The 576,716-nt window shown below is 45.6% G+C and overlaps 1 protein-coding gene and 1 long non-coding RNA gene across 6 annotated transcripts; one reads left to right on the forward strand and one right to left on the reverse strand.

Moving 5' to 3' along the window:
• Positions 1-10,541: 10,541 nt before the first annotated feature.
• Positions 10,542-228,135, reverse strand: LOC123350686 (leucine-rich repeat and fibronectin type III domain-containing protein 1-like protein). 4 transcript variants are annotated; one of them, XM_044989368.1, is made up of 5 exons: positions 227,885-228,135; positions 125,323-125,493; positions 122,053-122,135; positions 32,904-34,298; positions 11,661-12,347 (listed from the first exon to the last, which is right to left on the reverse strand). In XM_044989368.1, exons 4-5 carry the CDS (start codon positions 34,277-34,279, stop codon positions 11,834-11,836), a joined length of 1,890 nt encoding a protein of 629 aa, XP_044845303.1. In that variant the 5' UTR covers positions 34,280-34,298; positions 122,053-122,135; positions 125,323-125,493; positions 227,885-228,135; the 3' UTR covers positions 11,661-11,833. The 4 variants fall into 4 exon arrangements, with proteins under 4 accessions (XP_044845301.1, XP_044845303.1, XP_044845302.1 ...); XM_044989367.1 differs by lacking the exon at positions 122,053-122,135; XM_044989369.1 differs by lacking the exons at positions 122,053-122,135; positions 227,885-228,135 and adding an exon at positions 162,553-162,657.
• Positions 228,136-230,600: 2,465 nt separating this feature from the next.
• Positions 230,601-381,798, forward strand: LOC123350678. 2 transcript variants are annotated; one of them, XR_006573792.1, is made up of 9 exons: positions 230,601-230,689; positions 243,601-243,716; positions 322,598-322,701; positions 330,333-330,455; positions 356,294-356,381; positions 359,611-359,742; positions 369,348-369,387; positions 376,018-376,088; positions 380,922-381,798. It is a non-coding gene; the product is annotated as an uncharacterized LOC123350678 (long non-coding RNA). The 2 variants fall into 2 exon arrangements; XR_006573793.1 differs by lacking the exons at positions 230,601-230,689; positions 243,601-243,716; positions 322,598-322,701; ... (2 more) ...; positions 359,611-359,742; positions 369,348-369,387 and adding exons at positions 375,516-375,655; positions 375,777-375,859.
• Positions 381,799-576,716: the final 194,918 nt, after the last annotated feature.

The raw sequence follows: 576,716 nt of genomic DNA on the forward strand, positions 1-576,716 counted from the left end.
TGCCAGTGTGGACAGGGAGTGAGTTACAGCGAATAAGCTGGTGGTGTAAAGCCACCACCAGCGCTGTAACTCTCAAGTGTAGCCAAGGCCAGAATGGCACGTCTCACAATCCCCAGCGGGCACTAATCAGCCCCACGCTGCCTTCCAGTCCAGGCCCAGCTGCGCGCCTCAACCCCCCGCCCCACACACACGCCCATTCTGTGGCCAGTCACCAGGAGCCGCCGTCACGTAACGCACCTAAGCTGTGGGCACCAACACCCAACAGCACAGCCAGGCACCGGCTCGGTTACGGGGAAAAACAAACCAGCAGTTTAGCCCCTAACCGCCAGGAAACATAATCGTGGCCCAACACCAAACTTACATAATTTCTATTCTTTAGCTCAGTCTAGAGGTAGACAACCTATGGCACAGGTGCTGAAGGCAGCACATGAGCTAATTTTCAGTAGCACTCACACTGCCCGGGTTCTAGCCACTGATCCCAGGAGGTCTGTGTTTTAATTTAATTTTAAATAAAGCTTCTTAAATGTTTTAAAAACATCATTTACTTTACATACCACAATAGTTTAATTACATATTACAGACTTATAGAAAGAGACCTTCTAAAAAAGTTCAAACGTATTACCAGCTTGTGAAACTTTAAAGCAAATGAATAAAGACTCAACACATCACTTCTGAAAGATTGTTCACCTCTGGGTTAATCAGAAAGCCGGGTGCACCTTCCCCACGTCGGGCAACAGGCTTCCAGCTCAGGGTGACACCCAGTGGTGAGCTGCAGCCGGTTCGCACCGGTTCACGCGAACCGGTTGTTAAATTTAGAAACCCTTTTAGAACCGGTTGTAAAGGGCTTTTAAATTTAATAAAAGCTCCGCTCCCTGCCCTGCCCCCGGCCCCAGCTAACCTGGCTCCAGCTCTGCCTTTGCCTCCTCCTCTGAAGGCTCCCCCTCCGGGCTTCCCGCCAATCAGCTCTTAGCGCGGGAAGCCTGGGAGGGCTGAGAAGGAAGCAGCAGCTTCCTGCAGGTAAGCTGGGTGGGGGGGGCGCACAAGGAGGGCTCTAGGCGCCGTGCATCCCTGGCCCCGACCCCGACTCCGGGCGGCGCAGCTCCGGCCCGGCCCCTGGCTCCGACCCCGACCCCGGCCAGGTGGTGCAGCTCCGGGCCGGCCCCCGACCCCGACTCCAGCCGGGCGGCGCAGCGCCAGGCCGGCCCCCGGCCCCGGCCCCGACTCCGGCCAGCCGGGCGGCACAGCTCCGGGCTGGCTCCCGGCTCCGACCCTGACTCTGGCCGGACGGGCGGCGCGGCTCTGGGCTGGCCCACGGCCCTGACTATCGCTGGCCGGGCGGCGCAGCTCTGGGCTGGCCCCCGGCTCTGACCCCGGTCCCGACTCCGGCCGGCGCAGCTCCAGGCCGGCCCCCAGCTCTGACCCCGATTTCGGGCTGGCCAGTGGCTCTGGCACGGCCCCCAACTCCAGCCCAGCGCCCGTGGCTCCCAGCACCGGCTCTGGGTGGCATGGCCCCCATCTCCAGGCAGCACGGTAAGGGGGGCAGGGAGCAGGGAGAGGGTGTTGGATAGAGGGCCGGGGGTGGATTAGGGTCAGGACTGGGGGCGGTCAGAGGGCAGGGAACAGGGGAATTGAATGGGGGCAAGGGTCCTGGGGGGGCAGTCAGGAAGGACCAGGGGTTGGATGGGGCGGTGGGAGGCAGTCAGGGGCAGGGGTTCCAAGGGCAGTCAGGACAGAGAGAAGGGGTGGTAGGATGGGGCAGGGGTCCTGGGGGGGCCATCAGGAATAAGAGGCGGGGTTGGATGGGGTGGCAGGGGGCAGTTAGGGGACAGGGAAGGGGGGTGGATAGGGCAGGGGTCCCGGGGGGCGGGGCAGGAGTCCCGGGGGGTGGGGGGGATCACGACCCCCTCGTGGGGTGAGGAGGAGGGAACCGGTTGTTAATATTTTGGCAGCTCATCACTGGTGACACCCCCCCCACCCATGAGTGGTGGGCTCCCAAGAAGCTATGCTAAAAATATGGGTCCCAACCCCAAAACTTATTCAAATTTTACACCAGTGTCCCCAAAATGCTGGCTTTTAATATTCAAATAAGATATGCCACCCTCAGTCAACTCCCCTTGCCCTCCAGTGGAAGCTGCCGCCAGAGACAACGTTGATATTTAAATTAGCTAGTATGTCGCTCGGTCATTTCCCTCTGCTCTCCAGCAGGTGGCGACCTTTCTCCCATCAACTTCAGGCCCCAGGGTTTGCAAATGAATCTCTAGGATTCTAGCGGCAGAATATCACTTAATCACTTGGGTTAGCAGTTGAGGAATGTGGTGCTGCTCTGAGGGGACTTACTTGCATACTTGGGATATTATTGCAAAAATACAATTAGAATTTCTGTTAGACAATTGTAAGGACAATTTATATTTGGCAAAAACCTTATTTAGTGAAAGAAATGCTGGTGTCACAGCACAGTTACTGGGGCTACAAAATACTTTCCCTCCTGGATGAAACAAGAAGTTAGAATTAGAAAATTACATAGTTTGTTCCAATGTTGGTACAGGTTTAATTTCGCTTAAGTGCAGATTTGTTTAGGGCTGACTGTTTTGGTTTATTGGTTTGGTTTTTTGTTTTTTTAGTTAAAGCGGAGCTTTTAATTGACGTTTGCTGGATTGGAATGTCTGACATGCAGGGGCGGCTCTACAAATTCGGCTGCCCCAAGCAGTCATGCCCGGGAGGCGCCCCCGAGCCGCGGGAGCAGCGGACCTCCCGCGGGCATGACTGCGGAGGGTCCGCTGGTCGCGCGGCTCGGCTGGACCTCCCGCAGCTGCAGGCGGTTCACTGGTCCGGCGGCTTTGGTTGAGCTGCCGCAGGCATGCCTGCGGGAGGTCCAGCCGAGCCGCGGGACCAGCGAACCGTCCGCAGGCATGACTGCGGCAGGTCCGCCGGCCCAGCCTGCCGCCCCCCCGGGAAAGGGCCGCCCCACGCGGGTGCTTGCCCCGCTGGGCTCTGGAGCCGGCCCTGCTGACATGCAATACCAGTTTTTACATAGTTCTGCATATTTTATACAGATTTGGCCAGTATTCAACTATTCAATTGCTTTATAGGTGGTTTTAATAGTAGGGCTTACTTATTTTATGTTATTTTATCATCCTGTAGTAGCACTCTTTTTTGATAATTTATGACATTTGTTAATTTTTGTTTTTAAAAACAAAATAGTTTTACTTTAATGTTTGTGTTTTAAATTAAGCATTGTTTAACAGTTTCAAATTTTGGTTTCTGATGGGATATTTAAGAGGATTTGGGATTTAATACTAACATTTGGACAGATTTAGATTATTTATATGGATTTGGACTAAATCCTGTTTACTATTTTATTTTAATAAAAGTGATATTGCTGTAAACCCTGGCCGGGGGGGAGAGGAGTATTTAACTAAGGAGCAGAAACATGGCCCCAATGCGGGTGGAGCAAGGTGAAGAAGGGGGTGCAGGCCCTCAATTTTTTTCTCCAGCCCACCTCAGCCCCCAACTCCAGCAAACGGTAAAAGGCTGATGCCACACCTGCTGGCCATGCTGCATTAGCCCAACTGGTCACTGGGTGTCACTGATGCTCCATGGGAGAAGCCCCACCCCGTGCATTTCCCTGACTGGCCACCGGGTGTCACTGCTGCTTGATGGGCGATACAGTCTGTGCATTACCTCGACTGGCCACCGGGGGTCACTGCTGCCCCAAGAGAAACACCTTCTGTGCATTACCTCAACTGACCACCAGATGACACTGCTGTGCCAAGGGAAACATGCTCTGTGCATTACCCGACTGGCCACTGGGTGTCACTGCTGCTCCAAGAGAAACACCTTCTGTGCAATAACCATATAGGCCACCAGGTGTCACTGCTGTGCCAAGGGAAACATGCTCTGTGCATTACCTCGACTGGCCACCGGGTGGCACTACTGCTTGATGGGTGATACAGTCTGTGCATTACCTCGACTGGCCACCAGGTGTCACTGCTGTGCCAAGGGAAACATGCTCTGTGCATTACCTCGACTGGCCACCGGGTGTCACTGCTGCTTGATGGGAGATACAGTCTGTGCATCACCTCGACTGGCCACCAGGTGTCACTGCTGCTCCAAGAGAAACATGTTCTGTGCAATAACCATATAGGCCACCAGGTGTCACTGCTGTGCCAAGGGAAACATGCTCTGTGCGTTACCTCGACTGGCCACCGGGTGTCACTGCTGCTTGATGGGAGATATAGTCTGTGCGTTACCGCGACTGCTGCTTCATGGGCGATACGCTCTGTGCATTTCCCTGACTGGCCACTAGGTGGCACTTCTGTGCCAAAGGAAACGTGCTGTGTTCATTTGCCTGACTGGCCACCGGGTGTCACTCAGGAGGCGGGTTCAGGGAGCCCCACAGCCATCCAAACAGACCCACTCTGCCCCAGGCTCCTGGGCCTGCCGCCCGGGGCTGATGCTCCGAGGGCTCTGCCAGAGCCAGGTTCCCCTGCCCGGGCGGCTCTTGGGCTGCAAGGAGTTGAAGGGCAGCAGGAAGCTGAGGGGCAGCCGCAGCCCCAGGGCCAAGAGCCGCAGCAGGAGGAGATGGGAGCAGCCCAGCTGCCCCTCCCCTGGCACCAGCCAGTGCATCAGTCACCCCCCACTGGCCGGCCCAGCCGCCACCCGCCCAGGAGGAGGGCAATGCGGGGGGCGGGGCAGGAGGCAGGGAGCAGAGGGATAGAGATGGGTGGGGCCTTGTGGCAAGGGGGCAGCGGCGGCTCCAGGCACCAGCGCACCAAGCGCAGAAGGGGGCAGAAGCCGCGGGGGCGCCCTGCCGGTCCCTGCGAGGGCGGCAGTCAGGCAGCCTTCGGCGGCTTGCCTGCGGGAGGTCCACCGGTCCCCCGGATTCGGCGGCAATGCGGCAGCAGAAAGGCCGAAGCCACAGGAGCGGGGACCTCCCGTGGGCAAGCTGCTGAAGGCAGCCTGGCTGCCGTGCTTGGGGCGCCAAAAAAGCTAGAGCCGCTCCTGCAAGGGGGGGGTGCTGGCCCCCAATTTTCTGTCTAGCCTACCTCAGCCCCCTCACTGGGAAGAGGCCGGTGCCCCCCATGGAGGGGGGAAACGAGGGTTTAAGGTTGGGATTACAGGGTCAGGGTCTAGGGGTTGGATTAGGGTGAGGGTAAACAGGAGTTAGGTTTAGGGTGTGGATTAGGTTTGGAAAGGGTTGGGGCTGAGAGGGAGATTTGGATTACGGGGCGGCGAGGGGTTAGGGTTCTGGGAGGCAGGTTTGAGGGTTAGAGGGTCATGCTTAATGCGAGGGTTAGGATTAGCTTTAGGGATTAGGATTAGATAGCAAATACTCCAGAACATACAGACCCAAAGGGAAGCAACTTGTATGTGAAGCAATGAGATGTCGCCTAGAGAACCTACTGAGGGGCTGTTAGGAAGCAGATAAAGTGCAACTAACTGCAATGGGGAAAATCATAATCCATCAGGGAGAAAAACGGACTCTGCTAGGATATCACACCAACGCCAGCAAGGCTGGGGTACCCAGCAATTTTGGATTGGAGCAGGAATTCTCCCCCTCCCTGGCCTGTTCGTTGTCTGGCAGTTTCCAGGGAAGTGCAAGGAGTGAGCTGAACATGGGCAGTAAAAAGGGCAGGAGGCAGGCGGGGGGGGAGGGGCAGGGCAATGTCTAGACAAGGCTGCTCTGCCCCCTCTGAAATGATGTTGTGAGCTTCCTCCCTCCCACCCATACACTCCCATCCTTAAACACTGTCTGTAGTCAGGAGCTGTTTACATACAAATGACACGTCACCATAGGGATGGTCACACATTGGTCTCTCTTTTGTTCTGATTGCCTGAATTGGCTCCCTTTCCTGTAATCGCCTGTCAATGGAGTTTCACACCTTTTCATTCGTTACTTTAAAAAAAAACCCTCAGTCATCTTACTCGTGTAACATTGCCTATGTTTTTATTGTGACTGTCATTGTGCCCTCCCTCTGGCCTTCCTGGCCCTGGCTCCCAAGGCCACACCCTCACTCCCTCTTCCTGCCCCAACCCCTCCCCTGAGGCCCCTGCTGCCCGCCACTCGCTGCTCTCCATCCTCCCCCAAGCGCTTCCCCCAGCCGCCGAACAGCTGTGGCTGGTGAGTGCTGAGCACCCACAATTTTTTTTCCATTGGTGTTTGGGCCCCAGAGCACCCAGAGTCACTACCCGAAGACACACTCCTTCCTTTGAATCTGTGAATGGAAAGACCTGCCTTGGAGCTAATCAAGCTACTCTGATTATGCTAACACATGACCCCCAGTTTCTCACAAACACCTTTTAAGGCTACTTGTCTTGGTGCACTTAGTAGCATCATATATTAATTAACATTTACTGGAAAATGTGTTTATGCTGCAGACTTTCTGTTCAGCAATTCAAAGAACTTTGCTTTATAAAGGAAGAAATCTGACCTTTACACCTGGGCCCATAAAGAGCTTGGCCCTGCTCCTGCGAACACATGCAGTCACTGGATGTTTCCAGGCCCAGGACTAGTGTTAAAACCAGATGTTCACATGGGTACCTGGGGGGAGGAGAAGCAGGCTGCAGCTGGGGGCGGGGCTGAGGCAACACTCCAGGGAGTGACTCTGGGCTGGAATCTGCAAAACCCAAAATAACCCAATACCCCCACTGGAGATCACCAGGCAGGTCACAAGGCACAACAGGGTGGGGACTGGAACACCCAGGATGGGACTACAATGTCCATGACGCAACAGGGCCTGTCAGAGCATGGCAGGCAGGACCATATTAATCTTTTGTCTTCACCCTCTCACTGTGAAATCAGTAGAAGCAGCAAAGAATCCTGTGGCACCTTATAGACTAACAGACGTTTTGCAGCATGAGCTTTCGTGGGTGAATACCCACTTCTTCAGATGCAAGTCACCCACGAAAGCTCATGCTGCAAAACGTCTGTTAGTCTATAAGGTGCCACAGGATTCTTTGCTGCTTCTACAGAACCAGACTAACACGGCTACCCCTCTGATACTTGTGAAATCAGTGTCTCCCAGTGCCAGTGCGGGCACCACCTCCTCCTACAATCTTTGCCTAATAGCAGCACCACCCACTCAGGGGACAGTCTGTCACTGCAATCCCCACTTCCTTTCCTACAGGCCTACGGATTGGGAAACAGCGAGCAGAAGTGAAGTTACCCTAGTAAAAGCTCTAATGGTATTCAACTAGAACAGGGGTAGGCAACCTATGGCACGTGTGCCAAAGGCAGCACTTGAGCTGATTTTCAGTGGCACTCACACTGCCTGGGTCCTGGCCACTGGTCCAGGGGGCTCTGCATTTTAATTTAATTTTAAATGAAGCTTCTTAAACATTTAACCCTAACCCTCCCCCTAACCCTCCCCCTCCCCCTGACCGTAACCCTCCCCCTCCCCCTCCCCCTGACCCCTACCCCTCACCGACCCTACCCCTGACCCTAACCCCTCACCTTCACCCTGACCCTGACAGTCACCCTACCCCTCACCTTGACCCTAAACCGACCCAACCCTAACCCTGACTCCCACCCTCCCCCAAACCTAACTCTAACCCCGGCCCCTAACCCTGACCCTAAACCCTGACCCTAACCCCTAACCCTGATCCTACCCCTCACCCTAACCTACCCCCTACCCCCTAAACCTTAACCCTCACCCAACCCTACCCCTACCCCCCAACCCCTTAACCCTTGACCCTGACCCGACCCTAACCCCCACCCTCACCCTAAACCCTCACCTCCTCCCCCTCCCCCCAACTCTAACACCCTCCCCTTTAACCCAAACCCTCCCCCTAAACCCTAACCCTAACCCCTCACCCAACCCTCCCCCTCACCGCAACCCCTAACCCCTACCCCTCACCCTTCACCCTCACCCCGACCCCATCCTAACCCCACCCCTAACCCTACCCCTCACCCTCACCCCAAACCTAGCCCTCACCCCACACCCACCCCTAGCCCTCACCCTAACCCCACCCCCACCCTAACCCTAATCCCCCTTCCCCTCCCCCGAAACCCTAGCCCCAGCCTAAACCCTTAACCCTCAACCTCACCCTGACCCCCTGACCCTAACCCTTAACCCCTCCCCCTCCCCCTTAACCCTAACCCCCTGACCCTAACCCCGACCCCAACCCTACCCGTAACCCTAACCCCTAACCCTCCCCCTAAACCCTAATCCTATCCTCACTTTACCCCTAACCTGACCCCCACACCCACCCCACCCCTACCCCCGAACCCTGACCCCAAACCCTACACCCCTCACCCCAACCCTAACCCCGACCCTAAACCCTGACCCTAACCTTCACCCTAATCCCTGACCCTGACCCCAACCCTACCCCTAACCCGACCCCAACCCACCCTAACCCTAAGCCTCACCCTCACCCCAACCCTAAACCCTAGCCCTAAACCCTAACCCCGACCCTCACCCTGACCCGGACCCCAATCCTAACACCTAACCCCCAACAACCCTAGACCCAAGCCTAACCCCCAACAACCCTAACCCTAACCCCCCTCCCCTACCTTACCGTACCCCTTAACCCCCACCCCTATCCCCTACCCTTGATCCCTAACCCCCACCTCACCCTACCCCTCACCCTGAAGCCTCACCCTCAACCCTGACCCTCACCCTAACCCCAACCCTTAACCCCGACCCACACCCCCCACCCTTCCCCTGACCCTTAACTCCACCCTACCCCTAAAACCCTAACCCTAAACCCCTAACCCTGAACCTAACCCCAAACCCCAGACCCTGACCCTAACCCCTGACTCTCACCCTCACCCCAACTGTAACCCCTAACCCTAAGCCCAACCCCAACCCTCACCCTAACCCAACCCTGACCCTAACTCTAACAACCCTAACCCCCAACCCCACCCTAATTCTAACCAACCCTAACCCTAACCCTAAGCAAATTCACATAGTAAGGTGAAAGACTAATTGCTGAATAATGTAATTAATACCTTTTACATGTAAAATTACCATTTTATCTTATGGCTTCATGTATTATGTAATATTAAATATGATGTTTTTCACATTATGTAAGGTACAAATACAAAATAAGCCTTGAAAAATTGTTGGTGCCCGCCACACACTTCTGAAAACATGAATGTGCTACTGGCCACAAAAAGGCTGGGGACTACTGCCCTAACCAAACCGTAACTCTACCCCTAACCTGACCCTACTCTCACCCTAACCCCTAGATCCTCACCCTAATCTAACCTTGACCCAGGCCCTACCCCTAAACCCTAACCTAACCCCTACCCTTACCCCCAACCCTAACCCCTGTTTCTGAGTCGATGCTGCTCAGGAACAGCTAATTTTGGGGCGTGCATGGGGTGGGTCCACTCGTCCTGAAGTCTCCTGTGTGGAGAAGGCTTCGTCCGCAGAACCACCTCTACGGAAGCCAGGCAGGGCCAGGAGCTGCTCCACCCCAGCTTCTGTTCTGAACACTTCTCTGCAACCCGGCTTCATGCCCTCTCCAGCACCTGCTCAGGGCAGCAAGCCCGAGCTGCGCACAGGCTTCCTGCCAGTCACCTTTAAAGTCTCTATTGGTTGTTTTTAAGCCTTAGGCTCAGTCCCTTTAAATGCTCTTAATTTCTGTGGTACTAATAAGGGCACAAATCCACTTAAATTTTTTCCAGATCATCTTTAAAGGAGACATTTTTGGCCGACGATGACCAGAAAGACATGACAAAGGTAGCAACAATCAGTAATTACAACAAGGTGGACTCATGTGAAGGTTCACTGATAGTTCTTACATGCCACACTTGTCCACCTCTCCAGCCGTTGATATCACTAACTGGTGAAGTGGGACTGCCAAGGGTTTGTGATATCCCCACCTGCTGGAAAAGAAGTGGAAAAAACCCAACTACCCCTGAACACAGGTCTCCTCTGAAAAGGAGTGTGGAAATGATGCAGTTACTCTCAACCCGGAGAACTATTTCCTCAGCAAGGCGATACTTCAGCACCTGGCACTGCTTGTAAAATGTAACTTTCAAAAATATGTTCATGGGTTGATGATACTGAATCTTTTTTTTTTTAAACAAGTCTTAAAGGCTTCCAGGTCATTGTGACTAATGAGCCTAAAAATGGACCCATTAAAATGTTTGTGTTCAGTTTAATTTCAGTTAGGGAGTTAAATCAGTATCTGGGCCACGCCAAATAAACTCTGTGTACAGGAGATTATAAAAAGCCCTGATACTGCGGCAATTAAGACTGAAAAAATTAGTTTTTGAAAAATTATATTAATTATTTTAGTGTAATGATTGAATAAAATATATTACTTTAATGTTGACAGCAATTAAAGCTGTCCAATGTATCTTTTTGCCTATCCCATGCTTTCAGAGCCAACCAGAGAAATATTGCTGGATGTTTAAAGAGAAACTGTTAGAATAAGGATTTCTTTTTATATTTCAATAATGACACAATCCTTTTAAAGATTTAAACTGTTTTGTTTTGGAAATTAACTTTTCAAGTAATTTCCTTCCTTCTTGTTGTTCCTTATTGTCACATAATTTCTTTCAGTTTGGACAACAAAAAAGAGACTAGTCAGTTTTATTTATGTAGGGTTTCTTTCTTTCTTTTTTTTTTTTTTTAGTAATTTTGCGTTCAAATTCACATGCTAGAACAGTGCAGAGGAATGCTGTTTAATTCAACAATTTATTCAAACTCATGGATTGCTCTCAGGTTTTGTAGAAAGTCATTACAAAAACCTAATTTTGGGACTCATTTTAACCTGACAGTACCCCTTTAAACAAAAAGAAGATTTAATTATTAAATATGAATTGTTAAAATGAATTGCACATAAACATTTACATAGTTAATCCTTTGGCCAATTACATTACGCTTCATGCAGTACTACAGAAATAAGAGATTGGTTATCAATGTTATCTGAAGATGCAGTGCCACACAGTGAGATAGCGCAATGCATGTTGGGAGAGGAGAGCTTTAACTTGTGGGTCCTCCCTCTAAAAACATACCAGAAAGAGAGAGATTAGCTTGGTTGACACTTGACACAATTTGAGAGTGGGAGATTAGTACACAGTTTCCAGTATGGCAAAGATGTGCACAACACACCATTTCTAATTTAAGTAGCTTTCTGAAGACTTAAATTAGGAAGAATAAAAGTGGGAGCTCCTCCCTGTCTAAGGTGAGGTAAACCTAACTGAAAAGAAAGAGAAGGGTCTTCAAGGCACAGTCTTGAATAATATCAGCCTTTACAAAGCAAACAATATATGCCAGCAATTCTGTACCAGTGAATAGTGCGAGATGATGTCAAAATCCTTCAATTTTCTTTTCCTTATTTGGAGTAGTATTTTGTCCACGGAGGAACCTTTAGTTTTTTCTTTTGTGGATGACATGTATATACAATGCACATAGACTGATGAACATCTCAGGATTAACAAGCTGAGAACTTTTTATAACATTTCATTGCTCATTAACAGCTTGGTAGTTGAACTGGTAAATGACTCTACTATCAGAGAAGTTTGAGGTTCCTGAGAGTTGGTCTTGCTGCCAGTTGGTAACTGAATGAATGAATAGTGCATTTTTACTAAAGACAAACCAAGTCAGAATATAGTTATGCTTCTGATTCAATACCACAGGTGAATGCTATAAAAGAAACAGTAAAAAAAATCTTGTAAATCACACACTTTATATTTAATATATTGAAACAAAAATAGTTAAGAATGCAGGAACTGTTTTACAGATTAAAAAAATATTTTTAAACCATCTGATCTTAAAAATAGACAATAGTAGTGAAGCTTAAAATACAACCACTCGCATTAAAATGTTTTAAGCAATACCATCTTGGCTCGTGTGGTGTGTCCTGCTTTGTCACATTGCTATTGAGATAACGCTTCAGTTGTTAAAAAGGTTGTGTCAGTAAGAGTCATTCGTTCACAATCCAAATCTACAACAGTTTTGCCTTTGATGGAAGTTCCTGAGCATTCCTGATGCAAACTTTCCCGTCTCTCTGTGAGTTTGGAAGCAGAATAAGCCATTGACCCACTCTGACTACCATTGGTCTGAGAGCAGACATTATTAACTTTAGTATTTTTATTTTTGTGGTGATTGTTGTACACTTTATACTTCATGAGAAGAATGAAGATGAAAACAAGAACGGAAGCCACAATTATTCCACCAATAATGATGATCATGGTTCCTCCAAGAAACTGGGCATGAAGAGAGCGGCACTGCTTATATTCTTCCTGTGTGGTGAACTGCACACACCCAATCACCCTGGTTGCAGTTAGAGATGTCAATCCATCATCATAAACAGCGAGAACACAAAGGTCATAGTCACGTCCTGCAACCAGATCAGCCAGGAAGAACGATTTGCTAATGGCCGGGATCATCCTAGAAGGGAAAACGGGTAAAATAAATGCCTGAAATGCAGTGCACCATGGAAAAATGCTTTGCCTGGTCAAGAAATTCAAAGCTATGGTCCACAGAGTAACTTTACTTCTTCCCGCTTTGTCTTCTACTGCATAATACATGCTCTCGCCCCTTATTGGAGAAATACTACAGAGTAAATAGCACAAGGAATTTGCACCTGCGTAGAGATTGTTATTATTGCATGTAAGTAACGACATTTCCTGTGATGCAAGCTTACAGAGTTCTGGTGCATAGCAATTGTACACAGTGGTGCAATCTTAACCTGAATGTTACTTTACAGTGAACTTTAAATATAATTTCCCTTTTTCAAAAAAAGAAAGAATAAGTAAAGACGTGGAAGAAGAAATGCAACCTGAACTGGAAGAGACTTGCCATAACAGAGAAAATAAAAGCAGCCACCTAATGCATAACAGATGAGCATGTTCTATGAACATCTTTTCCTTGAAGTCCCTCCTCCAAGTACTGATCAGAGCCAGTCTTGCTTAGTGTATGAAATCTGACATGACTACAAAGCATGGTAGTATAACTCTACTACATGTTGTCTCATTGAAGTGCCAGGGAGTGAGCTAATGGAAGCACGAATCAAAAACAGATCTCAAACTGCAAGCCAACTACCTCTAGCTATGAACATATATTTTCTCAGCTACTGTAAACTAGCACACCTCCACAGAAATCAATCGAGCTACACTAATAAACACCAACTGAGAATTTGTCGCAGTAATGTATGTAAAAATCTTTTTACACACACAAGTTCCCTATAAGCTGCATGGCCGCACAGCAGCTGTTTTAGCACCATGCAAGCACTCAGGGAACCTGCCCATCTGGGACCTGCTGCAGCCAGGGGAGAGATGCCCCTTCCCCAGCCCCAAAATATCATAGCCCCCAACCTGCTGTGGCTGTAGGAGAGGTGCCTCTTCCCAACTTAGCCCTGGACCTGCCACAGCTGGGAAAGGGGCGACCTGAACCCAGCCCGGACCTGCCGCAGCCAGGGTGTCCCTCCCCCGGCCCCAACTCACCCCGGACATGCTGGGGGAGGGGTGCCCCAAACCCAGCCGCCACCTGGACCTGCTGCAACCCGGGTGCCCCTCCCTGTGGCCTGAACCCAGCCCCGGCCTGGGTGCCCCTCCCCCGGACCTGCCGCGGCCAGGGAGAGCCTCCCCCGGCCCAGACCTGCCGTGGTCAGGGGAGGGGCGCCTCTCCCCCCTAGCCCAGGTGCTACTGCAGGGAGAGAGAGCTGGGGCAAGTCCTCTCTCCCCACCGTAGCCCCGGAGCATGCTCCTGCACCCCAAACCCAAAGCCGGAGCCCTCACCCTCTGTTCTTGCGCGTGTACGTACACACACACACACACACACACACACACACAGAGTTAAGATCAGCATTTATAAAGAAACAAGCAGCATAAAACAAAGGCTATTCCTATGTGGTCACCCAGTCAATTGTAGACTAGTCTAAACATGCTCAGCTTTGAAAATTAGGATCGTCCCCATTCAGCCCAATAAGGACGTCTGCATACAAGCCTGCAACTGCTATAATTTAAGTTACGTTCTTATAACTTCTATAATTTAATCATTGCATAAAAAAGTGAACATCTGCAGAATTATTTTTTTTAGTTAATACTGTTATCTGTAACATTAAATAAACAGCTGCCCAGGTGACAAGTTGGAAAATTAATGAGAATCCAGAATACACCATTGCATAATCAGACCTGTGAGGAAACTTAATATAGTTTCCACCTAACACCAGAAACTATGTTCTGGTTAAAGGAATGTTATACTGTAGTCAGTAGAACTGACTGAAAATTGAGGGGGAAGTGTCTCTGTATTAATTATTTTTCTCTGTGTTTTCATTATTTTGAGCAGCATTATGTTATTGTCTGCATCTAGATATATTTAGAGAGCACTAACGTATTAAAATCATAAGGTACCTACAAAGGAAAAAGAATCCTCTGGATATTTCCCCTTTTTTGTTACTTTTTGATGTATAAAGCATGCAAGAGTACTTTGTTTGTAACCTTAGAAATGTAAGGAATATCAAGTCTTGTGTCTCTTGTTTTGGTGGGAGATTGCCTCAGAGGACCTACAGAAGTGGACTGGGAAGTTTCTTTGAATTTAAGAGGCAAAGGTGTGTGTTGCCCCTTTGCAAAGAGCTCTTTTTTTTCTTTTTTGTTTTGTTTCGGGTTTTTTTTTGTTAGTTAGGCTGTTGAGTTAAGTAGATTTTAAACAAAAAACAAACTAAAACAGCGTTTTAAACAGAGGGAGCAAAAAACCACTCCCCCTCTCAGTTAGGTTTCACTTATTTGGTACTAGTGATTTCATAAACTAATTACTTCTCTACTTACTTAGTTTCTCTCTACTTCGTTCTCTAACTACTTCTCTACTGATCTTAAAATTAACGTGTATTTGTGAGCAGTCAATTGTTAAATATTTCCAACATGCTACAGAATTTTACATTTACTTAATTGATGCATTTCACTGGACTGCATGAAAAAGTTGTATGCTTCATGGCAAATTATTTTATGTAAACAAACCTGCATGTTCAAGCTCTGTCTTTAAAGAAAGAAAGAAAGAAAGAAAGAAAGAAAGAAAGAAAGAAAGAAAGAAAGAAAGAAAGAAAGAAAGAAAGAAAGAAAACTCAGTAATTAAGAAGAGAGTTGGTTTACCTTGAAAATCTTTGCAGCTCTCTCTCTCTCTCTCTCTATATATATATATGAATGAACTGGAAGAGAAAAATGACCAGCAGCAAGTTTTTAGATATTTATCTTTTTTAAAGGTGTTAGTTCACTAAAACAGGAAATCAGTGTAACCATCGAGTTCCACCTCCTCACTGCGTAGGGCTGAATATGACAAGACAACAAGAATCTTCACTTGCCATTGACTTCTGGGGGCTTTCTGGGGTGATTATAGCTTGGAGGGTCATACTTCTCCTATACTACTAAATTCTGTGTTTGAGCATATTCCAGAATGCAGATAGATTCTAAACTTCCTGGACATTTTGACAAAACTGTCAACATACTGCAGAGCAAAATAAACTGTCTTTGACATGCACTAGTTTTCTGATAAAGTTATTTTGAAAGCCACATAAAGAACAAGAGAAACACACAGGAAGTACTATGCTAAAAGCAGCCATCAAGAACTACTAGAATTCAGCCTTTACCAACACTCCCGTCTTGGACAGAAATTTTTAGCAAACAAAATAAGGTACTTCCAGGTACAGTAACATATTTAATTAATCAAACTCTTTGTACTATATGGCTTATTCAGCAGTCTTTAATGCTGCTTTTTTTCTTCTGTCCTATAACTTTTTGTACTCCATTATTGTGAATGGGTTGATGTAAAAGTTTAATTAATTAGCGTTAAAAGCTATTTACAGTAGGTAGCGTATTAGAAAAATGGAGTGTTTAGCAGCCAATGAAGCACATCTATATTCTTTGTAATTAAATTAATAGATGTGGAGTAAACAAGTTCAGATACTTCCAAACAATGGCATTTTTATGTCCTGTGGCGCTACATACAAATGTTAAATAAACAACAATTAATACTACATTTGAGATGTGCCAGCTCTTTTGAAGACCATTTCCAGCTCTGTAAACTAGAAGAGCCATAGTGTTCCTTGAGTGCACGTGTAACACCCAGGATAAGGAGTTACAGACATGCATCAAGGGAAAGCTGCTACCTTGGCTTCTTAGAAAGTCAGAACAAAATCCAGACAAGTCTCCTCCCCTTTTCTTGAAGGTGTTGAGATCACTGAGGTGATTGGAACTGCAGTGTCTAGAAGGTTGGCTGGTCATCTTTATTTTTAGGGTAATCTAATATATGGACAACTGGATATTCAGTTAATTGAATAATTTATTTTATAAATGATTGTGATAAAAGCTATTAAAATTGTTTTATTATAATAATAATTGGAGGTATTTAATGCATTGTGGGACTGTTTGAATAACAAAGAGCAATGGCTAGAAAAGAGAAGGCTGAATAGTGGTAACGTTCTTGTAGTCAGCTATGACGTGGTGCACAGACATATTCTAGCTGTATTGTGTGTTCATCACCATGGTATCTGAGTACTTAGAATAAACTTGAGAAAATGTTAGCTCCATAATGATCGTGTCTGTTTTCACTTTAGTTTGACCTGCTAACATTTTAAGCAACATAGACTTTGTGTTATAGGTTTGTACCAAAATGTAACATGAATGGCATATAATCCTTGACAATCTGAGTGATAAAAGAATTTAGATTTAGGCCATACCGTGATTCTAAATGGGGTAAGACCAATATACGAACCACTGAGTGGAATTATTCTATGATCAAAGTCATTTATTTAAATAATTTAATTCACATGAAAGACTTTTCACAATAGCAATAAGGCAACTGCAGGACTGTGTTTATGTGAGATAATCATACCTCTGGGGAATAAGTACTTTGCTGGGCTACTTTTCTTTTTAATGCCTCAGGACGGCTGATGATTTTTGTCTCATGCTAACTACCTGTTGAGTCTCACTGCTTTATTACCTTTACTTGTATGAAAGTTTAGTTGGAAATTAGTTTGCTATTGGTTGTATATTGACAAAACTATTAATTTTAGTTTCAAGTCTGTCGAATAAATCATTTCTTTTTAGACAAAGCATACTGTTCCTCCAATTACAGTCTGATTAGGAATTGCTCTTTCTGAAGTTGTACACTCTCAGAGGAATCCAAGCTTGGCTCTAAATGTATAAATTGTTCATAAGCACTGTTGTATTGATCTCAAAGGTCAGAAGAGTTAACGGTGTTATAAATTCTTTCACTGTCCAACATTAAACAATGTTATAAAGGTTTGGGGAGTGTGGAGGGCATGTTCTACAGAAGCCTTGGTTTACTCGATTTCTTTGCAAACACCCAGAAGCATTCATTCTAAAGTTGAAAGTTTATTGATCAGTCGCAAGAAATTAAAACAAGCATTTAAACCAGTGATTATGCTAAAAAAATCTTTGAAGTCTCTCCTTTTGGAGGCAAAATATCAGTCTCTTATTTTCAGAACAACCTTTCTTCGATGAAAAGGAAAAGGTTAATTTTACTTTCAGTCCTAATGTATAAAGCATATTTGTTTGTGTTTTTAACATGCAGACAGATACAAGGCAGAGGAGAGACAGGAGAAAAGGAGGGGGATATATGGCTTTTGTGATGATTTGTTTAGAACACTAGTTGGCTGGTCAGTCATGAATGGATACGTTGGCTGTAAGGTCAGCCACAACACCTGTTGCTTGGACCCTGGTTCACATTCCTGTCAAGGATGTCAATTGGTTGTTAATTTTCTCCTTAGGCGGGGCAGGATTGTGGTAATATCATCTTGCTGTGCTGATGCAATGCAGTTAATTTCAGGATTTGATGAAAATCCAAGAAAATAAGACACAGGATAGGAGGAAGAGGGGGTGGAGGTTGAGGGATGTCAGCACAAAAGGTCACAACCTCTGAGCATACCCATTTACTCAGTAAGTGAAACTGGTTGAACACCAACTGATATAGAAGGTACATTTTTCCCTCAATGGAAGAAATCTGAATACAGACGCTCCCTAACTTAAGCAAGCGTTCCGTTCCGGAACACCTTGCGTAAGTCGAATTTTGCGTAAGTCAGGAATGTATACCCGATAATTACGCAAAAAAAAAAAGGAGCTTACAGAACTGTTTCCGTAAGTCCGGATTTGTGTAAATCGGGTTTGCGTAACCCGGGGAGCGTCTGTACGATCAAGAGTATGTGCAAAAGAAGTTGACAGTTCTTAACATTAAATCTTAAACTGTTACTGTGCTGAGGCTGCTGATGGCAATTTAGAAGAGTTCCTCTGGTCTGGATGATGCTATGGCTGAAAATAAAAGTTCCTTGCCCACTACCATGGCATAGGAGAAGATTATATAAGGGAGGTTGCGATGCTGATGCCTAAAGGACTCATCCTAATGTGACTCCAATTCATTTTCAGAAAAATTGTGCTGTGTTCTTCAACAGAAGAATCACAGTGCTTGATCCTTATTCGTTACAGTTAAATAAAAAATCCCAAGGACTACGGAACAAAAGCACCCATTGGGACTTCCTTCTCCAAAAAAGCCTGAACATCTTAGGCAGCTAGGAAACAGCATCCTAGGATCTTAGGTTTGAATGTTCTCTCTGTAATGAAAAGATTGCTGTCCACTATCTAAATCAGAAAGAACGACACTTGGATTGAATGAGTGGAGGTTAGAGAAGCAAACAGTGCCATGACACAAAGATGAACTAAACAGTTGCATGAATAAATAACCCATAATAGGGAATAAGAATAGTGAAATTAGTGACGCAATTTGAGAAGTGCACATTAGTAAGTACAGTCACCAGTTTAACGCCGCACACAATTCCCTATAGGAAAATAAGGCTTTTCAGGATAAGGTAGAAACAGTGGAAAAGCACAGTAGGGCTAGACGCAGTAAAGCACTTAGGTGTTGCTGAACACTGCAATTCCTAGCTCCTAGGTGCCCTGCTACCGAGTGGAACCCTCAGACCCTGAATTAGGCACCCAGGCTCCTCATGCATTACACGAGGAGCCTGGTCACCAGAGAAAGGGAATGCAGAAGGCCTAAGAAGCCAGCAAGATGAGCAGAGAGCCACCTAAGACAGCCAGTGGGCAGGCAAAGGGAGAGGCAACTATCTCCACTTAAAATTCACAGCCACAAAACCTCTCCTGGAGTTGGACGCCTAACCCAGGTCAGCGCTTTCTCATGACAAACAAAAGTGAGACAGAGACCCCGACCCTATTAGTGTGGGAGACTGGTTTTCAAATCCCTACTCTGCCTGATTTGGAGGAGTGATTTGAACCCACCTCTCCAACCTCCCATGTGAGTACCCTAACCACCAGGCTTATTGAGTCTGCTGAAAAAAGCATGGAAACAAGATTTAAGAATATGCCCTTTGCACCCTTTCTGCACACCTTCACTTGCCACATCTGCAGATCCCTCCTATAAACTTGCACATAGATCAGTGATCACCATCCTTAGTTTGATGGTGTCCCTCCCCTTGTGATGGAATAATCACATTACTCCTCCCCCACACACACCCCCGTCCCCACAAAAGAGAGTCTTGTACCAAAGTCACTGACACATTTGAGCCTCTTTCCTGACCTGAGCTTTTCAGCCCCTACTTCCTTTTTTTATTTTAATCTTTGTTCCTCTTGCTGAAATTTTTGCATCCCAATTTTGGGGCTTTTGAACTCTTGTTCAGTTGTTCCCCTGTTTCACTCAAAGGCTAATAGACACTGCCTGGATGAAGGCATCTGTAACAGTGTGCAAATGTCAGCCTTCACTCCTGAAACAAACAGGCATCCTGGGCTTCACCACCTGTCCTGCTAGAATTATTTCAGAAGGTAGGACAGGGTGTCTTCACCAGAGTCTACTGCACAGTTTAGACTGATGCTGCAAAAGCCTCTGCTTCCACACAATTGCTCTCAGTCCATTACTCTCCTGCTGGAAATGGGCCCCACTGCTGCTTTACTCCACCTGCTGTTTTCCTGCTGGAAGTTACTGGTGGTCCCAGCTACTGCTTTGCACAACTTACTGCTGACCAGGTGAGCAGAACTGCTGCCAGGCTCTGTTTTTACTGTCCATATGATTGGAACTGCAGCTGAGTTCTAGCCAAACAAGATAACTACACCTCTCACCTCACCACTTCCAGGTGAAAAGGGTCCAATGATTTAACAGACCCACCAGACTCCCTAGTCTGGGAGAAATAATACTTGCAATAAACCAAAAAACACACACATTCTTTTTACTTGAATCTTGAATCTGTCCAGTGCCTCTGGCCCAACCTTGGCAACCACCAGTCCCTGTCAGGGTGATCCTGAGCCCACTCATCAGCCAGCCATTGCCCAGGTGATTCCCAACAGGGTCAGCTCCAAAATATCAGCCCCAAATACAAAATTTAGCCAAGCTGTACCCCAATGTCCCCCAACTATCCACAGTTGTAAATACGTAAATAGGGCACTGCTTCCCTCAGGCGACTTCCATGCTTCCCAGCAGGTGACAGCAGAGACCACAGATGATACAGACAGGGCCGGATCACCCGAAACGGCGGGGAGGGGGAAAAAAAAAGCTGCAATCAGCAGCACTTCGGCGGCAGCTCGACCGCCCGATTCCTCAGCGGCAATTCGGCGGCGGGTCCTTCGCTCCGAAGACCCGGATGTGCCGCCCCTTCCCTTTGGCCGTCCCAAGCACTGCTTCGTGCGCTGGTGCCTGGAGCCGGCCCTGGATACAGAAATGAGGTACTGAGGAGAACACAGTTGATATTTAAATAAGGTACAGCCTTGCTCAGTCATCACCCCTTGCTCTCCAGCAGATGTCAGCAGAGCTCTCACTCAGTTACCTCCCTTCTCTACTAGGCTTCAGGCTACAGGGTTTACAAACCCTTCTTCTCTAACAAACAACTGGCTTGCCTCCAAATGGTATATTAGAAAGCATAAACATAGCAAACACCACACAATTTTCAATGTAACAAAGAAGAGTAGGGAGGTGAATAGATGTGTGTGCTAGTCTTTTTTAAAAAGATGTTATTTAATTGTTCCTCTATGGATTAAATCCAAATAAATTGGTTTCTAACAAAACCACACGTGTTATATTGAAAATGGTTTCACTTTTAGCCACATTTTTGTAACACGCTTTGTCTCAGTGTCACAGAAGGGACATTACATAAAATATCAATGCCTAGAAAAAAATGTAAATACTATATACTACACAGAAAAAAAGCAACGTTAGCTTGAAATATCATACAGCAAATCTTTAAGGTAAAAATATTTATCTTCCTGCTTATAAAGGCACACCACTGAAACTCAGAAAATAAATGAACCAGTGAGTGAAAAGCTTGATTGATTTTTCCCCCCAGATGAAACCATACAAAACCAATTGGAATGTGCACTAAGTACTGTACTCTGGAGCGTGGAGAAATTTATGCCATTAAAATAGTCATTTTAAGTGTAAAAGAATTGGAGAACTGGAGCATTTCCTATAATAAATAAGCATTTCCAAATATTAAACCACTGGAGACTTCAGCTATAACTTGATTGCATGCACAGTTATGCAAATATAATTTGAAGTCCAACAGAAGAATTACTTCCTGAACATTTAATGCTTAATATGTACATAATATATAGGGTAAAACTGTCAAAAGTGCTTAAGTGACTTAGAAACATTTGAAATTTTTTCTCCTAGACACATAGAGTATCCGTAAACACCAGTGTATATCCATAATAGCTTACATAGTGGTGGTATATATGAACTGAGAAGTAATTATGGCCTCCTTCTGCTTAATGAATGAAAACAGTACTCATGTCACCACTGTTATGTTTCACAATTTTAGTCTATAATTGTCTCTCAAATTACACCTATCCTGCTGAGCACCATTAGCAACTGCCATTTTAAACATAATACCTGAGTTGCAGATTCTCAACAAAATGTATCAAGCAGACATGATACCTGGGAAATGAATATAATACATTCAGTTAAACATTTATAAGCAACTCTCTCAAGTAAAACAAACATCTCCTTGATATAATGGTTCATTTGTTTTTTACCAAAGTTCAGTGTAAATCCATGTTGCTCCCTTTAGAAGCATGTGGCAATACAAAACATCATGTGTATATTTTAAATACAAATGAGTGAAAAAAAGGATAAATAAAACATCACTGAAATTGCATGTAATAATCCAGTAAATATAAGCAATTATCGTTTTGATGTGCAAGTAAAATATAATTAGTTTTCACATTATTCTATGTCATCATGGTAAAGGACTGTGAACAGCTTGTGTGTGCCTGGGCTGGTAGATATGCATGACAATTTTGCAAGGTTGTAATTGCTCTCTCTTTCTCTCTTATTTTGGACTTTATCCTGGATTCCTAGTGCACCCAGCGATGTAAGAAGCAGTTTTGGGTGTATAAGAAATATGCAACACATCTCATCTTCTGCCTGTATGTATAATACTGTATACACAAAGCAGGGGTCAGACTAGAAAAATACTAATGATGTTATTCGTCCCGGACTCAGCTGATCTGTGTTGCCAAAGTAAGATACCATCCACTATGCAGATCTTCATGATCTGATTGGACCTTTTCTTTCCTCTGTATTGTGATCAGCACTGAAATAAAGTAAATGGCAACACCATTAACTGTTATTAAATTTCTCAGTTATCACCAATTAATATTGATGGGGCAGTTCACTTAGAGGTATTGTTTTAGGCTGTTTGCAGACTCACGCAGAGATCAGTGCATCAGTTAGGCCAACATAGTTATGTTGGTCAGAGGTGTGATGAAGTGTGATTTCTGACTGACATAGCAGTCTTGCAAAAGCCCTAGGTGTAGATGCAATTATACTGCACTTTTGCTGGTATTATAGCTTTTTTTTGCTGGGGGTGGGGGGAGGCTGGAATAAAATATACCAATAAAAGCACAGTTTTGGAATATAATCTGCATCCACACTAGTAGACCTGGCCTTACATATGGATCATATTTGCAATGTTTGTTTTGCAGTCATGAGGGAGAATATCTTTTTGGGTTTTTTGTTTATTTTTTTACACAGATTCATAGCTTATAAAAGTCATAGATAAGGCCAGAAGTGACCACTATGATCATCAAGTCCCATGTCCTTCATAACACAGGCCATAGGACTTCCCTGAATTAATTCCTATTTGAACTGGAACACATGAAAGCTTAGATTCTGGACCACAAGGTGGCAACCACCAGGGGAAAAAAATTAGAGTCTGCCAAGGCACTGCAAACTGACTCATGAGTCAAAGATCAATATATAAGATATACCTGTGAGTACAGGTATCTATATCAGGCATAATTTCAATTTCCTCTTAACACACAGAGAAATAATTGGTCTCTGAAATTAATAACCAACATGAAACTGATCTGGTAAGAAAAAAGTGGCACACAGTCTGGGGTGTGGGGAGGAGGAGACTTTCCTGATTTATGTGGTTTTAAACTTAACTTTCTATTCACACAGTTATTTTGGACAGAATTATGCTGAGAGGTAGAGCTAGTTTGTGCATAATGTAAGCAATTATATTGGTATGCCCTGTGGCCTGAAGCCTACAAGAGTTGGAAGGTAAGTGAATGGGCTCTCTGCTGGCATCTCCTGCAAGAGCGGACTGAGGCTATGGCTACACTTGCACTTCAAAGCGCTGCCGCGGCAGCACTTTGAAGCGCTAAGTGTAGTCAAAGCGCCAGCGCTGGGAGAGAGCTCTCCCAGCGCTGTCCGTACTCCACCTCCCTGTGGGGAATAACATACAGCGCTGGGAGCCACGCTCCCAGCGCTGGGGCTTTGACCACACTGGCGCTTTGCAGCGCCGCAATTTGCAGCACTGGAGAGGGTGTGTTTTCACACCCTGCTGCAGCGCTGCAAATTTGCAAGTGTAACCATAGCCTGAGTGAGGCAAAACCTTATTTAAATACCAACTGCATTCTCCGCAGTACCTGATTTACATATCAACTGTGTTCTTTGCTGTCACCTGCCTGGAACACAAGGGGAGTTGACTGAGCGAGGCAGTGCTTCATTTACATATTATCTGTGGATTGTTTTGGGGGGAACTGGGGAATAATTTGGCTATACTTTGTACTTGGGGCTGATATTTTGGAGATGACCCTGTTGTGAACCACCTGGGTATTGCCTGGACAATGACTGGGTTCAGAGTCACTCTGATGAAGAGTAATGTTTGCTGTGCTTGGGTAAGAGGCCCCAAGAAAAATTAAGAGAAAAAGATAATCATTGATTTCAGTCTGATGGTGAGTTTGTCTGTTAAATAGTAAGGGTTCTGTGTACTGTTCTTTATAGCACTATTTTTTTTTCTAAAAGAACTGAGCTAAAAGTATTAGCTGTATCCTATGATAAAAGCAGAGCAGTTTATCTAATCCTACACCACAAACTACAGTGTATGGACAAAGCCAGGCAGCAAATCTCATCCTAGTTGAGAAACCATCCGTAGACAGCAGAGTAGCTGATCCAGGTCACTAGCAACACCTAGGTGAGAGTAACCAATCACCAGTCAAATGATGGAGCAAAGTAGCAGTTTGGCCACTAAATGAGAGCTGTGAATGGTGTTGCTGAGGGCTGAGTGTATGGGGAACAGCTGTTTGGTTTTGTGGGGACCAGATCTGAAGGGTTCTGAGCCCCACATTTCATCTGCCTAAGAACTCTGCTGAGACCTCCCCAACCCAGCATCACAGCTGAATGTCACTATAGCTGGTCAAGTAGTAGATTCCCAGAGCTGCTTTGGCAATTGAAACCCAGCATCTCCTTGGGACTGCCTGGCCAACTAACTGTGAGAGGGGAGCTGGGAAGGTGACAACGTCCCATTGGCCACTCATGGCTCATTTTGAGAATGGACATAGGTGGGGACTGTGACTCATGCACCTTGGGGCTACAGTGGTAGAAACAGTAAAGATTTAAGGTTTAAACAAGTTGTCCTGTCATTTCCCTTCCCTCTTCTGATAAAGTTTTCATGTTTAAACTCTCTGATCACTGTTCTTCTGAGTAGGAAATAAAATGCCTATCAATGGTACCTACCAGTGGTGCCCAGAGGTTCCCAGGCAACTGGGTGGGGACTCGAGCTGGAGTTATTTATGTATTAGGAAAAAAAATGCTAGAAAGTAGGATCAGGCCCTTGATTGCTGCCAACATCACTGTCAGAAGAGTTGCATATTTCTGGATGCATTTTCATCATTTACTTTTAGCCCCTAATTATTTTCAATGAGCATCATTAAAATTATATTAAATAGAGAAGCTAGTGAAGTAATGTAATATCAGGGAGCCACTACATGTCCATCGCACAGCGTAGGAAAGTCACTTTAGCACACTATGTTTTATGCCGCCCCAAGGAGATTGATTAAGAATGTGTTTTGAAAACCCATCTATGCACTTTTTACTTAATCTGGACAAAGTGTTGTCTTTGAAAAAGAACCTAAATGAAATCAATTCCATTAAACATGATGAATTAGTCCAGATAGATTCAAATATGTAATAAGCATGAAATTTAGCCATCTGCAGAGGGCCAGCACAAAGACTATGCACAAGAGGGATTTAAATGAGCTGGCCCCTTGCCCACAGGTGAATTTCACCCTCAATGAACATTTAAATATACAATAGTTTATTCCTTCTTGCAGGAAATAAATTCTGTTATGGAAGATTAATTGGAAAACTATCCAGATAGAAACAGAGTTTTAATTTCCTAAAACTGGTGCAATCTCATGATGATGGTGGGCTGACACAGGGAATATGACAATTTCACAGGGTTGGAAACGCCTAGTATGGAGATATAGCACATGATATATAAATACAAAGTAACCCTAAGACACAATAAACAAAGGAGATTAAAATTTGTTACATTTGCATTAAAATTCTCAAGGGAATTTATTTTAAATAAAATATAATATATGGCCCCTGAACGGTCTCTAAATCTGGTCTCTCTCCTTCAATGAGCACCATCCTCTAAAATTTTAAATTATACATTAAAACTCCTATTTTAATATGGCAAGGCAAGGTCTAGCCATGGTTTTTAATTTCTCTTATGCCCCAAAACATCCCTATGACAAGGGTTAGAACTGCTGAGAGAATGCAGGTTAAATTGAAAGGATACCATTGACATGTAGAAGGTGCACTCAGCAGACACAGCAATGATAATATCCTCACAATATCATCTGCAATATAAGCACAATTAAGACTATACAACAAACTGCTCCAAGAGTAACGTTCTTCCCCCTCCACCCCACCAAATTTGTGTCTTGGAGTATGCGGACCTGTATGAAGCTGCCCCCCATATGAGCTCATTGGTTCTTTGTATTAGATTCACTTAAAGATATTCATTTCTGTGAAACATTGATGTCCTTGACAGATTACTATCTGCACCTTATTCACTGATTTCTTTTAATAAGGGGTTGCTCTTGTTTATTGTGACAGCAAATATTTCATTTTGATACGCTGTCTTCCTTGTGATGGACTGCCAGTAATCTGATTTAACTAAATAACCCTCACCATTGTCTCAGGGGTAGGTCAGGGTTACTAATCTTCATTTTAAAGAAGGGGAAACAGACAGACAAGTTAAGTGACTGGTATGAGGCAACACAGTTAGTGATAGAGACAAAAATGAAACTCACATTTTCCTTTTCATTTGTCAGAAATACGCATCAGTGGGGAAAGTGTTATGGGATGTATATTCTGAACTTTCAGAACCAGACAGAATCGATTTCAGAAAAATAAGTTGAGAAAAAAACATAGACTAAGCATAGAAATGACTGAATACTGAACATCAATAGCAAAATATGGTTTCTTCAATTGCTGGCTCCAGCCACCTGCCTACTTATGGCTTAGTGTCCATCTTTGGTTGGGGCTACTTACTCTTCTTTAACTGGAATTATCGGTTTCAGGGTGTTTTTATGCTGGGGGGATGTGAGTATAAAAGGCACAGAGATAATCTTAAAGCTGCAGAATACATTGGCTTATCACTATGGGCGAAATGTCCTATTTCACAATGCAAAACTGAAGGTGAGTGATTTAGGGAAAAGGAATGTGAAGCTAAAAGGAGTTTTGCACAGATTCTAAAATCACTGTGGCGCTTGGAAGGGACTAGACAATTAGGGGTGGTGCAAGTGTTAAAAAGTGTAAGTGTTAAAGAGAATATTGATGATTTAAAAAAAAAAGAAGGGAGGGGATACCTAGTAAGCTGAAGAAGAAAAAATGAACAACAGCAACTAATACTGCTTTTCGGAAGAAAAAGTTTAAATGTAGCAGCAGAGGTATCTAAGTTGGCTGAGACTCAGAAAAGAATACAAAAAGCCAAGCAGCAGTAAAGGAGAAAATGCTAAAATACAGCAATTAACAGAGCCCAGGCCAAAGCAAACAAATAAAAAGTCTCACCTGTGAAAAATGTATTCAAAGCTGAAATATAAAAATAAAATGTGAGCTACTTAATTTAGGGGAAGCCCAAAGAAAAATGAAAAGATATTTTGATGGCCAAACTTCTGCCAAGAAGTATGAAATGGGAATTCAGGTACTTGTGCAGTATGTCTCAGATAAAAAGTCCTTTCCAAAAGCCAGTTGGGAGGATCTTTGCTGTATCATGGACAAGGCTAGGCCATCAGTAGTATACCTGGTTCGGTTAAAGGATGGGAAACAGATGTTGAATCAATGGTTGTATGCTATGCAGCTGAAACAGACAAAGAGAAGGACAGAAGTGAATCTACTGATGTAAAAAGAGATAAGCAAGAATATTTGTTTTCTCTTTCAGTTGTTGATCACTGCGGGAGGCATAGCATGAATTAGATCAGGATCCATGGAATTTGTGATAAGGCGGCAGCTAACACATGCAGGATACTTCAGCAGATCATCGAGCTACCATCCCTGAGTCCACCTACCATTCCAGGAAAGTGACTGACCTTCCCTAATGTGATTAAGGACTAGCAGAGTACCATTACCAATCCTAAACATACGGGAGTAACAATGCCACCTACTCCAGAATTAAAGTAAGATGATGAACCATGCCCAGAAAGAGAAGCAGGACTTGATCATGGACTAGTGATAAATAGAAAACATCAGATTATGTCTATTAATGTACAGTACCAAATGATACCAGTAGCATTGAATTTAACAATTTTATATTACCACAGCAACTCTGTCATGCAAAATGTGTGTGATTCTATATGCAAATTATACCAAACATGGTGCAATATTTCAGATAGTCAATAGATGGGGTGGAATTGGAGAAAATGTTGTGGCCTGAGAAGGGAGAGAATCAGGAGAAGAGAGAAAAAGGAGATAGAGGAACAGTACTGGAAGTTGGAGCATTGGGAACTTCAGCATGGAATCCCAGATATCACAGTAGCACTTTGAATGCTCCCTTGAACTGTGTGTTAACCATGTGTTATGCTAAACAATCTGTTCCACCTTGTATTCAGCTGTGACACCCTGAGTACATTTCCCAGACCTGAAGAAGAGCTTTGTGTAAGCTCAAAAGCTTGTCTCTCTGACCAACTGAAGTTGGTCCAATACAAGATATTACCTCATCCACCTAGTTTCTGTAATATCCTGGGACCAACACGGCTACAACAATGCTGCATACAACAGAATGTCTTGAGAGGGGTGTCTCCTGTCCTATGCGGCCATAAGCATTCATTTCTTAGACTTTCCTTCCTGTGGCTTAATATTGGGACAAGGTACTCCTCTCCCACATAGGGATTCTGGACCCAGTTCTGTCACATATTCAGACATTATTTTCAGAACAAAATCAGAAGCAATAGCCTCTTTTACATTTCCTCACCAGCCATTTACTGCCCTATGTTTCTGGGGAGGAGGAATAAATACAAAATAAAATCTTGGAACAAACAAATCAACCAACCAGTGGTAAAATAAAATGAAACCAATCAGACTTTTTAAACCCTGAAAAGAAAGAGGACCTAATGCCCCCAGGAAGCTAAGAAGGGATTTCACTGTTGCTATTAAGTTCACATGGAAGGGGTTATGATTCTGCAGCAGTAGGTGTTACTATACAATAGACAGACAGATATGCAAAATAAATGACAAGCCACCAAAACGTCTCCACTTCAGTAATGTACACAAGATCAAACATTTTTTAAAATGTGTATAACAGTGTAGTGTTCCTCAATGGAGACTGTGCTACATTCCAGTGTCCGGTACATTTTTATGGGTGAGAAAAACAGGATGTGGGGAGAAGCAGAAGGGAGTGACAGCTGTAACTATCTGCAGGGCCTTCTAGTTTTCCATGATTCTGTGCCCACAGAAATTCATCATTCTTCTCCCTTTCTTGCATTCATATTGTGGATGCGAATTAATGTATTTACAAATGTCAACACGTATCTACAAAGACAAAAAGGAAGGACCAGAAGGAAGAGTGAGAGGCACATAAAGGAGGTGAAAGAGTAAGTAGGAGAAAACAGACTGAAGGGGAAAGACTTATTTAAATTATTCAGTATAAAATGAAGTTACCATAGTGACTGCCATTCACATGGTCTAGGCATATGCTGGCTATTAGACCTTGCTCACCTTCACAAAGTAGAAACACGTTTGATACATCATGTAGTTGCTTATGGTGGTTCAAGAACTGTCTGGCAGAAGCTGATTATACAGAGTTCTCAACAATGGGCCTAGTTTCCATAACTGCCTGTGCCCGAGGCTGACAGAAGCCTTTTGCTTTCTGTAATATTTCTACAACAAGGTCCAACCACTGTCACTCTCTGAATATACAACTATATAGAGCTCTACATCTTCACACAATCACTAATTTATCCTCACCGTCCTCCTGTGAAACAGACTGGTTGCATTATCTCTATTTCACAGATTGGGATCATGCCGTGGTTAAGTGACTGGCCCATGAACACACAGGATTAGCATGATATTTGGAGATTGCTAGTTCTCATTATTCTGCACTACCGACTAATCCATGCAACTAAACATAAACATTTATGACCTGGCACAAACAATGTAACAATATCTAAGATAACCACGCATACAGAATTAAAGCACAATTACCAGTCCCTGTCAATTCACTTCTGTTAAGAATCTGTATTTGTTAGTTACTCACTGTGGGAGCTGAACAACATATGAATTTCAATCTTTAAGGAGCCTATTATACTATAGATTATTATATTTTAGTATTTGGAATCATTGCTTTGTGATTTGAAACATAATTTCTATGATAGCTTTGTGGCCAAACTGAGCCTCTCCATTTACAGAGATCTGGGCTGTGAAATGTGAAAGGAATGTGCAAAGACATTTTAAAAACATTTCTTCCAACAAACTCTTGTCTAGGAACAAGGCCATCTAGTAGCACTAATTAATTTAGCTGTTTTCAGACTGTCTTATTAAAGAGATTGTATGAGTCATTTATATATTTATAAAGATTTAGAAAGTTCAATAGGCATAATTTAAAACTGTCCCCATTGTTTTGGAATATGTCACAGTATCTAACTTGCCATTATTCCAGGAGATGAAGAAGGGTGTAAAATGACTCTTGTATCCCAAAGGGAACTTTTTGAAAATAATTCAGCTCACAGTGTTTAGCGTTTCACAGATTCAAGAGCTGATACAGAATCACCACCTCCTGTTAGCTAGTCAATAGCAGACATATTTTTACCCCTTACTAAAATTAGCACTACCCATAAAGTAGATCACTAACGAAACCAAGAAGTGTGAAGGAAAGATACTTATTTACTGGAGATTTAGGCCTATCCAGTGGCAGTGCTAATCTGTACTCTGTCAGTTTTTACAGGCCTTCCCTAATAATTCTAATGTATGATATAAATAACGTCCCAAACAACCCCTATCTGCAGCATCTTGTCTAAGATTAACACACTTTTCTTACGAACTTTAGGCCAAATTTGCCCCGTGCCCCACTGAAGCTAACCAACTTCTTATAGTTTTTACTCTGATTATCTGTAATTTACTTCATGGTTTGGGGTTCATATTTCATGCCACTATTTTTCTCATGAAACGAAGCACTAAAACTTCTCGGCATGGAGTACATTGCTCTCCATTTTTCAAAAACTGGATTTTCTGAGAACTCAGTGGTAGGTTTTCATCAAGGCACAAAGAGAATAAATAAGCAATACAAGCTGACAGATATTCACATGCTGCGGTCCCTGCAAGAACTAGACATTTGAGGAAATGTTTTCAGCAACATTCTTCTCTGGATTATCTACTCAGAGCTGAGTAAAGGCATGAATAATATTGAACCTTAACTTGAGTTTACACTTTTCTACCAATGACAAATGATGCAGAAAAACATTTGCATTTTACATCAGGACACGGCAACAGCAGAATGTTTATTGTCTTCATAGGGCTAGAAAATGTTTATCTTTAAAAGACCTAAGTGAATTAGGAGCACAAGTTCTAAAATTCCACCTGTAAACCTTACCTCAAGGACTTATAAAAACAGTTATTTATATTTAAAAGAAAAACAAACATTAGGTTTCTGATGGGACTATATTTAGAATAGCAGAAATCAGTGATACAAAAAGTCCCATTGTAGCATCTATCCCATACCCTTTTCAGTGTAGCTCTGTTCTCTGTAATATATTTTCTATAGCATTATCCAGTCTATTTTAAATCTACTGGGCCTGATTTTCCTCTCACTTACACTGGTATAACCTGGGAATAACTCAACTGAAATCAAAGGCATTATAATACGGGAAAACTGGTGAGAGAGGAGAATCAGGACCATTATTTTTAGAAATGTTGTCATCCTTCTGGAACCTGCAGTATGAAATACTGATTGATATGCTCAAATGCTAGTTCCTGATTCAACTATAATCTTCCCAGTTTATTTGCAAAAAGGACTATAAACAGACTCACAGACACATACTGCAAATGGGAGCAGTAACACACACAATCTGCATGATGCCCATCAAAATCTAGGAGGGTCAAATAGTTAAGCCAAGCAAGTTTTACAACTTCCCCCACCCAAATGGGTATTTCTGAGCCTCTAAATGCCAGATCGGTGCAGAATACACTATGTTACCATTTCAACTGCATGTGCAATTCACGCTGCTGAATTTAGCCCAGTGCACCCCCAAAATAGTAGTATAAATTAAATATGCAATGATGGAAACTGATTAGGGGCATGTGCCATACTGTGTATGAGACAAAGAATTAGAAATATATATCTTCATGACCAGACAGCAAGTGTGAAAAATAGGGACAGTGGGTGGGGGTAATAGGAGCCTATATAAGAAAAAGACCCCAAAATCGGGATTGTCCCTATAAAATCAGGACATCTGGTCACCCTAGAGTACATTTATAGTATATATAATACAGAAATATAAAGCAAGTTCCTACATTTAGTATTCTGAATATTTTCTCTTCCCCTATATTTTTAGATGGATCAGATACATGTTTAGTTAACATAAAATGTAAGTGATATTTCACTGATCTTTTGCTTAAAAATACAGATGGCTTCAGTGTTATCCGTATGCAAAAAGGCACCATTCCTGTGATTCAAAGTCACTGCATTAACTAGTTAATGGAACTGTTTCTAAACCTCGGGAGCCATTTTGATGCAAGTAACTCTCCTAAAACACATGAAATTAGTCCATAGCCACGCCCAGCAGTTGGAAGATCTGGGTTGTAATTCCTTACTCTGCCACAGTCTTGTTGCGAGAACTTGGGCAAGCCACTTCACCTCTCTATATATATCATTTAGAAAATGTGGAGTATACTCACCAACCTCATACAGGCTGTTGGATTGTAAAGCTTAATTCCTGTCTATGAAGTGCTTGGAGATCCTTGGATGGGAGGCACCATAGAAGGTAATGTATTATTAGTAATATCTATTATAATTCCTCAGTAACGGGAGACAACAAATGGAAAACAGGCTATGAAAAGCATTTCCCCATTGCTCCTTTCATTACACAGTTAATGCCTGCAACATATCTGGCATTACATCAGGGAATTTTAAATATACAACCATTTTCTCTTATTCCTATTTGTTAGCTCACAATGACAATTGAATTGCTATGTGAATAGGATTACCTGTAAACTAGTATATCATCTGAGGAGCTGTTATACTGAATCTGGTACATTCGTATTCCAGGGATATGATGCTGGGAAGGCCACTGTATGAGAGCAGAGGATGAGGTCAGCTCAGCAACCACAACCTTCTTCTCTTGCTGAGCTTTAGTTTCATTAGGGAAACTTGACTTAGCAGATATAAGAATGTCTGAAGGCCCAGACTCAGCATCTTTATCACAGTTGGTACTGTTAGCAAGATGAGGATAAGGATTAACAACAAGTTCAACAGAAGCTGTAGACTCTCCTGCAGCATTTGATGCTATACAGGTAAATGTACCTTTTTCTGTCAAAGAAGTAGTCAAAATATCCAAAGTTCCATTCTCATAGGAAATTGTCCTAGATGTATTGGAGACCAACTTCCCCTCGGGGGAGATCCAGCGAACATAGGGATCTGGGTCGCCGACTGCTTTGCACTTCAAAGAGACACTCTGGCCCTCCATAACCACCAGTTTTGGCGTTCGATGTGTTATCATTGGAGGTTCACAGACAAACTCCTGCTCTTTAATGGACCAAAAGTACTTGCCCATCAATTCCGGTGGTGAGGCACATGTTTCTAGATCATCTTCTCTGGTAAGGCGTCTCAGCCACACTAATTCACAGTTGCAGTGTAGAGGATTCCCTCCAAAGCTAAGCACCAGAGAGGACAATGGAGACCCTTTAGATTTAGCATACACAGGGATTCTGGAGAACAGGGGATCAGGGGGAATTTTTTTCAATTTGTTGGATGTCATGTCCAATCGAGCAAGTTTGTGAAGGTTTGAGAAGATTCCTTCTGGAACAAACTCAATGAGGTTGTGATCCAAACTGATTGTATTGACATTAGAAAGCTTTCCAATTGTATCCCAAGGAATATTAACAAGATTATTATATGATAGATCCAGGTCCTCAAGTGTTTCAATAAAGTCATCTAAAGATCCAGGAGAAATATAGTTCAATTGATTGTTACTGAGTATTAAGTGGCGAAGATTAATTAAACCTTTGAAATGATCCTCATTGATACAAGTCAGTCTGTTACTATCCAAATGTAATGCATGAAGGCCTTTAAGATCAAAAAATGCATAAGGCATGATTTGACTTATTGTATTTCTTGATAGTGTCAAGTGAATAAGGTTTGTCATGTTTGCAAAATCCTTTCTTCTAAGTGTGGTGATGAAGTTATCCATTAATCTTAGTTCTGCTGTTCTCCTGTCAATGCTGGGAGGCACAAAGAGAAGCCCAGTCTTCGTACAGAGGATGGTGAAGGATGGAGATAGGTTTTGACACATACACCGTTTTGGACACATCATAGCCTTCACAGCAGTGCTAATAACCAATAGATAGATAACCAGCCTTTCCATTGTAAGAAAGATAGCAAACCTAAAGGAGAAAACAAGAAATCCAGATTAAGCCATTTTAATAACAAAAACTTTGAAAGACCATTTACATCTAAACATTTGTTATAACTATGGCTTCTGAATAAATCAGACATGCAATTCTAGCCATTACTGAAATGACTTAATTGATAATGTTAGCCTGGGAATCTGCTGAGCTAAGCCATTAAAATTCTTAGCTCACTTGATCTGGTTATCTTATCATAAGAACTCACAGGCCTGATTGTAAAGCAAAAGTACATTGCTCTCTGAGGTTAACAGAGGTATGATAAGACTGTAGGAGAGGTCTGCTATTTGTGGGAACTGAAGCACTGATCTTGAGAATCAATTACCACTCCTCCAGGAGCTAGCTCTTCACTGACAAGCATTAATGATGGCTTTGGAGGTGACTTGTCCTGCCTTACAAGTTAGAAGGAAATGTTGCACAATGGTGGTAGCAAGTGAGGTAAATACTAGGAAAAAAAAATTGAATGATGGGGATTACATAGGATCTATTCATTTACAGGGACCTGAAGCTTCCAGAGGTAAAAGTTCTTTCTCGCCACACACTTTGTTTAGGAGATGTTTTATGAGCAGCCCAAATTAACATTCTTTTTCACATTAAATTAGATTTTATGTTCTTCCTAGCTGGGGCCCTGTCTGTGAGTGATACAGCACTTAACACAATGATTATGATTCTGACTGCAGCCTATGAGAGTCCAACAATACCAGAATGTACAATAACCGAAAAGGACAAATTACATACAATGGGCTGCACATCCACTGTCGTAAATAAAAATCCATCAGTAACCACTCACGGCAGGCATAATAAAAATAAGACTCCTCAAACCTTCACTCCATTTCTTTCCTAAATGCCTGGGGAAAAAGACAGGCTGGGTTAAGAAGGTTAAAAATATAAGAATGGCCATACTGGATCAGGCCAATGGTCCATCTACTCAATATCGTGTCTTCTGACAGTTGTCAATGCCAGGTGCTTCAGAGGCAATGAACAGAATAAGGCAATTATTGAGTGATCCAGTCCTCGTAGTCCAATCCCAGCTTCTGCCAGTCCGACATTTAAGGAGCATCCTAACTATTTAGGCTAATAGCCATTGATGGACCTATCCTCCATGATCTCAACTAATTCTTTTTTTAAAACGAGTTATACTTTTGCCCTTCACAACATCCCTTGGCAATGAGTTCCACTGGTTGACTGTGTGTTGTGTGAAGAGCTACTTCCTTATGTTTGTTTTAAAACTGCTTACTTATTAATTTCATCAGGTGACCCCTCCTTCTTGTGCTATGTGAAGGTGTAAATAACACTTTCCTATTCGCTTTCTCTACACCATTCATGATTTTTTAGTCCTCTATCATTCTCCCTTAGTCATCTCTTTTCTAAGAAAATCTCTCCTCATATGGAAGCTGTTCCATCCCCTAATCATTTTTTGTGCCCTTCCATGTATCTTTTCCAGAATTGCATGCAGTATTTAAGGTGTGGGAGTACCATGGAATTATACAGTGGCATTATGATATTTTCTGCCTTATTACCTCTCTCTCTCTCCTAATGGTTCCTAACATTCTGTTAGCTTTTTTGACTGCTGCTGCATATTGAGTGGATGTTTTCAGAGAACTATCCATGATGACTCTAAGATTTCTTTCTTGTGTGTAACAGCTAATTTAGACTCCATGATGTTGTATATATAGTTGGGATTATGTTTTCCAATGTGCATTACTTTGCACTTATCAACATTGAATTTCATTTGCCATTTTGTTGCCCGATCACCCAGTTTAGTGAGATCCCTTTGTATCTCTTTGCAGTCAGTCTTGGACTTAAATATATTGCATAATTTTGTATTGTTTGCAAACTTTGCCACCTCAGTATTTACCCCCTCTTCCAAATCATCTACGAATATGTTCAATAGCACTGGCTCCAATATTTACTTCTTCCCATTGTGAAAACTGGCTATTTATTCCTTTCATTTGCTTCCTATATTTTATCCAGTTACTGATCCATGAGAAGTTCTTCCCTCTTTTCCCAAGACTGCTTATTTTATTTAAGGGCCTTTGGTGTGGGACTTTGTTAAGGACTTTCTGAAAGTCCAAGTACACTATATCAACTGTATCACCCTTGTCCACATGCTTCTTGACACTCTCAAAGAACTCTTAATACACCTCTACCCTGATATAACACGGTCCTCGGGAGACAAAAAATCTCACCGCATTATAGGTGAGACCGCGTTATATCAAACTTGCTTTGCCCCCCCGTTCCTTGTTCCCTGACCACCCCCTCCAGAGACCCCCGTCCCTAATCACCCCCAGGACCCCACCCCCTACCCAATCCCCGTCCCCTGACTGCTCCAACCCCTATCCACCTTCCCCCCCCGACAGGCACTCACTGGCAGTGGAAGGAAGTGGAGCAGCCTGGCCCCAGTCCGCTCCACTCCACCAGCTCCCAGCCGCAGCACTCTGTTTCCCATCGTCGGTGAGTGCGGGGAGGTTGGGGAAAGGATGCCCCCCCACACTCACCTGCGGTGGGAAGCGGAATGACGCGGCCCCAGCACGCTCTGCTTTCCTTGCCCCGGACCAGCCATGTTGCTGTGGGGCGGCTGGGGAAAGGTCCTGCACTCACCTGCGGCGGGAACTAGAGCGCCACAGCTGGGAGCTGGCGGAGTGGAGATGGCTGGGGTTGGGCTGCTCCGCTTCCTACTGCCGATGAGTGCGGGGAGGTTGAGGAAAGGACGCCCGCCGCACTCACCAGCGGTGGGAAGCGGAGTGACGCGGCCCCAGCCGGCTCCACTCTGCGGCTGGGAGCTGGCGGAGTGGAGTGGGCTGGGGCCAGGCTGCTCCGCTTCCCGCCACCAGTGAGTGAGGAGGGCATCCTTTCTTTGGTATTTTCCTGCCTACAAGAATGTTAAATTGAATTACATTATGATTCCTATTACTGAATGGTTCATTTATACACCTCTTGGACCAAATCCTGTGCTCCACTTAGGACTAAGTCAAGAATTGCCCCACCCCTTGTGGGTTCCAGGACTAGCTGCTCCAAGAAGTAGTTAATTATCCTAGCTGATCAGGAGTTAGTTCCATATCTGGAGCACGGGTAGTAATGGAAAAAGATAAAATAAGTTTTAAAATAATAATAACTAGTACAATGATGATAATAATACTCACAATGAATTACAATAAATTAAAAATAATGTAAAATTTAATTGATAATGTAATTAAAATACTAATTCAGCGTTAAGAAAATATATTTTATTCAAATTAAATTACAAAGTCTCTATAGTACATTGTCAAATGGGGAAAAGTGAAAAGTTGTAATATTCTATTTAAAATAATTTTAAAGGTATATCTGAAAAGGACAGAATTCCAGAAAACTTCTTTGCAGAAAAAATGTAGTAATGTGATATCACATTACTACATTTTTTCTGGAAAACACATTTGCTAGTTTAAAAAAAATCAATTTTCTAATTTTGTTTTTTGCAGTACTTCATTCTACTACCCTACTCTACAAATTGTTGCGATTTCAGGAAAATTATAACTGTGAGGAGCAAAATGAAATTCTTTTCTTTTAAAATATATTTATACATTCAAAAATACATATCCCCTGATATACATGGCATCTGAGATCCAGCACATTAGTCTAAGTATCCATTATGTTCCAATTAGTTCAGGATAACAGACATAAAAATCACTAAAGAGGAACATATAGTAGTTACATTATTCAATACAAAAGATTTGGGATTAACTACATTTTAAAATTTGCAAAAGTCATATTGCAAACAAAATTGCAACTTATCATGGTTTGCTGAGAACATGTATTCTCCAGCGTTTTACCCAGTTTTGTTTTAAATTTCACAAACAACAGGGTTTCCACTACTTGCTTTGGGAGAATATTCCACACCCTCACAAACCTAACTCAGGAAGTTTTTCCTGACATTCAGCCTCCATTTTCCTTTATCATTTTCACCCCAGTAATCTCATTAATAATTCTCCCTTCCTGGTGGGGTGAGGAGTTTCAGCTGGTGTCAGAACTTTTTTTCCATGTCGTATGAGGTGAGATGTATAAAAATATAATGGCATTTCCATACATCCTTATGCCTGTTTCTCTGTGATATCTTAAACTTCCAGGAACATATATGTCTGCAACAGAAGGGTAAAATGCATTCCATTTGCAGTCAGTGGCTGTGTGCCCTATGCATTTACTGATGACATTAGCCCTTTTGGCTATAGTGTTGCACTGGGAGCTCATGTCCACACTGATTACCCAGAATGACCTCCAAATCTTTTTCAGAGTCACTGCTTCCCAGGATAGAGTTCCCCACCCTGCAAGTATGGCCAGCATTCTTTGTTTCTAGATGTATACATTTACATTTAGTAGTATTAAAACACATATTGTTTGCTTGTTCCCAGCTTACTAAGCAATCCAACTCCCTCTGTATCAGTGACCTGTCCTCTTCGTTATTTACCACTCCCACAATTTTTGTGTCATCTGCAAACTTTATTATTGATCATTTTGTGTGTTCTTCCAGGTCATTAACAAAATGTTAAACAGTGTAGGGCCAAGAACTGATCCCTGTGGGACCCCACTAGAAACACACCTGTTCAACAGCGAGTTCCTTTTTTCAAGTACATTTTGAGCCCTATCAGTTAACTAGTTTTCAATCCATTTAATGTGTGCCATGTTAATTTTATATTCTTGTTTTTAAATCAAAATATCATGAGGTACCATGTCAAATGCCTTACAAAAGTCTAAGTATATTACAACACTATTACCTTTATCAACCAAACTTTAATTCTTCTAAAAAAAAGATATCAAGTTTGTTCAACAGAATGTATTTTCCATAACCACGTGTTGATTAGCATTAATTATAATACCCTACTATAATTCTTTTTAATCAAGTCTCCTATCAGCCACTCCATTATCTTGCCTGTTAATGATATCAGACTGACAGGCCCATTTATGCTTTTTAAATATTGGCACATCATTAGCATTCTTCCAGTCCCCTGTGTTCCAACACTTATTGAAAATCAACATTAATGGTCCAGCAAGCTCCTCCGTCAGCTCTTTTAAAACTCTTGAATGCAAGTTATCTGAACCACTGATTTTAAAAATGTCTAACTTTAGCAGTTTCTGTTTAACATCCTCCTGAGATATTAGTGGAATGGAAAGAGTGATACCATATGATATGACTACGTCATTTATTTTTCCCCCAAATATAGAACAGACATTTATTGATCGCTTCTCTGTTTTCTGCATTATTATTGATAATTTTACCATTTCCATGTAGTAAAGGACTAGTACCTTTGGTAAGATTCTGTTTCTTCTAGTATACTTAAAAAATCCTTCTTTTTGTTATTAACTCAGTTGGCTATAGATGTTGCCCTGTGTTACTTTGCTTCCTTTATCAATTTTCTACAATTCCTAGCTTCTGATTTATATTCATTACTATCAACTTTACCTTTCTTCGATTTGTTATATATATATATATTTTATAGCTGCCTTCACTTCCCCTCTAAATCAGGTTGATTTTTTTAACCAATGTGGCCTCTTTCATTGATTGTGAGGTTATGGCTTTTTGGGCCTCTAGTAAAGTGTTCTTAAACAATTCCCAATTATCACTCACATTTTTTCTGATTAAATTCTTCCTCCCAGGTGATCTATCTATCTATACACACACACACAGAGTCTGAACTTTAGTCTGGACTTTATTGCACATTAAAAATGTGATCAGTTTATATCATTAATTTTTAGTTTTGTGATCAGTTCCTCTTTATCTGTCAGGATGAGGTCTAATATAGAATTCCCCTGTGTTGGATGCAACATTTTTTTAATTAGGAAAAGGAGAAGGGGAGCGTATACATTTTTTCAGGAACAGGGGAGGATTCTTCATATGTCATATTTGACCTGTGGAATGCTGCAGCACCCAAAGCTTTCCATATACTATAATACATGTGTTTATTTAATTATCAGGTGTAATAATAGCCTTACCACACTCAACTGTCACAGAATATCTGCACTGGTGCCTATATATCATGACGACGAGCATTCTGTAAATAGCACTTACAAAGACAGACAGACTTGTATAAGGAGTTTGATCTTGTATAATATAATTATTAACCATCAAAGAAACATAATGTTATGTTAAAGTTGTTAACTCTGAAAAGCACTGTTTAGTGAGATTGGCATCAGGGTTGCATAGACATAAAATGAAATTGTAAATGGTCTTAAATTTAGCTCATCAACAAACTTTATACAACATTACTATTATTTCACGTCTGATAGGAGCAAAGTCACATAGAACTGAAATAATAGTTTTAACTTTTTTTTTACACAAGTAATTATTTACTTGTTAGAATAAATCTTTAATTGTGGATGAGTATTTAAACCATTATAATCTCTAGGGAACAAAATCTCTATGGGATATTTTCTGAGCAGTTAATCCCAAGTGTGCAATTAAAATTTCCTTGCTGGCTTTGTCTCACCTTGAGATTGAACTACAAAAATAATAACTTTTATATGTCTGTCCTGTGGTGCAGAATTCAAACATCTGAATCAGAGCAACGTTTTTCAGGTCGTACTTGGCTAACAATAAAATCAGTTTTTCTTTTAAGTACAGCCAAGACAAAGATATAGTAAAATGTACCTAATGTAAATTACATGATTCTAATATTTACCTTATTATGATCCTAGGCAACTTGTATCTATTTTTTCTATCAACTTTCTCTTTAGTAATGTCTTTTTTCCTAATGATTTTTTCCATCATCAGCTTTTAAAATATTTAACATAGTGCATTACTAGCTTCATTTTTCAAATATTTGCTTTTTTTGACAATCCTGTTTTTATTATCACTCCATCTTGTGCTCTGCACCCTGCTTCTCCCTAATGGCTCCATCTTTTCACTCCCATTTGGCATAAATGATTACCTGATGTGCAATTATCTAAAAACAGGCGGCCTTGCAATGTTATAATTCCCTTGTTTTGTCATTAGCAAATATTAATGCATTTTAATGGATTAACCACCATCTGGGCTACAAGAAGCCAGTGTGTAACCATCTCACTTAAGCTATTATTCTGTTAAAAATATAATTAAGTGTTGTTAATGTGAAACTATGGCACTAAAATTAGCAATTTTAGTGCTACCAGTGATTGAAGTGCAATTACTCTTGTAAAACAAATGACATTTGGAGGAAGACTGTAATAAAGGAAAGCTGGATCCAGCTCTGAATTACTGCTGTTGTCCTGAATTATTTTTCAAAAGAGCTTTGGCCCTACTTGTCCAAACACTGCATTGAAAACTCACCTAATTATATTACAATCCAAATGTACTAGTCTAAACTTCAAAGTCTACAAGGCCTTGACTACGCTAGACATTACGCATGCAGTGCCTATGTGGTCCCCCAGCAAACCCATAACTCGCCTTGCATCCAGAAACAAAATTGTTCCCAATAGCAAACATGAACTCTCATGAACTACATGCATGTCCATGGTCCAGCTGTTAGATGACTGGACAGGGACTCTGGTGACCTGGGTTCCATACCCTCGGGGGGGGGGGATTCCTCCTCCCCCGCCCCAAGCCTTAGGCAGGCCTGGACCTTCCCCACTCATGTGCAGCCCTGTTGGCTTGACTGGATCTTCCCTCCCAAATATAGAAGTCAAACTATGCCTATACGTATCCTGCTCAGACACTGACTTGTGAACTTGGGCAAGTCACTTTCCCTCACTTCCTCTGTCTTTGTCCCTCACTTTGCTTTGTCTAAATTATAAGCGCTTTGAGGCAGCACCTTCCTCTTACTATGTATTTGTGCAGTGCCTAGCACAATGAGGGTCCAATCTCCGTTGAGGCCTCTAGGGGGTAATGTACACAAATAATAAAGTGGAATGTAGGTTCCCATCAATGGTTACTGCACAGTATGTGAAATGCAATAGCTTAAATCCCTTCATGACTTCTGATATGTTGATCTCCTTGATCAGTGGTCTCTGCAAACCTCCATGACGACAGTACCCACTGGACAATCACCATGTTGTCTTCCATTATGAACCTAGCTCTCATCCCTCTGGTCTGGTGCTGTGGTGGTACAGAAAAGCCACCTCCATTATACTACAATTTTGCAGACACAGCTGTTCATCCCAGGTCTTGAAAACAACTTCGCCCCGCCCATTTGAGACTGTGGTGTAGACCCAGAAATACATCTAACTTGTTGAATATCATCTTCAAATATTGTCCAGAACCAGGGGTTGGGGCACAATTTTGCAGCATATGCTCCTTTGGCTGCTGGGTCCCCAAAGCTAGAGCTGGAACACCCTCCACTGCTTTGGTGTATCTACCTCAGATGCCTTGTGACAGCTCTTCAGAAGTTCCAGCACCAACCTTTCCTACTGAGCAAGAGCTAAGCATTAATTCTGTACGTCGGGACTTACAGGAATTTCCCCAGGGAATTATGGGCGTTTGACTGCTTCTCCCATAATTACACTGGGCTCCCAGAAAGAGAGCTAGAGGGCAGGGCAACTGCACTTGATCATTTTCCTAGCCCGTCGCCTAGACCACTGCACCACTATCTTTGCAGCTCTCCACTGGCTCTGCCTTCTCTATAGCATCAGCAATAAACTACTTACTTTCACTTGACACTTCACAATTTATCTCCACCCTACCTATCATGTCTCATTTGCTACTGAGATTTCAAGTACCACTTCTGACTGGTCCATCATGCCAGCCTCCATTGCCCACTTGTTACATTTTGAAACAAATGCCATTGTGCTTTCTCCCATGCTGCAGCTCACACTTGGGAAGAACTCATTGTAAACACCCACAAATGCACCTCATTATCCTTCTTCAAACTCTCCTTTTCTAGGGTGCTTACAAAAAACCCACAACATGACAACAGTTAGGCTGCTGGTGTGCTGAGACCCCTGCCTATCATGCTGACCAACAATGTCTCATTGTTTCCATGTCTGTCTGCATCCATATCTTGTCTCATACTGAGACTGTAAACTTTTTGGGACAGGGTTTTTGTTCTATTTGTACACTACCTAGCACAATGATGCCCTGGTTCATGACAGAACGGAATGCCTTGCGTAAGTTGAATTTTGCGTAAATCGGGGATGTATACCCGACAATTACGGGAAAAAAACAAAACAAAACAAAATAAACCCCCCACTTACGGAACTTTTTCCGTAAGTGCGGGTTTGCATAAGTCAGGTTTGTGTATCCCAGGGAGCGTCTGTAATAAAATTGCACCTTAAAGAGCATGGTTTCTGTGGACAGGCTGTGCCAGAGGTGATGGTAGGAGCTCAGTTACTAATGGGGCAGCATATTAGTGCAGGCTTTCTGAACATGCGAGTCTATAACCCTGCACAGGGCTTGCCTAGGATAGCTACAAATATTGAATGTCTAATTGAACTCCAGCAAGGAAGTTAAGCTGTTATTTAAATCATTTGTTTCCTTCAACTAATGCATGAATGCACTGAATACTAAGCAAAATGAGAAGAGTGATGAGCGTCCATAACAGGCTTTGCTAGGTCAAATGAAGACATCTGGTCTCCTTCGCAAAGGCAAAAGGAGTCTCTGCCACCGTGAATAAGAAGAAAAATTTAAAAAAACTGAATGTGTCTAAGAATGGTAACTTCTCTTTCTAGAAAGAGATTAGAAGAGGCACGCCCTATGGGCTTATGTAAGAGTCAGATCTCTTTGCTAATATTAGTTATATTCAATATTATGATGTATATCAGAAGAGCAGTAAACCAGTGGTAAGGATGGCTCCAAAATTCACATGTTCACTATTGAAAAGCACACAGGAGGTGTGGGTTAGCGATGCTTAGAAAGGGAACATTTTACTTCATTTGGAACTTTCCAGAACTCACCTCTATCCATCACTTAAAATTTGCAGCAGCAAATATGAATAAAATGAGATACTGTCTCCAGTCAAACATTTCAGCTAAGTGCCATCTGCAGCCCTCTGAAGAGCAGTTATATTTGCCAGTAAAGAAAAGAGTAAGGCTGCCTCCCCCATGCCTTCCTATATGAACACATAAGAGGAGTTCTTTTCACACTCACAGGATTACTGCAATGGATCCAATCTTTTCAGTTAAAAGTTACTGTTAATAAGAACTATCAGCTATTAGCCATGCTATATCACTCAGTGTGCTGTTACAGCTTAATTTTGGTGTAAAAAACCACACAAGTTAATCATGTAATTTCCAGACAATAGGGAGTTTCAGGTCAGATAAGCAAGATATACAACCCAAACATGTCCTTGTCAGAGATTTCCAGTGGTTTGTATTTGATCTGGATAAAGGAACATGGGTAGCAGGGAAAAGGGTCTGCTCCAGAGTGAATTTGCTATTAGGTTGTAAAGGAATGTGCATTAGAATTTCAGGCAATATTGTCAAGCAGTGAGACTTAATTCCAATAGCTCCAGACCCAGTTAAGATGCTGAAGGCTTGACTGGTTTATAGCTGATGGATTATCATTTCACTCCATCTGAGGGAGTTCCATTTGTGTTTGCTGTATACATATGATAGGTGATAGACAGATTTATCAGCCTTAAATCAATATAAAAAGTACAACTTCACAATATTTCTTATACCCAGGACAGCTAACTTTTGTTATTGTTGTTTGCTTTTTTTTTAATGGGGACTGTTAACAACTCTGTTCTGACTATTGTAAAAATCAGCTCAATTCTGGACGAACAACTTTTGAGAGAAAACTAATCACACATATAAAGTGACAATTTTACTTCTGCGCTATTTACTTCCTTCTCCTTTTGCCCCTTAATGCGCATGTTATTGTAGCTGTTAGCAAGATATAATAAAGTGTCTCACAACTTTGACTATTTCTACACCAAACTGGCTTTACTTTCCTATGCAGCTAGTTCTACTTTTCACAAAAGGATCTTATTTTCCTTTGTCTTCAGTTCAGCTCCTTTTCCAGCTCTAGATCTGAAACCATGTGTTTCTGTCATTAAGCCACAGGCAGCTGATCATTTCTTTTTTGGATCTTCAGTGACAAATTACTCACTGGTGGGAGAAACATGGAAAAGCAAACATATTCAGAGAACAGAGAAGTTCAACACTAAGATCTCTTCATTTTTAAATAAAGTCACCTGAAAACTATTCTGGAAATAAGTCCAGAAGGCTTGATGTTGCCTTTAGAGCTTCCAAGTACCAAGCTTTAAAAGGGCAGCCGGTACCTCTTGGAAAGCCTGGAAGCACATTCATTTCAGGATGCATTCTGAGTCCATATCATATTCTCTAAATTTCTCATCTCATTCTTCAGTGTTAAAGAGATGTGCAGGAAGCAAGATAATTTCATCTGTTCTACTGCTCATTCTCCACATGAATCATAACCCTTTGTTTGTGACATCATAATCATCTCCTCAGCAACTAATTATAATTTTGACAAAGAATTGGGACTTCAGTGTGGAAATCAGGAACAGGAGCAGATGTGCCTCTTCAGTAACATTAGTATTTGCCCCTGTACCTAACTTACTAACACAATGCACCTGTCTCCTATACACGGCAGCCAGCTCACACATGGCACACTAGCAAAAGATTGATGCGTTTCCTGCATGTAAACCTCTAGAAGAAACAGATAATCTGATATAAAAGCAGAACAGTTTCCAAATGGTATTTCAAAATATTCCATGATGCATTAACAGTTAGTAATATACTTTCCTTTCTGTTGAGCTCACACAGTTTCTGTCTTCTTTGCTTAACTGGTTTTCCTTTTAGAATCAAATATATCAACATTGGCATTTTTCCAGGTCTGCAACTGTACTCAGTTTAATAGCAATGAAATTGCAAAGCTTGTGTGTGTGTGTGTGTGTGTGTCTCAGTGAGCACTTCCTAAGAAGTTTGTTTTGTCAAAGACTCCTTTAATAAGGTGGGAAAAGCAAATCCACTGCTGCTGTATTTGCTGTGTTTCCTAGAATGTTGAAGGCAATGTTGGCCTGTAGCTATCTAAACCATCAGGAAGTGATGGAAGAGGGGACCGGGGGCATCCATGGTAACAGTGCTCATTACAAGGACTATGTTACTATACCCCTGTAGATTGCTTGTAGTTCTCTTAAAGCCCTAGAGGCAATTGTACAACAGGGAGGATAACTGTAGGACATGGCAAAGATCCAAGCAGCTCTGGATGATTGATTCTTATAAATATTTCTCAATCCTTTGAATTGTGCAATGAGAACTTTTGATTTTTTTCTCGTTTGGTTGCAAACACCTTCCGCTATAAAGCCATATTTTAGCTTCTCCTATAAAATGGACTTTGAAAATTGATTTGGCTGGAAAATTGTCCTATTTATTGTAAATGCTAAGGAGAATGCTTCTGTGAAATTTGAAGAAAGTCCCAACAATTTGAAAGTGACAAATCAGTAAAAATTACCAATCTGAAATGTCAACTTTTGTCTAAATGTTTCTTTTTCTGCCTTTATCTTAAAAACTAGTTACTGCCCCCATCAAGCTTTCTGCATAGTTAAACCTTCTTGAAACCATGAGTCATCTGAAGAAAACATGATGTGATTGAGCAATTATTTACAGTTCTTTGTTGTGGTGCATTTTGGCAACCAATCCTGTTCCAATGGGAGTTATCAAACCATTTCTGCTCCCATTAAAATTGACAGGAGGTTTTTGGTTTTTTTTGCCACTGACTTTAGTGGGAGCAGAAGTGGACATTGAGGTCAACTGGGCATTCATGAATTCTCTCTGATCCTAGTTAGTCACAGTTATTCAAAGTCATTAATTTATTGTCATGTACTGAACTCCTAGATTTTCCATTTTTTAATAATACTAACCAGCTTTTCTTGTGTTAAATTTTTACATCTATTTTTTGTCTCTAATTATACTGAAAAAGTACCCTCGGGTGACTCTAAGACAGCACTGCACGGGTGAGTTTCTGATCTGGCATTGATAATCCTACTGAGACAGACGTATTTTAGAGTACAAGAAAGTCATCTCATGTTTAGATGCAAAGATCATGAAGCAAAGCTGAGCAGATCACTTATGCAACTCACAGAATAACACATTTCACCCCAAATGTGTTCTGAAAAGTTGGTACCAACTTAAATCCTTCAGGTTTTTTCATGTGCTTCGGCTGACTTTAAGGGGAAGTATTTTACTTTTTGGTCTTCTTTTGTAATGATATTCTTCTCTTCAAAAGAGCCTCCTTCTATAAAGTTACATAAGAATTTCAAATATATTTTTCAAATGAGAAAACAGATTTTAAGTGCAGAAAGTGCACTGTATATTTTCTTAAAACCTGTCTGTAGGTTAGAAAATAGTTTCTTAAAATGAAAAATAATCAGTCAAAAACATTAAGCAACTAAAACAGTATTGACGCAGTGCCACCTCTCCAATAACCCTGACAGCAGAGGATTATGATTTCCATAACCTGAAGGGAAGAGTTATAGGTTTAATATGCTACCTTTTTTGGTAAGGAATGTGATTGTAGCACCAGCAGAGATTTGGTAAAAACAGAATAGTATGGTAACTCACATTATTCCAATTTACTGTCTTTTTCTATTATAATTTTCCATGAGGACTACTGTCAAAAGTTTTTTCCCCTACTTCATTAATGTTACTTTGCTCTGTAGACATTTTATTAAAAAAATGTAGATCCTCCTGTCAATTTTTTTAATATAAGCTTATGATCTCTAAGGGCCATATTTGTCCCTGATTTACACTCTTGCAACTCCTTAAATTCCATCAGGTTGCACTGGATACAAGAGAAGGCAGTGTGATCCATTGTAAACTACATGCATTGTAAGTATGTAGGCATAACCACGTAGCTTTATCTGCTCCTACATGTAGATTTTCTTTCTCCTGTTGTATCTATATTGTCTTTTTCTATCTAAATATGGACTCATATGTATATGTGCTTTAGGTGTTCTGGGGCCAGAACTTTTAAAGTCATTGAGAGATGCAACTCCGCAGTATTATATAATGTTCATTCACTTGCATATTTCTGATAAACTTAAAGCATCATAATGTGTATGTTTGAAAAATATAATTAATATATTTTATTTATATCATCTTCTATATTCCTCTGATGTAAAAGCCATGAATTGTAAGCTGCTTTTAGTGACAATGAATGGTGCTTCAACTGCTAGATATTGTCATCAGGTCTTGCGTACAAATGTCAACAATGAAAGTTTGCTGACAATGACATCTGTTACTAATCGTAAGTCAATATATGCTTGTTAATTTTGTTGATGTAAAGCCTTCAATATGTGCATCTGATTATCAATGGTAAATAAAGGCTGAATCTATTTTTTGTACTTACCAAATTTAAAGTGTATCTAGCTACTTAAAATGGACATATAAAGCTATCTTAACTATATAACCACAAGGGACGAAGCTCATTTGTTTCCTCAACTGTGATTTCCACCTAGAAAAGGGCATTTTGAAATTCAAGCTAAACAAGAGCCTGGTAGTGCAGAATGTTATTGCACTAATCGTTCAACCTTGGAGATCAAGTTTCCTACTGGAGTTCAGATCACAAATGAAAATTGATTTGGCAGTTTTATCCTGTTGGTTGCACATTTGTATCACAAAACCTTGACAAAATTCAGTAGAATTGGCCAACTATATTCAACAGAAATTCAAGGAAGTGCTCCAGAGCAGGACTCAGGTGCCTTGGCAAATACTGTGGGGAAGTTTGCTCAACATATAAGTTTCTAAGTCAGGATAGAGAATATGAGATTTTCAAACACTGTTGTATGAGTCAGTGCTCAGACAGATGTCAGTTCTCATTCAGATACTAGCATGATGGAACAAATCCAAACTTAATTGCAGCCTTCTCTTCTGTTTATGGTATATTCTACATTTGTTTTTCACAATAACAACGTGAACAAAAATATTGTAGGGCTATGTTTAACTGAACATCAACGGGGCTTTCCCTTCTGAACAGACACACTAACAGAAAAACTCAGTCACCTGCACATCAGTTTCCCAGCAGAGCCTGGTGGCTGCTCTGGAACTAAAGATGTTAGAAGCCAGCAGAGCAGCCTAGCAACACTTTCATGAACTGCCATATAGACCAAACCTAGATTTGGAATTCTCACTCTTGAAGGGTGGGAAAAGCAATTGCCTTATGGAAGTCACTCACCTGGTGACCTCAAGAGGCTGTATCTCGGGTCCACTAATCTAGGATATGGCCCTGCAAGCTGCATTGCTGAGCACTCTGGCGCTGATATAGCAAAGTTCTTAAGCACATGAGTAATTTTGTTGAAGTCAGTGTGGTGCCTTGCAGGATTGAGTGATTGTGCATCTTTATAAGAAGTCATGGATTTCAATCTCCAGAGATGAGTTACAGCATGTGGCTTTTTAACATGAAGAGGAGATTGGGAAGTGGAACTGCCATAATAAACCACACTGCTGTCAAGATGAGGCCATGGCTAAAGTCTTTATTTAGTGCCGTTTCTCACTCTACCCACTACAAAAGTCAAATACCAAAGAATGTAAAAAGGAGAAAGAGGAAGGGAGAAAGGAAGATCCTGGTGAAAAATAAACAGAATATTAGACAGATCAATGAACATATTGCGTGGACCTAAGCCTCTTGTGCCATCCTCGCTTCTTGGGAGTGTTTTTCTATGCCCAATACATAGCACAGGCTTCCATTAGCTAAAAAAAAACATTTAAAAAACCCCACCTGAGGCACCCTATGAGTTTAAATTACAGGAAGAAAAGGTTCAGAAAGTCAAGCTACTATGAAACCAAACTACAGAGCAAGTTTCACAAACCTCAAACTAGGAGGTTTGTACCAATAAAATCCCTAATTATTGTATTTCTAATAATAATACTATGAGGATTCATGTGTACAAACATTTAGAAATGTAAAATGCAAGTAATATTATTACTGTAACGACTTCTTAGAGATCAGTTTAAGTGCACAGCCTGCATTAGTTTAGTATTTGTGGCCACAAACATAATGTACAGCATATGGCAGTGTATGCAGTTCAGAATATCACAGAGAGGCTAAGGGAGCAAAGGAAGGTTTCCCATTCATTGGCATCAGAAAGCACTGCTTCTGTCTTCATTTACATTATTTCTCTGAAAGACAGAAATGCCTTTTTTCCATTTTTGAGCACACACTGATGCTGGTTTATGATGATATTTTACTGAGTGCAATTTAATCATACAATGTTGCCCTTTCACACTATTCAACTATAGTTAGTAGTAGTAGTAGTAGTAATAGATATACATATCCTAATATATTAAATTGAATTCCAGATTTGCACGATAATCAATCATTCACTTCTGCCTTTCCTCGAATCGATCCCAAAGTACCGCCTCTAAACAACTGCATTCTTACTGCACAAAGAGGAGCAGGTGGCTTTTCCTAACTTCTCTGCATCTTTTTTCCTGTCTAGTGTATCCTAACCATACAGAAACATAGTCAAAATATTTCATCCATCAAAACGATACTTTTCTGCAGAATGAAATACGTTCAGAAGAAAGACATTTCTGTAGAGGCCATCAGCCAGCTGAGTCTAGCTGAGATGAACAGACTGTGCTCCTGCATGTTTTCCTATCCCAAATGCAGCTTTTCTGACTGCCACAGCAGTGACAACCTGTTAATTGTAAATGACAGGTGCTTACCATCTGGCTCAACTACAAAAAATATAAAGATTTTCTTCCAAATAAGGATTTATTCTTATTCTGCTTTGGCCAAGAATTAAAGAGGAAACTGAATGTTAGTTTCCCTTTAACTGATCAACCGGTTAAAAAAAAGCCAGCTCCTCTCCCATGCACTTAATTTACAATAACTTGTTTTAGGAGTTACTAGTTAAAGACTGTTTATAATATTTTCAGGTTTGTAATATTTGTCCTGACATTTGCCAGTTTCTGTGTCCAGTTCTAATACAGTATAAATAAATCTCTATGATATGTAAGGAGCTGAAATTATTCTAGCTCTAAACCATTGGGGTTCCAGTTATAAAAGGGACATATGTCGACTTGGGTGTGGGGACTGGACTTTTAGGGTGTAGTTGCATCTCTATTTATTATTATACATTTGTATTCTAGTGGTGTCTAAAGATTCCAGATTACATAATGTCAAAGAATGTAATTAGACCATTTTTTAAAAGCAGCTATCAGTTTCATCCAGAAATATCTGAACCATCAGCTTGGTCTTCCAAAGTTAGTATTAGCATTTTGGCTTTTTGGATATTATATTTAACCCTCAATTTTACAGAAATTTTCATAGTATGGGGATTAATTATTATATCAACATATTTATCCAAATCACAGTCAAAAGTCAATCATTTCATTCACAAAATTGTTAATTAACAAATAATTAACATAAATTGTAAAATAGTTATTTTTCCAATTACCTCCCTTTGGTATATGCTAATTATACAAATTAGCAACAATTTCTTGCAATTTTCATATTTAACCGCTAGATGGCAAGAACAGTCTCCATATTTTCTTTAGCAAGGATTACTTGCAGTTTTTCAGTTCCATGAGCAGGTGGCATTAACAGTGTCTGTTTATTACACTACAGTGACAAACAGATACTGAAAGACAAAAATAAACTGTATTTTTAAAATTCTGATGCATAAATGTTAAATGTTTCTATTAGGAATGACAATGTATTTTAAAGCAATATTACATATATACAAATATATAATACAAATAAACATACTGCATGCACAAACACTTCCATGCTTTCTTTCCCAAAAGTTCTTCTACTCAAATGTATTGCAATGGTGTTAAAGAGTGCATTCCTAATGTTAAGCTTTAAACTGTTGCTAAGTGAGTGAGGAGGGAAAAATATATGCAAGTTTGAATACCATATAGGAAAAGGCAGGTGACAGACTTTATGGAAGAAGAGACATATTGTAGATTGGGAAAGAATGGAAGTCCTTTGCTGACAGGACTGATATCACACAGCTGATAGAAGTGCACAGAAAATGAACAAGAAGGGAGACATAAAATGTTTTGATGTTGCTTTTCCACCAAGAAAATTGAGACACTAGTGATTAAACAGAATTATTATTAGTAAGGAAGATATTCAAAAAAGATAACCAAGAGAAGGTGCAACATTAAACCTCTCTCTCTCCCAAAACATGTTTAGAGGTCTGACTGCTCTACATACTTATTTTTCCTAAAGTGGATTAAATGCTCAGTAAAATCTATTTATAGAGAAAGGGATTTTGTAGACAAGAGCTGAATTTCTCAACTTGGGGTGATATCACAATTCTCTACATTGATAATTGTGTACATTAAACTATACATTTCTGCAGAGAAGGGGGTATAATCAAATTGTGACCAAGTAAGCTAGGTATTTTTATTATCTGTAAAGTTCCAGTCCATTATCTTTAATAATTGGCAAGTCTGGAAATCTTGAAGGCATGGGGCTGTCCAAGACAAGGTCATGAAGATAACCCAGGGATTTGCTACCAAAAAAGGTAGGTGGGTTAGAGAGCTGGGAAGATGTTATATTCATTCACTTCAAGGGAAATTCCCTCTTGCGGAGAGGGTCAGCACATAGGCATGATGCCATTCAGATTCCCTTTAAGCCTCGTTTTCAGGGTTCACATGGTGCTTAGGTCTCATGCTGGCCCTCTGCACAGGGATGAATTCATAGTTTGTGAATATTTTTGCCTGAAAACAAAGATTTTTGTTCAGTTTTGCAAAAAACTATACTCATTGGAGCTAATGACTATTGTTCATTGATGTAATTTATTCCCATTAAGTTAGCATTGAGAAGATCTGCTTTCATTTTACAAAATACAGATAAAAGGTTCCTTCCCGTCCATCTTCTCCAGAGCCATGTTTGCCAGCATAAGACAGCTTTTTGCAAGGAAAAATGAAAGTCAGGCACTTTAATTCCCCTGAGCTAAAGCCGCTGAAAGATTCAGTCACCCTGACAGTGATCTGCATACAATAATGGGGATGATTCAAGGTATACTTACAACATGTCTGAGATCAAAAATAGAATTCTGAGACTTCTCCTGCCAATGGACCCTAGCTCTTTCCCCAGTGGATTGCAGGGAAGAAGGGAACATGCCCCAGAGGCAGTACTCCTACAATGCTCAAATCCATTGCACTGTGCTCCCTTGTACTAACAGAAGCAGAAGGAAGAGTTTGGCTTTAAAGGTCAAAACCAGCACCTTGACTTGCATGCAGAAGATATTATAAATAATATGGAGATATGCCTATCTCATAGAGCTGGAAAGAACCCTGAATTCAGCCCTCTGCCTTCACTAGCAGGACCAAATACTGATTTTGCCCTAGGTCCCTAAGTAGCCACCTCAAGGATTGAACTCACAACCCTGTGTTTAGCAGGCCAATGCTCAAACCACTGAGCTATCCCTACCCTCTTGGAGCACTGTCTGGAGCACTATGTTCCCTATGGCTAACCTCTAAGCAAAGTCGGCTGCCACATTCTGTGTTAGCTGACGTATCAGGATAATCTTCCAGTGACATATTATGTATAACTGATGGTGGGTGAGATAATATCCTGTATTGAACCAACTTCTGTTGGTGAAAGAAACAAGCTTCTGAGCTTACACAGAGCTCTTCTTCACATCTATGTAAGTTTGAAAGCTTGTCTCTCTCACCCACAAAAGCTTGTTCAATAAAAGATATTACCTCAACCACCTTGTCCCTCTAATATCCTGGGACCCAAACAGCTACATAACCCTGCATGGAAAATGTCATAAGAACAACCATACTGGCTCAGACCAAAGGCCCATCTACCCAGTATCATGTCTTCCAACAGTGGCCAATGCCAGAATGAATAGAACAGGTAATCATCAAGTGATCCATCCCCTGTTGCCCATTCCCAGCTTCTGGCAAGCTTTCTGAGCTGCAACTTGAAGTGGGAGAATGAGAACAGATATTAGAAGAGAAGCAAGAGCGGAGAAACAGCAGCATGAAGGCCTGGAGCTGGCCTTTCCCTTGCCTCACTTACTTATTTGACAGATACATTGGCAGCACCCCTCCTCAGGTATCATTTAGAAACACTGTGCCAGTACCACAAACAGACTCTCCTCCCCAGCTCCTAAACTCAAAAACACACTCAGTGTTGAAGGAAGTTCAGACAATTACCAAGGAGACATTAAATACTTCAGTGGTTTGATTAACAGACTCATACACTATAAGACCAGAAGGGACTTAATCATAGAATATCAGGGTTGGAAGGGACCTCAGGAGGTCATCTAGTCCAACCCCCTGCTCAAAGCAGGGCCAATCCCCAACTAAATCATCCCATACAGGCCTTTGTCAAGCCTGATCTTAAAAACCTCTAAGGAAGGAGATTCCACCACCTCCCCAGGTAACCCATCCAGTGCTTCACCACCCTCCTAGTGAAAAGTTTTTCCTAATATCCAACCTAAACCTCCCCCACTGCAACTTGAAACCATTACTCCTTGGTCTGTCATCTGCTACCACTGAGAACAGTCTAGATCCATCCTCTTTGGAACCCCCTTTCATATAGTTGAAAGCAGCTATCAAATCCCCCCTCATTCTTCTCTTCTACAGACTAAACAATCCCAGTTCCCTCAGCCTCTCCTTATAAGTCATGTGCTCCAGCCCCGTAATCATTTTTGTTGCCCTCCACTGGACTCTTTCCAATTTTTCACATCCTTATTGTAGTGTGGGGCCCAAAACTGGACACAGTACTCCAGATGAGGCCTCACCAATGTTGAATAGATGGGATCTGCTGGCAATGCCCCTACTTATAAAGCCCCTAATGCCGTTAGCCTTCTTGGCAACAAGGGCACACTGTTGACTCATATACAGCTTCTCATCCACGGTAACGCCTAGGTCCTTTTCTGCAGAACTGCTGCCCAGCCATTCAGTCCCTAGTCTGTAGCAGTGCATGGGATTCTTCCATCCTAAGTGCAGGAATCTGCTCTTGTCCTTGTTGAACCTCATCAGATTCTTTTGGCCCAATCCTCTGATTTGCCTAGGTCCCTCTGTATCCTATCCCTACCTTCCAGCTTATCTACCACTCCTCCCAGTTTAGTGTCATCTGCAAACGTGCTGAGGGTGCAGTCCACGCCATCCTCCAGATCGTTAATGAAGATATTGAACAAAACCAGCCCAACGACCGACCCTTGGGGCACTCCGCTTGATACCGGCTGCCAATTAGACATGAAGCCATTGATCACTACCCGTTGAGCCCAACGATCTAGCCCCCTATAGTCCATTCATCCAGCCCATACTTCTTTAACCTGCTGGCAAGAATACTGTGGGAGACCGTATCAAAAGCTTTGCTAAAGTCAAGGAATAACATGTCCACTGCTTTCCCCTCATCCACAGACCCAGTTATCTCATCATAGAAGGCAATTAGGTTAGTCAGACATGACTTGCCGTTGGTGAATCCATGCTGACTATTCCTGATCACTTTCCTCTTCCCTCTAAGTGCATCAAAATTGATTCCTTGAGGACCTGCTCCATGAGTTTTCCAGGGACTGAGGTGAGGCTGACTGGCCTGTAGTTCCCCGGATCCTCCTTCTTCCCATTTTTAAAGATGGGCACTACATTAGCCTTTTTCCAGTCATCTGGGACCTCCCCTGATAGCCATGAGTTTTCAAAGATGATGGCCAATGGTTCTACAATCGCATCCGCTAACTCCTTTAGCACCCTCGGATGCAGTGCATCCAGCCCCATGGACTTGTGCTCATCCAGCTTTTTTAAATAGTCCCGAAGCACTCCTTTGTCCACAGAGGGCTGGTCACCTCCTCCCCATGCTGTGCTGCGCACTGCAGTAGTCTGGGAGCTGACCTTGTTTGTGAAGACAGAGGCAAAAAAAGCATCGAGTACATTAGCTTTTTCCACATCCTCTGTCACTAGGTTGCCTCCCTCATTCAGTAAGGGGCCCACACTTTCCTTGACTTTCTTCTTGTTGCTAACGTACCTGAAGAAACCCTTCTTGTTACTCTTAACATCTCTTGCTAGCTGCAATTCCAAGTGTGATTTGGCCTTCCTGATTTCACTCCTGCATGCCTGAGCAATATTTTTATACTCCTCCCTGGTCATTTGTCCAATCTTCCACTTCTTGTAAGCTTCTTTTTTGTGTTTAAGATCAGCAAGGATTTCACTGTTAAGCCAAGCTGGTCGCCTGCCATATTTACTATTCTTTCTACACATCGGGATGGTTTGTTCCTGCAACCTCAATAAGGATTCTTTAAAATACAGCCAGCTCTCCTGGACTCCTTTCCCCCTCATGTTATTCTCCCAGGGGATCCTGCCCATCAGTTACCTGAGGGACTTCCTTGAATTAATTCCTGCTGGAACTAGAGCATAGCTTTAAGAAAAACAGCTAATCGTGATTTTAAAATGTCTATTGCTGGAGAATCCACCACAAAGCTTAGTATGTTGTTCCTGTTGTTAACAACCCCCATTGTTAAAAAGTGTGCCTTATTTGTAGTCTGAATTTGTCTAGTTCTAACTTCCAGCCATTGCATTTTGTTATACCTTTGTCTGCTAGACTGAAGAGCTCATTATCAAAAGTACCCATGTAGGTATTTACAGACTGTGATCAAGTCACCCCTTAACCTTCTCTTGGATAAGCTAAACTGACTGAGCTCCTGGAGTCTATCACTATTAGGCATATTTTCCAATCCTTTAGTTATTCTCACGACTCTTCTCTAAACACTCTCCAGTTTATCAACATCCTTCCTGAAATGCAGACACAAGAACAGGACACAGTAACCTAGTAGCAGTTGCACCAGTACCAAATAAAAACTATTAATCTCCCTGTTCCTACTGTTTATACATCCAATGATTGCATTAGCTACAGCATCACTCTGGGAGCACATGCTCAGCTGATTATTCACCAAGAACCACGAGGCAGTGCTATCCAGGATGGACGGAAATGTCATTAATAATGCAGAAAAGGCAGTATTCATTAAACATTTCTCTTCTGCATTTGGGAAAAACCCAGATGATATAGCCATACTACACGATGATGATGATGATGAAACACTTTTCATTCCAATGGTCCTTTCTGGCTTCAGACAGAAAAGAAAACATGGCACATCCATTTCAGGTCATAAATACGGTTCCATCACTGGCCATCATGAGGCTGAACACGGCATTGTACCTAGAAAGAAAGCCTCTTACTCTCCCTCTCAAAACGCTCCTGTTTGCTGCTCACAAGTTTGCCACACAACTGACTTTCATCCTGAGCTTGGATGCGTAGTTCCACTCTCTCACTAAGAGAGCAATTAAACACTCAGAGACTTCAAAGAGCAGGGCTGATCAAAGGCCCAATGGTCACAGCCACATAGCCTGAGACAAAAACAAACCTGTCTTACCCCAAGAGCACAACCCATATGCATAGAACAAACAGAACAATAACAAACTGACCCAATCTCACTATCTCCAAGCACAAGATCCTTAGCTATACACTCTGAAACTCCCATATTTGCTGCCTGTTTGCTCCTCAGTCAGATTCCAAACGCACCACTTTCCAGTGTGTGAATCATATCTGCATTCTCTCTGCTTCTCCTCCCCCCCCCTTTATGCCATTCATGTGGGCCATGATCTATTTGTGAGAACGTTTCAGACTTAATTATAGACACAGTTGTATCACCAAAGCTTAGATTCAAAATTCCACGGGGCAGCGTGCAGTAGCAGATTTGTATAAACATGCCCTTGAACAATTTTAGGAGTATGGCCTGGGTTTGGTGTACAGATTCCAGAAAAACAAATATCACAGGCTGTGACTAAAGCCATGTAAATTGAATCTGATCAAGAATTGAGCACTTACAACCTTTTAGATAATTCTCAGCAACAAGACTATGAAGCGAACAGATTTTGATGTCTGTTCTATTCTGCTCTCTCTGTGTGAGACCTCTGGAATTGTTAAACTTTTGCTGAGGACAGTAATTCAAATGGTTTTAACCTCAGGCTAAAGCTGTACTTGGACTGGTTCCAAAGATACATTATAATAACCAGGGTAGAAGGAGAAAAAGCAGTCTTCAATGCTATTTATGTGTGTTCAGGGACTGCAGGTTTCAGGGAAGTAACTACTCACCTATGCTGTGTATAATAATAACTGACATGTTAAAGCATTTAGTACATCTGATGGTCGGCTGATGGGTGCTTATACAGGAAAAAGCCTCTGTATGTCAAGGGTTACTAGCAGGAACAAAAATTCAGCATAAATTCATTCTTTTCAGCTGCAGCAAAATTTCTCCCCAACGAGACCTGATCTGAACAATAGCAACATCTGAAGCCTTAAGTTAGTTAATGTTATAAAGCTCCATCAAGACTAAAGAGAGCTAAAGAGCGTGACCAAAATAAGTTTTTGGTGGTTTCTGATGGATTTTTTCCCACTATAACAAAAAAGTTTAGCTTTTGTTAAGCTATTCTGGAATAAGTGTTACTTCTTACTAATCCTTTGGCAGGTTTCTTTCCCCACAAAATTTAGTAGACTGGACATAGTCTCTAACTTTGGGCCTGATCCAAACCCTATTGAATTTAATGGGAGTCTTTCTAGTGATTTCAATGGTCTTTGGATCAGGCCCCTTTCTTGACAGACTTTTCTCATATTGTAAGTCTGTATGGTGTCCACCTCTGCAAGCTCATTGAGTCTAGCAACAGTACTGGTGAGGAGATAAATGTAGAAGGCTGGGCTTACTAGATTTGAAAAATGGAATGAGATTTCATAATATTTACTGGAGTGAAGGACAGAAAGCAGTCCTGGGATTTCCTAGCTTTTGTCAGCTTCAATCAGACCCTCAATACTATTTTAATGACAGAAAGCAAAATCAAAACACAGCAAGAAAGGCGACTGGTGATGTGAGTTGTTTAAAAGACATCTAGACATGCCAGCTGTGAAAAAGCTGTGTGATCCCCGAAGCCTAAAGTGAAAAGTAATCCATAGAATAAGACACACTCATACCATAGCGACAGGTACATTATATAGCTTAGTCCACCAGTCCAGCTTTCTCTTTGCTGATACCAGGAAACCATTATGATCTCTACAATGGTGCTACACAGTCACTGGTCCATCCCATCATGAATATCTGTAATCACACTGACAGCATTCAGATCTTATAATGCATGTATGTCCCCATTTACTTATATGGGTCATAGTACCCAAGTGTCTGAGCAAGCAAAACTCCCATTACAGTTTATGTAGAAGTTTGTAGAATTACGCTTTAAATTAACAATTAGCAGGTGAGACAATGTGGCCATTGTAGTTACTTTTGTGCTCATTTACCACCAACAAGATTGAATTAAAACCAATTAATCTGTGGTTTTGTTAAGAGAAAATGCTGAGTGTCAGAGTGTCTCTTAAATTTTAAAAAATGGCCTGAAATTTCACAATATCCATATAATGTGACAGAGAGATGGGGCTTTAGTTTGACATTTTATCTAGAGGCAGAGCAGTTCCCAGTGCTGGACTGTCTGGAGGTAAGTCTACTTCTAAGTAAGCACAGTGATACATGGTATTCTTAGGTTCACTGTCTGTCTACGCACAAATCTATTATAAACTGTAGCAATGCAAAACTCATTCACAACCAAGTCCCTGCACTTTATACACCCACTATTGTGGTTTAATAAAGTCTATTATCTAATCTACTTGTTTGATTTCACCAGGATTGTAGCAGTAGTTCTCTACAACCTACAAAACTCAGGGCACTGAGCACCTTACACAATCAAGCCCCTAGCATCACACTGTATACACACACACACAAAGCACCTTATTAAACTGACATATTGTACATGCTCATAATGAAATGAATGAACATGGAAGGCGTGAAGGAGGGAATAGAACCAAAGCCCTCAGGCTTCCTCAGTAAATGTTCTATTTAACAAGTTAAAGGCAATGTTCTACCATCTCCAGACAGCATGAGACTCCTTTTCACCTGCAATTCTTTACAACAAATGATCATAAACATCAAAATGCTATAGTGCTTTCTATTAAATCTCTTACGAGTGCTCACAACAATGGAAAACAAAGGCCTGAATTTCCATAGAGGCTATTTAACTTATGTTGGGTTTCAATAAATAATAACAAAAAAAAGAATTATTTGCATTTCTGTAGCACTTCCACCCCAAAATCTCCAAGCTTATTACAAGCATTAATATATTAAGGTATCTGGAGCCCAATACAGAGAGAGCACCCTGAGTTAATCTATCAAAATAATTCCACTCAGATTGCTCTCTTTAACCTATGTTGCTATTGCCAAAACTGGGCTTCAGAGTAAATGTGTCTCTCCTATCTCCTTAGGACTAGATTGTGTTATATGGGGTCATCTGGTAGTAAAGGATGATGCACAGCTGTCTACTTCGGGGTGCACAGGGAATCATCCTGCCTCAGGGAAAGGAATGCTTCTTACAACTTTTTGCCCACATGCTCAGGGTTTAACTGATCGCCATATTTTGGGTCGGGAAGGAATTTTCCTCCAGGGCAGATTGGCAGAGGCCCTGGAGGTTTTTCGCCTTCCTCTGCAGCATGGGGCACGGGTCACTTGCTGGAGGATTCTCTGCAGCTTGAGGTCTTCAAACCGCAATTTGGGGACTTCAATAACTCAGACATAGGCTAGGGGTTTGTTATAGAAGTGGATGGGTGAGATTCTGTGGCCTGCGTTGTGCAGGAGATCAGACTAGATGATCATAATGGTCCCTTCTGACCTTAAAGTCTATGAGTCTAACTGAACCAACTACCACAGTCCTTTGTGGATACAGTTTATTCTTCTGCCCTCCTTTGGCCAGTGCATTGTGGGGCAGAATTCTGGCCCTGTCTCCTTACCACCCCTTAGGAGTGCGGAGTCCTTCCAGGGCAGTTGGGAGGAAGCAGTCCTGCATTCTCCGAAGCACAGCAGCTGCAATTCTTCTTGTCCCTTTGTGGGCTGCCCTTTCCCTTCTCCGCCCCCTCCATCTTGCTGAATAAGGGCCAGGGAGATTCTAGGCTTTAGTAAATATCTTCAAGAGCATTAATGTGGTTTATCAGGTATCCTTCTCACAGGATCTCTCTGCCATTCAAATTCCATACAGCCATGAACAACTATTTAGCATGTATTTGCTAGATCAACAATGACAACCAGTGATGTACCATAATGAAATTTAATCTCTGTAGAATTCCTGACTTAAAAAAAAAGATGGGCCTGGGCTTGAACCTCTTATCCAAATATAGCAGAACTTGGTGGTGGGGTTTGGGTTTAGACCCAAACCTTGAAACCAGCTTTGAAGCTCTGAGCTACTGCTAATTAAAACAAAACAGGCCTCTGAGGCGCTTGTGTCCCCTAAAAATTAAAAACAGCCACATGGGAGTTGGTGAGCTTCTTTCCATTGACTCCTATGCAGTAAAATCTCTCCCTAAATCATCGTTTGCCAAAAGATTCCTAAAAACACCGAGGATCCAATCTCCTCTTGCTGATGTAGGTGTAGATCCAGTGATGTTACAACTGATTTACACTGACCTAAGTGAAAGGAGAATCTCTTTGAAGACAAATTGCAGCAGAACAATCTTTCCTAAGAGCAGCCATGCAAAAAGAATAACTTTAAATTGAACACTGCACTTGTGTTTCCTAGAGACTCTCTTGGTACACTGGATTGGGCAGCATAGCCATTAGTCATTGCAGACACATAACCAAACTGTTCTGCTATCTATTCTGCCAATGGGGAGAGCCTTGAGATTCCACTATCAGAGCTATTAGAAAACTGAAATCAGATCGCTGAGGAGAGTTTAAATTGATTTGCGAAGGTAGAAGACCCAATAAAAGTCTATCAGGTTAGTAATGAGTTTCTTTTATGCAAACTCAGAACATTCTGTGTGGTTTCCTTGTTGGGGTCAGAATAAGTTTATTTCTATGGGAATTCTCCTAATCAGATCAGGAGGAGAACGAACCTACTGGCAAATCTGGTTACCGTGGTTTCAGGGGCTGGCTGTATTGATTTTTGAGGAATGTTTTAATCTCTTGACATGGAGGTTTTAATGCAGGAGGCATAAAGGACTGAAAATGCACTTCCTTTTTCAATACTTTAAAAGTGCAAGTATAGATAGTTTTTCTCTGAGACATTTCGCAAGAAGAACAGTGCTTTACAAATAATTTTAACTGCAAGGAACATAAATTAGTACCCCGAATGCTACCTTGCATCTTGGAGGAGATATGGCTAGAGCTGGCAAGGAGCTGGCAAGGAAATGGACTTCCAGTTCTGTGAAAACTGTTCATCCGAAATTGGGACAAATTTTTTTTTAAAATGACTGTTTTTGTGGAACTGAAAGTCTGAAGTATCTTTTTTCAGAAACATCAGAATGTCCCTCCAATGGGAATGTTTTGGTGTTTCTGAAAAGCAACACAGGGTCTTCAGTAGTTCCTAGCTCTCAGATGAGCACCTAGCAACTATAATCCACCTACCTACATCTGCCATGGATAATCAAAAATTCTAGCTAGTACAACAGCAGCCCACCTCCTGTGTGGGGCCTGGAAGCCATGGTAAATCATACCAAAGCTGTATCCACTCCATTGGCTCCCTGTCCTGGTTATGCTATAAAAACTGCCTGTGCGGGGCTTCTTGCACCTTCCTATGAAGAACCTGTAACTGGGCTCTCTTGGTGACAGGATATCGTATCAGCAAGTCTGATTAAGTATGTCAATCCCTTTGTTCTTATTAGTTCAGGCTACCTCAGAGGTGACCAAAACTACCATCAGTGAGACACCAAGCCAGTTTGACTCAGTGAAGATGCAGAAACTATACCTGGAATGCAATTCCTGGGAACTGGAACAGGGCACCCTCAATGAAACCCCTGGGGCTAGAGAAAATTAGCATGATCCCAAGTGTGACTTTTTAGCATACACTGCACTGTAAACCCAAGTCTATGGGAACCACATGTGAGCATCCATACTGCACTAGAAACCTGGGTTTACAATTGCTGGACCTGGGTCTCACAGTCATGCTAATGTGTTCATACTGCTCTATGCAGACCTTCTGACTCAGGTCTATGGCTTGAGCTGCAGCCACACTGTAAAATGATAGGGCTTTGACCCGAGTCTAGGGTTGAACTTTCTAATTGTACAAAACCGAACACCCTAGCCCCACCCCCTTCCCCGAGGTCCCAACCCCGCTCACTAAATTCCCCCTCCCTTGGTGGCACCCTCACTCATTTTCACTGGGCTGGGGCAGGAGGTTGGGGGGTGGCTGGGGGTGCAGGATCTGGGGTCGGGCTGAGAATGAGGTATTTGGGGTGCAGGAGGGGGCTCCAGGCTGTGGGGTGGGGCTGAGAGATTCAGAGTGCAGGAGAGTGCTGTGGATTGAGGCAGGGGTTGGGTTGTGGGCCCTGGGCTGGGGCCAGGGATAAAGGGTTTGGGGTGCAGGAGGGGGATCCAGGCTGGGTCCGAGGGATTTGGAGTGCGGAAGGGGGCTGCGGATTGAAGCAGAGGGGTGGCATGTAGGAGGGGGTGAGGGCTCTGGGGTGGGGCCAGGGATGAAGGGTTCAGGGTGTGGGAGGGGGCTCTGGGCTGGGGCAGGGGGTTGGGAGGGGTATGGGCTCTGGGCTGGGGCCAGGGATGAAGAGTTTGGGGTGCAGAAGGGGGCTCCGGGTTTGGGGGGGGCTTCAGGGCTGGGGTAGCGGGTTGGGGCTTGGGGTTGGGGTGCAGGCTTACCTGCGGTGGCTTCCAGTCGGCGGCGCAGTGGGTGGGCTAAGGCAGGCTTCCTGCCTGTCCTGGCACCACAGACTGCACTGCGCCCTGGAAATGGCCAGCAGCAGGTCTGGCCCTAGGCGGAGGCGCACAGGAAGCTCTGTGCACTGCTCTCACCCGCAGGCACCGCTCCCTCAGCTCCCATTGGCTGGAAACTGGGCAATGGGTTGCAGAGCCTGTGCTCGGGGTGGGGGAAGCACATGGAGCCCTGTGGCCCCCCACCTAGGAGCCAGACCTGCTGGCCGCTTCTGGGTTGCATTACGGTGCCAGAACAGGTAGGGACTAGCCTCCCTTAGCCCGGCAGCACCGCTGACCGGACTTTTAACGGCCCAGTCGACGGTGCTGACGGGAGCTGCCAGGGTCCCTTTTCGACTGGGTGTTCCGGTTGAAAATTGGATACCCGGTCACCCTACTCGAGTCACAGTGGGACATGGGCTCTGACTATGCACCCTTGGCAGGATCCTAGGACCAAGTCCTGCATGCTAGCTGACCTGCATCAGACTGATTTATGTGAGTATGGAACCTGAGTCAGAGCCTGGAGTTAGTATGCAGAGCAGACATACCTGTACAGGGCCTGGTGACAGAGCATTTTTTCAGTAGAATCCCTGCAAAAACTCAAAAATGAAGATTAAGACAGAGTGAGAGAGAGGGAGGAGCATAAAGTATGAGAGAGAAAGAGAGACCTCCCCATCCCCAGATAGATATATGATTAAGCATAGGATGGCAGAATCAGAATCTCTCTCAAATAATTCATGCTGATTGGCACTCAACAGTATCTAGGAAAGCATGATACATAGAAGAGGCAGTGACACATTTCCCATAAATTAATACTTGTAAAGAAGTACAACTGATGTGAGACCAACCAAAACTGAACATTTGCCATTTGACAGGAAAAAACTGTTGGGGAGATATAAATCTAATAGAATAATATTCTTTTTGCATCACAGCCCTAAATGAAAGGAAAGTGAACTTTAGAAGAATGTACTTTTTGGACACTGATTGTATAATTTGCTGAAATAAATAAAACACTAATAGCAGAGTGAAGGAAATAGCACTGTTAAAAATACCTCTGCTTCACAGCTCCCCACAGCAGTAACAGAATCTGTTGTTCAAATTATTCCTAGCGTGAAAAATAATTTCTGGAAATTGTATGGGTTTAAGAAGGTGAAAAGCACAAATGTAGATTTTAAAAAACAACAACATTCCATCAGATAAAACAAAGCTCTAAAGCTGCTTTGTTGTTGTTGTTTTGAAACAACCAATCTACTTTAATCCTTAGTTTACGTGTAATTCTAACACGATCCATTTTATTTTCCAGTCAACACAAAGTTCAAGAAAGAAAACAGATTTTGCCCATATGACAGTTTAATATATTATTTTCTTAACTGTTATTGTGACCAGTACCAGAAGCAGCATTGCTAAGTCTCATTATTTTATTTTATGTCTCATAATATTTGGTGTTTCTCTTAAAGTTCCAGTTCTTGCAGTCATGTAATTACGAGATCTTAGTTCTCCTATTTTTTAAAAAGCCTGTTTTTAATTCTTATAGTTGCAAAGAAAAGCTTGAAAATGTGTCCCCAAAGGCTCAAAAAAACCAGAAGGGAAAGAAGCAGAACCCAACACAGATTGTTATACTTAGGGCTGGCGATTCTGCGGCAGGTTTCTGGGTCTGCCATTGAAATGTGACCTTTCTAGTGTTACAGATTCACACAAACCTGGGCTAAATTCCAAGCTGATTTCCAGTTTCTTATGGTCACTCAAACTAGTTTTTGCCAACGTCTCATAAGCCTTATTACACCTTGACCTAAATACACTAACAAATGTTAGCAAGGTCTCAATGAGCTCTCCCCTGACATCTAGTGCCACACTGGGTGGAAACATTTTAGGAGCAGACTGTGTTTGCATAGACACACCTACTCTGCCTAGGTGTGTATCATGATGAAGCTGCTTTGCCAAAATGATCCATTTTGGCTGGTTTGGGGTTACAAATCACTCTAGTATTTGAATGCAGGGGTAATTAAATGTTGTTATCCTTATTGTGTGAGTACAGGGCAGCAGAACTGTGCTTAGCACGCCCTGATTGAGGGGTCACCCTAAATATAATCTCACTTGCTAAACTGGGATTAGGGATGCCAAATCTCAGTGAAGATGAGTGTGGTTGGGGTCAGGTGTTCCTATTAGGTGGTGTGGATGTTGTTTAAACAGACCTAGACACCATTTGACCTGTTCCTCTCCAGTGTTTAATTATAACGCTGACAGCAAATACAGAAATTACACTTGCTGTGAAGTTCCCCACAGAGCTGGGTTAAGTGGCTGAATTTCAGAATGTGATGTCATGGGAGCAGCAAGCAGTGGCTGCCAGTGGTGGCAGAGATACAGTGGCAGCTGTGAGCCAATTGCAGAAACAGCAGCAGAGATATTGGTTGATGCCCCCTCAGGGATGGGAGGTGAACCCCTGTGAACATACCTCTGAACTCTGTGTCTTCGCTAACCAAGGACAGCCAAATATGAGTGGGATGCAGCGGAGGGAGAGGGGAGCAATGTGTTAAACCAACATTTGTTTGTCAGACTTCCACACTGCAAGGTGTGAAACTGAGGCAAAGAACACTACTGAACACATTGTGGGGCTGCGTTTGCTTATGATCGCAATCTTTTGAATGTGGGTGTGGTGTTGTCCCAAACTAATGCTTTGGTTCCCTTTCCCTTTTAATGAAAGTTCTCTTTTGCTATACACCGACTCACTACTTGCGCATGGGGAAGTACTGACTCTTAGAGGCGCCCAGGCGTGGTGTAAAGTTTTCCCAGACTACTGGGTTTGGGCTCAAGCCAGTTCTGTTTTGTATTGTTAAGAGGAACCCCTAGATCAGTGGTCCCCAGCCTTTTTGTGGCCAGTAGCACATTCATGTTTTCAGAAGAGTGTGGCGGGCACCAACAATTTTTCAAGGCTTATTTTGTACCTTAAATAATATGAAAAACATCATATTTAATATTACATAATACATGAATCCATAAGATAAAATGGTGATTTTACATGTAAAAGGTATTAATTAAATTATTCAGCAATTACTCTTTCACCTTACCATGTGAACTTGCTCTTTTTTATCTACCTATAAGAAAAGTCAAGGAGTTTTTACAAAATAAATATAATAAACAGTTTTCATCTTATTTATTTTAAATAAGTAAAACATTGTTGAACTGCTGGCCCAAATATATTTATTATTCTTACTTTAACATAGAATGAAGCCTGCAGCCCCAGAGTTCTCTGTCCCTGGCAGGCGCGGGGCCATGGCTTCTCTCCGGCTTAAGTCACAGCCCTGCACCTGCCAGGGACCGAGAAAACCGGCGTCCACAGCCTGCAGCCCCAGAGTTCTCTGTCCCCGGCAGGGACAGGGCTGCAGCTTCTCTCCCCTGCTGGGCACTAGGCAGGCACACATAAATGCATGGCGCTCGCAGGCACTGCGTTGGGGATCACTGCCCTAGATATTGAACTTGCCCCTTTTTGCTTCCAACTCCACCAGGCAGAAGGGTTACATTGGGAATGAAACAATACTGGAAAATAAGTCCAGACATTTTCCTACAACTCAGTTGAAATAAAAATGAATAACATGGGTCACCTTCCCCCTCAGTTAGGGTCCCCCAGCAGAGTCCCTCTCCTGCTCTTAGCTCAGTGAGGATCCTCCCAGAAGAGCCCCACCTCCTTCTGCAAAGGTACTCTGATGGAGCTCCTACCCTCTTGCTCAATGGGGTGGGGCAGGATTTATCTCCCCACAGAACAGACTACTGGCCCCATTCCCAAACCTGAAGGATCCATGCCAGGGAGTCCCCCAAAGTCCCTGGCGCTATGCCTCCACTGAAGACAGGGCACCAGGAACTCCCTCTGCCCACAACCTCCTCCTGGGATACTTGTTGGGGAAGGGCTATTTTGGGAAGCTAGTAAAAAACCCAGTTCCGTCTGTGTGGAGTCAAGACCCAGGTGTTCCCCTCTGCAGAGTCCAGGAGTTGTGGGGACAGGAGTGGTTTTTTGTTTTTTTTTGGGGGGGGGTGTTGAAGTAGTTTGGTTACATTATATTTTACAAGACTGTGAAAACATTTAATTAAATGACTCCTCACTACTCTGCAAATTGGAACTTGTTGCTTAAACTGAAACCATCTTATGAGCAAGGTCTGGATAAAACTTTATGAGAAGTGTTTAGTGGTGCTATAATCTCACTAATTTAAAGTGCTATAAAACAACTTTCTCTATGTATACAGGACTATAAGGTGAGTCAAGGGTCATAATTTTCCCTTGTGTATGACTCCTTTCTGATATGGATATTTAATATTTGCTATAAAGTTAATGTGCCTACAATTGTTAAACATCTCAGAATATTGAATTTGGATGTACAAAAATTATATATCACCACCAGACCTTTTACAGTTCTGCCTCCCCCAGTCAGTCATTCATGTTGCCTATAATTTATTAGGGTGTTTTACTTTCCTTCATGAAGGCCAAGTTGACTGTTAGGTCATGGAGACACTGTTTATAAAATATGTTGCAGTCAATGATGTGAAATTAAACTAGCAGCTAACATACATTATGAAAAATACTATATCAATATGTAAAACTGTAATTCTCTTTAGAACAGAAGTGGCAATTTTATATAAAATGAACTGCAACTCCACAATGCTCACTGCTTTACATCTAGATTAAACCCTTCACAGTTTGGTACTGTGGGGTGAAAGGGGAAGGTGAATTATTACCTCTCCTGCACCTCAAGTCTTATTAACTAAGCCCAAGTGGTGCGATTACATATAATAGCCAAGAACATAAATATTTTCGTGCAAGTCAGCTAATTTTAGGAAATGTCCCTTACAATATTAAATAATAAAATCCACATATTACAATAATATGTTACAGTTATATATGCATTCTTCCCAAAGAATTCCAGAACACCTTGCAACAAAACAAATTTATACATTGCAGCAGAACCTCAACATTGGTTTACCACCATTAACCTAAGTGTAGTTGCACTTATTTATACCAAGCTGAATTTGGTCTTAACTTATGTGTTCATTCTCTCTCTCTCTCTCTCTCTCTCTCTCTCTCACACACTCTCACACACACACACACACACATTTATTTTTGTTTGCCCAGAAAATACCTTCTTCATAACTGAAATAATTATTCTTGCTATTATTTCGACTGTAGTGTGCCCACAGTGTGCCCAGCCCTTTACCAAAACAAATGAAGATAAAGTCCCTGCCCCACAGAGAGTACAGTCCAAAATACAATCACCATGGGATGAACAACTCTAGACAGTAATTCAGGAGAATAAGTGAATAACGCTGAACTGGACAGGGCACTGGGAACTAATGGCTCAACTCTTACAGAGAGTTCATTTGGAACTTTAATGACCACAAACAGTCAGGACTTGGGTTTCATGTCTCTCCAGAAAGAGAGTCTCATGCCTTCACCTGCACAGCCCCCCCTCCCAACCAGCTGATGTCAATTGGAGCAGGATCTGCCCCCTACTGAGTCACCACCACCACTCACTGCAGCACCAAGTTTTTTCTTGCAGGCCTCCCTTTAAGTTACTCAATGAACACATTCTGTGGAAATGTTGCTCCCTTATCAAACCAAAGCCATTAAGATTGTGGTGACAAGTCATTCTGGTCAATTTCCTTCAGTGGATCCTGTGCTTATATTTTGTGTTGAAAGATGATGATAATTTGATCACATTTATTAATATGTTTTACAAATAGGAAATAAAGGAAAATTATCAGAATTGCAATAAGCCTCAAATTTTCTTTTGGAATTTATGCCTAAAAGTGTTAGTATTTACTGGGCTGCCTATCATAGAATATCAGGGTTAGAAGGGACCACAGGAGGTCATCTAGTCCAACCCCCTGCTCAAAGCAGGACCAATCCCCAGACAGACTTTTTTTTTTTTTTTTTTAATTCCAGTTCCCTAAATGGCCCTTTCAAGGATTGAACTCACAACCCTGGGTTTACTCAAGCCACTAAGCTAACCCTCCCTCCATAGTCAATCTCTAGCCAGAGCACTAATCAGATGAAGGATATACATCTAATTGAATCATATTTGTCAGGTTTCAATTATGGTTAAATAATTCTCATATCTGCCACTATAAACTGTGGCACGAGATTTGCAGATGCTATAACAAGATAGCACACAATGTATAAAATTTCTAATTGTCTGTTATCAACTTCTCCCTCTGACAATGACTTCCTGGACTTTGAGTAAGTTTACTCTACCCTGTCTCTCCTCAATATTTCAAGATACTTCTGGAGAAACCTACTGAAATGCAAAACACTTGAAAGGGAGGCAATGCTCACTGCCGACTCTCTCACAGAGGATATTAAAAAAATAAACTTTGCTCAAGAAAAAACAAAGAAGCTTTTAATGCCAACTTTGTTCAGATGGAAGGTTCTTCCCCACCTACTCTGGGAAAACAATTTATAAAGCAAAGCATTATTAACAACAGAATACGCATAATCAAGCTTGGCTATAATCCCAATCATATGTCCCTCCAGAGTCTTAGCTAAGGGCCACATTCTGCCCTGGGAGACAGAAGTAGACCTAACTCCCACTGAAGTTAATGGGCAGACTCTGTCTGAAGGCAGAGTCCAGCCCTGATTCTCAAGATGCTACCATTTTGGTTTCATTATCTTTGATACCCTCATAGCACAGGTGTAAAGGACTGCACATGTTGCAGGGTAGAGAAACAGCTTCTGTCTCTAGTAGTTCAGTAGTACCTATAAAAACTTATTTCTATAGCAATCAGATAATCCATGTCTAGTCCCTAACTGAAAATACAAAACAATCTTTCAGCCCTATTTCACTTCCAAGTGTTTTGGGGTTTGTTTTTAGTTATTTTTGTATTTTATTTTTTTAAATAAGCTTGCTGTGTTGAAGATTTAAACATTTGCATTTTAATTCCTTTACATCTGTCTGTATCACGAATTCCACAATAATAACTTTCCACAGAAGAAATTCTGGGATATTTACAGTGAATCTGAGGCAAATATACTACTGTAAGAACTTTATCTTCCTTTTAGAGGAAATGATGCTGATCTTTGATTTTCAGACTACTGTCTTCTTCCTTCATAGAGGCCAGTGTCCCCGCCTAGACTACTACATCCCTAGAGCATGCAGATTTCTGGTATACAATTGTTCAAGTATAAGTAAAATATATATCTTACTGTTAGCTTTCCTCAAGCAGTCTGCTACTAGACATGTTAACATTGTAAAGGTCATTTGCTCACCCTCCATCTCTCTGCCTAGAACAGGGGGGGCCAACCTGAGCCTGAGAAGGAGCCATAATTTACCAATGTACAATGCCAAAGAGTCACAGTAATACGTCAGCAGCCCCCCATCAGCTCCCCCCTCCCAGTGCCTCCCACCCACCGGCAGCCCTGCCAGTCAGTGTCTCCTCCTCCCTCCCCACACCTCCCGATCAGCTGTGTCATGGCGTGCAGGAGGCTCTGGATGGGAGTGGGGGAGGAGCGAGGGCACGGTAGGCTCAGGGGAGGGGGTGGGAAGGGGTGGAGCGGGGGCAGGGCCTGTGGCAGAGCCAGGTGTTGAAAGTGAGCACCCCCTGGCACATTGGAAAGGTGTCGCCTGTAGCTCCAGCCCCAGAGTCGGTGCCTATACAAGGAGCCGCATATTAACTTCTGAAGAGCCGCACGTGGCTCCAGAGCCACAGGTTGGCCGTCCCTGGCCTAGAGAATGAAACATTATTGTTGAAATGCAAAACTCCTGTGCAGTAGATTGCCCAGACTGAGCCAAATTCTGCATTGTCCATTGATTCAGCAAGTCCATTGATTTCAATGAGGCAGCAAAGGGTGTGTGTCAACATGGGATTTAGCCCTTTCAATCTAACATTGGGGAGGATACTTTTGAACTGTTTCATCTTGAGAAATGTGTGCATAAGTTGGGCAAATGGCTGTGCAAACACATCCCTGACACCTAGGTGACATAAATTTGATAGATGCAGCTCAGTAAAGAGTGGGAAATATTCTGACTCATATACCCTTAACATCTAATTCAGCAATATTTGGGACAGCAGGCAGTCTTTTCCTGCTTAGGATATAGCATGAATTACAATTAGCTACTTTACCTTTCACACTTGACGGAGGGAAACATTTTGCTGTAGTGCTGAAATCTCGGATACTAGAGTCTATGAAGCTCACATTGAGGGCTGTTTATTCTTTACCTGGTTGTGTTTTGTTAGCTAGCACCGCAAATTCTTTATCTTCCTGAATTCAAAAGTATTCCCAAAGACATAAGAGAGAGACTGTTTCTTGCCCAGGATTTCCTATTCTCAGCAGGGACTGAAGGACAGAGCTAATCCCATGCACAGGCTTAGCTGGTCTACTTAGCAGACAGACAATGAAAAATTGCTTCAGTGACTTTAAAAATAAATAAACGATTTAATGACCAGGCTAATAAGGGAAAAGTGGAGAGGTTTTGAATTGGAGCTGTCTGAGTCCTGCACTGGAATGAGACACTGGAGTGTGTGCTACACTTCTTCAAAGACTTCAAAGACACCATCAAAGCAGAAAGCATCAAACTTGTAGGCTTTTACTAACTCATTTCTAAAGCTACAATGTCAGCAGGATTCTAGTCCCAGGTTGGCTGCTTTATATTATGCATGCAAAAGAAACTGAGGTGTCCAAAGTCAGGAAGAGAAGATACTCTATTTGACTGTGATGGTTCAATCAAAAATTTGATATGCATAAATTACAGTACATGGCTTCTCTGAGGTCCGCTGACAAGATGAGGTTTTATTTAAGTGAGGGGCCAGAACTGTAGCAGGAAAATATATTCTTTGATACCCAATGTGGGTGTGGATGAGCTTCTTGGAGTAACAGTCTTGAAAACCAGGAAAAGGCCAAGTCTGAGGAGCAATTCTAAAATCAGGTGGTGTGGAAGGTAGTGAAATCTACGGGTGTGGGGCCAGGAGACCAGGGTGCTATTTCTGAATCTAAGGCCCAGTATGAGATGAGGGTGCACAGCACTTTGCAGGACTGAATCGTAACTCACTAAGCATGAAATAGGTAAGTGGTGCATAGCCCTTGCGTTTGCCTTTTGCACAGGCATTACCTTGGACAAGTGGGGTATATAGGATGTAGGAGAGGTAATACCTCTGAAAGTCAGAGCACTCGCACTCTTGAGTGGTTCTCTTTCACTGGTCCTCACTTCACACCCAGCGCTCATCTGTAGCTCCAAGTAGCTGCCCATATGTGGAAGTACACACACAAACTGGGACACTGGCTTCAACTGAATGAGGGCAGCCATGGAGGAACATCCATGGTGAGGGGAAATGTTGCATGGAAAACGTAAGGCTTGACAAAACACAAAGGCTTCAATGATTATCCACTGCAGCTAATCCAGGTCCCAGTCGTCATGACCCTTCCTGCACTGGTGTTTTACTTACGCAGCTGATAGAATGATATTGCCTCCATGCAATGGTCTCGTCATTTAAAAAACAGTGCACAGGCATTCACGTATCATAGAAAGAAAGTCCTGTGGCAATGGATGAGTAGTGAAGTGACAGGCATAGGTGAGCACTGGGATTCCAGTCGGAGCCTGCACGCTTGTGTGTGACATCTGTTCATGAGCTTGCTCCTCACAGATTGGATTATACAGCCACATGGGAACATAAGTGATGTGGTGACATCCTCATCGGATATGGCAGACAGTCATATCTTGGACAATGCAGTGTTGTTGTAACCATGTTGGCTCCAGGATATTGGAGAGACAAGGTGGGTGAGGAAATATCTTGAACTGGATCAACCTCTCTTGGTGAGAGGGACAAGCTTTTGAGCTTTCTAACATCTTGGACAAGTCACTTGACCTCTCTGCGACTCTGCTTCCTCATCTGTAAATTGGGGCTAATTATACGGACAAAGTCTAGTAAGAGGCTTTGAGATCTTTAGCAAAAAGTTGCTGTGTTAAGTACAAAGTCTTATTATTATGTATTATTTTTATTGTGTTATAGAGTCCACAGCCTACAAGTGAGTCAGAGTCCTTCTCAATTTCTTTTTTTAATTTATCTAACTTTTTCTCATATTCCTCCTTTGATACTCACTCCTGACTGCCAGGTATTGACTTTTGTTTGATGGTGCCCATAGCAACATCTGCTGTTAGCAACATGTCTGTCAGCTTCAGCAAACAAAACCAAATTCTGTCAATAAAGCAACTGATCCACCAATGAACACAGGCTCAGCCAAGCAAAACCAACTTCTCAAAGCAACTCTCTTTCATTAAGATCTTAAAACTTGCTGCTATCTAAATCTCTGAGCCACATTACCAGCTCACCTTTATCCTTTTTAAGAACTGTATCTTCAGAATGCTATTGTTTTGAATGGCAAATCCTACCCTATATTATGATAGCTAAACATTACTCTGTTTTTCATAATCATAAAAGTAACAGATTATGTTAGAAAATATCTGCATATTCTATATTCTGCCATTTCTGCATCTGTGCAGTGTTTCCCCTATGATTTAAACCCATGGAAGGAGGGAAAGTCAGACTTGAGATTGAAAGTCTGAGTTAACTGTAACTCCTGCCATAGCTTCCAAAGTTTTGCAAAAACAAATCAATTATTCAGATAGCATTTTTCCCCTCTGGATTTCCTTCAGTGTGCTCTTGAAATCTGACATTTAAATGTACCCAAAATGCTAAGAACCTATGTTATTCACCCCTGAAAAATTGTAAGTTAACTATAGGAAAGCAAAAAAGAATAAACTGCTGTAATTTTTAAAAAATTACTCTAATCATGTATTTTGTTGATTACTGTGGAAGTGAGTGGGCTTGGTTCAGGTGCCAACAATCAGTGAAAAAATTGCCGCAAAGGTATATGTATATTAATTACCCATTTTTAAAACAGCATAATTCTAGGCCTGATGTTCTCTCTCTCATTTTTTTCTATCGCTCCTTCCACAGTAGTATCTAACCAGTTATATTCCCATGTGTGGGCTTGTCATGAGGGTGGAAGACCTGTCCTTATTTTTAAGATGGCACAGAAAGAGTCTCGCAGACTTAGCAGTCTTTCTGCAGTGCCTTAGTGCCTCTGACTTCCAATTTTTGCACTCTGTAGTATGCTGCGACCTCTGGAGCATACAATGCCAGATACTGCAACGTTTGAAATAGAAATGTCATTTATAATAAGAAGTCTCATTCAACACTGAGTGTTTCTAACTATGCACATACAGACATATAATACGCAATGGCATCTTTCACCATTATAGCTCACTTTTTAAAAAACAACATATAATTTTTTGTATACAAAAGCAAGGAAATTATGGATTTCATGCTGCCAGAGAGGGAGGGGGCATTAAAGTTAATACCATATGGAGTGAGAAAAATACTACATAAGCACAAAATGGCTGAATTATGGTTGCTGCAGGAACCAGACCTCTGGATTGCCTCGCTTACATGCTTTTAAAATCTCAACCATGCTGTTTCCGTAATGTAGACATTTGCATGTAATATGTGCAAAATAAGGAAATGATACAAATTGATTTACTCTCTAAAGCTGCTAGTCCTAAATTGGTTCTTGTAGATGTACTTTTATTTGATATGACATGCTCCCACAGTGATAGGATCTGTCATAAGAGCATTCAATTCCAGCATTGCTGGTGATTACAAAAGGGGAATTAGCAAAGCCAGAAAAAAATATCAGAAAATTAAGAGAGAGATAATGTTTAGGAAGCATACAAGTATCTAAATGATCAGTCAGAAACCAAGTTAGGAAACCCAGACAGTGTGTGTTAGCAACACCCAGGAAAGTTAATTTTCCAGCTAGCAGCCAAGTCACAATTCTACAAGGAGAAAATTAATGAGAATGGTGAGAGGATGATACATTCAGACAGACTCTGACAGACGGGAAAAGTTGACTATGTCATAGGGTAGGGGTATGGGGGAAATTAGATGAAGTGTTACCTGTCTAGCATGCTTCCAAGTAAACCTGTACGAACCTACATTTTATGTTTCTTTATAAATGATCACAATATGGAAAAACTGCCAGACATAATAGTCTTATCACATCAAACCTGATGCAAGAACATATCTTTAAAATGCTTCCTTCACTCTCTTGAATAAAACACAAAGGAAAATGCCTTATTGGATGAAAGTTGATGATGTAGATCAGCTTTGCTGCCCTTCCCCACAACCTATTTTCCTGAATCAAGGGGCAACTTCCTTGATGAACTGAAAGTTGTGCTTTCTGCTGTTTTGTAGAATTAAGAGGGCTCAGGAGACTATTTACCAGTTATGAAGTCTTCTTAGTATGGCAACACCACAATTAGAATCATGGATTACATGTCAATATGGCTCTGTTTCATTTCTTGTTTAGCAACATCACCAGTGAAATACACAACACTCAGAGAATAAGGTCTCACCTATCTTGTGTACCCTTCACAGCAGCACAGAAGGTCCTGCATGAACATGTGTGGCCATCAAGACATGTAAACATTATTGTGGATTAAATTTAAAAAAATAAGCCTAGATGTTTAGAATATGGAGGCTATTCCCCAGCATATTCTAACAATTCTTAGAGGTGTCATTTTTTTTAAAGCAATCCTTGAATATTGAGAATTAAAATGAGACTATTTGTTTAAATCACCTTCTATTTCTATTGGCATCACTAGAAAAAGATTAATATAAAAGGCAGAGCAATATCTAATAGCAAGATGTACAGTGGGATATTGAGCCATTGTTAATAGAATTCAGAATTCCACTCTGTAGAGGATACACAACAGAGATTGTGGCACAGATCTTGACAGGCTCCATTGAAATACAGCTAGTTTTTAGTTGTAGGTTTGATCTACCTCTGTCATCTCCTTACCTCACCTTGGCTCAGGCCTGCTGTCAGCTCTCAAATTCCACTGTTTGATGCTTCACTGCATCTCAGTTTACTAGTAGAAAAAGCCTGAACAAATAAAAATCAGTTTCAGTGTTGCACACACTATGAAAAACTCCTGGATCCACAATGCCAGGAGATATCTCAGCCTTCCAACACCAAATTTCTTCCTATAAGACAGTCTGCCCCCACTTCCGAAACAATTTAAATAGTTAATTAAAGCAGAAAAAACCCTGGGATTGGCAATGCTGTCTAACTCTGTGCCTACCCGGTGGGTGTGGATTTAATGCAGTATTCGTTTCAAAGAAGGTACATGCAGAGTGACATACTTTGTACTATTGAAGGGAATGCAAGCAAGGTTACAGTAAATGTAACACACTGGCAGCATAGATGCCACATTCCCCTCTGTTGTCTGGTCCACTAGAGGAAGCAGCCTTCTACTGCTACCAAATAAAAGTTCCTCTTTTACTGAAAGTGCTAGAGTCTGTGCTGACGGACCTGTATTCAAACCATGCTGACAACCCAAATAGAGGGGAAGCCCTTTTAACAACTCATCTGAAGCCTTCAGAATATTATCCACCAAACAATGAGGGGTAAAATCTGCATGGAGCAAACCTCAAAATGTAGGAATGCTAATATACTTCTTTTCCTGCATCATCCCTCCTAACGCAAACTTTGGTCTTAGTGTCTCAGATTTCAGTCTTATACAAATCCATTTCACCACCTGATTCCTTCTACCCACATCAGACCCTTCTCCTCCTGCTCAGCACAACTGGCTGAGTCCTCTCCTCCTTTCACCTCTTTGCCTGCGACACAACCCAAGGTCCATTCTACCCTGATCTGTACCTAGGCCAATAACCTCTTGAATGTACAGTGGGATCTGACTACATCTGCTGGGCCAGCTGCTGTTTTGAAATCGCGTAGGGGCTTCCGCGTGTCAGAACAGAATGCATTTACCACGTGATCACTCAAAATCAAGATCTCTGCAGACAGCTGGAGGCAAATCAAAACTTCCAGTCCTACTGAGATCCCCACAAAAGACATGGTGGGATATGGGGCACATCGGACCAGAACAAGCTTTGGACTTGGTAGAAGTCTATGTATCAGAAGAGATCCTTCAAAATGCCTGGGCTCAGTTTGGTGTGTGGCCTGTCACTCATCTCCTTAATATCTACAGCTCAGCCCCACAAAGCCCTTATCTGTTCTTTAGATGAGTTGTTCAATCCAAATGCTTCTGGCTTGTCCCTAGCAGGTGCAGTCCAGGTTATAGATCCCAGGGTACTTTTGGAAGAGAAGTAGTAACAAACAGGTGTCCTAGCCAACACTGCCCTTTCTAATGACTGAAGCGCTGCATTAATTAGTGCTAAGTACACAATAGCTGCTACATTCATCTATATGAAGGAGGGATAGCTCAGTGGTTTGAGCATTGGCCTGCTAAACCCAGGGATGTGAGTTCAATCCTTGAGGGGGCCATTTGGGTAAGGTGACCATTTTTTTCAAATTTAAAACCAGGACATTTAAAATAGCTCAGCCAGCATGAGTAATAGTCGCTGTCGTAGAATATAAGTTGAAAAAATATTGTGGAGTATGCTTATCTTTTTTTTTCTTTAAGTGAAAGAATACAATAAAATGTACTTCTTTTATTTATATTATATATTATGAAAGTAATTTTGCGAAGAAAAAAAAATTTGATATGGGTAGATTAGTACATAATTGTATACTTAGGATTTTGGGATCCAAGTAATAAAGAAACAAGTGTAGCAGTAAAACAAAATGGTTTTAATAAAAAATGGTACAAAAGTACTTAATCTACATTCCTAATTTTGCTTCTTATATTTTTGTGAAGAGTGGATTGATTTTAATAATTCGTTTTCCTGGATGTTTTTATAAAATTCCATGCAAGTTTGGTTAAAATTATATTTAGTAATTAGCAAACATTTCAAAGTTTCAACATGTAATTGAGTTTTATCACTGGACCAGATATTGTTCATCAAAGAAAAAAGACGTTCGGCAGGTGCATTGGTTCCTGGTAAACAGAGACAATATTCTACCAATTTGCTAATATTTTTGTAGGAAACATCATTTTCACTGAAGGCTTTGAATATTTCAATCCATCTGTTCGATACTGGTACAAAATTTTGTCTCCAGTGAGTAATTTTTTCATCTGTAATGTAGCGCAGGACAAAGCAGGTTTCATCAAACAGTTCATCTACTAAATTGATTTCAGAAAAATACTGAAGAATGTAATCACTGCAAACTTGAATGTTGTCATGGGTGAGTTTAGTGTTTAACAAAACCCAATTGAATTTTTCGGTATGCTTATGTCAAAGTTAGAATCAAGACTCACAATTTGTCAGACCACTCTGTTTTTATTAGCGCAGCGCTCCGCCAATAACACCCAGATAATGTGAGTGGCCATGCAAGACCCAAACAGTCTTATTTATACAGATAAAAGAGCGGGAATCATCCAATACAATGACAGAAATACTATGGGAGAGAAGGAACAGGATCGTGGTTCTAATATTTCTAAACACAACCACTGTTATGATGGAATTAATGGGGGAGCAGTACGATATAAAGCCACCTACAAGAATAAGCCTATCTCAATGAAGGAGATTAATTGTCTGGAGGGTAAAAGGAGTCTAAATGTGAACAATGGGATAAAGTTAAGAAAATAACATTTAGACTGAACATTAAGGAAAATGTTCCACTAGCAAGATCAAGTCTGGAAAGAGTATCTCAATGGAATTGCTTGTTTGAGTGGTTTAAAACTGGACTAGGAAAAGCTCTTGCTGTGGACTGCAGGAAGTAACACTGGATGTGATGGAAGGACAAACTCTCCTATGTCTTTTCCAGCTCTAATTTCTATAGCATCTATTGCACTATTCTTCCTTTACCGCTCAAGAAGGCTTACCTGACATTTTCTTTTTTCATTGCCCAACAGTGATGATTAGATTTTTCAAGAGCAGCTGTATTAGATATTCATGATTTTCAATAGGAAATAATTTTAAGTGTTTCTAAAATATTTTGTGACATAAAAATTTTGGGGGAAATTTTTATCTTGCTGGTAAAGCCCCAAGTTGCTCTACGATCTTCCATCTCAAGCAAACTAATCAAGAGGTGCTTTTCCGCTAAAATTCCATAATACAAAATCCTAGACATAAGGATGAAAGTCAAAGTCTAGCCATTCACGTGCTAGCAGTTCAAACACACCTCTATATGCTCCTGGATAAGAGAGCACTACATCAAGTCTAAAACATAATACTATAGCTTGAAAATTAGAGCCAGAAAATAATGTATCCTGTAGGACTACTGTAAAATGGGATTTTTCTTTAGTCAGTACAAACCAAATATGAATAACAATGACTATAAAGGGCATCAAGATGCAGATGCATTCTGCCAAGAGCCACTTAGACAAGTAGGAGGAGAAATAAGGAGAAACAGCATCAGCCACAAAATCTTCTTCAGAATCACAGAAATGTAGAAGGAAAAAAAGTACTAGAAATCATTTACTCTGACAGTATGGGATTGTTCATTGTATTTCATTCAGAGCTGGTCAAATTATTCATTTGAATAACAGATGTAGTGAAGTTTGCTCTTTCTTCTGTTTGGGGGTAATTCACCCTCTGCAGAAGGCCTGTTTTGAGGACAGAGCTGGAACTGAAGTGACGACTAGACTTTGTGCTGGCCAGCAGGACCAGATTTACACCTTATGCGCCCCTCCCACCCACCCTCTGCCTACAGCTGACCTTTGTGTTTTCCATCAAAAATGAATCTTTTTAAGCCACTTTTAACTTTTAGGCACCCCCCAAGAAATGTGCCTACTGTGCCTAACTGGAAGTCCAGCCCTGTCTGCAGAATGAATTTCACCCTTTTCATGCTATCTAGAATTCACTGAATAGTTCACCAAAGTAATTTCACCTATTTGCTTTTTGTTTGTTTGTTTTGTGGTGTGTAACTGGTTACCTAAGTAATAAATAATAATAATAAAAAAAAGTGCTTCTGCTGTCTGATTTGAGAACAGAAGCTTTAAATGGGAGGATAATAAATTATGAATTATAAATAACATTTCCATTTTAGATATTCAAATGAATATGCATGCATGCAAAAATGATGATTAGCTAATATGTTCAAGAGTATTCAAATTACTACTGGGTGTTGTTAAAAAATGAATAACAACCTCACATAACAGTGGACTGAACTCACCCCTTTTATTCATGAATGACCTTTTGTATTATTTGTCCACCCCACCTTTACCAGGTCTGGTATTTAATATTCCAGTCAATGAGGGCTTCTGCTATTGCCCTTGCAAGCCTATTTCACAAGTTAACAGAATCAAGTTTTAGGGAAAGATTGCTGACACTCGGGCTAATTTTCCCTTTCCCACCTAGTTTCATTTAATCAGTGATGCAAAATTACATTAAAACATTTGCACCACTAGTGGAAACTGGACTCAAAATTTATTGGGGGGGGGGGTTGGAGGAACTGGATTAATAAAAGAAAAATTTGGTAATTTTACCTGAACATTTGACTCTATCAGGAGGTAGGTTTTTTCTCATGGATACTTTTAAATGTCATTTATTGGAGTGCATCATGCACACAGCACATTCACAGCTTTGCATTACACCATCATTTTTGACTGATGTTGCTGTATCTTAACTCCTCAAAACAAACTGCAACGACACACTCCACCACTGCATTTTCTCTGTCTAATCTCATGAAAAAATTTGTTGAATCTCACCCAGACATTAATTAGGGCTGAGCAGTAACCATTTAGGCTTTGCACGAATCCTATGAGTGTCATGAGAAGATAGTGTTGCTGAAGTAATTACTCTCTTTTTATTCAATACTTGAGTAAATACTAATGCCAAACGGTCACATGAATCACAGGAATGAAAGTCAGTGCTATCTCTACCTATCACATATTAGCCTTCTTGCTTTGGGAACACTGGCAATTTGGCAAGAGAGTGAAGAGGCTGAGAAGCCTTACTGGGAGAATCCCTTTTGGGAATTACTAGCCATATCCTACAGTATTTTTTGTCCATAGAGTAAATATATTTCTGACAGTGGCCAATGGCAGGTGCCCCAAAGGGAATGAACAGACAGGTTATCATCAAGTGATCCATGCCCTGTCACCCAATCCCAGCTTCTGGGAAACAGAGGCTAGGGACACCATTTCTCCCCATCCTGGCTAATAGCCATTGATCAACCTATCTTCCATGTATCTATCTAGCTCCCTTTTGAACCCTGTTATGGTATTGGCTTTCACAACACCCTCTGGCAAGGAGTTCCAGAGGTTGATAGTGCTTTGCATGAAAAAATACTTTTTTTGTGTTTGTTTTAAACCTGCTATCTATTAATTTCATTTGGTGGCCCCTTGTTCTTGTATTATGAGAAGGAGTAAATAATACTTCCCTATTTACTTTCTCTATACCACTCATGATTTTATAGACCTCTATCATTATTTAGAAAAGTGGGACGAGCACAAGTCCATGGGGCCGGATGCACTGCATCCGAGGGTGCTAAAGGAGTTAGCAGATGTGATTGCAGAGCCATTGGCCATTATCTTTGAAAACTCATGGCGATTGGGCGAGATCCTGGATGATTGGAAAAAGGCTAATGTAGTGCCCATTTTTTAAAAAGGGAAGAAGGAGCATCTGGGGAACTACAGGCCAGTCAGCCTCACCTCAGTCCCTGGAAAAATCATGGAGCAGGTCCTCAAGGAATCAATTTTGAAGCACTTCGAGGAGAGGAAAGTGATCAGGAACAGTCAGCATGGATTCAACAAGGCAAGTCATGCCTGACTAACCTAACTGCCTTCTTATGATGAGATAACTGGATCTGTGGATGAGGGGAAAGCACTGGACGTGTTATTCCTCGACTTTATCAAAGCTTTTGATACGGTCTCCCACGGTATTCTTGCCAGCAAATTAAAGAGGTGCGAGCTGGATGAATGGACTATCAGGCGGATAGAAAGCTGGCTAGATCGTCGGCCTCAATGGGTAGTGATCAATGGCTCCATGCCTAGTTGGCAGCCGGTTTCAAGCGGAGTGCCCCAAGGGTCGGTCCTGGGGCCGGTTTTGTTCAATATCTTTATTAATGATCTGGAGGATGGTGTGGATTGCACCCTCAGCAAGTTTAGAGATGACACTAAACTGGGAGGAGTGGCAGATAAGCTGGAAGGTAGGGATAGGATACAGAGGGACCTAGACAAATTAGAGGATTGGACCAAAATAAATCTGATGAGGTTCAACAAGGACAAGTGCAGAGTCCTGCACTTAGGATGGAAGAATCCCATGCATTGCTACAGACTATTCTCAGTAGTACCAGATGTCAGACCAAGGAATAATAGTCTCAAGTTGCAGTGGGAGAGGTTTAGGTTGGCTATTAGGAAAAACTTTTTCACCAGAGGGTTGTGAAGCACTGGAATGGGTTACCTAGGGAGGTGGTGGTATCTCCTTCCTTAGGGGTTTTTAAGGTCAGGCTTGACAAAGCCCTGGCTGGGATGATTTAGTTGGGGATTAGGTCTTGCTTTGAGCAGGGGGTTGGACTAGATGACTTCCTGAGGTCCCTTCCAACCCTATGATTCTATAATCATATCCCCCTTAGTTGCCTCTTTTCCAAGCTGAAAAGTCCCAGTCTTATTAATCTCTCCTCATACAGAAGCCGTTCTATACCCCTAATAATTTTTGTTGCTCCTTTCTGAACCTTTTCCAATTCCAATATTTCTTTTTTGAGATGGGGCAACCACATCTGCACGCAGCATTCATGGTGTCGGTGTACCATGGATTTATATAGAGGCAATATATTATTTTCTGTCTTATCTATCCCTTTCTTGATGATTCCCAACATTCTGTTCGCTTTTTTGACTGGCGCTGGATGATTTCAGAGAACTATCCACAATGACTCCAAGATCTCTTTCTTGAGTGGTAACAGCTAATTTAGACTCCATCATTGTATATGTATAGTTGGGATTATGTTTTCCAATGTGCATTACTTTGCATTTATCAACATTAAATTTCATCTGCCATTTTGTTGACCAGTCACCCAGTTTTGTGTGATCCTTTTGTAGCACACAGACATTCAGGGTATAGCTTGCATACTGGAAGGCTGTTTGTGAGCAGCCAAGGTGGAAAATCCTTCAGCAAGGCATTGTAAGGCACCCAGTGTTGCAGGGCAAGTGTGGTACAGCTGCTCATTAGTCTACACTGTACCCTCATATGTCACACCTACCAACATTCCTTGGGATTTACGCTGCAAAACCATAAAGAGAAACCACAAAACCTTTTGTACTGTCATGCTTGTTCGAAGACATTTATTTGGGGGACCCTCTGGGGAAATAGCTCCAGGTCAAAATGTATTAGGTACCAGCAACTGGCTTTACTGCAACATGACGCACATTTGTTTTCTTCTCAAACAAACATATTAGTTGCCAGAGCACAATGCGATAATTAGGCCTCAAAGACTGCACTGTAGCAATTTTCCCTTATGGTTTTCCTTTCTTAAATTACCTCTACAGATTTTCTCATTCTTGGACTCATATGAAATATAAAAATCCAGTAACCACAGCATGGGGTCATGTGACTCAGTGATGCTATGTAGCTATTCGGAAAAGAATATTCAACTACAGCATTATATGGGCTATCCATATTTGGGTGGCACCAGTATGCTAGTGATACTGACTTAATACCTGGGGAGGGGCAGGCATTGTACAATGCTAACAGATAGGTATAAATGTAGATAGCCAGTTAATCGTGTTTGAGAAACGTGGGCAAGCAAAAGGCAGGAATATCAACAGGACAGTTTGTAGTGAACTTCTGCATGGAGGGTGCAGCAGAACTCAGAGACGCCAACAGGCATTAAAATTTTGATTCTACTTATGGTATTATTTCATATTGTGTAACTTCAGGGAAAATCCAGAAAGTCTGACACTGAATGAGACACTCCCCCACATCCCCTCAGTTTGAAAAAAGGATAGGACACAAATCTAGCCTTATGTGTTATAAGTCAGGGCACTGGTCTTAAAAGCTCAAGAGCTAGGTTTTCCACTGTACAGACAATTAGCTGCCATTACTGGTATAAAGAGTGAAGCGTCTAATTCTTTTGGCTATATGTTGTACCTTCTGCTGAAAGGAACATGCATCACTGGTTTCTAGTGTCTTCTTAAAATATCACCAAACACCAACTTAACACACCATCATTGAGTTATGAGCTCACTATCTCATAAGCTAAACAGGGATGGGCCTGATCAAAACCTGAATGGCAGCTCTCCAAAGAAAACTCTGTAGGAAATGTGCGTGACTCAGTATGGGGTACTTTGAGTCAGTGCTGCACCAATGTCTCAGCGTGGTGCTAGGGGTCATCGTGCTGCTGAAGGTGTCATCTTTTTAGAAGAGATCATTATTATTTCCAGGCTCTCTCCCCCTAACATTTCTGTAGCAGTGAAATGTGGGATTTGTATAAAATTACATGCAAAATAATGAAGTGTCCACCTACTACTTTAAGTATTTTCTGTGAAGCTTATTACCAACTCTAATGTTAGTTAGCGTTTTGTTCCAGTTTTTTAACCACTCCAAAATGTTTTACAATTGATGACAGTTAATGACAGTTACAATGAGACTGGCAGACAATAATTTAATTACAAATCCTGTGCCATCATAGCTCCTACTATTCAAAGTCTAACAAGCATAAAATTGCATGCTCACTACGTATGCAGGCAGGTATGCCATTACACTGACAAAGAAATGATAGTATTTGTAGACAGAACATTAACAAAAGAACAATATTCAAATGGAGAGTAACTTTGGTTCAAAATGAAAAAGGGGGAGGATTACATGGGGAAATATATTTCTTTTTCCATAGAAACATTTTCTTCTTTACAAAGATTCTTTCTTCTCTTCCTGATATTTTCTAAAATCCTAGGTCAGGCCCGTGATGAGTGGTTTCTGAACCAAGGATTTCAGGGCAGCAGCTCTGGAGCTAATTGCTACTGTTCCTTTCTGACTTTACACTGTGTGCTAAAGGCAAAGCAAAATCAAGAACTTCTTTTCCTTTAGGCCCTACATTTCGGCTTTATGTGATATAAAATGAAACAAGGTTTCAATCCTTTGAAACACAATGATGCTCAGAATTTAGTTCAGAAGTCAAAAGAGGCTGTTAAAAACCAAAATGGCTGACAGTGCCTTTTGATCTTTACATATAACAAAGGCCTGAATCTTCAGGATTTGGGGTTCTCTTCATTTGCATTTTGGAGACTACTTGCTTGGAATGGTCATGCCACATTCACTTTCAGAGCATTTCAGGAGTGATTGTTAAAGTTTTAGTCATTGCTAGCATTGTACTGAGTTGCATCAGAGAAGGGGAGATTCAGAGATTATTCTGTAATCTGGATAAAGCATTCATTATCTTCTGATTCTTCAATCTGACCTCTGTAGTCACAGCAGCCCATTTGGATATCCAAAAAAACCAACCAACTATGGAACAATCCTCTCCACCCTAGCAAGTCACTGTTGCTGCACATTGGCAATGGTATTTTTTTTTATTTCCCTTCTCAACAATCACTATGTCCTGTCTTGGAAATGCCCCTATTTCTTTAATTTTACCGGCTCTGCTAGAATCTTGGCATTTCTAAAATAGTAACACCTAGAAAAAAATGTTGCAAATGGTGAGGCACAGACCATCCTAGACCACACAAATACATTAGGTATCAGCTGAATATCTCTGCTTAGAAATTCTAAGGTAATAAGAACTCTTATTCCAAAGCATTAACCATGCCAACAAACATTATCTAAAGGATCCCACAATGATGGTTCTGTGTGAACTGCAATGTAGCAAAAGCACATTAAGCCTAGATCTGCGGATTTTCTGCATTTTTCCTCCATTATATTTATGTCGTACCAAGTCATTCTGTGCACTCTGTAGTCAATAAAACACAAAGGTTGCATGCATAAAATTGTACATTTCCTTATTTCATAATATATATATTAACATCACCCATTAACATCTACAAAGGTTGCCATGAAAAAATCAACATTTGCCCATAGTTACTACGCAGTAGTTTCTCAGATAGCACAGTTCTCTCACACATGTAGAATAGAAGATAACTAAGGTAACAGACATTCTCTCTTGAGATCTGTTTTCTTATGGTCTTTTTTTATGCTTCACAATTGAACAAAAGTTTTTGTAAAGGTTGCTTGCAGAAAATTGAAGAGTCCCTTATTTCATTTTATACACACACAAACACAAACACACACTTCCATTAATGTCATTTATTTGACCTCTGTTTTGGTGATTCATGAGACACTCTCACCATATGGCAAAGTATTAGTTTATACGATGTGAACATCATGCATATACACCTCTACCCTGATATAACGCGGCCCGATATAACATGAATTTGCATCTAACGCGGTAAAGCAGTGCTCCGTGGGGGCGGGGCTGTACACTCCAGTGGATCAAAGCAAGTTCGATATAACGCGGTTTCACCTATAAGACAGTAAGATTTTTTGGCTCCCAAGGACAGCGTTATATTGGGGTAGAGGTGTATATTCAGCAGCGGCTCCAGGTACCAGCACTCCAAGCGTGTGCCTGGGGCAGAAAGCCGCGGGGGGCGCCCTGCCGGTCCCTGCGAGGGTGGCAGTCAGGCAGCCTTCGGCGGCTTGCCTGCGGGAGGTCCGGCAGTCCCGTGGATTCGGCAGCAATTCGGCGGTAAGTACGCCAAAGCCGCGGGACCGGCGGACCTCCCACAGGCAAGCCACCGAATCTGCCAGACCGGGGACCTCCCGCAGGCAAGCCATCGAAGGCAGCCTGCCTGCCGTGCTTGGGGCTGCAAAAAAGCTAGAGTCGCCCCTGTATATATTGGTTTGGAGAATTTGCTTCAATTAGACACCCAAAGCTGGCCAATGCCAGCTGATTTGGGCTTGCAACGCTTGAGCTATGGGGCTGTTTAATTGTGGTGCAGACATTTGGGCTTGGGCTGCAGTCTGAGCTCTGGGACCCACCTGGGCTCCAGCCCAAGTCCAAATGTCTATACTACATTAAACAGCCCTTTAGTCCGAGCCAAAGTCAGCTGGCATGGGCCAGCTGCAGGCTTTTAACTGCAGTAGACATGCCCACAGAGACCAATACAGCACATCCTGAAAACTTTCCCTGTAGATTGTACACTGTAGATTTTCAGATTTTTTAAAAAGATGTTTCTGTCCAAAGAAGCCATTTATCGTCTGAGCATTTTAACAACATAATTTCACATTCCCCACAGTACCATGGCATTTGGATGGCTGCTTAGCAAGAAGCAAAGTCCCTCTAGAACTGCCCAGCAGGGAGATTCCTGAACAGCAACATAGTGACTGTCCAGATGGCAACTCTGCAACAGCCTAAGTCTTTCTTTGCAGTGTTGATGAAGCCATGTTGGTCGTAGGATATGAGAGAAACCAAGTAGGTGAGGTAATATTTTTTACGGGACAACTTCTGTTGGGGGCAGGTACAAGCTTCCTGAAGAAGAGCTCTGTGTAGCTTGAAAGCATGCACCTTCCCCTAACCGAAGTTCGTCCAATAAAAGATATTATCACAGGTACCTTGTCTTTCTAAATCTTGATTGAAAGGAAAGAAGAGTAATTTCTATGTCACTCTTGAACCCTGGGGTCCCCCAAGTGGTTATAACCAACATAATTTTTCTTTCTTTCTTAATGAAAACAAAGTGAGGTAATGGCTTTTACTGGACCAACTTCTGTCGTGAAAGAGACAAGCTTTGGAGCTCTTCTTCAGACCAGAAGAACCCCGTGTAGCTAAAAAGCTTGTCTCTCTCACCAACAGAAGTCGGCCCAATACAGGATATTGTCTCACCCACCGTGTCTCTCTAATATCCTGGGACCAACACGCCTATAACAACACTGCAAACAAGAAGTAAGTAGACTGTTTAAACAGATGTCATTAGCAGTTGTCTTCTGATCTCCCCTGTGCTTCTACTGCTCTGGGAACACAAGAAAATAAGCCTCATGGTACTTTATTACATATAATTTTACAGTGACCATTTTGTATTAACCTGCTCCTGGGAGGCTGGAGCGCGGAATTCAGCAATATCCCACTGGAGCCAGTGGGAATGAAACAGAAAAACTCATTTTTCTGTGAGTAGCCAAATTACAGAAACAAATTAAAACTGCTTCTTTTGTTTGTGGTCTTTCAGTATGGTTCCCAGATATTGTGTTGCAACTCCCATGAACTTTTGATTTATCCCTCACACTTAGGTTCATTAGCTGAAATGTTTCACAGAGCTTTTTTTTTTCCAAAAGCAACAGTTTTGTGTTTGTATTTAAACATTTCACTGCACAATGTTTGCAAAGCAAACATGTCAGCATTTGTCCTGGTGCAGAGGAACCAGAAAGGGAACATGCCTGATACATAAGAGAACTCAAACAAGCTATTTTCATTATTCAATCTAAATAAAGTTCAAAAAGTAACTAAAAAGCATGGGTAAGCAGAGTCTGAATGAGTTCTTCCCTAACATCTAGAGATGAGTTGTGGAAGAGGACGTCAGGAACTGATCTTGTTTGCATAGGCACACCCACCCTGCCTAGGTGCTCAGCATGATGGGATTGCTTGCTCAAATGATCCCTGGTGGCTGGTGTTGGATCCCGTCTCCTTGTTATTGGGGCAGGAGTAATAAAGTACTGTTCTTCTTCTTGTGAACTGAGGGCAGCAGAACTGTACCTGGCATGCCCCGATGGAAGGACTCACCCTCAAATGAACGGCACTCACTAGGCAGAGGACATGGGTTCCAAAGGCCAGTGAGTGGAGAGTGAGTGGGGACAGGTAATTGTATGTGTGGGCCCTGCTTAAGGGCCTTAGACACTATTTGACCCCTTTTCTTTCTCTCTCTCTCTCTCCGCTGTGTAATAAAAAAGCTAATTTAGACTCAATTGAGAGTCTTGTTACATGCTGCAGAGCTGAAATCACTGATACCTATGTCTAATTATTAGATTTGCCCTGGGACAGTGTCTTGAATGCATGAGACTGCGCAGTGTACACCAGCAGGGAGGCTCCCCCACTAACAGCTGAAATCACTGATAGCTGTGTTAAGTGATGGGCCTTGAAGACATCTCAGCGAGCGGCCAGCAGGGTGGCTGGTGGAGAGTCATGGCAATTGGCCAGCAGGGTGGCTGGTGGAGAGGGCCAGAGCAGAGCCCTGCAAAGAGGCATGGTGATCAGCTGGCATGGCAGCTGGTAGAGAGTGGTGGTGAGTGAGTGCCTGAGCAGCAGGGCGAGTAAGGTGCCTCTTTACCCCACCACCCTGCCCAGGGTGGGAGGTGTGACATGTCATTCCATATTCTTTATGAAAATACGTTTATGATATGAATATGATATAGCTGAGATATACTTTATGCAAGATGGCTCATGTGAGATATCATTGGCTAGGTGGACCTTTGGTCTGATCTATTAGGGCCATTCTTATCTTATGTATTTAAGGGTGCGAGTACTGTTCCTCAGTTCTTCCCTGCTACCCTACCCAAGATGACTGCTAGAAACAACTAAGACTGAAGTGGGGGAAAGAACTGGGCCCAGGCTGGAATGGCGTCTGGCCTGTGAAGAAGATTATTAGAGCCACATTTAGCGTGAGAACTCACATGTAACCAGTTTCTTTAGTGTATTAAGCTTAGTCTGCGTGCTGTTTTATTTTCTTAGTAATCTGCCTTGTTCTGTCTGCTACCTCCTTAACTACTTAAAACACACCTGTTATACTTAATAAATTTCTGGTTTATAATACAATCCAGTTTATGTGATTTCTAACGAGGGGGCAAGAAATTGTGCATACCCGTTTCTACATTGAGGGAAGAGGCGAATATAATATATCTTTGGGTCTGCACTTCAAGGGAGGGGGACATCTGAGTGCTGGAGTAGGTCCCTTAAACTGAGTCTTCCCAGAGCTGATCTGCAGCTGGGTGTGGCCCTGCCTGTGTGTGTGTTAGAGGAGGTTTTAAGAGCCTGGCTCAGCAAGACAGGTAAAAGGGTGCCCATGCTGGCAGAACAGGTAGACTCAGTGGTATCTCAGCACATCAAGTGACTTCCCATGGAGTCCAACCCGTCACAGGAGGTGAACTCTGCAGATGCACCTCTGAACTCTGAGTCTGCACTGACCAAGGACAGCAACTGTGAGTGAGGTGCAGAGAAGGGACGGGCACATTAAAGGGACTTTTGGGTTTCTGGACTTAAAAACTTGAGGGGAAAAGGACACTGCTCAGCTTACTTGGTGGGTGGGTCTTTTGCTCATGGTTTGTGTTTATGAACCCTAGTTGTGGTGTTTTCCAAATTAATGCAGAGTTACTTCCCTCCTTTTATTAAAATGTTTTGCTACATTCAGACTCTGTGCTTGCAAGAGGGGAAGTACTGCCTCTTAGAGGAGCCCAGGGGATGGTGTGTAATTGTTCCAGGTCACTGGATGGGGGCTCGATCCAGTTTTGTGTTGTATTGTTGAAAAGGACCCCCTAGATACTAAACCCAGCCCTTGTTGCTGCCAACTCTGACTGGCTGAAAGGTTACACCCGAATAGTGAAAGGTAAATGGCTTTTTAAAACTACTTCCATTTTTAATATCCAAAGTGCTATTAGAAACACAGAGAAAGCAATTCAGGGCTTAAATTATTTTTAACCTGACAGCTTCCTTTAAACGCTAAATTCCTCACATTGCATTGTAAGCATCCTCCACATACACTAACCAACATTTCCCGCAACTGGAGGAAGAATCTACAACCTAACAGAAGTTTCTGTTCTGAAATTCCCATTTTTAGCACAAGACAGCAGCCATATTCAGATGTGTCTCTCAGAAAAGCTACAAATGAGACAGAACTATTCCTTTTTTACTCCAAATATCAGTGGCCATGGCTCCCAGACTTTTCTGCTGTGGAAGAAATGTTTGCAAAAAAAATTCCATCATTCCAAAAGATTCGTTTTTGCTAGTGGTAGGGATTTATTTTGCATTAAACACAGTTCAAAGTGATGGTTCTTGGCTAACAAATTTAAACTTTCCCCTACAACAGTAACATGAACAACAACAAAATAAAGCGTACAGCATAATAAAGAACTATGCTACATGGCATTGCACTTGTCAAGTTTCAGTATAAGTGTGCGACAACCGGGGAACCAGTCACCATACATTCCAGGCACCAAACACAAAAGATTATTTCACATGGACTCCACTTCTGACATCTTAATGTTTTACTGATCACCAACTTGGGATTTCCTTTTCTTCTCTTTATATCTCCCTCAGTTTCATTCTCTGGATCCTGTTATAGTGGGAGTGCACCTACAAAGCTGGGTTTTGTTCTTGGCTTTGTGAGCATTCAGACAAGGATGCATTGTCATCTTTATGGTAGTGTTCCCACAACCTAGCACTCAGCACTGAGAACACGCTGGGGCTGGTTCCAAAAATTGTTCTCGATGAGTGCAATTGTCTTGGTGGGTTGCAGATGCAACCTCCAAGGTTGACCACTCAAAAACAAGCCATGCATTCAATCTGTTTGAACATATGACCAATCACGTGCTCCTTTCTCTCAACGCTGCTAACAAGATGCTACCACCATAGTTTTTCCTTAACCTGTGTGTATACTGTACAGACCAGGCAGAAAGGGCTACCAAGGAATGATGACAAGCTCCGAAACACAGGGCTTGTGGACTATTCCATGCATCAGTGAGGAAATGCACTCATCTGTCTACTTTCCTTCATCGACTCCACACCCACAGACTCATAGACTTTAAGGTCAGAAGGGACCATTATGATCATCTAGTCTGACCTCCTGCACAATGCAGGCCACAGAATCTCACCCACCCACTCCTGTAACAAACCCCTAACCTATGTCTGAGTTATTGAAGTCCTCAAATTGTGGTTTGAAGACCTCAAGCTGCAGAGAATCCTCCAGCAAGTGACCCGTGCCCCATGCTGCAGAGGAAGGTGAAAAACCTCCAGGGCCTTTGCCAATCTGCCCTGGAGGAAAATTCCTTCTCGACCCCAAATATGGCAATCAGTTAAACCCTGAGCATGTGGGCAAGACTCACCAGCCAGCACCCAGGAAAGAATTCTCTGTAGTAACTCAGATCCCACCCCATCCAACATCCCATCACAGACCACTGGGCATACTTACCTGCTGATAATCAAAGATCAGTTGCCAAATTAATTGCCAAAATTAGGCTATCCCATCATACCATCCCCTCCATAAACTTATCAAGCTTAGTCTTAAAGCCAGATATGTCTTTTGCCCCCACTACTCCCCTTGGAAGGCTGTTCCAGAACTTAACTCCTCTGATGATTAGAAACCTTCATCTAATTTCAAGTCTAAACTTCCTAGTGTCCAGTTTATATCCATTTGTTCTTGTGTCCACATTGGTACTAAGCTTAAATAATTCCTCTCCCTCCCTAATATTTATCCCTCTGATATATTTATAAAGAGCAATCATATCCCCCCTCAACCTTCTTTTGGTTAGGCTAAACAAGCCAAGCTCTTTAAGTCTCCTTTCATAAGATAGGTTTTCCATTCCTTGGATCATCCTAGTAGCCCTTCTCTGTACCTGTTCCAGTTTGAAATCATCCTTCTTAAACATGGGAGACCAGAACTGCACACAGTATTCCAGATGAGGTCTCACCAGTGCCTTGTATAACGTTACTAACACCTCTTTATCTTTGCTGGAAATACCTCGCCTGATGCAGCCTAAAACTGCATTAGCTTTTTTAACGGCCATATCACATTGGCAGCTCATAGTCATCCTGTGATCAACCAATACTCCAAGGTCCTTCTCCTCCTCTGTTACTTCCAACTGATGTGTCCCCAATTTATAACTAAAATTCTTGTTATTACTCCTAAATGTATGACCTTGCACTTTTCACTATTAAATTTCATCCTATTACTATTACTCCAATTTACAAGGTGTGACGAAGTGGGACTGTTCGCACTGGGGGCTGGGTACAGATCCTAAGTATCTAGCAGCAAAAGGCCATGCAGCCAAATGCCTGAAGCTCTGTCTCCTAGCAACGGATGGCCGGGCCCCTCCCTGCAAAGGTGCATCTAAAGGTGTGGGAGACAAAAGGGGTCAGGTGACCTCCTAGCCCGGGAAAGGAGCTGAGGAGAGAGGAGGGGCCGGAGGGGGCTGGGCAGACTGGACTTGGCTGGGGAAGCGAGGGGAAGCAGCGAGAAAGGGCTCTGATCCCCGAGGGGGGCTGTGAGGCCCCCAGGATGGACCTAACAGGGGGGATCCTGTTGTCTGTGCCTGCAAAACCTGTGGTGGACTGTGTTCCTGTCGTCTAAATAAACCTTCTGCTTTACTGGCTGGCTGAGAGTCCTGGTGAATCGGCAGGGAGGCCGGGGGTGCAGGGCCTAACTCCCCCACACTCCGTGACACAAGGTCATCCAGATCTTCCTGTATGATATCCCGGTCCTTCTCTGTGTTAGCAATACCTCCCAGCTTTGTGTCATCCGCAAACTTTATTAGCACATTCCCACTTTTTGTGCCAAAGTGTCGACTCCACACCTTTTACAACACTGTCAATAGGGGAGACATTTCTCTTCTGATACTAACCTGTCTGTACATTCAATCAAAATAAATAAATAAATTACAAGGATCAGCCAAGTCAGGCCTAGGAATACATTCCCTCCCTGTTTCTGTGGGAGTAAGCTGCTTGGCCTCAGAACTATAGGACTGAACTTGCAGGCTATGTGAGACAAGAGTCCCGTAGCTGATTGATATCTTCACACAGAGAGAGAGAGAGAGAGAGAGAGAGAGAGATCAGTGTCTGTTTCACAATCAGATGCTATACCACTGCAATCTGGCCATCACAGATAAGCAGTAGTCAATGTGCAGGATGGCGTTTCAGCCAGCACAGTATTAATGCATCAGAACCCCTGTCCTGCTTGACACATGCACATCATATAATTTTACATAAACCACAGCTGGAAGCGTGCATGCCCCTTTTTTTCCCTGTAGGCTAAGAGGCAAGAAGAAGAGCAATCAAAATAAAATATAGTTAAAAGATATCCCTGTAATAACCTGAGCACAGACTTGCCCTTTGGGAAATGTCAGAAATTATACTTTTGCTACAGCTCATCTAGAAGGACCTGCCTCTGCGAAGTATGTATCAAATGAAAACAGGTAAAGAAAGGGATACATGCTCTTTAGGGGACAGGATTATTAAGACACTTCTGCCACTGACATGGGTATTTGCTTCTGACTGCATTTTCTTGATGTAATTGACCTTCATCCTTATTTTATTGTTACTCTAAAGTAAGCAAAAAGATGGGTCTTTTAACTCCAACTATCTGGGAAAAAAGTGTGAATTAGTGTTAGTGTGCTGTAACATACTATTTCACCTGCTGAACAAGGATGTCCCAATGAATGGGAAGACTATCCCCGTGGGGGTTTCTTGGAAATGCAGTGACCTTGGCTCCTTGGAGGGGTTTGCTTTGGATGTGTTATAGCGGAGAGTTTTCATGCTGGGTCTGACAGTGTTTCCACCATAAATTCAGGTGTTTATAACTCAGTCGCAAGAATGTGAAAATCAGATTTTTGGTATGTTTTTGTTCTAAGAGAGTGGAAAAAAGTATATCATCTAATTCACTCAAACCACTCACTGATAAGATAGTTACTTTTATTTAGTGCCCTTCATACAAACTATCACTAACCATGATAGTTGAGAGGGAGGAATGGAAAAATAATCCCCTACAGAACAAGGAAGTGCTGACTGTGATATTTAAGAATGGTATAAATTACAGTCATTTAAGCATAATAATGTTTGAGGGGAATTTTCTGGGGTTTAATAACAGGTAGGAAAGGTTGATGCTTAAAGGTGTTTTTGTCAGAGGGATTTGGGCCTGGAACATGTTGCCCAATATTATATAGTAAGTTTATATACCATCTAAATACTACCTTTTAGTTTAGGCAAGCTCTGTTCAGTCACCTTCTCCTGACACAATCATCCTCAACTTTGCAATTAGCAACCCAAGCAGCGTTTTATTGACTATTTAAAGTTAAGGATAAAACCAGCCCTAATAATTTATTCTTTATATCACAGCAGTACTCCAATCCCTCAGTCAAGTTGGGACTTTCACTGTATTAGGTACTGTTCACCCACATAGGAAGACATGGATCCTGCCTCAAAGAGATTATAATCTAAATGGACAAGACAGACAAAGAACAACAGACAATTTACAGGTAAAACATTACAGGTGTATCTCTCACCAGCTACATACAACATTCACATTTTTCCCAAGCCATCCCCATTTCTCCTTTCGTTCGTTCTATCCCAGTGGTTCTCAACCGGGAGCACACTACTCCTGGGGGTATGCAGAGATCTTCCAGGTGGTACATCAACTCATCTAGATATTGGCCTAGTTTTACAACAGGCTACATGAAAAGCCCTAGCGAAGTCAGTGCACACTGAAATTTCATACAATGACTTGTTTATACTGCTCTATATACAATACACTGATATGCCAGTACCATATTTATATTCCAATTGATTTATTTTACAATTATATGGTAAAAGTGAGAAAGTATGCAATTGTTCAGTACTAGTGTGCTGTGACACTTCTATATTTTTATGCCTGATTTTGAAAGCAAGTAGTTAAGTGAAGTGAAACTTGGGGTACGCAAGACAAATCAGACTCCTGAAAGGGGTACAGGAATCTGGAAAGGTTGAGAGTCAGTGCTCTATCTCAGCAGTTCTCAGCCAGGGGTCCGAGGCCCCGTAGTGGGCCATGAGCAGGTTTCAGGGGGCAGGGCCAGCATTAGACTCACTGGGGCCCAGGACAGAAAGCCAAAGCTCCACCTCCCCGAGCCCCGCCACCTGGGCCTGAAGCTGAAACCTGAGCAGCTTAGCTATGTGGGGCTCACTGTGGCGTGTGGCCCTGGGCAATTGTCCTGTTTGCCACCCCTTAATGCCAGCTCTGTTTTTTGTATGCAGAAAAACAGTTGTTGTGGCACAGATGGGCCGTGGAGTTTTATAGCATGCTGGGGGGAGGGGGGGCTCAGAAAGAAAAAGGTTGAGAACCTCAGCTCTATGCCAGTGCCTCAGCCAGCCTGACCCTCCACTGCATCCCGTGGGATCTCCTTCACATTGCAGTGACTGGGCTGAAACAAACAAATGCATAGCTGACTATATGGTGCGCTTGTTAATGAAACTGTGCAACGATAGTGAGGTTCTGAAGCTGGCCATGGGGACTATGGACTCAGCCGCCTCACCCAGTCTGGAGCAACTCCCTGATGCTCCTCATCCCTGTGGAGGAGGCCTCCTTCCTTGTGGGTGGGTAGGGGGAGGGGAACACAAGGCCTCACTATAAACCTTAATGGCATCCACATTTTTGCAACCGCAGCATAACTGTATAATATTTACTATTTAGTCTGCTTTCCTGACCTTCAACTCCCTCATGTTAGGTTGAAGTGAGTCTTTTTTTTCCTATGAAAATGCATCAAAATAGAAAACCATCTGTTTTTAGAATGAGACAGAAATCTGTAAGAGTAAATCCGTATAAGATACACGTGTCATCAAATTCCAGATAAGTAAGTGGAGCATCAAAAACAAGCCTGATGCAAAGAGGTGCTCCCTGGCAGAAGGAAAGAGCAGGATTTTCCTGTGCCTTCTCAGAGACCTGAAATGTCATTTTCAAAGGTGTTCAGTGTTACTGGGCCTCTCTGACAAATTCTACTCTGTTCTTGCTAACCCTGCCAGCTTGCTTTTTTCCCCCAAGATGCCAAACAATTTGGCCACGCTGGCTCAAGAGCACAGGGTAAGTGCATAACATCTCAGCTACTTTACTCTGATAGCCAAAGTGCATGACTTTTTATTTGGTCATCATAATGACCTGATAGCTGGACATTGATCTTTGCCTCAAAAAATTCTCCGGGTGAAACTGACCTCAGTAAGCAATATAAGATCCTTTTGTTTAAATGGGTTTCACCAGGTAATTGTTCCTTACAGGGTAATTCTACTGTATCTACCCTTATTAATGAAATGTCTTTGGTCATTTTAATGCTCCAGCATGCCTTATATTAACCAATTCATATTAGAGTAACGTTTTTGAAAATTGTTTCTTTTATTTGTAATTTGCCTCAATAACTGGGATGGCATCCAAGAGGCATATTTGGGCTACTGAGATAAAAATATGTCCAGCAACACCTTGAGAGGCGGTAAACATGTGCAGAGCAGCCATCTGATCATAGTGGAGTTTGCTGAATATTTGCTGTGAGATGACATATTAGTCTGAAGATTCATTGAGACGATTAACACACATTTGCAATACCGACATGATCCAAATTTTTACAAAATAGTAATTACTGTACCAGAAGGTGCTGTTGTGCATGAATGCTTTGTACCAACTACCTTTGCATTTGTCATCAGACTGTGGGTGCTGAAAGGCTGATCTGCAGTCCAAATATACAATACAGAAAGTACACTAGACATTTTTTGACCAAAGAATAGAAAATGTGATACAATTTTAGTAACCTACATTTTCAAAATAAACTAAGTGATTTAGGGAGTTGTTCTGAGACAACTTAGAGAGACTTGTGGATGCTTAGCACTTACTGAAAATCATCCTCCTCAAAATGTGTCTCATGCTAGGCACTCAGAAATTGAGGCACCTAAAAATCACTAGTCACTGGAAATCTTGTTAAGTGGTTTTGTAAAATCATAAGTAAAATTCCAATTCAGACCCTGATTGAGGGAAGAGTTTAAAAACCATCCCAATTCTTCTCTAAGGAGAATCATCCCTCTGTGACAAAGACAAAATATTTTGTTTCTCCATAACACTACTTTAAGATTAAGTTATTTTTTAATCTTTATCACAGCTAATTCCTCCCCACACACACTTGTATGTCCCTTGGGCACAGAAGTTTGATTCATTCTCTACTTATTCAAGGTATTGGGACCGTGCTATTAAGGAACAGAAATGGAAAGAGCCAAGAAGATTACACCTGCAGCTCAGAAAATTCCTTGAGTACTTTGAAAAGATAGTTACAGATCTGAAAAGCCAATTTGCCAGAATTTGCAACCTCCAAAAAATTAAAATGTTGAGATGTGACTCTCCTATGAGCAAGAAAGGTAGGAACACAGTCCCTGTAACCGGGTCCTTTCCTGGCCTGCCCCCCTGGTGCTCTGGGCTCCTTTAATAAAGCTCCGTCAGGCTTCTCCTTTGCAGTACCCATGGTTTATTCACAGAATAGTTCCCACCACCAGCAATACTATATACAAACTTTACAGGCTTTTCTCCTCTTTACAGGGTTTCTCCCTTCTGTCTGGATACTAACCCTTCCCTGCCCATTCCCCCCTCTGCACTGGCTGCCAGCCAGGCTTTATAGCTCCTTCCTGAGCAGGCCCACAGGTGCAGCCAGTTTCTGGGGCCAGGCACCAGCCTTCTCCCCAGCCCCAATCCATTTCCTCTGATTGAGGCTGGCTGAGCAGGGGCTGGTTAGGTGCTTCTGCAGCAGCACCCTGCTACAGTCCCAAAATACAAAAACAGACAATTATATTACAAAGGGTAGAAAAGCAAACAGAGAGAGACAGTCCCTTGGGCACTGAACTTGTCAAACATATTCTCAGCTCTACAGGGGCCTGAATGGGGCAAAATAAGCGTCGGGACAAGAACAACGAAGGGGGAAAGAGCCACATACCTCTTGTATACTCTGAAAATGAAGTAGGAATGAGTGTCACAAACAAAATATCAGGTGGAAATGTTGAGGGACTTAACTTCCAAAGATGCAAGCAGTCACAGAGCACCCAAAAGGTGATTTCCATTATGACTCAGGTCCAAGCTGCAGGGCCCCAAAGGTTGGGGGAGTTAAGCTGGCCCCAACAGTCTCCAAATCTTTGTACCTTCACTTAACAGTCTACTGAACTCTGTTTCTAAAACCCCCACATATTAATATTTTGTATTGTTTAAAATTGGATTATTAAACTGCATTATGTCTACTTGCTCCTGGCATGCATAATGCACACCAGAGGAACAGTACCAGTCAGAGAAGGGAGATTATTTATGAAGGACAATTACTTTTTTTTTGTAGCTTATCTTGATTTCAACAGCTGAGAATGGCAGCCTCTTAATAATGATGTATCTGTCTTAAGACTGAAGAGCGAGAACAAACAATAAAACACAAAGACTCTGATCCAGAACAGGGCAGTGAAATATTAGCTGAAAAGCATTGGTTATATAACACATACAGGCCTTGCCCTTTACCAGGAGCACAGACCATGATTCTACCAGTTAATTAACCACATGCTATACATAGTACTTGTTTCACTGGCTTTTCTTCATGGCTAAAGGGATCATGTCACCAATTAAATCCTCTATGGAAATCGCTTGAAGATAAAGTGTTTTTAAAGTGGCAACTGAAATGTTTAAACATTTCCAGTGCATGTTCCAGATCAAACTGCATCAAAGCCCAGGGAATCTGACTAAACATGCTTTATCAAAGACTATCTGTACACATTTGTGAACTGTTGTATTTTCTCTCCCTTTTAAACTCTCTCCTTCAGCTGACCTTCTCTCAGGTCACCTGAGGACTCTGGTACATGGCTGGAAGTTGAGCAGAAGCACACCTGTTCTTGGAGGGACTATACCCAGGTCTCATGGTTAATTTACTCTTGTTAATTAAACCACCTGTATCTACTGCACAATTGCCTTCAGGCAGCACTGTGCCTCAGTGTAACCGGGTCCTTTCCTCGGCCCCCCGCCCCCGCTGAGCTCTTTGCTGTTCCAATAAAGCACTGCGAGCCTTTTCTTGATGCAGCACCCGTGGCTTTTATTCACACAAAGTTCCCACCACCAGTGATGCTATTTACAGAGCCTTACAGGTCTTACTGTCTCCTCTTTTACAGGGAGTCTCCCCGAACCTGGAGATTGCCCTTTCCCTGGCCATTCCCCCCTTGCTCTGGCTGCCAGCCAGCCTTTATGGCTCTTCAACCAGCAGGCCCACAGGTGCAGCCAGTTCCAGAGGCCAGGCACCAGACTTCTCCCCAGCCCCAATCTATTTCCCCTGATTGGGGCTGGCTGAGCAGGGGCTAATTAGGTGCCCTTGCAGCAGCACCCTGCTACATACCTTCCCCGTTAAGCTGGTGCCAGGCCTGGTCTCCCTCAACCTCCCTTCCCTCGGCCCGGGATATTACTATGCGGTGGGGCCCCCTGCCCAGCTGAGGGACCCCCAGGAACAACCCACTGGGGCTTTGGCACACCCCACCCACAAAAGGTTCATTCAGTAAGGGGTGGGGCACCCCACAGGTCCACGCTCACCCAGAGGTCCTCACACCATTCACACGGCTGGGCCGGCCGCTCCCGAGGCTCCTCCTCCTGCTTCACTGGGGGTTTTGACTCAGAGCCCGCTGCTCCGAGTTGGCCCCCCGGTTCTGGTCCAGGCCCTCCGCCCCTGTGCTGCGGGGCCTCCCCCTGCTGAGCGCCTTCTACCTCCCCGAGGGTTCCCTCCCCCAGGTGGTCCTGCCCCGGGAGCTCCCTGGGCTTCTCAGTCATTCCCCCGTTTGCTACTTTGGCTCAGTTGTCTAGGCTGTTCTAATTTTCCCCCTGGAGGTTGCGGGGCCTTCCCTTGCTCCGGATCCGCCTCCCCCAGGGCCTTGCCCTCTCTTTCCAGGGTTCTCTTTCCCCTCTTTCCCAGTTGCTTCCCCACGGCCGCCTTTCCCCTCAGGGGAAAGGGCCAGTCCTGCCCTAGAACCACGGGGTAAGTTAACCCTTCAATCACCCCCACCCGCTTCCAGGTAAACCGCCCGTCCACTTCGAGAGGTACCTGGGCCACGGGACAACATTCCCTATCCCCGTGGATGCACTCCACCCACATCCGTCCCCCAGGGATAAGCCAGTGTGGCTTCACCAAGCGCCGCTGTACAAAGGAGCGGGCGGAGGCCATGTCCACCAGACCCCTCTGGGGCCCTTTCCCTACCCGCACTGGGATGGTGGCCAACCCACGCCTCCTTTCCCACGCCCCATTCCTAGTCCATCCGCAAAAGTCCGCCGCCCCACACTCCATCACCGGGCAGTTCCGACTTTTGTGTCCCAGCTGACCACACCGCCAACACACAAGCTGCCCCGGGCGGCTAGGGGTCCCCTTGGGCTCCTCCCATCGCTTGTCCGGCGGCTTCACCCCGCCGTGTTCACGGGGTTTCCCGCCCCCCTCTGGGTCCCGCAGGACTCGATGCTCCCTCGCTGGGAAGTCAGCCTCTGCATACTCCTCGGTCCTTTGCACGGCCGCTTCCAGAGTGGCCGGCTGATGTCGCCGCACCCAAACCCGCACACTGTCAGGGAGGCCCTGTAGAAACTGTTCAAGGACCACCTGGTCCATTATCTGGCCCACTGTGTAGGCATCAGGCCTCAACCACCGGGTTGCCCAGTCCATACTTTTGCGCAAAGGCCCGGGGTCGCACGCGCCCTGTCCACCGGGCTGCCCGAAGCTTCTGGCGATATTTCTCGGCCGACAGCCCGAGGCGGTCCAAGATTGCCTCCTTCACTGCATCGTAATCCGTGGCTTGGGTCTCTGTCAGGGCCATATACGCGGCCTGCGCCTCCCCGGTGAGATAAGGGCCCAGCCGCAGGGCCCAGGTGGTCCGGTCCCAACCGGCGCCCAGGGCCACCCGCTGAAAGGTCCCCAAAAAGGCATCAGGGTCATCGGCGGGGGCCATTTTACAAAGGCTGAGGCCTGGAGTCCGGGTACCATCCCCCACAGCAGGACTCACCAATCTCTGCAGGAGCTGTTGCTGTACAGTCAACTGCTCTTTGATGAAGTCCTGGAGGGCTTTCTGCTGCTCTGTCTGCCAAACGAGGAGAGCCTGCCGCTCCACCTGGTGGGACTCCTGGAAGGACTGTAGCATCTTTTGCATTTCAGTCTGTTGTTCAGCGAGCCATTGCAGGGTGCTCTCCATGCCCAGGCCGCCACACTGCGTCGATGGCAAGGTTCCCGGACAAGCACCCATGTGTAACCGGGTCCTTTCCTCGGCCCCCCGCCCCCGCTGAGCTCTTTGCTGTTCCAATAAAGCACTGCGAGCTTTTCTTGATGCAGCACCCGTGGCTTTTATTCACACAAAGTTCCCACCACCAGTGATACTATTTACAGAGCCTTACAGGTCTTACTGTCTCCTCTTTTACAGGGAGTCTCCCCCAGCCTGGAGATTGCCCTTTCCCTGGCCATTCCCCCCTTGCTCTGGCTGCCAGCCAGCCTTTATGGCTCTTCAACCAGCAGGCCCACAGGTGCAGCCAGTTCCAGAGGCCAGGCACCAGACTTCTCCCCAGCCCCAATCTATTTCCCCTGATTGAGGCTGGCTGAGCAGGGGCTAATTAGGTGCCCTTGCAGCAGCACCCTGCTTCACTCAGATACATTGGGTTACACAAAAGTTGTGAGGAATGGCACAATATGGCTCCCCACTGGCCCGTTAGGGCACTGTGCCTGCAGGAGGAAATGGAGCTCACACAGTGGTACCATTCCTTACCATTGGCTCAAAGTGAATAAGGAAAAGTTATTTACTTGTTCCCATAATATAAGAACTAGGGGCCATCAAATGAAATTAATGGGCATCAGGTTTAAAACAAATAAAAGGAAGTTCTTTTTCACACAGCGCACAGTCAACTTGTGGAACTCCTTGCCTGAGGAGGTTGTGAAGGCTAGAACTATAACAGGGTTTAAAAGAGAACTGGATAAATTCATGGAGGTTAGGTCCATTAATGGCTATTAGCCAGGATGGATAAGGAATGGTGTCCCTAGCCTCTGTTTGTCAGAGGGTGGAGATGGATGGCAGGAGAGAGATCACTTGATCATTACTTGTTAGGGTCACTCCCTCTGGGGCACCTGGCATTGGCTACTGTCGGTAGACAGGATACTGGCCTGGATGGACCTTTGGTCTGACCCAGTACAGCCATTCTTATGTTCTTGGCTTTCCTCCAAAGGCCCAATTTAGCATGTACTCTGGAGCATATGTCCCTAGCCACTGTTGGAAGACAGGATACTGGACTAGACAGACCGCTGGTCTGACGCAGCATGGCCATTCTTGTGTTGTCATACAGATAAATTCAATGATTTCCCAGTATGTATTTGTGTAAGAGTATAATTCAGAAAAGAGTCCTGGTTTGATTTCAGGAATGCTTCACTAGACATTTCATTCCAAACTCGTACCTGTTTTGCACGTTGTCCATTTCACTACCTCTCTCTGTCATCTGTGAGAGAAGTGCTTTCACATGTCAGTTTATTGCAGTGATCCAGAGAAAATGAACCTGCCAGAAGATGAGCTGTAGCAACGTTTCCAACTGATTTGCTGAGTGTCTTACTAGGCCTAGGCTGTTTCCTATCACTTTGGTATGTGTTTTGTTGGATGCAATCAAAGAAAAAGAGTCTAATTTACTCTGAGTTGTTATTCTGTAGCATGTAGCGATGTAAGTAAGGGAAATGTTTTAAAAAGCTGCCGCTATGGTCAGGAAGGTCTGTCTTGCACTTAAGACAGTGCCAGGGACTCAAGAGACCTGGATTCAATTTGCTGCTCTGACACAGGCTCCCTGTATGATGTTTACTAATTCAGAGCTCCTTTTTGCCTCAGTTCCCCATCTCAACAATGGAGATAAGGCCACCAAAAGAGTATATTTATTTATTTCAGTTGTAAGCTCATTGTGCATGGCCTCTCACACACTGTGTTGGTACAGTGCTCAGCACAAAGCAGTCCAATCCTGCACTACTATAATATAAACAACATTTGTTGCAGTAGCAGTTCTAGTGAGAGTTAAAGCCTAGAAGAACACAGCCAGGAGAAAAGATGGGAAGCAGTTTTAAATGATTCATGCATCCTTAGTTTTTACATTGATGTTTTGTGCAAAAATCTTTTTTCAGTTTAAAAGAAACTACACCCATCCACCCATCCATTAAAGTGCTCCCTATGGCGGTAACTCAAGCATGAAAATGGCTTTGTATCCCAAGGGTTTGCAGCAGGGAGTGCTCTCCTGAACTGTTAGGAACACCTCATGCACATACACTGTACTGTATATTGCACTCTAGTTGATAAACTTAATCTTTCAGGCAGTTCATCTGATATGAAACTACAGCTGCTGCACTTTCTTTCCTATTTTTGTGCACCAAGAGACATCACAGCATTGCATTCAGGCTGTAATGTCTTGACATTACATTTGTTCACAACATCAACATTTCTGTACCTTGACATTCAGGCTCACACAAATCCTATTTTGCCATTAGAAGATAGATAAAAAAATGGGTTGAAAGTTGGTTTATAGTTAGCACATTAAGTTATAAGTGTCTTATTTTTAAATGACCAGAATACTTACTGTATGCACTTTGCATTCCCTTTGCAGAGTGTGATAGTTAACTATATTTGGATGTGTGATTTATCTTAAAATAATAAACTGCGGAGTTTCCAAATTGTACACCTACTAAGGCCTAGTCTACACCGGGGGGGAGAATCGATCTAAGATACACCTACGGGAATAGCATCAGAGGGGTAGCCGTGTTAGTCTGGATCTGGAGCTACGAGAATAGCGTAGCTGAAGTCGACGTATCTTAGATCGACTTACCTCCCCGTCCTCACAGCACAGAATCGACGGCCGCGGCTCCCCTGTTGACTCCGCTTCCGCCTCTCGCCCTGGTGGAGTTCCGGAGTCAACGGGGAGCGCGTTTGGGGATCGATTTTTCGCATCTAGACGAGACGCGATAAATCGATCCCCGATAGATCGATTGCTACCCGCCAATCTGGCGGGTTGTGTGGACGTACCCAAAGAATATGTAACCATGCATTCCTTTTACTTTCACCCTCATCTTCCTACTCTGTGTCCCTCAGTTCATACACTCTACACCCTCCTATTACATCTTGTCCCTATTTAGATTTTTAAACTCTTTGGATCAGGGCCTGTCTTTTATTTCTGTGTAATGCCCAGCAAAATGAGGCCCCAATCCCGACTGGGGCTGTAATAAGGTGTTTTCCCCTTAAGGGCTGGACGGCCTGGGGCCAGCCAACTTGATTACTGAAGGAGTCACACCTGGGAGAAATCAGGTGATTTCCCTATAAAAAAGCAGCAGGAAGATGCAAGGCTCAGGAATCAGAAACTGTTAGAAGTAAGCAGGCTCTAGCAGAGAGTCAGGACTGAGACTCCAGCCAGGTAGCAAGTCGGAGCATCCTGCCAAAGCAGGAAAAGCCCCAGGCAGAAAGGCCTGGGAGGAGAAAGAGAAACCTTTGTTTTGGGTAGAATTTTGGAGGGACTTTGTTCTGGAATTTTGAGTTTTGTCTGGAGTTTATTTTATATTAACCAATCTAGTCTCTGCATTTTTTGACCACCAAAAGCCTGGGTAAAGTTTTATTTGAACAGTTCATGATGGAAAGTGCCCCCAGGCCACAAGAGAGGCAGCTGCTACATTCCAGGGACCTTTAAGCACTACCATAATACAAAAAGTAAATATAATTATAGTCTAATGTCAAGAGATTCCCGACATTTCTCATTGCATAATTTTCTTTGTCTAAGTAAGTTACTGTCAGCTCGAAAGGCATAAGCTTCGTAATTTCCTATGAGTCTGAGAAACCTGGCTGTGAAGAGCTGCCTTATGAGCATGTTACCGAAGGCTGGCCAAAGATATGCAATCTGGAGAATCAATCGATAGCAATGTAGGTGATATTCCAGGGCAAGACCAACAGCATTGCCAGAGGTGAGGGAAGAGTGTACGTATCTGAGGGGCTCAATGGGAAGAGGTAAAACTGGCCGGAAGGAAGAGTGTGACAGATGTGAAACAGTGAAAACATGGACATTTCAAAAAACTATTCTATTGAGATGTGCCAGATGCTATAGGTACCACGATTAGTGATACAAAAAGGGTATCTATAAAATGTTATATGTACATTTGTGAGCTAGGGAGTGTATTCTAGCTCCATGGGGGACGTTACCTGGGAACTAAAATAAGTGTGTGTGTGGAGTGGGGGAGTAATTATTGCAGGTCCCAGAACAGGTAAACAACTCTTGAGAAGTGCCACCAGTGGGGTAGGGGTGGGGGAATTGCAGATGGGTTCAAGAGGCCCAGCAGACCAAGAAAGATCTCATGGTATAGGAGGTCAGCCTGAACTGGCCAAGTGTTCTTTATTTTGATTCAAAAACCTAAATGAGATTGTACCTAAGAGGACAAAACCCTGCTGGAAGGGTGTGAAGGACTGGAACCTGCCAGGTTGTCCATGTGGAAGATGGGTGTAGACTGTGCATTGTTTTATTATATGTTTTCTCTGTAACACTTTGTCCTAAAATAAACGTCTTGTGCTTTGTGAAAGCTGGCTGCTCACTGGAACCTAAGTGACTGGACTAAGGTCAGACCTGGTAGGATAAGACAGAGAACTGCAGGGGAACGCAAACCTAAATCCCTGGTCTGAAGGGAGAGGGAAATAGATCCCCGCTCAAAGAGAGGTGATGGATGGAGGCCTGAGACCTAAAGGGGTGCACTGAGAACACTTGACTGTGGCACTGTGTACACTGTAATAAACATAAGCATGTTGAAAGAAAATATTTGGTTTTAAGTGGAACTTTCCCCTTTTCTGCTGCACAAAGAAGCTAGAGGGAGGCCTGAATCAAGCATAATTTCAAGACATTTGCATGGATGCCTCTAGTCTGTAGGAACAGAAAATCTTCTTTCCCAGGGATGTTTACAGACATGGGAGGAAATGCTGGTTTCCTTCTGGGTCTAGAGATATGAATAAAATGTCCTGGTTTCAGATTTATGAGCTCCGTTGCCAACTGGATCCAACGCTCAATATCCAAATTCATAATGGGCAATGGGTGTTTATGCGACCTGCTTTCTCTGAGGGAAAACTCTGACAATTATTTTGTTTAGAATAAATTCCTCTTCCTCCCGTGCATTGTCTCAGGTTTTCATCACTGTTTCTTTGTTAATAAATACATGGGCCTAAAAGTAGAACACGGGTTTTTGAAGCCTTCATCTGTCTCTCAGCTTCATTCCTCTCCTCTAGCCAGAATCTCTTATTTATAAGATCACAATGGGCTTTTATGGAAATGACTATGATGACAGAGACAGAGGCCCTAAGAAAGGGCTGGGCTAAACAGTGCAGTGACAGGACACCAGAGGAACTTTAAACAGAAATAGTGCTTGCTACTGACCACCAGCTGAGGAAAAAAAAATACCTGCTGACCTCCAACCCTGGTCCCTATGGATCATTGCACGCAGACTAACCCAGGTTCATCCTAGTCATATGTCTGAGTGTTATAGAGGGATCCTGACCAGTTGCTGGTACAGAGGAAAAAGGTTCCCTCTGATCTCTTCACGCCCCGGGCATACGACAAACGCATGGTGCTCATGCGTAACTCTCAGTGGAATACAACAGGGACCATCACTTGAAAGGAACCCATTCAACATAAGATGCAGGACCTCATTCATGGATTCACCTTTCCCTGGCTGGGAGACTGTGCCATTTTCAAAGTACCAGGGACCATCTCAGGCAGCATCATTATCAAGATTATGCCAAGACCTCATCTCATTGCCACTGATCGTTCCAAAAGTATGTCTCTGTAAGTGTGATGTCTGTCACACACACAAAAATCAAGGTTCCAAATAAACAGACAGGTTCCAAATTAAAAGCACTCATGCCATTTATGTAGTCAGTCACAATTAAAACATCACTCACCTGAAATGCAAACAAATTTGTGTAAGCAAACACACACAGCAAAGTACATATGGAATACATAATAAAGTTTCTGATGGCAATATTTGTCTATTTTGTCAATCTTTCTGTTCCAGCATAGGTCCATACCAGATACTCTCCAACTCCTATAGAAGAATTCAAAGCTTTTAAGATGCTACACCAACTCTGGCACTCCTCATTCTTCCTTTATCAGCCTATGCTGGCTACGTGCTTTAATTTTGCAGAAAATTTCTTGGTTTTATTTCTGACCATTTTGTATATGTATTTAGTCTGCTCACCTTACAAATGAACACTTCTGCTAGCTGACAGCCTAAAGAAACTGGTTGGGACATGATCCAAAAGCTGAATTTTCCAGCCCCACATTCATGTATCAGCCTAACTCATAGGAACTGCATGTACAATATCATTTGATATCTCTGATTCTAATATTCTGTCAGTTGACTTGTTTTCTATCCCAATTTAGTTTCCAGACAAGCTATGAAGAGCTCTGTAAATATATGATCTTCTTGATTTATGTTGATTTTTGCCACTATTCTTTGCATAAAGTTCATTCATTACCATGAATATTTACAATAATTGACTACAACTTCTGCCTGAGGCTAGACTTTGAATATGTTATAAGACATCTATTTTGAGATGAAATAAAACTTCTCAGTTGTATAATGACATATAATAGAGGTAGGTTTATCGTTTTCATTTCCTCTAATTAATTTATCAGCTGATGGTGGAACCTTGTGAAGACTCCTGACAGAATCTTGGGACTATTTGTCAGACTGGGAGCCCATGTTATAATGGGTCACCTATTTAGCACTTGTGTACAAATGTTATAAGACCTTGACTGAAGGCTGTTACATCTGTAAATCTCTAGGTTTCCTTAGTTACCTTTCTTTCACAGCAGAATAATAACGAGAATAATAAGTGTTTCCTTCCAGTTTTATTAGATTATCTTCCCTTTAGTGCACGCTTCAAGCTGTTTACTTGTTTCTGCACTGGGGATGTTCATGCATCTGCCACCAGACAATGAATCAACCTTACCTGATGTTTTTCTCGCTCCGTGTTCTACTCCGTGTTCTACTCTTAGTACAGTGGCTCTCAATCTTTCCCAACTATAGTACCCCTTTCAGGAGTCTGATTTGTCTTGCGTACCCCCAAGTTTCACCTCACTTAAAAACTACTTGCTTACAAAATCAGACATAAAATTAAAGAAGTGTCACAGCACACTATTACTGAAAAATGGCTTACTTCCTCTTTTTTACAATACAATTATAAAATAAATTAATTGGAATATAAATATTGTACTTACATTTCAGTATATAATATATACAGCAGTATAAGCAAGTCATTGACTATATGAAATTTTAGTTTGTACTGACTTTACTAGTGCTTTTTATGTAGCTTGTTGTAAAACTAGACAACTATCTAGATGAGCTGATGTACCCCCTGGAAGGTCTCTGTAACCCCAGAGGTACACATACCCCTGGTTGAGAACCACTGTTTTAGCACATAGCAGATATTTTCCGTGTGCCTCTTCAACCTCTATATTCAGTTTCAAAGTGCTGATACCTCTCAAACCTGCATTGATGTGATGTAATACCGGAGAAGATCTAGTGCATTCTTTGGAAAAAAAATTCCTGTGTGCTTTTCAGTACCAGTGTATCCAGAGAAGTTCATGTACAGTGGCAGTCAAAAAAAGCTAACAATGTTAGCAGCCATTAGGAACAGGACAGAAAATAAGACAGAAAATATCATAATACTATTATATAAAAGTCTGCCCACCTTGGAATACTGCATGCAGTACTGGTCTCTCCATCTCAAAAAAGATACATTAGACTTGGAAGAAGTACAGAGAAGGACAACAGTAAGGAACAGTTAAAATCGACTGTTCAGCTTGGAAAAGAGACAACTAAGGGGGGATATGATAGAGGTTTATAATATCATGAATTGTGTGGGGAAATTAATAAGGAAGTGTTATTTACCCCTTTGTGTAACACACAAACCCGGGGTTGCCCAATTAAATTCATATGCAGAAGATTTAAAAACAAACATAAGGAAGTACTTCTTCACACAACACACTCAACTTGTGGAACTCGTTGCCAAGGGATGTTGTGAAGGTCAAAAGTATAACTGGGTTCAAAAAAAAATTGGATAAGTTTATGGAGAATAAGTCTATCAATGGCTATTAGCTAAGATAGCCAGGGATGCAACCCCATGCTCTGGGTGTCCTAAGCCTCTGACTGGTAGGACTGGATGACAGGGGATGGATCACTCAATAAATTGCCCTGTTCTGTTCATTCCCTCTGAACTATCTGGCACTGGCCACTGTTGGAACAAGGCTGCTAGATGGACCATTGCTCTGACCCAGTATGGCCATTCTTATGTTTTTATTATTTCCAGCTCCTGACTGTCCGCTAGTTCTTGGCAATGTATATATGTATGTCTCTTGTGAACCTCTCCTCAATGTTTTGCACAGCTCTGTATATTCTGCCATTGCTTGTTCTGTTTTTGCACCCCTCTCCTCTCTTCCGTTTGTGTGTGAAGTTTTGTGTACATCTTTTTACAGAATGCCATTTCTTTTACTTCTGTTACATGACCTCTCTTATCCTATCCTGGTTCTCATATTGTGCCTATCATCGTGCTAACTCTTCTTTCTAAGTTCTAGACTCGCCTCGGCTCACATTTGATTTTAGTCCTACATTGAATGGCGAAGATTTTATGTTTTTATTTTACTATATTTATGGACAAATATAAATTACATACAGAATTATTTCTGTCTGCACTGTGTCTTTTACATAATGATAGCACAGTCTGCATCACAGCTCATATTGGTTCATTCTAGCCAAGCATTGTGTACAGTAGTACACAGCCTTGGAAACCACAAAGGACATTTCCATCCCTGAATGGTGGTGTGGCAATGCACAAATGTGTGGTGGGGTCTCTGTTCACTCTGGCTGAGCTCAGTTAGAGCTTGAGGAATTCGGTGAGAGCGGCATGCAAACAGTCACAGGTTTAATATCACTAGATTATGTCACGTATGCAGTAGCCACAGAGAGATGAAACCAGAGAGTGGGATAAGCATTGTTCATTCTACTTAGAGCTAAATCATAGCCTCAGGTACCTGAGCCCAACATGGGGGGGAACTTTATGAGCACATCAGAGGACAAAAGCATAGTTATTACTAGCTGAGGTTATGCTGACTTCTTTATCTGATCATTGTCATTTTACTTTCATAAGCATCTGCCATTCAATCTGGTACTATCCATAATGAACTAAGTGAAACCAGAGACCTTATACTTTGCTTATGGCAGCTCGTTATTACTTGTTAGCTCTGCAGCACAGTTCCTTTATTCTTTGCTGTGTCTCCTCAGTGACCAGCGCCACTTCATGTCTCAGCAAATACTGAGATGTTGAAGCTTGAGAAATGTGCCCTGCAAAGCACTGATGCTTCCAGCAAAAGGAACTATTCTGACAAGACCAATGGCTAATTTCATTTTTGCACATACAAAATAATAATACGATATAATGATGAAAAACAAGAAGAACTGAAAAGAGCTGTGTTTGTGCTGCAACTACATAGAATCATAGAATATCAGGGTTGGAAGGGACCTCAGGAGGTCATCTAGTCCAACCCCCTGCTCAAAGCAGGACCAATTCCCAACTAAATCATCCCAGCCAGGGCTTTGTCAAGCCTGACCTTAAAAACCTCTAAGGAAGGAGATTCCACCACCTTCCTAGGTAACCCATTCCAGTGCTTCGCCACCCTCCTAGTGAAAAAGTTTTTCCTAATAGCCAACCTAACCCTCCCCCACTGCAACTTGAGACCATTACTCCTTGTTCTGTCATCTGCTACCACTGAGAACAGTCTAGATCCATCCTCTTTGGAAATCCCTTTCAGGTAGTTGAAAGCAGCTATCAAATCCCCCCTCATTCTTCTCTTCTACAGACTAAACAATCCCAGTTCCCTCAGCCTCTCCTCGGTCATGTGCTCCAGCCCCCTAATCATTTTTGTTGCCCTCCGCTGGACTCTTTCCAATTTGTCCACATCCTTCTTGTAGTGTGGGGCCCAAACCTGGACACAGTACTCCAGATGAGGCCTCACCAATGTCGAATAGAGGGGAATGTTATAAAAGAGCAGCCTCTTAGTTAACGCTGGCTCCAGATATCTGCCATGGCTATGTCCCATGGAAAGGACAGTTAGGAAACTTGAGTTCTAATGTGAACTCAAAGTTCAAAGAACAAAACCATCTGCAGCTTTCCAACAGAACTAGAATACAGCAGTAACCAATACCTTTTCACAGGACCTGTGGACTATGGAACTCTCTTGGAAGAGCTACAAATGATCACAAGATGCACAGTATTCAGAATAAACTGCATAATTTGGAGCAGAAGGCTCAGCAGACTAGCTATGTGCCTAAATCTTTTTCCTACTCTACAGTGCCATTTTAAAAGAGGAGTTGGAAAGGTAAGGAATGATCATAGTAAAGGATAGGAATGACAGTCTGAACATGCCCATGGAAATACACAGTGGACAACGAGATCAATGATAAGGAGCAGCAATATGTAATGGCAGAATAGGGGCTGGTTTTGTTGAGGGACAAGATAAGGTCAGTAGAGGATTTGGTGTTGAGAAGAAGAGGGAGTCAGGAGGGAGGTTGTGAGATTACCAGAGGAGAACTAGAAGGGTGAGCTCCAGGTAGTGAGGGAGACACATCTTTCTTAGGTCTTCAGAAAGAAGAACATCCCTGTGGATGCTAGATTGTCCCTGCAATGGGAATAGTGCCGTGTTTCTTAAAGGAAGATTTGGCCCAAGGACTTTGGGGGCCAATGCCATTCATTTCTCACCATCCTGTAGTCAAACTGCCATGACTTTATCATCAGAAAAATGGATATTACTCTGTTACTTGTATTAACAGGTTGATGTAGCTGTAACAGGATTCCACACTTGCCCCGCCTGTTAGCAAGTGCTGAAATCCTATTGTTAGCTACAAGTTACTTACTGTCTCCTCTGGGGTAGTGTAGTGTGTTAGACTCCACCCTGGATAAGAGGGGTCGGGGTAGCCCAATGGGGAGAAGATTCCGAGCTTGTTAAAGGAATCCTGGGAGAACTTAGCCTCCAGGAAGGGAGATTTTTTTTGCTGCTATGATTAGCAGTTAAGCTTGTATTTGAATCTAGGTAGCGGGCTCCACCAGTTTAGAGTTGTTATAAAACATATCCATGACTCGAGCATTTCAACATCATTAGTGACGCTGAAGGCTAGTCAAAATATAAAATACATCCACCAAAATGTCCAAACCAAATTAGGCTTTTTAATTCACAGGCACCCAAATGAAAGTAGGCTTATGTTCAAGGGTGCTGAGCACCTGCAGTTCTCACTGACTGGGTGCTCCGACACTCCCAAGGTTTGTCTACATGGTACATTAATTCACACCAAAGGGGTGTAAATTCTAGCATGCACTAGCGTGTCACATACTAACGGGCCAGCGTGAACCCTAGGAAGTTCCCCAGTGTGCATTAACCTAATCCTGTTAGAGTGTGTTTGCAGGGACCACACAGCCTGTTAGTGGGCAACATGCTGGTCTGCACTAGAATTTAATCCCTCTGATGAATGCACCATGATGGATTTAGAAGCCTACTGCTAGACACTCATTTTTGAACATCTGTCCACACTGTATGAATAGCATGATGCTACGATTAACGAGCTAAAGTCTGTAAAGTCCTTTGAAGGTGAGAAGAGAATCTATAAATGGCATGCGTTTTTATCCAGGCACTTTGGAATTGTGTGAGATGGGCAGCAACACACAGTTTACCTATAACATTTTTCATACTCACTGTTTTGAGCTTGACATCTAAAGCCAATGGTGTATGTGCTGCATCATGAAACATGTTCAACGGATAACAGGAGCTATGATGAAATAATATGTCTTGAAGCCTTCCATTGATGGTAATTCCATCACCTCTTTAGTTAGTCTATTCCAAGGTCCATGCATTTAGCACTATTTTCCCCCCGTACTGATTCCTGAAAATAATTCTTCTTCTTTCTCTTCATTAAATTAATTATCCACAGGTAGTTATGAACCATTATTGTGTTGTCCCTTTTTGGCACATGGGTAATGGCCAATTAACTGTTTAATAAGTAAGCACATAAAATAAGTCATCTACTTTAAATATCTGATTCCAATTAATTTAGGACTGATATCAGATAATGCTGAGAACCAGCATATTAAAATAGTAAGCCCCTGATTAAGCAAAGAAAATGGATAATCCTTTTAGTTTTGATCATCTGATGTCCCAAGGATCAGTGAGTCCAATTTCCATTAGTAGGTAAATCAAGTTTCCTTACTTGAACAACAGAGGCCCAAACAAACTGTTTTTCCTTCTATAGCTGAAGAGCAATGTATGCTTATACTAAAAAAGCAAAACTGTCATTCTCAGCACAAAGTGAGCTAATATTCCAGGTAAGAATTTTCCTGTAAACAAACTTGGCAGTGGGCTGCTTAAGAATAAAAATAAGGCCAAAACCTTTCTGCAAAGCTATAAAAACCTTAGCGGTATATGCTTCTGATTAGATAAACTATAGTTTAATATTAAAGGATATATAAATTATCCTTTAATTTATGTATTAGCTCAGTGGTTTGAGCATTGGCCTGCTAAACCCAGGGTTGTGAGTTCAATCCTTGAGGGGGCAAAAATCTTTCGGGGGATTGGTCCTGCTTTGAGCAGGGGGTTGGACTAGATGACCTCCTGACGTCCCTTCCATCCCTGATATTCTATGATTCTATGCATCTCTCCTTCAGACTCATTACATATTAAGTAATTTCTTAAATCCATTCTTGTAAAAGTTACAGTAAGAAGGCAGACATCTAATCAGTGATGCATCAGGAGGCAAGATTATATGTCACACATATACAATACACTATAATTACTTTGCCAGATTCTGCCCCACTTTCTCATGCTGAGTAGTACCTTACTATACACACAGTCTCACTGGAAAAAATGGGACTACTCATGTAATAAGGTGCTATTTACTGTGTGTACATCTGACAGAACCATACTTGAAACGCTGACTTGAACTGTGCTTGGTAAGGTTTAATTAATTAATAATGAGACTGTTAGAAGTTCATCATGTAGAATCATAGAATCTCAGGGTTGGAAGGGACCTCAGGAGGTCATCTAGTCCATGGACCATGTGTTTGGTCCATGATGCTTGGGGGCAAAAAATAAAGATTTTAGGCACAGCCAAACATCATGCCATTAACGAGCTCAAACACACTCTTCTTCAGCAGGTGAAATGTGGTGTAGAGCAATCACAGAGAGACAGATTGTGGTGCAATTTTACAGTGCTCTAAGTCATGGTTTCCTTATTCCCATAGCCTAGCGGGGGGGGGGGGAGGGGGAACGGATTTATAACATTTTAGAAGCCAGTTAAGAAGAAAACTACAGTGCAAATTGTTCAGACAGACTTTGGTGGAAAGGTTTTTACTGCAAGACTCAACTGATAGCAGATCTTATACTACTACAGATTATCAAGTATTTTACTTAGAATTCACTACAACACACTGGACAAGTGAATGATAAAGCATTATCAAACTGGTGCAATTTCTCCCCAGCATCTTTTATCTCCATGGGAACTGAATGTACCTACCCAACACTAGTCACCTGAGCTGCCATCCTCCATCTCTCATACTTGTCACCATATTAGTCAAATGTATATAAGAATGTATTCTGTAACTCGGCTAACCATCATAGGCATCTCATATGCTTCATGATTTTTTTCCTAGAGAATTCAGTTTATCTATCGATGTATAAAATATTTATTGCACTCAGTGAGCTAAATTCTGCTCTTGGATACAACTGAACATCCCCAATGAACGCAGCTGGGTAGTCTGGTTTTCAGAGGTATGAGGTTAACCTTGATTCTGCCACCCTTATGTTGTACAGTATCTTCTTCCACCAGCAGGGCCACTGAAACCAACTGGCAGAATTTATTAATTATTATTAGGTGTACTACCAAAGTGCCTAGAAGCCTTAATCATAAACCAGGACCCCATTGTGCTATGCACTGTATAACACAGAACAAAGACAGTCCCTTCTCCAGAGAGCTTAAGGTCCCACTCAGTGTAAGGGGGCAGAGTCCAATTCTTTAAAAACCTAACAAACAACAACATTATAATGAAATGGTGGATTATGGGTGGTGATTACTCCAGATTATGGGCATTAATAGAACTGCACAGAAATATTTGGAGAAACCCAGAAGGAAAGTATTTTCTCTCCAGCACTTGTGACTAGCCAGCATGAGTCCAGCCTCACAAGAATTAATATTTAGTATGTGAATTTCTTCTCCAATAAACTGTCATTCATAAGGCAATACACTTTTTTTTTAATATAACACGCGGCTGATAAGGTGTCCCTCAAAGCCATAACTACACTGTTGAATGGCTAATACACAATTTGCAGTTTCTGTCTCTGTCCCATAAATATTTTATGTAACTGACAAAATCTGATTTTATGCATCGGAAGGTTTTTAAAAGTTGTCACTTTAGAGGATTATGCCAGAGGTGACTAAGAAATTTGTTTCTGTGGTTATCTCATGTAATAGCAGAATTGCAGGCCTTTCTGTAAAACTGAAAAGGTTTCATTGTATGCATAACAGTTAGTCAGGTGGCATCTTGGAATATAATATAGCAAAGCATTTTTGAGGAAAGCTATTTTTGGCAATTTGACCACGTACAGTTGTGCAGAACTTGGTTACAGATTTTATGTATTTCAGCATGGAGAAGATTAATAAAATGAATGGTTTGGTACAACAGAATTTAAAATACTCTGTGCCTAGGACTGAAAAAGCAAAGACCTTCTGAACAGGGATTTTATTAATATCAAAAAGCATCTCACAATAGACATTACAGGAAATAATGGTTTGTCTCTGGAATCTCATTTGAGCGGGAAAATCTTATAACCCAAGAGACATCACAATCTGAATCTTTTTTTCCAATGTACTGTGTCAGTGTGGCTCAAATGATCACCTTTTCACCTTTGGGCTCAAATTTGTTATTATTTAGAGTCTCCTGTAAGGACGCAAGCTCAGACTCCGCATTGTTCTTGTGATATTATAGTATTAAGCAGTGGCAGTGCATTGATGGAGGCTACTATCCCCTGAATAAAATATTAAACCAAAATCCCACCTGCCCAGTTACTGCGGCTGTCCAGGGGGAAGTTAAAGCTCTCTTGGCTCTGTTCAAGACGGAGGATAGTATGATCCCAGTATCTCGGCCAACATTACTTCTTTCTGCTAACACAAGCTCTAATGAGTACAGTTTTGTGAGAATTTTTCCTGACCACATCATAGCTGCATTTGCCTACATAGACATTATGGCACCATTTTCTCATTCGTTGATTTAAAAAGCACTTTAACTTATTTTCTATAAAGGTGTTCTAGAATTTCAGGAATTTGCTATGAAGAAGATACCGTATCAGATTTTTTCCAGTTAAAATAGCTTTTATAAGAACACAAAGGTATTGTTGAATTCAACTACAAAATTGCTAGAGTTTTATTAACCTTGGAGGACAGTACAATATTTCCTCATGGAAGCTGAAAGATTTGCAATCTTACTACTTATAATATAAAGGTTCCGAGTTTTGCATTTACTGATATTGTCTTTAATGCTAGGCCAGCAAAGTGCAGTCACTGCATTACTGGTAATTAAATCCTTTGCAAAACACTTTAGGATGTTCCACTCTGAGAAAAGCATTATGGAAAGCCAAGCTGCTCACTGCCGTTATTAAGATGCCATAAGAAAATCTGGCCCCCCTTTATTATGTTCCCATAAAAAAAAAAACTTGTGATATTAAGGACAACTATAGTAGAATAGATTATTGCAAATTTAAATAAATCTTGTTTTGTCCTTGTCCCAGTGACTTTGACTTTTCACAAGTTTCTTATTTGATTCATGGAGTGTTTCTTTAGATTAGTTCATCAACTGGTTTCTTGTCTACAACCTGTTATGATTCTAACTAACTGTCCTTAGCAGATCTATTTGGTATGGAGTTACTCAGTACACAGCAGAATATGTCCCGTGATGTAGAGTGCCATATTATTTCATTACCTCCATGGAATTCTGTGTATAGCTGGCAGCTATATGGGAATGCGCCCAAGAAAAGAAATCAGGAGACCTGGGTCCTAATCCTGACTCTGCCACTGATGCACTCCATGACCTTGGCAGATCACTTCCACTCTCTATGTCTCAGGTAACCCTATCTGTAAAATGGGGAGGATAATTCTTATCTACCTTTCTGAAGTGCTCTGGAATCTGAGTAAATGCACTAGACAACCCCCGAGGTTTATTAGGAGGAAAAATAAAACATCGGTTTCATCAAACACAACTTGGAGGGGCTAGCATGGTACAGGGTTGTTATGGGAAGTGACAATGGGTTAATGCTTTAGTCAGTAACTCTAGCGATTAATATTTGTAACATCCACTTTTAACCCTTCATCCTTCCCCTGGCACAAACCTTAGTTTCTGCCTGAAGTCCTCCAGGCCCCATACAAAGTGTCCTATGGAGCAGCAAACCATTTTCCTTTCTGTCTGCTGCCCAGGAGCTGGGGAGGGATGTACCAGTCCATAGAAGGATTTTCTGGATTTCCAGAGTTTATTTTTTTTAATCATAATGTTCTTGCAAGGCACTATAGACTCAACTTCCAGATATGTGCCTGCAACAGCAACAATATTTTTGGTGGTGGATTTATTTATTGTTTTGAGACATTGCTCTTCTTAATACCTAGAATAATTTTCATATTTATTGAATTCTTTGAGACACTGTGCTTGCAGTGTGCCTGTTATTTGTGCTGTAATAGTATCTATGTTTGCAGAGAAAATTAAGTCATATTGTTAAGGCCTCTGAATAAGGTATTTATGTTGGCCATCCTGAATTTTATCTTCTTCTCTTGCATTTCCCTTTTCTATAAAATTAACCACATTTGTTGCATTCTGAAAGAGAGGTGATATATCACATCTGAAAAAAAACAATCCTCATAAACTGTTACTACAAAATTTACTCAAACTTTATATTTCTTGAACCTGAAACTAAACTCTAATGATCTTTATGCACTAACTGCAATGACAAGTGCAAATATTAGTCTCTTCTCTTTTTTCAGGGACATAAATGGAAAATGAAAGTAAATTTCACTTTGTAGTTCAGTTCATGCCATGCAGAAAATGTAGTCCATCACAAACATTTGCTCAAATATGTTACACACATTGATTTTTTGTGAAGACTGAGTTATAACATGCAGTGCTGTGGGTTGGCAGCATGGTATTCAGCTGTCATAAAGCTCAGAGAATGGACTAAATCAAGATGAATGGGGTCACCCTACCACTATCCATTCAGTAGAACCCTGTCAGCTACTTTTAGATTTGGGAAGCTGCCACAGCAGGAAATAAATTTATAAGGAAATATGACAACTACAGTACAGCCACTTTCAGCAAAGCAAGCAGGCCTTCTGTCTATTTTAATGTAGTGAATGATTGGATAAGAATCCTGTTTTGCATATTTAAGTGCCTTATCACAAATTTTGGGCAGGTACACAAAATAGTCACCTTTTGTGTCGCTGCCTTTCTACTGATCTATCTGAGGTATCATGCTTTGTCCATTTGGCACATTTCTAATTGCCTCAGAGGCAGTAGTCTACTTAATCTGGTAGTAAGTCACTGAGACTACACTGGCATTGCATCTGGGAATTGGTTTGCTAGTACTTTCAGCAGAAAACTTATTTTTGGTGCTGCTGGACTAAGCAAGCCCTCACCAGCATTGGCTGTTCTCTTGAAGGGATTGAACAACCCCAGCCACCACTAATGGAAGTGAATTCAAAATCCTTATTAAAACCAAAAGCATCCCTCAGTATTATTCCCACCTCTGCATTTCTCAGGATGTCTCATCTTCTAATATTTTAGTAATATAATAGTAATATAGTATCTAATGACATCTAGCAGGCTGAGGTGTTTAATGCCTATTTTGCACTAAAAAGGATAATGATCACCCGATACTCAATCACAATTAATATTAACTACAAGGGGGAAGGAACGCAAGTTAAAAAAGGGAAAGAACAGGTTAAAGAATATTTAGGTAAGTTGGATCTATTGAAGTCAGCAGGGCCTGATGAAATTCATCCTAGGGTACTTAAGGAACTAGCTGAAGCAATCTCAGAAACATTAGTAATTATTTTCAAGAACTCACGGAGGACAGGTGAGGTCTCAGAAGACCGTCCTAATCTCCTGATGGGGTACTCTAAGGTCACTTACTAAAAGATTAAATAAATAAATAGACCCTTAGCCTCCTATATCAACAAATGCATAAAAGCAAACAACTAGACTATTTAAAATATAGTTATTCCCATCACAAAAATACACACAAGACAAACCTGTATCAGGCCTGGTTACTGTGTTTTGGAACTCTCATGAAGCTAGCAATTGCTCAGAATACTAAAAGGGGAAACAACATCAATTTGATTTTAAACTCATTCGTTGCAAATGGGAGAGTGGACTACAATGCTCAGCTATAGGAACCATTATCCATTGCTCATAGGGTAACTGGCACCCAAATAAATTAAAGTCAACCAAAGGAAGCAACAATGACTAGGAAGTGGTGGTTGGGAATAGTAATACACATACACAAACAAAAAGAGTACTAGCACCTTGCAGCTTCTAGCTCTTTCCCCTCATCCTTGATTTGTTTGTCGTTTTAGGCTCCAATCCTGCAATGAGCTCCATGTGAGTAGAGCCCTAAACCCACACAGAGCACCAATAATTTCACTGAGAGGGTCCACCAGCAAAAATCTCTGGGACAGAGCCTGTATCATCTTATTCATCCACAGAGCACTGCACATGTTTTGTGGACTATTGTAATGTAAATAATAGCAAATAAATAAATAATAAAGTTGTTAAATGTTTTGTGAATGAAAACACACTCTCTGACCTAGAGAGCTTACAGTGCATGAAGTAAACAGTTCTGTTAACACAGAGATCAATAGAATAGATAAAACATATAACATAAGAGGATGAAGTGCAGAAGACAATCTTCTTGACAATCAAGGTCTGGGTTAGATGATCTAAGAAGCCCTTTTCAACATTCAAATCTATGACTACAGAGGCTGAAAATGGCAGTGAGTGTTTATTTCTCTCCATTATTCAATTAAAAGGTGCTGAAAGGATTAGTTGGTTAACTGTGAGGGTATCGAATTGCATTGCAAGGCAGATTTTGTAAGGAATTGTGCATACAAATGCTAAAAGTGAGTCCGCTCATGATCTCAGGACTTGTATGTCCAGGCCATTCCAAATTTCCAATTGAATGTTGCAGTTACTGCAAAATTATCCGCCCTTCATTGGTATCGGCTGCTATGAGTTTAGCCAGGAATGGAAATCAAATAATTTTCTGTTTCTATTTTAGGATGAATTGAACCAGCTGGAACTAACACCCACATTTTCTAACTTAGGATCCTAAAGTTAAGTTCCTAAATTTCATATTTAGGCACATAAATAAATGTAATTCTCACAGCTCCTACTGGCTTCACTAACCAGGAATAGCAGATGTGCTATAAGAGATGACAGTGGAATGGACCTAGAAGTACTTTGTGTGGTTTCTCACCTTGTAACTTTGTTATGGATGTGTTTTGCTGACTGATGGATTCAACCATCTGCAGGAACCACGACTGAGTGTAATCATCATGCCTGCAAAAAGCATTTTATTTTTCATTATGGATAATGGGATGTTCTGAACTTTGTGCAATTGCAGGATTTTAAAAAGCATGTTTTATTTAGAGGTTATTATGATTCTGCAATCTTCAGAATTAATTATCAGGAGAATGATGATCTAGACAATTATAATTAAGTCAATTTTAGGAATTAATCATCGTGAATTGGACTATCTAAGCAATTAATAATGAATTAAATGAATCATGATTCCATTTGAAAGTTTTTGCTACTTCTCATTTGAAGAACAGATGGACTCTGCTTTGTATCCAGCTGAAATCTCAGGCTGCTGATCAGCTTCAGATTATCAACTAGCCTCTAAATTTAATTTCTGAATTCAAAGGAATTCTAGCGTTTGCCTGAAATTCCCTTGCAAACTGTGCTCCCTATGACCATCTATTCATGTATAAGTCCTACTAATAGTAGGGGAATGTGCGAGAGCCACATGAACATCCTTTGCATACTGCTAGGCCCAGAAGTTGAAAGTCCAAAATAAAGCAACAACAAAATAACAGCCACATGTTTGACTTTAACCATATAATCCCCAATGTGGTAATGACTGATTTAACATTTCTTGGCAATATTTTTCTTCTGCCGTAACCAGAATTACTAATATGAGAGTCATGTATAGGAGACTGAATTGTTCTATAGACTAGAATTCACACTCAAACAGAGGAATAAATTCCTAAAACACAGGGGGCTTAATTCTTCCACTCAAGGATACAAACAATTTATATATACTTCAGTGGGAGCTAGTTGTATTTGGAGGTGAGAGAACTGCCATGGATTTGCATGGGGGCAGCTGTCCCAGGGGCCCAACACTGTCAAGCGCATATGAGCACATTTTACTGCGTGTGTGTATGTTGTGGGGTGGGAATACGGACCCAAAGCAACAGCAATGGGACTTCCTTGAAAAGCCTGGCAGGCACACTATTGAGGGGCACTTTCCCACGTGCTATAGACTAATGAGCTACCCTGTTCTATTCTGGTTTTTACACTGATTAGCAGGGCCTGGTCCAAAGCTACTTGGGGAAAGGGTAGCAGCTCTCAAGATCTGCCATGGCCTGTGCGTCTTGAGAACAATGCAAAACTTTGCAGATGCTTTCAATGTAAACTAATAATCACTGCATGAATCTTCATCATCCAGCATCCCCAAACCAGAAGCCATTGCAAACAGTTTGAGGAAAACATTGGCCATGTGCTGGCAAAGAATTAATGCTCTACATCTATGAAATGCTGGAGACTGAGTCAGAACTGCAGGTGATGTTTTCTATCAGTGGCGTCAACATTTATCAGTGGATAAGAAAAAAAAAAAGTAAACCAGAATGTGCAAAATACTGCTAGTCTTACACAGCTAAGGTACACTGTGCAAGGGATTATTAGCATGCAGGTTGCAATTCTTTAAGGGCTGCTAATCTATCTGAGGTATCATGCTTTGTCCATTTGGCACATTTCTAATTGCCTCAGAGGCAGTAGTCCACTTAATCTGGTAGTAAGTCACTGAGACTACACTGGCATTGCACCTGGGAATTGGTTTGCTAGTACTTTCAGCAGAAAACTTATTTTTGGTGCTGCTGGACTAAGGGGTGCTGCTGTAGCGCTTCTGGTTAAGATGCTCTATACTGACAGGAGCTCTCCTGTTGGCATAATAAATCCACCTCCAGGAGAGGCAGTAGCTATATCAGCAGGAGATGCTCTCCCACCAACATAGTGCTGTCCACACTGGCACTTAGATTGGTGTAACTGATGTTGCTCAGGGGAGTGGCTTATTCACTGTAAGCTATTAGTAGTGTAGACCTGGCCTAAGTTAAAACAAAGTTTGACAGCAACACCCAGAGGTAAGGAGATATGTGGCAAAACTGGCTAGGTCTCAATTTGTTGAGATTGTTTGCTATACCCAGGGGAAAAGGGCAGAGAGAGAGAGAGAGACAGCTATTCAAAACAACAAAGGACAACCTCATCCTGTAAGAAAATATTAAACACCTGACAGTTCAAATACAGAAAAGAGTAAATTTAAAGCAGTGTCCCACACATGCATTAGATCTCTTCATACTGTTTTAAACTCCCCATCCCAGCACACAATATCACTTCAAGCCCTCTTCTTTTGCACATTTTCCTGAATAAGACTTTAGTGCATCTCAGCTGTGGAACAACCCACAGAAACCAGTGTTTATTGGCTCTCGAGTGCTGGGATATTTTTGAGAAGTAGTTGTCTTGGCAAATACTTTAGTCTATTGAATAAACTCAGAGAAAGAACTGAAACTGAAATTCAGGCTTGCAAAATCGCTTTCTGAACCACAAGAATTTCTGTCTAAAAACCCTAAAGAAATGCTGGAAATCTGTTTAGCCGTTTCCAGTCAGCTTGAAAATAATTCTGTCTGTCCAGTTTAGTTTTTTAACAACCTGTATTGTAATAGATGGAAAAATATAAGACCCACAAAAAAAATCCAAGTTGATTTAACAGCACCCCAATGAATACAGACCTGTTTCTCAACTGAAAAAAAAAATTGTGTTGAATATTTTCCTTGTGCACATTTGACAGATGCAAACTATTCCTAGTCCACCCACTGGGAGGGAATACATGAAAGTTTTTTTAGTAATTTTCTGTATCATAAAATGTGCTAATAACGTAATGAAAACTACAGTGTAAAAAATGAGCAGAGCTGTAAGCGTAGAGAATTAATTGTAAGACAGAATATCAAATCTAATTACTTGCTGGCAAACAGCATAGGTGCACTGTTGTAGATGGAGTCATATGACCTTAAAATGCAAATTAACATTAAAAAAAAGTAACTCTGAGGGGAATTTTCATCCTGGGGGCAGTGATTTTTTTTTTTAAACAAGTTCTTTGTGTTTCTGTTGCTGCACAGATCAAAATTTCCTTCGCAGATTTGCTTTCTTGCTTTAATTCTAACAGCATGCAGGTTGTTCTATTTTACTGTTGAGCACATCCTCAAAGAAGCTATGCAGGAGGCAGCTTGCGTATACATCTTAAAATAGTGGGTAGCTCAAATGAGTTTTGATAGGGAGCTTTTAGCTGTAATTCTAACTTGTTTGGGTGATTAAATATAGTAATCTGCATAGGACTGACAGCCTTTAACAAGACACAAATGACACCCACACCCATAAGAAGAAAAAGAAGAGAAAAAAAACAGTCAGCTCTTACTTTAAATTGACCTTCAAGTTGAGTGTTAAACTTGTTCCAGTCTCTGCTTCTTTTCAGGACTCCAATGCTCTTTCATTAGTGATTCATTTGAGTATGGAGTCCTTGAAGTAATGCATTCTCCATTCAGATTCACAGTGCAGCACCAGGCAGGCCCTGAGGTGGCCATCCATCCTGAAATTAAGAGGCAACATTCTCTTTTAGAATTGCACTTTATCAGAATCATTAGGGGTGACAGAAGATAGTGGCAGAGGCAGCAGCAACACAGAGTGAACACAGGCACATTAAAGCAAGATAAAAAGGGTAACCAATCTCAACATAATCTGTACAGAGAGAAGCCAAAAGGCTCTCTTCCAACATGAACCGTTTCTCTTTCTTTTTTTTTTCTCCCTTTTTTTTTTTTTTTTAAACACAAACAGGAGTTTCATCTGGAGATAAAATGGCAATGGTAGGGAATGGCAAAAAAATTCCCAAACCAACAAGCTGCTTTATGAAACCAAACAAGAGGATTCTATAAGCACAGAATTAGCTCAAGTAAAAGACAATGATATTAAAATGAATCTACACCTCCCCAATGCCTATAAATTGGCTCTAAGTGCTGGAGCACTAACAAATGTCATTTATTAGCAGGTATATTATCTATTTTAAAAAGAATTATTTCTTCTATTTTAAAAAGTACATTTATCTAATTCAGCTCAATTTGAGGAGGACTATGAGGCATATTTTTAATATATGCAACACTTGGGCATTTCACCTAAGAATCTTGCCTGTTAAGCAGCACAGCAGAATTTAAATCTCTTTTATTATCAGGGATTCACTATCCTACAATCCCTTCAGGTATATGGCAATAGCAGATACCCCAGAGACCAGGAGCAGACAATAAATAGGAAATTGCTCACAAATATTTTTGGGTTAATTCCAGAGGGTCAAAAGTAATTAAACTATACTATAGATTTCTGCAAAGTCTTTTTTCGAGTGCATAGTTCTACACAGGAACCCCTGCAAACAGAATTTGTGTGAAAGTGCTGTTCTCGTCCATCCTCCCTGTGGAAGAAAAAGGCCTGGGTAGAGACCGTCGAATCATAGAAGTCAATGGTGGTGTCAGAGAGAAGGCTTTGGATTCTTTGACCATGGGATAGGCAGAGACGGGCTCCACTTAATGAAGAGAGGGAAGAGCATCTTCGCAAGCAGGCTGGCTAACCTAGTGAGGAGGGCTTTAAACTAGGTTCACCGGGGGAAGGAGACCAAAGCCCTGAGGTAAGTGGGGAAGTGGGATGCTGGTAGGAAGCACAAGCAGGAGAGCGCAAGAGGGAAGGACTCCTGCCTCATACTGACAGATTGATCCCGGCAATTACAGACCTGTAAGTCTAACGTCAGTACCGGGCAAAGTAGTTGAAACAATAGTTAAGAATAAAATTGTCAGACACATAGAAAAACATAAACTGTTGAGCAATAGTCAACATGGATTCTGTAAAGGGAAATCGTGTCTTACTAATCTATTAGAGTTCTTTGAAGGGGTCAACAAACATGTGGACAAGGGCGATCCGGTGGACATAGTGTACTTAGATTTCCAGAAAGCCTTTGACAAGGTCCCTCACCAAAGGCTGTTACGTAAATTAAGCTGTCATGGGATAAAAGGGAAGGTCCTTTCATGGACTGAGAACTGGTTAAGAGACAGGGAACAAAGGGTAGGAATTAATGGTAAATTCTCAGAATGGAGAGGGGTAACTAGTGGTGTTCCCCAAAGGTCAGTCCTAGGACCAATCCTATTCAATTTATTCATAAATGATCTGGAGAAAGGGGTAAACAGTGAGGTTTTTGCAGATGATACTAAACTGCTCAAGATAGTTAAGACCAAAGCAGACTGTGAAGAACTTCAAAAAGATCTCACAAAACTAAGTGATTGGGCAACAAAATGGCAAATGAAATTTAATGTGGATAAATGTAAAGTAATGCACATTGGAAAAAATAACCCCAACTATACATACAATATGATGGGGGCTAATTTAGCTACAACGAGTCAGGAAAAATATCTTGGAGTCATCGTGGATAGTTCTCTGAAGATGTCCACGCAGTGTGCAGAGGCGGTTAAAAAAGCAAACAGGATGTTAGGAATCATTAAAAAGGGGATAGAGAATAAGACTGAGAATATATTATTGCCCTTATATAAATCCATGGTACGCCCACATCTCAAATACTGTGTACAGATGTGGTCTCCTCACCTCAAAAAAGATATTCTAGCACTAGAAAAGGTTCAGAAAAGGGCAACTAAAACGATTAGGCCTCATCCCTGGTGGGGGAGGGAGGATTTGGGGTGGACGCTGACTCCTCTACCCCAATGTGGAAGCAGGTCTCATGCACCGAGCCCGGTGCCGCCAGCTGTTGCTCCAAGGCGGCAGCAGATGAGTGGTGTGAAAGGGGCATCGTCATCACCGGCATACCCCACACACTCCAATAAGGCCACTGCACTGGCCACTGGTCGTGCTGCAAAGGCGGCACCAGAGACGTCGGCGCAACTTCAGGTGCCCATTAGCACTGGTGTGGTCTTGATGAGGGGTGAACTGCCCTTTTGTGACCACAGCGGGGCCGTTGCTGCCTGTGTCTGCCTGTGGCCGTCGCTGCCGGAGACCGGTGTTTGGAGTGGGAGGTCAGTGTCAGTACTGAGGGACCGGGGCTGGGGGACCAGAATCGCGACAGGGAGCGCTCCCACAGGGCAGGCGACCAAGATCTGCGCTGAGAGGACAACTGACAGGAAGGTGAATGGTGCTGGTAGAATGAAGACCGGCGCCTCCCACAAGGTGATCCCCATCGAGATGGCAGGGACCATAATCGTGGTGCCAATGACCGAGCACGAGCCCCAGAGGATCTGTGCTGAGATGCCGGAGGCCCGCGGCACGGAGATGGAGAGCGTTGCCTTGTCTCGGGGATCGGCGGTGCTCCACTACCCTGAGGGATCTTAGCGGCAGGCTTGCCCTCATATGGACCCTTTGCTCCTTCCTGCACAATGCACAGTGCAGGCGGTGCAAGCAGAGGCCTCTGCTCTCTCAGCGCTGGGAAAGCATTGATGACATCAGGAGTTTGGGTCCCCTACCACTCTCAGGAGTTGGTGGTGGATCCTTTAAGGGGCTAAAGGCCCTGACTGGGGAGGCACGTTCACGTGGCTCCGGAGTGGCTGGGCAGCCTGAACTGGGTCCTTTGCCCAATGCCCCATGGCCTTTCTTGTCTAGGGCCAGGTGCTTCCTTGCTTTCTTTCTGGGCACCGGCGACGGGGAGTGGTGTTGGGTTGAGCCCACTGCCGGGGGGGGGTGCTGTGCACCGAGGCCGAGATACTAGGTGAGTCTTGGTGGGACAGCTCAGAAGCCAGACAAAGGGCAGCCTCCATGAGGAGATCCCGCAAATGAATATCCCGATCTTTCTGAGTCCTGGGTCAAAATTTTTTACAAATACAACACTTGTCCTTCACATGTGATTCGCCCAAGCACTTGAGCAGCTGCTGTGGGGTTTACTTACAGGCATAGGCCTGTTACAGTCCACACAGGGCTTAAACCCCAGGGCATGCCCCACCTGGGGCGAAGTCCCCGCTGGGACTCTAACTTCTAACTCCTAACTACACTTAACAACTACTTAACTCTAACTAGTATAAACAACTATTTACAAGGCCCTAAGGCTCAAAGTCAGAAGAGAAACCGCTAGCCCTTGCTATGCAAGGAAAGGTGCTCTGACTAACCACCACAAGCAGTAAGAAGGAACTGAGAGGGCATAGGGCTGGCTCGCCTGATATACCAATGCATGAGTGTGGCACTCAAGGGGGTGCCACAGCTGGCCCTACGGATACTGCTAAGGCAAATATCTCCGACGACTGTGCACTTGGGCGCACGCACACCTAGAATGGAATCGACATGAGCAAGCACTCGAAGAAGAAACCGTAATATATTTAAAGTGAAAAGATCTTGACAAGTTTTGAAAGAATTAAGGCTTAAATATCACTGGGCAGTTCAATTGATTTGTGTCTATCTTGTAATTGGAAAACTCTCAGTGTTCTAGTTCCACACAGCTAGCATTTTGATTTGCATGTGAATCCTGGTCTTCTAGTTATACAGTATCAAGTACGTGAATTGAGAAATAGGAGTTCTTACTCTCCAATCCTCTCTAACGGAGCTGAAAATTCCATGATTTTTAAGTGAGCATTTTTCATGAAATAAGTATCTCCTGGGAAGCTTTAGATTTCCACTTTCAACCAAATTGTAGGGCAAAGCCCACAATAAGAGACAAAAAAAACCCCAACAGCATACCTTATTTCTAACAAAACGGAACATGTAAAAGACATGCATTATTCATTATCAGCCAGTATCAACCAGACTATCATATGGTTTTCAATGTGGCTGCTTCTCAGGTACTAGCATTCTATAAGTGTTCACTGGAGAAATCAGCTGTCATGTCTAGCTAAGGTCAATGGTTAATTTCTAAAATACAGTTTGTCCAAAATGAATCAGGCTAACTGAAAAAAAAAAGCTGAATTGACCCAAGTCTATCACATCTTTAAATCTGTTCCCATGTATTCTTGAATTTCATTGCTGTTCATATGTTAAGTATACCGAACCTACTAAACAAGAAGTTCCAGTTAGTATGCTGTATTAATGCAAAATTCTAATTATCATTATTATCCCATTATATTGTGCAGCCCTTTATTTCAAGGGCCTTAGCTGGAGGACAATTAAAGTAATACAAAAATTCTAACAAGGGATACCTTTCAGCCAATGATCATACAGTATTAAATGTATATAATGTAACTTACACCCTGATCCTGCAAGCTGTTCCATAAGGGCAGACCCTGTACCCACAGAAATGAAAGATAGTCTTGTGATTAAGACACTGGCCTGGGACTCAAGGGATCTGAATTCAGTATGTGGCTCTGATACAGTCTTCCCATTTGACCTTGGACAAGTCGTCTGATCTCTCTGTACCACCCATGCGTCTGATGAAGTGGGTATTCACCCACGAAAGCTTATGCTCCAATACATGTGTTAGTCTATAAGGTGCCACAGGACTCTTTGTTGCTCTGTACCACAGTTCTCCATCTGTCAAGGGGGGCTAACACTAGGAACTTTCTCACAGCCTTTGTGTCTCTTGTCTATTTAGACTAAGTTCTTCAGAAAAGGGGTTTTCTCTTACTGTGCAGGTGTATGTTGTCTAGCACAAGGGGGCCCACAATCTTTGCTGGAAGCCTCTAGGCACTACTATAATGCAAATAATAAATAATTATATGCTCTTCTGCACTGGGACAATGTCTTTTGATATGTTTGTACAACATCTGGCCCTCTGGGGCCTTTAGGTGCTGTTGTAATACAACTAATAAGGTAGCACAGTACAGTGGTAGTTCTTGGAGAAATAGGGCAGCAATAATTAATAAGCGTTTAAGGCACTAGTGTAAATCTTGTTTCTGATTTGTTATTGAGGCACATGGTGATGAGTGCAGTGTAGGAACCTGAACAGAATCTAGGGATCACTCTTGCCTCTCTCACATCCTGTTTTTGAGGGGAGGTATACGTATGGGAATGTCTCACCTACCATATTTAAAAGTGATAAATTGGGAAATTACTAATTGGATCAATAATCTGATGGCTATTCCTCGCTCTTCTTCCAAATCAGAATGTTCTCAAGTGTTGTGATTTTAAAGCATTATTAACTACCTGTTGCAGGTTATAAACCCTTCACCTTGCCAGTGGCAAGCAAAGCTGTTTACCATATTAGGCCATGTCTACACTAGCGAGCTTGCAGAGGCACAGCTGTACCAATGCAGTGGCACTGCTGTAAGATCGCGCATGTAGCCTCTCTATACCGACAGGAGAGAGCTTGTCCGTTGACATAATAAAACTACCTCAACAAGTGGCGGTAGCTAGGTCGACATAGCGCTGTGAACATTACCACTTATGCCAGTGAAACTTATGTCACTCAGAGTTGTGTTTTTTTCATAAATTTTGCCAACATAAGTGATAGTGTAGACATGGCCTTAGAGCAGTAGTTCTCAACCCACGGGCCACTTGTGGTCCAATCAGCACAGAGCTGCGGCCCACATAACACATTGTGTACCACATATGCGGCCCACAATGGTAAATAGGTTGAGAAACACTGCCTTAGAGTAACACAGCAAGAGATTCAGCTTTATTTACTGACCCTGTAAGTTGTTTTGCTGCTGCCTCTTCTCGCTTCACATATAACTCTGGTAATTCAGTATGTAAAATAAATGATTTTGTTAGTTTTATTCCACCCGAGAAGTAGATTATGCTCCAGGGGAAAACAGATGTGCCAGAACCAATAAGAAAAGCTCAGATACTCTACCATTGGGGGGGGGGGGGAAGAGGAGAAAAATTATCTTTGTTCTCTGGTTATTGATGTACAAACAGCCTCCAATCTATAAAACGGGCAATCTGAAGGTACTGAAGGAGGGCTGTGTAGCCAAAAGCTATACAAGACTCTTATAATCCAATCTTCGCAAATTGAATTCCTTGTAGTCCGTGCATTGGAAGGTGGAAGAACTTTGTTGGAATCATATTTAATACATCAATGATGTCTCTCTATTGCTCCTAGCAGCGGTTGGGAAAACATCCTAAGAATCTTCTTGCTTCTGTGGGCTTCTTGCTTCTGTAAGAAAGAGAGGATGAGGGTGGATACACTCCCTCTGTCCTCCTAATGCTTTGATAGGGAGACAGCATAATCCACTCCCTTTGCTAGAGCTTCAAAAGGGACATCAGAAACAAATTAAACAAATCTAGAGATGGCTGACAAACAAAACATCAGTGGTAAGGCTACACTAATAGTCACACCATTACTAGGTACTGGAGCTAGAGAAAGGGTGGATTTCATCAGTGCAGAGAATTAAAGAAAGACATACATGGCAGAGATATATAAATTAATCAACATGATGAAGAAAGTATATTGGGCACTTTTGTTCACCTCTCTCATTTTGCAAGAACATGAAAATGAAAGGTGAAATATTTAACACTGATAAAAGGAAATAAGTTTTATTACTCAAAGAATAATTTACCTGTGGCACTGAGTGCCACAAGGTATCTTTGTGGCCAAGAGCTTAGAAGGATTAAAAAAAAGGAATGGATATTTATCTAGATAATAAGAATATCCACAGTTACATTAGATATGATAAATAACGTAAGCCCTCCTCTTTCAGGGCATAAACCAACCACTAACCCACAAGGATTAGAAAGAAACTTCTTCCATAGAAGTTTATTCCATTACTGTCCACTGCAGGAATTCTAGCAACTTCCTCTGAAGCACTGAATAGGCTACAGGCCAGACATGGTATGACAATTATTGGGGTCCTCATAGTTCATATTACACAAAACATCTCCATGAAAAACACCACTCTGTCTTTTTGATTTTATGGAGAATGAACTGTTGAATAATTCAAGTAATTGAGTATGGTGTAGCATCTTAAACAATTGCTAACAAACGCCTATTTTAAATGGACAACTTAATCCATTTTAAAAGGCTAAATGAGCATTTTGGGTGTATGCAAATGTTTGAATTTTCCTTTAACAATTAGCCCTTAAACTTGAAAGGGGCCTCATGTTATGTCCTGGGAGTGGTTCCAGCCCTCCAGGCAAGGTGACAGGGTGTGCAATTATTTCTTGCGCTGTTATTTAGGTGTTATGAATTTGAGCAGAGCCATGGGATGGAAAGTAGCACTGAGTGGTTCCAAACGTTGTAACTGTAATTAGAGCAATAAGAACTCAGCAGTCAGGCATTAGTGTTAGCTAATTGAAAGCACTGGGCAGTTAAACATCCTGAAGCAATGCCAACAAGGGCAATTATCACGTGTTGCATGCATTTGAGAAACTTTTTTTTTTTTATTGAACTGCTAGTCAGTGCCTCAAGCGTACATCAGGTGAGAGTGTCTGTCATGCTTTCATCAATGGGCCGGTACCTGCTCAGGGCAGTGACTGGATTAGATCACTGTAGCTGCAGACATTCTGGAGTGACAGAGTCAGAATGATGGACGATCAGAACAGTCACAGGAAGGTCTGAATACAGTGAACTTATAAAGGGGTTTAGCTTCTTCAAAGATTATGGGCTGCATCAATCACTACTTGAGAATTACCCATACAGAGGTCAGGTAACTCCTTCAGGTGCCCCAGCATACTTCCCTAGTTCTTTCTATGGAGTGGGAGCTTCCCAAATTGGCAGAAACACTTGGAAGAAGAAATATATGGGTAGTAAACTGTCCATCAATCGTACCAAGCCACAGACACCTCACTCAATTTAACCCTACCACTCGAAGAGTCTTTCCTTAAGGTGATGACTATCATCAGCAGAGGCAGCACTTCTAGCAAAAGTGATAAATGAATAATAGAAATAGAGATAGTCAAGCAGCAATATGTTTTCTTCCCAAAAAGGGCACCGACTCATAGATGAGGGCATAAAGGTACCTTTTAGGTCACAGGTGGGCAAACTACGGCCTGCAGGACCATCCTGCCTAGCCCTTGAGCTTCCAGCCGGGGAGGCTAGCCCCCGGGCCCTCCCCTGCTGTCCCCCCTCCTCTGCAGCCTCAGCTCGCTGTGGTGCCAGCGCTCTGGGTGGTGGGGCTGCGAGCTCCTGCTGGGCAGCGTGGAGGCATGGCTGGCTCTGGCCGGGCGGCGCGGCTGCCAGACATGCTGCTCTGAGCAGCATGATAAGGGGGCGGGGAGGTTGTATAGGGGGCAGGGGGTCCTGGGGGTAGTCAGGGGACAGGGAGCAGGGGGCAGTTGGATGGGGTGGAGGTTCGGGAGGCAGTCAGGGTATGGGGGGGTTGGATAGGCATGGGAGTCCTGGGGGGCCTGTCAGGGGGCGGGGGTGTGGATAGGGGGCGGGGTGGACAGAGGACAGGGAGCGGGGGGGGGGGTTGGATGGGGGGGGTCCCTGGGGGGTGGTTGGTCCCAGGAGGGGGCGGTCAGGAGACAAGGAGTTGGGGAGAGGTTGGATTGGTCGGGGGTTCTGAGGGGGGCAGTCAGGGGGCAGGAAATGGGAGGGGACTGATAGGGGGCGGGGGCTAGGCTGTTTGGGGTGGCACAGCCTTCCCTACATGGCCCTCCATACAGTTTTGGAACCCTGATGTGGGCCTCAGGCCAAAAAGTTTGCCCACCCCTGTTCTAGGGCATCATCTTCAATTTCATGCCTCACACAGAAAAGAATGCACACTAAATTGGTACAGATCTTCTCATGCCATGTTTTGATATCTAAAAATAGAATTACTTAAAAGGGATATTTTAACCAAGAAGTATTCGCCAGTTCAAATGTAGTTATGGCTAACTCAGCACAAAGTTTCTGCTCGGATACTGGATATAGGCTTGTAGAATTATCTTAGCTCTGAGCAGAAGGCTGTCTTGGTTAGGGTTACGGTTGATAGACTCATAATAGGCATGGCACCAAAACACCATCTTCCACACAAGTTCCGGATGACTTCTTAGTCCTTCCTAACTCTCCCTAGAGCAGGGAATGATATTTATAGGAAATTTTCTTTGTGCAAACCTTTCTGGAGCTGGCACTTCAAAATCTGGCAGAACCAAGTAGCTGTGGCCCTAACAGAGCCATTTTGCAACTAGCAGCTATTCGCTGAACCTCCCCGCCCCCAGTTTGTAAGTTCCCATTATGTTTTCTGTTTTTCGTTACTGAAGATATGGCACATTTTCACAGTAAGGATGACTTAAATCAGAGTTTCCACTATCTATCTACAATGCTTCATTTGAGAGGTGAGGTATTATTATTTAATAAAACAAGTGGGTTTGAATTTGTTGCTTCATTAAAGAGTTTTGTCCATCTCCAGCCAATTGATATTTATTTTACAAAATAAATGCATGTTTATATACAAAGTATCTGAAGGGTTTGGGGATTTTATGGGTAATATGCAGCTTTTGCAAAGTGTTGTCTATCTGAGGGAACCTACCCTCACTGTATTTCTGTGCAAAGACTGAAAAAAGGCTTATCTACTCTGCTGGAATCTGAGATCACTTTCTGGTAATGAACCACTGGAAAGATTTTTCCCCCCTCCCTTGAGAGTGTCTGAAAACGATCACTCTAAACCAGATACGTGCAAATTTCCTGGGCAGATAGAGACCCATTTTCCAAAGTACCAGAATTACTCAAGGTTCAGCAGTTCGCTACATCTCCAGCTCTTTAGGTGACAATGACTGATAATGGAGGAAGACACAGGTGGCACAAAATCTGCTTTAGGAACCCATTTTAAAAGTTTGAGTCAGTTCTAACTGACAGTTCTTTTTGCCTACAGAAGATAGTTCCTGTTGCATACAAAAGTGCAGTTATTTTTCCCTACAGAGTGTGTGGGGAGGTGGAAAAGCAGGAAATATAAAAACACAGTTCCCTATTGAGTGGACTAAATCCTAAAGAGAAAAAAAAAAGGCAAATTGACATTTATGGAAGAAGTTTAGTTGCCTTCTATTTGCAAAAGAATTAGTCATGGGGGAGCTGTGCTTTTGCAGCTGAAATATGAGTTCATAAGGGGATTGCTGATTCTAATAAAGTCTCAAGTAGAGCACCTTGAGGTTCATAGAAACATGAAGAAAAGAAATTGGCCAATATTCAGCCTGCAGTATCTTAAAACAATCAAAATTATAAACAGCAATGCTAAAGTAGTGGAGGTGCATGACCTTACATATTTTCATGCAGAGAATTTAATATAACACAACAGCAACTTTATCACTAAACATAAGAAACAGGAGTGTGTTCACAAAGGGTCATATAGACTGATAACAGAATTCAAATTAAAGATCCCTGTGATGAGGCTTCATTTAGAAAAGCACTGAAAGGCATTTATGAGAAGAAATACAGTATTGGATTATGACCCTTCAGAAAACACTTTCTAATAAGATTGTAAGTAAGTTAAATATATGGGAAATGTAGGGAAAGAAAAATCTTCCTAGTTACATGTATAAAGCATCAATAAATACCTCTTGAGCACTTCTATCACATAAGATAAGATGTCATTTATAAATTACTTGGACGTATTAAATATAAAAACGTTAATGTTCTAAACTAGGAGCATTTACAATGTGAACTGAAGGAACATCTATCTAATAAAACATTCATTCATCTGCAGATTTTTTTTTACACTGTAGATAAAGCACTAATGAATGTTATAGGAGAAAAAACTGTCCCAGCTAATGAGAGATCAAATCTAATTGCAGGGTGTCCTGGAAACATACTCTCTGGGTTGAGTGGCTGGAGAACTCTGGGACTACAGCTTAATTAAATGGCATTTTGAAGATGTCAGGATGGGTGCATCTTGTGTGTATGGAATTAAAATAGTGAAGTTAATTTATGAAGTGAGTACTGGCTGAGTGCAGATAAGAAATCAGTTTTTCGCAATAGAAAATATCAATTATTGTATCAAGGGAACTGTGCAGTAGGGATGGGCAAATGCCTACTGAATAGTAAACTATTTGGAAATATTTGGATTCAGAGTTTGATAAAACTAACCCTGTATCTTTACATTGTAAAGTGACTTTATTATGGGCACTGATGCAGGTAGGGGTTGGAGAGAAGTACGGTTGCACACAGCTTGCTGGGTTCAATAAAGAAAGACAGCCCTGAAAGTGTGTGCCCGAAATTGCAAAGACAGTTTATTATTAGTCTTGCTGCTGCTGTAATTATGGCAACAGTGCATTTGGGGCTGTACGAGACACAAAAATAACAACTGTCCCTGCCTTGAAGTGCTTACAATGCAAAAGAGAGACGAGCGACCAAGGTGAACTGAGAGGTGAGTTAAAAACAAGCTACGTTTAGCTATTCTGGTCTAACGCACGGATGTGTGGGATAAAGTGGGAATGACATGCGATTTGGGTTAGCATTTGATGGCCTGCAGTTTTGGCTGACCTCCAAATCTTTGCATGTCCAAACCTTAGGACTAGACAACACTTAGAAAGTTTGCTGGTGCAGCTACACCTGTATAGCTATTCCAGCAAAAACTCAGTGCAGATAAACCTTATATCAGCAAAAAATGCTTCTACAGTAACACTTATTCCAGTTCAGTGAGCAAAACAAACAATACTAGCAAAAGTTCTTTTATGTCCATATAAATGCATCTACATTAGGGTTTTAGCTGGTATAGAAATGTTGCAGCAGCTAAGCCAGCTGCTGTGCACTTGGACAATGTGGAGGAGAGGAAGATGATAAATAGTTTCTGCCATCCCTGATGCTGTAATAGCAATTGTCCTTTCAATATGGGACACGAAACACAAAATCAGCAACAAAAACTTTTAGCTCCTTTTTCTTTGACGGACAGGAGGAATCTTGAACCCAACCTTGCTGCCTAAACAGCATCTGGGGACACAGAAGACTCAGCAATCCCCTTGAGTTGAAAGCTGAAGCTCAGTTTAAAGCTTTTTAAACTTGTCCCAGGAAATAATGTCGTAATGGCCCTGGTTCTGCAGCCACTGAATTGAGGAAACTTTGCAGTTTACTTCAGTGGGTGCAAGATCAAGCCCAATTCTGGGGAAAGCCAAGAAGACCCATAACTGCCATAAAAGGGATGTGCCTGCACGACATCGCAGACAGTAAAGCTAAGAGCCATTCATTAATATTATTAGACACTCCTATTAACTACATTCAATGATGTAAACAGATTACAGGCATGGTTAGAGCATAAAGTTGTAAAGGCAACACAACTAACATTTCCTATTCATCACTGCCTTTCCATTTGTATGTGACTGTAAGCAACACCTTGTTTATGTTCAATGACTTGTTCACTGTTTCTTTTCCGTCCTTGGCCTATGACTCTCAAATAGGAACATAGGACCTGCCAATAATACGGGTCACAATAAGCAAAAGGGGCCAAAATATACCCTGATGTAAGTAGGTGCCACTCCAGGTCTAAATCTTTCCCAGAAACAGAATTACAAAACCCAGTCTGAATTTGCACAATAGTTTTGAGCATGTATTTTCTTTTGTGTTTGTAATTTCAATGCTAGTGAAAACCGGCAGACTGACAGCCTTGAATGTCTTTATCCCAGAACAGGACAACACTAGCAGCAGCAGAAAGCAAAAGCTTCCCATGCGACCCACCAATGCACCTCAAAGTTCCACTGGAGGGACCATTACAAGAAATGCTTTATATTCAATCCTTGGCTTCTCTACTGAGAATGCTAACAAGGAGCCATTTAGTGACAATGAGCCTTTTCTCACTTGGAACGGGACTGAGATACCTAGGACAGACTTTATATAAGCTTGTATTGTCCAGCACAAGGCTGGGCAGTACAAGATGTACATTTATGGGGAAACGTCTGGGATTGTGCTGGGGTCACCCGGCAGTATAATTCAGTCTGGTAAAAGACTAGGTGTGACTGGCAGGTTATAGGTACACACACACTAAGATGGGAGTGACTTACATGCCGAAGGGTGTTTGTGAGCAGTCCTGACAGGAGGCTACAGCAGCAAAGCAGTGTAAAGTGCATCCCAGGTTAGAGGGCAGGGGTGGCACAGTTACTCACTAGTCTAGATTGTACCCTGGGTATGTCACAGATCCTCAAACACATCCCAATCTCAGGGGATGGTGTCGCAAGGTATCAGGCTGCAGAGGATAAAGGGGGGCGGAACTCGCTCCATTTCGGAGACTGCGGCCCCTCACCTTCTGGGCAGTGAGGCCTAGTGGCCAGAGTCTCTGGAGCTGCCCTCGCCCACAGGGCAACCAGACCTAGCAGACCAAGTCTCTGGAGCCACCCTCGCCCACAGTGAGTGTTCAACCCTTGCTGAGCCAGTGTGGGATTGATACATCCAGTCACAAATGGCCACTGAACATTTTGTTGCTGTTAACTCATTAAAAGCTTAAAATGGAAATCTCTTTTTCTATCCTATTTACATGACACTTCAGATCTGCAGTCAGGGTGCCATGTATCTCACCTGTCACAGAATTATTCATCAGTCCAAGGTTACATTTGAAAGGAATGTTTCTAGACCTTCTGGTTTTGGGAAAAAAATAGGATGAGCCCAAGTCTGCAAGCAGCATGGGACAATAGTTCTGAGTTGGGACATGTCACATCTTTCACATCATGGGGTGTTCAGTTTCATTTTGAAGTATCGGTTTCAACACCAACATGAATTGTCTCACTACTGACTATTTTAATAGAAACATCCAGTTGATGTGGTTACTCTAGAATCACAGACTATCAGGGTTGGAAGGGACCTCAGAAGGTCATCTAGTCCAATCCCCTGCTTGAAGCAGGACCAATCCCCAAACAGATTTTTGCCCCAAATCCCTAAATGGCCCCCTCAGGAATTGAGCTCACAACCCTGGGTTTAGCAGACCAATGCTCAAACCACTGAGCTACCCCCCCTTAAACAGCCTCCTCCTGTGCCAGCCTACATGTGAAAAGCCCCCATGCACCTCCTACTCACCTGGCCAAATCTCCAAATTCACCCCATGACTTCTGTGATACAGTTATTCATTGTCAACAACAACAAAAAAAAGTCTTTGGCATACACACCACTGAAAATGCTTCCTAGTGACAAAAATGATCTCCTCTCTTCATCTCCTGACTTCCACCTCCCATAACCTCATGATTTCTCTACCCTAGCAAGTCCTTGCAGGCTCCATTGAACTTGAACCTGACTGTACGATTTCCTTTTTTCCCCTACTGGCTAAGTCACTGCAGCTCACCCAATGGCTTTGAGATGTCATGAAGGGCTGCTGCCAATTAAGCACTTGCTAGGACAGTAGGCTCTTCAAATTAGAGTTTGCTGCTCCCCTTACCCACCAAGGAGTCTCTGCCACACATGCAAGCAGGATTTAATTATCTGAACAACAGGAGTGACTCGTAAATGTCCAAAGATGAAGATTATGTTTGTTATAATGTAGGGACCTGCTCTGAAAGTTCAGCAGTGTCTCTCAGTGTCAGGCACTCATCCCAACACCCATTATTTTCCTTGGCGCTCACCTGCCTGTATCTCCGAGAGCACTGAGGTAGAAAGGTGGCACCTCTAAACTAGCTAGGCAGGATCCTTAACAAGGCTGACTTGGCATTTCTACAGCAGCCTCTGAATCAAACAATGGAATATATTTCACTAATTACATGGAAGGGGAGAAAGAAGCAAATTAAGAGCAGCTGTGGCTAACAACCCAAGGGGCATAGAGAATAATAAACACTATATGGAGATAGACCTATCTCATAGAGCTGGAAGGGACCCTGAAAGATCATTGAGTCCAGACCCCTGCCTTCACTAGCAGGACCAAGTGCTGATTTTGCCCTAGATTCCTAAGTGGCCCCCTCAAGGATTGAACTTACAAACCTGGGTTTAAGCAGGCCAATGCTCAACCCACTGAGCAATCCCTCCCCTGCTATCACAGCTCTCCTGGAAAATCCTGTCTTCTAGCAGGCTGCCGTGTACTATTACCCCCTTGTCAGAAGGTGCTGTGCATGCCCACATGAGGGCAGGATACGACCCTTGTTACTTATCTAACATTTTAATTCCTCCAGTTTCCTTTTCCCTATAATGGAGTTCTCTGTTTTAAAACAGTTATTTAATGTACCTGATCATCCCTCCTTTAAGAACACTACAGCTGACACACAGGCCCACAGAAGCAAGAAGGTTCTCAGATGAGGATAGCATAATCTTAGGCTGTAGGTACAGAAGGCTGCTGGGCACTATTACACCCCCTCTGCAGTATGTCTTTAAATTGTAGTATATTTTGTCATCCACAGGAAATGAACAGTCTCACTGGATGATGACATGATGCCATTGTAATAAATGATATACAGGAACGCTCTTCAGGGAACTTCAGATCACTGTAAAACGGTCTGTTTGAAATTTCCCAGAAAAACGGAATCATGTGAAATCTGAGTCGTTTCCAAGGCTCGGTCCCTTCTGAAGTCTGAGTGACAGTTCATTGGCTTCCCTAGGCAGGAAGTTAAATTGTAATGGGTGGGCTGAGAAATGGCAAGTTAGGAATGGAAGAACTGTGATAACATTTTAAGCTTGACATGGCGGGTAGAGATAAGACCCAGTTTGGGAGAAGGGGGAAGTGATAAACTACTAGAAAAAAGACAAAAAAGTAAAGCGTACTCAGTAGGAATAGTGCAGCATCCCTTAAATTGTTTGAGTCCTTTAGGGCAGGGGTTCTCGACCTTTTTCTTTCTGAGACCCCCCACAACATGCTATAAAAACTTCAGGGCCCAGCAGGGGAGTGGGGGACTCGGGGCTCTGGGTCGGGGGGGGGGGGGGGCTCAGGCATAGGTGTAGTTTGACTTCTATTGGGGGGGGGGGGCAGGGGCCAGCTGGCTCAAGCCACCTCCACATGGCAGGGTCCAGAGACAGAGTGCCACCTCCACCCAGACTAACCTCAGCCACCCAGCCTGTCTAGCTTTGGGGGGAGGGGTGCGCAACCACAAATTATAACTCAAAGGTGGGGGGCTCAGCTCAAAAAGTTTGAAAACAGCTCAGGGTGCAGGGAGGGGGGTAGCTAGGAGCCGTGTGGGGGCAGAGAGGTAGCTCAGGGAGGGGGTAGCTGGGGCTGTGTGCAGGCAGAGGGGTAGCTCAAGGAGGGGGTGGCTAGGGGCAGCTCAGGGAGCGGGGGGGTGGGGGTGGCTAGGGGCTTGTATCTATTGGGTTTCCAGGAAATGGCTAGGGGCTTGTATCTATTGGGTTTCCAGGAAATGGCTAGGGGCTTGTAGCAGGGTGGTCCCTTGCTCCTGCCCTTCGGGGCTTGGAACAGCCCAGGAGAGGGCTCTGGCTGGGGCAAGAAGCCTGGGCTGATTAGGGAAGTTAGGCTCAGCTGTGGCCAAGCCCCAATCAGGCCCAGCTGGTCCCTATAAGAGGCTGTGAGCCAGACACCCACAGTCTTCCTCTGCCGGTAGAGGGAGAAGGGTCTGGCTGCAGGAAGCTAAAGACAAAGTACCTGAGTGGAATAGGGCTGGGGACAGGCTGAGGGGCTCCAGCCTGGAAAGCCCCAGGCTGCAGCCTAGCATTGGGCTAAAAGGTACTGGGGGTTGCAGAGGCCAGGCCCGGAGGTCCAAACCCCTTTGCCTATGATGAGTGGCTGATACTGCAATCTGCCCCAGTGAATGGGGGCTAGATAGAGACTGGGTGGTAGCTGAAAACTGAGGCAAAGTGGGGATAGTGGGTGGGGGTTCCCTGGGGAGGAGAGACCCTAAGACTGAGGGGTTCCTGCCAGGGGGCAGCACCCAGAGAAAGGGGCACTGGGGTCCTGGGAGGGACATGGGACCAGAGGACAGGTGGATCACTGGCCTGCAGAGGGTGCGCTGGAGGCTGGAAATCAAGCTAATTCCCTGAGACCCCAGCAGGAGGCACTTCAGGGGTGAGTCTGCTCCTCTATTGGGCTGTGTATGGGAAGGGGAGGTAGCTGGGGGGGGCTGGCTAGGGGCTGTGTGCAGGCAGAGGGGTAGCTCAGGGAGGGAGGGGGGCCTGGAGCAGTGAACCGCAGCCAGTGGCAGCCACGATCGGCCAAACCTGCCGACGAGGCAGGTAACCAAACTGGCCCAGCCCACCAGGGTGCTTACCCTGGCAAGCTGTGTGCCCAAAGGTTGCTGATCCCTGGTCTAAGCATTAGACCTGGTTTGGGACAGTGTCTCTAATGCAAAAGACTGCCCAGTGTGCACTAGCCGTGAGGCTCCCCCCTCAACAGCTCAAATCACTGAGAGCTGTGTTAAATGGTGGGCCCTGAAGACATCTGGACAATCAGCCAGCAGGGGGGCTGGTGGAGAGGATCAGAGTAGAGCCTGGTGGAGAGCGCAGCCGGCAGGACGGCTGGCAGAGAGGTGCACTGAGTTGCCAGCAGGGCAGCTGGTAGAGGGGGTGGCAATCAAGTGCCTGAGCAGTTGAGTGAGTAAGGTGCCTCCTCCCCACCCCACAGGTGAGATGTGAACTCTGCAGATGCACCTCTGAACCCTGGGTCTGCAATAACCAAGGACAGCAACTGTGAGTGGGGTGCAGAGAAGGGACAGGCACATTGAAGGGACTTTTGGGTTGCTGGAATCAGAGGCATAAAGAACACCCCCAAGTAAGTTGGGCAGTGGGTCTTTTGCTCATGGTTTATGCTTATAAACCCTGTTTGCAGTGTTCCCCCAAATTAATGCAGAGTTACTTCCCTTCTTTTATTTTTTTGCTATATTCAGAGTCTGTGCTAGCAAGAGGGGAAGTATTGCCTCTTACAGGCACCCAGGGGGTGGTGTGTAATTATCCCATGTCACTGGGTAGGGGCTTGAGACAGCTTTTGTGTTCTAGTTTTTAAAAGAAACACCTAGATACTGAATGCGGCCCTTGTTGCTGCCAACTCTGACTGGCAAAAGGGTTACACACATTATGTGTATTCAGTAAACAGTTATTTGGACCCTAGTGAGCTGGCATGGTTCCTTCATGCGATGGTAGTTATGTAAACAGCAAAAGATACAACACATGGGGAAAAGTTGTTACTTTATTTTTTTTAAAGTACAGATTCCAGAGTATCACTAAAGATCCTACCAGCCACAAGGACTTTGGGTTTTCAAAGGAAAAGGTCTCACACCTAAAATTCTGCATGTGACACACCTCTTCCTAATTTCTAAACAATCAATTAGATCCTTGAAATTCTTGGTGTTCAATCTCCACTACTACTGACTGCCCACCTCCCCTTCTGTCCTAGCCTACAGTTTCCATGGAATTTAAAGTCACAGCATAATGATTTCTGTATACTTGCAGGAATAGTTTTGTCAGTCTATTTTCCATTGTTAGATGGTGTCTATGCCCTAGACTTCACCTTGTGCCAATACTAAACCTCTTTCCTATCTATTTGGAATTAGTGCAATAATACAATGGAGTTAAAATGTAACAATTTAAATTTCCACTTTCTGTTTAAGAGCCAATACATTCTTAATCACAAGACACAGGATAAGAAGGAATTCATGAGGAAGGCTATTTTTATGGTTGAAGTACTGGACTGGGATTGAGGACATCTGGGTTGTGTTCCTGGCTCTGCTGCAGACCTTGAATATGACTGTGAGCAAGTCATTTCACACCCCTCTGAATTTCACCATCTGAAAATTGGGCACAATACTGACCCCTCTCACACTGATGGTCAAAAGTTTAATTCATTAACTCACTAAAATGCCAGATGCTTCAGACAGGCACTTTACAAACACTTCTTGCCCATGTGCTTTAATACCTGCCAATACTAAAGATTCTTGGTGCAGTGCAGACCAAAGATCACCAGCTGTACTGAACCATAGTGCTTTAATGACAAATCCCCTAGAAACTGTAGTTGGATAATTTACCCCTTGCCCTTCAGATTACTGTTTCTCTACAAGAAAGGAAAAAAACCTACCAACAAAAAACCCCTAAGCAAATTCCACAACATGTAATTTATCACTTCATGAGACTTAAATCTGTGCCTTCATAGCAGCGAGGCCAATGTGTTAATCAGCTCTGTCACCTTGCTCCAGCGTTGCAATGGTTTACAGGCATGCTACTGAATCCCACCTAGATTCCATTTGCTAACACCTTCTGTTAATTGCCAAAAAAAGCTGCAGTTCAAAAGTCATGTTCATTCAGTAATTTCAGGCCCCCAGAGCCCAGGATAAACCACCTAAGCATCCTGGTTTGATGAGAGCCAGCTCATTAAACATACCGAAGATGTGTGGTGTGCAGCACTTTTCTAACCTGCTTAGTTTGTTTTAAAACCAACAAACAAGGAAGAAAAGGGAGGGGGGAGACCCACCAGGCCAGCCTCAAGAAAATGCTTTTAATCCCTGACTAGTGGAGCCCTCGGTGACTGTTACAAATTAAACCCCAATGGCTTTTTCTGGAGGGGGGGGAACCCATCACCTGCTTCTGGATAAATTCTAACCCTGGCAGAGGAGCTAGCACAAGATCAAGATAACAAGTGAGTCTCACTTTAAGTCTCTATTGGTAAATGGGATGTAAGTGGTGCCCAGACTCTGTGCTAGTACATCTGACTGGGCCAAATTTCACCCTCTGTGCACTCTGGTGGGACAACTTGGGGTGTCGTCCTACTCTCTATGGGCACATCTACACTGCAAAAAAACCACCACCACAAACCAACCCTGTGACAGTGAGTCTCTCTGCTGGCCTACAGACTCAGGCTTGTGGGGCTCATGCTACAGAGTTAAAAACAGCAGAGTAAATGTTACCGCTCAGGTTCCAAGACCAACCCCCTCTCCAGGTTTCAGAGCCTGAGCACAAACCTGCTAATTTTAGCCCCACAGCAGGAGCATGTCTTTATTTTATTTATTTGTTGGCAGTGCAGACCTACCCTAAAAACTCATAGCTAGACAAAATCCCGCCTTCAAATGCTTCTTCAAAACTCACTAGTTTCACCTGGCTTTCTACTGCTGACCTCCAATCCTGTGCTATCTGCTCCTGTCATCTTGTCCCACTTCATTCTCAGCTCAAAAGACATTAGAGCTTGTAAGATCCATTTGTAATAGAGATAAAAGTAGTAAAGATAATGGGGGTTAAAAACACTCATCCCTACCTTTGCTGGCCCCTCCCACCCGTAATCTTCATTCTGTTTGTCTTGCACTGGTTGTGCTCTCATAGGGCTGTAAAGAGCCCTGCAAAGTTATGGTACTATATATTGAATAATAAACAACATGAACAGCAAAATCTATTCCTAGGAGCTGCTACTGAATAATCATTAATTATAGCAACAACCTGAGGAACTACCAAAAGAAAGTAACCTTTCTTGATATACCATTGGCTCTTTCACAGTGACACTACAAATCTGTATTTGAGACTGATTCATTGGGTCTCATTCTCCTCTCTTACACCAGTGTAAATTAGAAATAACTAGCTCAACTGACAAAAATGGAGTTACAGCTGCATAAAACTGATGAGAGGAGAATCAGGTCCAGTGTTTCCACCATAGACCTGAGCTGGGGGTGTAACATTATGGGCATTCAAAATTACAACTGACAGACACACATAGTATATAATTAGATCACTGATCTTTAAAGTGAAACAACCGCCTTTGGTTTCAGTGGTAGCCATGTTAGTCTGTATCAGCAAACAAAAAAACGAAGAGTCCTTGTGGCACCTTAGGGTACGTCTACACTACGGGATTATTCCGAATTTACATAAACTGGTTTAACAAAACAGATTGTATAAAATCGAGTGTGCGCGGCCACACTAAACACATTAAATCGGTGGTGTGCGTCCACGGTCCAAGGCTAGCGTTGATTTCTGGAGCATTGCACTGTGGGTAGCTATTCCGTAGCTATCCCATAGTTCTCGCAACCTCCCCCGCCCCTTTGAATTTCCGGGTTGAGATCCCAGTGCCTGATGCAGCAAAAATCATTGTCGCGGGTGGTTCTGCGTAAATGTCGTCAGTCACTCCTTCCGCTGGGAAAGCAATGGCAGACAAGCATTTCATGCCTTTTTTCCCTGGATTGCCCTGGAAGATGCCATAGCATGGCAATCATGGAGCCTGTTTCGCCTTTTGTGACTGTCACCGTATGTGTACTAGATGCCACTCACAGAGGCGATTCAGCAGCGCTACACAGCAGCATGCTTTTGCTTTTGCATGATAGCAGAGATGGTTATCAGCCATATTGTACCATCTACCATACCATAAATTGGTAATAAGATGATCGTGGCTACCAGTCCTTTTGCACTGTGCCATTTGCTGCTGTTATAAGTGCCCCTGGCTGCTCTTAGCCAGGGGCGCAAAAGCCAAAATTGGGAATGACTCCCAGAGTCAATCCCTCCTTTTTGGTATCTAAAAATAGAATCAGTCCTGCCTAGAATATGGGCAAGTGTACTAGAGAACCACTGTATCAGAGAACCAGAGAGCACAGCTGCTCTGTGTCAGATCCTGCAGAAATTATGAGCTGTATTCTATTCACAGGGGGTGCTCCTGCAACAACCCCACCTGTTGATTCCGTTCTTCCCTCAGCCTTCCTGGGCTACCGTAGCATTGTCCCCCCACTTGTGTGATGAAGTAATAAAGAATGCAGGAATAAGACACAGTGACTTGTTAGCGAGATATGAGTGGAAGGCAGCCTCCAGCTGCTATGATAGTCCAGACAGGACAGTAAGGAGTGTGTAGGAGAGGAGCCCAGCATCCCTCTGCTAGTTCAGGGGCAATTGAATCTTTTCTTTACACATGAAGGGTGGGGGCTGATGGAGCTCAGCCCCCTGTTGCTATGATGACGATGGTTATCAGCCATATTGTACCATCTACCAGGAAAAATTAGGGCCAGGCGCCCTTGATCGACCTAACAGATGCTAGTCAGCATGGTTACCGGTCCTTTTGCACTGCCCCATGTGCCAATAGGCTGATGATGAGGACGGATACCAGTCGTTTTGTACCATCAGCCATCCATAGCGTGGGGGGAGCAAGGATGTTGGTGTTGAGTGCTGCACCATCGCGTCTATCTGCAGCATTCAGTAAAGATAGGGTGACATGTAAAAGAGTCAAGAGAGGATTGTTTTCCCTTTCACTTCTGGGGGTGGGTGGGGGTGTGCGTAAATTGCCTAGCTATGCCCTGACCCACCGCAGACACTGTTTTTGACCCTAGAAGCATTTGGAGCTCAGCCAAGAATGCAAATGCTTTTCAGAGACTGCAGGAACTGTGGGATAGCTTGAGTCCTCCAGTCCATGAGCGTCCATTTGATTCTTTGGCTTTCCGTTACGCTTGTCACGCAGCAGTGCGCTGAGTCCCTGCTATGGCATCTGTCTGGAGATATTTAAAAAATGATTTTGAGCGCTGATAGAACAGATTTGCCTGCCCTTACAGCGATCACGTCCGCATCGTCCATGCAGGAGCTCTTTCTTTATTTTGATTTTTAACTGCATCACCACCCGTGCTGATCGGAGCTCCACGCTGGGCAAACAGGAAATATTCAAAAGTTCGCGGGGCTTTTCCTGTCTACCTGGCCACTGCATCCGAGTTCAGATTGCTGTCCAGAGCGGTCAGTAGTGCACTGTGGGATACCGCCCGGAGGCCAATACCGTCGATCTGCGGCCACACTAACCCCAATCCGATATGGTAATACCGATATTAGCGCTACTCCTCTCGTTAGGGAGGAGTACAGAAACCGGTTTAAAGAGCCCTTTATACCGATATAAAGGGCCTCTTAGTGTGGACGGGTGTGGCGTTAAATCGGTTTTACGCTCCTAAAACCGGTTTAAACGCATAGTGTAGACCAGGCTTCTGAGACTAACAAATTTATCTGGGCATAAGCTTTCATGGGCTAGAACCCACTTCATCAGATGTATGAAGTAAAAGATACAGGAGCAGGTATAAATACATGAAAGGATGGGGGTTGCTTTACCAAGTGTTAGGTCAGTCTAACGAGATAAAACAATTGGGGAAATCAGGCCTAATCTGATGGTATCTAGTTTGCAAATTAATTCCAGTACTGCAGCTTCAAGTTGGAGTCTGTTTTTGAAGGTTTTTTTGTTGAAGAATTGCCACTTTTAGGTCTGTTGAGTGACCAGAGAGATTGAAGTGTTCTCCTACTGGTTTTTTAATGTTATTCCTGATGTTAGATTTGTATCCATTTATTTTGTGTACAGACTGTCCGGTTTGGCCAATGTACATGGCAAAGGGGCATTGCTAGCACATAATGGCATCAGGTTAGGCTTGAATAAAGAGTGGGAGTGGTTGGGTCCTTACAAAACCTAAATTTAATTTCCCCAATACTAATTTCTCCTTACTGTTACTCACATCTTGCCAACTGTCTGTAATGGGCCACTCTCCTACCACTTCAAACGTTATTTTTCCTCCCTTGGTATCCTGCTCCTAATTGTTTTATCTCATTAGACTGACCTAACAGTTGGTAAAGCTTCCTTTCATGTATTTATACCTGCTCCTGTATCTTTTACTTCCCACAGCTGATGAAGTGGGTTCTCGCCCAAAAACGTATGCCCAAATAAATCTGTTAGTCTAAGGAGCCACAAGCATGACTTTTGGGGGGGGGGGGGGCGGGAGTGGGCGTTTTTTTTTTTTGTTTTTTTTTAAAAACAGCCACTGGTATTTCAAAACAGCCATGATCTTTATATTAGGGCTTGTCCACACTGGCAATTGGCAGTGCTTTCATGCTCAGGGGTGTTGTCATAGGTTTATTCCCCACTGTGAACGCTAAAGTTCAAAGTGGGGAATAAACCTATGACAAGATGGGGACCTGCATGGACTCCTCTAAACTAAAATTCTAGTTTAGATCTGGTAAAGCTGCCACCAACCAAAAATATAGTGTTTTGGTACACTTTCCATTCCTCCCAAACCTTCCCTGGGAACACAGATCCAAGCTCCATGAATCTTAACACAAAGGGAAATAATCCATTCCCCCCTCCCCTCTCCAAGTCCTTAGGAGAGGTACCTGGATTCAAATTCCTTGAATTAAACAGAGAGGGATTCACTTTTCCCCCTCCCCTTCCCCTGAAAATCCAAACAAGGGAAGAAATCAATCAAGTTCTAAAAAGAAAAGATTTTATTAAAAGAAAGAAAGAAAGTACATTATCTCTGTAATACCAGGATGGAAAAATTTACAGGGTCTAACTTATAAAAACTGGAGAGACTTCCCCTCCCTCCTCCTCAAAATAATCAAAGTAACAGCAACAGAAATAAAGATATTTCTCCAGCAAACACTCAATTGCAAATGCAGAAATTAAATTATAAGACTAATTTGCCTTTCTAATACTCACTATACTGAATAGAAGAAAATACTTCAGGAAACTTTGGAGAACTTGAAGAATATGTCTGGCCTCCCTTAAATCCAAGAGAGAACGACTCAAAACAAAGAACACAGACAAAGGCATCCCTCCACAGAGATTTGAAATTATCTTGTCCCTTGATTGGTCCTCTGGTCAGGTGTTCATCAGGTTACTGAGCTTGTTAACCCTTTACAGGTAAAAGAGACTTTAACCCTTAGCTGTTTATGACAGGTGTGAAAAAACCCTGGTAGCTACGACCCTCGTGGAGGTGGGTTTTTTAGAGCGCTGGAAGAGAGCTCTCTCTCTCTCAGCGCTCTGCTGTGACTACACAAGCCGCGTTAAAGCACTGCCAGTGTAGACTAGCCCTTAGCTTCTATCCCATAGAGAGAAGATATTTCTAGCTTCCTTTCTTACAACAGAGTTTGTGGGAATGGAACTTGCACTCTTTACTTAGACTACATTCTCAGAGGAGTAGAATCAAACCCATTTTTCTGTTCCCATTGTCTTATTTCAAATACTTTTGGATTTAATTTTGCTATAAATCCTTCCACAGTTCCTTACCATCCTCCTTTGTTTTGACTGCCAAATAATGTTGCCACCTTAATGACCTATCGTCCAACTTACTACTACAATATTTTGAATAATTCTTAAATGGAGAAACCCTTCAAATTGATATTGACATACTGAATGATCTTCCTTCCTCCCCAGGGCTGAGTGTACAGGAGTGAAAAGAAAAGTTAAGTACAAAAATCTATTTTCTGCAGCACTTAACGCTTAACCCTGCTGCAGCTGAAATGCAGTGACCCAAATGTTTAGTAGCTATTGAGTTAAAATGCTGAAAGAGCCCATGTTCCACTACCAAGAGTTGAGACTGTCTGTTACCCAGGAATAGAATGCTGCTTTACGGTATGTGGTTTGGTCCTTACCATGGCTGGCTGACTGGCAGTGGAAGTAAAACTGTGGCGGAAACAGAATGAAGAAAAAAAAAGTGGGCTTTTGTCATGTTAAGAAAATGTGTTTTTCTGTCAAATGATACACTGAATAAATTCCATTCTGCCTCTAAGGAAAAGTTGGAAGTGTTCAAAATGAACAACTAATTACAAACCTCAGATCAGTGCACACTATAAGGTTCTCCTACATAGATGCTGAATGGAGTGTATCTTGTGGCTGAGATGGATAATAAATTACCTTATTGCAAGAATGGTGAGATTCCTTTTCCCTAAAAAACACCAACATGAGAGCACAGAGTCACTGCAAAAGCTGATGTATGTATGAGACATGTAATTAATTCACTCTTACAGGAAATTACAGTAATGTTCTGGCTGAGATTCTGTGAGCTCAAAGTTTGACAGCTGGTGTGACGAAAAAATAAGTTTTGCTGCAGTTTCTGGGTAAAGATTCACAAAATATCTCTAATTCTATAGATGCCCAAACCAGAATCCCTAACCCTACTGAGAGGATAAACACCAAAAAACCTCTTCAACTGACAGTAAGGAAAGCTAAATGTTTCTGGTAATAAATGAGGCCATGAGAGTTGGAGCAAAAAAATCCCAAATCTGAAGTTAATAGTGGGATTATGTCATGGAAAAATTACATAGTGCAAAGAGATTCTTCCTGCTACAATGCCCTCTTAAATTTACAAAAATACTCCTTTGCCCTTCCAGAGTGTCTTTTTATCAGAGGCTCTCTAATGGCTAAAAAAGGGCAGTGGAGGGAGGAAACAAACAGATCCATGCAAGGGACTGCAGAACATAAACAGTGTTTTGCTTCTACATCTGCTCTATAAGTAACACAATTATTTAAATAAGTCAGAAATCAAAGACTGTCACACTCTAGCAAGGAAATAATGTGGAACAGTCTCAAGTGCTGCTGCATTTCTACTGCAGTACTCCTACAATGCTGCTATATTAATCTATTGATCTTTCCCTCTTCTACTTCAGGGTGCAGGAATAAGACTTGCTTGTTCTTTGTGCTCTGGGCCACATTATTCCTGTTAAAATTTAATTTAAGTCACTAGTGTTACATAAGACCCTAATTTGGCCTATTATGTATATTTTCAACTCCTATAGTGATACACACAGGACATGTAACTACCAACAAAAGGTGTTTTCTTAACTCAAGTTAAAATAGCAGTGAAGACATGGCAAATGGTTTTGTTTTTTTTAAACTTGGGTTAGCAGTTCACGTTAAAAGCAAACTTGCATCTCTTCACTTCTATTTTAACTCAAATTAGCTAACCTCACTCCAGAACACACCCTTTGTTTGCAATGAAGACATACCCTTTGAAGTTAACAGTAGCCAAAGCAACTGCTGGCTCACAATGGCTGCATGGAGTAATGATATTAAACAGTTGGTGAAATTCATCCCTATGCAGAACGTCAGCTCAAGGGTGAATCTCACACTTTATCTGCTCAAAGCTCTGCAAAAGCATTTATTTAAAATTAATTCACTGCCAACACCTTGATCAGTAAGAAGCTGACTTTGTGTTCTAGTTTCAAAGTGAAAATTCTCAAAGGTCAAGGTCTTGTGGCAGATGTATATGGGTTAAGATATTACTCTGGAACAAAGCTGGAATACATTTAGGGCAATTTTTTCTTCTTCTCTGCAGCAATTAGTGGTGCTGCATAATATTTCCTGAGATGTCTGCAAGATGAAAAGGTAAGAGATCCTTTTTCTTCTTTGCATCTATGTGGAGCAGCGAGATTCTGGGGAAAAGTTATAGATAGTATTAAAATTTGTACGATTTCATTATGTTGCAGCCTGCAGGTTTATTTGTTGGGAATTTGTGACCAGAATTCTTTTTTGCAGCATGGAAGGTAAAATCTTTTAGATCAGTCCTGCAAAAATTGTATCTAAATAAATTGGACAGATGTCTTTAAGTCTATTAGTACTCAGGTGCTTAGGAAATCTGATTATTATAGTCTACGTTACCTTAGAGAAACCTTTTTGCATAGCAAGGGAATAAAATGTGTTCTGCTGGAAACAGAAGAGCTTTCAACTCACTGTAAAAAGGCTTCAAAATATTGTTCCAATAAAAACAGCCATGCTGGGGCAGACCAATGGTCCATTTATGCCAGTATCCTGTCCTATCCAACAGTGGCTAGTGACAGGATCCTAATTACTATAGAGTGATCCATTCCTTGTTGACCATCCTAGGTTGTAGCAGTCAGGGTTTATGGACTCTTCTCCGTTGCCTTCCTGCCCAAGAAGAAAGACTGCTGAAAGTACCTGAAGAGACAAAGGAACAGATCTGAGGGAAAGACAAGGGCTGAGTCCAGACTAAGACAGGACTCTAGTCTGTAAGGAGAAATACCTGGAACTCTAAGCTACAGAAACTCTGCAACTTGCCTAAAACAACATTTAGAGTGAGAAATTATTTATTGAAACCAGCCCTTGTAAGATCTTTAGCTTAGTATGTGTTTTGTTGTTTTAGGTGTACTTTCCAGAGGGTAGCTGCACTTGAGTGCTGGGCGATTTCCTAGCTGAGTCTTCTCATGCACAGAGTCTGCTAACAGCTCTCTGATTCTACAGCTGGTGCATCCCTACCTGTGTGTGCTCTGTCAGAAGCCAGAGAGCCTAATTCAGCAAAACAGGGAGAGGGAGCCCAGGCTAGTGGAGCTGGCAGGCTCAGTGAAATCCCAGTACATCAGGTGGCATCCCAGAAGGGGGGGGTCCAATCTGTCACAAATCTATCTTCCACCTAATTCTTTTTTGAAACCAGTTATACTTATACCTTCACATCATCCCCTGGCAATGAGTTCCATAGGTTGATTGTGCGTTGACTGCCTTCTACTCCATGCTAGGAGGAATTCCTGGCTCCTCCACCTGTTCCCTGACAACACACGGTACGTGCTCTTACTGATGGTCTGAGATTTGTAGTGGTTACCTTTATTATTTCAGGTATCTTTAAAGGGACACAAACAGCAAATGCTTAAATCCTTAAATATTTAGGACCAGCAAATGAGTCCAGTGATAACAGAACTGACAGAGAGCTAGCATGATCTTCTTTTGCATACTTTAAGTGTAGAGGAGCTGCACAAGGTCTATTATGCAATCTAAATCTCTTTTAAGAAGGCCTTAAGACTCTTTGGTCTCCCTCTGTAGAGGGGCAAATTTCATCCTTTGACTGTTGGTGGCAACCTGGTATGGTGTTTAAGATGCTCCTGTTCCTTACTGAGATAAAATGGGTTAATTTCTCACCTGGGCCACCTTGAAAATGAAGCCCAAGTTTCTTGTGTGTGATTTCTCAGACAGAATCACATTCAACAGATTACCAAACCCCCTATTGCTGTACCAAGTACAAGAACAGAATGCGGCTCTTCATATGTTTGTTTTCATTGCACTGCACTTATTTCCATTCTCAAAAATCAAGTTATGTAGAATTTGATAATCCCAGAATTGTCTAAACATGTTTAAAAAACCCACACAAACTGCAGAGAGATTATGTGCTTAATAAATACTTTGCAATAGGGCAACACTAATAAAGCAGACACTTCCTTCTAGTAAACTATCATTCTGGGGCTGTGGGTCCATTTTTATCTATTCAAGGCACCGTACACAAGCAGCATAATACAGGCTGTAGAAACTCAGTCATAGGTCTGTCACAAATAAACAAGACACCCCAGTGATGTCAGGTATTTAAACTTGTGCCTAATTTTAAGCAGTCAGTATTTCCACTGAAGTTAATAGAACTACCCAGGTATTAATTAGGCATGTGTGTAAGTATCTTAGTGAATGCAGATAGAGCCCAGAAAGGACAGAAGATGGGAGCAGGACACCTCTGAGGTGCCATGGATTAGCATGCTCTCCCTGTCACCTCTGGAGATTTGAGTCAAAATCCAATCTTGGATCAGAGGTGAAAATGAAATGAGCACTCCTTACCTAGAACCTGTGTGTGCACATCAGTGTCACTGTACCACTTGTAAAAAAGGTTTCTCTGCTAAAGCGAAGCTCAGAGTGCACATTAGGATGATGATCCATTAACAGAGCTGTGTGTTGGTGTAAGAATAGAATAGGAAATGGAGGCTGAGTGTCAGGAGTTCAGAAATCAAACAGCCATTATGTGAAAAGTACTTGTTGCTAGCTGTAGTGATTACCATCACTGGAAAACTGCAGATGAAGAGACAAGCATGATGACATGTAGGGAAGGAGAGTTTAGACATCCCTTTTCCTCCATAATGCATCTGTAGTTTTGCATTTCCCTTTTCAATTGTAAGCTCTTTGGAACAGGGACTGTATCTCTGTCTGTAGAACACCCAAGTACATTTTGGATGTTACTGTACTATAAAGAACAATCTTACTGTTGAGCTGTCAGAGGGTGGAGAAAGATGGCAGGAGAGAGATCACTTGATCGTTGCCTGTTAGATTCATTCCCCCTGAGGCACCTAGCATTGGCCACTGATGTCAGACAGGATGCTGGGCCAGATGGACCCTTGGTCTGAGTCATTATGGCCATTCTCAAGTTCTTTTAAAAAAAAAATCTGCTTACATTTTATTGCTTGTATAATGAAGGCACTGGAATGCTAAAACAATCCCCTATGAAGACAGAAGAATTAGATGCTCATCTTATGAATTAGATGCTGTTTTAATTACATCTGGTATATGCTCATATTTCCAGTACACTTGAACAGCATTATGTGAGTCTATCTGCACTTTACACAGATGTGAGCACATCAGGGTGCTGCTGTATTTTATTCAGTAGACTAGTGTGAGTTTGCTCTTTCCTTTTTTATATTAACTATAATGAGAAAATGGTAAATACATCTGGCGCAAAGGAATTGGAGTAGAAAGTCCTTAATGAGGTTTTACAAGGATTATTAATCAACTTGCAGAGGTAAAACATCTTTATTTGCCCAGTGACAAAGTTCTTGTCTGTCTGAAAAAAACACTTTCACAGCTGCCCAGACATCTCAGCATATGTTATGGCTATTCACTTACATTTTCTGAACAGCAGCTAGGTCAAGCTATTCTGATTCATGCACATCCATAGTAATAGCACATACCAAATTAGAGACAGATTGCTGAGAATTTAAAATAGATGCATTTGAACAATTGGTTATAGTTCTATTTTTATAACATGGGTCATTTTCATAAAGTAGCCAACATGGTTATTAAACAAAACTCTACAATCAGTGTCAAGAGGACCACCATGGACCAATGCAGCATGCATGGAATTAAGTCAGGCACTGATGAATTCTAATCCACTGACTCTCACTGTGGCCAGGGGCAAGCCACAACATCTCAGTTCCCCAACCATTAAATGGGGACAGCAATACGTGGATACCTCTCCTAACAGGAAGGCTGTGAAGAAAAATTAGTAAGGAAGTGCTTTGAAGATGTAAAGCACTGTATAAATGCCAAGTATTATTTGTCAGCCTCTCACACACACTCAGAGTTCTGCCCCTGCAAATCACAGCTGTATTAGGCTTTGCAAAGGAAATTAAAATAAGGTTTTATTATATAATTAGAATTATATAAATAAAATGACTAGAAGATGAAGGGCTGCTATGCAATGAGGATGGGGTAGAGATTAAAGATAACCTAGGTATGGCCCAAAAACTAAATGAATATTTTACCTCAGTTTTCAATAAGGATGATATAGCACATGGGCGTGAAGGCTGATGGAAATGTGTGTACAGAAATGGAAGCTACCACATCCAAGATGGAAGCAAAATTTAAAGAGCTTAATGTGCTCCAACTGGGGGGACTGGATAATTCCATCCCAGAATACTGCAAGAACTGGCACATGAGATTGCTAATCCGGTAGCAAGGATTTAAATTTGGGAGTAATACCGTATGACTAAAGAATCGTTATGTTTAAGTGAGGGGGAAAAAATGATTATGAAATTATAGACGTTAGCTGGACCTCAGTAGTATGCAAACATTTAAAACAAATTCTGAAGGAAAGAATAATTCAATTTATGGAGGTAAATGGAAAAGGAGATGTAATGCAACATGGATTTACCAAAGGCAGATTATGCCTGACTAACCCCATAACTGATTTTTTTAGATAAGTGAAATGCAATAGATTTAATATATTTGGACTTCAGGAAAGCATTTGATATGGTACCAAATGGGATATTATTGATCAAAAAGTTTGGCTTGTTTACCCTAGCAAAATAAATGCTGAGGGGGATATGACTGCTCTCTATAAATACACAAGGGAATAAACATAAGGGAGGGTGAAGAGCCATTTGACCTAAATTAAAATGTTGCCACAAGAGCAAATTGGGATAAACTGGCCATGAATAAATTCAGGCTGGAAATTAAAAACTTTTTTAACCATCTGAGGAGTGAGGTGCTGAACCACCTCCCAAACTTAAGACAGAGTCTGATACATTTATGAGTGGGATTATATGACAGTTGTCTGTGGTGGTGGGGGACTAGACTCAGCAGTGCTGGGGAGTCCCTTCCTGTTCATATCTTATGTTCCTAAAAATCTCATGCTTCAGCTGTCACCTGAAAGGGTCAGGAAGGGAATTTTTCCCCCTTTGATTTTTTTGTTTGTTTTTGTTTCATCTGAAGCATCATAGATGGCCATGGGTGGAGATGGGTCATTAGATGGGATGTGCTAATGCTCCGAGCTGGTATTGAGAATTCCCTTTCTCGGGTGCTTGGCAGGTGGGTCTTTGCTCATGTGCTCAGTTTCTAATGGAGATACTGCAGTTTGGGCTGTGAAAGAATTTTCTTGCAGGTCAGATTAGAAGGAAGCTTGTGGGTTTTTCAACTTCCTCCAGAGCATGAAGTGCAGATCACTGGTTAAGATCTGGATATCTCATTGAATCAGTTCTCTGCCACTGCAGGGGCCTCGGGCATGAGGGCATCTCTGCTTTCTGCCTGTGTTACATGGTAGTTTAGTCTCTAGAGAGCTGTAGTACTTTGGTCTAACTCTGGTTGTGGGGCTTGGTGTGTCGCATGCGATGTACAGGCAGTCAGACTGAATGAGCTGATGGTCCCTTCTGGCTTTAAATTCTCTCTCTTTAGGACATCTGAATTTGAACAGCATTGTGTATTCTGACCATCCTACCTTTCCGGTTACCGAGCTGGCTTTTCTTGGAGCTGCTCTCCACAGTGATTTAACTACATCTGTTTAGAGACAAATATAGCAACCAGAGTAAGACTGCTTATAGCTGTATACCAGATTTCAGTACCTAGGACTGTAGTGGTGCCTAGCCCTCTGCACAAGGAAGAATTTCACCTACTAAGTAATAACTTATTCCATAACTAGTCTCAATAGACTTACTCCTGGAATAACATTCTGCTTATTAGAAGAGTGACACAATCAGGCTCTTATTAACTAGGGCCTTGGACTGCAACATCACTGAGGGGCAGAGTCACAAAGGTACTCAGGTGCTGGAATGGGGAGCATTGCAATGCCAACCTTTTAGGGGCCTAGGACATCACAGGAGAACGCTGATTCACAAAGCCTGAGTTAGGTACCTAGGCTCCCTATACTATGAAGGGGGAGAGAGAAGCACCTTAGCCTGCAATTCACAAAAGCCAACACACTACACTGGGAGCTGCCTAAAGCCAGGTAATGGGGGATGCCAACAACTGGGTGTGTCCCATGTCCCACCCCATCATGGAAATGGGCTAAATCCAGAGTGCAAAGAGGCTCCTACATCTGCTAACAACTCATGGATGGGAACCTCTCACCTGGAGGCAGGCAGCTTAGGCATCTAAGCCACATCTTGTGAGAAGAGTGAGGTGCCTGCCCTACTCTATGCAACATAGCCGGAGGAAGGGGAGGTAGTCCTACTGCCCACCTTGTAATCTTTAGCTTGGTGGTTGGAGCACTCCCCTGGGATGTGGGAGACTTCCCTCTATGCCTGAGGCAAAGAGAGGATTGAATGGGGGGTCCCATCTCCCAGGACAGTGCTCTGACCACTGAGCTACAGGATATTTGGAGGTAGCACTCCCTCTCTCCCCCCTGTGGAAACTATACCAGTTTGGAGCAGGGGGGCAGACCTGGGGTCCCCCCTCCCTGGTGGGTGCCCTAACCAGCAGTCTACAGAGTAATTTTCAGTCTCTCTCTCACTCTGGCCCAATGATTAAGTATCCACAGTGCAACAACTTCAAATACTTAGAGCAGTGGGATGGGAGGAGACAGAGAATGAGTCAGAGTCTCCTCCAGCCAGATTTTGAATGGCACTGTCCTGAATATGCCAATGGGATCGGGCTGCACACGTGAGTGAAACTGACTAATGCCTATCTTCCCCCCAGTTCATGAACCACTCTGGGGCTTAGGTGGGCGATAGGAGGCAGCAGTACAGAGGCTCAGTGGCAGAAACTTACACACCTGGGAAACTTTTACCCTGCAGTTAGGTACTGAGTTAGGTTAGGAGCCTACAGGATTAGGCAGGAATTTTGTGAAGCACCATGCAGCCTAAAACTTAGGTAGGCAACTAAATCTGCGATTTAGGTACCTATGTACCTTAGTGAGTACGAGGGCTTAGGTGTTTTTTAAAATGTTACCCTCGCCCTACAAAACAGCATCCACTGACTCTAGAAGAAAGCACCATATTATCCAAAAAGCTCTTTAAAGAATGTAGAGGTTTTAAACACTTTCCAGACTCCACAGCAGTAACTGACTGGGTCAAGAAAGTCTAATCGGAAACTAAACAGGAGGATTACCTAAAAACCTGCGAGTTTGAGGGTACTGGTCACTCATCATTGATCTCAGTAACAATTCTAATCTACCTGTCTAAAATAGCATGACAGGGTTCATCGCAGTGAAGTTATAAAGCCAGCTGCTATGGAAATGCCTGAACACAGCTCATACCCTTTAGGGCTAGAACATCCTACTCTCTGATAAGTCCTAAAACAGTGAGTAGGAATTATACTCGGGGATAAAACAAAGTTATTCATCGAGATTCTTCACATCTGTCACCCTTATTTCAATGCTTTTATACAGGGTCTGATTTGCAGAAGTACCAAGCACCATGAATCCAGCTGAAGACAGCAGGAACTGCAGGGGGGCTCAGAAGCCTCTGAAAATCAGGTCCTCAGTCACTTAAGATCAATAAATTTAGGAGTGTTTGAGAGAGCGGACTGAGCATGAACCTCCATTTGAAAATGTTTAGGGGTCCACAAATGAAAGACTGCTCTAAATCAAGATTGGATGCCTTTTGGGAAGAGATGTGTTAACCAAATGCAAGCTATTGGGCTTAATTTAGGGGTAACTGAGTGAAATTCTCTGGCCTGGTACATATGGGAAGCCAGATTAGATGATCTAAGCCAAAGTGGGTCGCCACCCTGTTTAAATGGGGTCGCCAGGGCTGGCATTAGACTTGCTGGGGCTGATGCCCAAGTCCCACCACTCAGGGCCGAAACCAAAGGGTTAGTCAGTCAGGTTACAGGATCCCTGTCTGGGGCTGAAGCCCTTGGGCCTTGGCCACTCCATCCAAGGCAGTGAGGCTTAGGTTTTGACCCCCTCATCCAGGGCTTGGGTGGGCTCAGGCTTTGGTTCTCCCTCCTGGGGTTGTGTAGTAATTTTTGGTGTTAGAAAGGGGTTGCCGTGCAATGAAGTTTGAGAACCCCCAATCTAACAGTACATTCCGACCTTAAACTCTATTAACCTAGGACTTAAATGAAGCCTGGATTTCATCTCACATTTCTAACTATGGATTTTTGTCGACACTCTTAATTTTCTTCTCTTTTTTAAATCAACTGCTGGGATTTTTAAGAGCTTGGCTAGCACCACACTGCCAAAGAAGAAGGGGCCAACGCTAGAAAAAATTTGGCAGTCACAGTAAAGTGGCACAGAACATGATACTTGTGTCATGGGAAAGAATGGCAGCCCATACTTGGCTGAATGCGCTGCAGTTCTTGAAGTACCAATGGAGTTTTCCTTGCAACTGCATCAGCTGCTGTTAAGGCTCTTCTATTTAAAAATGGATGCCTTTGTGCCATGATGTAACATTAAGTGAGAAACTACAAACTGAGTAACTGACATGACCTGTTAAAAGCTCAAATTGCCAGCACAAAGCCTTTTTTAGGAGAATCCATTATTGAACAGAAAACTTGTGAGTGTTTAAAAGAAATATTCGAAGCAGAAACCTCAACAGCTCGCTGAAGAGTCCTGCAAATGCATTAAGTGCAACCTACAGACCCCACCATGCTAAAGTGCAGATTATAAACTACACATAAAAATGCAGATTCTTGTTACATTTGTTTGATTAAGGTACAGAACTGGGATTCACAAGATCCAGGTTCAACTCCCAACTCCAGTTAGGAGCACTCTGGAGTACAATGGTGACATTTACATGCGCAACTATGTTGCCCCCACTTTAGCTGCTAGAACTTTTACCCTGTGAAGTTACATTGCATGCTCCTACACTTTAGCAGTCACATAAAGGGAACTCAGCAGGAAAGAGAGAAAATTATAAAGCAGTCTTAAGAAGAAAGATTTGACTTAAGGGCTACACATAGTTTTGATAAAGCCAACTCACTGTTTTTCTTCCTTGCTTTTTTCTTCCTTTTATTTACTTGAAGTGCAACTTGAAGTTTTTAATCCCTTGACAATGGGAAGTTATAAAAAAGACATGCAGTGAGGATGCGGATATGATAAACTACTGGTTTAGGAACAAAAAGGCTGATGTGAAGGCAGCTTGTGACTATAATGTAAAGTCCTTTATTGTATTATCGCCACACATTTCCATGCTGCAAGATAATCAGAGCTGACTTGAAGGTGTAGAAATAATGCAGCAATAATTTGTGAGCAGCAAAAAGTGCCTTCCATGGTGACTTTCCCCTCATATAAGTAAAAGTGTACAGAATTCTCAGGTTTACACTAAATAGTACAGAAAACTTGATTAGAATAAAGTGACCCGCAAGATGCAAAACTAAAGGTAATGACATACAAAGCTGCTTGGCTGTGCAGTCAGATTGACTTCTAAGCAATGCATAAAAAATTAAACCAAGGCACCTTATGTTTTGAGCCTTGCTCATTCAGGGTTTGCACCCCCACAGCACTAGTTTTTGCATAATTTATATGAAAAAATGTAGTGCTTTCTAAGTCACACTAGATCCATGCTTTCCAAACAGGATTTCTAGCTGCCCAATGAGACACACTCACAAACAGTTTCCTAAGGGGTGATAAATGGAGAGATAATGAGGAGCCGCTGTAAGCCCAATAGGATCTCCGATACGGAAGGTAGGGTGAATTGGACTTTAAAAAGTCCAGTTCTAGCTATTCACGCATTCAAAACTTGAAATATTTACCAAGAAGCGGGATGCCTGCTTTGAGGATTCCCCTCCACAAAAATGCCTGAGGCCACTGCTCAGTGTACTCAAAGGCTGGAAACAGCTGAAACTGGGCAACTGAAAGGGCAGAAAATGAACCAGATATAGGACTCAGAACAAGTTAGGCAGCACTCCCCTGCCTGCCCCAAGAATCCTCTGTGGGATGTATAATAGAACCCCTATTTTACCAACTCAACTTTATGAGCTCCTCAGTCCATGGTTAGTATGTCAAAATTACAGTAGGTATGGTGAGTAAATTCAAGCATGGTGCATGCATCACTTTCTACTTGTCCTTCAAACCACTGCAAAAAGTGACTTACAATTCACCGAAGGCACTGAAACGTGAAGGGATGACTTGTTCTTCATTGGTATCCCTTTTGTTATGATGTTTTTTCCCCCGTCTGGGAAAAATGGTTCATAAAATTAGTCATTCAGAAGATTGTTGCTTGTAAAAAAAACAAAAAAAAAAACCCCAAGATTCTATTATGCCATCATGTGACTTATGCAATTAGCATTCTGGCATCACAATTCCCAAAGATGTCAATGGAGTTGCATCAAGGACAAAACTGGGGCCCTCTACTTCAAGGTTGGATACAGCCCAGTGCTCTGCTCTCACTTTCAGTTTTAGCTCAGAAATGCAGTCTGCAGAACCCTACTTAGGGTACGTCTTCACTACCCGCCATATCGGCGGGTAGCAATCGATTTCTCGGAGTTCGATATATCGCGTCTCATATAGACGCGATATATCGAACTCCAAACGCGCTCCCGTCGACTCCGGGTTGCGTACCTTAGATCGAACCCCCCAGTGTAGACCAGGCCTTAGTGGCATCTACTAGAAGGACAAGTATCTGGATTAGACATGGTCAAAATTTTTCTGTTGAAACAGGTTTGGGGGGAGGGGGGCAGAAAATTGGGGTTTCGGAGAAGTAAAACTGTTTGTGAAAAGTGTCTGCTTTTGGGGGGAAATTGAGTTGTTGTTGAAAACCTAAACGTTTTTGGTTTTTCAAGAAAAACTAAATTTTCTGTAGAAAAACTTCCTCTTTCCCCCATTTGCTGATTAGCTCTAATATGCATGTTCTTTTGGTAGAAAATTGTAGAATTGCATGTTAGATGTATGTTAGTATGAAAAGCATGGACAAAAACAAATCTCCCACATCTTGGAATTCAAAAGTTTTAAACCAGTACTTTAACTGTAACCTCAAAAAAACTAACTAGTATTAAACACAGAATTACTATGCAAGGCATTGCAGGTTCTCGGGACCTGGCATAAGCTGCACAGAGCACTTCTGGTGGATACAGATATTTAGTTGAAATGCCCAGTGGAGGTGTTTTGATTAAGCTTCAGTCTTTGGGCAATTGAATAGAAGAGTATGCATGCAGCATGGCCACACAGCGCTGTGGGCTCACTCGACAGATTCTTCATTATACTGAACAAACTCCAAAAGATAATTGGTTTGTGAAGCATTGAAATTTGAACTGTGAAGTCTAAAACTATGTAATGAGAGACATCAACAATTCTGATAAATTAAAATGGTAAACAAAAAATAAAGCTGTTTTTACGTAATGTCTCTTCTCACTAAGAAGAGCAATAGACTTTAAAAGAAGCCATGCAGTGGAGGAGGTTCCTACAAGGAGTAGCAGTCTGCATGACAGATATCACCAGGGAACTGTGTTTAAATAAAAGCTATTTTCACAGTTGATATTTTCAAGCAGAACTTCACTGTGGACTCTTTAAACAGTACATATTTTATTTAAATATTAAACAACTTCATCTGATTGTTAATTAACAAAGCTGAATGGAAATACTTTGCAATGGGGCTTCTTCCAACACAGGCTATGTCACAAATGATATGACATTTCTAACCAAGAGGAACCACTAAGAAAGCTCAGAAATGCTACTTAAAATTTAATTGCTATTTTACTTGGCTGTCAGCAATGTGGAGTAGAAGTGAGTACTTCTTCTCTGTTGTAAAGTGTTAAACATTTTGGGGTGTTCAAATAATACACAACATGATTATCAGCCCCCAAAATCAAGACTGTCCCTATAAAATCGGGACATCTGGTCACCCTAATTATTAGCCAGACCGTGATCCAAACCAAGTCCCCTTTGTTCCATTCCAACGAGAAACCTACAAGGAGAACTGATTGTTCCCCCTGGCATGAAGGTGTGTGGTGGTAGGGATCTCTGGCTGCTGTAAAGCCATATAAGCCAGCTGTACACCCATGTCTTCCCAGTCCACCAGGGTATGAGACATGGGCAGGTGAGGACATAGCCAGAATAAGCAGTTCCCCAGTGATCCCCAGCCACAGTAAGGTAGTGATATAACTGGCTAACTGACAGGTCTCAAAATGCAGTTGTAAATGGGAAACAGTCATCAAAAGGGCATGTTTCCATTGAGGTCCTGTGGAGATCAGTTATTAGCCCTATGCTATTTAACAGTTTTATCAATGACCTGGAAGAAAACAAAATCACTGAAAGTTTTCAGATGACACAAAAATTGGGGACTGACAAATAATGAAGAGGACAGGTCACTGAATCAGAGTGATCTGGATTGCTTGGGCCTAAGCAAACAATGTGTTTTAACTCAACTAAATGTAAATGTATACATCTAGGAACAAAGAATGCATACAAAGGCCTTGCTTACAGAATGGGAGACTATCCTGGGAATCAGTGACTCTGAAAAATATTTGGGGGTTGTGATGGATAATCAGCTGAACATGAGCTCCCAATGTGACACTGTGGCCAAAAGAGCTAATGCAAATCTGGGATGCATAAAAAGGGGGATTTTGAGGAGGAGTAGAGAGGTTATTTTACATCTGTATTTGGCACTGGTGTGACCACTGCTGGAATAACTGTGTCCAGTTCTGGTGCCCACAATTCAGGAAACATGTTGATAAATCAGCAAGACCAGATTATATTCACGCAAGAGTTCTGAAGGAACTAAAAAATGAAACTTCAGAACTACTAACTATGGTATGTAACCTTGAAGCTGAAAAGAGAGAAGGAAGGAAAAAGAAAAGTTTCTCCCAGCAGGCAGCTGGCCCACCAGGAAACGTCTGTACCTAGTGCAGGCGGATCTGTGGTTCCAAGATCAGATGCTTGTGTCATCTCAGGATCCATATGTAAATCCGTGGTAGAGATCATCCTTGAATCGAGGGATTGCCAATGATGCTGATGCTTTGTGACCTATCGCTTAAAACAGCCTCTGTACCAGATGACTGGCGGATAGCTAATGTAACGCTAATTTTTTAAAAAGGCTCCAGAGGCAATACTGGCAATTAGAGGTTGGTAAGCCTAACTTCAGTACTATGCAAATTGGTTGAAACTATAGTAAAGAATTATCAGACACATAGAGGAGCACAATATGCTGGGGAAAAGTCAACACAGCTTTTGTAAAGGCAAATCATGCCTCACCAAGCTATTAGAATTCTTTCCGGGAGTCAACAAGCATGTAGACAAGGGTGATCCAGTGGATATAGTGTACTTGGACTTTCAGAAACCCTTTGACAAGGTCCCTCACCAAAGGCTCTTAAGCAAAGCAAGCAGCCATGGGATAAGAGAGAAGGTCCTCTCATAGATCAATAACTGGTTAAATGACAGGAAACAAAAGGGTAAGAATAAATGGTCAATTTTCAGAATGGAGGGAGGTAAATAGAGAGTTCCCCCAAGTTCTGTACTGGGACCTGTTCTGATCAACATATTCCATCTGGAAAAGGAGGTGAACAGTGAAGTAGCAAAATTTGCAGATGATATAAAATTACTCAAAAGAGTTAAGCCCAAAGCTGACCATGAAGAGTTACTAAACTGAGTGAGACTGAGCAACAAAATGGCAGATGAAATTCAATATTGATAAGTGCAAAGTAATGCACATTGGAAAAACATAATCGCAACATTACATACAAAATGATGGGGTATAAATTAACTGTGACCACTCAGGAAAGTCACTGGAGTCATTGTCAATAGTTCTCTGAAAACATCTGCTCATTAGGAAAGAGATAAAATATAATAATGCCACTAAATAAATAAATGGTATTCCCACACCTGGAGTACTGCATGAAGTTCTGGTCACCCCATCTCAAAAAAGATGTATTAGAATAGGAAAAGGTACACAGAGAGGCAACAAAAATGATTAGGAGTAGGGGCTTCCACAGATGCTGGAACAACGTGTACAGTGGGGGTACTGAAAGCCATTGAACAAATCTGTAAACCTGTATGTAATGGAAACTATTTCAAGCCAGGGAGTGCAGCAGCACCCTTAGTTCAAGCACCTATGTGAGCTTCCATACAAGGAGAGAGTAAAAAGACTAGGACTGCTCAGCTTAGAAAAGATGACTAAGTAGGGACATGATAGAGTGAGGAGAATCTTGAAGTGGAGAAAGTGAACATCACAAGTGAACATAATGCAAGAACATAACTCAAGAACCAAAGATCAATAAATGAAATTAATATGCAGCAGGTATAAAACATAAGGAAGTATTTCTTCACACAACACACGGTAAACCTGTGGAACTCATTGCCAGGGGATGTTGTGAAGGCCAAAAATATAATGGAATTCAAAAAAGAATTAGCTACGTTCATGGAGGATAGGTCCATCTATGGCTATTAGTCAAGATGGTCAGGGAATGCAATCTCATGCTCTGATATCCCTAAACCTCTGACTGCCAGAAGCTGGGAATGGACAACAGGGGATGGATCAGACGCTAATTGCCTTGTTCTGTTCATTCCTCTCAAGCATCTGGCACTGGCTACTGTTAGAAAACAGGATATTAAGCTAGCAGGATCATTAGTCTGACCCAGTATGACCATTCTTATGGTCTTATAAATTGGAGATGGTTCAGAGAAGAGTCATGAGAATGATTAAAGCATTAGAAAACATGCCTTATAGTGATACACTCCAGGAGCTCAATCTATTTAGCATAACAAAGAGATGGTTAAGGGGTGACGATTACAGTTTACAAGTATCCAAATGAGGAACAAATATTTAATAATGGGCTCTTAGGTCTAGCAGAGAAAGGTATAATACAACCCAGTGGCTGGAAGCTGAAGCTAGACAAATTCAGACTGGAAATAAGGCATACATTTTTTACCATGCGATAATAAATTACTGGAACAATTTACCAAAGGGTGTGGTGGATTCTCCTTCACTCAATTTCTAAATCAAGATTGGATGTTTTTCTAAAAGATCTGCTCTAGGAATTATTTTGGGGAAGTTCTATGACCGGTGTTATATAGGAGGTCAGATTAGATTATCGTAACGGTCCCTTCTGGCCTTGGGAACTATGAATTATACACCAGTGTACTTCACAGACATTTTGAAGCTGCTCTAAATTATGGTGAGGCCAGCAGATACCTGGTTTGAGGAGCAAAGAGCTGCAAATTTATAAAACACACAGCTAAAAAATGTATGCAAACTAAGAACAGCACTTTAATTATCAGTTATTTTAGCTTATATTCCTCAAAGACCTGGTTTCTATTGGGAAAAATATAGAAGTGATCCCAGCATGTTCTTTCAGCCAAGCCTTCTTCAGCTGTTATCCTCCTCAACTGAGCGATCAAGATAGAAACACCCAAGTAGATGACTTCAGTATTCTTTCCCCTAAGTGACTGACTGAGCTACTGCTGTAACCAACTTTACTCTAAGGAACTCTGTTTACAGCAAGTCTGGCTTCAAATGGTGATTTTTTAAATGACCGGAGTTGCCTCATAGCTGTTAATAATGGATACAGAATAGCAGCAGCTGTTTGTAAATTGGAAAAATATTACTTGAACATAGCAGATGGATGCAAATATGCAAGATACATATGGATCATTTAGTGTCTGCAAGCATATATAATGGTGTATGCGTTCACAGCCTCTGCTTCATGCATGCATGAAATTCACCCCATGCAGAAGGCCCATCCACTTCTTAAGACCTGAAAATACAGCATAACCAAAACTAAAGTGCTGTATTGGTCCTGTTAACTCTGGCAGGCAACGTGAAGTCTGGAGATGAGAGGCAAACACCATGTCTTGCAGGATACAAATGGTGAACACAAGTTTCTTCTTATGACTGTTTTAATTTCTTAGAAGTACTCAACCCAGCATTATTGATGGCTTGGGTGCATCTGATGTCATTCTCCTCCAGTTCCATTACCTGATTTCACAGTCATGGTCTAATACGAGGAAAGACCCTTGCAAGAGCCAGCATCTCCCTGATGACCCCATCAATGTAACTACAAATCAAGAACTCTCAAACTGTGGTCCATGGATCACCTGTAGACTGCATGCCCACCAGAGCACACGGAGTACCATGGGTGTCTGGGGAAAGAAAGCAGTACATGAGAAATATCTTACAAAGTGAGCTGTAGAATGAAAACATTTGTGTTCTACTAATATTTATAGATGTAAGGTTATATCAGATGTATTGTACTCAAAACTCTATATGTTGCCTGCTAGACCCCACCATAACCTCGAATACAATAGAGGAGTCTCCTCAAAAAGGCATAGCTCAAGGCTCAAACATCAGGCTCCCTGGAGTCACAGGTTCAAATCCCCGAACAGTGTTGACTTTACCCTTCACTCTTTTAAAGTTGACAAATGATGTTGCAAGCAGTCAGATGAGGGCAAATCTTTTGTAGGAGATCTAAAAAACATAGCCTTGTTTGTGCGTTACAAACATAAAAGATCCTATGGGGCACGTTTGTTTTTCTTAAACAAGAGCAGAGTTTTGCCCAAGTCTTGTCCAGAATTTACCCTCCCCTGTCACTATTGTATGGACTGTGTATTAACTGGTTGCCACACACTGCCCCAGAGGTATTTACTGGTGCTGTATATAGCTAATAAAGCACTTTGGGAACCAGTGAGTTGAAAGGTATTTATATAAATGTGAGATGTTATTACAGAAGATGAACAAGTGTTTGGTTTGAGACCTATGAAGCAGAAAAATATGGACAGACAATAGCCTCTTAATAATATAAACACTTGTTTCACATTATTAAATTATCATGACATATTAGCTGTACTGCAGTAATACCTAAAGCTTCCAATCCCATTATTCTGGTCGCTGCACAAACACGTAATAAAAAGACAGTTCCTGCTCCACACAGAGAAATTATTTCATGCAATTACTTTGTTCCTTGGAGAACTACTGAATATGTGCGTATACACACTGCATGATTGGTGAGGACAGAATACTCCCTAGTACCTTCTTTAATTCCTTTGCACGCTTTACAGCAACAGTGAATTTGTTTTTTCGTTAACAACTGTTGTGATAACCAATGGGGGTGGGGGGTCCACCCATTTCCAGATATTGCTGGTACTGTCTTTTGTTTGTATGCAAAATTTAAATTTGTTTTACTGTGAAGACATGTAATGCTCACCTCATTACCGAAAAGGAGAGGAAAACAGCATGAGCTACTGATCGCAATGCAGCAAACAGAAACTGAAACAGCATGAATGGCACTGATGCAGTGGGCTCCAAATGAGCTGCTGCTGTCAAAAAAAAAAAAAAAGTACTCTAATGGAAGAGCCCTCTTCAGTCCCATTCGCTTGTTACGAAGTTAAATTGCTTTAGTGCTTTTGTTACTGACACTTCATTTTGTTCTGTCTGTCTGTATTAGGTTGCATTAACTTTATTCTTCCATCCAACACTGACATTGCTCATGCAGTTTTCCTTGCTGCAGAAGGAACGGGCACAGGGTCTGAAGTCCTGGAGGATTTTTTTGTTGTGCTCACAGATTGCATTACACATATTTCTTACAGTTTTCTTTCCTAGTTCTGTAGAACCTGCTACCAGCACAGGTTAGTAAAGAGGTGAGAAATCAGATTTCATTCCCTCTGTCTCATCCACAGCCTGTTGATTTGCTCAGAAGATCACATGAGTGCCAAGTAACTGTCAGCTTCAATAAATGCTCAGCTACACCCCACACAAACCACAGTAGCTTTCTGGGGTGTTGCAGTGCATAAAATTGACCAGCTATCTTAGGAGTCTATGAAGACTGTAGGAATGAATCAACAGTTTGATTATTCATCTGCATTGTCATGAGCTCATAAAAGTTAAGTGCCTAATGGTTTATCTCTTCAGCCACTCCTAAATGGCAGCTGAGTCTGATTGAAAAAATGTTCCCAGTTCATAAGAAAATAAGAATGGCCATACTGGATCAGATCAATGGTCCATCTAGCCCAGTACCCTATTACCCGACAGTGGCTGATGCTAGCTGCTTCAGAGGGAACGAACAGAACAGGGCAATTATCGAGTGACCCATCCCTGTCGTTCAGTTCCTTTCATGGAAGTGGATTAATATGGTGCCAGGTATTATTTATTTCACTTTCTTGTAAAAGCTCAGGTAAGCCAGACCAACATCTAGTGTTGTTTGAGTCCCATCCCTTCTATGGCTTCACAACAAACAAGGCATAAGAAACTCTGGTGGATGTGGAGCCTGACTTTCAACTTCCTGGCTTCCCACATACTGATGCAACTGACCGGACTCTCCCACTCCCTGCTGGGTGCCAGGGTATCAAAGCACTTTGCCATGCAGGCTTGCTGCTCCTCCTTCCCTGGCTACACTGTCACTTTGATAGCAGCTGGCTCTCCAGGTGGCAATTCTCCCTTTTTCCTGCTTCTCTTCTTGTTCACGTCCGGCTTCCTGGGGCCCCATTTAGCCTTTGCGACCTTTCCTGGCCCATTAAGTGATCTCCCTACGGCTTCTCTGTGAGTTGCAGCCACAAGAGGGTGACTTAGGTTATGCTATGGAGACTATACCTGCATAGCTATACTGGCACCATCCTGTAGTAAAGAGACAGCCTATACCAACAGAAGGGGTTTTCGGTCAGTGTAGGAATACCACCTGTCGCCCATAGGGCTAGCTTGCCTTTACTATATTCACTGACTTGCTTTTTTTATATTCAGCAGTAAAACATGGAACCTACAGGCCTGTATCCTGTAAGACACTGGCTTCAGCAGTTAGCATGAGGCTTGAGGCCTACGAACGTTGGCATAAATAGCCCCAACAGTCACACCCAAGTTTTGGGGAACTGGAAGTAGAGTGTAAGGGGGAATTTTGTCCCTAATGACACCAACCAACCACAGAAACATGAGTTAACACCAGGTTCTGGGAAGTTTTGGAAAGAACATCCAACCACAAAAGTGCCATGCAACCAATTGACATATATAATAATGAATAATATACTAACCTATAGAAGGACACCTCAACATTAGGAAGGGGAGGAAATACAAATAAGGAAGAGAGGAGAAGCCCCTATTGAATATGCATTAGGCATGGTAGCAACAGCGTAATATGTTATAAAAGTGGCATCCCAGGCTGTGGGCAATAGGGGAGAGAGATGTAGCCCTTGGGAGGTGCCAGAATGATGGCCACTGAAGATGAGGAAGGTGACGAGGATGAGAAAGATAACAGCTAACATTTCAGGTTGTTCTGCATGGGATGGTGGGAGTATGGATGTTCAGATGTACTTTCTATATTATCTCTATCTGCCTTAGATAGAGGCCACACACCTCTCCAAACAGCAGCACCTACACTTACCAAAGCATTCTTCTGTTGACATAGCTGAGGCTACACTGGGGGTTAGGGCAGCATAACGACATCGGTCAGAGGGGTGGTTTTTTCACACCCTTCACCAATTTAGCTATGTCAACTTAAATTTTAACTTTAGACCAAGCCTTAATCCCACATGCTGAAGCAGGTCTGATTCCATCCACTGGGGGCAGTTGTGATTTACACACTAGCTAGCACACATTGTTAGCTCCTGCTTTCTTCCCTGGATAGTACCAAGCGGATGACAGTTGCACTGGAGACTGCTGTCCTGACTCCAACTTGCTCCCAAGTTGCACAGACCTCTGGGCGTGTGCATTTCCGTAGCTAATCCAGCACCCTGAGGTCTATGGTCAATGAAAGCCATCTGTTTGTATTTAGGCCATGGTACCAGGATCATCTATTTACGGGGGCTTTTTCCTTGGCAGTATGCAGAGTTACATTCATGTTGGGTTTGGCGTTAATCTGTACGGTCAGTCAACATGTGCATAGTTTTCTGTCCATCTGCTTTGACCACCTCTTGATTGCGGCCTTTTTTTTTTTTTTTTTTAATACTCCAATATAAATAAAACACAGCCTTCTACTGACCTGATCCATCTCCTAAACACAAAACATCCTGGTAACAGACAGAAGTGCAGCATTATATCTGCATCAAATTACAAAGACTTTTACAAATAAAATGATCAGATTGGAAATAATCCCTACAGAACTGTACATTTTATGGGGCAGGCCCCTATGTGTGGACTACATGTAGTGGGTGCTACTAAAATACTACTACTACTGCTGCTAATATATTTTATTTAGCTTACAAGGTACATGTAATTAACTTGAAGGACCAAGCATAAAAATAGAGAAATAAAATAACTACAATTGCAAATTTTGAAATGATAAAAGCAGAGTTCAGTAAACTGATCTCGTGCCTTGTTTTGTTTGAATCTTTAGGATGCAAAGTTGTCGCTCTCTGAATATGCCACTAGCTTTTTAACTTGATTCAAACAAGATTTTGTCCCCAAAGTGAGAGAAACATCTAAGCTTAGCTACAGGGGATTTTATCATATTCTGAAAGAAACAAAAGATAATTCAGATGGACCATTTCTGATAATACATGGACTAAAAATAGAACAATAGGCAAAATGAAACTGATGAGAACGTAGGGATCTGAATGTTTAGGTTTAATAACTGGGTGCACTGCTCCAATAAATCTAGGTTATTGCTGTAGCTCTAATTGCACTGAATGTCCCCTAAACATAATTTATTCTTTTTAATTCTTCCTTCTGAAGCTGGCACAAAACAAAAACTCCCTATAGCTACAAGCAAGAGGAACTGACATCTCCAGGATCTGCATGAAACCCTCAGCTCAACTCTTAACCACAGATACTTAAAAACCTACAGAGGAACAATCAGTGGAAACATAAAAGCAACTGGAGTCATCATCTAATTGGTTAAGGGTTTTGCTGAAGGCAAAGAAATTAATGGATTCCCAATGGATTCTATCCTAAGGTAACACCTTGACCTAGTTAAAATCACTTTGCAAACACCTAGTGCTAAAAACTGACTGAACAACATTATGACACTGCTTGCATATGGTGGTAAGGAGGAGGGAAGATAAGATGTCTGTTTTGGTGATTGGGAGATATTTCACTCAAAGGACTAAATCAGTCAATTCAACTTCTGTAGTAACAAGGAAAAGCCAGGTGGACAGAATGTCTCCAAGCAGCCTTGAACCATTGTGGCCTGTGGCTGGGAAGCAACAATAAAAGAAGTCCAGAAAGAAAAATAAAGAACCATAAACTGAAAAGATATCCCCCCCACCCTGAGACGTTTTGCAGGGTTCATTTTTCTCCTTTAATGTGAATTTAGTGCTGGCAAAAGGCACTGTCCTGACAACCACGGGGTCTTGAGTCTTAATGTTTAGTCACTGAACAGGTATAACATGGGCAACTGGAAGACTGGTTTCACACCCACACAGCCCTTCAGGGTAATAAGGTACTTCCGTCTCTAAATCGGATTCAGTCCTTTGGGAACCTTGCTTAGGTTGCCAACAGTCTGTTTAATTCAGTGTTTCAAATTATGCTGCAACATCGTGCCTCAGAGCACCCTCCAGTAGAGCAATAAACTGTGATAATGGCTTGCTATGATGTATACGCCTACACCGCCAGAAGGCCAGACACACCTCTGTGCAGAAAGCCAGCACAAGTCCCTGAAGGCATAAATGGGATTTAGGGGTGCATCGGCCTTGGGATGAATTTCACTCGGAAAGCCTATTCAAGTGCTTTGCTGCATGCCAGCAGACTCAGCTAGGTCGGAGGAACATCCAAACTCCATGTGACGGGTTCGGTCACAGAGACCCCCTTGAGACAGTCTCAGCACACCAGGTGACAATCTCTGAGCCCATTTTCCCTTACAGCTTGGGACTCCAGAACCCTGTCTTGTTGAGCCAGATACACTAATCTGCTGCAGCACAGACCAAGGGTCTGGCCCACGCCCCCAAAGCTTCAGACTTAACTGAAAACAGCTTAGCAAGTGTTCCTGTCTCTAGCACCCAGACACACAGCTCCCAATGGGATCTAAACCCCAAATAAATCTGTTTTACTCTGTATAATGCTTATACAGGGTAAACGCATAAATTGTTCGCCCGTGGAGATGTGCGGACTCACTCCTGCAGCGCCTCCTGCTAGTCTGTTCCGGGAATTAGCTCTCCAGCCTCCGGAGCGCCCTCTGCAGGTCGGTGATCCGCTGCCTCTTGGCCCCCGTGTCCCTCCCAGGATCCGGTGCCCTGTTAGCTGGGGTGCTGCCCCCTGGCAGTAACCTTTTTCTCTCAGGGTCTCCCCTCCCTGGGAAACCCCCACCCACTCTCCCCACCTCACCTCAGTATCAGGCTACTGCCAGTCATCATCTAGCCCCCACACCCTGGGGCAGACTGCAGTATCAGCCTACTCATCACTGGCAAGGTCGGGTTTGGACCTGCTGCCTTTGACTACCCCTAGGCTGCCCTCTGCAATCCCCAGTACCTGTTGGCCTTATGCTAGGCTGCAGTCTGGGGCTTTCCAGGCTGGAGCTCCCCAGCTCCTCTGCCTTTCTCCAGCCCTGCTCCACTCAGGTACCCTGTCTCTAGCTTCCTGCAGCCAGGCCCATCTCCCTCCACAGGCTGAGGGAGAATGCTGAGCTCCTGGCTCCCAGCCTCTTTATACAGGCCAGCTGTGGCATGGCTCAGCTGCAGCCACTTCTCAATCAGCCCAGCTTAGCAGCTCCCAACCACAACCTTCCCCCAGGGCTATTTTAAGCCCTTCAGGGCAGGAGCAGGGTAAGCACCCTGCTACACACCCCACCTCAAGATCCCCTCCACCAGAGAGGGAGGTGGTGGTTCTACCTGCCCAGTTTTCCCCTCAGCTGGGCCCGCAGAAAATCCCGTTCCTGGCTGCAGGTGCTCCAGCATGAGGAGCAACCGGCCGCCCTCCGGAAGGGTTTGGGTGTCCACGCTAGCCTGCTTAGCTCCCACATGGGTTCCCCTTTCGGGTTGAGTCTCCACCGTGACCAGTCTTGCCCCCGCGTGGATTCTCCTGTGGAGCTGGGGCCCCACAGTTCATGTCAATAACGTCACACTCCATACTTTTGGAGGGTCCCCCATTTGTCTGCTTTGGTTTTGAAACAAGGTGAATTTTGCAGCCGTATCTATTCCTCCTTGCACATTCTATCTTGCAGCCACGCCTAGGACTCATTCAGAAATACAGAAAGGGTCTAATCCCTGCACATTGTTATTGTGTTTACCTGGGTATTGCTGTTAATAATTTAAATGGCTCCACACCTCGGAGTTTGCCCAGAGCCTCCCTCCTGCTCAGATCACATTCACAACAACTTCATAAGGCTGATTCTTGGAAGCAAATAGTCTGCTGCCAGGTACAAGGCTCATCAATATCCAGCCTCCAAAAGCTGAAGCTTGATGGCTGAACAAGATGCACATTCTCTAGGAAATAGCCGCCAAAGTAGCAGGGCTCCTCAGAAAGAAACCTTTCCTCAGACTGGGGAGCCAAGGTCAGCTTCCAAACCCAACAACCCCTGCTTAATGTAATGTAAGTGATATTGCTATCAAACCAAAGAGGAATTGCTTGGCTGATTATTTTCTTTGCTGAGTAATTCTCATCTGCTCTTCAGCTCAATATTGTGTTCATTTTCTCTGATTTGCCTCTAATCTATCTATGCCAGATTCAGTTTTCTGGCTGCTTCCGCCTCTTTCACTGATGCCTGGCTACCACTCTTCTTGCCAGGACACAACAGTAGGGAAGGGGAAGTTTGCAACTCCTTCTGCCAGATCTGCTAAATGGACTTGCTAAGATTCTCACGTAATTAGTGAATTTAGGTGCCCAACTTGACATGTCAAAGATACCTGATTTTCAGAGCGCTCTGAACATTCACCCTCTGAAAATCAGGTCCCTTTAAGATGGCTCATGTGGGGCACCCAGAATCTTTAGCTGTATATGAAAATCTTGGCCTACTTGTATTCAAATTGGGAGGGCCACATCTGATCATATCCCTCTCTGCTGACTAAGGCAAGTGCTAAGACTAGTAAGGGAAGGGTTCTGTCATCCAGCCAAGGACAGACCCTTAATAAAAGCATAGAATATAAAGGCAGAAAAGACCTGCAAGGGTCTCTCTCTTCATCCCCCTCCCCAGCCTACACAGCAAGACAATTTTCTAGCACTTTCTCCAGCCTGATTGTGTAGGTCTCATATTTCAAAGACTAAGATCTCATTCTCAGGAGTGATTTCCTGATAGTCAGCCTAAATTTGCCCTCTCTTTCCGTCACCCTATTCCTCCTAGCTACACCCACTTCTGCCACCGTAAACAGTTCCTCTCTCTGGTAGGTATTTATTCAATTAGGTCCCAATCCTGTCATCAGATCACACAGACAAAAGGGTCCACCCATGCAGATCCAACTGCAGGATCAGGTAGTAAATACCTGAAGAGCATTATAGGCAACTCATGGCCACAGTATTCAGTCAGCATCTAATTCTGAGAACCCACAATCCCAAGTGGGGAGTCTGTGCTCATCTCTTCTGAAAACCAGACCCTTAATCTTGTCTTGTCAGTCAGTCCCTCCAGCATCCTAGTCTCATCCTCTTCCCTGATAGCCTTTGGACTGAATGAAAATTCTCACTCTCGTCTGTTCAGGGAAACCAAAATCCCATCCATCTGCATCAGTTTATAGTCTAGCATCAGCCCAAGATTCTTTACTGAAGGGCACATAAGATATATAATCCTTTAGGCTCAGCTCCTAGATGGGGATGAGAGCTCAAGGACCCCTGTGCTGGGCAGCATCCAACAGTATTGCACTGAAGTCAGTTATGTATCCTAATTCAGTATCAGTGCCTCAAACTGTAGACTCACTGGGCCGGGGATTCATTTGTCCGGGAAGTATCATGTACATCCGTTGCTATATAAATAACCCATCATTCTCCCACCTTTTCCTGCATGGCAATTTCCTCTCCTATTCTCTTCCCATCCCGCTTGCTACATTTCTTGTATTTCAGAGCCCTGGGCCCATTCTGGTGAGAATTCTGCGGCGCAAGGAATGTTCTGGTTCCTTTGCGCTCAACCCTTATGTGCATCAAACATTAGGAAAACATGCAATTCACTCCTGTTTCTGAGTCTCCAGAAAGGTTGAGAGAGTTATTTAGGAAAGCATCAATTCTGACAGGGCTACAAATTAAATGTCATTTTCCTATTACAGTCAAGAACACGCGGCATGGGGCAGATCAGAAATGTCCATGCATTTCAATGTAGTTGTGACCCAGAGAGCTGAGGATAGCGGTGCAGGGAGTTAAGGGCTAAAAGGCGAGAAGCACAAGCCACTTCATCTCCTTTGTTCTGCTCAGGATTCAGACTGAGTTTTTCTTACACAAGAAGGCGGAGGAGGGGGTTTATTAAGTGGCAAGGTCTGCTCTACAGTCTGTGGCATATCTAACATACCCATTACAGAAGGACACTGATTATCCAAGAGCAGGCAGAAAAGAATTGCGGCGGAGCCATCTGAAAAGGAAACAGCAATAACATTTCACTCTTCAAAAGACTTTTCCATCCCGACACACGTTAGTAAATTACACTGTGATGGGATAATACTAACTCCTTTTGAGAAAAATCGAGAAACTGAGGCACATGAAGGGGAAGCGATTTGCTGAAGGTTACATGATGAATCAGTGACAGGAACTGGGAGGAGAAGCCAGAAAGATGACATGAGCTAGTCAGCTCAATCCATAAGCAGCCCTGGGCCAGAGGCAATCATTCTGTGTCACATGCTGGAAAAGTGCCTGGGGTTTGTCCTATTATTCCCCTCTAGTACAAAATGACCGTTCTCAGCTCACAGCCAGGTGCTGATTTGGGAATTCAAGTGCAGCTTTATACACGAAGAATACCATCTAGGCTGTAATCATATGGAATAAGAGTGGAGACGGCTCACTAAGAACCCCTTAGCAAGATCTCCTGCTCTCCTGTCAATGATTATATCACTTTGGGAGAAGTATCAATGAAAGCCTTAATGTTCAATCCTGCCCGTTCTCCAAGGCAGAGACTATGGCGTCCCAAGGTAGAGACTGCTAATACCATTTTCTTTGTCAATAAAGATATCATTTTACCAGAAACCCCTTGTAACAGGCATGAGTGAGAATCTTTTATCCAATTAGCTTCTCAACCACAAAGCTCTGACCATTTATTGTCTGATGAAGTGCGTGTTGCGGTCAGTAACTCACATGCTAAATCTAGCACACACAGCCCTCCAGGGTAAATCATCTTCACATAAGTATTGTCTGGAAACTGATCACTTCCAGCTCTTAGCTGCCTTCAGAACCCAAGTCACTTGTCACAGAACAAGGCCCCAAATACCAGCCCCATCAGGGAGAATCCTGACCTTGTATAAATGTGAAATGTAGCTATTAGGAGAGAGGGGCAGTACCTACCCTGTTCCTGTGCACTGATCTGCTACCAGATGTTGTACTACATAAATTCTGTCCTTATGGGGGGGCAGCTGATTCACCTTGGCTAGAAGACATTTCAATTTAACCTTCAGTGAGCTTTGAAACATTAAAGCCAGAGACCAAGAGAAGATCCTGACTCAGGAAGCAGCTCTTATAGAGCTGCTTGGGGGGGAGGACGGGACACACCCCCCTACTAAAATACATGACCATCCTCCTTTACCAGCTACCCGAGTTGCTTCACTAGAGCAAGCCCCAAAGTTAAGTCTCATTATTGCTTATACTATGGGTGCACTGGCAGCATTTAGGGCACTGTTCAGGAAAAGGTCTGTTTTCCTGTGTGTATGAAGAATTCACAAGCCAAGATGATAAACCATAGATACCCTACACACTCTGACCTGAGATATTGTCTAATCAGATCACTAATAAAATGTATCTGCATATACAAAGACAGCACACTCTGGAAGCATAGCAGGGAGCTCAGACACCTACAGCAAAGCACTTGGCACAACAAAACACATTTACAACTATTCTAAATCACTTGAACTATTACTATAAAATGAAATATTACATGACTTTGTAATCATAACAAATACATAAATACCTTCAGGAATAGCCAAGTACTCTTTACACTAGCTGCAGTGACCACAACAGTGATTTAGACGGTCATAATAGGTCTCCTTCAGATAAAGGGTAAAATTTTCAAAAACACCAAAGTCCCATTTTCAAAAGCCACTTAAGGCTCCTAAGTTTTGAATCTTTTGAAAATTTTATCTCAAATATAAAAGTGCTACTGAACTTCAGTTCTAAACCAAATACTGTTTTCTATATTGTGTCAGTATCTTCTTTCAGAGGGGTAGCCGTGTTAGTCTGGTTCTGTAGAAGCAGCAAAGAATCCACAGGATTCTTTGCTGCTTCTACAGTATCTTCTTTGTGCAATAACCATCTTTCAAGGCACTAAACTCAGTCTGACTGGGTCCTTCTTTGCAGCCATGTTTCCCGCTCCACCTTAGCAAAAAACTGCGGTGAAGAACTATGTATAGCTTCACAAAGTCATCATCTGTGACTTGCTTCTCCGACAGCTGTTTAAATTTCTCTCTACAAATAATGCCATGTTAAACTAAAGGATTATGGTACTTGCCAATTCAAGGCAGACACAGCAAGTGTTAGAGAGTTCAAATCCCTGAAGCAAGTCACCTCTAGCTCCCCAGAGATGTGATGGAGTCCTATGTTTAAAGAGATAGCAGGTGAGTGGGAGTAGACAGATCAAGCTTTGGCATTTTATTCGGTTTGTGTGAAACAAATGTTATTTCAAAATATAGGTTACATTTACCCTGAAAGGCTATTACAGCCAATCAACCACTCAAGAGATATAGACGCAGGGTGAGGGAGACAGAATGTACATTTTAAAAAAAAAAGTCTTAGGACAGAAAATAAGAAAGGCCATACTGGGTCAGACCAATGGTCGATCTAGCCCAGTATCCTGTCTTCTCACAGTGGCCAGCGCCAGAAGCTACAAAGGGAATGAACAGAACAGAACAGGACAATTTATCGCGTGATCTAGCCCGTCACCCAATCCCAGCTTTTGGAAATCAGCAGTTTAGGGACACGCAGAGCACGGGGTTGTGTGCCTAACCATCTTGGCTAATAGCCATTGATGGACCTATTCTCCATGAACTTCTCATTCTTTTTTAAACCCAGTTATACTTTTGGCCTTCACAATATTGGCTGGCAATGAGTTCCACAGGTTGACTGTGAAGAAATACTTCCTTTGTTTGTTTTAAACCTGCTGCCTGTTAATTTCATTGGGTGACCCCTGGTTCTGCTGTTATGTGAAAGGGTAAACAACACTTCCTTATTCACTTTCTCCACACACCATTTGTGATTTTATAGACCTCTATCATATCCCCACTTAATCATTTCATTTCTAAGATGAACAGTCCTACTCTTTTTAATCTCTCCTCAGATGGTGGTGGAGGGGACTAGGAGAAGAAAAACTAAGCCCCAAAGATCCTACGCACATAAATAACTTTACTCACAAGAGTAACTATCTGCAAAGCTACCTCACTGTCCTTCTCCAAACTTTTCCCTGCCTGATGCCTAAAACACAAAAATTGACACTGGTTAGGCAGAGCACAGCTGATCAGTATCATTTCCTGGTGTGTCCCCATCGGACTGTCATATCCACCTGTGGTATGGGGTCTTGCACTTACACTGTAAGCTTTTCAGGGTAGGGAATGGCTCTTTGTAGCGTGCTGACCACAATGGAGCCAATGCCTTTAGGTGCTATCACAGTACAAATAAGAATACCGAGAGTTCTCTCACTGAAGTAAATGGGGCTAACTCAGATTTCATTAATTGATCCAATCCTTAAAAAACCTCCTAGCTAAGGGAGGAAGCATTGTGCTGTTACTGACCATTTTGGGGTTACACGACTACATCAAAGGAAACTTCTAGCTCTGCTTGTGTTAATAATTCTAACTCTGATCTCTCAGTCCAGGCACGGAAGGAAAAATTCCCGGTACATGCTGTGTTTTTACTCAGAACTCAAGTCTCTATAAAGTTGTCATCAGGTCTGGAGCAGGAGGCACTAATACTGTGAAAAGGGCAACATGCCACACACAGTAGTCTCACTCAGTCTCCTGTCCCACAACACCATTCTGAGATACACGCCATGACCCAAGGCAATAGCCCAGTGCGAAATATTATCTTCGCGCAATTTTCCTCCTGGCCACTTTGACCACTGACATTCTCCAAGCAGTTCTGACAAATTCTATTTGCAAGCAGGAATGGAATTTTACTTCTATCATTCGTTCAAATGGCTCCACAGGCTGTCAAAGAAGAGGACAACTTACCTTGGCTCAAACACCACATGTGGCTTGATTCTTCACTCTGTTACACTAGCTTTACACTGGCGTAACTGACTTCAGTGTAGTTATATCCGCTCAAAACTGGAGAAAGGATAATCCTGTCCATGATCCCTTCTCTGCACCCAATAAAATGCATAATGTGAGCTATGGGTTTTACATCAATTCTGGTCTGCTTTGTCATCTATTTGTTCTTCAGGGAGGGCTCAATTCTGCACCCAAGGAAGTCAGTGGCAAAACTCTCACTGGCCTCAATGGTGCAGCATAGAGCGACTGCTTGTCCACGTTATAATGGAAAAGGAGACTGAAGCTAGCGGTAACTCATTACCAGGCCATGTCAGGACCGAAGCAGGCTTCCCTGTGCACATCGCATGCAGAGGCCAAGGCAGGATCATCATTTATTATCTGTACTAGGGTAGTGACCAGAAGGTCAATCAGGCACAGGTCCCTATCATGCTAGGTGCTGAACATACAGAAAGGAACCCTGAAAACGTGAGCAATGAGAAGACAGGGATCAGAAAGACAGATTTTAATTTCCCTCCTTCTGGCTTGCCTGCTCATTTCTCTAAGTTTTTCCCCAGTCCTCGCCTCCCTCAATTTGCCCCCTTTGCTGTATATTTTATGCTTTTCTTCTCTCTACTCCACTCCCACCTTTCACTGCTCTGACCCCCTTTACCTTGCCCTCCTCACCAGCTGAGAGCAATCACCACCCAGGAGCAGCTGACTCTGGTGCGCCTTGGAGAGCATTTAACATTTTCAGGACAAGGTTGAAAGCCATTTCAATCAGTAGGGAGGGAAAAGATATAGCACAAGTTTCACAGCTACAGACTGACGGTGCCTCTTGCTACCAGCAGGTAATCTTTTTGTTGCTGTTCTACCTACCAGGGCAAGAGCCGAGCCCCATCAGGACCTGCTACAATCCCTGCGACAGAAACCACACAGAATTATCCAGACAGATGCATGTGGGCTGCATTTAAATGGATTTCTCAGGCAGGAATCATATCTCATCTATGAGTACTTGCCAAGGCTTTAAATCTGCTGACTTGAAAACGTTCACACCCTCGCTACCTACAGAAGCCTGTAGAATAGAATTTCCTAGATCTCCATAAAAGGGACAGTGAGTTTGAGCCAGAATCACCAGATAGGTGAGATACAAAAACCCCGGTGGAGGCCTGGAAGAACAGCCCCAAAACGGCACTGATTGATGTTTTGATAAAAGCAATAACTCTAGCAACTATTGAGTGTCCTCCAAGCAAAGGTGGCTAGTGTGGCCGGCTACACCCTCCCTCATGCTTATATGACTGACCCAAGTTTTATCTTTTGGCTGAAGCTCCAGAACCTGTAGACAGGTGTAAAACCAGCACATCTTATTGTTACTAGAGGCTAAAGAAAAGGCGTTGTGGGGCATGTAGGAAAATACACCCCAGAGCTAACAGCAGGGACACCTCTTCCTTTGCCACATGTACACTAAGTTAAGAAGGGCTCTCAACCTGTGTGTCAGTGTATTGTCACTACAATGCCCTTCCCATATAGTGAAATGGGAGAGGGATCCTGGCCAGATCACTGATATGGGGGAGGGGCAGGAAGCCCCAGGAATAAAAAGGTTGAGAATCACTGCCTTAAGGTATTTATAGAGGCAAATGCATCCATTTGTCACTGGTTTCTGGAGACTGCCAGGACACATCATCACACCAGCCAGAAGGACAGTGTAGGAGGTCTTAATAGCTAGAATCTCTTAAGAACAAACTGAAGGATTCTTTAACAATTCTATCCACACTCAGTCCCAGAACACATGCAATTTACAGCTCACTTCAGCATCTGTGTGGGTGAGTAATGTGCCATTATTGAATAATATTACAATTTCTATTATGCAGAACAAATAAATACTTTTTTGTAATTTTCTATTTTACCAAGACTGGATATTAGATTATCTAACATGTTAACAGTCTTATTTATAATTTCAGAGTTTACAATGTGGGGAACATTGTGGAATATGAATTAAACCCACATCTCAAAACATAAGCTAAGGAAAAGTAATAATATAAAAATACAAAGCTGCTGGGGAACAAAGCTGGCTTGTTTATGACTTATACACCATCAATTCATCCTTCCTCTGAGGAAGGAACGGAAAGAATATACAATGTAACAATACAATACCAAGACTTGGATTTACCAAAGAAGCCTATGGCAGTGAGGCTCCCAAATTCAATGGGAATTTGGCACTTAATTCCTTTCAGCATCTTTGAAAATCCCAGGCCAAATATTTTCCAGATTTGGCCCTTCGCGTATACATGGAATTGAATAAAATCTGTCCAGCCATTTCTGAGTTACAGGGGACCTTCCAAAAATAGAAGTGCTTTAAACAGTTTTAAATTTTTTGTATTTAACCCTGCACGTCTACTGTAAAACATCTTTTTCCACAAATGGCAGGAAAGAGAAAAGTCTAAAGGCTTGCCACCTTTGTTACTGATCATTATTTTGCTTGTACAGCAGCTCAGTGAGAGAAAAGAGCCCAGAGATCCAACATGGACTGCGCTGACAAGGCTTTCATAAGATGCACACAGGAGTCTCTGCCATCAGAGCACTTTGCTCATGAGTCACCTGTTTTTTTCTACACTACACACTGTACTGAATCATGGAACCAGCAGGGATGGACAGCTGGGAAAGCTGCAAGTCCAGTGACTAATCCGACTTTTATAAGGGCAAAAAACCTCTAGCTGTCTTGTTCTCTGCAGCTCCCATGGAGGAGGAGCCTTTCTCCCTCAGGACAAGGATTCAGCTAGTTTCTCCCTCATCCCAGCCTGCAGGTAAGCAATGCCAAGAGTGACTAATTTCCCCCTCAGCACTAAACAGAACAAGTGCAAATCGGGGGAAGGGGAGGGGGACAAGCATCTGACCCTTGCACTCTCCAGAAGCAGGGTCGGGGGGAAGAAGAGAGGGGCTTGTAGGACAGCTAGAGCCAGAGCTGTCCACCTCCCCACTCTGCTGCTGCTCTCCTACTTTCTTCTTCCCTTTTGGTCAGAAACTGAGAAGCAGGACTCCTGGGTTCTGTCCCTGGCTCTGGATGGGGAGTGGGGTCTAGTGCAGGGGGTTGGCAACCTATGGCACGCGTGCTAAAGACAGCACACGAGCCAATTTTCCCAGCCCGGCCTGGCCCGCTCTTCTCTGCCCTCTGCGGGAGCAGGGGGCAGAAGCTTGGTCCTGCTGGCTCCCCTGTCTCTTCCCGCAGCGTGCTGGGTTCCTGTCCCTCCTCCACCTCTCCATCCTTCCCTCCCTCCCTGTCGGCCAATCAGCTGATGGCCCTTGTGAGGGAGGGCGGAAGGGGCAGAGCAGAGTCAGCATGCTGGCTGCTCCCCACAAAGGCAGAGAAGAAGCGGGGGCAGGGCCTTGGGGAAGGTGGAATAGGGGCATATCCCCTCCAGCCCCCTGCCCTGACCGATCCCCAGCCCCCCACACACCAGCCCTCTGCCCTGACCCCTCCCACACACACACAGCCCTCTGCGCCGCACACCCCCCAGACACCTGCCTTGAGCCCTGTACCCCCTTCATACACACCCAGCCCTCTGCTTCACTCCTTTACACCCCCCCATGACCCCAGCCCTGACTCTGGCACCCCCACACATCCCCAGCCCCCCCCGACAGCTGCACCCTCCTCACATGCCCCCAGCCCTCTGCCCTGACTCTTGCACCCCCCACATCCTGACTCTTGCACACACACACACACACACACACCCTGAGCACCAAATGGGAACTCCTGCACCCCCCCCATTCCCACCTGCACCCCTCGCACCAAATGGGAGCTGCCCAGGTAAATGCCCCACACCCAAACCTCCTACCCCAACCCTGAGTCTAGCTCCTGGCCAGACCCTTCACCCCCAGCCCTGTGCTCAGTGCACTCCCACCCTCAGCTCAGTGCAGAGAGAGGAAGAGAATGGGCCAGAACCAGGGAGAAAGTAGGTACCCACTGTATGTGGGCAGGGCCGGGACCCCAGACCAGCAGTGGGCTGAGCAGGTCCGGCAGCCAGGATCCCGGCTGGCAGGAGCTGGCGGATGAAACTCCTGAGCAGCAATGGGCTGAGCGGCTCAGCCCACTGCCGGTCTGGGGTTCTGGCTGCCGGACCCTTGCCAGCCAGGGTCCCGGCCACAGGCCTCGCTCAGCCCGCTGTTGGCCTAGGTGAACAGAACCCCAGACCAGCAGCAGGCTGAGGGCACAAGATCAACATTTTAATTTAATTTTAAATGAAGTTTCTTAAACATTTTGAAAATTTTGTTTATTTTACAATACTACAATAGTTTAGTTATATAATATATAGACATAGAGAGAGACCCTCTAAAAAACATTAAAATGTATTACCAGCACGCAAAACCTGAAATTAAAGTGAATAAATGAAGACTCAGCACACCACTTCTGAAAGGTTGCTGACCCCTGGTCTAGTGGGTCAGAGCAGGGGGCTGGGAGCCAGGACTCCTGGGTTCTGTCCCCGGCTCTGGGTGGGGAGTGGGGTTTAGCACAGGACTGGGAGCTGGGACTCCTGGGTTCTCTTCCCAACTCTGTTAGCAACTTGCTGTGTGACCCTGAGCAATTCCCTCTCTATGCCACTGGTTGTAAACTGGGGATAACAATCTTCTGCCTCGGAGGGGGTCCGGTGAAGCTTACTTTATATCTAGGCAGAGTTCTGATATCCTGAGACAAAAATCAGTGCAGATGCGTATAGCATCCTCCTCCTCCCTGTCTATCCTGAGCCGTGGCTGAGAGTCGGACACTGGCTTTGATGGACCAGAGTTATGATCTGGTGTGGTGAATGCTAGGTTCCGACGTAACGCAGCCATGGGAAACAGCCTCTCTTTACAGGTTATAGAGGAGCAACTTCCAGTGACACAGGCTATAAGAACATCCATCCAAGCAGTTTAATGTTATGCACAAAACTTCCAGTACTTTTAGGACAGTGGCTGTCACATTCTTCTGCTCCGCATGGCAGCAAGGGCAGTCTATGGAAGAGTGGCGCTGGGCAGAAGCAGTTATTGGGCTAGAGATTCAGGATGACAATAACTAAGGAAAGATTTATGATCTCTGGTAGCAGTTTGGACCTGGTTTTTCCTCTCAGCAGACAAGCTGAGATAGGGCGGCGGCAGTCACTGCCATTCTATTACACCCCCAGCAAGCATCAGGTTTCCTCTTGCCTCTCTTTATTCGTGAGGTGCAAGCTTCAGGCAACAGCTTAGTTTCTGCCTTCCTTTCTATCATGTGCTGTTTAACACCAAGCCTCCCCTTATGCCTCTAAGGCACAGCATGATTCATTCTACAACTACAAAGGAGACTCACCAAGATACGATGCTCGGTTTACAGGCATACTGTTTTAATATTTTAGACCTACAAGTTTGACTTCTCACAGGGAACCTCTAGATTTTAAATAGGCGAGATTCCAACACTCTAGACCGCATACACACCAAACCATCTGTAGTGGGGCAGCTGCCCCACTCCCTGAGAGTGTGGGCTTCAGCAGGCCAGTGCGCCTGCTCAGATGGGCAGCCAATTAAAAATGGGCTTACTGGGAGCCAATCAGGGCCAAGATTAGAGCCAGCCACTGAGGGCTAGGTTAGGCCCTATATAAAGGCAGGTCTTCTATAGGTTGGGAGACTAGCACCTGGGACAGCGCAGTGCTGGGCAGGACTGAGGGAGCAGAAGGGAACTCCAGCCCGGTGTCTGCCAGGCTGCAGGCCCTGAGGGGAAGGGCCTAGCTGGTGCGAGGGGCCAAAGGAGAAGCGGCCCAGGGACATGGACAGATGGAGGGAGAGAAGGAGGGCAGGACGGGACCCAGAGTAGTGGGTGGGCCTGGGTTCCCCTGTTCCCCCTTGCCTTACACCCAGCCGATGGGAGTGGCCGTCTAGGGCTACACCAACCTACTGCCAAGAGAGGTGTGACTTTGGGGGTGCAGTTGCCCACATTGGCCAGGGCTGATTCTCAGACACACACACGGAAGGGGGTAAGGATGGATTAAGGGGCACTGCCAGAGGTCAGTAGTTCAAAGAGGACGCCGCAGGTTGGGAACAGCACGGGTCCACACGCCAACCAAGGGCAAGACGACGGACGGGACACCACCAGGAGGGGGGCACTCCACTGGACTGAGCTACTTCCCGGAGTCACCAGCAGGAGGTGCTGTGGTGGTGAGTCCCAACACCGTTACACCATCGCTAATGAATTAGCTCCCGTCTATCGAGTTTGTTAGTTGTAAGCTCTCTGGGTCATTGTGACAGTGCACACTCACCTCGTGAGAGTGCCTCCTCTCGGCCGGAGGCAAACCTGAACTCTGCTCACAGTGCCCTGCTGGCTGTGGGACTCATCAGGTAGGTCTTCAGTGGCCGAGCCCTCCAGCTGAGCCACACGCAGTCTAAACACATGAAGGAACCCCTTCTGGAGTAAGGGGTCCCACAGGGCCTGCTTCTGTACCCTCGTTACCGTCTTTAGCCTTGTCTCTGGGCTCCATCCTCAGGCCCTTCTCGGCTAGCTTTAAGTCTGTATCTGCCTGGTATAGAGCAGTGCCCCAGGGCTTCCTCCCTGGAGACCGGAGTCCAGCCCTTCACTTGGGTCTCTAAACATGTCCTAACCCCTTCTTTGGGCTTAGACCGGACCCAGGCCCACCCACTACCCCAGGTCCAGACTCAGGGACCCTATAAATAACTGCTTCCTGTAATAATTGCTGCTGCTATTCCCTGGGCCATTTCCCATGTAGCCCCTTCCCTCTTTACCCTGAGCTCAGGTCTGATGATTTCAACTCCTCCTTCCCCACCCTTCTGGTCCCAGCAAGCAACCGATCTGCTCAGACCCTGCAGCGCCTTTTAACTGCGCCTGCTGCGCTCTGATTGGCTGCTTCTCTGCAACCTCTCTAGGCAGGCCTGGCGGACCCACCTTCACTGCTCCTTTTCTGGGGCAGGGCGTGGTAGGACCATGAAGACTCCAGCGGGGAATCTCAAAGGGCCCAGTACACCCCATCACAGTCATCTTTTCGTTTTGCATGTGCACCTTCTAGCCCAGTAACGTCCTGGTCCATGACCGAGGCTCCAAGGTGCTACCACAATACAAATACATAATAGAGTGTTCTGTGGCTTCCATTACCGAAATACCTGAGCACTTCACAAACGTCACTGACTTTATCCTACAAGACAAATCAATATTAACCCTATTTTACAGACGGGGTTTGGAGGCAGGAAGAGTTCAAGAGTCTGAATTTCAGAGGTGCAAGGTCACACAGGAAGTCTGTGGCTGAACCCAAGTCTCAACGTAGTACCTCACCCACAAGACCATCCTTCTTCCCCTGCAAACAGCCCACAAACATACCACATTACACTCATCCTCTGGAAGCTACAAAGCTGCACTTAAACAGTAAACTTAATACTTTTCAAAAAACTGTACTAAGATTAGCGATGCTGCGGGTGTACTAACAAATTAGTTCTGGCAGCATGAGGAACGATATAGAAAAATCAGAAAGATTGGTCCATTCTGGCAATGCCTGTCTTGAGGTCCATCCAGTTCAGTATCCTCTCTGGCAGTGGCCAAATGCTTCAGAGGAAGATCTAAGAACCCTGCAGTAGCAGATGTGGGATAATTCATGTTAGGCCACACCCTGGTCTCCAATAGTTAAGAAATGGCTTGAACCCTGAAGCATAATGTTAATATCCTTACCAAAATTTACCATCAACTATGTTAAGTCTTAATATCCATACAATGTCCAGTCACTTTTTGAATCCTGATAAGTTCTTGGCCCCAACAACTTCCTATGGTAATGAGTTCTACAGCTTAATTACACATGGAGTGAAAAAGTATTTCCTTCTATTGGTTTTGAATTTCCTGACCTTTTAATTTCATTGAATGTCACTCTTTTCTCATGTTATGAGACATGGAGAATGGAAGTCCCCAGTCTACTTTCTCTATACCCATTTATTATTTTATAGACTTATTATGCCCCTCTTATTTGTCTTCTTTCTTATGCATCCTAACACCCTGTTAGCCTTTAAAAACCACCACCACATGCTACATGCCGAGCAGAGGTTTCCATGGAGCTGTCTAAAATCACACCAGGTCCCTTTCTTGATTTGATACAATTAATTTAGACCCTTGTAAAAGGTATAGGAATAGTTTCCCTTCCAACATGCATTATTTTGTATTTAGAGAGACACACAAAGTAGGTGAAGTAATATCTTTTATTGGACCAACTTCTGCTGGTGGAAGAGGCACTTTTTTGAGCTTCACAGAGCTCTTCCTCAAGTCTGGAGGAGGTAAACAGAGTGTCCAAGGTAAATACAAGGTAGAATAGATTGTTACGCATAAAGGAGTTCACACATGCTATAGGAAACTGCTTAAAACGAAGTGGGAATTAAGGGTTAGTTAACAGTAGGATGTGTTACCAATTGTTGTAGTGATCCATAAAACCAGTGTCTCTGCAAAGTCCATGGATTTTAGTATCCAGCAGTATTATGAATTTAAATTCCCAGGATTGTCTTTTGAAGGTGTTGTGCAGGTTTCCCTTGAGGATGAAGGCAAAGGCCAGATATGGAGTGATTGCTTTGTCAAACATGATCGTCTGTATCCGTATGGAGTGGAAATCCATCAACTTCATCAAAAAAAACTCGTACAGATACAGACAGACATCATCTTCCTTTCCAAATGCAAACAGATGGACATCATACCAAAAGATAAAATATCTCCTGTCTGTGTGTTCCATTCTATGCATCCGAAGAAGTGAGCTGTGGCCCACGAAAGCTTATGCTGAAATAAATTTGTTAGTCTCTAAGGTGCCACAAGTACTTCTGTTCTTTTTGTCAAACATGTTCACCCACCGTTGTCTTATTTTTCTCTGAACTCATTCGACACTAATGATTTGTCTGGTTTCACCCACATAATTGTTGGGGCATTTAGTGCACTGGATGAAGTACACCACATGTTGTGAAGGTAGTCCTGTGTATGACCCAGCTACCTTGAAAGGTTTGTCATGGGGGGTACTGATCATTCCAACAGTGGAGAGATGTCTGCAGGTTTTACATTTCCTTGTTCTGGCATGGTCTGATGCTGCTTTGAGTTTGTGTGTCCTGGTCTGTGGGGAAGTGGTCTGCATGTATAGACATTGAGTTTCATTTGCCATTGTGTTGCCAATCTCCCTAACTTAGTTAGGTCTCCCTGAAGCTCCTCTCTGGTCTTGACAAACCTAAACCCCTTTCCAGATCATTAATAAATATATTGAATATCACAGGACCTAGAATGGAACTTTGGTAATGGATCTTTATTCAGCAGCAGTAGCCATGTAATTTTCAGCAGAAAATGAACACACTAGAAAAATAATCAATGTTTTAAAAGGGAAAGGACAGAACTAGCAGGAACAGAACATTATTGTGTTTAAATAAAACCTGTCAAATGCACATATACACACATCCACGCTTTTTACAGGGGTTATGCATTTATATAATGTATATATTTTTCAAGCTTCTAATATGCCACAATAAATAGAGTTAAAAAGTTGCTTTGACAGTCATTTTAGCAGAAGGATTTGATAAATTAGTGTTTTAAAGCCACCACTTTAAAAGGTCCATTTTAACACTTTTAAAAGGATGTAACTGCTGTATTATATAGCAGTGAGAAGTAAATCAGATTTTGCAGAAAAGCTTTGTCAACGGCTGATAACAAAGAATACAAAATAGAGAAATAATGTAGGCCAGTTTATTGGAAGCAATATAATATTTTAAAATGATGCACCATCTAGCAGGAAAAGCATTACATTTTCCTGTTAAATAAATTCAAATCTGCCTTCAGAATGCAGGAAGTTTCTGCCCAAAAGCACTGAGAGAGATAAAACCACTGATTCCTGATAGTGTGCGCACCATGGACAAAATGGAAATGTAAAAAATGTAGACCCAGAAATCTAGAATGATCTAACGTGTTGGAACATATACGGTGAGGGTTATTTTTCAGGGAGAGAAAAGTAATGAAACTATGACACTAAGATTTGCAGCACTAGAACAAAAGCTCTTTGCTACCTTGGGGCTGATATGTCTGATTTAATAAACTACAGTCAAAGCATCATCAGGTTCCTTCCAAAATGACCTCACTCTTGAAGAGATGATCTCTCCCAGATTGTAATTAGCCAGCCCTGCATCCAGCCTAAGGAAACGGATGGGGAAATTGTGCAGCAAGTAGGGGTATTTATTTACAACTGACATTTGTGCAGTTTCCTGCTTTGGCATTTTCAGAGTCACTCGGTAACACACTATGGCTCAACGTAACTCAGAGCGTAAAATAAATTAAATCTAGCTGTTGCCTTGTCCTTCCTTTGTATCCCCTACACCATACATTTGGAAAATCCTCTTTACCAATAAACACAGCCCCAGATCATTGAAGCCATCCTCTTAAGAGCTTCATTTATCTTAGGGCTTTGTTCTGTTATCCATGATCTAACCATGTCCCACATTAGCATAGCAAAGCAGAACTCAGAGTCCTTGGCTCTTCTCAGTTTATGGAAGATCTCCTTGGGATAGGATTTTATTTTTGGGGCTATAAATATCACTGATTAGCGTGAAAAGCAGCCATTTTATTTTTTGTAACTTCACACTAACTCATCCGTTTCCCTTCTTCATGAGTTTTCCAAGCTAAAGATTCCCTTGAATAGGGTTCAAATTGGGTCTTCCTTCCTGTGTGCAAACTGCATCCCTCAGCCAGTGACATGGGTTAGTAGTACTGGGCATCTCAGGGGAGCCAATATATTATTCTGTGCAATTCTGTAAATTTTCACTTTCTCTCCAGCAAACACCCAGTGAGCTGACCAGCCTCTAGTTTCCTTATTTAAGCTGCTTTTCTAGGTTACTTCTCAGTATTGTACAGAAAACAGGAGTTGCTTAAACAAATTAACATTCAGTTCTGAAACTCCATTTTCTTCATTCAAAACTGCACTTCTCTGCCTATACTTTTCTGGATTGCCTTCAGCCTCATATTTTCACAGAAGATCATACTCTCTGGAGCACTTTCTAAAAGACATGCTCTAGCTCAAACAGAAGCTATTGGGTTTGATGCAGGAATTACTGAGCGAAATTCTATGGCCTGTGTGATGCAGGATTTCAGACTAGAAGATCATAATGCTCCCTTCTGGCCTTACAATCTATGAATCTGGTTAACAGAACTCCAATTACTAAATTTGGGGGGAGGGATAGCTCAGTGGTTTGAGCATTGGCATGCTAAACCCAGGGTTGTGAGTTCAATCCTTGAGGGGGCCACTTAGGGATCTGGGGCAAAAAAAATTGGTCCTGCTAGTATAGGCAGGGGGCTGGACTCAATGACCTTTCAAGGTCCCTTCCAGTTCTAGGAGATTGGTATATCTCCAACTATTACTAAATAAATAAATAATGAGGAGTACTTGTGGCACTTTAGAGACTAACAAATTTATTTGAGCTAAAGCTTTCGTGGGCTAAACCCCACTTCATTAGATGCATGGAGTGGAAAATACAGTAGGCAGGTAAAAATACACAGTACATGAAAAGATGGGAGTTGCCTTACCAAGTGGGGGGTCAGTGCTAATGAGCCAATTCAATTAAGGTAGAAGTGGGCTATTTCAGCAGTTAATCTCTAAGGTGCCACAAGTACTCCTTGTTGTTTTTGCTGATACAGACTAACACAGCTACCACTCTGAAGGGGGAAAAAATTTATTTCCCCTAACAACTGTACTTCCAGGCATAGTCCCATCTCCATTTTCCAGGATCTTCGTGTTCTCTGCATTTATCCTGACACAGATCTTGACAGCAACACCCCAGCTATTACTCTGATGAAGTTTTATGGCCTGTGTTCTGCACAGGGGCTGACTATATGATCACAATGATCCCTTCTGGCCTTGGAAACTATGAATTTAGATTTCTATCAATTGCTTCTATGCATTACTTCAAAGGAAAAGGCTGCTTGTATCATCAAAAACTGAGATCAGAAAGGCAGATATAGCTAGACTATACCTAGCCCAATTGTTTATTCCCGACCCCATCTCCCTTGTAAAGGAAGGTAATAAAGCTTTTCAGGGGTCCTGCTTTTATGCAGAATCTCTCATTAGCAGAAAGCACTGGGAATTCTATTAGGCATTCTGTCATTTTATGGAGAGAGGTGTGTGTTTGTATATTAAGGTCACAGAATATCGCAACATCACACCAGCACTTCTCCAGGCAGCCCAGGGATTGGCAGGTAATAGGACTCTGCCCGGCATGCATCCATAATGTTGAGTCACCCTCTAGTGGAGCTTTTCACCCTCAAACATAGGTTTGATGTACACCTACAGCATGTCTCTTTTACTGATGCTTCATCTCAAATACGTTGATGTATTGAGATTGGCACTTAACCTAAATAGCAATTTTCCACTCCACGTCACTTATTACAAACAATCAGCACTGCATTATTTTCCATCACATGTCCCCAGCAGGTGGCCTCTCCTTACAACCCAGTATGCTGCAGTCAAAGATCTTGGAATTAATGAACCACAGCATCATGGATAATCCTCTTGCCTCTCCAAGACTTAGTAACGATACCGATTATTGTGTCTTGACATAAACAGACCAAGGATTAGCATGGTCATGTCAGGGAACAAATTAACTCCCACTTCTTAATTACCACCGAATATGACTCAAATCTCAGACAAGTATTCACAATGAACCAGATTACAGCTGTCTAAAAAGAAGTTTCCACTCAGTCTATAACACTGGTCTACAATTTTTGAGAAGTCGTCTGCTTCAGAGATAAAATGTGCTATTTATTATGTATTTTGATGTGCTGAATTCAAATATGACAATTAAAACAACTGATTGGCTACTGTTTCTAAGTTATGTAAGTTTTTACATTTTATGTCTATGTATATTGTGTAGATAGAGTTTTAATCATAAATTGTAAACCTAGGTCTTTTCATGTGTTTATGGTTGCTTTACATGATAATATTTCACCTGTCCTGCACCATTATGCAGTAAAACAGCTTTAAGACTCGTCTTCGATGAATCAATTAACAGTCTCCACTCATCTGGATCGTGAACAATGTTGAGGGCTGCCATCACACCATCGATGTTGTTGCAGGCTACAAGATCACCTTCCATGAAGAAGAATGGGACAAGATCCTTTTGACGGTCACGGAACATTGAAACCCTAACATCACCTGCCAGGAGATTCCACTGCTGTAGTCTGGAGCCCAACAGCTCTGCCTTACTCTTGGGTAGTTCCAAATCCCTGACAAGGTCATTCAGTTCACCTTGTGTTATGAGGTGTGGTTCAGAGGAGGAGGATGGGAGAAAATGTGGGTCCTGTGACATTGATGGTTCAGGACCAGAAGTTTCATCCTCTTCCTCATCTGACTCAAGTGAGAATGATTCTGGTGCATCAGGAACCGGCAGTTCTTCTCCGTGGGGTACTGGGCGTATAGCTGATGGAATGTTTGGATAATGCACAGTCCACTTTTTCTTCTTTGACACACCTTTCCCAACTGGAGGCACCATGCAGAAGTAACAATTGCTGGTATGATCTATTGGCTTTCTCCAAATCATTGGCACTGCAAAAGGCATAGATTTCCTTTTCCTGTTCAACCACTGGCGAAGATTTGTTGCAGCATATGTGTGGGGCCCACCTCTTGTCCTGATCTCCAGTTTTGCAACCAAAATAAAGGTGATAGGCTTTCTTAACCATAGTGGTTATGCTGCGCTTTTGTGATGCAAAAGTCACTTCACCACAAACATAGCAGAAGTTCTCTGCACTATTCACACAAGTACGAGGCATCTCTGCTCACTTTGGCTAAACAGAAATGTGTCCCTTTGCAAAATCAAACACTGACAAATAAGAGCACAACACTGTACGATTTCTAGAGCTGATATAGGGCAATTTGTTCAGCAGAGTGATGTAAGCTTCGTTATGATTGCATCATCCATGACTTCTAGGAATAACATGATGCAATTCATATCATGTATGATGCAATACCAGCTTTAGATTGCATCATTCATTTTTTTGCCTAAAAAGCAAGTACTGTCCAAACCCAGTCAGATTTATTCATAGATCCAGTCAAAGATGTATTTTAGTCATTTCTGGTTTATAAAGGGAAGGGATCTCAATTTAACTCACTTATCCTCCGCTATTCCCAAGTCAAGGGTCATATATATACTGACCCAATAGCATAACTTGAAAACTAGAGCCAATCAACAATTTTAAGCATCATTTTTGTTCTCAGTGACCCAGAATTAGTAAAGTTGGACAACATTTATTTCAGAAGCATTTTGCTGTAGAGCAGTGTAATCTCTCCCAGACCTTGGATAAGGAAGCTGTTATGTCTGTGCCATCGGTAAGCCCTTGAAGAGGATGCAAAGTCATAGGATGGTTTTTAGGATCTAAAGAGGTACTAATTAAAAAAAAAAGTCTTTGTTAGTAAGTCAAAAGGCTAGAAGTTCAGTTCCTCAGAAGTTTATATATATGCTAGGGAGAAAACTTTGATATCTTTCGTAGATGAAATTCACCTCTGTGGAAAAAGGCCAGTATAGGCACCACCTAAGCCCTCAAAATAAGATTTAAGTTGGCTTTAAATGCTGCACAAAAAGCTGTTTTGCACAGGGGTGAAGTTGTCCCATGGTCCAAGTTTTCTTATGTAAGTTTAAATCTGAGTAGCAGAAAACTTGGTGTTCAAAGCCAAAGAAAAATTTTATGAAGCACAATTCAGAGCAGATCCTCTTCCTTTGGAATTTCTTGGGTGCCACAGTTTTCAGGATGACACACATACCCATTTCTGCTAGCCCGGCAAACACTACTGGAATGGCAAAGATGCCAATCTAAGCAAGTGGCATGCCTCATCCTAGCTGACCAGTGATGCCCAGGCAGCTAAAGATGTGGCTTAGGTAAAATGCAGTACAAGCAGGGTGGCTGTTAATAAAACCAGCTAGAGATTGCCAAGAAGAGGAGCTGTGAGCATTCCAGCAGTTCCCCTATTGTAAACGTCTTGCCATGTTCTCCTTTAAATACCTGGGAAAGCTGCTGGGCTCCCACATCCTCCCCCCTTCTCCCCCTCCCCCCCAAATAGCAATGCAGAGCTCTTGCCTGTCATTCCACCTAATGTAATCCCTTTCCTAGTTTAGAAAAAAATATATTCATGTGTCAAGCTCATAAAAAATGCACCGCCATATAAGTCTTACTTTTCAGGTAATTAATAGATTCAGTAACCTATCACCTGCGGTGTCTGAATTGCTGGATACAAGAGGTCCCTGCAGGTAATTCTGCACCTCTCTGATACACAGCATGAAAGCATGTAGGCTGAAAACATTAAAGGGCATTTGAATGAACAAACCGACCTCTTCCCGTAAGTGCTGAAACCTATGGGCTCAGCAGGGCTATCACCGTAATAGCACTGGGGCTATTTTTCCTCAGTCACATGAAGTAGGAAAAGTTCTATCAATACTGCACATGCTGCCAGCCCCGAGAAACATCCTTCTCCGGGGTCTTCTACCCCATTCAGAAAACCTTCATCTTGGAAGTACTCCTAAGTGGTGACTGGGATACTGGATTGGTAATCAGGCTGGAGAGAAGCCACTGAAATGGGGGGTGGAGGGGAGGACTCTGACATGGCCCCAAGCATTCTCTCTGCTAGATGCTTGGCTGGTTGGTTCTTGCTCCTAGGCTGAGGTCTAACTGATTGCCATGGTGTGGGGTCAGAAAGGAATTTCCCCCCGGTCAGATTGGCGGTGACCATGGGGGATTCCACCTTCCTCAGCAGGCTGTGGGGGCGGGTCATTTGCCAGGATTATCTGGGTACATCTCAATCATTGCCATTGCGACACTGGTGCACCTCGCTCCCTCCTATTCTCTGCATGTGGCACACACCAGTCTAGTCTCCCATGGCTTGTAATGCTTTGGTCTCTGTTCGGTTCTTGCATTGGTTGGGGAGTGCTGGTGGCCTGTGCTATATGGGAGATCAGACTAGATACTCTAGTGATCCCTTCTAGCCTTCAATTCTGTGACTCTATTCCCAACCGCCCCACTGGGCCTGTTGTGTGACATGGGGCAAGTCCTACCTCTCTCCCTGTCTCAGTTACCCCTACGCCCCTTATCTATTCAGACTCAGCTTTTTTTTTGGGGGGGGGGGGAGAACTGTCTCTTACTATACCTTTGTACAGCACCCATGGTCTCAGTGCGATCATAGCATAAATGACTAATCTTCCTTTTGCTCTCTGAATTTCTTTCCTGTGCACCAAGCATGGGACATGAACACATGGTCTAGATCAGCAGTCCTTAACCAGGGGTCCGAGGCTCCCTGGGGGGCCGCAAACAGGTTTCAGAGGGTCCACCAAGCAGGGCCGGCCTCAGACTCACTGGGGCCTGTGGCAGGAAGCTAAAGCCTCACCACTCCAACCCCCAGGCTTTAAGATGAAGCTTGCACAGCTTTGCTTCACGGGGCCCTGGGCAAATGTCCTGCTTGCTACCCCCCAATGCCGGCGCTGGCTTTTGTATGGAAAACAACAACAACAATCCAGTTGTTGTGGCATAGGTGGGCAGTGGAGTTTTTATAGCATGTTAGGGGGGCCTCAGAACAAAAAAGGTTGAGAATCCCTGGTCTAGATAATACTTAGTCCTGCCTTGACTGCAGGGGACTGGACTAGAAGACCTCTCGAGGTCCCTTCCAGTTCTACACTTCTATGATTCTACACTACACACAACCATGAGGGAAATACATGCTGCATAGAAGTATTTCAACTGGGCTTTCCTCCAAAGTGCTCACAATTTACTTTATCTAGCAACAAACTGACCACGTCTGCTGATGCCTGTTATTTCGTCCTGTGGTGTGCTATTAGGCTGAGCAATCTGTTAATTTCAAATTGTGCATATTTAATTGGAGCTCTGACTGCAAGGCCCAAGTCGCTTACCTTTCGACATAAAATTTTGCTGGGAAAATAAAATGTTATGATGTTTCATTTACTATGTCATCCTTACAGACCTAGAAAATAAACTGACAAAGTAATTTGAAGGCCATGCTCTGCTTCCATTGAACAGGTTTGAGTACATTCCTGAGAGCCTTTCTAGCCCTGCCTATTTATATCCATCCCCTTCATTTAACCTTCCAGCAGCAGAGGCCACCGGAGCACCGTCAGTGCATTGGCTTGGGTCAGCCACTGCCCTGATAAATAAGATGAGCAGATGATACTGGAGTGCCTCTGTTAAATACAGACACTGCCACAGTTGGGGAGCCATGGACTGAGGCTCAAGACCTGAAGATGGATGCTCTACATGACAGCATGTTCTACTATCATCAGGGATGCCAGACCAGCCAAAACAAATGGAGAACTTGCCCAAATCCTGAATAAGTTTGCAAGACATCACCTATGTACCTGTGAATCTGTATCATATCAGTATAAATGCTGCTCGCAGAAATACCAGGATCCAGGGATCACAAGCATCCAGGAACATCCCTTAAAGTCATCTCAAAATCACATCCCAAACAATGGGCCAAATGCTCCCCTCTATTTCTGCTGGGGTCTAAGAGCACCAAGCAATTCTAGGCAGTATGGAGGCCAGGGCTGAGGCTTTGTTGGTGTCATTAGGCATAACCCTAGGTAACTCGGGAGGGTGGAAGACCACAAGTGTCGATGAAGCCTCCCTGTACTAGGCCTAAATGAACCCAAGCCATTCCATGTTTGAACTTTAAATCGACCTAACAAGCCAGCAACAGAGAATGGAAGGTGTAACAGCTAGTTATCAGGTGCAACCCCACTCGCACCGGTACCAGGAAATAATAATGAGGCCTGTATGCCTCTGGCTAAGGGGCAAGATAACAGATCAAAGGGAAGAAGACAGGATAACAGTTCAAAAAGAGTCACTAACGAACTAGACTGTTAGATGCCAAGCATGACTTAACCACTCAATGTAATTGCTACTGCTCAGTGTAATTGCTACAGGGGGGTGGGAGGGGGAAAAGGGGAAGGGGGGAGAAGAAAAAGCTTAGCTAAAGTTATGTATAAAAAGGGAAAAGCTGCTTGTAGCTGGGTGCTAGATTTGAGACGTGTCTGTCTCCTGGCATCGCTTTGAGATCTCAAATAAACTTTGTCTGCTTCTCCACCTTGGTGTGTTCATTGGCGCGAAGCACACCGGGCAACGAACCCCGCTGTTGCTGTCCTCGGGCACTCTGTGCCGGCAACAGCTTGATTCACTGTGGGCTCCATGCATGTTGGGAGATAACATGGTCTAAGGCTGGAAGGACAGCTGTTCTCAGCAGCACTGCACCCTCACCACCACCTCCCCTCAAATCCATAGGATTTTCCAGCAGACGTTAACGCTGAGTTTGTTTCTCTGACTCAGATCTGCTGTGCCCAGTCTGGGAAGCGGGGGCTTGGAGAGCACTGTCAGATCGGCCTTGTGAATAAGGCACCGAGCTAGGAGGCCAGGTTCAATTCTTGGCTCATCTACAGATTCCTCAGGTGCCTTTGAGTGAGTTCCCCTCTCCCCATGGGTACAATGGGGATCCTGACCCTTTCCTATTGGGGGCTGTAAGGCATTCTCTCGTTACATTAATGTTGTTAGGCCCTCACACATTATGAAGAGGGGCCCAGCGGAGGCAGGACAGAAGCATACAGGGACTTTCAGGGGCCTGGCCTCCAGGAGATCTTGGGTAGTTTGTCAATTGCAGAATCCAGACGTCTGCCCTTTTCACCCCAGACAGAGCAGTGAGGTGTGGGGATGTGTGCAGCTTCCAACCACCTACACTGGAAGGTTGGGCCCAATATTTGGGTGTGAGGGTGGCAATCCAAACAGCTGTGAAGGGTGGTCCAGGGTGAAAGACAGGGACAAAGCAGGTAACATGAGCAACCCTAGGACTGCAGCGCACAATCTTTATCAACTGCAAGGGAGAGAGATTCCCCAGAGAGCAGCTGGGACCCATCCGATCTATATATTAAACGTCAAACAGCTTCGGCCACTGATCCTTCCAGGGACTGACAACATGATCTCTCTTCCTCTGGTCCCCCTTAGTATGGCTGAAACTATTCCTAGTTCCTGGCTGCTCACAGAGACTGCTCCCACACACCAAACGCATTAAGAGAAAGGCTGTTAATTGTTGTTTCTAGCTTCTTGTTAGAGATTTTTATCTTGCTACAGAATAAGGGTTTTTTTCTTTTTAAACATCACAAGAGTTTATTGGTGGAATCCCATGATGGGGGAAACAACATGCTATAAAACCCTCAAAGCTACTATGCAGGGGAAAGGTTCATCACTGAAATATGAGTATTAAAAGGTGAAATTCTTCAACAGAGGGCCACCATCAGGTTTGCATGTGTTGTCAGAAGGATTTGAACCTGAGACCTTCAGCACCAACCTCTACAATATGAGCTACAACAGTAACTGTATTAGCCAGCAAAAACTGTAGGCTGTTATCCTGCAGTGGATCAGATCCCAGAGGAGAGACAGCCTTCTATGCTAGTGTGTTGCATATGCACCACTGAAGCACTATTTTGGGGCCCAAAGTAGAGCACAGGCTTTCTACCAGGCCTCTGCAGAGGGCGAATTTTGCTCATAAAGAATAAGCTATTAGCCAGGATGGGCAGGGATTCAACCCCATGCTGTGAGCATCCCTAGCCTCTGTTTGACAGAAGCTGGAAGTGGACGGCAGGTAACTGCCTGTTCTGTTCATTCCCTCTGAAGCACCTGGCATTGGCCACTGTCAGAGGGCAGGATACTGGACCATTGGCCTGACCCAGCATGACCATTCTTATTTCTAATAAGTCACAGAAAAACACAGAGGAGCAGGACCAAATGCACTCCACGGCTGGAAAGTTACTCAGACAGGGTATAGTGGGGGAGCCCTGGATTGCCCAATGCACTATTTGAAATTTTCAGTGGACATTTAGTACATAACAAATCACTGTCAGGATCTGCAAGGGCTTCAGGGAGAAGGAAGTGGCAATTGCATTAAAAGTTAAGGGGAAGGGATTTTAGTTTGGAGGCTGCAGACAGACCCGATGCGACTATAAAATATTAATAAGGACTTAGCATATCTACTTCAGAAGGAAGCTGGCAAGCTAAGCATTGTTCTTGTGTTACATTACTATAGGAAGAGAAACTATTTCTGTTTGGTTTTCCCAGTAACCCTATTAGAGGAGCCCGTCGGACTTTGAAGATAATTTGTTAGGCCAAAAAAAAAAAAAAAAGGCAGCACAGCAACAAATGCACATTTATGCATGTACTGTGAAATATTGCGTGCACCTGCAATAAAGTATTTTCCCCTCTTAGGATAAACATAATTCCATCTCTCTCCTGGGGACAATGGGACAGACATTTTTAATGCTGCTCTGTGACCAGTACTAGTAAAAGTCAATTTTCCATGATAATGGTTCTCTAACGAAATATATTATGCATTTCAGATCCCAGTGATAGTAAGTCAGGTGAGAACATTCTGATAGGGAGGCATGGAGTCAGAAAGTGAAACAAACTTAAGGCGTCATAATGAGAATGAGCTAAATTTTTTAAAAAGAAAACCACACACGTGTACGTTACAAACTGCAGGATGCTGAGACTTTGCAGCAGTTTTAGTGAATTAAATACGTGAAATCAGGGCAGCACCTTGACAGAGGAGCAGCAGGTAGGACGTTTATAAGCAGCACCATATCAGACCCTGCTTGAGGTCTTCTGACCCAGATAGGTGCCCAGCAAAAGGGCAAGCCTCAGCCTTGGCAGCCATCTGATGATCCAGAGAAGTGTTTCAAATGTAAAATTAGTCACTGAGATAAATTAAACACTCACACCCATTACATGCTGAGCTGACACGTGGGTTAGATGGACAAAGGCTTGCTTCCATGTTAGAAATGTCAGAATGAAACATACATCTTGGAAACAGCTCCAAATAGACTCTGAAGCTTTTAAACACAGCCCTTACTTATTTAACAGCAACGCTCACGAGCCCCAACCAAGATTGGTTCCCTTTGTGCTAGATGCTGTACAAAAGACACATAGTAAGCATTGAAAAACCTAACCTGAAGAGACAAAACAGGTAGAAGATGGGAGGGGAAACAGGCACAGAGAGACGAAGCAATTTGCTCAAGGTCATCCAGCAGGCTAATGGCAGAGATGCAAATAAAACCTAGGTCTCCTGAATCCCCATGTGGTGCCCTGCCTCCAGCCACATACCCAAGCAACAGGGTGGATTTTATTTAAATCACTAGTCAGGAAGACTCAATTTCTACATAAAAGTGAATTCTTGTTGGTTGTTATAACCTTAATACATATTCTTCACAACTCAGAGATAGACGAGACCCAAACTGGGTCTCTTTTACAGCCTGCTGCCATTATAGATTTTCCCTTCTAGTGAGAGAATGGTATGGTAGATCTCAAATCAACGAAGGCTACACTCAGAAAGACCTTAAGACTTCTGGAACATGCTGCTCAAACAGTTTCACTTTTGTTTCTACTGCCTGTCCCACCCTTCTCACATTTATCTCCAGACCTCTTCTTGTCCAGATCTATTCTGCCCCCAAGAACTGTCTATTCATCGAACTTTTTGAAACTCTGCATTTTTAGAGAGAGGTAAGGGATTGACTCTGTGTACACAAATTTGCAGAGAGACAATAGGGTTGAGGTCTGTTATTTCTCACCTCCATATATTATTTATTTATTTTAAAAACATTTTTGCTGTTAACAAGCATGTTATCTCTGGAGACAAATCCTCAGTTTGAGAATTGCAAAACTAAAGCATCTCTGATGGTATCTTCTAGACTTAGCACTGAGTCCCATTGGGTAGATTGAAAGATTAACCTAAATAATCGATACAGAAGCCCCTAGAATCCCATAAGATTTGGTCCCTAATCTATGAACTATTGGAACTCATTTACAAAACTTATCTTAAACATTATATGAATATATTGTCTCATACTATAGAATTAATAATCCCTATCCCATGATGAGATATCTTTAAGCTATAATATATCTTAACTAAAACTACCTTTAGATAGGTTTTTTCCCTCAAAAAGTATTTTATCAAAAAAATTCTATTTAAATAAAAAAAATCCAATTTTTTTGATTGTTTACCAAAAAAAATCCACTGATTTTTATCCACCCTGCCAAACAGGGATCAAGTTCCAATTGTACTAGACATGTAGCACTGCAGTCCAGTCCCCCTGCCTCCAAAGACATCGTAATCTTAGGCTGTGGCTACACTTAGCACTTCAAAGCGCTGCCGCGGCAGCGCTTTGAAGCGCTACGTGTAGTCAAAGCTCCAGCGCTGGGAGAGAGCTCTCCCAGCGCTGTCCGTACTCCACCTCCCTGTGGGGAATAACGGACAGCGCGGCTTTGACCACACTGGCGCTTTGCAGCGCCGCAATTTGCAGCGCTGGAGAGGGTGTGTTTTCACACCCTGCTGCAGCGCTGCAAATTTGTAAGTGTAGCCAAGCCCTTAGCATATGATTAGAACCAACAGGTAGATTCAATAAACAAATGGGGTTGGTGGAGACGTCAAGAGAACAGTGAAATGATAATGTTTCACTTAATAAAGCGGCAGTCTCACACTGACTTCCCTTATAGGAATTCTGTGATTTGTTAAATGCTTTTTGTACAGTCTTTTGTATATACAAAGCACTAAGCAAGTACTGTTATTGTTATTCCCCATTTTCATGCAAACATCCTGTAGAAATAACAAATACAAGAGAAGAAACTATGTGCTGAATCCTGCTCTTTGCTCCTGGGAATTCCCGTCACTCCAAGAGTAAGGTACTACTCTACACTGTAATGCCAATCTTCTGCATTCAAATATCAGGAGTCTGGCTCACCAAAATCATGAGATTATTTTAAAAAACTTCATGATTTTAAGTAGATGTCTTTTGGGGTCCTTGTCTTCTGTTTTTGTTTTTGAGCTTTTAGGGTTTATGTTTTTAAGCTTCCCTCTGCAACCACGAGAACTAGACACTTGCTTATTTGTTATTAAACTGAAAGATATGAGTCAAAAGTGTGACACTGCTGCCAAAAGAAAAGCAAATATCATTTTGGGCTGTATTACTGGAGTGTTGTAAGCAAGACACGAGAAGTAGTTCTTCCGCTCTACTTCGTGCTGATTAGGCGTCAACTGGAGTATTGTACCCAGTTCTGGGCACCGCATTTCAGGAAAGATGTAGGCGAACTGGAGAAAGTCCAGAGAAGAGCAACAAAAATGATTAAAGGACATGAAAACATGACCTATGAGAGAAGATTGAAAAAATTGGGCTTGTTTAGTCTGGAGAAGAGAAGATTGAGTGGGAACATGTTAAAAATTATTTTCCTCAGCCTCTGACAATAGGGCAAGAAGCAATGGGCTTAAATTGCAGCAAAGGCAGTTTAGAATGGACATTAGGAAAACTGCCTAACTGTCAGGGTGGTTAAGCACTGGAATAAATTGCCCAAGGAGGTTGTGGAATCTCCATCATTAGATATTTTTAAGAGCACATTAGATAAACACCTGTCAGGGATGGGTTAGATAATACTTAGTCCTGCCATGAGTGCAGAGGACAGGACTAGATGACCTCTTGATGGCTCTTCCAGTCCTATGATCCTATGAACAAGAGCTGGTAACAATGAGGATTTCATAATTTCAGCCTTATTGTGCTCATGAAACCCCCAGTGCTCCTTTAACATTGATCACTGTCTGCAGCAGCAAGATACTTGCCCTGTGCGTTGAGTTTGTAAAAGATTATCAAGTCCCATCTAGTTCTCTCTGTGATTCTGAATGGCTGGGAAATTGTGAGACTCAAGCATGGTCTGGCCCAACACTTCATATCCAAGTAATACCAACTTGATCATGGATATCACAAAGTCTTAATGAAAGAGTCCTTTCCAGCCGCAGCACCATGCAGCTGTATAGCCAACTTGCTAATAATCTGCTACGATCTAGATCTATCCATGTGGTTTATCTTTGTAGTAATGAGCTCTACTGGGAACCAGCCTATTTATATTAAAATCAGAAATTCACACTAAGGGAAGGAAGTAAACTATTATTAGCCCCAGAGCTGACTGAAATCTGAGGGGCTCTCTATCTGCATTTCCCCCTGCAGCTATAGCTCTTTAAACTGTAGTAAATGAAACAATGCTGCAATATGATACCATCCCTGTGCCAGGCAGGCTGAGCATTATGCCTGAACCAGAGGAACGGTGGCCCATGATTTCAACACCTCACACTAGCAGGGTCAGTGAATGCACATAGGGTAAACATGACAAACCATTTGATGCATCTTATATGTCTCTCTGTAGAAAACTGCTCTTTTAGGAAAAAAAGACAGGAGTTGGTTTAAGGCGGGGGGGGGGGGAACCCATCACCCTCTTTATTTTATAAAGAGCGAGACAGATTCCAGATGCGAGATTTCACTTGATAACATCTTTCTACCTGAACTCTTTGTGACCTTGGTAAGTGAGCTGAAAAGTATGACCCAAAACAGAATGAGGTCTTGCAGAACATTCGCCAAATGCTCCGGCATCTGGAAAAAAAAAGACCAAAAAAGCAACTCTCTTATTAGTCTGGATGCCCTAAGGACCTAGATTTGGTGATTAAAGCTCCAATTTGGCTCTAAAATGCCAATATATAGCTAGCATGCTATTTCCTGAATCTTCTCACTACTTTACAGTAGTATGAAAATAGCCCATTTTGACCTATGGAGCCTTGTGCCTTAACTAGCTAGAGGCTTTGTACTTAAAATTAGGCAACATTATATATAAATGTATATAATTTAACAAACATACACATTTTATATGAAACAATTTTTAAATGTATTGGTGTGAAATGTACCCATCTAGGGAGGGCTAGCAAAAGAACTATGCAGCACTTATTCATCAATATTGATTTAATGTGTATTCTTCTATTTTGAGGGCATATCTATTATAAAGGGGGCTCATTTCTAACTGACACCACACATGTGCAATTCCCATTGATTTCAGTATGTATGTAACTGAGAGGAGGATTCGCCCTATGAAACATAAGTCAGAGGAACTCTGCCAGACCTTGGTCGAACTGAAGCTCAGTGGGCGTTTTGCCCTTGAGTTGGTCTGGCCTACACTATATTTTGCAGTATCCCAGTCCTGTAACATTTAAGATGGGCCATGGGAAAAGCTGCAAATATCAGTCAGGCTGCTCAAGAGGGTAATTTAATTAAACGGAACTTAAATGTTCATTTTTATCAATATACAAAGCTCCTGTCTGACACACACAAAGCCAAAAATATTTAGAGTAGGCTTAACATGAGACAGAGAACCAGCATCCAATTGGCAGATTGGAAAGTTTATGGTATTCTTAATCTGAGTGTGTTGACTTTATATCTCTTATGTGTATTATGTTTATGATAGGAAAATAGGCACAGCAGAAAATGTGTGATCACAGCAGAATCTTTAACTCCCTGTAATACTTGGTAGAAAATACACTCTAGGATTCTCTCAGTTGCTGATGACATAACACCAGGGGATTCAGAGAAAAGTTCACCTGAGAATAGAGTCTAAGAGTCTATAATTTTAAAACCCAGAAATGGCTTCTAATTATAGCGGGTGAAGGAAGAGCTGTGGAACAGTAAAACCTAAATATTTTGTCTTATTTCGTAAGTGCTAGGAAGCTCTGTTCATGTCTTAGGCTATGTCTATACTACTGCGGTAAGTCGACCTAAGTTATGCTACTCCAGCTACGTGAATAACATAGCTGGAGTCGACGTAGTTTAAGTCGACTTACTGTGGTATCTACACTGCACTGGGTCAATGGGAGACACTCTCCCATCAACTTAGCTTACTCCTCTCATTCCCGGTGGAGTACTGGAGTCGACCAGAGAGCACTCATTGATTTAGCGGGTATCCACTAGATCCGCTAAATCGACCCCGGATGCATCGATTGCAGCAGCGTCGATCCCGCAGTAGTGTAGACATAGCCTTAGAGACACCACATTGCCAGGTGCTCTGAAAGGGACATGTCTAAACTGAGCTCCCCTCATTCCGGGGCTCCAAAAACCCGACTGTCACATGTCAGATAGGAAAATCTCAGCCCATATTCTTCTTAGGTAATTAGTGATGTTGGGGGGGGCCTTAAAGGGGCCTGGTTTTCAGAGAGTGGGTGATCAGCACTTCCTGAAAAATCAGGCTCCTTTATGGTGTCTCAATCTGGACAAAGAACTTAGGAGTCCCAGCTCCCCATCAGCCGACAACAACCTCCAAGTAAATTCTGTGCATCTAAATGCACAGAAAATGCGACTCCCCACCCAAAATCCTAGGTGTCACCAGGGTACTATTCTTGTTTTAACATCACCAGATAGCAGAGGAATTATATAGATTCACAGATAAGGCCAGCATGGATCTTCTAACCTGATCTCCTGCATAATACAGGCCATACGACTACCCTGAATTAATTTCTGTTTAAACTAAGGATGCTTTAGATTGGAAAAATATCCAGTGATGGAGAATCTGCCAGAGCCGGTAAATTGTTCCAATGGTTAATTACCCTCACTTAAAAACATGCACCTTATTTCCAGTCTGAATTTGTCTAGCTTCAACTTCCAGCCATTGGATTGTGTTATACATTTGTCTGCTACATTGAAAAGCCATTTATTATAAAATTTTTGTTCTCCATGTTTTACTTAGAAACTGATCAAGTCACCCCTTAATCTCCTCTTGGTTAAAATAAACAGATTGAGTTCCTTGAGTCTATCACTCTATGGCATGATTCCCAATCCTTTAATCATTCTTGGGGCTCTTCTCTGAACCCTCTCCAATTTATCAACATCCTTCTTGAATTGCGGACACTAGAACTGGACACAATATTCCAGCAGTGGTTGTACCAGAGCCAAATATAGAGTTAATATAACCTCCATGCTCGTATTTGAGATTCCTCCATTTATACATCCAAAGAGCACATTAGCCATTGTGGCCACATCTTCACATTGGGAGCTTATGTTCAGTTGATTACCCACCATAACCCCAAGTCCTTTTCAGAGTTACTGTTTCCTAAACAGTGGGAGGACAGATTAACATCTATGGGCCCATGCTGCTCCTGACTTCTCCCAAAGACAGTTAGCAGCAGCATCTATCCAATTACGTGAAGCCAGTCATTATGCGGATTTCATCTCCTATCCAAAAATAACACCGTTTGCAATGCTCCCACTACCTTAATTTTATATATCATTGACAAGCCACATGCCTGGCCAGAAGACTACAGCCTTTCCTTTTTGATGTGCTTCTTCCCAGAAAGACATAGGCTTTTGTAATCTCCATTCTGCACATAAATGATATACTCTACAAGGGAGCACATCACGAGACCATTCCAAAATATCAGCTGGCACAGAATGTGACTGACAGCTTGTTAAGCAGTGCTTGTCACAGTGGGTGACATTCAGCCCACGCGGAAGACAAGCAGAGTGGCTGAAGTGCACAGGCCCCTTTACACAGCAGTGATTTAATTCTATAATACACTTGGATTGCCACATAACATGGCTAAGTTTCCAAGTCATTCTTCAATACCCCACGATAAGAACAACAAGTGGCAAGGCATAAAGCACACACCCAGAAATGGCAGCTGAACTTTCAACAGCTGTTCAAAATTCATGTTTAGCACTAACCTACTTTGTTATTCTGAAAGGCCTAGAATTAGGAGCTATCATGATCTGGATTAAAAGTTTAAGTGTTTGAGTAGGTCCAAATTTCTTTCAAAGATTGGAAAATGACAGGAGCCCTTTCTGAAAAACAGGTCATCTTAAAAAAAAAAATAGGCCAGCAACATGATTTGAGAGCCCGCCTTTCTATTAATCAATTACAAATGCAAAAGGCTCCCTTTTCTTTCACTGAAAAACCGATGCCTCACATTCCAGTTCTATTTCGCATATATTAGTTTGGTATAAATTATGGAGGTTTCAATTTAATCTTTATACTTCTAACTAATTTTAACACTCCCCATAGCAAACCTGGACTCTGAACAAGGCACAAGAGCAGAAGAAGCCCATAGATTACTACCCCTCTCCTGTGCTTGGTTTAGGAGAAACTAAATCCACTAACAAAAAAGTCTCTTGTTCCAGCCTTAACAAGTCACGGTCTCTGTGGTTTGAGAACCACAATCAGCACCATAGTCAGTGACTACTGCTCTCCATTTCTCCCTCTAATGCTCACTCAGTTCTGCAGGTGTCTTCAAACCGCAGAACAGACGACCTATTTGCTCGACTAACTTACCTTCTTTTGAGGGACATTTGCTTCTGGGAAAAGGTGTGGTCAAAAGTTTTATCATGGTCCCAGCCCTGCAAACATGTAAGCTACAGGACCACCCATGTGAGTAGAGCTGAGGGAATAACTGATTTTTTGGTTTGCTAGCCAAAAGGAAAAATCTTTTTTAAAAAATTGTTCGTTTCTAACCAAAACCATTAAAAAAACCTAGGGAAGGAAATGTTTCTGTTCAGACTTCTGCTAAATGAATATAAACATCTTGTAAAAACATGATTCTGAGAGTTTTGGATTTGCATGCACCATCAGTGTAATGACCCCCAGCACGAGTTATCTACTTGGTTTGAAACCAACAAATTCCATACTAAACCTCAGACTTCTACCACTTGTACTAAAGGAGTAACTCCATTAGCTGGCAGCAGTAGTAGGTTTTATTTTCCACATGGTTCATCCACTAAAGAGGTATACAACACAGTTGCCTAGTCTACACTACGCGTTTAAACCGATTTTAGCAGCGTTAAACGGATTTAACGCTGCACCCGTCCACACAACGAGGCCCTTTATAGCGATATAAAGGGCTCTTTAAACCGGTTTCTGTACTCCTCCCCGACAAGAGGAGTAGCGCTGAAATCGGTATTAGCATATCGGATTAGGGTTAGTGTGGCCGCAAATCGACGGTATTGGCCTCCAGGCGGTATCCCACAGTGCACCATTGTGACTGCTCTGGACAGCAATCTGAACTCGGATGCACTGGCCAGGTAGACAGGAAAAGCCCCGCGAACTATTGAATTTCATTTCCTGTTTGCCCAGCGTGGAGCTCTGATCAGCACGGGTGGCGATGCAGTCCCAAATCCAAAAAGAGCTCCAGCATGGACCGTACGGGAAATACTGGATCTGATCGCTGTATGGGGAGGCAAATCTGTTCTATCACAGCTCTGTTACAGAAGACGAAATGACAAAGCACTTGAAAAAATCTCCAGAGGCCACAGCAGGGACTCAGCACAGTGCTGCGTGACAAGCGTAACGGAAAGCCAAAGAATCAAATGGACGCTCATGGAGGGAAGGAGGGGGTACTGAGGACTCCAGCTATCCCACAGTCCCTGCAGTCTCCGAAAAGCATTTGCATTCTTGGCTGGGCTCCAAGTGCCTGAAGGGTCAAAAACATTTTCCCGGGTGTTTCAGGGTGTATGTCATCAATTTACACCCTTCACCCCCCCAAAAGAAAAGGGAAAAAAATCGTTTCTCGCCTGTTTTCAATGTCACCCTATGTCTACTGCATGCTGCTGGTAGACGGGGTGCTGGAGAGCTAAACAGCAGCATCCTCTCCCCTCTCCCCGGTGGCAGATGGTACAGTGCAGTAGGACTGGTATCCGTTCTCGTCATCAGCCCGTGAGTGCTCCGGGCTGGCCTCAGGTGAGGCTGGCCGGGGGCGCCTGCGTAAAAATAGGAATGATTCCCAGTCATTCCCAGTAGATGGTACAGAACAGCTGATAACTGTCCTCATCATAGCAACTGGGGGCTGAGCTTCATCAGCCCCCTCCCTTTCACGTGTAAAGAAAAGCGTCTGTCCTGCCTGGACTATCATAGCACCTGGAGGCTGCCTTCCCCTCATTTTATCTCACTAACAAGTCACTGTTTCTTATTCCTGCATTCTTTATTACTTCATGACACAAATGTGGGGAGGGGACACTGCCACGGTAGCCCAGGAAGGTTGGGGAAGGAGGGAAGCAACGGGTGGAGTTGTTGCAGGGGCACCCCCCCCCCCGTGAATAGCATGCAGCTCATCATTTCTGCGGGGTCTGACAAGGAGCAGCTGTGCTCTCTGGTTCTCTGATACACTGGTTCTCTAGTACACTAGCCCCATATTCTAGGCAGGACTGAATCTATTTTTAAGATACCATAAAGGAGGGATTGACTCGAGGAGTCATTCCCATTTTTGTCTTTGCGCCCCCGGCCGACCTCAGCCAGGGGCACACATGACAGCAGCAGACAGTACAGAATGACAGATAACCGTCATCTCATTGCCAATTTACAATGGCAGCAGACGGTACAGAACGACTGATAACATTCTCTGCTATCATGCAAAAGCAAATGAACGCTGCTATGTAGCGCTGCTGTATCACCTCTGTCAGTGTCATCCAGTACACATACGGTGACAGTGACAAAAGGCAAAACCATGCCAGGGCAATCCAGGGAAAAAGGGCGCAAAACGATTGTCTGACGTTGCTTTCCCGGAGGAAGGAATGACTGACGACATTTACCCAGAACCACCCGCGACAATGATTTTTGCCCCATCAGGCACTGGGATCTCAACCCAGAATTCCAAGGGGGGGGACTGCGGGAACTATGGGATAGCTACGGAATAGCTGCATCCTTTTAATTGCCAAGTTACATTGCAACATAGCACATCCCAATACACATGCCAAGACAGTGCTGGTTTTCACCTCTACCCTAGCCAAACAAAGGGAGCAGACATAAGCCTGTACAGATTATTCCTGTCAAATGCACAATTTAACTGCAGCAGAAGATTAAAGTTCACTGGGCAGAGAGGCACATGCTAAAATACACATTAAGCCTGGCTGCAGAATGCCAGTCTGTGGTTCAATGCATGCAGGACCAGAAGAGTTTGATCCCCCTCTATGTTCGGTTAGCAACAGTTTCACCCTCCAGTTCCCCTCCTGCCTGTGGGCTTTCAGGCAGATCGGTGGCCTAAAACCAAGGTTTGGCCCATGGTTTTGATTTAATGTTTGTATAAACAAAAAGTAAAACATTGTGTCAGGCAAATCTTAAAGAATTCATGACATCCTGTAAGAGGGTCACAAACAGACTGTGTTACAAATAAACCCCAAAAGCGAGATTCCAAATACAGACTCAACGGGAGCTCTGCCTGGCCTAGCCAGTCACAGAAACTGTCATACAAGACATGATGTATGGAGTATTTATTTTTATGGGCCTTTCAAGAAGAGATTTATACTCCTGGCACTTATGTATCAACAGCCAAAGATGGAGAGCTGCTAATTCAAAGATCAGGCCCAGCAGGCCTGCCAGTTCTGCTCAAAGACCTTATTTTCCAATCTAAAAACAGAAAGATACAGCACAGTATAAGCTCCTTTCTTTATGGGAATCATCATGTTCCTATTATGCCTCTGGCGTTTAGGGCAGTGATGAAGCTCCTCTACTCCTGTCTGTTTCTGGCAAGTCTTTCAATGGTTCCCCAGCTGTGCCCCAGGTTTTTCAATTCGACTTCCACAGCTCTTCACCAGATTGTTTTCGGGCAGCCTCATTTTTGCTTGCCTTTAGGTGTCCATCTTATTGCTACTCTGGTGATGGAATCAGTTTCCATCCAAAGCACATGACCAATCCAACTCCAACACCTCCTGGCAATGATAGTGCTCAGATCGTTTTGGCTCCACTGTGCCAATAGATCTTGGTTTGAGACTGTTCTGGGCCAAAAAATACAGAGGATTTTTCTAAGGCAGGTTGTATGGAATGAAGACAGTTTGGACATGTCATACTTTTGCATTCACCAGCATTCTGCACTATAAAGTAGTGTTTAAAGTACACAGCTCTGATAAATCTTAAGTTTGGTTTTGGTGCTGTATTTTGATGATTTCCAGAACGTATTTAAGCTCCTGAAGGCGTTCCTGGCTTTACTGATTTTGTTCTGGATGTCCTGGCTTGTTCCACTGTCCTGGCTGCCCAAGTACGTGAACATTTCTACATTGGTGAGAACATAATCCTCTAGCCGTACTGGTAATGGTGAGGCAATGTTAAAAGGTCCAATTTTCAGTCCAATTTGCTGGCTGAATGCATTGAGTCGAGTTGTTTTTTCTTGTATATCATGTTGGGTATGTGATAGAAGAGTGACATCATCTGGAAGGTCCAGGTCTTCAAGGGATGAGAAGAGTGTCCATTTTATGCCTCTTGACATGTCTTCTGTTGTACACTGCATTACTCAGTCAATGGCAATGTTGAAGAGGATTGCAGACATGAAACACCCCTGACGTACTCCTGTTTTGACTTCAAAACTGAGCTCACTGTGATCAACACTGCACGTAAAGTTGAAATAGAAGCTTTTGATGACGCTGATTATATGGAAAGGAATTCCATATGCCCGCAGAATGCACCATAAGCTAGTCCTGTGAATGCTATCAAAAGCCTTATCAAAGTCTATGAAATTTATGTAGAGTTGTCATTGCCATTCTAAGCACTGTTCTATTATGTTTCGTAGAGTGAAGATCTGGTCTGTGCATCCACGCCCTTTCCAAAAACCAGCTTGCTCTTTTCTGAGAATGCTATCAACTGCCTCTGATATATGCTGGACTATGATCTTATTTTTGCTTGGCACAGATAAAAGTGTGACACCACGCCAGTTATTACAATCACTAGAGTTCCTTTCTTTGGTATCTTCACTATAACCCCATTGGTCCATTCATCTGGCACTTTTTCCCTTTCCCAGTCTGATGTAAATAGAGTAGCCAGGATAGATGCTGCTAATTTAGGATTTACTTTGAACTATTCTGCATTCAGGCTTTCCCATTTTTTAAGGATTTGATGGCTTCAATGATCTCTTCTTTAGTTGGGGTGTCTATCTTGATATCAAGATCTTCTTGCCTCCTGGATGTTTGCTTCCTCTTTAGATGGCTCCCTGTCCAGCGCATTTCTTGTGCCTTTTTGGTTGTGAGTACGTGTCCTTGTTTGTTCCTGATGAAAGTGTTTGTTGGTGTCTGGCATTTACCACTAATAAGCCATGTCATTTTGCGTCCTCTGGTGTCCGTGCCTTGTCACGGAGGGACAGTTTGCGTGCTCTAATGATCCTCAGAGTCTGTGTTGGCAGGGGCTTTTTGCTCCTGGTAGGTTCAACCATGCGGGATTGGTCTGTGGGGGAGGGGTCAGACAAAACAGACACTCTGGTCTTCCCGGTTGGGGATTAGGCACAAGGCTAACAACCCTGTCCCGTAAAAAACAAAGTATGTTACAGAAACAGCGATTGAGAATTTATGGGAATGGATCACCCTTATTTGTATTACTGAGGCCAACAATGGCCACAATAACGGCCATTCTTCAGACAGTGCACAGTCAACCTGACAAACTCACTACCAGAGGATGTTGTGAAAGCCAGGTCTATAACAGGGGTCAAAAAAGAACCAGATAAATTCATGTAGGACAGGTCCATCAATGGCTATTAGCCAAGGTGGGCAGGGATGGTGTCCCTAGCCTCTGTTTGCCAGAAGCTGGGAATGGGCGACAGAGGATGGATCACTTGATTACCTGTTCTGTTCATTCCCTCTGAAGCATCTGGCATTGGTCACTGTTGGGAGACAGGATACTGGGCTAAATGGACCTTTGGTCTGACCCAGTATGGCTGTTCTTATGTTCATAATGGCTCCCACTGTGAGCCCCAGAAAGCAGAGAGGCCAATACACTCTCGCAAAACACAGAGCTCATTCCTCCCACTTTGCATTGTCAATGCAAAATACAATATGCATTCCACAGCTCCAAGTTAAGCACCAGTCCTCTTGGTACTGTGGCAAACCTGCTTTCCCAGCTGAGAATGACAGGAGCTTGTCTAATGATGGGGGGGTTTTCTTGGTTTCATAAGCACTACCCAGAGGTAAATGTTATCTTACTGAAAGGAACTTTGAACTCATTCTGTGGCATGAGGTGGCCATTTTTGCAGCTTCTCACCCTGTGCTCCCCCTCACAACCCTTGTCCAACACACAGAAATTAACAAATAAATAGAATTTTAAATATGCCCAATAAGTAGATAATTAATCTTACAACAGAGGCTTTGAAGGTGATGGGAGATGGTTTCTGGAGGGGTAAGTTTGCCCTTTTCCCTTCTCCTTAGTACTCACAGCTTGCAAACAACAAACTTAATATATAATATAATTGGAAATATACCTATCTCCTAGAACCGGAAGGGACCTTGAAAGGTCATTGAGTCCAGCCCCCTGCCTTCACTAGCAGGACCAAGTACTGGCAGGATTGAACTCACAACCCTGGGTTTAGCAGGCCAATGCTCAAACCACTGAGCTATCCCTCCCCCCTTCAGTCTCCTAGGCTTGTGGATAGAGAGATGATATGAATATATGTTGCAAATACCTGGCTTAGGGGACAGAACTCTCAGCCTTTGGCTACTTGTTCCATGAGATACAGTCTACCTGAATAAGCCTGACACTAAAGCTTGTTATGTTGCCCTCTTGGGTCTCCCCTGTAAAAACATTGGGCCAGGTCTCATTCCTTTCACCAGAGGGCAGTAGTAACACACACACACACACACACACAAGCAGCACCTTGCAGCTCACTTCCAGCAAATTATTTGCAATGTCACAGTAAGTCATAGCTCACAGATCTTCAAAGCACAGTGAACCACACTCACTGTTGTCATCCCTACAGCTCTGCCTACACCTTCAGAGCAAGGACAAGGAAAGCACTGACTGCCTTGATCGCTATGCGAGTAAAAGCTGGATCTGGAGCCTACTATTGGGAAGCACAATAGAAACAGGGCTAACAGACAGCAGCATTCTTTGTTTGTATTGTGCCTTGCATCCCAATGCATTTTATATACACAGCAATCGCTTCCCCCATCAATGAAATGCTGCCACCTCTGGAACAAAATGCAGCAGCTGTTTAAACTGCATGCAGCAACAGCTGTGGGGCAGGATGTAAACCATACAGGTATCCATTTAGATCTGCAGGTGGCACTTTGTACAGCTAGAACGCAGCTACCTGGACTGGAGTTTAATCAGGACACCAGCATCTATGTCAACCCTCCGACTCTTGCAAGGACCACGAGAATTCAGAAAGTATTTCATCTCTCTCTTAAAAGAGAGTGGCTCAGACACCACAGCAATCCTTAAAGCCTGGAACAAGTGTAATACTGAGTGTGAGGAACGCAGGGCATTCACACCTGCCACCACATTGTGACCCCAAAAAAAAAAAGTTTAATTTGCATAAAGTACTGCATGATAGCACAGAGAGCCCAACTTCTCCCCAAACTCTAATTCATTCATAATATGCCCCTCCAGCCTTCTATCTGTCTCCCAGCCCCAAACTAACTCATTTAACACTTCCCACAACTCTCACACCTGCCCCAGTCCCCTATCAGCTCAACACCTCCCCAGCCGCACCTACAGCTGGGAAATTCCTTCACAGACACTGCCAGGTCTGAGGGGAACAGCCCCAGGGCCTCTTTACCTTTCTTCTCCCAGACCTGTGCATCAGGGAGAGGAACCAACCTAGTTTTCATTGGGAGGCAAAGGGGAGAACAGGACAATCCTAAGCAATTATGTACCCCCTCCCCACTTGAACAAGTAGGGTCAGCTGCTCCAGCTACCCCTTCCCCTATCCAAAGACTCCTCCTGGCTCTTCAGTGCACATATGAGGCTGGGGGGGGACAGGGGTTAACTGCCTCCCTTGATTGGGATGCCATCCTGAGGAGGCAGGGGAGTGGGAAAAGCAGCCAGAGGCAGGATTCCCCATGTACTGGCAGGCAGGTCTGAAATCCCAGCATTAGCAAGTCTGCTGCAGTATCATAGAATCATAGAACTGGAAGGGACCTTGAAAACTCATCAAGTCCCATCACCTGCCTTTACAGCAGGACCAAGTACTGTCCTTCACAGATTATTTTGCCCCAGATCCTTAAGTGGCCCCCTCAAGGATTGAACTCACAACCCTGGGTTTAGCAGGCTAATGCTCAAACCACTGAGCTATCCCTCCCCTGTAGCATCCTGGGTTTCCCTTTGGGGGATAGGAAAAGAGAACAGTTTCCCTATCCAAGTGTGGCCTGGTTCCAGCTTCACTTTTCTCCCCATCTTACCCTTCCCCCTGCCCTCCCAGAAGGCATTTTGATAGCTTCCAGCTCGCACCCTATGCTATCGCCACTCACATTCATGAGCAATTGATCACCCAGAATAAAAATGTTAAAAGATAAGAGGACCGAGGAAATGTGCTAAACACACTGAGAGGACGGGAGTAATAAAAATTAGGTGCAGCTGGAGTTTTAGCCAGAAAGAAAACCTCACAAGAGCAAAGGTGGGGAGCACTGGCTCAACTCCTTGCAGGCAGCCCGACAAAACTGCATAATCTGCAAACCTTCAATGGCAACAGAGAAGGAAATATCAAATTATTGACTTGTAACTGTACAATACCCAGAGCTTATTTCTGGCATTCTGTATGCCCTGGGCCCCCACAAACTAAGCCGCTATTTTATCCCAAAGAATTTCCATGATCAGATTCGCAAAACACAAAGACCTGCATATCATAAAAAAATCATTTATGAAACAGGTATGAAGTATAAATACAAAACAAAACTCCAGATAGAAACCCGCTGCAGCAGCATCATAGTTTGGGTCTCTCAGAATTTACCAGCTGGTGAGACTAGATTAACTATTTGACTTTCACCTCTTATTTATATAGCCCTGCGCGGATTCCAAACTTGGATCCTCATCTGATCTGCAAACATGCGGATATCCATGGATTTGCAGGGCTCTACTTATTTAGACAATTCTAGGTTGATAAAATGCTGCCATCTGAAGGCTTTTCTACAGCTCTTGTAAGGGGTGGGATCAGCTCATCTCCGAGTGTTCAGATGTCTATATATTAAGATTTAATCCCCTTGTCAGAAATCCATGTACAGAAGCCAGCAATTAGGCAAGACAACTGAACTGTCTTCTCACAGCTTAGAAGCAGCACCTCCAGACAGGTCATGTTGCTATGAGAAACTGCCCTGTCCATTATTCTTCCTGTAGGAAGCTTTTACAATTCAACAAGCTTAACAAGAGCTCTAATACAGTTAATGGTTATTAGCGTCCTTTTTTAATGTGAATTGACAAGGGCAAGGAAGCCATGTGTCTATATTATTGCTGGCCCCATAAATACTGTCAGTATATAACACCCTGTAAGTATCAGAAACACTCTGTAAGCAACTGCCTGCCTCTCACTTCTGTGAGACACTGTGACGTTGCACTCCATATGCTTTATAAAAATATGCTTGGAATGGGAATATAACTGGAATATATTTTATGCAAAAGGTCTCTTGCATGGTATCATTACGAAGCTTATAATCTACTGAGTGTGTTCATCCTATTTGTATGTATGTACCATCCTTGTATCTAAAACTAGAAATATGAAGTTAACTCTAAGGTCCTATTGTAATTGTGCAAAGTGTGGCCCATTAATGGTGGTTTAGAATCTTGATGGCACCCACTGACTAGGACAATTGGTTGTAGATGGTTTATTTACCTGCAAGCCTTCTTGTGGACATGGGGGCCAGCCTGTGGGTAATGAAGAATGAGGTCTTACAGTGACATGTGACCATGTCACCTAATACTGGAATTCACCTTAAACCTGGTGCTTTTCCATTTAGAAGGAGGGGTGGGAACCCAGAGAGACAAAGGTTTCACACCTTGGGCCAAAGCTATAAAAGGGGGCCAGTCATGAGAAATCCCCTAATTACCACCTGAGCTGTACCAGGGGAAAGGATTAGGCCCAGACTAGGAAGGAGTCTAGTCTGTGAAAGAAGCTTATTGGAACATCTCTGAGGGTGAGATTTACCTGTATTCAGTTTCTTAAATATATTACGCTTAGACTTGCGTGTTGTGTTTTATTTTGTTTGGTAACTTACTTTGTTCTGTCTGTTATTACTTGGAACCACTTGAATCCTACTTTTTATACTTAATAAAATCACTTTTGTTTATTGATAAACCCAGAATAAGTGATTAATACCTGGGGGAGCAAACAGCTGTGCATATCACTCTACCAGTGTTATAGAAGGCGGACAGTTTATGAGTTTACACTGTATAAGTTTTATACAGAGTAAACCAGATTTATTTGAGGTTTGGATTGCATTGGGAGCTGGATGCTGGAGATAGGAAACCTGCTGAGAAATTTTGGTTAAAGTCTGCAGCTTTGGCGGCGTGGTTCAGACCCTGGGTCTGTGTTGCAGCGGAGTCTGGCTCAACAAGACAGGGTTCTGGAGTCCCAAGCTAGCAGGAAAAACCAGCTCAGAGGTAGTTTCAGCACATCAGGTGACAGTCACAAGGGGGCCTCTTTGACCGAACCCATCACACACATTACTACTGCAGTCCTCACTCAGACAAAACTATAGTGGGAATTATGTCTGGGGAAGGACCACAGTACGAACAGGGCCTTACAGTTTTCTAAATCTCCCTTCAGGAAAAACCCCTCCCAGAAAAAAATGACCCAAAATTGCACAAGCTTAGCTATTTTTAAGTACATGTACTAGATTCGAGACAGGGGACGCCAAAACCCAGTTCGTAAGGCCCTTACCTAAAAGGCATGAAATAGAGCAGCCAAACATATGGTCAGAAAAACAAAGTTTCTAGGGCCCATCCAGCACGGCTCCCAGTCCCCTCTCTCTTGCTCCTGCTCAGCTTTCTTTTCCTGTTTATACAGCCCAGCCCCAAGGATGAGGCAGGGCGCTCCTTGATTGCGCACAGGCTGTTTTAGCTATAAGCTCCAGACTGTTCCTTAAAAGAGGTAGAATATCATTCCTTCCTTCCCTCCACCCTACCCCGGCCCCTGCCTCCCAAAGCCCAGCAGACTGTGCATTCTTTCCTGAGAAAAGAAAGTATTTGGTTGTCAATACTGAAGATAATCAGGAACATGGAAGTGATGGCACGGGTGGGGCTCTGGTTAGGAGCACATGTTATTCTCCAGGAAAAAGTAAACTTGAAAGCATCATGAGGTGCAAAGACTGGGCTGGGATTTCTTAATTTTTTTTCTCTCCCTCTTTGTGCTGAACAATCCCTTTCAGAAACTGCTGGGTGCCAAAGAGCTGCAACAAGGATATAAATAATTTAGTTTTGATAAAAAAAATCTCTATCTCTCTCTCTCTCTCTGGAACCACTAGCTTTAGCAAAAGGCGGAGTTATTTGGTCTTGCACAAGATTGTACTGAGTACACATGATTGGGCTCAGCAGAGATTCAGTGATCCTAGAAATGTGTCTGGAAATGTGATCATGACTGATTAGATGAGAATATGCACATATTTCAAAGGAATTCTATTCCATAGTGAACTCCTGTCACAACTGGGCTGAGCACTGCCAATTTTCCCAGACTAATTGCTCTTCTGGAAAAGGACATAAAACCAAGCATTGGATCAGAGGCATACAGTTTCTCAGTTACAAAAATCAATGGAGATCCTCTTTTGAAATTATGCTCAAGAGTTCTTTGTTCAATACCTCCCAATGCAGCAAAATTTCACTTATTATATCCATAGAAATGATTCCCCTGTTAGATTAGTGCAAATCCTACTGGAACATGCAAGCAGATTGACCATTCCATTTTCTGAAAAGAATACAATGAGAAGGCCAGAGACAAATGGTCCAAGGCATTTGGAAGAATTAAAGTTCTTGGCTGGCGGGCAACCTATCTGGTTGTGGTCTGACAATGCTGAGACCTATGGGCAGGTTTTCATATCATCACAATCCAACAGCTGGCTACTTTGGGATAGGGTGCTACCCCTTTATGAGTAGGCGGGCCTGGTAAGTCATCAGAAGGAGTACAGGCAGTCCTCGACTTTACGACATTTGACTTACAACAAATGGCACTTATGACATTTCTGAATTGACACCCTGATTCAATGTACGACAACTGGTTTCGACTTTACAACGCTCAGTTCCACAATGGAGTGGATTGAGGTTCAGAGTTACAATATTTCAATTTACCACGCAATTTTCAGGAACCAATTGTGTCATAAGTCCAAGGACTGCCTGTACATAGTGATGACAGAAAGAATCCAGGAACCCTATTTGGAGCTTTTGTGCGTTCTTGTGGCTAATAAATTGGGATTTGGCCTTGAACCCCTGGACTCTGCATTTCCTGAGCTCTGAGATCCAGCTGATCCTGTGTCACATAGTTGCCATGGCCTAAATATTCAAACATGGCCAGTGAGTTGGGGTAATAACCAATTATAATCTCTGGATTTTATATAGCCCTTTTCCTGAGCAGATCCAAAAGCACATTATAAATAAGGCAAGCATCGTCATCCCCATTTTTCAGGTGGGGAAACTGAGGCACAGAGGGGCGAATGGATTTACCCAGCAGATCAGTGGACAAGCTGGGAATAGAATGCAGGTCTCCTAAGTCCCAGTCTAGTGCTCTATCCATCTGGCCATACTACCTCACAACTTGAAACACTTGAAGGGAAGACCAATTTACAGAATGTACTAAAACTCAGACTTCTTTTAAGTGCTCACTTGGGCTCCCAGAATCCCTAGTCACTTTTGCAAATGTAGGCCTGTGAGTTTTTAGCTTTGTAAAAAGAAGAGAAGTGATCTAATCAGCTCGATCACACTGATGTGCCAAGTAATTATCACGGTAGCATTTCATTAACAACCTCCAGCAAAACTCTCTTCAACACCCACGACCAGAACAGCCAGCTAGAAAAAAAAATAAAAGAAAAAGGCCAATTACTTTTCACAGGAAATTTGGGCTGGGGGAGAGGTGCTGAAATTTCCCATTAACATTTTTCAACTAAAGATAAACTGGAAAAAAATTGTTTCTGAATACCATTTTCTGTAAAACAAAAAATTGCTTTCAATTTAGAAAAAAATGAAACCCAAGTTTTAAACCAAAACCTGAAAACATTTACCAAATTTAGTTTTTTTTTTCCATTAAAAACAAAGCCCAGGCTTTCATTTCTGATGAAAACCCAAAATTACTTTTCACCAAAACCATTTCTATTGGCAATCTCAGCAGAAAGACAACAAATCGACTGAAAGGGACAGGGAGGCCGAACTTGCCTAAAGATGGTTTCTCTAGGTACACTGGACCCAGAGAAACCTTGCATAGTCACTTCTGGTCTCATGTTGTACCTTTTTGTGGATGAAGAGAGCACCCGTCTCCAGAGAGGACTCTGGCACCTTTCATCAGCAAATTATTTTAACAGATGAACGAGATTTTATACATCAGAGTCTTTGCTGTCTTATTCTGTCTGTGTGTTCTCAGTAAAGTTTTACCTACTAACTGCCCCCCAACACACACACACAAATACACACACAAAATGGTAAGAACAGTCCTACCTGAGCAAGAACTTGAGCTGTTGAGGCCAGTTGGAGCTGGATTGATCAGTTCTACCCAGCACAACAGTGAAGCTCCAAATTGTAAACTAGCTAATTAAAGTTTTAGACAAGGAAATCTGAGCTGCCAAGTTCTGAACTTCCAAATAAAGTCTCTCTCAAGGCCCTCATGTTTCAGTCACCTCACTAGACCACTGAGCAGATACTTGGCAAGAGCTGAAAGATGTGGTGGATTCTCTGTCAGCTGAACTCTTCAAATCAAGATTGTATATCTCTCTAAAAAAATCCTAGAATCATAGATTATTAGGGTTGGAAGGGACCTCAGGAGATCATCTAGTCCAACCCCCTGCTCAAAGCAGGACCAATCCCCAAATGGCCCCCTCAAGGATTGAACTCACAACCCTGGGTTTAGCAGGCCAATGCTCCCCCAAAATTGGAGACATACCTATCTCCTAGAACTGGAAGGAACCTTGAAAGGTCATTGAGTCCAGCCCCCTGCCTTCACTAGGCAGGACCAAGTACTGATTTTTGTCCCAGATTCCTAAGTGGCCCCCTCAAGGACTGAACTCACAACCCTGGGTTTAGCAAGCCAATGCTTAAACCACTGAGCTATCCCTCCTCCCCATACAATGCCTATGTGGACCAACTTCAAATAAAAAGATATGACCTCACCCAACTGATGTCACTCATATCCTGGGACCAACATGGCTACAACACAGTAAAAAATACACTTAACCAGAATTTATGGGCCCGATGCAGGACCTTTTTGTGCAATTCCCTAGCCTTCATTATGCAGGTGATCAGACTATATGATCATTAGGGTTCCTTCTGGCCTTAACAACGAATCCCTGTTAAATGCCTCTCTGGAAAAAAAAAATCAAGATGAAGGAACTTAACTGTGAGCTTTGATGTGCAGACTTGAAACACACCTATTAGGAGCCAATCTGCTCGCAGAAATGCATTCTTAAAGGGCATCTGTGAATTGCTTCTAAGATAACACATGCAGCACATTTCTAGTTAGAACAAACACTAGTTCCCAATGACAAGCTGTGGCACTCTGTACCTCAAAACAGCACCATGGAACCCCCATATTCAACAATGTCATATAATTATGATATACTCTATACAAAGTATGCCTTGTGAGCTATTATTTTAAAAATCTTGATCTGTTGAACATTAATACCTGGTTAGAGTGTATGTGCTATCATTGTATGGGAAGTTATGAAGTTTTGCTATGTGTTTGTGTTACTGATATGTTGGAGCCTTTCAGATACAACAATGGAGCAGCCAGACATGCTCATGGCCCACTGAAGAGAATTCACACTCCCAAGAACTATCCCAGGATCTGTATACAATGGAGACTTCTCAGAGATAGCATGAAGACAATGGAGACTGCTTGACTCATGTCATAGCAAAGGGTCTTTCCAGCAAGCTGGAAGAAACTATGGTGTCACTTCCCCTCTTCTATAGAATATCAGGGTTGGAAGGGACCTCAGGAGGTCATCTAGTCCAACCCCCTGCTCAAAGCAGGACCAATCCCTAGACAGATTTTTTTGCCTCAGAGCCCTAAATGGCCCCCTCAAGGATTGAACTCACAACCCTGGGTTTAGCAGACCAACGCTCAAACCACTGAGTTATCCCTCACTTTCCCCTCACAACTCAACACCTGGAAACACATCTGGAGGACAAAGACTGACAAGGGAAAGGTGGTCCTGGGCTGAAGAGGAGTCCCAGCCTGTGTATGGAAGATCTGTAACCTGCTTGTACTATCAGGGTGAAACACTGCTTGATTCAAATCCTGTTTAGTTTATAGAACTTAGGTTGTGCACTGATTTTTTATTTTCTTTGGTAACCATCTCTATCCTTTATGCCTACCACTTAAAATCTATCTTTCTGTAGTTATTAAACCTGTTTTATATTTTACTTAGAACAGTGTATTTTGCTTGAAATGCTTGGGAAACCTCAGCTCAGGAACAAAAGCTGGTGCATATCCTCTCCACATTGATGGGGAGGCAGACTGGGTAATAAACTTACACTGGTCAGGCTTCTGACCAGGGCAAGATGGTACAGGTGTGGGGGTCCTGAGCTAGGGGGGAATTGGCTGGAACCTCTCTGTTGTTGGTTCATGAGTGGCTGGGAGAAGCATTCTTGTCTGTGTAAGTGCAGCACCTGGAGAGGTTTGCAGCTTGTCACAGTATCACAGTGTGAGAGGGAACCCAGGTTGATGGGTCAGAGGGCTCAGCCATACCCATCACACAAGCATCCTAAAACTCCTATTTATTTCTGACCCACCAAAGGATTCTGATTTTAAACTTGACTTTAGCCAGTGCTCTTCTGGGGCATGTATAAATTATACCTTAGATTCTCGCGTGTTACAGGTATAAAACCACAGCACAGTCTAAACCATGCACTCAGAGCCTAAGATGACTGGGTAGCTCTGGGAATTGGTAATCGACTATAGACCCATTCAGCTCTAGGTCATCAGTTCAAACCCAGGGCAGGTCAATAGCTGTTCAGTTTCCACCATAAAAAATGAGTCTCAAACCAATTCCTACTGGACACAGAATGGGCCCCCTTGTGGTAATCTCAGCAAGGACTGAATAGGCTTGGAGAATTCTCTTTCATCACAGCCTGGCAGGGAGCAAGACTTGCACTGTCAGTGCTGTAACCAGTTCTGTGGTGAGGTTCTCAGACAGCAGGGCTGCCAAAGCTAGCACCTTTCAGCAATGCTAAATTCACCCAAAACATTAAAAATCAATGCATCACTTCATATTTTGAGAAGAATCGTAGCCAGTTGCCTTTAAACTATGACTTTTGGGGTTTATGAGATAATCAAATGTTAATGCAATCTAATATCCTTGAGTCTCTAAACAGCCACATTGAAGTCTACAATGATGCTTCCTCATTCTCCCAACATAATTAGTTTCAACTGGCTTCTTAGAAGCAAAGAGCAGCCAGCATATTTTGTAGTAGCTTTCCTGAACAGAAGTGATTTTGACATCCACTCACCTTTTTACTAAAGAATCTATTTGTGCCTCATGAGTTCAGAATGATTTTCTATCAGTTGAGTCAAAGCTGTATTTTAGCCTGGTCCCTGAGCAGCATAACTGCTTTTATCTGAAAGCTATCTTGTACCTACAAGCAATATTTTAATGCATATCATGGCATTTTAGAAGAAGCACTTCATCTTTATTCTGATCAGAAAGGGGGGTGAAATCAATCTTAACTCCTGATAAAATTTTATTTAAGAAGGTGGAAGACATCTTCAAGATTTAAATGGCATACATACTTCATAGGAGTCTTTACATGCCTGTGCTCCCACCCAGCTGCTGTGTATAGAAGGAAAAACTTCACCAAAATAACCTTAAAGGGAAAAGCATCTTGCATCCTTAAAACAAACTCTCTTAGGTAACTATGCTATTGTGATGTTTCAAACTCCTATTAGATAAAGAACCCCATTACCTGCAGATTTATGTCTGGTTCTTTTGGAAATTATGCTCCCCAGTGAATGATCTTGGGAGGGTTCTTCCTATCTGAGCAAACTCAGTTCAAACCTACAATCTATGCAGTCATTTCATTTTTTTTATTATGTGCATCACCTTAGCAGGTCTCAATGACAACACCATAATCTCTTACATGAGAACTGTACAGTGTCCTGTAGTTGCAGGTCATTTAACCAGCTGCAGACAGCAAAGAAACCTGAAAGGATGTTCTGACTGAATGTGAATACAACTGATTTTAAAAAAATCAACTATGATCCATTTATATAGATCCACTTCATCCTATCACTGCACAAAACATGAGCCTCGCATAGACAACAGCACCGTATGGCTTATCAGGATTCCTTCCCTTCAGCTAGTTACAGCACATTAGGTGTAACCCTTGAAAATCTGTATAAAGTGGAATGTTAGAAACTTTTTTCATAAATTATATGCCAAAATTAAACACACACAAAAAAACCAGCCTAATTCTTATCAAGCTTTGATTTTGGCAGGTCTTGGCTTCTGGATGCCATTTAAAAAAACAAAACAAAAAAAAACACATTTTCAACTATGAGGCACCAATAATTTAAACCAGGAATTGTACAAAGAGGAAAATGAAATGCCTGAGAGAATTCTGTTGAGAGTTTTATTTTAGCCATCACATATGATCAAGTTACCAATTACAAGGAGCCTTATTCAGTGTAAAATCAACTCTGACTTGCTCTGTAAAGTGACTCACTGAATAAGAAGCACTCTCACTTATCAGCAGGTGTTTGTAATGTTAAGGTTGGATCTCATTTCTCTTCAGAGAGAGAGAGAGTGTTAAAACACTGGCACAGCAACACAAGGCACATCTGACAATGACAAAGCAATTTATCAAGAACTAGGGGAAAAAATCATGAAACTGTTAGAGTCTGTTCATCCCATATTATTTATCTTATGGCTGATGCTGAGAAAATGTTAAGAAGCTGAGGCAGTCAAACACTAATGCAAACATAATTAAAAAATTAGATGCTGTTTGTCCCCTTATCAGTTGAGCCTCTCTCTCTGTTTATAGCCGACACTGTATCTCCTAGACAGCATACATACAAAGGCAAGATTTCTCTCTTCATCATCTGTTTTCTCAAGTTTAACTCCTATGCATTTTTTTAATAGCATGGAAATCAGGACATCAAGGAAACAACAAATATTAAAACCCTCCCAAGTGCTTCTTTCATAGCACCAACAACGAGAGCTTTCTACAACTTTTTTAAAAATTAACTAACCCTCTAGATAAACATAGGGCCAAGAAATCTAGACATGTCTGTAAAGCGAAATGAGTACATGCCAGGGCTCCCGACCCCTCCCTCCCCTAGCTTTGACTTTCACTGGCCACCATGTACATATTCCTTCTTTTCCAGATCTAGGGCTCTGAACCAGAAGAAGAGGTACTGAGTCCCCGACACAGCAGGATCAGGGCTGCACCATCCCCAGGGGATAACACCTTGCAGAGCTGGGCAGCGCTGTCACCCACCATCCAAACCACGCAACATCAGCGCTTCCCTTGCACGCCAGATAATGTCGGAACAGCACAGGCAGGTCTGGAGGGTGGAAAGCGGGAGAATTACCTTGGAAGAGGTGGAGGCGCTGGCACCGCAGCGGTCCGGAGTGGGCAGGTGGCTCCCCAGCTCTCTGCCCCCGGCCAAGCAGGAGTCGCAGCTGCCCAGGGGCCCCTCGCTGGGGCCGCCCAGCGGCTCAGTCCCGCAGGCTGGTTTCTCCGGCCGCCCGCCCGCCCGCCGGTCGGTAGGAAGAGGAACAAATCACATCCAGGTTTCGCCCCAAAGGGAATCCAGAGCCCGCTGTAAATCCGCCCGCCCGGCCCCCGAGCCCCCAGCAGGCGGGCTCCCCGGTCACCGCGCCCGGCGCAGGCAGGGCAGGGCTGAGGCGGCTCTGCGGGGCTCAGCCCGGCGGGCGGCTAGCTGCGGAGCCGGCGGGGGGGAGGCTCTTCCATGCGGCCCCCGGCCCGGGCTGAGCCGGCCTGTCTCCGGGACCCCCTGCACCGCGCCTGGCCGGTCTTGGGGCGGGGCGGCGGGGGACCCGGCACCGCTGCTGCGGCGGCGGCGGCGGCGAAGCTCGCGGTGGCGCGGGGCGGCTCCCGCCCGGTAACGCGACGCGGCGGCGGCGGCTACATGGCCGGGGCGCGAGGCTCAGTCCGGCCCCGCTCCTGCCGCCGGAGGTGCCCGGCGAGCCCCGGAACAGGCGGCGGCAGCGGCGGCTGGGGACGCAGCCCGCCGGGCTCGGGGAGGCGGGCGCGCCCTCATGCCGGAGGAGCCGAGCAAGCGCGGTAGCAGCCGGGCTGCCGCCCCCTCCCCCGCAGATACCTATTGGGGAAGGGGAGGGGGCGGGGCTGCGGCGGCTGCTCGCGCCCGGCCCCGGCGGCGCTGGAGGCGGGAAGGCGGGAGAGGAGGTGACGGGAGCGCGGTGCCTGCGGGGGGTGTTTCAGCGGGACTGAGGAGCCGCTGGGATGAGCATGGTGGTATATGAAATAAGGGGTAGTCTAGACTGGCAGACTCCTAACACATTCCGAATGGAGGTGCCAGGTGCAGACGCCTTGGAAATCTTAGACACCCTCAGGGGTCCCAAGACCACGGGTTTAAAACTACTGGGCTAGAGCAGGGGGAGCGGGAGCTTCTATCTCCCCCCTCCAGAAGAAGAAGAGGAGGTTCAATTGCATTGGGAAGTGGCAAATTCAAAACAGATATCGGCGGGAAATACGTTTTCACACAAGGTGTGACTAGCCTGTGGAACTCACTTCTCCCAGGATGTTCTGCTGGCTAAGAATTTAGCAAGGTTCAAACAGAGATGAGACATCTATGTGGTTAACAAGACTTTCCAGAGTTATAAATAGTTAATACTAACGGAATATAGGACAAAAACAAGGAGTCATCTGGTGGCACCTTAAAGACTAACCAATTTATTTGGGCATAAGCTTTCCTGGGTAAAAACCCCACTTCTTCAGATGCATGGAGTGAAAATTACAGATGCAGGCATTATAGGACAAGCGATAAACCCTCATGTTTTAAAGGCAATCTCTATTAGTGGTAAGGGTAGGACCATCATGGGAGGTTTTTATTGCCTCCCATCTATATACTGTGGGGGTTCTTGCACTGTCCTCTGAAACATCTGGACATTGTCAGAGATAGGGCATGTGTCTAGTCCATTATGGCAATTTCCACACTTCTTCCTGGAGAGCAAGGGGTGAGAGAGCATATGGGTCTGTGAGGGGTTAAAGCTACAGCATCTTTAATCTAAATTTACATTTATTTTCCCCATTCCTGGGGAACCTCAGAGTCTTCTCCTGCATTTATTCAATGCAGTTTGTGGAGTATAGGACACTTGGTCACTCCTGCCCATCGCTGCACATGTCAAGCTGCCTGCACAGCTATTCCCTATTATTGTGGGCCCAAACATTCAGAAATGGCTGTTATTTGGGGTGCCCCAGGGTCTGGGTGCTCAAGTTGGGACACTTTAAAGGTGCCTCATTTTTCCAGAGCTGCTAAGCATCAGCAGCACCAATGAATTCAGCTATGGTTGTTTTGGACTTCTAAAAATCAGGCCCCTTTTAAAGTGCCTCAAGTTGGGCACTCAGAAACCCCAGCACCCCAAATCACTAGCTCTAGCTAAGAGTTTTAGCCATAGTGCACAAGGGGAGGTGCTAGGAGCACTACTGCGTGTTCTGCAGGCTGCCGGAGAGAATGGCCTCCCTTCCCATACCCACAGCAGCAGTCTAAAACAGGGCAGACCTACCTGCCCAAAGCCCAGATAATTGATTAAGGGTTCAGCAAATAGAGCAGGCCCTATGCAGCTATTGGCCAGAGGACTGGGAGGAAATGCCACCCCTCACTCCCTGCTCTTGGTTGGAGAAAGGGCATGTACTTCTAGAGTGGGAGCTTAGCACTTTTGAAGTGGGGATGGGGACTGGCTGTAGGCCACTTTATCAGCCAGTGGGCATACAAGTAGGATTGGAAAGAGGTGCCCCAGGACTGAGGCTGGAGCAAGCAGGCCCAAAGGTAGCTTGGACATGGGACTAGGGATAGGCCTAGGGAGAAGCAGCATAGGTGGCTGCAGCCAGGCTGGGAAAGTGGCCTGCCTGGGAGTCTTGACTGGAGTGGTAGCCATGGCGATGGAGGCCTGTGAGAGGATAGAGACTGGGAGCTCCTGTTGCTCCCAAGCACTAGGGATCACCATGAGAGGTAATAGATACCTGTAATAGGCCTACAGGACTGAGGCTGAGATGGTGCAATATGAACTCATAATGGGTCACTGGTAGTACTCTTAAGGACTGGGGTCTTCGTGCATTGTACTGTTGAGGGGGTGCTGTGTGTGTTGCTGAAAGGTCCCTCTTACTAATCGTGGGTTGTGTCCTTGCCCAGGTAAAGTTGCTGGTATTATATCTGAGTGCAGCTGGTATTATATCTGGGCATGTGGTTTGGGGGCATTTGGGGACCACACAACAAACTGAGGTCCCCTCCCCTGGCACTGATCAGATCCTACTGCTCCATTTTCCAAAGCTCTCAAGGAGCTGAGCACCTTACATACATAAACCATGGCAGTATTGCCAGTGCCAGGCAGTGCAAAATCATGTCAGACTCCCAAAAATTATGAGACTTTTGTTTTTAAAAATGCACATTGGGTTATTTTTATTTGCCTTCTAGCATTTGAAGCTTATGGGTTTGCTCCAGTCATGTTTTCAAGCTTTTCTCCACAACCACAAGGATTAGACACTTCGTTTTTTAAATTAAAGCTGGGATTCTCACCTAACAACATGACTCCAGGAGCTGGGGCTTTAAGGAAAATAGTAAATATTGCAAGACTCATGATGAAGTTACAAGATTTGGCAACAGTGCAGTGTCAATGTGTGCATGTTATACTCACAGATCCAAGTGATGCTGGAACACTAATTTAATTACAGTTTTGTAAAAATTGGAATACACAGTCCCCCATGGAGGTGTCTGCAGAAAGGTCAAACCTATGCTGTGACCACATCTTGCTCGCCAGATTGCTGTGTGCTGCTGACCTCTCTGTCAAGATGAAGGCTTAAAGAGATGGAGCCGGGATATGCAATCCTGGCATTATTCCAACCAATTCAGTGTAAAGTAAAAAACTTTTTCTTAAAAAAATAGGATATGTTTATGCTAAGAGTCCAAGGCATTGACTTCTGAATGCTTGGAGCTGGCAGTGCTTCAGTGGTTTATATATGTTCCTCTTACATCCTATTAATTTCTTCTATGCAGGTTTCTTTGTCAGTCTCCTTTGTGAATCAGTGGAGATATGCATTGAAGTTTCTCTCTTTCTGTTGACTCTGACACCAATTTTGGCTGCAGATTTTTCTCTTCCTTGAGTTATTCTTATACATGTTGTATTTCTGTTGTGGTGCTTTTTTGATTGTTTCCTACTTGTAATATGAATTGTGCTTCATTTTGCCAATGTCAGAATTGCCCCTTTAATTCCATCAATTGCATTCACTCTGTGGGTGAATTATTACATTCCCTTATTCCTTCCATTTTTTGTGTCAAAGTCACTTAATTTGTTTAATTAATTTTTATGTATGCTAAAGAATAAAAATGTGGCACAATGACATTCTCAGTCATTCTGTGACAGCACAGAGTGAAGAGAGGAAAGGCAAGATGCTGAATAGACTTGCACATGGAAGATTGCTGGGTTTTGTTGGGTTTTTTTGTTGTTGTTGTTGCTAAATTTCTACACCTTGACCCTGCAATGAGTGACTACCACCCACTCACAGAAATCAATCCCAGGGCTGGATACTTGGTGTGTCTGGACCCCCAAAATAACCCAGAGAGAAGCAGTGCAAAGTCCCCTTCAGCCTGCATAGGAGGAACCATCAGTTTGAAAAAAAAGTATTGAATTCTTAATGGCCTACATAAACTCTAGCCTCTATCCTGGAACTGCAAAACAAGGGGTCATCTTATGGTGTTGGGTTTACTGAGGTAGATACCTATTTGTTAAGAAATGGACTGAGACTCACCAACTTACATAGGGCCCCTGAACAGCTGCCAGATAAACTACTAACCTGGGCTGTGAGAGGTGAAATGCTGCTGCTGTATTACTACCCTCTGAACCACAGTCAGATAATATCAACTACAGTAAATAGCTGGAGATGTCATTCACATCTCTGAGCAGACTCAAACAGAGCAGGTACAATATTTACAACTGGAAACGTCTTGCCACTCAGGATTAGAAATAGTCGTTTGCTGGCACATCCCAGTCGAGGGGAGATAGCTTCCAGGTAGAAAAGCTAATGCAGGGGTCGGCAACCTTTCAGAAGTGCTGTGCCGAGTCTTCATTTATTCACTCTGATTTAAGGTTTCGCGTGCCAGTAATACATTTTATAACTAAACTATTGTTGTATGTAAAGTAAATAAGGTTTTTTAAATGTTTAAGAAACTTCATTTAAAATTAAATTAAAATGCAGAGCCCGCTGGACCGGTGGCCAGGACCCGGGCAGTGTAAGTGCCACTGAAAATCAGCTCGCGTGCCGCCTTTGGATGTATTAGAGCATAAGCTTTTGTGGGTGAATACCCACTTCGTCAGACGCATGTAATGGAAAATGTTGTGTATACATGATGTTAAATACTTGTACAGGGAAAATGGCTTTAGCCTGAGCTGAGAAGGCCCCAGACAGGTGTGGAGGAAAATTGGGTCTGAGGTTTCTTCTATTTGAAGAAGAGCTAATGCGATCCCGGGATGCATAAACAGGAATCTTGAGTAGGAGTCAAGAGGTTTTTGGCACTGGTGTGATGGCTGCTGGAATATTGTGTCCACTTCTGGTACCTGTAACTCAAGAAGGATGTTGATAAATTGGTGAGGGTTCCTGTTGGCCTTGGAATCTATGAATTAATTAAGTTTGAGAATATTTGTTGTGTCTGATTAAAGTGGTGTTGCAGGTCATTTTCTAGTTTCTATACCCAGTGTTCTAGGATGTGGAACACAAAAGAGTTTTTTGTTGGAAACTCTCAGCATTATACTGCAGAATACTCATGGCTCTTCAGGTTATGGTTACTGTGAACAGAAAAATAGTCTCTTTGTCAGTTTTCTAATTTTCCAGCAATCCTATGTTTATTTCTTCTTGTGCTCCTCTGCCTGCCTATCTTTATCTACCTGTGTTCGTGTCTTAGACTGTAACCTTTGTGGGGCAGGGGCCATCTTTTTATTGTGTCTAAAACAGTGAAGCTGTGTCCATGACTCAGAGATCCAGGCACTACTGCAATAGAAATAATTATAATATTCTATTTGTGCATTACCTTATGGAGCTGAGCATATGTATTACATATGAGGAAACAGTCTATGAGAAGCTTGAATAGGCTGAGTTTGACATCCGTTTGGTATTAACTCCAGAAGGAGGACCTGTAAGATAGACAAAAATCTGCATTTAACATTTTTCAGCAGGCTTTCTGCTTGGTGACTTAGGCCGTGATGGTAGTAGCTACATCCCATTGTTTTAGAAGGGCCTCTAGTGCTACTTTTAATTTCTGAAGAAATAATTTCAAAAGTTTCAGGAAAAACAAACAAAGCCTAAATTATACAATTTGGTTGTGTTGCATCATCTAGATGAAGGATTCAGATTAGCTTCATTTTTTCCACATCTGAAATAGATAAAGACCTGTAGGGCTCAGCAGACTTCTGCAAATTCTGAGTTTATGATCCTTTTCATTTGTTTAATATAATGAGGTAAAAACGGAAGTACTCTAAATAAGATATGCTCCCCCTGCTGAGACTTGTTTGATGTCTCTGAAATTTGTGTATTGTAAATACTAATCTCTCGCTGCTTGCATCTTACCTAGAGTTCATGCTAAAATGTGCTGCTGTCAACAACTTGCTCATCTAAGGTGCTTCTTACTTAGTGGCATAAATCTTAGTTTAACTCTAATCTTTTGTTCAAGAGTTTGACGTGATACATATGGGGCAGAGCTGGGATTAGGCTATTGGAACCCTGCTAGAGATACCTTGGAGTTAGTGGTCCAACTCTTGGATAAGGCATCCAGTCTCCACAAAGCATCAAAGGCTTTTGCAATGCCATTTATGGCCCACCTAGAGGGTTGCACGCAATGAAAGATTATGGAGACAGATTGATTTAAATTGTATGAGGGCAGGCACAATGGGTATTCTTCCTCTTCCCACTCTTTGATTTACAAATTTTGGGCTTGTTTACTTGCACAACCATTGCTTACCTAAATTGCTACAAAATTTGACAATTCTTTGGCTGCGCTTGAAAGTAAAAGAATAGACCCACCTCCCGGGGCAGAAAGGACACTGCTTGTACACCTACTTCCAAACCACAGCTGCCCCATCACTTTCCACTCTCTCTTTTAAAATTTCGTTGCATAGAGTAGCGCACCTGGGACACTGTGGGTAAGACTGTTCTTCCCCCACCCACCCTGGTTCTGAAGGAATTTGTCAGTCAGGTAACACTTACAGACTCTGGAGCTTTCACTTGGGAAAAACCTTTCTACCTGGCTCAGAAATCTATTTAATTTGAACTGAGAAGTATGTTTTCTCTTAGATGCCTATCAACTCTGCAGATCATTTTGGACATGAATGAATTTCCAAGGGCAGAATATTTAATTCCACCAGGGTACCCTCTGTGTGGGAAATTAGCCAGCTCTGTTGACTCGGGCTCTTGCGTGCTTGGCCAGAGGAATAAGTTGAATGTGTGTGTAATACGATTTCTATTTTTAGGGCAATCAGTTCACACTGTCGTGGGTTAAGATTTATTGTCCAGTCTCCCAGAGCTAAGTGATTTCTCTCGTGACTCCCTGAGAATTCAACCTGCCACAACACCTGTTATCTCAGGATTTTCCATCTCATAAAAGCTTGAATATTTATGACTCTCTGCACCCCACAGCTTGCAGAATCAGCAGCATAAATGTTACCCCACTGACCAAATCCTGCTGTGACGCTGATCCAATAATAATAAGCTTGGAAGGATTAGATTTTTATCAGTAAATGTTGATTTCACTGTACATGCACAGAAAGACAACAATTGAAATTGACCTAGGCAAAGTAAGAAAAATGGTTATAAACCTTTAACTTTTTGAATGTCTACTGTAATTAAATAGTCTGACCCCTCCCCCAATTTCCTGCAACTGTGAGAAAAGCATTGAGAAAATGCTTAAAACCCATAACTTTGCACAACTGTGAACATTTAAAAATAGAAAAAATGCTTTAAAATAATCTGTATTATGAGTGGAAATTACAAGCAAATGAAAATCGAATTCTGCCAAGTCCAAATAATGAGTAATGGACTCCGAGCCTCTCATTTCCCCTAATCCTGCCAAGTTAGGAAGTAGAATTTAGATGGAGTTATTCTTCTGGGTTGGAATTCACTAATGCAGAAGGCCAAGTGGAGGCCTGTTCATCACTTAAGTCCCATTTAAACCCTTAGTGGTGCTGAACCATTCCTAATTCACTAGGGACTGGGAATGGCAGGGAGGCAATACCTCAGGCCCTGGTGACATATTGGCACAGTGGCCTCTAAGCCACTCCTGCTTGTTTATCAGTGTCAAGGCTGAATCCCCACTCTGTCACTCCGAGTGCAGGAAGTGGGGGCCCACAAGTGTTTTAAAAATTAATACTTGCCACTCCAGGCTTGTATTACACTCCCAAGGTTACAGCTTCTCTCTGACCTTGGCTTGGTAAACGCTGCCACCACCCAAATGCAAAAAAAACCCCTTGGACCAGGAAGGAGCACTTGGGAATTCCTCCCTGTGGGGTACCCTCAAGCCCTTTCACCTCCCCCTCCGGGGAAGAGCTGAGAAAGAAAACAAAGGAAATTAGCTGTTGCCCCCAGCTAATCAAACAGCATATGTACAAACCTCTTAGGACACCAAAAATCCAATCCATAGGTAAATTTTCTTTAAAAAGGTAAATTTTATTAAAATAAAAAATAAAGAAAATATATTTGGAACTTAGGGTTTTGCTAGATTTTAAAAGAGCAATTCCAAAAATTAAGTACCCAAAATAGCTTCTTGGAGGTTCAGTTTAAAGGTTACAAGCAAACAAAAGCATCCGGTGTTAGCACAGAGGAGATCCACAAGCCAAAATAAAGCAATAACCTGATCATGTCTACCTAAGCATTCCTTATCCCAATGAGTCCTGCTAGGTATGGAAAATAATTTTTCATATCTGGTTCAAACCTTACACAGCATTTCTGCTTATAGCATTGCTGCTTGGTGTTCCTGCAGCCCAGAGGGAGCAACAGACAAAGGGAAAGCTTCTTTCCCCCATTTTAAAAAGTTCTAACTTTCCATTGGCTCTTTCGGTCAGGTATCCACTGTTCTTTCTTTACCTGGGGGACTTTTTAACCCTTTACAGGTAAAGCAAGTAAAGAACAGTTACCAAGAGGGATTTAACAGCTAACTGGCTGGCTGGGTGTCCATCAAAGGGAGCTACCCCCCACCCTTTATTTATCACAATCAGTATTGAAAAGAGTCCCGATTCAGTACAGTCAGGGGCGGCTCTACCTTTTTGGCCGCCCCAAGCAGTCATGCGCGGGAGGCGCCCCGGAGCCGCGGACCTCCCGCGGGCATGACTGCGGAGGGTCCGCTGGTCGCGCGGCTCGGCTGGACCTCCCGCAGCTGCAGACGGTTCACAGGTCCGGCGGCTCCGCTTGAGCTGCCGCAGTCATGCCTGCGGGAGGTCCAGCTGAGCCGCGGGACCAGCGAACCGTCCGCAGTCATGCCTGCGGCAGGTCCACTGGAGCCGCGGGACGAGCGCCCCCTCCGCAGTCATGCCTGCGGCAGGTCCGGTCGTCCCGAGGCTCCGGTGGACCTCCCGCAGGCATGACTGCGGCAGGTCCGCCGGCCCAGCCTGCCGCCCCCCCGGGAAAGGGCCGCCCCACGCGCGTGCTTGCCGCGCTGGGGTCTGGAGCCGGCCCTGAGTACAGTCCTGCAGATGAGATGGCTTGTAGCTTCAGTGGGTAATGTTTCAGAAAGTCAACTTGCTCTATATGAACCCCAGGTTGTCTGGAGCATCAGTGTATTTATGCAAATAAGTCAAGGATGTTTTCATTATTTTCATCCACAATGGCAAAAGCTTTATCCTTTGGCACTTTTAGCTGTGCAGTGTCTTAGAGGAGGAATGTGAGCTACTGGTTAGAGAAGAACCTTGAGCTCTATGAATATCAGGCACTAAATAAATGCAAAATATAGTAGACCCTCATTAATTTCACATGCCAAAAGCATGTGAAAGTCTCTCCCTGCTTCCCAGTGAAGACTTAGTGAGGTCTCATGTTACTAAGGCATCCGTACTCATACAAAATCTCTTGCAGAACGCTTACCCGAGTACTCAGAAGCATTGTCATGCATAATTAAAACTAAACTGCATTTGTCAAATAAATGAACAAAGTGCATTTTTGATGCCTTGCTCTTGCTCTTACTTTTCTGTTGTATGTATTCATTTGCTAATTTGCAAAATTAATTAATTGGCAATAGGTCTCCTAGTAATTAGCAGAGCTATGTAAAGATGTTGTTGTTAAAGACCTTTTGGATGACATTCATCCCACGCAGTGGGGTCTGCACAAGTTCTACATGCCACTTACGCTCTCAAAGCATGAATTAAATTATATGTAGGCTCTGTGCAGAGCCCACTGCACTCTTACCATAACTTAGTACCAGTTCAGCTGAAACTGAACTTAAATATTTATTGAACATCTTATTGATACATACTATATTTGGTTACCACGGTGATTGGTGCATTATAGCTAGACAAAGGGCTGCCTGGCTGGAGGAAAGAGAGCACCACTTTCCTGACAATGACACCAGTAGCAACAAAGTGCCTTTCTCTGGCGTCTGGAGAGCATTCTGCTCAGGGTTTTCTCTTGACTCTGAATATCATGTCATGAGCATTGGAGAAGGCTACTCCTACTGCTTATTAGCTATGCTGGACAATACCAGGCAGCTGCATTCCCCCCACCAGTCTGATATGTTGTCTATTTATAAAAGCCATTTAAACCCCAAATCTGTATTGACATTCCCCACCATGCTGTGGGTTTGTCACTGTACTCCCTTCCCTCCTAGGGCTGCAGCATTCTCTGGAAGGCAAAGCACTGTTATTTCAAGCAGCTACAATTTTTCAGTAGGAAAGAGGTATATTATACCCCTCAGTGAAAAGAAAATGGATGCAGCTTCCAATGAAAAATATCTCTACTTAGTTCTATGTAAAGCCTGTCACATTTCACAGAGGGCTAGCCAAAAGATTTAAGAAAAGGCAAAATTAGGCTGGGGTTGATGATCCCCCTATGTAAAGGGGTAATGAATAAAGATAGGTCTGAACCAGAATTCTGCATATGAGTGCACCCAATGGGAACTCTGCACTTGACCCCTAGGCTGAGCCACAACCACAGCTCTGATCCTCTCTCTGGAAAAAACCCAGATCTGAACTTTGTAGCTCCGGTTCCTCTTTGGGAATTAGGGATGCTGGTTTTGCTCTCTGCTGCTCATGTGCTAAACCTGCCATAGGTACTGAGGCACCCAGTCTGGAGACATGGTTACATGACACCTTCTCCCCTAAAGACCTGCCTACCCCGTAATTGGCACCCGGAGTTCTTTGGACAGGCCCTTGGGCCAGGTCACTTTCTGCAATAGTAAAACACATAGGAGGGAGATCTGGGGAGGAAGGGGTCTGTATCTCTGTAAGGATCTCCCTCCTATTAGAGTCTCCCCAAATCCTCATGTTGCCTTGTGTGGGGGCGCCCTCCCCTGGTGGCGAAGTCACAGGATTCAACCCCAAACCCTGGTGCCTCTGCACTGCTGTCCCTGCTTTGCTGGCTGATTGTGGAGCTGGTTATGAGAATATTCTATAAAAAGGAGATGGCTATATCTGTTTGATTCGTTGGTTAATAGCTAAGGTGCCAGTGGACCCAAGTATACACAAGTATATCTGGGTTTTGTAGGACCAATAAAATGTCTTGTTGTGCACTGCAAGAGGCTTTTTGGGTGCAGCTCTTAACAGGCCTCCCCCCAGTAGCATGGTCCTATTAGCTCTCTTTGCCTTTATTTGTCACAGGGAAGGGGTGAGGAATATGTGGAGAAGATCACATGGTCCCAGGCTGTATTATCTTTCCTGGGGAATAGCTCTGGGGCTGGACAGGGAATAGGTACAAGTTCTGCTGGCTCTAGCCTGTCTCCACCACTCTCTCCAGCCATGGAGCTAGGGTATGAATTGTTGTACTTAAATTTTTAAAAAGAAAAATGTATTTATTTAAATTTTGAAATTGACAACCCATGTTAAGGCCTAAACTTCATATAATCTTTTAAAATAATGTAAATGAAATTAAAAAATACTAAACAGTATCATACAATCATAGAATCATAGAATCTCAGAGTTGGAAGGGACCTCAGGAGGTCATCTAGTCCAACCCCCTGCTCAAAGCAGGACCAAACCCAACTAAATCATCCCAGCCAGGGCTTTGTCAAGCCTGACCTTAAAAACCTCTAAACAGTACTAAACATGTTTGCTGCCAAAGTTTTAAAGAAAGTCAAACCACTGAATTGATGGAAGTCACTGGTAAGCACCTGGAACTAGAATTTGTTGAAGGGGTAAACCAACTGTTGACAGCAGTACCCTCTTCTGCAGATGCAGAGAGAGTATTTTCTTCTTTTCAGTTTATTCAACTAGTGCAATTCAATGACTAGGTCAGTGTTTCTTAAACAGGGGTCACAGGTCAATGGGAGCAGCAATCTGTGGCCAGTGGGAGCCGCGATCGGCCGAACCTGCGGACGGGGCAGGTAAACACACCAGCCCGGTCCGCCAGGGGCTTTTCCTACACAAGCGGTGACCCCTGTTTGAGAAACCCTGGACTAAGTCATTCAAAGTTGAGAAGTTGCTTGGGAGCTGAAAACACAGGAATGCTTATTTTCCTCTCCCAATCTATGAATAAAACTAGGTTTAAGAGAATGAGATCTACTAGTTCTAAAATCTCGAAGGACACGGTGACCAGAAACAACCAGTTCAATTCACTAAATGCAGATAATACTTTTTTGTTTAATAAATCAGTTTTAAATGCAAAACATGTACTTTTTCCTATGTATTTAGCACCTTAAGCTAGTTGTATTTAACTAATTAAAACAATTTTAAAATGCTGTTCATGCATTTGTAATTGAATTCCTTCAATTTCCATCCAAATGCAGTTTGACACAAATTACAAGTGAAAAATTAATCATATCTAGTAAATAAGAAATGTCATTCACCATTTTCTAATGTAGTAAAACTATAAAAATTAAGAATCTCAATAAATGTGTGCTAAGCTATATAATTGCTTAAATAAAGATGTGTATAGATATTTTCTATCCTTGTTAACTAAAAAGTACCAACTGATGGGAATTGACCTCTCTTTAGCAAAATAACTGAAAGTACAAATGCAAAACAAAATTAAAACAGATTTATTTTTATCAAGGTTTCCAGTTTGGTGATTTAAATCAATCCATACAGAGCACCTGCTGGGAGCTTTGGGGTGGGAGATGGCTCAAGCCCCCAATCTGTGCTGGTAGCATGGTGATGGCTTGTGCACAGTCCCTTTCATGCAAGGCGTCCCAGTTACAGGGTTAGCTGTGTCTCTGGCCTCTTTCTGGTTTCTCTGAGTGCACCCCCTCAAATGCCAGGCCTCATGCCTTCAGGTCTCCTGGCCTCCACAGTTCTCCCACACCTAGACCAACCCTTGTGTGACGGTACCCTGTGTACCAACACTGCTTACCCAGCAGGCCCCATTGGGTTCTGGCACTTGCATTTCTTCCCTTTCAGGGTGCTACAGGTGCTATACAGTGACCAGACAGTCTTAAACCGAAGTTTTGTGTAATCTTAGGAACAAAACATTTAGAAAAAAAGGATTTTAAAACTCTGTGTATGTGTATATCTATAGTTTTACCATCCCCTGATGGCAGGCCTAACTTCTTCACACCCAGCCCATCCCCATCAGGTTGCTGTGTTTGTCGGGTTCCCTTGAACAACTACCTGCCTCTCTTGAGAGAAAGACTGACCGACCTTTTTCAAACTGCCAGAGATCTTCTGTTCTTCTGCATTCTCAGGCCTTTTCCTATCCTGGCATCGTCTCTTAACAACTCTTAAGTGTTTGCTGAGAAGTGGTTTATCTCAAGCCATTCTTTCCCTTCCTGCTTGTTTTTCCCAACAGCCCCCTATACTAAACCAATATATTCATACGGTAACATCTCAATAGGCAGGCCAACATACAGTCTTAATAAATTATTACAGGGCAGCTTCAAATCCATCCCATGTGGATCCAGAGGGGACAATTCAGGGCTGTGTGATTTCTGTGGCACTGCTCCTGTAAAAGTAGCATCAAAAGAGGCCTCTCAGAAGGAGCAGCTGTGCAACATGACGCTGTTTCTCCCTGGGATCATACTTCCCGGAGTGCTGGATAGAAGCACAGCCCTAAATCTGGAATTGCTCTCTTTGTTTCAGTGCAACTTTAAACACTGGGACTCTGGCGGCGACAGCACAACAGCGATGAATGTGCCAGTTTGCAACCCCCTGGTCTAGTTTAAAATGTTTGTCTTATTGCATTAACAGTGCATCTACTGCAGTAGGGGCATCTCATCGTCAGGATGAACTGCTGCAGGGGATATAGTGTGTAATTAATGCCAGAGCAATTTCCATTGGCTCTGTCATTCTCCACAGGACCTGACAAACTGAATGATGTTAACTTGGGTAACAAATTCAGATGTCACAGAAAATTAATACGCTACCTGCTGAGAGGCAGCAATAACCCATTTCGCTGGCAAAAATCAATGAGAAGGGATCAGCTTCCAAGATTGGGAATCAAAGGGCCTGAGGCGTGGGCCTTCTGGCCAAGGCATCATTCAGGTAGGGAATGCAAAATGGGCCCCCCTTCCTGTGAGTTATGGGGCCAGTAGACATCAAGCCAGTTCCAAACTAGGTTGGCAGCACACACACCCAGGAGTCATTCTAGCAACTGGAGATTTCCAGGGTGCAGCGATGCATTGGGCACCCCCCATTTTTCCTGGCTGTTCCCACTGCACCAGGTTTACAGTGACTCTCTGAGCTACTTGGGGATACTCCATGCTGGGGCGGGGGGACGGGACACTTCGTTTTGGAAGCAGTAAGTGGTACAGGAAAGAGAGATGTTGAGTGTGCATCGAGGCTAGTGTCACATGGGGAGAGGCCTTTGTTTTGTCTAGTAGCTGCCAGGGCCACTACCTTGGATCCCTGGTGTCACACCCAACTAAATCCATCCTGAAACCTGACCGCCTTTCCCCAGATTCCCCTCATAGTCCACGTTCTTTCATTGGGTGGCTACGGGAGCAGATCAGGGCCAGAAAAGCAACCACATGCACCAGTTGGAGGTGGTACAAAAGATGAGAATTGGAGTCCTGCAGATGAAGTGTCAGGTCTTGGCATCATGATTCGGCATCTGAAGCAAAGGAGGCACATTTTGAAGAACAAACTATACCTTCATTACTAGCAGCTCTGCTGCAAAAAGGGGGGTTGGGGGGAGGGGAGAAAATGCCTCAGTTAGTCTGTAACATGGAGTCTAGAAGCCTGTAGGAAGTGCCTGGGATTCCACATCAGAGATAATCCGCTGGGCTTTTTTCTGAATGTGTTTCTAGTTACCAAATACCATAATACCTGTGATTAGCTCTGATACTATTCTCTACCCTGCAGAAGCTCCTGATTCTGCCTCGTTTTTTATGCCATAACTAAAAACTGTTTCAATTGTGGTGAAATTTGCTCCCATTTCTGTTGAAAAATACAAGACCTTTTTGACCTGCAGAGTGTGATGTGCAGGGGGGGATAGTTTAATAGTCATCATTTATTACTCCAGGTAACAGTAGTATCTTCCTGTGCAAAGCATTAAAAGAAACAATGCCAAGGCACCACAGTCAGTTCAGAGTGGGGAATTAATAGAGTTCAGTGGCATCCTCTCAGCCTGTTTATAAACTCCAGTGCAGTGTGTTTTGTTTAACTGTACCTTTGCATTTTGACAACCTATTTATACTTACATTAATAGTTTAGCTGTAGGAACATGAACTGCATTTAAGTGGGGGAGTCCAGGAACCAAGACCCATATTTTGAGCTGACTCCAAAAAAAGGTGTAGGGTTTTTGTTTTATTTTTTATAACTTCATAGGGTTAGTCTTATTCCGATGTTCATGACTACTGTCACAGTCTCTGATTTGTGTCCAAGGAGTTCTTGTGCAGCAATGAGCTATCTCATAGCAAATGGAATGACTGTGAGACCCAGTCTTAAGAAAACAAACACAAAGCACTTGTCTGTTTTTGTTTTGTTTTAGCACCTGCCTTTTATCCTGATTCCCTAAATAAAGAATATGGAACAGGCCTTCTGCTGCTATGAATCTTCCCAGGGAAATCACTGATGTTTGATCTCAAGATAAAGGAAATTTAAGAGGTAAGCAATGCAAAAAACGATCCCAAGGGCTGCCAGGGACATAGGGAAGAAGTGACAAATTCCTGTTTAACTAGACACATGACAGCTTAGAGCAGGATTGCATTGTGTTCTGAAAACACTTGGGGACCAATTCTGAGCAGAGCTCAAGAGTGTGTGGAAAAACACAGTGCATCTCTGATCAGGATTGGGGACCCTGAACCACATGGAAGGAAAGGGAAACCTGCCATCTTTGAGACTGCAGGGGACTAAGACAAGGAGAGAAAATGACAGGGAGACAGTCCATTACAACAGGACTCTTGGTATAGGACCACATGTGGTTCAAGTGAAAATAGACTTTATTCCATAAAACATTTAGAAATTTTTTTTAAATGGACAACTTCATACAATTGCCTGTTTTCATATTAACACCACACTGAATAGTAATTATTATTTCACACATTTATAAGGCACCCATTGCTCGGTGTCCAGAATGCTGTCACCAAGAGGAAAAGCCTCTCCTAACAATGGTCTGCCACATCTCAGCTTTATATTTTGTGTAAAATGAATGGTTTGCCTTTACTAGGATTTAAGTACTATCTGGGCCTTGTGCTAGGCCCTCTGTACAGGGCTGAATTTCACCCCCCCCTCCCTTTTTTTAAAAATGTTTTTATATTTCACATTAAAAATAAAAGAGAAGCAGGAATTTTCCACATGAGTAAAGCTGGGGTGATTCTAGCCCTGTTTTGTTAGCTTGCTAATTATTATGGATGCCATTGCCAATCAAAGCCCTGCCTGTGACGGTAAGCACACTCAAAACTGAGCTGCAAACCAAGGCCCTTTTAGCTGCAGGATCTGTACCAGGTGAGCTAATTGGTAACCTCCCCATGGCCAAGGAAAGAGACTCCATGTTGAATTCATTCTGTTTTTATATCATTACATCCTTCCCCCCTCCACCCCCCTGGGCATTGGCAGAGCTCAGTCCTGACCCACAGCCTCCCTGCTATCCCAGCCCTAGGCTTCCCCTGACCCTGCTGCTATCATTGTCCTTGCTCTTCCAGTTCTGAGCCTTTTTAGAACAGAAATGGCCAAGGTATTCTGATTGTGGATAAATGCACATTTGTGACTAGGATGAAAGCAAACTCCTCATAGGTAAAAGCAAATTCCTGTGCTTCTTTATGCTCTGTTTGTTCATCTGCTCCTTGAAACAGTTTCCTGAGATAAATATATCAAGTTGCTTCTGAGTGTCCAAGCTACCAACACTTCTGCAAAATCAGATTCTGCCAGGCTGGTTTAAAAGTTTGTCCTTAGAGCATGTCATAAGACACGAGCACAGATTGCTCAGTGTGTCACTGCCTTTTTGCATCCTTCTCCTCAAATTAGTGTCAGAGAAACTCTTTCAATTGACTAAGGAGGTCTTAGCTTTGTAAAAAGTGAGAGCAGCTGTGTGGGAATAGCGGTGTGTGTGTGTGTGTGTGTGTGTGTGTGTGTGCACACATGCACATGCATTCTCATGTGCACCTGTAGTAGTTCATCTCTCCTTGATGTTAGCCTCACACTTTCTGTTTGCATTTCAGGGAGTTTGTAGCATTCTTAGGTGACTTCACGTGTCAGCAATTTGTTTTCTGCATCAATGGGATATAGAGGCATGTCTTATCCAGCTCCATGGTTACTCCAGTTAGATGGTTCAGGGTGTTTCCTAGTGTGCAAACCACTGTACAAAAATATATAACTGGAACAAAGCACTGCCAAACACAAATGATTCGGGGGGGAGGGTGTGTGTGAGCGGGGGGACTTGGGCTTTGCTTGAATGATAACTACAGGCAGCTGGCTTGCAGCCCCCAGCAGATGGCACTGCATTGTAGTCACTGACCAGAAATAGATTTTTCCTTTTGCTAATCTTTGCATTTGGCTATGTGTGTAATGTGGCATTTCTTAAAATTTAATGAAATAAAAAGGCTTCATTAATGATGCAGAAGAGACATGATCTGCACAAAGGGAAATAGTCTAAGAGACCCATAAAGGCCTGGAGCTTGGGATAGTTTCTCTCTGTTGCTGGGTGTATGGATTTATCTTTCTCTGGCTAGTTTGTTTCAGTCCTGGTTGCTGGGTCTCCTCCCCCAGAGTCCCCTGTTAAAGCTGAGGTTTTCTCCCCTGACAGCTTTCTATTTGCAGTTCTTTATCAAGGCATCCCTAGCCACAGCAGAGCCTCAAAGAGCTAGCACTGGAAGCCAAAGATTCTCACACCTTTCAGGCTTTCTCACTCTGCTTTCCCTCCAGCTTGGTCAGAGAAGGAAACAGGCTCTGCTAAAGTAGAGTGCAACCTCTGAACTGCACAGTATCCCAGAGGCAAGTGTTATCCCTTTCCAATGCTCCATGCACTTGATGATATAACTGGTCCTCGATTTGGTTCTCAGCCCACCCCGATAGACACCAAGTGTTCAGATAGAAAGTCTGGAAAGATGAATCCTGATGTCTAGCCCAAACCAGGGCTTGGGTGCCAGGCTGCCATGCAGCCCTCACGTACTTTCTAGTTCAGCCTGTGGCCACAGTCACTCCACATGGACTGTGGAGGGCACTGTGCATAGACCCCAATCTATGGCATCTTCCCTGGCATAGCAGGTGTGTTGGGGACGGGGGAAGACTGCACTTTGCTCTAGCAGTCCTTGACAGCTGTGACAGCCCCTTGGGGGGAAGTTAGCAGACAGCCCAGGTTATAACAATCCTGAGGCTGCTCTGACCTGCACCGAGGACTGATTTTTTCCCCCCAGCCTGCCTGAGGGACAAAGTAATGTAAAGGGACAATATAAAGCCACTGTTTCCCCTTTCTCTTGATTCCTGCATCTGGCTCCGCTTGGCCAGACCCAAGGATTGGAGCCTGAGAGCCTAAATCAAGTGAGGGGCCAGGAAAGTAAAATTTAAAAATTTAATCCTACTCTCCACTCCATTATCCAAGTCATGAATTAAAGTGTTGAGTAGTACCAGACCCAGAACAGACCCCTGTTGTAACCCATTAGCTGAGTCCTCCCAATTTGATTGTCAATCATTGATAAGTCCCCTCTGAGTTGGGTGCACATCAGGACCACATTTCCCTAGTTTGCTTATGAGAATGTCATGTGGGACTGTTTCAAGAGCTTTATTAAAATCAAGATAAGACATTTCTACAACTTCTCCCTCATCCACTTGGCCAGTAACCCTATCAGAGAAGGAAATTAAGTTGGTTTGGCATGAATTGTTCTTGACAAACCATGTTGGTTATCCTTATGACCCTAGGATCCTCTAGGTGCTTGCAAATTGATTATTTAATAATTTGTTCGAGTATCTGTCCCGGTATTGAAGTTAGGCTGACTGGTCTATAATTCTTGAGTCCTCTTTGTTCTGCTTTTTAAAGATAGATACTATGTTTCCCCTTCAGTCCTCAGGGATCACCCGTCCTCCATGAGTTCTCAAAGATAATTGCTAATGGTTCAGAAACTAGTTCAGCTAGTACCTAAGTACCCTAGGGTGAATTTTGTCAGACCCTGCTGACTTGACTACATCTAATTTATCTAAATATTCTTTAACCTGTTGTTTCCCTGTTCTGGCTTGTGTTACTTCCCCCTTGTTGTTACTATTAATTGTTAAGTAGCTGATCACAGTTAATTTTTTTAGATATGACTGTGGCATTAAACACATTATCTATAATGTAATTATATATTTAAGAAGCCATGTAACCAGATGTTTTCAGTGACCTTCATGAAATATTTAGAAACATGAGATTTGCTGGGAACAACCCTTGTATCTTGGCTTCCTTTAGTACTTTACTTTGTGTAGCAAACATTCCTCTGCTTTGCATTCTGAGCCATGGCAGATTTCAGTCATGGTCTTCATGCTTTTCATGAGAGGATTTCATCTCAGAAGGAGGATCTTCTCAGGGCCATGTAGTTAGAATTGCAATGGAAGGGAGGGGACCTCTAATCTGATTTCTGGAAGATTTTATTCTGTTTTATTGATGCGGTGGGCCCCAGCTTCTGCTTTTACCAGCCTGCAAAGTGCTTGTAAGAACTTACCAGAGAACACTTTGGCAGTCGATTATAGCTTGTCTGCAATACACTATGTGACTTCGGAGATGAAAGTGAATGTTCCTGCCAAGCTACTCCAATCCAGGGCCTCATCAGCACAAATATCCTTCTGTATGATAAGCCTCTAGGTGGGGAAGAAGCTGCAGGAGGAAAACTGAAATGGTGTGTGGATACTTTGTTCAATATAAAAATGTCATAAATGGTCACTCAGGTGTTGGAGTGAGGCAGTACTTTACGTCACACACCTACTCTGCACTTCTTTGCTGACTCCATCAAACTGGGCAGAGTTGATGCTTCTATTTTTAAAAAAGTAACATTTTTCAATAGAGTGCCTCCCTGTTTGGGTCCCCACCTTGGGCCCAATTTTCAGAGGTGCTAGGCACCTGCAGCTCCCACTCATGTCAGCTGGAGTTGTGGGTAATCAGCACCTCTGAAAAACCAGCTTTAAGAGTCTCAAGTGGGCCCCCAAAATTTGTGTCCATTTAAACTTTAAAATTTTACCCTTTTTTTTTTTAAGCTCTTCCAGACTGAGAAGAGAATCTTCAGAACTGGAATCAATGCAATTGTCTTCCTGCGTCTGAGTGCCACAGTGCCTAAGTACCTTTAAAAATCTGGGCCTTAGACACCTGTGAAAACTTAACCACCAACAGAATACCTAGGATTATTTTAGCCCAAACATCCAGCTGCTCTGGGCCTGTGTTATCAAAGTTAGGTTCTACGAATGCAACCCGAGCGAAGCACTACACTTTTTTTCCCATCTCAAACCAAGCCCTGCGTCCCATAATAAAATAAAGGATGTAGAAAATCTGCAGCAGGTCTGTTGGGGTAGGCTGCAAATACAACAAATCTAAAGGGCATACATTTCCTCATATTACAGGCTGGGAGAGTACAGTCTGCCATTCCTCCCAGTCAATGGCGATTTAAATGATATAATGAAAAAGAGAAAACAATACAGGAGTCACAAATGTACCACACCCTCCTCTTAGGAACATTATAGGAGGGCAAGAGACTCAAAGAAATGGGAGTGTAGCGTGTGACAGGAGTAACTATTTTTTTAAATATCAGAGGGGTAGCCGTGTTAGTCTGGATCTGTAAAAGCAACAAAGAGTCCTGTGGCACCCTATCGAATAACAGGCATATTGGAGCATGAGCTTTCATGGGTGAATACCCACTTTGGATGCATGCATTTTTTAAAAAGCTTTTAAATGTTTTTTAGGGGGTACAAACAGGGGCTTTGCTGCTCTCTATTCCAAAATATTCCAGCTAACCCTACACCTCTGCCTGACAGAAAGAGGGTTAGAAACTCAAATTCGCTTAACCCTGAGGTGCTTGTGAGCTCAGATTATATGTGTGAATAGAATGAAAAGGCTGAAATCTGACCCTCTGTTTAAAAAACCCAAAATCATCCTAATGTTCCTCACTCCATTCAGGATGGACCAGGGATAATGACTATGCAAAGTGTTCTCACTGTAATGATGTGAACAAACTTCTAAAAAAGCACATCGGAGTTTGCAAAATGAAAGGGAGTATTCCAGCGACCAGATTACCTACAATAAAGACATTTCCCCTTCCCTCAAGGTTTCTGAGTAGGTGTAAGTTGGCTTCCATTTCTCAGATGTCATGTATTCAATAGCTGGTTGCATCTGACCTTCAGCGACACAATTCAGAAGTAGCACAATAGAAATATACACATGCATCTAATCCTCAGGAGTAAACATACAGCACAATACCTAACAGGCTGCTTTAAACTCTAGAAAATAAAGCTAAGGGAATTGCATGGCCATTTTAATTCATTTCCAGGGATAACATCCTATACCAAAACTGTACAAGGGGAACTCTGCCTGCACGGCTGAGATAATAAAAATTATCATTGGTTCTGCACAGCACATATTTTATGTCATCTGGCTAGATCAGACTCAGACTTAATAGGCAGCAAATAAAAGGAAGTTTAATAGGCAGCAGGTTTAAAACAAATAAAAGGAAGTTCTTCTTCACGCAGCACACAGTCAACTTGTGGAACTCCTTACCTGAAGAGGTTGTGAAGGCTAGGACTATAACAGCGTTTAAAAGAGAACTGGATAAATTCATGGTAGTTAAGTCCATAAATGGCTATTAGCCAGGATGGGTAAGGAATGGTGTCCCTAGCCTCTGTTTGTCAGAGGATGGAGATGGATGGCAGGAGAGAGATCACTTGATCATTGCCTGCTAGGTTCACTCCCTCTGGGGCACCTGGCATTGGCCACTGTCGGTGGACAGATACTGGGCTAGATGGACCTTTGATCTGACCCGGTACGGCCGTTCTTATGTTCTTATGACTTGGTAGCCAGGATCTAAATATTAGGTTTAACTGGTCTCTTCAGCTAGTGCTATGAATGTAGTTTGCTGGCATTACCAATAGTTTGGTAATTTTGTAAGCCTTCCTAATGATCTTTATAAAGTGAAGATGGAGCAACTCTTTGTATAATTTTTCCTAGTTGTCATCATGCACGCCGCAACCATCCCTTTGTGATAACGAAGGACTTAAAAAATTGCTTGGAAATGATACATTATGACATCTCTCCAGAGAGGGATTTGGAATCTGTCTTTCAAGCTATCTTCTTAAATAGCCATCATCACCTTCGTATCTGAGACATTCTCAGTGTCTCTGTTTAGACTCATCCTGTCAATGTCACTCTATGCCCACCTATGTTTTGCCGTATTAAGAACTTTGGGGCTTTTTCTCTGACACTCACCTATAAGCTGACCTTGTGTGTTTTCTACCCTTGAACCTAACCCTCATCATCTCTGGCTGATCCTTGCTGAATTGATCCCTGGGCTCTTTATCATGCTTCAGTATTATCAGGATGGAGAGGATTTAGCAAAGCCTTGCCAGATGTTCTCAACTGCTCACCTCCTTCACTCCAGTGCCTGCTGTACTGGTAACTCCTAAGCCCCCTTGCTGCCTCCTTTTCCACTAAGTGTCACATCTCAGCCATGTCCTAAGATACTCTGGACTTGCTGACACTGGTCCTTCAATGCCATGTTAGTTAAACTTGGTTTGCTCTGTGATGCATGCTAGTAATGTGACTTCTCTGCTGTCCTTCATGTTTATCTTTTGCTGCCAGGGCTGGAGTAATTATGCTTGCAGCTGATCATGGTTCTAACTCTCCTGAGCTACTCACTACATTTCTATGCCTTTGCTTTTACAGCCTCATTCTCTGGTTCACTGAACAGACTGACTTTCCAATTGTCCTTTAAGAACGTAAGAATGGCCATTCTGGGTCAGACCAAAGGTCCATCGAGCCTGGAGTCTTGTCTTCCGACAGCGGCCAATACCAGGTGCCCCAGAGGGAATGAACAGAACAGATAATCATCAAGTGATCCATCCTCTGTCGCCCATTCCCAACTTCCAGCAAACAGAGGCTAGGGACACCATCCCTGCCCATCCTGGCTAATAGCCATTGATGGACCTGTCCTCCATGAATGTATCTAGTTCTTTTTTGAACCCTGTTATAGTCTTGGCCTTCACAACATCCTCTGGCAAGGAGTTCCACAGGATGACTGTGCGTTGTGTGAAAAAATACTTCCTTTTGTTTGTTTTAACCCTGCTGCCTGTTAATTTCATTTGGTGACCCCTAGTTCTTGTGTTATGAGAAGGAGTAAATAACACTTCCTTATTTACTTTCTCCATGCCACTCATGATTTTATAGACCTCTACCATATTCCCCCTTAGTCATCTCTTTTCCAAGCTGAAAAGTCCCAGTCTTATTAATCTCTCCTCATATGACAGCCATTATAGTCCTCCTCTTTCTCAGCCATTTTCCTAGCAGACAGGGCCCTCCCCATCCCAGTCTTTGCTACACTTCTCATCACAGTCTCCCTAAGCTAATGACCCTTCTCTGCTGGTGGCCACACTCCAGAGAATGTGTGTTGCTCTAGAGAGGGTTATGCTAGGCCTCCTGTTATGGGTTTCAGTGAGCTGTGGCCCTTGTCCGATGTTTGATGGGATGCTGGATGTCCTTCCCAAAGAAGGAGGTGGTAGCACTGGAAGAGGTATTGCGACCCAAATCCTTATCAAAGGTGAGCACCAGATCTGCATTCAAAACCAGTACTACGTGGCACTGCTGTGGTGTCTTCTCCATGGATCCCAGTCTGCTTTGCAGGCAATTAGTTAATAAACCATCAGAGCTCCCATGCTGAGGCAAGTCAGTATTATCCCCAATATTTTCCAAATGGGGGAAAATGAGGCTCAGCTATTGGAAATGACTTGCTAAAGGTCACACAGGGAGTCAGCAGCAGACCCAGGAATAGAAATAAAAAGTCCTGACCCCCAGCCTTTCTTGTTCCAACAGCTAGACTCAACTGCCTCTAAGAGCTGGGACTAGAATCCAGGAGACCTAACTCTCAGTCCTCTTTGTTAGCCACTAGAAATGGCATTTGCTATGTTCTGCATGTAAACTACATATGTGAATTATGCTATGGATGGGGCAAATCATGCAGGATGAAATCTGAAGCTTATTCATTGCAGCCTTTGCTACTGCTTTGGCTGCAGTGAAAGATGTTGTATGTACACCTGTGGCACTGGAATTATAACTAAGCTTTAAAATAGTTGTCATTGAATTTGTCTTGCACTAACCCCTTTATTTTCAATTTCATAATCTGTTTTTTTCTCTTCAGTTATTCAGTTCCCTTGAAAATTAACTTTTTGATAGAGAACTGTTTATACATTTAACTGTGTTACTTTCATTTTTGAGTTCACACCAGTAATTCTCAGAGGGTCCCCAGGAGTCACTGAAGCAGGATCTGCCATTCCTGAAATCACATTAGCTGTTCCAGCCACTCTAGGGTATTTTCTTTCACAGTGTTCCCATTTGACTTGTCAGAATCATTTTGGAGACTTTCCCCACAACTGAAGCTAAACTAACTGAAGTTAAACTAACTGTCTCCCTGAGCATAAACACTAAACAGTACATAGTATTGGCCAACATCCAGTCTTTGGAGATTTCCTTTAGATGAAACAAGCCAAAGATAAATTAGGCCATACTAGTTGAAGTGTTGAAAATACATATAGATAGACAGATATAGGTAATGTTCTTTGCATTATGGAATGTATAAGGTTCACCATCCCTGCCCTGCAAAGCTCAGGCATAATAAATGATTTAAAAAAAAAAAGCAGCATAGGATTAGTTGGTAAATAGCTGACTTATAATAGCAACATGACCATGTCATTATTCAAGGCTTGTCTACATGCTGAGTTGCTGCTGCTGCATGCTCCAGTTTAACTAACAGCATGATTATTAAACCAATTTAGTTAAATTGATGGAGACCCCTGTGTGAACACTCTTATTTCAGTGTCAGAGTGGCTTCGTCCAGTTTAGGTTAACTCAATTGGGAACCGGCTTGCACTAAACTGAAGCAACAGCATCCACACGGGTTTGCACACTACACTTCTCAAATCCTTTTCCTATTTACACAGAGTAAGAGGTCCCTGGGATCCTTTGCCACTCCTTCTGGACCATGGCACAGGTTTGTAGACCTTCTAATTCATCTTTTTTTCTGTTCAGACTTCTCTTGGCAGAGTCTTTGCCTCGTATCCTTGAACTTCCATGTCCTTTCTTGCTATTCTTGTCCTCCCTTATTTTCTTTGCTGGTTGTCGTTCTCCCATTCTTATCACATATCCAGCCCACCTATTTGTCACTGAGAGTTCCAAGTACATCTTCCCCCTAATTTCTTCCATGCACATTCTGTCTACTTTCCACTTGCCTGCCATTCTCCTCAGTGTATTATTTTGTATTACTGGTATCTTCTTTTCTTCTGTCTCTGTAAGATCCAGCATTTCCAGGCAGGGACAAACACATACACTTTTCTTTTCAGTTTGTTACTTAATTGCAGGTCTCATAGTACTCCTCCCATGCTTTTCACTGTTGCCCAGGCACAGTGGGCTCATCTTTTCAGTTCTCCGGATCTCTCGCCAGTGGCACTACACATACTTCCCAAATATTCAAATTATTTCTTCTGCTTCAGCTTCCCTCCAGAAACTTCAAATCAAGAGCTCTCCTTCCACCTTCCCTACTTGCATAACTTCAGGGAACTGGCTAGAGCTAAACTGAAACAAGAGCATCCACAGGCACTTGTTTAAGTTAAACCAATACAATCTCTGTGTCTAGACAAAGGCCTTAGAAGGAAAGCCAGTTGATAAGAGTGATAGTGGGAGTTGTGGTCAGGCAGTGGAGGGGAGGTGGTCATGTGTTCAACAGCCAATGTCATACAATATTGTCAAGGTTGAGTGATGCTACTGAAAACCTTTTCAGTTTTTCTGTGTGTTTCTACCATCTCCTGAATTTCAGTAGAGGCATCTGCGCAGCCTTGAGTTACATTCTTTGCTAGGTAAACACAAGTAGCTCTTGGGAAGCAAAAGCTCAGCTCTGGGAATTAGTCCAGAGTCTCCTGCATAGCAGCAAAGAGCTCTGTTACTAGGTCCCTGAGTCAGCAGAGTCTCTTTCTGCAGTCCCAATACCTGTCTCAGGAATTCAAGGTTTTCTCTCTCGTTTTGTTTTCTTATCTCTGTTACCTACAGATGACCCCCACTCCCTTGGAGTTTGCTGCTCATTTTTCATTTTTCCCCTTTATTACTTTTCTCTCTTTAGTTTCTGATTTATCATAAATCTCCAGATTCTCCCATATTCAGTTTATGTATGCTTTCCATTCCTCTGGTTTAAACGTGATGTTTTCTGTTGTCTTCGGACACTTCGCAATATAAGATCATTGTAAAAAAGGTCCAGATATTAGTTTTGGTGTTTTTAAAAAATAAATCAAGCATCAAAACATTACCAATTAATGTCACTCTGCTGTTCAGAGACACTGCTTGGGGAGCGATGGGGCTGCACTGCAGATTGCAGTGTGTGTTCACCTAAGAAGGAGCTCCGCCTCCCTGAAGTACCATTCGGACCACATTGTGCAAAGGTTGACATGGTAATTAAGAATGTATTTTTATTGAAAGGCAGAAATAGGTACATAAAACCCACTGATCTCATTTGCTGCCGCTCCACTTCTTCAATAACTTAGGCACACTTCTTCCTGTAAATATTTTGTATTGCTAATGGTGATTTTCTGTATCCTACCCTTGGGCTGTAATAACTCTTTCTCCTCCTCTGCCATCAAGTGCTATACCACCTCTTTATGGAGCAGAGGTAGCTACTGCTGGAGAGGGAAAGGAACCTTATGCAGAGACTGCTCCCAAAATGAGTTTTCAAATATAATCTGTAGCCACCAATTCATGAGTGGTGGTGGGTACCACTTGTAGGGATGCACTCAGTAGTAGAAGTGCTGTGTATTTAGGTATCGATCGCCAGAGCATCGGAATGGCTCACAAACATTAGTTTATCGTCACCACACCCCAGTAAGGCAGGAGTGTATTGCTAGCCCTAGCTCTCTGTGTCTTGTGGCAGAGCTGGGAATTGAGCCCAGATCACCTGAGTCCCAGTCCAGTGCCTGTGCCATCTCCTCTACCCTATTGTGTATCAGTCTGAGGAATGTCACTAGCAGGACTTCTGTAGTGAATGCAATACAAGATGACAGAATATCCTGATTTGTGGGGTGGTGGAGTGCTTTGTGCCCTTTGTAGAGTCAGTCTCTGAGTCAATGTGTCACAGCATTTTTAAACTTTCAGAAAAAAACTGTAACAACTCTTAATCATACCTTTTTATTCAAGAGGGTCAAACTGTCCTCCTCAGCTGTTTCGAATTAATTGACCTCTGTGAGACAGATAAGTATCATACACAGCTTTGGAAGATAAAATTAGGTACCAGAGAGGTTAAGTGGCTTGATCATCCATACCAAGTAACTGACAGAGATGGGAATACAATCCCGGTCTCCTGACCCCACTTTCCAACCCCCCTTCTTGGCACTAAATGACATGCTCATCATGGCTCTTGGAACAGAATCCAGGAGACCTGATTCCTAGCCCAAGCTATACCCACTAGCATGTATTCCCTCCCAGAGCTAGGAACAGGACCCAACAATCCCAGCCCTACTTTAGACATTAGACCGTAGGCCCCAGTGTCCTTTGCATTCTTTTTGTAAATTACAAGAAGGCTGTGAGACATGATCTGCATAGTATTTTGTGGATTGGACCATATGGTTTGAGACTGTCATGTCTCTGGAGCCTTCTGCTTATCTGAATGATGTGCTGACATGTCCAAAACAACCCTCTTACGCCCTCTGCTCAGATATCACAAGAAAGTGGATGGATCCAAGTCCCACTTTGTAATGGAAAAAAGGATGAGATTTGACAGAGTTCATTTCAACAAAAGTATGGTTCTTCCTTTCTGTCCATCATCTTTGTCTTTAAAATTGCAATGAGAATCAGTCTGTCTGAGAATTTCACATCCCAAATGATCCCATTTCCTTCTGCTTCATTTGATTTCAGCGTTTGCTCTGCTGTCTGTTGGCAAAACCCACAGAGGATCCCTGTTGCCTTTCTCTAGGAAAGTGCAAAGTTCAGGACAAATCTGTAGGCGTCTCCCTATAAACAGGCAAACAACAAAAGTCTGAAAGTGAGGAGCCAGTTTTGGTCTGCAGCCCCAGGTTATGCCCTGCACAGAGACTGGAACAGTATTAAATATCTGTTGTTCCTGAAAGCTTGTAAGCCCAATCCCCTTTTATGGTTTCTCCTGACTTGACACTAACAGTTTTAACGTGATGCATATGCTTTATTTGCACTGCCCAGATTTCTGTGTAGGATGGGTTTCTGAGTTCTGACAGCCAGAGAATGTGAGGTTTAACATATGTTGAAGCACTCCAACATGCCCCGTCTCCTATTCTAGGGCAGCCCCATGGGAAGATTAATCTCCCAAATCTAGTTGGAAATCCAGTCTAATTGTTTGGCTTGAAAACCTTTGCAAAGTCCGTCACAGAGAGCTATGGCGGCATTTATATTATTGTCAAACACAATTATAGGCTTGAGAGCTTTCAGGGTAATAATTTGGGGGGTATGTTGCTGATGATGATTTAATTTAACTACTTGGATGGAAGAGCAGCCAATTAGGGGAAATGCGTGCTGTGAGGTCCAAGGGAGTGCTGAATAAATGCATGTGCTGTTTGGGTCCCGTATGGACCTCCCGCTACAGATGTATTAGCACATGTTATCACACCAATTACCTCTCTAAATTATTTCAGAGTATCAAGGTTCTCTAAACAGAAGCCTGGAATTATTTTCTGTAACATTTAAAACTATCATCAGTAGAGTTGTGAATTGGAGCGTTACTAGACCAGAGGTCTGGGCTAGAATGCAAACAGTGTAGAGAATAGTAATAGTGATGACTAGAAGAAGAGCATTTAAATTGTAGCACTTCTGTAGAACCCTTCAACCAAGGATTATAAAACATTTTATAAATAAGAATGAGTTAAGCCCAATTACAATCCCTTTTAAGCACTTAGCGTCCCCCCACTTGCATAATACAAAACTGCAGAATAGCAGTGAAAACTATTATTATCACATCCATTTTACAGGGGCAGACTGAGGCATAGATAAAAGAAGTGACTTCTCCAAAGTCACAGAGTGAGCAAAGGAGTCAGGTATAGCACTCGGGAATCCTGTTCTTTAATCACTGGAGAAAACATTCTCTGACTCTCAACTGCAGGCAAGGAACTTCAGGAAAAAATCCAGGCCTAAATCTTCAAAAATGTTAGTGACTTGGCTTGCCCAACTTGAGTATTCTTAGAAGGACCTGATTCTGAAAATCAGCCCCTTTTTAAGGTGTCTGAAGTTGGGCACCCAAAATCACGCATTACTACTGAAAATGTAGGCCCTCGCATTTAGCTTTATGGAAAAGATATCAAATCCCATGAGGCTTCACTGTAAGGCTAGAGTGTAATAACGACTTTGATTTAAAATAAATAAATAAAGCCAGCTGCCTAGCCCAAAGCTGGAGATTTTACATAATTTAGTACATGATGAATAAAAAAAATCAAACCCTGTATGAAAGAGATGTAGATCACAGAACAAACACAACTAACCAGCCATGGAATGAAATATAAAATGGGTGCTCCATCCTTCCTAAGGAACCTACACTGTCTCTTGCCCTTTCCCAACACCCAGAAACATGGATGTTTCTTGCAATATTCCCCTCAGATCAATGCATGTAGTTATTTGGACCAAGGAGTAGAGTGGCCCTTGACAGAAACATCCTCCTAGCTGCCCCCTCTTGTTTAAAGGGAGAGTGAAAGGGCTCCAGTATGTATTCTTTATCTTTTGTATTGCAGTAAGACTGGGCTACTGTTGTGCTGGGTGTTGCACAGGCAGATAGTGAGAGACCATCCTTGCCTTGAAGAGTTTATTGTCTAAACCAGGGGTCCCCAACACGGTGCCCATGGGTGCCATGGCACCCGCCAGGGCGTCTAAGTGCGCCCGCGTACTGGCAGGCAGATGAGCATCCGCCAAAATGCTGCTGACAAGCTGCATCTAAACAGACAAGGGGTAAGAGGGGAAACAGAGGCACAGAGATAGGAAGTGTTTTGCCCAGGGTCACACAGTAGGTCAGTGGTAAAGTGGGGATAGAACCCATGTTTCTTGAGTACCTCCCTTAATTGCTACTGGGGCAATAATACACGTGGAGAGAGGAACTTTCTCCTGTAAGCAAAGCCCAAATAATTTGGATCTTGGCACTTTGCAGACATCAGGTAACATGGTTGAGGGTGCATGGTGAGGACTAAGGAAAAGAGTAGAATAGCTGGCCAGTGGAAGGAAGGGTATTGCAAAACTGAAGTGGAATGACTGAAGCCCATTAACAATGGTAACTACACAATGAAGACACAGCAGAGCTTTGCTTGTTTAGCCTAGCAAGACAAGGGCTGAGAGGGGCTCTGATTGCACTTGACAAAAGTATGTGTGTGTAAATACCAAGCAGAGCGAAGAACTATTTAAGTTAAATGTTGGCACAAGAACAAGTGGGTATAGACAGTCCATGAATAAATTTAGGTTTTAAATTAGAAGACGTTTTCTAGCCCTCGGAGGCGTGAGATTCAGTCTTCCAATAGGATCAGTAAGGGGAAACAACCAAACTAGTTTTAAAATGGAGCTTGATAAATTTACGAATGGAATTTGACAGGGTTGCCTGTGATAGCAGGAGACTGGACTTGATGATCCAGGAGGTCCATTCCAGTTTTATGTTCCAGCGTCCCATAGGCCTTACTTTGCATGTTTCCATATTATTCTTAATACCAAGTAGCCGTGCTTTGTCGTGTTGCTGGAATAGTAAAATGTCTGACTTTCTTTGTTAACATTATGTTTTTGAACTCAGTGTAATGGTCTCTTTCAGTTTCAATAATTTGTCGAGCAGTATGTGCAAGCACAAGTTAAACACACTGTGTTTGATTTTTATTATAGCCATGTGAACCTAGCCATTTATTATCATGCAAGCAAACAGAACCACGAGAACAAGGAAGACAGACCTTAGAGATGGAAAAGACCTACTAGCCAACAAAGAGCTGTTCCTTGCTAGACTAGTTCACGATCCAGGCTAGTTTGAAATCTCCCAAATTGTGGCAGATCCCACTAGCTTCCTTGGGAGGTGATTCTACTGCCTAATAGATCTCCTTATCAGGAAGCATTTGTTGGTGCTTTATAGTATTCAGCCTGTATTTCCCTTAATTTAATCTCATTATTCCTATTTACCCCAGTGATGCCAACTCTCATGATATTTGGTGGTGGGCTTAATCCCCAGCTCCTGAAGCCAAGTGAGATTATATGAAAATCTCTGATTTAAATTTAAAATAAAAACTAAGTTTCTAGCCCTCATCGTTGTGAAGAAACCCTTAAAGATATAACATGGGTGTATCCTAGAGGCAGATCCTAGAGGTATCAAAATCCAGAAGGCAAATAAAAGGAGCCCTAAACATACACCTTTTAAAAAAAATCTCATGATTTTAAAGCCAATTTAATGATTTTTGAGGTCTAATGATTTTTGAATGCTTACTATTGGCAATACTGTTAGCCCCCTCCCCCACATACTTCCCCATGTACCATCCTAAATAATTCCTCCCCTAGTTTTAGGGTTTAGTCACCACTGCCCTACATCCTGTGCAATGTATGTGACACATGCAAATGCAGCCACTTTTGAAAATGGCAATGATTTATTGATAGAGTGATATTTGACCCTTCTGGTGTCCCTTCAATTCATCACTTTTTATTAGCACCACCTAATCTTCATGTCTAAGGCCGTTTCTAATTTGAGTGTCTAGCTGTCCAGGCTACTGCACTTGCTTTGTAGATTAATCTTTGGTCTGGTACAGTACAACAAAGCTTTTCAGAAAGCCAGACAACCATTGCTCCTCCTTTGTCTATTATACTCAAACAGCTGTGTCAGGAGCTTTCCTGTGTTAAATCTCTTAGCTACCCCTTTCCAAGCTATACACATTTCTCCATTTCACATAATATCATCGTGTTTTAACCTGGCTGAGACTTTCCTTGCAGCCAGAGTTGGGCCAGTTGCTTTTCACTTGATAATTTTCTTTTAAGTGCTGTAGGAAATGCATTTAGACATTGTTCAGTGGTTTGGTTGGTCAGAAGTGGGTCAGTTAGGATACTGGATTCACTCTTCGTAAACAGGTCTTTTCCACCTTTAAATGCCTTCCCCCTGCAAGGGCCAGGGCACAGTTCTAATACAGGAGGTGCCTCCAAGAAGCAGAGGAGATATTGCTGCTTTGCAAATTCCAGGTACCAGAATCTCCCTTAATTCCTTGTTACTCTTGGACTTGCTGCTTTCTCAAGTGTTAATTGTTTTAATTTCCTCATTATCTGAGCTCCAGTGATCTTAATGCAATTTAAGGGTTTTGTAATTTTCCTTTTGCCAGGAAAGATGTAACCTTCAGAATCTCTTGGGACTACATGGTAAAGGAATCATTCAAGCTATGAGTGATATCGACCTTACTGCTAGCTACTAGCTTCCCACTCTGCTCCTTTAAGCACTGACTCTCTACCAGGCTTTTTAGTTTTCAGATACTTAAGGATTTTTCTGTAGTTTTATATTTATATTTCAAATTACCTCTCTTGCATTTGCTCTTTAGTTTTCTTTTTCAGTTCTTGCATTCCAGTCTCTCTTATTGGTGGCCCTCTCTTTTATTCTCCATGAAGAGTATTGTAGGTTTCCACAGAGCTGCTTCCTTTCCTTTAAATTACTCTCCCCTTTCCAGTGTGGAGATATTTTTCCTATTGCGGTATGGACTTCTGCTTTGCAAGGCAATGTTGTCTAATGGATAGAACACAGGTCTGGGAAACATGGGATCTGTTCTGGGCTTTGCTACAGATTCCCTGTGCGATGCTGGGTAAATGTCTGTTTCCCCTCCCATCTTTTTTCTATCTTGTCCACTTAGATTGTATGTTCTTTAGGACAGGATTTTTTTCTCGTGTGTGTGTATATATGGTGCCTAGTACAACAGAGCCCTAATCTTAGTTGGCATCAAATAATACAAAATCAATAATATTTTCTTGCCATGAAATACTGGCGTTGCCAATTAAGGGGAAGTTTCAGGAGCAGAACATTCCTCTCCAGTTTTCCATTGTCTCTTTCAAAAGCTTCAGACACCTTCTTTTTACTAGCCAGGATGATAAGCTATATAATTGCTTAACTAAACGTATATAGCTACAGTGTAACATACATTTTATTCAGATTCTTAATTTTTATGTTTTTTTCACTTATGTTGTAAAATGATGCATTTCTTATTTAGTGGGTGATCGCTTTTTTTCTTATGGTTTGTGACAAATGACATTTGGATGGAAATTGGAGGAATTCAATTAAAAATTCACAAAAATAGCATTTTAAATTTTTTTCATTGGTTAGATAAAATTACCTTAAAGTACGGGATACATAAGGGGGGAAAGTTTATCAAAACATGGTGCTCATTTAAAACTAACTGATTTAGTAAACGAAGGAAGTACTGTCTGTAGTTAGCGAACTGAAGTGATTCCTTCTGGTCAACATGCCTTTTGAGATTGTAGAACCAGTACAGTAACTCCTCACTTAACATTGTAGTTACATTCCTGAAAAATGCAACTGGACTAATATGTGAACTATCACATCTCTGGAGTTTTGTTAGGTTGCTGCTGCTGCTGCTTTTTTACTACCTTTAGCTTGTCCTTGGAGGCTTGCTGTGCAGAAGGGTCCATCATTATGGCTGTTCTCTTCATAACCAAAATGATGGGAAGCACAAAATTGCCCTCCACTTGTATTGTTATCATTCATCTGGACAAGATACTCTCCACATTTGTCATTCTGTAAGAAGTCAAAATAGACAGTTCTTCACCCTTGGCTGGCCATGAATTCATACTGTTTGGCAGCTGTGTTGGCTCCTGACACTGAAAGAAACAACCCAGCTAAACTAAAATAATTGCAGAAGATGAACGGTTCCCAAAGACACTAGGGAAAGTGATTTATTAATAAGTAGGACCATCCATGCAGCAGAACTCCTGCTTGGGAGACCATCTTTCCTCAAACTGTCTGAACTCCAGATACCACCAAAGATGCACTTTGTACTTGAATAAATGGCAGTAAGCAAAGTGAACACCTATTATTCCAAGCAAGTCTTCTCTTTAAATTCTGGCCTCTGTTGTCCTCCTGCTTGTGTTCCACTTGTGCAGAGTGGTTGTAAAAATGCTATTCAATCAGAATGGAGAATTGGGCCCAGTGACTCTGTCCTCATGTAGTAATACAGGGAGTAATAATTCATGGCTTAGGCACAGTGATCCTGGCTGTATCCAGGAAACCCCCAGGCAGGCAGAAGAGCTCTCCATGACTTAGAGACCTTTAATAATATATGTGTTTGTAGCACGTTTTATCTCAAAGGATTCCAAGGCATTTTAGAATCACACTTACAAAGAAATTGACCAGAACTAAAATGCTGCTTTAGAGAGCACACCACCGCCACACAACTGTTTAGTACAGGAAGTGAGGAAGTATAGATTCAGCCTGGATGAGCAAGCAAATAGTGATGATGAGCTGAAGGCTCTTCTTGGTTTATCAAAATCCTCTTCTGAGAATCCATCTAGAGGCAACATCTTCGCTGAAGAGTAGGCACTACCAGTCAATAGAAATCCCAAGCAATTTTAAGTTGCACAGCATTTCACGGTACCTGCCATAAAACCTATGATCCATAGATTCAATGGGTTAGCATTTAGGCAAACAGTGCAATTCAATAACAGTTCCTTTCTAAAAGCTATTCAGGGACTTAAGAACTTCCTGGGAATCAATCCAGGGGTCCATCTCAGTCAGTGTCTTGTCCCTGTTGGAAGTTGCCACAGACCCTGCAGAAGGCAGTTAAGAAATGGGGATTTTCTTTAATTGATATTTATTCATTGTCCTTCTGGAAAAAACAGAATTCAAGTATAGGCACCAAAGCGTGGAATGAGGTTTCTTTCACGTTATAGTGAATCCCCTTTCACTCAAGAAGAATTAATATTTGTATGTAGAGTTCTTAATTAATTTAATCTTTTTAATCATCACATATTTAATCTGTGTCCAATAACGGGAGGTTTCAGAACCAGCAACATACAGAGCATCCTTGTCTTCTGATCCAAAAAATCTCTTTAAGAATCTCCCTCTTCATCATAGGAGAAATGGGCTTCAATCTGTCTGTTTGTGAAGCAGGATTACCCTCCTGTGGCCAGCGCTATCCTCTGACGTGTGTTTCCCACTGGGCTGGGGCTCAGGAGATATGCCTTCAATTCTTGTCTCTGTCACAGCCTCTCTATGTGACCATGGGCGAGACCCTCTGAGTCGTTCTCTCTGGCTTCTGTGTTCCCAATCTGTCAAATGGGCATAGTGCTTCTCTGTATAACACTGGATGTTGTAAGGATAAATTCATGAATGTTTATGGGGCATTTGGATACTGGGCTGATGAGACCATGGATGTACCCAGGTAGCAATTTCAGCCAGAAGTTACATTTTTGGGGGGGGAGGGGAGGAGGTCTGAAGAGCAGTTTTTAGAATGGCATGGCAGATGTCCTCTTTGGCTAGAAAATCTCTATGCTGCTGCTGTAGCGCCTAAACAGTTTTACAGGTAACAAGACAAACATCTTTCTCTGAAATTATCACACTGATAATGTAACTAAGGTTTCTCATTTCACACCCAGAATGTTGCTAGTTAACTATCTTTTTAAATTAATGAAATGGTTCAATAAAAGATCTCACTTAACTTCTCTCCATTCATTTCTAGAACCCTCCAACCCAATTATTTCCAGTAGTACAGGCAGCACTGTGATTAATGCTTGTATTATTATATATAGCCCAGCATAATTACTTTTCAGAGACGAATAAAGCCTGTCTATGGTAAATACCATCTTAGTATGCAGTGGGACTAAATGTGATGACCTTCCACATCAAAGACAATAAAGGGCTTAATAAAAAATGCTCTCTCTTATTTCAATCAAATGGGTGTGACTGGGTATTTCTGCCACATTTATTTATTGCAGGAGAAATCAGCTTCATTCGGAAGGGTCAACTGTTATTTTTAGTTTCTCTAAAAGGAAATTATCAGGTGAAAATATTTTAATGTGTGCTGTGCATAGTACATCTAGCTAGCTATCGGATTCAATATTAACATATAATATTCCATACTTAAAAACTATTCTAAAAGAACACTAAGGTTGCAAGAGGAAGCACACAAAAATTAAGGAAATCTAGAATTAATGTAGCCTGTGCAACCTTAACCTTAACACTGCCCCCTTGTGTATTATGATAGAGTCTTTATGTGAGGAGAACAACAATCATTTTGCCTGGGTCCCACCAGAAGCTCTGAAACACCACAGAAGTTTTAGCAGGAGCATGTGCTATATGGGAACGACATTATCAGAAAGTTTCTAATCAGTTGTGGGGTGGACAGCAGAGGCTTGGGCCTGTAAAGGACTGGATAACGTTAACTCAGTGCCAGCTATAATTAATGTTTTATGTAACATCTAACCAACATTTCTTTTCAGGCTAGGTCTCGGAAGTGAACTGAAGCCCATCATGTGGACATGCTGTCTATTTGTTTCCTTCCTCACATTTTATAATCTGTGCTTATAATTGATTTGTGAAACATCAATTAAGGCATGAAAGCATGGTCTCTGCTGTGTAAGCGCAATTGCTTTTGTATGAGCTGAGATGAAGCAAAGCTTTTTTTGTCTTGTTTTTTATCGGTATAGTTTCTGGGGCTGTGTTTCAAGTCAGGGCAGCCAAGGTTCTTGTCTTGTTCTCTCTTTTCTCTTGCCTTCAGCAGCACTTAATAAGTGATTCCCCCATTGTTGTGATTTGGCCCTCATGTATGGATTTCCTTTTGTTTTAAGTGGATTTTTATTTCATTCCAGAATGAGTAATATTGAAACAGACAGGATGGCAGCAAGCAGATGCTTATCCAGGGCAAAGAACTGACAGAGGTGACTTCTGATCACTAAGAGACAGTGCGTGCTCTGCTTGTGAGAAACCTGACTGCCTCTCACCCACCTGACGCCAGTGTAGAGTACAGCAGCCCAGGTGCCTGTGTAATACCAAAGAGACATGCCAACCTTTGGCTTTCAGTGCTCACACACCTGCCTTTGGATGGTTAAAGAGGCAGTCCCTGGGGGATTTGAGGCAAGGATTCAGCTTGAACTCGGCATTAAAATGGATGGCCTTTTGGATCCCTCCTGCCCTCTTCAAGCCTCTGTATTGATTGGGTTGTGGTAGACATAGAGCAATGCAGTTTTTCATGACTGAAGGGCAAAAAGTTATGCCCTGCTGTTCTGGGATTCTGCACTGACAGTAAAGCTGTGTAGTGCTACCTTAGACCAGCTTGTGCTGCCAACAACCCCACTGGCTTTTCAGAACTTAAACTGCTCCCCCTCTTCCTCCAGTTTCTCTCCCTGATGGCTGCAAAGAGAACTCTCCCAATGTGTTATAGCTATAGAACAGTCTTCCTGAGTCCCCAGAGAGCTGGCCTGAAACAATGGCTCTGAGAGGTGTGAGCCACCCCCCATTCATCCCTTTGGGTGTGTTAAATCTGATGCCTAAGGGTGATATTCTAAATCCTGATGTTGACTAATTTGAAGGGGATAAGTTTAGCAGAAATATCCAGGTATGTGGCCTGTGGCTGGATGTCAGAGAGGCAAGGGCAGCTCTATGTTTTTTACCGCCCCAAGCACGGCAGGCAGGCGGCTTTCAGCAGTGCGCCTGCGGGTGGTCCGCTGCTCATGCGGATTCAGCGGCGCGCCTGTGGGAAGTCCACCAGTGCCACACCATCGGTGTCCCCGCCGCCGAATTGCCACTGAAGCTGCGGGACCGGCAGACCTCCCGCAGGCGCACCGCCGAAAGCCGCCTGCCTGCCGCCCTCACAGCGACCAGCAAGCCACCCCCCGCGGCTTGCTGCCCCAGGCACACGCTTGCTGTGCTGGTGCCTGGAGCCGCCCCTGCAGAGAAGCTACACATAGAAAAGATGAGTTAGGTCTGTAGCTTACAACCTTGAGCTGCCCTGACCCATATCTTTGAATTATTGGCAAGAGCAGATGGGTAGAGACCTTCCCTTGGCACATGGAGAGGGTGTGATCATGTTCATGTGTTATTGCTAGGTCTGTGGCCACCTCACTGGTGGTAAGCAGTATGGAGGCCGTCGGGCGGATTTTGCTCTGCATCGCTAGCTGCCTCTGTGTGGTGACGCAAAGCTATAGCCACTGAACAACTAACTAGGCTTTACACACTAGACTGAGGAAGCCATGTGGGAGAACCTAGGTCCTCCGCAGCCCCAGTTGAGTGCTACTGTAGTAATCCTGTCTCTTTGTTCATTTCCCTCTGCCACTGGGAACTCCCTTCATACATACCATTGCTAAAGTAATCTAGGGAGGGATTCTCAGAATATTTCTCTGCTGTGTGTTGTCTGAGAAAATCCAGCGGCAGCCTGCCAAGTCCCCATTGTTTGTTTTTGTTTTTTTTAAACAAAGCACATTAATATGAAGGGAGTTGGGCTATTCATTCCTCTCTGCTGTTTGACAACTGCTCCTGTTTAAGTTATTGAAATGACACCGCACGCATGAGAGGGACCTTCCCTGCCACATGCTCGTTTATTTTACTTACAGTATCTTTGCCATTATTAGGTCAATTATACGGGGCCAATTACCATTTATTTTTGAAGAATGTTCACAACCTGGCACGCAAAATAAAAGTAATAACTCTCTCCCCAAAAGGCTCTCACCCTGTGCTAATAGTCTGGAAAAGCCATCTCCATTTAACCCTATAGATCATATCACTTTCCACCATGTTCTCTTTTCTTAGATCAACACAGGGGTTCTCTGTAAATGCAAGATGCAGCATCAGCAGAGAAACGAAGGACTAAGCCAATATGGAGACAGAAATCCTGAGTAAACCAAAGAAGCCAGAGATACACAGACTTTCTAGGAACATAGGAACAGCCAGACTGGATCAGAGCAGGGGGCTCTCTAGTCCATTCTCCTGTCTCTGATGGTCCAGGACCAGCTGCTTTAATTTAGAGGAAGGTGCAAGAAACCTTGCAGTGATGGGATAACCGGCCACAAGGGAACATGTTCCTCCTATAAGAACATAAGAATGGCCCTTCTGTGTCAGACCAAAGGTCCATCTAGCCCAGTGTCTTCTGACAGTGGCCAGTGCCAGGTGCCCCAGAGGGAATGAACAGAACAGGGAATCATCAAGTGATCCATCCCCTGTCGCTCATTCCCAGCTTCTGGCAAACAGAGGCTAGGGACACCATTCCTGCCCATCCTGGCTAATAGCCATTGATGGGCCTATCTAATTCCCCATTAGTTAGTGTTTGGCTCAGGCCCTGAAGCAGGGATTAGATTCTTGCCAAACTTGAAAAAAAAATCCTTACTAACTATCTGAATGGTCTCACCAGAATCATCGAAGATACCCCCGAGGACTGGGTATTTCTAAGAGTAACGAGACTACCTAGAGTTATTCATAGATTCGTGGATTATAAAGCCAGAAGGGACCAGTCTGGGCTCCTGCATGACACAGGCCAGAGAACCTACTCAGTGACTTCTGCATGGAACCCGTTAATTTCTGTTTGAACAATAGCAGATCTCTTAGGACAGTGGTTCTTAAACTTTTGTACTGGTGACCCCTTTCGCATAGAAGGCCTCTGAGTGCGACCCTTATAAATTAAAAACACTTTTTATGTATTTAACACCATTATAAATGCTGGAGGCAAAGTGGGTTTTGGGGTGGAGGCTGGCAGTTCGTGACCCCCTTGTGACTCCCTGGGGGGTCCCGACCCCGAGTTTGAGAACCCCTGCCTTAGGCGGATATCCTGTCTTGACTTAAAGACTGTAAATGATGGAAAATCGACTGTATACCTAGCTAGATTGTCTCAGCTGTAATTACCCTGGCTGTTAAAATAGCTGTTGTGTTATAACACAAAACAAATTTTTGGACAGGCTGTAATTAAACCCTGCTGCTTGTAGGGCAACTCTTGGAGTTGGGAGACTGGCTAGATGGAGCCCTGCTCTGACCCAGTCTGGCTGCTCCTATGGGTTAAATGTTTGAAGTGATTTAGGCTCTGAAGTCCCATTGAAGGTAAAGAATTTGCCTCGGACTGATAATATGATAGATTAAACATCCAAAAAAGAGACCCCACAAGCAATTTCTGTAACAAACGCCTGTTTTGTGAGCTTTTCTTTTCTACCCCAGCGCACCTGATCCCACCTGGACTTGACTTGCCCTCTCTGTGTGGTATGATTGCTCCCAAAAGCAGTTCATGTCCCAGATGGTATCTATACATCATGCTGCTTTTAGACTCTCATAAAGTACCTATCAAGCCCATTCATCTTTTGGTGCCTCCTGCTGCTGCCCCAATCGCTGGAGCCCTTTGCTTATTCCATTCCTGTTTTTTCCTAAAGGGGGCTGTGTGGGTTGCAGCAGAGTTTCTCTTCTAGTCATGCAGCTTTCGGGGCTGAGATAGAGATTGAAGAGATATGGGGAGACAGAAGAGAGCCCAGTTCACGCCTGCAAGGCCAGATATGGGGCATCTGCATTCACATGCCAGACTCAGGCTTTTAGGGTTGCTCTTTTCTGAGATCTTGCTGGATTAGGGGGATTGAAGGAGGCAGTGATGGGAGCCTGAAATATTGCACTGAGCTCAGGGAAAAGTGCAATTCCTTACAGTATTCTCAGCCTGGTAATGCCGGGGCTTTTGGGTCAGTGCAAGCCTTAATATTTAGCTTTCTTTAATGCTGTGACGACATAGTGTCATATCTGATATAATTGCAAGCAAGGGTGTTTTTAATATTGATTGCAGTGCAGTGATTCTAGAGACAGACCATCAAATCTCTCCTAATCAGTACCCTGCCTTGCTGGCAACTCAGTCTCTCCTGTTCTCTGCCTGTAGCAGGTAACAGCTTAATCTTTTGAGGGCTGAAATGTTGGAGTCTAACTCAAGTTACCGGTCTTGTTACAGGGATATCGGGGTGAAAAATTAATGGTCTGCAATATACAGGAGGTCAAACTGGATGATCTAATGGTCCCTTCTGACTTTTAACTCTGTAGCTATGAAATAATACAATAAATATGACAGGCCATGCTCACTCTGGCCATTCTTACCCCTAGTGAGAGGTACTGTGCTCCTCTGAGCTTTGCAAACAGGGGCTGCTAACAGGGAGTTTCGCAAGGGAGTTCTCCAGGTGAAGGAGGAGCTAATACAGCATCTGTGGGGTAAGTGACTGTCTGTAGTGTGTGTTTGTTTGTGTTTGGGGGTTACTTGCTGTGTGCTGAGCTTGTGTTCGTCAGTCTGTTTGTTTGTTTGTTTGTTTGAGGGACCGAGTGCTCTGGCTGGCAGTTGGAGGCAGGTTTGAAAGCTCGAAGCCTCTGGTAATTGGCTGAGCCTTAATCAGTGGGCGGGGCATTCACTCAGGCCAGGGCTTTATAAAGCCACGCACAAGCGACCAGGGGCTGCTAACAGGGAGTTTCGCAAGGGAGTTTAGAAGGGGAGTGGGAGCCCCTCGCCGGCCGTAACCCCTTTACTGTGGCCCCCCCCTAAAACCCTAAAACCTGTAAACCAAACCACATTCCAAAACTCCTTTCTGTAAACCACCCGTCCACTAACTAGGAGCCAATGCAGGCAGAAGCCCAGCAGCAGAGTGGGGGCTATCCAGTTTATTGCACTGTGTGTAGCATGTATGATTACCTGCCCTGTGGGCGGGTGGCGTATGTGTGCAGTCGGTGCAAGGAGCTCCTGGCCCTCAGAGACCATGTATGGACTTTGGAGGCCAGGGTGGCGGAACTGGAGGAGCTAAGAGAGGCAGAGAGGTATGTTGATGAGGCTTTCCGGGACACTGTAGAATTGTCCCACCTCCGCTCAGACAGATCCTGTGTTGTTGAGGAGGAAGAACGGCCCAGGGAAGTAGAGCAGTCGATGGGAGCAGAGGGAAACCTTCCCATAGTTGGGACCCTCCTTCCAGATGGGGCTGGGGTTGCCTCTCGCACTGAGGTTGCCTCTCCGGGGGAGGGAACTCCAGTTTCTAGGAAAAGGCAGGTGTTAGTAATGGGAGATTCGATTATTAGAAATGTAGATAGCTGGGTCTGTGATGACCGGGAGAACCGTATGGTGACTTGCCTGCCTGGTGCGAAGGTTGCGGATCTCTCAAGGCATCTAGATAGACTTATGTGTAGTGCTGGGGAGGAGCCGGTGGTCGTGGTACATGTAGGTACCAATGACATAGGGAAGGGTAGGAGAGATGTCCTGGAAGCCAAATTTAGGCTGCTAGGGAAGAGACTGAAATCCAGGACCTCTATGGTGGCATTTTCAGAAATGCTCCCAGTTCCACGCGCAGGGCCAGGTAGGCAGGCAGAGCTTCAGAGTCTCAATGCGTGGATGAGACGATGGTGTAGAGAGGAGGGGTTCACGTTCATTAGGAACTGGGGAAACTTCTGGGATGGGAGGAGCCTATACAGGAGAGATGGGCTCCACCTAAACCAAAGTGGAACCAGACTGCTGGCACTAAACATTAAAAAGGTTGTAGAGCAGTTTTTAAACTAGGAGATGGGGGAAAGCCGACTGCTGCAGAGGAGCGTGTGGATCGGACACAGACTTCTCTTAGGGGAGAGTCTGATGACAGAGAATCTCCAGGTTATAGTCAGGAGCAGAGGACTGAAAAGTATAATGTAAGGGCCGGATCAGATGATAAACAGTCACATAAAAAGAATCTGGCACATCAGAAAAAGGCAGGCTAATAAACAGGGACAAGTTTTTAAAGTGCTTGTACACAAATGCCAGAAGTCTAAATAGTAAGATGGGTGAACTAGAGTGCCTTGTGATAAAGGAGGATATAGATATAATAGGCATCACAGAAACCTGGTGGACTGAGAGCAACCAATGGGACACAATCATTCCGGGGTACAAAATGTATCGAAAGGACAGAACAGGCCGTGCAGGGGGAGGAGTGGCACTATATGTGAAAGAAAGTGTAGATTCAAATGAAGTAAAAATCTTAAGCGAATCCACATGTTCCATAGAGTCTCTATGGATAGAAATTTCATGCTCTAGTAAAAATATAACATTAGGGATCTATTATCGACCACCTGACCAGGACAGTAATAGTGATGATGAAATGCTAAGGGAAATTAGAGAGGCTATCAAAATTAAGAACCCAATAATAGTGGGGGATTTCAATTATCCCCATATTGACTGGGAACATTTCACTTCAGGACGAAATGCAGAGATAAAATTTCTCGATACTTTAAATGACTGCTTCATGGAGCAGCTGGTACGGGAACCCACAAGGGGAGAGGCAACTCTAGATTTAATCCTGAGTGAAGCGCAGGAGCTGGTCCAAGAGGTAACTATAGCGGGACCGCTTGGAAATAGTGACCATAATACTACTTGCATTAATACAATAGCATTCAACATCCCTGTGGTGGGAAGAACACCTCAACTGCCCAACACTGTGGCATTTAATTTCAAAAGGGGGAACTATACAAAAATGAGGGGGTTAGTTAGACAAAAGTTAAAAAGTACAGTGACTAACGTGAAATCCCTGCAAGTTGCATGGGCCCTTTTTAAAGACACCATAATAGAGGCCCAACTTCAATGTATATCCCAAATTAAGAAAAACAGTAAAAGAACTAAAAAAGAGCCACCGTGGCTTAACAACCATGTAAAAGAAGCAGTGAGAGATAAAAAGACTTCCTTTAAAAAGTGGAAGTCAAATCCTAGTGAGGCAAATAGAAAGGAGCACAAACACTGCCAACTTAAGTGCAAGAGTGTAATAAGAAAAGCCAAAGAGGAGTTTGAAGAACGGCTAGCCAAAAACTCCAAAGGTAATAACAAAATGTTTTTTAAGTACATCAGAAGCAGGAAGCCTGCTAAACAACCAGTGGGGCCCCTTGATGATCAAAATACAAAAGGAGCGCTTAAAGACGATCAAGTCATTGCGGAGAAACTAAATGGATTCTTTGCTTCAGTCTTCATGGCTGAGGATGTTAGGGAGATTCCCAAACCTGAGCTGGCTTTTGTAGGTAACAAATCTGAGGAACTGTTACAGATTGAAGTGTCACTAGAGGAGGTTTTGGAATTAATTGATAAACTCAACATTAACAAGTCACCGGGACCAGATGGCATTCACCCAAGAGTTCTGAAAGAACTCAAATGTGAAGTTGCGGAACTATTAACTAAGGTTTGTAACCTGTCCTTTAAATCGGCTTCGGTACCCAATGACTGGAAGTTAGCTAATGTAACGCCAATATTTAAAAAGGGCTCTAGGGGTGATCCTGGCAATTACAGACAGGTAAGTCTAATGTCGGTACCGGGCAAATTAGTTGAAACAATAGTAAAGAATAAAATTGTCAGACACATAGAAAAACATAAACTCTTGAGCAATAGTCAACATGGTTTCTGTAAAGGGAAATCGTGTCTTACTAATCTATTAGAGTTCTTTGAAGGGGTCAACAAACATGTGGACAAGGGGGATCCGGTGGACATAGTGTACTTAGATTTCCAGAAAGCCTTTGACAAGGTCCCTCACCAAAGGCTCTTACGTAAATTAAGCTGTCATGGGATAAAAGGGAAGGTCCTTTCATGGATTGAGAACTGGTTAAAGGACAGGGAACAAAGGGTAGGAATTAATGGTAAATTCTCAGAATGGAGAGGGGTAACTAGTCGTGTTCCCCAAGGGTCAGTCCTCGGACCAATCCTATTCAATTTATTCATAAATGATCTGGAGAAAGGGGTAAACAGTGAGGTGGCCAAGTTTGCAGATGATACTAAACTTCTCAAGATAGTTAAGACCAAAGCAGATTGTGAAGAACTTCAAAAAGATCTCACAAAACTAAGTGATTGGGCAACCAAATGGCAAATGAAATTTAATGTGGATAAATGTAAAGTAATGCACATTGGAAAAAAATAACCCCAACTATACATACAACATGATGGGGACTAATTTAGCTACAACGAGTCAGGAAAAAGATCTTGGGATCATCGTGGATAGTTTTCTGAAGATGTCCACGCAGTGTGCAGAGGCGGTCAAAAAAGCAAACAGGATGTTAGGAATCATTAAAAAGGGGATAGAGAATAAGACTGAGAATATATTATTGCCCTTATATAAATCCATGGTACGCCCACATCTTGAATACTGTGTACAGATGTGGTCTCCTCACCTCAAAAAAGATATTCTAGCACTAGAAAAGGTTCAGAAAAGGGCAACTAAAATGATTAGGGGTTTAGAGAGGGTCCCATACGAGGAAAGATTAAAGAGGCTAGGACTCTTCAGTTTGGAAAAGAGAAGACTAAGGGGGGACATGATAGAGGTATATAAAATCATGAGTGATGTTGAGAAAGTGGATAAGGAAAAGTTATTTACTTATTCCCATAATACAAGAACTAGGGGTCACCAAATGAAATTAATAGGCAGCAGGTTTAAAACAAATAAAAGGAAGTTCTTCTTCACGCAGCGCACAGTCAACTTGTGGAACTCCTTACCTGAGGAGGTTGTGAAGGCTAGGACTATAACAATGTTTAAAAGGGGACTGGATAAATTCATGGTGGCTAAGTCCATAAATGGCTATTAGCCAGGATGTGTAAGAATGGTGTCCCTAGCCTCTGTTTGTCAGAGGATGGAGATGGATGGCAGGAGAGAGATCACTTGATCATTGCCTGTTAGGTTCACTCCCTCTGGGGCACCTGGCATTGGCCACTGTTGGTAGACAGATACTGGGCTAGATGGACCTTTGGTCTGACCCGGTATGGCCTTTCTTATGTTCTTATGAATGTAATGATGCTGCTTGCAGAGTAAGGCACTAGTCACTGTGAGCAAGGGTGGCAGAGCTCACTTTGCAAGATGCCTTTTCAGTGCAGAAAAGATGCTGTGATGAAGAGATCAGTTATTCAAGAACTTGCGTGACCCTTTCTGTGACACTGGGGACCAGGGTGGATAAGTGAGTTTCTCTGTTCTACTTAGTGTGAGGTGGTTGGAGAAGCTACAAGCATTTTTCCTCTCTGCGTAAAAATATAGATTCAAAGCATTTCTATGAGTAACTCCTCCTCCTTCTGGGAAGGCAGAACCCTCCTCAGGCAGGAAACAGCTGGGGTGAGGCTGTGTTCTGTGGAAAGTATTTGTGTTTGGTAACATTAATCAAGTTAAACCAGGTTAGGCCACAAAGCCACATGCACAACACCTTACTTATAATACTTGGAAAGGAGTGTGCTCAACATTTGCAAAGGATATAAACATTGTCCTGCTTTCTGGCTGCTTGGGTAACAGAATGTTCAATGTCCTAGTAAGGAGGTTCTGGTATACATAAAGGTGCCACCTTTTGAAATGCAAAAAAAATGGCACCCCCACATACACAAGGCAAGCCCACCACCAGATGGTAAACCTAGATATGCAGTGCAGTTTCAGTGTGTGAGTATCCAAGGAGGAAGACTCCATGAACATATTAAATCAGTATCAATTTCACTGTTTGACTAAAAAGCTTCAGTGGAGAATGAGGTGTTCTTTTGGATGAGAGAGATTGGGCAGGGTTAAAATTACTGTCAGTAAAATAAGAGAAGAGCCTTGTCAAAGGAAGTTCTCAGAAATATTGGGCCAGATACTCAGCTAGTATGAACCATCACAGCTCCATTAGCTTCTATGGAGCTGATTTATGCTAGCTGAAGATCTGACCTGCTATCTTAACACATTCCTCAGTCAGTTATTAACCTGCTATCTCAGTGCTTTGTGTGAGGACTAGAGCTGAGTGAATATGAGGGATAAAGTTATTCAGAACTTTTCAGTGAACTGGAAAGTGGATTTCGATTAGCCTGGTCCACGCCCCCTCTTGTGCTGCTTTTTTACAAACCTTTATGTGGGTGACGTTACCTGGAGAATTGAATTCCGTTTAGTTATTTAGGTGGAAGTTTAAGGAGTAGATCTCCTGCTTTAACTCATCCAAGAACCGTTGCTGTCTCTGTGCAGTGGATCCCCGGGTCTGCCACTGGTAGAAGTACCATTTGGGGGGGTGACTGACTCCCTGCTGGTGCAGCATGTACTGTGACTATCTCCTGGCATCTGCTGGGGCCTGAATATGTCTTGGCAAAACTCTTCCTGCCTCCACTACCTCTCGTTCACTGCTTGCTGCTCTGCACCATCAAATTCCCAGTACGTTAACAAGAACCGAGTCTGCTCTGCTCTCCCCTGGCAGGCTGCGCTCTGTCTGTGCTGATTACCAGAGCCAAACTTGCACTTCTTCAACTAAAGGTTTGTGGCTTTTTAAAAATTGATTTAGTTAAACAGGTGCAAACCCCAGTAGGCACATTTTGGAATTCTTTGAAACTGGTCTCAAATCAATGTATGCAGTTAAAGCTAAAGCCTCCCTGGCTTTCTGGCCTCCTACCCAAAAGCTGACACTTGTAACAGGTTTAGCTTTGTCGCAATGTTTCCCTTTCTGACAAGCTTAATTTTAAAAAAAGGACAAAAGAGAAATGAGTCAGGAGGCATTTGGAGACCAAAAAAGGCTGAGTTACCACAGGCTCTGCCTACATTAAGGGCATTAACAGTGAGTGCAGACTGGGGGTATGTTACCAGATTACGTTGTAATCAGGGCCATGTCTTCACTGGAAGAAGTAGTAGGCACTGTACTACTTACCTCTGTGTACCTTCTCAGGATGAAGCCTACACCCTCACCTGGGGTTTACATTCACTAACTACATTGCATTAAACATTACTTGTGCCTTCTCTCCGCTAGGACTTTACACGGAGAGCTGTCTCCTTGTAAAAACACCACTTTTTTTGGTTATTCTCCCCCGTGAAGGTGAAGACCCACTTTTGTACTGGCGCAGCGCATCTCCCCTGGAATATGGGATCAGTGTAACTACATTGGTGTGGTTGCATGGGTGTCAGTTTTCCTTAGTGTGGACAGGGCCTCAGACACCAAACCACAGCCAGACTGTTCTACTAACTGCAGAGGCAGGTCTTAAAAACACCGTCATGATATGTGGGAACTAATTCTGGGAAACATTACTAGTAGGTAAAAACCAGGCCTTTGATATTGGACACGGCAAGGCTTTTAATAATGACTGGATTAGTCAGATGGTGTTTAAATATTTAAAGAACATTGATAGAAACATCCACTTATCACCGTTTCATTGAGGCTAATACAGATTCATAGAAACATTTCATCTGTGACAGGCTGCACGTGCAGCCTTGCAGGAACCTGGTTTGGGTGCGGCCGCACATCCTTCAGCTCTTGGCTTATCAGAGACAACTGTGTTCTTCTTGGGCAAATGACCCCCTGATTGAGCTGTCAGATGGTTTGGACTGGTCCTTTCAGCGCTAGAAGAATACCTTAAAGGAGTAGCTCAACTACCAGGCAGCTGTAGTATATGCATATCCTTTAATGTGGACCAGACACGAGAGGGGGGCAAATGGAAGGATGTCAGTTGTAGGGTGCGAGTCTGGCAACTGGGAGACTTTTTGCTGTGATTTCCTGCTCTGCCACTGACTTCCAGTGTGACTGTGAGCAAAATCACTTGACCTCTCTCTGTCCCAGTTCCCCATCTGTGAAGTGGGGACAGTACCACTTCCTTGCCTCACAGAGATGGTAGGAGGATAAATACATGAAAGACTGAGGCACTCGGATTCTATTGCAATGCTGGATAAGTTCCTAGAACAGAGAGAGCACCAGTGTGGGTTACAGTGATGGAGTTCTCACCCCACACTTGCCCTGAAGGGGTTAATGTGGACTTAGAAGGGGGCCAATTCACCAGATAGGCCAGAGGTGAGGGGAATCTGGTGGGGGTAAGTAACCCCTGACTGACTAATGAGGGAGCCCAGCTGAGGAGGAAGGAGCTGGGCTGGGTTTATAAAGACAGGATGTTGGCATGGGTCAAGGGGGCCTGCAGTCAGTCCCTGGGAAAAGGAAGTTGTGTTTGGGGGCTACAGAGACAAAGCAGCCTACAGTCACACCCCAGGAGGGGGGGTTTTCGGGCTGGCAAACCCAGAGTGGGGGGAGCCAGAGGGTTAGGAAAGGCTTAGGGAAAAGGTAACAAGGTCCAGAACAAAACAGACCTAGAGGATCCTGAGCTGGAACCTGGAGCAGCAGCTGGGCATGGGTTCCCCTGCCAGCGCCTAGAGAAGTGACACTGGCTGGGCAGTGAATGAGAAGATTGCTTGCGCCAGTTTGTAACAAGAGATTTTGGTAACCCGGAAGGGCAGGACACGCATGACTTGGCCAGAGGGCTAAGCCACGAACACACAGCATCTGGCCTCGCTGAGAGCCAGGCAGAGAAGTCAGGGAGTGCCGTGAGAGGAAGAAAGGAGGCGTCAGATCTGGAATCAGCTAATCCCCAGAGCAACCTGCAGGAGGCGCACTAGTGGTGAGCAGACTCCCTGACTTCCATACATGCCTCCTGTGTTCGGGGAAGCCCTTCCCTGGAAGAGACTTCAGTCTGAGACTTCAGTCTCCAACTTGTGCAGAGCATTCCACAGTCTAAACACCTCTCTTGACATATCCTTCATATAGCACAGGGACTGAAATCCCTGTTCCAGACCCCCCCACCCCATACCAGGGAAAAATTTTTCCATTTCTTACACTCCTTTGACATGTCTAGCATTCTCTGAGCTGCTTGGCACCTCGGTGGACCTTGCCATCCCCTCTCTAATGCAAAGAGAAATACCATGATAATTGGCCCGTCTCTAGACTCACTGATTAAGAGATGAATGTTAAAATTTCATGCTTTATTAGAAATGTGAGGAAGTGAATGGTACAGCATTACCATCACATGCACCGGAAAACTGCTAGGTAGAGAATCTCTCTAAAAAATGAGTTCCCCTCCCACTGAATATCATGCAGAAGCAGCCATTGAGAGAAAAAGGTTTATACAACAGAGGTGAAGTTATTTACCCCATGGTAAAGATTTTGTCCAGCAAATATGAATAACCATTAGAATTGGATCTAAGATCATTCGTGTGCAATGTTACTATAGACTTTTTGAATAGTAATCTATTGTTCCTTTCTCTTAAAGCAAATGGATTTCCCCTGACCCTCCCCAAATCTCACACCAAAAGCCAGATAACTGAGCCCAGTGGATTATGGAAGGTGATTGAGGCACTGGACTTCAGCACAAAGGGTCTGATTCTCTATTGTTTCCACCTTGTGTAGTCAGCTACACCGGTGCAATATGCGTCAAAAACATTGTAAACTGGTTCTCATTTACACTAAGGTTCCTTTGCACCACTCTGGCACTGTATATTTAGGGTTTGTTCCACTGCTAGAGCAGTGTATTAGGGGCCTTTGTGTGAATGAGAATGAGGCCTTCTCGTTTAGTAGCTTTTCACACTATTTGCACTTGTGTAACTGACTATACATAGTGCAGGGCAATGGAGAATCGGACCTAGTAGATCTGAGTTCAGTTCTTGGCACTCAACAGATGGCCTTTAAGACCCTTTGCAAGTCACTTATCCTTTGTGCCTCAATTCCCTATCTGTAAAATGGGAATATTGAAATCTTTGCACCTCACAGATGTTGAGAACTGGTCAAAAGCTTTCCATAAAGTTTTTTGGACAGAAACTGGACTTTTTGTCCAAAAATAAATTTCTGTGGGAAATGTCTGTTTGGATTAAAATTTGTCAGTTTTCATTAAAAAACCTGAGTTTGGGTTACAGTCACCAAAAACTGAAAAATGTTTAGGTTTTCAATGCAAACCCAAAAAATTTCTAAGAAAAATTATGGTGCAAATGAAACCTCTCTCACCCAGCTCTAGATGAATTAACTAATGCTTGGGAGGTGCTCAGACACTATGATGAGGGGCAGTGATGAGCTACCAAAATATTAACAACCGGTTCCCTCCTCCTCACCCCACGAGGGGGTCATCTCCCCCCACCCCCCAGGACTCCTGCCCCATCCAACCCCCCACATTCCTTGACACCCCACCCCCAGGACCCCTGCCCCATCCACGCCCCTTCCCTGTCCCCTAACTGCCCCCTGCCGCCCCATCCAACCCCTCCTCTTATTCCTGATGGCCCCCTGGAACCCCTGCCCCATCCAACTACCCCTTCTCTCTGTCCCGACTGCCCCTGACTGCCTCCCACCACCCCATCCAACCCCTGCTCCTTCCTGACTGACCCCCAGGACCCTTGCCCCCATTCAATTCCCCTGTTCCCTGCCCTCTGACCGACCTGAGTCCCGACCCTAATCCACTCCCCACCCTCTATCCAACACCCTCTCCCTGCTCCCTGCCTCCCTTGCCGCGCTGCCTGGAGATGGAGGCTGCGACACCCAGAGTCAGGAAGTGGGGCCAGCCCGCAGTCGGGACCGGGGGCCAGCCCAGAGCTGGGGGCTGGAGCCGCTGGCCGGCCCAGGGCCGGGGGCCAGCCGGAATCGGAGTCAGGGCCAGCCCGGAGCCGCACCACCCGGCCGGCCAGAATCGGAGTCGGGGCTGGGGACCGGCCCAGAGCTGTGCTGCCCGACCAGCCGGAGGCAAAGTCGGGGCCGGGGGCTGGCCTGGAGACGCGCAGCGCCTAGAGCCCTCCTCGTGCCCCCCGCCCCAGCTCACCTGCAGGAAGCTGCTGCTTCCTTCTCAGCCCTCCCAGGCTTCCCGTGCTAACAGCTGATTGGCGGGAAGCCTGGAGGGGGAGCCTTCAGGGGAGGAAGCAGAGGCAGAGCTGGAGCCAGGTGAGCTGGGGCCGGGGGCAGGGCAGGGAGCTGCTGGAGCTTTTGTTAAATTTAAAAGCCCTTTACAACTGGTTCTAAAAGAGTTTCTAAATTTAACAACCGGTTCCCGCGAACTGGCTCCAGCTCACCACTGATGAGGGGTGGTTACCAAGAGACTTTCACAATTCCCTTTTGCCTCAAGAGAACAGCAAAAAGATACGTGCTTTAGTGAACCCTCAGTCAGACACAGAGTGGAACCTTGTCGTCAGTGAGCAATGTAAAGCAGTGTCAGCCAACTGTAAAACAAAGAGAAATGCAAACATCTGGATTGGTCCAATGGGAGAACTTCTTTAAAGTACTGAATGTTGTTAAAGTGCTTTAAAGCTGTGAAGTGCTAAGTATTATTGTTGGGGATTTTTATGCAATCAGGCCAGACAGGGGAGTTCCCAAAACGAAAAGTTAGATGGATTGGCACTGACCCCAGCACAAATGGCAGAGTTCAGCATCTGAAGACAAGAAAGGTAAAAATGCAAAACAAACCAGCAAAAATAAATGCCAGTATTAAATCAAACTGAGAGCTGTAGTTAATTACAGTACTTGACACTAAGTAGCATAACTGCCAGTTGGTTATATCGTCGTAGTCGTGTCTCCCGATGTAACAAGATGATGCTTCATATGGACACAGCACTTCATTTATTTAATCTCCCCCATGTGTGGGGTTTTGTAGGCATAGTATTAGTCATTTTTCTGACCCATTGGGAAGTTTAAGAGGAGCAGTGTCTCTGTGGACTGGGTATCAGGAGACCTGGGTTCTATCCCAATTCTGCAACCATGGGCAGATCACTTCCTTTCTCTGTGCCTCAGTTTCCCCTCTGAAAATGAGGATAATTACACTGACGCTCCTTTGTCAAGTGTTCTGGGGCCCATGGATGAAAAGTGTTACCTGACTATTGTTATTTTGCCCATTGTTGGAGAGTCTCTGAACCCAAAGGTGCTTATGTATGGAGACAACTTTGAACATGGTGTATATCAGGAGTCTCAAACTCAAATGACCATGAGGGCCACATGAGGATTAAGTGCGTTGAACCCAGGGCCGCATCATTGACACCCCCTCTTGCTGCCTCTGGCCCCGCCCCCACTCCACCCCTTCCATTAGGCCCCGCCCCTGCCCCACCTCTTCCCTGCCCCAATCCAACCCCTTCCCCGAAGTCCCCACCCCAATGCTGCCCCCAGGGGGTGCAGAAAGGGTGTAGGGTGCGGCGAGGGCTCGGGGCAGGGAGCTGAGGTGCAGGGGGCTCAGGGCAGGGCGTTGGTGGGTGGGAAGCAAGAGGGTGTGGGATGTGGCAGGGGGCTCAGGGCAGGGAGTTGGGGTGCAGGGCGTGGGCTCCAGCCTGGCGCCGCTTACCTAGCGTGGCTCCGGGGTGGCAGCGGCATGCACTGGGGCCAGGGCAGGCTCCCTGCCTCCCCCCGGCCCCGCACTGCTTCGTTCCAGGAAGCAGCTGGAACCCTGTCCCTGCAGCCCCGGGGGGGGGGGCGGGGGGGGGCTCAGGGTTCCCTGCGTGCGCTGCTCTTTCCGCTCCTCTAGGTACCTCCCACAAAGCTCCCATTGGCCGCCGTTCCCTGTTCCTGGTCAATGGGAGATGCGGGGGACGGTGCCTGGAAGGAGGCAATGCAGTAGCCCTCTGCCTCCTCCCCCCCCCAGCTCGAAGGGGTGTGCTGCCAACTGCTTCAGACAGCGGCACGGGGCTCGCAACGCCACAGGGGGCAATCCCGCGAGTAGGCAGAGGGTGGGGAGCTTGGTGGCCACACGCAAGAGCCCCGCGGGCCGCGTGTTTGAGACCCCTGGTGTATAGGATAAGTCAGTTTGGTATACTTGCATACTGTTACATCCTCAGTAGGGGTAGTTAGCATATCCCTGCTTGCAGCACAAACTGAAAGGAAGAGAGACCTGCTGTACATGATGTTCCAGAGTTCTGTTCTGTTGCAGTAGAATATCACCTTTAAGAGTGATATGGATTCTGGCAATTCTGAACTCTTCCTATGTGGGGAACAGTAATTAAACTGAACATATCATCAGTTTGAAGGCAGTTGATGGTGGAGTTGTGTGAGCAGTATAATGAGCTGAAATATTAAACATCTTGTTAATGTGAATCTCTGCCAAGTTTTGGAATAATAAGCAGTGACAGACGAGGATCTGGAATAGTCTGTGTCCCTTTAAGAGTCCCCTGCTGTCAACAGATGATGTGTACCAGAAGACAAATCCATCAGGGGCTTAAAACTCTCTCCATTTGGGAAAGTTCAATGGAGACTGGATTAGCTCAGTCAAATGCATTCTATGTGAATGTCTTCATGATTGTTTATAGCACTATAGCATTCAGAGGAAGGATGCTTTGTGGTTAACGTGCTGTGCTGGGACTCAGGAGATCTGGGTTCAGTTCCTGGGTCTGCCACTGATTCCGTGTGTGACCTTTGGCAAGTCGCATCATCCCTTTGGGCTTCAGTTCTCCATTGGTAAAATGAGGGTGATAGTGGTATTTCCCTGCCTTGCAGGAGTGCCGTGAAAGAAGTGACAAGCTTTTATATGTTGAAATATCAGTTTAGTCTCAACACAATTAAATTAAGTATTTTTTTCAGATTGAACTTGCCTTACCAATTGGAAAAGAACCTGCTTTTCCCTGCATTCATGTGGGCACTGCCTTTCCTGTGTCCTACCTTACATCACCAGACTTTCAAAAGGAAAGGTTCCTATTCAGCTGTTTCATAGAGTATGAGATTTTGAGGCCAGAAGGGACCATTATGATCTAGTCTGACCCCCTCTGTTGCAAAGGCCAGAGAATAGCACCCTGTGATATTTTGTTTTTGATTTGACATATCTAAAATTTCTGTTTGAATTATTAGATGGAGTGACCAGCTTATACTGGCTTTTGCACTGGAGCTTTCCATTAGAAGCTCTAATTATGCCCTGAGAGATCATAAAGGATTCATAAGCATGCACATCAGTTTTAAAGCAGGCTTGTATAAACAAAAACAGCAAAGTCAGCTTTATGTGGGATTTTGGAACCATAAATGTCCATTTCAACTCGTTCTTTAGGTTTTCCCTGCAGAAAACAAGGGTTTTGGGCTCCATTGATATATCTGGAGCTTCAGTCCCCCTCAGTATTTTAAGTAACACTTCATGCAAAGTAATTAAAATACCATTTGTGCCAAGGACACTGATCTAGAATAAGTTTCATGCATTATTGCCACATGCTTTGTGTTACTGTTTAAAATCCATGTGTTAGAAGGAGTAACAGGGTAAAAATGAATTGGAAGAACTGCGTTTCTCCTGTTTCAGTTACTGCTGTCAGGCAGTGGGCTGCCTGAAAAATCTGATCTAGGGAGGTGTGACAGAAGTTTGGCTGAGTACAGTCCTTTAAGAGGCTTGAATAACTGCTTATGGCTGCGATGAAACAGATATGTCCCAGAAGAGGGAGAGCCAAGGAGTAAGGCACTTCATGGTTAAGACCTACATTCAGTTTGTGCCTATGTCACATGTCACTTTGGTTCCGATTCAGCAAGACACTTAAGCATGTGCTTAACATCAGGCAAGTGAGTAGTCTAATCACTATTCAGCAAATCATTTAAGCAGCCGCATAATGTAAGCATGTGAGTAATTCTATTGAAAGCAACAGGATTTCAGCATGTGCTTTGTTGAATCAACACTAATCTCTGTGCTTCAGTTCCCCATCTGTAAAATGAGGGTTATATTTCCTTAGTTCTCGGACATTAAGAGAATCGGTTCACCAGCACACGAGGCTTTTCATTGTAGGTGACTAAACCGTTTGTGTTCTGAGAAGGTGCTGCTCTGTTGTGTCAGTTTATTTTTTGTTAATGTTTCAAAGATCAGTTTGTTTCCCCTCATTTGGAAATGAAATCCTGGGACCATTTGTTAAGCTTATTTCATCTTTCATTCTTTCTAAGTGTGCAGTTCAGTTAACTTCCATTCCTCCATGCTCCTCTTACTTCTGCTTTTTTGTCAGGCTGGTTAGATATTTCCTTTTATCCATTTTTTCATGCTGCCAGCCTCAATATTGAATTGTCAACTTCAAATATTAAAATATAACAAAGGTGCTGTAGGACTGGCTTTCCTCTAGTTTTTCAATTATTAAAACCATTCAAAAGCTTGACATGAATGTAAATGACAGGCAGGCAGTGCTCAAAAAGTTGAGATTCAGGACAGGAGAATAACATGTTCAACTAGTCCAATTTCAGAACTTCATAACACAGTATCATTTAACAATGGGTTCTATCAATCCAGTATGCAAAGGTAGAAAAGACCTATGTCTCTTATCCATGTGATGCTAAACAGTATGTTTAAAGAGGGACTTTCCCCATGGAGCATGCTTGAAAATAGAGAATATTTACACAACAAAAAGTCCTAGGCTCCTTTTTCTTCTTAGCCCTTAGCTATTACTGAAGATATCTGAGTTTGAATAGTGTGTAGCTCTTCCTTCCATACCAGTCTGAGCAGGAAGATATTTGTGTACCCATTAGCCCCTTGAAGAAAACCTAGATGAAAACCAAGTTTGAGTTCTGCCATTCTTGAGTGTTTTGTGCCCTGAAGTCCTGCTGCACAGCTTAAAGATAACAGGGAGCCATGACAGGGTGAAATGAAGTCTGGGAGAAATGTGTGCAGAAATTATTCAAACAACTGGGGATTCTGTTATTAACTATTGTGGTTATGCTCCCCACCCAAGATAGGGGCCAGGCACTGCCCTTATTCACCACTACTGTGCACCTGTTATGACAGCTGGGCCTGCAAATGTACACTAACTTGTGATCTCAACTATAAAAAGTGAGTGAAAGTTTATAGACCATATGTGGCTCATTGGGCCATGTAATCCATCTAAACTAATACAGTACAGTACCTTCTGACCCCATTTAGGATCTAATCCAGTCCCCATTGAAGCCAGTAGGAATCCTTCCACTGCCTTCAATGAACGTGTGCGCTAGACTTGCACACCAGGATATTTAGAATACCTCCACATTGTATGTCTCTCATGCACAGCTGGATGACTGAAATGTCTGTGTAAATCCAAGCTTCACACTGGCCAGTTACAGTGCAGCATTTTGGTGGAAAATGCAATTTTCTCCACAGTTCACACTGCTGCAGTCCAAATTGTGGGACAGTGTAGACTAGGGTGACCAGATGTCCTGATTTTATAGGGACAGTCCCGATTTTTGGGTCTTTTTCTTATATAGGCTCCTATTACCCCTCACCCCATCCCAGTTTTTCACATTTGCTTTCTGATCACCCTAGTGTAGACGTACCCTGAGTCTGAATTGGTTATCCACAACTCAGCTCAGCTCTGTTGATAAGAGGGTGAAGAAAGAAACATTCCAGATAAGATGTGGTCTCAAATTTCGGTGTAGAAAAGGCTTTGGAGAAATTCAGGGCCTGCTTGAGAATAGTGGGTTCTAGATTCAAACCCCCATCTGACTTCTGTTTGGCTTTGGCAAAACATGACTTCTGGGCTGCTGTGCATTATTTTAAAATTTTATTTTCCTAGGACACTGAACTTTGGGTTGCCACCCCACCAGGTTTGTCCTGGAGTCTCCAGGAATTAAAGATTAATCTTTAATTAAAGATAATGTCATGGGATTAAACCTCCAGGAATTCATCCAAAGTTGACAACCCTAAGCAAGTGGCCGGGAAATGGAACAAGTTTGTGCAATGCTGTCTTCTATTTAATTAGAAATACACTTTTTAAATTAAATGCTTCCCATGTAAACAAGGATTTAAGCATAAAAGAAAATCATTCTGTAAATTATGAAAATTTTTTCAAATACCCTATTTAAATCAAGAATGGATTTTTTTTAAAAGATCTGCTCTAGGAATTATTTCGGGGATGTTCTATGACCTGTTCCATACAGGAGGTCAGACACTAGATGATCACAATGGGCCTTTTTCTAGCCTTAGAATCAATGAATCTATTGTTTGAAAATATATATATTCTGCAGCCTTCTGTAAACCCAAAATATAACTAAAGTTTCACAGTCCCTTCCTTACGAATCTGGCAATGCTTAGCATAACCTCCCTCAAATACCATGTAGCACTTTTTGCCATGTTAGTGGCTAGATCACATAAATAGGCTTATGTGCTTGCTGCTGCTTCAGTGCTAATGGACCTACTACTTTAGCTCATGCCATAACTGCTTACTGTATTAGATCCAGAAGCTGTGGATTCAGTCCTTGTAGATGATCTGAACATGGGCTCTCTCACACTAATATCCTTCTGTGGATTTACTGTAATGCGCTTGTTCAAAGGGGCTAAGAGCCCTGGTCTCTGGCTGTAATGCTGATTTGTACCTTGTGCATTTCCAAATGTAATGGATACCAAAGGAACATGAGTAGAGATATTTCTTCTGCAGAAATAAGTAGATCTGAAGATAAAAAAGGCCTTGCCTATGATAGATTTTTCCCACCACTGCTGCTAGCAGAAATGGGGGAGACAGGTGCTTCTGAAAATTTTACTCCTTGTCTACACTAAGCACCTAAGTCATTTTGAAAATGGGACTTAGGAACCTAAGGCACTTAGATGGGTTGGAAAACTTTACCTGAGGTGCTGAAGGCAACCATAATTTTTTTATTAATAATAAATAATAATCCCCATCTCTTATCCAGTAATTTTCATCAATAGATCTCCAAACACTTTACAAAGATGGTCAGTATCAATATCTCCATTTTACAGGTGGAAACACTGAGGCACAGAGAGGTGAAGTGACTTGACCAAGCTGGTCAGTGTAGGAGAGAGAGAAATAGAACCTAGGTCTCCTGAGCCCCAAAACAGTGCTCTGTCCAATAGGTCACACTGCCTCCTCCATGTCCATGATATCCTGTTGACCCATTCTGGGCAGGGTTAGATGAGATAATTTGGCTAAGGTGCCAGCAGCCTGTTTACTTTAGTGATTCCTCCAACACTGCCTCTCATGAAGCTGCACCAGGGGCAGTAACAATGGAGAGTTTTAAGAGAAATAGCAGACACATCACAGGCTTTACCGTGTGCTATTGTGCCTGTGCTAATGGTTTTCCTGGTGCTGCAGCTGAGAAGGAAACTGATGACTGGTAGAAAACAAAAGATCATGTGTACAGCTATTAATAAGAGGAAAGTACTGTGGCACTAATCACATATTCCAGAAATTTCTTCCTTGTGTGGCAGAGCTCTGACCTTGCTCCTGTGGGTCCTGCACTTCTAGGCAGTTTATGCTAGCCTCAGTGGCTCACTGTGACCCTCCACATAGCCCTTCTCTCTCTAGGGCCAGGGTTACAGTCTACTGAGCCCTTTTCATCATAGGCCAGCAAGGAGGTTGGTGAGAGAACTCCCACAGTCTCTGTTTAGCCTCCTGTCCTGACAGGGGCCTGACTTCCCCTCCCAGGAGATGTTCCTGTAGTGGTGGGTTGGGGGGAACCCAGGCCCGCCCTCTACTCCGGGTTCCAGCCCAGGGACCCTAATGGTAGCAGCTGTTGGCAGCCAACCTTTCACTGCCAGAGTTGCTACATTTCCCTGGGCCACTTCCCCACAGATCTCCTGCTTCTCCCTTCTTCACCCTTACCTTAGGGCTCCCTTAACAATGGTTTGAGGATATCTTCAGTAACCAGCCCTTCAGCCACACTTGCTCTCCTCTGCCTGACTGGAGTGAGCCCTTTTTATAGTATCAGCAGGGCCTTAATTAGAGTCAGGTGGTCACATTAACTTAATGGCCTCACCTGACTCTTTGCAGGTTAATTAGAGTCAGGTGTTCTCATTAGCCTGGAGCAGCCCCTGCTCTGGTCAGTCAGGGAACAGAAAACTGTTAATCCAGTGGCCACTATATCTGCCTTCTGCTATTCTGCTGTACCCAACTGGCCTGGGTCTATCACACTTGTTATAAGCTTTTTAACCCATCTCTTTAGAAATGGACATAATAGTATTAGATATGATTAAGGCTAAGATTTTGTCATGGATATTTTTAGTAAAAGTCAGGGACAGGTCACGGGCTTCTGTGAATTTTTCTTTATTGCCCGTAACCTGTCCCTGACTTTTACTAAAAATATCCATGATGAAATGGGAAGGGACTGGGCAGCTGGGAGCTGCAGGGTCCCCCTGTCTGTCCCCTCCCCATGGCGGAGGGGAGCTGCAGGATCCCCCCGCCCCCTGCAGCGACCAGAAGCAGTGGGGTTCCCCCCCTGCCTGCAGCAGCTGGGAGCTGTGAGGTATCTCTCCTGCCCATGGCAGCTTGGAGCTTGGGGGCCTGCTGCCTCAGGCAGCGCGGGGTACCTAACAGCTTCCTGCCGTTGTGGGAGGCAGCGGGACCCTGCAGCTCTCAGCCACTGGGGCTGAAGTCATGGAGGTCTTTGGAAATCACGGATTCAGTGACTTCCATGACAAAATTGTAGCCTTAGTCATGATTTACTTAAACAAAAAATGGAGTAGTTTTGAACAGAAGTGAGATCTAATCCTAGGGACTGGATTCCAGAGACAAGCCTTCCAAAACCTTGATATTTTAGCAATAGCAAATGAGGGAGGAGAAGGGGCCTCTGAGGTCAGTGATGAAGCAGAGCAGAGCATAAACCTGACTTTTAGAGTGCATTCTCTAAAGTGATCCAGGATGGAGGGATGGGGTCTGAGATTCTCCGCTGTCTGGTGCCTCGTGTGCTGTTTACATCAGGGAAACCTGAGCATAAAGCACTAGTAGTTTGTATTGCACAACTGCTGTAAATGGCTCTGCAAAGTGTGGGGCAGGCGAGTATCAGGGCTTCAGAGACTATGGGACAGATATGCAAAAGATCTCCTCATCCACATACCCCCCCTTGAGAATAATGGAGACTCTCCCACTCCCATGTGGTGCTCCCACTGCCCCCCAAACTATGTGAACTGAGCTCTTTTGACAGGCTGGCCACAATAAGTTGAGGCACCTGGCATTGGCCACTGTCGGTAGACAGGATACTGGGCTAGATGGACCTTTGGTCTGACCCAGTATGGCCATTCTTATGAGGATTTTAAGGCACTTATGGATACACAGTCCCTGCTCCATAGAGTACCCGTGGGGGAATTCTGCACCAAAAAAAAAAATTTCTGTGCACAATATTTCAAAATTCTGCATATTAACACAATATAATCACACCAGTTTCAATTATTTTTGGTCATTTGTTTCAAAATACCTGTCAGCAAGTATGTCTGTGACAAGACAGACAACAAAAAAGATTCAGGAAATGTGTTTTGACAAATAGATTCCTCACTAGTCATATTAATACAGAACTCTGAGTAATTCATTTAAACTACAATACAGAACCACATTTCTCGCACCCCACAGAAGCATTGCAAAGGCTTGGAGGAGTCAGGGGTAATGGAGGAGCTGAGGGAGAGGGAAGTAAATTGCTGGGAAGGAGCCTGGGTGTGAACTTGGAGGGTTGTTGGGTATGAGTGGGAAAAGTATGGAACAGGTTTTTTTGGGGGGTGGGGGGGCAGGGAGGGATTGTTTGGAAGCTTCCCCCATGCAGACCCTGGCTGATCCCTAGCCTCTACATGCAGTCAGGCACATCTGCCCCATCCCCATGTGTCCTTGCATCTGTGTCCGCATGTGTCCCTCCACCCCCAGACACCCACTCCCCCATCCCCATGTGGCCCTGCACCCTGTCCCCAGGAGTCTCTGTGCCCTGGCCTAAGCTTCCCCTGTATGAAGCCTCAAGCAGATCTGAGATGACAGAATCAGGACCCAAGGATGTTTTATACAATTTCATGTCCTCTTTGACAAGTTAGGATTTCCTCTGGGAACAAAATGTAATTAGGATGACTTTGAAGGAGGTCCATCATCAGTACTTAACTATAGAATTAACATAAGGCAATTTTCTTGTTCCTCCACCACTCACAGTACATTTCAAAGAGAGATAAATACCGAGATATCCCGTGTTTACAATTCATTTGAATGCTAGGATGTTCTTTTGATCTCTGAACTATCAGAATACAGCATAGACACAGACTGTTGATTACATTGTTGACCCTACTCATACATATATAAATACACAAAACCACAAACATTATCTCCTCAGATGTCTTTTGACGGTTATTTATTTTACAGAATGTTTAACCCGTTCTAGCCATGCATCACAGTTACATTCACATAAACACAAATGCAAAATATTCTGTAAATGCCTCATCCGCACCAGGGGAGGGGGAAGAAACCTTGCTCCTTCTCTCCTCGCTCCTGCTTTAGTTCAGGCAACAATCTCTGGTCTGAGAGCTAACAGAGACATTTAATACTGAGATAAAATTAGATTTGGATAACAAATTACTCAATCAGAAAGTCTGAAATCCTTCTCATTAAGCAATTTATCGAAGAGAAAATTCAAATTATTTCAGGAGGATTTTGCTGACTTCCTGATTAAGCAATTTTTAAAAAATCTGATTATTTTTATAATCTGGGAGCATAAAATGGTTATTTAGCCTCTGGAGTCTTCGCTGCTGCAATGGGATTGACAGCAGCCAGGCAGATCTCCTTCACAGTGACAGTACCTCTTCACTTCAAGGCTTTGCAAACAATCTGACTGGTCTAAGTTCTGGTCTTGCCTTGTGCATGTCAGCCAATCAAAAAGATAATGGATGGACCTGCCATGCTGCAGGGGTGCCCAATGGGAAATATTGACCTGGTGTTGTTCTCTCTGAAAGCATGTGAAGGGACTGCTCCAGGGGTGCTGGCACAGAGACCACCCCCTAGGTGCAATTTCTTCTTTGAGATCAACTGAATAGAGTCCCCGTTAGTTATGAGCTTCGTTAACTGTCTGTCATTCACAGCCTGATTTCACATAGCTCTGGCTGATTCTTTGAAATGTGTGAGAGGTTCTAAGCTGTGTGGTTAAAATCCCCACACAAGTCCATAAAAACATGATCTTAAGTGTCCCCTGCATCTCCAGGCAGCATGTTTCTCAAAGAGGAGGGGGCTTGGGATTGTGTTACTAAGCAGCCTTGACCTGTAAATAACTTCTTTGTTTAAAAGCATTTGTAGTAATCACTCTAAGGAGAGAAATAGAAATTCTGCCTCATGCAATTCCCAGTTCTATAGAAATGTCCATTAATGGAGCAGAAGAGACTAGGCTGGATTTGTCTCCACTAGTTTGTGCAAAAATCAATATAGAAAGGGAAATTTAAACATTTCACTTTTAAAGCCACTGACAAATTCTTAGGTGCGTGATGAGTTGGCACTGGTAAAAATGTGACCATTAGTTCCCTGTATTTCCATCTTCAGAGTGATCTTATGCTCATAACCAAACCCTTATCTCCAGACTGAATTGCTGTCTTGTTGAGCTGCAAGGACCTAGAATTTGAATTGCAGTCCAGTGAAGGCTTTGAGGAATGGGCTATATAAGATTGCCACCACTAGATTCATCCTGCACTAGCTGCGACTCCCAAATGGTCTTCAGGGGTAGGAGCACAGGATATTTTCTGATCCAGTATGGCAATTTCTATTTAGTAATTTATAGGGCTAGATAGGCCTTATCTAATGTATAGGGATAATGGTCCTGATCCAAAGTCGGAAGCAATGGAAAGAGGGTTCCCATTTACATCCCTGGGTATTTGCTCAGGCCCAGTGAGAATAGTCATAGTTATGTTAGAGAGGATTTTAAAAAATCCTGAAATTTGGAAGGAGTATGAACACTCCTGCTGCGTGGTCTGGACCAACCCCAACCAAAGAGTTTAGAAGAAACTTCTTTCCGGGTAGTTTATCTAATTGCTCTGTGACACTATGCCCCATATTCTTTATAGAGATATTGTTATGATATGATTATGACATAACTATGATGTATTTTATGCAAGATGGGTCATGTAAGATATCATTGAAAATGTTATGATTTACTGAATATGACTGTTCTGTTTGTATGCATGTATCATTTTGGTATCTGAAGTTAGAAATATTGTCTATTCCTCTATTACGAATATGTTTACACCTGGGGAATGCCCACTAGGCAGAATGCAGTCAGTCTAGATGGCTGGCTGGGAAAGGCCATTAGGGGGAACAATAGGTCTTAGAAGAAGCTAATCTCTCACCGGAGAGTGTTCCTGCGAATGCTACACACAGCCTCTGACTCATGGCTGCTATAATATTATGGGGTCATGTGACCAAGTCACTTGGTACTGGACTCCATCTTGGAATACCAGTGTTTTTCCAGTGAAAGGCATGGCAACGAATCTTGGAGATAAAGGATTCCTGCCATATGCAAAAGCTATTTAAGGCAGGGGAGTGACATCATCAGAGTTCTTCACTGACTCCCTGCCTAAAGAGACTCCTGGAAACGCTGAGGAATAAGGACTGAACTTGGGGGGAAGGGCTGAATCCAGTCTAGAGGGATTTCTAGCCTGTGAAAGGAATACCTGGGGTTTTCTAGTTGCAAGCAAGTGCAGCTGGCCCCTCAAGAATCTCTGCAAACTACCTAAATCAACAATTAGGGTGAGAATTTGCTACTCATATCCATTCTCTTTAGTATATTAAGCTTAGATTGGGTTGATTGGTTTGTTTGTTTGCAAGGTTATCTGCTTTGATCTGTTTGTTATCCCTTATAATCACTTAAAATCTACCTTTTGTAATTAATAAACTTACTTTTTGTTTTGTCTAAAACCACTATGTGTAAATCATAACTTGGGGCAGAAAGCTGTTGCATATCTCTCTCCACATTGAGCGAAATGGTGAATTTTATGAGCTGACAGAGGGGTGTGCACATGAGAAGCTGGTAAGTGCCCTAGCTGTGTAGCCTTCCCATGCAGGGGCTGGTCAGAAAGCCTGTCTGCCTGTTACTACAGCTGGGTGTGTCCCTACCTGTGTGCTGGTGAAAATGTGAGACTGGGAGCGTATCTGCAGCTTGTCACAGAATTACAAGGTGAGTGGGAGCCTAGGCTGGTGGGTCAGGGAGCTCAGTGGTACCTCAATTCCAGGGGGCAGCCTTGGGAGAATCCATTACATGCCCATTCTGGGTTTCTTGCTCCTTCTTCTGGAGCACCTGCCACTGGTCAGATTTAGGAACAGGATACTGGATTAGGTGGACCATTTTCTGACCCAGTATGGAAATTCCTATGTTCCTATCATTGAAAACCACTTGGGAGTCGCAGCTAGTGCAAGATGAAGCTAGCATTAATATTAGGGCTGTCAAGATATTAAAAAATGAATTGTAATTAATCATGCTGTTAAACAATAATTGAATACCATTTACAACACAGAATACAAAGTGTACAGTGCTCACTTTATATTATTTGTTATTACAAATATTTGCACTGTAAAAAAACAACAGAAATAATATTTTTCAATACACCTAATACAAGTACTGTAGTGCAACCTCTTTATCATGAAAGTTGAATTTACAAATGTAGGATTATGTACAAAAAAAACCTGCATTCAAAAATAAAACAATGTAAAACTTTAGAGCTGGCGACGCAAGATATTTACGTGCCAGGTACGCTAAAGATTCATATGCCCCTTCATGCTGCAACCACCCTTCCAGAGGACATGCATCCATGCTTATGATGGGTTCTGCTCAATAATGATCCAAAGCAGACCATGCGGCCCGACACATGTTCATTTTAATCATCTGAGTCAGATGCCCCCAGCAGAAGGTTGATTTTCTTTTTGGTGGAAGGCACTTCTGATTCTTAAACCATGGTTTGAGTACTGTAGCTATCTTTAGAAATCTCACATTGGTATCTTCTTTGTGTTTTGTCAAATCTGCAGTGAAAGTGTTCTTAAAACGAACAAATAAGTTGGGTCATCATCTGAGACTGCTAAAACATGAAATACATGGCATAATACAGATAAAACGTAGCAGGAGACATACAATTCTCCCCCAAGGAGTTCAGTCACAAATTTAATTAACTCTTTTTTTTAACAAGCCTCATCAGCATGGAAGCATGTCCTCTGGAATGGTGGCTGAAGCATGAAGGGTCATATAATGTTTAGCATATCTGACATGTAAATACATTGCAATGCGGCTACAAAAGTGCCATGTGAATGCCTGTTCTCAGTTTCAGGTGACATTGTAAATAAGAAGTGGGCAACATTATCTCCCATACATGTAAACAAACTTGTTTGTCTTAGCATTTGGCTGAACAAGAAGGAGGACTGAGTGGACTTGTAGGCTCTAAAGTTTTACTTTTTGTTTTTGAGTGCAGTTATGCAACAAAAAAATCTACATTTATGAGTGCACTACAGAACAGTAACGCCTCTTTTAAAGTCGTCCCAGTTAATGTTGTTTCACTGTTACGTTGCTGATCAATTAGAGAACATGCTCATTTAAAATTGCGCAATGCTCCCCTATAATGTTGTCTGGCAGCCGCCTGCTTTGTCCACTGCTTGCAGAAAGAGCAGCCCGTTGGAGCTAGCTGGTGGGGGCTTGGAACCAGGGTGGACCAGCAGCCCCTCATCAGCTCCTCGCTCCCCTAAGTTCCCTGTGTGGCAGCCGCCCAGCAGGCTATCAATTGCCGACAGTTCAGCTGTCTCTCCCCCCACTGCCATGTGCTGCTCCTGCCCTCAGCCTTGGAACTGCTCCTGCAAGCCTCCTGCTTGCTGTGTGTGTGGGAGGGGAAGGGGGACTAATGTCTGGATGTCCCCCTCCACCCTGCTCCTGCCCCCCGCTTACTCCCATCTGCATAGGGCAGGGGGGGACACGACAGGACTCAGGATGGAGGGATCTTGCTGGCAGCAGCTGCTGTCTCAACTTGCTAACCTACTTAAAAAGGCAATGTACTTAGAGTGAGGTCAGCATACTTAAAGGAGCAATGCGCATATCTCTCTCACACACACAGGGTGTGTGTCTCTGTCTGCCATGCTTTCTCCCCTCCCTCCATTTGTGCTGCCTTGTACAGTGTGAGGCTACATTAACAATAATGTGTTAACCCTTGAGGGCTCAGTGGAGTGCTAGTTCATCATTTAGCAGTAAGGCATTCTCTGGGAAATATCCCACCCTCTTCAACCCTCTGATTTCACCACCTCAACCAAGCTTCACACTCATCATTGCTGTGTACAGTATTAAATTGTTTGTTTAAAACTTATACTCTGTGTGTGTGTGTGTGTATATATATATATATATATTAGTCTTCTGTCTGGTGAAAAAAAATTCCCTGGAACCTAACCCCCTCTATTTACATTAATTCTTATGGGGAAATTGGATTCACTTAACATTGTTTTGCTTAAAGTCGCATTTTTCAGGAACATAACTACAACATTAAGTGAGGAGTTACTGTACTTGTATGAGGTGAATTGAAAAATACTATTTCTTTTATCATTTTCACCGTGCAAATATTTGTAATAACAATATAAAGTGAGCACTGTACACTTTGTATTCTGTGTTGTAATTGAAATCAATATATTAGAAAATGTAGAAAAACATCAAAAAATATTTAATACATTTCAACTGGTATTCTATTGTTTAACAGTGTGGTGAAAACAGCAATTAATTTCGATTAATTTTAATCACGATTAAATTTTTTGAGTTAATTATGTGAGTTAACTGCAATTAATCAACAGCCTTAATTACTGTATTACCATTGTGCCTAGGAGCCAAAGTCATGAACCAGGACCCCATTGTGCTAGGCATTGTACAAACACAGGACAAAAAGACAGTTTGTTCCCTGTAGAGTTTACAATTTAAGTTATACAACAAACGACAACAGAGGATACAGACAGACCGAGGTGGAGGTCTTCAAACCGCAATTTGGGGACTTCGATAACTCAGACATAGGTTAGGGGTTTGTTATAGAAGTGGATGGGTGGGATTCTGTGGCCTGCATTGTGCAGGAGGTCAGACTAGATGATCATAATGGTCCCTTCTGACCTTAAAGTCTATGAGTCTATAAGTACAAGAAAACAATGACAGGTTTCAGAGTAGCAGCCGTGTTAGTCTGTATCCGCAAAAAGAACAGGAGTACTTGTGGCACCTTAAAGACTAACAAATTTATTTTAGCATGAGCTTTCGTGAGCTGCAGCTCACTTCTTCGGATGCATAGAATGGAACACAAAGACAGGGGATATTTATACATACAGAGAACATGAAAAGGTGGAAGTATGCATACCAACAGGCAGAGTCTAATCAATTGAGATGAGCTATCGTCAGCAGGAGGAAAAAAAACTTTTTGAAGTGATAATTAAGATGGCCCATAGAAGGTGTGAGGAGAACTTAACATAGGGAAATAGATTCAATTGGTGTAATGACCCAACCATTCCCAGTCACATAAATACCACCCTATACTGGAAACCCACTGACCGCTATACTTACTTACATGCCTCCAGCTTCCATCCCGGACACACCACACGATCCATTGTCTACAGCCAAGCTCTAAGATACAACCGTATTTGCTCCAATCCCTCAGACAGAGATAAACACCTACAAGATCTCTATCAAGCATTCTTAAACCTACAATACCCACCTGCTGAAGTGAAAAAACAGATTGACAGAGCCAGAAGAGTACCCAGAAGCCACCTACTACAGGACAGGCCTAAAATAGAAAATAACAGAATACCACTAGCCATCATCTACAGCCCCCAACTAAAACCTCTCCAGCGCATCATCAAAGATTTACAACCTATCCTTAAAGATGATCCCTCACTCTCACAGATCTTGGGAGACAGGCCAGTCCTCGCTTATAGACAGCCTCCCAACCTGAAGCAAATACTCACCAGCAACCGCACACCATACAACATAAACACTAACCCAGGAACCTATCCTTGCAACAAAGCCCGATGCCAGCTCTGTCCACATATCCATTCAAGTGACACCATCATAGGACCTAATCACATCAGACACGCCATCAGGGGCTCGTACACCTGCACATCTACCAACGTGATATATGCCATCATGTGCCAGCAATGCCCCTCTGCCATGTACATTGGCCAAACCGGACAGTCTCTACGCAAAAGAATAAATGGACACAAATCTGACATCAGGAATCATAACATTCAAAAACCAGTGGGAGAACACTTCAACCTCTCTAACCACTCAGTGACAGACTTGAAGGTGGCAATTTTGCAACAAAAAAACTTCAAAAACAGACTCCAAAGAGAAACTGCTGAACTTGAATTAATATGCAAACTAGATACTATTAACTGTGGCCTAAACAAAGACTGGGAATGGTTGGGTCATTACACCAATTGAATCTATTTCCCTATGTTAAGTTCTCCTCACACCTTCTATGGGCCATCTTAATTATCACTTCAAAAAGTTTTTTTTCCTCCTGCTGATGATAGCTCATCTCAATTGATTAGACTCTGCCTGTTGGTATGCATACTTCCACCTTTTCATGTTCTCTGTATGTATAAATATCCCCTGTCTTTGTGTTCCATTCTATGCATCCGAAGAAGTGAGCTGCAGCTCACGAAAGCTCATGCTAAAATAAATTTGTTAGTCTTTAAGGTGCCACAAGTACTCCTGTTCTTTTTAAGAAAACAATGAGACAGTATGGGTCAGCATGGCAGGCAGTGGTCTCAGCAAACCAGCAGTGTAACCAGTCAAGTATTTTGTAGGCATTATGGCAAAGCTGCTGGTATCCATCACTATTCAGCCTGTAATTTGCACTGGTCTGCAATTCAGATTCTAGATCCAGTTCAAGGTGAGTGTTCTGCTAAAGTCCTGGCTTCTTTCCTCTCTCCCTAAGCACCATCCTAACCAATAAAATGGGCTGCTCGGAGTCCCTAGGTCTGATTGTCTAGCACCAGTTTCAATGGGTGGAGGACAGTGGGTGGATGTGAGACTTTACTCTGCAAGAGATGTGTCTGAATTGTGTTGATGCATTGGCATCAGTGGCTGGCAGAATAGAACATGCCGGGGCTGTGAACTGGCCTCTCCTGTCTGGGCTGAGCTGAGCTGATAGTTTGATGAACATGTTTATTTACCAGGAGGGGTTCACCAGAATTTCCCAACTCCAGCTATTTGGGGAAACCTGAATAGGTTTGGACTTCAGGTGCAGTTTTTAAAATAATTTTCTGAACTTTCAGAGTGTGTGAAATTGTAGTGGAAATCTTGGGCCTGATTCTCTGTTGTCCTTGCACAGTGTGTTGTCATTTACACCCCTACAAAGAGGGGCTAAAAATCATTCTGATCTAGTCATGTTTTACGTTTACTTCATACTCATTTTGCACAATTGTAAAAAGCTGGCCACGGTGCAGGGCAAAAGAGAATCTGGCTCCTTGTAAGATCAAACATTCTGGGAATTCCAGAACTCCTGCTTCCAGTCTTATCCAGAAATATGAAAAAAAAATGTTTCTGCCTCAGGTACCAGATGTCTGCCTGTCATTTACAAAGTGCTCGTCAGAGTAGCAATAGCTGAAAAGTGGAAGTCGGGGGAGAGGAATGTGTCAGAACATTTCAGAACCTTCAGTAAAATGTTTGAGTTCTGAACTGAATGGAGTTTAGGGAATATGGACCTGATTCTCATGCACAATAAGATCACTGAGACTGCTCTGTCCTTAAAGTGGGCAGAAATGTAATATACACCCACATTAAAGCCCTTTTATATTGCCAGATGGTACCCAAGGGCTTAGGTATAAATGCAATGCATGCCCCTTATTTTTCTTAGGCAGGTTCATCACTCCTTGCTTTCCAGTGGTATTAATCAATGTTGTGTCCTTAGTTGTGAACCCACAGTAGGTTTATGTAAACACATGTACAACCTGACCTAGAACAGTTTTATGCTGCCTTTTCAGTTGATAAGAGACGATTGATTGGTTTGTCAGTGAAGTTAACACAGAGACTGTTAATGGACCACATTTTTTTTCCTAGAGGAGGCTGTTCATTGTAGTTAAAGACTTTGAAAGGAACTTGATCAAGGAAATGGTCTAATACTGAGGGAGGGAAGGAGACAGGGAGAGAGAGAAAACTGCGCAAGGAAAATAATTTTTTTCTCTTCAGCCTAATTATGGGCATTAGTAGCAGAGTGATGGAAAAGAAAGACTTGTAAAGTTACTTTCATGTGACTGTCTGATGCCCCGGAGAAATCTCTTCTTTGCTCTTGTATCGTTACAACTAGAATCATCTTGCATTTCAGTCTAATAGCTGCAGCTTAAGTCGTTTGTATAATGTTTGGTAATACAACGTATGTAAAGCAGAAGCAGTATTCAGAATTATATTGAGAATACGCTGCACCGGTTTGCAAATAAAATAAACAAAAAAACCCAGCCAGTCAGACAGCTCAACTCGGTCTCAAAGGAGTGACTGAAAAATTCTGTAGTGAGGGTGCATTCTGGCAGATACAGCCTAGGCAAAAAGGGCTCCTTATCATGCACAAGATAATTCTGCAACTGCTACATAGCAGAGCTCATGGTAAGGGGCAAGGTACTTGCAGGTTTTCTACAGCGTAGCTAACCTTGGCCCAAGGTACTATGAAATATAGGACCTGGGACTAGAAAAGACAGACCCCTTTCTTTGGTAATCCTGATAACATGATAACGGGAGAAATCTTCCCCTCTAGTCAAGCCAGCTGGAGTATACCTCAAGGGGTAGAACCACTGTCATCCAGCGTCTGCCCAGCTGTGCTCCCAGATGCAGGTCTGGGCTTCCAGGTCTCTCAGCAAGGTGACTCAGAAGTGGTTTTTCAGAGAAGGCTGTGCTCTTGGACTGAGGAACTTAAACTAAAGATTCAGTTGGGTGCTGCCAGGCGTCCCTCATCAGGCCCTGCTAGAAGCACACAGCCTAGCCCAGGGATGGGCAAACTATGGCCTGCGGGATTACCCCTGGTGGTGCTGCGGGCCCGGCGCTGCTCTCAGAAGCAGCCCCTGGGCTGGGAGGCAAAGGGCTCCATGTGCGCACGCAGAGCCCTCTGCCCCCCCCCACCCAGGGGCCGCAGCACTTCCTGGAGTGGCGTGGGGACAGGGCAGGCATGCAGGGAGCCTGCCCTGGCCCTGGTGTGCGCCACTGCCACCCCGGAGCCACTTTAGGTAAGCGGCACCGGGCTGGAGCTCAAACCCCTCCTGCCCCCCGCCCCCCAACTTCCATCCCTAAGCCCTCTGCCTGCACCTCGCACCCCTCCTGCACCCAACTCCCTGCCCTGAGCCCCTTTCTGCACTCCTGTGCATTCCAACCACCTGCCCTGAGCTCCCTGCTGCACCCTGCACCCCGTGCACCCCAACTCCCTGCCCTGAGCCCCATCCTGCACTCCGCACCCCTCCTGTACCCCAACCCCCTTCCCTGAGCCCCCTCTTACACTCTGCACCCCTTCTCTGCCCCAATCCCTTGTCCTGAGCCCCTTCCTCCACATCCCGCACTCCACCCCCCCTGCCCCGGCCCTGCATACAATTTCCTCACCCAGATGTGGCCCTCGCCCCAAAAAGTTTGCCCACCCCTGGCCTAGCCCCTCCCTGCTGGGATGTGCTACTGGGGTGTGAGGCCTATGTGCTCCATCCAGCCCCATTACAGCGGTCAGGGCACCATTAGAAGAGTGCAGCCTGGTCGCCAGGTCAGGCCCTGTTATAGAGGGTCACTACCTACCTAACCACTTGTGTTGAAACAATAACAAATTACAATAAAAATCCAATTGAATCCAGTAGTTTCTGCTATGTTTCCATTAATGTATAATGAACCCCTCAAGTTATTAACAAATGATAATGCTGGTGTCTGCTAGTTCAGAGAAATGGAAATAGGATTACCTTAAAGCTTAAAACACCACTAAACATATTAACGTGATAAGCACTGAGTCCTCTTTACTCAGAAACGTGCATTATGTGCCATCTCATGCAACCCAATAAGTACCATACATAAAGAATGAACAGGGAAATCAGAATCATTATCAGTGTAGCACCAGTAGCATGCTCGGTGCTTTACAGACAGGTATGAAGGCAAGGGGTTGTAAGCAGATATGATGTGCCAAGTGCTGCTAGTTACTCATCAGTAAATGTGAGAGAGGGAATCTAAATGTGTAACAAGCTCAGAGGAACCAGGTTTAACTTAAAGTAGGAGGTGACCTTTTTTAACTCATGTCTTCCCCCACACTCTTGACTGATTTTACTGCATATACTTTACACTAATCTAGACATAGGGACAGGGCCGGCTCCAGACCCCAGCGCGCCAAGCACGCGCTTGGGGCAGCATTTTGCTGGCAGGCGGCTCCGGCGGACCTCCCGCAGGCATGACTGCGGAGGGTCCGCTGGTCCCGCGGCTCGGGTGGACCTCCTGCAAGCATGACTGCGGAAGCTCCACCGGAGCTGCGGGACCAGCGGACCCTCCGCAGGCACGTCTGCAAGAGGTCCCCCGGAGCCGTGGGACCGGCGACCGGCAGCGCGCCCCCTGCAGCGTGCCGCCTTGCTTGGGGCGGCCAGATTTCTAGAGCCGCCCCTGCATAGGGACAGATTTACAATGGTGTCCAGGCACCTAAAGATGCAACTAGGTGCCTAGTGGGATTCACAAAGGTGTCTAAGTGGGTTAGGTGCCTAATTACCATTGAGTTAGGTGCCTAACCTCCCTAGGCACTTTTGTTAATCACATGAGGCACCTATGTGCATCTTTAGGCAATTAAATACTTTTGTAAATAAGAGACTCCGGGGGTTGTCTACATGACAAGTCCCTATGCTGCAAGGCAGGTTTGAATGTACAGCGCACCAGTTTGCCACACAGTAATCACCCACGTGGACACTTCTCAGCACACTGAAAGTCCAGCCATGCTCTAGAGCTTTCCGTGCACTGTAGCAGCGGCCACGCAGGATGTTACTTGGCAGCAAGCTGGTGGGCTGTAGACTCTCACCCTGGCTTGCTGAGCAGTAACTTGCTGCGTAGACAAGCCCCAAGTCACATTCAGAGTGGGTGCATAAGTAAGTGGGTTCAAGGTCACTTCAGTAAGTGATGGAGCATCTGAGGGGGCTGGAAGAAGGAGTCCCTTACACTGATTGAAACTCACTTAGGCTGCCTTCTGAATTCAGCTCCTGGTCCCTGCCCCAAAGGGCCTGATTAATGTGTAAAGGATGCAGGAGTAAGGAGGTGAAAGAACTGAGCCCTAACTGAATATGCAGACAAAAAGCACAAGAAAGGATCCAACGGAAAGCAGAGTGAGTGAGGGGTGAGGTTTATACCCCTCTTGTCTGTTTTAACTCTTTTGGGGAGAGCTAACACATCCTGGAAGGGGAATGCTGTGCTGAGGGAGATGTTGGGAGTATTGTGAACAAGGGAAGGGAGCAGAGATGAAGGCAGAATGGGCTGCAAAGAGAGGAGAGCTGGAGGCTGCTGATAGCCATGTGCTGGTAGCCACCAGCTGCGTCTGTGCCTGTCTATGCAGGACTAACAGAAAAGGGATGTGTAGGCTCATCCCTATGGCAAACAGAGGAATCGATTTTTCAGTTTGCAAATTTGTGCAGGTGAAAACAGTGACACTTGATTGTCAGAAAATGCAAATTGAGATGAGAAGCCATTTTGCTCATTTAGAATACAGAAACATATTTTCTTTGCAGATTTCACTGCTGGTGAGAATTTTCTGCCTATCTCTAGTGGAAATACTGATGTCATCTGTTTTCCAGTGTGTCAAATACATGACAAGTACCACAGTCAATGAGATTACAAGGGATGCATTTTGTAGAACTATGGGTTACCCTGGTATGAGGAGATGACTCTAGGTCAAGAAGAATCTTCAAGGTTGTATGTTGCTATTAGATTACTTTAGGTTATAATATAATAATTGGAGATATACCAATCTCCTAGAACTGGAAGGGACCTTGAATGGTCATTGAGTCCAGCCCCCTGCCTTCACTAGCAGGACCAATTTTTGCCTCAGATCCCCCTAAGTGGCCTGCTCAAGGATTGAACTCACAACGCTGGGTTTAGCAGGCCAATGCTCAAACCACCAAACTATCCTTCCTCCTCCCCCCATGTACAAGTTCTTATATTGTTGCCCATCAACATGGTATCTGAGTGTCTGCATCCTTTTCTGACTTCCAGAAGATAACTCAGCTATTTGATTGAATCAGTTTGGGAATTTGCCTTAGGGTTAAAAATACAATCTACTTTTAAATTATTAAATTAGCCAGTTCATTTGAATTATATATATATATATATATACACACACACACCATGTGTTGCAGACAGTGAAATAATGGCACATTTCAACCCCTCCACCCCAATGATTTTTACAGTTTATGCAGAGAGAGAAAAGGGCATGACATGTTTGCAAGAGCAAATATCATCAGAATGGGAATGTGCCAGCCATACACAGAGCTCAGTCACTCCTTTGCTCTGCCTGTTAACACATGCAAATATATACATCTCTGCAGTCTCAAGGAGAGTCTAAAGCAAATTGCCATGGTAAGGAAAGGGCTAATGTGGAGGTAGAGGGACTTTTTAAGGAGCATTCCAGATTCACCCCAAAAGAAACACAAAATCTAGCCCTGCTAGTGAGTGCATAAAACAGGAGAGGAGTTTAGTTATAGAGATGGAAAAGTGAATGGAAACGGAGTAAGTAGGCATTTGGAATAGCACAGCTGTGCAAATCAGTGCTGTGTGAAGAGCCAGGGACTGAGGGTGATGCTGGTATAATGAATGCAGGATGCATGGAGCTATAGGAAAATGAAACAAGCCAAGCTGGATTGGCAAAGTTCAGGTGATTTAGGGTGTTCCTAAACTAAGTTGCTCTGATGACCTCACTTTTATTCCTCTTTCCTGGAAATACCACAACAATGTTAGAAACACCACATGGTGGAAGCTCTCCATCACATTGTACTCAAAATAAATAGTGCCTGCTGGATGTGATTCTATTGGAAGTGATAAACCGCCTGCACTGGAGTGAATTTCATGCTGAAAGCAAGTATGATGCAGACAATTACCATTCAAGGGAATTGTTTTAATGGGGAATAACTGGCTAAGTGGCAGCACTGCTGAAAAGGACCTGGGGGTTCTAGTGGATCACAAATTGAACCTGAATCAACAATGAGATGCAGTTGTAAAAAATGCTAATATAATTCAGGGGAATATTAACAAGAGTGTTGCATTCAAGACCCAGGAGATGATTGTCCCACTGCACTTGGCACTGACGAGGCCTCAGCTGGAGTATTGTGTCCAATTCTGGGCACCACACTTTAGGAAAAATGTAAACAAATTGGAGACAGTCCAGAGGAGAGCAACAAAAATTATAAAATATTTAGAAATTCGGACCTCTGAGGAAAGGTGTAAAAAAAACCAAACTGGGCATGTTTAGTTTTGAGAAAAGAAGACTGAAGGGGAAACCTGACAAGTCTTCAAATATGTTACAGGCTGTTATAAAGAGGATTGTGATCAACTGTTCTCCTTGTCCACTGAAGGTAGGACAAGCGGTAATGGGGATCATTTGCAGCAGGAGAGATTTAAGCTAGATTTTAGAAAAACTTTCCAACTATAAGGGTAGTTAAGCTCTCAAATAGGCTTCCAGGGGCGGTTGTGGAACCCCCATCACTTGAGGTTTTTAAGAACAAGCTGGATGAACACCTGTCAGGTATGGTCGAGGTTTTCCTGGTCAGCGCAGGGGGCTGGACTTGATGACCTCTCAAGGCCCCTTACAGCCCCACATTTCTGTGATTCTATGAAAATGTCTCTTGCCCTGGTAACAGAAAAGGAAATCCAGGATTCATTTTGCTCTTTACATAAAATGAAAAGGGACAAGACTCTCAGCTGGTATGAACCAGTATTGCACCATCTATATTTTATAGATACAAAATAAAATCTTGTGTAGTGAACAGTGAAATAATGGCAAATATCAAATCTCCAATAATTTTTAGAGATTACACGGGGAGAATAAATGGTATGACATATTTGAAAGACCTGTGCAAACTGGAATGGAAGCATTTTTACACCCATTTTGCACTGACTTTGCACTGGTGTCAATGACTACACAAGCGGCAGCTAACAGAGAATCAGGCCCTTAGGTCTATTGATTTATGGGGGTTTATTCAAACCGTATGAAATTCACCCTATACAGAGGGACCAGCACTAGACCCAGGCACCACTGCAGTTTCACTGGGTGTGTCTTCACTTCAGAGTTAGCCTGGCCTAAACTAGTCCAGGTGGAGTGTTCCCACTGCAAATCCCTCCCGGTATGGCTGTGTCCACAATGATGGTGTACTAGCAACTGTGCTTGGCTGGATTTCTAGCAAGATTTCCCATTGTTCTGATTTTCTCCCTGCACTGAGATACCAACTGTTCAATCCTATCCGCTGCCAGCTTCTCAGAGACATCATCATAGAACTGTTGTTTTGGGTATATTTCCTCCAATTATAGATCTTACTGGAAGGCTGGTGTCAACTTTTTGCCAGGTGTCAGCCTGCTGGGAAGAGGGTTTGTGGAGGGCATCTGCTGTAAATGGAGCAGGCAAGTGTGGGGTTAAAACATTGAGACAGGTGACTTCCAGTGCAGAAGAAGGGAGGAGTTAGACCAGAAAATACAGACTATGTGGAACTGTGGGATAAGATTGGAAGACTAATAACACCTGGGCTTGATTAGCCTTTATTCTCGCTGCTGAGTAGGTGAGTTGCCAGCTTGGGCTGATGCGAATACGCTCAGCCATGCCTGCTAGCCTGGATTAAACCCTCAAGCCTGGGTTAGAGGTTTTTCTAAGTAGACTGAAGTGGGTTAGGGGCAACACCTGGGCTAACTCTGTGGGGAAGACTGAGATTTTCAAAGGAGGCTAAGGGAGTTAAGGCTAGGTTTTACAAAGGAGCTAAATCCCACTGAACTGGGGCCTTGGCCTCGAGTTGTCCCTCTGCTTAGGGGTGAACTTCACCCAGCAGGACTTAACAAACCAAACCCTCTGGTGTGTGAGCACAGAAGCACAGTAGAGGATTTTCTGAGATTAGGCTTCAGTACACAATTGCAGGTTTCAGATGAGAACTGAGTCCCACTGGCCTTTCACACTGATTTATTGCTTTGACTGAGGTGTTTGGCAAATATGTTTTGCTCTCCTGGTCTCTCATGCTCTTCCCCCCCCCACCATTTGGCATCAGATCTCATTATAGGTCAGTGCTAGGGAAGGACCAAACAAATGTAGACAAACCAGCCTTGGGATTCCAGGTTTGCTTGTTAATACAAAATCTTCAAGATCTCCTTTCCAAAGCTCATCTCATCAGAGAGTTGTCAAGAGGATAAACGCCCATCTCCAATTTTGTCCTCCCCTTACTCCACCAACACAAAATAGCAAGCAACAGCAATTACTGAGCAAATTCTCCTTGACTGCAGAACATCTCATTTATATGTCAGCCCTATCGCTGGATTATATCAGGGCTACAAGGTCACTTCCTTTGATGTTAAGGGGCGGGGGAAAGTCTGTGCAATAATGCAAAAATAATGTATTTGTTCTCATTCTGTGAGAAGCAGAAGGAAAAAGATTTTAGACTCAGTCTCAGAATTTAACCTCAGAACCACAGATTTAGGAGGAAATGTGCTTTTATTAGTACCTCATTTTAAAAAAACGTCTTAAACAGAAGTGAGTGTGCATTAGTGGTCCTTGCAGTTATAGGCCTATTGGGATGCAGAGATTTGGCTCCAATTATAGGATGAGGGCCTAACTATGTAACTATCCAGTGATAAACTTTCAGTATTGCCAACTCCACACGTGTAAAAATCACAAGTCAAAAAATAAGATTAAAAAAAAATTTTTTGGAATCTTTTCATTTGCCTTCTAATTTTTTAACCTTTTAGTGTATGTATGTCGGGGAGGGTGGGTGTCACATTTTCTAGCTATTCTTTGCAATCACAAGGGCTAGGGATCTACTTATTTTAAAAAAATGAAAGTTGAATTTCTCCATAATTACATCCAGCAGACAGGGCATTAAAATATCATACTGGTATTATTATTGGTTATTTTACCTCTCTATTTGGTACTGATGCAACTGCTGCTGGAATAGTGTGTCCAGTTCCGGTGTCCACAGTTTGCGATGGAGGTTGATAAGCTGGAGAAGGTTCAGAGAAGAACCACGAGAATTATTAAAGGATTGGAAAACCTGACTGACTCAGGGCGCAAAATGTAACAAAGAGAAGGTTAAGGGGTGACTAAGTACCTACATGGGGAACAAATATTGAATAATGTTCTCCTCAGTGTAGCAGAGAAAGGTGCAATATGATCCTATGGCTGGAAGCTGAAACTAGGCAAATGCAGACTGGAAATAAGGCATCATTTTTTAACATAACATTCTGGGTCAAACCAATAGTCCTCTAGCCGTGTATCCTGTCTTCGGACAGCAGCCAGTGCCAGGTGCTTCAAAGGGCATGAACAGAACAGAGGAATCATCAAGTGATCCATCCCCTGTTGTCCAGTCCTAGCATCTGGCAGTCAGAGGTTTATGGACACCCAGAGAATGGGTTTGCATCCCTGATCATCTTGGCTAATAGCCACTGATGGACTTATCCTTCATTAACATATCTAATTCTTTTTTAAACCCAATTATACCTTTGGCCTTCACAACATCTCCTAGCAATGAGTTCCACAGGTTGACTTTGCATTGTGTGAGGAAGTACTTCCTTTTGTTTGTTTTTAAACCTGCTGCATATTAATTTCAGTGGGTTATCCCTGGTTTTTGTATTATGTGAAGGGATACATAAAATACTTCCTTATTCACTTTCTCCACACCTTTCATGATTTTATATCCTATGTCTATCATATCCCCCCCATTGTCGTCTCTCTTCGAAGTGAACAGTCCCAGTCATTTTAATCTCTCCTCATATGGAAGCTGTTCCATACCCTTAATCATTCTTGTTGCCCTTCTCGGCATCTTTTCCATTTCTAAAATATCTTTTTTGAGATGGGGTGACTAGAACTGCATGCAGTATTCAAGGTGTGTGTGTACCACGGATTTATATAATGGCATTATGATATTTACTCTCTTATTATCTATCCTTTTCCTAATGGTTCCTATCATTCTGTTGTCTTTTTTGACTGCAGCTGCACATTGAGCGGACGTTTTCAGAGAACTATCCACAATGACTCCAAGATCTCTTTCTTGAGTGGCAACAGCTAATTTAGACTCCATCATTTTGTATGTATAGTTGGGATTATGTTTTCCAATGTGCATTACTTTGCATTTATCAACGCTGAATTTCACCTGTCATTTTATTGACCAGTCACCCAGTTTTGTGAGATCCCTTTGCAATTCTTTGCAGTCTGCTTTGGATTTAACTTATCTTGAGCAGTTGGGTACCATCTCCAAACTTTGCCACTTCAGTGTTTACCCCTCTGTCCAGATCAGCACAGGTCCCAGTACAGATCCTGGGGGACACAGCTATTTATGTCTCTCCATTCTGAAAACTGACAGTTTATTCCTACTCTTTGTTTCCTGTCCTTTATCTACTGATCCATTAAAGGACCTCTCTTGCCCCATGACTATTTAGTGAGAGTAATTAACCACTGGAACAATTAAGCAAAGGTTGTGGTGGATTCTCCATCACTGACAATTTTTAAATCAAGAAGCTGGAGGTGGATAACAGGGGATGGGTCACTCGATAATTGCCGTGTTCTGTTCATTCCTTCTGAAGCACCTGGGCATTGGCCACTGTCAGAAAGCAGGATACTGGGCCATTGGTCTGACCCAGTATGTCCATTCTTAGGTTCTTATTGGATGTTTTTTCTGAAAGAAATGCTGTAGGAATTATTTTGAGGAAGTTCTATGGCCTGTGGTTATACAGGAGGTCAGACTAGAAGATGATCACAGTGGTCCCTTCTGATCTATGGGACATGGCACGATGATTGTTGGCCAGAGGATGTCTGTGAATATACCATAAACCCCAGTCTCAATTATTATTTGGAGTTCTGTTCTATTCTGTTTAGTTTCTTACACCACCTTTATCACTATGGTATCAAAGTGCCTTTCAGTCATGTGGTAAGTGATTGTGGCTAACTTCTGTCATGTTGTGGTTCATTCTCCTTCTCTGGTCCTCTCCCCAAGGGGAGAATTGTGTGTGCAGTGAGTGTTTTGTTCTGATACTGTTTAATACGTCCACTCTGCTCTGTGTTTATTATGGAGAAGGCAAAGTCCCAGATGTGCGCTTTGCGCTTGGAGTGTGAGTGGTGAGGTTTGTGGTAGTTCTTTGCTCCTTTGGGAGTTTGTTCCACCATCTAGGACCACCCCCCAAAAACCTTTGTCTCATGCACACTTTTATAGTAAAAGTTATGTCCTCATCTTAGCACTTTAGATATGCTGTGCCCAGGCCATTGAGCTCCTCGAAGACAAGGATCGAGACCCTATATTTAACTCTAGGAGAAGCCAAGGTAGAGTGTGGAAGGCAGGTATGATGTGCTTCCAGGGTTGCTGAAAAGATGTGCTGCACTCGTTGGAGTTTCCTAAGAGTTGACAGCTTTATGCCCAGGTACATTGCATGTTCAAAGGTATGACTGAGGTCATGTCACTATCCACCAGGACAGGACAATCTTTTGGTCAACCAGATGGGAGATTAACATGGAAATAAACTTATATCATTTATCCTCAGGCATGGTCATTCCTGCACAGCCAAGTACTACCCTGAACAAGCCAACTCTTCGCTTTTCAACTTGGGCAAATTGGTTCTAGTTGTTTGCTTTGCACTAGAAAAAAGTCTCTTGGGAAGAGAAGGAAAATAATGTATACGCTTCCTCCTTATCCATATAGAGGTGGTAGGACACAGAAGGTCAGAGTTGTAGTTCCAGTTAGCATTTCTTAGCCCTATAGTATTAACATGAAAAAATATAGAACAGGGAGAAAGATCAGTGATTTAATCTAAAAGAAAGAGAGCATTTGGAATGTTGTCTAATTATCGTCTGGATGCTCAGGATAGGTGGGCAAATTCAGAGATTAATATCCTTCTCCCCAGCTAAGTGTTTAGGATGAACTAACACAGCTGAAAGTCAATAAGTTCTTATGTAGGGGATGAAAGGTGCTTTGTAAATGCAAGATTTTATCAGAACCTTCACTTTTACCGTGATCTGAGAAAAGTCTGGAGCAGAAAAAGACTTGCAAAAACTTGTGTGGAAAAGACAAACTTTACAGAGTGTAAGAAAGATTAAGGAGATTTGAGAAAAAAATAGATCTGGTACTAAGATGAGTTTAGAAAGTTTAAAACATCATTGAGACAAACTGACATTAAAAGACAGTAAAAATTAAACTGCTACAAGGAAATACGTGCTCACACAATTAGCCTGTGGAACTCATGGCCGCTTGATACCAAGACCAAACACTTCGCAGAATTAAAAAATAAAAAAAATTCCTGTTTGTCTGAAAAATGAAAACATCCAAACCTACAATAATTAAGATTTAAAAAATTGCAAGGATTTAGAAGGGAATGTAAACTTTCATGCTATGGGGCATAACTAATAGGGGTTAGGAAGAAACTTTTCCTGTGAACAAGTTATTCCATATATGTCTTCTACAAAGTTTCTTGCACCTTCTTTTGAAGCAACAGGTACTGACCACTTCTGGAGACAGAACACTGTACTAGATGGACCATAAGCTTGAAGGAGTCTGGCAATTGATAGGTTTCTAAAATAAGAGAGCACAAATTATAATATTTTAAGTGAAATGAACCAGAAGCACAGCTATAATTCTTCCGAACTGAGATGTGCATGCTATGTAACACAAAGAAAGCAAGGAACACTTTTGATGCCATATCTCAGTCTTAACAGATGTGCTGAATAATATGACAGAATAGTGAGTATTTTCTTATCCAAAGGAATAATTGCTCACATGTAATCAGTGTAATGAAAAATAATGGGCAATGTTTTTATTTGGGAGGAGAACATCAAACTATTATCTGAAGAAACAGGCTAAAAAAAATTCTTACAGAAGTTGCATAGGCCATAGTTTAAAAAAAAAAAGGGCGGGGAAGAAGAGGGGAGAGAGAGAGAGAAGAATTCTCAATAAACAAATTACACACAAAGCTTGTATCAATTTGTTTAAATCTCTGTGTATGGTGACTCAATTTGTATGCACAAAGCATCCATTCTGAGGTTGAAGATTATTCTATTTTTAACATCCTTCTGCTGTGTATTTCTTCGTAGTGGTAAAAGATAAGCTCTGATAAAGTACAACATATTTTTAATTTAAATTTAAAAAACTGATGGAAAAGATGTTTTTATAGGTGTAGTAAAATATCCCAGATTGCCTTCTTTGGTCAGATAAGTAATTCTAAGGACATTTGCAGCTGAATGCCTCATCATTAACACCTACCTCTGTTTGCAGTAATGACCATTAACCACCACAAAGTGCATCATCTCATTGCAAAAACCATTTCACTGTAAGTGCCCTACGCTGTGTTTGCAACCTATTTCTAGACTTTTGCCTTCACTTGGCTTTTGAGGAATCAATGTGTTTACATGGAAGGGCAGGAGGCTCTGGTGGAGAGTTTTCTGGATTAATCCACCTAGGAGGTGTGGGTGAAATTCACCTCGAGCAGAGGAGCTGGCACAAGGCCTATGCATCACTTAAGTTCCACTTCAGCCTCATAAGGAATTCATAGATTCTAGGACTGGAAGGGACCTCGAGAGGTCATTGAGTCCAGTCCCCTGCCCTCATGGCAGGACCAAATACTGTCTAGACCATCCCTGATAGACATTTATCTAACCTACTCTTTAATATCTCCAGAGATGGAGATTCCACAACCTCCCTAGGCAATTTATTCCAGTGTTTAACCACCCTGACAGTGAGTAACTTTTTCCTAATGTCCAACCTAAACCTCCCTTGCTGCAGTTTAAGCCCATTGCTTCTTGTTCTATCCTTAGAGGCTAAGGTGAACAAGTTTTCTCCCTCCTCCTTATGATACCCTTTTAGATACCTGAAAACTGCTATCATGTCCCCTCTCAGGCCTGGTCTACACTAGGACTTTAAATCGAATTTAGCAGCGTTAATTCGAACTAACCGCTCAACCGTCCACACCAGGAAGCCATTTAATTCGAACTAGAGGGCTCTTTAGTTCGAATTTGGTACTCCACCTCGACAGGTGGAGTAGCGCTAAATTCGACATGGCTAGCTCGAATTAGGCTAGGTGTGGATGCTAATCGAACTTAGTAGCTCCGGGAGCTATCCCACAGTGCACCACTCTGTTGACGCTCTGGACAGCAGTCCGAGCTTGGATTCTCTGACCAGCCACACAGGAAATGACCTGGGAAAATTTGAATTCCTTTTCCTGTCTGGGCGGTTTGAATCTGACGTCCTGGCTGGACATCGGGGCGAGCTCCGCAGCACCTGCAACGATGCAGAGCTCTCCAGCAGAGGAGTCCGGCCAATCCAAGAATAGAAAGAGGTCCCCAGCATGGACAGACCGGGAAGTCCTGGATCTGATTGCTGTGTGGGGCGAGGAGTCTGTGCTCTCGGAGCTGCGGTCCAACAAGCGGAATGCAAAGACCTTCGAGAAGGTCTCGAAAGCAATGATAGAGAAAGGATACAGCCGGGATGCGATGCAGTGCCGCGTGAAAGTCAAGGACCTGAGACAAGGTTACCAAAAAGTCAGAGCGGCAAACGGACGCTCCGGAGCACAGCCCCAGACATGCCGCTTCTACGAGGCACTGCATGCCATTCTCGGTGGGTCTGCCACCACTGCCCCACCAGTGACTGTGGACTCTGAGGATGGCATAGTGTACCTGGACAGTTCCTCGGCGATGTTCGCCGATGGGGAAGATGAGGAAGGGTTTGTGGAGGACGGCGCAGGCGACAGCGAACACAATACCGCTTGCCCTGACAGCCAGGATCTCTTCATCACCCTCACAGAGATCCCCTACCAACCCTCCCCGCCCGTTAACCCGGACTCAGAATCAGGGGAAGGATCAGGCGGTAAGTGCTATAAACATGGAAACTTTTATTTTTTTAAAAACGGGTATAGAAAAAATAGAAATACTATATACAAAATTTTACATGTCAAACTATATAAATAGTAGGTCCACACATATAGGGATTGAACAGTAATCCTCTTGGGACAGTTCAACAAAGCTCTCAGAGAGCAGCTCGAAAAGCCTCCGCAGGAGGTTCCTGGGGAGAGGTGCCTTATTCGGTGCTCCATGGAAGCACACTCTTCCGCGCCAGGAGATCCTAATGTAGAGAGGAATCATCGCCTCCACCAGCATTGCTGCATATGGTCCTGGTCTGTGCAGGGCTTCCAGTAGCATCCGCTCTCTCTGACTGCGAGTGACCCGCCTCAGGGTGATGTCGGTCTGGACAGGCTGCATCTAAGTCGGGCAATTAGTGTATTGTTACTATTGTTAACGGTTTACAATTAGGTTGCATAACAACGACCCTCGCTTAACAGCCACGTGCTGGAGGCCACAGAGAACAAGCAGACATTGATCTTTCCCGTGCACTGGCGGGAGGGGCTGGAAAAGGCTCAGCCTTTCTGCTTTCCAGATTGCCTTTAGCAGGAGAGCACAGCTATCCACTAACTGATAAGCATGATCTACTTTAAGGCTTACCAGGACTGTCTGCAAGACGGATTATGCTGTCTCTCCCCGCTTGTCCGCTCTCCTGTGCAATGGCGCCGCCAATGAAAGCGTATTCCGAAATCTCGAACTTTTCCTGAGATCTCGTGAGACTTGGTGCCCTGTATGGTCTTGTTCAGAGAAACTGACTAGACTGTGTTCACTGTTCGCAAACATGTATCTGTTCAAGGAAATCATTTACTGTTTCCCATCACACAGCTTCTGATCTTTCCCGGACTGCCCCGGCATCCCCCTCGCAGAGGCTGGCTCAGATTAGGCGGCGAAAGAAAAAGACTAGGGAAGAGATGTTCGCGGAACTGATGGCCTGCTCCAGAGGCGAGGCGGCAGAGCAGAGACAGTGGAGGGAGACCCTCTCTCAACAGCATCGCACACACATCGAACGGGAGGATAGGTGGCGGCAGGAAGACCATCAGGCGACTCAAACGCTGCTTGGGCTAATGAGGGAGCAAACGGACACGCTCCGGCGCCTTGTTGATGTTCTGCAGGACCGCAGGCAGGAGGAGAGAGCCCCCCTGCACTGTATCTGCAACCACCCTCCAACGCCAAGAAGTCCTGTCCCCCCCTCACCGAAAATTACAAGACGGAGGGGCGGTAGGGGCCGTGAGAACTGTCACTGCACCACAGCTGAGCGCTAATGTTCCACACACCTCTGACGCTATAACTGTTTAGAAGCGCTTCCCTTACAGGATCACCCAGTCCCAAATCCAAGTTTCATCACCCCACTATGTAGTAGATTAATAAAAGCTGTTTGCTGTTGTTCACTCTTTCCGTCACGTCTTTCGTGTCAGAAGACTGTGTATGTAGGGGGGGGGGGGGCAGGGGATTTATAATTGCACAGGATAGCCTACATTAGCAGGGTACAGACTATCGGGGGCAGGATCAACTGCAGGGCACACACAGACTGCATTCAGTAGTCACCAGGGTCCCTCTGTGTGGTGTATGCTGCCCCGGGTCATTCTGTGATGTGTACGCTTGTCCACGGTCCTAGCGCCTGCCACCCCCTAATGTTAAGGCATGCTGCCCTTACCATGCACTTCCACCGTAGGCGCGATCCTCTCCGCTGCCCTGAGCCCCAACAAGAGCCCTCATCCACGGACAGATACTCACCCTTCCCCCACACCCCTCACCCCTTCCTACGCCCAAACCCACAGCCCAGAGCCTGCATCCAATTCCGTATGCAAAGACGGCACCACTCGCAGCTTCCTGCAAACCCACCCCTACATGCACAACCACTTGAAACCGTCCCCCACCCCAGAGACCTATGTAGGAGCAGGAGGATGTCCGTCCTGTATTGTACAAGCGGTCTGTACATCAGTGCACACCGTACCCAGCACAGTATGGGTCCATGTTTCAAACCCTGAACAGAAATGCAAAGTAAAGGAAAGATTTATTAAAAATAACTGTTCCATTTAATTTGTTTAAAAACGTGTTTTGGAAGTGGGGGAAACTTGGAGAACGGGGTATGTAACCGCAGATCTCACTCAACACATAGAGACACAGGCCCAGGATCAGCTTCTCTTAAAATCAAGTGTAGAGTCATAGGTTACCCTGCTCTCCGAGGAAACTTGCTTTCAAAGCCTCCCGGATACACAGCGCTTCCCGCTGGGATAGTTTTTCGGCACGGGTGTCTGGCTGAGCGTAAACAGCAGCCAGGCGATTTGCCTCAACCTCCCATCCGGCCAAAAAGGTCTCGCCCTTGCTCTCACAGACATTGTGGAGCACACAGCAAGCAGCAATAACTACGGGGATATTCTTTTCGCTGATGTCCGAGCGAGTCAGTAAGCTCCGCCACCTCCCCTTAAGACGTCCGAAAGCACACTCCACCACCATTCTGCACTTGCTCAGCCGGTAGTTGAAGAGTTCCTTCTCTCTGTCCAAGGCGCCTGTATAGGGCTTCATGAGCCAGGGCATTAGCAGGTAGGCTGGGTCCCCGAGGATCACTGTAGGCATCTGCACATCCCCAACCATTATTTTGTGGTCCGGGAAGAAAGTTCCTGCCTGGAGTCGTCTAAACAGACCAGAGTTCCTGAACACACGCGCGTCATGAACCTTGCCCGCCCACCCAACGAAGATGTTGGTAAAACGTCCCCTATGGTCCACCAGTGCTTGCAGCACCATTGAAAAGTAGCCCTTTCGGTTAATGTACTTGCTGGCCTGGTGGGCTGGTGCCAGGATAGGGATGTGAGTCCCATCTATAGCCCCACCGCAGTTTGGGAATCCCATCGCGGCGAAGCCATGTATGATGTCCTGGACGTTTCCAAGAGTCACTACCTTTGAGAGCAGTTGCTCAACGATTGCGTGGGCTACTTGCATCACAGCAACCCCCACGGTAGATTTGCCCACGCCAAAGTGGTTCGCTACTGACCGGTAGCTGTCTGGCGTTGCAAGTTTCCAGAGGGCTATGGCCACTCGCTTCTGCACACTCAGGGCTGCTCGCATCCGTGTGTCCTGGCGCTTCAGGGCAGGGGCCAGCAAGTCACAGAGTTCAAGGAAAGTGCCCTTACGCATCCTGAAGTTTCGCAGCCACTGTGATTCATCCCAGACCTGCAGCACTATGCGGTCCCACCAGTCCGTGCTGGTTTCCCGGGCCCAGAATCGCCGTTCCACACCATGAACTTGACCCATTGCCACCATGATCTCCACGGCGCGGCGTACCCTGCTTTGTGAGAGGTCTGCGCCACTCTGTGACTTCCTGTCCTCACCGTGCTGCCGGAGCCTCCTCGCCCGATTTCTCAGCAGCTGACTGTGGAAGAGGTGGATGATAAGGTGCGAGGAGTTGACAACGGCCATAAGTGCAGCGATGATCGCAGCGGGCTCCATGCTCGCAGTGCTGTGGCGTACGCACTGTAACTGACAAGAGAAGGGCGCGAACAGATTTCCCGCCGGCGCTTTCAGGGAGAGAGGGCGGGAGTGACGGTTCAATAATGACAGTTACCCAAAACCACCCTCGGCACATTTTTTCCCCCAGCAGGCATTGGGGGCTCTACCCAGCATTCCAATGGGCAGCGGGGAGTGCGGGAACTGTGGGATAGCTTCCCACAGTGCACCGCTTCCAAAGTTGACGCTGGCCCCGTGAATGTGGACTCAGAAATTCGAATTAGTGTATTTAGTATGGATACACAAATTCGACTTCATAAGGTCGAATCCACAAATTCGAACTAAGTTGATTCGAAATAGTCTTGTAGTGTAGACAAGGCCTCAGTCTACTCTTTTCCAAACTAAACAAACCCAGTTCTTTCAGCCTTCCTTCATAGGTCATGTTCTCAAGACCTTTAATCATTCTTGTTGCTCTTCTTTGGACCCTCTCCAATTTCTCCACATCTTTCTTGAATTCTGTTTCCTTTTCACATTGAACTTCAGCTATGTGCTCTAGTGGGTAGGACACAGGGCTTTGAATGCCCTGATTTCCTTTATTGAGATTGTCCCTGACTTGCTTGAAGACCTTGGCCAAGTCAGTCAGCCTCCTCTGGGAGTCTGGCCCAGGAGTCTTCCCCTGTGTACCAAAATTGCTGTGTACTGTTGGGTGGCTGAGTTTCACTTTAGAGGCAACTGCATTTTGGTGTTGAGTGCAAGAACTGTGTTTGTGTGCTCTGAGCCCTGTCAGGATGCAAGGGGCTATATAAATGGGACTTGTATGATATTTATTGATATATCACAGCCTCAAAAGACTTTTTTTTTAATCAGTATGAAGAGAAAGTTCACCTGGACTCAGTCTGACAATGCTCTATTCTGGAGAAGTAATTTCACTGTCATTTTATGACTCAAGCTGCATTAAGTGGTGCTTAGAGACAACATTTGAAAAGGGTGTAAAGAACCAGCTGCTCAGAAGTGTCAATCCTGGGACAGGCTAAGACACTGTTTTTTATTTTTTATTCTCTTGAACTTTCTGGAAACTTGATAAAGTGGAAATCATTGGGTTGGAATAAACAATAAAAACAAGCTGTGTCTGAATGGCAAGAGACTGCAGAAGCCCAGAGTATCTAGAGATGTCAAAACGGGTGGAAGTGAATTTACAATGATAGTCTTTCCTTAAACAGACTATTTTTTGGCAACACTGGAGGAAACGTCAAAATTGCATTGCAAATATAAAAGGTTATTTACATTGTGTAATAAAGGAATGTTTCTGTACAAAATAAAAAAACCCTCAATTTTCAGGGAAGGCACAGGATCTGATCTGAAATAAATTATAGCTCCCGATTCTAAATTTCTCTAGTGGCAGGTACTCAGACAACACCCGAATGACTGAAAGGGACTGATCACTGGCATTCCTGAGGAATTCAAGGGTAAGAAGCCAGCAGATTGCTAGAGCACTTTACTTGCCTGTTTGATTGGTGCGATTAATGCTATCAAACCCTTTTGCAAACACATCTGTTTGGATAGGGATTGGGATTAGGGATTAGGGCAGAGCAGTTTGGATATGAGCCAGCCCAAATTTGCTACCCCAAACAAAAATGAATTCATAGAGTTTGAGGACAGAAAAGACCCCATTAGATTATCTCTAGTCTGACCTCCTGCATGTGTCAGGCCATTAAATTTCACGCAGTCCTTGAATTGAGACCAATATCTTCAGCCTGGATCCCCATCTTTGTTCTACCTCCAAGTTTATTTAAGTATAAACAGGATAGTGGCCTAAACGTTGAAAAGCAACTAGTGATTTTGGATGCCCCTCATAAGACCCCTGAAAGGGGCCTAAATTTTAAACAGGTGCTTGGTGCTTCTAAAAATCAGCATCTCAAGTTGGACAGCTAAAATCACTAGTTGCTTTTGAAGATCTAGGTCAGTGGTTTTCAAACTGTGGGTCGCGACCCAGTACTGGGTCGCGGAATGGAAAGCACTGGGTCGCGACAGCTCTGGTCAGCACCGCCAACCAGGCCATTAAAAGTCCTGTCGGCGGTGCTACCCAGCTAAGGCAGGCTAGTTCCTACCTGTTCCAACACCAAGCTGCACGCCAGAAGCAGCCAGCAGCATATCCGGTTCCTAGGCAGGGTGGCCCACGGGGCTCCGCACGCTGCCTTGGCCTCAAGTACCAGCTCTGCACTCCCATTGCCCAGTTCCCAGCCAATGGGAGCTGGGGGGGTAGGGATTGTGCCGGTGGGTGAGAGCTGCGCAGAGCCGCTTGTGTACCTCTGCCTAGGAGCCGGACCTGCTGCTGGTTTCTTCCGGGGCACAGCGCGGTCCGCAGTGCCAGGACAGGCGGGAAGCCTGCCTCTGCACCCTGGCTGCGCTGCTGATCGGGAGCTGCCGGAGGTAAGCCCGCACCCCAACCCCACACCCCAATCCCCTGCCCCAGCCCTCAGCCTCCCCTCAAACCCGGAGCCCCCTTCTGCATCCCAAACCCCTCACCCCCAGCCCTAGCCCAGAGCCCTGACCCCCTCCCGTACCCCAACCCCCTGCCCCAGACCAGAGCCCCCTCCCACACCCTGGACCTCTCATTCTCTGCCCCACCCCGCAGCCCTCACCTCCGCACCCCAACCTTCTGCCCCAGCCTTGAGTCCCTCCCACACCCCAACCCCTTATTCCCAGCTCCATTGGGTCGCAGGCATCAACAGTTTCCTTCAACTGGGTCATCAGAAAAAAGTATGAAAACCACTGATCTAGGTCACAATATCTAGAACTGCTCCTTCCTCCCCTTTTACAGAGTAGCTTCTGTATGTTAAGCTGAGGACTTTTCTCATCGTACCTTCAAGCTCACCCCCAAAAGCATCTTTTGTGAGCTGGACATTTGGCTGGGAATAGATTCATTAAAAATAAAATACATTAAATAAGAGTCAGTTAGGAGGAGGAGATAGATGGTGTTTGCAAAGAAGGAGTTTGCTTTCTCACACACAGCTGCCTAAAAATGCTCACTCAGCAAGCCGCACTAATATGTCCACAGCACATAACTCGAAGGCAAAGCTCCTTTGTTTGCATAAAGCAATTTAATTCCAATGGGAGCTGAAGGCCTATATAAATCCTGCTGCTTATTTTAAAAAAAAAGGCATTTTTAAGAGGCAATTTCACATTAATAATGCAACTATTGCCAGTTTATTATGTAGGTTAATAAGATATATTTATACCAAACAGGCATTAATTAAATATGGGGACAGCTTGCTTTATGCTCCGTGGCAGCACACACTGATGTGTCCATCCAAAGGGAATAGGCAGCAGTGGATTTATTGCTAGAATTAAAAGTGGTAATGGGAACACTTCCCCACATGTATTATCTGAATACTGGCACCTTTAATATTGTAACTACCTATTTATTGAACTTAAATCTGAAGTATTAAAAGCCATGTGTACCATATATGATATTAAGTAAGAATAGCCCCTGTTGTGGCATTATGAGGGGATTCTAAAGCAATGGTTTTCAAACTTTTTTTCTGGCGACCCAGTTGAAGAAAATTACTGCTGGCGGGTCCTGGTCAGCGGCACAGCTGGGGTGCAGAGGTCCTGGCACCACAGACTGTGCTGTGCCCCGGAAGCAACCAGCAGCAGGTCCGGCTCCTAGGCGGAGGCGCACAAGTGGCTCTGTGTGGCTCTCGCCCACAGGCACCACCCCCCAGCATTCCCAGCCAATGGGAGTGCAGAGCCGATGCTCGAGGCAGAGGCAGTGTGCAGGCCCTTCCCCCCAACCCTCCGCCCCCCCCCCCCCCCCGCATAGGAGCTGGACCTGCTGCTGGCTGCTTCCGGGGCTCATTGCGGTGTCAGAACAGGTAGGAACTAGCCTCCTTTAGCTGAGCAGCACCGCCAACGGGACTTTTAACGGCCTGGTTGGCAGTGCTGACCAGAGCCATCGCGACCCAGTGCTTTTCATTCTGCGACCCAGTACTGGGTCACGACCCACAGTTTGAAAACCACTGTTCTAAAGAGCTGCCATTGCAAAAGTATAAGGGTGCCTGTCTCCTGGGATGAATATGCTTCTATTGATTCCAAGGAGTGGGTAGGGGCACCCAGTCATTGCATCTGGTGTTCAGAACACAGTGTACAAAAATGCTCTTCAGTCCTTAACACGGAGGCAACAAAGCACAGTATTATTGGTAGAACTGAGCAATTTTTTTGGTGGGGGGAATGGTAAATTCACTGAAAAATTCATGGGGGGCAGGGCCTGAAACTGTTTACAAATTGGGGTTAAATTTGGCAAATAGTTCATCCCAAAAATTTTTTATTTGGAAATGTTGAAACAAACCGTTTTGACGTTTCATTTTGAAATGACATTTTTGAAATCCTAGAATCATAGCTGTGTAGGACTGGAAGGGACCTTGAGAGGTCATCTTGTCTAGTCCCCTGCACTCAGGGCAGGTCTAAGTATTAACTAAGTCAACCTGAATGACATTTGTTGTGTGTGGGAGAGTGCAGCGAGGTGGTCACCTGCTCCTGCCTGGAAGGGCTTAAAATAGCCCTGGAGCGGGCTGGAGCAGGCGGAAAAGCTGGGCTGATTGGGAAGCAGCCGCAGCTGGGGCCATGCCCCAAACAGACCCAGCTGGCCCTATAAAGGCCAGGGAAGCCAGGAACACTCTCTCTCTAGCCTTTGGAGAGGGAGGGACCAGGCTGCTTGGGGGAGCTGAGGAAGGTACTGAGGGTGGAGCAGTGCTGGGGAAGGGCCAGGGAGCTGGGGAGCTCCGGCCTAGCAGAGCCCCAGGCTGCAGGCCGAAGCAAGGCTCCACTGGAGGGGACTAGGGCTGCAGCGGGGCAGCTCCGCTATAGGTAGAGGCAGCCGGTCCAAACCCAACCTTGCCTGTGATGAGTGGGTTACACTGCAGTCTGTCCCAGGGAGCGGGGGCAAGCTGGTGACTGGCAGTAGCCTATGACTGAGGCTAGGTGGGGATAGTGGGTGGGGGTTCCCTGGGGAGGGGAGACCCAGAGACTGAGGGGTGTACTGCCAGGGGGCAGCACCCAGGCGTGCAAGGGGGTCCGGGAGGGACATGGGGGCCTGGTGAAAGCGGGACACCGGCCTGCAGAGGGTGCTCTGATGGCTGGAGAGCTAATTCCCAGAAGGTACCAGCAGGAGGCGCTGCAGGGGTGAGTCCTGCACGCTTACAGAGGGGTTAATTTAATCAAGAAAAAATGAATATATTCAGTTTCTGTTTGAAATTAACTCAATTTTTTTTCCTTCAAACTTCAGTTTGGCCCCTGAACTGAAAAAATCTATTCTTCACTGAGCTCTAATTATTAGCTACATCCATCCTGGCCCATAATAGTTAACAATAAGGCTACACATTTAATCACTTCTCCTGGAGTCCAAGATTGTGTAATTTTCCTCTCGATAATAGGCTTTTATTATTAATAATAATTTGTATTACAGTAGGGTTTGAATGCCCCAACCAAGATTAGGGCCCTGTCATTCGGCGAGCTGTACAAACAGGAGACAGTCCCTGCCCCTTACAGGTTAAACAAACAAGTTGGGTAAAGTAAGAGTTATTATCCTTTTATTACATGATGGGGACTCCAGAGAGTTGAAGTGACTTGCCCAATAGAACACAGATCTCCTGAGTCCCAGCCCAGTGCCTTAGCCACAAGACCATCCTTCCTCGCATGCGGCTTTGTGAGACTTGTTTATGGGTGTGTCTGCAGGATCAGGCTGTAGGACTTGGCGGGTTTATGCACCATGACTTTTATGTCAAACATTTGGCTCTGTATAGAGAGACAGTTGTTCCCCCCCCCCGCATCTGCTGTAGCAATGACCATTTCTAACGGGGTGTTCTGTGTGACTTTGTTAACATCAAGAGGCTTGCCAATGGGTGCATGACCTATCAGTGTGGGGCTGTAATGCAGATGGATATCAGTAAGTCCCTGCCTGATGGTACATCTGGTGGAAGAAAGACAGCGACTCTCATTAGTACCATTTCCCCTAGTTTTAATGAGGCACTTTGCTGGCAAAGCTAATCACAGCAGCTGTCAGTCATCCCCTCTCTGCTAGTTCCAGTGCTGGCGGGGTGGGAATCCTGGGCTGAAACGCCAACGGGGCATCGGATACGAGAGCCGGAAGCTGTAGTGAAGCACTCGGAGGAGAGGAAACGTGCTCTAGGGACTGAACCCTGCAGCTTGTCAAGCGTTTAGCTTTCCCTGGCAGGATAGCTTTTAGGATGTGTTCACTGTCTCTGGTAATGTAAAAGCTGCAGAAATCAGATGCTTTAATGTCAAATCTGACTCCAATTCAAAGGCACAGGCAGCAGGAGAGTTGTAATGAGGTAAGAGATGGGTTTGAACTGCTCGCAGTGCAGAAGAGCGAGAGGACAGCTGCAGGATGGCGCTCTCTCCTTCCATTGCCAACTGTAGGAAGGCGCTCTCTCCTTCCATTGCCAACTGTAGGAAGTTTCCCCTACAAATACTTTAATGCTGAGATCAGTTGCTCTGCACACCGTCCGGGTTCATGGTCTTCCAGTAATGATTCATTATTGCTTCTCCAGTTTCCAGATTGTCCCAGACCTGCCCACATCTGCCCTCACCAGTGGACAGCTTTGCCTAGGGATTGCTAGTTGTAGGACCAGTTTCTCACTGACTCCAAATCCAGGTAGGTGTATTGGCTTCAGCAGAATGATGTTAACTTGACACCTGCTGAAAAGCTGTCCCATAGATATTTTATTTATTTATTTATTATTTTTTAAAAGGGCCAGAGTTATAATCATCTTGTTTGACATGCACAGCGCAGGCCTTACCACTTACCCCATTAGTTCCAGCAGCACAAGGAGTTATTCTTCCATGCTACAATGTTTGTCCAGCTGACACTGCTCCTTGTGTTAAATCTAAAATGAAGATGTGCCATTTTGTCTACTGGACCTTCTGTTGTTTAAGGGTTCTGTGTTGGTCTTCAGAGATGGGCTTCTCCACATTTCACAGCGGGTTGTGGTGATCCTCAGATGCAAGAGACTCAGTCATGCCCCATGTGGTGGCAGCAGAGGGAGAGAAGGCGACACAGGAGTAACTTACAGCAGTTCCAAGCCATCACAGGCTGCCCTCCCTGCTGAGGAAGAGAATATTGCCCAGTTATGCTGGTTTTACGGCATCTCTGTGCTGGAGAAGCAGCCCCAGTGCTGCCTAATCTGACCTTGCACCCCTCTTTATAGAATCCCCTCTCTGTCGCTCGCTCTTTTTGCTGAATTCTGCCTGAGCCTGGAAGTGGTGAAGCCAGTTCAGTTGGAGTGAGCTGTCTGCCAAAAGCAGCCTGCACGAATCCACAGCAAGGCCAGGATTTGATGGAGTCAACAACTGGCCCTAACTCCCTTCTCTCTCTCTGTTGTGATGCTGAATGGATGTGCTCCAGTGTTGGGTCACTTCACTAGCTGATGGTGGGAGCCCAGGAGCACTTGGAACCTAGCTGAGGAAGGCAGAGCAAAGCCAATGGCTGGATACTAAGGATATTTTTTAAAAGGGGGAGGGGAGGGAATTCAAATGGAAAATAAGAGGATGCAAAGTGCGGGAAAAGTTGGATTGAGGCAAGGTGAGGCCCTGGGTGCTCTGTGACACAAGCCCTGCACTACAGTCCCATCCCCCAGGCAGTGTGGCAGAGTTGCATCACAGTGGGGTCCACTTCTTCCCCTGGAAGTGGCATCAAAGACTCCCTTTTGCGCAGAAAAGGCAGGGACGGTGGTGGTTCTCCCCCACCCTTGTATTTACCTCAGCCGCTGGGGTGTAGCTGCTTGGGTGAATGGACCAAACCTCATGCACTCCTCCCTCCCTCCCTGCCAGATACCCAGTTCTCTGTTGTGCTGGTGTTGGCATGTTCCTCCCTGACCACCCGCATCCTGACTTGGGTCAGGAAAAGTTTTCGAGTTCTCAAATTCTTGTGGAGTGGGAAAACTGTTTCCTGCCAAGCTCCTGCTAAAAACTTCTGGCTTGTTTATACAGACACCCCCTCAGGAAAATTAATTCAAATTAAATAAAGGTGTGAATTTAAAGTGGGTTAGTTAAACCTCTTTAAACCCCTGTATGGATACTCTCATTCAGAATCCAAGTGGCCTGAATTTGGTTTAGTTTAATTAAGTGAATTAAGGCCACTTTAATTCTGAATGAGTGTGCCCACCCAGGGATTTAATGCAGTTTAACTAATCCATTTTAACTTCACACCTGTTAGTTAATTTGGATTAATTTTCCTGAGAGTCCCCATGTAGACAAGCCTTTACGTAAAATAAAGAAAAAAAGTAGAAGATGGCAGATGTAATGCATTGACTTTAGGAGCTGGGGTGGTAGGTACAAGCTTATGTTACTTGTGCCTTAAACTAGCCCTGAATGAGGGTAATTAGCCATTGGAATAGCTTCCCAAGGAATGCGATAGGTTCTCAGTCACATGGAGTCTTGACATCAAGAGTCGGTGTCTGTCAAAGAGATGCTATCGTACAACCACAATTTATTGACTTGTGTAATGTTGATTTATGTAGGAATGTAAATGCGCCCGATCTGGGAATTCTTGGGTAAAGTTCTGTCCTGTGTCATACAGGAGGCAAAACTGGATAATTGTAATGATCTGTCCTGGCCTTAACCCTATGAACTGACAGAGTAACATGTACCAGCGCCAACGTTAGCCCTGAGAAGGTCATACCAGTATTTAGTCAGGGTGGGTGGAGTGTCCTCACATGCAATTTCTTTGCTTAACAAAGGTTGTCACTGTCCTGTCACATCATTGATATTTGGGTCTTGGACACACTGAGGCTCTTGTGTAAAACTCAAAACAACACTCCAAATGGGCATAAAACTTTTTTTTTTAAACAGCTTCTTCCTACAGTGGTTTTTCCTTACCCCTCTCAAAAATCTGCAAGAAGGTTGAAGTAACTTCTGTAGTTTTATTAATCAAAGGTGAGTGGTTCTGTCTCTGAATTCACAAGTAGAAAGGGCTCTGAACCATTTATCTTTGTTTCCCCACTCAGTACTGGCTTTCAAGAAATAAATTTTTAATTTTATTTCTAAACTCCTACTGTCAACATTTAAAACCTTGGGGCTCTTCCTCATGAAATAGTGATGCTGACTCTTCCTCAGACTTTACTTGCAAAAACATGAAGCTAACACTCCAAAGGAATGAATAGATTGCTTTCTTTTTCTCCTCATTAACCCCTGTCAGGAGTGTGCACATGGTAAACCCATCATCCCACCCTAGAGAGGTGCATGAGTCAAAGAAGCAGGAATTATATCAGAAGTATCAATTGTTCCTGCCTGGATTCCCATGTAGTCACGTCTCTGCCACCTTGAAGCACTTGCCTTGTGATCTGAATATGCATTTTTAAAGTATGCTCTGATAAGAAGGGTGCAGAAAGGCCCAAAGCAGGAGTAGTGTATTCTCTGGCCACTCATTGATGGCATATGAACTGATCTCCTCTTCTACTGAATATACACGAGGAGGACTTCACTGGACTAAAGGCATCCGGAGGAGAATTTATTTTATTTATTTAAATTTCTACTACAGCTAAAAAAAGGGCACACAAACTAAGCTCTGAGCAGTCTTGACAGGCTCTTTAGAAATACACAATATACGCTTAACTAAACAGATACCCCGGTACCTTGTTAATAGCAAAGGTATAACAAAAACTAATTTCCCCAACGCATTCCCCCTCCACTACCCAGCCTATCAGAGCTTCCCCCACCTGCTACCCACTCCCTATCCACTGAACCAGAGATAAGGGAGGAGGCTGACAGAATGCAGGAACATTTACAAACCTGGACTATTACAGACCAAAGGCGGGAGGGAGGAACAAATTCCAAAGTTATACCTATGCGGCTCCCAGCTTGCCTTGATATGTGGAATCACAGTCTGTCTCAAACAGGAGTTATTTATAAAAGAAAACATCTGAAACCAATAGCCCCAAACAAAGCTTCCACACAACTTGTGTTGCCAGCTTTGCCATCCTGGTTTGCAAGAGTACCCACATTCCTAGAATACTGTATAATGCACAGAGATATCTAGTGGCTGAATAATGTACTGCAAGTAAACATACCGTTACATGATTTAGGTGCCTTCCCTGTCTGCCCCTTGGCAGCGAGGCTCAGGGGGAGAGGTGAGCTGATAGGTGGAGAACTGGGCTCTGTATGTGTAATACTGCAGGCTTGTCTGGCCTGTAATCTTGGATGCTCTGCGTGTGTGTGATCCAAGCTCCTTTCTGGAATCAGACTCCATTTGCTAGGTGAAGAGCCACTTGCACGAAGGCAGGGTACCACTGCAGTGAGAGGGGAGAGACGTGTTTAGTATTGCAGGTGATGTGGCTGGCAGAGAGAACAGTTGGAGGGAGGTGAGGCATTTGCCTAGTTTTAGACAAATAAGATGTGGTGTGTCTTTTGTCGCACACTTGATTCAGTGCATATGTACACTAGTCATGCATAATCAAGTCCTGCCCCACATCCACATCAGAACTCTGATCACACAGTTGAGCATCTTGGGTACCAGTGTCCAAGTAGCAGTGCATTCTAGGTGATTTTGAAAAGTTTAGTGGGATAGTTTGCAGGTGCTCTGGGGATATGTGGAAGGAATGGTCAAACTCCCATAATCCAGTGGGAAAATCCCATAAATCCCTGCGGGTATCCCATAAGGCCCCTCTGGGCTGTCACCATTTCGAAGCACTTTTTGCAACATGGTAAAATTAAACTTTAAAACCACTGAGTTTCAGAATGAGAGAAAATGATGCAAAGTTCCTCCTTGCTGGCATCCTCAGGACCATTGTGAAGTGGAGGATTTGAGCCAGCAATATGCATATGCTATCAAGCATCTCACAGAGCTCTGATTTACTTCATTCATTCACAGCAAACTCAAAATGCAGTTTAGTTGTGAGGACAGATTGAACAATGCACAGTAGCTGTGAATAATTATGACATTTCCCCACATGACATGAGTTTAAAGGATATTTTTCTTATCAAAGCATTTTTTAAAATGTGAAAACATCAAATAAAAAAACTTGTAGCAAATTTAATTAATTTTTCATCATATACAACATTTCTGGAATAATTATAAGTGCTGAGGTTTTCCGCCAGCCAAAATCAGTTAGTCCATGAATATTCATGCCAAATGGAAACAGGGAAAACTTTCAGACAGGCATCAAGATTCTGTTGAGATGAGAACATGGTCATACGATCAAGGGTAATCTACCTGCACTATTAGAGCCAAAGCCCAATTGCTACTTATGCTGATGACAGCACTGTGACAAACAATAACAGCTACAGGTGTTTGGGGGAGGGGGAGAATGCATGCACAATTCTTCAGTAGAAACTTTTGGGGGGGGTCACAATTTCTCTTTTCAAATTTTTAGATTTTCAGGGGTTTTTTTTAAAATATTTTTCCCCAGCAACTGAAAATTGCTGTTTATTTTGTTTTGAAATCAAAACATTTTTCAGCTATACATTTATTTTTGATGTTTTCAAGTTCAAAAAAATCTGCTTAGAATTTTTGGTTTTCATTTTTTTGAAAAAATCTGAAAATTTTTGACAAGCCTAGAAATTTTTCTGTGAAAATTTCAGTTGCTTCAAAAACCTTTTTTCCACCAAATGTATTTCTACAGAAAATTGTTGACCTGCTATATAAATAATACTTGCATAGAACCCTGTGTATTCTATAACCTTGGTACCTACCATCTCTTCCAGAATTGTGCTCCTGAATCTAAAATTTAATTTTATTAGTTTTTACAGCCCTCATGGCTGTGATTATTTGGGGAATCTGTCTGTACAATTGATGAATTCTGTGATACTGGAGGCTCTTTATGTATATCTGTGTCAGACTGCAGACTCCATTTTGGATGGGGTGTTCTTTACCTTCTCTATTGCCTCTTTACCTCCATGTTGGACTGAAATTCCAATGAGTTCATGGTACAGGGCTGACCATAGAGGCCCATTAAATCTGTGTGCTCTGCCACTGAACTAGAAACATCCTAGACAATAGACTGGCTTCTGCTTGGAGAACTGGTTTGTCAGGGGAGAGTTACTGACAATGAAGTCACCCCTTGAACCTGACCAGGGAGTTACCTCACAGAGGAGACTGCAAGGTTATAGAAAGGACAGTAGTTGCTTTCCTTGGGCGGGTGTGTGTGTGTCTTTGGCCAGTTTCACTGGCTTAAGAGGAGGAAAGCTGCTGCAGGAGCCAGATGATGTGAGGGAATCTCGCCTACGTAAGCTCAGATGGTTCTTCAAGAACTTCCCCTGGAAGGGTAAGCTAGAGCGAGGGGAAATAATTGTAGGGTTTCTTATTTTTGTATAGATCTGTGTATTTCTCAAGGGATTAAGTAAAGAGTAACAGTGCTGTAGATTCCTGTGCAAAGTGTGTGTGTGAGAGAGATGCTACACTTACCGCATACCCCCTCAGAGAGTTAAACAGCAACCCAGAAGGCTCACACCTTTGGTGGAGTTCCAGGAGTGGGTGGTGTTGAAGCTACTGGGGTATCTTGGAAGTCAGCACTGGTCCAGGGGCCCAGGGTAGGAGGGCTGCAGGGCCCCATTTCCATTAAGTGGTAACAAGCTGGGAGTCTGTGCCCAGGAAATGTGCCAGAGAGACCGGGGAGAAAATAGCCTTGCAACCTGCTGAGAGGTTGAGAACATCAGAGTGGTCTGGTGGAAGCCTATCTGGATCTGTGACAGAAGAAAATCTTGAAAACATGAACAGAGACTGACGATGCAGTCTGGTCTCCCCTGAGTTTACATAAAGCCTAGAACAACAGCTCTAAGAAAACTGCCCCCTGCCTCTCAAAGAGCTGTTAACACTGAATGCTAAAGATGACTGTTTCTGTGAGTGTTTAGTGTTTAATAGACGTTCCCAGCTTAATGTGCTGATCCCACTATTCCTCCCACACCTCCCCAGGTTCAAAAAGCTCCAGCTGTCTCTTAACTAAATGCCAAAAATCTTGAGCGTTCATCCCAAAACATCTGCTACAGTTATGCATTGTTAGCGCAAATGATAGAGAGAGTCCTGTTGAAAATATGGAAACGCTGTAACATGCATTGAACTTAATCTCAACATCGCTAACGTAGGGGCTGATGTCCTGATTGTGTCATTCACTGAACCTCTCCAGACTGCATCCCCAGACTGCTAAAAAATTGCCATAGAGTACATAGAGGTCCGGCTTGTATAGCACCTTTCAGTCAAGGCTCTTAATGCTCTTTTGCATGTTAGTTGCATAGGAAGCAGAGAGAGTTGTGCGAGGTCACAAAGAGAGTCTCTGACAGAGCTAGGAATTGAACCCAGCAGTCTTGATTCCCAGTCCTCTTCTCTAGCTACTAGACAATGCTCCCACCTCAAAATGGGTCTTTGGGGTTGAAGGCAAATCGAGAATTATAGCTCTGACATGAAGGTGAACTACAGTGACATTGAACTTATTGTTACACTCTTCCCACAATCCATGCTGTGCTCTTCATTCCTTCTTATCTCCTTCCATGCTGCATTCTCATCTGTGACCTGCCACCTTGGTGCTCTCACTTGACTAGCATATTTATTTTGTTTGTATCAGATTCCCTCATCCTGTAGCTGTGGGGGCCATTGCTTCCAACTCTATTAATCTATTTCACAGTTAGAAGGCCCAAAGTCACTTCCAGAACAGCAATGCCTCTTCTACTCTTACTGACACTGTGTTCAGCTTTCTTGGACATTGGACTCAGGTTACTGCTAAGCTTTTGTGATTAAAATCCAATCAATAGGAATAAATAAAGGTGGTACCTCACTATGAAAGCAAGACTAAGAGAGCAAACGAATATATTTCAGTTCTTGCTCAAAAGCAAACTTGGACACAATTCATTCTTTCAAATAGCAAATATTTGGGCAAAGAGCAAGTTTATTGAGAGAGAGTCTCCTCCTTTAACCTTGGCCAAGAAACCTTTGCACTGCACAGGTCAGTGAGTTCTAGAGCCTTATTTATCATAAAATTATTTTCCACAAATCAAAAATACTTTGAATGACAGATGAAAACCTACTAGTCTTTTTTATCAGCACTGCCATTTGTTTTACCCATAACTGTTTTCCCATGGAGATATTTCCCTTGCTTAAGATGTGGTGGTGTCAGAATACGATGTAGTTTAGACTCCTTCACAAAACAATGAGCAGAAATGGGGTCCTGAGCAATTTTAATCTCTATTTATACCATAAAAACTATCCTCAGCATTATCTATTATGTGTGAAAGAAGCAGTTACAGGCCATAAAAAGAAAAATTACATTATGTATTAAAAAAGTGCTTCTTTACTTCCAGTTTATTTCAAGGAAGAAGATATACAAACAACTGAATTAAGACCAGAACATTAAGAAGAGTTAAACCCTACAGACAATTGCAAATCTGGAACTGGCAGCTAATCTGTGGTGTTCTGCAGAATGAGTAAGTAAGTCATCAACATACAAGCAAACCATATATTTGTAATCACTCACTCTGCTTATGGTGATATTAAAGGTTCAGGCATCCCCAGATCCCACACTGAGTGAAGTAGCAAAAATGGATTAAAATCTGTCTCCCTATAAAGCTCCTTGTTCAAAGGCTCTTTCTGGCATGAGGTCACTGAGGCTTTGCTCTTTAATACCTTAACCCAGGGGTTCTCAAACTTTTCCAGAGCATGGACCACCGCTTGGTAGAAAGATTGCTTTGTGGGCATATTTTACTCCAGAAGTGGCTGCAATTCAGTGATAGTCTGTGCATATATACCACGGTGATAAATTTGTAAAACAAACGATCCCAAATTGCATGTTGCCAAGGTCACCTAGACTGAGAATAAGTAATGACAAAATGTTGAGAAGAGGCTAATGGGATAACTGTAGTTGTGCAAAGGGGCCTTAAAATGGGTACACGTATGTTCTCACTTTATGGCCATTTTACATTGCAAGAGAAAAATAAAGTATAAATGAGAATCTGCCCCTCTGCCTTAACTTTATGTGAGGAAACATGAGTTTGTGTCAATTTGCAAACTTGCAGTAAAACTTACACTGTAACTGTTCTGTTTATTGTTGATAAACTTTAATGGGATTTAATTAAGAATATTTACATGACAGGGAAAGACCATATGGTCCTGTTTGTTATGAGCTAATTTGATTTCCCCAAGAATAATTCAAATCAGCTGATGGTAACCACCATCTTAACAACTGCAGAAATCTGAGCTTTGCTAGCCTCCAATTTACTTATCCCAAACTTCCTCTTGAGTGGAATTACACTAGTGGTTTTCCTGTAGCATAGTGACTTCAGCAAAGCGATCTTCCAAATTGACTTGCCAGGTGCTTAAGTAGGAACGTATTTTCTTACAGAAATAAAGATTTTTGAACTACTTTAAGGGCAATGTAATTTTTTTTTACCTGTTTCTATAAAACTGGAGAGTGATTGCTGTTCCATCTCACTCTTGAATTTGATTTTCATCAGTGAGAAAAGCTAGGATATATTTCTGGCAGCATGGCTACACTCAAGTGTTTGAAAAAAAATGTTGCTGTGGATGTCTGATGAGACTTGCCAATTCAAGCTTGTATTTAAATGCCCTGAAAAGCAGAGATTTTTTTTAATGCTCAAAATTTGGAGAATCTGAAAGGTGCTATGAAGCTATTTTAGATCATTATATAGCTGCCAGTATCTGAGTGCCTACTAGTCTTTAATGGATTTATCCATTGGGAAGTGCTATTATCCTCATTTGAACAAGATCTGAGACAGAGAGATTAAGTGACTTACCTAACGTAACACAGCAGCTCTGTGGTGGAGTGAGGCATTAAACCTGGGTCTCCCATCCTAACCCCGGGGCCATCTTCCTCCATAGTTGAAAATGCCCATTATTAATTCCAAAGGTCCATAGTGCATGGATAATGCACCCCAAATAATCATGGGTGTTTGGAGAGATCGGATGGCTTGTAATGGGCCTTTTGCAGGTTTTTTCCTCTAGCCTGTACGTGAAATCAGACTGTGGCATGTAGTAGCGGAAAGTCATGAGCATTTGCTGGTTCTTTGATGGCCTATGTAGGTAAAGTGCATTGGCGGGGGATCTCCGTGTATGACCTAGTGGACAAGTTTCCATGCCGCAAAGCTAATTTTTGTTCCCAAGCTTTTGAAACCTGTGGAGGATCACTGGAGTGGGGTGAGCATTTCATTAAATCGCCTGGCTTGTTGCACGGGGGGGTATTTTTAAGTTATTATAAGGGCGCCTAGAGCACCTCTCTTAATAGTTGCAGAAATTAAATAAAGTACCAAAACCACAACTAGACGGGCACACGCATTGGTGATGCCAGCAACAGAGGCTGGACTCCCCTATTTCAATCCCTGGGGCGGGAGGGTCACTCCAGCCAGAGCTGTCTGAGGAAAGACTGCATGGCTTATACTGCACCTGTACATTGACTATTAATGCATTATGATCTAGCACCAACAGTGTACTGGCAGCTTTTTAGGTACATTGTAGAGAAGTGACTCTAGGCCTTCAGGTCCATCAATCTGGCATCTTTCACTAGCTGTTGGTAATGCAGCCAACAACAGCTAGTTTTCTAAACAGCTATGTAGCGGGTTGGACTCACCCCTGTGGCGCCTCCTGCTGGTGATCCCAGGGAATTAGCTTGGTTTCCAGCATGGAGCGCCCTCTGCAGGCCAGTGATCCGCCTGTTCCCTGGCCCCGAGTCCCTCCCTGGACCCCGGTGCCCTTTTACATGGGGTGCTGCCCCCTGGCAGTAACCACTTTCTCTCAGGGTCACCCATCTCTAGGGAACCCACACCCTCTATCCCCACCTTGCCTCAGTGTATGGCTACTGCCAGTCATTGTCTAGCCCCACGCCCTGGGGCAGACTGCAGTATCAGCCTATTCATCACTGGCAAGGAGGGTTTGGACCTGCTGCTTTGGCCTACCCCTGGGCTGCCTCTGCAACCCCCAGTACCTGTTAGCCCTCTGCTAGGCCGCAGCCTGGGGCTTTCCAGGCTGGAGCTCCCCACCTCCTCTGCCTTTCCCCAGCCCTGCTCCACTCAGGTACCCAGTCTAGCTCCCTGCAGCCAGGCCCATCTCCCTCTGAATGCAGAGAGAGACTGTCTGCTTGGGCTTCTGGCTCATAGCCTCTTATAGGGGCCAGCTGGGCCTGATTGGGGCATGGCCCAGCTGCAGCCACTTCCCAATCAGCCCAGCTTAAAAGCTGCTTTCTCAAGCCTCGGCCCCTTCCCAGGGCTGTTTTTAACCCCTTCAGGGCTGGAGCAGGGGTCCACCCTGCTACAAGCTACTTTAGGGCTACGGCTGTGTGGCTCTGCCAAATATAAAGGGTCAGCTAGACATATTAGGGGGAAAAGATTCTTATAAGATGGTTACCCTATTCTGGGGAGAATAGTATATATCAGGGAGTGACAGAGGAAGATGCTGCTTAATTACTGATAAAACATTACTGAAGCAATAGGACAGCTGGGTATTAGTCATTGACAGTTACTATCATATTTACGTTCTGGTTTTGTAGTGGGGTTTTTTTTCAGAACACAGTTCTAAATAATTCTCCCCCCTTCCCTTTAATTTGACTAGGAGAGAAGGGACCAGGAAAAGTTTAAGACCATGTGACATAGAAGAAGATTCTTGCATGCTATAAAATTAAACAAGAATGTTGAGACTCTGCCAAGTGTTAGCAAATATCTGGGGACTTGCAAGCCTGCTTGCCAGTGGAGGAAAAATCAATGAGGCAGAGTCTGCATATATTCTAAGGGTAACTTGTTTTATTTACTCATATACGCCAGTCCTAGAACAGAGGTGGACAAACAGCATGTAGAGCAATTTCTTTTTTCAGGATTCTCAGCCTAATGTCAACATCTGGTTCCCAGGAAGCAATTTTGCTTCAAGAAGTGGCCTTAAGCTGAGAGCAAACTCTTTTCCCACCACTAGCATAACTCCCTCAACAAGGACCACTGCCTCTACACAGAACCTTGCCTAACCAAAAATGAACAACACAGCATGTCTTCATAAGACTGAACATTTGCTTGCATGCTAAGAAAAAGAACTTGGAAGACTGTGCAACAAGACCATGGTGACACCTGCCATAACATTGTAAAACAAAGGATGAAGAAAAAGATGGACCAGCAGAGAAAACATTAAACTCCAGAATCCAGAAAAATCCCCTCTGTGGTTCTTGCCTTGTGAGAAAGGGTGAATCTTAATTTGTTTCCCAGAGAAGATAGAGCTTGCTACAGAACGACAGTTCACCCTCAGGGCCTCTGCAAGATTGGAGCAGCTGTTGGCTGTTCAGTGCCTATAAGGCTTTCTGCTCTGTGGGTCCCTTCCTCTCCAGAGCTCCTTTCCTGCCCATTGCTCACACTCCCAATTCTGCAGAGGGCTGTGGCATTTGTGGCATATAAATCCCTGTACTCCCCTCTGTAAGCCTTGTTCAAACCCTGCGTGTACAGAATATGAAAATGCACTATCTAATAATAAAGCATGATGTGCGTTCATTTCAAATAGTGATTAACACTGGAGACATTACAGAAATACATTTGGATATTATCCCAAGTTCAGTGAACTTCACACAGGCCTGGGATAATGAAAACCTCTCTCTCTCTGATGTCAGGCTCAGGTTTATAATGACAAGGGGTAATCTAAAATGTGTTATTCTGAACAGGAAAATATTTCCATTTCTTCCTTTTGATGTAACTGCTTCTAGTTTCTGTTACTAAGGACCCATCTTTGAAGTGTTTTTTTCTTTATACATAATTAATAGCAAGATAAAATATTGACGTTATTTTTGTTATATAATTTGATTGTAGTCTGCTGTTATCATTCTATATTGTTCTGAGAGCAATTATGTTTCCAAGTTTAAATGGATGCTATCAAGGTTGGAAGGCTCAAATCTGACCTACTGTTTTCTTTACAAGGCCCCTTGTAATTATCTTCAATCAGTTCCTGCAGTCAAAAGCAGTTCTTCAATAACTAAGTGCCTGACCCAATACTCCTAAGCATCCCTGCACTAACAAACTGGTGCACAGTCCTGTTCCTCCTCAGAAATACTGTAATAGCAAATCAGCGTGCTCATAGCCATTAGTGCTCATGAGTAAGGCTCCGTGTTTGTCATGGAGGTTACGGAAGTCATGGATTCTGTGACTTTCTGTGACCTCCGTTCAGGGGCGGCTCTAGACATTTCGCTGCCCCAAGCACGGCGGCATGCCACGGGGGGCGCTCTGCCGGTCGCCGGTCCCGCAGCTCCGGTGGACTTCCCGCAGGCTCCACCAAAGCCGCGGGACCAGCAGACCCTCCGCAGGCACACCTGCGGGAGGTCCAATGGAGCTGCGGGACCAGCAGACCCTCCGCAGACATGCCGCCGAAGTGTGCCTGCCTGCCGCCCTCTTGGCAACCGCAGAGCGCCCCCCGTGGCATGCCGCCCCAAGCACGCGCTTGGTGTGCTGGGGCCTGGAGCCGCCCCTGCCTCCGCTACTTCTTCAGCAGCTGGCGTGCCTGGCCTGGGGGCCACCTCAGCAGCTCGGGCAGTCCCCGGGCCAGGCACACTGGCCACTGCTGGGGCAGTCTTGGGCCCCGCTGTCCCCCAGCAGCAGGAGTTTGGGTGTGGGGAGGTTGGGATGGTGCTTACTTGGGAGGGGCTCCCCGGAAGGGCAACAGGAACTCCCCTCCTGAGCTGCCCCACCCCCCAAGTTTTAGTCAGGGATATATAGTAAAAGTCATGGACAGGTCACAGGCTGTGAATTTTTGTTTACTACCTGTGACCTGTCCATGACTTTTACTAAAAATACCCATGACTAAAACGTAGCCTTACTCATGAGAAACCCTACAATAGACAAAGCAGTCCAGATCTGTGCTTTGTTCCCTGTCTCCCTGTACCGTGGTTTTCTTATCTGTAAAACTGGGATGATTCTTGGCTGGAAGGTAAAGCTAGCTAAATTCAAACAGACAATAAGGAGCACACTTTTAACAAGAGGGTTAATTAACCATTGCAGCAACTTACCAAGAGGTGTGGCAGATTCTCTACCACTTGGATCTTTAAATCAAGATGGGGTGTCTCTTTCTAAAAGATACTCTTTAGCTCAAGCCCAAGTTTTTATGCTTGATGGAAGAATGAGTGAAATTCTCTGGCCTGTGCTATCCAGGAGGTCAGACTGGATGATGTAATGGTGCCTTCTGACTTTATAACCAATGAGAGTACAGTGCATCCAGACAGTGCCACGGGGGCAGAAGGTACAAAGGGAACAAAGCACTTCGAAAGAATTTAAATGTTTAAGAGACTGAGGCTTGTAGAGGGTGAAATTCACCCATGTGCGTTACAGAGCAGCATCCATAAGTAATATTTTCTATCATCTCTGTTTGGCTAGAAGACTCGGTCCCATCCTGGTGGACGATGTCCTGGCCTCAATTATTCATGCTGTCATCACTTCTCTGCTGGACTACAGCCATGCACTATACCTGCATACGAAGGCTTCAGGACTTAGAGATACCACAGAACACAGCAGCTCATCTCCTCAGCCACAAATGGTACTGCAAGCATCAGACCTGTTGTCCACTCCCTATCCTGGCTTCCCAGAGAATATTGAATTGAGTTCAAGGTTTTGGTTCTTACTTCAAGGCACTCTATAGTCTAGACCCAGGATATCTAAATGATCCTAAATCTATAGGATGAAGACATTGGTTGACAGTGATCCTTTGGTACAATGAAACATAAAAACGGCCATACAGGGTCAGACCAATGGTCCATCTAGCCCTGTATCCTGTCTTCTGACAGTGGCCAATGCCAAGTGCTTCAGAGGGAATGAACAGAACAGGCAATTATTGAGTGAGCCATGACCATCTTGGCTAATAGGCATTGCTAGACCTGTCCTCCATGAACTTATATACGGTACTTCTTTTGTGAACCCAATTATACTTTTGGCCTTCACAACATCCCCTGGCAATGAGTTCCACAGGTTGACTGTGCGTTATATGAAGAAATACTTCCTTTTGTTTGTTTTAAACCTGCTGCCTATTAACGTAATTGGGTGAGCCCAGTTCTTGTATTATGAGAAGGAGTCAATAATACTTCCTTATTCACTTTCTCCACACCATTCATGATTTTATAGACTTCAATAATATCCCCCTGTGATAGGGTGACTGCCGCACACTCACCTTGCAAGGCTTAATGCAGGTTAGATGGGCCAGTTAACCCATTAGGCAGTTGATTAAGGAGGCTCAGCTGGGCAGGAATAGATGGGGCTTATAAAGCCCAGGAGCTGAAAGCCGAAGGGGCTGTGGGAAAACGTAGACGCCCCAGAAGGAGTGAGTGGGGACTGTAGGCTGCAGCCACTCCCTAGGAAGAGGGAGGAGGCTTTGGGAACTGGTAGGCCCAGGAAGAAAAGGGGAATCAGTGGTAGGAAGCAGCCCAGGGATAGAGACAAGGCCCAGACTGCTGAGCTGAGGGGCCTTGGGCTGGAACCCAGAGAAGAGGGGAGGCCCCGGTTCCCCTACCAGCCACTGGGTCAGTGGCACCAAAGCACTGAGTGGGAGGACTGCCTAGGACTATTGAGGAGCTAAACTTCCCCTGGAAGGGGGAGGACACTGACAGTGACACAGCCGGAAAGCCAAGCCATGAAGAGGATGCTGCGGTGTGCAAACTGCGATGGGGGGTAATCCCCAGAGTACCAGGAGGAGTCGCCAGTCCGGCAGTGAGTGACACCCTCCCCCCCCTTAGTTGTCTCTTTTCCAAGCTGAACAGTCTGTCTTTTTTAATCTCGCCTCATATGGAAGCTGGTCCATACCCTTAATCATTTTGTTGCCCTTTCCTGTACCTTTTCCATTTCTAATATATCATTTTGAGATGGGGTGACCAGAACTGTATGCAGTTTTCAAGGTGTGTGTGTATTATGGATTGATATAGAAGCATTATGATATTTACTGTCTTATCTATCCTTTTCCTAATGGTTCTTAACAGTCTGGTCGCTTTTTTGACTGCTGCTGCACACTGAGCAGATGTTTTCAGAGAAATATCCACAATGATTCCCAGGTCTCTTTCTTGAGCAGGAACAGCTAATTTAGATCCCATCATTTTGTATGTATCGGATTATGTTTTCCAATGTGCATTACTTTTCATTTATCAACATTTAATTTCATATGCCATTTTGTTGACCAGTCAGCCAGTTTTGTGAGATCCCTTCATAACCCTTAACAGTCTGCTTTGGACTTTCTTTGAGCTTGTCTTCTATAATGTAAGTGACAGTAATATGTATACAGACGCTCCCCGACTTACACAAGCGTTCCGTTCCGGAATGCCTTGCGTAACTTGTATTTTGCATGAGTCGGAAATGTATCTCTAACCATTGTGCAAAAAACCAAAAACCTCCTATTTCTAGCTTATGGAACATTTTCCCGTAAGTGCGGATTTGCGTAATTTGGGTCTTGCGTAACCCGGGAAGCGTCTGTATTTTAAAACAAACAAAACCCTACTAAAACAAAACACTCCATTGCACGTGCTTTTCCCTCCAGGGGAGAGGATAAGAGAACAAACAACGTGTGACTAATATTCATCACATTGCTTAAAGCACGACTGGAAGGTGCTCAGATATTACGGAGATGAGCGTGTATAGGCTAGACCAGAATGTGCAGAAGGGCAGCTCAGTACTATCGCTTAACTCCCACAAGGCCTACATGCTTCTGAGTCACCAACCAGAGGGCTGAAGCAGGGACTTCATTGGTTACCTGGGCCTCATGCTGGATCGTCTGGACATGATTTCATCCGCTGAGTCTCTCCTTTAAAAACAGAAGGCTCCTGCTTGGTGCTCATGGTTCTAATATTCCTTGCAATATTCAGCTCACATAAAATATTGTCACTGTTGAAGGGCTTATTAGTCTGTTGTGGGGTCTGACAAATTATATGTAATATACTTGTTTTTGGAGGACTGAGGGACAAAGCACCTCCAACTAAAATTAAATGCATAAAGAGGCCTTTCCCTTTCATATGACTTTACTATTCCTAAAATGTCAACCTTAACAACTTGGGTGTTTTTGCCGAGCAGCATCGATTACCTCGTTTCATTACAATTAACTGCCTCAGACAGGCTCTACTTGATGAAACTTTACCATAAAAGAGACTGAAATAGTCAAGGAAATATCTGCTGGTCTCCTCTGCAAGCTGTAAATGAGGATGGTCAAGACTCAAATTAGTTCTTACAAAAAAGAAATTGTTTTCTGAAGCTAATCTCCAGGGCTTCTGTACTTTCTCACATGTTATTGAATTACATTTGCTTCCAGGCTGTAAAGAATGCTTTGGATTCCATTAATCACAACCCTGACACCTCAGAATGGTGTAACCTTCCCTTTTCGTTTCATATTTTATTCTTGTGGATTTTAGTGGCACCTCCCAAAAGTTAAAATGACGGTATTCAACCACAGACAGCTGCAATTTCATTATCATTATTGAACTGCTTTTGGTAGGATGCTATCCCTTTAAGAGCAGGGAATTCAGTGTTGCCTAGGACTTGTGCTGGCCTCTCTGCATTGGGCACATTTTGCCCTAAGGTGCCTTTCTGTGAGTGCTTTGAAAGGCTGTTCATTTCTCCGCCAATACACTCCGTATTCATCCTCTGAAAGTGCTTTGGAATAGGATAAAATCAAAGAGAGACAGCTTGCGTGTATTGTAATAATACGCAAAGAGCGTACGTAAGCTATTGAATGGGCCAGGTGGTGGGGGATGTAGAACCTGGAACCAGAAAAGAAGATGCATGTTTGCATGTCAGATGCCAGTGGCTGGAGAGACTGAATGGCTCAGTAGTTTGGAAATAAGAGATGGGCCTAAACTGACAAAAATTACTGGTGGTTTTGGGTGTCTCAATTCTTGAGTGGACCCTTTTTTTGTTTTTTTTGTTTACATGTATTAAGGTAGTGACTGGGAGGCCTAGGACCGCCTGGTGCTAGGCACTGTACAAAGACAGAAATAAAAGATGAGCCAACGAGTTTACAGTCTAAGGCCTTGTCTACACTCACAGCAGTGCAGCTGTGCTGCTGTAGTGCTTAGTGAAGACACTCCTCCTGTCAGCATAGAGAAGTGGTAGCTCCCCGAGAAGGGGTAGTTGTGTCAACAGGAGAAGCCTTCCCATCCACATAGCACTGTCTGCACTGAGGGCCTAGGTCGGTATAACTATGTCGCGTGTCTCTCCAATATCTGGGACCCAAGCTGCCTCCACAACATGGCGTGCATTCATGTGGATAATCAGAACATCCAAGCTCATGTTGGACTAGGTTAGTTTTCAAAAATTTGGGATTTATAAACCCTCCTGCTTCAGGGCATAAACAATCCAGAGGAGAGAGGGTTAGGAGAAAACTTCCCCGAAGGGCAGGTTATTCTATAATAGCCCACTTCAAGGTCTCTCCAGCTTACTCTGAAGCATCTGGTAGAGCTGCTGGAGATAGGATGCTAGGATAGCTGTGACTGAAAGTCACTGTTAGCCAGTAGCTGTTTCACTGATGCATATGCTAGGAGCTGGGTAGGGATTCTCTGGCCAGTTCCCAGGGGATGTGTATGTCACCATCACTGGCAGTAATTGGCATCCTTGTTAGCAAGCTCAGCAAAAGGGCCAGGAATTAGAAACAGAACCTCTGCCCTTCACTTGTGTTTGGCTAAAGCATTGTAGCCTTTTATTAAAGTTCTGAGCAGGGATAATATTCTTTAGAATATTTACTTCAGTTAGGAGGCAGGGATGCCTTCGTAACAGAACACCTAAGAGACAAGGTCAAGTGCCAATTCAGTCAGTCGCCCTAACGGCCCCACAAACACCCCACGAGACCTTTGTGCGGGACTACATTATCTTCCGGAAAGGCATCTGGTCTTGATTTGAAGACTCCAAGAGATGGAGAATCCACCACTTCCTTTGATAGTTTGTTCCAGTGGTTAATCACCTTTGCTGTTAAACATTTGTCTAATTTCTAATTTGTCTGGCTTCATCTTCTGGCCATTCATTCTTGTTTTGCTTTTCTCTGCTAGATTAAAGAGTCCTCTAGTATCTCGTATTATCTCCCCATGAAGGTACTTACACAGTGTTACCTCAATCTTCTTCTTGATAAGCTAGGCAGATCAAGCTCTTTCAGCCTCTCACTGTAAGGCATTTTCTCAGCCCCCAAATAATTTTTGCAGCTGTTTTCTGCACCTTCTCCAATTGTTCAACAGCCTTTTAAAATGTGGACACTAGAACTGGATGCAGTATCCTAGTAGTGGTTTCGCTTATGCAGAGGAACTACATCCAGTTCAGACTTGAGACTTATTAGCAGGGCACCGCTGGGCAGCTTGCATAGCTGTTTCCTGCTGGGAGTAAACAGAGTGCTTTGATTTAACAACAAATCCATTTTCTCTTGTAATGTTGAGAATGTCATTGGGCTCTAGGGGAAGAGAGTGACCCAGAGTCCTCTTGAACAATTCTGATTTGCTGGGGCCAAGGAGAGGTGCCGCCAGTGCTCAGCCTGCAGAGAGCACTCAGATTGAAATAAAATAATGCATCCGACTGGCTGCCCTGCTCTGCTTTCTGGCAGGAAGCCGGTGGTCAGAGGTAGGATGTGGCAGGCACTAGGAGATGGAATAGCTGCCCTGAAAGTACTGTGCTACAAGATATGCTCGATGGAACGCCCTTGAACAGGCAACACAGACTCCTCCCAAGAGAAGTCAGGTGACCCATCCTTTAACGAGTGAGATTGTGTTCCAGTTCCCCACAGGACAGGGGCTGCTGAAGCCGAGTGAGGGGTAGGAAGGATGGGGAATTTCTCTGGAGAGTTATCAGATTTCAGGCTGACTCTTGAAGCTTAGCAGTGGTTAAGAATTACACAGCTGCAAACCAACCCTCTTATGCCAAACAGCAAATACAGATGTTTGCCGCCAATGCTCATCTAAGCAAAGAACCCTTCTGATGCCTGCAGGGACATCTGGTCACTTTACTTTTGATCTCCTTGCCTCTTGTTCCATGAGTAATTTAGCCGCGTGGGGATCTGGGACAATTGACAGATAGATTTTGTTCGTGATGTGCCGAGAGCTCAGAGAGTAATCTTAATCCAGTGTGGCAGGGCAAGGATGGCTCTGCAGCTGCTCATCAAATGGCACAGTGCTGCCGAAGTTCAGCCAGGCAAGAGAGAGGATTCCATTCGCATTTCTACTGAAGCTTCAGTTGTCACCGTGAATTATGGGGGGGAAATGCTGACACATCAGCCTCCTGGCCCCCCACCAGGGGCTCAGGGTTCAGAGTTCATCATTTTTGTAACATTATCTTGGGGGAATTCTGCCTGCTCATTGTGTCAGATGCCAATCATCCAGTCCCCTGTGCTTGTGTATCTGTCTCTGCCATTCCAGTCCTATGTTGTTTTAACACAAAGTCCCGCTTGTGTGACTTTCTCAGACATTTTCAACTACTCCCTTTTTACTGTGCTGTAATTACTTCTCTTAAACGTGGGGCGGGGGCAGAGAAATACCCTCTGGATAACACAATCCTGACCAGCTCTGTAAATGACAGAGTGAGCCACAATCCCAATATTTTGCGCTTTTGATCAATATTCCATTATTACAGTACTGAGCAGTGACCAGAACAAGTCCCTGCCTATTTATTTTTGTCTGTGATTGGTGGTTTAGAGATACTGCAAGAATGGGCATTTGTTCACAGCCAGTCCCAGACATAACACTCACAGAACTCCCTGTTGCACTCACAATTTTACAGTAATTTCAGATTTGGCTGTGTGCATGTGTCCAGTGATAAATATTTAACAAGGGAGAGAGAATGGCTGAGTGACTTGCATTGTTCATTATACTTACTCTACTGTCTATAATGCCCTATCCATGCACTCACAATAAAGCCCCAGATTTTCTGCTGGGGTTGCACTGAAAATGGAGGGAGGGTATTCTGGGGAAGGATTTCAGTTGCAGGAATTTTCCAGTCTGTCCCAAAAGTCAGTATGAGAGGACACCAATGCCAGACCTGGCCTTAAGCCTTCCTGAAATGTCACTGCCAGCTATGTATCACTTACGACTATTTTAATCACCTAAGTGGGACACAGGCCTTGAGGTTTCGAGGAATTTCACCCAGAATATGCATCTTTTTTGTGCACCCATCACCCTGGTGTCAGGTTACCAACGCTGGAACAGTGTGAGCAAGAGGCAAAAAACCTCTTTTTTAATGCAAAAAACCACAGGGCATTAATATAGTGAGATGATGCCAACATCTCAGGAGGTAAAATCTACAGCATAATAGGCCCAGTTTAGTCCTGCTGCACTCTGTAAGCTTCCCTGGAGATGCAGTAGGGTTGAGTTTGGCCCAACATAGCCACAATGCTAAGGAGATTTTCATAGATTCGAAGGCCAAAAGGGACCATTGTGATCAGTCAGACCTCCTCAATAACACAGGTCAGAGAACTTCCCCAAAATAATTCTTAGAGCAGGTCTTTTAGAAGAACACCCAGTCTTCATTTTAAAAGATGGTCGATGATGGAGAATCTACCACAAACGTTGGTAAATTGTTCCAATGTTTAAATACTCTGACCTTCAAAAAGGTGCACCTTATTTCCAGTTTGAATTTGTCTAGCTTCAACTTCCAGCCATTGGATCATGCTAGACCTTTTTCTGCTAGACTGGAGAGACTGTTATTAAATGTTTGTTCCCCATGCACGTACTTACAGACTGTGATCAGGTCACCCCTTAGCCTTCTCTTTGTTAGGCTCCAGGAGCTCAATATATTTAGCTTATCACTAAAAGGCATGTTTTCTAATCCTTTAATCGTTCTTATGGCTCCTCTCTGAACCCTCTCCAATTTGTCAACATCTTTCTTGAATTGTGGCCCCCAGAACTAGACGCAGGTTTCCGGCGGCAGTTGCAGCAGTGCCAAACACAGAGGTAAAATAACCTCTCTACATGTACTTGAGATTCCCCTGTTTCTGCATCCCAGCATCTAATCAGCTCTTTTGGCCACAGGGTTGCACTGGGAGTTCATGTTCAGCTGATTATATCTCCGTCCCCCAACTCTTTTTCGGAGTCCTTGCTTTTCAGGATAGAGTCCCCCACCCTGTAAATGTGGCCTATGTTCTTTGATCCTAGATGTATTCATTTACCGTTAGCCATATTAAAATTCATATTCACCCAGTTTACCAAGTGATCCAGATCACTCTGAATCAGTGACCTGTCCTCTTCATTGTTTACCACTCCCCCAGTTTTTGTGTCACTTGCAGACTTTATCAGTGATGATTTTGTTTTCTTCCAAATCATTGATAAAAATGTTAAATAGCATAGGGCTAAGAACTGATCCCTCCAAGACTCTACTGGAAACAGACATGCTCAATGAAAATTCCCCATTTAAAATTACATTTTGAGATATATCAGTTAGCCAGTTTTCAATCAATTTAATGTGTCATGTTAATTTTATTTCATTCTCATTTTTTAATCGAAGTATCGTGTGGTACCAAGTCAAATGACTTACAGAAATATATCACATCAACACTATTACCTTCATCAATCAAACTTATAATCTCATTAAAAAATATCAAGTTTGTTTGACAGGATCTATTTTCCAAAAAATGTAGGTTTGCCTTAATTACATTACCTCCTTTAATTCTTTATTAATTGAGTCTCGTATCAGCCACTCCATTATCTTGCCTGGGATCGATGTCATGCTGACAGGCCTATAATTACCTAGGACATTCCATTCACCTTCTTTAAAAATTGGCACAGCATTAGTTTTCTTCCAACCTGGAAGTTCTCTAGTGTTCTAAGACTAATTAAAAATCAACATTAACAGTCCAGTGTGCGCCTCAGCCAGCTCTTTTAAAACTCTTGGATGCAAGTTATCTGGCCCTGTTGATTTTAAAATCTCTGACTTTAGTAGCTTCTGTTTAACATCCTCCAGAGATACTAGTGGAATGAAAAGAGACTACATCATTTGTTTTTTCCCTCAAATGCAGAATAGAAATATTTATTGAACACTTCTGCCTCAATACTGCCCATTTGTCCTTATTACCCCCAAACCTACCATCTCCCAGTAGAAGCAGCACCACAATTAAACTTCAAGACTCCATGACTTCAAGACTAAGCTAGATAAGTTTATGGAGGAGATGGTATGATAGGATACCGGGCTTAGTCAATAGGTTAATTAAGTGCCACACTGGTAAATAGTACAATGGGTCAATGATATGATATTCTTAACCTTTTTCCAGAGGGTATGGCTGGAGAGTCTTGCCCGCATGCTCGGGGTTCAGCTGACCGCCATATTTGGGGTTGGGAAGGAATTTTCCTCCAGGGTAGATTGGCTGTGGCCCTGGAGGTTTTTCGCCTTCCTCCGAAGCATGGGGCAGGGGTCGCTTGCTAAAGGAGTGGGGGGATCGGCTAATGTGGCCTGCATCTTGCAGAAGGTCAGACTAGATGATCATATTGGTCCCTTCTGATCTTGGATTCTATGATTCTATGAAACTCCAGAGCAAATCTACTTTGCTACCAGATGCGAACCTGCTACCCACTGCAGTGCAGTGATGATGATAAAGCAATGGGGTTTCACGCTATTTTTAAATGTACCTTTAAAGCCTAAATAGCCTCCAATACTTTGTATTAGTCTCCTTCTCACCCTACCCCTCAGAGGATTTTATTAAATGGAAGATACCGACCATACTTCAGTTTGAAGTCATCTGTCCTTCGCAAAAAATATATGAAGGAGCCTAGCACTTCTTGAGCATATATCTTGTTTGCTAATTGAAGTGCCTCAGGGATACAGTTAAAGTTCTTTATCTCCTCCCCCGCCCCTCTCTCCTGGTCTGAATGGATAGTCTGCAGTTTAGTATACATGTTTTGAAAGAGGTATATAGAAGTACAGAAGGCTATAAAATTTCTCAATAAAGCGCCCAGATGGAAGGAAAATGTAAAGAAACAGATGGCATTTTTATAACTTAGCATTTTATTGAGCTATAGAGTTTTCAGTAAAACATTCCCATGATAAGGAGAGGCTTTTTGGATAGCCTCCAATCATATATTTTAGTATCAAGATGTTTGTTTTTTGGGAATTTTTAATGTATTTTTATTTAATGCTGATCACCGCAGATGAAATCACTTGCAACCCTAATGCTGACTCCTCTGAAATACCAACCGGCATCTCCTGCTGCTGTGGGTGAGAGGCCTGGCAGGTGATTCATTCACTCCCTGCCAGACTGAAATTTGCACCTGCATTCAGAAACTATTCTCCTCTGTGATGAAAGGGAATCTGGACTATTTTGCATCTTCTGAACTCACCTTAGAAGAGGCAATGATAGGCAGGAGTCATGGTTGGAAGATGGCACCAAGATTTCCTACTGAACAAATGTCTGGGAAAGAGGTGGAGAAGGGAGTGTGATGGGGTGTGCTTGCCTCACCCTTGTTCAGCAGGGGTTAAGCCCACGCCGTGGGCCAAGGAGACCACGCCCCCTTGGTCCTGGTGTGCAAGCTCCAGCTGGAACTCGGGTATAAAAGGGAGCAGCTCAGCTGACCACTGAGGAGGGAGGATGCAGTTGCTGGCTCCAGGCCAAGAACTGTAGAATCTCCAGAGCACGGAAGCGAAAGCTGCCGAGACCCAGGCAGACACCAGGATGATGGAGGACTCCCCAGAGAGGAGAGAGTTGCCAGGAACCAATCTAGCCAAGGAATCCAGAAACCCCAGACATGCCCGGACCAGTGCAGGATGGGACCGGGTAGGAAGTAGCTCAGGGGACTGACCAATAAACCAAGTGGCATCAGCATGTTTCGGACGAATCCCCACTGACTCAGTGTCAAATACTCACACCACTGACAGGACCCCGTGATGGGCTTCTCTTTTTCTGTGGAAACCTGGCCACAGGGAAGTAGGTGGGGATCTAACAACTAATTTCTCTAAACCATGGAACAGTAGCCAGATGGTATCAACTGCTATTGGTCACTTATCAGAGAACCCTAGAGATTAGAGAGAATATGCAGTGTCGTGTCTCTTACTCTATACCTCTCTGTGCATTATTTACTTATTTATGGTAGCACATAGGGGCCTTGATTGAGATCTGGCCCCTATTTTGCTAAGTGCTGCACAAATACAGAGAGAGTCCCTGCTCCAAAGAGCTCACAGCCTTAGGAGATTGTGTTCCTAAACCCCTTAGGTGTTTTTTGACAATGTCCCTGTGGTGGGGCTTAACCCCATCGCCTATAAGGGAAGGGAAAGAATTTAATTAGTTATGCGCTGCACCTGGGAGGCGATTGGTTACTAGCCTCCTGGCCAGAGGGGGCAGAGCGAGGGTGTATAAGGAGCTGAGGGAACTCAGTTGAGGAGAGTGAGACTGCTGCACCAAAAACTAGCAAAGACCCAGCTGAGGAGAGAGACGAGCTCAGGAGAGTTCCCTCTCCTCGGAGAAAGGGCCAGAAGTTTGGGATTGACTATGGCCAGACCACCCTGCTTCTGTAGCTCTGCTCATTCCTGTTGGGGCCGCCCTGGGGTGGAGAGGAGCCTCAGGTTAGGGTCTGCGAGGACTAGAGAATGAGAGAGAAGCTCATGGGGGCAGCTTAAGTGGTACTTAGACTCCCGGTAGGGAAATGCCTGGTCGGTTAGTACCCCGAGAAGGGGGAGGAATTGAAGTTGAGCCCAGAAGGGGAAAAGAACTTTTGGTAGAGAGATGATGAGGTCTGTGCTATGAGTCAGGCTTGTACCTGTGAGCTTATGAATAAGCGAGTCATGTGATAGGAAGATTTAAAGATGTGCACGCTGGATTCTCTTCTCGCTCACCAGTGCAAATCAGGAGTAACTGCACTGAAATCTCACATAAACAGGATGACAATCAGGTGAATCCATAATACATGTAACCTATGAACCATAGAGGTTAGAGAAAGGCAGGAGCTATGCCGGTAGGACACATTTTGTTGATCTCCCTGACTCCCAGCTCCTGATCAGTGCAGGGTTGTTCCCCACACCATATTTTTTAGTACTTTGCCTCATCTAGTTTTAAATCTCCTAGGAGATGGGGCTCCCCCACTTCACTCCACTGTCCAAAGGAGAAAGTGGCTCTAGTGGAAAGAGTGAGGGATAGAGCTGGACAGGAAGTGGTTTTTCCATCTTGTGAAAATTCTGGTGACTTCAAATAAGTCCCTGTTCCCCACTTTTGGGGTGGTGGTGGGGAAACTGAGACCATTAAAAAAACCAAACAAAAACCAAACAAAAACAAGGGTGAGCACTCCCTCAGCAACCCAGAGTTAGGGCTAGCTGGGAACAGGGACTTGAATCCTGGTCTCCCACATCCTAAGTGAGTGCCATAAATACCAGGCTATCAACCATTCTGGGGTAGGTTTTCTCAGTCTCTCCTTCTGGAGCTGATCCGTTTTGTATAAATCATTAAATATTCAGTGGTATAGAGACTCCAGTGTGGGTCTCCCACATCCCAGCTGAGTGCCCTAAACCTTGGGCTAAATAGTCCATCTCTCTATAGCCCAATAAATATCCTGGATTCTGTTCCCTGCTCTGCCACTGGCTTCTGTGACCTTGGGCAAGTCACTTAGGCTATTTCTGCACTGCGTGTCTCTTGTGGCAATGTGTAGGGTAGGTGTAGCAACGTGCTGCAGTGAAAAGCAGGCTGCGTCCACACTGGTGCATAGCTACATGTCAGTGAAAGGTTCTGGCCAAGGGAGCCAGCAGGGAAAGACTTGGCAGCAGAAAGCTGCTGGAACCTTTTTCCAGTGCCTCCCCCTGCCAGAGCCTTTCACTGTGGCAGGGGATGACTCCAGCAGCAGGATTCTACACTGCTAAAAATAGCAGGGTAGACGGGGGAGGCAAAGACTGTCTCTCTTTGTGAGTTTGTACAGAGCTTAGTTAAATGGATCCTCTATAATATTACTGCTAGTAACATAAAATGGGAGTTTGTGAGGCTTAATTAATCCATGTTTGCAAAGTACTTGGAAATCCTCAGATAAAAAGCTTTATGTGATTTTTTTTTCTTCAAGCCCCAGCTCCTGGAATCCTGTGATTAGGTGAGAATATCAGCTTTTATTTAAAAAAATAAAATAAGCAGCAAGTTTCTAGGCCCCATGGCTTGAAACCTTGACCCCTAAAGTCTCCAACACCAGAAGGGAAATAGAAAAAAAACCAACATTTATCTTTTTTTAAAGCGTCTCATGACTTTTTGAGATCTGACTCATGATTTTTTAACATGGTATTTTCCCAGCACAGGGGTGATCTTCCACCCTGTATCCTCAGACATATGTCAATGACCTAAGGATATAGAAAGCGATGCTGCTTTCTCCTTGTGGGTATTCCACAATATACACCAGCATGGGAATGGAAATGTCATTGAGTGCAGCTGCATATCCACTGGTCCCAGCTGGGATTAACTAGCCTTTTCTACCTCTGTTAAGAAACAAAAGGATTTTTTTTAACTGAATCTTTAACTCGTCTCCAAACCTGTGCTCTGTTGTGTTGGTTTCCTTCCAGATGTGTCTCTGTGTGTGACTGGCTGGTGCCTGAGGCAGAGCGATTCCCTTTTCATCTGGTGTTTATAGAGAAAAATTCTGTTTCCTTTAAAACCTCGGTGAAGTCATGAGCATGGGTAGATTTGCTTGCACTGTGCCTTGAGCGTCGGGGTTGCCTCGTCATAGACAAAAGATGATAGGCCTAGTTTTTCTGCTGTCCTTGCCTCCTGTGCAGTGAGTTACAGCAGAAGAAAGTGGGCTTGTAATATAACTGATCTCACGTGGTAGCTATTTACACTAGTGCAAAATGGATATGAATTCCTACCAGATTAGAATGGTTGTATTTGACACTCATATAAATGACTGCATAAGATACAGGACAATAGCGTAACAAGCCCAGCTGATCTAAGATAGACTAGAACCACTGCTGAGACCTGTCCATGTAAAGCAAGTTCAGCTCTTTTAAATACAAGAGAACCAGCGGCCTAAGAGAACCAGCAAAGTCCTTATAAACCAGAGAAATATTCCCAACACCAATCCAGGAATACATAATTTCTTTGCCTTTGAACTAGGATTCTGGCTAGAGTCTCTTACCCAACCTTGGCAAACATCAATCTTCATCAGGGTGACCCCGCTACCCAGTCATTCTCAAGGCTTTGCCCAGGTGGTTCCCAACAAGGTAATCTCTAAAATATGGGCTGAGTACAAAATTTAGCCAAATTATACCCCAATGTCTCCAAACCATCTGCAGTTAATATGTAAATAGGGTACTTCCTCCTTCAGTCAACTCTCCTTACTCTTCAGCTAACAGCTCACTCAGTTACTTCCTATCTCTCATAGGCTTCAGGCCACAGGGCTTTCAAACTGCTAAAAGGAAATGCTTTTTTTCCCAACAATTAGCACCATTGGTCTCTGGAACTCATAGCCACAAGATATCAGTGAGGCCCAAAGCTTCAAAAATCCCCAAACAAAAAAAGTATATGGAAAACAGGAACTGCTACAATTACATTAGTAAGGATTTTGAAAAAGTTTGGAAGGATATAAACTCCTCCTGGCTTCAGCGGACAAGCTGGTCACTAATTTACAGAAAAGGAATCCCAATCTGGGAAAGGTTGAAAACCACTGAACCAGAGTGTTTTATTTTTTGTTGTTTTTTTTTAAGAAAGACGTTCAATCTTGATTTCAAGACTCCAAATGATAGACAATCTGTTGCATCCCTACATAAGCTGTTCCAGTTCCAGCTGTCCGGTGACTAATTATCCTAATGGTTAAAAATGTGTGCCTTTTTTTTTTTCTGTTTTCAACTTCCAGCCATTGGATCTCATTTTGTCTTTGTCTGATAGATTTAAGAGCCCTCTGCTATCGGACATCTTCTGCCTAGTAGCTGCTTGTAGACTGTGATCAAATCGCCTCTTAACCTTTTCTTTGATAAGCTAACGACATTGAGCTTCTTAGGCTTCTCTCACTGTCAGGCAAGTTTTTTCAAGACTTGTTCTTATTTCTCTAAACTATCTCCAATTTTTCAACATCTTTTTAAAAATGTGGACACCAGAAGTGGGTAACATTTTCAAAAGCACCAGAAGTGCTGTAGAAGCCTTATACTCATTTTCAAAAGAGACAGTCTCTTCTGAAAATTGTATCAAGAATCCTGGTAGTGATGTCCCCATTGTTGCATGTAGAGAAAATACCCTCTCCCTGTTTCTTCTTGATATACCCTGTGTATACATCCTAGGATTGTATTAGCCTTCTTACCCACTGCAACACCCTGAGAGCTCATGTTCATTATTATTTGTACTTCCATAGTACCTAGAAGCCCAAGTAATGGAGCAAGACCCTGTTGTGCTAGGCACTATAAAAGCCAGGACTTCTAAGTCCTTTCCAGCATGCCATCTAAGTATGTGCTAAACTGGGCCTTTCTTGAATAGAAGATTGTGGAGCTCTGCGTGGGGGAGGTGCAAGAATCTGGACTGGTGGGGAAACATATTTCTTGGAGTTATTTTATAGTACTTTGCTTCATGATGCGGCAACCACCTTGCAGCTAATCAACCTGTCTTGTTAATGCCGTTGAGATATGCTTCCCTAATGGGAGTCATTGCTGAATAAGGAGCTCTTGCAAAATAATGCAGCAGAGAGAAAGAGGTTGAAAAGTGGTGAGCACTGAAGTGTATTATTGAGTTATTACAGAGCAGAAGGGCCAAACGTTAACATGGCAACCTGAAACCCTCATTAATAATCCTCAGAGGCTGCACTCTCTCCGATACATTCAGTGTAAAGCTTGACCTCACACCTGGAATCCAAGGCAATGGTGTTTTTCCTCTGGGGGAGTAAATCAGCGCTTACAAAACACAATTTCAGAATTGTTTTAGTTCTGAATCGTAAATGTGTGCTGTGTGAAGTCTTGGGTAGTAGAGAGCCAAAGAAGGCAGCCGACAGCTAGGGGAGGTAGCAGACATAGAGGTGACATTGGAAATGGCAGCGTTGTAATAACATGGCTAAAATATTGGAACTGCAGCTAAACACACTTTGGCATAGAATCATAGAAATGTAGGTCTGCAAGGGACCTTGAGAAGTCCTCACTGAGGCAGGACCAAGTAAACCTAGACCATACCTGACAGGTGTTTGTCCAACCTATTCTTAAAAACCTCCAATGACAGGGGTCCACAATCTCTCTTGGGAGCCTATTCCAGAGGTTAACTACCCTTAGAGTTGGAAAGTTTTTCCTAATATCTAACCTACATCTCTCTTGATGCAGATTATGCCTATTACTGAAGGCAGGACAAAAAGTGACATGGAGAACAATTGATCACCTTCTTTATAACACCCCTTAACCTATTTGAAGACTTAGCGTCTTCCCCTCCCCCGCCATCTTCTTTTCTTTGCTTTGGTAACCACATGTAACTCCCACGTCAAAGGTGATCTGCGAAGCAAAACAAGAAATGCACTTGTGCCCTCATCGGCTGCTTTGTAATGGAAAGTGACGGCCTACAAGCTCCCTGGGTCAGGAACTGAATTTTAATTGTGTTTTGTACAGCGCCTAGCACAATGAGGACCTGGCCAATGACTAGGGCTCCTAGGAGTTAGGTAATATAAATAATAAGTGAGGTAACAGGACCTGACCTCAGGGCTCCTAGATCTGAGAATGAGTTTCTCTACTGCCTAAAGTATTGGGTTCATTAGCTGCAAGGCAGTAGCAGAATCATAAACCTCCGCCCCTAGAGGGGGCCAGAGCATACTATGGTTAGCCTGGGCTTACAGTGACCTCAAAGAGCCAAGATTGAAACTTGAGCAATTGAGAGTGTCAACGATGCTTTGTCAGACTGTTTAAAAACATTGGTTTTTTTTTTTTTTTTAACATCCCTGCCAAATCAACGTTCTGGAGAAAGGCTTTGTCTGAAGACTTGATATTTTCCATTGTCTCTTCAATTAAGCTGTCAGAACTTGCAATACATATGCTCTGAGATCTCCTGGCATTCCTACAGCTAAGCCAGATGAGACTCTTGTGAACTTTCTAAGCAGAAAAGAATACTTACACAGAACCTTTGAGGCCTTCCGAATGCATCATAAAGAAAAGACAAAGTCCCGATTTGTTTTAAAGCCTTTGGAGGTCACCGTTAAGAGGAGCTACATGATGCATTGAGGATGGAGTGCTCTGAGTACAGTATAAGTCCCATCTTAAAATTTTCCTTTGCTTACAAAATCCTTGACAATAGGTACACTGCTGATGTGCTGAGACCATTGCCTGTCATGCTGACCAGTATCATCTCTGTTTCCTTGTACTCCCCCGTCTGTTAGCATCCACCTGTTGTCTCTTGTCTTATATTTTATAGTGTAAGGTCTTTGGGGCAGGGACTTTCTTTTTGTCGTGGGTTATACAGCACGTGGCACCATGAGGTCCTGGTCCATGACTAGGGCTCCTTGCTGCTACGGTAACACAAAGGAATAACAACGTTCCTTAGTTGCTGGCTTCTGAGAAGCTAAAACTGATGCTCCACTGCACATCCAAATGTAAATTAAACCAGACTATTTTCATTGCTGATTTCAGTGCCTATTTTCAGATTCTTGATTATTTAATCAGCAGCTCAGGGTGATTAGGAAGCTACCCTCAGAGAGAGAGAGAGAGAGAGAGAGGGGCCACTGCTGCTTTTATTGGAGCAGCACTGCAGCAGACACACAGCATGTGCCAGGCCTCTCACATTCGCACAAGCTAATCTAGGTTATTAAATTTCTTTTGGAACTGACTGTAAATCTGGAGCGTGCGCTTCCTGCAGATCTGGCACAGGCCTTTCTCTGATAGGTGACTAGGTGAACTCTTATGATGTTAATGTTTCTTCTTGTTCAGCCAGTAAAAGGTCCTCTTACAGGAGGTGGCAGATGGTGGAGATCCTGGTGCCAGGCACTGAGCTGCTTGTCTCTACAACGTAGTCTCAATACAGAATATTTGGCCCAGGAGTCTCTCTTCCTTTATTCAATCCTGCTCTGAAATCAGTGCAGTAGCCTGCAGCTTTAGATAGAAACCCCAATAAGCTTCTGTTCCCTGGCAAATCCAGCTCCCAACATTACATTTACTTCTTAGCCTAACCTAAAAATGATGGTGGAGGTTAAGTACAGCCAAAAGGATGTCACTATTTCAACAACTTATCAAGAAGAAAGCTAAGCTCTTGCATACATGACCAGATGGAATTCAGACAAGTCTTTCCAAGGAGTGGCATATGCCTTGTAAATACCATGCATAAAAGGCTTCCAAATGCACCCTTCTGCTCCTCAATCTGTGAGCTTGTCAAAGGAAGCTCCTCAGGGAAGTTCTCACCAAGCAGCCTGATTCAGTCAGGGCAGCATTGCCTTCCTAATGCTTCAGAGTGACACTGTATCCGGGACCCTTAGCAATCAAGTCTTGGTGTTTGGAACTTTACTGGCACTAACCCCAGGTCTCAACTTGGAAACTCGCTATGCCCCCAGGGTAAAATTCACCAGGGCAGAGAACCAGCACAAAGGCCATGCACCACTTAAAGTGGGACTAAAGCAGTGCATAGGCCTCATGCAGACCCGCTGTCCAGGGGTGAATTTCACCTTACAGACTGCTGACTTTATTACAGGCTGGAGAGAGTGTAGAGCAGGAAAGGTGCATCTTCACCAGGCCCCCTGCATGTCCAAACTGTTCCATCGCTGTCAGGAATGAGGGATTTTAACCTTTCCTTAGAGCAACAGGAAGATAAAAGATTTTCCCAGGTCAGAGGGGAGGGACTGGTTGGAGGGAGGGGAAAGAGCATATTAGCATAGGGCATGCTGACATTGGAGACAGGTTAAAGAAAGGACCTCAGGCTCTCCTAGGAGCTAGAGTCCCATGAGCCTTTGTAGTTGAGTTAATCGTGGAAGTGGAATTTTTCTGAGTGGTCACTTTTAGCATATATTGAAAATGGCTGTAACAGATATTTCAGTAACTACAAAATGTGTGCAAGAGAGAACACACAAAAATCATCCAAATAAGGGAATAAACAATAACGGGCAGCAGTTGAGACATCTGGAAAGTTGCTGGGGAACTGAGAAACTCTGAAATAACCTAAGATGGTAAGAAGTATGTACCAAAAGGAGGAAATGGAGAAGGTTTGGAATGATAAACAAGGGCAAGAGTGGTTGGGTGCTTTGGTGATATCAGGTGTTTTCCCACAGATCTGAGCTACAAACTGCATTGTTTAGCTTTGTCCTTCAGGCTTAATAAACCTCTCAACTTCCTTCTGGTCTTCCAAGATCAGTCCCTTCTGTTATGCTGCCTTCCGCAGCCATGTTGATCCAGGCAGTGCATGTTAAATGGAAGAGGCCTCAATCAGCCACATGCCTTGCGCTGAGTGAAAGCTACAGCAAAGGTGCTATCTCAGTAAAGACATCTAGGAAAAATTGGCAGCTGGAAGCAGTTTTCCCCCCTCTGGGTAATAAAATGCACCTTTCCTGAAAAATCAGGTTTTCTAGGGAGGGAGAAGTGCCAGGGTGCTCCTCAGAAGCTGGTGTGCATGCCTTCTATCAGCATGCGCATTTGTGCCAGGGTCTAAGGGAGAGACCAGATGGCAGAGCAAGGGCTGGGACACAAAGAACCTTTTCAGCAGTTCCTCCTGAGCGGGGAAAGGAACAGGGAATGGGAGGGGTCTGGGAGCACCTTCTCCCTGGGGTATTACACCAACCCAGCAGTCATGGAGAGAGGAGACAGAGCCACACTCCTTTTCACAAGCACTTGCTCCCTCCTGCGCCGGAGACAGATTTTGTATGAGCTGGCACCAGCTGATGTAGCCCATAGCTGATGACATGGCTTGCATTGCACACAGTAGTGGTGATGACCAGTTTCATTCAGAACTCATTATTCCAACAGAATCTTATTTGAGACTGGCAGGGTCCAGACTCCATTGTCATGGGCATTCCCTACACTCCAGCAACTCTAGTCCGATGCACTGCCTAATCGACTCCGGCGGCACATTAGAGAGGAAGCATAGTTCAGTGGCTTGGGTGCTGCCTTAGGCTGTGCCTCAGATTCTCTGGGTGATCGTGGGCAGTCACTTAGCCTCTCTGTGCCTCAGTTCACTATCCATAAAATGGGGATAATAGGTGTTTGGGAGGATAAATACATTAAAGATTGTGAGGCACTGAGCTATTATACAGTGATGAGACCCAGATAAATTCCTAAAATAAGTAGATTAGAAAACCTCTGGCTAAACAGTGTGTATGCATGGCTGCCCTCTACACAGATTCCATATTGCCCCACTTACAACAATATCTGAACAGAAAATAGCTGCTGCAGGAGGCACTTAATACAGTGAAGGTTTGATGGTGTTAACATCACTGTGTTATTGCAAGTGGTAAAGTATTATATTATTTGTATTGCAGTGATGCCTCAGAGCCCCAGCCATGGACTAGGACACCCTTGTGCTAGATTTTGGACAGACAGTTAAGAGAATCATTGACCCCCCACTTGGTAAGGCAACTCCCATCTTTTCTTATGCTGTATATTTATGCCTGCCCACTAACTTTCACTCCATAAATCTGAAGAAGTGAGTCATAGCCCACAAAAGCTTATGCTCTGATAAATTTGTTAGTCTTTAAAGGTGCCACAAGACTCCTCATTGTTTTTGCTGAAACAGACTAACACTACTGACCCTCTGAGAGTTGAGACTGTCCCTGATTCAAAAGGCCTTGCAGTCTAAGCACTCTCCTCCCTGCCGTGTCCCGGGGGTGGGGGTGCTCCCTCCTGCTGATCAGTAATGGCTTGTTGGTAACCAGTAGTTGATAAAATGTTACCTGTGATTATAGGTTGGGTGGGGAGGGTCCTCTAGACTGGATTAATTTAATAACAAACCTTGACTAAATCAGCTTTGATTGGGTTTATTGATTAAGTCAGTAAAAACAACACATCCACAGAGAGGCATAAAATTAACAACAGCTGGAGCAGTTCTTTCCTGGAGTTTTCTGACAGACTGTGTCCAGGCTGCAGCTGATCCTAGGGTAATAGGTAATAATTAGAGATATACCAATCTCCTAGATCTGGAAGGGACCTTGAAAGGTCATCGAGTCCAGCCCCCTGCCTTCACTAGCAGGACCAATTTTTGCCCCAGATCCTTAAGTGGCCTCCTCAAGGATTGAACTCACAACCCTGGGTTTAGCAGGCCAATGCTCAAACCACTAAGCTATCCCTCCCCCTTATAAGCTAAGATCTCCAGAGCGAATGTGAGTACATCTGACTCACACATAGTGTGGACATTCACCAGGAGAAAAGCATGCTGGGAAGGGAGCTCTGCTTATCCTATTGGACAGTGAGCTCTCTGATGCACAAGCTGTCTCTCTTACTATGTATGAATGCAGCACCCAGTGAAAGTGGGTCCTCTGGGCACTCTGCAGTATAGACAGATACAGCATGGGCAAGCTTCTCCTATGTTCCCCACTAACCCTTGAACCAGAGATTCCTCCTGTAGGGTTCAGAGCATTGCAAAGGAGCCAGCTTGGGTGACATAGTACTTCTCATCTACCAACTGGGCTGAGACCCACCCAGCATAATTATTTCTGCTTGGAGGATTTTGCACATAGAAGGTAGCAATGAGAAGTTTCAGGCAAAGTTATTGTACCTGAAAATTATTAGCACACAGGAGCAGTCAAATCATAAAACAGCGGGGGCCAGTAACTCTCCTAGTGAGTGGGGAAAATGAAGCCAGCAGACTGCATTGAGTGCTGCTTTGCAATAATTATGCAGGAGATGCACCTCAGCGGCTATTTGTTTGACTCACAAGTCACCTAGTCTTTGGGACAGCCAGAACAGGCTATATAATCCCTTTGAACTGCACAGGCTGGGTCAGATTCCCATCTGTAGCCATTTACATTTACTAGTGCCAATCACAACCCTTCTGATCTGGCAGCATTTCACCACTGCTTTGCACTGGTGTGAATGGCTGCATAAGGTGCAGGGCCTGATATGCAACTCTCTCCTGCTAAAATTAAAATCTTTTGAACTTAATTCTTGTTTATACTAAGGCCACTTTGCACAGATCTATCCATGTAATGGGGCTTTCAGGTGGGTGGAAATATATAGTTTCCCACTTTAAAACCCCTTTATGTCTCTAGAGCACTGTAAATGGAAATCAGACCAGTTGTCTCCATTTACTGAGGAGAAACTGGCATGGTTTCGTCTGACACCACCGAACACCTAAGAGTGTTTTCTCTCTTAGTTTCTTATCCCTCACCCTTCTCTTCTTAACCACAAAACTGGCTTCTAGCAGCACTTACCCATCTCCCAGTAGTGATGAGCCACTTCGCACAGGACTTCTTGAGTCTCTGGACCCACTTTAGATCATCTAGCATTTTTCTCCTGAAGCACAGTCAGCCCTTCCATTTTGCCAGGAAAATATTTGCACACTTAACAGGGACTCAAGCTGAATATTATCCAAGCTGCAGAAAAGCCATTTCAGGCCTTTGAGTTGTAGAAAAATACTTTAGCCAGAAGCAGCTCAGCTTTTCAAACAGTTTGGGGACTCTTTGATTTGTCTGCAGTTGATGAGGGTTCTTACGAACTGGACAGTTTAGCTCTGCCCTTAATGTCTGCTCAATAACTGTGCTAAGCATAACAACTTTTTGCCTTGTCAGTCCCTCTAGGTGTTGTATGAGTTTCTGCCTTTGTATATAATAAAATCTGCTGTTCTGATGCTGTTTTAGAAGCATTCTTCGGGCTTGCAGAAAGATTATTTCTCACAGGGGTGCTCTACTTGTGAGTGGAGAGGGTCAAGGTTTGAGGCTCTGGGGTTTTCAAGAGAATTTAAGATTTCCTTAATTCCTTTGAAAATCCTAGTCATAGGGTAGGTCTATACTTACCGCGCGGGTCGACGCGGAGAGTTCAACTTCTCGGAGTTCGAACTATCGCATCTAATCAAGACGCAATAGTTCGAACTCCCCACACGCTCCGGTCGACTCCGGAACTCCATCACCGCGAACGGTGGTGGCGGAGTCGACCTTGGAGCTGCGGACTTCGTTCCCGCGGCATCTGGACTGGTGAGTAGCCTGAACTAAGGTACTTCGACTTCAGCTACGCTATTCGCGTAGCTGAAGTCGCGTACCTTAGTTCGACCCCCGCCCTTAGTGTAGACCAGGCCATAGAGACTGACTTTTCTCCCTACCTATTGTCTGTCTGTTTGGTTTTAGCATTCCTGTCTATGCTTTGGTGCCTCTCTAGCACATCTCTTCTGCTAGCCTATGAGTGATAAATACAGTAGGGTGGTTGGGATATCACAGGGCTTATGCTGCACTAATACAGGGGAGCCATTAGTTTTATTCTCTCTAGGCTCAGTTTTCCATCTGCAACTTGGGTGGTCCTCTACATGAGTGGAGATGGAGTGTGAAGCACTCATTCAGGTGATAGGAGCCTGCTTTGCACAAGTGCCATGCAACAGAGAATCTGATGCTCTGTCCACGGTGCTGGAGAAGTATCAGAGCGGTAGCCGTGTTAGTCTGGATCTGTAAAAGCAGCAAAGAGTCCTGTGGCACCTTATAGACTAACAGACGTATTGGAGCATGAGCTTTCATGGGTGAATACCCACTGCGTCGGATGCATGAGAGAAGTTGATGTCCACATGAACCCCCTGCACAGGCATTAATTGGGTGCTAAGTGTCTCAGCTGTGCATTTCCAGGCACCAGGTTACCCATTTATCTGTGGGTATTGCAGGTGCCTGAACAGAGTGAGAGGCTGGAGGAGACCTATGGATGGATACAGAGATTAGCAGAAGTTGATAAAGAGGACAGAAACAGCTCACTGAAACACAGAACCTCAAAGGAAGAGGAGTCAGAGGCTGGCCAGGTACTGGAGTGAGACTGGGGATACCTTTAAATTCCAGCCTCTGCCACTGACTCCAACTCCTTGCATGGCCCTGGGAAAGTTGGTTGGTGTTTGCTTTTCCAGAAGCATTGAACACCCACAACTCCCGATCATCAGGCACTTCTAGTCCTCAGCATCTGAGGGAAATCCAGCCCTGGATCTCTGCACCTTCCTTTGTCATCTTTAAAACAGGGACAATAATGTCACTTTGTCTTGTCTAGTTAGACAGTCAGATCTTGGTGGCAGCAGGGGCCGTGCTGCTCCATGGCGGTGCGGGGTCAGGGCCACGATCTCGTCTGTGCAGATAAAGCACTGCCGCAATACAGATAAATGGGGAAGGAAGGAAGGGAATCTGTGGGGCATCAGCAACACACTCCCTCCCCCCTTAGCATTCAGAGTTAAGGCCTGAGAGCCCAATTCACCACCAGTGACGCCAGTGCAAAGTGGCCATGAAACAACCCTGCTGATGTGACAGCCCGCTGCACTGCTTGTGAGCAGCTGCACAAAGGGCAGGGCATGCGGTATGGCTAAAGTTAAAGGCCTTTATATCCCTGTTCAGGCACCTGTGCCTAAGTCTTCAAAAGTGACTAATGAATTTGGCTGCCTCCATTTGAATGCCCAACTTACACTTCAAAGGGGCCCAGTTTTTCAGATTGAGGGATCAGCTCTTTCTGAAAGCCTCAGCTCCTCTCAAGCGACTAATGTTGAGCACACAAAAAAAATCACTAGTCACTTTTTGAAAACATAGGCCCTAAGTTGCCTGATTCCTGCCCCCCCGCTCCAGAGTGCCCACATGCCTGCCAATCCCACTGCAGTTAAAGAGCGGCAGAGCAGGCAATAGTGCCATAGGCGTCTAAATACAGAGTTAGGGGCTTGGCTTCAGGCCTCTGAGCATGTTGGCCTTGGGGACTTGATACAGACAAGAGTGACGAGCAAGCTCTGTTCTATTTGCCACACTTTCCCAGGTAGCATTAGTTTTATGGTAACCAGGAAAGTGACCCTGTGGCCTGCCATCTCCTGCAAGAACGGAGCGGGGGTGATGGAGGCAGAGAGAGAAGAACTGTACTCTAGCTAGTACACGAATAAACAAAAATTCAAATGGGAAAATAGCCCCCCCCCCAGGCTTCTAGGAATTAAATGAAAAGGGAAAAGGAATAGAGCTGTGTGAATAAGAACATAAGAACAATAGGGGATTTTTTTGATTTGCTGGTAATTCAGGGGGAAAAAACCGTTTAAAGTCCTGGGTAAACCTGAAAAATATTCATTTCAGGTAGAATGAAAGGTTTTGTCCAACCTGAAATGAGGTGTTTCATTTCAATTTCAAGCTTTTTTAACATTAAATTTAAAAAAGTAGTGAAAAGAAATTGCTAAATGAGTTGTTTTCAACCCAGAGATCAAAGTGTTTAGAAAGTGTCAAAAGAAAATTTGCGTTTTTAGGATTTTTTTCCCCCTGCCTGAAGCAATTTGACAAAATTGACGTGAATTCACAAAATGTTTGTTGACCCAAATCTGCATTTTTTTTTTACTGAATAAAGTTTGTGAAATTTTTCCCCAGCTCTATAGAGCAGATATTACTCAAAGCCTACATGATTCCCTTAGGCCAGCACTGATACAGCACCAAGCTAAAGGTCACGGGAATGAAATACTAAAGGTTTAAAGGTCAGGCCAGAGCGGAGAGAGTTCAGGGATCAATAGTTGACAGAACAGCATCCAAACAAAGCAACCACTGGCCAAGTGCATTTGGTGCCAGCCTAGCCCATACAGCTGTGGAACAGATTGGAGCACAAGCTGGGAGGTTTTGACAGGTATTGATAACCTTTATGGCCATATGGAAACAGCAACATTTCTGTCACATAGCAGCTCCCAGAGGTGCAGGATGTTCCCTTTGGAATGGTGCTTTGGGATGATTAGCTTTGTGTTCCAGGCTTCACTTGTTGATTACCTGTTCTATTCATTCCCTCTGCGGTACCTGGCATTGGCCACAGTCAGAAGACAGGATATTGGTCGAGATGGACCTTTGGTTAGACCCAGTATGGCCATTCATATGACTAGTGACTTTGTTTGTCCAGCTTCCCCCTGCCCGGGCCATCTGATTTTCAGAGGCCAGGTGCTCAGCATCTTCTGAAAGTCAGGCCCTTCTAAGGTGTCTCAAGTTCAACCCTGTTGCAGGCCTGGAAGGGGAGTGGAGCTCAGCCTTGCCTGTGATGCAGCAGTTATCCCTCATCTGATCCTGATATGGTGGCTTAATTACCATGGGTGACCCCAGCTGTGGGAGAATTCCATAGAGGGGGAAGAGAACTAAGTGAGGGAGGAAACCCAGGGCAGAGGAGCAAGCTGGAGAGAACTACAGGGAACAAGTCAGGCTCCTAGGGTAGGCCCTAAGACAGACCCCATAAGAAGTCAGGGATGTCCCTAGGGAGGTGAGGCAGTGGGGAAACCTGCTGGAAAGACGGGCCTCCAGAGACAGAGCCCTGGGAGATGTGCTCAGCCAGGGGAGCAGAGAAGCAACCCTGCAGTGTCCAGCATTAGGGGTGAAGAGCAGCAGAAGGCTCCTCTGTTTGGATGCTGATGTGGACTCTTGTATCCTGCAAGGAGACAGAACTAGAAAGAGATGACCTGGGCCACAGAAAGGGAGGTAGGGACAGGTCATCTCCAGGCCAAAGAGGTGGCCACCAGGGTGCTGGAGACAGAGACCCCTGCAAGGCCATGCTGTGGCACCAGGAACTGCTTACAGGCCCCAAAGGCCCTAGTCCATTTTTAAAAGCAGGTGCAGTATCTAGGGGTGAAATTTATCCTGATACATAGGGTCATGGGAGGCCTAGGCACCACCTTGTGCCAATTTTGAGGATTTAAGCAGCACCCAAGCCTTGTGATGTCTCTTCATGAAAGGGTGAATTTCACCCGGAGCGTGTAGTTAAGGCAGAGTGCATGCTGTTTAGCAGTATTGACTGTGCTTTCAGTCCTGCCTTGCCTATGGGATTTTGCTGCCTGCACACTACCACTTCCATTGCAGTGGCATGTTCACGCTGTCTTGGTGTGGTTACACAGATCCACTCTGACTGTGTCCCTGACACTCATGACCTACTGCCAGGCCTCCAAGTGTTGTGACTGATGAGCTAAATAAGGCCAGACTGGGTTAGTAATTAGATAAGGGATTGATGAGGAAAATCCATGCACTGCAGGAAGTGGTGGTGGTAATTTAACTGGCCTCAGCTAGATGCATTATGCTGTTAGCTACACTGCTGTGAATTCTGGTGTAAACTTTTATTTTCTGTGCCTGGTGCAAGACTATTGTCAGCCAAGGAAGAATCAGGCTGAAATAAACCTTCAGGACTGAGTCTCATTTACACCAAGACTCCCTCAACACTGCTCTGGCAGCATGAGCTGGCCTTAAAGTGGGTGGAAATATAAACTAAGGCACTGTGAAGGGACCTCAATGCAAGTGAGGAGGCGGCTCTAAACTCTTGCACGTAGGAGTATAAAGTAGTGTACTCACCATCCGTAGCACCCTTTGTAGCATTGCACCCTGGTCCTTGCCTGCAGCAAATGCTAAACTATCTGCCTTTCACCAGGTCTTCTGGGGCTCTGTCCTCCAGCCCAGTAACAAACCCCAGTTCCCTTCTGGGGTAACAAGAAGGGCCAATGGGAAGTTCACAAAACAGCCCAACACAAAAGAGCCTTTGACAGGAAGAGTCTCTCCCCCCTACCCCACCTCACCTTTAAAAGTCAGTCTTCAACCCCCCAGGTTCAGTATTCTTTCAGTGGGGCCTGTATGCCCCCTCTTCAGGGCTGGTAGGGTAACCCCCAGCTTCTAGTACAGGGGCTGTGTACTGGGCAGTTAAGTGTTTCTTCAGATGTGCTGCTGTTTCTTTCCCTGGGCCACTTCCTACCTCCAGGCAACTGTGTGCTGCTCCATGGCCTATGTTTAACACAGCCTTCCTCCTTTGGTTTTCAAGCTTCTCCTTTCTCTGCTGAGCTACTCACTTGTCTGCCTTGCTCAGACACCACTGGAGTGCTTTTAACAGACCCTATCTCAGAGCCTCCCATACCATAACAAGGGGCCTAACCAGCTCCCTGTAGAGCTTCTTACCTAGTTAAACTTTAGAGCTAAGGGGGAGACCCCTCCCTCTATCCAGGGGGCATCTCTTCCTCAGAAGAGGATCCTGCCTTCTCAACAACTGCACCCCAGTCTTAAAAGGCTCTGGCTTCCAATTATCCCTGTGTAGCTCCAGCCAGGAAGCAGTAACTCACAGGTGTACTAACTGGCTCCTAACCCCTGGGCTAACAGGTGATGGGAGTAAATCCCATCACAAACAGGTATAAATTTCTCAGCTGCTCTGCATTGTTTTGGTAATTATATACACTGTGCCACAAGAAAGAAGGAAGAAATAAATAAATAAATTAATTAATTGATTGCTTAGGCACTTGGAAAGATCATAATATCCCAACATTTGGGGCTCGTAGATAAAGGCAGGAACAGAGTGACTACACAGGTAAAAACTCAGGCATAAAACTTAAAACCAAGCTATAGAATCCACCACGACATTCACACTTCTGCTGCCTGCTTGAAAACCAGACCAAGCCAAGCTGTGCGCTGTAAATGCCAGCTCTGTAACAATGTGCTCATGTGCAAAAAAGCAACTCTCTCAGGGAGGGACTGATCAATATATTTCTTTGATATCCATGAAGCATCAAAGGTTTAGCTGCTGAAGCTGGCAGTCATGCACCAGTGGAAGTTGCAAATGAGAAGTTTCTGTCTATTTTCAGAGAGCTCCAGTGGGGGATGAAGCACGTAGGAGCATGAGTGTGTGTGATAGGAAGGATTATGCAAAGGGTAGCTTGTCAGAATCACCTCTGGGAATTAAATACAATAGACAGAAAGAAATCACATCAGGAACCCGAAGATCAGGAATTCAGAAAATCAGAACCAATAACACTCTTGATCTATGAGTGCCATGTGTAATATTTTATATTTAGAGACATGAATATAACAGGGTAGGTGATGGAGAATATGTTAGCTGTGACTTTGAACTTCCTGCTTCTCTATCAGACAAAGTCGGGGAGGTAATACCTTTAATTGGACCAACTTCTACTGGAGAGAGAGACAAGCTTTTGAGCAGTATTGTTGTAGCCATGTCTGACCCAGCATATTAGACAAGGTGGGTGAGGTAAGATATTTTACTGCACCAACTTCTGTGGGTGAGAGAGACAAGCTTTTGAGCTTACACAGAGCTCGTCTTCAGGTCTGGGAAATGTACTCGGAGTGTCACAGCTAAATAGAAGGTGGAACAGACTGTTTAGCGTAGTAGTTAACAGATATTTCAAAGGACCATTCCAGGTGAAGTGGCCCACTAACACCCCTCCAGTCATAGGGGAATGGAAGGGAGGGTAATATCTTTAATTGGACCAACTTTCCCAGACCTGAAAAAGAACTGTCAGCTCGAAAGCTTGTCTCTCTCACCAACAGGAGTTGGTCCAATAAAAGATATTACCTCACCCACCTTGTCTCTCTGATACCTTGGGACCAACCAGGGCCGGCTCCAGGGGTTTTGCCGCCCCAAGCAGCCAAAAAAAAAAAAAAAAAGGCCACGATCGCGATCTGCGGCAATTCAGCGGGAGGTCCTTTGCTCCAAGCGGGATTGAGGGACCCTCTGCCGAATTGCCGCCGAATCCCTGAAAGTGCTGCCCCACTCCCGAGTTGCTGCCCCAAGCACCTGCTTGATAAGCTGGTGCCTGGAGCCGGCCCTGGGACCAACGCAGCTATAACCACACTGCCTGCTTCTCTCTATGTAAGTCAAACTCTTAACATGATTTGAAATTAACGGGTACATGTAATAGGGTGATAGAAGTCAAGTCAGGGGTGTAATCTGAAAGCATCCAGTAGCAGCTACTTCACAGGAAGGTGCAAGAAACTCTGCAGTGGGCAGCTGAGGGATAACCAATGCATAAGGAAAGCATCTCCGTTCCTAGCTCCTGGTGCCCTGCAGAAACTGTTTATATCTCTTCCAAAACAGTTAGGGTCACACCCCCAGTTGGTATAAACTGCCATAATTTCATGGTTCTTTGTTTTAACCTTTATTGTTATAGCTCAAGTTCTCATTATCCATAGCAATGTCCAATCCCCTTTCTTTGATCTTGTGGCAATTAGTCCTGCAGGGTAGGTGGGCTTTATGCTAAAGTGCTTATTTTCATGGGTTTAAAATGTTCTGCCTTTGTATTTCATTGAATGTCACCTGCATCTTGTATTATGTGTGAGAAGGCAACTGAAAGCATGGACCACATCTTAATAGAAAAATTGACACTAGGTCCCCACCTCTTCACCGGTTAATGGATTAATAATGTCCCTGTGGTGATTATAGCAATTGCTGAGATGGAAAAATTAATCGCAGAGAAGTAGTTGCAGCATTTAGTGTTGTCTTAGCAGCTAGAGAGAAGGAAGAAGAGCCCTTACCATGAAGCCAGTCAGCTCTCCAGAGACCACCAGGGGTGGCTAGGCCACAGTTTGAGAAGCTCCACCCTCTATTTCTGTAAAGAATTGGTGAGACCGCGATTGATTATTGTATCCAGGTTTGATGTTGCCCACACTGCAAGCAGGATGTTGACAAACTGGAAAGGGTTCAGAAAAGAGCTGCAAGAACAATTTGAGGTCTGAAAAACCTGCCCCACCAGGAGAGACTGAAAAATTCAATCTGTTTTGTTTATTCAAAAGAAGATTAATCGACAACTTGATCACAGTCTATAAGTACCTATGCAGGCAGATTTCTGAAAGTACAGGGTCTTTAGTCTAGCAGACAAAGGCAGAACAACAGCCAATGGGTGGAAGCTGAAGCTAGAATAATTCAGAGCAGTAGAAATAAAGTGCAAGCTTTTAGTGGTGAGGTTAATTACCCCCTGAAACCACTGGCTGAGCGTACGGTAGATTCTCAATCACTTAAAATCTTTAAAAGATTAGATGTATTTCTAAAAAATATGCTGTAGCTTCAACAGAAGTTACAGGCTTTATGCAGGAATTACTGGGTGAAATTCCCTGGCCTGTGTTATGCAGGAGGACAGACTATGATCTAATGGTCTCTTCTGGCCTTAAAATCTGTGAATCCATTAACAGTCTGGGGTAGATTCTCAAGTTTCAGAGCTCCTTGGAAATCTGCAGTCCAAAACTCCACTGGGCTGGGATGGTTGTTTTACTTTAAATTACAGGATATTAAAACAGAGCCAATGCTTCAGCTCCACTCTGAGGAATTCGCCGTCTTAATGTGGGTCATGGAATGGCCTTTTTCTTGGCAACAAGAGAAATGAAAAATAAAATAGATTAATCCTGGTGGAGACTCCTTTGATGACAAGGAATTAAAGGAAAGGACATTGCTGTGTTACCAGGGCTGGCCTTGGATATTTTAATCTCATTATGACCATGTTCCTGTCCTATCCAGAGCCATTTTACAAGCAATTTTTAATTCCACAATTGATGCTTGGAGCTCACAGGGGGCTGTGGTGTAGAGAAAAAAGGAGCTTTATTTTTACTGTTAGTATTTCACACACTTTAAATGCCTTTTTTTAAAGCTTTGGGGCAGATACTTTGCTGCTAATAAATTCTCTAGGTTGTTTGTTATTTCTCTGGATTTGCGAGTAGATGGTTGTGTATTAGCTCCTCCCTCCTCCCTGTGGCTCTGTGGGTTCTTGTGACAATACTAGGAGGGGATAAATCTGGGTACTGGTTGGACCCTATCTCTCTCCATGTGATACCACTGACAGCTGAGCTGGGCGGTGGGGGCCTGGTGGCAGAGTATTAACCCCCCTTCCATAACAGTCCTAGGCGCTGGGACTGTCTCGCCACTCATTGGTCTGACAGACCCCAGAGTTGTTACCCTATAAGGGCATGCTGCAAACCTCAGTGGAGATTTTCAAAGCAGTGCAGGAAAATTAGCCACCCAGCTTCACACTGAAATTACGGAAAGATATGGCCAGACTCCCTGCATGGCTCTGAAAAATCTCAGCCCCCGCCCCATCTTTTATTCTTAGGCCTCTGGGGAGGCTGTTGGGCATGATGGGAGAACACAGAGGGTGCGGGGGTGACAGAATGGGGAATATGGCCCTGGTGTGGTGTGAGAATGCAGGGGGTGGGCAGGGGAGTGGGGAATGGGGCGCCTTTACCTGGGGGTTCATGTCTGGGAAATGAACAGGTGAAAAAACCAAACAGCCGTCGTCAGGCCTGGTTTGCTCTCCTCTCGCTCCCCGTGGTATCACACCATGGATTTCAGTGGCGCTCCCCTGCCTGGTAGTGCCCAAAGAGCCACGAGAGTGCCAAAATCTCCTAAGCAGCTTTGGTGCCTGACCCCCATTCAAAGCCAGTGGGAATTAGGCACCCAACTCACTCAGGCATTGTTGAATATCACAGCAGGCACCAATCTGCATCTTCAGGTCCCTAAACACCTGTGTAAGCCTGGGCCCCTTAGGGTGACCAGATGTCCCGATTTTATAGGGACAGTCCCGATTTTTAGGTCTTTTTCTTATATTGGCTCCTATTAACCCCCACCCCATCCTGATTTTTCACATTTGCTGTCTGGTCACCCCAGGGCCCCATGTCTAACAAATGAGAGTTTCTGAGTGCTGAGCTCTTTTGTAATTATCTGGCCGCATGTGTAGAGGGACTTGGAGCTCTTCAGAGATGCCCAGCCTGCAAACCCTCCCTGTGATAGCTCCTCTGCCCTAGCTCCCATGCTGCCTCCCTTGAGAAGGGAAGGACTCCTTTGACGTAGCCTTGCAGCCTATGCAAGGCTAAGGAGACCCTTCTGCTCTGACGAGATGGGTTACAGACACGGTGCGAGGACACACAAATGCGTTAAGAATGGTGAAACACGTGGAGGCAGGCCATATAAATACCTAAAAGAGACAGACAGGAAGCCCAGCTCCTCTCTCAACCCAGACAAATGAGGAACTGACTCAGAAAGATCAGCTAGGCCTGGCTAGAGTCTAGGCTGGAATTCATCTTGGCTTCTTAGGGAGCCAGCCTGAGAACAACTGATCCCAAGGCTGCTGGGATTTGGCCCTACTGAAGGGGTGGGGTGCTCGCCTGCTAAGAAAGATCCCACAGCTGAGCTTGTTGTTTTGTTAAAAATAAGCACGAACCCAAATATGAAGGTTGGAATTCAAGGCTTCATGGTGTTTTTTTGTGGCTTGCAAAGCTTGCACTGGCAGGGTTAGCCTTGGTGTTTGCAGAAGGAATAAGTCAGGCAGTTAGCCCAGTTTAGTGCTTCAGGGATGCAGTCATGGCCAATAAGAAACACGGGGACTAAAACCAGCATTTACCCTTATTGACAACATTATTACAAGCTTTATCACATTTTCGCTTTATGGCTTGGGGGCACTAGATGTAGTTAATCTCCTCAGGAAATTTGGTGGTTTCTTTGTGAACCATTTTGCATGGCAGAGGCAGCCTCCTCCGTATTCTGTAATGATGCAGAATTAGCCTTTAATGTTTTAGCTGTTTAGAACAGGAATGCTAATGACCTTTACATTTCCAAGATTCCACGCAATGCAGTTTAGGGGATGGAGCTCTGAGGAAGGCTGACCTACTTTCCCTCTGTTTGCAGATCTCAAACGGAGCCACATCTGCTGCAGAACTGCTTGTGGGTGAGATGACTGACTGTTGATTTTCTGATAGATATGTAAAAAGGGCCAGGAACAAAGCTTGTTAGACTGTCTCTTTGGTGTTTCACTGCCTGATGCTGACTTTTTTTCCAGCCTATTTTTAAACAGCTCTCTCTTTCTGATTTCTTATTCTCATACTGCTTTTACTTACAAAAGCAAATTCAGTCAGAGCAATGAGTGACAAGCAGCAGCAAAAAAACCAAAAAAAACCAAACCAAAAAAAACCAACCCCCCCAAAATACCACAATGCTGGGGACTGCGGAGAAGCAAGCTCTGCCTGAGGATACTAAGAGCTTTTATTGGGGAGCAAGCGTGGTCCAATGGTCAAGTTATTAATCTGGGAGACCCAGGGTCATTGCCTGCTCTGTTACAGGCTTCCTGTGAGCCGTTAGGCAAGTCACTAATTCAGCCCACAGTCACTCAGTGCTGTTGATAGCCCCAGCCTGCAAACTGTCTCCCTGCCTCAGTTGCCCATCTGTGAAATGGGAATAATAGTACTTCCCTTCCCCACAGGGGTGCTGTGAAGATAAATATGTGAAAAGTGGTTCCCAAACTTTTTGTCATGCGCCCCGCTTACCCATAATGTAATCTGTCCATGCACCCCTGGGAACCTGGCCTGGGGCTGTGGCTGGGGCGGGCTCTGGGGCTGGAGCAGTGGTTGGGAGTGGGGCCGCAGCCAGAAGCCAGGCCACAGGTAGGGGTGAGGCTGGGGCTGGAGTGGAGCTGGGTGGCATGCGTTCGCTCCCCACCCCCTGTGAGGGCTGGCCTGGGCTCTGCCTCATGCTCCATAGTTTGGGGACCGATGTCTTACTGGGATGTGGCCCCTTTAAGGTGGGAGCGCTGGGAATTTTAATTGTCAGGTGCAGCACTAAAGGGGTCAGGTGACTGAGGCTGATGTGAGTGCCTGTGGAACTATATAAGACAAAGCTCTTGCTCTACTCTGGGAAAAGCTAGGGGTGAGAGGATATGTGTGGGGGCTGCATAGAAAAGGACAGGAGAGTAACTGGAGGAAAACAGTCATTCAGGGTCCTGTATGAACTTGGGGAGAGGTGGGGTGGCAACAAGGCCCATAGAAAGGTGCTGAAGCCCAGAGACAAAGATGACTATGGCATCTGAGCTCAGAAGGACCTGGGGAACCTGGACACACAGGTGAAGGAGGGTCACTTCTTGTAAACCTCTATGACTAAGCCAGGCCCTGGAAGGGGAGACTTTCATTTTAAAAACCCCTTTGTGGGGGGGTTCCCTTGGCTACAGCAGGGAAGGAAATGAAGGGGATATCTACACCACAGTTGGAGGTTGGATAGCTTTCTCCCTGCAAGCTTTACTCTAGCTAGCATGGCTAGAAATCACCCTGAAGATACGGTGTCAGGGACCCCAGCATGGATTAGCAATGTGAAGTCAGACCCAGAGTTCTGGGTGGGCTTACACAGCCTGCCTTGGGGTATGTGCCTCTGTGTCTTTGCTGTTGTTTTCAGCTGTGCTAACTAGATTAAAGTGAGTACAGGTTTGCCTACTCATGTGCTAATCACTTGTCCAATTGCCCTGTGGAAAGGGCTGTGCATCTGGGCAGAAAGGGTACAGTGACCCTGTGACAGAGGACCCAGGGAGACAGCTGAAAGGAGAAGCCTGATCTTTATTTTCCTGCTGCATGGAGCCTTGGGTCTCTCCTGCTTCCCTGTAGGATGAACTGTAGGGCACCACTTGATCCGAGGGCACTAACTAATTACCCAAGCCGCTGTAATTGGGATCCCGGAGTGAACAACTCCATTGATGTGCCACTCTTCCCACTGCAGCCCCAATTCCTGCAGGACAGTGTGTTTGTGTGTCTGGGGAAGGCAGCTGAGCTCACCTGCACAGCTTTCTCTTGCCATTGCCAACTCTTCTGCATCATGCTGAGCCCAGGGCATGATCTCTCCCTATTCCTAATTACACAATCAGCCCATAGTAAACAAAATAATTAGTGTTTATACCAAACACATAATATAAGCCTTGAATACAAACTGAGCTGGAACTTAATTTTTTTAATTGCACTTTGCAGTAATCACAGCTCCCTTTAATTTACATCTTTACACTTTGTTAGCAAGAGTCATGAGAACCCCACTCCCCCTGTGTAGTGTGGTAGGTTGCAATTTGCACCCATTTTTTGGAGGCTTGAGCACTGCATGGGTCTTGTGCTGACCCTGTGCATTGGGGTACATGTCTCTGTCACCACTTAGGTCTGATCTGCATACAGATTTTGTACCAGTATGACTGTCAGTTAAGGGTGTGATTATTTTTACCCATAGTCTATCTGTACCAGTACAGCCCCTAGCATGGACACAGCTATACTGATAGAGAAGTGCCTTGTAATAGTATAGCTTATTCCCTGTACTTGGTTAAGTTAGACTGGTATAAGCACTTTTATACTAGTACAACTACATCCATGCTAAGACAGTCAGTCGTTTCTCCTACCTTGAGTCTGTTGCCAATAACTTAGGCAGCATCAAGAGAGAACTTGAAGCCCGTGCTGCAAAAATGTCATCCGTAATGGGGTATCTTATCAAGGGCATCTTTTGCAAACCGAGCACCCTGATAAGTCAAGAGACAAAGCTTGAGGATGTACATAATGTTTTCAGGGGAGTGCAACCTGGCCCCTCATTGTCATGAATGAAAAGAAGTTGGATGTTGTCTTGATTTATCATCTTTGAATTATCAGAAATATGAAATAGTATGAATTCATGTCACATGATGGGATCTATTGTCTAACTGAAGAGGTCCTTTTCTCTTGAACAGTCCCCATTGCTCACTAAGGGGGGGTGTGTAGTCATCTGCTCCGAATAGCCTATCAACTTCCCTGCACGAATCACCTTTGACTGAGATCAAATAAAAGCAAGATGGAAAAGACCTCCTGGAAGGCCTAAAACACAATGTCTGGGCAGTATCAACAGACCCCTGTCCCTCACAGGTATCCTACCCCATAACACCCCAAACTTGACTTAGGACAGAATATCCTGGAGGCACATAACATGGTCAGGGGCCTCTGTGCTGTCCATGCAATGACATGAGAGCTAACTAAATGCGAGACGAGGTTGAGTGTGGACAAAATCTTAGTGCTTGTCATCCATCGATCTCTGCTGTACAAAGAAGGGGCTGTATCTTTATTGTCCTTTTAAACACGGGGAAACTGAGGCACAGGCAGACCCATGACTTAGTAAAGGTCACAGAGTAGGTCCATATCGGAGTTGGGAATAGAACCTAGCAGTCCCAACTACCAGGCATTCATTTTTAACAATGAGAGTAATTAACCATTGGAACAACTTATCCAAGGGCATGGTGGATTCTACATCAGTGACAATATTAAAATCCAGATTGGATTTTTTTTTCCTAAAAGAAAAGCTCTAGGAATTATTTGGGGGCAGTTCTCTGTCCTGAGCTATACAGGAAGTCAGACTAGATGATCACAATGGTCCCTTCGGGCCTTGGAATCTATGAATCAATCTCTTAACCACTGGGCCGTGCAGCCTGCATTACTAGATGACTTCAAGCAGATATGAAACTGTAATCAAGAGAGGCAGTAAAGTCAGAGTGGAACAATGTTTTTCTTGGCTGTACATTTTTACTCTCACCTGTTTCAAGTGATGAAACATCCAACAGTAAAAGGAAATCACATCAGCAAAAATGCTCCAGGGTGCCTGACTTGCTTCCCCTTAACACAGAGGTGAGCAAACTACGGCCCGGGGGCCGCATCCGGCCGTTCAGACATTTTAATCTGGTCCTCGAGCTCCAGCTGGGGAGCAGGATCAGGGGCTTGTCCCACTCCGCGCATGCCAAGGCTCCGTGCGGCTCCAGGAAGCAGTGGCACATCCCCCCTCCGCCTCCTATGTGTATAGGCAGCCAGAGGGTTTGCTGGCCGGCATAGGAACTGGAGGGAGGACATGCTGCTGCTTCCAGGAGCTGCTTGAGGTAAGCACTGCCCTGGGCCTGCTCCCCTGCCCCAGCCCTGATCCCCCTCCCACCCTCTGAACCCCTGGATCCCAGCCCTGAGCACCCTCCTGCACCCCCAACCCCTCATCCCCAGCCTCACCCCAGAACCTTCACCCCCAGCCAAAGCCCTCACTTCCTCCTGCACCCCAACCCCCAATTTCATGAGCATTCATGGCCTGCCATACAATTTCTCTGCTTAGGATGACTTTTGGAGTGGGGGCAGGGATTTGGGGGAAAGTCTTGGAGTATGTCCTGAAAATGGCCAGATTCTGGATTAGTCTAATCTCCCCTGTGAGTTTGTTCCATCCTCTTGTCTCTGCATTTACCTGTTTTCCTCTGGAGTGTTGTCCCACAGGAACGCAGGTGTCATGGATGAACCTAGATGGAGAAGCGGCGCCTGGTTCCCCATGGCTCCTGCATGTCATATTGTCACTTGCATCTGTGCAAAAGCAGGTGTAGAACATAGCCAGTGTGACTTGATAGCATTGCCACCCTGTCAATGGTTGCGCCTTGTACAGGAGAAAGGAGAACGGCTCTGGGTTTTAGTCCACGTTGTACACTGGCAGCATTCACACAGTGTGAACAGCAGCCCCACAGATGCTATTTCATTTTGTAGGTGGGTTTCTGATCTTCAATTTTTAGACACAAGGGGATCTTTAGGCTTCTTAATTTATTGTGCCATTTAAAGAAGACAGATTGCTCCTGGCCTGTATTCAGAAATGAATAGAAATAAATAATGTATTGAATGACATTCACAGAGGGCCAGTACAAGGCATATGGATGGCCTGCATCGGTAGAGTTACACCAGGAATTAATTTGACCTCTTAAACTGAGACTTTTTATCTATTATGTAGGGATCCTCTCACTGTTAAGGCTCCAAACTTAATGCCAAGACACCATGGTGGGAAAGGTAGAAGGAAATTTTGGGTGAAATTCACCCTTTTGCATAGCGCCAATATAAGGGATATGCACCACTTAGAACCACTCCGTCCCCATTTGGGATTGTCTGTCTCCTAGGCCCCATCACCACGGTGTCTGAGCTCCTCACAATCTTTAACACATTTACCCTCACAAGGCCCTGCAAGGCAGGGCAGTGCTATTCCCTTCATTTTACAGCTGGGGAACTGAGGCACAGGAAGTGACTTGCCTAAGGTCACCCAGGAAGTCTTGCAGAACAAGGAATTAAACCCCCTCTTAAGTCTTGTGCTGCCCATCTGCAGAGGGGTGAATTTCACCCTCATTCCATGTTGCCAACACTTGCAGTTTTATCACAAATCTCCTAATATTAGGTGTGTTTCCTAAAGCCCTTTCTCTGGGAATCATGGGATTAGATGGGAATCTGAGCTTTCTTTTAAAAAAAGAAGTTTGTAGCCCACGTGGTTTAAATGAAAAGCTTGAAAATGCAGTTCCCAAAAGGCTGAAACAAAAAGGGAATTTTTTTAAAAAATCCCTGATTAAAAAAAAAAAACTTATGCGGGTGGGAGGGTGACTTAGGAGTTTTGAACTCTTGGGGTTGGTGATACTGCTAATGAAGCATCTGTGGTAAAGTATTTGAATAAAGGTTTGATTTAAAAAAAATAAATATCTGTATTTGTTTTGTTGGCTTACCTGGGCAACAGAAGACCTTGAATTTTCTCTGAGTAGAGACTTGCACCCAGACAAGGAGATGATAATTTCAAAGCCTGGTAAAAATGTAAAATAGATCAGTCTGCATGTGAAATTAGCAAAACATTTAGAGAATAATTTGTACCAAATATGACAGGAGGCCTATTCAAATGAATTAGGCTCCAGATGCAATCTTATTCTCACATTTTAAATGAATATTCTCATTTATCTTCATGAAATATAAAGCAGGCTGTTGATGTCTGAATTGTAAAAGATACCATCCCTTGCTGGTATGTGCAGGTGTCAGGCTGACTTAGTGAGGCTCTTGCAACACTCCTCAGCTTTGCTTTTGGGGGCCAGCTGACCTGTGTGTTTAGCTCCTGTGTACCTGCTCTCAGACTGGTTGGTGTCACAGGCTGGACTGTCCCTTTAAGGACAAGCCCAGGCTAGTAAAGTCCTGCTCCAAATCTCAGCTGTTCATCAGTGACTCCTGATTGAGAGGGCTGCAGGATGTGCTTGAGGTAGGGCACAAAAGGACCCGGGGAGAGTGAAGTAAGAGGAGAAAAAGACTTGGGGTATTGTAGTAGTGGTCTGGTGCAGGCTGTTAAGGGACCTGCCTTTTGTTTAGGGGTCCCTGTTTCAAAATGGAAGATGAGGGCAGCAAGTGTGGTAGGAAAGGCTGGTTAGTTTGGACTCTTAACAGCTGTTTGAAGATTTTCAGACTAAACTTTATTTTTCTGTGGAAAATGGCCTTTTTCATAGAAATAGAAACTGAATGGTTGAAACTTTGTTTTTTCCATGAGAAATGTGTGGTGGTTTATAAATCCAAAACTTCAACCGAAAACCCCAAAAGCTTCTGAGGGGAGGAGAGATGTGCGAAGAGGAGGTTGGTTTGTTTTTCACAGACATTTTCTGGGGTTTTTTTGTGGGTTTTTTTGGTGGTTGTTTTTTTCCCCTGTCAAACACCAATATTTATTAAAAACTTTTCACGGACAGTGTTCACTGTTTTCCAACTAGCTCTGTTCTTTATTGCTTTGGCTATAGGGCATGTGAAGACCATTTGTCAGGGGAGACTGAGGTAGTAGCCACGTCCTGATGGTGCAGCTGATGGAAAGGTAAGATGTACCTTCTTGTTTTGGCTTGGTTTCATGAGCCTGCCTTTAATGAACAGGCAAAAGAGGGCCACTTTTGCACAGCCTGGGTTACATTATGCACTCCTGTGTAGAAAGCCAGCATCTTTAACCACAAAGGAGCATCAGGATTTTGAGATGATAGGGTGCCAAAGGCAGTGTTTGGAGCACTTTGGATTGCATGGCATGTTTCATAGAAATATCAGCCTCAAGAACTAGAGCTCATCTGAGAATAGCAAAAGAACTTCACTTATTTTCACCTGAATGTCATAACTTTTTTGGTGGGGTGGGTGGGGAGACCAGCTCTATCCAGACCCAGGGAAACTGGAATTCTGCTCTCTGCTGAAATGAGAGGAATAGTTATAAAAGACATAACTGGCTGAAGAAAAGACTCCAAGGGTTTTCATAACTGAAAATGTTACTAGTCTTCTGTCCTTTCAGAAGTTTAACTTTTTCAGGTGATCTGCTGTTCAAGAGCATTAGCTTTTAGCAAAACTGCCTAAGGGTGAGGGCTGGGATTCTACTGATTTGTTGGCAGTCTGTTTTGTGTGATGCACACACAAATATGTAATAATGGGCTGGATTCTCCATTCCTGATTTACAACACTGGGAAATTGGTCCTAGTGACTGTAATGGAGTTACTCCTGATTCACAGTGGGTTGAATTAGGAATCAAACACATTGTTTGTTTCCATTGAAATGAAGGTACTTGGTCCTGCTGTGAAGGCAGGGGGCTGGACTTGATGACCTTTCAAGGTCCCTTCCAGTTCTGAGATAGTTATATCTCCACATATTAACCATATTCTAAACCTGTTGCTTAATACTTTTTGTTTTTAAAAAATTGCATTAACTTGATACATTAACTTGATCTGAATTTAAGGGTTTAAGCCTTTAATCAGATAAATTCTGATACTTTTAATTCATTATTTTTTGTCTTCATCCTAATCCCCGCCATATCACTTGAGCATTTAATTGGGTGTAATCTTGTTATGGTTTAACAAAGTGGATTCCTATACTTTTAATTTAAAATATTAATTGTGGGGACGTAATCCTTCCTTCCCGAGAGGAATTGGGCAGATGTGAGAGGATCTCGGTACCTTTATCTAGGACATTGCTGTATAGGGTGACCAGTGAGCAAATGTGAAAAATCGGGATGGGAGTGGGGGGTAATAGGAGCCTATATAAGAAAAAGACCCCAAAATCAGGACTGTCCCTATAAAATCTTCTGGTCACCCTATTGCTGTGTGTGGTGATTTGGGCCATGATAATTATGGGTGAAATTCTCCCCACACAATGGGACTAAAATGGTTCCTAGGCTTTCTGCTAAACTTTTAGCCCAGCATGTGAATATCGCCAAGGCAGAGGGAACTGTTGTTCCTACAGCTCAGGCAGATTTTTGTTTTTCCTCCCCCAAAGGAAGGGCCTCTCCCAGAAGCAAAAACCCTTTGCTTTACACCACAGTCCCCTTTCTCATCTGAGCTTGTCCTGCCATTGTCATGTGCTCTGGAACTCTCTCCCATTATCTGTGGTGTGTGTTTGTATTAACTGTTGGCATGTCTACACTGGAGGTTAGTGAGCAGCAAGCCAGGGTGTTGAATCTACAATGTGCTGCTGAGTGGTCTTTTTCCATGGGGACACTGCTACAGCACACTAAAAGTTCTGTATTGTGCTGTGGCAGTGTCCATGTGGTGAGTTAGTGTGCTGTGCACTACCTCTCTGTGTGGACAAGTGTTGAGATCAGGGCCCTGTTGTGCCTGGGGCTGCACAGATGCAGTTTCTGCCCCCCAAGAGCTCATAGTGTTAACTTGACAAAGGGTGCGAGGGAAAGGGACTTGCTCAAGGTCATGCAGCAGTTCAGGAGCAGAGCTGGGAGTAAAGTCCAGCCCTTGAGTCCCAGTCCTGCATCCAGTCCCCTGGACCACACTGCCTCTCTCTGCAATAGCGGTCCCATTCGTGGGATCATCTAGCACAGGGGTTCTCTAACTTTTGTAGTGGTGACCCCTTACGCACAGCAAGCCTCTGAGTGTGATTCCCCCCCCCCATGAATTAAAAGCTTTTTTTTTTTCTTAACACTATTATAAATGCTAGAATGAAGCAGGGTTTGGCGTGGAGGCTCACAGCTTGCAACCCCCCCATGTAATAACCTCACAGCCCCCTGAGGGGTTCCAACCCCTGATCTAGCAGATGAGAGTCTAGCCTCGCATTTGCTGATGTGCAGTTCTAAGTAGCCCATGCAGGCCCATCTCTTCATGGCCACGGCCACTGTGAGTGGCTCTGTGGCAGCTGAGATCTCTGAGGATCCTGGTGGTTGAGATACTACAGTGGATGGCTCAGCAGGAGCACCCCTCTGGAGTCCGATAACGAAGGGTTAACAGCTTTGAGCACCAGCAAGTACGGTTATTAAAAGGGGCTTGATTTGTGCCTCCCACTAATATCCTGTAAAACAAATAATAAAAAGCACTTCTGATTCCAACTGTTTGGCAAGGAATACATATGTTGTGTTCAGAGGGGCATTTCTGGGCTGATTTTTATCCCACCCCAAACTGCAGAAAACTTGGGAATCAGAGCTCTATCTCAGGCTAATCATCACGTTGCTCGGGAATTTGTGGTGGTGGTTTGTTGTGTTTTGTCTTTTTTTTTTTAAACCAGGTGAGTGGTGAGTCAGGGAGAGTGAATTATTGCCTGTCTCTCCCCCACTTTATTCCTGTCCAATTACTGTTCCAGTTTTAAGGTCTTGGAAAATATCCTACTACATCACACAGAATCCCACTTCTGGTACCATCCATTTTCTGTGGCTTTTGGCCTGCTGGAGGCTGAATGGTGCTTATTGCTGTTGTTTCCTGTTACACACTTGTGCTGTGTTTTTGGTAGCTTGAGACCTGGTCTCTCCTTAGCCCTTGGAACTGGCAAACAAATATGTTAATAGGAAGAGATCAGACCCTCGTGTAGTGATGTGGCTCTTTGCAATGATTTGTGCTGATAGTTGGGGACAGTATACAATCCAGAGACCGTACGGGTGTGTTTGGATGCTGAAGGGAAGGCGGCTGTGGGAGGAGTTGGTTTTACTACTTGTTGTATTCTAGTAGCACTGAAGACCAGTGTGCCAGATGCTGCATAGATGCACCATGGGAGACAGCCCACTGCCCTGAAGAGCTTACAGTCTGAATAGACATGGCAGGTGAAGGTGGGAGGGGAAGTGACTTCAGGGCCGCCCAGAGGATTCAGGGGGCCTGGGGCCAGGGGCAGCTCCAGGCACCAGCATGCCAAGCGCGTGCCTGGGGCGGCAAGCCACGGGGGGCGCTCTGCCGGTTGCCACGAGGGCAGCAGGCAGGCTGCCTTCGGCGGCATGCCTGCGGAGGGTCTGTTGGTCCCGCGGCTTCAGTGGACCTCCCGCAGGTGTGCCACTGAATCCCCGGGACCGGGGACCTCCCGCAGGCAAGCCGCCGAAGGCAGCCTGCCTGCCCTGCTTGGAGCGGCAAAATACCTAGAGCCGCCCCTGCCTGGGGCAAAGCAATTTCGGGGGCCCCTTCCATTAAAAAAAATTGCAATACTATAGAATAGTATATTCTCATGGGGGCCCCTCTGGGGCCAGGGGCCTAGGGCAAATTGCCCCACTTGCCCCTTCCGCCCCCCCGGGCAGCCCTGAGTGACTTGCTCAAGTCACACAGCAGATCAGTGGCTAAGCTGGGGATAGAATGCAGGTCTCCTGATCATCAGTATATTGCACTAACTAGTTCATATTAGCACTGAGTTGCAGGCGCTGAAGTTTCTTGCTGCCGAAGGCACTGATTCTGTGAATGCTGACACCTGTGGTGGGCAGGCTGTTTGGAACTGGGAGTTCTGCTGATGCTGTTTTGCTAAGAAGCTTAATACGGGACATGTCCGCCTTTCTCCCTCCGCCTCCTCCCCCCATGGAAATGTGGAGTTTGGCTTAATGCTAAATCACATACATTAACTACCCCCTTCTCCAAATGCTGTTTGATCAACCTCTGCGTATTTACCCCATCAGCTGCGGAACCGCGTCATTTACTCCAGATGACTCAGCTGAAAATGAGGTATTATGCATATCACTGCCATTAATGTCATTTTCAAAGCAAGTGTCATTAGGGCTTCTGTATGATTAAAGTCTGATCTGATTTCACATATCCTTCATTTGGCTGTCAATTTGCCAGGGATCTCTGAAGTGAGCGAGTCAGTCTGCAAAAGCTTTGCTAACAAATAAAGAGATCCTGTGAAATTGTCTGCCACTTTCTCCTGATTTAATTCCTTTTATGTCAGGTGTGGGCAGAACATAATTATATTTTTGTTCTACTCACATTCTCTCTCTCTCTTTCTCTGTGTTGTTATGGGAATCAGTAAAAGCAGGTTTCTTAACATTGCATAATATTTTCTTTTAAAAAAGTAACAAAACAAACAGTGGCCCTGTGTGGGCACCTGTGCATCTCAGAGCCAAACTGGCCCAGGGCTGCAACAGCAGGGGTGTTGGCAGAGCTGCTGTGGGATGGCTGGTTGGGATGGAGGGGCATCGGCGGCAGCACGGGGGCGTGGAGCACAGGACTAGAATAGCAGGGCAAGCTCCTGTGCACAGGCAGAGCTGCATGTGTATCCAGACTAGAATATCTGGTCGTGTGCTGGCCCATGAGGAAGCTTGCTCAGCACTCGCTTATGGCTCAACGGCCTAGCCCAGCTCAGTCCTGTCTTCTTCTGGGCACCTCAAATACAGCATTCATCCATTCTAGAAAACTTTTGCCTTACTCCTGTAAATGGACCAGTGAACCCCCAAGGCACCAGAGTGACCCTCCAAAAAATTTGCTTTCAGGTCTGTGAAGATTGAATGGCCACCATTTGCTTTCCTGTGTCGGTTCTGGAGCATCAGCAGATTGTAGAGCAACTGGCTACTCCTGGGTGGCTCAATCTTCTGGTGGCTCTGAGACACATTAAAGGAGCTAAGCTGCCTTGTGCGTTGCAGAAGCCAGGGGCTAACTACTGTATACTTTGACCACGGCGGAGTGGCCTCCTTCAGGGTGTTGCTTTGGGGCCTATACCCAGCAGGTGGGTTACGAATAGTGGCACTGTGGGATGTAAGATTCCTGGTACCGTGTGTGTAGACATCCTAAACCCAGAAACTCTCTCAGGGGAAGAGGACAAGAGGGGATGGGTCTCGTCCCTGTCCAGTTGAGACCTGTGTAAATTTAGGGCACTGTACATGTTTTATTGCAATAAAACTATATTCAGGTAACTAGATGTCTATTAACAGATGAGTCATGTCACTTATTCTTGACAGTGGACATTCTCTGATAATGACAGCAACTAGCAGCATTATGCTGAAGAGACTTTGGTCGATGCAGTTGCCATGGCTGTGAGGTGACATTTGTTCATTATAATGGCTACTGAAAGACCAGGTAATGGGCACTTCACTGCTAACAACTTAACAGGACTTGCTTATCGCTGGGGGCTGGAGGCAAAAGATTTTACCAGCAGAAAGAACAATTATCAAAGTGTGAAATGTGGCTTGCTGTTTTCTTCAGGTGCTTGGTGTACATGTATAATTAGTAGCTAGGTGTCATTGTTTATAACTCCATAACTTGCCTCTTAAACTTCTCTGATTACACATATGCCTATACACCCTCCCCGCAATGCCCCTAGTATTTTGTGTGCAGCAGAAATTGGAAGCCATGAATAAAGTTAAAGAAACCAAGGACAGTCTCTCTTCCCCCCATAACTAGCTCACTGTCCAAGTGTATTTTTCTAATATGTAAGTAGCTGTAAAATTTTCCTTCCTACAGTGAACTTTGTAAAATGAGTTCAAGGTTTTCTTTTGTTTCATTAGCTTTTCTACAATCATTTACACAGTGCAAAGTGTGTGTAAAACACTCTGTACTAATGCAGATCATTACACAACTTGCAAGCTGGCTGGCTCAGTCCTGCCCATGCCCTATTTTAAGCACCAAGCACTTGTGGTGTGTGATGTCGGTGCTGGTTCATTCATTTTAATAAAAATCAAGTCCCTCTGTAAGCAAAGGATAGCTTCAAACGTCTCTCATGCCTCTCCTACCCTGGCCCTTAACATGAGTTAAATCTCACTGCATCAATTTTTTGGGGGGAAGAGATGGACTGGCTCAACCAGACAGCTTTATGTAGTTGTTTTAAACTGCTTGCATAACTGCTTTAATACCTAAGGGTATGTCTTCACTACCCGCCGGATCGGCAGGTAGCGATCAATCCAGTGGGGATCAATTTATCTTGTCTAGTCTAGATGCAATAAATCGATCCCTGAGCACTCTCCCGTTGACTCCTGTACTCCAGTGGTAAGTCGATCTAAGTACGTCGACTTCAGCTACGTTATTCACATAGCTGAAGTTGCGTAACTTAGATCGATACCCCACCCCACCCCCTGCAGTGTAGACTAGGGCTAATAAGACACCCCTTTAATTATAGTGGAAAATATACCAGAGAGCCACTGGCTTACTAAGCAAAAAAGTAGCTATCTAATCCTTTAAGCAGGAGAGAAAAGGAACTAAAGATACAACCGTTACCTGCCAAGCAGAAATTGTGGCCTTTGCTACATCATGATGGCGTGAGAACTGAAAGGGATATTTTTAGTTAGACTAGGTGATCTATTTCTTTCTGGCCTCTCCAAATGCTTGGTGACTCTGCTGCCCTCTTTCATTTTTGCTTTCTGGCTTCTTAGCTGATTGCTAGGATTTTCCCAAACTTTTAGACTCAATGACTAATGAGGGAGGCTGGATATCATCTGCTGAAAGGAAGCCCCTTTTTAGGAACAAGGGTAATGTATGTGAGTATAACATAAGGTTATGATTCTTGGTGTGGGTAATTTTATTAAAAGTCACAGAGAGGACATGAGCAGTCAACAATACATCATTAATTTATTAAAGCCGAAGCCTGAGCCCCACTGCCTAGGGCTGAAGCCAAAGCCTGAGCTCACCGCCCAGGGCTGAATTATTGGAATTTTCAAGAAGTCTTGGAGGTTTCATAAAATCACCCCTGTGACAGATGAGGGTGGTCTTGTTAAGGCACCGGGCCAGGAGTGCTACCCTAATATGCATAGTAAAGGCTCTGACTGGACAGTCCCAGGGTCTGAAACCTTTGCTTCACCTTGTTTGCCCGGGGGTGAAATTTAATCCTGGGTGAACTTCATCCCTCCAGCACAAGGCCTAGGCGTTTTAAGGCCTCAAAATATGCCCCAAGTAATAAAATCATAGAAGTGTAGGACTGGAAGGGACCTCAAGATGTCTTCTAGTCCAGTCACCTGCACTCATGGCAGGGCTACAGAATGGGCATTCTATCACTATCATTTGTTCTGTGGTAGTATATAAGGACCCCTGTCCTAGCGCTGAAGGGCTTTTTAAGTTACCAGAGAAAGGTGTAGGCACTACTAATGGCTGGAAGCTGAAACCAGACACATTCAGTTGGAAATAAAGCATAAAACAAGTGAAGGTGATGAACCATTGGGACACACTAGCAAAGGAAGTGGAAGGCGCTCCATCTGTTTGTTTTTCTGAACTATATGCTTGCCCAAATGCAAGTTATTGGGCTCAGTGCAGGGGTACCTGGATGAAGTATAAGGCCTGAGACATACAGGAGGTTAGACTAGATGGTCTAATGATCCTTTCTGGCCTTAAATGCTATGAAACAACAGACAGATGCACCAGCTGGCTAAGAGGAGCACAGGGAAACAAATAAAATTCTCGTGAGGCTTCAGAGAAGAGAGCCTAGCAAAACCCAGGGTCTAGAAAAAAACTCATACAAAGAGACATTGAAAAGGCTGGGATTGTTTACCAGAGAGCGTGAGCATGATAGACGTATATAAAATACAGACAGGCCCAGAGAAGGTTTATTGAGAGCTTCTGTTCTCCCTGGTTTACTACACAAGAACAAGAGAATGTTGATTGAAACAGAAAGGTGGCAAATCCACAATGGATCAAAGGCACAATTGGTCTGTGGAACTCTCTTCCACAGGATGGTACTGAGGCTGAGAATTTAGTAAGAGTCAAAAACTGATTGGACAGCCGTGTGGATAATAGAATATCCAAAATTGTTGTTAATGACAAAAATTCTGTAAGGGCATATCAAACCTCATGCTTCAGAGCTCAAGTCTCTAACTACTAGATAATGGGCTAGATAGGCCTTGATTCTGATCCAGTCTGGCGATTTTTATGGTCCTAACTTGAATTCTAAATTGCACATATGTAGATTTTTCTCTTACCGGGTGTCGGCAAGTCTGTCTCTGCCTTTCCTAACTCCTCCTTGCGCTGTCTCCAGTTCAAATGGACTTTGCAGCTGGCATGTTGGGATTTAACACCTGGTGCGTTCTCCTCCCACCCACTTCTCCTATTTCCATAAATCTCAATTAGCAAAGTGAGCGGCATGGGAGAGACTTGGAATAACAGTCTCTGACATTGCAGCTCTTTGTGAGCAAGGGAATACCATTTACTTTGAGTAATGTTCCTGCGCCATCTCCCCAGCCTATCATTTCCTGCTGTAAAGCACTATGCCTGGGTAATTCTCTGCTCTGGTGAGTCTGGGAGTCACCTGTGCTGCAACCTGGGAGGCTGTGGCTCAAGCAAGGGAGACTAGAGATTAGTGGAGAAGAGACACTGCTTTTCTGGCTTGCGTTGGGCCAGAATTTTCTGGTGTCTATTTAAAGAAAGGGAATGAAGAGGAAGTAGTAAGAAGTGGAATGGAAGAGGGGCAGTATGGTCTAATATTCAGAGCAGGGGGTCTGGGAGTCAGAACTCCTGGGTTGTATCCTCTGCTGGGGGAGGGGAGTGGGGTCTAATTGTTAAAAGTGGGGAGGGGGCGAGGCTGAGGTCAGGGCTCCTGGGTTCTGTCCCCCGGGCGCTGTTATCTTTGGCAGCAAGGCTTAATTAACGTTGGGATCCTTGGATTAAAGGTGCTGTAATGGACACAGTGGTGCTGCTACTGCAATGCACAGTCGTTTGGCTCTGGGGGGATGCACCATGTAAATTGAGGCATTAAAAATAGACCATTTATGATGGGAGAGACACCATGTGCAAAAGAGCTTATCTGACATGACTTCATCATGTTAACAAATGCTGTGGGCTAAGCTCTTCTCTGGAGTATTGGAATAATCCCTGCCCTGGATTTGCCTTTTTAGGGTATTAGCTGCTGTTAACTCCCGGCGTATCAAGCTAGACAGTGTCTCTGGGTCATGCAGAGAAGGGACTGTGCTGCTGGCAATGCTACTCCTTGTCCCGGCAGGAGCCCCTGGCACAGGCTGGGGGTCAGTTCAGAGGGGGAGCAGCAGAGAGGCCTGGATGCTAAAATTCTTACCTTGTTCCGAGCTGCTCCTGTCTGGGTGTCACTTTATTTCATGCTAAAACATGGGGCCGTTCGTCAACCATGAGAGGCGTTAAGGCTGAGAGTTTGTATCCATGGAGCCTGCCCGGCCCCTGGAGCATGTGCTGTAGTCTCCACAGAATAATGGCTAAGGGATGCCACTGTACAGTCCTTTCTTTGTTCCCTGTTGCCCCATGCAAGTGATTCTACCCCCTTCTAGTTCAGCCTGTGCCCAAGATGGGGGCAGTGTAGAGGGGCTCAGACATTAGGCCAGGCTTGTTCCCAGAGCTGGGAATAGAACCCAGGAGTCCTAACTCCCAGCCTTCCCTTCTCCAACCACTAGAAGACCCTACTCCCCACCTAAAGCTGGGGATACGACTCAGAAGGTCCCCACGATGTTTAATTCTGTAGCTGTCAAGCGGATATTGTGTATGGAGAGGTGTGGAAAATAATGCCAGATGCTCAACATTCCTCTGTAGGCACAAGTACCCAAGACCCTGGCAACCTCTTCTTTCTCTGTCTGTTTTAGTGAAAATTCAATTTGCAGTAAATAGTCTACCTTTTTGTAAACACATTTTCAACCTGTGGGGCTTGTTCTAGCAAGTGATTCAAAAGAAGGGTCTCTTCTGGAGTGCTGCATTTCCTAATCCCTGAAAAAGGAGGTGACAGGATCTGGCTCTGGGAAGAATGAATTCTGAACAGATGTGCTGCCTTGCGGCAGACCGATTTTTCTCTCTTTGAGTTGAAAAACCTTACTGCTAATGGGCAAAATAAAATATCCTTGAACCATATTCACGGACATGCTGGCACCTTGAGTCCATGGAATCTGGCTTGATAATTTTTAAGATAACATTGTCTATTAAGAGACCAGAGTAAACATGTTCTGCATAAAAGCCTTTGTGGTCAGAAGGCCTTGCAGGATGTACCGAGCTGAATTTTGGAGCTTGGATGGGGAATTCAGGATTCAGTCTCTGTGACACAGGCAGACAGGGCCAGCTTCAACTTTTTTGCCATCCCAAGCAGCGAAGGGGGTGGGGGTGGGAGGAGAAAGATAAAGCCGCGATCGGTGCACTGCTTCATTCTTCGGTGGCAATTCGGTGGCCGGTCCTTCCGCCCGAGAGGGACTGAGGGAACCGCCGCCGAATTACCGCCGAAGACCCGGACGTGCCGCCCCTTTCCATGGGCCGCCCCAAGCACCTGCTTCCTGCGCTGGTGCCTGGAGCCGGCCCACAGGCAGACCAGGTGCAAGCTTGTGCCATGGGTCCCCTTGCCTCAATTGAACACTGACAGATACGTAGCTGAAATGAATCTGGATCAACTCTGTGCTTTAATATTGTTAACATAGGTATAAGAATGTGCTTAGACTGTATTGAATGCTTGTGAGTTGCTGCCTGCATTATAACATCTGTATTCCATATTGTAAGGTAATATCTGAACGGTTGCATTGCAAGCTTCTGTCACTGTAAATCTCCAGACTGGAGAGAGCAATCAACTAGTGTGAAATGCTGGTCTCCAGTGGAAGGTGTCCTGTCCTGCCTGACAAGAAAGGCCTGTGGATACCAGACAGACTAGAGTGGAATATTAGAGAACAAAAGACTTTGCTTATTCTTCCCCACACACACATATGAAGATGAGTCTTGCAAGTGAATTGCTCTATCAACTGAATTTGTAGCTCAGAGCAGAAGGGGGAAAGGGAATAAAAAACCCTGACAAGGAGGAACTGGATCTCATTGCTGCTGGGACTCTGGGGGGCATGCACTACTAGGCATAAGCAACAGATCCCCTGAGCTTAGCCTGGGTTAGCCCCAAAGGACATACAGAGCTGGCTTACTATAGAAGCTTCTATTACTTTTTGAAACTTAAGATTGGAACTCATTTGTGTGTATCTATATTTACCTGCTTTAACCTTGTAAATTAGTCTGTCATTTCCTTTTCCAATATAACACACTGTCTATAAAGATTTATTATACGACTGGCTACAAGCATTGTCTTCGATATGAGATCTAAGTGCAATTGGCCTAGGGTAAGTGACTGGCCCTCTGGGACAGGAATTGATCTGTATACTGCTGTGATGCTTGGCGTAAGGGACCATCTATCACAAAGGCAGGCTTGCTTAGGTGACAAGACAGATTGGCGTATCCAAGGAGACTGTCTGTGACTCCATGTTTAGGCTGTTATAGCACTTGAGGTGTTTACACTTGATAATTGGTTGCTGAGATCTAAGTATAAAACTCACAGCTAATTTGGGGTGTTCGCCCTGTTTCCTAACAGCCTGCCCTGAGAGTGGTACTTGTGCTCTTGAGCCACTACAGGAGAGCTGGACAGGCTTTCCCTGCATGTGTTTAGCTCAAATGTCTATAAAAATTCTGGGTTTGGTGGGTATATCATGGGATTCATACAGCTTGGTTTTGCTGTTATTTCTTCTGCCACTTACCACCGAGTGGAGTTCAAGGATATGTGTGGGTGGGTGTTGGAGGTGTGTTTAGCCCTGAATGAATGGTAACTGACTGTTTTGCGGATGGCTTATATAAGACTTTGGCCTTGATCCTGTTCTCGCTTACGTTTGGTGTAAACTGGGAATAACCCTGTAGAGTAACACGTGTATAAAACCTGAGACTAGAATTGGCCCCTTATGAAAACACGGGGCTAGATCCTTGGCTGCTGCAAATTAGCATCTATTTACTTTTTGGTGAAATTTATGACCGCTGAGCTTCCAGCTCAATTTTAAAATACAAATGTTCAGGCTTTCAAAAAAAAACAAACCCCCAATGTTCTTTGGTGGGTGGAAGATATAGATCAAGACAGTTATTGATTCTGACATAAATATATTTAACAGCTAAGTGTGTTTTGTGGTGACATTTCCCAGGGTCAGTGTGGAGTCATAAGCCAGTCAATGCTTCTAACCTGCACTTAGAAACATATTAGAATAGCATTGTTGATTGAATTCCCTCCATTACCTCCTGGAAGAGGGGCTGAATCGGACAGTGCTGCCTTCCCTCCCCCTGCGGACTTCATCATCCTCTCTAAAGGGCTAAGCTGGGGAATCCTCTTGTGGTCAAGGCAGAACGTTCAAAAGATCAGGGCTGGTTTCCTCGCAAGAGGCTGCCATGCACAGGAGGGCCAGGTCTTCACAAATGCTCAGCATGTTGTGCTCAGGTTGCAGGGGCGACCACTTGTATCCACCCTGATTCTTGATAAAATGCCTCAGTGGTTACTCAGTTAAAAATTTATACCTTTCCACTCTGAATTTGTCTAGCTTTGTCTTCTAGCCATTGGTTTGTTTGACCTCTCTCTGCTAGATTGACGAGCCCATTGTTAAATATTTGTTCCCCATGAAGATACTTACAGATTTCTCAGCAGGGAAGTCTCCTAAAGGTCTGTCACCCTCTTCAGGATTATCAGTCGCTCTGCTTGGAGGTGGTGGTGGGAGAGGAGACCCCTTTGTGATCACCATATTCTGAGGCCTGGCCCCCAGTGTAAACTGCAGCTGCCTCTAACAGACTTTGTTCTCCATGGCCCCATGGGAGCAGAGAAGACCCATGGTGCATGGCATTCTTGCTCCACCCCTGATCCACCAGGTGTCCCAGGGTGAAAGCAGGATTTGCAGGCCAACTCCACGCTGGCAGGGGAGACCCCTGCATAGGGGCAATTCTCAGGGGGCCATTTCAGTCCACTTTAGGTGCCCTTTACACTGCTAAAGTGACTTAAGGGGCCTCTGGTGGGTCTGAGAATTGGGCCCAATTGTGGAATTGCTCTTGGCCGGATGTACCTGCTTTCCTGTCACTAACTGCCTAAAGCATTCTGAGATTTGTTGGGGCATAACTGACCTCTAATTGCTCCTTCCAACGACCAATATTTATCTATTTCCTCACTATTGCCTTCTCAATAGCTATCGGCAGCTCTTAGCTAACAACACTCGCTTCTTTCTGAGTGTTGTAGTGTGTGTGGGGAAACTGGGTTGAGACCAATTAATTTTGCAGCTAATATATTTTTGTTTTAAATTTCTAGCCCCTTCAGAGATTTCTGGCAAGTTTTCTGGGCAATTATTCAGAACTCAAATCATGCTTGAAGCATTTAGAAGTAACAACTCCAACAAATTAATTTAAATGCTTGTACAAATTTCCAGTAGGTTTTTTTTAATTTTTTTATTTCTGTGCCTTGTACAAATCCAGATTTAAACGAGAATACTGTCAATGCAGTAGAAGTGCTGGTGATGGTGTAACACTGACAGACCCTGGTTGTCTGCAGGCAGGATCAAACCTGGGGCCTCTGGAGCTTAGAGCATGAGCTAAAAGCCATATGGCCCTTAGCTAAGGCTGTAGAGCAGACTCATTAATCTGTCTCTCTAAGTGGTCTTGGTGCCACTAAAGGGGACAGAACACCACACCCAGGAGGTATGTGGGTTACATACTTCCCCTAGCTGAGGAAGCACATCCTAAGCTTCAGAGACTTCCCAGTTGAAATCCCGGACGAGTCCCCACTTGTAACACTATCAGACCCCGGTTGTTGGTGGGCGAGGCAGGCAGGATTGAACCTGGGACCTCTGAAGCATGTCTCTGCGGCCCCGGGCCAATGGGAGCTGCAGAGTCAGCGCTGGGGGGCGGGAACAGTGACAGTGTGCGGAGCTGCCTGGCCACTCCCCCCCGTGGCTGTAGGGATGTGCCAGCTGCTTCTGGGAGCAGCGTGGGGCCAGGGCAGGCAGGGAGCCTGCCTTAGCCCTGCTGCACTGTGCCAACCAGGAGCCGCCTGTGGTAAGCACCTCCCTACCGTAGCCTGCACCTTGCACACTCCCTGATGCCACCCAACCTCCTGCCCCAGCCCTGAGCCCCCTCCTGCACCCAAACTCCCTCCCAGAGCTTGCACCGCTCAACCCCTCCTGCACCCCAACCCCCTGCCCCAGGCTCAGCCCAGAGCCCCCTCCCACACTCCAAACCCCACAGCCCCAGTCCAGTAAAAGTGAGTGAGGGTGGGGGAGAGCGAGTGACGGGGGGGGGGGATGGAGTGACTGGGGCGGGGCCTCAGGGAAGGGGCGGGGTAGATCCTGGGTTGATCTTAAATTCAAAAAATGATCTTGTGCCTAAAAGGGTTGGAGACCATTGCTCTACTGCATGAGCTAAAAGCCATATGGCCCTTGGTGAGGGTTGTAGAACAGACTCATTAATCTCTACGTGGTCTCCATGCCACTAGATGGGACAGAGCACCACACCCAGGAGGTGTGTGGGCTACAATGAGGCTGCTGCTTACCCCAGGGTGCTAAGTGATGGTGCTGAGCCCATATTAATCAATGAAATAACAGGGAAAAGTTATCACACGACCCTCCGAGGCCACCCCGCTATCGGTCAACCTCTGTATCTTCCCTGAGACTCATTTCCTGTCAGTGCCTCTCTGACTTTGCAGGCCATTATCCTGTCAGGGCTGGCTCTCTAGCTGATTTTATCTCTTAATTAAATCACATTGCAGGTTCCAATTAATGGACAGGGGAAATGAAATAGTCCTTTTAAAAAAAAAAAAGATTAAAACTAGAGGTGTGGGGGTTGGGGAGGAGGATAAATAGTCATTCAGTCTAGAACTGTTACTGTAACATGAATAAATGCAGGGTTTTAAGGCTATTCCCCCTGCGGTTTAAAGCCACCAGTACGAGACAGTAATAAAAAGGCTTTGGCTCAGAGCTCCTGGAGAATAAATTATCATCTGATATAAAACTGAAATGACTCAAGAAAGTGTAATTACTGCACAGTCCGTAGCTGGTGTGGAGACAACCCAAACTCCGGCTCCTTTGCACCTGCAAAGTTTACGTAGCTCCATTTCTAAGCAGATGTCACTTGGTTAGGCAGAAATGTCTTCTGAGGAAGCTCTTTTCAGGGGCGGCTCTAGGCATTTTGCCGCCCCAAGCACAGCAGGCAGGCTGCCTTCGGCGGCTTGCCTGCGGGAGGTCCCCGGTCCCGCGGATTCGGCGGCTTGCCTGCGGGAGGTCCGCTGAAGCTGCGGGACCAGCGGACCATCTGCAGGCATGCCACCGAAGGCAGCCTGCCTGCCGCCCTCGTGGTGACCAGCAGAGCGCCCCCCCGTGGCTTGCCGCCCCAAGCACGCGCTTGGCGTGCTGGTGCCTGGAGCCACTCCTGGCTCTTTTGACCAAAAAGCACAGCAGGGTTATCCTGCAGAACAGCAAGAGAGCAAAGTGCAGTAGGAGGTGTGGGAAAGCGGCTGCTGCTGCTAACTGCATGGCACCCACAGAAGTGACCGCGTCAGGGTCGATTAAAAAGGAGCAATAAGGAATAATCAATTGATCTTCTCTGCTGTTATCAATGCTTTTTCAGGAAGGAGATAGATTATGTGCCCAGATCTGCTGAGAGAAAGGCAGGACTTTATTTCTGGCCTATAAACCAGCACCTGTCCAGGACTTATCTTTAAATCTCCAAATTCCCAGACACACACACATTTTTTTAAGAACATGCCTGTGCCCACTGCATGCTGGAAGTGGCCTGTACAGAGCATGCAGAGTTTGCATGCTGGCAAAATCAGACTCCTTTAAATTTTTCATTGTTGTGGCATTTGCATAGCCCTTTTAATTAGGGAAATAGGAATTGCCAGACTCAGTCAGACTCAGGTCCCTGTAGCCCAGTGTCCCGTCTCCGACAGTGGCCAGCACCAGATGCTTCAGAGGAAGGTGCAAGAAACCCTGCCATGCGCAATTCTGGAATTAGCTGAACTAACCCCTCTCAGTTAGGGCTCTGCCGATGCCTAGAAACATAAGGATCCAGGGTTGAATGGGAAGCAGCATGGTGTGTTGGGTAGGACACTGGATTTGGAGTTGGGAGATCTGGGTCCTGTCCTTGTCTCCGACCTGCTGTGTGACCTTTGGGCAACTTTCTTCCCCCTCACCCTCGATCTTGTCCTATTACATTTGCAAGCTCTGTTGCGGGCCCTGTGCAAAGCATAGGCCAGTGGAATGGGGAAACGGGCACTGGGGAACGGGCACTGCCGTAATACAATGATAACTTTTCCTTTGTCAAAGGCAAAAGCTTCTGCTATCAGTAAAAATGCCCAGGGTTGTTTGTTTTTTGTTTGTATCCTGCTAAGCTCTTGGCCTCAGCGAGACCTTGTGCTTGAGAGTTCCACAGGCTTGAGATGGACAAATTCCTGGGGAAATGATGCCCCAGAGAGGATGCTTTGCCTGTGCATATGGCATCTGCACAGATTGGCTCTATATGGAGCAGATTTAGCAATGGAGACTGGAGCAAGATAGGGGGCAGGCTGGATTCTATTCCCAGCTGGGGCGGGAGCAGTGGGAACTGGGAGTCAGTTTCTGACTTCTATTCTTGACCTTGTCTCTGACTTGCTGTCTGGATTCCTAGATGTAAAATGGAGCTAATAGTACCTACCTTTCGGGGGTTGTGAAAGCTTAATTAATATTTGTAAAGTGCACTGAAATCCCTGGGCATAAAGTGACTTTCAAGAGGTTTTTTTTATAATTTTCAATAAAATTATTCATGCTTTAAAAATGTTATGGAAATTCCTGTTCTCTTCTCCACACAGTATAATTAGCTGTTTCTTAATCAGTTCAGCTGCTAATTTTCTTGATTTTTATTACTTGCTGAAGTAATAAAGACTGCCACTGACTAGTAACTACTAAAGCAGCACAAGCTTTGCTCCTTCTCTGCTAGTTTCCTTTATTTTTGCACTGGAGCATTGATTGCTGGAGAGCTGTGGGACTGGGATATGCAGCTATTTCAGGGTACTTATTTTACCTGATGCATTTACTGTTTCTTCTCATCCTGAGCTATTTTAGTTGTAATTTTGAGTGGAAGCTTTCAGTACAAAATTAATCCACTGAGAATTTAGCTGTTGTCAGTTCTACTGAGTGAGATAGGCAATGCACCCTCCTAGGGCGATTTGTGAGAAGAAACCTTACTCATTACTGTTGAACAGTTTGTACGGCCTCACTGCACTTGCTTCCTTAAGTTTTCTGCTGAAGTGACGGCAGTGAGGGGGTTGTCTATCCTAAAATGGTGAGCAAGTAAGACCTCTCTCCATATTGTCTTGCTGCAAACTTGGCCTTGAAGTTTCAGTGCATCTCCATGACCTCTTCCTGCATGCTCCAGATTCTCATCTCCCAATGACTCTACAAGGAGTGATGCAGCTCCCAGGCACTAGAGTGGCATTCAAGGTCAGATTCTACATTGTGCCACACGTATGGTCACTTACACTAGGGCAAAATACTGCTCTTGTGATGGAGTAGCAGTTTGCATTGGTGTAAATGATTTCCCGTGGTGCAGGACAAAAGAGAATCCAACCCAGGAGAAATTAGTTCAATTCCTAACTCGACCACAGAGTTCCTGTGGACAAGTCACTACTTCTTTTTGTTCTTCAGTCCCTCATCTGTAACCTGGGGAGAATAATTCCTCCTTTGTTTGCCTAGACTGTAAATTATTCAGGGCTGTACCCAACTTGGTGGTGGTGCCCTGATCTCAGTTGGAGTTTCTAACTATTGCCTGCTTTGCCATGGGTGAAGTTTAACATCTGTAACACACAGGTTAGGGCAAATGCAAAATGTTAAATAAGCTCTGACCAGCTTGTTTCCTTATTTCCAATGGGCAAGCTTTAGAAATGTCAGCTGTTTTTGGGTCCCGGGCTGGCTTTCATCTAGAAGTATAAAACAGAAGTGCAGTTAGGAGCCAGGCTGCATTGTTTTGTCAGTTTAGCTGCAAAACCCACAGAGTAGAGAAGTTACACTGGTATTATCTAAAAGAGATAGCAGAAGAAATAAGTGGTAACCCAACAGCCCAGCATGCTGGCACCGGGCTATCAGATCCTCCCTACAGTTGGATCACCTGTGCCCTCTTCATTTGCATCTTTTCTTCTGAGATGTGAAGCTGTCACATCCACGAGTGATTCAGGCCCTGTGTGCAAACATCCTGCCAGCTCCACAAAGCTCTGCCGCCCAGCATCAGTCTGGGCGCAAGTTGCGATCCGAGACACAGTTCTCTCTGCTTCTCTAGCAGACATCTGGATTCTGTAGCCCCTGACTTAGACAGATTAGAAAGGAGGCTCAGAGGGTGCAGCTCCAGGGAGCACTCAAATGAAATGTGGTCTAGCAGCAGCCATCTATTGCCTTTCCTTGCTTAACACATAACCTAAAAACCCTGAATAGCTACAACCACAGCTGTATGGCTCCTAACTGAGACAATCTTAACCTGCCACACAGAAGCCCAGATCTTTTATCCTGGGCCTAGTTTAAGAGCTCTTGTGGGAGGAAAAACTCAGCCTCAGTAAGAACCTGAGAATTCTATTGGGCCTACGTCTCTGACCAGCTGTCTTCACAACAGGGATTTCTCAATGCAAATGCAAAGCTGCTTTGAAGTCTTCCATCAGGTGGGAAGCTCTTCACTGCAACCAGCCTTTAAAACCCTTCCGTGCTGAGGTAGTTCCAACACTATGCCATGAGTCTTTCCCTTTCCCTTGACTCTTTGCGGGAGTGTTTTTTCCCCCACATACTAATAGACTTAAAACAAGCAAACAAAAAAACAGAAGGGACCTTGGTAATCACTGAGTCGAAATTCCTGCATAACACAGCCCATAGAAAGCAGCATAGACAACTTAGTCTCCCACAGTATTCTTGCCAGCAAGTTAAAGAAGTATGGGCTGGATGAATGGACGGTAAGGTGGATAGAAAACTGGCTAGATGGTCAGGCTCAACGGGTAGTGATCAATGGCCATGTCTAGTTGGCAGCCGGTATCAAGTGGAGTGCCCCAAGGATCGGCGCTGGGGCCGGTTTTGTTCAATATCTTCATTAACGATCTGGAGGATGGTGTGGACTGCATCCTTAGCAAGTTTGCAGATGACACTAAACTGGGAGGAGTGGTTGATACGCTGGAGGGTAGGGATAGGATACAGAGGGACCTAGACAAATTAGAGGATTGGGCCAAAAGAAATCTGATGAGGTTCAACAAGGACAAGTGCAGAGTCCTGCACTTAGGACGGAAGAATCCCATGCACTGCTACAGACTAGGGACCGAATGGCTGGGCAGCAGTTCTGCAGAAAAGGACCTAGGGGTTACGGTGGACAAAAAGCTGAATATGAGTCAACAGTGTGCCCTTGTTGCCAAGAAGGCTAATGGCATTTTGGGTTGTATAAGTAGGGGCATTTCCAGCAGATCGAGGGATGTGATTATTCCCCTCTATTCAGCACTGGTGAGGCCTCATTTGGAGTACTGTGTCCAGTTTTGGGCCCCACACTACAAGAAGGATGTGGATACATTGGAGAGAGTCCAGCGGAGGGCAACAAAAATGATTAGGGGGCTGGAGCACATGACTTATGAGGAGAGGCTGAGGGAACTGGGATTGTTTAGCCTGCAGAAGAGAAGAATGAGGGGGGATTTGATAGCTGCTTTCAACTATCTGAAAGGGGGTTCCAAAGAGGATGGATCTAGACTGTTCTCTGTGGTAGAAGATGACAGAACAAGGAGTAATGGTCTCAAGTTGCAGAGGGGGAGGTTTAGGTTGGACATTAGGAAAAACTTTTTCACTAGTAGGGTGGTAAAGAACTGGAATGGGTTACCTAGGGAGGTGGTGGAATCTCCTTCCTTAGAGGTTTTTAAGGTCAGGCTTGACAAAGCCCTGGCTGGGATGATTTAGTTGGGTTTGGTCCTGCTTTGAGCAGGGGGTTGGACTAGATGACCTCCTGAGGTCCCTTCGAACCCTGAGATTCTATGATTCTATGAACTTTTGCATCTGTGATGGGATTTTTTGGTCAGAACTCTCATGAAGGGCGTTTATTCTTGAAGTCCCAACTCTTGGAATCATGCTTTGAGAATGTCTCAGCTTATAGAAAAAAAGCAAATTTCTAGCCTTTGTGGTTGCCAAGAAAATCTGTAAAATACAACCATTGTGCTCTCTAAAGGTTCCAAAGCCAGACAGCAAATAAAAAGAACCGTAATATATATGTATTTTAACCAGTCTGATATTTTGGTGCCAGTGATTCCTGCCATGCAGGAAAGTATCCTTCCCTCCTACAAGGGTGATAGCAGGGTAATATTTAATTTTAGAGGTAGCACATAATGACTTAATGGTCAGATAAGACCATGTTCCAGAAAGGGAGGTGTGTCTTGGTGCTACCATAATGCAAATAAAATATGCATCTCCCCACGAATACATGGTACCTAGTTGCCAAGGTTGGGAAGATAAGATGAGACTTAATACCTCTATGTCAGAATATTTAGGGTAAATGCAAAGTGTTAAATAAGCTTTCTTCCGTTGACTTGGAGGCTGGAATACAAAATCAGACGCTACAGAGTGGGTACCTAGAAATGTCCAAAATAGTTAAATTGGTACCAAAACTGTGTACATCAGACCTCTGAGGTTTCTTCTGTCTCCAGAAATATGGGCTTAGGCGGGAAAGCAGGGCCTTGGAAAGAGGACTTCTGCTTACTCTGCATGGAAATTCACCCCTGTGCCGGCCCTAGCCATCACTTAAGAACGATTTGAACTCTCAGCCTTGATTCTGCTTTGCCCTGCACCTTGTGCAGTTTCTGCCAGTGCAGAGTGTGTAGGACACTTCCCCCATTCTTAGCTGGTAGCATTTCACACTCACGTTGCACTGGTATAAATGACTGTTGAATGTTCAGAAAAACAAACAACTCAAGCCCTGGTACATGTGGCTTGGGATTTAGGAGTCGTGGGTTCTACTCCTGGGCGCATCCTGTCTCCCTTTCTCTGTCTCTGCTTTTTCACCTTGGGAAATGGAGCTAATGGTACTTGCCTCCCCTGCAAAGGCTTTTGAGAATTGCTGATGGAAAGTGCTACAAAGAGCTGAAAAGCCCCTAGATTCCAGTATTCCCATCAGGGCGAAGGCCCGAAGCTGAGCTGTCTCTGGGCAGTCCTGGCTCACAAAGATTTGGAAGTTTTGAGATGATTAGGAGGGAAGCGTATTAATGCAGTTCAGGAGCCTGGACACCAAGGATCTTTTGCCAATCAATAGATGCTTTAGAGAGATCTGGCAACCCAGACAAATGGGTTTTGGCGCTATTTATAGGCGGTGTCATTCTGTAGCCCTGATAAGGAGTAAGAATGCATTAATAAACGATTTTCTATACCACACTCTGAGGCAAGCTGTTTGAACAAATGTACGCTACGTAGGGCAATCTGTTACATTCCATATACGCTATCCACTATGGAATTTATCTAGAAATGCCTGACTCCCTCCGATGCTACTGGAGTTTGCTTGCATGTACCAAAGGAAGAATAGATGCCCTCATACATAATTCTACTGCTTAAACATGGACTGTTAATTAGTACTGTAAAAGCCCTGAGAAATACGTACTGTTTGCTTTTCATTCCAAATAAATATTCTCCTGGGGAGAACATTTAGAGAGGGAATGACTTACAGGGCAGAGCAGAAGAGCTAGTGATATAACTTTATGGTTCTAGGTGGCAGTTTGTCACACCCTTTTTTGCGGTGCAGATTAAATGTCAACATTTAACTATCACCTGAAGTGAAAGCATCACAGAAAATTCTTAATATTTCTAACAGCTTTTGCCCGTGTGCTGTTGTGTGGCTTTTTTGTTGTTTTTTGTGACTCTTTTTGCTTGGACAAATGCAAAACTTGATTCTCTAAGTGCAGTCGATGTGATGTTTCCTACAGGGATCCCACCAGAGCAGGCAACCAATGTGTCCGTACTTGGTTTGAGTGTGACTAGAACGAGAACTGAGTTAAGCTTTTTGAGGAAACTTCAGAAATGTATTGAGGGTTGGGTTTGAGCTGGAGCATAGACTGGGCAAAGATGGGATTTTGTACTGTCGCTTTTCTACCTCGCAATTTGCTATGAATCTTTTATGGGGGGCCAGTTCTCAGAAGCTAAATGAAATGCCGTCTAAAGACCCATGGAGCATCCGCTGAATGTTGTGGGGTTTTGTTTTTCCCCCAAGGGGGGGAAATTAAGTAGTCATTCTGAATTGTTTTTAAAAGATCTGCTTGCTTTCATAAATATGACTTAGAGGTTTTAAATAGGTCAAATAAAAAGCCTAAATGAATTTTACCTAGTGAAAATGAAGTGGTGTTTGCTTTGCTGCGAACAAAGAACTCTCCTTTTATGCTACTCTGAAATGAGTCATTCTGCTTTTGCTCCCCCCTTCTTGCAGAGAGACTCCTGGGAACAGGCAAATAAAAACAGGGCTCAGCCAGTGCATCCTGACTCACTCTCGCGCTTTCTCTCTGCATGCTGGTTGGAAGGGAGGTGGGGCTCGTGGGGAACTTCTTTAGCTCAGGGAGACAGCATTAGCCCTCTCACTGCCACCAATATTCAAAGCCTATAGACCATGAAATAGATTCTTCCCGGGCCTTGCACCTTGTGCAGTCATTGGCACCAGTGCAAAATGGGTGTGAAATGCATCCATTCTGACTTAGCAGCATCTTGCACCCACTCAGCACTGGGGTAAATTTATGCACAAGGTACAGGGCAACTGAGAGTAGGCTAGTCTCCAAGGTGCGCCTTTTACTCCCTTGTGTCATTGCCTTTAAAACAAAACAAAAAAACCCCAGGATTGGCTGAAGCTGTGAAGGCAGCAACAGTAAGAGACAGAGATGTGCAGGCAGCAGCTGAAAGAGAGGAACAGGTGAACCAGAAGTGGCCCCCTGTCATGAAGCAGCCTTGGCACTGTCAGCTGAAAATCAAACTTTCTCCTACCAGGGAAGCGAATGATGCTCAGAGTGTGACACACACACAGGCCATGATTTTCAAGAGCAGCCAGCAGTTCTGAGTTCCTGACTTGTGGTAACTTTAAGGGGCCTGGTTTTCTCAATCTCTCAATGAGACAGCTTTCAAATAGCTCCAGTTGGGTCACCCAAAATTACTAGTTGCTTTTGAAAACCTGTGTGTGTGTCTTGTCTTGTCTTGTCCCCTTCTAGTGGCTGTCTCACCAAAGGGATAATGACCTACTACAGCTGGCATCTAATGGAAGCACTCTGTCGGCTCAAGTGGGAGAATTCTGTGCTTTCAGGGTGAAACTTCCTTCTGTGCAAAGGGCAAAGTTCTAGGCACTACCTAAGTCCACCTTTGAGAGCTCAAATGGTACATGGGTCTTGTATCATCCCCTCTATGCCAAGGCAAACTTCAGGCAGTGGGACCCATGGCCCATGCCCCCATGCTGCAGAACTAGAAGGGAGTTAAGGTACAAGTCCCTTTGCCAACAGAGCACTGGATGCGACAGATCAGGAACAAGCTGGGAAAGTCAGGAGCGCACGAGAGTTTAGAAGAGGCTTTAAACAGTTAATGCTTTTGAACAGCAAACAAATCCTTCAGCTATGGCAGAATCCCACAAACGGACACAAAGGCTCTTAATTCAGTTGTGTGACTTCAGCCTTCATCTGCGTGGACACTCAGCCGTTAGCCTGAAAACACCATATGTCAGGCAGCCTGTCCGCATTGGTAATTCAAGGACCCTGTCTCTTTAAACTTGTCCTCCTAGGTCCTTGGGCATATTGTGCTCTGCTGGTGTGGCCAGGCCTATAATGCCAGCAGCAGGCATGGAAAATCCATAGCGGCCACAACCCAGGGCTGTCCCTCATGGTCTGTGAATGGTTTCAATGTCACCCTTGAAGGAGATGCTCTTTCAGAAGTTAAATTTCCTCCCTCCACATCACTTTAATTTAATGTGTCTTCCTTGTTCCCTGGAGCAGCTTGTTGGCGCAGACACGGCTGTGAATCATCCAGATGAAACTGGAGCTAAAGGGATGCACACTTCGCACTGGAGAGAAGTTGAGGACTCAGGGCTTTTCCCCTTTGCGACGACAATGAGCCTGATTAAAAGGAGCAGGCGGGTCTGCTGCTTGCTTTATTATCTTGTGTAATGACGGTGCCTGTGCTGGCTTTGTCCAGACATGTCTGTCAGAGTCATGATCTCTCTGTGCTGAGGAAACTATGCAACAAAGCCTGTTTATGAAGGGCCCAGCAAAAAGACTCTGCTGCCAATGTCTTCGTCCAGGGATCTGCTTGACTGTTCTCCACCTAAGGCCCTTTCAGCACCCTGAAATCTTGGCAGAGCTGACATCTCCCCGTAGTTGTGTGTGCGCATGTGTGTGCGCCTCAAGTCTTCTCTTAGCTGGTATGTGGGGCGTCCTCTCTAAGGAAAAGCCAACCGTGCTGTGGGAGGCTGGCCGGGTGTAGCCTAGAACTATCCAATTCCCAGCTCAGCCATAGAATTCCTGCATGACTTGGGGCATGTCTACACGGCCTCGCAGTTTGGACTCTGGCGGTTTGAGGAGCAGCACCTACCGAAGCGTTGTCACTGCGACTCCCCCGTGTGGATGCTGCAAGCACAAACGTAAAGGTCGTACTAACATACTCCTCTTCAAATAGCGCTCTATTAGTGTGAACTGGGGACTCTTAGGTTCATGTCCATGTCGGGGAGTGACAGTGCAGCACTTTGGTGTGTGCTGCTATTCAGAGCCCTGTAGTCCGAACCGTGGGACGCCGTGGACGTGCCCTTTGTCTTTTTCTGCCTCAGTTTTCCATCTGGGAATGGGCCACCGGGAATGGAGCGCTTGATAATTACCGGTTCTGTTCATTCTGTCTGGGGCCACTGTTGGAAGACAGGATACTGGGCTAGATGGACCTTTGGTCTGACCCAGTCCTGCTGTTCTTATGTTCTGTAAAACTGGACTTCATCGCAGCGCATGTGTGAGGATAAATACGAATAGTGAGGGCACTACCGTCGCGGACTCCATATCGGTACCTAGACTAGCTTCCCTGTTTTCTATCCCTTCCTCCCCATACCAGTCACTCTGCGGCCTTGTCTTCACTGCACGTGAGAGCTAACACACCAACGTCCTAGTGGAGAGGAGGCACAAGTAGTTTTTACCTCAGTGTAGTTAGTTGTGGCCAACAATTGTACCCCCACCTGGGGCTCAGCTCAGCTACTTGCTGTGATTGTAAAGACTGCCTCAGACTTGTCTCCACCAGGATTTTACACGGCATCTCAAGGAAAAAACGCACACGTCTTGGAGTGGAGACATGTCCGAGGGTGGGCGTGGACTCTGGGGTTGGCTGGAGGAGTTTACACATGAGGGGCAGAACGTTCAGAAAGGTATTGCATCCCCGGGGGTGAGGAATCCAAAAATGAAATGGTTTTCGGAAGCTGAACTCTTGTGAAAATCTTATCATGGGCGTCACAGTGGGAGCTGCGGGATCCCATGATGGGAGCTTCGCTCTCTTGCAAGATCTGGGCCTGCATGAGGGTGCTGAAAGGTTAGGCCTTGGTGACTCTAGCAGGCCACTGCCTGCTCCTTGGTTTCTGTCTTACTTGTGGGAGCTGCCTTAGGCTCCTTTAAACTTCTCTGGACTTAATGCAATGTCAAACTCTCTGCCAGGACCCTCTAATTCCCTTGGGGCTTCCTTGAAAATTACGGAATTCAAATTAATCCACTTGGTCAACTTTTAATTGTTAATTTTCTAGCTGATTGTCCAAACTGCTCGTGTGTGATCATGAAACCCTTTACAGCATTTCACCTTGATGAGCCATGTTTTCTGCTCCCAGCAGGGAAATGCAAAACTTGCCTCTATAAACAGCAGTTTTGGTAGACCACCTGTTTATAAGTCATTAGAAAAACTGTGTGTGTGTGTGTTTTTTCCATCCAGTTTTCCACCCATAAGATGGATTCAGTATTTGGGTAGACCAAATTCAGTCCTCCTCCATAAACACACCCATGCCACCTCTGTAAATGTGTGTCCACCTTGTGCTGGCAGGACCATATCTAGGAAGGGGGGAGAAGTTAGTTCCATTTGCTTCTTTGGTCCATGGCCTCTGCCAGCAAAAAGGCTGGATGGTCTCTGCCACCAGGAGTTCAGTCTTCTTGTTCTGTTTGTACGGCACTTACCACAATGGACTTTGGTTTCCCAGCTGTAAAATGGGAATTGTGATGCTCACAAACCTCACAAGGGTGCTGTGAAGATCAATTCTTTAATACTAATGAGCCTCGCCTGGCTCTTGTGTAGTGCTTTTCATCAGTAGATCTCAGTGCTTTACAAAAGAGGGCAGTGTCTTTATCCCTGTTTTACAAATGGGGAAACTGAGGCACAGAACAAGAAAGGCCCAAAGTCACCCTGCAGGCCAGTGGCTGAGCTGAAATCAGAACCCAAATGAGCAAGAGATGCTTGGTCAGTTGTGAGGGCCGTGTGGAGACCAAGGTGCATGCAATGTTGCAGTCAATTGGGCTTTTTTGGGAGGCCATCTAATACATTCAGCAGAAGTTTGCTAAATGCCTTGGGATCCTTTCGAAAGGTGCTAACAAGAAAGTAAATCACTGTCATTGAAGGAAATAGCTTCTAGATGTGACCCCAGCAATAACTAATTTCTCAATTGCTGCTTTACTTGCTGCTTTGTCGGATATTTATAGGATTATGGCAATCATCCAATTATCCCTGTTTGCACACTCACAAGCTCCAAGGAGGGAGTTCTGTGGGAGTGCAGTGTGCCCCCTCATCCAAGCTGCAGTGGTGGGGCACCGTGCACACTTGCACGCTGGGCACGGCTGTCTGCAGGATGCAGCCCCTGGGCCTAGAACAGACAGAAATCTGGTAGAAATCTGGTGATTATAAAATTACAGCAATCTGTAGAGTGTGAATTTCACGTCAGACCATTCTATTCTGGGTGCCAGGCTCTGAGGGCAGCCTGTAATCAGAATGGAAAAAAGCTGCTCATGGTGCTCAATCTTCATCTGGATGAATGGGCCCCTTCTGCCGCTTCACCTGCTGCTCCTTCCACTGAAACAAAATCAATTCGCCAGAGCGCTGCGCCACTGTATGTGTGTCAATCAGGTAATGAAAAGATCCATTCTCACTTAATTTGCTTTGATTGAAGCTGCAGACCTCCTACTGTACCTGCCTCAATCTCTTCTTCTGTACCTTCATTGATTGCTCACAGCAACGATACCCATTCATCTTGGGAGATCAGGCAGGAGCGGCTAAAGAGCCTGTGCAGCTAGAAATGGGATCTTCTCCTGCAAAGGGGCTGGAACAATGTGTACAGTGAGGGGGCTGAGAGCCATTGAATCAAACTGTAAACACTGTATGTGATAGAAACCACTTCAAGCCAGGGGGTGCGATAGCACCCCTCGTTCCAGCACCTATATTCCCCAACTTACGTGGTGTGTAGGAAGTGGCTGCAGAATAAAACCCTTAACCCCCTACCTCCTAGTACAGAAATGACCCCTGGTGATCATGATATGAAATGCCACTTTTGGAAACAATACTTGGGAAAGTCAGGGGCCTGTGTCCAGTTTCAAATGCACAGCTCCGCCCAATCCAGGGCTTGTCTAAATAAAGAATTTGCACTGGTTTAAAACCAGATTTAGTTAAATAAGTACAAATTCCTGCATGTACATACTTACGCTGGTTCAAAATTCTCTGTCAGTTTACCTTGCACATGTACATTTACACATAAGTGAAACTGCTGCAAGACAGGTTTTTACTGAGTTTTGAGGGCCTACACAAGGGTTTCCTTAAACTGGTGTGACTTTGGTGGCAATAACTGAGGCCTAGTCTACACGCACACTCCCCAACTCTGGGGAGTTTGCTCTTTGCTAATAATTATTGCTTATTTCAATGGGATTTTAGACTCTCCCACACACCCTGCCTATGTTTGCCACCCACCAGTAACTTTTGTTGCAAGGCAGGGCTCCAGTCTTGCAATCTGCTGGGTTTGAGCAGATCCGTGCGCCCCTATGGAACCATGGCAAAATGAATAGGCTCCATGTAGACACAGGAATGCACCCAGACAGTAGCTTGCAGCACTGGGGACTGTGGGGGCTTTTCGGAACTAGAATTAGTTACTACCTGACCAGTTGTAATGAGCCAGCCACACACTGTTTCTGAAAATGTGACGTGGGAATGATGCATTTTCTTTGGACATCTAAGTTCTAGCCACGTAACACTTTCACTCGATTTACACCAGCTGAAAGCAGAGCAGTGGCAATATTTGTACATGGGTGGAGAAAGGGTTCTGGCAGCTTTTTTGGAGCAGGGTGGGGATGGAGGAAAGAGAGATTGATTTATTAGAAATCAACAGCATTGGGTGGTTAATTCCACCCCCCCCCCACGGAATTTGTGTTGTGAAACAATACAACAATTCTATCAGTGCAAATATTGCCACTGCTCTGCTTTCAGCTGGTGTAAATCAGCTCTCCTGACTTCAGTGACATTAAGCCAATTCGCCCTGATGTCAGTGTAAAGTTGGTGCAGTATGTTTCCATTCTATCTGGAAGTGTTTTGCAGTGATGTAAAGGATCGCACATGGTGCAGGGTAATGGAGAACCAGACCCTTAATATTCCTCAGAACCCCACCCCACTTACTGTCTTTCGAATTTACTCTGAAATCTCTCCTCTCTTTTAGCATTGTTAATCTGTCATCTACCTGACTCTCGCTCCCGAAAGGCAGAAAATCCCCAAGCCTCTGGAATTTGCTGCTGTGACGTTACAGGAGTGTTTCCAACTCTCTTGTCTGATACAAAACATGGTCTCCCATGTGCATAGCTCCTAGATCCTCTCCGCAGCTTGAGGCAGTACTTGCTCCAACGTCTGCTTTATCTCCACCGTCTCAACACTGTCTTCAGGCAGCAAAGTCTGTGGCTCGGTGACCGTGTGAGCAGAATAAGTATGGTTTGCTTTTGAAGTGTCTCAAAGCTGCTGACTCTTTCCCCAGACCTCAGCCCCATCCTGAGGTTGACCTGTTGTCCTGCAAAGGTAGCACAGAGGCATAGCTTTAACGTGAATCCTTCCTTGTGCAGGTTCTTTGGGTGAGAACTGCCCCTCTGGGCATGGAATCGAAGAATTACCTCTCTCAAACAGTCAGAACCTTGGTGCCTTGGGATGTTCTGCCCCTGGCTTCTATGCCAGTGGTGACAGCACCATGGGACTTAGCTCCCTGGGGCAGTAGGTGCCACAGGTGAGGGCTAGGGCTGGACACAAATACAAATTCTGCTTTGTGCAGTCACGGCTTCTACGTTTTTTTTCCAGGGTGATAAACACAATCAAGGCTGCTTTTGTTAGGGGGCGGAGGGAGGGGGGAGGACACAGGATGCGACAGCCCAGAATAACAAATAGCCTAATGGTGAGGGATATAGGAGACTCCGGTTCAAGTCCCCTCTCTGCCTCATTCAAAGGCTAGACTTAACCCTTGGTGCCCATGCACCAGGTGAGCACCCTTCCTACCGGGCTGTTGGCTGTTCTGGGCTGGGCTCACCTGCTTTGGTCGGAAATTCCGCCTGGTCCGCAGTGACATTGAAACAGTTCATTTCTGCAAATAACTTTTGGGTTTGACAACTGAGCCTTTTCTGATACACGTCGAGTGGGGAAATTTCAGACCAGCTCTAGTGAGGGCACTGCGGGGCCTGGCTCCTTGGAGGTGTGGATGTGGGGAGAGGGCTCCATGGGGATACTAGTGGCTGCTGCTGAAGGGGGTGCAAGTCATTTTCTAGGCTTTCCTGGGCTGTGGCTCCTAGGGTGGGCTCTGCTGCCTTCCACTCATGAGTGATTTCATGTTCATTGACCCCAGTAAAGTGCCCTGGCTCCCCTGCTCCCGTCAAGCACTTAGTCTCCTCCGCTAGGAGCTCTTTCCCCCGGGACATGTGGGGGCTACACTTGTCTTGTTCAGTGTCTTATCTGAGGTTCTCTCATCAAACCCTCGGTGTCTGGGCTCTTGAGGGCATGCTCCATTCACCTTCATCTCGAGTGCATTTAACATGTTCCCATCCTGGCTCCTTTCTGCTTGATCTCCAAGCAATTAGTTTTGTCCTTCTTCAACAGCTCTCTCCCTCTTAACCCACCTTGTAGCAAGTGGTCTAATTACATGTCCTCTCATTAGTCCTGGCAGTGTGTCAGAGAGCACCTGCCTCCATCTCCAGCCACCACCAAGTCCTTCACCAACACCAGCCTGCTAAACTAGAGAGCTGCTCCCACCCCCAGTGGCTAAGCAGTGGCTGCAGGAGTTGTCTTCATGCTAAAACGCAGGCTGTGGGAGTTAACATGGGGGTGGAGGCACCATCTGCAATCAGACATTCTCACCCCACAGCAAACACAAGGCTAGAATGACCTTGTGGTTAAGATGCTGGCTTGGGACTTGACAGAGCGATGTTTGGTCCCTATCTCTGCCCCAAACAGCCGGGGCAGCTTTAGACAAGTCACTTAGGCTCCATCTACACTCCAAGCTAGGGATGTGATTCCCAGGTTGCCTGCATGCGCTTGCGCACTTTGAGAGCGCTGTAAATAGCAGTGCAGCATGGGCCATGGCACAGCTTAGCTGGGCCAAGAACAAACCCACCTGAACCCTGTGGGTGCGTACCTGGCCCAGGTGAGCTGCACTATGCTGCTATTTATACATGTGCGAGTGCCATGAGAGCTAGTGCAGGTATGTGTGTGAGAGCTGAGAATCACATCCCTTAACCTCTGTGGCCCCGCTGACTCCAATGTAGGCGTGGGCGGATAGGGCTGGCTTGCTGAAAGGAGTGCTCTCTTCCTCTATAACACACTGGTAATAATCCTTCCTTTCTGCCACGCTTTGTTTGTTTGGAATGTGAGCTGTCTAGGGCGGGGACTGTCTCTGTCTATGCAGCACCTGGCACAGCGGGGGCCCCAGTCGCTGTCAGTGAGGCTGTAGAGTACTTGATGCAATGGGGCCCTAATCTCGAGTGTGATGTCAGGCCCTACCACAACAAATAACTGGAATGAGGAGTGGGGTCTTTTCCTTTTGTAGACTTTACTTCTCCAGGAGCAACAAGCTCTTCCCAATCCAGCCACAAGGTCCTCTCTTCCCCTTGCGTCAATGCCCATCAGCCACACTCTCTCTCAACGATTCTCGATCGGCATGCTTGCAGCATTGTTAGCTGGGTGCTTCCTACCAGGCTGCTGCTGCTTAGCCGGGATTATTCAGATAAGTAGATATTGAGCGGTAGCAGCTGGAATGGAAGTTGGATGAGCTGGCCTTGCCTGCCACCATGCCTTACTGGAGGAACAGACTCACATTAAACTGTAAGAAAAAGGGGCCCCACGGAGAGCCTGGCAGAGATAAATTCCTTTCTTAATGCAACTCTGCTCGGTGGGGCAGGAATTGGGAAATAACAAGGCAAGCTACCGATACATATCGATCGGGGCCATGGGAAATAGATTCTGCAAGAGCCATGCCTTCACATCCAGGGATCAGGGCTCCGAGCGGCAGTGTGTGTCATCCAGTATGAATTAACAAACTGGTGTGTTCCTCCTCCTATTGCACATCCTAACAAGAAGCCCTGGCTGCTTTATGACCAGCCTTCTGTCTAGATGCACATCTGTCCTAGCTATAAGGAGCCTGTCTACTTATATACTCCCAGTCAGCATAGAATGAGCCTTGTGTACAGTCATCTGTTCAGGAGGTGGGGTAGGGGAGGTTTATTTTCCTCACTTCACAAATGGAAGAACAGAACCGCCGAGAGATTAATGCACCTGAATAAGGGCTGAAATCCCCCGGAAATCACACGCCGCAGGATCGGGGCCATAGCACTTGCGACTGCTAGAACTTGAACCCAGGTCTCATGAATCCTAACACGACACTTTAACCCTAATCCCTCCCCCCTTCCCAGCTGCCAGCACCACTCGGAAGCCTGTGAACTGTGTCAAATTGGCTCTACTTAGGACATGTCACAAGGCCATGATCCAGCCATGTACTTAAGCATGTGGTTAACATTAAGCTCATGAGTAGTTCTCTTTGAATCAGTGAGACTAGTTGTGCCTAAACTTAAGCATGTGCTCAGTTACCTGCTGAATCAGGACCTCAGTGATTAGCGAGCTTGAGACGATTCTGAACTCTTGTTTCTCATTCTGCGCTGTCTGAAGCTCCCAAGTCTACAAAACTGTGCTGGAAATTTGGTGAGAACAAGTCCTTGTGGGAGACTTTGGCCAGCTCCCCTCACAGGTCCCAGATGGAAACGCTGCAAAAACTCCCTTCCACCCTCCATGAAACTTCTGGGTGCTTCTAGTCCTGGCCAGAGCAAAATGGCATTATGAAGAAGTGGGTGAGAACAAACCTGTGCAGACATTTCAGAACATTTGGGCTTGAGATCTAATAATGAAGGAAGGAGATTGTGTGAAGGTTCTTACTAATTTTCTCCATGTTTGCTCTCACTGAACCTAGGGTCACTTTCTGAGGATTCCTTTATATTCCCCACCCCCCTCATCCCACATCTATCCCCCAGAAGAAGCCATGTGCTTTGGGTTTGTTCTTTTATTCGTGCCACATGTCTTACAATAATTGTTTTTTGCATATCTTGGTTCTGAGATGTTGTACAAAATGCGTCTCCCACCCCAGCCACATGCACAGATCAATCTTTAGTGACCAGCATCCCAGCCTGCCGAACACAGTCATTGATCACAGTGAATTAATTAATTCATCACATACACACTTTGCTGGCCCCTCCTTCTGTGATGGCTGAATCTAGCTCCCAGGGCATAAAATCCAACCTTGGTAGAGCACCTGATTCTGTTCTGTACAAGTTCATCTACCATCCTCCTGATGTAGGAGTGCGTTGCCCTGCACATTCTGTTCTCATTTTGTCCCTGCTTCAGGGCGGCATCCATATTCAAGAAGGTACTTTAAGCACATGCTTAAGTCCTACTGAAGTGAATGGGGCTTAAAGCATGTGCTTAAGCATGCACCTGAGTCCTTGTCTGAGTCCCGCACCAATTAAAACTGGCTATAAAATACAGCCATTTTGTCTTGGTAGCGTTTCACACCCACTGTGCACAGATACAAGTGACTGTGGTGGGGAATTTGGCCCAGAGTTTCTGATTTATGTCTGTCTGTCCTGTGTCCTTCAGGGACACACAGACTAGCTGGATGGCCAATCGGATAACCCACCACGGAGCAGAGAGTGTGGCTTTAGTAATACGATATTCCCAGAGATGGGTTTTACTAGCAAAGTGACAATGATGCAAATAGCTGCCCAGCTGGGAGGCCAGCAGAGCTGAAGTGACACCAGGTTGTGGGGTAGCTCAATCTGTTAGACGGGGGAGCAAATGCAGTTGCCCGTCTCTGGAACAAACCCTCTATCAAGTGCAAAGAGGGCAGCATTCCTCCCATCAAGGTGGCGGGGGTGGGGGAAGCCAGAGGGAGCTAGATGGGGATCCCAGAGATCACTATACAGTATTGTGGAATGTTTCGGTGTCACAGAATCTGCTTTCTCTTCCAGGGGAGAAAAAATTTTGGTTGAAAAATTTTGCCCAACTCTACTTAAAAGTGTGCGGGACACTCCTCTTTCACTGTATGTCCTCCTGTAGGGCATTAGACAGGCAAGTCCTGATTCTCCTGTGCCCTGCCCCTTGTTCAGTCATTTGTACTAGAATAAAGTGGGGCGTAAGAAGCTATCAAACTTGTTTGTGCAGCACCTAGAACAACGAGCCCCTGGCCCATGACTGGAGCTCTGAGCTGCTAGCACAATACAGACCCCCCCCACCCCAAAACAAACAAAAACCCCCACCAGATCATAATGTCAGCGTGTTACACTCTTTTTGCACTAGCGTAAGCAAGCGCACAAGTTGCAGGGTTGGGCCCTCTGGCTCCATTTTCATTTGGTCAAGTGTGGTGCAATTCAGAGCCATATGCATATTAATCATGGGCTGACAGAAACCCCTGGCCAGTTCTGCTGAATTATCTTAGACCCACATGACGCATCTATTATGAAAATTCCTGTTCTGAATGGCTACATTGTCATCCCTCTTTTAGCTGCTGTGGGTGATTAGTGCTAATCATTTCTGGATTCCTTTTTCCTGGATGAAATATTCTTTGGCAAACAGAGATTACTGTGGTGGGTAATCAGCTTTGAGTATTTTTTTGGTGATGGTGTGTGCAGTGGGTTTTTTAAATTTTATTTATTTATTTTTTGGTACCTCAGACTGTTGCAAGGGACTGACAAGGGGAAAATTGTAGCTTAGAGATAATTTCACAATTCAGACTGTTTGGTGTGGCTATAGAATATGAAAGTGAACTGAATCAGCCAAGTTTCTAATGCAACAATTACAGGCATCCGCAATAATATCCTATTGGTAGGGAGAAGAGAGAGTGCCTCCCAATTCCTTTAAAACAATGAACCCAAAGGGTACCTTTGGTATTGCCGAGCTGTTTCTGGGAATTTAGCCTTTGGGACTGTTAATTTGTTAGAATATTTTAGTTTGCGAAGTGCTATTTAAGCAATAACAAAAAAAGACATGTCATTTGCTGCTTTTTTCCCCTCTTTTGATTAGATTAATGAGACACTGAGTGTATGGCTCCATTGCAATAAGCCCCCTGCTTCGCTGCTGTTTTATCTGCAGATTGTTGGCAAAGAGAAAAGCAGGGTCTAGCAGCCCCCTTACGATGGAGAGTAAAATGGATGCACAGAACAGACCTACCTTTCCCCTTCTGATAGGTTACCAAAGGTAGGATCTGGCCACATGGCAACAGGATTCTAATTACAGAGTTCTCTAGGATTTGCTATGGGGAATAAAAGATGGATTTAATTGGAAAAAGGAAGCGTCTTGTCTTCCTCTCAAACCCCATTGCCTTTGGGTAAATCACACAGAGCGAGTTAATAGAAAGTGTCTATAGACATTTCCAAGTAATTAAGCAATAATGTACGACTGTGTTTCATGTTCCTGGTGTGTGCTAAGGTGAGGAAGACGATATTAAAAGCTGTTAGGCACTAATTGTCAACTGAAATCCGCTTTCAGGGGCTGGCTTGTCTTCCCCCCCACCCACCAATTACATGGAAAGCACCATTCACTTTTAGACCCCACAGTGCTGCAGCTAGAAATCATAAAAGGGTAATAACCCAAAAGCCACAGTGCCGGGGAGTGGTGAACAGGAGTAGGGAGGTGATGGGTTTTGACCTTTGGGTATAGCATTGGTGAGACCAGTACTAGAATATGGGATACGGTTCTGTTGTCCATGTTTCTAAAGGATGCTGAAAAATGTGAGATGGTGCAGAAAAGAGCCACAAAAATGAATTAAGGGCTAGAAAAACACCTTACACTGAGAGAGAGAAAGACGTCCGACTATGTATCTTATCAGAAAGGAAGATGGAGAGGTGACTTGATTATGGCGTATAAGGACTTTCATGGGGAGCAAATACAAGGTCCTAAAGGACTCCTTACTGTAGCAAAGAAAAGCACAACTAGGAACAATGTAAGGAAGTTAAACCTAGACATATTCCAATTAGAAAGAAGGCACAAATGCTTAACAGTGAAGGCGGTTAAGCATTGGAACTAACTCCCAAGGGAACTGGTGGATGCTTCATCTCCTGAAGTCTTCAGATTCAGCCTGGATGCCTTTCCTGAAGAGAGATGTTAGCCAGTCACAAGTTATTGGGCTCAATGGGTGAAATTCTCTGCCCCATGATAGACAAGAAGTCACGTAAGGTGATCTAAGGTCCCATCCAGGGCCGGCTCCAGGCACCAGCGAAGAAAGCAGGTGCTTGGGGTGGCCAATGCAAAGGGGCGGCACGCTGCAGAAGACCTGGAAAATTTGGCAGCGGGTCCCTTGGTCCCTCTCTTCCTCTTTGAGCTGCCGCTGAAGTGCCGCTGAAGAAGAGAGGGAACGAAGGACCCGCCGCCAAAGAATGGAGCGGCACGATTGAGCTGCCACCGAAGTGCCGCCGACTGGCTTTATTTATTTATTTCCACTTCGCCGCTTGGGGCAGCAAAAAATCTGGAACCGGCCCTGGTCCTGTCTGTCCTTAATAGACATGAACCCACTAGTCTGTGTGTGTGCTGCTCTGTGCCCAGTCCATGGATGAGACGCGTCTTTAGCTCACTCTGTGGTGACACGTGCTTTTGTTTCTGGAGGTCACGGTTCAATTACAGTTGTTGGTCGGAAGTGCACACAAGCTTGTGAACAAATCCCTGGGTGGGGCCAATGCAGGATTGGTCCTTCCCATCTATATGGCTTTTAAAAGCGATGAGTGATTTTTGAGGAATGCACCATGAGCACCCGCCCTCTGAAAATCCTCTCAAAATTCGTTGTCACTTTTAAAGCTGTTGCCCATAGAATCGTAAGGCCAGAAGGGACAATTATAATCCTTGAGTCTGACCACAAACACCTGCCAGAGACCCTCACCCAGCACTGGATGGGGATTATTCTTCCCTGCTGTGTAAGTGAATGCTCTCAGTCCAGCTCTGTTCTAACTGGCCCAAGCTGGAGCACTTCCACCTTCTCCAATACAGAGGCACCTGGATTTTTTTTAAGTACTAAAGCAAAAATTAACAAACACCAAACTTTTTTTCACAACTTCCCCTCTCCCCCTAAAAAAGTTCACTGAAAGCTTGAAGTGGAGGTTTGATTAGGTTCTTCTTTCATGACAGGGCTTCCCCCAGCTCTAATAATTCAACTCCATGGTTCTTCCTGTGATATAAACCAATTTAATCTGAGCTCCTTTCATTACCCAGCACAGTCAATGGACATGTCCAAAGCTTTGGGAATGGCAGAATCTGAAAGCAAGTGGGGAGGTGTCACAGGAAGTCTGTCTTACCCTTTTTCAGTTTTCATAGGAAGTGTATCAAGTGTGCCATTGGGAGAGAGACTCCTTCTGAGTAGAGATGGGTGGAAATTTTTTGAGAACATTTTTTTTAATGAAAATTTTGATTTGTTGCAAGGAAAACTTTGTGGGCAAGGGTTGGTTTTGATAAATTTTCCAATTTGAGAAAATTTTGGGAGGGGAAAGAGTCTCAATTGTCAAACCCTGTTGTGTCAATGTTTTCGAAACAAAGTTTATTTTTCAGGTTGAAACTTTTTTCCTTTTGAAATTTGACTTTAAACTTTTTAAGTATAAATTAAAAATGTCAAAATTGAAATGAAATGTTCTGAAATTACCAAAAAGTTTCAGTTGATCCAAACCAATTTTTTTTCCATTTGTGAAAATGTTTAAGATTTTTTATTTCATCCTGATTTGGGATAGGAATTTTTTTTTTTTAAATCTTCAAAATTCTGTGATGGGAAAAACCATTTCCCACCCTTCCCTGCTTGTGAGCTCTGTGAATCACAGAGGCGGCAGAACTTCCAAGCCCAGCACAGCTAACAGTCATGAGAAGCTCATGTGAGGAACCCTCTCGCCACAACGTGTTTAAAAGTTCTGACAGACGGGCAATTTAAGGAAACAGCCTGTCACAAAGGCTTTAGTTCAGCAGGGCAGCTCTCCCATGTAATTCATACAGAACATGCTACAGGGAAAATGTTCTTCTGCAAAGCAAAACCTCCTCCTGTAGCTCTGCATTTCAGGAGGCTTAAAAAGGTTCTGACACAGAGGACCATATTCTGCATTGCACTACATCTCATGCAGTGTTATGCTAATGCCAAATGTGCTTGAAATGCTACCAGATCTCCAAGTGCTTTACAAAGAAGGGGCTGCATCATTGCCCCCAATTTACAAGTGGATAAACTGAGGCACAGGGTGGTGAAGTGACCTGACCAAAGCCACCCAGCAAGCCAGCAGCTGAGCTAGGAATAGAGCCTAGGTTTCTGAGTCCCCGTCAGCTGATATATCCACGATGTGAAGGGACCATAACGTAGCTGAGAACTGGCTCTGATTCCCCGCTGCCGTATGCCATATGCAGTCACTATCACCAGTGCAAATTGTGTGTGGAATGCTGGTGTTCTTGTTTAGCAGCTCTTCTGCCAACCCTTAGTGTTCAAAAACTGAGTGCCAGCCCTGGCCCAAAAACTGTAAGTTTGGCTTAAAAAATCAAGAGATTCAAAACAAATATTGGGTCTCTTTGTTTGTTAACTTGTGTTTGAGCCATTAGGGGACACATTTTCAAGCATTTCCTCTGCAAACTATTGGTTGAGAAACTTACCTTTCTTTTTTGAATGAAAGCTGAGAATAACATGACTCCAGGAGCTGGAGCTTTCTGAAAAACCCACCAAATAGCACAAGTCTCAATAAAACCTGTGACAATTGGCAACGCTTCCTTTCCATTAGTGTAAATGAGAGGGTGATAGAAAATCGGGCCTTTAGTCTCTCTGGAGATGATGCTTTTTTAATTCCACCCTTTGCCTACTGAGACTGAAAGCTCTTTGGGGCAGGACCTGTCTCTCGCTATGTGTTTGTGCAGTCCAAGAACTACTGTACTCAGTTAAAACGTCTAGCCCAGTATCTAGTCTTCTGACAGGGTCCGGTGCCAGATGCTTCAGAGGGAATGAACAGAACTGGAGAAATATTGAGTGGTGCATTCTAGCAGTCAGATGGGTGGGACCATCCAGAGCATTGGGTTGTGTCCCTTACCATGTTGGTTAATAGCCATTGATGGATCTGTCCTCCATGAACTTATCTAATTCTGTTCTGAACTCAGTTATACTTGTGGCCTTCACAACATCCCCATGGCAATGAGTTCCACAAATTGACGGTGCGCTGTTCTTTCCCCGCTCCTTTTCTATGTTTTTAAACTTGCCGCCTATTAATTTCACAGCAGAGTCCTGATCTGGGTTGGAGCCTGTAGATGCTACTGTAAGACACATTATTATGAAAAGATTTTCATTGTGATGATTTCCAAAAGCGTAGTTTTCCACATGCAGAGAGGGGAGGTAATGCTCTGTCGGAAGTTGCTTCACAGCAAAGCTGCATACAAGCTAAACAAGCACAGGGAAAGCCAGGGCTGCCTGCTGTAGAAGAGCTGTGATGTGTGTGGATCTGAACAGCTTAATTGCCTGACCAGTTAGCCAGCACAGACGTTAGAAAGCAAGAGCTGCAGAGCACCCAGCTCAGTCATTATCTACCAAAAGCATCTTGGGGATGTTCTTTTAATTAGAACGATCTCCACTTTCACATTCACCACGTGTCGGGGACAGGAGTTCCATGCTGATGTCTAGTTACCTTCCTTTGCGGCTGCCTTACATGTCCCCTGGGCGTGGCCCTCCATCCTACCCTACATGTGCCTGGGCCACAGACAGCAGAGAAGTGAGTCTGCTCTGGCCGTGGCTAACGGAGCTGGGGACTCTAGCTCAGGCTTTCAAATCCAGAAGGCCCACATTCGGCCCTTGCTGCTGCTGACCTGCCCAGGAGTGTGGCGATCATGAAGCCTGAGTGGATAATAAGGCCCTGGGAACACAACCTCGTTTTAAAAAAGGTGGGTTTTCAGCAGACAGCTCAGTACAAGAATCACACGTGTTTGCATGGGCCACTTTCCTAAGCCCACCCGTGTTTCATTACCGCAGTCGCTCATGTCAAGTAACCTTGTTGACTTTCTGGTTAGAGGCTGGGAGGAAAAGCCTTGTGCAGAATTTAGCTGTGGTTGGAGATCATTCCATTAAGTCTGTTGGTTACCAGTGTTGCTCTCTGGGGTTCACCTCACAGGTGGAGGCTGCACAGTTTCCAACCAGCAGAAGAGTGTCTCAGATCACACCGGGCAGCAAAACCACCCTGGCTCATGCAGTCGGGTTCTGCCTGCTGGAAGGATGAATTGTGAAAAGGTTGCTTTAAAATTTGAACAAAAGCACAAAATGGTCTTCCTGGCTAATGTACCCGTTTAGGGCCCTTACTACTCCATGATAAATGGCTGCAGACTGGCCATCTGGTGGGATCAATGAGGCATTGTTATTGATTTATTTCTTTATTTGGCATCCAGATTGCTGGGGGAGGGGGCAGACTCCAGTCTGCCAGAAGGATCTGTCCATTTGGTTTTCACCTGGTAATACGGAATCTGATGGGGTGTCGCGTTTGTTTTAATAGCAGTGTAGTGGGTGGTCTATGGACTGTAGATACAACGGTCCCCTTTTGGGGTTATTGTTGGAATTTGAACCCAGGACCTGCAATGCTGATAAAACAAGCCTCTAGCGTTTGACCAAAGGAAGTACTGCTCCCAGCCTTTCCAGGCTACTGTCCCCCTTTCAGGAGTCTGATTTGCCTCACGCACCCCAAGTTTCACCTCACTTAAACTACCTGCTTACAAACTCAGACTTAAAAATACAAAAATGTCACAGCACACTAGTACTGAACGATTGCTGGCTTTCTCATTTTTACCATATAATTATACAGTAAATCAGTTGGAATATAAATATTGCACTTACATTTCAGTGTATAGTATATAGAGCAGTATAAACCAGTCATTGTCTGTGTGAAATTTTAGTGTGTACTGACTTCGCTAGGGCTTTTTATGTAGCCTGTTGTAGAACTAGGAAAATGCCTAGATGAGCTGATGAACCGCCTGGGAGACCTCTGCTTACCCCCAGGGGTACGTGTACTCTTGGTTGAGAACCACGGCTGTAGGCAACAGCTGTAGCAAGCTTTTATTCTTTGCTTTGGACTGGCTGTGTGGGGTGCTGATGGTCTAAATCATTGAGGACCAGAGTGGGGGAAACCGAGGCAGCAGCAGGGTTCTGTGGCATTGTAGACTGTGCCTTTAAATATTGAGGTTCCCAGACAGAGTCTGGGCGAGATGTTTGTGGAACTCTGATTGTTCACAGCCAGTTGGATCCAGACACAAAAGAAAGCAGAGCTCTTGGAAGGACCTTCAGTGATCACTTAGCAGCAGCACAGAACAGCACAAGTCCAACGGTGGATGAGGCAAGACCCTGTTACTGGGCCCTATTAAGGTGTCTCAGTTTGGGCACCCAAACATCCCACTTTTAAAACTATTTTGTCCAGAGAGAGCTGAGGATACCAAGAGCCCTGTGACTATGCTGCCCCAGGCCACATGCCAACTCAAGGTGGCTGTGAAATGCTTCAGTTCCGATGGGACAGTGTTTGCACTCTGCACTGCTGTCACTGAGCACGCCAGGAGCAGGCCAGTGGGGAACCTGGCTCAGTCTATAATGGCCATGCCTCCCTCCCCACAAGCCAGAGCCGCCACTTCTCCTCTTCCATAGGGATTTTCCCAGGCCTGCGGTAGAAGTGTGTTTCCAGGCTCATGGCAGGTGGTGGTCCCTGGCAGCATGAAGTCAGCCAGCTGGTCCCTGTTGCCTGATACAGTGCCAGGCAATGACGTCCTAGAAAACTGGTTCATCCCCAGTGCGCAGCCAACAACAGATGCTGGGGGAAGGAGAGGTGGTTCTCAGGTCTGTCTGCCTTCCTGCATGTAGGTGCCAAGGTAGTGATAGCATGGCCTCCTGGGAACGAAGGAGTCTGTGGGAGCCAGAGAGTTGCACTTTTCATGTGTCCTGCAGTTGTCTCAGGCCCAGCCAGCTGATGAGCAGCGTCCCCTGGGCAGTGAGAGCCGGTTTTGTTTGTTTCCATTTCTCCAGGCAATGGTTAAGACAATCAATGTCTGTTTTAGCTAATACCTTTTCTGGCTACTGGCTTGTTACCTCTTTGATACCAGGTGCCCCAACCACAGGAACAGAGTAATGTCAAATCAGACCCTGGAACACTAAATATTGACTTGCCGTGTGGGATTGGAAGGGAGAAAAGGTTGTCCTTTCCCTGGAATTATAGGGTATGTATGGCTGCATGTGCCCTGAAATTGAGCTCTAACCCAAAGGGGTTCAGTAATTAGGGTGTGTATTTCTGGGCCCAGATTGTATGAACTGGTACATACACATGGTAAGAGCATCGGGATCGTTAGAGTGAGAGATCCTCATTCAGCTCAGAGATACCACGAAGTTGTCTTGCTTGCATGCTTTCTAACTCCCCCACCGCCTCTGCGTTTCACAAATGTGCCAGGGAAAGCTTCTCACACAGCTCGTGCAGAAGGTCAGGCGCCGTGCTCCAAGGCGACTCTTCACTGGCTCTTCCTAGCATAGCTGCTCCCTCTATCCTGATAACTACTTAGGCTGTCATGGAAATGCTGAGAGAACCGCATCTTGGATCTCTGTCAGTTGGCTGTAAAACCTTGCTGCAGGCTAAAACCTGGCATATTTGCTTTGGTTGGCCTGGCTGTCTATTGGTTAGAAGGTTTCACATGCTGCTCCTCCCCCCAGTTTGGAACTGGCTTTGTTTTTATCACCCTGAGAATTTGCAGGCTGTCAGTCCAGTGCCTGGGTTTATGGCCAGGGAATAGTTCTGAAGAGAATTTTGTCAATGGCGTTTTGCATAGAAACTTTTATTTTACAGCAAACATTTCTCAAGGGGTTTGTTTGTTTGTTTGTTTGTTTTTACTATGTGTTGCATTAGATGCATCAACCATTGGAACAACTTACCCAGGGTTGGGGTGGATTTTTCTCAATGACCATTTTAAAATCCAGATGGGATGTTTTTCTAAGAGACTTTCTCTAGATATTGTTTGGGGGCAGTTCTCTGACATGTGATGTTAAGCAGGTCAGACTAGGTGATGACCACAATGATCCCTTAAGGCCTTGGAATCTATAAATCTATGGATTTGTTTTCATCAGCGACCCAGGTGTCAGACATTTGATTCTTCCTGAATGCAGTAGGGCATAATGAGCCAGAGAGCAAGTTCCCTTTATTGCTAGAGGCCCCATTGTGCTAGGCCAGGGGTTGGCAACCTTTGGCACGTGGCTCACTGGGGTAAGCACCCTGGTGGGCCAGGCTGGTTTGTTTATCTGCCGTGTCCGCAGGTTCAGCCGATTGCGGCTCCCACTGGCTCCAGTTCGCTGCTCCTGGCCAGTGGGGCTGCGGGAAGCGGCGTGGGATGAGGGGTGTGCTGGCCACGGCTTCCCGCAGCGGCGAACCATGGCCAGTGGGAGCCACGATCCGCCCAACCTGCGGTGCTTACCCTGGCGAGCTGCGTGCCAAAGGTTGCCAACCCCTGTGCTAGGCGCTGTGTGTATCGGGAAGTTTTTAAGAGCAGGTTAGGAAAATGCCTGCCAGGCATGGTACTTAGTCCTGCCTCAGCATGCGGAGCGGGGAGGCGGGAGCGGACTAGGTGACCTCCTGAGGGCCCTTCCAGCCTGACCTTTCTGGAAGTCTGTGCTTAGCCAGAGGAGTCCCTGCCTGAAAAAGATGGTTGTTTAAATAGTCGAGGCAGACGGCGGGTGGGAGAAAGGCAGGATTATTGTCCCCCTTTCATAGCTGGCCAAAGAGAGGCACAAAGAAATCAATGGTTTGCTCATCATCTCTTGTTTGGGGGGTTGGCGTGTGTGAGGGGGGGTGTCCTGTGGCAGGATCTGAGTCCACCTTTCCTTTCAGTTCCTAAAGTTCTCTGAGGAGACTGTGTAGAGTATCGTCCTTAACTTTCCCTGGGAACTTCCAAATCTGTGTGTGTGTTGTGCTGGTAGGTTTGGGGGATTTTTTAATTTTATTTTTTAATATCATGAGATTATTCTCAGAGAGAGAGAGGGAGTGCATGCCTGCAATTACAGGTGTCTCCCAGAATCCACAGATTATCTGGCATCCCTTCCGCTCCACAGACAGCGCTTTATCCGTTGTTCGGTGGAGTAGAGAGGGGAGTCTCTACCCATGTTTGTTTAACTACTTTTGAGGCAGAATAATATGAAGATTCTATCTTGGTCCCTTGCAACAAAGGTGGGAAAAAACTGGAGTTGGTCAAGTCCCTACCAGGCGATTGTTGAAGTGTTTGTTGTTTACAGGCAAGCTGCAGATATTTTTCAAAGTTAAGAACTAATTAATTCCAGCCCTTGAATGTAAGAATAAACACAAAGGGAGTACATCTTTAATGCATTATTCTGCAGCTGTAATTAAATTAGATGAAAGCAATTTTCCATTGACTCAGGTTACCCAGAAAAAAATCTTGGCTGATTTGGTAGAGCAATTATTATAAGAAATTAAAACCCCTTTAGTAAAATAATGAAATGTTACTCTGTATCAGAAAAGATTCCAGGATTTCATTTTGAAAGCTGGCAGGTTATTACAGATTCAAAGGCCAGTTTGAAAGAGAAGCGTGAATCATAATTGCAGTTTCATCTACATTTAAAGTGGCATTTGAACACCAAATTACATTCCCCCTCCCCTTGTCCGTATTCCTAAGGAGCGGGCATCAACAGCCAATGCTCGGAGTGGTTTCCAGGGTTTGCGAAGAATCTGCGGCTCAGAGGGATGAATCTGAGCAAAAGCTTTCTCAGAGTCAAGAAAAATATTGTTTGTGTTCCCTTGAATTCCTAGGAGTGCTGACACTAGCTTGGGGAGCTTTTGGAGACCTGCTGCCCGTGGAGGTGACAGGGATGCTACGGCACAAACTTTACCATTTAAAAATAGCTGAGCCTGTGAAGAGGTTTCCTGTCTTCTTGAGCTCTTAAAGGTGGGGGCAGCATGGTCTAGTGGGTAGGGGCTCAGGGGACCTGAGGGTCTATTCCTGGCTCTGCTGTGACCTTCCACAGGTCCCTTCCTCTCTCTGTGCCTCAGTTCCCAGTCTGTCTGCTTAGATTGTCAGCTCTTTGGGGCAGGCAGTGTGCTTGTGCTGTGCCCTGCATAATGGGGCTTGATCTCTATTAGGCCCTGCATTATGGAGCTGGAGCCTTAACAATCCTGAAAGCTGCTGAGAACTACTTGTGTCTCTGCATTGCTTTTATCTCATAGTCCCTGAAGTGAACATTTGCAGCTCTGCTCCTCAGCTAGGGATCCCATCAGGTCTCCTAAGCTAAGCAGGCTCAGCATTCAGAGCTTGTACCAAGTGTGATTAGTGATTCAGAAGGTGGCACTCTTCCAGGGCTTGCGTCATTACTGCCCTGCCACGGGACTGTCTGTCCATCTCAGGAGCTTCTCTGGCCCCTGTCACGGTAGCATCGGAGCACCTCGCAGTTTTGAAGGTATTTATTCTCGCAACCCTCCTCGGAGCCAGAGCAGGGCTGTTTATCCCCATTGTACACACACAACACTGAGGCTGAATGACTTGTCTAAGATGACACAGGAAATCTGTGGCAGAGCAGGCAGTTAAACTTGGGTTTTCCAAGGCGCAGGCAGGCACCCCAGTCACTGGGCCATTCTTTCTCCTGCTGGAGATGCACTCTGTCAGATGAAATGTGAAACCAAGGTCCTGAAAACTTGTGGATTCTAAATACCGCCCTGCAGGTTTTTCTCGGGAACCAGACTTCGTCCTGGCCCCTGGCCAGATTTGAACTCTGCTCGTTGCATTCTCCCTCTCTGCATTATCATTCTACTGTAGAGGTGGCTGCTGCAGTCCAGCCATAGTTGCACAGACTGAAAAATAGGGTTATAGGTTGTACTGTAGGCGTAATACTGTGCCCTAGAGCAGGGCTGCAATGTATTCTCCTGCATAGCTCCATGTATATATATTTTCTTTGAGTTATGCACAGCATATCTCAAATATGGACCCTGTGTTTATAATGAAATGTCTGTCAGTTTGGCCGAGAGCTGTGATATCCTTGAAGGATGATGAAAGGGGACTAGAATAAATGTCAGCTACATAAATAAATATTAGTATTTATTACTGAGGAGGCTCCAGAGACAGAGCTGCCATTAGAAGCTGGTAAATCAGAAGGAACTGATAGAGGGCAGGGAAATGCACATGCTATAATTACACTGCAAGAAGTGTTTAGGAATACAGCAATCCGAGGTACTCCTGTCCTAAAAGAGCTGGCAGCTGAGAAATCACCAGTCCTGGCTGCTTCTGAAGATGAAGAGAAGGAATGGTGGGGGGCGAGGAACTTTACTTTAAATTAGACGTAGCCAGTGGGCTTTTAGCCAGCAAAACCCAATGGAAGCCTCAGCTGCAAGGTAGAAGCTCCAGCCAGTAGCCTGCAGGATTTCACAGTGAAGTACCTGTGCAGTTGGCATGGGTTGGGAGTAATGGCGAGGGTAGCAGGAGAGCGGAGAAAGGGAGGCTATTTAGAAGAGTTCCTATGACAGCTAATGGAAATAAAAAAACCTAACAACCCAGCATGGTCCTTGTGGTGAATTCGCTCCTATTCAGAGGCTGAGCACAAGGCCTGAGTGTGTGCTTGAGCTTAAGTGATGCCTAGGCCTTCGGGTACTTGAGGCAGCTCCCTGCACTGGGCTGAATTTTCTTCCTGGAGCACGCAATCTTGTACGACACCATTCAGGTGTAGCCCTGACAGGTGCAATTCAGTACAGCTGGCAGCACTGGGCTGTAGCTCCTCATTGAAGCAGTGGAGTGACCTGCTGATAGGCAGGGGTGTGTGTGTGTGTGTGTGTGTGTGTACGCACACGTGCGGACTGACTTCTTTGAGCAGAAGGGCAAACTGGCATGTCTTGGCTCCTAGCTGGAGCAGTGACGTTGGCATCACTGAAATAGCTCCCTAAAGGGTCTTTCCCTTTGGCTGGGGGACTGTCACCATTTCAGGGTTCAGAGGCTCAGTGCTGGACCAGAAAACATCCAGAGAGAACAAAGGTCTGTGATCTCATCAGGGAGCGGTACAGAGTAGTTATTTGGTTTCCTGATTCGGCACTGACAGCACCCACTGAAGAGAATCCACCTTTGGCCATGTGGGGGAACAACACTCATTTAGCACCGCACAGCATTTGGCAGAAGTTTCCAGTGCGGGAGCTGGGGCTTCCAAACATTCTCTCCTGGGCTGTGTTTGGGTGGGTGTAGCTCCATCCTGAAAGGGTCAATCTATCCATGTTCTTTAGCGAACGTGAGCACGGTTAGGCTGAGCCCACAGCCTGTCAACTGAGCAGCATGGTCTCCTTGTTCCCTTATTCTCTCCTGTCTGTCTGTCTCCATCTGGTGTCTCCTGTTCTGTGTGCAGAATGCGAACTCCGTCTTTGTGCTATGTGTAGAACATCCAGCGCTGTATTCCTGAACTTGTGATGGTGGTGGGGTATTATTATTATTTATTAATATATTTATATGTCAAAACTTCCAAAGGCAACAAGTGATTTGGGGGTGAATCAGTTCTTGAAGGACCCAGTTGAGACACCTTGAAAAGAGCAGCAAAGAATCCTGTGGCACCTTATAGACTAACAGACCTTTTGCAGCATGAGCTTTCGTGGGTGAATACCCACTTCTTTGGATGCAAGAAGAAGGTGCCACAGGATTCTTTGCTGCTTCTACAGAACCAGACTAACACGGCTACCCCTCTGATACTTGAAAAGAGCCTGGTTTGCCAGCAGGGCTGAGCACTTCTCTTCTGAAAATCAGCCCCTCCTGCCCCCAAGGGGTCTGAAGTTGAGCACTCAAGATCACTAATCATTTCTGAAAATCTCAGCCAAATTGGGTGAGGAGTCTTGGCAGCCTCCCAAAGCCAAGACACTCCACCTGCAGGCTGACGGCCCAGCTGGGACTCCTAGCAGTGCAAGTGATTTTTAAAAGGGCAGGGGAGCTGGGCATGTCACACCTGAGGGGAGTTCTTGTTTGCTGAGTGATAGCAAAACAGCAGAGCAGTAACTAGGACAGGTCTTCCTGACTGCTGCCTGAGTGTGAGGAGTCAATTAAAGAGATCTTCATGGAAATCTTTGGCAGGCAGAGGAAAAAAAATCAGGTGGCAAAAAAGTTTGTTCCACTCCCTGCAACATTCACTTGGCATCTGTACTGAGTTCCCTTCTCAGCCCTTGAGCTGCTTATCATGCTGGACAGCTCCCTCAGCCCAGTGCCGATTTGCTGTGCTGAAGTAGCTGAGAAACATGCGGAATTTGCTTTCCTGCATGAATGGTGCTTACTGCTAGCAAATTTAGGCACTACTGTGATACATGGTTCTCTGCCTCTCCTCCCTCTGAATGGAGGGCTGAGGCAGCAGCCTGCAGCATTCTGTGCAGCGCTTCTCCTTTGCTGCTTGGTGTACAGTACAAGGTGCTGCGTGGTGCCTGCTACAGCTGTGAATCGGCCTGAACTCCTCCCGCCATAGGCTGATTTCAAGGGCCAGCACCACTGGTTATCAAAATGGAAGTTTTAAACAGACAGGTTAAAATAATCTGTTTTTTTCTGAATCTGAACAATCCGGAGATCTTGCCAGAACCTAGGGGTCTGCATATAGGACTGGGAGTCAGGAGCTCTTGAGTTCTGACCCAGTTTCCCTCTGGCATTAGGAAAATCCACCGAGGGGTCTTGATGCATCCGAACTACTGAGATTTGCGGATCTCATTGGCTTCACCTGAGGTTGTGGGTCCTCAGCATCTCTGGAAAGCAAAGCTTCAGTCCCTCTGCCCCACGGTCCCCACTTGTTAAAGGGCTTGTTAATTATTTTATAGTAGCTGCTCCAGGCCCCAGCTGAGATCAGGGCTCCATTGTGCCAGGCACTGGACAGATACACGGATACATGTTCCCTGCCCCAAAGAGCTTGCAGTCTAAATAGACAAGATTATTATGCTTGTCTACAGATGGGTGTAAGGATCCACAGGCCTAGAACACAACATTGCTGGACCCAGAGTGACTGACACTCCACATGGCCACTGGCGGGCCAAGTAGCACCTGACAACTACTGGAGGGTCAGGCAATGCAGGAAGTACCCAACGGGGCCACTATAACAGAGTCCTGTGGCCTCCAGATTGGTCCACACCTACAGGAAATGGGTCCGGGTCTAGGTCCAGGGAGCCAGCTGAATAACACCACAGACTCCAGCTTGCTATTGCCACAGACCTGCTCTTTCTCTCCCCCCACCCCCCTATCGACTCTGACCTTGGCTGTGCTTCACCTTGGTAACGTGTCTCGATTCCTGCCTTCAGCCTGGGCCTGGTGGATGCCCCTGGCCAGGCCACCTATGCCCAGGCCATTCTACTGGGGAGCTGAGGCTCAGAAATCTAGACATGGAGTCTGTGGCTGAGCTGGGAATTTCTCTGTGTTCCTGTCCTGGGACTCGGCCAACAGCCCAGCCTCCCTGCCTCAAGAAGGGTGAAGTATTGGAAGAGGCGTAGCAGCGAGATCCATCAGGATAGTGTGTCAGGACACCTGGGTTCTGGGCCTGGCTCTATGCCTGACCTGCTTAGGTGACTTCCCCTCCCAGTGCCTCTTTCGGTCTTGTCTATTTACTGTAAGCACATTGTGGCAGGGACTGTGTTTTGTGTGTCCGTGCAGCACCCCAGTCAAGGGGGCCTGGAGCGTGATTTGGGGCCTCTTACAGCTACTGTCCTACAGATAACCAGAGATGAGATGGCTGCCCCTCGATGCAGGCAGGAGTGTACAAGGAAAAGGCCATTAACATGGAAGAGGCTCTGGCAGGCAGGGACTGGGAAGACAAGCAAGGATAAACAAGCCAGCACAAAACAGGCAGCCGCGTGGAGCTGGCTCTGACTTGACAGCAGAAGGCCTTCTTCTGGCTGCCAGAAATGAGGGATGCGCAAGGCTTTAATTCCAAGAGTATCTGGGACATGGTGGGTGGGGGAAGCGCCAGAAGGAAACATGAGGCACGAAGAGCCCTGGGAATTGGGCTTTGCATATTTCCACCAGCCCGTGTGCTGTGACAAGCCCCAAACGAGTGCAGCGCAGGCTTGCTGCAGGAATGGGCCTGCTGTTCCTGGACCCCTCGTGTAGCCATGTGTCATGGGGAGTTCAGAAGCAGTCAGTATTTGTTTAAGCATCCTCTGCTTTCACGATATAGTGACAGGTCCTCTGCAAATCAATACAACCATTCAGTCAGTCAATAATGCCATTCAGTTATGGACCATTTCTTAATGGGCTGATAACTTTCAAGGAGCACGAGAGGCCCAAATACGGGAGACTAAGATAGACACAGAAAGCAAACATGTTTGCGGGCGATCCCTCCACCAATCAAGTGAGTTGTTTCTGATCCTTGAGTGGGTGAGTTTAAAAAAAGTTACAAACTGGGATGTTCGCCATCTGAATGAGCTGCTAACTAGAAACTATTCCTTTGAAGGAACTCACAAGTCATTACAGCTAATTATGGATAATCTAAGAGTTCTGCAGTCTGCTCACAAAACTAAACTTATCAGAGATAATTCTCAATAATGCATTTCTCTCTCTTCTCCTGGAGCGAGGCACAAACTCTGCCTTTTGGAGAAGACAGCCATGGCTGCTGTGAGATGATTCCTAGGGGATGTCTGCACAGCCATTGGAGGTGTCATCGCCGCGCAGGTAGGCATGCCTGCGCTAATTTCAGTCTAGCTAGTGCATTAAAAATAACAGTGAAAACACAGCAGCACAGACCACAGTGCAGGTTAGCCCCATGAGTGCGTATTCATGATCCCCAGTGGGATTGTACAGGCCAACCCACTGTCTGCACTGCTATTTTTAGCCATGCTAGCTAGATTAAAGCCTACGTGAGCTGCACTCCTCCAATTGCAGCGTAGACACCCTTAATGGTAGTAATAAAGCCAAAACCTCTGAAGAGAGGCATTTTTGAGCCAAATTATTGCAGAGGCCTAATTCTGCATTGCTCTGCTCCTTGCATCATCACATGCATCTCTGCAAAGAGGGAGTAAATGCTACTCAATCATAACTGGTAGCATTGCCACTCACTTTGCACTAGTGTAAAACGATGAGTCATGTGGAGAATCCAGCCGTGTGTGTAAGTGATCTCTCTGCAGGAGCAGAGAATTCCCCACTTCCTCGCAGAACTTCATTCCCCACTGAATATGTGAAAGAGGCCAAGTGCAGGCAGGCTTGAGATTGACTCAGACGCTTTTTCTATCATCCCTTTTTAATAAGATATTTAAAGGAAAATCGCACTGCAGTTTGTTGCTGTAAGCAAATTCCCCATTGCTGCCAATTATTTGCTGCTCCTGTATCTGGGGAGGGAATTAAATTCTAGATTGAAAACTTAAATGGAAGCCTTTCTCTGTGAATTTTCCATTCCCTGAGTGAGCTGTTGCTTCTGCTCTATTTGTGTTCCTTGCACAAGGGTGCATGCAAGTAATAGCTTTATCATTCTTTGTTAGCCGCAGCTCCATCTGCTGCTCTTTGTTAACCTACAGGATGCTTTGCCACAGACTAACAAACAGGGCTTGTATGGCATTGGCAGACATGTTTCATTTGAACGGAACCAGGTGGCTCGGGGGATTAGCAGTGGGCTATGGAGCCGTTTGATGCTGGAGTGGCTTCACACAGGACAAGTCAGTGATGGCCAGAAGTCGCTGCTCTGTGAGAGCTCTTCAGTGACCTGTGAGAAATGAGTTGTTCAATCTCGCTTTTGGGAAGGCAGGTGTGTTTAATGTTTCTGAGACAGCCACCTTCCCCTGCTATGGAGACTAAAGACCCTTTTTCTCCCTGACCACCTGAGTCAGGTTTAAATCACTTTGTTGGGGGCAGGGCACCAGATCTTTCCCTGCTGGCAATGGCCTTGCTGCTGCTGGCTGGCACTGAGGGCTTGTCTACATGAGGAGTTATCCTGGAATAGCTACTCCTGAGTAACTCCATGTGTAGGTGCTCTTATTCCAGAATCAGAATGCCTTCTTCCAAATTTATCTTAATCCTCTTCGGAAGTGGATTAAGCTAATTCAGAGTAAGGCACTTTTATTTTGGAATAAGAGTATCCACATGAATAGCTACTTCACTTTAAAGTCACACACCATACCTTTATTCTAGAGTAATTTAGTGTGTAGACAAAGGCTGTAAACTTTTGGGGGCATGTGGGTGTACAGCACCTAGTGCCGTGATGCCTTGGTCTGTGAGGGGGGGCTCCTATCTGGTTCTGCAATACCCACAATAATTGCGTTAGCACCTGGCTCTAGAATAAGGCTTCATTGTTCTAGGCATTGTTACCCTTGCCCTAGAGAGCTCACAGTCTGTAATTCTGACAAGTCCCCATGGGGGACTAAGCAGACAGATGGGGTTGTGGATAGGCCAAGGTTACGGTCAGAGCCATGTTTGCGAAAGTTCACTGTGGACTCAGGATTACTCACAGATGGTCGTTGTAACCATTTCTTTGCACTTGGTGAATTGCCATGTCCAGTGCGAAGGCAGTGAGTGAGACATGCCGGTAGCATGGTCGTTGCAGAGGATCGGAGCTGTGCTTTAGAGGCAGAATCAGCAGGAGATGCAAAGCAACAGGGGCGGGGATGTTGTTGGGAGAGGAACCAAAACCACAGTAAAAGCCAGAGTGAATCTTTCCGCCCAGGCAGGTTTTTTATCCCTTTATAATATTGTCTGACCTTTTATGTCCCATCCCGGCATCTGATTCCTATCCGTTTTGTGAGTGATTTTCCGGGAAGAAATAAACATTTGTTGTTACTAAAGGGACAGAGAGAAATGCCTGTATCGGCTGCACCCAGCGGTGCAGGAAGAGCTGGCTGCCACATTCAAGGCCCCCTTGTGTGCGTCTTTGCATGCAACACGCTAAAAAATTCAGGTCCAGGCTAGGGCAGGAGTCTGGCATAAGTATGGGTGAGACCATTTAATAAGACACCCTCCCCACCACCACACACACAGATGTGCACAGGGTCCATCTCTTAGCGAGAGGCAGGAATTGGCCGGGGCTGTGCTAGGTCACTGGTAGCTGTGCGCGGCTGAATTCATGCCTGGGCTAACAGGGAACAGCTGCGCTCTTATGAATGCAGTAACACTGTCTTGCGTCACATGTGAGCTCGCCCTGCTTTCTATTTCATTTCTATTTCCCATTTGCAAACCTCTCGCCCAGCTGGGAAGGGGCTCCAGAATGCGGGCATGAAACATATTTAGCGGCAGGCCCAAGGTGCTGCCTTGGGATGTTGTGCAATGGGCAAGATCCTCAGCTGCTGTAAATCAGCATCCAGTGGTCTGGGCCGATTTACACCAGCTGAGGCTCCCGCCCGACATGTGTAACAGCAGGGGAGAGAATAGCAATGGTCAGGGTTATGCTGTCCCACAGGGGACTGGGACCAGTTCCTCAGGGTATTTTTTCCTTCTCATGGAATTGCATTCCCTTCATCTTCTGCTTACCCTGCTGCACCACACTATGCTGCTCTGATCCGTCTGCAATGTTTTTGTGTGGAAGTGTGATTTGAATTGAGGGGGTGGGGGGATGCTGAGAGCTGGGTCCTGAGAGCTCGAGCTGCCTTTGAGGAGCAGCTGATAGGCATTGTGTCCCTGCACTGCTCCCACAAGAGCTGGTATGAGCACTGCAGCGGGGCCTCAGTCTCATGCTGGCCTCTGTGCACGGGGATGAATTCCACTCCGGTTTGGTAGCACTGAAATGCACACACTCTCCAAGGCTGGCTCTCCAGTTCCCCTGCTGGCTGTAGAAAGAGAGCCGCCCCAGATGTGCCCTTGATTTGTGCTGGTGCGCCTCTCTCTAACGCTAATGCGGGAGGGACTGTCTGCCACTGCTCCTGGGATTGGATATATGGCTGGAGGCACGCAGGCCTCTTTGGAACAGATCTCCCCTCTCTTTCTGTGGTGTGCTTGGGGCCCTTCACGCTCCGCATCAGGGGGACTGATCGATGCCGTGTGTCGTTAATAATAAAAAACCTGCCAGGAATGACAGAGTCTCAGCAGCCTGTGGCTTGGGCTGTTGCATTGACTCCGACTGCACAGTGCTGCCATGAGCTGGATTTTTTTTTTTTTTACACAGCCACTGTGGTGGGGGATGGGTGGGGAGGGTGATTTAAAAGGGATTCTGCTGGCTCCACAAAAACGTGTATTGGAAATACCCAATGATGCCATCGCGAGTGTCGTCTATGTGTACTCTAAGGCCCATGGAGGGGGTCTGCTCCTCTACCATCACCTGGAAGGGTCACATTTCCTGTTCCCCTGGCCCTGGTCTGGGCTTCCCATCCTACAAACCATCACCTGCCTCTTCCGTTCTCGCGTGCAGCGACCGGGCACAAGTCCCTGCTCTGCCACAGACTTCCTGTGTGATTTGAGCAAGGCACACAGGTCCAGAGCCCCAAGATTTGGGCCCAGATTTAAGAAGTCCATGGGAATTAAGTGCGTAAATAGGGAAAGGCCCAGAGCCTTACATGTGTCTGTAAAGTATGGGTAACCTCCCGGGGTGTTGTGAGGATACGTGTGGTCCTTAGATGGAGTGACAAATACCTACCCCAGGTCAGCTCAGACCAGACGGCATCTCTGCTCTGATGAGTTGTTATTGGGGCCCATTTCACCATTGCGCTGGCACTGTGTGCAGTGAGGGGATGGGGCCGAGGCCTGGTGCTGGCTGCTGGGAGTGGAGAGGAATCCCATCCGTGGAATCCAATGGCAGAATGCCCCGAGGTGATGCTAGCTCCGGATCTGTGCTGCCGCCCATGGCCTTGGTGTGTGTCTCGCTAGTGCGGGAAGTACCAGGTGCCGTTTGCTGATGTGGATTTAAGGGTCCTCTGAGTGGGCGTTAAGCTCCATCTACCAACAAGAGACGTGGAACTATTAGATCCATTCGCTCCGCCCGTGTACTCGACATTGCAGGCCACATGTCGCTGGCAGGAGAGAGGCAGGTATATCCTGCTGCATGGTTCCCCCCAGTACCGTTTGCTCCCCCTCCTGCTCTGTTGCTCTTACCCAGTGAATTGTATTTGTAATTAAATATGAAACACCCCTGCTTTCTGTTTGGCCCTGGTTCGCTTGTTGGGCTTATTCATATTGGAGAGGAACTGAAGGTAGCTCCTGCTGACCCGCACTGATAAACTTATCTGCCTGCGCTCTGGCACAGCATCGTTACCTGAAGCCGTTAAGACACTCACTCTGGTGTTTCATCCTTTCTTGTCTGAATGGGGCGTGCTGAGCCTGGCAGCCTCTTGGGGGTGGAGAATGCTGACCAAGCAGAAAATGCCAAAGGTCAGCAGTGCTCCAGGTGCTTTTGAGTCATCCTTGATTCCTTGCAGCCTTTTGGAAATAAATACATCAGCACATCCAAACGGCTTGCCTGTGTGCTGAGAAAACGCAGGGCTAGTGCCTTGCCTCTCCCCCAAGAGAGGGGTGCTGAGGATCCTGTGGGTAGGGGAGGCTGTGCAAGATGCTAAGAGTGTGTGCGGAAAATCTTGCCACATCAACGGCTTGTGTTGTGTGTTCTTTCTCAGCAGGTGTTGAACATTGAAGGGGGAACACAGCTGTTTATCTGGCATTAAACAACACCCACAAATCACTCCCAAATGACCCCAGAAACTTTGGGGTGTTGTATCAAATGATGATTTTGTATTTGTACTACAGCAGCCCCCTGCCCCCCAAAAGCTTGCAGTCTGACTTGACAGGACAGACAAAGGAAGTGTTGCTAACCCTGTTTTACAGACTGGGAACAGAGGCTCAGAGACTAAGGGCAAAATCATCCAGCAACATGATTTTGGGAACCCAGCGTGAGACATCACCTAGGACTCTGCGCCTGCCCTCTGAAAATCAGGCCCCCTGTGCGGTGTCTCATGTTGGGCACCCGAAACCATTAGTCCAGGGGTTGGTTCTCAAACTTTTGTACTGGTGACGCCTTTCACACAGCGAGCCTCTGAGTGCAACCCCCCCCTTATAAATTAAAAACACTTTTTATATATTTAACACCATTATAAATGTTGGAGGCAAAGTGAGGTTTGGGGTGGAGGCTGACAGCTCACGACCCCTCCCCCCATGTAATAACCTCGCGACCCCCTGAGGGGTCCCGACCCCCAGTCTGAGAACCCTGCATTAGTCACTTTGGACAATCGTGGCCTACGTCAGGGGTTTCCAACCTCGTCTTTTTTTTTCCCCTCCTGAGGGCCACCCCACCCCCACATGCTATAAAAATTCCATGGCCCATCTGTGCCACAACAACTGTTTTTCTGCATATAAAAGCCAAGGCCGAAGTTAGGGGGTAGCAAGCAGGGCAGTTTCCCAGGGCCCCACGCTACAGGCGGCCCTGTGAAGCTCAGGCTTCGGCTTCAGGCCCAGGTGGTGGGGCTTCGGCTTTCTGCCCTGGGCCCCAGCAAGTCTAATGCCCCCCTGAAACCTGCTTGTGGGCCCCAGACCCCTGGTTGAGAATCACCGGCCTACGTCACTTGCCCTTTCATGCCATGCAGCGGTGGCAGAGCAGGGAGTGGAGCCAAGCATCTCTGAGTCCCAAGCCCAGGCCTTTAACCACATGCCCATGCTTCCTCCTTGTATCCCCCTACCTGAAACCTCCCAGTGCAATGGCAGCTGAGAGGATGTGCTCGCGATCCATTCTCTCAGGACATATCACGCCCCAGTAAGGAACCAAATCTCTTGGCTTCTCCATTAATGTTGTGTGTCCTCCCCTCTGTGCTACAGGGCACCCCTCCTTCCCCTAAAGCGGGGGTCGGCAGCCTTTCAGCAGTGCTGTGCCGAGTCTTCACTTATTCACTCTGATTTAAGGTTCCACGTGCCAGTAACACATTTTAACGTTTTTTAAAGGTTTCTTTCTGTAAGTCTATTAATATATAACTAAACTATTGTTGTATGTAAAGTAAATAAGGTTTTTTTAAACATTTAAGAAGCTTAATTTAAAATTAAATTAAAATACAGAGCCCCCCGGACCGGTGGCCAGGACTCAGGCAGTGTGAGTGCCACTGAAAATCAGCTCGCGTGCCGCCTTCGGCACCCGTGCCATAGGTTGCCTACCTCTGCTTAAAGGTTCCCCAGTTCCTGCCTGCCTGTCTGCCTACACCATCATCTCATCCACGCATGCAAGCACCGTGTATCTGATTCACCAATGCTTCATGCTTGTCATTTGCATCCATACAAGTGCATTGGTGCAGAGCGCTCCTCGATCTGAAGAGCAGCATTTTGCACCAGGGCAGATGACTTTAGAAGGTGCAGGCCAGTGGGAGAACCTAGCCATCGGGCTTTTTTCATAAACCAGGAGGCCAGTTTGTGGCTTTGCTAGGTGCAGCTTACGGCTGTGCGATGGCTGGAGGGTTTGAGTGGAGTTTTGCTTTGACGTTTGCATAGAAAGCTCCTGTGCGGTCTCATAAGGCCTAGAGTCCAGCACCTCCCCGTTACACAGAATCTCAGCAAGCAGCCTGCACAGTACCTTGGAAACTGACGCTATTCTGGTAACATGCCCAGGAAGCATAGCCCAGGTCCTGCATTAAACAAGCTGCCAGCCCCTTGATTTATGGCAACGGTAGCTGTTGCTTAATGAGTGGAGCTGGGCAGGGGCCAATTTACACATACGTGGAAGCAGCTCGTCGGTGGGGGTGGTTGGAAACTTCTAAGAGACGTTTCACTTACCTGTGCTCCCAACCCCTTTCCAGCAGAAACTGCTTCACCTGCAGCATGGAGCCCCGCAGTTCTCGCCCTTCCCTGGGGCGCGATGGCGGGCGCTGACCAGAAAGCCCCGGTGACACTGGCAGAAACAGAGCCTTCTTTTAGTACCTCCAGGTGCAGGGGAGAGGCTGGAGTCTGCGGCTGTGTCTACACATGTACACTGTCACAGTTAAGCTCATGCATCTGACGAAGTGGGTATTCACCCAGGAAAGCTCATGCTCCAATACGTCTGTTAGTCTATAAGGTGCCACAGGACTCTTTGCTGCTTTTACAGTTAAGCTAGTGCCAGATGCTCATCTGGACACTTCTACGTCGGTTTCCATTAATTTTCAGGCCTGAGGGAAGCAATCTGACCTCCTGTGTCACACCAGCTGGAGACCCTCCCCTAGAAAGGCTGGGGGTATTAGTTAAGGATGGCTTATTTTGGTTTAGCTTCAACCTGTTCCTAATTAACTTGGGAGGCTGCTGTTCAATGGATATAGAGCACTGGGCTGGGACTCAGGAGACCTGACTTCTATTCCCTGCTCAGCCACTAGCCTGCTGGGTGTCCTTGAGGAAGTCACTTCCCCACTCAGAAAATGAGGCACAAACTGATTATCCCCATTTTACATTCTTACCACCTTTTGTAAAATGCTTCAATATCTACTGGTGAAAAGTGCTGTATAAAAGCTAGATGCTGTTGGTTGGTTGGTTATTAAACTTAGCCAAACTGAAATCAGTGTCCACATGGAGATTTGCACCAGTTGAACTCATTTGGTTTAAATTCTCCCCTTTAGTTAAACCAGCGCAGGTCTCCATGTAGACAAGCCTTGAGGGAGTTAGAAGCCCAGCAAGTAGAGGTAGTTTAAGAATTTTGCATAGGTCACTACCGAAGGAGATGGGTCCAGGTGGCAGGGACCACAGAGGAAGACAAGGATGATGGTGCATTTAAAGAATTGTGTGGAACTCGGGAGATCTGGGTTAAATCCAGCCCACATCTTGAATTCTGTGTGCAGATGTGGTCGCCCCATCTCAAAAAAGATGTATTGGAATTGGAAAAGGTTCAGAAAAGGGCAACCAAAATGATTAGGGGTATGGAACAGCTTCTCTGTGAGGAGAGATGAATAAGACCGGGACTTTTCAGCTTGGAAAAGAGAGGCTAAGGGGAGATATGATTGAGGTCTATAAAATTGACTGGTGTAGAGAAAGTAGATCAAGAAGTGTTTACTACTTCTCATAACACAAGAACTAGGGGTCACCAAATGAAATTAATAGGCACCAGGTTTAAAACAAACAAAAGGAAATATTTCTTCACACAGCACATAGTCAACCTGTGAAACTCCTTGTCAAAGGATGTTGTGAAGACCAAGACCATAACAGGGTTCAAAAAAGAACTAGATAAATTCATGGAGGATAAGTCCATCAATCACTATTAGCCAGGATGGGTGGGACGGTGTCCCTAGCCTCTGTTTGCCAGAGGCTGGGAATGGGCGACAGGGGATGGATCACTTGATAATTATCTGTTCTGTTCACTCCCTCTGGGGCACCCGGCACTGGCCACTGTCGGAATACAGGATACTGGGCTAGATGGACCTTTGGTCTGACCCAGTAGGGCCGTTCTTATGTAAATCCCCAGCTCCTCAGTGTGCGACCTTGGGCAAGCCATGTGATCTACCTGTGCTTCAGTTTCCCATCTGTAACAGGGAGCGGAGGTGTAAAGATGTGTCTTTTGTCAGTATGGTCCGAGGGGCAAGAACCATCTCTGGCTACAGGTAGGAGCAGTGCCTAGCACGGTCTCAGTCAGCCTCTTGGCGCTACACTGAATAAAGGAGAGAAGGAGATTATTTTTTTTTTGCTACACCAGGCAACCACTTGCTAATGGGAACTGGGGGAAAGCTTTATCCTTTGGCTGCCCCATGTAAGGGTTCTTCCACTTTCCATGTGAGCAGCTGGCTGCGAGCCCTGCTGGAGAAAGGAGAGTGGGCTAGATGAGTTGATCCTGTTTGGCGATTCCTGCATACTCTCTCTATGCACAGTTTAATTCCTGTTTCCAGACCTGTCACATTTCAATTATTGCAATATCCCTGGAGCAAACAGAGCATTCTCCCCCTGTAAAAGATTTAGCTATTTTTTAAGCAATGATCCTCATTGTCATTTTGCCTCTTCTGTAAATACCGGAACTAATGATGCATAATGAAAAATAATCTGCTGGATGCAGATGGCTCTTATAAATCTGGGAATTAAAGGGAAATGAGTTAGATGCTTAGGATCTCAGATGATGGGTAATGAGATCCAAACACTGCAAACAATGGTCAGACAAAGCTTTGTCTTCTGTAGATTTTTACCAAGGGGCATATTTACTCTGCCTGGGCCCAGGGTAACTGGCTGCTGCTGACGGAGGGGAAGAGAGAAAAGGGGGCAGGTTAATTCCTTCATGACGTGTCCATTTCAGGTTTGACTAGACTCAGTTGTTTGCATCAGCCCAGCCTAGCAGGGGCTCTGCTGGTGGATACTGTGTTCAGTGCATTCCCAGCATTGGTGGGGCCAGAGCCTCAAGCAGGTATAATCTGGCACAGATTCCCTACACCAGCCGGGGATCTAGCCACCGGCATTTTGCTGAATTCAGTGCCAGTTCCCCACAGCAGAGGTTCATATCTTCCATGGCGGGGTCCCTTTGCCCAGGATCAGCCCCCCGTTGAGCAATATGGTTTGTGAACTTGCTGACTGGGATGGTTAATCATGGCTTAACAGGAGCCCCCGCCCAGTTAGGCCGTTGGGTGATACATGGAGGGGTACTAGGCATAACTGGTGATCAAACTCACACGAGCAGGAGCTGGGCCTTCAGAAAGGAAGGAGCACAGAGCTATGAGAGGAAAGCCAGGGAGTAGGAGCCCATGTGAGAGGCAGCTGGGAGTTTTCTCTCTGGGGGTAAAGACAGAGAGCAGCCTGGGCGGTTTTGAGCCAGAGCCGGGGTGGTGAAGCCTGGGGCTGGAGGCTGGTTGTCCTGAGGCTGGAGGAAGCCTATGCAGAAGTGATGGTAAAGCCTGAGTGGGTTTCAGACTGAAGTTTAAGGGGCTGCAGGAAGAGAGAGAAGAACTCCTGGTAGTAGGACTTTTTTTTTACCATACAATTTCACTATAAAAGAATGAGGAAAAACAGAGAAAAAGAAGTAGCCAATATTAGTAGGTACCTGTAGGGAACAGGAAGGTTCCTGCAGGGAGAGGAGAAAGTCTGGGGTGGGGGAAGATACTAGGAAGACACAGGATTGGAGCAAGCTCTTGTGACAGACCCAGACACACGGGGAGGGACTGGACCTCTAGGTAGAAACCCTGGGAGGTGCTGCTCATTACAAGAATCATGGGGCCAAGAGTTAGCGCCGCTGTCCAGATGTACGGACACTGGACTTTGTTACACCAGGGAAAGGTCCCTGTAGCACAAGTATTTGAGCAAAGCACCCATCTGCAGCAGCTCATGAGAAACTCTTTCTGTGACTTTAATCACACATGGTACCCAGGGGCGGCTCTATGTATTTTGCCGCCCTAAGCACGGAAGTCAGGCAGCTTTCAGCGGCATACCTGTGGGAGGTCCGCCAGTCCCGCGCCTTCGGCGTACCCGCTGCTGAATTGCTGCCGAAACTGCGGGACTGGCGGCAGGGGCGGCTCCAGGCCTCAGCACGCCAAGCGCGTGCTTTGGGCGGCAAGCCGCTGGGGGCGCTCTGCCTGGAGCCACCCCTGATGGTACCAAATAGTATCTTTACTGAACCCTGAGTATACAGCATAAACGTAAATGTTGCCCCAAGCAACAGAATAACATTTTGTAACAGTGCCTCGTGTGCTCAGTGTTCCTGAACGAGGAGAGAAGACTCATGGATTAGAAGCTCTAAGGATGTGAGTTAGATGGAGAGGGGTTGTGGGTAAGACATTGACCTCAGGAGATGTGGGTTCAATACCCGGCTCTGCCCCAGACTCCATGTGACCTTGGACAAATCACTTCATCTCTCTGGGTCATTTATCGTGACCTGTGTTGGTTATATGGGAGGGCAGACTAGGTGAGCTAATGTCCCTTCTGGTCTTAAGAGACAGATCCCTGAAACAGGGATAATGACGCTTCCTTTGTCTGTCCTGACTAGTTAGACTGGGAGCTGTTTCTGGCAGGGACTGTCTCATTCTGTGTCCAGGCAGTGTCTGGCACAACAGGGCCCCAATCTACACTGGTGCTGCCCTAATTCAAATGACAATAAATCGCTTGTTTCCATGTTCTCCTGACTATTATTTGTGTAACTCTGTACTTGTACGTAGGCTGGTTCTTGCTAGAAAAATTAACAGCCTCGTGTCCCAGAGGCACAAGAGGGAAATGAATACAGCATGATGCAAATCAGGACGTACGCAGTTACTCTCAGCAGAGGAAATGGCTGTGGTAGCTGGAATACTTCACCCAGTGATTGGCTGAGATGACGAATGATTCTGGATGGGAACTGTGTAGAAGGATGGGGACTAGCAGTGAATTTCCCAACAGGTGGGACTCAATGCCACAATTAATTACAGGTTGATTGGGGTGGGGGTGGAGGAATTGCCTCTTGTGTGCAGAGCTGTTGCAGCTGTTTAAGTGGCCACACTCTGTGCTACAGACCTTGTAACTTTCCCCTACAGTATTTGCAAAGCACAATTTTCTCCCCTTGCCCAAACAATATGCGCCTTTCCTTCAAAATCTGGTTTTCGGGTTTGTTTGGTTTTTTTTAAAGGGAATTTGCACATGTTCATATACAGTACGACTGTCCGGTGCAAGTTCAGGTAGACGCTGCCCTCTACTGGTTAGTCTGTGGGTGTCGGCTGGAAACGTGCCAGCGATAAAAGGGGTCTTGGAGTCAGTGGGCCAGCACTTTCCTTGCCCTGTACCTTGTCATTTGTGCCTGTGCAAAGCAGACATGCGAACTAAGAGTGGCCACTTGCTTTCCACAGGTGCAGACAGCTGCACTGGGGGCAGGGCAATGGAGGCCCAGCCAGGCCCAAGTTTCTGATGTTGTTTTACTTGAAACTAGGGTGGTCAAGCGATTTAAAAAAAAATTAATCGCAATCAATCGCACGGTTAAAAAAAATACCATTTATTTAAATATTTTTGGATTTTTTCTACATTTTCAAATATATTTCAATTACAACACAATACAAAGTGTACAGTGCTCACTTTATATTTTTATTACAAATATTTGTGCTGAAACCCCCCCAAAAGAAATTGTATTTTTCAATTCACCACCTAATACAAGTAGTGTAGTGCAGTCTTTGTCATGAAAGTTGAACTTACAAATGTAGAATTATGTACAAAAATAACTGCATTCAAAAACAAAACAATGTAAACCTTCAGAGCCTACAAGTCCACTCAGTCCTACTTCTTGTTCAGCCAATCGCTCAGACAAACAAGTTTGTTTATATTTATGGGAGACAATGCTGCCCACTTCTTGTTTACATTGTCACCTGAAAGTGAGAACAGGCATTCACATGGCATTGTTGTAGCTGGTGTTGCAAGATAGTTACATGCCAGATGCGCTAAAGATTCATATGTCCCTTCATGCTTCAACCACCATTCCAGAGAATGTGCGTCCATGCTGATGATTGGTTCTGCTCGACAACGATCCAAAGCAGTGCAAACCAGTGCATGTTCATTTTCAGAGTCAGATGCCACCAGCAGAAGGTTGATTTTTTTTCTTGTGGTTTGAATTCATAGTTTCCACATTGGAGTGTTGCTCTTTTAAGATTTCTGAAAGCATACGCCACACCTCATCCTTCTCAGATTTTGGAAAGCACTTCAGATTCTTAAGCCTTGGGTCAAGTGCTGTAGCTATCTTTAGAAATCTCACATTGATACCTTCTTTGCATTTCGTCAAATCTACAGTGAAAATATTCTTGAAATGAACATGTGCTGTGTCATCATCTGAGACTGCTATAACATGGCTGAATGTGAGTGTAACAGAGCAGAAGACATACAACTCTCTCCCAAGGAGTTCATTCAGAGATTTCATTAACACATTATTTTTTTAACGAACATCGTCAGTGTGGAAGCTCGGAATAGGGGTCCCATAATGAAAGGGAGTAAAATGAGAGGCTCTGTGGGTATGTTAAGGTAGTGGCTCTCAACCTTTCCAGACTACTGTATCCTTTCAGGAGTCTGATTTGTCTTGCACACCCCCAAGTTTCACCACACTTAAATTACTTCCTTACAAAATCAGACACAAAAATACAAAAGTGTCACTGCACACTGTTACTGAAACATTGCTGACTTTCTCATGGTTACCTAGGATTATAAAATAAATCAATTGGAACATAAATATTGCACTTACATTTCAGTGGATACTATATAGAGCAGTATAAACCGGTCATTGTTTGTATGAAATTTTAGTGTGTACTGACTTTGCTAGGTTTTTTTTATGTAGACTGTTGTAAAACTAGGCAAATATGTAGATGAGTTTATGTACCCCCTGAAGACCTCTGTGTACCCCCCCGGGGTACGCATACCCGTGGTTGAGAACCACTGTGTTAAGGGAGATGCATTTGTCCGTATGATGTGCTATAACCCCATGGAACCATATGGGGCTACACAGCCAACCCATACAGGACTCTCTTGTACCAGCACAACCTTTACAAAATAATCCTACAGTCACCGGATTTCATAGTCATTTTTGCAAAGAAAACTAAGAATAGTCAATAAATACTAGGTACATATTTTTGGCAGCAGAAGCCTGGATTAATTGAATGACCTCTGCTCTTCCCAGGTAGTATAAAAAGGGGTGATGAAGGAGCTGAAGGCAGTTCAAGAGAAAGGGAACTGAGGGAGAAAAATATATATATTTCCTCCTAGCCATTGTTTGAAAGCAATCGAAGACCGTGCAGCCTTCAGCCCAAGACAGCACAATGGGGACTCTTCATTGTGCGGAGAGAGCTCAGGAAGCACAAAAGAATCATTTTATCTTAAATCTCTCTCTTTTAACTAAAGAAATCTAAAATCCGGAGACCTGGGAGGCTGCAGGACAGATGGGACCAGCTTGGCTTTCATGTAATTACAGGGCTCTGGACTCTGAACCTTCCTTCTTGTCAGCCAGCAAAATGGGCTCATTAAAGACATTGAGGGAGCCCCTGGAGTCCCTTCAAAGACACATGAGTCGTGGGAAGCAATTGTAGATCAAGGCTAATGCTCCTAAAATGTAAAATCCTACCGGGCTTGTATAAATGTAAATTGGCGAGACCCTAATACCTGGCTGTCTCTAATTCACTTGAGGTAGGTCCCTTGGTGGGGAAATTGGACACAGCCCATTCTCCTTGGTGCCCTGTTCCAAGCAGTAGGAGGGAAATAAGGCCATAGGGTCATTTTCATGCTCCAGTTGCAGGAGCTAAATATTTCACATAGTGCCTCAGCTCCTCCTAAATAGTCATTTAGGAGCAATAGGCCTTATTCTCCAGTGCCCTGCACCTCGTGCAGTCATCGTCAGCAGGGCACAAGCTGCTGTTCGGATTTGGCAGCATTCCACCCCCCGAGAAGGCACTGGTGTAAATAACCATCCGAGAGGCAGGGTGAGTTGGGCGCAGTGTGAACCTGGCCATTGTAAGAGGCTTTTGAGCTCTCTCTCTCTCTGTTTACGCCTTCAGCTGAATGTGAGCTGTGCCAGCCTCGGTGCTCGGGTGGCCGGTTCTGGCTCTCTCTCTTCTCCCTGCCTCTGAAGCTCCCAGGTCTTCAGTGGGAATTTGGCATTTTAAATGGCCCCATTTGTAAGCTGCACAAAATACGGCCAGGTGCCACACTGTCAAATTCCTCCCTGGGCGGGCGAAAGGCCTAGGAACCGCTCCAGCCCTCCAATGTCTCTCTTGGATCACTTTGACTCCCTTTTCCTGCCTGCCATTTAGAACACTCATGTGTCTGCTGCTTCCAGGCAGCCCTTGTCCTCTGTCGGCCTCTCCCCCACTGAAGGAGTTTATCCAATAGCCTCTCCTGATGGCCTCTTGAGTGATCTTTATCCCTCCCTATTATACATACAAATGGGCAGCATTTGTGGTGAGGGAACCCCATTGTCTCTCAAGGGCAGTGACACCTGCCAGCCATTCCCAGCCCTCCTGGAGGTGACATTGAAACCTCAGTCTTTATGCTGTTCGTTTCCTCCCTGGGTGGATTGGTCAAATCATTCAAACTGTGGAATAACAAAGAGCAGAAAGAGTGATGCCTGGTGATGGTGATCCTGCTGAAGTGGGCAGATCCATCACTGGAGTCAGCCCCCAATCTGGGGCAAATCAATGAGGCTATTGCCATTAACATACACCACCTTCCACCCTGCAAAGATGCATTAGTACATCATACTAGAAAATCCATTGGTAAAGAAACGGAGAGTGAATACTAGACATGTGAGTGCTTAGAATCATAGAATTCAAGATCAGAAGGGACCATTATGATCATCTAGTCTGACCTCCTGCAAGATGCAGGCCACATAAGCCGATCCCCCCACTCCTTTAGCAAGCGACCCCTGCCCCATGCTTCGGAGGAAGGCGAAAAACCTCCAGGGCCACACCCAATCTACCCTGGAGGAAAATTCCTTCCCGACCCCAAATATGGCGGTCAGCTGAACCCCGAGCATGCGGGCAAGACTCTCCAGCCATACCCTCTGGAAAAAGGTTAAGAATATCATATCATTGACCCATTGTACTAATTACCATTGTGGCATGTTATTGACCTATTGACTAAGCCCGGTATCCTATCATACCATCTCCTCCATAAACTTATCTAGCTTAATCTTAAAGTCATGGAGGTCCTTCGCCCCCACTGTTTCCCTCGGTAGGCTGTTCCAGTATTGCACTCCCCTGATAGTTAGAAACCTTCATCTAATTTCAAGCCTAAATTTCCTGACTGACAATTTATATCCGTTTGTCCTCGTGTCCACATTAGCACTGAGCTGAAATAATTCCTCTCCTTCCCTGGTATTTATCCCTCTGATATATTTAAAGAGTGCAATCATATCTCCCCTTATCCTTCTTTTGGTTAGGGAAAACAAACCGAGCTCCTCAAGTCTCCTTTCATACGACAGGCCTTCCATTCCTCGGATCATTCTAGTGGCCCTTCTTTGTACCTGTTCCAGTTTGAATTCATCCTTCTTAAACATGGGAGACCAAAACTGCACACAATACTCCAGATGAGGTCTCACCAACGCCTTATATAACAGGACTAGCACCTCCTTATCCCTACTAGAAATACCTCGCCTAATGCATCCCAAGACCGCATTAGCTTTTTAACGGCCACATCACATTGCCTGCTCATAGTCATCCTACGATCAACCAGGACTCCTAGGTCCTTCTCCTCCTCCGTTACTTCCAACTGGTGCGTCCCTAGCTTATAACTAAAATTCTTATTAGTCATCCCTAAATGCATAACCTTACACTTCTCACTATTGAATTTCATCCTGTTACTAATACTCCAGTTTACAAGGTCATCCAAATCTCCCTGGAGGATATCCCTATCCTTTTCCGAATTGGCAAAACCTCCCAACTTGGTGTCGTCCGCAAACTTTATCAGCCCACTCCTACTCTTGGTTCCCAGGTCAGCAATAAATAGATTGAATAAAATCGGACCCAAAACCGAACCTTGAGGAACTCCACTGGTAACCCCCCTCCAACCCGATAGTTCCCCCTTCAATACGACCCTCTGCAGTCTCCCCTTTAACCAGCTCCTTATCCACCTCTGGATTTTCATTTCGATCCCCATCTTTTCCAATTTAACCAGTAATTCCTCATGCGGTACCGTATCAAACGCCTTACTGAAATCCAGATATATTAGATCCACCGCATTTCCCTTGTCTAAAAAATCTGTTACTTTCTCAAAGAAGGAGATCAGGTTGGTTTGGCACGATCTACCTTTTGTAAATCCATGCTGTAAACTATCCCAGTTGCCATCGGCCTCATGCTCCGTAACCACTCTCTCTTAGCGGCTGTGACCAGTGGGTGAGAGCCCCCAGAGTCCACGGCTCTGAACCTGGATGATTCAGGGCTTGAGCTCGTTTCTAATTGATGGAGTAGGAAGAAACTAATTATTATTGTGTGTGTTGCAGTAGCACATAGAGGCCCTGACTGAGATGCGGGGTGGTGGTGGGAGAGGGGAATGGGGCCGGGTGCTGCACAGGCCCTGATTGGGGGAGGGAGAGGACCCAATTGTGCAGGGTGCTGCAGAGACAGAGTGAGAGACAGTCCCTGTCCCACAGAGCTTTCAGTTTTATTTAATTGAAGTGGGGTGGAAGGGGACACAGACACCGGCTGGCAGAACTAAGCATTGAACCCCCATTTCCCTCATCCCAGTTCAGTGCCCTACCCACTGGACCATGCTTCCTTTCTATGTTTCCCATATGCGTGCGATATTCCGTGATTGCCCTCTTTGGGTTTCTTGCACGGCACTGAGGATTGGCAGAGTTTTCTGTCTTCAAGGGTTTTCTCAGAGCATAGACTGGATTCCCAGCAGCAAAATTTCCATTGGCTCCAGTGGTGGCAGGGCCAGGTCAGGGCCCCAGTGGACTAATGCACTATACAAACACAGCGAGAGCCAGCCCCCCACCACCCCAAAGAGCTCACCGTTGAAACAAACACAAGATAAATGGTGGGAGGCGAAATACGTCCCGAGAGGGGAAGTGACTCTGTAATGGCACTAGACTAACCACCGCAGCGCCTCCCGCTGGTTGCTTGGGGAATTAGCTCAGGCCAGCTCTGGAGCGCCCTCTGCGGGTGGTGTCTTGCCCGTTGTCTGCCCTACTCTGCTGTTTCGGACCCATGTTGCAGTGCCCTCCAGCAGTGCCCACTACTTCTTTCTCGCCCCCCTGCCGGGGGTCATGGCAGCCCTTTGGCTTGCACCCCCCGCAGGGGCCAACCACAACCCGAAGTCTAGTCCCTCACTTCAGGGCAAGTTGCAGTCTGTATTGGCCATGTGCCTCTGCAGCCAGGTACAGTGCAAGGGGGAAGGGGAGAGCCCAGGCCCACCCGCTACTCTGGGTCCCGACCCAGGGACCCTCTAGCGGCAGCCGCTCTTGCCATCCTACTCTCCCCTTGTCCACCCATCTTCCCTGGGCCACCTCCCCTTTGGCCCTTGCACCTTCTTGACCCTTTTAGTCAGGGGCTGCAGCCTGGCAGGTTACAGGCCAGAGCTCTCCTCTGCTCCCACCAGCCTGTCCAAGGTGCTGCCTCCTTACCACAGGAGCCAGTCCTCCTCCCTTGCTAGTCAGGGGCAGACTCCCCTCCGCTTCTGTTGGGCAGCTCCTTAGATCTGGGCTGCCCCAGCAGCTGCCTCCTGCCTGGCTCCTAACAAGCCTCACCCTAATTAGCTGCAGGTTTCCCTGGCTGCTTCTGCCCCACCCCCAGCTGGAGTGGATCACCTGCGCCAATACAGCCTCACAGCCGGTGAATGGCTGACCTGGGACTGGAACTGAGGACTCCTGACTTAGCCCAGCGCCCCTAGACACTGACACGCAAATGAGCAGCGCCCGTCAACTGCTTCCTTCTGGGTCCCAGGGGATAGTTAGTCCCCTCATGTGGTTTGGGTTTTGGGCTGCTGCGGGTGCATATGATTTTTGAAGTGCGACTCCAAGTCGTTATCGGTTAACTGCAGAACAGTCACCACCAGGCAGCTGCAGCAGTGCTGGGATCATGCTAAGCCCCTGAGCCTAGAGAGGCGGAGGCTGTAACAGGTTTGATGGAGCCTCTGATATGGTATCGCTTCACCGCCTTTTCCTGAGACGCGGATAAATGCAATTTGTTTGATTTCTGAGTGAGGAGGAAGGGACAGCAGAATGCACAAGAAGGCAGGTTGGGCTCCCTCCTCTGTATGCCCGACTCTCTGTGCACTCACTAGGGGAGAATTCTCCCACTATTGAAGAGATGGGTGCAAGGCAATGGAGAACTGGGCCCTTTGCATTTCCAGAGTCTTCTGCAATAATCTGTGGACCACCCGTCCAGGAAAAAGCAGATATTTAGAGGATAGGATTAGTCATGATTGTTGGAATGCTGGTTCCTGGCTCCATAATCAGGTTGTGTTCACTCTTGTATTATGGTAACACCTCAGCAGCCCAACTGAGATCAGGGCCTCATTGTGCAGGGAGCTGTACGTACACAAAGTAAGAGACAGTCCCTGCCCTAAACAGCTGACAAGCTAAACAGACAAGACCACAGATGGGGAAGTGCTCAAGGCACACTATACAGTAGTGGCAAAGCAGAGAATTGGACCACACTGCCTCTCTCACCCACTGCCGCCATTATCCTGGCACTTCTTCTTAGATGCTGTTGTGTTTGTTGCAAACTTGTATATTCGGGTTAACAGGCACCCATGTTGCACTGTCTTTCCTCGCCAGTGCAGCTTTGACTGGAGCGCTCGCCGAGGGCAGCATTCCCCAGCTCCGTGGATTATTAACAATACTTACAAAACATTAAAAATCCTCCCCGTGCCCTGTCTGAGGCGGATGCAGCTCCCTGCTGTGTGATGGAACTCAAGCTTAGTGCAGAACTTTCACTTGACGAGGAAAGATGTTTCAGAGCCATGTAATGCCACCACGTGCTGAGCCAGAACAGGAAAAAGCTTAAAATACCAACTGACATTTTAAATGCGGAGAACAAGGGATAAACCTTTTAACCAAGCCATGCAGCTCATTCCACATGCACAAACGAAGCATGCAGGCAGAGCCCCTCCTGCTGGAGTATGGCTGGCGTCCCGTGGCCTGACTAATCCAAATTGGAATCATGCCCCAGGCCTTCAAATGGCAGCCCTTTCCATGGGAGAGCTGGGGAAAGGTAGCCAGCACAGCACTAATTGGAGGTCATAGTACAAATCTCGTTTGGCTTTTCAATTGGCTTATCTTAACTTGGTCGAAAACCGCCCTCCCCCAACTCACATGCTCCTCTTTAACATTGACACAGTTTAATGTCTTTAAAATCATATGAGCTGTGGTCACTTTGTAACCAAGACTCCTGTAGATGCTAACGTGGGTTTTCAATCAAGTTAAACTAAAGCATCTTTTTGGCTCATGCCGACAAACCCAGAGGGTTTTGCTTTTGACTTTCATGGGGCTGCGGGGTTCATGGCCTCCCAAGCTATGGTATCTGAGTGCTGCCTGCATAATACACTTATTCTTGCAACCTCCCTCTGCATTCGGGAGGTGTAATCACCTCCATTTTACAGACGAGGAACTGAGGCACAGCGAGGGAAAGTGACTTGACAAGGTCGCACAGCTGGCCAGTGCCAGAACCAGGAACAGAACCCAGGTCTCGGGTCCCATGTGCTATCCCCTCTCATGGGTATATTCACTCTTATTTTGTTAACTCATTGGGGATTGAGGAGTTCATAAAACTGAACATCTCAAAATGACAGTAGGTGTAGTGCATATGTTTATTTATCAATTGTTATGTACGTAACAAATGGTAACACAGGTGTACCGTGTGCCTGTTACAAATTGATTGCACTAACATGTACAGAGCCTTGACAGACTTTGATTTTTACTTTTTATATCATTTCACAGGATAATATTAGTGTTTATTCTTTTAGTTTAAAATTTCCAAGTTGCAGGAGATTGTGGGGGGGGTCAGACAACTGGGGCGGTGTCCGACAATTTATTTAATTACAGTAGATGTTTTTTAAGATTTAAAAAGTTCGTTTTATAATCATTAAAACACAAATTATCAACATCACATGTAAAAGTACAAGAGTAAATATCCTTAAATCAAACCCTAAGTTCTCAGGCAGCCTTTTTTTTCTTTGCCTCTGTGAATTTCAATTATTATTGATGGAAATATTTTTTTCATCGGTTACCAACATTAACCAATAAACTCTGATCCTTCCGAGCCTCGTCATGCTGTACACACTGGTGAAACAAATCACAGATTTTTATTTGTCTGAGATACTTGCATCGTTTTTCTCACTAAATGTCTTGGCCTTTTCAAACCTAGGTGTTGCACTTCACTGATAAAAATGGTTCATATAACCCAGGGATCGGCAACCTTTAGCACGCGGTTTGTTTACCTGCCGCGTCAGCAGGTTCAGCCGATTGTGGCTCCCATTGGTGAGCCGTGTGCCAAAGGTTGCCGATTCCTGATATAACCAGTCATTCATAAGACTGTTCACAAAATTAGGTTCTACTGTAAGTCGTAGGAATCTCGACAACAAATTGCTTCCAGTTTAGAAAATTCAGTTGGTATTTTTCTTTCTCCCGTAGTGCATCTTTCCCCTGCCCATTTATAAGCCCAATGACTCAGAAGTCTCTCTCTCACTCACACTCACACACACCTGGCATAGCAGTTCAGTCCAGCAGTGGCTGTGTGCTGAACTTGTTACTGTTGCTTTTAGCACTCTTTAAACTTGAAAACAAACATTATTTTCCCATTCACTGGGAATGCGGCGTGAATGCTTCTTTCTCCCCTTCTCTCTCCACTCTGCCTCTCTCCATTTCTCTAGCCTAATAAATATATAAATAAAAGCAGGCCACATGGCATTTTTGGTGATCTTCATTTCTTCCACTTTTCAGAATTTATTTAAAATATAGATGGTTCACAATCTTGATGAACAGGACTGGAAGGGACCTCTGGGCTTGACTCCAGTCCGCTGCTACTGCAGGCCAACCTGTCAGATAGTCCCACTCATAAATTGATCATGCTCCATCTTGTTGCTAAATTGAATCGTCAATTGCTCAACCACACTTGGGTTTGTTATTTTGTTATGAAATATTCTTGAGAGGCCACAAAACCAATGTCAGTCAGATGTACTAATATTGTACAGGACAAACATTCCATACGATACCAGGCTCTTGTAACAAAGGTACAGACCAGTTTGGGCTATAGAACTCTTGTATACACATATTTTTATGCATTAGTATTTCAATGCTTGGAACGTTAGTGTTATCAGCGTAATATATAGTTATGCCAGCCAGCTAACTGCTAGGTGGCTTGTCCCCGACTCCTGCTACTGGGGGGCTGTTCCAGAACTTCCCTTCTCAGCTGGTTAGAAATCTTTTTCTAATTTCCAGCCTCAACTCGTTCCTGGCCAGTTGATTTCCACTTGTGGTCCTCACATTGTCTTCTAGCTTCTTCTCTCTCCCTAGTGTATGTATTGACAAGTCGTATCCGTTTTTGGCCTGTCTTGCTAGGCTAATCAAGCCAAGCTTCATGAATGATTACATGGGCTATTTAAAATGCACTGTGTTCGACTGGGGATGAATTTTTTTTTAAAAATTGTAATTAAAAATTATGTATTATTTTGTATTAGTAATTAGTGTTTCTGACCGTCAGAGTTTCTCCACTGCCCTGTGCTATGTGCTGTGCAGAGAAGATTCAGTGCAGGGGAAAATCTGTCAGAAGTCTCAGTTCATCTCCTGCTCCACCCTTATCTATAAGGCCTAAATCACCTGCTTACCAGTTTCTTTCTCCAGCTGTCTCCTCCCCCACTAGTCTGATTCATATTCCAGCCGATAGGACTGCTGTATGCAAATAGGAGGAGGAATGAAGACAGGTGAACAGGGGATGTCCTGTGATTCTTCTTTGAGTGCTTGCTTATGTCCATTCCACATTAGATGTGTGTGCTCGCCACATGCAGCAGTGCCAGAAGTTTTTCCCTCAGCAGTATCCTTAGGGGTCCGGCTCTGGCACCCTCTGGAGTGGCACCCGCATGGTGTGGTATAAGGGACGCCACCGGCTCCTCCCCCTCCCCCCCCGTTTTTTCTTGACACCAGTGATGGTGCTGGAAAGCCTGCAGCTTTGGCTAGAGCCGTGCCAGGCAGCTCAATGCCCCCTTCGGGAAGTCGGGCCTCACCTCAAGTCGAGTGGTGCAGCCCATCCCGCACTTCACCTGCAACTCCGGTCTCGGGGAAAACCTGCATTGGGACCTATGTGTGTGTTCTCACCTCAGCACCGCCATTCCCCATTGGGAGGGACATCCCACTATCGCTGGCCCACCCGAAGCCGTCACACCTCAGGACTAGAGAGGCAGGCCTAGTGCAGCCCTCTTCCATCCCCACACGGGGCACTGATCGAGGGACTCGAGGCGTACCTCTGAGGCACACGCCACCCAGCAAAAACTCCAGGACTGGCCCTGACCATCACCAAGGGCCCAGTACCGATCACGAGACAGACCGTGGACCACAAACTACCGATCTCTGAAGTGTCATCGTTCGTCTCCCAGAAGTAGGTCGCCCTACTCAGGAAGATCCTCTCGGCAACCGGCCCGTAGTAGCTCCCAGTCTCATTCGACGTCCCGGTACCAGTCGAGTAGTGTGAGGCGTGGATCGCCGGGTGTCCGATGCAGATCTGCCAAACGTCAGTCCTGAGACCCCAATCAAGACGCCCGTCCCACTCGGACAGGTCAGCTCCAGGATGCAGTGACTGGCACCAGTCAGACGAAAGTCACTGCTCCACCGGATCCTGGTTGCCCGGTACTACCCGCTCCACTTATAGCTCTGGCACTGAGCAAGGTTCCCTGACTGGCTCAAACCGCAGCAGCCTCAGGGCCGGGGAGCCAGCCTCGTCAGGACCAGCCCTACAAATGAGTTAAGGGTTACAATCGCTGCCTGGGCCACCCATCTCCACTCTCTGCCCAGTCAGGCTCGACCTGTACCAAGCAAGGGGCCAAATGGTCATTTGGAGGGTGCGCCCGGGGGCAACCTACCAGACTATTCCCCGCATCCCCCTTTCCCAGTGTTCTCCAACTGCCTTTTCCCTTTTCCTCCCTGCTTGGAACGCTATAACTTGGGAACGTTGCATCCTCAGCACAGTGGAGCAGGATTATACCTTCCAGTTCCTTTCTACACCACCCTTCCCACCCGCCTTCCCCGTCCCTCTTCAGGGACCCCTCTCACGAGAATCTTCTTGCGCAGAAGGTAAGGGGGTTACTACAGCTGGGTGCGGTGGAAGAAGTTCCTCTCAAGTACAGGAACAAGGGATTCTGTTCCCGGTACTTTTTAATCCCAAAGGCCAAGGGCGGTCTACAGCCCATCCTGGACCTGCGAGACCTCAACAAGTACCTAAAGAAGCTAAAGTGCCACATGGTTTCCCTGGCTTAACATCCCCTCCCTGGATCCGGGAGACTGGTACGCCACCCTAGACTTGAAGGACGCCTACTTGCACATAGCGATCTTTCAAGCACGCAGACGCTTCTTCCAGTTTATTGTGGGGCCCCACCACTACCAGTTTGTGGTCCTCCTGTTCAGCCTGGCGGCAGCACCCACAGTGTGTACAAACTTCATGTCGGTGGTAGCTGCTTACCTCAGGCGCCGGGGTATCCTGATCTACCCGTACCTCAATAACTGGCTGGTCAAGGGCACCTCTGGGCCTCAAGTCTGAAGGGATGTTGTGGTGCTTCAAGTCACATGCTCCTCTCCAGGCCTCCTAGTAAATGACAAAAAGTCGACTTTAGCACCAGTGAAGAGGACAGAGTTCATCGGAGTGGTCCTCGACTCGACCTGCCCCACGGTGTTCCTGCCACTGGAAAGGTTCCAGACATGGATGGACCTCATCAAGTCTCCGCGTTCCCCTAACTGCAGCCAGGGTCTGCTTGTGCCAGCAGGGTCACATGGCAGCATGCACTTACATTGTCTGCCATGCCAGGCTCCAGATGCGGCCCACACAGCAATGGCTGGGGACGGTCTATTCCCAGGACCCCCTGGAAAAGATGGTTACCATTCCCCAGGAGATACTTACCTTGCTGTGTTGGTGGACCGACCACAGGACAGTCCCGGAGGGGGATCTGTTCGACACCCCCCCCCCAACTCCATCGAGTTGGTGTCAGATGCCTTGGACCTTGGCTGGGGGGCACATCTCGGCGACCTCCAGACTCAGGGGATGTAGTCCCCAGAGGAGGTGAAATTGCACATAAATGTCAAGGAGCTCAGACCGGTCTGGCTGGCTTGGGGAGTCTTCAAGCCCCACCTGTTGGGCAAGGTGGCACGAGTCCTGACAGACAATGCAGCCTCAATGTTCTACATCAACAGGCAAGGGGGCACGCGCTCATCGTTTTTCTGTCAGGAGGTGCTCCATCTATGGGACTTCCACATCAGCCACAAAATCCACCTGGAAGCATGTCTCCTTCCCGGCCTCAGGAAAATGCTGGCGGACCAGCTCAGCAGGGACTTCTCCTCTCACCACGAGTGGTCGCTCCACCAGAGGTAGCCTGCATGATCTTCCAAAGGTGGGGAATTCCCCAAGTGGAACTGGTCACTACCAGACAGAACAGGAAATGCCACCAGTTTTGTTATTGACAGGGTCTGGGCAAGGGCTCTATCTCCGATGCCTTCTTCCTGTTGTGGTCAGAGAGCCTGATCTATGCGGTTCTGCTCATCAGCAGGGCCCGGGCAAAGATCAAGAGGGACAAGGCACAGGTGGTTGTGATCATCCCAGCGTGGCCTCACCAGCACTGGTTCGGCACGCTCATGAACCTGTCCGTGCCCCCTCCCTGGCCCCTGCCCAACAGTCTGGACCTGCTGTCACAGGACCATGATCAGCTCCTGCACCCCAACCTTGTGTCTCTTCACCTCTCAGCGTGGATGCTGCTTGGCTGAAGCCAGAGGAGCGGACCTGTTCAGAGGAGGTCCAACAGGTCGTCCTGGGAAGTAGGAAGCCCTCAACCAGACTGACTCTACCTGGCCAAGTGGACCAGGTTTTTCCACTGGGCGTCTGAGCGTGGCATCTATCCCTTGCATTCTCCCTTACAGGATGTCTTAGACTACTTGCTTCATTTTGAGGAGCCTGGTGGGGGTCCTTCTGCTGCTGATTGTCAGAGCCCACTTGACTAGAACTCAGGCATCTTCGGCAGCCTTCCTGGTGCACATCCCTATCCAGGACATCTGTAGAGCTGCGACGTGGTCCTCTGTCCATATGTTCACGTCTCATTACGCCATCACTCAGCAAGTCAGGGATGACACTGGGTTCGGCAGAGCTGTGTTGCAATCTACACATCTGTGAACTCCTACCCGCCTCCGTTGGTGCTGCTTTGGAGGCACCTAATATGGAATGGACATGAGCAAGCACTCGAAGAAGAAAAGAGTTATCTTTTCTGTAACGGGGGTTCTTCGAGATGTGTTGCTCATGTCCAGGCCACAGCCCGCCCTCCTTCCCCATTGTCAGTTTCCAGCAAGAAGGAACAGAGGGTGGGGGGAGCCGGCGGCACCATTTATACCGCGCCATGTGGGCACCACTCCAGGGGCCACCAGAGCCGGTCCCCTACGGATACTGCTGAGGGAAAAACTTCCAGCACTGGTGCATGTGACAAGCACACGCACCTAATATGGACGTGAGCAGCACATCTCGAAGAACACCAGTTACGGAAAAGGTAACTGTCTTTTCCATATCTTGCTATTGAGCTATAACATCTTTTTTTAGAAGCTGATATCCAGTCTTGATTTTCACTCTCCACATGATGGAGAAACTACCACATCTTAGGTAATCTGTTTCAAGGGTTAGGCACCCTCACTGTCAAAATCTTGCTCCTGACTTCTAGCCTAGGAGAGTTATTCTGGAATAGCGATTCCTGATTGGCTCCCTATGTGGACACTCATTCCAGAATAAAAGTGCCTTAGCACTTGTCCGCACTTGAAAAGTTTTTCAGTGGCACAGCTGCAGCTACACCACTGTAGATCTACCTACACCAACGGGAGGGCTTTTCCCATCAGTGTACGTAATCCTCCTCCCTGAGAGGTAGTAGCTAGGTCAATGGAAAAGTTCTGTCAACCTAGTGATGTCTACACTTGGGATTAGGCTATCTTAACTACCTAGCTCAGGAGTGTGGATTTTTCAAACCAATGAGTGACGTAGCTGGGTCGACCGAACTTTTTTTTAGTGTAGATTAGGCCTTAAACTAATTCAGAGTAAAACACTCTTATTCCAGAATAAGAGCATCCCTCCACATGGTGTTAACCAGGAATCACTATTCCACTTGAAATTCATAGCATACCTTAATCTGTATTAATTTCCCTATGTACACAAACACTAAATTTATCTAGCTTCAGCTTCCAGCCATTCTGCCTTTGTCTGGTAGATTTAAAGAGTCATCTGCTATCAGAAATTTTGTGTGTGTGTGTGTATTCCAAAGCACTTGCCTCCTCTGAAATGCAGTAGAAACGCTATAGAACCTTTGTCCCTTTCATCTATTACCAGCATTAATAAGTGGAGCAGTACAGTGAGTGTCTGATTCTGCACAGGTTTAAAATCATAATTAAGTCATTTTTCAAGCTGCCCATCAAGCCCTGTCTGGATATGAGGGACAATTTTAACAGAATTATCTGTGTAATCTTATTTCAGAGTCTTCTCTTCTCACCTTCCTATACTCTGGGTTTAATTTTATTGCATCTGCTGCAGATTTGAACATCATGCATTCCCCCCTCCTTCTAAAGTGGATTCTGGGGGGAGCGGGAAAATGCCAAGATAACAGTTGCCAAGATAACAGTAGCAATTGTATCATACTATGGCTGAGTTACTGCATGGGATTTCATTTTATTTTATTATTTTTTAAATTAAAGTTGTTTTTAATTTAAAAATTAAGTCTCCTCTAAGGCTGAAACTTGGTAGAATGAGTTTATTCCCCCAGGGGATTCTGGCAGCTAAGTGTGCAGAAAAACTAAAGGCAGCGTAATGTAGTGGTTGGGGCACTGGCCTAGGAGACCTGAATTATCTTCCTGGCTGTGACCTGCTGTATGAGCTTGGGCACGTCCCATCCCCTCTCCATGCCTCAGTTTCCCTTCAAACTTGGTTTATGCAGATTGTGAGCTCTTTGGAGCACAGATTCTCTCACTATTTGTATGTGCAATACACTGCTCAAGGGAGGCTTCACTATATTAAACACCTCTGGCCTTAGCTCATTCCTTGCACACACCTCTTTGCCAGGCGCTAGTGTGAAAATACCTCTGGTCCCACTCTCAAACACCACACTAAATCTCTCGTGTGGCAGAGACTCGGCCATGATACCTGCTTGAGAATTTAAATGCATGGCCCCACTTTGATGCGACTGAGCAATGCTGTCCTCCAAGATACAGCAGACATTCCTCTGCTGACATGAAAGCAAGTCTGTGTTGCGGGCACCAGCTGGCTGGGGCTGGGAGGCTGTTGCTTCTAGGGGAGCTGGAGGGGCAATGTGACAGGTGTGATTCAGCCTGTCATTCTTTCCAAGAAGTGGAGGAGATTCCTGCTTAATGTGGTCTGACTCTAGGATCAGGACTGAGGGGAGCTGCCCCTTGATACAGCTCAGTGGTTGGGCCAAGGTGGGGGGAGTGAATTATTACAGAGCAAGTTCTTTGGATCAAGCTGGATTCTTGCCCTCTAGGAGCCTGATTCTCAGTGACTCCAAACCTGGCTGGGGAGAGGCGGTGCTCAGCCCCCCTTGGAAACATGCCTGATTCTGGGCCCTGTGTGGCCCCCAGTGTCTGTCAGAGCTCCCTGTGGCTCAGGAAGCAGTGACTAGCCCCAGTGCAGAGCTCTCTGGTCAGGCCCCTGATCTGCCCCTTGCACTGGGAGCAGGGCAGGTGCAGAGACCTTTAAAATATCCTCAAGGACTTGCTTCCAGCCCACCTCACAGCGCCTGCTGAGAACTCCAGGCTCTCAGCTGGGATGGCAGATGAGTGTTACCTCTGGAAGCCAGCTCCTCTTAACCCCCCGCCCTCCCCAACTTTGTTCCACCGGGGCGGCCTCCTCTCCAAAGCACAGCTCAGATTCCATCTTTCCTCCACTGAAAGCCAAATGGATTCTCACCTTCAATTTACCCTCTTTGGGGTTGTGTTACTCTGTCCCAGGAAGCACTTGGGATGCCGTTTCTGTGAAAAATGCTGCTGTTATTAAATAAACGTGTAGTACAGAACAAAATAGTTAATGGGGTATCTTGGAGCAGGGGAGTTTTCTCTGTTTATTAGATTCCACTAATAGGAGAGTGTATCTTTGCTTGCTCAGCTGATCAAATCAGAGTTTGCCGGTCTCTACAGTAATTTGTGGTCAAGGCTAGGGACTGGGTAACATGGTTCTTGTTCTTATCTGTGTTGTTTAATGGCATTATTCCTCAGGCTTAACAGTTTGTCACCAGTGGCCTCTCTGTTGTTTCTGGACATTAGCTCCTTGTTGTTGAGGTCCTGAGTTTCTCTGTCGTGAGGGCAAGAACCACCTGTGCTGCTAATATTAAAGCTGAGGGTTTGTCAAAGCGAAATGAAATCCATCCTTAGAGGTTTTTAAGGCCTGGCTCGACAAAGCCCTGGCTGGGATGATTTAGTTGGTGTTGGTCCTGCTTTGAGCAGGGGGTTGGACTAGATGCCTCCTGAGGGCTCTTCCAACCCTGAGATTCTATGAATGGCTAGAGACCCACAACTCCCACTGCTTTACATCTATTTCAGGTACTCAGACAGCCCCACAATTATCACAGTACTTCAGTCTTCAGTACATTTCCTCACAGCACCCGCATGAGGTAGGGATGTATCACCTCTGTCACAGCTCAGGGCAACTGCGCCGGTATTTCCCTTCTGTGATCCAGCAACAGCACCCACCGTAGGTTCCTGGCTCCTCGGCATCATCTCTCTGGGGTGGAGACCCATGTGTCTCTCCCTCGTGGCTAGAGTTTTTCCAGGCTGCACAGTAGCAGAGGCTATAAACAGTGTCATGGCCTGACCCGAGGAAGAGTTCTGTGACAGCTCAGAAGCTTGTCTCGTTCACTAACAGAAGTTGGTCCAACCTAAGATATCACCTCATCCACCTTTTATCTCTAACATCCTGGGGCCAAGATGGCGACACCAATCCTGCAAAAACAATCCCCATTTGGTAGGTGGGGGAAGAGAAACACTAGGGCCAGATTTCTAAAGGTGTAGGTGCCTAGTGGGAAGGCTACTGTGTTTGTTTGGTTTTTTTTTTTCCTGTAGCACCTGAAGAAGGATGCAAACGTTCTATGTTGCTACAAAACCCAGGCCCAATGTGCAATCTCCTTCTTCAAAGCTGGGTTCTTGCCATTGGAATTAGCCAGCTGTATGGCCCATGTGCCCAGCACCTGTAGTGTTTAGCCTCGAAGCTCACCTTGAGTAAGTTAGGTAGCACACCTGTTCTACAGATGGGGAAACTAGAGGGGCAGCATGACTTATGCAAAGTCACGAAGCAGAGAAGGAACAGAACCCAGAAGTGCTGACTCTCGGCCAGCCTGCTCCAGTCGCTGGGGATAGAAACCAGGAATCCTGGCTCCCAGTCTCTGCTCTAACCACTAAAACACACTCCCCTCTTAGAACGGGGAATAGAATCTAGGTGTTCTCATGGTCCATCTGTGTCTAATCACTAGACCATGCCCCTGTCATGGATTTATTAAACGTTAGAGAGGCACGCTCTGTCTTTTCTTGACTGATCCACGATCTCCACATCTCAAATTTGGGACTAGCAGGGCACTCAGAGATACATGGCTTAAAAAACACAGGTTGACTCCAGGTTTTGTACCTTCAGTGAGACTCAGCTCACAGCCCAGGCTGCAGAGAGAGAATGTTCGTATTTCCACATTTGCATTGCCCCACATGAGGGTGTGGGTGGGGAAATTGGAATTATGAATTGTACAGAATCAGACTACAATGTGCTGGCTCTTTCATCCTGCTCCTATAGCGGTTTTGTTAAATCCCACATATATGGGTGTTTTGTAGAGATGACAAGACTGGGATTGTGGGACTTTAATAATTGGGTATTTCAGAACCCTATCGTTGTAACTAAAATATCGTGTGTCTCATTGGGGGAATGAGGGAGATTAACATGCAGTTTAATGAACTGAATCCACCTCATCTAGGAGAGGCCAATTTATTAGCATAACCTTAGCAAAGCAAAGATTAAGACAAAGTTTGAACTCAACCACTGGGGAAAGTAGTAGAGTAAGGAAGGCAGCCAAGAATTAATGGCAGCACAGGTGGATTTCAAATAGTGCTATAACTTATTACTGTAAATCTTGGTCTATGCACAGTTTTTGCTTCAGTGCAACTATTGCAATTAGGGGTGTGATTTCTTGCAGATACAGCTATACCAGTACAGCTCCTAGTGGGGAACACAGTAATATTGGTGTATATAGGTGCCGCATTTCTCTTTCTGTACAGAAACAACTGTACTGCTAAAAAACAGTGTAAATGCACCCTCATTTCGAGGGGTGTACAGCTCTAATGAGATGGGTAGAGGTAAGTGGCATAACTTTTCTCTTTGGGCAATGTCTGTTTAAACTCGAGTGGTTTCTAAACTGATCAAGTGGCGCACAAGCTGTGTGTCGAGAAAAGAGCAGTGGGCTGGGACTCAGTCCTGAGTTCAGTTCCTGGCGCCCCCTGTAGGACCTGCACGAGTTTCTTAGAATGAGGTTTTGAGAACCACTCCACATTATTCTAGCTCTGCTACTGGTTGAGTCATTGGGAATTTAAGTTAGACCAATGCTGAGTACTTTAGAAGAGCCCACCTCAGTTCCTGATCTGTGACACAGAGAGAACACCATTCCCTGTGTCTGCTTGGACTGTGTCTTGTCTCTTTGCAGCACCCAGATCTCAGCTGAGCCCTCTATCTACGACCAATGGCGACAAGCATTAGACCAGTACCTTGGCCTTCTAAGTGTGAAGGAAGAGAAGCCAGGTGAATGCTCATTAGTCTTTATGTCCATTAGGGTTGATTTATAAATTCCCCAATGAGAAAAGCTGAGAGGCATCTGCTAGGATGTGCACCAGTAAAACAAAGGTCAAAACTATCCCAAGGGGAAACTGGGACTGGACTATAAGGGCACTTTGTGAAGGAATTTGCTTTCCTGGGGCCACGTCTGGAGATGAAAATCCCCAGTGACAGCAGAGGACGTGGACTAGGGGACAACTGCAATATCCTTTTGTTTCCAGATGATGATTTGAAAATCTTCCCAGCATGTTGTCCTGGGCATTGGTAGTCTGCTCCTTATTAAATAGAGGGGGCCCAGCCTGGCCCCCCCACACCCTGCATTGCAGGTTGGGGGCATGGGAGGGATGCATCAGCAGCTTAAGACCACCCTGAGGGCTTGTCTGCACATAACTCCATGTGTGGACACACTGAGTCTGGAGTAAATTGTGCTGTGTTCCAAACTGGAATAAAAGTAACCACACATGGAGTTATTCAGGAATAGTGACTGCACTTTAAATTCACACCCTAACTTAATCAGAATACACTTTCAAGTGTAGATAAGCCCTTTATGGAGTCAAGTATCAGAGGGGTAGCCATGTTAGTCTGGATCTGTAAAAGCAGCAAAGAATCCTGTGGCACCTTATAGACTAACAGACGTTTTGCAGCATGAGCTTTCGTGGGTGAATACCCACTTCTTCAGATGCAAGACTCCTTTATGGAGATCTGACTTATGCCTTCTCTACAAGCAAATTTGCACCAGTTTAATTGCACCAAACCAATTTAATTAAACAGGTGCAAACCCCTTGTGTGGACACCCCTTATTTTAGTTTAGCTTAACTCAGTTCCAAGGGCTGGGCCACACACACACTCACACTGATATAACTAGCTGTGTTGCATTAAACCAGCCCAGCTTTGTATGTGGATGCTCTTAGATCATTTTACACTTGTGCTTATTGTAAATTTAGGCCTGGCTGAGGCACAAAATTTGTGCTTAGCGAACACCCTCGTGTGGACACAGTTATATCAGTGTAAAGGTGCCGTATGCCTGCTCTACACAGCATTTTTATAACGATATAACTATTTTCATTATATTGGGCTGTGGGTTGTGTGTGGGTTTTTTTTTTCTTTTCTGAAATAAAGTTATACTGATACAACCATTAGTGTGGATGCAGTTATCCCAGTATGAAGCTTTATACTGATATAACTTATTCCCCTTCCTGTATAGGAATAGCTATACTGATAGAACTACACTGGTATAGTTTAAAGTGGAACAACTTTGGTGTGTAGACAAGGCCATATATCCTGTAGGGAGGGGAATAAGGCCATGTCTACACTATCGCTTATGTCGGCAAAATGTGTCGCTCAGGGATGTGAATATTCCACCCTCCGGAGTGACACGTTTCGCCGGCAGATGTGGTAATGTGCACAGTGCTATGTCTGTGGGAGAGCACTCGCCCATCGGCACAGAGCAGCTACACAAGAGATCGTACAGTGGCGCAGCTGCGTCGGTACGCTTGTGCCACTGTAAGCTCGCTTGTGCAGACACAGGCTAAGTTATATCCGTATAAGGCACCTTTATACCGATGTAACTGCATCTACACAAGGAGTTTCCCTGGCTTTTTTTACTACTTTCATAGAAAAATCACACCCCTATATAATCAAAATAATTAAACCAGTATAAAAACCGGGTATGTGCAAACTAAACCAATATAACCAGTTTTAAACTGATATAAGAGCATGCACACACACGTTTCAGTTAAACTAAACGGATTTAAGCTATACATAGAAGCTGCACTGGTTTAAATGCACCCTGAGGCCAGTCTGCACTATACACTTACATCGGTATAACTGCATCGCTCAGGGATGTGAAAAATACACACTCCTGCATGATGCAGTTAAACCAGCCTTAGCACTGTCTACACTGGGAGTTATGTCAGCTTAGAGCTTCTCCCACCGACACAGCTACCACCTCTTGTGGAGATGGAGTTAAGCTGACAGGAGAGCTCTCTGGTCAGCTTAGAGTATCTTCCCCAGAAGCACTACAGCGGCACAGCTGCACCGATGCAGGTTTGTAGTGTAGACCTTCCCTGAGTCAGGAGCGACACCACTCCATTCAACGCAGTTGCATGGGTGAAAAAGCAATGAAAGTGAGCACAGCATCAGGCCTTCAATCTTTCCTGGGCACCCATGATACTTTCTAGCTATAGCTCAGGGCAGGCTCCTCAAAGTTTAACTTCTGCTACTTGATTTTCCTTAATAGTGGGAGTTCTCTATCTTTCTGAGCTGTCTCTTGCTGGGATGACAGCTAAGCTCTTGCTGATGGGAAAACCTTAAGGATTTGGCCAGCTCATGCTAAGATGTCTCTTTACTATTTGAACTTTCTGACTAGAGCTGTGTTCTCAGAAGGCACTTTCAGTAATAAACTTGATGCAGTAGCCGATAGCAGAATTGCTTTCCTGTTGGGAAATGGAGTCGTATTTATCAAAATACATCAGTGGAGATAACCTGGAAATCATGCAACTTGTATTTCTCAGGATGAAAAAAGTGAAACAAGCGCATTGCATGCTGTGGGGAGGGCACGGCTCGGTGATTGTATATCTTGCACCCCTTGTTTAGATTAGTTCAGTATCTCTTATATTGAAAGGAGAAATTCCACAGCAGAGCAACAGGCTCCAGGTTCAAGAATAGAAACACATTTGCTGTTTCTTGTGAGAACAAGGAGAACTTTTTCCCTCTTGCTTTCTCTTTGTGCGCTTTTATTCCTTCAGCGAATGAGTCTTATTGTTTATTGAACAATACATACAGCTTTGTGAGGCCGGAGAGGAAGGCTGGCCCAGGGCTAAGCCATCAGCCTGGGCATTGGAAGACTTGGGTTCAAATCCTGATTCTGCCACAGACTTCCTGCATGACCTTGAGCAAGTCACTTCTCCTCTCCATGCCTCAGTTCCCCGTTGTAATAGCACCTCCCTACTTCACTGGGGTCTTGCGAGGACAAATGCCTCAGAGTGTGAAGTGCTCAGATAGGACAAGAAGGGGCCCTGTATAAATACAATAGGTAGAACAATTAGATTTTTAACCGAAGAGAATGCTAAATGGTGACTTGATCGTGGTCTATGAGAACCTGCATGGCAAAGAGATTTCTCATCGCAGCGAGCTCTTTAAACAAGCAGAAAAGGCGTAACAGGTTCTCCCATTGACATAGCGATGCCTCCCATTGGCGTAGGTAGTGTATTCTCTAAGCATTGCAGTGGCACAGCCGCAGTGCAGTAACTGTAGACAAGCGCAATGCACAGCTTTGTAACAGTGAGGGTAAGTAAGCACTGGAGCAACTTATCTAGGGATGCAGAGGAGTCTCCTTCGCTAAATCTTTCAGCCAAGATGGGATGTCTCTTTCCAGAAGAGCAGCCCTAACTCAAACAGAAGTTATGGGCTTGTTGCAGGAATTACTGGGTTAAATTCTCTCACCCGTGTGATGCAGGAGGTCAGACTAGTTGATTGTAATGGTCCCTTCTGACCTTAACACTTTTTAATCTGTTACTGTGTATGTTTCATTATTACAATGTACTGTTCAGTTTTATGTAGTGTTTTATTTATCAGCAATTGCGATCATGCCTACCCTGTGCTGGGCACGCTACATGCACATATAACAGATTGTTCCTGCCCTGAATAGCTGAGTCCAAGCATAAGACGAGACAGCAGGTGAATACAGAAATAGACTAGAGACTAAGGTTATGGGCATCTCCACACTGTGGTCAGAGGTGTGATTACTGGCAGGCAGACCTAGGCTAGCTTCAATCTAGTTAGCACAACTAAAGTAGCAGTGAAGTCACGGTGGCATGGCCCTCAATCTGCGCTGTACAAGCCCACCTGAAACCCTGGGTACTTACTTGTGTTCCTAGGCTGCGTCGGGGTCTGTACCACTGCTAGATTAAAGGTAGTTTGGACATGCCTGCCAAAGCTGCAGTCACACTTCCTACTGCAGTGTAGACATACGCTTAGAGTCCACTTAATAGTTGGCATCTGGAGCCTCTTACTGAGAGAGAGATGTGATTTCCTTTGGGATGTTTTCCTCTATTTTCAGAGCCTGCCCCAGGTCAGCCTTACTCATGGATTGTTGTTTCCATTTGGTTTGACTACCTGTTCCCTGTTCTTGTCGGCTATAGGTCTTTCAGGTGCTTTGGCTTGACAATGCAAAGCTTTGACCTGTCTGTAACAAGCTAGAGACTTGGCAGGGTCACATGACTTGGAACATTTTGCAGTTTGAAATTGACACCAGTAAAAAGTTCAGGGCTTTTGAAGCAGAAAGCAAAGTGGTATAAATTGCCCTGGGTGCTTCAGACAGAAGAGAAGGTGAAGACTGTCAGTGTCAGGAAATTCTTAGCTCACAAAAGCCAAATAACCTCCCTGACCCTAGAGGATGCAATCAGGAAGAGGTAGAGAATTCCAGCCGGGCACTGGTGCAACAAAAATATTTAAAGGGAAAGTCAGCATCTCCGTGTAACATCTAATTCTGTGTACCTGATGCAGCCATAAAAAGTCAGAGGCTGTTTTCTACAGCAGCTGCACTCCTTGCCATTGGAATCGGAAATTCGCCTGTACAAATGGAAACCCTATCTCTACGAGAGGACTAGAAAATGCATTGCAGGTGAGGCCTTCTTCCCCTGGGGACTGGAGTGCATGGCAACCAATAGGACTCCGACAACACAGATTACTATGATGATTGAATTCAAGCATCTTTCATGGTAGAGAGCTACCTCTTAAAGGGCCAGCACTCATATAATGCAGGGATGAGCTTGTAATAGATACCTGGTGGATGGTGCATGTAGAAGATAAGAGCTTACTTCTGCTGCCAGCTAATAGAGTTTTTTGTTACTCAAGTAGCAGAAGACTCTTATTTTGGTGCATAAAGGCTCTGGTTCATTCCATGCTGCAGATTGCTAGACTGTCTGTCAAATCCCTACTGCAAAAACCCACCTGTCCAGCAAAGCCATGACCATGCTCCGCTCTGTGCCTCTCACTCTTCTGAGCTTTTAGATCCTAAGCTGCTTAGGGTAGGGGCTGTTGCTGGGTGTCTATATTCTATAACTCCATGAGCAATGTGTATGCCCCATTTAATAGATGTATTGATTTCCAAGGCCAGAAGATGACCATTATGATCATCAAGTCTGACCTGGGTAACCCAGGCCAGAGAACTTTGCTCGGTAATTCCTGCATCCAGCCCATAGCTTGTGGTTGAGCTAGTGTGTATCATTCAGACATACCCCGTTTTCATTTAAAGACTCCAAGTGACAAAAAATTTACCACGTCCATAGGTAAAATGTTCCAATGCTTCATTACCCTCCATGTTAAAAACATGCCTCTTATTTCTAGCCTGAATTCGTGTGGCTTCAGATTCTGGTGAACTGCACCAGGCCAATACTTACAATAAATAGCATGGCTGTGCAGGCAAGAAGAGGAGTGTCTGAAGAGAAGAGAGAACTTTTCCCACTGCCATTAACACTGTTGTGTGTGAAGCAGCCATGAGAGGAGGCCAAGGCAAGAAGCGGGTAATGGTACAAACTGAAAATTCAAGGGCAAGGAGCGTGATAAAAAGGGGACTATGTCATTAAAATAAAGTGTGTGTAAGATTCATAGCTTCTGAGGCCAGAAGGGACCATTGTGATCATCTAGTCTGACCTCCTGGATAACTCAGGCCAGAGAAATGCCCCAAAATAATTCCTAGAGCAGATCTTTTAGGAAAACATTGTCTTGATTTAAAAAATGGTCAGCAATGGAGAATTCATCACAACCATTAGAACAAGTTACCAAAGTGTAATTACCCTCACCACTGAAAATTTACAGGCTGAATTTATCTAGCTTCAACTTCCAGCCATTGGATAGTCTTAGAACTCTGTGAGATTGATGAGCCCATTTTAAAATATTTGTTCCCTATGTGGATACTTATAGATTATAATCAACTCATCCCTTAACCTTCTCTTTGTTATGCTAAATAGATTGAGCTACTTAAGTCTATCACTATACAGATGTTTTCTAAGCCTTTAATCATTCTCGTGGCTCTTCTCTGCACGCTCCAATTTATCAACATCCTTCCTGAATTGTGGGCACTGGAACTGGACACAGTATTCCAGCACCGGTCACACCAATGCCAAATACAGAGGTAATATAACCGTTCTACTCCTGCTCAAGACCCCCTGTTTATGTATCCCAGCATCGCATTAGCTCTTTTAGCCACAGCACCACACTGGAGCTCATGTTCAGCTGCTTATCCACCATGACCGTTCTGTAACAGTAACTCCTAACAGGCCTGACAGACTCACTACACCCAGCACCATCTGTAATATAAGATCTTAAATGAAAGCAAGGTTTGCGCTGATCATTAATATAGGTGTGAAAGATACGTACAGATAATATGTAAAATGTTTGTTTATATATAATTCGTTCCTAAAATCTGAATCAGGCCAGCATTGGCAAACAAGTTTCTGCCAAACACAGGGTGTATAGTCACCTGTCTGACTCGGGTCACATGTGAAATAAGTATTGTAAGCCAACACAATGGAAGCTGCATTTGCATACAAAATCAGCAAGAGGCTGTGACTTCAACATGAAGTCAGCACATCAGGGAATAAACACTGAGGGGAGGGGGCATCCTGACACTGGGAATCATGAGTTTTGGGAGTAATCAGGAGAAAGCAAAAGGACATATCTTTATCCTGCACCTGAGGAAGTAATAAAGCAGTGTGGATTGGACACATTGCAAGAAGACTTTGGGTGAGATGAGACTGCTTTAGACAGGATTTTAGCTGGTTAAATTAAATTTAATCTCTAGACAGCGTGTTATGATTTTGTTTAACCTTTCTGTTTTCATTATTATCCTTCTTTACTATCTCTGAAATCTTAGCCTTTGATAATAAACATTATTGTATTAGCTACAAATATAACTCAGAGCTGTGATATTCGCTAGGAACTGATCTGAAGGGTATGTCTGTACAGCAAAAAACAAACTTCATGGCAGCGAGTTTGATGTGGAGCTCACGCTGGGGGTCTACAAATAGCAGTGTTGATGTTTGGGCCCAGGCTGGAGCCTGCGTTTCGAGACCCTGCCTCCCACACCCTGGGTTTCCGAGCCTTGGCTCTAGCCCGAACCCAAACATCTACGTCCTGCCAGCCCAAGTCAGGTGATGAGGGCTCTGATTCGCTAGCACGGGTCCTTTTTTTTTTTTTTGGCTGTGTAGACATACCCCGTATTGCCAACCTCAGATGTTCAAAAATCACGAGTTAGGCTCACCAAAAATCATGAGATTACGTACAAATAGATTTTTTTATTTGCCCTCTGCTTTTTGAGCCTTTAGTATGGACTGAGGTCACATTTTGAAGCTTTCTCCACAGCCACGAGGGCTAGAAACTTACTTTTTCAAGAATGAAGGTTGAAATCATCACATCTCTGCTTGACTCCAGGAGCTGGGGCTTTAAGGAAAACAATAATAATCACAAGACTCATGACAAAATCGTGAGAGTTGGCAACACTGCCATACCCTCCATTGACTCAAACAAGCAGTGTGTGCAGTATCCCCTGAGAGAGAGCAAAGGAGGTATGGCTGAAAGCAGGCAGGGCCAGGGCTCCATATCCCGGAGAACACATCACAAGGGCTCGGGGACTGGGCTGCAAAGGGCTGGCATTGACTGCGGGGGTGACTAACAGGCTGGAGGTGTCAGGCAGCTGAGCCCAGGTCAGCACAAGCAGATCCTCTTCTGGCAGGAGGGGAGCAAGGTGGCGCATAGGCCTGGACAGCCAGAGGAAGTGTCACAGGCACCTCAGCATGGACACCTTTGGGTCTGATTTTTCCAGAGGGGCTGAAGTTGGGGGTGCTCAGCGCCTCAGAAACATCAGGGCAGCCTGGCAAAGTTTGGGAAGCCAAGTGAGTGTGCCAGTGAGTAAAGAATGCACATCATGAGCCTGGCAGATGAAAGGCTCTGTAAGATTGACTCCCTCCTCCTAATAAACATGAGGGTGTCTCCTGCGTTTCCTCCGTCGCTACTGAACACTGCGCTGCACTTGTAGATTAATTTTGTGGCTGGTTCACTTTGTCTCTTTCCTGACTTTCTGGGAGCTCTTCCCAGCCTGCTATCAGATTGCTCATCCCTTCTGTCTCTTCAGACTGTTGCTCTGCAGTGAGGCTATGAGAATATATTGCATTTATTGGGCGTGTGCATTGTTCTTGAGAGAGTCTCCTGTCCGGAAGGAGCCGATCCTTGTCTGCAAGTGCAGTATCTGGATGGAGCATTGAGTGCATCAGGGAGGGAGGCGAATAACATTCCAGGATGCATTTCCCCACTTCCCCTTTTTCTTGCCAAGAATTTGCAGATGTTCAGCAGGCACATTTTTCAGAGCCCGATTCTCCTCTCTGCTATGCTAATTTGTCAGTAGAGATGCACCCATTTGATGTGGCTGTAACTTAGTGCAGAACTGGGTCCAATATTTCCAACTAGTGAATCCACCTCGTATTCTTCCTGTCTCTAAAACAGTGCCTTTGACAAGCCCTTCCAGAACCGCCAGCAACCATGTCCCCTGCTCCATAGGGTTGGTCTCCTCTGTCTATAGTAGATAAGTGCTGTGGGTCAGGGAGCTTGGGAAAGATTTCAGAAGGGACTAATGATTTTTGGTGCCTAAATGTTTAGGCCCCCAACTTGAGCCTCCTCAGATGATTTTTCAGAAAGGGCTGAAACTTCAGCCTCTGAAAATTGGGTCTCCTTAAGTTATCACAGGTTGGGCACCTGAAATCTTGAGTCAGTTTGGAAAAGTCTGGGCCCTTTTGTCTTCAATACAATTTCCAAGCACCATGTATCCTTCCGCTTTCAAATAATAAACGGCTTGCTTTAAGCCACTGGCCTCACACACTAGCCAGTGCACTGAGTAACACTGCCAGCAGCACCAGGATTTCCGTCCCATCTCTTCAGGGGTGAGTTTTATTTCTCCCGTTAAAAACCACACAGCATAAATCAAACATATCAACCCTATCCCTGGGGTCTTTGGTTCTCTTCCCCCAGTGCACTTAGACTCCCAGTGGGCCTGGTTTTGAATCACATGGCCCCTGCATGCTTTCTGTTCAGCTGGGGAGGCGGGCTGCACCTGGAACAGGTGAGGCTGAGATTCCCCCCCTTCTTAAAGGGCCAGCTCACCCTGACACCTGGTCTGGGATAGGCCAATCTCCTGGTGTGAAAGGCACTTGCAGACTGTTATGGGGGACTGCATAGAAAGCTATCCATCTGGGGGATGGGGTGTGTAAGTATGAGAAGGAGATTACACAGCGTGAAGAGGGTTTAGCGAGAAGCCTTAAAATTGCTAAGTGAATTAACCTCAATCCAAAATCTTGCTGCCCTGTAGGTGTGCAGGAATTTCGGCCTGATCATCTCTGTTATAAATGTTCTATCAACACCAAAATGAAGGAGACCAGGTGGCTCCATGAAACCAGGCGAAGGTGCATCCTATTAATTTAGCAAAGGGACATATCCCATGACTAAAGGGACATATCCCCTGACTAAATCAGCCCAGCCAGGTTGAAGTCAGTAGATTTAGTCAGTAGATTTAGTCAGGGGATATGTCTGCATCACAGAGAATCTATTATGCAGTGTTTGCTTTTTGTTGTTGAATATTTCATGCACTCATGCTCCCCACTGGGGAAAGCACTCAGTCAGTCATTTTCATTAAACTTTATATTTTTATTGTGACATCAGGTTGCCTTTAAACATGATTCTCTGTTGCCCCACACCTCATGTACGCCAGCATAAAGTGGGTGTGAAAACCCTGCCAGATCTAGTGTGACCAGACAGCAACTGTGAAAAAACGGGACAAGGGGTGAGGGGTAATAGGCGCCTATATAAGAAAGTCCCCAAAAATGGCACGGTCCTTTTAAAAACAGGACATCTGGTCACCCTAGCCAGATCAGAATGGATATAAACCTTGGTGTCAATGACTGAGCAACTTGCAGGGCACGGAGACGCTATGCAGAGGGCGTTGTCCAGCTCCCAATGGAAGGACACATCAGATACCTTGTGAGCGCCTCAGAAATCAGGCGTGCAGGAGCCAGCACAAGCATAAGCATCGCTTGTGTCCCCTGTAGGTCTTCAGTGGGGCTTAAGTAGTGTCTAGTCCTTGTGCGGACAAAGGGGTGAGTTTCAGCCATGGCGAGCTTGGCCAGTTTGCAATTGGCACAACGTGAGAAGCAGTGCTACCCAGACAAAAGCAACCTTACTCCTGTGTTAAGCAGTAGATCTTTCTATCTGACCTATGCAGGGCATGTGTCTGTCTTAGGGGTCGATTTTCTAAAGAGCCTCCTGGTTTTCAGGAGACCAGCACACACTTGGAAATCTCCCTCAGGGTGAAGTTTTCAAAAGTGCTGATATGATGTAAGAGCCCAAGTCCTAGTGATGTCCAGTGAAACTCTAGTTCTTAAGGGCCTAAAGTCACTCTTGAAAATGATATTTAGGCTCTTAAATGCCTAGCACACTCATGATTCATAGACTTGAAGGCCAGAAGGAACCATTATGATCATCTGCTCTGACCTCCTGCATAACCCAGGACAGAGAATTGCACCTAGTGATTTCTATATCAAACCTACAACTTCCATTGGAGCCAATACATATCCTTTAAACAGATTACTGGCTTATAGGATTCTCTTTCCTGGTAGTGATCTGTGGGCCAGATTCTCAACAGAGCTGAGCACTATGGGTGCATGTTAGGAGCTGAGCTCTTCTGAAAAATCTGATCCCCAGCTGTCTACCCTGGGGAGAAATCCTATCCAGAAAGGGGGTTTTGCCAATGGCATCCACGCAGCCAGGGTGTCATGCCAGGGGTTTATATACAGCAACCTCTTAGCTTGGCACTATGTGTAGTAACCACAGCGGGTAAAGTGTTACCATAAACAAAAGCCCATTGTCTTTGTGCGCATTGGTGCGTCTCTGGAGTTGTATGTAAACATGTGACTCAGTGTTGCAACCTGATTTTGAACTCCTCGGATGAGTGAGTGCAAAGTGTTCTGACAAATTCCCAGCCATCTGTGCAGCTGGTACTGTAACAGTCTTAAACTGCACGGGGGAAGTAAAATTGCAGCACTTGTGGATGGTGATGAATAACGGAAACCCCGTATCTATGTGGCGGTGACCTGCCGTTTTATGACCAGCAAACACCGCAGTCAGTCAGGCCTCGTGTTATGAATAGATCTGCTATTAAATCCGAATATAATGAGTTTTCCACCTGACAATTGAGCTATGCATATGTGTGTGTGTGTGTGTGTGTGTGTGTGTGTGTGTGTGAGAGAGAGAGAGAGAATCTTGTTTACCTTTTAACTCCTGGGCTTCTGAAACTTTGGAGAGTGCTGAATGCCTCAGTGGTATTTTCAGGCCTGATTCTGATTTATACCAAGGATCCTGACAGTGTACAGGGCCTGTGAAGGGGGTGCAAATGTATGCCTTCCTCAAGCTCCATTTATACTGCCAGAGCTGTTTACAAGGCTCTTCTAGTTTAACCTCTTGTGAATAATAGGCCAGAGAATTTCACCTCTTCCCAGTGCATGTGTGTGGCTAAAGCATGACCTCCCCAAAGGCATTCAGTCTTGACCTGAAGGCTTCGGAGGTGGTGAACGCATCCCTTCCCATAGTAGTTTGTTCCAGTGGTTAATCACCCTTGCTGTTTAAAAAGAACAACCGGGCCTTATTTCTAATTGGAATTTGTTTGCCTTTAACTTCCAGCCACTAGTTCTTGTTCTGCCGTTCTCCACTAGATTACAGAACCCTTTCGTGCCTGGGGTTTTTCTCCCTGGAGGGAATTTATGCACCATAATCAAGTCAGCTCTCACTCTTCTTTCTGGTAAGCTAAACAGCATCCTTCTGAGTCCATTTTGGGCTAGCGACCCAGCATAGCCTAGGAAGAGCTAGAGCAAAGGTGCTTGGAGGATGTGCCCTCAAAGCTGGCCGTTTGTGGTACTCAGGGCTAGTCTACATGACAGCGCTACATCGGCGCAGTTGTACCGCTGTGGGGCATCTGGTGAAGATGCTCTAAGCCCAGGAGTTAAAAGGTAAACAAGGTTCTCTCTCTCCCACGCAATATATGTGCACAGCCAAACTTACTGACCTGCCGAGCCACATCCGATAATCTTCAGAGGTTCGAGAGCCAGGCGTGCCTGCTGGGGCTCAGGGCTTGTGCCCTATGGGGTGGGGGGCTCGGGGCTTCAGCCCCATTCCTGCTAAAGCCTTGAGACTCCCCTCCCCCCACTACCGTGCCTCAGGGCAGAAGCCCCAAGCTTCCCCCCGCCCCAGTTTGGTAGCCAGAGAATGGAGGGGGGGCATGGGAGGCTCCATGAGCCGCAGTTAAACTGCAAAAGAGCCGCATGCAGCTCGCGAGCCGTGGTTCGGCCACCCCTGCTCTGTGCCAATGGGAGAGCACTTTCCCCTCGGCATACTTACTCCACCACAGCGAGAGACAGAAGCCAGTGGGAGAGCGTCTCCCACTGACTTGGCGCTGGTGAGGACAGTGCTTAGGTCGATGTAACTTGTGTGGCTTTTTCACACCCTTGAGCATCGTAAGTTACGTTGACTTAAGCAGTAGTGTAGACAAGCCCTTTAATATCCTCTGTGCAAGATTCTTGGAGTTAACTTGGAATCCAGGCCCTGTTTGTAGCTGTGCGAAATCCCTGCACTGTGGTTGCTAAGACAATTCCAGAATAACAAGCAATTACTCGTTACTTGTCACAGAAGCATTGGAGCAGGGTCCATGGGCCCCTGGATACCATGTCAGAGCAACAGACCTTTTGCTGTGTGGGTGACTCTCTGTTCTTGCAGCTGCCTTTCATGCGTGGAAGTGGAGAGGCGATTTATTATTGTCATCATACCAGAAAATAACTCTGAGGGGTTTGGGAGATGTTCCCCCCCTGAAGTCCCCCAGCTTGTCGCTGCAGCTAGAAATCGTTCTGAAGGCTGCACGGAGCAGGAAGCCCGTTCGGCGGGATGCTGCTGGGGAGGGGGATGCTGTGCAACAGGGGGTGGAGAGGGAAGTGTCTTTGCAGGATGGGTCCATGGACAATCCCCATCATTGTTAATGAGACAGGGCTCCTGACCAGTTTCAGCAGCAGAGTGGACGTGCTGGGGCGATGGGCCGAAGGGCAGGGGACCGTCCTTCTGCTGAGGGTATGTCAGCGCTGCAAGTGAGAGTTGATGGGGGGCTATTGAAATCTAGGTAGCAGAGAGAACAGCTAGCACAGGTAGGCCTGCCTGTGCTACCATCACACCCTCACCTGCAGTGTGGACATCCCAATAGTCCCTCAGTGCCGCTGTGTTCGGGCAGAAAAGGGAACGTTTGGGATGCAGCTAACAGAATGGCAGGCTGGGGCAGTGTCCTTGCTTTATCCCCAAAGACTGCCATCCCCTGGGCTCTCAGGGAAGCTCCTGCCAAGTGTCTTTGAGGCACAGGGGATGTCACGGCACCTTCCCCATCCTGAATAGAACCTGCCAGCCTCCTGCCATTTTCCCGGTGCCTATCACAGCTCGAAATTGGGGCTCCCATGCAGACAGTCCCCCTGCTGCAAGCTGCCAGGGTTCAGAGACTGAGGGAGGGGGAAGGTGCTGTTGTTTCCCCGAGGGACTCCTCAGGGCAGGAACAAATGGGGGTCAGAGTTAAGGTGACTCATCCTGTTCAGCCTGAACATCACGTTACGTGGTTCTGCTACCTTTGGTTGTGGAGAATCTCTCTGGTTCTTGGTGGGCACAGGGAGATCACAGGGCAGTGCTGAGCCATGGCAACCAGAACTCCACCACAACAGTGTTTTGCATGTTAATTTGCTGTTTGTTTATGATAAAGGCCACGACATGCAGGGTGCTGGGCAGCCATGCAAAAAGGGCAAGTCCTTGCCCCAAGCAGCTCACAGCATAAGGACAACAGAGGTTAGGGAACAGGAATGACCTAGATGGATTCAGAGTTGGCACTTGACATAAGCAGACTAAGCAATTGCTTAGGGCCCTGAGCAGCTCAAGGGCCCCCCTATTAATTATGAGTATGTGTTATGTGTGGGAACCCCCCCCCCAAATATTCCTGCTTGGGGCCCCCAATGGATTAGCACCGGTACTGGCTGGATTGTCTCTAAAGGAGGGTCACTACATCTGTAGTTTTCTCCTTAGCTTGGCTAATGGTTGAAGCATTAGCCTGAGCTGGAAGGAGTGGGCTGTTTTTCTCCTAGTTGGAATTTTGGAGAAACTATTTCATACCACGTGTGATGCTGTATTTTTAGTTGCTCGTTACTGGAGGGTGCAAACGAGAGTGGGGCCTCGTGGGGTGGGCACCACACAGACACAGAGTGAGAATAGATCTACCCCACAAATCAAGGTATAACGGTAGTGCAGGTAGGCGACAACAGGAGTGAAGATACGGCAGCTTGGACCTCAGAACAGGCCAGCTTCCCAGCATAGACCCTCCAAGAGCCTGGGTATGTACCAGCATTGCTACCCTGCGCTGAAGTCTGTGCCACCGCATCATCACTCCTGTTGTTACCTGCTACAATTACACCCTAGTTTGTGGTGTCGCTGTATCCTGAGAAACTCACGCTGTACCCTAAAGAGGGAGCAGCCTGAATAGACAAGACCAAGGGGGGGAGAGGAAGCGATTTGGGAAGTGTCACGTGGCAGGTCAGGGATGGTGCCAGGAACCCTGTTCTTCCAACTTCATGTTCTAGCCCTGTGCTCACCCCACCGTACTACCCTTTAGCGCAGCCCTTTGCAGATGCACCCGGCTGTCTCCCTTTCCCCAGTACTAATCCCACCACAAAAGGTTCTGATTGATATCCAAGTAAAACTGCTGTGATTTTATTGGAACGCTGTTCCTTAAAAGTTAATCAAAACCGTGTTACTGATCCAATGGGGTTTTCACAGGCAGACAAGGAGCATCAATCACTGCTGTTGGGTTGTTTTTGTTTTTTTCCTTTTCGCTCCCCATATGCCCATATTTCATAAAGAAGCTTTTCCATTATGGATTATGGTGCCAAATTAGGATAATTACAATTTATGAATACTTGGCTAAATACACACCTTGAGAGGGTTTTTCCCTTTATCATCTTGTAACACTGCTCATTAAGAGTTGTTCTTCAGAACAGTCTCTTCCACATTCTCATTTCTATTCCTTAAGTAGTGAAGCCAGGGAGATTTAGATGCAGCAACCTCTTTGTTTTCAAAACAAAATGGCCGCTCCACCATTTACAGTAGTGTCGTTATGTCCTACATCACGGAGGCACGTTATCACTGCTAGAATCACTGGCACTTTTGTGTTCCTAAAATGAGAAGAACATTCTCCTCCTCCTCCTGTACAGTTCATGGGCATTCCTCAGTCTCATGCTGCCCCTGTTTCAAAACAGCCATTCAATACAAATAACCAGGGAATGAGAAAACCCTTAATGAATGAAATGGAAATCAGCCAGACAGGAGACCTTCTGCCAGCTGGTTGGTGAGGTAGTAATTCTTCTAACTTCATTGCCTTTGTCTAGAGTAGGTTTTGGATTAGGTGGTGTTGGACGGTGCTTCCTAACACATTCTAAAACTCTTACGTAGACCAGGTATGTGTGTTTGCATGTGAGTTAAGCTAGTAGAGTTGAAGCCTGTACTGTGCGTGTCTTCACTACATAAACTGGGTCTCTTTCCACTGAGACAGCGAACTGGGTGTAAATTAGTGGAAAGAAGGTTCAGGCAGTTTTTACTTTGATGTAGCTAGCTGAGGTCAACCCTATATAGACAAAGCCCTGGCTGGGATGGTTTAGTTGGGCTTGGTCCTGCTTTGAGCAGGGGGTTGGACTAGATACCTCCTGAGGTCCCTTCCAACCCTGAGATTCTATGAGGTTAAAAACCACAGTGCCTTGTATCCATTAGGATTTGACATAAGAGATGTCTTTACTGCCCGCCCCCCCCCCCCCACAAAAAAGTTATGACAGTAACTAGGGGAATATCTCCATGGCGATCAGAGGTATGACTGCAACACTTCTAGACAGACCTGAGCTAGCTTGAACAGTGATCGCAGTGAAGCTACAGCAGCATGGCCCAGCGGTGCGAGATGTACCAGGTGGGGGCGGTATATTCTGGGCACCTGCACGTGCGGCCGTGGTTAAATCAAAGCTAGCTCGGAAATGTCCGCATGTGATGCAGTTACATCTCGGTTTGCAGGATAGACTTACTTGAGAGCCGCTTCGCGTGCATTTGGTCACATGCAACCTGTGTCGTTTTGTCAGCTTGGAAGTGGCCTTCTGACCTGTCTCCAGAGGCAGTGAGACAGAGACCAGCTTCCTTCCCACCTCTCTGTCCTTCTGGCAGCGATTCCATCTGAGGCGTATCAGACATTTCAATCCTCTGGAGCCACGGCGGCTGTAGTAGGCATGATCGTGCTCTGTGAAAAGCATAAACCAGGACAGTGGAGGTCATAAAAATTTCACTGAGCATTATTTATCATTACAGACCTTGGGAAAGAGAGTTAATAAACTCTGCAACTGTAAAAGTGGGACAGGGGTACAAAAGTTATATTCTCCGAATGGCCCGGGCCGTTGTTATATCAATAAAGTGTTTTAATATATTGGTAGAACTCCTACTCCCTTTCATTACCTCGCAGCGACAATTTACAACAATTTCAGCTATAAAGCACAAAAAGATTCCTCTATAAAACACCAGGCACGCTGGAGTGGGGAACCTTTTTATGTAATTCCATGTCTGATAGGCCTGATTCTCCACTACACCCCACACGGCTATTTACACTTGTGCAAAACGCTGCCATTCTGAATTGGCAGCATTTGCACTTGTGTCAGCGAAGCCACAAAGGGCAGGGCCATGGAAAATTCAGCCCAGTGTAATTAGAAGCTGCAGGAATTTGGGGGGGACATGGATTCTTAGCTCAATTTGCCAGTTGTAACCTCACTAGTACTGATAAAAATCAAACCATCGTATGCCCAGCAGCTGCTGCTACCCGTGCAACAAAAATGCCTTCTGAAGTCTTGTTTAAGCATCATCCATGTTTCAGATCCATAGAAGGGGATCAGAAATACACAGATAGTTCTGTACTTTTGTGTATAATTTCACCTTCTTTTGGCTCCAGACACTATGCGGGTCCTTCATGGCGGAAGCTGCTAAACCGATTCTTCTTAGCATGTCTGTCTGGCCAGCACTCTGTGACATTTTGTTTTGGGTGCCACTCAGGGCAGACGGGAAGCAAACATGTCATAATAACATGATGAATGTCTTTGTGGCTGTACAGAAAGGCCTACCTGCCACATGCTGAACATTGACTCCAGCTGAGAGTATCTGATACCAGCTGTCAAATCTAACCTTGTCTAACAGAACGTTAGTACCATATCACATCTCTTGTCTGTCCTGATAAAGCCCATCTCCCAGCACGGCAACCTCCGTGTTTAGCTAAAAACACGTCTGTGCCATGAGCAGTCACCCTGAAGTCTCCACGTGTCCCTGGTGTGACACCCCTCCCCACCCCCAATGGTGCATATGGATAATCTGTACATGAAACGACAGGGGCAGGAGTTTTAGCTTTTGGTAGCAGCTTTTTATCTTTTTTTTTTTTTATTATGCCAAAGGCTTTCTGCAATTGGCTTGCGTTGCCTGAGAGCCACGATTTTGTCTTTAATTGCCTCAAATGTGAGGGGTCTCTAGGTTACGCTTCCAAGCAACCTCCTGTGATAGTGCGAGAAAAAATATTTCCTCTCTGATCAGCATACAGCTGCTGCACCTTCGTCATCCCATCACCTGTAATGCATGGGCCAACTCTTGAATTAGTGTAAATTGCCCGAGCCCAACTGACTTCAATGGAGTGGTATCAATTTACGCCATCTGAGACTCCAGCCCTGTAATTATCACTTGCAAGCTGGGGAAATTTTCCTTCTCCCCACTATTGAGAGGGTTTATTAATTCCTGTTACAGAAGTTGATGTGAGATCTCTGCCTGAGACGTGTGCTGGGATAAAGCATAATAGTATTAGAGTCGGGTTTATTTACAGCTAGTTCTGGTTTTGTGTGTGTGTGTGTGTGTATACACGTACACAGAGCGACTGAGGGGAATCTGCTGAATTTAGAAAAAGGTCACGCTGGAAACTAGATGCATGTTTTTCATCAGAGAAGTCCCCAGGCTAGCACATTGAGTTGGGACTCAGAGACCTGAGATCTATTCCTAAGTTTACCACCTTGGCATGTCCTTGATACTGACCCACCTTTTGTGAAGTGCTTTGAGATGGACAGATGGAAAGTGCTGAATAAGGGGGGGGTGTATTTTACATTCTAGACGGAGCTGGTAGTGACACCCCAACCAGAGCCTGGTCACAGGAGGTTTAGGGTCATTTCTTGCGCTGCTACAGGCCAGGTCTTTGTCTGGTATCAGAGAGCCACCTCCATCCAAGTCAATGGTGCTGTGCCAGTTTCCACCATCTGCTGACCAGTGCTACGATGAATCAGGCCCAATGTGTCCTCTCATCGGACTCTGCATTGGTGACCACTGCTCAGACATGCTCTGCTTGTTTGTGCAAAGAAAAGAGTTGAATTCTCAGGCTGCCTAGCTTCGCACCACGATGAAAACCCAGCTGGCCCTCAAACAGCTAGCAGAGCATGTCCCATTTAGCAAGATTTTCAGTCAATAATAAATGTACCCGCCCTGTTACCCCCTGTAACCATTTCCAATGCTAGACAGGGAGAGACTCTTCCCTTCCTTAGACCAAGACGGATGCTGCAGTCTGTCATTGGCACAGGCTGCACCAGGGTGGCACGAGAAGGATGTTTCTCTGGACAGTTATAAGTTATCTGATTTACCATAGCTTTGAAATGAAAAATCCAATTAATGGCTGCAGTGAAGGAAAATTTTATGACATTTCAAGGCCCCAATCTCTAGAGTGAAAAGCCCTTTATCATCTGACAAAATATCTTATCAGCTGCGTATAAACTAAATGGGCCATTACATGTGTCATAAAGCATTTAAAAGACAATTTTTAAGAAAGAGGAAGGGGGAGGGGGAATCTTTTTTTCATATGATCAGTAAAAGGAAAGAATCGAACGCATGAGAGAGTTGGAGAGTCCATAGTTCCCCAAGTGCTGGAACCTGGCGTCAACAGCTCAAATCACATCATGTACTGACTCCTCCAGCCTCCGAAAAAGTTGTTGTCTGCAAGATGCAAAGATTTTCTGCTTGTCCAAGAAACAGCACCTGTGCAGTTCCACCTCGCCCCTTTATACAGTTCATTATTTCTCCTGGCAAAAATAAATGTTCCCCTCTGGAGCTTTCTCAGTGGGTTCCATGAGATTGTTTCTTAAAAGAGGAGACTAAGCCAGCTCTCTGACTCTTCTCCAACCACAGCAAACTGCACAGGTTTTATTTATTTATTTACTTATTTCCACCACCCCCCCAGTAATATTTAACCTACTTGCTGGTAGTGAGAGTGTCTCAGGGAAATACCTGCATGTCACACATTTGCTCATGCACACACACGCTCATGGGCTGAATGCTTCAGGGCCCTGCACCTTGTACATTTGTACCAGTGCAAAATGGCTGTGAAAGCTTAGTAAGTCAGAAGTGTGACAATTTACCCACACTTGGTGCTGGTGTGAATGGCCGCGCAAGGCGCCGAGCAATGGTGAAACTCGCCCTGTCTGCATTTTGTGTGTGTGTGAGATTGTGTGTAAAATGTATATGGAGAACAAATTCATCCTGGAACTTTTGGGGTTGTGAAGTGTTTGCAGAAAGACTTTAAATCAGCAGAATTGGGCCCTTAATAACTACGGGTAACATTTCCAACGGCCCCTGAATGTCATAGGCTCCAAGATCCCATTGTCAATGGGACTTAGGCTCACTGGCAGAGCTATGCAAATAACCGATTGTTCAGTTCGCTGGCTGTTCTTAAAAATTGGGCAAAAAACAATTTTGGGTTAAACTGCAAATTAATTTTTTCCAAAATTCTCACCGAATTGAAAAGTCAAAAAACCCACCATTTTTTATTTTGAGTGTGTTTTGTAATGTGTTCAAATTTTTTAAAAATACACGTGAAGGAACTTTTGAAACAGTCATTTTGAACCAAAAAATTTAAACAAACCATTTCCAGTTTTTCTGAATATTTTTTTCCCAACACTGAGATCAGCATGAATTAGCAAACATTTCAGTGCCACCAAATCTGAATCAATCTCTCACTCACACACACACACACACACACACACACACGCGTTTGGCTAAACATTTCTCCTGCGTCACTTGAAAATGTTTCACCTCCACGAGATGGATCTGGCTTATGGCGACCTCCCCTAATGAGGCACTGATTAAGGGAAGTCACAGAGCTAGGGAACCTTCCGGTGCCCCACAACCAGTGCATCTTTGTCACATTTATGTAGCTACTAACAAAAGATGGAGCCGGGGGCTGGAGCAGCTGATTCTGCGTTCAGTAGCTGATCAGGATTCATTACTCCTTTAGCACAGTTGATCATGCCAAGACGTAACACTCCCGCACTGCATCTGGCAGGTCAGAACAAAGGCAGCGGACAGGGATAAGGAGACAAGCGGAGGGGGAGTCCCAGAGCAGTGGTCACATATATGGCTCTTGTCTCATGCTACTGTGTGGCTGATGCCCAGGCAGCTGCCTCGTGTGCTGCCTGGGCTGAGACAGTGAGGGGAGAAGCACCCCGCTGTGACCCACAATGCTAAGGCATTGCGTGTAGCTCAAGTGTAGGCTATACGCATACAATGAGGCTGGTGTGCCCACGCACCCTGTTGCACTGATACAGATGCACGTGTGCATGCACGCACACAAGCTGGCATGTACACATTCATGCACTAGTGCACACACAGTTTGCACACTAGCACATTAGCTAGCATGGACAGGTGTGCACACACATTGGTTGGCATGCACATTCTCATACACACAGATGCTAGCATATATGTAGAGCCTGGCTAGTGCGTGCGCATCCCCTGCCTAACACAGCCAAGTTTCATTTGATTTCATGATGAAACCATAAATCAGGAATCCCGGCCCTCATTTCCTTTTGGAAAGCTTCTGAACCTCGGTGGAACATTGAAAGACTCTGGTCTAAGTTTGGAATTTGTAACACAGCATGAAAACAGGTAAGTTTCATGTGTATCGAGGTTCAGCAATGAACATTTTACTCCCCTGACAGTAGTCCAAATCTTCAGCTGCTGTAAATTTGCCTAAATCCATTAACTTTCGTAGCGCTTGGCTGATTTACATGGGCTGAGGATGTGGAACCCTGGGGCCATCAGTGGAATTAAACCCACAGTCTTTACGCAAGGGCTAAATTTGGCTCCAAGTATTTGTTTCCAAGCTCCTTCTAGTAACAAATGTGGCTTCAAAATGTTGCTGTCCCCACAGAGCTCAGGAAGGGCTGAAAATGCGACTGGGAGCTTCTCTGGTTGCTGTGAGGAGAGAAAGCTGAGTTACAATTCTCAGAAACCGTACACATGTGTACTCATGAGCACAGATTCCGTACCACACAGTGCAGGATTCTTTGACACTGGCAGCGGCACAAGGACAGCCATGGGTGAGAGGCTGCTACAGGGTTTGTATAAATGCCTGCGAACCACCTCTGCAGGTCTCCTTGTTGAACCTGTCAAACAGAAGAAAGAGTGGCCCGTGATATTGAAAATTAAATGGACCGGTTTAGGGGAGCGATTGTGCAGAATCCCATTCTGTAGCAATGAACTTAGATTTCTGTACAATTCCTTCTGGGCTTTCAAATCAGACCTTTCATAACCTTTAGAAATAAGAATATTTTTTTTTAAGGAAAGTTTCCAGGAGGACCAAGAAATACTGACTCTTACTTCGCTCCCAAGACTAGCTTATTTCAGATCTTCTTGTTCCTTAATAGATACGCAGTTTACGAAACAGGCGTTGAATATCTGTGCAAATTTATTCACTGAATGCAGAGAATTGTAGGCTAGAAAGTGCATATAGCTGTATTAATGGAGCAAAGATTCATCACGCAGTGTAGATAACATATGGTACAGAGAGTGAGATTAATCCCTGGAAAGAGTGCCTTGTCCTTGGACTGGCCCTTGCACAAAAATAAAATGTCACCCACCCATAGTGTGCATTCACACATGCAACAAACACGCCAATCCAGAACCTGATCTTCTGTTGACACTCGAGCAAAGTGAGTGCTGAATGATGCCATTCTGGTTTGCACTACTGTCAATGATTGCATGAAATGCAGGGCAGGGGAGAGTTAAGCCCAGTCACTTTTATCGGTGCAGGCGTTCAGGCCAGACTGGACCATGTGCTGCTCACAGGCTGTAGGTCACTGAATGTTTCCTGCAGGGAATTGTAGTTTCGCTCTCTACTGACTTTTTATTAAAAATTTGTTTCTGAACTTCATTCTGTCCCTTCACAATGAATTTCTTGCCCTCACCAAGCAGTCACCCCCCTACCACTAAGATGGGGATTTACTGCCAAAGAGTAGCATTTTCAGATATGCCCAAGTGACTTCAGCCCTTATGTCCTTTTTTCAAAAGTGATCAGCCACTTAAGGAGCTGAAAGCTCTGATTTTTCAGCCACCACTCCAGTGAAAGTCAACAGGAGTGACGGGTGCTCAGTAATCAAACCCTAAGTCTCATTCACTTTTGGAAAAGAAGCTTTTAGGGGCTTTTGAAAATGTTAACACTTTGGCATTTTTGAAAATCCTGCCTTCTGCCTGCGTTTTTTCTAAGGTGCTGGTGCTGACTTGAATGGGATTTGTGGGTTCCCAGCCCTTTTGACTGTATCTAGGGTGACCAGACAGCAAGTGTGAAAAATCCGGACAGGGAGTGGGGGGTAATAGGAGCCCATATAAGGAAAAGATCCAAAAATCGGGACTGTCCCTATAAAATCAGGACATCTGGTCACCCTAACTGTGTCTAGGGAGATTTTCAAAGGGACAAATGGGAGTTCAGCACCCAATTCCGAGTGACTTTCACCTCACTCTCCTCTGTGCCTTTGAAATGCTTTATCCCTGTGTGACGCAGTGGCAAAGGACTAGTGCGACCCTTGGCTATATAAAGTGGTGGTGGTGAATACGAGCAGGCTGGTGATTTTACCTCTGTAGGTGGCATTGGTGAGACCAACTGGAGTCCAGTTCTGGTGCTCATATTTTGAAAAGGATATTGAAAAATTGGTGAGGATACAGAAAAGAGCCACAAAACTTACTCGAGGGCTAGAGAAAATGCCTTTCAGTGAGAAATTCAAAGCTCAGTCTATTTAGCTTATCAAAAAGAAGGTCAGGAGGTGATGGGTTAGAACTCCCTTCATGGGGAGGGGAAATACCAGGGACTAAAGGTCTTTTTAACCTAGTGGGAAACGGCAGAACAAGAACCAATGTCGGGAAGCTGAAATCAGACACGTTCAAAGCAAAGACCGTTTTTGAAAAATGGGAGTTTTGTTCCAATGGTTCATCACCCTCAAGAAAAGTGGCAGATTCTCCATCTCTTGGTGACATGGAGCCTGGAGGCCTTTCTAGGAGGTGCTCAAGCCAAACACAAGCTATTGAGCTCAATACAGGGGTAACGGTGAAATTCTCTAGCCTGTGTGATCCAGGAGGTCAGACTAGCTGGTCTGATAGTCCCTCCTGGCTCCAAACACTCTGTCTTCGGGTTTTCTCCTGCTCCCTGTCACCAGAGTAGTGGAGCTCTCACACATAAAATGAATAGCTATTGATTACACTAGCGTTACAGTGCCTGAGTCCTTTGGTGACCCTAACCCCTAGTGTTAGGCATGAATGGCTGCTCCAGGAGAGTTTGCCTGCAGATTGAAGGAGAAGTTTGCTTCAACACTGCCCCGTTCAAATGATTGTTTGAACCATTGTTGTTGGTGCACGTGGTTTCGCCATCTCGAAGCCTGACCTGCTAGGCAGCTTGTATTGGGGCATGGAGGTGACTGGGTGTGTAATGTGGCTAAATCCTTTACACATGGCTGCTCTAACTGTGCCGTAAATATAATTCATGACTCGCAGCTGATTGAACGTCCTTGCCTGTTGCCACCTTTTGTGCTGCTGCAAAGCTTTTGTGGTTACCTTTAACACCAAACATTGACTCTTCTGTGAACCTCGTTTAGCTGCTGTGGCTGTGTTCCATGGTCAAGGCGAAAGGCAAGTGGCAAGAAGTCTCCAAGGCAAAGCACGCTTGTGAAGGGTCAGTGCTGACCCCGGCTGCTCAGGGACATTTCCCGCTCCCCTGTTCAAACAAGGAAGTGCCCACCCGAAAAGAAAATGTAGCAAAGTAGTTAAAGGAGCCACATGGTTTGCGTTTCATTTTCTGTGTGTTCCCTTGAAAACCAGGGGGCTGATTCTCCCCACCTGTATCCCCTGCCCTGGGCCAAAGTGTGTGTAAAACGCCTCCCATTTGATTAGGGAGCGTTTTATACCCTGCTGTGCCTGCCCCAGCCTGCTCCCTACTTAGCGATGTGTGTAAAAGCGACGCATTCCCTGCCCCAGGGAGCCCAGTTAGCACCGGGCCATGGTCCCCATGGCGGCAGGGTTCCTGGGTGTGCTCACCCTGGGGGATGGCTCATTTGCGATGTCACCCATTCTGAGGCCACTTCTTTGTTTAAGTTCAAAATTTCAATGACAAGTTCCCAGTTTGCACTTAACCCACGGTCACTTTGACCACGGACTAGCAAGAGGCCTATGAAACCCAATATCCATTCACTACCTTGAGAAACAGGCAGCTTCCCACGTGGGCCGTGCTAGTACGGCTCTGCCTCTGCAAGATGCCTCTGCCACGGACGCTTTTCGCGCCTCCCCTCCCCTCCTTTTAGAAACAAAGTCTCTAGTGAGAAGTCAACAGGCTTATTAACAGGCTGTTGATTATTCATTTGTCTTCAGGTTTTAATTTAGTCAGAGATTAATCAGCCCCAGGTTTAGACAGAGTAGGAACTTGTTGCTGCAGCTGCATAAAACCTGTGTGTGCGGAAAGGGCACAATTCATCATTTCCTGGGGCTGCATTGCTTGTGGCGCTCAGACAGCGTGGGGATCAGTGCCAGCATCAGAACCGTGATGGAATAGATAGGGCTGGATCAACAGAGAGAGGGATATGTATGTAGATGACAGACAGACAGATCTACATGGGGAGATGAATAAAGATGAATGGATGAAGAGATATATATGGAGATGATGAACTGATATGGATCGAGGGGTACACATGGATGTGGTGGAGGTCACAGAGATGCACCAAAGGAGATGACAGACAGATGGTGACTGGCAGGGTGGAGTGGTTTTTGTTTAACACACTGCTAGACCTTCTGACCTCAATGATATTGGAGCTTATGCTGTAAGGTGCTTTGAACTTTATAGATAAGAGAGAAGAGCATGACATCACAATATAAAATCTAATATCACTGCTTGCAGTAGGACTGGCGACTCCAAAATAACTGTTCAATTCAGAGAGCTGGAGGGCAAAATCAAAGACGTGGGCAGGGGCTGCTCAGGCCCCTACAGCTCTCTGGATGACTAGATGACCATGGAGTATGGATCTCCTAGGAACAAAAGGACAGGTATAGCTGTCAGAGACAAAAGAGGTGGATTGCTTTGTCCTGCAATGCAGTGAGTGCAGTAGTTTATTTATATGTGCATCAATTCTGGAGAATGCCCAGAAATATTAACCTGAATATAAATAAACATTGATTTCAGTCCGAGTGCCTGGTGGCTTGAGATTGCTGCTTGCGCTCTCAGTGCTGTGCAGTTCATCACCCAGTAATTTACCTCTGCGAGCTTTCTACAGCCAGCCCACTCAGTGCTCTCTCTGTCCAAGTGTTTCACTGGATGCACAGGTTTCTCCTTTGCAACCCTTCAGCTTGGCATTTAGGTTTACGTTTCCAAGGAAGGCTGGATTGACAGCTGTGTAGGAAGCCGGGCTGGCCCTGTAGTTAGAACAGGGGTCGGCAACTGGTGGCATGCTGCTGCCAGCCAGGCTTCCAGCTGTCAGCCCCACTCAGCCTGCTGCCTGCCTGGGTGAACAGAACCCTGGGCCGGCAGCGGGGCTGGCGGCTGGGACCCCGGCTGAGCTGCTGCCGGTCTGGGGTTCTGTCCGCCACCCCACTCAGCCTGCTGACGGTCTGGGGTTCTGGCCACCGGCCATCGGCCCCACTCAGCCTGCTGCTGGCCTGGGATACTGGCAACCAGCCCAGGGCTCTGCAGCCACCCCCCAGCTTCTAAAAAAAAAAAAAAAATCTTGCATGTCTTGCACCCCCAGAAAGGGTATCTCACAACCCAGGGGGTGCTTGCACCCCAGGTTAAGAACCACCGCACTAAACTGATAAGATCTGCATTTAATTTAATTTTAAATGAAGCTTCTTAAACATTTTAAAAACCTTGTTTACTTTACATACAACAATAGCTTCTCTATAAGTCTATATTATATAACTAAAGACCTTCTAAAAACGTTAATTTATTCCTGGCATGCGAAACCTTAAATCAGAGTGAATAAATGAAGACTCGGCACACCACTTCTGAAAGGCTGCCGACCCCTGAGTTAGACACGTGACGGGGGATCTGAGTTCAGTTCTTGCCTGAGCCACTGACCTCTTAGTCACATTGGTCCTGTCTCTGTCTCTCAGTTCCTCATCTGTAAAATGGAGCCAATAATCTTTTCTTTGGCTGCTTAGACTGTAGGCTCTTTGAGGCAGAAACTGTGTCTTTCAAGTGCACAGCACAGCTGGAGGTCTGATCTCATTTGAGGCCTCTGATATAAATCTCCCCATGCAGAAGTTCATCAAAGATTTATGTGCCATTTTAGGTCCTCTTTGGTGCTAAGAGCAGTGGAGACCCTGGCCCATAATGACTTGTATGTTAGACTTTCCTGCTTTCTCCATTCAGAAATGCTGCACAGCATTGCTGCTGCCAGGTTAGTGCTGGATGGTGGCACAGACGCCAACTTTTTTTTCTGCGCTGGTGGGTGCTTGTGTGCCTGGCCCCGCCCTGACTCCACCCCTGCCCCAAAGTCCCTGCCCTAACTCTGCCCCTCCCTGACCCTATTAGACCCCTCCCCAAATCCCTGCCCCGGCCCCACCCCCCAAGCTTGCCACGCAAAACAGCTGGGAGGGAGAAGCAGGACGCGGCAGCGCGCTCAGGGACGGGGAGGAGGTGGAGCGGAGGCAAGCTGGGGCAGGGGGTGGGCGGGGAGCTGCCGGTGGGTGCAGAGCACCCACCTATTTTTCCCTGTGGGTGCTCCAGCCCCGGAGCACCCACGGAGTGAGCATCTATGGTCGGTGGGGCTGCGAGCTTCGAGGAAGCTGGCAGCACTATCTCTTCAAGCAAGACCGGAAAAGAGACTTAGTCGTGGTGAAAACTTCTGCAAACACAAATTAGATTTCTTGGCCTAAGGTGTCCCTTTTTTCAGCTATCCAGGGGCCCTGTTAACCATCCAGCAAGGAATTTTGCATTTTTTAAAAATGTTTAGGGACTTTTTAACAATCACCTCCAGACCTTTTTCCATTCTCCCGCCCACTGGCCCTCTTTTGGCAAACACTTTGGACAATTTTTTTTTTCAGTATTAAAATGCGACTTGTCTTTTCTGCAGTTTTTGTTTTTGTTTTTTTTTCTGACAATTAATGTTTAATGCATCAATTGCCCAAGGTTATTTCAATAAGCAATGCAACATTTGCTATTCTAATGTAACCACATTAACCTGGCTAGCAACATTAAATCGCAGTGAACGCTAAAATAGATCAGTGATTGTTTAGTGCAAAGGGAAGCTGGAATTTAAAGGTACATTCTTGAAAGTGGTAGCAGAGAGCCCGTAATACAGAGTACTGTTAATTACAGTACCACTTAGACATCCCAACTGAGCTCGGGGCCCTTTTATGCCATGCGTTGCGCAGCCATGGTCCCTGAGACACAGAGTTCCCAGTCTAACCAGCCAAGGGTCTGAGAACGGAATGGTTAGCTCCGTTTTACAGACAGGGAACTGAACTGACGTACCCACAGAGTCCGTGGCAGAGGCAGGAATAGACCCCAGGTCTCTTGGGTCCCAGTGCAGGCAGCCTTCGATAGGGCTCAATGCTTATACCTGCTCAGCATCCAGCAGCTCCCTCACTTCATATAGGCCAGGGGTTCTCAACCTTTGTCTTTGGGAGCCCCCGCCCCCCAACATGCTATAAAAACTCCATGGCCCACCTGTGCCACAACAACTGTTTTTTTGCGTATAAAAGCCTGGAGCAGCATTAGGAGGTAGCAAGCAGGGCAGCTGCATAGGGACCCTGCAAACCTACATTGCATAGACTTCGGTGGTGGGGCTCAGGGCCCCGGGCTTCTGCTTTCTGCCCTGGGCCCCAGCGACTATAATAGTGGCCCTGTATAGCGGAGTCCCCGCAGGGGGCCCCGGACATCTGGTTAAGAGCCACTGGTATAGGCACCTACAGGGGGGCTGAGCGCATCAGACAAGCTGCCCCTCAATGTGCCCATTCATGAATGTCATGTAGCACCCCCATGTGTAGGGCGTGAGCAGAGCACCCGGAGCGGGCACTGAGTTTGGGGTCTCCCCAGCTAGACACATCTGGTTTTCAGAGGGAGTGAGCTCCCATTGCTCCCATTGACTTAAACTACAGTGTGGGGTCAGCAACACTGAGGGAAAACCAGGCCCGTGATGTCTCCGGTGAGGCACTTACCCCCTGGCGGGCTGGCCTGAGACACAGAAGCTGTTGGTTTTATTCCGAGCTCTGGCTGACCTTGCACAAGTCACTTTTCCTCGCTGTTTGTCAGTGTCCCCAGCGTAACATAGGGATAAGGATACTAACCTCCTGTGTAATGGGCGTTAGCTGCTGCTGATCTGCACGAGGTTGCACGCTTTTGAAAATACTGACCCAAGTCCACACTGGGCGCTGTTGTGGAAACAGGGATTAGAACCGGGGTGGGGTGAGGGCTGATTCTCCAGGCCCCTTACCTAGTGCCGCTATTTACACCAGTGCAGAGTGCATGGGAAACGATACCCTGGCTCAGCTGTAGCAGGGTTTTGCAATGGTGTAAATGGAAGAGTCGAGCCCCAGGCATTCATTTTAAATGCTCCCTGTTGAAAAACCCAAGTGTCAAAGATAACGTGGTTTAAAGGTTTCTGTTTGCACATTTGCAGTCTCAGCTCAGCTAAATAAAATCCTTCCCGGTACTGCCCCATCACTACCACTAACGTGCAGCCAAAGTGCAGGAAGCTCTGCTCTATCCTGGGGGATTCACACAAGGTTCCCCCATGACTGCAACATGTGTAGACGTATCTGAGTCAGCGTTCACTAGCATGCTGCCAATCAGTGATGCTGCAGCAGCGTGGGCTGTACACACCTGTCCCAGGCGCAGTGAGCCCATGCTGACGTCCATGCTGCCACGGCATCGCTGCAGTTGGTACTTGTGGTAACTAGATTACAGCCAGCTGGCGGGGGCTACGCGTGCTGCAAGCACACATCCAATTGCAGGGCAGAGATCCCCTTCGGCTAGGTCGAGGCGTACAGCGCACACGCACACAGCGCAGCCCCCGGCCTGGGTATAAACAGCAGCGGAGATGGTGAGGCACTGCTTGCCCCAGGAGAGTAAAGACGTAGCAGAGCCTTAGTAGCTACCCTGCATGGCATTGTATGCGCCCAAGCCCTGCCTCCCTATTCACTCTGCTGTCGTTACAAGCTTAGTGTCCTGCTGCCAGAGCCTTTGGCTGCGGTGTGTAGCTGCACGTACTGCCACCGATTGTAGCCGAAGCCTTAGCACAAATAAATCCCAGGAGAAACGACGCCCTGGCGAAGCAGTGCTGTTCGTCCGAGTCTAGAACTGCTGAAGGGCAGGGAGGCTTCAGTTGATGTAGATGCTCTGGTGCAAATGCCAAGAGTAGGCACCATAATTTGCAGCAGGGGGCTGAAACCCTGGCTCTGCTGATGTCGGTTATAAAACTCCTGTTGAGTTCAGTAGGGCCAGGATTTCAGCCTAGCTTTGGGCTGGTGACAGAGCCAGGAAGAGAAGAATTGTTGTTTGACGTGATCCCCACGTCTCCTGCCCACCTGTGAGAGTGAGTGATGCTGGCGCTGGTGGGTTCCTGGGATACTCAGAGCGTGAGCAGGACGTAACTTATGTTATCACCCAGCCTGCGCGCGCGCGCACACGCACTTGAAAATACTCCCCCCTGCCTGAACACATGCCAGTCCTCCACCCACACGTCTCCAAAACAGGATCCTAAGGGAGCAGCAATCAGCACGGCAACACAGGAAAGGCTAAAAGAATTGCCTTTAGTGGTGCAATTTGCCTTAAAACGTCCCATTTTTTCTTTTAAACTTTACTTTTACTTACAGAAAGATCCTGATGCCTCTTCCCGAAGTTCTCCTCGCACAGACGGGGAATGGCCAGGGCACAAGAATCCCAGCGTCTAACTGTATTGTTCCACTGATGGAGGGGAGGGTGATTGTTATTATGGAAAGAATTTCGAGGCTTTTCATACAACGTGGGCTGATAAGTCCCAGGTGGTTTGTGACAGTTTCCAAAGCCCTTAAGCAGCCTCTTGAGCTGTCGAGAACAATGCCGTTCATCTGGCAGGACCCGGGGAATCGGTTTCTTTTTACTCTCTAATTTCAAAACCTCTATTATAGTCGGCGTTAAACACCAGATAAACAATAACATCACAAAAGGTAATGATGGCTCCTGGGCCAGCCATGCAATCACCCAGCGGTGAGAGGTATAATACATGTGCGTGTGCGTACACACACACACACACACTCTCTCTCTCTCTCTCTCTCTCTCTCTCTCTCTCGCCAGGATTATATGGGTCTATTGCTCTTAATAATTTTCCTGCCCTTGCAGGGCCTTGAGCACTGGTGCACCTTGGATCCTTCCTATTCTCTGCCTGTGTCACAGAACTGTCTAGTCTCCTAAGGGCTGTAATATTTGGGTGTAATTTTGGTCGCGTGTGCAGCTGTTGAGTGGTGTTGGTGGGCTGTGGTATTCAGGAGGTCAGAACAGAGGAACTGGTGGCCTCTGGCCTGAAACTCCATGACTTTGACTCGACTGGTGTGATATTGGTAGAAAGCAGGCAAGCAGCAGTACGTGGCAGCATAAAGACAGAGAAGACCTGGCAAACACCTTCTCATACGTCCCTCCAGCACCCATGCAGGATTGTTCACTACAGTCTAGTCTCTGATGACATCATGGTCCCGCAGAGGGGGTCTGAAAGTCAGGATTCCTGGGTTCTGATCCCAGCTTTTAGCAGGGAGTGGGGTCTCGTGGTTAGAACAGCAGGGTTGGGAGTCAGGACTCCTGTGTTCTGGTCCCAGCTCCAGGAGGGAAAATGAGGGTCTAGTGACCAGAGTATGGGGCTGGGCATCAGGACTCCTGGGTTCTGTGCCCAGCTCTGGTGCAGCACTTCCCTTCTCCATTCCCCGGCTGTAAAATGGTGATAGTACTGCTATCATCCCTTCATGAAGTGTTTTGAGGTCTATCGATGGAAAGACGCCTGGACTTCAAAGGCCTTTGGGTCGGGCCTTTGGGTCAGGCCCTATATTATTGAGCAGGACTTTGTACCTGTCTTGTGTGCAAAGTCTCAGGTGATGGGGCTTCCAGCACTTCCTATTGCATAGGCTAAGGGATCTCATGCTTTGGAAATGTTTCTTGATCCTGTGTCCAAATAACCCTCTGCTTCTAGCCACCCTCAGCCCGGTGCACGGCTTTTGTCACCAGACCCGCTGGCCAGCTGCTTCCATGCAGAGATCTCAGCATCCTGGCATGAAGTGAAACGGTGAGGTAGCTACTTCTCAACCAAGCTTCCTTTTCTTGAACAGACACACAGTCCCACAAGCTAGTTTGCGTCACAGGGCTGAGCCCCACTCTCTGTAAATGGATTCCAGACTTTACCAGGCGCTGAGTCACTCTGCCTTCAAAGGTGAATAAATTCCTGGCAGGGCCACGAATGTGGCTTCAAGCTGTGAAGGGGACTCCATAGCAGAGGAAGGATGACAGCTGTGTGAAGGAGGAATCAGTAGGCTGGAAGTGTTCACAAACTTATCATGCAGCCAGCAATGGAGCTGGCCACCCACAAACTCAAGTCATTCAGCGTGTCGCTGGGAGCTCCCAGTGCTTTTCATGGCGCTCGTGTGTCCAGTGTCTGCAGTCAAAACTCTCTTGCCATTTAGGACACAGGACAAGTGAGGGGCCCTTCAGTGCCCAGCCAATTCACAGGATCCCCTTTTTGGCTTGAGCCTAAAACCGGAGGCCAAAACCCTCAAAGTTCTGTCCTGATTTACATCCTTAGCAGCTAGAATTTGGTCTTGGAAATTCTTGTAAGAGTCCAACTCTGTTCTTTTCAGGTGTTTGGGGTTGCGAGACGGCACTGGGCCCCAGGAGTTCTGGGTTGTTCCTTGCTCTGCCATAGACTGTGCGAGACCTTTGGCATGTTACAGCAAAAAAAAAAAAAAATTAAGTGCCAGAGTGACTTAGGAGCCCAAATCACATTTTCAAAAATGACTTGGACACAGCTCCTTAGATGTATTTAGACCCCTACCTGTCTCTTTAGGCACCTAAATCCACCATTTAGGTGCCACTAACATTTTCAAAACCTCCATTCAGCTGCCTGCCAGCCCTATGGGTCCCTATACCCGCTAAGTGCCTAAGGGTACGGCTACACTTGCAAGTGTACAGCGCTGCTGCGGGAGCGCTCCCACGGCAGCGCTTTGAAGTGTGTGTGGTCACAGCGCCAGCGCTGGGAGAGAGCTCTCCCAGCGCTGCAGGTACTGCACCTCCCCGAGGGGATTAGCTCCCAGCGCTGGGGCACTGTTTACACTGGCACTTTGCAGCGCTGTAACTTGCTGTGCTCAGGGGGGTGTTTTTTCACACCCCTGAGCGAGAAAGTTGCAGCGCTGTAAAGCGCCAGTGTAGCCAAGGCCTACGTTTCCTTGGCATTCGTAAAGCTGCGCAAGCACTGACAGCACCCCCCAGCTAACAAGCAGCTCAGGCCGAAGCCCCAGATGTCCGGAAGCAGGATTCTCAAACTAGCCAGGAAATGCCCGTGTGATCCTGGCTCAGAGCTTGCTTAACCCTGGTTACCTGCCAGCCCCTGGCGGGAGAGGGACAGCACAGCATGCACACAGAGAAGACACATGGAAATGTAGAGTGAACATGAGCAGCAGTCTGGGGGCAAGGCGGGCAGTTTGGATGCTAGGCCATGGCCTAGCTAAGTGGCTGACCAGAGAGGGTTCATGGCTGACTCCCAAGTGGAGGGAGGCACCTGTCTGTTGGAAATAATTTCTCATTTAAGTTTATTACTATTTACCATGACTTGGCTTCCACACAGGATTCCCTTACTCGTCCAAAGGCCACTTGATGTTAATTGCCGCCAAAATACCAGTACAGGCATATGTACAAACTTCTGTGTTATCTGTCAAGTATCAGAGGGGTAGCCGTGTTCATCTGTATCCACAAAAACAACGAGGGGTCCGGTGGCACCTTAAAGACTAACAGATTTATTTAGGCATAAGCTTTCGTGGGTAAAAGTTTGTTTGAAGTGGTTTTTTACCCACGAAAGCTTATGCCTAAATAAATCTGTTAGTCTTTAAGGTGCCACCGGACTCCTCGTTGTTTTTGTTGTATCTGTGAAACAGTTATAAGCATTGGCCAATATACTCACAACAGAAGCAGGCCCAGGAGATATTTTTCCCATCCCGGTGTGTCTCCAAAGCAGTAAGGAAAAAGTTCTGACAAAAAACATTCTCAAAGCCTTGTTTTTTATACACTAACACAGACAAGTGATGATCTTGGCCTTTAGGCAAAAACAAAAATGGCAGGCTTTCTAGCTAAACCCTGCACCTGGTGCCCAATTAACCATGTTCTCAATATTTCTGTTACGTCAGCTCAGACCTTCAATACAATCACACTGGTACTTCCATGGTCACTACAAACAACTCTTCTTTTGGGTGAGCTGATTCTTTTGGTCACATAGTTTGAGCCAGTTACTCATGCTAATATTTAAACTCAACCATTGTTTCTTGAGGACTAATGTTGGCCTGTCGTCTTACACTGTCTGGGCCGTCACCCACTCAGGCCTAAGCTTCGTCTCTCTGCCCCTCTCCCCAGCAGTGCCTACTGGCGAGCTTCGCAGTGTTCTGCTCAGCTGGCCAGCGGCTGAAAAGCCCTTCGTGAAGCACCAGGCGCTCCCTGTGCTTGTACGGGAACCTGGACACCTACCTTGGGGCTGAGGATTCCAGCAGGTCAGCTAGGGGCTAGGCATTGCAATGCTGAGCAGAGCAAATCTGACTTATGGATTTCAGGCAAAGGGGAAACCAAGACTGAAAACCTCTCTGGTGTCTGCAGGCAGCACCATTGGTAAAATGGATGGGATTTGCTAAGGCTGCAAAGGAAACGGGCAAAGCTCCCACTCACTGTCATGTGGCAGAGCCTGGGAAAGATACTTGACAGAATGTGATCTGTCTCCCTGGGAACAAAAGCTAATTATGGTTCAGAAGTTCATTGCTTTCTCCCTGGCAAAAAGTGGCTAATTGCTGCGGCTAAACTCAGAAGATATGACAGAGCCCAAAAAGCCCTGCAGCCTCCAGAACGTGTGTTGCAATTAAGTTTAATTATAAATTTGGCAATGAGGGATAAGCAGCCAATCAGATGGATGGCCCAACTGAGTACTGTTCCCTAGTGCATTTTGGGAATTTTCCGTCTAAATGGGGGTGGGGTTTTGATGGAAAATGCACTTTCTGCAAAATCAGCATTCTCCATGGGAAAAAAACAGATTTTTGCTGAAATTTTTTTGATTGTTTTTCATCAGGAAAATGAACATAGTTCAGTTCAGGGTGGGACAGGTCAACATTAATGTGCGTTCCCTGAGCTACCCCAGTGCATTGTGAGAGTTGTAGTTCAGGTACCTAATGCCCCCATCTGTTTGAATTGCATCTCCCATGATGCACTGCAATTGAACTAACATGGCACCTCATGGAGAGGAGGTCATGTTACCATAGTGTATCATGAGAGATGCAGTCTGTCTGGGCAGCATGATCCATACAGGACAATGGAAGTGTGAGATACTCGGACTACAAGTCCTATGAGGCACCACAGCAGCTCGGGGGAAGCAGATTAATGTTGAACTAAAACAAAATATTTTCACATTTCAGAACTGAAATTTTTTTGAAACTTCCATGCCATGAAAAATTTTGATTTTTTTTCACCTTTTTTGCCCTGCCCCTCCTCATAGAGAGGTGCAAAGAGCTCACAGGCCAAACAGACAAAGGAAAGATTAATTTTATTCGCCTCCTTTTACAGATGTGAGCAGTAGGGTCCAGCGAGAGTCAGTGACTTTCCCAGACTGAGCAGGAATTGAACCCAGTTTCCCATTCCAATCCTTTAACAAGACAAGGCTTCCTTTCTAAAACTAGCTCAGAAGGCTGAATTCTGCAGCTTGACAAGGCACTGCTGGGGTGTGTGTGTGTGTATGTGTGTGTGTGTGTGTGAGAGAGACGTTTACAGTGATGGATTTTCTTTCCAGGTGTGCATCAGATGTTGGCATCTGGCCTTTACCAAGAAATATAAATTTCAAATGACAAAGAAACCAAACAAAAGCCTTCGTAACCTTGTACAGCAAAAACCCTTGTTTCCATGACAATCTGAGGCATCTCTCACTCTTTGCTTCACCTACAGTTGAGGGGTTTGGATTTTTTTTCTTTTAATTGTTTCTTTTGGTTGATTTTTTTCATGTTTTCAAAGGAGAGGGCGGGGGAGGGAGGGAACACACACACACACAACTGCTTTTCTTTTTTTCCTCATAAAAAGAAAAAATGCCACCATAACCTGGAGATGAGCAAAACATCAGTGTTAGCGCAAACAGAGAGCCTGGGCTGGGACTATGAAGCTGAATGGAAGCAGGGCACCTTTTGTGGATATTTAAATTCATGAAAAGAATAAACAAGAAAAATAAACCTTGGGAGATTCTCCCTGAAACCCGAATCACTGTGGGGTTTTTTTTAAATCTAGCAGCAGGAGGGTCAGATGTGGCACAGAGAGAACACAAGGATGCTGTGGAAGGAGTGCATTCTCCACAGAAGCCTCATGTTTATTGATTTTCCCCACACACACACACTCACTCTTTTGTGTACACATAATACAAAAAGGTGTGGTATAAAAGGTTTAATTGCCATGGCTGCATTGCAGCATGGTGAAGCTATGACTGACATCTGCAGGACACCCCAAACAAGTGCCAATAAAACCCTTATGCCAGCCTCCATTGTGCCAGATTAACCCAAAGGCAGTAGCCGCCTGGGCTGGAGGCATGTAATGAGATCAGAATTTCAGTTCTTAGAGTGCTTTCTTCTGTCGATTCCATGTGAGGTGTGGATGTGCCACATGTACTGTTGCTGGAGATATTTCCCCTAGAGGTAGTCATAGGGGCTGGCCCTAGTGCCCCCTGGAGCCCCACACTTATGCGCCAGTATAAGAGGCCCTGCCAGCCCCACGCCCTCTCAGTCCCTTCTTACGGCCCATGACGGTTGCTAGAACATCTCTTGCGATTGCAAGGGGACTCCCTGGTTGGGCCAGTTCGCCTCCAGACAGAACAGGAAATGCCAGCAGTTTTGTTCGATGCAAGGGCTCCCTGTCCGACGCCGTCCTGCTCTTGTGGGCGGCTGGGACTTCCCCACTGACACCCTTGGTCCATAGGGTCCTCTTAACAATCAAGAGAGACAAGGCGAGGGTTATCTTGATAGCCCTGGTGTGGCCATGCCAGCGTTGGTTCGGCACGCTTCTGGACCTTTCAGGCAGCCCTATTAGAGCTCCCACTACACCCGGACTTGCTCTTGCAGAACCACGGTTGGTTGCTTCGTTCAAACCTCACATCCCTACCTCTGACGGCTTGCCTGCTGCATGGCTGGACCCTGTGGAGCAGGCCTGCTCAGAGCAGATCCAGTAAGTCTTATTGGGTAGCAGAAAACCCTCTACTAGGGTGACCTGTTTGGTCAAGTGGAAACGCTTCACATTTTAGACCTCTGATGGGGGTCTTTCCCCATCTCAGTCCTCCTTGGACTATTTATTCCACCTGAAGCACCGGGTCTGGCCTTATCAGGTCAAGGTCCACCTGGTGGCCCTCTTGGCCGTCCACCCTCCAGTCCAAGGTAAATCAGTCTTCTCACATGAGAGAACAATCAGGTTCCTTAAAGGTTTGGAAAGACTCTACCCTCAGGTCCGTGACCCGATTCTCCCATGGGACTTAATCTGGTGCTGTCGTGGCTCACAGGGCCTCCCTTGGAGCCGTTGGCATCTTGTTCACTGCTGCTCCACTCATGGAAGGTGGCCTTCCTAGTGACAATTGCGTCAGCCAGAAGGGTGTCCGAAATCAGAGCCTTCACTTCAGAAGCCCCTTATATGGTGCTCCTCGAGCACAAGGTCTGACTGCACCCCCCACCAGTCCTTGCCAAAGCTGCTGTCATAATTCCATAACAACCAGGACATTCTTCTTTCTGTTTTCTTTCTGAAGTCTCACGGATCGGATGAGGAATGTCAACTACATAACTTAGACTTTGGTGGACCCTGGCCGTCTACATCAAAAGGACTAAATGCTTTTTGCAAGTCAATGCAGCTCTTTATAGAGGTGGCGGACAGGACAAAGGGTGTGCCAGTATCGTCCGGAGGATCTCGGCCTGGATAAGTTCCTGCATCAGGATGTGCTATGAACAGGTGAAAGTTCCACCTCTGGACATTTTCACAGCCCACTCCACAATGTCCCAGGCTTCATCAGCAGTGTTCCTTGCACAGATTCCAATCCAGGACATCTGCAGGGCCACCCTGTGGTCATCAATTCATACCTTCGCGTCCCACTGCGCCATCACCCAGCAGGCCTGTGATGACGCCAGTTTTGGGAGAGCAGTGTTGCAGTCAACATATCTGTGAACTCCGAGCCTACCACCAGGGATACTGCTTGTGAGTCACCTACCATAGAATCGACGTGAGCAAGCACTCAAAGAAGAAAGGGTTATTAATCTTCTGTAACTGTTGTTCTTTGCAATATCCCTTCCATGACCTGCCCTCCTACCCCTTTATCAGAGTGCATGGGGCCAGCGGTATCCCTTAGACCGGTGTATAAGCATGGGACCCCGGGGCACACTATAACCGGCCCCTACGGATACCACTAGGGGGAAAAAACTCTGCCAAGAGTGCATGTGATGTGTGCACACCTAGCATGGAATGGACGTGAGCAACACATCTCGAACAGTAGTTACAGGAGGCTAGTTACCGTTTTTTCCATTTATCTCTGTAGCCCTCATGGGTGGCAAAAAAACCCTTGAAAACATGAACTGAGTGTAACTGATGGTTGCCTGAGTCTGCATGGAGCCTGAAATGGTCTCTCCAAAAGGTATGAGCTGCCCCATTCATATTCACTCTGAAACCCGATGTCGCCTCAGGGAGGGGCAGAATCACAGCGTGGAGATGGGACCATGTGGGATGCGACTAATGCACAAATTTGACCCTAATACCACCCCAGTCTGTGAAGGCAACAGAATTTATAGGACTAGCTCTTATGGAGTATTTTGAAAAAGGTGGGTGGGACTCTCTTTGCTCCTCTCTTCCTGCAAAGCTAGGAAGAGAGGTACCACCAGCCTGGCTCAGCACCGTCGTACTCCTGGACCCCATCTCTTTAGTTGCTTTAGGGAAAAGGGCAGGAGACCCTACAGGGGGCAGATGTGAGAGAACCTGTCTCAACCCGACCTTGCTGCCCACTAGGTGCTGATGAGTGTAAAACCTGATACATGAGGCTTTGCTGGCTTTCACGAGTATCAGGCTGGATATTCTTGTTGGCCATATAAACGGCTGGTCGCAGTGAGTTGTGCTAACTTAGGGGTATCAACAACACCCCATAGCTGTGAGTTCCAGTGGCTAATGATGTCTGAATCAAGTATTGCCTGCTGGCAATGATGCATTTGCCATCTTTTGTGAGGTGCAATCCTGCAGGTGGCTGCACAAGCCAACTAGCCCTAATCATGGGAACCCTGCAGCCCCCCTGCAGGGGGCAGAGGGTCTTCTTGCGGATATGCACAGCTGTGCCCCATTTGCTACAGCTCTGGGCGGGGCCAGTGTTGCAGGATGGGTGGGGCCTGGCTCACAGGAGTGAGGGGGCATAACGGGGGTGGGCCAGTGCTGTGCGCATTGTATGCGTTTGCAAAGCCCCAAACGGGCCATTTGCAAGTTAGGGCAGCCCTTGGCTAGAGCCCCACAGGTCTGGCAGGGAAGTACAGCTCTCTGGCCTCCAGTAGGGGAGGGGCCCTACAACAGATACATTTTAAACCTGCTGCCCTGCACTGGCTACTTGATGACCTTTCTGGTGCTGTGGATAATCTGCTCCCTGGTCTATTGCTCTCGGAGCATTATTCAGGAGAGGCTCAGAATCCATTTGCAGCAGCTCTCGTGGCATCAAGTAACAAAGGCCTTTTTGTCCTGTCCTTTCACATGGCTTTGCGGGGAGATATAAGTGCAGCCAGGCCCAGCGTGCAGGAGCCAGGCTCAGCGCTGACATGAACTGGGTTGTCTCTTTAGCCTGTAGAAGGCTTTCAGAAAAATCCCCAGGTGGGTTTGGGTTTTAAGCTGGAAAGATTCCCCTGGAGCCATGACAGGGGGGCATGGGCGCGAGCACCCCAGGCTATTTTCAGACCATGCTGCAGGAGGGCTCAGGCGCTGCAGAGTGTGGCTGAGCAAAAAGTGACTCAAACGTTTGCCTTTTTGCAGCTGGGCTGCACCCCCTATGTAGCAACATGGGAAATGCAAGATGGTTGTGACACCCCACCCCGCCGATTTCCTGTTTGTGAGCTTCCAGGAGTGGGTCACAAATCCTTGGGCCAGACCCGTGGTGCATTAGGTCCTTGTCTCTGGATGTTGCTGATACTTTAGAGGAAGGCAAATCCCCCAAACACTGCAAAGAACCATGCAGTTGGGCCACTGTGTAATGATACAAGTGGGAGGGGGACATTCATCCCTGATTGTGGTGCCGCAGCATCCTGAAGTATGCAATGCCACAGCCTTTATCCCAGCGAAACCCAGCAGCAGGGCTGTCCGGATGGACACATATTGTAGTTCAGTCACAGGTGGCCAGCCTCTCTCATCCCAGCTAGCCCTGACTGTGCACTGCAAGACTGACATCAAGGAGCCTTCTGGCTCAGGCCCCAAGAATAGACACTGCCCCCTCCTTCCTCCGGCAGCAGTGCCAAGTTGCCCAGAAGGGCTGGGCCACAAAAAACAGCTAGTTGGTTTTTTTTAAAGAGAGCAAACTTTGGGCCACTTAGGGGAGGGTATCGACAAATGGCTTCTCCCCTCTTCCCCAGCTGCAGTGAAAAGAAAGTTCAATTGGCCATTGATCTTTAATTTCAAGCAGATTTCCAATTTATCTTCTGAAGACACAAAATACACAAGATTGGCTAAACGAACAAGGGGCTATAAATTATCGGGTGGCAGAGATAGCAATGTCATATTTCAAATAAGCATGAGCTGCAGTTAAAGGAATGATAGAAATGATTTTCTTTAAGATACAAACAAGCTAACTGGGTGAATTATTGGGCGACGACAGATTAATTACATTTTTGAAGCAGTGTTCAAAAGGGGAAATTTGTTTGTAAGTGAGGGGCGTTGGCGGAAGTTTGCTCTTTGGCAGGGGTTAGAAAAATGCCATGCTAAGGAAAGCCAGGGCTGTGTCTTAGTGCAGATACATGACGTTTCTGCAGGGGATCTCAGACTCCCTCTTCAAGGGTTTGGAGGCTTCTGGGGAGAGTAGATATTATTATTATTGAATCTGCCTGTCTGAAGGTCAGGGGATCAGGGGAGCAAATTTAGCAAATTGAGGCAAGCAGCATCTTCCTGATACCAGGAAATATCTAGCTAGTCCCCTGTGCTGCCTCCCACTGCAGTGGAAAGAAACCTTGTTCTGTTGGTGTGATTTAAAAAAAAAAAAAAAAAAAGCTCTAAGTTTTGTGTGTGCGCGCGCACACATATGCACAGAGAGCACGCACACACGTTAGACATAATGGCAGGCAAGGGGAGAAAAAATCATTGTAGTTTTTAGTCTAAAACGTAGCTGTCTCCGCTGGGCGTATTGAGCTGTTGGTGTGAGCAGAGTCTGTGTCCATGCCCTAGTGCTGTCACTTTCTCTGTCATGCTGTCTAACCTATTACTGTTGTGAATGGAGCCCTCACACTGCAGTTGGATTTATTGGTTTAGATTTTCCTGATGTGTAATTTTCCTAGGGGTTGCTGACTCCCATCGAACTGCTACCCCACAGGAATCTCCATGCTCTTGTTAAGCTCACTTCCTGCTTCCCCTCATTGTCTCCCTACTACTGAGGACCAGGGCAGAAGTTGGGCTGTGGGTAGCAATATTTCCCATTCGTTACATCTTCCTCCAGACTGTCGCCCTTAAAGACACATTTCCACTGCTGCAGGCGCACCTCTGATTGCAGTGTTGACATGCCCTGTGCTGGCTCTTAGGGTGACTATCCTGCGTAATAAAGGGCTCTCTAGCTTTGCAGAGACAGGCAGAACAAGAACAACGGGCTGGACGTTAAAGCCAGGCAAATTCAAATTAGAAATAAGATGCACAATTTTTTTTAACAAAGACTGTGACTAACTCCTGGGACAAACTTCCAAAGTCAGTGGTGGATGTGCTATCACTTGTCATCTTCAATGAAAACCAGACACCTTTCTGGAAGAGATGTGTTAGTGAAACACTAGTTACTGGGCTTCATACAGGAGTAACTGGGCAACATGCTCTGGCCTGCGATCTACGGAGGTCAGCCTGTATCATCTGCTGGCCTTAAACACTATAAATCTAAGACTGAATTCTGGGTTTGGACCTTTGTCTCCAAGGGTTTGCTTGGAGCACGTGTAGTGTGGTTTTTGCAAAGCATTTCACCTGCAGGTTCTCACGAGCCCACACCATGTGGACTCAATCACACCAGTGCAGAGTGGGTGCAAACACAATTGACAGCCGGTCACTATCTTTTGCACTGGTGTAAATGACTGCCGAAGGGGTAAGGGCAGTGGGAATCAGGCACACAGAGTTGCTCCTGAGAAATTCCTTGGTTACTTGTATTTCACTTCGCTGTCTCCAGTGTCTTATGAGAGAGCACTGGAGCTCCAGTCCCTGGGAGCAAGGCTCTCCCTTGACCGGGGTGCCCAGTACATGGTGTACATCCTGCCAGTTCGTGTAACAGCACCAGGTCCAGCTCTCTGTTGCCCTGCACCAGGAGCAGTTATTTATACCAGTGCAAAACACTAGTGATTCCAAACGCCAGCATTTGCACCCCATTTGCAGAAATTACTGAGAGGCGCTTTCTGGCCTACATGCTGCAGAAGGTCCGACCAGCTGATCACAACACTTCCTTCTGGTCTTAAAAACGTATAAATCTGTGAAGGCCAATAAACCACAGAATTCTGTAGCTGTGCCGCCAATCCTCCCCCATCCCTCCTTTCCACGCTCACAGATCAAAGATGACGACAGCAGCTGCCGGTGTCATTTCAGGGCACTGAAACGGAGAGCCTGAGCCTGCCTGCTGCGCCGAGCTCTTCACAGAGGGGAGCGCTCCCTTCCATGGCCATCCTTCTGTCCCTAACGGATGTGAGAGTGGGGGGAGTAACCAAGTCCCTGATGAAAGCCACTGGGGGATGGCACACCAGGGCTTCACTTCTGCTACCCACTGCTGTCCCTTTCCCCCTCCTGCCAGCCAACCATGGGACAATGTCTGACAGTGAAGTCTCTGAAATCCAAAAGCAGCAGCTCGGGGAAGATCTCATTGGGTGAAATTCACCCCCAGGAGGAGAGGCCGGCACCACTTTAGTCCTAGCTCCTGGAGAAAGTATCAGAGCAGTGGGGCAGGGGAACCGAACGCCTGGGTTCCCTCTCAGCTCTGGCAGCGAGAGCCAGGCACTTCTGGTCTCAAGTCCCAGCTTTGGTCCTGCCTGCGTTACCTCTGTTAAGTCACTTAAATCTTTGTGTCTCTGTGTAGAACAACACTGGCCTGGCTCCCGGAAGGGTTGCAGTGCTGGGTTAGTACTTGCCACGCACTTGGAGATCCTTAGATGGAAGGGGCTAGAGAGGAGCAAGATCCTATTCTCTCTCCTGTTGATTTCCTGATGATGTAATTGTGTTCCCATGCGCCTGAAGGCACCAGCCAAGCTCAGGGCCCTGTTGTGCTGGCTGCGGTGCAGACACCGAGGGGATGTCTACATAGGAAAAGCTGGCTCCTAGCTAGCGTGGGTACCAATGGCAGTGAAGACAGAGCAGCAAGGGCCACTTCAGAGCAAACCCCTTCCCAGGGTCTGTGCCAGGCTTGTGCTGCCTGCTGTTACCTGCACTCAATGGATTCAGGCTACTCTGCGCGCAACTTTTGCTGTGTAGACATACCCTTGGTGTGAGGCTGTTCCTGATGATGCTTGACATGGCTGGGAAGGTAAATTCAGCCACATTCCTTTAGCGTCCCATCTGCTCCGACACATTCGCAGGTTGGGGTATTTTAAATAATGTTTTGTGTGAGTTCTGGCCCTGAGTCCTGTCTCTGCTCAGGCCACTTTGCACTGACCTGTGTAATCCATTCCACTTCTCATCTGAAAGGGGCACCAAGGATTCGTCTTTCGCTCCTGTGCATTTTAAACTCACAACTGAACAAATTCTCATGAACAACAAGGACTTTGCTAATAGGTAATGAATCCAAAAGGGCCTGCATCAAATTTTTCACAATCTCTTAGGCCATATTGATGAAACCCAATCTGCTGTGAACACACCCTGACGGTCGCATCTAGTTTTCATTTCTGGGATGTGATTTTTCTTTGTATTTTCCCCTCCAAAGCACCAGCAAATGCACGGGCTCAGTTATTTATTCAGAAAGGGAAGTGGATTATCCCAGCTCCACTTTGATATATCACCTGGCTTTCACACACAGAAACTAAATTGGTTCCAGAGATCAGATGAGTATAATGTTAGATCTGTGCAAGCCTTTGAACACGGCTAAATCTGGAAGCATTAGATGTTAGTCTGTGAAGTTGCTGTTGCGTTAAATCATGCACACACGCGTGCACGCACACACAGAGTTTATCCCTTTCCAAGTGGGTGTGTGTTGCCTTTATCAAATCTTCTTTGTCATCTTACCAAAGGGGAAAAGGGGAATTTAATTTGTTTCACATGTTAATGGCAGCTTCATTCCATTGACTTTGCTGGGCATTTTCGTTACATGAATATTGCACTGTTTGTAATTAAAGAATAAATTAGAACTGGGAGCGAGTCAGAGACAGGAGGCAAAGGTGGGTGAGATAACAATATGGTGCTGAATGTGGTGTAAGAACCTATATAGAATAGACTAAAGAATCATTGGGGAAGTGGAGGGGGAAAAAACCTCTAATGACCAGGAGCTGGACCAGTATATTGATACACTTACTTACCGTCACTAGCTGTCTGTGTCCTCTCTGGAGTTCCAAGCAGGTAGTGCAGTCCCTGGCAAACAAGAGAGACAAAGTTAGCATTCAAGTTGTGTGGAAGCCTCTTTGTACATCTTTTTTGTAGTTGTTTTCTTTATTAAACATCTTCTGTTTGGGATGGATGGTCTTTCCAGAAATCATGGTGGATCAGTGACAGGGAATGCAAAGCAGGATTGATGTCAGGATGAGTGCGGGGGGGGGGGGGAGAAGGAGGTGGGTGGAATGCCTGACTTGAAGGAGCCATGATACACTGGCCATTATGATAATCCTTTATTGTTAATTTCACTGATGCTCTTGGACCATCTTTGCCAGGATGAGGTCATCCCTAAATAGCAGCAGAATCAAAAGTGTTGAGCCGTGTCACTTTTCATATCAGGGCAAACCGATAATACTTTACCCTTCCAAAGTGACTTTCATCTGAAGGTCCCCTACTCTAACCATAAACCTTACTCCTCTTTCAGAGCAGAGAACAGAACCCAGGAGTCCTTATTCCCGGCATCCCCACACTCACCACTAGCCCCTGCTCCAGGCTTGGAATAAAACCCAAGAGTCCTGATTGCCAGACTCTTCCTCCTCTCGCCAAGAGACACCATTCCCCTCCCATACCTAGAACCCAGGCATTCTGACTCACAGCCCCCCTGCTACCACCACTGCACCCCACTCCCCTCCCCAAGTTATGACTTAGCACCCAGGAGTACAGGCTCCCAGACCCCCTACTCCACTCTAACTAGCAGACACCATCATTCAGGATGAACTAATTTCACTTGGTTTTTTTTACACAATTCAAATTCAGGAGTGTTCAAATGGGAATCTTCCACTTCCCTGTTCAGACAGGAACCAGCCCTTGCAAAGAGCCAGGTGGCCCTAAGCAACCCTAAGGCTCAGCTTGGAACAGCTTTTGGGAATTAAAATGTTTTCCTGACGTCGGCTTGTTCCTTAATGGCCTTCGATTGCCTACAACTTTCCTTGTCAGTTTGAGAAATTCCCCAGCACAGAAAGGCAGACGTGTCTGTTTTTCACACAGCCTTGGTTTGGAGTCAGTGTCAGATGCTAAGAAAAAACTTCCGAGACCCCCTTGGCACTTTGCTATCAGGAGCCAGAGTGGAGAGAGACAAATGGGGCAAATGATGTTAGAGGCTCAGGTCAGATAGGAATCCAGTCGTTGAGAAACTGCTCTGAAGTTTATCCAAAGAACTCTGGACTGTGGAATCTGGTCCAGATCTTTCACATACGGCCTCTGCCAGGATCTTTCCAGCAATTCCTTTCCCCAAGCAAGGCTGAGGCCCCAAGGTGCCACGTATTGCACAGACCCCAGCCGAGATCAAGGCCCTGTTGTGCTGGGTTCTGCACAGACCGAGTCAGAGGCCATCCATGCTCCCAAAAGCTCAGCATCTAAGTGTTTTTTAGTTCAGTTTGCTAAACACTGACAATTTTTAACCATAACCTGGAGAGATTTCTTACTGTTTTGCAGATCAGCTTGGTCCTCTCTGAAAGGCTAGGACAGAATTGTTCCTTGTACTTTACTCCCTCCACAGAATTGATGCTTACCAAACAATCCACGAACACGTTTCCTTTGCAAGCAGCTGAAGCACTTTTCCCTTTAGACTGGAATGGGCAATCATGGCTCCCTTTAAAAAAAGCAACCCAACCCACGATTGGAAGTTGCCTTTTATTTTTCTTCTCATGTTTCACATCTTCCTCCCCACAAGTGAGATTCATTGACCGGAATGAACCTGTTCTCTGCACAGCACACAGGCAACAAAGATTTCTGACACCAGATTGTTAAATTGCATCAGGGCAAATTAAAAACAGCCCCAGGATTGCTGAGCTGTGAGCAATCCGCTGAAGAAGTCATAAAATCATGCAAACATCAAATGAGATTTTTCAGAACACACACACAACAATTAATCTAAACCAAGAAGCTACAAAATTTTGCTGCAGCTCCTGTGAAACGCCGTAGGGCAAAGCAGCGTGAATCTCTCTCTCTGCACATATGGGGCCCAATTCTCTGTTGACCTGCATCTTGTCCATAGATTCATAGATTTTACAGCCCGAAGGGACCATTAGATGACATAGTCTGACCGCATGTATAACAGGTCATAAAATTTCACCCAGTTACCCATGTGCTGAACCCACTAACTTGTTTGACTAAAGCAGCTTCCAGAAAGGCATCTGGTCTTGATTTGAAGACGTCAGAAGATGGAGAATCCACCACTGCCCGTTGATAGTTTGTTCTTGTGGTTAACCACCCTCGCTGGTAAAAAGTTGTGCCTTATTTCTCATTTGAATTTGTCTGAGGCTACATGCACCTGCTGTATGCACACACATATACAGAGGCGTATGCACCCAGGGAATTTTATTTTATTTTCTTAAAGGCGAACATCATAAAGGTTGGGGGTGCGGTGTGCAGGCAGGGGCTCAGGGCAAGGGATTGGGGAAGAGGAGGGGTGCGAGGTGCAGGTGGGGGGGGCACAGGGCTCCACGTGCTGCCCTTGCCACGCCTCCAGGTACCTCCCCCGAAGCTCCCATTGGCTGCAGTTCCCCGTTCACCGCCAATGGGAGCTGCGGGGGGTGGTGCCTGGAGCAACACACAGAGCCCTCTGCCGTCCTCGGGGCCCCAGGAACGTGGTGCCGGATGCTTCTGAGAGTGGCGTGGGGCCTGCGGCACCACGGGGGGCAAATCCCGTGGGCCAGATCCAAAGGCCTGAGGGGCCGGATCCAGCCCGCGGGCATTAGGGCGTTCCCGGGCACAGACAGCACACCCCGTGCACATGCCTATGCACATACATACACCAATGCAGCTGCGCCACTGTAGCGCTGCTAGTGCAGATGCTCTAAGCTGCGGGAGAGAGCTCTCCTGCTGACTTACCTACTCCAGCCCCTGTGAGTGGCGATAGCTATGTTGGCGGAGAAGATCTCCCACCGACATAGCACTGTCCACACCATACGTTGCTCCCGAGGATTGTATTCACACCCCTGACTGACACAACTTATACAACCTAAGCTGCTGTGTGTACAGAGCCTGGTTCTTGTTCTGCCTTGCCCTTTAGTACCCAGGATTTTCTCCCCGTGAAATTGCTGACACACCACAGTCAAGTCTTCTTTTTGATAAACTAAATAGCTTGAGATCTTTAAGTCACGGACTGGTGCAGTCATCTCCACCTCTGCCAGGGCAGCATAAACCAGGAACTCACTCTGGTTTAGTAGCGTTTTACACGGGTGTCAGTGACTGCTCCACAGAGAACTGACACGGCAGCTGCACCCAGACGGCTGTGCCTATTAACAATCCAGCCCATTGTCGGGTTCCTGGCAATACATGAGAAAATGATCACATACTGAAACAAACAGGTGGAGAGTGCCTGTCCCAGAGACTGAGTGGGCTTCTAATTGTGTTTCCAGCCATGGAAGAGGCGGCAGAAATCTAATGAGGGATTTTCTAGCCCAGGACTGGAGTCTGCAGACTTGTGTTCTGCAAAGATGTTCATTGTGTTCCTCCTCCCCACACCCTGTGTATTTAACAGTGTCCCCTCTGCAGCTTAAATGGGCTCAGATACAAGAAATTGGTTAAAGACTAATTAATGAAGCCTGCACGGTTGGTAAATGAAAAGAGGGAACGGCTGCCTCTACCTGCAGGGAGAATAGTGTCCTGCTATAGAAGGGCCAATTAAAAGAACAGATCTGACAAGATGAAACTTGTCCCCTCTCCCAGTCGGTAATGGTACTCAGTCATTCTAGTCACAAGCTCTGAGGTCAGTTTTGTCTCTGTCTCCATCTCTGCATCTCACTTCCTCACAGAACCTGCTTTGGCAAGAGCCTTTTGCCAAGATGGAGAAAAATGTAACATGAAATCCTGCCCTGCATTTCCCTGGCTAGCAGGGGAGATATTCGCAGTTTGGGGCTGATGGCAACCACCTAATCCGGCTCCTCCGGATGCTGCAGCAAGGTTTATAACCCTACACTTTATGAAAAACACAGCATGTTGCCACAAAAACGCTTGGGATGGCCTCAGTTCATGGTAGGAGGGAGGAGAGGAATAGGAGCAGGCAGAGAAATAATTGCTGAGACATGGCAGGGATACTGCAATGGGACAGTGCTTGCCACGCAATCACAGCTCCAAGCTGAATGCAGTGCTTTTAGACAGCTGAGAGCTGCTGTGCAAGAAAACAATCAGTGCCACCTAGGGTCTGCTAGCTGGTCACCCTGGAGCGGGGCGCCAGGTTATGCAAGGGAGATAGAGGGGTGTATGTCTGCTGTCTACTGCCCTCGTCCCCCCCAGACACACAACTCAGAGCTGTGTACATACACACACACCCACACAGAAATCTGTGCACGCCCACACACACACACTTCTCAATGCAGCCATGCACACCTCCGTTCCACAGCCAAACCTACAGAGGTGACTGCATACACACACACGCACACTCCCAAAGGCATACATGCCCTGGCTGCACACCCGCCCCGCTGGCAGTTCAGTTTTTAACCAGCTGTGGCTTTAGTAACACTAGATTTAAAAGCCCTGCAGCTCCATTTTTCTTGGCTTCTGCTTTTGGGGAAGCTGGGGAGACAGTACATTCTGTGTAAGACTAGAAATGAAGGGAGGTGAGAAACCGCCCACCCATGTTTAGACTAGAGCACTCGGTTACACTCGCAAGGGGGGTTTCTCTCTTTAAATCCTTTTCACCTAATTGCTAGTCAGGTAGCTCAAGAGTTGCCATGATCACAGTCTATAAGCACCGGCCCAGGGAGAAGATCTCTGTGAGCAAAGAGCTCTTTATAGGAGCAGACAAAAGAGAATGAGATCTAATGGTTGGAAGCTGAAATCAGCATCAAACAAGGTACATATGGGGGGAATTAACCATTGGAACACGTTCCAGAGGCCAGTGGTGGATTTTCCATCCGTTGGAGTCATTAAATCCAGGTTGGGCATCTCTTTGTGAAAGATACTGCTCGTTCAAGCCCAAGTCGCTGGGCAGGATGCAGCAATCTCGGGGAGAAATTCTGTGGCCTGCACTATTCAGGAGATCGGACAGGTTGACCACAATGGATCCTTCTGACTTTAATATTCCTGGGCCTGGTTCTCTTTTACTGAGAGTCCCTTTGCATGGTCAGACACTGTAAATGAGACTCAGACCATATGGATATGATACTAAGACCTGCGTTCTATTGTCCAGAGCAGCCACCCTCCACCTGCTCCTGCCCATTCCCCTGCCTTCTTGCCACACAGGTTTGAACCCAGGTTGAGACTGGTTCAGTTTTAACCCAAAGACATTATCTGAGCTGTTGATTTACAGCTCAGCTGCCCCTGGCCTGTCCCCACCACCAGTGCTTCCAAGGATAAATTCCTGCCACCTTGTCTCCATCCATCAGTATTAAAAGCAGCGAGCGTCTGATTGGACACAGTGGAAAACCTGAATGTCAAGGTGTCATTCACATGCCTTCTGCAGAGCGTGAGAGCACATGGAGCTGATACTCTGCAACCTGCTGGAGGCCAGCAGTAATAGGATCCCCTCATTGCTGAAGACAAGCCCACGTCTCTCAAATAAAGTGTTCAGGCAGCGTCCAGCAAAACTTCGGTGATCAAAGCCAGTGGGCTGGATTCCCTCCTCTGCTCCTTGCCTAGTCATTAGCACCAGCCCAAGGTGACGCAAAACACCATCAATCAGCTCGGTTAGCACTTTGCAGGCATGTAAATGATGGCGTCTCAGGCCGAGTGTGTTTCTAGCACCTTTCATTATGCCATGGGGATTTCTTTGCTCACTGGCTCCCCGCTGAGTCACTCCACTTCCCACTGCCACTGAGTGCAGGGAGGAGGGGCGGACCCCTCCCCCCCCAAGCCAGATGGCTGGGGTGGGGGGAGCAGAGCAGGCTGGGGCTGGGTTGTTCCACTTCCTGACACTGGTGAGTGCAAGGGAAGGCACGGACCCCCTTCCCCCCAAGCCCCCTCCCATGAGCAACATAGCTGGGGCGGAGGGGAGCAGAGCGGGCTGGGGCCAGATTGTTCTGCTTTCAGCTGCCGGCGCCAGGCCCCCTGCTAATCCCCTAGGCTGCTCTGGGCCTGTGCCCCCCCCAGTGTCCCCCCACTGCTCCTGCCACCGCAGGCCTTGAGCACAGCCCAGACCCTCCGCGGGGGGGGGGTGGAAGGGGTCAGGTGCTTACGCTGCATAGGGCACCATAATTGGTAGGAACAGGGCTGACAATAACGCTACCGTGATTTGCACCATCTGTGGCTGTATCTGAGCAGTGTCTAACAAAGTTTATTTGCATGCTACCAGTGCTGCTCCCTTTTGCTCTGCCCTACCCCATCACACACTTCCCTGCACCCTCCCCGCTGCCTGCACTGCTGAGGAAGTCACGCTCTCGACTGAATGTAATTGGAATAATAGCTAGCAAATCCCATAGCCCTCAACAAATGGTACCTCTCAGCTTAAAATGCTGAAGTCTCTAACGCAGATGAGCTAAAAAGGTTGATTGGGAGTGTAGAGAGCTTCCTGCATTCACATCCTGGCAGGGAGAATATCCTCTCAAGGACACGGTGGGATCACAACTCTTTCTCTGTGTGGAATTGATCATTCACTTCTTGTTACAGCAGAGAAAGGGTCACTGAGGGGTTTGTGTAGAATGTATTAATGGTGGGGATGGGGGGAGGAGAGACTCCTACGTGCATTTAGAAAATAGGCAGCTGTTCCCAAGGTGGAAACATTGTCGAAAGCACAAAAAGCCTCGATGTACGAAAGGGCAACCTTGACCGTGTTGTCAGGCGACAGAGTCCATTTCTGGGAGAGTGAATTTTCTCCTGACATCTCCATGCAGGAGCTGGAGCGCTGCAGCCTGTTTTAATTTGCAACAGCTGTAACTGCAGGTTGATTGCACAAGCTGCTGACATACAGAAGGGTTCAGTGGCTATGAATTTGGACAGGTGCGGGGAGGGACCTGTGATGGGTTCAGTCACAGAGACCCCCCCCTTAGGGCTATCACCTGACATGCTGGAATTACCTCTGAGCCTGTTTTCCCTGCCAGCTTGGGACTCCAGAACCCTGCCTGGTTGAGCCAGACACGCCAGCCTGCTGCAACACAGACCCAGGTGTGAATCACGCCCCCCACAAACTGCAGACTTTAACCAAAAACTGCTCAGCAGGTCACCTATCTCCAGCACCCAGACACTCAGCTCCCAATGGGATCCAAACCCCAAATAAATCTGTTTTACTCTGTATAAAGCTTATACAGGGTAAACTCATAAATTGCCCAGCCTTTATACCACTGATCGAGAGAGATGCACAGCTGTTTGCTCCCTCCCCCCTGCCCGGTACTAATCACTTAGGCCTGGTCTACACTGGGGGGGGGGAGGGTCGAACTAAGGTACGCTATTTGCGTAGCTGAACTCGAACTACCTTAGTTCGAACTACTCACCCGTCCAGACGCCGCGGGATCGAAGTCCACGGCTCCCCCGTCGACTCCGCCACCGCCGTTTGCGGTGGTGGAGTTCCGGAGTCGACGGGAGCGCGTTCGGAGTTCGATATATCGCATCTAGATGAGACGCGATATAGCGAACTCCGAGAAGTCGAACGCTACCCGCCGACCCGGGCGGGTAGTATAGACGTAGCCTTACTCTGGGTTCAATAATAAACAAAAGTGATTTTATTAAGAATAAACAGTAGAGTTAAGTGGTTTCAAGTAATAACAGACAGAACAAAGTAAGTTACCAGCAAAATAAAGCAAAACACGCAAGTCTCAGCCTAATATGTTAAGAAACTGTTTACAGGTAAAATCTCACCCTCAGAGATGTTCCAATCCGCTTCTTTCACAGCCTAGACGCCTTTCTAGTCTGGGCCCAATCCTTTCCCCGGTACAGCCCTTGTTAGTTCCAGCAAACATTTTAGGTGGAAACTAGGGGTTTTCTCATGACTGGAAGGTCCTCTCTGTTCTGTTCCACCCTCTTTTATAGCTTTGGCACAAGGTGGGAATCTTTTGTGTCGCTGGGTCCCCACCCCTCCTTCTAAATGAAAAAGTACCAGATTTAAGATGGATTCCAGTATCATGTGACATGGTCACATGTCCTGTGAGACCCCCAGCCTCCATTCTTCCAGGGCTGGCCTGCAGGCACCCAGGAAGGTTTGCAAATTTACAAACCTTTTACAACCAATTGTCCTAGTCAATGGGAACCATCAAGCTTCCAAACCACCATTAATGGTCCCCATTTTGCATAGTTACAATAGGACTCAGAGTTAACTTCATATTCCGAGGTTTCAGAGTAGCAGCCCTGTTAGTCTGTATCCACAAAAACAACAAGATAGTCTCTAAGGTGCCACAAGTACTCCTATTCTTTTTTCATATTCCTAGTTTCAGATACAAGAATGATACATTCATACAAAGGGGATGAACACATCAGTAGATTATAAGCTTTGTAATACCACCTTACAAGAGACCTTTTGCATGAAGCATATTCCAGTTACATCATATTCACACCATAAGCATATTTCCATAAAACATTATGGAGTGCAAGGTCACAGGACCTGTCCTTAAGACAGCAATAAAGTCTGTATTAATTTCAGCACAAGTGAGAGGTTTTGAAATCAGCATGCCAAGTCCAGTTATTTACTACCTCGAGTCGACGTCCCTTTTGCACGCGAACTATAAACACGTCAGCTCTCAGGCCTGGTCTACACTGAGACGTTACAGCAGCACAGCTGCATCATGCCCCCGGCCCGGCCCCTGTGCAGACACGGCCCGCAGTGTAGGCACGGCTAGGCTGACAGAACAGGGCGTCTCTTAACCACGCTAACGTTGTTTGGGGGGCGGGGGAGTGGAACTGTAGCAGGCCGCAGTCGAGGGCCAGTGGCAGGGCCGCAGTTGGGGGTCGCTCCCTCTCTGCCCCAATTGGGGCTGGCCTGGGCAGCAGCCAGGTCACTACGTGGGTTCCCCTTACGGGGGTGTAACAACGTTCCTGCTCACTAGCAGTATCCCCTTTGCCTGTCCCATGGTACCACTCCCTCAGTGGCTGGCAACTGGCAAGGGAACCCGAGTCTGCGCTCCACTGTGGCTCCCAGCTCTCCTGAACCCTACTATGTTTCCCTGAGTCCTTCCCTTACCTTCTGGCTCCAGGGTTGCCAGTCTCGCAGGTCCCTCCTCTCAGAGAGCAACCAAAGCCACAGCCCAAACACAGCTCCCTTCTCCCAGGGAGGGGCTGCAGCCCACTTCCCTGCAGCCCCTTGGCTGTGGAGAAGCCCTGCCTGCTCCTCACAGGTGCACTTCCCTCTCATCAGCTTTCTCCAGCCTAATTGGCTGATGAGGCCCACCTGGCCGGATTCAGCTCTTGCAGGACCCCATCCCAGGCACCCTCCCCTAAAGCAGAGCCAATCACGACGTGAGGCTCGGTGCCTGTGATGAGTAACGGGGTAACAAGCACTAGGTACGGCAGCTATTATGAAACTTGACGTTTTATTTTTTAATTTGAAAGCCAAACAGAGCTGCATTCTCAGGTTCTCTGACAGCCCTGAATTATAGGCCCGCGTTCAGCCTGTAGCAGCCGGGGAACCCGCCATGCGCACACAGATAAAAGAACAGGACAAGTGGCACCATGGCAAGCTCATTCATTAGTAATAAGAGGGTGAAATAAGCCAACCTCAGAATGCCGGGCACATGCCGCAGAGGCGACACCCGCCTCCCTGCTCTGCCGTGACAGTGCTTGGCAGTGGTGCGTGGGCTGCTGCAGCTGTGCAGCCTTGTGCCGTGTTCCCCATCTGGCAATGCGAGCTGAGCAGGGTTAGTCTAGGTTGGTGACTGGTTGAGAAACCACTCGGAGCTCCTGAGAGGTGAAGTTGGAGGTTCAGTAATTAGTGCTCAGGGCACTGAGCTGGCTGCTTTTTGTCAGTAAATATCACCCACCATTTTCCCCACTCCTAGCAGTATGAGCCCCATGTTTCTAGTCAAAATCCCAGCTGAGCCAGTGCATTCCCTCGCAGGCATCCTCGACACTTGGGGCATGGTTTTCTAAGGTGCAAATGGGAGTTAAGAGGCCCAACTCCCCTTGACTCAGCACCTTGAAAAACGTCCCCCTTTCTGCCCTAACCTGTTGGCAGTGTTACTGCCCGGCTCTTAGACAACTGCTTTATCCCACAGGAGGCTGCATCTCCGTGGCAATTCCTGGAGAGCCATTAGGCATGACTGATGCTAGGCAAGTGTAGCATATTATCCTGACAAAGGCTTACGTAAATGAAATGCCAAGTGGTTTGTCAACTGTGGTTCAGCACAATGAAAATAGCATTGCTAAATAACTTCAATTAAAAAAAGAAAAGAACCATTAAATGCATTAAAAGATGATGATAGGAGGGCAGGGACGGACTCAGGAAATCCCAGCCAGTGAGTGAGTACAGCATTTTAGCAGCTGAAATTATTGCTCCCCACAGGTGAAATTCAGCCCAGAGCAAAGGCCCTCTTTTCAGAGCTTTAATGGGATGCTGTAGGCTGGCTCTTTGCACAGGGGTGAATTTCATTCAACATTCTGGTAGCAGGAGATATAAGAATTAAGGAGAGGACAGACGCATTCATGGGAAAGTCATTTTACTGACCTGTAGGAGTCAGAGATGAGAAGGTAATTCTGAGGTTCAGTACCATAAGTGTTTGCTCACAATATCGTCAGTTGATGTTGTCCAAGGGAAGCATACGACTCCCCTGGTTCACAATATTTTGAGATATGCAGAGAAATAAAAATATCTGGAGCAGTTCTCTTCCCTGTGGGTTGGTTTTCAAAACTGAAACTCTACCAACATTTGATTAAATAAATCTTGCATGTGGCAGAATTTTAATAAAAGTTACTTAGATCTGGATAGTGCAAGACAAGTTCCTTCATGGTAAACAGGCTTGCAGGGAAGGGAAGTTGTTAATATTATTCAGAAGATCTTCATGCAGCAGTGGTGGAAATTGGGTTAAGATGTTTGGGTGCCTGAGGGATCTCAGTGGGAAAGGGAAAGATATTTCTTTCACAGATATGAAAGCAGAAACTCACAATCTAGCGTAATGGGTCCAGTTCTGACCTTTCCATGCTCCAGCCTTCCCTGTGAGAGGAGACGTTTGCATGAAAGAGTAAAATAACATTTGTGATGCAAGAACTTTGTCATTATTATTCTCCAGTAACAGCAAGAATCCACAACCAGGTCAGGGCCCTGTTGTGCTGTGCACTGCAGAGACAGATAACAAAAGAAAGTCAATGCCTCATAAATTGTACAGTCGTAGATTTAAGACAAGATTGTGGATGAAATCAACGTTTATCGACATTTACCGATAAAAATCGAATCCTTCCAAATCTAGGTAAACTGCATTAAATCTCTGTGTGTAATCACTCTTATTCTGAATTAAGTGGCCTTAATTTGGTTTAGTTTAAACTTTAAATTCACACCTTTAGTTATTTGGATTAACTTTCCTGAGTATCCCCAAACAGACAAGTCCGTATTCTACATAGGTAACGTTGCCTAGTACAACGGGGCCCTGTTCTTGGCTGACCTTTGTGTAAGCAGAGTCAGGATGAGCTCTACCCTGACATCTGGTGGTGAATTATGGGGAGTGTGGAAAGGAATTTCAGGTATTTGCATTGGCACACCCGGCACACCCACCCCACCTAGCATAGTTCATGGCAGCCTGGGATGGTTATTTTCACAGCTGTGGGATCCCCAATTTCTTTGTTATTGGGGCAGGAGGAACAAAGTGTTGTCACCCTGATTAAGTAAATGAGGAACTACGAAACTGTTTTATGATAAAGGGTTTCACTATCAACTAAATAGCACTTGCTAGACAAGGGACATGGGTTCCAAAACCCAGTGAATTGAGAGAGAGAGAGAGAGGCAGGCAGGTAGGCAGGCTGGGGACAGCTATCTGTACCTGGTGGTGTAGGTGCCTTGTGTGAGCCAGAAGCACCCACTCCTCTCTCCGCTGTGGAATATCAGAGTTGATTTTTGATTCCCTTAAGAATCTAGATACAGGTTACTGAGCTGAACTCACTTTGGGCTAATGGTGCACTAGCACTGGGGCTCCCCTACTGTGAGCTGAAATCACTCAAGAGCTGGAATTGCTGAGCTGAGGGCACTGAGTACTGTGCTAACTAGTGGGGGAGCTTGAAGCTGTACTGTGGAGCAGAGCAGCTGGCAGAGCAGAGTGGAGCAGTTTGTGGAGCCACGGAGTGAGTGGAGCCGAGCAGTTTGTGAGGATGGCTGGAGCGGATCACGGGACAACTGGTGGAGCAGAGCAGCTGAGGGAAGGGTGGAGTGGCCCATGGAGCAAGCGGAGCCGAGCAGTTTGCGGGGATGGCTGGAGCGGCTCACGGGACGGCTGGTGGAGCAGAGCAGCTGGCGGAGCGGAGCAGTTTGTGAGGACGGCTGGAGGAGCAGAGTGGAGTGGCTGGTAGAGCGGAGCAGTTCGTGGAGAAGGCAGAAGCTGAACCCCACGGAGAGGCAGGGCAGTTGGCCCCGGACCACGTAAGGTGCCCCTTTCTACCCAGGCTGGGGGAGGGGGACCCCTGCAGATAGATTCTCGAACTCTGGGGCTGCACTGACCCGGGACAGAGACTTTTGGATTGTAGGATTTTTGGGACTGTGGGTGATCTTTGGGTTGCTGGACTCTAGGGACATTTGGGGTTTTGGACTTTGGAGTCTTGGGGTGATTTGGGGGTTGCTGGACTCAAGATCCCAGGGAAAAGGACATGGCCCAATTTCCTGGGGTGGGTCTTTGCTCACGGTTTGGTCTATGAACTCTAGTTGAGGTGTTTTCCCAATTTAATGCTTGTTGTTTATCTCATCTAATTAAACCTTTTCTGCTACACCGAGACTCTGTGCTTGCGAGAGGGGAAATATTGCCTCTTCGAGGCGCCCAGGGGTGTGTGTAAGATTTTCCCAGGTCACTGGGTGGGGGCTCGAGCTGGTTTTGCATTACGTTGTAGGGAAGGGACCCCTATGTATTGAACCCAGCCCTTGCTGCTATCAATTCGGCCTGGCAGAAGGGTTACATTTACCATAACACCACAATAGGTTACAAATGAAAACAAAAAACATTTTTTTGATGAAAAAAATTTAGGTCAAAGCAGTTTGACCAGCTCTATATAGATGTAAGAAAGCCAGTTTCTGTTTTCAAAATGTGGTGAGTAGGATCCCAGGAACTGCCAGACTGGATCAGACCAAGGGCCCCTAGCCTAGTATCCCATCTGTAACACCGACCAGCACCAGCTGCATCAGAAGAATGTGCCTGAAACTTGCAAAGGTCAGTTTATGGGCTGATCTGCCCATGGTGGAAATTTCTTCCCAACCCTTGTCAGTTGGAGGTTGGTTTGAACTAAGACACAAGAAGGCCTGATCCCATCCCAGACCATGGGTTTGTCTGTTCAGGAAAGATTGAGACTGGAACAGGTGCAGAGAAGGGCTGTTGTGATGACCAGGGGCACGGAGAGGCTATTTTATGTGAGGAGACTCAAAGAGCTTGGCTTGGTTAGCCTAGCAAAGGGAAGGCTGAGAGGGGGTCTGATCATGCTCGATAAATACATCCACTGGGTATGCCCAGAGAGGAGGAGCACTAGGGCAATGCTGGCACAGGTACAAATGGGGAACAACTGGCCAGGAACAAATTTAGACTGGAAATTAGAAGGTTTCTGTCCCACAGAGGAGCAATGTTCTGGCTCAGCCTTGCACTAGGAGCAACGGGGGTCAAACAACCTACCTCACTTTAAGATGGAGCTCGATACGTTTACGAACAGAGTTATACGATGGGGGGCCTGCAAGACCAGGGTCTCGATGACCCCAGTGGTCCCTCCCAATCCTTTGTTCCTAACTCTAGCTACTGTAATTCTGGATATTCTTATTGCCCAAATCAATGGCCAGTTGTTGTTTTTGAACACTGCGAAACACTTGGCTTCAGTATCTTGTGGCAGTGGGATCCACAGGCTAAGTGGGCATTGCCTTATAGGAGAAGTTTCTCCCTTACCAGCTCTGTTAGTGGCTGATTTATGCCTTGAAACAGGAAGGTTTATAGACCTTCCAAACTTCTGACATTCTTTGTTTGCCTGGGGACATTTTAATCATAACTGGTGTAAATCTGAGTTTGCAGATTTGCCAGCAGAGAGCTCAAAACCCTAATCTGATAAAGCTCCATTGCTGGAGCAGGACAAACGCACCTCTCTTTAAGCGTAAACTAGTCATGAATCAGCCCACAGTCTTTGCTTGTTCGGTCAACTAACAAAGGGAAATGCATTGGGTACGGGTAACTGATGATTTTTGGCAGAGGCACTGTATATCACGTCTCCCTGTTTCACAGACCTATGCTACCTAACTTACGGCCTGCCAAAGTCGAGACATATATTTCCTCTTTCACGCTGTGTGATGGGGACGGTGGTTAATGATGCCCTGTCTCCTTCCATTGAACAAAGCAATTCACAAGCTGCAAGGCAGCGCTGCCAGCAGCAGCAATGTGGTGGAGCCGGTTTGCTTGCAGTGACCTTGGAGTTTGAGAGAACATCTATACAGTGAGTGGCCGCGAGTCTGGGGGCCTGGGGCAGCAGACTCAGCCTTGTGCTACCCCACTGAAAAATAGCCATGGAGCCGTTGCGGCTGGAGCAGAGCTCAAGCTATGATGCCTGAGGGGGCGGGTGGGGGCGGGGGCTTTGCTGCCCAGGCTGCAACGTCTGCACGGCTCGTTTTCGCATGAGTCAGCTCGCGGTTGTGTGATGCGCTCTTGGGGCAGAGGGAGCTCTGGCTTTACTTACAAGTCTTCTCTTGTGTTCAGGACAGAGGATGTGGTTAGTGCTTTGGACGGGGGACCTGGCACAGATCCCTGCCTGACCCATCACTGCAGCTCACTGGGCTTTGGCTCCCCAGGAGAAAATGGGGCTCATAATCCTTCGTTTATTTAAATTGTTAGCACTTTAGGGCAGGGCTGTCCTATGACATGTCCACACAACACCCAGCACAACGAGGCCCTGAGCTTAGCTGAGGCCTCCGGTTGCTACTATAAAGCAAACTAACAACAACAGTGCAACGACACTTGAATTTAGGAGGTAAAATACCAGAACATCATAGAGGCTTGTGGCTGTGCCGCTACCTATAGAGTGGAAGGCAAAATCCTGGCACCTCCTTTCAAAACATGTCCCCAAAGTCATCCAGGAGACATGCAAGAACCAACACCACCCCCTCGTTAATCCTGGCGGATAGTAAATTGCTGCCTCATATCCATCCCCATCACATTAGCATCCAGGCAGGAGGGGGTGGCTGTCAGGAAGCAGGATTTAGAAAGACTATGGGAACTCAATCTTTTCCCTTTAATGGAAAAGGCTGGGAGATTTAATCAGCCACTCAGTGTTTGCCTCATTGCTTTACCGGGAAGAAGTTTGACTCTGTCATGCAAACTGTTAGACGCTGAGGCTGGATATTAGTTTTCCTGGGTCATCTCCCATAAATTGGATGAATTTCAGAAGGCTTTAAAGTGCTAAACGGGGAGCAGCGTAAGTGCAGCCGGAGCATGTTGATTGCAGGGCATTGCTAATGGGCTCCTTGCTCTTACTGTACATGCTCAGCAGCAAAGCTCACTGGGTGCTGAGGGTGATGGGGTGTACATGGGTGGAGGGGTAAGTGGTCTGTGCAGTGGGACAATGATCTTACTTGTGCCTAGACCCCGGCCAGGATCGGGGCCCCGTCAGGCCGGGGGCTGCCCAGACCCCGGCCGAGATCAGGGCCCCGTCAGGCCAGGCGCTGCCCAGACCCCAGCCAGGATCGGGGCCCCGTCGGGCCGGGTGCCCTCCAGACCCCGACCGAGATCAGGGCCCCGTCACGCCGAGCGCTGCCCAGATCCCGACTGAGATCAGGGCCCCGTCGGGCCGGGTGCCGCCCAGACCGCGGCCAGGATCGGGGCCCCGTCGGGCCTGGCGCCCCCCAGACCCCAGCCGGGATCAGGGCCCCATTGAGTGGTTTAAGATTCTGTGGAGTTTCTGAGTTATCAGAGGAGCATGGGACTCCATGGTCAGGCTAAAGACTGCCCCCCCCCCCCCGGTGAGGGACAGGGTGTGGCACAGCCTCTCTCATATCTGTTCTGGGATAAGAAGAAAGCTCCCAGTTCCAGTCCCGCAGCAGTGCTGCTCCTTTCTCTCCAGCACAGAGCATGCTTGCAGAGCCTCATGAATGGGGATTTGATAGCAGCTTTTCTCACCTTCTATTTGGTGCCGACTCTTTTATTTTAAATTAAAGAAGTAACGCCGGGATAAGATGCCAGCATCATTTCCAGAACAGGTTGTGCAGCATGCAGGGGAAGGGTCCACAGCGGTGTGAGGGCTTGAGCACTATTGTAATAACAACCCGGCTCCTCTCATCCCTACCAGGGCTGTGGGGAGAGACGGTTTAGTGGTTTGAGCAGTGGCCTTTTAAACACAGGGTCATGAGTTCAATCCTTGAGGGGGGCATTTGGGGTTTAGGTGGGGAGTGGTCTTGCTTTGAGCAGGGGGTTGGACTAGATGACTTCCAACCCTGATATTCTATAAAGACGGGAAGGACTTTTGCTTTGCTTGTTTTTTGTCATGTTATTTATATCCTCTCCCAGCTCACTTTCCACCTCCCGACTGTCTTGTTTTATAATTTGTAGAGGGCAACTTCATCTTGTATACAACTGCACTATGAAATCTCCCGTCAGAAAAGACATCTGCACCAAATGCAATTAGTTAGCTGTTACATTTGTCCTTTGAGGTGAGAGTCACCCCCGAACAAGGGCCCATATACCACTTATGCCCCACTAAGATCTATCCACCAGTTAAGATCTTAAAGATAATTAATTTAATCACCTGCATAAACACCCGCACACCCCTATTGCTGCAAACCTTGGATATTTTTATTTTTTGTTTTCTGTTATGCAAGCTCAGTAACGTTTTATCCCCTCCACTAGAGCCCAGAGACACTGGGGTTTGTTTCTGCAGATTTGCAAAGTTAATTTTGCATGTTGAAGAGATGAAAAATGTATGTCTGTTCTTAGCAACTTTGAGCCCAGACGCAGAGATCTCTCTAACTCGCTCATTTTTTTCTATTGTGATTATTATGCCGGACCACTGTCAGACTTTACAACACTGGAAGTGGGAGAATATAAAGCAGAGAGTTTGCATCCAAATGTGCTGGGCGCAGCTGGACTCCAAAACGAACCTACCTTGTGTTTTTATCTGATTAAACTGACTAGGCTGTGTTCACTCTTACATAATCTAACGGGCCCAGAGGAGAGAGAGCGATGTTTGACCAAGGCTGCAGCAGCTCCAAGTCACCCACTTGAACCTAACAACCATCCCCTCAGACTGTGGGTGGACCCGAAGCCGCGGGACCAGCAGACCCTCCACAGGCACGCCTGTGGGAGGTCCACCGGAGCCGCGGAACCGGTGAGCGGCAGAGCGCCCTCCGCGGCATGACGCTGTGCTTGGGGCGGCGAAATATCTAGAGCCGCCCCTGATCAGGTGCACACAGCAGGACAGGGCATAAGCCAAGACACTGCAAACCCAGGCCAATGCACTACCCACTAGCGAACAGTCAGCAGAAACGTGCCCTCACACAACAGAAAGCTGAGGGGAAGAGGATACAACCCACCTTTTTGTTCTGTGTGTCTACAGTGCTTAGCACGATAGAGTCCTGGGGCAGGATCAGTGTTCCAGTAACACAAAGAATAAATAACTTCTAGGCCGGAAGAGAGATTTTGTATACAACAATAGTGCAGATAAAGTAATATCACCTCACACCACAGCAATGCTCTGCAGCCTCAAGACAATTTGTAGACACTAATTAATTCTCACATCATCCTCCCCACCATACACAGTCAGATACGCTTTTCTTCCCTGCCCCAATTTACAAATGTGGAAACTGAGGCACGAAAGGGCAGCGCATTGCCTCACAGCCACCGATGGAGTCAATGTCAGACATGGACTCAGAATGTCTGGATTCCAGGCCTTTCCCCAACCTCTGCCCTCTGGGAGCGTCAGTCCTCTTGTTTATTTGCACAAGGAGCAACTAGGACAAGTATTGAACGTGCTTAAAGAAATGGGATTTCCAGCAGCAGCAGAACATGTTAGGGAAGATGTTTGCACTGAGACCACTGGAGCAAATAAGTGAATGAACATGCCATTTACTTCACGCTAGCGGGAGCGAGCAGACGCTAGTCACCTCCGAGGCCACTGGGATCCAGCTCTTAGTGGGGAGGAGATTTTCTACATAATCGGGGAGGTGATAATTTTTGCAGTTAAGGAAAGTCCAGTAAATCTCTCCAGTCTCCCTGCAGCTCTCCCATCTCTGCTCCAAGGAAAAGCAAGGCAAACCCATCAGAGAACCTTCGGGGCTTGACAATAATTTTGCAGGTGAAATGTCATTGAATTTCCAAGACCCTGCAGTCATCTTTGGTTTTTAGGCTGGTTCTCATGGATGAGTTAGCTGCACACACAGGTACTTCTACGGCTGCAAATACAATATGCCAGGGGTCAGCAGCACAGCTCTGATGACACCAGCCGAGGATCTGGCCCTATGAGATCAATACAGGAGACCCTCTCGTCTAGTTTGCTTGGGGATGGATGACCGGAGTTAAATGGCACCTGATTATGATTTAATTCCAGTAGCACCTAAGAGACCCCAACAGAGGTCAAGGCCCCATCGTGCTGTACGAGCAGGGGAGAGTGAAAGACCATCGCTACACTCAGTGCTTGCAATCTAATGCAGGCAGTTCTTCTGTCAGAGGAATGTTTGCCCTCTAGTTGCAATCTGCTGTTGGAAAGGAAAAGGCCACAGAGAAGGGAAGCCATTGGCCCAAGTCAATGGCTAGGAAGAGAACACAGGAAGTCTGCTAGTGCTAGCTGTCCTCGAGCTCATGTGCTAAAAACAGAGCAGTGGCAGCGGTTAGCTGCCCCAAGTATCTGCCCAATGGATACGCAAGGTATGTACACCGGCCAGCTGGCCGCTCACGCGGGCATGGCTCCGTCCCCTTTTCACCGCACTAGCTCAATGAGAGGCAGCAGGAACGTGTGTCTTCAAGGGGGAATTACACCCCCGGTTTGAAATGGAGACATACACAACTGCCTGTCTCTGCCAAGATTTTAATTCATGCCACTGTGAGGCACCTTTGCATTGCCAGAGTGATGTAAAGAGCCCTGACTGTATGAGAACCCGGCCATTTGGGGGCAGCAGGTGGGCTGGGGTCTAGGTCTGACCCAAACGTCATTAGCAGATTGGAGCTGAGGTGCGAATGGGGAGTAAGTGAAGAGCAAAGTGTCAAGAATGTGCGTTGTGACGGTATGGGTCTGTGCATCTCTAGAAACGCATTTCACACTCGAGTGCTCTTGCTTCAACTTAATGCTCTGCGATTTACCAGACTGCAAAATTCCCTTCTGCTCTTTGTGAAATGTTATTGGGGGCGGGACGGGGAGGAGGAGAGGAAGGCAGAGGAGGGAAGAAAATCACCAGAAAAATAATTTCTGCTATTAACGCCTTCTCCAAATGTGTGAACCTAGCGATGCTGCCACATCCGGAGGACATGGCATGAAATAGCTAAAAATGCAGCTGCCTGTCAAACTCTCAGTTGCTACAACCATGTCCCTTGGGGATCCCTGCACCCAAAACCGTTTTGATAAATTTATCAAGATGGAGCTGCGCAGAGAATTATGGGATGCACGCAACACCATTCAAGAGGGGAGACGGAAAAGGCTTTGCTGTTGGCAAGGAGTGGTTTTTATTAGATTAACAATTCGCAATGACACAAGCACAAATAGAACCCCAAGGCATAGCACTGACATGAAGGAGAAACAACAGCAGCCGAATGCGTGTGTTTGGTGTGGAGTTTGAAGGACAGATTCTCAGGAGCCGAGGCAGATGCAATGGGCAGGGCACAGGGCTGGGACATGGGCAACCTGGGCTCTGTTGCCTGCTCTACTCCTGAGCTGCTGTATGACCTCAGTCAAGGTCACCTCCCTTCTCTGTGCCTCCATTTCCACCATGTCCATTTAGATTGTGAGCTCCCCAGAGCGGGGAATGCCTCTCGCCGTGTTTCAATGCCATGGTCGAGGGTAAGGCTGCCGGGCACCGCTGCTGTGGGAGTATTGCACAGCCTCTAAGCTTCTGGCTCTGGGTTCACTCCTCAGTCCCCACAGCACCCCAGGAGCTCTTCATTACAGCCCTTCGAGCAAAGGTCAGGCAGCCAGGGGCTCCTCACACTGAGCAGATGGATTATAGGGAGGAAGGGAAACGAACAACTAATACCAGCCAGCACATCCGCCTGCTGAAGTGTCACTTTGGTGCCTCTCCATCACCTAAAGAAATACAGAGCCGGCAGCAAATTAGTGCCCACAGCCTGACTTCAAGCAAACTTGCTTTGGAGGATGCCAGATGAGGAACATGCTCGGTAATGTCCCCAGTAGAGAAAAGCTCCATAACGAAAGGAGGAGAGGCAGATGGAAAGCTATCCATTGCCGACAAAGAGCTGCTGCTGGTTGCATTTGCTTCTCGGGGACAGGTGAAGATGACAGATTAGAAAGGTGGCTGAGTCTCATTTACGTTCATTGCCTCAAACCAAGAGTGGGTTCCCAAGTGGCTGGTGGCTGCACAGACACTCAGGGGGAGAAAATCCCTGCTCCAAGGAGCATGCGACTTAAAACAGACAAGACAGGGATGGTGAGAGCAGAAGAGAAGCACTGAAAGGGGAAGGGCTTGTCCAACATCACAGCTGGATTAGAACTCCGGTGAAATCCTGACCCCACTGAGGTCAATAGGAGCTTTACACACCAGCTTTTATGATCCCCTGTCCGTTCCCCACCCACTGAAGCCTCTCTGTGTGTTTGTCTGCTGCTGCCTGCTCCCATGAGAGTAAAGGCTGGATTCCCCAGTGGTCTGCACCTCATGCAGCCTCTTGCACCAGAGCAATGCCCTGCCGTTCTGCAGAGCTTTGTATTCGCATTCCCTTTTGCCCTGCTGTGACTGCACAGCATACAAGGCAGTGGGGAACTCGGGCTCCCTCTCCCCCACAATGTGTGCATGCATAGCCCTCACCCCTGCCCCACTGCTCCACCACCCTTCTCCCCAGGTGGCAGTTTTCTCTTCCATGACTGGCTCCAGGCCATGACCCAGCCTGCCGAGTGATTTAAACCCAACCTGTGCATTGCTACAAGAGCAACATAAAAAATGGATGTAACATTAGCCTTGCTTTGTTATTCATTTTCTGCATTAATTATTCAGCTGTATCTGCTGGACTTGTCTTTGATTTGAGACACTTGCAGAGGGGACTTTTCAAAGATTTTTTTTCCCCTGGGATAAAACCCTCATAAAAACTAAACTACTACAGTATGTACAAACATTGCTGTAGGTAGTGAGAATGGTGGGGATGTGACCGAAGAGTCGGTCATCACTGGCTGACGGAGTCTTTGAGCTGAGAGGTGCAGTGTCATGTAGAGGATTTGGGCAGTCAGTCTGGGGTAGGGAGAATGGTCTAGTGGTTACAGCAGTGGACAGGGACTCACGGGATCCAAGTTCAACTCTTGACGCAGCCACAGAGTCCTTGTGTGACCTTGGCGGAGTTATTAATGCAATTTCAGGTTGTATTAACAGAGGCAAAGCATGCAAGTCACGGGAGGTGTTAGTACCATTCTACTTGGCGCTGGTTAGGCCTCAGCTGGAGTACTGGGTCCAGTTTTGGTCACCAATGTATAGAAAGGATGTAGAGAAACTGGAAAGGATCCAGAGGCAAGTGACAAAGATGATCAAAGGAATGGAACACAAGCCATGTGAGCAAAAGCTGAAGGAACTGGGCATGTTTAGTTTGGAAAAGAGGAGATTAAGCAGGGACATGATAGTGGTCTTCAGATACTTGAAAGGTGCCACAAAAAGATGGAGAAATGTTTCTCTCGCTCTTGCCACGGAGGGCAGGAGAAGGGGCCTGGGTTCAAACCACAGCACAGCCGATTTAGATACAAACTCAGGAAAAACTTCCTAACTGTGGGACCAATAGGACAGTGGAACAGACTGGGCAGGGCGGCTGTGGAAACTCCTTCGCTGGAGGTCCTCAGGAGGAGGCTGCCTCCCATTGGTTATTTGCCACATGCAGTTCCCAGCCTTGCCAATGTGGTCAGTACTGTTCCACGCTATTTATGTCCCGATATTGCCAGCGGGTTTCAGGTCAGTCACTGAGGTCAGCGCCCAAGGCTGTTTTGCAGTTATGGAAAAGGGAATGTGTCTGTGAGGGAAGGATTGGGACGCCAGGTTCTCCACTGACCCGCATGGTGCGCGGTCACGCCAGTGCAAAACGACACTAAGTCAGAATGGCAGCGTCTCACAGTCACTTTGTGCTGGTGTCAGTGATAGCAGAAGGTGCAGGGGAAACCGAGCAGCTGGTCTGTCTCTCAAGAAGAATTAGCTGCATTTCGTTTCATTGGGAGATTTGTAGGCTTAGTTTGAGCTGTTTCCGACATGGTTGCAGAGACTTTCCTTATCAAACGCCCACCTTCTAGTCCAGGCTGCCTTTGGTGCAGAACAGCAACACATTGAACGGCTGACGTCAGCAGCAACTCGTTCGTTTCCGAACTGGTCTCACAAGGAACATCCAAGGTTCTAAGAGGGCTCTAACCCTCTCCCTGCTATGACCCTGTCTTGCTGCAAACACCCCAGATCAGCCCAGCATGGCAGGATCGGTGCACGGCCTAGCAAACGGCACTGAGCTAGGACTGTCCAGTGAGTCGTGGCTGGGGAAAGTGACGGATTATCCCCATGTTACGTATGGGAAACAGAGACTTGCCTGAGGTCACACTGGGAAACCGCCACAGGGCCGGGAATTGAAGCCTGGTCGCCTGACGCCTAGCGCAGTATGTTGGGCACCAGGACACCCTTTCCTCTGGCTGGTGGCATCAGCTCTGCAGCCATCCCAGGGTGCCATTATGCACCAGTGGAGATTTAGGCAGATGAGCCTGACTGCACTTTGGATATTTTCCTATCATCACCATAGGCCCTAGACAGACGCCTCATTGTGCCAGATGCTGCAGAGCCAGTGAGGGACATTCCCTGCCCCTTCCCCTGCAATCTAAATAGACAAGGGGTGGGGAGGGGAAACCAGGAGTGAAGTGACTTTCCTAGGGCCACTCAGCACATCAGGGGCAGTGCTGGGACTAGGACTGAGATCTCCTGGCTCCCAGTCCAGTGCCCCAGAGGAATACCTCCCACGTGTGACCCAATGCCTCTTGCTGTTCACCAGCACAGGGGTGCCTAAGGGCTACAGGGATCCCCTGGGTCTGGTATTTACATCCTAGGTTACCACAGTGTCGCGTGATGTCTCTGCTGAAAGCCTGTGTCACACTGATCATTGTTGTGAAATATATGTATGGATAATATGTAAGCAGATACACACACACACACACACACAATTATGTTCTTAAACCTTCAAGTTAACGGCGGGTCACTCAGCAGTACATGCCTGAAAAAATACCCCACAGGAGACATCTATCTCCCTGGCTGACCATGGTGTGTCTTACAATGGAAGTCTATTTGCAGAGTCAAATGCTAATGAAGAGATCTCCAAGACAGCAGGAGAAGAAATTAACAGGAAGAGGTGAACAGCGAGGGGAGGGAGGCCCTGTTTACAGGTGAAGAACAAAGGACTGGTTTAATATCTCTAGGGGTACAGAGAGACGTCCTGGGATCCTTCCTCCGGGGATCCAAGCTACCAGCGGGCTGAGGGTCTCAGCCATTCTGATAGGAAAACGCTGAGAGAAGGATGCTGGGGTGAGCGGCTCCTTGTTAGACAAGAACACACCTTGTTAGCAGAGTTTGGGCTCTAGAATCCGTGTTACGATTGGATTTTATATGTAACACTTCGTTGATGGTATTTCTGCTTGCTGTCATTTGAATCTCTGTCCTGTACGACATAAACGTATCCTCGCTTTCTCTATAAACAGTTCTAAGTGCAGGGTGGGGTCTAAGGTATAACTAGCCCACTGTGGAGCACTGTTCCTTGGGGGACAGCAGGCCTAGTAATTCTGTGAATGTCCAGTGGCTCAGGGGGACGCTTGGAGGACTAGGGGAGTGGACTGCTCCTGTCACTAACCTGCAGAAAGACAGCAAAGCCGAGAGTGAAGGGCATGGCTGGGACAATCAGGCAGGCTCAGACTAGACTTCCATAGGCTAAAGGCAGGTGGTAGCAAGGTGCCTCTCAACCCTGGGTACCCCGAGAAGTCTAACACCCCTGTCATGCAAAGCCAGTGCATGCGAGCATCCTGCTGTGAGATGCCCCAAGGTGCACACCTGCACCTACCCAGAAGTTCCTGTTTAGGAAATCATTTCCAGTGTTTTCCAATGATTCATACAAAACCCACTGCTTTAATTTATTTCTGGGTGCCTGGCTGACTCGCTCTCATTAACACATACAACAGCCTCCCCGTTGGCCCTGCCCTATCTACACACCCCCGCCTGGGCCTCTCTGCTTCCCTTCTGCCACACTGCAATTTAAGTGGATGTGGGTTTTTCCCCCCTCAGGCTACAACTCAGATAATTAGAGTCACACACAGCCATGGAGAGGAGCTGCTTCTGATGAAGTCAAGCTTGCAAAATGTTGGGAAGAAGGAAAAAGAAAGGGAAATCCCTCAGGCAAGGTTTCCCTGAGCCCCTGGAAAAGCAGCCAAGGGCATAGGAAGGGGTTCGCACTCTTGGGGATGAGGGGTGGGTTCTTAGGGTAGTGACACTGCTGTCAGGGAAGGGAGTTACAGCAGAGTGAAACTGGTGTAAGAATGAAATTCACTCCAGACCAGACAGGTTAGCACAAGGACTAAGACATTCGGCCCAAAAGGAAGTTTTCAGTGAAACAAGTTGAAGAGATTTTTGAAAAAATGTTGTTTTGGGTTGTCCCAAAACTAATTTTATTTTTCAGAACCGCCACTGAACCAAAGATCCATTCTTCACACAGCTCTGATGTTTGCAATAGAAGCAATATTCCTCTCAGATGTGGTCTGGCTCACGGCCTCTCCAATCACCAGAGATTTCCCCTAAAATTCTCCGTTCCTTGTCCCACACACCCCGCCTTGGGCGCTGCTGCAGCGCCTGCCCCATGATGTTCTCATCAGGTCAGCGGCTAGTGTCTGTCACAAGGCTGCAGGACACCCAGAGACCCGTGTCCAGAGAGAGGCGTTTGCTCCACTGGACACGTCATGGAGTGCACATGCTCCTACACTGGGGGGTTAGGGGGGACGCAGGCTGCAGCTGGAGCGACAGCTCAGATCTGTCCCAGTCCTGTCCAGAGGAATTAACTGCACATTAGTGCCTGTGAATCAGCAACCGCCTGAAGGGCAGTTCTGCCTTTCGTCATGCTGCCTGGCTGAGCTCTGTGCTAAGTAGAGCAGGGATCTACTCAGGAGACTCGCAGAGGGCTTCAGAGATGAGTGAGTGTGTGCCCTCACTGAGTCCCATGCAAAGCTGGCCTGCCGTACTGCACAGGCATGAGACAGCATCCAGTTAGATAGTCCCAGAGCCCTCCACCAAGCCTCTGTCTTCCACTGCAGAAGCCACCAGAACCTAGCAGCACCGCAGGTATATAAATAGCTTGGCCCCATACATTTGCATATGGCTAGTAAACACATTTACGTGGAACCCAGCTTCATCTGTGGGATTTCCTCCCATCCTTAATTCTGCGTAGAAAGCACAGACAACACCTCCACCAGCACAATGCTGTCTCAGTGGCATGCACACCCTTGGCACCAGCACGAATGGCTGCCCCAGGTGCCAGGAACAGAGAATCAGCACATAGTGGATGCAAGACGCTCACCATTCCCACCTAATGGCATTTTACCTCCACTTTGCACCACGCCCTTCCTGCTACTCCACAACGATAGCCCACGTTTCAGAACTGCTCGACCAGATCCTGGGCTTCAGTGCAGCTGCTTTGTGCCACGGCCCTGGTGGATTTTGGGCCTGTCGCTGGCTGACAGGATCACCCCACTGTTAGGGTTGCCAGGTGTCCGGTTTTCGACCAGAACACCTAATACTGTTAAAAGTCCAGTCGGCAGCACAACGGGGCTAAGGCAGGCTCCCTGCCTGCCTTGGCTCCATGTGGCTCCCGGAAGCACCGGCATGTCCTCATTCCTGCTGCTACACATAGGGGTAGCCAGGGGACTCCACGTGCTGCCCCCACCCCAAGCATCAACTCTGCAGCTCCCATTGGCCGGGAACTGTGGCCAATGGGAGCTGCGGAGGTGGCAGCTGCAGATGGGGCAGCATGCAGAGCCACCTGGCCGCACCTCTGCATAGGAGCCAGAGAGAGACATGCCACTGCTTCGGGGAGCCATCTGAGGTAAGCGCCGCCCGGAACCTGCACCCCTGATCCCCCTCCCACCCTCCAAACCCCTAGATTCCAGCCCAGAGCCTTCTCCTGCACCCCACATCCCTCATCCTCGGCTCCACACCAGAGCCCACACCCCCAGCCAGAGCCCTCACCACCCAACCCCACCCCCTCCCTCACCCTGAGCCTCTCATTTCTAGCCCCACCTTGGAACCCACACCCCTAGCCCAGAGCTCATACCCCTCCCACACCCCAACCTCCTGCCTCAGCCCAGAGCCCCCTCCCATATTCCGAACCCCTCGGCGCCACCCCCCCGCCTGGAGCCCCCTAATGCACCCCAACCCTCATCCCTGGCCCCACCCGAGTGAGTGAGGGTGAGGAGCGTGAGCAAGAGAGGGAGGGGGATGGAGTGAGAGGGGCTGTGCCTTGGAGAAGGGGCGGGGCCTCAGAGGAGGGGCGGGGCAAGAGTGTTTGGTTTTGTGTGAGCAGAAAGTTGGCAACCTCACCCAATGTGGAGAGTTCTCTGGATGCACAGAGCAACCTGCACTCAACCCCCCCCCCCCCGGTGGCTTTGTAGGGGACATGGCCACAGCTTCCCTGCAGCTCCAGCTGTCCTACTGGCCCCTTCGTTATTTGCCATGGAACCGGTTCCTCGGTCGGAGCTCAGTGGGCATGGATGCAGCCAGACTTTTCCCTGTAGGCTCCAATGGGTGAATTTCCCCTCTGGGCAGAGACTGGGCCACAGCATCATTTAAACCCTCTGACTTCCAGGCCCTGCTGGAAATGACCAGTTGGAACATTTGCAGAGCTGCCTCCTGTACTATCCGCGAGTCCGCAGCCCCCGCTGCGTTGAAAGTGGCAGGGAGCAAGCATTGAGATCCAGCCTCAAGCCCAGGGGTCGACCACCTTTCAGAAGTGGGGTGCCGAGTCTTCATTTATTCACACTAATTTAAGGTTTCCCGTGCCAGTAATACATGTTAACGTTTTTAGAAGGTCTCTTTCTATAAGTCTATAATATATAACTAAACTATTGTTGTATGTAAAGCAAATAAGGTTTTTAAAATGTTTAAGAAGCTTCATTTAAAATTAAATTAAAATGCAGAGCCCCCCAGACCGGTGGCCAGGGCCCGGGCAGTGTGAGTGCCACTGAAAATCAGCTTGTGTGCCGCCTTCGGCACGCGTGCCATAGGTTGCCTACCCCTGCTCTAGCCGATACCTGCTTCTAGGTCAGCTCATTAGCTGGAGCTGCCTCCCTCCCTCCCAACAAATGGGGAGAAAGGGGTGAAACTTTGAGACCTGCGACTGTGGACAGAAAGAGCCTCTAGACTCCGCCATGCCAGTAGCAGCCGCGGCGCTCAGCACAGAACTGGCATCCATGTCTAGCTGCTAGTCTCAGAGCACAAGGTTGGGCTACCTGAGCTCGCCCCGTGGCATGTCAGAGACACACAACACAACAAGGAAAATGGAGTTAATTTACAGTTCCAACGCTGAGTGCTTTACAACACATCACAGCCGCAGGTTGTACCAGCATAAATTACAAGAACCTTTCCAAGCCTGGAGCAATCTTTTGCTCTTTTGGAAAGAAGAGTTTCCTGGAGCCACCTTCTGTTATCTTGCAACTCTTAAAACCCAACAGCTAGGGGATGGTTTTGCTGGTAGACGTGAGAACTGGAGAGTGGTGGATGTTTTCCATACAAGGTGTTTTTCAGGACAGTTTTTACCTGGAAATGTCTGAATACCTGGCCCTAGGTTTTACACTAACAACAAGAGGAATCAGCCATTGGAACGGCGCATGGTGAATTCCCCATCACCTGGAATCTTTAAATCAAGACCGGGCAGCTTTCCAAAAGAGCTGCACTGGGTCCTCTGGAAGGGCTGGGCTGGAGGCAGGAACCAGTGGGTGAAGTTTGGGAGGAGCCCTGCTGTGTCAGGGCATGAGCCTCCATCGGCCGACTGGGGTCTGGGGCTGCTCCCTGGGGGACGGCTATCCCATCCCTGCGGGGTTTTGTGCACCTTCCTCTAGAGAGCTATTGGTTCTGGCCCCTGCTGGAGATGGGAGCTCTGCACTTGTCCAGTAATTCCTACGCTGCAGGGAGAAACCTGCTCTTTGTTCTCTCTGCCGGCCCAGCGAACCAGTCCCCGGGGTCAGCAGGACAGCACCCAGCTCCCATCTCAAGGGCCTATGACATTTCACCCCCTCCCCCCGTGTCTGCCCCCATCGCAGCAGCACATTAAACTTGTTAATCAGCAGCCTCCCCAGCCGATGGTGTGAGGCAGGCAGCTGTCAGGAGAGTCCACTCCTGCAGCAGCTGCGGCCAGCACAGGTTCCCTGACCCATCACCGCCCAGGAGGCAGAGTCTCCCCCACGTGGAGCTGCACAGGGCAGCATCAGCCTCTGGGATCATCCCCTGACCCAGCCGCGCTTCCAGGTCACGTCCTGCACTCAGGAAGCAGCTGGGGTCTGTAGCTATCTGGAGCATCCCCCGCCCCTGAGACAGCAGCTCGTGGGGCCATCTCTGGGTTCTGCTTCCCTTCTCCTGATTCGTATCCCACCTCCGGCCCGTGGTGCCCAGCGCAATCTGGGCGTATCCCATCTCTCTTCCTCGCCTGTGCCCCTCCCCGAGATCCCCACTAAGACTGACACATGGGGTGGGGGGAGGAGCCGAGAGAAGCAGCTGAGTCCTCAGCCTGTGCGTGGGAGTGGGAGTCCTGGCCACTGCACAGGTCCCCTCCTGCTCACTTTCAAGCCATGCCTGTCACATTCCCAGGGAGCTGCCTCCTTAACAAATCTCCCACTGTCACAGCGATCGACTCCGACTGAAGAGGCACTAGGAATTCATGGCTCGCGAGGCTGAGTGACGTTTCATTGCCAAGGAGGATGGGAAAATATCACTGCTCAGAACCCCCCTCCCCCCTCCCCCCAGACTGCTGCAGCCCCCCTCCTTCTGACCCAGGGCCTCCTCCTCGGGGCTTTCTGCCAGAGAACATGCTGGGAGAGCCCAACGGGCCGGCTAGCCCTGTGTCCTGGCTCTGCCAATGGCCGACGGAACAGGGCCATTTTCAGTAATCCGTCCTGTCATCTGGTCCCAGCTTCTGGCAGTCAGACCTTTAGGGACACCCCCTTATGGTTGGTTTTAAGCCCACTGCCTATTCATTTTATCGGCTGGTTCTTGTGTTACATGAAGGGGTAAATAACACTTCCCTATTCACTTTCACCACACCAGCCATGATTTTATAGCCCTCTGTCATATTGCTCCTTGGTCATCACTTTTCTAAGCTGAACAGTCCAAGTCTTTTTAATCTCTCCTCATACGGAAGCTGTTCCAAACCCCTAATAGTTTTTGCTGCCCTTCTCGGCACCTTTTCCAATTCTAATGCATCTATTTTGAGAGGACGTGACCAGAACTGCAGGCAGTATTCAAGGAGTGGGCGTACCATGAATGTATATAGAGGCAATATGATATTTTTCTCTTTATCTATCCCTTTCTTAATGGTTCCTAACAGTCTGTTTGCTTTTTTGACTGATGCTCCACATTGAGCAAATATTTTCAGAGAACTATCCATGATGACTCCAATATCTTTCTTGAGTGGTCACAGCTAATCTAGGCCCCATCAGTTTGGATGTATAGTTGGGATTAGTTATGTCAATGTGCACCACTCTGCATTTATCACTCCTGAATTTCATTTGCCATTTTGTCACCCAAGAGAGACAAGGCAGGTGAGCTAATACCTTTTACTGGACCAACTTCTGTTGGTGAAAGAAACTTTTGCGCTTGCACTGTGCACTTCTTCAGGTCACCCAGTGTAGTGAGATCCCTTCTTAACTGTCTTGCGTAATTTAGTACCACCTGCAAATTTTTCCATCTCGCTGTTTGCCCACTTTTCCAGATCATTTATGAATATTTTGAGCAGCACAACTCACAACAGAGATCTGTGGAGGACCCTGGCGCTGCTATCTACGTCTCTGTTGTGAAAACAGACCATTTCCCCAGAACCAGCGTGAACCCTGTTAGGGGTGATCAGAACGTGCTCCCCATGCCCTGGTGAGGGAAAGGGGATCTGAGCTTGGCTGGAGATGTTAGTTCCTGACATCATCTGTGCAAGATCTTTAGCGACTGGCTTTACTGGGCAGGGTGAGAGGAGCGTTGCACAGACATGCCTCGCCAGAGACAGAGAGAAGGACCGTGCACAAGTTCTCTCTCCTGTAAAGGGGCTGATGATTTTTCCTTATAGCCCTTTTAAACCAGGAGAGGGGGTAAGGGAGTGGAAGGGCATGCTGTACCTTCAGTCACGTGCTGCGTGGAAGTCTGGCAGTTGCTGAGATAGTTCCAAGAGCAGCAGCATTTGTGTTTCTTGTGGCGTGTTTCTTAGGTTACGCGGCAATAAAACACCCGTGGCTGGCCCAGCTCAGCTGCCCAGGGCTCGTGGGGTGCGGGTTGCGGGGCTATGAAATTGTGATGTAGAAGTTCAGGTTTTAGCTGGAGCCCGGACTCTGGGATCCTCACGGGGTCCTGGAACTCAGGCTTCAACTGAAACCTAAACACCTGCACTTCAGTTGTATAGTCCTGCAGGCCGAGCCTGGGCCAGCTGATTTATTGCTGGGAGTTGTAGTGCACTGTAGACATATCCTTAGTGGTAGGTCAGGGCTGGGACTCGGGACTGCTGGGCTCCAGTCCCAGCTCTGGCAGGCAGCTGGGTCTAGTGGTTAGAGCAGGGGCTGAGACATTGATATTCACCTGCCTCTGAATCCATGCCAGCAAAGCTTTACGAGATGCTGGACTTGCAATGAGCGGTAAGAGGGAAATCACACAGCCCTGACTTCTAGGGAGGCAGGGTGGTTTCATCAGCAGTTCTTAAAAGTAGTGATGAGGTTTTCTAGGCCAGGAGAACAGCCAGGTTTTATTTAATACTCACAGCCCAGGCTTCAACTTAACCACCGCTCCCTAGAGCGATTCCTTGTGGAAATGGGTATGGCAGCCTCAGAGCAGGGAATCGCTTTTAATTTAGCCACTTTAATTTAGCTAGGGGGAGGTAGGAGGTGTGGGTATGTTTCTGGTTGCATAGTACTTCAGTTCCTCTGCTAATGGCAGCATTCTGCTCCCTGGGTTCTCACTGAGGGGCATGTGGCCACCTCCCTTCTGTCTCCAGCCAAATGGGGGAATTTAAATGGCATGGAGTTAATGCCTTTCAGTGAATGCAAACCTCCCAATCAGCCACCTGGCTCAGAAAGGTTCTTTCCACACATCGCTCTAGCAGCAATCTCTACAAGCACCTCTCGCCAATGCTCCCAGAGCCTGGGGTCCAGAACCTTTCCCTCCTGAAAGACGGGATTGCGAGGTGGGGAAAAGGATGAGACCCACTGATCTCTATTCAGGTTCTCATGTCGTGCCCGGCGCCATAGGGTCAGCGCCCCTGCTGGTTCATACCTGAGCTGTGAGCCCTTCTGTACCCACAGGTCAGAGTAGCACAGGCTGTGTGTGTCTTTACACATCTTTTAATTGTGGGAAGTGAACTGGCAGCGCTGCGGCTCCAAGCTGTGCATTCAGCACTGTATGAGCCTTGCAAAAGTGGCGACGGTCTCACCTGACGTGCATGCTCGGGCTGATGGGATAATAGAGGGAGCTTGGTCATGCATGCAGACCAGGGCTGCTGCGACAGCAGGGCTGTTTCCTTTAGAATAATCAGCACAGCTGGATTTGCAGAAATTGACACAGCTGGCGCTCTCCTTGAGTCAACAGTCCCCCCATCCTGGGGTGGTGCAGTGCAGCCATTAGCATTAACTAAGCTTCCCGGGGAGCCATCAGGCTCAGAAAGATTCTTTCCAGACGTCGCTCCAGCATCAATCTCAATGCCTGACCAGCAAGCGTTTTCAGACGGCGCGCGGCGCTCTGCAAGCATCTCTTGCGAATCTTCCAAGGACAGGCCGTTTACACACTGATAGATGGGAGGCCCAAGACTGTGAATCTCCGAGTCACCCATCAAGCTGTATCTCTCTTGGCATTAATATTTAATAGAACAAGGGATGGGGCAGCTGAGATTTACTTCTGTGAGTAGAAAGACCAGTGTCTGCCTGTTTTTTAATAAAACCCTCAACTCTCCACCAGCACGCATGGTGCAGGACACACATGGCGGGTGGGAGTTACCATTCATCGAGCCACCAACTCTTAGAATTCCGAGGCCAGAAGGGCCCGTCACCACCTAGTCTGACCTCTTGCATAACCCAGGCCAGAATCTCGCCCTGGGGCACCTGCACTGCGCAACCACCTGTCATTCTGCCTTTTAGAAGGATGCCCAGAGTAACATTTTTCCATTCGATTCTGTAGCTGTTCTTGCATGACGCTCCCTGTAGCATCTGCACCTCTTCTAAGAGTGGATGAACCATCGTGCCTAACATCCGTCATGTGCTGTTTGTACTTTCCTCCTCTCCCTGGGGGGAGAAGCGCACGCGGCGGGTGTCTTGCCTTGGTAGGGTTTTATTAAATACACCTGTCACTATGTAGGTCTGTTAGAGACAGCAAGGCCAAAGAACTGCGCCTTGCACTGGGAGTGGAAGGCAGTGAGGTTTGCGATGGTCCTTAGTTCCTGGGAGAGCTCATTTCACAACCTCAGACTGGCTCCAAAAGTCTCTGAGCGACTCTGTTTTCAAGAGTGACTTGAGCACTGTGGTGCTTTGGATAATTTTACCCCCAATCTTGATTTAAAGACTCCAAGCAATGGAGAAGCCACCATACCCTTTGGGAAACAAAGTTCCAGCTCACTGAGATATTTGCTGCTTGTTCCAGCTTCGTCTTCCTACTTCTGGCCCTTTGTTCTCAGAAATCCCCGTGCGGGTGACATAGCAAAGCAGTCTGCAAACACCACAGAGTTTTGCAGAGACAAACCAACCAAACCTCCACTCCCCTGCAGAGTCAGATCCACCAAAAAGGAAAATGCGACCGTAATTTTTACTCAAATGTATTTCATCTTCTGTCAGGCCAGCGCTACAGACAACTGTTTAGAATGCCCCCACGTCTGTGAGACAATGTCAATCTGCTTTATTTTCTCATTATCTTCCTGCTGACTGCTCTATGCAAGAGTGAGAGTTGGCAGAGGCGGCCAGCATGGACTAGCACATGAGCCTCTCCTAAGTAGACAAGTGGGTGAGTTTAACAGATTTTAACCAGACAGAAGGTTTTAAGCCAAGCAGAGACATGCCACCCCCCTTGCTCAGCCTGTAATAAAACCCAGCCCCTAAATCTAGTGCAGCAGCTGCCTGTTCCCAAGCGTTTGTCTACACAGATCTGCACATGTGTGGACACTGATATTTCAGCATCAGTTAAACTTGCTCCTAACTGTCTGAAGCTAAACTGAACTAGGAGTGTCAGTGCAGCCTCATTGTTACTGTACATTGCAGAGCACCGCCCAGTGCAGGACAAAGAGATGGTCTTTTCCCCAAAGAGCTCAGGCTGTAACGGCTGGATCCACGAAGGAATTTAGGTGCCTAATCGCCATTTTAGGTACTTATGTCCAAAATGTAGGTCCTCAAAAGCCCTCCTCAGCTTCCACTTAATCCTGTAGGTGCTGAAGTTCCCAAAGGGCTGGGGCCACAACGGGGACTTAGGAGTTAGATGTTTCAATGCTGAGTCCAAGCTTTAGTCTAAATGGCTTTGCCCAGCCTTTATCATAAGTCTCCTGACGTCTGGAGTTTCCTAAAGGCTTTGGCTGCTGAGATCTGTCGCCTGAGCCTCTCTCGGCTTTCGTTTCAAACACTGAAGTCACAGTTATTTATTAGAAACAGGTGCACGTGTGGAAACTGTGTATAATTAGCCAATGATTTTTTAACACTCCGGGTTGGCAGTGTTGCTTAAGCCACTGTGTAACACCAAATCTGACATTAAAACAATGCAGCTCCACATGTTGACAGACACTCAGGCTTTGTCTCCACTGGAGAAGCAACTGAGAGCGACTGGTGCGTTTTCTCGTTAATACGCTCTGCATTCAGACACCAGTGCAAGGCAGCTGCCATGCTGTCAAATGTAGCTCAGGACACTGGTTGCTTTGTCTCGCACTTTGCCAACTCAAGGGGTCTGCAATGAAAACACCCAGCTATGTCTACACTACAGCCAATGTCAGCAAACCTGCGTCGCTCGGGGGGGGTGAATATTCACCCCCCGAGCAGCTGAAGTTACACCACCATAAGCACTCGTGCACACAGCGCTACGTCGGCGGGAGACGCTCTCCCAGTAGCTTCTGCCACTCAGGGAGGTGGGTTTTTATGCCGATGGGGGAGCTCTCTCCCATCGGCATAAAACGCCCTCACCAGACATGCTGCAGTGGCACAGCTGTATCGGAACAGCTGCAGCACTGTACGAACAGACATGGCCCCAGTCACAACCGATTGGTCAGTAGATGGTGGCCCACCAATCCTTTCCCACAAACCTCTGGGGCACCCCGTTCTCCTGTGTCCTACCTAGCTTCATACCCTTGCACTGTCCCCTCACTAGACAGCACCTAGCTTCATAGGCCTCTGCGCTCCATCCTCGGACGCTGAATCAGACAGCTCCCTGTTCCTCTCTGCTCACCCATGAGCTGCTTTATAGAGGATCACAGCTCCATGAGCCTGATCCTTCTCATCTGGGACAGGGAACGGAAGCCTCCTGGGACGTGAGTCCGCTGAAGAAAATGGGCACGAAATGCTATTAAATTGTCTGCACAGGTTCAACGGGTGAGAAGTTAAACTGCTAACAAAGGGCTGCATGGATCACTTACTTCAGGTTAAGACAGTCTTATTTCAGGGGGACAGGTTTAATGTAAATCGAAATCAGAGTGTCCACACAGGGGTGTGCACTGGTTCAACTAAAGCTGTTTCCAAACTGATTTACATTAAACAGGTGCCACTTACTGCATGTGAACAAGGCCCCATCTGCCGTGCCGCTGGGAGCAGGTGTCCCAGCCAGGCTCGACAGACTCACGCTAGCAGGGCTCGGGGTAGGGCGCTAAGGATACCAGTGTGGACGTTGCAGCTTGGGGTTGGGTGGGTTTGAGAGCCCAGAAGGCTCCTGTTAGCATGCTAGCACCAGTCTGTCTATCCAGGCCGAGACGCTCACTGCCAGCTGCAGTGCAGTACCCAGGAAGGGCAACGTGTGATCTGGCCTGGGATCACCAATGATCGCAAGGCCTGCACTTAATCTTCCCTCTGGAACCAGAGAGACGAGAGCCAGTCTCTGAATCCCCAGCATCACATCCTCCAGCGCCTGGGCACTTCTCGAGGTCCCGCAGCCGAGCGGTGACTTGGCTCAGCTTGGCCGAGCAAAGCTGAAGCAAGAGGCGCTGACTGACGTGCACTGAATTGGAAATGATTGCTGCAGTGCTGGGCAGACGGGGGCATCTCTCTCCCTACACACCCTCCCTCAGAGCCAGGACTCCTGGGTTCTATTCCCAGCGGGGGGGGGGGGTAGTGGTTACAGCAGGGGGGCTGGGAGCAGGACTCCTGGGTTCTATTCCCAGCGGGGGGGTAGTGGTTACAGCAGGGGGGCTGGGAGCAGGACTCCTGGGTTCTGTTCCCAGCAAGGGGAGGGGAGTGGTGTAGCCTGATTTGGGGAGGGTTAGTAGGGACAGTGGAATTTGTCCACTTAATTTAGTTTTATTTAATAATTAATTTTCTAATTAATTAATAATGTCAGTAATAATTGATAGATATTAATAATATGGGTATGGCTCGCCAATATGTGTGATCAGAAGATAAAAGTTCGTCTTGAATCAGGCTTCACAGAATTTAATACAAGGAGATTGGGGTATAACAGGAATTTACACTGAGACAAAGTTTAGTCAAACAAGACCTTTTATTTAAAATCAATAAAACAAGAAGTAAATGTAAAATGTTAAAAGCAGTATGAGATTACAAAGTTACAAAATATCACAGTTCTTTAAGAGATATGATATGATATATTACACAGTTCTAAATGCACTCTGCAGCAATAGCACTCAGAAGATTTCACACCTTTGCTAGAGGAAGTATAGTTATAAAGAAACTGGTTATGAATTAAACCCTTCTTAGCATAGATGCTTTAGAGGTGAAGTAGAAATTAAGAATTATTTCATACTTACAGCTGTGAAAGGACAGAACACTACGACTTATCAGTAGTTGACAGCTTTCGTAGGTGTAGGCAGGGTGAGGCGATGGAGAATAGAAGGATGGGTGTATCGCCTGCCCTAATGGAGGATTGCCACCCTTTTTATAGGGAGAAATCCTTCCTCCTATGCCCAAATTTGTCTTTCCCCCATGGAAAGGTGAGGGTACCTGTTTTCATTGGCTGACCTTTTGTGTGCGTACTAATGACAGCTTGCGGGTGTATGTGTTACATTTGTGGTCAAAAAAATACCCTCCTTTGTACCCTAACTAGGTGAAAGGTTAGTAAACATTCAAAAAGTCCCTAAACATTTGCGTAGGTTTGTCTCCTATTATTACTTTTCTGAGTAAGGGTCTTAAAGGTTGCTTTCCGCATCACAGAGGAAATAGGCCAGGATGTCTGGTCTAGAAATTTCTAGGTATCTTCATTACAGCTTATTGCAAATTCTATTAATCTATGCAGCCTACACACTGTTATCAAAAAGACATTTTATACAGACCAACAGATTAATCCTCAGGGCTACAGTGGTGCCTAAAGGTTAGACTGGGGGGGGGGGACACATGGTGTCTGGATTTCTGTGTTCTAGTCCCAGCTCTGGGAGGGGAGTGGGGGTTAGACTGGGTGGGACGCAGTGTCTGGGTGGACTTCTGGGTTCTATTCCCAGTGAGGGGAGTGGGGTCTAGTGGTTGGAGCTGGGAGCCAGGACTCCTGGGTTCTATTCCCAGCTCTGGGCAGGGAAGGCATCTGGACTGCTGGGTTCTGTTCCCAACGAGGAGAGGGGAGGGGTTAGACTGGGGGGGACGTGGTGCCTGGACTCCTGGGCTCTGTTCCCAGCTCTGGCAGAGGGCTGTAATCTACTGGCGAGAGCAGGACTCTGGCCAAGCCAGCACTTTCGTCTAGGTGCTCAATTCATTCTGCGAAGCCAGGTCCCTGATTTATAAAGCACTAGGGGTGCACACAAGGTTTCTGCCTCCAAACATCACTGAACGCCTTGTCTTCATCTTCTGGTCCCCATGCAGCACATTCCCACCTTATTAGCCATTCTGTTAAATCACCACACACACAAGATATTTTTCATCTTCACTTCACTGGCACATCGATGATTTCTTTCTCCTTCCCCTCTGAGAACACCCTGGCCTCTGATGTATCTTGTTTTCTTTTCTCAGCTAGCATATATTTTCATAAAACTGAACAACGCTAAGGATTTGTTTTGTCTTATTAACATGTATTGTGGTTCTGATTCCTCATTTATGCACATCTTTGGAGTGCTGTCGATACTGCTAGTGTGTGGGCTTTGATACCAACACAACCTTCCACTTGTGTACACATCTCCTCCCCCAATTACTCATGCTCTCAAGCCTACATGCGCCCCTCTCATGGTGCCTGACCTCGTAACTAGTCAAAGTTAGAGCCAGGAAAAGAACCCAGGTGTCCTGTCTCCTTGTGTCCCTTGCTCCAAACCCCTGCTCCCCACTCAGTCCCAGAAAGAGAACCCAGGAGTCCGGACTCTCACTTTGCCTGTTCTAATGCCCTCACCAGCTGTCAAATAAGGCGTTAGCAAATCTGCTTCCCCACCATTCCCCCAGTCCTGTCCATCACTCAACGCTCCTCACCAGGCCAGTCACTCTCACCTTTTCGGCAACTGGAGAATAATTTTTCCTGCTGCCTGTGGCTGAGGACGATACGTCTGCACTGCCAAGGGAAGTGGGCTGGCAGTTCATGTAGACGTACCCAAGGTAGCTTTGATCGATCTAGCTCAAGTACCCATAGCAAGGTTGCCAGACGAACTGTGCTCACCCAGGACCCAGGGTACACGTTGGACCAGCCCACGCTGCTGTTATTGGTAGGTACCCAGGCCGGCTTGGCTATAGCTTGGGTACGTTTGCAGGTGCTGCATGTTGTGTCGACAGACCCCTGCGTGCATGTGTGGGCAAGCAACCAGGACAACGTCTGTGTCGAGATGAGGCCGGAAAATCAGCCCCCCAGTCTCCAGGGCTGATGATTTGTTGCCTTTCGCCAGTACTAAATTCACACTGGAAAACAGCCTTTTGAAGAGCACTGGGGAGACGTGCCCAGCCCCTGTCCTTGGTGGGGAGAGCAGCAGCCAGACACTGGCTTCTCTGCTAGCAGCAGGCTGCCGTTCCGCCACTCTGGGCACCACAGAGCCATTCACTCTTGTGTCTTTTAATTGGAATAAGGGGATCCTGACAGTAAAGCTCGCCGGGGCGGCTGCCTGCAGGACAAAGCCTATAAAATATGCCAGGCAGCTCTAGCCAGGAGATTACTTATGGCACTAACTTCCAAAGGACACTCATAGAGTGCCACAACCTAGCCCCTCCACAAAGCCGCCTGCACAGCTGTGTTTTCTATAAGATGGGAGCATGTTCCCTGCCAGACGCTGAAAGGGCCAGAGGCGGTCAGCACTATGGGGCTGGGTAGGTTTCTAGCCTCCTGCTCTCCCCACAGGCCTGTAACCCTTGTTCCTGTCTCTGGTTAATTGGCAGGCTGCATGAGGTGGCTGAGAAGTGGGCCCACCATCCTGCACAGTTACAAGCTTAAGGGTTTTTTTCCTAAAAGGAGCCGCTAGCCGGGATCCTGGCATCCGGTCCATCATGCGCCCTGAGTTCCTGCTGTGTATTGTCTGAGTCTGGGGGAACGTGAGGGGCGCTGTGCTGCATGGGCATCAGTTTCCAGGGGGCTGCAGCAGCATTCTCTGATCTTCGGTAAGCCGTCAGCTTTGGTTCTTCTGCCTGCTCCTGCTCCAGATTCAGAGGGCCCCATCCTCAGCTAGGGTAAACAAGCAGCGCTCTATTGACATTCCTGCAGCAACGCTGATTTATACCAACTGAGGACCCAGCCCTGAATCTCCTTAGGAGAAGTCAGGACTTCAGGGAAAGGCATTCTTTAAAGTTCTGCTGGGATTAACAGGCAGAAAAGAGATACAAACCCAGCTGCTACAGTCAGTAATACAATTTTGTTTTACTTGCATATGGAGAAGTTTAATGCCTATGCAAAGGCTTCCCTCTCTAAAAGGGTAACAGCCTACTACAGCTGTCAGATAGCAGTTTTACTCCTTTGGAGAAACAGGATGGTTCAGCAGTTAGGGGACTAACCTTGGGTTCAATTTCCTCCTCTGATGCAGACTTTCTGCGTGACCTTGAGCCAGTCACTTAGGCCTGGTCTACACAACATTTAGATTGGCGTAGCTACATCTCTTGGGTTGAAAAATTCATACCACTGAGCGCCATAATGAAGCCGATCTAACGGCAGGTGTAGCCCTGGCCAGGCTGACAGAAGAAATCTCTTGTTGACCCAGCTACACCACTCAGAGAGGTGGGATTACTTACAGTGATGGGAAAAACTCTTCCGTTGATGTAAGAGAGGTCTATACTATGATGCCTCAGCTGCAGTTAGTGTAAGCATAGTCTTAGCATCCCTGTGCCTCAGTTCCCTATCTGTGAAATGGGGATCCTAGCACTGCCCTACTGCACGGTGAGGATAAATGTACTAAAGATGGTGAGGTGCTCACCTATGGTAGTGGGTACCATATAAGTAACTAAGATAGACAGCATAACTCAAGTGATAGCCGCCCATACTTTCAGCACGGGAGGTCCTGAGATCAAACCTTGCTTATGATCCCAGCAGGCGGCAGTTAAACATAGCTATGCTGAAGTTTTTCCTAAAGCAGAGACTCCCTAGGAGGAGATGCGATGACAGTGCTATGTGCATTCATTCCTTTGCTGTCCAACTGATTCTACCAGAAACATGTCACTGCTCCGCCCTTCAAATGGCCTGCATTTTCTGCTCGTATTTTTCCGAAGCAGAGTTAATGGAGCACAGGATGCAAAACAACGCTAATGGACCATGACGCATGTTCAGTGCAGGTATAATGTGATATGTGCAAAGCCAAATGAATATTTCCTTCCAAACAACAAACCCACTTGCCATGATTGAGGAGAGAGGGAAGGGGAGGATCCAAGATGTCTATATATATGGATCTAATGAAAATGCCATTAAAATATATTCCCTGTTGACCAGCAAATCTGTATCATCTCTGTATCCATTTAAGCTGATCTGTTACAATTTGCAAAGGGATGAATTAACTGTCACCTGGGAATCTTGGCCAATCTGTCGCACCGTAGGAAAAAAGACTTTCTTTCACTTTCTTTAAGGTTCTATCTTTAAAAAGAGCTTTTGGGGAATAAGAAGTTAGAAGCAAGGCATGCATTTTCAGTAGTGAGGGTCATTAACCACTGGAACAAACTACCAGGAGAAGAGATGGTTCTCCATTGCTTGGTGTCTTCACACCAAGACTAGAGGCATGTCTGGCTGTAGCGTCTCTTCCAGAAAGCAGTCCCTGGGCTCAGTACAGGACTAACTGGAGGAAGTAATGGGGCCTGTGAGGTGCAGGAGCTAAGACTAGATGATCGAATGGGCACATCTATGAATCGAGGAAACGTGGAGGGCTGAAATGGGGTTTAAACAGTACCTGGTCCTTGAATGAGGGCTAAAGTGATGTGTAAATGGCAGAGACCATGCATGAAGGAGCAGCAGGTGATCAATAGTTAATGGCGCAACCCCCACCAATATACACCCGTCTGCTATACTACCTGGCTAATGTGTTGCTGGATGCCGTACCGCCTGTTGCTGCTGGAGGTCTCCAGGTGGGGTTGGAGTTGCTCCTGCCCGCCCCCCTTCCCCAGGCTGCCGGGTGTAGTACCGCCTGTTGCTGCTGGAGGTCTCCAGGTGGGGTTGGAGTTGCTCCTGCCCCCCCCCTTCCCCAGGCTGCCGGGTGTAGTACCGCCTGCTGCTGCTGGAGGTCTCCAGGTCAGGTTGGAGTTGCTCCTGCCCACCCCCTTCCCCAGGCTGCCGGGTGTAGTACCGCCTGTTGCTGCTGGAGGTCTCCAGGTGGGGTTGGAGTTGCTCCTGCCCCAGGGGGGCTGCCAGTTTCAGACAGAGGAGGTGCAAAGCAGGGAATAGGGTTTGTTTCAGTTCAGTCCTGTAGAGTACAGGCCTGTTTGCACATGTCCCTTGCCATGGGTGCTGCTGCCTGTCACCCCCAGCTGCCACAGCTAGAGGCGTGGGGAGGGGGGGGCATGCGGGGTCCCATGTGCCCTCTGATTTGCTGCTTGGCTTGTACTGAGCATGCTCAGTAACACTGGTGAAGCCGGCTGCCCACACTCTGCCCCCCACTCGGCAGGCACATGCCGTCTAGCCCTTGAGTTGGCCCCTGTGCACACAGCTGTATTTCACCCTAGGAGAGGATCTTTGGTTTAATGGAGCTTTAACCTTCTGCACCAGAAACTCCAGCGAGTAGAGAACGCTGCAGAGCCGCCCCCTAGCTGCACATCAATCCCATCCTCCTTTCTCTTCACTTGCTTCCCAGAGTAGCAGGTCAAGATCTCAGCCCTTATCTTCAAGGCCCTGGATGCCTAAAACAGCCCAGAGCTCTGGGAGGGGGGTCTGTGGCTCACAGCTTTGCTCGTCTCTCACAAGGGAACTTCCTGCCATCAGGGTAAAACGGTGCGGCAGACAGCGCTGTCTCAGGTGCCTGGCTGAGACTGTGGCATGAACTCCTGCAGGAGCTATCCCAGCTCCCCAGGACCATCACCAACCTCGCTGCCTTCCCTTCCAAGTGCACGGCCCACTCCTCCTACCGCCTTCTCTAACAAACGCAGAGCAGTGCGGACATTGAGACAATCCAACGATGCTCCACTGCTCACAATTCTCCCCCGGGGGAGAGGACGAGAGAGAATGAACCACACAGGCCAGATGTTACTCGCATCACTTAATGTACTTGTCAGGGCATTCAGATGGGGTAATGAAGGTGGGATACGAGCCCGAATAGAATAGAAATCACCAGAGAAACTCAACTCTCGTCCCACCACCTGGCACGAACCGTGCACCAGCCCTCTTTGTGCAGGAAATACAAGTCCCAGCATGTAAACTGCCTGATCCCATTATAGGGTGCGGAGAGAATCCTTATTTAAAGCCACGGCAAACTCTGCTGAAACGAACAGCAACACGTTTGAAGGATGGTTTCGATTCTTGGATGGGCAGGCAGGCAATTAGGAGGGCATGAAATTGTCTCACGCGTCTGGGGAAAGGTGCGTTCGTTCGGATCCAAACCCAGCACGAAAGGCACACTAATGCAGAGCAGGCAGCTGCTGTAGGAGATGTGGTTGCAAAGTCCCCAACATTTAGCATGAGGTTTTTCTTTCCTGGCGGGCTTCCCAAGTTAATTTTTTATTCAAACATTATTCAATGCTTTGGAAAACGCTGTTTAACCCCCTCATTGCTAGCCCCGCTGCCATCCACCAAGGCTGTCTTAATCTTAATTCACTGTCTTATTAGGACATTACTTGGCATGTTCAGAGTGCAGCAGCTGCATTATTTTACCTGGAAGAATCTGCTCCATTTAGCAAGCGCAGCAGGAGCCAGCCTAGTTGATGCTTCATCATATAACACAAATATACAAAAATATGTCCTCTGCACAGGGTAATTATGCAGAGCATGAAGATTGCTTCTAGGGATAATTGTCTTGCAATCCTCTGCATGACACCACTTCGCATGTCCTTATTTGTGGGGAAGCATTACTGAGAGCAGAAGCACCATGAAGAAAGAGGTGTTAGACAATCTTACAACATCTTGGCCAGCGAGTTTGCTGCTTCATCACGGGTATCAGAGATCCGGGGACATAAATTGGGGGTGGGAGAGAGAGAGAGACACTTCTATATAAATTCTTAATTAGATACGCAGTACTTCTTCCATTGCCTTGTCCAGCGTGTCATCAGAACTTACCTCAGGAAGACAGACAAATTCTGAACTCAGACCCAGTCCTGTTACATGGAGTTTAAAGGACGCAGTGTATTTCTAGGCTCAGGGATCCCATATTCCACAAAGTGTGGCAGCCTGCACGTTCTGACCAAGAACTCACTTGTTAAGAAACTGACAGCGCTAACCCTTTCCTGCCCTTTGTTAGCCCGAGTCAGAGACAGTCATCACCTAGCTCAGCTCATTTGCATTTCATCCGTCTATAAAGGACCCCTCCCTGTGTGACGTACGGGTCTATAAAGGCCTGGTCTATATTAGAAAAGTTGCGTCAGTTTAACTAAACTGGGCCTAAACTAATTTAGTTAAATCAGTTAATGTGCGTCTACATTAGGGGTTTAACTCTTACATCGGTTTCACTTAATTTCATAATTACCAATCCAACCTAAGCTGACTTACAAAAGGATTCATAGACTCTAGGCCTGGAAGGGACCTCGAGAGGTCATCGAGTCCAGTCCCCTGCCCTCATGGCAGGACCAAATACTGTCTAGACCATCCCTGATAGACATTTATCTAAGCTACTCTTAACCGGTTTAAACTGGGATTGGCACCACGATTTAACTCATTTGATTTTAAATTGAATTAGTTAAACTGTGACGACTTATTATGTGTGTTACCATAGCAGTTAGGAACCCTAGTCATGGTCCAGAACCCCACTGTGCCAGGCCCTGTACAAACACAAAACAAGATGATCACGCCGCAGAGAACTGACAATGTCAGTAATACAGACAAGGCCTTACATGTCTCTCTTGCTCCCTCTAGTATCTGCAGGCTTGTCTACCCACAGAAGTCAGACTGCTTAACACACACGTGTAGTTAAAGCCGTACAACCCTGTTAGCGAAGGCACAGTCATCCCAATGCAAAAGGTGCTTTGTACCACTGTCGCTACTCCCATACAGGAAGGGGAATAAGCTGAAAAAGTCTCTCACCTCTGCCAGTTATACAAAATCCGCCTGCCAACCAGCCATGAGAATAGCATCCATGTTACCTTCTGCTTCACCCCGAAGTCTGAATCCCGCAATGGGTTGGTATTTTCAGTCCAGCTGCAGGTATTCAGCACTTCTAAAAATCAGCCCAGAATGGCCAGGCTCTGTGCTCCTGGTGAGCAGCCACCTTGCAAATGGGCTTGGAGTCTCAGTGGGGGTGTGATTTTGGCTTGGAATATGTTCCTCTGTGGGCTGGGGAACGCATGACTTCTGGCTGCTTTGTGTTCACGTCCTGCATGTTGTAACTGGGGACAAAGCAGCCTGGAGCTGAAAGCCGGGCATCTCTTGTGGTTGCTCTAATCCACATAACCAAACAAGGTGACTCAGGATGGGGGGACTGCGGGTTCAGTGGGGGGAATACGCCAAGGTAACAAAAGCTACGGCACCCTACTCCTCATCATTAATACGCCTGCAAGACTCGGTGGGTACCAGTGTGCGTCCGTCTCAACCCGATTCCACAAAGCCATGATGAGCAGAGGGGCTGCACCAGAAGAGAGGCCATCACACTGCATTAGCCGGCCTGACTGCTCCCCAACACGCTGAGCTGATGGGGACGAACAAGGCAACTTAAACGGCTTGATGAGGCAGATACGTCATGCTCTGCTACATGACAGCGCCTGCTGCGGAGAAGCAAGAGCTTGCAACGGGCAGCCCTGCGGATCCTATATTTCTGATAGCCTCAGGGATTGGCACGTGCAGCTCCCAGCCCAACGGGAGCCCTAATCTTAGCCGAGATCTCTAAGCACTGCCATATTATTAACAATAACCGGCCTGCAACTCTGCATGAGCCAGTTCTGCTGGTTCTGCTCCCCCAGTACGAGACGTTTCAGCTGCTGTCTCCTGGCCAGAAAACATCCAGCCTGTAATAATCCTCTCTGCGACAGAAGCACCCTCACGAGTCTCGTTTGCAGGCCTGTTTCAGCTAATGGCTCCTTGTGTTTCATCCCTGTCCCTCTGCCTGCCAGCTGACTCTGGCTCCTTGGCGGAGCGCACTCTGCCTGTGCATGGGATTGGGTTGGGTTCCTTGGCCGAAAATATCCCAGTATTCCAGCTGGGATATTGTGGGCCAGGGTGCGCTCCCTGTCCCACAGGCCAGGCTCCCTCCAAAAATGGCCACCACGGCGCAGCAGGGCGGGATCCTCGGCCCTGACAGGAAACCTCCCTGTTGCCTCTCAGATGGCAACGTGGGTGTTGTTCGTGTTTTGTCAGACAATATTTGCCCCCAGGCTGAGATGCTGTCACTGGATAACAAGCCTAAGGCAAAGTGGCATGGCTCAGCCTCCCAACTGCCTGTCAACGTGAGAGGCAGAGACTGTGCTGAGGTGACTCATCCGGCCCTGATTCAAACATACTCTTAGCACGGATCTCCCCTCATTCCCTCCCAGGCCACGGGCTTGGATAGTGTCACTTTTGATTTAGCCTGGTGGTAGTGAGAGGAGACTGAGTCTGCAAGGAGGCTCTGATCCTAGAGGATCTTGATCTTGGCTATGGCCTCTCGGAGCTACTCATAACACAGATAATAATAATAATAAAATAACGGGAGAGGTTCATGGGGAATGCATCCTCCAGGGGCTGTGCAGTTCCTACCTGCTTCTTATGCTTTGCCCAGTTATAAAAACTGGCCCCACAACACAAAGACACAGGAGATCCCTACTCTGCTGCCGCTCATGTCTCCTAGCATGATGCCGTCAGGTAGCACACACCAGGGACATGAACCATAACTAACACCACCATGACACCAGGGAGGGGATGGCCTAGAATGGTCATGCCCCATCTTCACTCCCCACCACCACCACCTGCCTCTGTTCGGTTTCCATTTGGTCTGTCATAGAGCTGGTGGGAAAATGAGTTTTGCTAAAAATTTCAACACTTTGAGGTTGTTTTGAAGTCTTCACAACAAAAACAGACCCATTATTCGCCATGTCAGAGCTTTAAATGAATTCTTTTAATCTAATGTTTTTGTTTTGTAAAAACCCAGATTTGGGGAAAAGAAGAATTTTGATAACTTTTTATTTAAAAACAAAAAATCATAGAATTTTTTGTGATGAATGAAACATTTTGATAATGTTGGCACTTTTTTACATTAAAAGATTTATTTTTTAAAAAAGGCCAATTTCCATAAAGAACAAAAACCCAACCCAGGTGAGTTCTGCGGTTTCCCAATTGAGGAATTGGCCAGCAGAGGGCATGGAGTGGAATTTATCCCAGGTATGTCACCGCGTGAGGCCAAGCGGTCTTGGTAACACATCACGTTGCCCAATGATAAACAGAAAAGAAACCCAGGTTTTATGTAGTTTTAAAAATACCCAGCAGGGCATGATGCAAAATTAACACCATGTTCCTTTTTTTCAGGGACTGTGGGAGCTCTGAAGGAAGGCGTGTCAGCAGGAAAAAAAATCAGACTGCAGAGATGACAAAGAACAACAACAATATAACACTGTTATCATTCCAACACGACGTGATTTTCAGGCGCAGCCTTCATTTTCACTCATGCATCTGCTCGCTCTGTGCCAGCCAACAGCTATTTGTGTGTGCAAATCCAGTAACCAACGAGCAGTGTGCAAATGCAAAGCAACCGTCTGCCCATTCATGCCAGCACAGCCAGTTGCAACAGCAAATGTGAATGTGTAAAAAGGGAGGCAAAAATTCTTGGTGGAAAATCCACGGTCTGGGTTTCCAAGGTTCTGAGCAACCACAGTTTGCTGTGGGATCTGTGGGTGCACAGGCCCCTGGCCCTGTAGTAAATTCTGGCCCACAGTGTCTCTAGGCAGTCATGGGAGAGCAAACATCCCACCTGGACTTTCACCCAAAAGCCAACAGGTTTTTTCCCCCAGGTGTGAAGAAGCTGGGTTGTTTTTATGCTATCTCCACCCACTGCCCTGCCTGAAAGTTTCCTCCCCGGGAGGCTCCCACCCAGGCTTCCTGACTCCAGGAGGTTCCTATAAGGACTGACATTTCCGGAGCAAATAAAGCCCTCTCTCCCCCCCGGTTTGGAGGTTAGTACAACACTAAGGCCTGGTCTACACTACGCGTTTAAACCGATTTTAGTAGCGTTAAACCGATTTATCCCTGCACCCGTCCACACAATGAGGCCCTTTATATTGATATCAAGGGCTCTTTAAACCGGTTTCTGTACTCCTCCCCGACGAGAGGAGTAGCGCTGAAATCGGTATTAGCATATCGGATTAGGGTTAGTGTGGCTGCAAATCGACGGTATTGGCCTCCGGGCGGTATCCCACAGTGCACCATTGTGACCGCTCTGGAAAGCAATCTGAACTCGGATGCACTGGCCAGGTAGACAGGAAAAGCCCCGCAAACTTTTGAATTTCATTTCCTGTTTGCCCAGCATGGAGCTCTGATCAGCACGGGTGGCGATGCAGTCCCAAATCCAAAAAGAGCTCCAGCATGGACCGTACAAGAGATACTGGATCTGATCGCTGTATGGGGAGACAAATCTGTTCTATCAGAGCTCTGTTACAGAAGACTAAATGACAAAGCATTTGAAAAAATCTCCAGGCTATGATAGACAGAGACCACAGCAGGGACTCAGCACAGTGCTGCGTGACAAGCGTAACGGAAAGCCAAAGAATCAAATGGACGCTCATGGAGGGAGGGAGGGGGTACTGAGGACTCCAGCTATCCCACAGTCCCCGCAGTCTCTGAAAAGCATTTGCATTCTTGGCTGAGCTCCAAATGTCTGAAGGGTCAAAAACATTTTCCCGGGTGTTTCAGGGTGTATGTCGTCAATTTACACCCTTCCCCCCCCCCCCGAAAGAAAAGGGGAAAAAATCGTTTCTCGCCTTTTTTCAATGTCACCCTATGTCTACTGCATGCTGCTGGTAGACGGGGTGCTGCAGTGCTGAACACCAGCATCCCCTTCCCGGTGGCAGACGGTACAATATGACTGCTATCCATCGTCATCATCAGCCCGTGAGTGCTCCTGGCTGGCCTCGGTGAGGTCGGCCGGGGGCGCCTGGGTAAAAATAGGAATGACTCCCGGTCATTCCTGGCAGATGGTACAAAAGGATTGGTAACCGTCCTCATCATAGCAACTGGGGGCTGAGCTCCATCAGCCCCCCCCCTTTCATGTCTAAAGAAAAGATTCTGTCCTGCCTAGACTATCATAGCAGCGGGAGGCTGTGCTCCTCTCCCCGCCACCCTTTAATGTCCTGCCTGGACCATCATAGCAGCGGGAGGCTGTGCTCCTCTCCCCGCCACCCTTTAATGTCCTGCCTGGACCATCATAGCAGCGGGAGGCTGCCTCCTCCTCATTTTATCTCACTAAAAGTCATTGTTTCTTATTCCTGCATTTTTTATTACTTCATCACACAAATGGGGGGACAGTGCCACGGTAGCCCAGGAGGGTTGGGGGAGGAGGGAAGCAACGGGTGGGGTTGTTGCAGGGGCACCCCCTAGAATGGCATGCAGCTCATCATTTCTGCGGGATCTCTGGGGCTCTGACACGGAGTGGCTGTGCTCTCTGGTTCTCTAGTACACTTGCCCCATATTCTAGGCAGGACTGACTCTATTTTTAGACAAAACAGAAAGAAGGGAATGACCCAGGGAGTCATTCCCATTTTTGTCCATGCGCCCCCGGCCGACCTCAGTGAGGCCAGCCAGGAGCACCCATGACAGCAGCAGACGGTACAAAAGGATTGATAACCGTCATTGCCAATTTCCAAATGCAAACGGTGCAAAGTGACTGATAACCATCATCTCATCGCCAACTTACAATAGCAGACAGTGCAATAGGGATGGTAATCATCTCTGCTACTTTGCAAAGGCAAATGAATGCTGCTGTGTAGCACTGCAGTACCGCCTCTGTCAGCAGCATCCAGTACACATACAGTGACAGTGACAAAAGGCAAAACAGGCTCCATGGTTGCCATGCTATGGCGTCTGTCAGGGCAATCCAGATGAAAAAGGGCGTGAAATGATTGTCTGCTATTGCTTTCACGGAGGAAGGATTGAGTGACGACATTTACCCAGAATCACCCGCGACACTGTTTTTGCCCCATCATGCATTGGGATCTCAACCCAGAATTCCAATGGGCGGGGGAGTCTGCGGGAACTATGGGATAGCTACGGGATAGCTACCCATAGTGCAACGCTCTGGAAATCGACGCTAGCCTCGGTACATGGACGCACACCGCCGAATTAATGTGCTTAGTGTGGCCGCGGGCACTCGACTTTATACAATCTGTTTTAAAAAAACGGTTTCTGTAAAATCGGAATAATCCCGTAGCGTAGACATACCCTAATCCAACCTCCCATCTGCTGCTGCTCCTCCAGGACTTAGGGCTTGTCTACACTTGAAATGCTACAGCCCCAGAGCGGCAGTTTCAGAGTAGACACTCACTACAGTGACAGGAGGGGTTCCCCGTCGGCGTAGTTAAGCCACTTCCTTGAAAGGCAGCAGCTGGGTTGATGGATGAATTCTGTCAATTTAGCGCGGTCCACATCAGGGGTTGGGTCGGCTTCCCTACATCACTCAGGGGGTGGATTTTTCACCCCCCCCCCCAAGCAATGCAGCTGGTTCGACCTGACCTCAGAATACTGGGCTTCCAAATCTTCCTTCTCCAAGCTGTCACCTCTTCCCATGCGCCGTACACTCACTATCCCACTTTGCATTACAGTAGCCAGCCGCCAGCCGGGGACAGGGCCCCATTGCTCCAGGTGCTACACAAATGCTCTGTGAGAGGCAGCTTCTGCCCCAAAGTGCTGGCAGTCTAAATACAGAGAAGATGAGAGAAAAGGACAGATTTTGTCCCCATTTCACAGATGGGGTGGCTGAGGAATGGGCTGGGGAAGTGATCACACAGGGAGGCTGTGCATAGAAGAGCTGGGAACTGACACCAGGCCTGCTGAAAGCTGAACTTCGAGGCCATGCCTCCCTCTGCTACCCACTAACCCCTCGGTCTGAATTTGGGGTGAGGGATTAACGGGAACTGAATCCAAACTGGAAGCTATTGAGGGCAGGGATGGCACAAGCGGGCCCCCTCAGTGCTACCACATTAATAATACGATGAACAAAGAATTCAACTGGCAAAGCAGAGGCACAATTTTTCCCAGCAGAGCAGCATCACTCAGACACTCTCGTATTCCCCCAGCCAGCTGATCTCTAGCAAGCCAACAGACAAAGTGTGATGCTCCCAAGTAAATTATTTTTACTTTCACATGAGTCTCACCTCTCTGAAATCAGATGTATTACTCCTAATCACAGCCAGCTTGCTCTCTTGGTCCCAGTGGTATCTCAGAGCTTGGTGGATTTTAAAGCTGTGTTTGTTTATTTATGGCAAATATTTTTTTCTTTAACGTACTAAGATTCCCCTTTTCCTGAGGGCTTCGAGTTGAGTGCACAATCCAATGTCTAGTACGTGGCGTGTCCGTTAGAAGCAGACAAATTCCTTTATTTCTGAGCATGCATGTACCAAGAGGTAATTGAGTACATTGTTTATTCAAGGTTATCTGCTCTCATAAAGCTTGGATAAAATCAGATAGACAATTATTACGCTTTTCTCCCTAAATTGCTTTCCAGCCTTGTCTTGTAAGTCATTATGCACAATCCACAGAAGAACAACATCTTGCCAGGTCAAAGCAAAAAACATTGGTGAGGAAGGAAAGCGGAATTAATCCAACTTAGAGATACTGAAGGTTGGAGCTTTGCTTTCTGTCTCTGTAATGCGGGTGGATTGCTCTGCTTGGTCTCATGTGCAGCCTTCTCTCTATTAAAGTTCTTACTATGTATGATTTATAATTGCAGTAGCGCTGACAGGCCCCAGTTGAGATGGGAGCCCATTATGTTGGGTGCTGCACCGGAACAGGGAGAGAGACAGCTCTCTCCCCAAAGCAGCTTCAATCTGCATAGATAAAGCAAGGGTTATTAACCCCATTTTACAGATGGGGGGGAACTGAGACCCTAAGAGATGAAGTCATTTGCTCAGGGTCCCACAAAGGTTCTGTGGCAAGTGCAGAAACCGAGCTCGGATCTCCTGAGCCCCAGTCCAACCCTTCTCTCTCCCCCACAGTTCAGTCTAGAGGGGTGAGTACAGGCCTGCACCTCAGCAGACGTGGGTTTGATTCCTAGCTCTGCCACAAACTCCCTGTGTGACCTATGGCAAGTCTGTTAGAAATCAATGGAAGTTAGGAGCCTAAATACCTTGGGGGATGCGGACCCTAGTCTCTCTGTACCTCTGATGTAACACAAGGGATGGTCAGTCTCAATGTTACAGGAGTGTTGCGAGCCTAAGTCCATTAATGGTGACATGGCCCAGAGAAGTACCATGAACAGTTTAATCGAACCCCAGCCAGGACATAGTGTCTGGCCCCTCTACCAGCAGTGGCTGTGGTAACTGCAGGAAGCTGTCAGCCATTCCATTCGGACAAGTGCTCTCACCCAGGCAGGAATAGTCTTTTTTTTTTATTGGGTGAAACAAACTACACAGGTTCACAGGAGCCAAAACAAGAGAGGTTCCTGGAAATCGATGATCAGTGATCAATCACCGCGATGCCACCTAACCAGCCGCAGAGCATGCCTTGCTCATAGACCACCAGGCAACAGCCGTTTTAAGTTCATGCGATAAAGAGCGAAGCAGCAGCTAATAACAAAGGGCGCAAAAACGCAGCTGTGTGGAAATGGGCCATTCTCAGGAATATGATCTAGAACAGTGGTCGGCAACCTTTCAGCAGTGGTGTGCTGAGTCTTCATTTATTCACTCTAATTTAAGGTGTCGCGTGCCAGTAATACATTTTAATGGTTTTAGAAGCTCTCTTTCTATAAGTCTACAATATATAACTAAACTATTGTTGTATGTAAAGTAAATAAGGTTTTTAAAATGTTTAAGAAGCTTCATTTAAAATTAAATTAAAATGCAGAGCCCCCTGGACCGGTGGCCAGGACCCAGGCAGTGTGAGTGCCACTGAAAATCAGCTTGCGTGCCATAGGTTGCCTACCCCTGATCTAGAAACATGCTCTGAAATTTCTCTAAGATGGTATTTTCCAGGGTGCAGGGCAGGTCCCCGGCTTGGAAGGCTTGAAGGCCAGACCTTCGGATTGTTGGTCAGAATCTCAGCTTTCGGGGGGGGGGGGGGGGACAGACAACGTGTCTCTGGCTGTTTTGGTTGCAGAGAAAACCTTAAGCAAAGTCAGCTGTCATGGGATCAGAGGGAAGGTCGTCTCATGGATTGGTAACTGGTTAAAAGATAGGAAACAAAGGATCGGAATAAATAGTTTTCAGAATGGAGAGAGGAAAATAGCAGGGTCCCCAGATCTAAATTGGGACCAGGGCTGTTCAACACATTCATAAATGATCTGGAAAAAGGGGTAAACAGTGAGGTGGCAAAATTTGCAGATAATGTAAAACTACTCAAGATAGTGAAGTCCAAAGCAGACTGCGAAGAGTTACAAATGGATCTCATAAAACTGGGTGACAAAATGGCAGATGAAATTCCATATTGAAAACATAATCCCAACTCTACATATAAAATGATGGGGTCTAAAATAGCTGTTACCACGCAAGAAAGATCTTGGAGTCATTGTAGATAGTTCTCTGAAAACATCCACTCAATGGCAGTCAAAAACGTGAACAAAACATTGGGAGTCATTAGGAAAGTGATAGATAATAAGACGGAAAATATTATATTGCCTCTATATAAATCTATGGTACATCCACATCTTGAATACTGCGTGCAGATGTGGTTGCCCCATCTCAAAAAAGATATTGAAATTGGAAAAGGTACAGAAAGAAATGATTGAGGTATGGAACAACTTCCATGGGAGGAGAAATTAGTAAGACTGGGACTTTTCAGCTTGCAAAAGAGATGACTAAGGGGGACTATGATAGAGGTCTATAAAATCATGAGTGGCATGGAGAAAGTAAATAAGGAAGTGTTATTTACTCCTCCTCATAACACAAGAACACGAATGGCAATGTCAGACTTATTTTCACTTCTTGTCATAACAAAAATAAGGCTTTGAATTAAGGCCTTTGTTAGCTTGTGATCCAGGCACTTGCCCTGATGCCCCCTCCCGGCTCTGCATCAATTCTAAGAACTCGTCCAGTTCAAATATGTTGTTTCTTGGAGTTCAGTGGCGACGAGCCGGATCCAACTCCTTTGCAGCGAATGGACAGACTATAAACACGACAGGCTCTGTCCCCATATTCTGGTTCTAAAGACTTGACTAAACTCCGCTATGCTCGGTTTCTCACAAGGTGTCAGGGGACAGGGAAAAGTCCATTTGGTTTGATTATACTTTGTGTAACGGAGTAAGCGCCATTCTAATCCCCATTCTCCCCTCCGCCCTGCTTCATCTCCCACTGCCGTTCCGGCCTGTTGTTTATTCAGCACTCTAAAATTGGCCTAAATGTCGGTAGTGATGTGACTGAAGTGCATTGCCAGCCCAGAGCCCCTGCTGTTTTAATGTCCCGGCTAACTGCAATAACCCGTATTACACACTCTTTTTATGCATCTCTTTGATTCCATTAAAACCAATCACGCTAAAGTCCCACAAAGTTCATATCCCAGAACCATAAAAGGAAATAGGATTTTCGGAGCCTGCTGTTTGCCACTCAGCAAGGCCCAGAAATCCTGGAATTCAGAGGATCCATTTTTCACTACAGAAGTCTTCTGGACAACTGGATCTCACAGGCCCCCATCCTGTTCAAAGACAGGCCTTGTAAATATATCATGCAGAATCATAGCCGTCTGCCCACAGAGCTCGCTAGTTACCAGCTGGAAAATATTTTAATTTAAAATGGTTTGTGAAGAAGGGCAGTAAGTCCTTCTCTCAGATTCTGCTTTTGGCAGGAACGTTCTGCATAGGTTACTCTGAGGGCATTTCTTCCTCCCCTCCCCGGTTCCAAGCTATTGTTCCAGGCTCTCTGCAAATTCAGGCAGGCGTCTCTGTGTTGCTTTCACTCACATTACCTGTGTCCTCTGGTTTCGGGATAGAGAACGAGCAGCACTGAAAGTGCCACATTTGATCCAAGCAACCATGGTCCTAATGGCCCTTTTCACCTCACACTATCTAATGGCCCAGGTATTGTTGTTATTTCCTAGAGGCTGGAACTGAGACCAGGGCCCCATGGTGCTGGATGGACACAGAGTGTGACACAGTCCTTGCCCCAAAACTCTCACTCTAGACAATGCAGACAAAGGAGGGACAGTTCTCCCCAAGGAAGAACTGGGGATGTCTGCATTACAACAGGTGGGTGTGATTGCACCACCTATAGGCGTGCCCAAGCTAGCTGTGATCTAGCTAGAGACAAGCCCGCTGAACTACCAGCAGCAGCAAAGCCGTGGTAGCACAGATGGCTGCACAGGCTGGCCCTGCCTGCCCAGGACTCTGGGTACATATAGACTTCAGCAGCCACTGCCACCGTCTGCTCATTCCTTCCAGAATGCGGACAGGGACCTTGCTACTTAGAGTACTCACCAGTCCACGGCAGCCTGCACCCTTTCCCGGGGCCAGGAGAGAACCGGGCCTGGAGACATACCAGGCTACGGGATGCCAAAGATGAGTAATCGCCAATCACCTGGAACCTCAGCAACCCGCCACCGCTGTCCAAAGCACCCCAGCCGGCCGGGATAATGCTTGAACCGAGGGCCGAGCTGAGAAAGAGCCTGGCATGGCAAGTAGATAATTGCATCCCAATAGCTAGCACAAGCCCCTGGGGCAGGAATAATTAGTGCTGGCTGTTGGGCAGCTAGACAAGATGCCACGGCAAGCACGAGAGATGGCGGCACATTAGTGACAGCTCTGGCTTCTGCCTCCCACAGGCCATCAGAGCAGCCTCTGGCCGGCTCAGCAGGGAGCAGGTCATTACCGCCTGACAGCTCCAAGGCAGAGGGCAACTGGAAGTCTAAGGAGAGAGAGGGTGAGAGCGCTAAGCCCCATGTAACACTTAGTGATATGATGGTGCCGAGGCCTCGTGCTGCGTCTGTGCCCAGGGGCGCTGCTCGCCCACAGAGAAATGATGGTGAATGTTTAAATCTCTCGTCTCTCTCGACAGCTTATTCCAGGAGAGTCCCGCAGCACCACCGCGGAGCGTGGCTAATTGGTATTGGCTCCAGATGGCCACCTCAGAGAGCTCCTGGGTCTCCCTGCAGGGCTGCATTGCCAGGGCGCTGAACGCTTATTCTGACATTAATGCTTCCCCAAGCCTGATTGGTGCCACCGTAACCTTCCACGCGGCCCACTCCAAGCACCTCCATTTCCTTATCACGTCACGGCCCAGTGTTCATGGCTGGGCCGGGCTTCGCCCTCCATTTAACTGGGGCTGTCTGCTACAGTTCTGAGGTTTTATCATGCAAGGGCAGCTTTCCTCTGAGGCAATGATTTCACTGTGGGATGCAACCTCCCAGAACCTGCGGCAATAGCGCCCTGCCCTGTGCTTTACAGTTCTCACAGCTCGTCACAGCTCTCAGGTTTAGACCCACCTTGTATTGTGACGGCTCCAGGGCCGGCTCCAGGCACCAGCCCAGCAAGCAGCTGCTTGGGGCAGCTAACGGTGAGGGGCGGCACGTCCGGGTCTTCGGCGGCGGGTCCCTCCTTCCCTCTCGGCGCAAAGGACCAGCCGCCGAATTGCCGCCGAAGACTGAAGCGGCAATGGTAGAGCTGCAGATCACAGCTTTTTTTTTTTTTTTTTTTTGCTGCTTGGGGTGGCAAAAACCCTGGAGCCGGCCCTAGAAGGATCTCAAAGTGCTTTGCAAACTGTAGGCACCACTTCCATCCTATAAGGGCCAGACACTGCTTAACCCCGACCAGGCCGAGACCCCATTCCCTCACACCCAAACCAAGCTGCTACGTAGCCCCCCTGTAAACCCACGGGCCAACTCTCCAGTTACACACGTGCATGATGCTGGGATTACTGCTGGCACAGTACTCCCTCTGGGCACAGAGTAATCACTCCATGTGGTACCTGAAAGCCACTCCCTGTCTGCTTAGCAGCACACACCACAGCATGGCAGGTCAGGACAGGGAGAGGAGATGAATCCTGTGTCCAGATGAAACTGCAGAGGAGGGGTTTGGGGAAGGAGAATTTAATTCCCTGGGTTGGAATTTGGTCCAGACACCAATGATTGCCTTAGGCAGGTGCTAAGCAAGCGGCATGTTGCACTGTGAGCAGCATACAGTATTTTGGCAGCAGCAGCCACAGCATTGTGCCTGCGTGTAATTGGAGCCCTGCAACTGCTGCCTGGCACCCTATGCTGCTGTCTAGCTCCTGGAAGGAAGCCTGATGCCTTGCTGGAGAGGGGGAGGCTGGGTAACGCTCCATTGGTTTGACATCCAGAGTGCTGGCCAGGAGCGGCCAGTTCAGCAGCTGCTCCCGCTCCTGCTGCGTCCCAGGTTTCCCGCCCAAATGGAGGAGACGCCTTCCAGCCACACCAGTACACAGGGGAGGCAAATGGCTGGACCTGCAGCAGCGGCCGAAGGCACAATCCCAAATGTCGCTGGCTGGGCTCTGCCAAGCAGCCAGCCAACACGACCCAACGGAGAGTGCAATTGCGGACACACAGGCAAAGCCCATCCCAGGGCTGGCAGAGCAGCAGCCAACAGGCTGCATCTTCCTTGCGAATGCAATTCCAGCTCTTTAATGATGTTATTGTTTATGGAATGAAGGAATGTTGGCACTGGGGCTGGCCACCGGGGCAGTGCCGGCTTCTCACATCCAGCTTGGACAATGCACCTCGCTCCTGCTGTTCCAGCCCCGGCCTATCGACAGCCCTCAATCCCATCCTACAGTTCCCAGCCCCAGCCTCCCCACCAGGCACCCCGCTCTGCTGAGGCCCCTGGATTCTGACCCAGAGCCCCTCTGCTATTCCAGCCCAGGGCACTGCGAATAATCATGACACTTTCTACTTCTCAGTCTCCAGCATAGGTGACTCTCACACATGAATTAATTCGCCAAGAGCCCTGGGAGGCAGGAGGTCTCATTTTCCCCTTTACAATGGGAACCTGAGACCCAGAGAGCGGGCAAAAAAGCCTTGACAAAATTGCAAATAAAACCTGGGAGTCCTACTCCTAGTCCACTGCTCTGACCACTGCACCGTGCCCCCTCCCTCAGTGTCTATGCACGCGTGTGTGTACGCATCTGTGTGCATGAATGCATGAACTTTGCATGAAAGCAAGGTTGTATAATGGAGCATGCACAATATTGTGTGTGTGTGCAGGGGGGAATATCACCTCAGAGGCTTGTTCCTTTCTGATATCCATCCTAGCTCTTCCTCAGCCTAAGGTCACACGCAGCTGGCTGAGACAATCCCTGAAGAGCTTGCCAGCGCTTTCTGAAGAGGAGAGTTTTGCTCCTCTTTTAAATCAATACCCATTTCTCTCCTTTCAGCTGCAGGCGTGAGTCTGGGCACCTCTGTTTTAGGAGATCAGTAAGGAGGGGGCGGGGGGAATCACTCCCCATCAATCCATCTGTGTCAGGGTTACGGTGGAAAATGAAATCTGCTCCTGACCCAGTTCTGAGCCCCGACCCGGTGATATCTCAGGGCAGAGCAGCCAGCGTGTCCTATTGGCAATCTTGTTAGGGGTGAAGTTCACCCCAGCCCGGTGCAACAGCAGGGGATTCTAAAAGCCCCTTCTTACCCCAGCACAGCGTGTCTTACAGCGCTGCCAGTTCTTTCAGCTTTATTTCTAGTCTCTTCATCATTAAATCCCCAGCTCCCGGGCTCAGCTGATAGCACTGTAGAAGCAGCAAAGGATCCTGTGGCACCTAACAGACGTTTTGCAGCATGAGCTTTCGTGGGTGAATACCCACTTCTTCTCTTGCATCCGAAGAAGTGGGTATTGTTGTGTATTTGGTTGTCATGGTTTTGTTGCTATGGCAACTGAGTTAGATTATTATGGGTTAGCTCAACCGGTTTCAACCGGCTGAGGAGCTCTCTGTATATATGTAAATAAAATGGAGGTTTTGGTTAGCTGCCTGCTCTCTGGCCTCAAGTGATTGCTTCCTACACCGGCTGCCCCAAGGATATAACAGGTATTCACCCACGAAAGCTCATGCTGCAAAACGTCTGTTAGTCTATAAGGTGCCACAGGATCCTTTGCTGCTTCTACAGAACCAGACTAACACGGCTACCCCTCTGATAGCTGATAGCACTATTATCCTTGCTTTCATTTAAAAAGCAGAGTCCGTTTCTGGCCCTTGTAGAAGCAGCGTAAAGCCTGAAAAGGTGATCCCTGATGGCTGCAATACCAGGAAGCAAATTAGCAGGACCCAGTGTTGATTGCTTTCAAATAGTTCATGCTTTTTATGACAAGCGAATGCTTTTGAGGGCCTGGTTCAGGATTTCTGGATGTGTTGGGCGGGATGCACTGCTGTGAAATTCTCCCAGGAGCAGAGTAGCCAGCTTGAGTCACATGCACTAGTTAAGTCCCAGTTATATCCTATTTTGAGGATGCCACTTAATTCGCACAAGTGCCCCACTTCAGCCCAGGCATTGCACTGGCCGCCCTGCACTTCAGCAGAGCTTGACCCTGCTTCATGCAGGTCAACAGCGAGACTCAGACTCCCTTCTGGGCCCTGGATCCTGGAGTTTTCCCATCAACGTCGAAGTCTGCAGGGCCATCCCGATGCTGCCCCTGGCCAACACACTGCAGGGGGAGGGATCTGAAGCGGCTGTAGCTACATCACAGTGTAGACATGGCTTTAGCACAGTGGTTCTCAAACTTTTGTACTGGTGATGCCTTTCACACAGCGAGCCTTTGAGAGCGACCCCCCCTTATAAATTAAAAACACTTTTTAATATATTTAACACCATTATACATGCTGGAGGCAAAGCAGGGTTTGGGGTGGAGGCTGACAGCTCGCAACCCCCCCATGTAATAAACTCACAATCCCCTGAGGGGGTCCCAACCCCCAGTTTGAGAACCCCTGCTTTAGCATAACTCAGAATCAGCCCCTTAGAGCTTGACCGCGAGACAGGAAGCTGCCCAGCCTCTGGCTGCCTGTAGCCAGGCGTCCCCATATTCACAGACCCCAACTGTCTTTCCTGCTATTGCATTCACTCCCCTCTCCTCTGTGTTTTACTCCTCAACCCACTCTCATGTACCCTTCAATGCTAGGAAGCCGATCTCTGGAATGAGGGATATTTGCACCTGCCTCCTTAGAGACTCGTGGGTTTCGCTGGGTGCATCATTCCGACGATGCCCCTAAATGGCCGTGGTCGGGTCGGTGGTCTCTCTTATCCCCGTTCACCCAGCAGAGCAAGAGCACCCATCCCACGGAGCCCAGGAGCGCTCTGCGGTGCCGCTGCCACACAGCTTGGAGATGGGCTGTGCGACTCCTGTCTGCAGGCTGCAATGTACAAATGAATCCTGATGAGGCACAATCATTTTGACAGACCTCAGTGAGTGATCCTATCCTACTCCAAGCCTCATGTCAACAAAAATAAATTGGCTTATTAGCCTAGGAGATAATAGAGACCAGCTCCCAGCCATGTGGACTCACTCGCAGGCAGTGTTTGGCCGAGCCAGATGGCGCACAGGCATGAGCGGGGATGCCGTCCGTCGGCCGGAACAGAAACCAAAGCTCCAGAACCGATTTCTGTTCTTTGACATTAACAAAGGACGGGTCACTGATCCCATTTTGCAGCACCCCGTGCCTGTACAGGGCCTCTGTGCGGAGTCCCCCAGTCCTGGACCCGCCGGGTCAGAGAGAGGACGGAGATGTGAACGTAAGGCCTATGTTTTGCTCGGTCTCTCTGGCCTGCACAATGATTGCTTTGTACAACCAGGCTCCAGCAGGTTGTTAATGTCTAACAGCTTTAATCCTAAAAAGTACAGAGACCCCGTTGGCTGAATGCAAGGGGCTAACCTCAGCCGACAGCTCTCACAAAAGAACTGAGCAATCAGAAATCAATTTGGAGGCAGCATGTCTGCAGCCGGAGGTGATCAGGAAAGCCAGTCCTGCTGCCCCTCACTTTATCCTTCCAATTCACTAGCATCAGTGGCAGTAAATACCCCCCTGACATCTTTCACCTTGGATTCTGAAAGCTCCTAGAGCAAAATCCTCAACTGCTTTAAATGCCAAAGCGTTGCAAGTGCTTTCCCAAAGCAGCCCCCTCCCTTCTCCCCAGGTCACGGACCAATTTCCCAAGGAGTTATTCCTACAGGAATAGATTCCTATCCACTGGGCTCTGGCTGCTCTTGGCATGAATCTTTCACACCGCAATGCCCTTAGGGCCAGGCTTCCCAAAGAACTTGGCACCTACAAAGGGGAAGAGATGCTCAGAAAAGCGCAGCATATTGGGTGCACACAGGGCCAGAGCACTTTGGTCCAGTGTCCCATGCTTCATTTCTTTCCTGCTGCTGTTTTCAGGCCCCTTCCATCCATGCTGAGCCTTTCCAATCTGGAGAGGTGCACTAGCAAAGCAGGGCACGGGGACAAGGACCCAGAGGGTGAATGGCTGTCATGCAACCACTGGTACAGCAGAGCTGGTTTCTCAACTCCCCAGTTTTCAGATGGTCACTAGGAATCCCTGTGCATTAGAGACACGTGAGGGGGCAGTGGCCTATCCACTCACCCAGACGGTCCCCTACCAATGAAAGACTGTGACTTGCCGTTGATTTCCTAGCGCTTTGGCTTTCCAAGCTTGAAGAATCTGCTGTGAGCTCAACTGTTCGCAGGGCCACCTCACTGAATGGGAATGGGGCCATCCTGCCCAGATGGCACACAGAGACATTTAGCCACTCTTGAAAGCCTTGCGTGCCTGAAAATCACCCGCTGACGGCACCTCTCTCTCGGAGCGTCTCTGTGACGCTGCGAGCAGCCTGTCTTCACTGCGAGCTTTGCCTCTCGCATCCAGTTTGAACTTTGCTGACTTCTTGTAGTGTCCGGGCCTGGGATTTTCAGAGGAACCCGCAGGAGCGAGGTGTCCAGCTCCTTTAGGGAAATCCTAGGCCTGGCCTGCTACAATAGAGCCCTTTGCACGGAGGGGCGGGTCACCCAGAGAAGGGGGAAATGGGGCCAAAGCCCACAATTATCCCAATATCTAAGAACAAGCAAATCCCAAAGTGGTGTCAGCAGCTCCCATTCTCCTCCCTTCATGCTGCTGCCCTGCTCCATCGACACGCCTCCCACCCCAGATCCTCACCGCGTGCGCGCAGCAACGCTTGGAATACATTTCAGAGAATTACTGACGGGACGCGAGACAGGGAGACAGCTGCTGCTGCTGCACTGAGGCGCTCTCCAGAAAAAGTGAGCTGTGAGGATTCCTGCAGCAGAGCCAGGGGAATTCATTAAACTCGTTACCCAGGGCTGTTTACTATGCACAGTAAATCAAGGGGTGTCTCTGTACAGTCATCACGGAGCTCACTCCTGGATCATAAGCCTGGCCCTGGAAGAGTCAGCTTGGCTCAGGCTTGTGTCTGTGTGATGAAGTGGGAATGTTCTTAATGTTTTCTCTGAATACTGTGTGGGTGCCTCAGTTTCCCCCTATGCAGTTCTTAAGTATCTAGGTGGTGGGATCAGGGGGTGTGATTGTTGCAGAGCCCTGGAGGGCGGGGTGATGCTGTCTGCACAGAGAATGGTCTACACCTTGTCTCCTGGCAACTGATGGCCTGGGACCCTCCCCTGCAAGGTGCCAACTGAAGGTGTTGGAGAACAGAGAGATCAGGTGCCTCCTGGCCTGGACAAATGCCAGAGGAGGGGCTGGAGGGAGTCTCAGTTTGGAGCTGACTGGGGAAAAGGAGGGAGGCCCGGAACCAGGGTCTGGGCTCCCCACCCCCCCACCACAAGATGGACCTGAGCGAGGGGTCCTGTTCTCTGTACCTACAAACTCTGCTTTGACTGTGTTCCTGTCATCTAATCAGGGGCGGCCCTAGGAATTTCACCGCCCCAAGCACGGCGGCACGCCGCGGGGGGCGCTCTGGTGGTCGCCAGTCCCGCAGCTCCGGTGGACCTCCTGCAGACGTGCCTGCAGAGGGTCCGTTGCTCCCGCAGCTCCGGTGGAGCATCCGCAGGCATGCCTGCGGGAGGTCCACCGGAGCCGCCTGCCGCTCTCCCGGCGACAGGCAGAGCGCACCCCACGGCATGCCGCCCCAAGCGCGCGCTTGGCACGCTGGGGTCTGGAGCCGGCTCTGCGTCTAATAAACCTTCTGTGTTACTGGCTGGCTGAGAGTTCTGGTGAATTGCAGGAAGTGAGGAGTGCAGGGCCCTGACTCCCCCACACTCCATGACCGTCTGTTACAGGAGTGTGGAGGGATCAAGATGGACGTGTGTATGTGCATATGTAAGCATGTGCATGCGTTTATACGTGTGTCTTCAATCAGAGGACACACCTACCATACACGAGGCCCAATTCCCCTCTGCCCAGCACCCTGTGCAATCCTTTACGTCAGTGCAAGGTGGGCGTGCAACACTATTCTGCTGACCTGGTTACATTTTGCACTCCTATTGCACTGATGGAGATGACGGCACTGGAGGCAGGGCAGCAGAAAATTGGGCCATGAGCCTTCCTGACCATGTGGGGAAATTCACCCCTTGGCAGAGGGGCCAGCACAAGGCCTGGGTGCCACAAAAAAACAAAAACACAAGGAAGTATTTTTTCACACAACGAACAGTCAACCTGTGGAACTCCTTGCCAGAGGATGTTGTGAAGGCCAAGGCTATCAACTGGGTTCAAAAAAGAACTAGATACGTTCATGGAGGACAGGTCCATCGATGGCTATTAGCCAGGATGGGCAGGGATGGTGTCCCCAGCCTCTGTTTGCCAGAAGCTGGGAATGGGCGACAGGGGATGGATCACTTGATGATTTCCTGTTCTGTTCATTCCCTCTGGGGCACCTGGCACTGGCCACTGTCAGAAGACAGGATACTGGGCTAGATGGACCTTTGGTCTGACCCACTAGGGCCGTTCCTATGTTCTTATGTTCACTTAAGACAACACTTAAGTCCTGGCCTGGGGGGTAAAGGGTCGTGAAAGGCACAGATGATGTAAGTCCCCCTCTAGTGGGGGATGTTCAGTACCCGCCGTTGTTCTGAAAATCTGACCCCTAGAGGATAACAGCCTACTACTGCTGCCACTTAGTGGGAGTATCCTTTATCTTAATGGGCAGAGGTAAGTCTGTGGCTAGGGGCAGATGGTCCATGGGTTCACACCCATGCTACAGGGCATCAGGAGGTTGTTGCTACCCTGAGCTAGGGTGACCAGATGTCCCGATTTTTTATAGGGACACTTCCGTTATTTGGGGCTTAATGTTACATAGGCACCTATTACCCCCCACCCCTATCTCGATTGTTCATACTTGCTGTCTGGTCACCCTACCCTGAGCACACACCAGAGGGTTAGCTCAGCAAGAGGAGGGATGACAGAGCAGCCCTGCTGCAGCAAACACGAAGCATTTCCATTCTCAGCCACTCAGAACTCCAGGCTGCAGCACATCAGAACTCCAGCTCTCAAAGGTTAAACCAGGAGGTGCCGAATTGCTCTCCGAAGAGGAGGTTTATTTTTTAAAGATGTGCCTGTCATTCCTTCCCAGCTCCCTGCTGGTGGTACCTGCCTCCCCCCTACAATCCCCCCCGACTCCAACTGTGTAAACAGGCATCTTGGAGACAGCTGAGCTGTCAGGCAGGCAGGGGAAGGCGCCGTGTCATGCACAAAATAGGAATAAAATTACCAAGTGATGTGCAGGTTTCTCCCTCCCTTCTCCTGTCTTCCCCAGTCATCACAGCCTTGTCAGCTCCTGCCCAGGGACCCCCAGCAGCAGGGGAGCTTGGTTTCTGGTCCCCAGTTAAGAGGCCAAATCCAGCTCCACCTGATAGATGCAAGGAGCATATGCCTGAGGTGCTGCCGTGCAGCGAGGCAGGTGACGACTATCGTCACCCATTCAGCACCCTGCACTCTGGCTTGGTAAGGAGGGGACTGGGAGATGGGACAGGAGCACTGGGAGAAGCAGAGTTGCATGGTTGTGGCAGACACCCAGCCAGGGAGCTGGATTTGACGGCTCTCCGGCACCGAGCATTGCTGATCGGCTACTGTTAATTCACCTGCAAACACCGTTTGCAAACGGATCAAATTTCAGAACTCAGGTTCCACTGAGCTTTAGAGCCAGCTCTCAACTGCCAGGGCCAGCTCCAGGGCTTTTGCCACCCCAAGCAGCAAAAAAAAAAAAAAAAAAGCCGCCATCACGATCTGCAGCGCTACCGCTGCCTCTTCAGTCTTTGGCAGCAATTCAGCAGCTGGTCTTTCGCTCCGAGAGGGACTGAGGGACCCGCCGCCGAATTGCCGCCGAAGACCCGGACGTGCCGCCCCTCACCGTTGGCCGCCGCAAGCAGCTGCTTGCTGGGCTGGTGCCTGGAGCCGGCCCTGTCAACTGCAGCTCTCTTAATGCCACTCCCCTCCTGGAAAGCACACAGGGTCCTGCAGCAGTTATGGGGTTAAATATCCGGGTGTGGCTGGACAGGGCACACTCTTTCTCTCTGTCTCCTGTAACATGGGATTTCCCTACATCCTCCCTGAACTCCGCCATCCCAGTGGTCAACTAGCAGGGGTGCTGGAACAATTTGTACAGTTGGGGGAGAGGGGGCTGGAAGCCACTGAACCAAACTGTAAACCCTGTCTGTGATGGAAACCACTTCAAGCCCGTGGGTGTGGCAGCCCCCCGATGTCAGCTACTTACGCAGTGTTGCCAATTTAGTCATTTTCCAACCCTCTCCCCTGTAAATTCAAACATCCCCTCTACTTTCAATTCCTGGGAAAACTCTGCATAGGAGGGCGGGTTGTGGGAGCGCATGGTGGCTCCCATGGGCATGGATCGCCATGCAGGTGTTTGGGGAGATCCATCTCCAGGTTTATCTGCACTCCTTTCACTGGGTACCTACATGTCTGGTGCTGAGCGCAAGTTTCACAGCCCATCACGCTCCCACCCCTCCTCTGTTACACCTGCAATGGGCATTAGGGATGATGGAGACCTTGACAGATCTCTGTGGCTGCATTAACTCAGCCCAGCCCATGTGATAACCTGCCACGCAGGCGGGGACTCACGGGAGGGGCTGTCGTGCTGGAAACCGCCCCATCTATTCACTTCATCTAATCCACATTTGGCCACTACAACCCTCCCTCTGCCGGGATAAGCGCTTGCGCTGCATGGAGCGACGTGGCCACTGCAATTAATGTCCTTGAGTTCAGGGCAGATGCAGCACCTTGCACACGTACTCAGGCATGCACGTTTCAGGATTCTCCATGGCCCCCATTGCTTACAGCAGCGAGCGGTTGGCATAGCGTGCTACCAGTTCACCATGGTAGGATTTTGAGCCAGCGTCAACAGTTGCAGGAGGTGCAGGATAGTAGAGAATCAGACCCTGGACGTCTCTAGGTACTTTTTGTGGAGAAAACCCCATAACACGGGGTGATGAATGACACCATCAGATCAGGAACTGGATGGTGCAAAGTCACCTTCTCCCCCTGCCCCTGGCCTGTGCCTCCCAAGCGAGACAGCACAGAACCCAACCCCATGTTTCCTGGCTGAGGGGAAAAGAATAAATCCTGACACCCCAAAGAACTATTACTTGCCTCTCCTTTGTATCCAATGCAAACAGAACCTGTGCCTTCAATGTTCTTATTATCTGCACTGAGAATTTTCCCCTCTGCACAGAGCTGGGCTGCAAGATACATAGGATAAAATCATGACAGGTTGCAACATTCCTGATTCATGATATGTGAGGCTTCTCTTCAAGGCCCAGCTCCAAGACTTATGTGATTTACCAGAGAATCTCAGCTTCCCTTTTTCTTTTTCAAACAAAATTCTAGCCTCCTCCTACTGGGGAAGAAAAACTGAATGTGAATCCTAAAGCCTCAAAAGCTATTAGGGGAAATAAAAATAACTCCACCTTTATTATTGTTAAAACCTCATGATTTGGGGGGGCCTGCACCAGGGTTTTCAGTGTCTGAGGTTGGTGACTGTAGAACAGCTAGTTGATCAAAGTTCTTCCAGCGAATTACAGCTACCACAGAATCATAGAATCGTAGGACTGGAAGGGACCTCGAGAGGTTCATCTAGTCCAGTCCCCTGCACTCATGGCACTAAGTATGATCTAGACCATCCCTGAAAGGTGTTTGTCCAACCTGCTCTTTAAAATCTCCAGCGATCTCCAGCGTGCAAGGGGCGGGATGCTGGGGTTTTGATGGTTTCGCTGTGACCATTCTAATGAGGTATTTTAAATAAGAAGCAGATCCTAGATTAGAAGCTGCCCAACTAAACCATGAGGGGGGCCCCTGCTTTCTACAGGCAGTGGAACAACAAAGTATTTAGTATCCGGCAGCTTTATTTGTACAACTTCCAAGAAAAAAAATCCCCCAACCCTCAGCTACCCCCCCCCCCCCGGGAGCATCGTTACGCAATAATTTACTTTAATTAAGTCAAAGTTATTTTATTAATATCATTAAAATGTGCGCTCAGCAGATTAGTGCCTCACATTAGCCTAGTGTGTTTGTGCAGGCAGCCTAGCTTGTGTATATATCATGGCTTTAGTCGGGTTTCTTCAAGAGCTTTCAGGGCCCGCTCTGAAATAATGTCATAAACATTGGCCATTACATTCTACTCCACAAATAAATCTGCAGGTGTTAATTGGGAACTTGCTCTCCAACTCCCCTTAACTTGATGAGAAGAGGAGGCGTTAAACACCCAGGATGACACATTTGTTTGGAATGGACAAGTCTACTGCAGCTTTGCACTGAAGCTCAGGGGCCATATTTGAATAAAGGAAGGGAGAATTGTGGGGTCTAGTGGGCAGAACAAGGCAGCTGGGAGCCAGGACTCCTGGGTTCTAGCCCCAGCTCTGGGAGGGGAGTGGGGGTCTAGTGGGTTAGAACAGGGTGGGAACCAGGAATCAGGACACCTGGGTTCTGATCCTATTGCAAGCTCTGCCATGTAATTCAACCCTATGCACTAACCTGCCCCATGGGTGCTCTGGCTATTCCCCTCTCACAAACCCAGCCCATGAGACATTGCTCCAGTGCCCATCAGGCACTGATGGGGCACGTGACTCAGCTAGGGTCAGTGGCAGAGCTGAGATTAGAACCCAGGAGTCCTGGCTCCTTGTCCCCTGATAAGAAATATCTCCCCCCTTCAGGCATGAATAGTTCCTTTCATGCACACAGATTCCCTTTGTTCCTACAGCAGGGACTGAAATTCTGGCTTCTCCTCACACATCCCCGCTTCCATCAGGGACCCTCGCCAGCTTTTGATCTGTTTACTTTTATGCTGGCCTGGGCTCTTGTCTCAGCTTCCTAATCACGGTTTATGTTGCAAGGTGGCGGAGAGGAGTAAAGGCCCAGGCTGGCTCAGCACTGAAACACTTAACAAGTGGCGGTGGGGGGAGATGTTCAGGGATCCCTTCACAGTATGTGGCTGATCAAAGACAAACCAAAGAGGAGCTGGTTTGCTTTGTGTGGAGACAAACCCCAGGGCGAATCCATTTGATTCCTACAGCAGCTGCTGCATGTATCTCTCCATGCTCACACTGCAGAGATGCACCCGGCCGCAGCAGCTGGGTCTTGTGGGGAGGGGGCTTTCAGGGTGGATGTGGAGCGCCCGGTTTGAGGGCTGATGTACCTCAGGGAAACAGAGCATCCCCATGACTTGCTCTGGGTGTTTGTGCAAGCTGGAAAGGGTCCCTGCACTGACTCTGTCCTAAAGGATCCATCGCAGAGCAAAAGCCTTGACAGACAAGAGCATTTAATGGTGATTTTAGCTACAGTTCTGGGCGGAGAGTGGGGGCTAGTGGTTACAGCAAGGGGGAGGCTGGGAGCCAGGACTCCTGCGTTTTATCCCTAGGAGGGGAGTGGGCTCTAGTGGTTAGAGTGAGGGGGCACTGGGAGCCCGGACTCTTGGATTCTCTTCCCGGCTGCGGGAGGGGAGTGGTGTCTAGTGGTTAGAGTGAGGGGGCACTGGGAGCCAGGACTCCTGGATTCTCACCCCTGCTGTGGGAGGGGAGTGGGGTCTAGTGGTTAGAGTGAGGGGGCACTGGGAGCCAGGACTCCTGGATTCTCACCCCTGCTGCGGGAGGGGAGTGGGGTCTAGTGGTTAGAGTGAGGGGGCACTGGGAGCCAGGACTCCTGGATTCTCACCCCTGCGGCGGGAGGGGAGCAGGGCTTTGTACTGGATTCAGGCAGTCTCATTCACATTCAGCACCAGTCCCAGCTTCATGCTATTCGGGGAAAGGGGGCTGGCTGGAAGTCGAAAAGCTGCAGCAGCCCAGGCAGTGAAAAGGCCTGAGATGAGACAGAGCCAGTGGGAGGCTCTCAAAGAGCCTCCTTATTTCTCTGTTTGGGGACAGGGGTTGGGGGTATGTCTGGGACGTTCTGATACCTGCTAACTATTCACATGCATTGCTGGGTCCCAGGCCATGCTAGCTCCTGGCCCTTCCTCCCCCACATCTGCCTTGCATGGCCGTTGGCCTGCCCCCCCCCTGCCGGCACTGCTGTTGGACTGTGACCCGTAAGAGAGGGGATTGCCTACAAATGCAAGTGGTCTGCAGCCACCTCTGTGCCAGGAGCGGTACGTACCTGGTGTAAACAAACAAGTTACGAAAATACCCAGACTCCAATGTCACCCAAACGACATTGTCTTAACATAAAGCCTCCAAGGGATGGAGACCCCAACACAGGCCCAGGGAATCTGTTCCTTGCACCCTGTTTCCAGTTGTGATTTTTCTACCTCTAAGCCATGGGATCTCCTCCTGCCTTTGCCTGCTGGATTGAAGAGCCCTCAAATATCAGAAGTCTCTTCCCTGTAAGGAATTCCCTTAAGATCACATTGTTAAAGGTATTTAGGTGCCTAAAGAGGCTGGTAGCCACCTACTGGGACTTTCAAAAGCTCCTAGATGCCTAACTCCCTTTTTGAAAATCACAGGGACACACCTAGCTGTAGCTTTTAGGCACCTCAATACTGTGAAGAAACCAGTCCTTACACACTGCACTCAAGCCGCTCCCAGTGTAGACTATAATTAGCAATGCAGGTTTCCTTCTGTCTCTCCCAAACACCCCCATCCCACCCCCAGCATGAGCTGGGTACATGCTGCATAAAGAAGGGTTTTCTTTTATTGATTTTATGTTGACTGGGATGCATGCAGTTGCAGGTTGTTTCTCAAGTTCATTCCAGCCATTCGGCAGATGGAGGTGACTCTGCTCTGGAAAACTGGTGAGAGTTCAGAGTCATATATTGCACCCTGAATACGAATTTTATGCATGTGTCAGTGCTCGCAGGAGCTCCCTATTATTCCCCTATTAAATGCCTCGTTGATCATTCCGCTGGGGGATACCGATCACAAAAGCTTGTCACAAATAAGACAAATGCTTCTTTTGGTCTTTAGGGACGAGGCAGATAAAACACACTCATAAAATACATATAAAGCCAAAGCCTGCACAGATGGAGCCAATCATTAGCAAACTACTTAGAATGAGACAAATCGGGGGACTACTGTATTTAATGGAATGAGCAATTGGATTTCACTGAGCTGTCATAGGGAATTGGGATGGGTTTGAATTACCGGACGCATTCACCAAAGATACTGGTATAGAGGTAAGTTACTTTCCTGTTACAAACTGCCCCCAAAATGCCAGCTGCATCCTGCCTGCAGAACATTTATGACAGCTCTTCCTTCAGTGAGATGTGAACATATCAACAGACAGCTTCTGAAACATCTCACGAGCCACCAAGCGCTGAGACGACAGAATGGGTGAGAGAAGGTGACCTGGTTCCCCTCAGAATCAAGCGCGATTACAAAGAAAAGCCAGCGGGAGAGAGATTCTTTAAGAAGAGATTTGCCAAGGCACACAGGGGATTGGGCACCCAGCTTTAACTACTTGACTTTTGCTGGAAGTTGGACACCTACCTACCCTATGGTGTCTTGGACAGTCATCCCCTAAATGTACTTCATTCACAATGCACAATTCACTGGTGTTACTCATTGCCAGGGCATGTTGTGAAGGCCAAAAGTAGAACTGGTTCCAAAAAAGAACTAGAGGACAGAGTCCATCAATGGCCATTAGCCACGATGGTTAAGGATGCAACCTGATGCTCAAGGTAACCCTACACCTCTGACTGGCAGAAGCTGGGGGAGGAAGCCAGGGATGGAGCTCTCCAAAACTGCTCTGTTCTGTTCAATGCTCTGAAGTTCTGGCACTGGCCCCTGTCAGAGACAGGATGCCTCTGCTTTCCCCTTTTTCAGGGCTCCCCCAACTCACTCAAGACAGTCCAAAGAAAATGAAAACATTTCCCCACCTGGGGTCCACTTTATTCAGTCCTCTGGCCATCCAGTGCAGCGTCTCTCTCCCATTAGTTGGGGTGGGCTGTGCCTTTTTCCCAGGCACAGTTCAGTGGGGCGCCGTTCGCCGTCTCTGCAAGAGCCAGTCTTGCTGCTGCTGCTGCTGCTGCAAGCTAGCTACACCACCTCTGGCTTTTGTCTCCTGAGCATTCCCCACTACCTGCAGCCTCCTGCTGCTCTTTTCAGGGGTTCAGCTCCTCTCACACAGGTCTGCCTCTCTGAGCAATCAGGGCTGGATAGCCCAGGGCCTCCAGACTTCAAAGGACGGGCAAGCCACGCTGGTCCGCCCTTGCCATCGGAGACAACCCACCCTCCGATCGCATTCACAAACTCATCACGCTCCATCTTACAACTAGTCAGGTTGTTTGCTCCCCACTGCGCTGACTGGGGGAGCTGAATCCAAACCTCACTCTGATGGTTGGAGCCTTCCTCTAATTCCCGGGCTAAATTTATTCACAGCCGGTTCATCCCCATTTGTTCTTGTGCCAGTGCTATTACTTAACTTCAGGAGCAATTCCTTCTCTCTGGGGTTTATCTCCCCTCCTTCCCCTCGATGTATTTATAGAACACAAGCATGTCCCTGCTCAGCATTCTCCTGACCCCCCTAGACCGAGGGAGCTCAGTCAACTTAACGTGTCAAAGAGCAGGTCGAGAGGCCGCTTGGTCATGGCCTATCCGTATCTCCGCAGGGAGGGGGTGCTCTTCTAAGGAGCAAACCGAGGCAGCAGTAGAGAGAAGAATGTGCCTTGGAAATCGGACGCTCCTCTTTAGCAGTCAGAAAGAGCTGTAGCAGCTTTGCAAGGGAACTCGCAGACATCACTTGGAGTCTTTGGATCAAGGCTGAGTATCTGTTTCCAAAAGCTCTGCTTAAGAAGAAACACCAGCTGCTGGGCTCAGGGGTGTGATTTACCTTGTAGGGGAGCCTAGTCCCCGCCAGTGGGCGGGGTTCTCTGGCCGGTGTGAGGCAAGAGGTCATATCAAATTGTCCCTTCTGGTCTTAAAACAGATGAAATACTAAAATGTCATGCGAGAAAGAGAGACTTCTGTTGTTTCTGATCCAGTTACAACTGACACTCTGCAGATCTCTCTCAAATTATTTTCCTCCATCATGACTCCTCCATTTAGAAACAGCACAAATACCTAGCTCTTGTATGGTGCTTTTCAGAAGTGGATCCTGACTCCTAGCTCCCCATGCTCTAACCAGTGGATGCATTTCCAGGGAGTCCAGCCCATTTAGGAACATAAGAACAATCATGGTGGATCAGACCAATGGTCCATCCAGCCTGGCATCCTGTCTCTGACAGGGGCCAGTGCCAGAACTTCAGAGCATTGAACAGAACAGAGCAGTTTTGGAGAGCTCCATCCCTGGCTTATCTGCTCTAGTTGAAACAGGAATTAATTCTGGGACATCCTATGGCCAGTGTGAAGCAGGTCAAGGAAAGGGCTGGGTGGTTCTCAGTCGGGTCCCCACACACTATCCCTTGCAATCACACTCATCTCTCACGCCATCTGCCCGGGCTCAGGAGTAAATCGGGACTAAATCCTTGGCAGTATTTAAAAACTAACTCTCTCCGATTACAATTCATTATTGGAATAAAAACTGGATTGCCAGAGTTTAGCTGGAAGTGCATTCTCTCTTCTAATCAATATTCTGACACGCACTGTATCCAGAGATGAAATTCCACTCCTTTCACTTGCTATTACAATCAAGTCCCTCCGTCTCCTGCTGTTTGGTTGTTTCAGCGTTATGCTTACCCAACCTTCCCAGCCCTCACTGGGCCACAGGTTTAATTGTAACCTGCAGACGCAACGAGCCCTGCCACCTAAAGGTCAGCCCAGACCGAGAATTCTGCCTCCTGTAAGCTGCTTCCTTGGTGCAGGTCGCTCTGCCAGCTCGGACTCCATTAATTATTTCAATACCATTCTCAGGGGGATGGATTCCTGCGGATAAATCAGCGCTCAGGACCTCAGCATTCTCCCAACGTTCACATATGCACCAAGGGAGAAGCAAAACACAACAGTGTTTGTTCACTCTGAGTGGAATGGCACCCTGGAGAGCCCCACTGCCTGGGAAAAGTCTGCCCTTATACCCGCAATTAACTCATTTTTAATATGTGCCAGGCACAGTGTCCCCTCCCACTTGACCTTTGAAATGACTGCACTTTAATTGTTCCTAAACAACATGAAATTGGTTTTCATTAGAGGCTAATGTGCTTAGCGAGGCCTCAACAGACAAAATGAGACAGAAAGAGGCAGAGGCTGGAAACACGGGGCGGTGGTGAATGTTTGCTATTTCCTCTCTGCCTCACCGTATGGGGAGCAAACCCCCTTTCGCTCAGTGTGGACGGAGGAAGGTATCGTTGTATGTGCTAATTACTGCAGAGATTTCGCGAACAGTTGCAGAGCCCATCCATCGCCGTTCCCCCAGCAGTGCCATCGGATCCCCATTTATTTCAGCCTCCTCTTCAAAACTGCCCTCCCTAGGTTTGACTAGGATAAAAAGGTGTCTGGCTGCTTGCAGTCACCACCTGACCGGCTACAGCACGTGTTCGGGGAGACGGTGCTGGGAAAGCAATCTCAACACCTGCCTTTTAGCTGAGGCCTCAGCTGCACAGGGAAGTGGCACCAGTTTAACCTCAGGGGCGAGTTTAAACCAGTTTAGTTAAACCAATTCAAGCCCCTGTGTGGACACTCCAATTTCAGTTTAAGAGGGGCTTATTTCAATTTAAATAGTTGACTGGGAAAATGCTTAAGCTAAACCAATCTCACACTGTCCACACGGAGCTTTGCCCTGGTGTGACTAAGCCAATTTAAAAAACGATTTAAGCTAAACCAGGGGAACTTTCCCCGTGCAGGCAAGGCCCCCAGTTTAGATGTACCTGTTTTCAGAGCCCTCCAGGGCCTTGCTCACAGACTGCAGCCTGATTCTTCATCACACTCGGGCCTAGGGTGACCAGACAGCAAGTGCAAAAAAAATGGGACGGGAGTGGTGAGTAATAGATGCCCATATAAGAAAAAAAAACCCAAAATTGGGACTGTCCCTATAATCTCAGGACACCTGGTCACCCTACTCGGGCCCCTCTGTGCTGTCAGTGAGAAGCAGCAGGAACAGCCCCCCCCTCTTGCCCCCAAGAGCCCTCCCCAGGCGGTGTGGCTAGCGTAGTGTTTCTCGCATGCAGCCACCAGGAGCTTTTCTTGTGGGCACATCCTCCTGGGCTGTGATGGGGCTGGGGAGGCAAAGCAGCAGCCCCTCCCCGCCCTGTCGCTCCTGGATGCACCCCCTTGGTTTTAGCTGCTGGGGCTACAAGCAGGGATTGGGCCCTGCCCCCTCGGGAGACAGCTGGAGACAATGCTGGAGGAGCAGGGAGCGGGTGAGTTCCCCACCTTCCCAGGGGCGGTGAAGCTCCGGCTTTGGGCATCACCCCTGCAGTGGCAGGACAGCAGGCTCCAGCTGCGTGGCTTTGGGCTCCATCCCCATCCCACAGCAATGGGGCTTTGGACTCTGGCCCCCCACTGTTGCCCCTGGACCCGCTGCCTCCTCCGAACCCCTCCCTCCAAGGCCTAATTTGTCCCCAGGCTTGCCAGGGCTGAGTAAGTTTGCTGTGAAAAGTGATACTTATATGTTTGTTAATATCACTTTTCGCAGCAGACTTACTAGCTAGCAATAAAGAAGTTACAATGATTTGGACATGTCTATGTGCATCCTTATTTGTTTTTCCTAAAGCTAATTAAGTGTTTTAGGGAAAAGCGTGAAAGCGGCCACCAGCAAGAGCTGGTCGCACTCTAGGGCCACCAAAAATTTTGTCCTGAGAACCCCTGCGCTAGTGTAAGGGTCCTTCACTCACCCAGCTCCCCAACCCCAGCAAAGAGGGGGCAGATCGGGGCAGGGCCTGAGCACACTGCACTGAGGCTATTCTCTGCTGCCCAAGCCACGTG

This window comes from Mauremys mutica, chromosome 15 (assembly GCF_020497125.1).
Source record: "Mauremys mutica isolate MM-2020 ecotype Southern chromosome 15, ASM2049712v1, whole genome shotgun sequence".
Lineage (NCBI taxonomy): Eukaryota > Metazoa > Chordata > Testudines > Geoemydidae > Mauremys > Mauremys mutica.

Coding starts and splice junctions, on each gene's coding strand:
- LOC123350686 (XM_044989366.1), bottom strand. Junction 12,348..32,903: donor GATGATATACTAGTTTACAG/GTAATCCTATTC, acceptor TTTCCCTTCTAG/GATGATCCCGGCCATTAGCA.